At 37.9% G+C, this 417,303-nt stretch overlaps 3 protein-coding genes across 4 annotated transcripts; 2 read left to right on the top strand and 1 right to left on the bottom strand.

The window, feature by feature from the left end:
• The first annotated feature begins 9,199 nt into the window (after positions 1-9,199).
• CDKL4 (cyclin dependent kinase like 4) lies at positions 9,200-72,253 on the top strand. Of its 2 annotated transcripts, none has more exons than XM_020976994.2 (11): positions 9,200-9,456; positions 22,041-22,160; positions 26,950-27,168; positions 29,030-29,151; positions 35,516-35,588; positions 40,025-40,115; positions 42,931-43,128; positions 45,560-45,642; positions 50,610-50,666; positions 61,950-62,087; positions 65,376-72,253. In XM_020976994.2, the coding sequence occupies exons 2-11, from the start codon at positions 22,113-22,115 to the stop codon at positions 65,475-65,477; spliced, it is 1,131 nt and encodes a 376-aa protein (XP_020832653.1). In that variant the 5' UTR covers positions 9,200-9,456; positions 22,041-22,112; the 3' UTR covers positions 65,478-72,253. The 2 variants fall into 2 exon arrangements, with proteins under 2 accessions (XP_020832653.1, XP_020832654.1); XM_020976995.2 differs by lacking the exon at positions 9,200-9,456 and adding an exon at positions 9,466-9,543.
• An 82,810-nt stretch (positions 72,254-155,063) lies between these two features.
• On the top strand, positions 155,064-341,209 carry SOS1 (SOS Ras/Rac guanine nucleotide exchange factor 1). The gene is given in 24 exon segments (XM_020976979.1): positions 155,064-155,233; positions 229,345-229,470; positions 239,598-239,729; positions 242,354-242,518; positions 243,647-243,856; positions 247,019-247,162; positions 251,619-251,729; positions 251,815-251,913; positions 266,018-266,145; positions 266,886-267,288; positions 267,290-267,542; positions 283,412-283,493; positions 283,857-283,979; positions 284,444-284,547; positions 285,424-285,646; positions 287,834-287,953; positions 304,601-304,763; positions 313,361-313,478; positions 317,483-317,655; positions 318,774-318,890; positions 320,735-320,999; positions 330,862-330,906; positions 333,710-333,828; positions 335,214-341,209. Coding segments are annotated over 24 exon segments (3,999 nt in total). The 5' UTR covers positions 155,064-155,146; the 3' UTR covers positions 335,703-341,209.
• Positions 341,210-347,661: 6,452 nt separating this feature from the next.
• Positions 347,662-404,149, bottom strand: ARHGEF33 (Rho guanine nucleotide exchange factor 33). The gene is made up of 16 exons (XM_020976981.2): positions 404,114-404,149; positions 396,300-396,443; positions 392,616-392,780; positions 392,277-392,398; positions 390,783-390,925; positions 387,990-388,049; positions 384,566-384,790; positions 381,276-381,405; positions 378,619-378,751; positions 375,302-375,385; positions 372,681-372,764; positions 367,225-367,373; positions 364,882-365,049; positions 360,868-361,645; positions 355,870-356,012; positions 347,662-348,096 (listed from the first exon to the last, which is right to left on the bottom strand). Exons 1-16 carry the CDS (start codon positions 404,147-404,149, stop codon positions 347,967-347,969), a joined length of 2,694 nt encoding a protein of 897 aa, XP_020832640.1. The 3' UTR covers positions 347,662-347,966.
• Between the last annotated feature and the right edge of the window lie 13,154 nt (positions 404,150-417,303).

Here is a 417,303-nt window from a genome sequence, read left to right as displayed (position 1 = left end):
GAGAGAATTTGTAATTAAACACTCATTAAGCATCTATGGTATCCCAGGCATTGTACTAGGCACTGGGGATATGGAGAAAAGAGACACATGATGTCTTGGGGATCTTATGTTTTATCAAGGGAAAAAACATGTAGACATAGGTATATATGCAAAATAAAGAAGACAGGGAAAGGGGGCAGTCTTAATAGCCAGGGCCAGAAAAGCCTTCTTGTAAAAAGTCACATGAGCTGTCAGGGCTGGACTAGTAGATCTGAGAGTCATCTGCATAGAGATGCTCATGGAAACCACTGGCACTGATGAGATCACCAAGTGAAATTGTATAGGAGAAGAGGGTTCAGGACAGAGCAGGAGGCCACGGGCACACACAGTTAACAGGCCATGGATGAAGATCCATCAAGTGAGACAGAGAAGGAGTGGTCAGATTGGAGGAAAACCAGGAGAAAGCAATGTCACAAAAACTTAGCAAGAAGAGAGAAGTAATGTGTAATAAAGTTGGAAAGGTAGGTTGGGGCCAGGTTGTGAGCTTTAAATTCCAAACAGAACAATTTCTATTTGATTTTAAAAGTAATAGGCCATTGGAATTTTTTGAGTAAAAGAGGTGACATATTCGTTTCTGCACTTTAAGAAAACCACTATGGCATCTGGGGGTGGGGAGAGGAGTGCAAGAGACAGCAAATAGCTACCAATTAGGGCATCGTGATTGTCTCGGCAAGAAGTGATGCAGACCTGAACTACTGGTCATGTGAGTGTAAAGAAGATCTATGTCAGAGTTGTAGAGAGAGAATTAAGATTTGGCAACTGATTGAGTAACTAATAATTATGATAGCTAGCAAACTATGTACCAGACATTGTACTAAGCACTTGACAGACATTATCATTTGATCCTCACCACAACCCTGGAAGGTAGGTACTAGTATTATCCTCATTTTACATGTATGAAAACTGAAGCAAACAGGATGAATCACACAGCTAATTAAGTGTATGAGGGGAGATTTGAACTCGGGATTCCCAGCTCCAGGTGTAGCATTCTGTTGTTTCACCTAACTGCTTTCAGATATGTGGGATGAATCAGCATGAGAATTCATGAGTGAAGCTAAGATTGACAAACCAGGTGACAGAAAAGATAGTCACGCCCTCAATAATAAATGAGGAACACGGCAGGAGGAGGGGCTTGAGGTAAAAGGTAACAAATTCTTATTAAAGGTAATGAATGTATTGATGTTGAGGTCCCTACAGAGGATATCCAGTTGGGAATGTCAGGACTGGAGCTCAAGAGATAGACTCAAGCTAGATACATCAATCTGGAGGCATCTGTGTAGAAATAATTGAATCCAGGAAAGTTGATGTCACCAAGGGAAAAAACAGACAAGCAAAAAGGTTCCGGGTCAGAGCCTTATGGTAGAGTCACCATTATGAAGCATAATATGGGTGATGATCTAGCAAAGGAGACTGAAAAGGAGGTGTTAAACAAAAGACCCAAGAAAGCAGGCATAAAAGTCTAAGGAGGAGAAAGTATCTTGAAGAAGAGGGTGATGCCAACACTGTAACACGTCAAAAGAGGGATGCTTGAGAAATGACCATTAGACGTGGCAATTGGGAAATCATTAGTCCAAAATATTTATTGTAGCACTTTCTGTGATAGCTAAGAATTGGGAACAAAGCAGATGCCTACCAGTTGAAGAATGGCTGAACAAATCTTGGAACATTTGAATGTGGAACATAATCCAGTGAAATACTGTGCTGTGAGAAATTGTGGGGCAGCTAGGTGACGCAGCAGATAGAGCCCTGGCTTTGAAGCCAGGAGGACCTGAGTTCAAATCCGGCCTCAGACCAAACACTTGACACTTGCTAGCTGTGTGACCCTGGGCAAGTCACTTAACCCCAATTGCCTAAAAAAAAAAATTGTGATACAGAGGATCATGCAAAGATCCACATGAACTGATGCAGCTTGAAGTAAGCAGAACCAAGAAAACAATATATCCAATAATTAAAACAATGCAAGTGAAAGGACACATCCCCAAATCAGAAGTAAATGTAACAAAATTATACAGACAAGAGGACTCAAGAATGAAAGCTATGGGAGGACACTTCCCACCCACCCTTTCTTGGCTGTGGGAGATGTCCATGTGTTACACATTGCATGTTTTTCAGACTTTTCCAATGTGCTGGGGGGTTTTCCTCTCCAAAAAAAAAAAGTACCATTTGTTCTATAGGATAGCTCCTGGGATGGAGAGGGACATAACTGTGATGGTTTAAGAAACAAAATATATCGATAAAAACTTATTTTTAAAAAGAAATCATAGGTAACTTTGAAGAGAGGTTTAAATTGAGTGCTGAGGCTGGAAACAAAGTTTCAGAAGGCTTAAAAGAGTGAAAGGAAAGAAAGTAAAGGCAACAAGTCTAGAGCTTTTTCAAGTTTGGCTGAGAAAAAGAAAAGAGATAAGACAATAGCTCTTCCAAGTATATGGAGTGCTGACCTCAGACTTAGGAAGACCCGAGTTCAAATCCTCCCTCAGACACTTAGCCACTGTATAACCACGGGAAAGTCACTAAACCTCAGCCTTAGGTTCCTGTGTTTCATGTAAATGGGAATAACAGTGTCCCTTACCTCATTGAGTTGTTGGGAGAACAAAGTGAGGTGACATGCAAAATGCTTGGCAAACCTTTAAGTACTAGGTAAATTTTAGCTCTTAGGATTTAATGAGGGTTTTCAAGGGTGGGGAAGACATGTGTTGTTTTTTTTGTTTTGTTTTTGTTTTTGTTTTTGAATAGGCAGCAGGGAAGAAACCAGTAGGTAGAGAGGGATTGAAGATTGGAGGGAGAGAAGATCATGGTGGAGACAGTGTGCTAAAGAACCTGTGAGAGGATGGGCCTGAGGACACATTGAGAGGGGTTCCTTGGTGAGGAGAAAAGCCATGTCCAACATCATCAGGTTGGAATAAAAGAGGAAATAAGGGATGGAGTCAGGCAGTTGTGAGGTAAGGGCAAAGAGAAAAGAGGCAAATTGTCTCTTCTCACAGCAAGTGAGAAGCCTAGGTTCTAAGCTAAGGGGGTGCTATAGGCAGATCGAGAGAAGAAAACAGCTAGCTGCTCTGATGACTGGGTGAGAGAATAAATTAGGGAAAGGTAAAAGGACTGCATTATTGGAATGAGGGCCCAGCTGATATTAAATAACATAGATTTATCTCAATGGACGCAGTCAACATGGTTGGATGACTTCCTTCAGCTCTGTTCAGCAGGAGGGGAGTAGAAGGAAGATAGTGGGAATAATCCAAGGTTGGGGCTTGCAAGGCATGGACAGTGGAGCAAGAGATTCAAGAGCAAAGGGTGCTGTAAAGTTGAACTGCATAGAAATGAAAATTGAAGCCCTGGGAACTTATGAGATCACTAAGAGAGAAAAGGGTCTAGGACAGGATTGCAATACACCCACAGTTAAGGGGCTATTCAGCAAATGAAACAGAGCAGTCAGACAGATAAGAGAGCCCTGTGGATTTGCTTCCTCTCTTAAAAAAAAATTTACTTAATCCTTTCAGTGATCAAAAATATCTTTGCTTCCTCCCATTTCCCTCCCTCATTGAAACCAGAAAAGAAAAACAAAACCCTTGTAACAAATATGTATAGTAAAGCAAAACAAATTCCCACATTGACCACATTTGGGAAAATATGTCTTCCAACACCCTGGGTCCATCACCTCTCTTTCAGGAGATGGGAAGCACATTTCATCTTCAGTCCTCTGGAGTCATGATTGGTCATTGCAGTGACCAGAGTTCGTAAGTCTTTCAAAGGTGCTTGGCTTTGTTGTTTTTTCAATTGTGTCAGACTCTTCATGACCCCATTTGGGGGTTTCTTGGGAGAAATACTGGAATGGTTTGCCATTTCCTTCTCCAGCTCATTTGACAGATGAGCAAACACAGGCAAACAGGATTAAGTGACTTTCCCAGGGTCACTCAGCTGAGAAGTATCTGAGGCTAGATTTGAACTCATGAAGAGGAGTCTTCATGATTCCAAGCCCAGTGTTCTTATCCACCTAGCTGCTCAATACTGTTCTATTATATTCATATGCCATAATTTGTTCAGCCATTTCTCAATTAATGAGCATCCTGATAGTTTCCAGTTCTTTGCCACCACAAAAGAAGCTGCTGTAAATATTTTTGTGCCAATCATCTTTTTCCTTTTGCTTTGATCTCTTTGGAATTGAAAGGAACAGATGGATCAAAGCGTGCATACAGTGTAACTTTAGGGGCATAATTCCCAATTGCTTTCCAGAATGACTATACCAATTCACAACTGCACTAACCATTTAATGTGTGTATTTTTCCACATCCCCTCCAAAATTTGTCATTTTCTTTTTTGTCAGCTTTGGGAATCTGATATATGTTAAGTAATAGCAGAGTTACTTTCATTTGCATTTCATTATTAGTGATTTAGAGCATTTTTCCCCCCAATGGCTTGGAGTTCTTCCTTAGAAACCTGCTTGTTCATATAAATTGGAGAATAGGTCTTATTCTTATAAACTTGAATCCATTTCTTATTTTTAGCTGCATTGGTTTGTTTGAGCCAAAACTTTGTAATTTTATACAATCTAAATTGTCCATTTTATCTTCTGTGATCCTATTTTTTTTTGAAAGGTAATTTCTTCCTTGCTCCTCTAATTTGTTTATGATGTCACCCTTCATGTGTTTTCGGAGCTCCATTTGGAGCTTATCTAGGTACACAGTGTAAGATTTTTGTCTGAACCTAATTTCTGTCACACTTCTTCCCAGTTTTCACAACTGTTCACACTTGGCAAAATACTTGGTTCTTACCTTTAAGTCTATCAAACACTTAACTACTGTGCTCATCTCTTCCTGCATGTTGTATACCTAATCTTTTCCACTACTTCCTCTCTGTCTCAACACACTTTCTGTATTAATGTGGTATTTCCATTTTTGCTTTATGGAAGAAAATTAACAGTATAGTTGTTTTAAAAAACTGGTTTTCTATTTTTTTTCATTCTGAACAAAATAAATTCAATTCAATTAAACCTCATTTATTGAGCTTCTCCTACATGCAAGACACTGCCCATTGACTTTACTGATCCCTTTTCTGTGCCTTGGTTCCCCAGTCTCATGGTAAGTTGATAATTGATTTGCCTTTAGCCTCTGAGCTATGTAGAAAAAAAAATAGCATCTAAAAGTAATTTTTATAACTTATGTGGATATAACATGGATAGTCTTAGAAAAATTTTTCAGTTAGGCAAGAATAAAATAATAAATTCTATTGTTATGCTATTGACCCAACTCAACAGTAGTTAATCTAGACTTTAAAAAAAAATTAATGATTTATCCAACGTTTTAAAATCTTTCCTTCACCAAGCATTAAATACATCACTCTGTAGCGTAGGTGCTGTGGGTAATACAGAAGGTGAATTAAGCTCCACCCTCAAGTAGCTCATAACCTAGTTGGGAAAATCAATTGTTCCCTGTAGGTCAATTTTGACATTACAGGCAAATTAAAGAGAGTAAAAGCAGATATGCTGCCTAAGTGCTAAGAAATGCAAAGCAAGGAAATGATATTTATCTTCATGAAAATTTAAATCACCTGTAAAATTAGTTCATCTGGTTAAGAACCTGTTACCAAGGACCTTTATATTTATTCATTTGCATGGCCACAGGCCATGACCAAAAATATACATCTTGTAAATGTATCATTGATCGAAATTTGGCAACCCCTCAAATAATGCAAAGTCTGAGATTGCTGATGGTGCGTCAGTAATGCCATCATAAAAAGCCTTGGAACACCCACAATTTTCTGAGGCTTCACCATGCAGAACAATCATTACTGCCCTCTAGAATGCTCTTATCTCTTACCTTTAAACTAGATCTCCATCTCCACTAAGGATATCCTCTCAACTCTAGATGCGCACATGCTAACCAGGTTCATCTGTAAGAGATTACCTAAAAGAAGGACCAGGCTCTTTTTCTCTAATTCTTTGGCACTTGACAATTCCACCCAAGAGGCCCAGGAAAAAAAAAAACCTAATGCTTAGATTTTGGAGTATGTCTAGGGTCTTCCCACAGTTGGAAGAGAAAACAGAACAGCATTCAATGTACATTTTAGATCAGGTATAGGATAGCTATTTATTTCCTCTACAAAAAAATTTAAAACATGACCCACAAACATGTATTGACTGAAAAATTTAAATAGTAATAGCATTACTATGATTATACTCCCAGGAGGTTGATACTTAAAACCTCAAGATATGATTAGGTTGGCAATATTGCTATGTAGATATTTTACATTTCACCGTGGCTCTGCCCTGTCCTAAATAATTCCCTCCAGGTCCATGTCTTCTAGCAACCCAGGCCAGGGGTTAGGCTTATCCTCTAGATGGTGGTCATCTCTAAGAAGCACTGGAATGGATGTAGATAGGATGCTTCCTGCAGTGCAGCCAGAATCGACTGAGGACCAGAATGGCCCAACCTTTCAGACTCACAAGACTGCCTCCAAGCCTGGATACATCCATCTTGGGATCCCTACTCGGTCACCTGGAATCAGGTAAAAAATATCACAAAACAAAGGGGGAAGATAAGGTTCTGAGATCCAGTCTCAGGTTCATCTAGGCAAGATAGGTGCTTTTGCTACCATGCTGCTAGGATGGGGGGAGTTCACCATCCCTCCCCATTTGTCCAGGAAGATTAGATAGTTCTTCTGTTCTTCCTCTAAGCAGGTCATCTACTTAGGGGAAGAACGCAGGACAAGCCACTCTCTTTTAAAGATCCGTTGAACTAATGGCTCTTCCTGCTCAGTTGGCAATAAGAGATTGTTTCTTCATCTCACAGTGCAAGATTTTCTGTGTGAAATGCATATTTCCTTGTAGGTATGCCGTACGCACACAGCAGTTTGCATGTTTTCTCCCCTATTAGAATGTGAAATCCTTGAGTGCAGGACCATGTCTTTGTCATTCTTTGTATCTTTTGCTCTTAGCATAGTGCCTGGCACCCACTTAGATCTTAATAAATGTTTGTTGATTGAGTCTCCAGAAGTTTCCAGTGGTATACTTCAAGGGGAAAGTGTCTAAAGATCTCACACTCCAATTCCTGAGATACAAATATAATGTGATGTTTAAAAAAAAAGGATATATGTAGTAATTAGCATCACTTTAGCAAATCCAAAAAGTTTTTTTTAACAGGAAAAAGCAAACATAAGCACAATTCATCACCTTGACATACTAAATACAATGTTAGATATATTGAGAATAGATGTTTCAAAGCAGGCACAAATATTTTAATAGAAATTCTAACACTGAATTATCATATCACTGCAGATGACTCTAATCTATGTGTCCAGCCTAATCTTTTTCTCAACTTACAGTCATAGCCTCCAACTGCCTATTAAACATCTCAAAAAACTGGATATTCTATTGACAGCTTAAAATCAAGAAGTCCAAAATGGAATCTATTGTCTTCCCCACCCCTGAAACCCTTCTTTATTCCTAATTTTCATGTAACTGTCGAGGGTACCACTATCCTCCAGGCACCCAGGCTTACAATCTAGGCATCATCCTTGACTCCTCATTCTCTCTCACTTTCCCCTCTCCAATCAGTTGTCAAGTCCTGCTGTTTCTACCTTAATAATGTCTGTTTGCCCCCCTCTCTCCTTTAACACTCCCAGAAGCCTGGTGTGGGCAGGCCCTCCTCACCTCCTGAGTGAGCTGTTGCGGTTAGCCTGTTGATTAGTATCCCTTTCTCAATTCTCTCCCATCTCTGATCCATCTTCCACTCGTGTGTCAAATTGATCTTCCCTAAAGGACAAATCTGGTCATGTCTTCCCTACTACCACTCAATAAACTGCAGTGGCTCCCTATTTCCTCCAGGATCAAATCACAATTCCAGTGTTATTATACCTTACCACAATGGAATCCGGTGACACTGACCTTCTTTCTGCTCTCAATACATGACACCATCTCCCAACTCGAAGCATTTTCATTATCTTGCCAACTTTCTCCCTCCTCAACACTTCCCAGCTTCCCTGGCTTTTTTTCAAATCTCAGCTAAAGTCTCCCCTTCTGCAAAAAGGCTTTCCCAGTCCTATTTAATCTTAATGCTGTCCCTCTGAAACCATTCTCCACTTCTCCTGTCTGAGCATCTTTTTTGTGCGTGGTTGTATGTGTGGTTTTTTTTTTCTCCATCTGAGTTCCTTGAGAGCAAGGACTGGTTTTTGCCTTTCTTTATATTCTGGCACATAGTAGGTGGTAAATAAATGATATTGTCTTGATTGTAATTTACCATACCTTTTCTTCTTATAGATGGCAACCTGGCTCAAGCATAATTTCTGCTAAAAATCCATTTGACTACCAAGATATTACAAAAAATCCAATTAATAGTAGATAACCATGCAAAAACATTAAGAAATTTCCTTGGATAAAGGAGTGGGTGGGTGGGGGCTAATCATTAATACGTGAATATAATGGGTTCCACCTGTAATTTGACCACTGTTACCTCTCAATGAACCTTTTAAGAATCAAAGTAAAATTATTGAGGAAATTTTGTCCCCCGAGCTACAGTTTGCTCTAAAAGTTTGTGTTATTACTCAGTATTGAAATACATAAGACAACAAGGCATAATGGATTGAAGGGGGCTTTGTAGTCAGGTTAGACACACCAGGGTTCACGTCCTGCCTCAGACACAGGCTGCCTGTGCCGGGTAGTCATACATCTTCTCGGTGCCCTGGACAGCTCTGAAATACTAAGTCACAGATTAGATATCTAACTACATCAGCAGAGGAAGTTTACACACGGGGAATTCTCTGTCCTGATCACCACCCTCTTCAAAAAAAATATATCTATATATATATAGTACGTGTATGTGTATGTATGTGTCTGTGTATGTGTATATTATATATGTATATATAAAATATATGCATGTATGTATGTGTGTGTATATTATATATATGTATATATAATATACACACATACACACACACACACACACACACACACACACATATATATATAATTTTTTTTAAAGGTGACTCCAGTAAGCTGATTCCATCTAATGGGCTTGTCCCAGAGCAACTGCTCTTATAAATGAGGACTCTGAGCCCTGACTAGCCTTGGTCTCTATGCCTGTTCTGTGCACTGGGAGCGATACCCGAGGGACGTGGGGTGGGAGGGAGGAAGGAAGGAAGGAAGGGGAGAGAAGCGAGATCGGGGAGGAGCCCGGCCAGCTGGGCAGACTCGCAGCCCGCCTGGCCTCCCTGGTAACCCGAACCCGTGGAGAAGGCGGCCCCGCCCCTACCGAAGCGTCCCCGTTGTCCTGGAAACCATCGCTGTGCTTCCCCCGGGCGTGTGTGAATGTTTTCCCCCCTCCCCTGGGGCCAGCGCAAGGAGCACCAGTTTAGACACCAGAACCGAGCTGAGACTGGGGAGGGGGGGAGAAACTTCAGGATTACGTCACAATCGTCCCGGCTCTCTTAGTAAGTGACATTAGTAACAGACCCCGGGACCAAGGCAGGGGGCTCGCACCGGTGGGGAGGCCAGGGATGACGTCAGCATGAACTAGAGTAAGGAGGTGGGATGGCTGGGTCGGCTGGGAGCCTCGAGGGCCAAGGAGGCAGGGTTGACCGGATTACCGGTTATCTCTTTGCAACGGGCTGAAGCTTTCGTTTTGAAGAAGGGAAGCGGTTGGGGGGAGGGGGTGTGAAATTTCAACAACCATTTCCTTTCAGCAAATATTAAGCGCCTACTATGTGCAAGGCATCGTCCCGGGCGCCGAGCATTATAGAGATAGAAATAGCCCCGGGACAAACAAAGCCTGGCCCAGCTGCTGCCCTGCCTGGTGGTCCCGTTAGGACTGCAGGTCTGCAGACGCTGGAGTTGCCATTACTTCATGCCAGGAGAGCCGGCGTGTGTTAAAGAGACGGGCGAGAGTCATTCCCATGCAGCAAAAGCGAGAGAGGGAGATTGTGGTAGAAGGTGGTTGAGAGGATGAAAAGAGCAAATGATACTCGGTCTCCCTATTGTTCCATAATTTTCAAGCAACAGATGAGAGAAAGCTTGGGTGTGGCCTGAGGATATGTAATAGGAACCCGGCCTGTTCTGGAGATCTGAGAAGCGGTAATGCTAACTGATCCTGTAGAGATCCTAGGAAATACAGATGTATAAGAGGTACCCCACTAGAAAAGTGCATTTTCAAATGTATCTGTTTGTGTAAGTCTATAGTAATCTTGTTATAAATGGATGCTCTGGCCCAGTTGTTGCCAAGGTAACACTATCTGTGCACAACACAGGACTGGGAAGTTCATAGGCTGGTAGATTTCAAGCTAAAAGGGCCGTTGGAGGTAATTTCTGAAATAACTCCATGTGAGGCCGGCTAAAACCAATACTCAAATGCAAAATCTTGAAGGCTGGAGGCTTGTGTTAGAAGGACGAAGAGCCTTAAACGAATTTCTTTGAAAAATTACAGTTGCATTTATTACCAACAAACTCTGTAATTCATCAGTATTTAAGCTCTATGTCCAAGTACTATCAGTCAATCAGCAAGCATTTATTAAGTGCCTACTAAGTGTCAGGGCACTGAGCTACGCTGCCGGAGATAGAAAAAGTCCTTCCACTAAGGAGCTTACATTGTATTGGAAGAATCCACATATAAACATATGTGAAGCGATGCAATACGTATGAAATAACAGAATGTAAACAAGGGAATTTTGGGGTGGAGGAGACACTAACGACTGTTGGGGGATCAAGAAAAGTTTCCTATAGGAGGTGGTACTTCAGCTGATCTTACAGTAGTGTTTTAGAAAGTCATCTCCAAAGTGTAGGGGCTAATTTCGTTTTTGGATCCCTGTGCCTGGAAGAGGGCCTGCCGCTTGGTTGGTACTTATTAAATGCTGCTTAATCTGTTGAAGAAAGAAAGTAAAGAAGAGGCAGAGGCAAAGAGGAAAATACATTTCAGGCACAGGGGATTATCACCTATGCAGAGGCAGCAATATGGGCTGTCCTGGGTATGGATTTGTTTCGTTGGAGCAAGGAGGCTGTGAAGGGCATGGATTCCCCCATGCTTGGAATTCTCTTCCTCATCTCTGCCTCCTGATTTTGCAGGCTTCTATCAAGTCCCAGCTAAAATGCCACCTTCTTAGAGAATAATGCTAGTGCCTTCCCTTTGTGGATTGATTCTCTGCAATTTATCTTGTAGAAATAGTTTGTTTGCATATTATCTCCCTCATTAGAATGTAAACTCCTTGAGAGCAGAGATTAGTTTTTGCCTTATTAATTTAATTTCTTTGTATCTCCAGAGCTTAGCATAATGCCTGGTGTATAGTAGGCACTTAATAAAATGTTAACTTATTGATTAAAGAGAAATAATTATAATCAAGCCAGAAAGGTAGGTTGGAGTTAGGTTGAGAAGGGCTTCAATAGAAGAGTCTGTATTTGAGCTTATTAGCAATATTTCTTGAACAGGGAAATGACATGCTCAGGCACATGAATGATCATGTGTATACACACACACACACACACACACACACAATCCTTGTCTTCAAGGAGTGTAAATTCTAATGGTGGAGATAACATGTAAATATCTTGGCATGTACAAGATATATACCAAGTATATGAAGGTAATCTGTAAGGGAAAAGTATTAGCAGCTGGATACCAAGTCTTAAAGGAAGCCAGGGAAATGAAGAGGCAGGAAGAGAGAAGAACGTTCCAAGCATGGCAGGCATCCAGTACAAAGGCATTGAGATAAGAGGTGGAATGTCATGTTCTAGGGACTGGGTTAAGCTGGATGGTGGGGAATGGGAGGGGAAGGTTGAGAATGAGGCATAAGAAAGCTAGAAAAGGTAGGAATGGTCCAGTTTATGAAGAGCTTTGAAGGATAGATGATTCTGGAGATAATAAGGAGTCACTGAAGCTCCTTGAGCAGGAGGATGATAAGGTCAGTCCTATGTTTTAGATGGTCAATAAGCATTTATTAAGCACCTACTATATGCCAGGCACTGTGCTAAGCACTGGGGATACAAAAAGAGGCAAAAAACAGTCCTTGTCCTCTCTAGGAGTTCAGCTAAGTGGAGAATGAATTGCATGTTCCATAAATGGGGACAGATGAGTCAGGAAGACCACTTGCTATTACAGTAGTCCTGTAGAGAAATGATGAGGGCCTGAACTAAGGTTGTAGCCGTATGAGTGGAGAGAAAGGAACATATATACAAGACATTCTGTGAAGGTACAAATAGCAAGACTTGGCAATGGATCGGTTTTGTGGGACGAGTGAGCATGAGGATTGACTGGGAGAATGGTAGTGGCCTTGAGGGTGATAGGAAAGCTGGGAGGTAGAGAGGATTTGGAGGAAAAGATGAGTTCCGTTTTGGTCATGTTGAGTTTAAAATGTCTGCATGATATCCAGTTCAATATGTATTCCAAAATGCAGTTGGAATTATGTGACTGAAAGTCAGAAGAGAGATTAAGGCTAGAGATAGCATATATATGCACATATATGTATATACACACATGTATACGTACATATATATGTGTGCATATGTATATAATTTGCATGGAGAGGATGACTGAACCCATGGGAGCTGATGAGATCATCAAGTCAGATAGTAAAAGAGGCGAAAGAGAAGAAAGCCAATGGGCAGAACCTTGGGGGACACCCACGATTGGTAGAATAAAGAACAAACAGCCAAAGAGGGTGAGAAGGACCAGTCAGTCAGACAGAAGGAGAGCCAAGGATTGCAGTGTTCAGAAGCCACATGTCAGAAGCTTTAGGAGCAAATAAGAGAAAACGGCGACAGCTAGTATGGATGGCTTGAGTTCTCAAGGAATTTAACTGATAAGAGGAGGAAAGACCAAGGAAGAACTTTTTAAGGTTGGGGCAGACGGGGACATATTGATGCATGTCCATAAGGCAGCTCTTCAGAGAAGTTAATCATTTCTTCTCATGTCTACAAAATTTTGTGATATTGCAACTTGCTTTCCAATGACACCTCTCTCTTATACGACACCTCTACCCTCTTATGTCACTAGACTAAAGGAAAACAAATGTTATCATTACCTGAGTATCCTTCAGATCACTTACACACACAACTGTGCCATGAATACATACCTTAGGTAATGTAACAAATGGTCATTCAAAGAATGGCCTATGAATTCCTTGAGTGATTGTGAACCACGGCAGGTCAAGAATGGGGATTTATCTTTATCTATTTTTATTTGTCTTTATTTATCATATGACTTCCCTATTCAAAAACTCCAGTGGCTCCCTATGGCCTGGAAGATCAAATACAAAATGCTTTGACTGGCCTTCATAATTTAGCCCTCCTCCTAACCTTCCAGTCTTCTTACTCCTTATTCCCAGCCATGGCAGCCACACTGGCCTCTTGGATGTTCTTATAAGACGCTCCATCTCTCCTCTCTGGGCATTTTCTCTGGCTGCCCCCTCACCCCTGTAATGTTCTCCTTCTTCATTTCTGTCTGCTGGCTTCTCTGGGCTTCCTTTGAGGCCCAGCTAAAACCCTATCTTCTACAGGCCACGTTTCCCGATCTCTCTTAATCCTGGCGCCTGCCTCTTTTGATTATTTCCTCCTTGTCCTGTATGGAGCTTGTTTGTACATATTTGTCTGATTTGTGTTCCCCATCGGAATGTGAACTTCTGGAGAGCATGGGCACTTTTTTGCCCCTTTGTGTTCAAAGCACTCAGCCCAGTGCCTGGCAGGGGTAGGCACTTGATAAATGTTTACCAACTGACTTTGCATCATCTCCCCCAGTGTTTAGCAATTGTTAAGTCTTCCATGTCATTTGTCTTCCACATGTTTTTTGAATTGTTTTAAAATGCTAGTTATACAAAAATGGTTGGGTTTTTTAAAATAGTATTTTCTTCCATCAAAAAGGACAACAGTGACCTTTTTCTTTAAAAAATGTAACTACGATAGTGTACTTAATAAATAAATGAATGGATGAGTGAATAAATAGAAGCTTAATAAATGCTTATTAATTTGATTAATTGCCCAGGCAAAAGCTTCATAAAATTTTTGATAGCAAGCAAGACTGTGGATCTGAGGGGCCCTTTTTCCTTACTGAAGTAGAGCATATACAGAAAAGATCTGAGTATTACTATAGTAAAACTTTGTTTACTTACATTTGAAATACCAGAAATCAGAAAAAAAATACTTTGAATTCACTGGTTTGTTTTTATCTGATTTTTAATTAATTATAAAATGTTTGGTAAAGTAAGCAATAGCTGTTCTTGCTTTTACTAAAGATTCTGGACTTCTTAAATGACACAGATTTTAATTTTCTTTAATGACCCGACTAGTTACTTTCATTATACATATATGTGTTCATTTCGCATGATTTGTATAGTGACTTTTGAAAAGCACATAATCCAGTAACTACAAATTTCACAGAACTGATATTAAAGGGCAGAAGAATTAAACTCTTTATGGTCATTTGAAATATTATAGTTGTGAAAGTGATTAACAATACTTAGGTAAAACTACCACCAATTCTCTCTCATTCTTTCTTAATTTTTTTTTAAACAGAGGTGATAAGTTAAACACACTCATCAAAAGAAAAAATAACAGGGACAGCTAAGTGGTGCAGCGAATAGGCCCTGGAATAGAGGACCTGAGTTCAAATCTGGTCTCAGGCACATAATACTCACTAGCTGTGTGACTCTGGGCAAGTCATTTAACCTCGATTGCCTCACCACTAAAAAAAAAAAAAAGAAAAAACCAGAAAGAAAGAAAGAAAAAATAACAACCGTATGTAATAGCAAATGGCTTAAATATGTTTTTAGACCAGAGATATAGTTTGGCCACATAGATGTTGCTTCTCCTCCACCAGGTAGAAGTCTAGGATTTTACCTGTCTTCTTATTAAGTATCTTTATCCTCTGTTTTGCTTTATTTGGTTCAGTTTAGCCATACAGGAAAAAAAGAGTTAAACTTTGAGCCAGGGAAGGAGAAAAAGGTGGATGCAATATGCAAGTACCTCTCCCAAGACTTCTTCCTCCTCCCCTCCCCAACTTTGTTTCTTTAATTTAATTAATTTAATTTAACCCTATATTTACCGAGTGCCTCTTATTTAAAAGGCACTATTCTTACAGTCTAGGTATACAGTATGGTATACAGTATAGGTATACAGTAGGTTATACAAAGAAAAATAAAAATCAAGGGGATTACAATTTGTTAGAGGAGGAGGAGAGAAAAAGTTGTTTAGTTGTGACCCTATTTGGGGTTTTCTTGGCAAAGATACTTGAGTGGTTTGCCATTTCCTTCTTCAGCTTATTTTACAAATGAGGAAACTGAGGCAAGCAGGGTTAAGTGACTTGCCCAGGGTCACATATATAGTAAGTGTCTGAGACCGCCACATTTGAACTCAAGGCTTCCGATTCCAGACCTGGCACTCTGTGCACTGAGCCACCTAGCTGACTGAGAGAAAAAGACATGGTGACAAATTTTCATAAAGTAAAGGTTGAAAGTTTATGAGAGGTATATAGTATGCACAGAAGACTACCCGCGGGGTGGTTGTGGTGGGAGATAGTATCAAGGAAGAAAAGGTGCATTTGAAAAGGTATCTTACTATTTAAAAGTACCTTACTCTAGAAAAGGTACTATTTCAGCTTGGACTTGGAAAGCAGGTAGGATAAAATTAAGATAAAGCCCTTTGTAAATAGTACAGAACATTTAGAAGCTTTTGACTCTTTTTAATCTCAGTCCTCAGAAATGATCAGCTATAAATGGATAATATAAACAAATAAGACTTGAAGATGAGAAGAGCAATTCTCCACAAGGGATTTTGAGATTAATTTAAATAATTGTATATAAATAATAATAATGCATTTAAATAATTAGAGCAGGTGCCCATCAGATGGAATATTCTTAGGCATCTAAAGAATTGCATGAAATCATTGAAAAGCCTTCAGCGGACATTTTTGAGACCTCACGGAGGTCCCCCTCCCTGCCCCATCCAATTCAGAATTCATTTTAGCCCTTGCTAACATCATAAAAATCAAATCTCTGCCATACTATCTTTAAGATACCCACAACAAGTATATTCAGCTAGGTGGTACAGTGGATAGCGCGTTGGGCTTAGAGTCAGGAAGTCCTGAGTTCAAATGTGGCCTGAGACACTTACTAGCTAGCTGTGCGATCCTGGGCAAGTCGTTTAACCTCTATTTTCCTCTTCACAGTTGTTGCAAGGATTAAATGAGATACATATTTGTGGAAGGGATTAGTGCAGTACCTAGCAGGTAGTAGGGGCCATATAAATGCTTATTCCTTTCCCTTCTATCTCAGATGAAGCTCGGAGTGATTCACCTAATCCAGTTTTTAAATCCAAAACCTAAGAAAATTCTAGAACATTTTAAAATGTGATTTGCAGGTCCCCAGTGGTTATCAAGTACTGTTTGCCATCTTAAGTACTTGATAACTACTGGGGAGACAAAGAAGCAACATGCCTTATTTTGTTTCCAAATAATGACCTCCAAATAATTAGAGTTGTCCCAAAGTAGAAAGGGCTGCCTTTGCTGGAGGTCCTTAAACAAAAATTCGATTGCCATTTTTCAGTGAGACTGTAGAAAGGATTACCATTCTAACTGAGATTCTGTAATTTGACAGGTCAGTGATAGGCCAGCTGGTTTGGAATGTGTAATGGCTTCCTCATTCACATGAAAGGGGTTTGAACGAGGTGATCATCAATGACTCTGTTCTCTAGGATTCCCTGGCCGTGATTCGCAACCTAAGGTCAAGGATGTGTCTTACTTTTCCTAATGCATCTCATTTAATCCTGGTTGCTTACTATACTTATAAAAGTGAAAAAACAAGGAAGGAAAGACGGCTCAAGTCGTACTCCTCTTAGATGATCAGTGGATGTGCAAAGAGACTGATGAGACAAATGACCATTTGCCAATACTTCCTCATCTAGTGCCAGAGACTACTCTGAAAGTTGAGCTTCCCCTAGAGATAAAGTCAAAAGTGAGATGGACACTGGAGACGCACTTTAATCTAGAACTGCCCTTGGGTTCTTTCCCAGGATCGTTCCCAGGCAAAATGATCCTAAGAGGGGTTTCAGTCCCAACCCCAGTGGATCCACTTGATCTGGGCCATCTCAGGCTTACCTTAGTTTGGACTAATCTCCAGATCGGTCTTGAAATGGATGTCTTATTGTGGGTCTTCAAACTGGGGATGACCCAAGCCAGAGCCACAACCAATACCAAGGTAAGGATGAGAGGGAACACAATAGTAATAATAATAATTAGCTAACATTTGTATACTGCTTACAATGCATCAAGAAGGAGGCGCAGTAGATGTAGTGCAAGGTCCGATGTTAGGAAGACTCATCTTCACAAGTTCAAATGTAACCTCAAACACCTACTAGCTATGTGATCCTAGGCAAGTTACTTAACCCTGTTTGCCTCACTTTCCTCATCTGTAAAATGAGCTGGAGAAAATGGCAAACCGCTTTAGAGTTTTTGCCAAGAAGACCCCAAATAGGATCACAAAATCGGCCACGACTGAAACAACCGAACAACACGTATGTCAGGCACTGTGCTAGGTGCTTTACCATTATTACCTGGTTTGAGCTTCACAACAACCCTGGGAGGTTGGGGCTATTATTATCCCCATTTTACAGATGAGGAAACTGAGACAAACAGAGGTTAAGTAACTTGCTTAAGGTCGCATAGCCAACTGAAGTTTCACAAGTTTCATTAAGTTTGCTAATATAGAAAGTAGAGTGGTCAGGATCCCCCACCACTATGGAGAATAAGACTATAACTTGAAATAATTTTAGCAATTTGGAGAAATAAAAATGGACAATGGGGGGGCAGCTAGGTGGTGCAGTGAATAGAGCTCTGGCCTTGGAGTCAGAAGGACCTGAGTTCAAATCCAGCCTCAGACACTTGACACTTACTAGCTGTGTGACCCTGGGCAAGTCACTTAGCCCCAGTTGCCTCACCAAAAAAAAAGGCAAAAAAAAATGGACAATGACAGGAAGTTTTTAATCAACTAAATTTCAAGGCAGTTAGGAAAGATGGGAAAATACAAAACAAAATATGAGGAAGATTGAACTTTGTGTAAGGCTGGCAGATAAATATTTCCTTCGTTTCACTAACAATAAGTGGACACATATTATATATTTAGTACTGTGCTAAATTCTGTGATGATAAAGAATTTAAGGCATCATTCCTGCCTGTGAGCAACACACATGTGTGGGAAGTGAAATAATAATTTCAGGTAATAAAGGTGATAACACTAGCATTTGCAAAAAGCTACACTTCTTTCATGAAAAGAGCAATCAATTCCTGCCTCAGTACAGTTCCAGGGGAAAAAAAACCCACTTGTTTTCCTGTTGAATTTTAATGATTTCAGTGTCAGAAAAGGAAATCTGTGTAGCTGTATGTTTTCCTTCTTGCTTTAGAAGCTAGAAATCCTATACTGCCCAAGGGTTTTAATTTGCTGAAATCTGGTATCTCAAAGCACTTAATCCTTCCAGATCTTTTCAGTTGAACAAATTTTATTTTATGCTAGTAATGCTTTATTGTACCTTGCATTGTATTTAAATCTACAAGCAAGATAAAGTCCTTTCAGAAGTGAGTAGAGCATATGTGTGTATTATTATACACACATACATATGTTAAACTATATACATCCAGTTTAATTAAAAAAGAACAGAAGGGATAAGTGCTTTTAGGCACCAGATTTCAGCAAACCAAAACCTTCAGGCAATCATTTTCTAGCTGCTAAGGCTAGAAGAAAAACATGTAATTACAACCATTTTCATTTTCTACCAACAGAAAACATACCAATTTGTCAACAGAAAGTTTTCCTGAGATCCAAACTCCAGCAAGAATTTATTGCTCCATATATACATACATGCATAAATGTATTTATGTAACAATTTATATATATATATATATAAATTTATAATATCTTATGTCCTATAGTCTTGCCTATCCGCGTAGACATTACCCTTTGTATAAAATAATGTGTTCATAATAAATGCTAAGTATCCATATGCATAAATTAAGTGCTGTACAGGAAGGAAAGATCTTATATGGGCTGGCATGGTTAAGAAGTCTCAGGAAAAGACAGGTTTCTGTACTTGACCTTGAGGAATAGGTAAAGTTCCAGGAGAAGGGATGAAGAGGGCATTCCATTGGGGAAAGCAGTCTGATAGAAAGCAAAGAATTTAACAGTGTGGCACATTTGGGAGACAGTAAAGATGGCAACCCGGATAGAGTGGAGAGAGTGTTGGGAAATAATGGGAAATGAGTTTGGAAAGGTAAGTTGAAGTCATACAATGTTTTCTTACACTTCACTCCCCTTCACATGCACTATGATCCAGCTACACTAACCTAGGGGCTGTTTTTCACACACAGCCTGACTCCTTATGTTTGCACTGGCCGTCCTCCATGCCTGAAATGTTCTCCATTCTCACCCCCCATTTCTATTTTTCTTCAAGAGGCAGCCCAAAATCCACCTTCTGCAGGAGGTCTTTCCCAGTCGTACCTCCCATCTCCTCCTTCCCCACTGCTGGACTCTTCCCTCTAATACTACCTTTCATTTATATTGTACATACCTATATCTACATAGTGATTTACATGTTTACATGATTTAAATGTTTTACATTTCCCCTACTTCAATGTGAGTTCCTTGAGGGCAGGGACCATGTTTGTGCCTTTCTTTGTATCCCTAGTGCCTAGTATAGTGTCTGTAATGTTCTTGTTCAGTCATTCAATCATGTCTCATTCTGTATAGTGCACTAGGCCCTATACAGTAAGCATTTAATAAATCCTCGTTGAGTGACTCATTATGGAGGCACTATCAGACTGAATTTGGTAATGGAGAATCACTGAACATTTTTGAGAAGGGGAGGGATTAATGTGATGAAAGTAATGTTTCAGTGCAATATAATCCTAGCATCTCTGTCCCAGCATCAATCAGGGTCAGGAGTCTGTAGACCTAGGACCAATGATCTATGACCTCTTTACTACTGTTGGATGGGCAATAGAACAAAGGAGTACAAAACAGGGCAGAGCAAAACCTCTTTGTGAGATCAGAGCTCGACAGCCCTTTTTGCTTTTCTTGGTGAATGTCCAGTTTTCAAGATTCTGTGATCCTGCCTGCTTCCTCAGACTTAGGGGTACTTAGTTCTCTCAAGAATCATCTGCTATAAATGCCCCAAATTTTCATGTGTGGACATACAAGCCTAGCCCCAGTGGGATGGTCCTGTTGATTTCTATAAGCTAGCATAATTATCTGGCAGATTATTGCAGAAGGATTGGAAAGGTGGGGAATTGGATAAAGTAAGGCCAATTTGGAATGCTATTGCTGTTGTCAAGGCAGAAAGCAGTGTGGGTCTCAACTAGGAAGGCGGCTGTGAGAACAGAAGGGAAGGGATGGATACACTACAATGGAAGAATCACCCAAAATATAGTGACTTATTAGGTGTGAGAAATGAGAGAGAGAGAGAGAGAGAGAGAGAGAGAGAGACAGAGAGAGAGAGAGAGAGAGAGAGAGAGAGAGAGAAAGAGAGAGAGAGACAGAGAGACAGAGAGACAGAGAGAGAGAGACAGAGAGAGACAGAGACAGAGAGAGAGAGAGAGAGAGAGAGAGAGAGAGAAAGAGAGACAGAGACAGAGAGAGACAGAGAGAGAGACAGAGACAGAGAGAAAAGGGGTGAGGAGATGAAAAGGGAAAGGGAGAGAGAGAGGGAGGGAGACAGGGAAAGAGAGACAGAAAAACACAGGAGAGAGGGAAATGAAGAGGGAAAGAGAAGGGGAAAAGGAGAGAGAAAAGAGGAGAGAGGGAGAGAGAGAGAGAGAGAGAAATCAAAGGTGACTTAAAGCAATCCTTATCTCCTCAATAAAGGAGAGTCTGTCCCTTCATCTTGCACTTTCTCTGAGTGATCTTCTTTGGTAATCTCATTTATTCCCACAGTTTCAACAGGCACTTACTTCTATGTAGATGAATCCAAAACCTATAATCTAGTCCTAACCTCTTTCCTGAACTCAAGGCCTCCATCTCCTGCTTCTTACCTTTCCAGCCTTATTACACTTTACTCTTTTCGAAGCACTCCAGGACCTTTCTCTGTGGGTTTACACAGACCATCCTCTGTGCCTGGAATGTTCTCCCTTTTTGTCTTCACCCTTTACTTTCCCAGGCCTCAAACCCTCCCTCTTCCGGAAGCTTTCCCCAGTGCCCCAGATTCAAGAGCCTTTCTCTTGCATATTACCTTCCCCCTACTCTGTCTATATCTTGTGTGTACTTGGTTACTTTCATGTTGTCTCACATATTAGACTGTAAGCTCCTCGAGGGAAGGTATTCTTTTTGCCTTTTCTTTTTATCTCCAGCACATAATAAGGAATTAATAAATGCTTGCTGACCAGTTTACAGGACACCTCCACTTGCCTGTTCCACTGGTACTTCAAATTGAATGAGCACAAAATTGAGCTCACTATTTCCCCCAATGTCTCCTTTGCTTTCCATTTTTATATTACCATCTGTAGTACCTTCATTCATCTGTTTTCCTTGTTTCTAACCTTTCAGTTATCTGCAACTCTCTACCTCATTTCTCACATCCGATCAGTTACCTTGTTCTATTGATCACAGCTCTATAACATTTCTCTCCTCCTCTCACTCCCACTACTACCACCCTAATTTGGTTCCTCAGTATTGCGCCACCCCACCCCCAAACTATTGAACTAATTTCCTTATAGGTTTTCCTATTTCTCTTCTCTCCACCTTCCTATGTATACTTCTTAAAGTTGCCAGAAGATTCTGTCTTATGGGCAGGAACGGTCACGTCATTCAATGACAAAACCCACAGTGCTTAGGGCCTCAGTGAGTCAATAAACATTTATTAATCACCTACTATGGGCCAGGCACTGTGCTAGACACCTCCAGAGAAAAGTTCAAACTCCTTCATGTTTGAACACTTAAGCAGTGGTGGGGAGCTCAGTGCTTCATGCATAAATAGTCCTTTGAAATTTCTCCCTTTTATTCTGCCTCTTTATTTGACCTCTCCTTTGTCCTTTTCTTCTACTAATCTTCCATGGCAGTTCACCACCAGAGTTAACAAGAGAGCTACCAACCAGAATGACAAAGGACTGAGAAGCCCAAATCCAACAAACATGGAAGACAAAGGGGACCTTGCAGTAACCAGCAAAGAGGAGGTTCAGGTACGTGTTTCTGCCAGTGATGAGTAATAGCTAACAAACCCTGGAAAAATTCACACACAAGAAGTCCAGAAGGAGATATAAAAACAAAGAGGGGGTTTTTGTTGCTCTCTTTTAAACTTAACATGTACTTTTTTTTAGGTAATTGGGGTTAAATGACTTGCCCAGGGTCACACAGCTATTAAGTGTCAAGTGTTTGGTCTAAGGCCAGATTTGAACTCAGTTCCTACCTGACTTCAGGGCTGGTACCCTATCCACTGAGCCACCTAGCTGCCCCTTAACATCTACCTTTTAAAACAAACTTTAAGGAACAAGTTTATGGTTTCATATACGATCTTTTTTTTAATTGTTCTTGTTTGTATATTTGAATACATGTTATTAAAAGTTGTGCATGCCCAAAGTTCAGGCTCGTCTTCCTGGTGAAGAAGGTAAAAGGCCTGGAAGAAGGCCGTCTACTCTTCAGGTTATCCCATAGAATAAAGATTCCCTGAAAGAATAGAGGAAGAAATTCAAGGAGAAAACACAGAAGAAAAAAAGAATCTGAGAGGCAAAAGTGAAACTAGGTCACGAGATGGGAATATGGAAGAATGTGACAAATAGGAGGAAGAGGAAATGGGCCAATGAATATTTGGAGCTATGCAACAAGGGTGAGGCTCATCCCTGAGAGGGCGAAACTAGATCATCTCAGGGGAAAGGGACTGAATGCTGATGAGGATTACCAGGTACTACTAGGAGAGGGATTACCCAAAAAAGTAGGGGAGACAAGTGGAGATGGCAGGTGATTGCCTATTGAGAGATGCCTAGACAACTTTTTGCCAACCTGATAAAATCAACAGAGAGTTCTATAGCCTTCCTTGGGGTTATACATTCAAATTCTAACAGAAAACCTGCTGAAATGACTCAGACCTGAGGACTGTTTCTCACTTCTGGTGACTCATAATGTAGACAAATGACACTGTTGAAAGGAACCAAGAAAATATTACTAGGGATTATAGAGACCTGAATACGAAACTGGAGGTGTTAGGAATGTAAGTTGGGGTGCAAGTTGATTTTAATCACTACTACTGATTGGCAGTGGAGCTTTTAGAAGGGAAACTGTGGGAACTGAAATATGGGAACTGAAGAACTGGTTAAAATGGTGTCTGAGTACAGGATCTACAGTTTTGGCTCAGCACTTAAAATGTCATTCTTGGCTAGTGATTTAGCACATTTCACAAGGTCTGGTAAAAATATGTTTATCTGGAGTCTCGCAAATTTTATCAAGAGAATTTTAAGCTGAAAATGTAAGTGGAAAGAGAAAACCACCCATAAATATCTGCTAAGACAGTTACCATAAAGAGTAGCAGTTCTAGCAGAAGATGACTGCCAATGAATCACAGGAAATGTTAACTGAAAGACTCAACAATAAAACTCATGGCTTCAGAGATAGTCACATAACTGTGATCTTTTGTGCCACTTCCCCCATCAGATCCCACTTGAGGGTTGAATACCCTGAGGGATGACCCCTGGTTCAAGGTATTCTCTGGGCATATACTCCTAAAACTTTAGCTCATGGGTCCCCATCAACGTATCTACTTTTCACCAGTCCTACAGGCAACACAATTAGCTCAAAGCAAAGGCATTTACTGAACACCATAGTTTTAATTTTTTAAAGTGGCAACAAATCATTCTCTATAAACCTTGGGCACAAGTACAAACAGTATACATGGGATGAGCAGACATATAGAGATTACAAGTAGAGGCACACAGGTAGAGAACACGAGCAACCAGGGCACCCGTGAGGAGAGACAACTGGGGTCTCTGATGTTGCAGGGCTACTCTTGATGACGTTGGTCTCGTGGTCTGTACCAGAAACTGTTTCCCTTGATGTTGCTTCATTGATTGCTGGTCTGCTTTCCTTGGCTATACGCTCCATTAGCTCCAGCCTTTGATTCACTTCACATCTTCCCCTGGGATGTGGTGAAGCTTCTTTAATGAGCTCATTTCAAAAAGAGCAGCCACCCTCACCCTAGGACCAGCAGATAGCTTTTTAGTTCTGTTTCCTCAGATTCTAGACTGAGGTCTTCTATCTACTAAGGCAGGAGATTCCTAGCTTCTGGTGCTAAATTATCTGTAATGAAAGTCCCTGTAAATTGTTCCTCCCAGATTAGCCTTTTCTTTTGACTACAAAGATCTGATCCTCTTCAATTAGAAACTTCACCTACTGATTGTAGACAATTTCCGAATCTGCATCTTTACAGACGAGGCCAGACAATGGCCATTTACCCAAAAATTACCCAACCGCCCCAGGGTTCAAGGTTATACAGTTTTCAAATGCTGCATCTCTCCCACTCATCTCAATAAATGGGAAGATGGAGAAAGTGTAGAGGCAATTTATATGGGGTAGGGCGTGGAGGGCAGAGAAGGAATGGGAATTCCTTGTCTCTGTCCAACTGCTCTGCCACATTCCCAACCTTTTCAGATGCAAATGTGGCAAACTGCAAATGGAACCACTCAACATCTGATAAAGGTGTCAGATATGGGTAATTAACAAGGTAAATCAATAAGATTTATATAGTGCTTAGCAAATATTATCTCATTTTATTTTTACAACAACCCCGGGAGGCAGATGCTATTATTATCCCCTCCTTACACATAAAGAAACTGAATTTTGCCCAGGGTCACATAGCTAAAATCTGGATTTGAACTCAGGTCTTCCTAACTCCCGGTTCAGTGCTCTAGCCACTGAGCCACCCAGCTGTTCCCTAATTGGCTATCTAAATATATGAAAGCAAATTTGACCTCATAGGAATTACTGAAATTTGGAGGAGTAAAACTCATGACTAGAATCTAGTTTATGCAAAAGTTTTATTCAGAATTCTAGTTTATTCGGAATAAATAAAAGGACAAGTAAAACAGCCTTATATTGTTAGAAGATACACTCAGGTGAGGAAATATAGGAATTGGAGTCAGGAAGCATGATAGAGAGGATTTGAGTAAGGAACAAGGAGGGAATATTGTTATGGGAGTATCTTGCAGTCTGCTTAGACAGAAAGGAAAAAAAGAAAAGAAAACGTTGGGAAACAGATCATAAACCTAGCAGAGGCACAGCATAGTAGGGATGGGGGACTTTAATCATTCAGACATCTGCTGGGTTTCCCCCTCTGCCAAAAGCAAAATAGCCGATAAATTCTTGGCTGTCTTAAGAATCACTTCAGCCTTCAAAATTTGGAACGAGTGACAAAGGGAGCCTGCTAATGGAAGTGATTTTGACCAATAAAGAAATCTGGTTGATAAAGTAGAAATGATGGAAGCAAGCCCTAGGAGGATGAGATCACCCCAAATAAAAATTAAAGAGAGGACAGGAATAAAGCTCAGCACTGTAGATTTGGGGAAGGGAAAGTTAGGTTCAGGGAAATTCAATGAACCAAAATTTTTTAAGGAAAGGAGACTCATAAAGAATGAAATTCTAACACAAACCCAAACACTTCCAGTGAGGCTGAAAAGGGAGACCTTTTTAAAGGGCTCAAGAGGAGATGCACAGGGAACTTATAAAGCAACTTAGATTTTAATTTCAATAAACATTTGTTAAATGTCTCTTATGTGCAAGGCACTGTACTCAGTTTAGGGATACAAAGATGAATATAAAACAAAACTTTTCACCAAGGGGCTGCCTTCTATTCAGGAATGCAGCACATACACACACAAATAAGCTAATATAAGGCAGTCTGAGGAGGGAACAGGCACCAACATCTGAGGGAAATCAGGGAAGGATTCATGAAGATGGTGACAAAATCCAAGCTTACATTATACTGGGAGGGATCTTCTGTTCCCCCAAACTCTCTGCCGTGCCTTCCCTCTGGTTCCTGGATTTTTTTCACATGACTATATCCTCTTAATATACATCATCTATTGGATTTAGCATGGAAGTTGGAGTCAGGAAGAACCCGGTTCGAATCCAACCTCTGGCAAAATATTATCTGTGTGACACAGAACAAACCTTTAACTTCTCTGTGCCCCAGTTTCCTCATCTGTAAAATGAGAGGAGTGGACTGCAATGGGTTCTAAAGACTCTTCTGGTGCTAAAAACCATGATCCCTGTTTTGCAGGTGGGGATACTGAGGCTGAGAGAGGTTCAATAATTTGCCCAGGGTTGTCCAGCTTTTAAGTATGTGAGACAGGGACCAAACTCAGGTCTGACACCAAGCTCCACACTCTATCCACTGCACTACCTAGCATATCGTGCGTGTGTGTGTGTGTGTGTGTGTGTGCGTGTGCGCACGCCTGCGTGTGTGCATGTGTGTGTGCGTGTGTGCGTGTGTGTGCGCACATGTGTGTGTGCGTGTGTGTGTGCATGCGCGCGCACCCTTCTTGTAGTATTCTCTAGCACACTTCTCACCTTTACTTTTCCCTCTCAGTAACGCAGCAGATTTCCTCAGAGGTGGAGGGAAGTGGAGTTGGGAAGAGCAGGAGTTGTCCAATTTTTATGTTAAAAGGTTTTAAGAGATAAGGTAAGAGTTAAGGACCTATCTGTGAGGACTGGTAAAATTTGGACAACACTGATTCAGAAGGTAAGAGTATATACTATCAATTTAAAACAAACATGCAATTGGAGTACAAGTCTACTGGACTAAACTTAACTTCAACTTCAAACTTAACTTCAAAGTAAAGTTGTAAATGTTTTAAAATGAATAGATTGGGGTGATACTTTGACATTGTTGGAATCCCAGGTCTTTTCAATTTATGTAAAAAATGTAAATATACTGTCACATATAACTAAATTTTAAAGAAAACACTACAATTAATTTTTTAGGCGCAACAAAATTCATCAACACATAGTACTTTAATTCATAATTCAAACATAATGGAAAAGTATGAAAAACTTGGTAAGATTGGAGAAGGATCTTATGGCGTTGTATTCAAGTGCAGAAATAAAAGCTCTGGACAAGTTGTGGCTATTAAAAAATTTGTGGAATCTGAGGACGATCCCATTGTTAAGAAGATAGCATTAAGAGAGATACGTTTATTGAAGGTAGGTAACTTTGACTGAATAGTCCAGAATGTCATGAAATTTCAGTGCAGTTCCCATGCACAGTGTAGTTTTTGGGAATTTCTTGAGTCTGGGAAATACTTTTGTTATCCACATATTTTCACTGTATAATAGTTTTCAATTATATATTCAGAGAAGCATCATGGCATCACTATGATAGAGCGCTGACCTTGGGGTGAGGAAGAGCTAGTTTTAAATCCTGCCTTTGACACTAACTGGCTATGTAATCATGGACTGATAGATGGATAGATAGATAGATGTATATACCTGTGTATACATGTATGTATACATATGTGCATGTGTGTGTATACATGTACACACATACATTTGTTCTAATGGGATTTGACCTGTTTGGATTTGTATAATTCAGAAATATTAAATATAAGGTTTAAAAAAAATTTTTTTTGAGGCATTGGGGGGTTAAGTGATTTGCCCAGGGTCACACAGCTAGCTAATAAGTGTCTGAGGTCACATTTGAACTCAGGTCCTCCTGACTCCAGGGCTGGTGCTCTATCCACTGTGCCACCTAGCTGCTCCTGTAAACTTTTTTTAAAAAGTGTTGAATCATTCAATTTTAGAACAGGAAAGAGCCTTAGAGATCATCTAATCCAGCTTCTTTATTTATAGATAAGGAAACTGAGGCCCAGAGATCGGATGATGTATCCAAGGTCATGTAGCTGGGACTAGAATGCCCTTTTTTTCTGAATCCTAGGACAATGCCCCCTTCTACCATACATTACTTCTCTCCTCCAATCTATACATATTTTGAAGTGTGATTCTTTGTCAGCGTTAGCTTCTGGGTCAACCAGAACTATTTAATATGCTGTTGTGACTACTACATTAAATAACTAAACAACTTCTCTGGTTTTTTGAAACTAAACTCATAAAACAGTGTCATTAATCACATTACTAAAGGATTCTTCCCTTCTTAAAAGATTCACTCCCAGCAGCTTCTACTGAATATATTTAATATTTAAAATATTTATTTAAAATTTAATATTTTAATATCAAACACTTAAACATTGCATATTTAAAATAAGATTTGATTTACATGCATTTTTTCGCTAAGAAGACTGTTTGTAAAACAACATACAGTGGCACTGTACTTAGTTTTGGTACTTAATTTTAAAAAAAGCAATGCAATGGTACTTCTTGGTCCACAGCTTTCTATGTTCCTTGAAAGATGTTCTTTGGTTTTGCCCTTGTCTACCAGTGTAGAATGAGGTCTGCTGATTCCAGCTGTGTGCTTACTTCTCTTGTTAAGGTTTAGTTCAAACTAAGCTCCCATAACTCCTTGTCCCTTAAAAGCTGATCCTGGAGATTCTGAAAGGGAGAGATGGAGAGGAAATACCTGAACCACTGCTGTCCATAGTCAACCTAACTTGGTGCCTGGCATTTGGATTCCTGGCACCTGCATTTTTCCTGGATCCCCAAGTTTGAATGAGCTACTTATTCTCCCTATAGGAAGGCTATGTTAATTATTTAGTTATATTATTCTTTATTTCTGATACTTTTCTATTACTTTCTTGGTTCTCCTATTGTCTATCTTATTTAACAAGGAGCCTTCCAGATGGGCATCAGGCATACCCACATGACCCAGGGTGATATTAGCCTTTGATGCTATAAAAAGAATTCCTATATTAGGTGGAAAATTAGTCCCAATGATTTCTCAGTTTCCTTTCAACTCTAAGAGTCTCTGAATCTTATTTAGAGAGGGATATGTGTGAACTGTTGTATCTCAATGGTCAGGTGAGGCACGGGGAATGTTTAGCAGAGTAGGGGCCATGAAAGGGATAATTGCTCAGAGTAAATCATTAGATATTATATTGTGGTTCTTTTTCAGCAACTAAAGCATGCTAACCTTGTGAACCTCATTGAGGTGTTCCGACGAAAGCGGAAAATGCACTTGGTTTTTGAGTACTGTGATCATACTCTTTTGAATGAGCTGGAGAGAAGTCCAAATGGGTGAGTTCTGGGGAAGCTTAAAGCCTACAGGGCCATATTTCTTTAACTGTATGGGGATCACAAGTGGCTTTCCTCTTCTCCAACCTGTGCCATCTCCCCCAAATACAACGAGGAGCCCTCAGAGAATAAAAACTAGTGGAGAGATAAATGAACCTGGAGCCAGGAAAATTTGGGCTTAAGCCCCCCTCTGAAATGTGCTGGGTGACCCTAGGCAATTCTCTAAAAGTCTCAGTTATAGAGATGTCTAACTCTCATTGATAGAGGAAGTTCCTTACCAGGAGCTGTCTCCCCCAATGAAGTTATAGATCCAATACATGTCTCGATCCCTAACATGTAGGAAGACAAATCTGCTTATGAGCAAAAAATCATATTATGTATAATAAAGCTAGATACAAATGTTTTTGGATTGCTAACATTCTGCCCTCCGCTATTAGTGAGGATAATAATAATAATAATAATAATGATGATGATGATGATGATAATGATAATAATAATAATAATAGCTAACATTTACATAGGGTAGCTAGGTGGTATGATGGATAGAGTGCCAGACCTATTGTCACAAAGACTCATATTCTTCAGTTCAAATCTGGCCTCAGACATTGACTAGCTATGTGACCCTAGGCAAGTCACTTACTTGTATTTGCCTCAGTTTCCTCATCTGTCAAATGAGCTGGAGAAGGAAATGACAAACCACTCCAATATCTTTGCCAAAAAAATCCCAAATGGGGTCACAAAGTGTCAGATACAAAATGAAACAACTGAACAACAACAGTATTCATATAGTGCTTACTTTGCGTCAGGTGCTGTGCTAAGTACTTTATAATTATCTCATTTGATCCTCACAACAACCTTAGAAATTAGATATATTATTATCCCCATTTTACAGATGAGAAAACTGAGGAAGACAGAAATTAAGTGACTTACCCAGGATCACACAGCTAGTAAGTGTCTAAGGCTGGATTTGAACTCGTTTCTTCCTGAGTACAGGCCCAGCACTCTATCTACCATACCACTGAGCTGCCTCTTAATTAAAAAAAAAAAAAGAATTCATATGTAACTTAAAATAGCTTAAGATTATGGGTCTGTATCCACTCTTTCATAGTCCTTGAGCCCCTATCAATGTATTAATCTTTTCTAGTCAGCCAGAAAGCACAATTAGTTCTAAGCAAAGTATAATAAGAAAAGTAGTAATAGAAGATCTCAACTCTTTTCCACCTATACCCAGGGGGTATACATGTAGGGAATGTGTGGAGAGGTACATATGCAAGGAATGTTTGTGACCTAGGAACACGTATGAAGGGGAAACACACCTCCAGCATTATAGGGCTGTACGTCAAGGCCACTGATGTCTTGTCATCATACTGCTTCTAATGCACCTGCCTCGCTGAGGCTGCCGTGCAGTCTCATCTTGCATGCAATCTCTGCCAAATGTGTAGTCTACTCGCTATGAAGCCTCTGCTGGGCATTTCTCACTGCTCATCTCATACCGGTCCTGCAATTACTGCCAATCTCCACTGGGCACATGGTGGTAAACTTATTCTCTGCTTCCATCTTCTGCCTTCAGCTGGAATCCTCAGGTGAGACGCTATCTCATCGGAAGAGTGGGTTCTGCCATGGTGTGTTTAAAGTCCAGAAGTTTTCTTGCTGAGGTTCCTTAGGGGGAAGAAAAAAGCAGAAGCTCTAATACACCCAGTCATCTCACTAGGGAGCAAAAGCTTTCCTGGGGATTAGGGAAGGGAAGAAGGGAAAACTTTCCAGTTTTTATGGTTTTTTTTCCATTTCTGAGCTATGTCTGGAATGGACATTTCTCTTCCAGAAGGAAAAAAATACCAGGCTCTTACTGCAGGTAAGTTAAACCCTCAGGTTTAAGTCTATTTTTTCAATAAATACTCTTATTTCCTAGTCAAAATGGAAAGAGAGCAGCCTCTAAGCAACGAAGACCTGGTTCAAGTTCTGCCCCTTATACAACCTGGCTGTGTGACCCTGAGCAAGTCATTTACCCTCGGGACTCTAGGCAACTTTCTAAGACTATAGTTTGAGAAGGTGCTGATGTACATCTTCTCAAGGTAGAGGGGGTTTCCTCACCTGGAGCTCCTTATACCAGCTCTAGACCCTATCCATTTCCCTGTGTCCTAGTCACTGAAGACTCTGTCTCTACCAGAGACTCTTCTCTGGTAGGAGAGCGTCAGAAAGTCTAGGCTGCTCCCTATTTAATTCCTAATCGGTGAATATTTTACTGGCTACCTGCCCAACATAAAGCCAAGGATTCTGTGGGGTTCTGCACACCCCATATTTTCAATTCCAGAACTCTCTTGCTCTCCTATGTAGGTGAATAAGGTGGGGAAAAGTGTTGAAGCAAAAATAAATTCAAATGGCAAGACCATTTTCTCTTTCTTTCCTAATCCATTCCTAGTCTTTCCTAGGTTTGTGTGCTAACTTATCTTTTCTAAGCTTACTGTACAGTTGCATCTTATTTGTCCAGTCTGACCTGACCCAACCTCTGGGATGGAGCTGAGGAGTAGGAGCTGATGAGGGGCAAGGAGGAGAGAGAGAGAGAGAGAGACAATCTCACGGTTAGGGGCCTAAAGGTCTCAGCCACAGATACAGAGAGACCTTTAAAAATAAGTATGAAGAGAAACCCTATCTATATCTAGAGAAAGAACTGATAAATAGAAGTATATATAAAATAATTTTACACTTATATGTAAATGGTATTTGTGTCTAAGAAAAAGAAGGAAAAAAAAGAAATTTTCATGATAACTTTATTATATATTTAAAAGGAATAGCAAGTTGTACATAATACATTTGCAGTTTCATTTGTAATCATCTTTTTTGTTATGCTGTGTTATGGAAATGCTTGTTTTATTCCATAAATTTAAAGTAAAATAAATTAAAAACAATTTTTTATAAAAAGGTGAGTATTTGGAGTAGCAGTGAATTCCAATAGCAGCAACACCAGAGAAAGGCTTAGGCTAAAGGAGGGTCTGTGTCCACTGCCGTTGTCAAGAGGTCTTTGCCAGGCTACTTGATCAGTGGTAGCACACAAGATGGGGGTTTGGGTCAAGGTCAAAATCAAAAGTAATAGGTCCATAGGGAAGTGATAAGCAGAGGACAGGGTCAAAGGTAGGTATTACTGAGTGTAGAAATCTATGGGCAATGTCAATTCATTCAGACTGATAACATGAGTGCCCTTTTGAGCTGAATAACTCAGCATTGGTCCTTCTCTGTCCTCCGTTCTACTGAGGCACAACAGAGCTGTTATGGCCAAAAAGAGACTCTGCCCATAACCAGCTGGGTGAGCTGGGGAAATCATCTAAACTCCCTAGGCCCTGATTTCCTCATTTGTAAAATAAAAGAGTTATTTTTTTTCCTCTTTCATTTTTCTCTTTCAGAGTTGTTGTTGTTCAGATGTTTCAGTTGTGTCCAACTCTTCATGACCCCATTTGAGGTTTTCTTGGCAAAGACACTGGAGTAGTTTTTTCCATTTCCTTCTCCAGCTCATTTTATAGATGAAGAAACTGAGGCAAACAGGGTTAAGTGACTTGCTTAGGGTCACACAGCTAGGAAGTATCTGAGGTCAAATTTGAACCCAGGAAGATGATTCTTCCCAACTTCAGACTCAGTACTCTATCCACTGCACCACCTAGCTGCCTTCTCTTTCAGAGTTGTGAAGTCCAAAGATCTGTCAATATTTTAAATGTAATGTGTGCATTTGGATTCTTTGGAGGGGGGAAAGTCTTTAAAGATTTTTTCATTATATTTTAAGTGACCGTATTTAGATAGCTGCACAATCTTTGTATCTATGAACGCTTTTAATAATTTTGGATTGTATGGGCTTACTTAGGCAAAGATGAAGGGGAAAAAGTTAAAGGAGAAAAAGCATGGGTGGTAACATGGCAAGAGTAAGGAATAACCAAGCCCAGACGTTCTCTGGATTTCCTTTCAACATCAAGGGACAGGGAGGAAGGTCACCAGAACATTGAGTGGGCCCCATGGCAAGGATTAGACAGGAGCAAAAAATGCATAAGGTAAGTGGAAGCAGGCATCAGTGACCCACAATTTGTGTGAATGGATGGAATACTCGCAGTGATGCACTCACAGATTCATTTGAAGATTTAAGGCAAGGTAGAACAGAAAGAACCCAAATGAAGGGTCTCCATGAAAGTTAGAATATTTTGTTTCTGGATTTGGTGTCTTTTTTTTTTTAACTACCTTTAATAATATCAGTAGCTCAAAGGCATACCACAGTATTCCTCTCATAGTCAGTCTCCTACTTACAGACAACCTCTCTACCTCTCTACCCCTCCTTCCCCTCTCTGCTAGAGCCCCCATCCCTCATTCCCATGAGTCCCCCCCCTTTACTTCCACTCTGCCAGAACCCAAGGTATTTTCCTGTCTCTGGTAACCAGAATGATTTTCTGGTGAATATTCAGTTATCCAGAACTGTCTTCCCACAAGGATTTCAAGAAGATTTGAGTTCAATTCCTGCCTAAGACATTTATGAACCCCATGCCTTTGAGCAAATCACTTAAGCTTTTTTGGCCTTAGTTTTCTCATCTGCAAAATGGGGATAATAAACGTGCCTACCTTGTAGGGTTTTTGAAAGGCTTAAATCAGGTGACATGTAAAGTGCTTTGCAAATCTTAAAGCAGTATATAAATGCCAGCTTCTCTTATTCTTAATTTGAAGTCAAATTAAAGAAAGATAACTGTAATTAGTAATAGTCAGCCATGGCATTAGATGATGTTCTCCTTTTGCAGTGGTATGCTGGTAAAGGTATAACAACCAGCCCTTCTAAATGTATAACAACCGGCTCTTCAAAAAAAAAGTAAATATGACCCACTTTTAAGTTTAATGTACATTTTTAACATTTCTCCACCCTTTTGTTAAATTTAGAGAGTCAACAAAACAACAAACCAGGCCCTGAGTTGTTGCATTTGCTGAATTCCAAGGTGTAAGATGCTCATACTGAAAATTTAGCAGTTGGCTCTCAAGAGCTGGTGCCAGCTATTTCCAGCAGACCCCTGCCCTTTTGGCAATAGGACCTCACCCTGAGGAATCTTAATGAAGGAGACAGTGGTGTATGGTAGGAACACAAGCCTAGGAGATCAGGATCCTAGACTTGGCTTAACTGTGTGACACTGGGCAAGCCACTATGAACTTCAGTTTCCTCATCCAAAAAGGGAAAATGAGGGAGGTGATTGCTGTTCAGTCACTCAGTCGTGTCCCACACTTCATTACCCTATGAACTGTAGCATGCCAGGCTCTTCCATCCTCCACTATCTCTCAAAGTCTGTCCAAATTCATGTCTATTGTTTCCACGACACTATCTATCTGTCTTATCCTCTGCCAACTGCTTCTATTTATGCTTTGAATCTTTCCCAACATCTGGGTCTTTTCCAGTGAGTCCCATCTTCTCATCACATGGCCAAAGTATTTAAGCTTTAGCTTCAGTATTTGACCTTCCAGTGAATAGTCTGAATTAATGTCTTTAAGTATTGACTGATTTGATCTCCTTGCTGGCCAAGGGACTCAAAAGTCTTCTCTAGCACCACAGTTTCTAAGCATCAATTCTGTGGTACTCAGCTTTCCTTATAGTCCAGCTCTCACAGCCATATGTTGGTAATGGAAAAACCATAGCTTTGACTATATGGACATTTGTTGACAAGGTGATGTCTCTGCTTTTTAGTACACTGTCCAGATTTGTCATAGCTTTCATTCCAAGGAGAAAGTGTCTTTTAATTTCATGGCTGCAGTCGCCATCTACAATGATCTTTGAGCCCAAGAATATAAAATCTGACACTGCTTCCATTTCTTTTATTCCCTTACAAATTCTTAGCATTTTCTAATTCTGTGAATATTTTGGGAACATCCCCTATTCTACTAAAAGCTGCCAAGGAATCATTTACCGGCTTCTCCCAAAGACAAGAGAGAGGCCCAAAGGGCTTTTCCATAGCAAGACTTCATCTAAATTCACTTTTTGTTTCTTGAGCTTCTTCCTCCAATAGATCCTTAAGTATTTATCTTTGCAAAAATCTATTATATTTGAATTCAAGTACTCTAATAAATAGGTCCACATACTCAATCTGAATTAATTCCTAATTGTAAGACTTTCCTGAAGTGTGTTAAATAACTAGGAGCTAAACTCTCAACATGGGAGAAAAGTGTTGATAGAACTTAATAGTCATAAACTAAATACAAATGAAATTATAAGCAGGTTGTCATCTGCCTTCTGAATTTTCCTTCCACGTGACAGCCAGCATTAAGAAAATTGCTGTTTATATAGACAGTTAAAATTAATATTTAGTAAATAATATTTCCCTTTGTTAATTTTTTTTCTTATTTTCCTTTTATTTTTAAGAGTCGCTGACCGTATGCTCAAAAGTGTTTTGTGGCAAACACTCCAAGCTCTCAGTTTCTGCCACAAACATAATGTAAGTTATTTATTAATTTCTTCTGAATTGTTTTTTTCTCCTCTTAATAGTTGATGGCTCTGTTACCTATTTCATGTAGTCACTGGGTTGCTATTTACTATCACTGAGATGATTTTCAAATTAGGTCGGCAAATTTGTTCAGGAAGTTCTTCATGTAACCAAATGTTGCCCTTCGTTTAACCTTTCTAGACCTTGGCAGTTGATGCTAAGACAGGAACAGAACCCACAATGTGGTCAGTTTGGGGCCTGATGCAAAGTGATGCTCTAGACTAAGGGCTGAGCATTAGCCTAGAATCTGAAGATTATGGAAAGAGAGTGAGTGAATAGAGCACCAAATTGCAGTGTCGTAAAATAGACTTTTCTTTAATATCAGTGATGTTTTTTGGTCATAAAAACCTGCAACCTTTATTTCACATTAATAAAATTTATGGGGAATTGTGTTCACAAAATCCATGACTCTGCTCTTCCTTAATGCCGAGATCTATACTCACAAATACTACTGTACAAAAGATGGCACTGAATGAAATCAACACCTCTCTTACTTCCACTAAGCTGTCTCATCAGATATCACTATGTACTGTATGCAGCTGGAGTTTCATGGCCAATTATACTATAATTTCGACATTATGGTTTTCACAGTTGTGCGTGTTTTCTCATTAAACAAGATGCCTCACTGCTGACTCACCTGAATGTGAACCTGTCGGGACAGAGTATCCAAACCTAGAACACATTTCCAGCAGAACCGTCTTCATTTCTTTGCTCTGATTTTTTTTTTAATCTTGAGCTTGAAAACACCTAATTTCATACCTCCTTCTAAAAGTGGATAATTTTTCAGACATGCTTCCTTCCTCCAAGATGAAAACCACTCCTGAATTCTGGTTATCCTGTGCTCCAATGCTATGGTAAGATTTTGTACATTTTAATAAAACGATTCTAAGTTATTTTATTAGTTAGCCAAAATGCATATAGTAGATAAAAATAGTATACAAACCAGGAGTTCTGAACAGGAGTTCTAAAATCTCTGTTCTCATTGTTTTCAAGTGAGCCACAGTACTGCTGTTCTCAGAGGATAGAACTGCTGCTGATCTGACCCAGTGGCCTTGATGAAGATTTCAACAGCAGCTGAAGACACCATGGCAACCCTCACGTCTCCAGTATCTTGATCCTAGCTAAAGCTGTGAGGGTCATTATATGATCACGTAAACCCATATTGACTTGACAATAGCATAAGAAGAAAGAAAATGTCCTACTAGTGCTATTTTCTCTAAAATACCCTGAGATTTCTGCATCATTAGGGAACAAAGAGTTCGTTTGAGATGTGGATAAAGAAGATTCTTCCTCCAATTATAAGAAATACAGTACTTTTTTTTTTTGACATGGAGGTTTCTGGAACAGATCATGAAAATCAAGTTAAAGATGAACCATAGCCCCCATAGCCTGACATCAATGGTGTTAAAAGCTTTTGTGTCAAATCAAAGTTTATTAAAATGGTTTTTGCTACATTTATCCCTGTGTTTTTTATTCTTCAGAGGAAAATAAGCTAACTGCAAGCGGGAGAAACACTGCATAAAGAGAGTTTGCTTTGATTGTGGAATTGCCTATGTGCCTAAATATTTCAATATTAAGGGCTTCTAGGTAATGGAGTAGATAGAGCACTGGATCTGGAGTCAGGAAGTCTCACCTTCCGGAGTTCAAATCTGGCCTCAGATACTTCATAGCTGTGTGACCCTGGGCAAGTCACTTCACCCTGTTTGCCTCCATTTCCTCATCTGTAAAGTGAGCTGGAAAAGAAATTGGCAAACCAGGCTAGTATCTTTGCCAGGAAAACCCCAAATGGGATCAAAAAGAGTCAGACATGACTGAACAACAATAACAACAGTTTCAATGTTGGTCCAACCATCCCTGTTTGGTGCTTTCTCTAGACCTCTCACAGCATCTTGTTCCAGCTGTTGTCTTAACCTCCTTTCATTATTTCCTAGTATTTTGCCTCATACTGTATCTGCACCATCAAGCATATCTGGATATTTACATGATAATAATAACACAATTATAACAGCACTTTAAGGTTACAAAGCCTTTTCGTGTTATCTAATTTGATATTCACAACAACCCATAAGATAGTTCATGCAAGTATTATTATTATTATTACTATTATCATTATCTCATTTTATAGCTTTGGAAACAATGGTGTATCCAAGGCCACACAAGCCAGCACCTAGTGCAGATGGTTCTCCTTGGCGCTAAGCCACTGATTGTTCCAATACACTCTGACGACTACTAACATTAGAAGGATAGCAGTTTAAGAATACCTCAAAGGACCAGATGTCATCATTTAATGATGTGCATTGGTTTAATCCATAAGGCAAAAAAAAAAGAGATGGGATGAAAATGTTTATTTCAAAAAATCAAAATAAAATTATAATAAAATTTTTGTATCAATTTGCAATCCTGGTAGGCATATCAATATTTTACTTACATGTGCATATTCTAGTTTAAATAGGTTTTAAAATTTTTCCTAATGCCTTTGCATTAGACTGGGGAAGATGAGATACAAATCTTTTTGAGCAAATGAATGTCTGTTAAATATATTCATTTGCCTGTTGATGCCATGTGTAAGGTCATACAACTTTTCAGATATGATTTCAGACTTGTACAAAGCATGGCTTTGTTCTAATTTGGATCCAGGGGTGAGGAACCCTGTGGCCTTCAGGCCACATGTGGACTTCTAAGTCCTTAAGTGTGGCCTGTTGCCAGATCACATGTGGCCAGAAGACCACGGTTTCCTTACCCCTGGATCCAGGTTCTATTTCTTTACTTATCGATCTGAAGATTCCATTAACAAAAAGAGGTTTCTGCATATAAAAGAATAATGATCTGTATTCCTTCATAATTCGATACTGCAATTTTACAGATATTAATATATGAGACTCTCTTCTCGCCTATTGGTTTTCGGAGTTAGAAAAAGCTTGGCAGTCTTTGCTGTCTAATTATTAAAGCAAGGGCTTCTATTAGTAGCACCTCTTATGATCAAAAATGAATGACAAGGTTTAGGAGATGAGGGATTTTTTTCCCCCTTTCATTCCAGGGTGACTAGTAGGGAAAAAAAAAGCAGAACACTTTAAGAAAGAAAAATTAACTCTCTTGGAGATTTAAAGGGGTCAATAGAACTGTAGAGTAGGAAAATAACTAATTTCTGCTAAGCTAAATAATTTGGAGCCTAAACTTTTGTCAGTGGCCACACAGACTTATAAAATATACCTCCCAGGGTTGTTTGTTGTGAAGTTCAAATGAGATAATGCATGTGATAGTGTTTTGAAAATTATATATACAAATGTTGAGGTTTTTGTTACCCTTGTACATCCGGCTCTTCTTTTCTGTACTTAGCATGGTGCCTTGAATATCATAGATGCTTAAATGTTTTTTGAATGGTGAATGAAAGGATAGATGGATGGAAAGTAAAATGGAAAGGTAATGTGAAGGAGGACTTATACTTGTTTCTTTCACATCCCTTTGCTGAATGCTGATTGACTGGAGATTGACCCTTGCTCACCCGGTATAGAGCACTTTATTCAGAGCAATTATTGTGAAACAAGTAGCTGCTCTTCAGAAGATGGGCCCCAAAATAGGATAAGGAAGTATGGCCCACTTCTCCCAGAATAAATTCCTACCTTGCTGCAGGAGTCTTCTACTTTTGCTGTTCTGGTTGTTTTGTCTGTTAGAGTGTAAGCTTCTTGAGGGCAGGGACTGTCTTGGGTTTTTGTTGTTTTTGTTGTTTTTTTGTTTTTGTTTTTGTTTTATCCCCAGCACTTAGCATAGTGCCAGGCACATAGTAGGTGCTTAATAAATGTTGATTGATTGATTAATTGATTGATTGACATATTACCTGGTAAGGAAGTGAGAGAGGACCAGGTGACCACTGAGTTTTGTGATATAAGTAAATATTTTCAGCTGTGATGAAGACATTTTCCCAAATTACTTTGCCCAAATCAGAAACATGTACTGTATTCACTCTGGACCTATCACCAATGCCGAAGAAAAAGAAGTTCACTTTTAAAGTGTGCAAGGACTCGCCCAGATGGGAAAGTGTTTGGTCAGCAAATCACCTTGTATTGTACACTTGAGTAAATGTGTTAAGAATAACAATAAATAACACAGTGTTCATTTTTTAACAGCAAAGCTGGGCTCGCTTTGTATAACTTACACCTCCGAAGATTAACTTGGGTTCCAGCAATCCAACAGTATTCTGGTTTGGTTTTTTTCCTTCTCATCATCAAGGACAAAATTGCCAGGATTGTATTTCCTTGGTACAAAGGAGTGAAACCTTTCTTTGTTTTTTCTCTGTTGGGTTTGGTTCATCCGTTATTGGAAATTCTCTGTTGATATTTACCAAGTCTTCCTTTTACTGCTTCAGGGGATAATGAGATCTCCTTTCACAGTGTATTCACAGGGATGTCAAACCTGAAAACATTCTGATAACGAAGCAAGGGACGATCAAGATCTGTGACTTTGGATTTGCTCGACTTCTGAGTAAGTAGCAACATCTTGACATTAAATTTCCCTATTCAGTCAGTTACAAGATAAGATACAGATTAGTTATAAATACATACATTGACAAATAGGATGCGATGTATATGCATACATACATAAATATATGTTTATGCATGTATGTGTATATAGGAGTGCATGTATGTGTATTATATATGTACGTATACCCACATGTGTGTATACATACATATATGCTTCATTTTTACATTCATGTGGAATTTTACTCATTTATATAGAATTTTTGCATGATCTTAATCTATGAAATGTATTAGTTTAGGAATTAAATCTATGTTATAATAAAGTATTTGAATTTTCAAGGAGACAGACCTGTAACATTAGGGGGATTGAATGTGTAGGAATTCAAGTCTATTAAATATTTGTCAAACAAATCAAAGGGCTACAAGGTATGTAGAGACAGTTTGGTGACAGAGTCAGTTAAAGGGTAAGACCTGGTGTCTGGAACTCCTGAGTTCAAATCTCCCGTCTAATGCTTACTGACTGTGTGCCTCTGGGCAAGACACTCAACTGCTGTCCGCCTCAATTTCCCTATGTATAAAATGGGGATAATAATAGCGCCTAATTCCCAGCATTGTTATGATGATCAAATGACATCATCATTATAAAGTGCTTTAAAGAAACCTCTAAGCGCTATGTAAATACGAGCGATTATTATTATTATTGACCAGATCTCTGTCTTGTTCTACTTTATGCCCAAGTCGCTGTCTTAGTTTCTTGCCTCGCACCAATCTGAGGTCATCTCCTTACTTGTAAGCCTTTCCACGAGTCACTGTCCCCACGGCTGGGTCCCCATACCTGCTGCCAGATCTCTCTAATACCTGCACAGCTCTGTCTTTTGCCTGAAGCTGCCCCTCTCTTAGCTGTTGGCCTATCCATCCAAGCTACATCCTAAGGCCTGCTCTTGTGACTTTCCCCAATGGGCATCTGGTATTCAGATCCAGATATCCAGGGTCAAATAAGATAACATTATTGGAGTAAAAGTGCTTTGCAAACTTTAAGTATGTAAATGTATATTTATATAAATTATTATAAATTAAATATATAAATGCATATAAATATATAAATGCTATCTATTTTTATTAATCATCATCGTCGTCGTCTTCTAAGGATATAAACTATAAGACATAGTTTCTTCCCTAAGGAGCTAACAATCTAATTGAATAGACAAAACATCACACACTTAAAACAGCTAATAACAATGATGATAATCAATAATAACAATAGCTAGCATTTATGTAGTACTTTAAATGGAAAAGAACTTGACAAATATGATCTCATTTGATCTTCACAACAACCCTGGAAGAGAAGTGCTATTAGTATTCCTGTTTTACAGATGAGGCATACAAAGGTCAAGTGATTCACCCAGGGTCGCACAGCTAGTAAATGTCTGAGGTCAAATTTGAACTCAATTCTTTCTGGCTCCAGGTCTAAGGCTTTCACCCAGGGGTGGGGAACCTGTGGCCTCAAGGTCGCACGAGGACCTTTAGGTCCTTAAGTGAATACCTTTGACTGAACCCAAACTTCACAGAAGAAATGGTCCTCTAGGTCCTCAAGTGCAGCCCTTTGACTGAATCCAAACTTCACAGAACAAATCCAAAAGGCCTTGAGGTTCCCCACCCCTGCTCTAGCCACTGTCCAACCTGGCTGTCTCATTTGAATCACAATTCAAGCTGCATGTGATTTAGTGCCTATGTACAGATAATAAATGTTTTGAGGAGGGAGAATTAAATGTGGACTAAGGTAATCAGAGAAGGCTTCATTTATGAGTTAGGATTTGAACATAACTTTGATGGGTCAGAAAGGAGACAAGGGGCATTTCAGGAAGAAGACATTAAATAAGTCCTTAAGGTGGGAATAAGCATGGCATGTTTGGAGAATACTGAGCAGGCTGGCCTGGCCACAGCAGGGAGTTTCTATTATGGAATAGTGGTGATAAAGGGATAAAGGTGTACAAGTCGGGTGGGGCTAGATTATAGAAAAGATTTTAATATAGTCAATGATGTTTCTAAATGTGACCTTACATCATAGAAAATGAGTCGTCTTTCTTCATTTGTGCCTTTGCTAAGTGCTTATGGCCAAAAGAAATAAAATTATTTTCTCCTCTCCAATCTAGGCAAGCAGAACTATGCATTTGGGCACTTGGTCATTTCATATTGAGTAAAGGGATTTTTCTCTGTCAATCTACCCCCTATGCAGATTATGAGCAGGGAAAATGACCTGGGATGTGATTGTAAGCTCCTTAAGGGAGGGTCTGTCTTTTTCCTCTTCTTGTACCTTAAATGTTTATAATAAACAAAAAAAAAGAAATATTTAGCAATTGATTGATTGAGAAATACCAGTAAGCAAAGGATTGAATAGGGCTTATAGTTACCTGCATTCTGCTCATTACCTAGGAATGCAGCAGGCATGAGAATGTGGGTATCAGCAGCTGTCCACATGGGTCATACATCTTAATGATCATTAATTAGATAGTTTGGGTGACTTTTAATTTATGTTGTTGAATTGCTCTGGGTTGACAATTGTATGCAATAGAACAGTAGGCTGGTTTAATTCTGAAAAAATATCTCACAACAAACTTATTTTCTTTTCCTCTCTAACTAATTTCTGTATGTTAAAAGGATGCCTTCTAAAGTTGGGACATTTAAAAGCTAATTCTCCTAAGGCTTTGTGGTACTACTGAATTTTGGAAATAAACACCTTTAGAATACTATGATAGCACAATTAACAAAGCTGTTTCCTTTGAATTTTATTTTGAATTTGCATTTGATGCCTTGTACAGGTCCAGGGGATGCCTATACTGATTATGTTGCTACGAGATGGTACCGAGCACCTGAGCTTCTAGTAGGAGATACACAATATGGTCCTACAGTAGACGTGTGGGCAGTTGGCTGTGTTTTTGCTGAGTTGTTGACTGGCCGGCCCCTCTGGCCTGGAAAATCAGATGTGGATCAACTCTATCTGATCATCAGAACCCTGGGTATGAATAGCATTCTGTGACTTGCAGAGATTCTCAAATGTTATTAAAAAAAAAGAGAGAGAGAGAGATCAAAAAAGCTTGCTTTTCTTTCATTACCCCAGCATCTCCAAAGCGTACAGCTATCGAGCATAACCATTCAGGATTATAGCCAGAACCCAGGCTGACTCTTCTCATATGCAAATAATAACTCTCTCTGAGGAATTTCCAGATCACTTTTCAGGAACAATCAATTAATCACAGACCTTACCAAGCAGATACTTCCCATACCTGGTTGAGATAGGAACATGGAGATGAATCAGCTGGTTAGAGCTTGATCTAAGCAAGAAATATCTGATTGGCCAGCAGTTTCTGTCCCCTAAATTAAGGAGTTCCCTTTCCTCCCTACCCCTCAACACCCTAGAGGTTTTTCATCTACTTGTGTTCCCTGCTGTGGCTGTTCCTGAATTCTAAAACAATAACTGTGATTCAGAGCATGGCTTATCAGAGATTTGCATCATGCATAGAAACTGCAGGATTTTAACTGTAATGTGCACCCTGCTGGTTAATCCCATCTTGCTTATTCTTGTGCTTGAGGTTATTATGCCTGAAGACCACTTAGCTTCTTCTGTTGCAGCAGGATCTTAATTTAAAGGTGTTGCCGAGGGTGTGCTGGAGTCAGCTTGAACAGGCTCTGAGAACTGATTGTGAAATTTTCAGTGTGAGTGTTTACATCTCAGAAATTGGCAAATGCTACAAGTCAAGACTTGATTTATTGTTTTGTTGATTGTCTAAACTTAAGAAAGTGATGGAGGAAATGTTAATAATGCAAATTAAACTTAAAAATGTGTCCTGTGTCTATTTATCTGGTAAGCTCATTGTTAAACATTTAACAGCTCACTCCTGAGTATTTTCTGCAAGAGAAACAGTATGGCACAGAGGGAGTGAATACTACGAGGTGCCAAGCACTATGCTAAGCACCCTCCCTTTTTGTTGTTAAACAATATTATCCTCACAATTATCCTGTAAGATAGGTGCCAATTTTATGCCCAGAGGTTAAGTGACTTGCCCAGGATCACACAGCTCATGCGTGTCTAAAGCTGGCTTTGAACTCAGGTCTATTCTGACTCTAAGCCCAATGGTCTACCCATGGCACCACCAGCTGCCTTTTGTGACTAGAAGTCTGGTCTTGCAAGCCAGGAAGACCTGGGTTCATATTTTGCCTGTGTATCATTTTAACTTCTCATGACCTCAGCCATTATAACTCTAAAATTATAAGTTGCAAAGTAGAGAAAATAAAACATATAGTGATTACAGTAACGTAAATGGAAAGAATGAATAAAATTGAACACTATATAATTACAATAACTGATCTTGACCCCAAAGAAGAGTTGAAAAAGCATACCTTCTTCCCTCATTTGCAGAATTCGGGGATGGGGGTGGGGACTGTGGATATGGAACACTACATATACTTTCAAAGATGTCTGATGAATTGGTCAGTTTTGCTGAATTGTTTCTCCCTCCACCCTCTCTTTTTTGTTCTTTGTTATAAGGGATGGCTGCCTGGGTAGGGGAGAGGGAATTAATCTATTCATACATGAAAGTGATAGAAAAATAAAAGCTATCAATAAGAATTTTTAAAGTAGCAAACTGGTGGTTCCATATGCCTATGTAATCGCTGCTTGGACTCCCCCTTACCCCCCAAAAAGCTTACATAGCACATTTTGCTCCTTAGCTTCTAGCTTTCATAGAGGCATCTTTACTATGAGAAGGAGCACATCATTTGAATCTAATGAGAAAATATTTCTAAACTGCTTAGCACAATGCATAGCACATAGCTGTAATTATTAATAATCATGGATATTTTAGAGACCATTTCTTTCCCATTTATCAACATCATATGGAGGAATTAGGAGAATGTTAATTTCTCTTAAGTTTACTTGCTATCTTGTATTACCAAGAGCCCAGTTCTAAGCCACAGTGGGGTATTAAGCCCAGGAGTTCCACTGACTTGCCTCCTGGATAGAGAAAACTTCTCCAAAGTTCCCAAGCAATTGCAATTGGGGCCACCTGACCAATAAGTGAATACCACAAAGTAGCATGACTCTTGGGTTGCAGAATTACTTCAGCCTGTTTTACTGGTGGGTCTTTCCAGCCTGGCCTATCGAGTACTCAGGTACTTAAGGCACACCCATTGTTGGGGTACCTGCAGCACAGAAAATGTAGGGTGCAGTGTTACCATAAGCCATGCCATGTGCTTCTGATTCTGTCCCTCAAAAAGAGAGACAGAGACAGGGTCAGAGATATTCCTTTACACTTGCCTGTTCCACTCAAAACTGGGAGAAAAATCAGTCCAACTTTTCTTTCATATCTGGGCCATAGGAAGTAAACTTTTAAAAAAAATGCTGTGACTCCATTACTAAATTTTTGTTTACTCTATTTTGATATTTTATAGGAAAACTAATTCCGAGGCATCAGACCATCTTTAAAAGCAACCAGTTTTTCCATGGCATAAATATACCAGAACCAGAAGATATGGTATTGTATGCCCCTTGGGGGATTTGATCCTTCATGAGCTTTCTTCTTTCATATGTGTATGTTTGCAGTGTGTGATTTTAGGGGTGGACAGGCGCGTGCCACTTATATTTTCCCTGATACCGGTGCTTTTGGCTCCTTTTTTCCCTATCTCATCAATATAATGACTGATGCCTAGATCCCAATTAAGGCAGTAAAGAAACCAAAAGAGCTTTTAAGCAAAAATTCCCTGACCCCTTTTAATCATAGTTTGATGTTAAACTAAAAATAGAAATGTGTTCAGCCTCTTAGGGTCAGACAAGCCCTGACCCTGCTGTGGGCAGTGGAAACAAGTATTGGACCTGGGTTCCAGTCCCATCTCTGCCATTGGGATCATGGGATGCTAGATTTAGAGATGGAAGAGACCCTACGGGCCTTCTGGTCCAACCCCTTTATTTTATAGATAAGGATCTGAGTCTCAGAGGTCACGTAGCTAATAAGTAGATGAACCAGGATCTGTATCCAGGGTCTCAGACGCCAGACCCAGCACACTTCCCATTGTACTGCATGACCTCTAATTAGTTATGTGATCTGAGATTCCATCTGCTCTGTAAATGTCTTGTATGCACATGGCTATATTTTGTCTCCCCCTTTAGAATGTGGGCTCCTTGAGGCCAAGCGCCATATTTTTGCCTTCCGTTGTATCTCCAGCACTTAGCACAGTGTCTGGCATTTAGGAAGAACTTATAAAATGCTTGTTGACTGATTGCCTGACTACCTATCTAGGCCTTCTTTTTCAGTTACTTTGAACTATGACCTCAGCTTGTTTTGTTCAGAAATAATGCCATGGCATTTGGAAGAGAGTAATTCTGAAAGAACAGTGAATATGCACAGCACTTTGTGGCTAAAATAGGTGATAAAATGCTGGAGAAATATTTATATTGCATTGTCACCCAGAAGGCAGGAAACACCAGGAGAAAGGTTGTGGCAAGTAGGCCCAGTTGAGGGCAGCAGAGAACTGTAAGACATCCCTGCTGAGGGATAACCGACCTGCATTGATAGGTATGTACCTAGGAACCTTCATGCTGCAGGTTTCAAGTCCGTATTTGCATGTTGTTGCCCTTACACTATATTTTTTAATATTTAATTTTTTCAGTTAATGAAAATCCATCTCTTCCTCCCACCTCCTGTCTCCCAATTAAAAAAGAAAGAAAAACTAACAAATATGTATAATCAAGAAAAACAGGGACATGTCTAAAAAAGGATATGTCTCAATTCATACTCTGAGTCCATCACCTCATTTTCAAGAGTCAGCTGGCCCGTTTCCTCCTGAGTTCTCTGGAACCATAGCTGGTCATTGTATTGATCAGCATTCTTAAGACTTTCAAAGTTATTTGTCTTTCCCATGCTGTTGTTGTATAAGTTGTTCTCTGGGTTCTGCTCATTTCACTTTGCATCAGTTCATACAGATTTTCCCAGATTTCTCTGAAACTTTTCATCATTTCTTATAACACAATAAATTCCTTCACATTCATATGGTATATCTTGTTCAACCATTCCCCAACGGATGGGCACCCTGTTTAGATTCCAGTTCTTTGCCACCACAAAAAAGCTACTACAAATATTTTTGTACATATGAGTAGTTTTCCTCTTTCTTTGATTTCTTTAGAGATTATTGACTCTATGATAATACCATTATCTTAAAATTATATGCTCCTTCATAGTTACATAGTTCTCTCTACATATACATGTATGTACATATACACATACACATGTATGTATATATACAACACATCCATACACATACATGCATGCATATGCCTATGAACATACCTGTTTATATATACATACAAGCATGCATGTATGTATATGTGTGTATACATACACGTATGTGCATGTATATACATATGCACATACACAAATATATGTACATCTCTGTGTGTATATATGTACACACACACACACACACATATATGATTTTAGTTTCTCAACAACTCCATGAAATAAAGCAGGGAGGTATATTATTCCCATTTCACACATGGGGAAACTGAGGTTCAAGCAGGTTCTCAATTAAGTGATGTGTTCAAGATCAAATACTGAGACTTGAGAGCCTGTTAAAAGGAAGCTAAGACTTTTCAAGTTATAGCCTCAACCTATGAGGAAGGCAGCTGGGAAAGCCACTATTTCAGAATGGATAATAAGTTGGATTAAACATGTTCTGACCAGCATGGAAATTTTGTACTGCATTCTTGCTTTGTGCATTTGAAGCAAGCACCAAAGGTGTTTTGGCATTCTAATTGGAGGAAAGGCTTGTTTGATTGTCTTTTGGTTTTCCCAGGAAATGTGAAGTATTTTCATGACCCTGGCTATAATACACCTAATCACAGCCGACACAAAAACTTGGCCCATAGAGGCTATTTTAAGAGTCGAAGGGAGTCCCGTGCAGGCCCTTCAAATGTGGCTGTTGCCAAGGCTGTCATGGGAGTCACTGGCTCTACAGGACCTCCTTAACTCCTGAGTCAGAGTTAAGCGTTGCACCCACTAGTCCACATTACCGCTCTTTCACTATTATACTAGGCTCCTTTACGAGGGATTTTTAAAATATAGGTCTTTGACACTTTAAAAAAAATTTTTACATGCAGATAAAAATTATTTTTTTCCTTTTTAAAAACAAAAAGAAGGAAAGAAACTTGTTAGATACTACATAAAATATTTTAAAATAAGTAATCAGAGAAAGAAGTGTCTGTGGGGAAAATGTTTTGTCCAGGAATATTTTCTTCTCTTTAGGGAAGATAAATGTCATCCACTGTTAAATTCTTACTGTGGCATATGAATGATTATTCAACAAAATTCCAATCAGTGCATTCATCAGACAAGAATCCAGAGGGAACGTCTCTAAATTCTTTCTGTTGCCCTGATTCAGGAGGCTGGAGGGAGGACAACATAATGAGCTTTCTTCTTGACATTGATTTTCTGTTTTCTTTCAAGTTAAAGTTCGGTGATTGTCTTTAAACCACAAATGGTCTGGAATTTGGCTGTGGAAAGAACTTGCCAGAGAAGGATAACACCTATATTCAGAAACCATACGATTGATGGGAGTACTCTCGCTATGGGAGAAATGCTTAACTTCATTCTTTAGGTTTCAGTCTGAAACCTAATGCCAATCTGGTTGAATAACTATGGATCAGTCACAACTTCAAGATTATTTGCATGAGGGGCTGAGAGGTGGTGCAGTGGATAGGGCACCAGCCCGAGAGTCAGGAGGACCTGAGATCAAATCCCCCCTCAGACACTTAACTGGCTGTGTGACCATGGGCAAGTCACCTATCCCTAAGTGCCTCCAAAAATGGAGGGAAGGGATTATTTGCATGAAGTTCTAAGCAGTAATTATTATAGCTTATATTTCCATAGGAGAGGAGGCAGTGGTGCCATAGAGGATAGAGAGCTGGCCTGTGAACCAGAAAGATGCAAGTTCATCTCCCGCCTCTGACATTTACTGACTGTGAATCATAGATAAATTACTTAACCTTTTGGAGCTCCAGGCAACCCTCTAAGACTATAACTTGCAGAGGAAGTGCCAACTGGTATGGGTAGAGGGAATTTCAGTTCTTCTATAGATCAATGAAAACAACTGATCCCTACCCTACATCAGAGGGTCGATGTGAGGAAAGTTCATTGTAATCTGTGAAGCACTATGTAAATAGGAATGGTCATGCATCATTGGCCATATGATCCTCACAACAACATTGTGGGATAGGTAGGGCAAGACAATGCCTTTTCTCAGATGAGGAGTCTGTGTCTTAGAGAGATGAAATCTAATAAGTGACAGTCAGGACCTCTTTTGACTCCAAGACCAATGCTCTTTCCATCATAGCTTGTGGCCTCTTTTAGAGAGAAACTGAAGATCTAGGTCCCTTAGTGAGGCCAAGAAAGAATCTTCTGGAACAGATGTTCAGACAATGGCCCAAGTTTGTGGACACCCAGAATGGGCTGTCTTTGTTTAATTTGTTCTGATTATTTGATAGATAACAAGTGACACCTTTGGGTTGCATAATATCTTGATAACATCATATTCCAAATACTTTATCATGTTTCTCACAAATATTCCAATTAGGTGGGCTTTGAATATGACACTTAAATTAGAACCTTCCTGAGCTTCAGTTTCCCCATCTGTAAAATAGGAATAATATGTCTTTCCTATCTATTTCACAGAGCTGTTGTGAAACCCAAGTTATATATATGTGTGTACATATATGTGTATATACATGTTTAAAGGACTTGGTAGTTATGAAGGAGTATATGATGGTAAGCTAAAGTTATCATAATAGAGCCAACATTGGTAATAACAGTGGCTAGCATTTATATAGCCCTTTAAGGTTTGTAAAGCACTTTTTGTTTTTGATGAGGCAAGCAGGGTTGTGATTTGCCCAGGGTCACACAGCTAGTAAGTGTCGAGTGTCTGAAGCCAGATTTGAACTCAGGTCCTCTTGACTCCAAGGCCAGAGCTTGATCCACTGTGCCACCTAGCTGTCCCTTGTAAAGCACTTTTGATCCTCACAACAAACCTCATGAGCTAGGTTCTAGTATTATCCTCATTTTACAGATGGGGAAACTGAGGCAGAGAGCAGTTAAGTGACTTGTCCGGGCAGCTAATGTCTGCAACTAGATTTGAACTCCGTATTGGTGTCTCTTATGTTACAGAATTATTATTCACTTAGAGATGAGGAAACTGAGGCCCACATTAACCCAGAATCACTTAATGAGCCAGCAGTGTAATTGGAGAACAAGAGGACAGAACTCTAAAGAAATGCCTTCCAGTGCAATGTACTCTGGTAGAAACTGATGTGAATTTTGTAAATCAAAGGGAAAAAAAGCTGTTTGTTTTCTGCAATATTGGTCTAGTTGATGCTATCCATCCAGGGTCCTTGTAAATCCAAATCTGCATGATTCTGGTTAGTTGTATCATTGACATTTCTTTGTTTTTCCCCCAGGAAACTCTTGAAGAAAAATTTCCAGAAACTCCTCCAGTGGCTCTGAACTTCCTGAAGGTACTTTGGGTTCCGTTCTATCTAGAACTGATAGATTCAACAGCAGCTGTTATGAAGTGTGACAGAGTTTACCGCTTTGCCCGTCAGATTACCGCATAGATGCCAACAAGTAAATATAAAGTAATTTAGAAAGCAGACAGCATGTGCCAACAACTGGGAGCAATAGAAAAAAAAAAGCCTCCTCCTGTAGGAATGGCACAAGAACTTAGTGTAGAAGGAAGCTCAGGATTCTCTTAGGAGTGGAGGTGAGAAGGGAATGCATTCCAGGTATAGCGTAAAGGTAGAGAGATAGGAGAAGGCTTATTAATTACAAGGAACAGCTTGTAGGCCAGTATGGCTGGAATACAGAGTGTGTGATGGGACATACTGTGAAATATCTAGAAAGATAGGTGGGAGTGGGATTGTGAAGGTTTTTAAGGGTCAGCCTGAGGAGTTTGTATCTAATCGTAGAATCACACTAGATTTTTTTTAAAGGGAATGATATGCTCAGATATGTGCTTTGGGATATTAATTTGTCAGCTGTGTGGGGGGTGAATTGGAGGAGGGGAGGCTTGAGGTAGGGAGACCATTAGAAGGTTATTTCAGTAGTCCAGCAGAAGGACCATGAAAGCCAGAGCTAATGTTGTAACTGTATGAGTGGATAGAAGAAGACATATACGAAGCATGTTGTGAAGGTTAAAATGGTGAGATTTAGCTGTGGATTTGGCAATGGATGTATGGGGTGAGGGAGAGAAATAAAGGATGATACTGAGGTCATGAGTCTGGGTCACTGAGAGGGTAATGGTACCCATGGCAGTAATAGGGTAGTTCAAAAAAGGAGAGGGTTTTGGAGAAAATAATAATGAATTCTGTTTTGGATTCATCGAGTTTGAGATCCCGATAGGGCATCCATGCAATTTTAGATGTCCAGGAGGCAGTTGGAGATGTGTGACCATAGCTCAATAAACAGTGTAGAATTGGAGATCTTTAAAGAGGTGATCATTGAACCCATTGAATCCATTGAACCCATGACAGTTAATGAAGTCACAAAGTAAGATAATATAGAGTGAAAAGAAAAGAGGACCCAGGACAGAGCCGATTTGACGGAAGACAGGAGAGACCAGACAGAGAGAAGATCCAAGAGAGAAGAGTCATGAAAAACTAGAGAGAAGAGAGTTCCCTTGAGAAGAGCATGATTGATAGCGTCATTTGCTGCTGAGAGGTCAAGGAGGATCAATATGGATAAAGGGCCATTAGATTTGTCAATTAATAGATCATTGGTAACTTTGAAGAGAGCAGTTTCAGCTGCATGATGATACTGGATCTCATCTCAAGTAACTCATACTGAGCTTGTAGTTTACTAAAACTCCATCATCTTCAAACTACTACTGTCTAGCCTCATATGCCACATCATGTACTAATGCAGTTGACTTTTTGTAAGCAAGTGTAAGACTTTTCGTTTGTCTTCTCAAAATTTCATTTTAATATCTGTGGTCCAGCATTCTAGCCCATGAAGATCTTTTTGATCCTTGATTGTCTTCTAGTACATTGGCTGTGCCTCCCTGCGTTGTGTCATCTATCAGTTTGATGAGCGTGCCTTTATCTAAGTTACTGATAAAAATACTAAATAGCGAAGGACCAAGCAGAGACTTCTGGAGCTCTCCATTGGAGCCTTCCTTCGAATCTGACATAGAACCACTATTGACTTCTTTTGGGTTTAGCCGTTCAGCCAGTTACAAATTTCACATCTTTTCAATTTTTCTAAGAAAATAACATGACTTCATCAAATGCTTTACTAAGCTCAAGGTAAACTGAATTTACAGTATTCCTCTGATTCTATTCAATTTAATTCAGTAAACATTAAGAACCCCCTACCTGCAAGGTACTATGTTAGCCATTGGAGATAGAAGGGCAAAATGATAATCCCTGTTTGTTTTGAATAAAGTATACCATTTTAGAGAAAATTCACCATCCTGTATTCAACAGGATGATAAGTTGTTGAAAGACTGCTTTATATAACCATGTTGGGGTAGAAATCAGAATTTATCAGGAGAAAACCAAGATAGTTCAGAATCGATGAGACCAAAGTCAATAATAAAAGACCAGAAGAGAAAAGTAGACTCAGGTCATGTCAGGGACTCATCTTCAGGCTTGCATTAAGCCTCTGCCCCTGGCCCAGGAGAGACAGGGAACCCAAAAAACCAACTGTCCAGTGTAGAAGATGAGGCTATTCCTGACTAGTCAGCTGGGACCCATCAGTCAGTCATTTAATAAACATTCATTAAACATTGATTAATAAACATTTGTTAAGCACCTGCTCTGTGCCAGGCACTATGCTACGTGCTGTCAGGGCAGAAGATGAGACCTTTCCACATGATGTGGATATCAAACATCCTTTGACATAGGAAAATGATTTCCTATCCTCAGAGGCACTGAGGGATCCTTAATGTGAGCCACAATTTATCATTCACAACTTCATCAAAACACAGAGTCATAGCTAACCTAGGGCAACCAGGGCTCTGCCTGTGGTTTTCAACAGCTGGAGTAAAGCTACCTTCTTCCCTATGGTGACCACTCTCCCTGCAGGGTCCCAGGTCACCGCTCCCATGTCTCATCAGATTTAGAGGTACACGTCTTTCAGAGTCCTGCCTTCCCATTTTCCACCCCTCTGGGGTGCAGATCAAACTCATGGTTCCATAGATTTAGGACTGGATTTAGGACCTTAAAAGTCATCCGATCCAATCCCTTCATGTGACAAATGAACTAAGGCTGAGAGAAGTTAATGACTTGTTCAATGTCACATGACTAGCGAATATCTGAGGTGAGATTTGAACCCAGAGTCAGACCACCCCATTTCCAATAAAATTGCACCTGTGGTTAGACTGTTCTCTCTTCTGTGCTACCCCTCCCTCAACTGAATCTGCCTCAGGCACAAGAATTCTTAGCAATGGCTCCATCAAAAGGGGTCACTCACCTTAAGGGATAATAATAAGTAACCCTGTGTCATCTTCATCTCAAATTGACCTTTGGCCATAGAATGTCAGATGTCTTTACTCTGATTCAAATATTACCCTGACCTTCTGGCTTCTGGCTTAACTTCTAAATGTCTGACATTCTTAATGAAAGCTCTAATGCTTTCAGTTATGATGTCCAAACACAACAATTTTTCCTAATGTTGATCATGGTCTTTCCCAGATGATATTGCCCAAAGCAATCTTGGGATACTAAGGGTAGCAATCAGTATAGCCCCAAGGAGAGAAGACAGTTCAGTGTTGTCATAAAAACACAGGGACACCATGACATATTTAGCCAGTTAGTCAACCAGCATTAATTAAGTGCTTACTATGTTCCAGGTACTTTGCTTAGTCCTGAGGATACAAAGAAAGGCAAAAACAGTCTCTGCCCTCAAGGAGTTCACAATCTAATGCGGGAAACAACACACCTCTTTCTTACAGAAGGTGGAATCTGAGTTCGTCTTGAAGAAAGCCAAGGAAGCAAGGAGGTAGAAGAAAAGAGGGAGAACATTCAGGCATGAGGGATAGCCAATGCAAATGCCCAGTTGGGAGATAGACTGTTATGCCCAAGGAACAACAGTAGACCAGTGTAGCTAGATTGTAGAGTGTGTGAGGGGGAGTAAAGAGTAAGAAGACGAGAGGTAGGAAGGGGCCAGGTTGTGAAGGGCTTTAAATGCTAACAGAGGACTTTATATTTGATCCTGAAAGCAATGGAGAGTCATGTGATTTTATTGAGCATATTGAGGAAAGGAGAAACGTGGCCAGATTTGTACTTTAGGAGAATCACTTTGGCAAGTGAGTGGGAGGATGGATTAGGGTAGGGAGAGACTTGAGGCAAAGGGATCAATTAGAAAATTATTGTAATAGTCTAAGCAAGGGGTGCCGCATGAGTCCATCCCCCCACAAGAGTGATGGTTTTATGAGGGGAGAGAAGATAACACATGAGAGATGTTGTGGAGGTAGAAATGGCAACATTTGTCAATGAATTGGATGGATGAGATGAAAGCAGATAAGAAGCTGAGAATGACACTGAAGTTTTGGGCATAGGTGACTGGAAGGATCGTGGTTCCCTCCACAGTAATACAGAGCCAGGATGAGGAGAAAGTTTAGGGGAAAGATAATGAGTTCTGTTTTGCATATATTGAGTTTGAGATACCTATAGGACATTGAATTCAAAATATCCAAGAGGATAGTCCTGTTGCAGGACTAGAGTTCAGGAGAAAGATTAGGACTAGATATATAGATCTGGGAATGATCTGCCTAGAAGTGAAAATTGAATCCATAGGAGCTAATGAGATCACCAAGTGAGATAGTACAGAGAAGGGTTATTGGAGTTTTTTGTTTTTTGTTTTTTTGTGCCATGGACTCCTTTGATAGTCTGGTTAAGCCTATAAACCTCTTCTCAGAATAATGTTTTTAAATTAATTGAAAAAAATTTCCACTAAAGGTTAGTAAATATATATACATATGTATGTATATTTGTATGTATGTCTTTTCTCCATTCAAGTTTGGCAACTCCTTGAAATCTATTCATAGACCTCTAAGTTATGAATCCTTGGTATAGAGAGAAAGAGAAGATGATTGAGGTCAGAGTCTTGGGGGATACCCCCTATTAATGGCCATTACATAGGTGAAGATCCAACAAAAGAGACTAGGGAGAAGGTCAGGCAGATAGGAGGAGAATCAGGAAAGAGCAGTGTCAAGAAGACCTAGAGAAAAGAGTGTATCTGGAAGGAGAAGGCAATTAACAGTGTCAGAGGCTGCAGAGAGGCCATGAAAATGAGGATTTAGGAGAAAAAACACATTGGATTTGCCAATTAAGAGATCATTGGTAATTTTGACTTAAGGTTAAAGTTGTTGACTTAACATGGCAGCTGCTGGACATCAGAAACATGGGCAGTTCCACTCCACTGGCATAAACGGGACTTCAAAAGGCAGTAGATTGAGTCGTCAAAGTGATGGGTCACTACCATGGCCTATAAACCCCATTCTGTCGTTTTCTTAACTCTGTTTGAGGATCTTAATCATCCTTGGTTTTTTGTTCAATATTTCTTCTGACAGCTCACCTGATATTATCCCTCTGCCTTATTTCAGGGGCTCTGGCTTTAATCCGCCTCCCTTCAAGCAGCTAAACATTCTGCTGCAAAACTCCACATCTGAGTGGAGGATACATAGAAAACCTATTTCCTTATGCAGCACATTCGTTCTTTTTTCAAGTACACCATAAATGGCATGGGACTCCCATAACCTACATCAGCATAGTTCCGGTCACCCTTTCATCTTTACCTGACTTTGCAGTCAGCACCCATATGCCAGACTAGACAGTTATACCTTTGACCTGGTTCAGGGTCAAAGGATATGTCACCTCCCTATAGGGGATCAAAATGGACCCACAGAAGGTCAATGTGATCGGTGGACACTGTTCAAGCATAGTTAGAGCAGTGAGCCAGTGCTTCTGGGGACATCAGCTATTGCTGATGTTTTATTGAACATTCTTCCCTGAGCAACTTACTCCGAAAGAACAAGCTATTCCAGTGATTCTAACAACGCACAAGTCTCCAGCAACTTTTGGTTCATAAATGTCCCAGTCTTTGACTATGTCTCAATCATCAGGTGCCCTTCACTGTGGAAACAGATGCATCTTGTCACCAGGGGAGTGGTCCTATAGCATCCAAATAAGTCATTCAGATATTATACTCCTGCATTTATTATTACCACGGGTAATTAGGTGGCACAATAAATAGAGTTCTGGGCCTAGGATCAGGAGGACCCATTTTCAACTCCAGCCTTAAGACCTTACTAGTTCTATGACCCTGAGCAAGTCTGCCTTAGTTTCCTCAACTGTAAAATGGGGATAATAGTAGCACCTACTTCCTGGGTTGTAGAGAGGATCAAATGAGATATTTGTAAAGCACTTAGCACAGTGCCCAGCATATAGTAGATGCCATATAAGTGCTTATGCCCTTCCCTTATCCTCTCTGGTAAAGATTTCAGAAACTCCTGGGAAGGTCAAGTTGATTCCTTATCAAGAGGGATTAAACAAAAGAAGGGTTAAGTCCATTATAACTAGGTGAGGTGCCCTTTGCAGTAGGCTCCCTTTAGAAGATGGAACAAGCTAAGTGGCAATTGGATTGCAGAAATAAAAGCCATGATTATGCTTCAGCTTTTGTTAGAGTCACTCCCTTTCCATGTGGGCAGGCATACGGTGATTTCAGCCAGAGCCTAAAGCCTTCTGCATTGGTGCCTGCTGTCTTCAGCTGTCTTTGACCTTACCTTGTCTGAACCCAACCACCTACTACTTCTACTTCCTACCCTAATGGCTGTCCTTTCTGTCCTCAACTGCAGGGGGAAATGAGGAAAGGATTCCCAGATTGCCCAGGACTGGGAAATCCAGTGTCAGGATTATTATTATTATTATTATTATATCTCCTTCTGCCCCCCACTTTGTGAGGACCGGGGGCATGACAACATGGAACCATGCCAGAGGCAGTTAAAAAATACTGTCTTTTGAAGGGTTTTTTCCTACCTAAACTGGAAAGCTTTTTTTTTTCTCCCAATTTGGATTTTCTATATCAAGATACTAGAAAATCACTTAAGATTTTCTAGAAATATACGTTTAAATCTCCTTTATACTTAAATGCATCCTTTAGATGGTGTTTTTCTAATGTGCATTACTCTACTCGAATACCCTAAAACTGATTATCTGAAAAGATTAATCTAAATTTATAGAGGTTCTTAACCTAGAGTCTACAGACTCCCGAGGGGACCATGGAATCCGTGAACTTGGATAAAAAATATTACATTTTTATTTTCACTAACCTCTAAGTGAAATTTAGCTTTTCATTTAATTATTTTAAAACATTCTTCTGAGAAGGAGTCCGTAGGCCTCACCAGACTGCCAAAGGGGTCCATAACAAAAAAAAGAAAAGGTTAAGGACCTTTGGTCTAAAATGAAGCTAGACCAGAATAGATTAATTTGAAATCAGGGAGGTTAATTAGTACTAAGGTAGTAGTCAAAGAGTTACACAGGGCTTAAAGTAGGTGAAATAAACAAAAATACCCAGAAATGGTTCACCCTTAACTGATTCTGACCTTGATCCAGCTGGTCACTCACCACTCCACGGATGCTCAAGGGGAGGGGTAAAAAGGCAGAAGTGGCTCTCTGGAGCCTCAGAGGTCAGGAAACAAAAACTAAAGCTGTCAGAAGAATGTAAGCTTCTCAAGGACAGGGACCGTTTCTGTTTTCATCATTGTGTCCCCAGGACACTGCTTTGGGCCTTATAAATAAATGTGTGTCCTTTAGTGGATGAATTGTCACTGGGACTGCCATTCCCATTCACTTTAGACACTCCAATTTACAGATAATGAAGATCCAAATTTTTTTTTAAAAAGTGGAGGTGGAATGGAAGAGGGTAGTGAGAATAAAGGGAATATAGGTGTTATGTCAAAATATAATGTAAAAAAAAATAAAAATAAGGGCAGGTAGGTGGCGCAGTGGATAGAGCACTGGCCCTGGAATCAGAAGGACCTGAGTTCAAATCTGGCCTCAGACACGTAACACTTACTAGCTGTATGACCCTGGGCGAGTCACTTGACCCCAATCGCCTCACCAAAAAATTAATTAATTAATTAGAAATATAAAAAAATAATGTAGGTTATATAGTGCCAAGATTAGTATGGTTGATAATCTCTCTCTTTCTGTCAGGGATTGAGAGTCTTTTTTTTTCCTCCTAAGAAAAGGTATTGATTCCAGGAAAACAAATCAAATCATAAGCAAAAAGCAACTTTATTTCATTCATCCACCTATTCAGGAGTAAATGTGATGTGTTAGATATAAATATGACAATAATAACTAATACTTATATATAGTGATTACTGTATGCCAGGCACTGTGCTAAGTCCTTTACAATGATTAGCTCACTCAATCCTTACAACAACCCTGTTATTATAATATAATATAATGTTATATAATATATGTAATATAATATAATAATAATAATAATATAATAACAGGTGCTATTATCCCCATTTTATAAATGAGGAAACTGAGGCAAACAGTGGCTAAGTGCTTTGCTCAGGGTCACACAGCTAATAAGTGTTTGAGGCTGGATTTGAACTCAGGTCTTCCTGACTCCAGGTCCAGTGCTCTATCCATTGTACTACCTAGCTACATTTCATATATGTGTATGTATGTATGTATGTATGTATGTATGTACATATAAAATTACATATCAAAAGAATGCATTTCTAAAAATATTCTAAATACATTTCCAAAATAACAGGAACATAATGTATAAATATTAATGTGCTTATGCACTTTTAAGATTAAGAACAGTGAACCTGAAATTCTATTCACTAGATGCAGCATAAGGTAAAACTATTTCAGCTCTGTAGCATGATTAGTTGAAGAGACAGAGAGAGAGGATGAGAGAGGTGATAAAAGAGAAACAGATACAGTGAAAGACTTGGAAAGGATGTTAGTGCAGAGTTGAGGTGGGGAGGGTGGGAAGTCAGGACACAGGGGAGTGAGCACATCCCCAGGAAGATCCTTCTTGACCTTCCCCTGCAGTGAGGCTTCAGTAGGGAACAGAGAAGGGTCCCATCCCTTGCAGCATGGAGAGGAGGGCTGATGGAAGGAGAGTGCATAAACAGACTCCTGGCCAGCCTTCTAAGAGCAGGTCTGCAGCAATGTCATGTTGGTGTTCAGCTCTTGAGTACTTTCCCTGGGCCTCTGTTTTTGTGTGGACCCACCTGAATGCTGGCCCTCTGGGAGAGAGGGCAGAAGAACGTAGGGCATGTATACCTCTCCCTTAAGTGTCAATGTAGGGCCACAATTGTGTGGTTGTGCCCTGCATGAACCCACACACAGGTCACACTGAAAGAGGGAGTTGAGCTAGGATGAGCAATATCTCTGATTCAGTCTCAGGCTACATATTGAATTTGCCAGCTAAGTTCATTTTCCTATCCCTGGCAACGAATGTGGGATGTAACAGAGAAAGATGAAAAGGTAAAGAAGCTGTCATACATGGAGCTTGATCAGTAGTGGAGTCGGCCAGATGGCTGGGACCTGAAGACCAGATACCTGTAGGAGGAGGGAGGGCACGTGATGGCCAAAGGTCCCAAAGCAGGCCTTAGGAGAAAGCTCAGCTAGGCAAATACCCATTGTAAGAGTGGGTAGCAGGGGCAGCCAGATGGTGAAGTTATGAGGATCTAAGTTCAAATCTGGCCTCAGACACTTACTAGCAGTGTGACCCTGGGCAAATCACTTAACCCCAATTGCTCTCCCCACCCTCAAAATGGGTAGCGGCCGGCAATAGAGCATTGCTGGTAATGAGGTTTGGTGGCCAGTCATGGAGACTGTGGCCCTCCATGATCTGCTGCTAGTAAATAGACCCTCAGATGTAGAAATTATGGCTCAAGGATATGAAAAGGTTTGATTTAGGTGATGCAGAACTCAAGTTGGTACTGGGTGAGAAGCCAAGATGGGAACGCAGACATAGAACAAGACAAGACAGGGACCTAGTTCCTGGAACTGAGTTACAGGATGGACATGATCAGAGAGACATAAGGCAAGAAATAGTCACTAGAGGGGCAGGTAGGTGGTACAGTGGATAGAGCACCCTCCCTGGAGTCAGGAGGACCTGAGTTCAAATCCGGCCTCGCACACATAACACTTACTAGCTGTGTGACCCTGGGCAAGTCACTTAACCCCATTGCCTAGCCAAAAAAAAAAAAAAGAAAAGAAAAGAAAAAAGAAATAGTCAGTAGAACCAAGGCAAAAGATGAGAGCAGGATCAGTGTTGATGGCTGCTAGGTAGTGTGGTGGACAGAATGGACCTGGAGTCAGGAAGACCTGAGGTCAAACTGGGCTCCACACACTTGTCCGGCCAAGGGCAGGGTGGCATCAACTCACAGCATGGAGGGTCTTATTGTATCAGGGCCAGACCCAAACCTTTTATCACTGGAGGCTCTATCTACAGTAATCTAGTCATCCTGAAGGCTAAAGCAGTCTCAAATCTAGAGGCTCATCTTTTGCATTTTCCATTGCATCATTTTTCATTTTTTTCATCTTTTTTTTTTGTTTCTTACCTTGCTTACTATAAGAAGAACTTATGAATTGATTCTAGTTTCAAGTTATTACTTGCCTTGTAGGGTTGTTTTGGAAGAAAGAACTTTGTAAAACTTAAACTGTCATAAAATGTGAGTTGTTACTGTTTTGTTAGTTACAAGGAAGAAAAGATTCTTAAACAAGGGGGTTGTAAGATATTTTGTGTCTTAGACCCCCTTGGCAGTCTGATGAGACTTATAGACCCCTCCTCAGAATAATGTTTTAAAATGATTTTTAAAAATGCTAAATTTCGGTCAGAGGTTGGTAAAAGTAAGGATATAATAATCTCCATCCCACTTCCCAATCTAAGGTCACAGATTCTCTGAAATCTAACCATCGACTTCCAGATTAAGAACCCCTTTCTAGAGACTTTCCTCTCTAGACTTCTGTGATATTGTTCTCTCTCTATTCTCCTCTTTCTGACCACTCCTTTTAAAAGTCTCATTTGTTTGTTCTTTATCCACGTCACGAGTCCTAAATATAAGGGTCCTCCAAGACTCTATTCTGGGTCCTCTTCCCTTTTCTCTCCATAATATCTTACCTGGTTGTCTCATCAGTTCCTGTGGGTTGAGTAAAAACATCCCAAGAACTCCTGCTTTAAACTGTTTGCTTTGGGGAAATGTAGGTAGGATAATGTAATTATCCCAAGGGTTGGCAAAAACATACTGAATAGCTTTCCTTTGTTAACTCTAAAGTCAACATTTTGAGATTGTCTCAAAGCCTAGCGAAAGAGTTGTACATCCATTTTATAAGCACAGAATAATCCTACAGCTCTGAGCAAAACCCTCCTAATAGATGTTTTCTTCTGCCACGTGCCTGAGCTGATTCCAGGCTTCCTCCCCAACTTTACCTCCTGACTTCCCTGGCTCCCTTTAAGTCCCATCTTTTATGTAGAGCCTTTCCCATCTCTTCTTAATTCCAGTGCCTTCCTTCTGTTAATTATTTCCTGTTTATGTTGTATGTAGCTTGCTCTGTATGTATTTGTTGGCATATTGTCTCTCCAATTAGACTGTAAGCTCCTTGAGAGCAAGGACTGTCTTTTGCCCCTTTTTCGATCTCCAGCGCTTAGCACAATGCCTCGCACATGGTAGGTGCTTAATAAATGTTGACTGATGATTGACCGCAAACAACACAGCAGAACCTTCACTTACCTTCCATTTTTTATTTTCTGTTCTTCCAAAGAGTTGCTTGAAGATGAATCCAGATGATAGATTAACTTGTTCACAGCTCTTAGAGAGCCCTTATTTTGAATCTTTTCGAGAAAGTCAAGTTAAAAGAAAAGGGCGTAATGAAGGAAAGAACAAAAGACGATCACAACAGGTACTGTAAAGTAATGTTAACACTTTTAATCTCTGAGCATCCATTTTCCCTTCCCTTCAAAACATCACTAGGTCAAGACATTTTTCTTTACGTCATTTTAATGGAGATTTCCCAGCCCAATAAGATGGTGGTTGAAGGCGTGCTAGTCCAGTTGAAAAAAGGGTTGCCAGAAGGATGCCTAATTATCTTTTTCTAATGATGAGTGTATGTAATGAACTTGAAGAGCGCGAGAACTTACCCGTCAAAGACAAAACAGGTGCAAATTCTAGTTCAAAACATTTACATATAACATAGGGATTTATTATACATATTTAGATATGCCACAAGTCAGATCATGCCCCCAAAGCTGCTCCATACAGTAACAGCCTGATACAATAGGGTTAGGTTCAAACCTAAGACTGACATAAGGGGATGCCACTGTACCAGCATAGCCCCAGGAGAAGGCAAGGGGAACTCTGCTCTTCCTTCCTTTTAGAGATGGCTGGCCCAGAATGCTGGCTTCCTCTAGCTGTTCTATAAAGCCAAGGTCAAGTTCTAGCTATTTAAAAAGATGTGAAGTCACAGAGATCTTGTAACCTAAAGCTGCAGTATCAACAATACTAAACTGGCAGTTTATAAGATTTTAAAGTTTGCAAAGCTCTTTACACAACCCTGTGAGGTAGGTGCTATTATTATCTCCATTGTACAGATGAGGAAATTGAGGCATCAATAAGCTAAATGATTTACCAGGGTCACATGGCTACTAAGGGTCTGAGGTCGTCCTGTCCTCTACCTACTGTGCCACCTGACTGCCACCTACTGTGCACCTTCCAGATCTAAATCCATAAACTCGTGATTCTATTACATAACAAGAAAGGCTTGTGGATATATGAAAAAATATTAGTCTTATCAGTTCTTATATGATGTCTTAAATTTGCTAAAGAGGATTTTGGTCATCCAAATACTCACTGCATTGGGGACTGATAATCCAATTGGCATTTGCTTGTCCTCCAATGTATTATCTGGAATGTGATGATTTCATTTCTCACTCACATGAATACTATAATAAAAAGAGAAGACAGAAGAAGAAAGCAGATGAGTCAATCTGACCCCTTGAGAGTAGCTCTAGTAAAAGTGTATTGGGAGCAAAAGTTCAGAAAAATGAGGAAAGTTTCAATTTCATATTATCTGTGGATTGTGACTATGCATTCCCCTTAGCCGTTTCTGGATAGGCAGAAATAAGCTCTTTTACCCTTTTCTGTAAAGCTGCATTACTGGTTTCCACTGGTTTTTGCTCAGTGCCTTTAAGTCAAATAACAAAAAGGAGATGCCCATTTAAAGTCACCTGGAGCCTTATACATGGGCTAAATGGGTTTTTACATTTTGAGTGCACAAGTACAACTGAACTTATATTCTAGATCTATAACGAATAATCACAGGTGTGTCTTTGCTAATAATTCACATGCATGCATATTTGAATGTGAATATATGACATATATAATTATACATAAAATATGTAAGCTATGTAACATATTATATGTGAATATTTTTTATGCTGAGTATGTGTGACAATGGGAATACAGAATATATATATACATATATAAATGTGAATTATTAGCAAAGATGCTTAGAACTTTATACATGTGTATATGTGCATAAATATGTATAGATATAGTATTTATTTATATTTGTATAATATATTATATATGTATATATATTTGGAGAGGCCACGTGGTATAGCACATAAAAGAAGCAGCCTTGGAATTAGGAATACTTGAGTTTAAAGCTTGCATACCAGCTATGTGATCATGGTCAAGTCATTTAACATCTTAGTGACCTAGGACATGTTCTTGAAACAATGCATTACAGAGTTTTCTGTCTGTATAGTGGGAGGAAGTCTTTACATCTTGGTCAAGACCAAAGATGCTAGATTTAGAGATAGATAGATAGATAGATAGATAGATAGATAGAGAGATAGAGAGATAGATAATAGATAGATAGTAGATAGATAATAGATAGATAGATAGATAGATAGATAGATAGATAGACAGATAGATAGATAGATAGATAGTCAGATAGATAGATGGATGGATGGATGGGAAGATAGATACATGGCTAGATAAACAGCCAGATAGATAGATACCCGGTCACACAGCTAGTAAACATCTGAACCAAACTTAAACTTGGATCTTTCTGACTCCAGGTCCAACACTCTATCCACTATACCACCTAACTACCTCTAGGAAGTATAGATACCTACATTTCCAAAGAAGTAAAAAGTAAATAGGTGAAATAATTTCTTTTAAAAATGTGTCAAGGGCAGCTAGGTGTGGCAGTGGATAGAGCACCGGCCCTGAAGTCAGGAGGACCTGAATTCAAATCCAGCCTCTAACTGTGTGACCCTGGGCAAGTCACTTGACCCCAATTGCCCCCCCAAAAAAAGAAAGAAATAAAAATAAAAAATGTGTGAAGTATTTTCCTATTTAATTCATCAAACATTTATTGAATATTTCCTATGTGCAGAGCCCTGCACTGGTGCCAAGGGAGACAAAAAAATAATAATAATCAAGACATGCTCCTTGTCCTCAAAAAAATTATAGTCTTTTATAAGAAATATGTAGATAACAACAAGGTACATTGTACGAAGGAGAGTATCATAAATGCACAAGAGAGGCACCAGCTAACCAAATACAGTACTCTGAGAGTTCACTTCTGTCTGGGGGTCAGGAGAGGTTTCATGGAAGGAGTGTCACTTGGATTGAGCCAAATTTGAAGGGGTTGGGGTGGAAAGTAGGTTTCAATAGGTGGAGGAGAGAACATTTTTAAGTGTAAAATTACAGTGAACAAAGTCAGAGAAAACACGCAACGTTTCCTGAAGAATGGTCGGGTATTCTGAAATGTGCATATTGAGATAGATCTCAGGGGGCAGCTAGGTGGTGCAGTGGATAGAGCACCGGCCCTGAAGTCAGGAGGACCTGAGTTCAAATGTGGTCTCAGACCAAACATTTGACACTTACTAGCTGTGTGACGTTGGGCAAGTCACTTACCCCCAATTGCCAAAAAAAAAAAACCAAAAAAAAAATGGATAGATCTCGGTACATTGACACAAACTCTGAACTGAGTAGTAGATCCAAACATTCTAAGTTTCAAAGGTACCAAACCTTAGCAATGACTTGGCTTAGTTCTGAGCTTCAGGTCTTTTAACACTTTCTCCCCCTGTATATTCTCTTCTTAGACATCTAGGCGTATGGTGGTGCAAGTAAAGATTCTTTTTCAATTTCCTGTATTTTTGTCTTGTTCTGCTATTAGAATCAGCTGTTGCCTCTCATACCGGGAAGCCACAACACCCCCACACCTGATGGAAGAAGACAGGTCCTCCAATTAAAATTTGATCATCTTCCAAACATTTAGGAAAATCTTCAAGTGGAAAAGCAATTTAACATGTACAAAATTCTCTGTGCTCTAAAGAGGAATTCTCAGTGTTTCAAATGCAAATAAGCCACGTGAAAATTAAGATGCCTTCTGGGTTAACTCTGATTATTGTTGATTCCTTTCCATTTTTTTCTTCAGATGCCAACTTTTATCTTCTCTTTATGTAATAAAGCCTGGCGCTTCACTCCCAAAGTGGCCACTTGCAGAAAGCATCAGAGCAGGTCCTGTCATAGCAATTCATATCGAGAATTTGTAGGGGGCTCCTTTGATTTATGAAAAAAGTTTGTGAATATTATCTCCTTACAGCTAGCCACATAATGTCTTTAAAATATACTAATAGTCTACCTAGTTCTTCCTTCATCAAGGGCTCACGTTAATTTTTACATTTTATTGATGCATTTTTTAAAAACAGTTTTGTCACTCCCCAATGCCCCATCTATGCTACCCTACCTTATAAATAGAAGAACAACAACAATCACTTAAGTAAAATTACCCTACACAGCAGGAGTTCTTAATTTTTTTCTTTTGTAACAGACCCTTTTGTCAGACTGGTGAAGCCTATAGACCCCATCTCAGAATAATGATTTTAAATGTATAAAATACATAGGAACATGCAAAGGAAACAAATTATATTGAAATACAGTTATAAAAAAAATTTTAATCAAAGTCCCCAGGTTAAGGATGTTGCTATACAGCAACCACAACTATATGATTGTTTAATAGTTCACATGTCTAATGCACCACCTCTCTCCTGAGAAGAACAAAGTGTGCTCCCCAAATCTATCCTCTGGAACAGATATTGACCTTTGCATTTGATCGGAATTCTGTTGTCTTGCAGCATTGCTTTCATTTGCTTAATTATCATCGTTGTGCACATTGTTCTCTTTGTTCTGGTTTCTTAGCTCTGCATGAGTTTTTTATACAAATCTGCCCATATTTCTATGAATTCTTCATATTTGCTAATCCTTATAGAACAGCAATACTCTATAATATTAATACATTAAAGTTTGTTCAGCCATTTCCCAATTGATGGACACTTTCCAACATTAGGATATATACCCAGTATTATAATCTATGCTGGGTCAAAGGGTATGAATAGGTTAGTAACTTTTCTTGAATAATTCCAAATTGTTTACCAGAATGGTTAGACCAATTTAGCTTCGTCAGTAGTATATTAGTATGCTTACTTTCCCACAACCCCTCCAACATTGACTTTTTTCATCCTTTTCTATCTTTGCCAATTTAATGAGAATCAGGTAATATTTCATAGTTGTTCTAGTTTGCATTTCTCTTATTGGTAGCAATTTGGAGCACGTTTTCACATGACCTTTGGCAGTTTGTATTTCTTCATTTCAAAACTATTCATATCCTTTAAGCCCTTGTCTATTGGGAAATGGATGTTAGTCACATATATGTATAAATTTTCTATAGATCTTGAAAATCAGACTTGTATCAGAACTGCTGATGCAAAGGTTTTTTAATTCCCTATATGTAGCTTCTCTTCTTATTCTACTTGCAATGATTTTGTTCATGTAGAATCTTTGAAATTGTCTCTTTGTATAATTACTTCCATCCTTTGTCTGGTTATAAATTCTCCCCCAGTTGTGAAATATATAACCTTCCATTCTCTGCTTTTTAAAATGATGTGACATTTTATTTGAGTATTTGGGTTTTTGTGTTTAGATTTGTGTTTAGATCACTTACCTATTTGGAATTTATTGTAGTAAAAGGTATGAATTTCTAGTCTAAACTGCTTTCCAATTTTCCCAGCAATTTTTGGCAAGTAGGAAGTCCTTCCCTCAGGACTTGGGCTCTTAGGTTTAATGGTAATAATAATAACAATAATAATAACAATGGCTAGCATTATATAGTGCCTACTATGAGCCAGGCACTATGTGAAGTGTTTTATAAATATTATCTCATTTAATCCTCACAACAGCCTTCAAAGGTAGGTGCTGTTATTATCCTCATTTTGTAGATGAAAAAACTGGGACAATCAGAAGTGAAGTGACTTGCTCGGGGTCACACAGCTAGTAAATGTCTGAGGCTGAATTTGAACTCACATCTTCTTGGCTTCAAGCCCAGCTCTTTTATACCATTTAGCTGTCTATTTAGTGTTTATTGAACATTGAGCTACTGTGTTCATTTACTCTAAGGTTTTGCTTATTTAGTCTGTTACACTGATCTACTTTTCTATTGTTTAACTATTACCAAATAGTTTTGATGATTACTGCCTTGTGATATAATTTGACATCTGGCCATGCCAGGTCCCTTCATTCCTATTCTCTTACCCTCTGTCTCCATTTACCTTTAAGTTCTTGACCAAATGTATTTCATTATTTTGTCTAGCTCCATAAAGTAGCCCCTTGGTAATTTGATTTTTTTTTAATACCTATCATTTCACTGATGTAGGGAGCTCCAAGGAGGCAACTTCTAGCAATGCAGATTTGTAACTTTTCAGAAATTTTGAGTCTTAGAGTATTGCTTGGGATGCTAGAAGGTTAAAGCTATTTGCCCGGGGCCACACTGCAGTATGTAGTAGAGGCAGTAATTAAACCCTAGGATTTCCTAATTCACTATCCATAACATCACGCTGCCTCTCATGGAGCTAAATATGGAAATTAATTTAGGTAATATCATGATTCTAATTAAACTGGCCCAGCCATGAAAGAAAAAAAAGACCAACTCTCAAATTATTCATCTTCCTTTCTTTCTGTTGATTTGATTTGATGACTCTGTAGTGTTAATCACATTGGGTTTTTTCTCCGTTTTGGTTGTTTTTTCCCTCTGCTCCAATTTCTAACCAGATGTCTTGACTAGATTTTATGCGGAAGCATCATGAAACTAGAAGTTGTCTAGGATTTCCCTTAAGCCCAAGTCAAATTATACCTATACTATCCCACAGAGGTTTCTATACCAGAAGAGTCAACAGCAATCTTTAGCAAATTCTGACATTCTAAGGCCCTCTTGCTCCCATTGAGGGCCAGTTTTGCATTTTGTCCTCCAAAGAAAGCAAATATGTCTAGTCATTATCTCTGGATGACATGTATTTGACCTATGACAATAATGATGGCCTGTGGCATGGAGTTACCTTTGTCTCTTCTAGATAAGTAATCTCAATCCCTTTTATCATGTTCTTGTTCAAAAATACTTAATTATCTTCATTCTTCACTCTCTCCAGTTCTCCCAACACACTTTTATAGAGAGATTAGAGTAAAGCTTATTTCTTCTGAACTTCATTTTTTGACTTTCACTGGGAAAAACAAATGCAGTGGCAAATAAACAATTTTTCTGTGGCTGTCTTACCTATGGCATTTGTGAGAGATTTTCGCAGTCGAACTCAACCACACATTTACTTTAGAGGCAGCTGGGTGGTACTGGACCTGGAGTCAGGAAGTCTTCAGTGCAAATCCAGTCTCAGACACTTACTAGCTGTGTGACCTTGCATAAGTCATTTAACTGCTGTCTGCCTCAGTTTCCTCATCTCTAAAATGATAATAACCCCTCCCTCCTCAGATTATTATGAAGATAAAATGAGATGATATTTGTAAAGTGTTTCACAAAGTTTGAGTGTTATATAAGTACCAACTGTTAATTGTTATTGATGTTGAAACATAATTTTTTTTGCCCTTTTTCTTAAATTCCTAAGTACTAATATAAAACCTTCGAAAATACTTTTTTGCTGATAACACAAAGCACTAAAATCAGGTACTATGATAGCAACACCAGTCATCCTGTCTCACTGGCAATAGCTAAAGCACGTACAATTATGTTCCCAGCAGTAATTGAAAGCACTTATTTAATTAACTCCTTACTGCTGCTAGACCTGGCATATTACCTGAATGGTCATGCATTTTTCAGATATGCACTACCTCAGGAAATTCTAACATCTGGGAACCAGGAGTAAAGTTTAAATCATTAATAAAGAAACACCATAATACTTCAGACATTTCCCTGGAGGGCTATTGCGAAAGTCTAAGACACTCAGGAAGAAAAATGCAGTAGATATCTCAGCATGCTACCCCATAGAATCTCTTTCATTTTCCTGGGAGTGTTCATGAGACAGCTGCTGGCACAGTGGATATAGTGCTAGGCCTGGAGTCAGGAAGAGGTGAATTCAAATCCAACCTTAGACACTTTCTAGCTATGTGGCTCTGAGCAAGTCACTTAACCTCTGTTTGCCTCAGTTTCTTCAATTGTAAAATGGGTATGATAATAATAGCATCTACCTCCCAGTGTTGTTGTGAGGATTAAATGAAATAATGTTTGTGAAAGTGCTTAGCACAGTGGCTGGAATGTGTTAAGTGCTATATAAACATTAGCTATTATTATTATTGTTATTATTATTATTAATTAGGCTGATGGCTCTGTGCATAGAGAGAAGACATGCAAGAGGTGTTGCAGCGGTAAAATTAATGAGACTTTAGAAATTAAATTAGTAAGACTTAGCAATGGATTGGATATAGGGCATGAAGAAGAATGAAGAGTTGAGGATGACTCTGACATGGCAGAAGGATGATGAAGATCACATGAGAAAATATTTGTTGAAAACCTGTTAGCATGTGCCTGGCAAGTGGTAGGAGCTCTATATGTGCTTTCCCTTCTCTTCCTTCCTTCATTTGATAAGAAATGACAACCCTGGATGTATGATAGTTCCTTGTTCATTTGAAGGATGTTGTCAAGGAGTCATTAGGGCCTCTGTACTTCCCAAAATCAATATAGATGCAAACAAGCTATGAGGGTCTTTTTTAAAAGATGGGAAATCTGGGACATGAGGAAATGATGTAGTTATTTTCACATTCAAGTATGTCCTACAGTTTGAATATAAAGATACCATATGTTAACGGAAGGAGAAAAATTATAGATGAGGAGACAACTTTGTTAAATGATTTCACCTTGTTTTCTGTAGCTTTTATCATCGCAATTATCTCATCACCAGACTCTATAAGCTGACCTTGGCCAATAATACACAATGGAAGACTGCCTATAAATAGTCGGTCTATTAAAAGCTCACATCCATTTTAGCTTCTAATCTGTCATAAGGCAATGAAAAATGGGATTGAAGTTATCATGCCTGGGTTTCCCATTTTTGCCCTGATTTCTTGCACACTCTCAAGGATTACTCCAAGCAAGCACTTGTCTTTTTTCAGTTTTTGCTCTTAACAATCTTAAAGCCGGCTAAGTGTCTCTAGAGGGGTGAGAAGAGAAGAACACTTGATGCTTTGAAAAAACCTCTGGCTCAGTCAGTACTCCTGAAGAATAGAAACCGTCTGTTGGCATAGGCTCAGGGAGGTGGGGATTTATGTTGTTTTTGTTGTTTTTATGTTGTTGTTTTTCTTTCTGAGTGAGCAGGGTCCCAGGATAACCCTGCCAAGGGCCTGACCGATTTAGAGATGCTGATATTTCTAGGGCCTTTGTCACAGATTTCTCTGTCTTGGCCTGCATTGGAACCCCTCCTTTCTTAGGTAAAAAGGAAAACAATTGTAGTTGTCATTTTGATATTGAGCTAGAGCGTGTATTCTCAACATTTTTGTGTTGTAGCCCCTTTGGAAGTCAGTGAAGCTTATGGACCCCTTCTCAGAATATTTTAAGTGCATCAAGTAAAATATATAGAATTACCAAGGAAACTAATTATGTTTAAATACATTGATATATAGATATACATATATATGTATATGTATAGACAGACACACATATTTATATATAGAAGGACTCCAGGTCCATGCCAAGGTTTTTGCAGAATCTCTCTCCTAAAAATATTTCATCATTACTCTTCCCTCCCCCCTCCCATCCTGTACATGCAATCCTCACATATGTTAGCTTACAAACATTTACAGTTTCCATTTGCCTGTAACTTTACCCAACTTGAACCAGCCAGTCTTAATGCCACTGACCTTATTAACAGGGCTCCTTTTGAGTGCTATCCAAATCCTACATTGTCATGGTGAGTCACTCGACCTGAATATCGTTCTGTGTTTAGCCACAACCGTGACCTTTATGTGACCCTGTTTCCTCAGTCTTTCTATACATGTGCCCCTGAGCTTCTTGGGAAGATCATAGGTTTTGCAAAGCCCTTTGCAAACCATTAAAAAATGCAGATTTTTCCTTTTTCTTGTAGCTCTTGACCCTTTTTCCTTGAGGAAGGAAATGCATCGTGGAAAATGGCTTTTTCATAAGCCTTTTACTGGCCTGACAAGCCTCTTTGCTTAGATTCTAGCTTCAGGCTCTCCTTAAATCCTGATCATATTGAAGTATAATTGTTCTCACTTATCCTAATCACAAAGCTGTACTGGAGATAACCCTCTGAGCACTGTTAGACTAGCTAGGTCATGGGAAAGGTGGGTTCAAGAGGTTCCAGAATCCTTTCTTCGGATTAGGAAGACATTGATTAAAGAGTAAAAAACTTTCAAGAAGGGAACAAAGAGTTTTTCCACCTCTAAAATAAATGTTCCATCCAGCATTTTTTCTCCTTCCTGACTTAGGAATCAACTGATCTGTAAGATACAGAAATTGTCAGAGGGTCATAAAGTTACTTGGGAATTCTAATTCTGTAGATTGCACTGTGCACATTTGCTCCCAACTACTCCTCAATTTGTTGGCCATTTTGCTTTGAGTTGAAATTCCAAACAACAAATGAAGCTTTCTTTGGTCTCTTATAATTCCCAGGATTCCCAACCCTAATGGCTCACAAAATTTATAAAAAATGATTATATTTTAATTCATTTATTTTAAAATAAAAAGGATATGTCCTTTCACCTGTTGTATATACATACATATCCTTTTTATATGCATGTGATCAAATATAACAGGATGTAGAAACTGGAAAAAGGTTGCATTTCCCTAAGCTAAGGGAAAATTATTATTATTATGCATTTGAAGTAAAAAAATTAAATCCTCTAAGTAATTTAAGGCAAATACACAGATCTAGGTTTTTTCCATTAAAATATTATTAAGCTATTAAAAAAAGGAAGGCATTTCATGAAGTGTTTTGATCTATCCCTTTATCTGCTAAAGCAACAGTAAACTTTGTTTGATTCACTATTTAAAATCTGAGTGAAAACGTTTACTTCTTTATGATTTGGAAGAGGAAATAAAATATAATGACTCAAAAGCATTATTACAACTTGAGTCTTATTCTTAGCAAGAACATAAAGATCTATAAGTGAGGTGAAATGCAAAGATCCCTAGACTAGGGATCAGAATTCCTGGGGTCTAGACCTAATTCTGCTATGAACTTGCATGTGACCACAACATCTGTGGTCTTCAGTTTTCTCACCTACAAAACAAGAGTTTGCATAAGATGACATCTAAAGTCCCTTCTAACTCTAACATTCTCTGACTTTGTATGGCAGCTAGAGTTTGTTCCTTAGTGATATTTCCAAATAAAAGGGTTTCTGGAGATTATTTTTCATGAATAATGCCAAGTTCAGCCTTTTTTTATGGTCAAAATATGGGACATTTATTAATGTACTTTGTATGTTTGACTAACACCACATAACACTTGGAGTCTGACAGTTTTCTTCTAATACAAACTCACGGAAGCTGAGACAAAAACACCTCTTTTCTTGCTACCTATGCTCAAAGACATTTTCTTAGTCATTTATTAGCTTTCTTTTTACAGATAATCATGTCTAAAACAGACTAGAGTTCTGAAAGTATGGCCTAAAAACTCTATGATGATAACCTAAATCAATTATTTACATTGTGATAAAACGGGTTAGAGAATTGGGCTTTTCATTCTTTGATGTTTTAGTCCTGAGACCACAGTGAACTCATGTGATCATTTTTCCATTAAAGTGAAATGCATCTTGTGAAACATCAGTTTGGGCTATTGTAGTGGCTAAAGACTAAAATAATGCCTGCAACATGGAAGAACAATCAATACATTCACTACTTTCAATAATTATCTTACACATTTTCTCATTTCTCTTCTCTGTTGTGAATAATAGCCATAGACTATAGCCCTTAAGGTACTTGTTCTGCTAAAGATGTTGTATGTTTACTTGTAATACTAGAATGTCCATAGATAAGTTTTATATCACATATAATTATGTCTAGACAGTAAGAATATTCCAGGCTATGTAGTAATTATTTATGTTGTATATTTATTTGTGATGCTAGTATGTCTACATATAGGTTTTATTTCACATGTAATTATGGCTAGATAGTAAGAATACAGGCTAGGTACTAATTATTTATGTACCTAGAATCAAATAGCTATGAATCAAATTTAGTTGCATTATGGTAAGTTGCCTATTAATCCAATAATAATAACAGTATTTTGTCATATTTTCTATTAACTTAGTTAAGGCTATTTAAAAACAATTTAAAAAAAAAGAATCAACTATAGGATAAGATGTTTTGGTGGTATCTTTTTATGTATACCTTGTCATGAAGATGTGTTCTTTACCTTCTGGTAATAAAATTTACAGGTATCACTGTTTTCTCATTTATAGTAAAACCATATAATGATCTATCATCCAATATTTAGAAATGAGTTTAGGGGAAAAACTATCTTCCCCATATCTGCAGTTCAAAGTTCATTATTCACTTTCTCACATGCCCTTAACAAGACACACTATCACATTTGTTGTTTTTGGGGGAAATTTTTCACAATTCCCTGGAGAAATCAATACAAGACATTGACTCTGCCTACAGCTTTGCTGTAACTTCAACTTCATTGTATGAAGCGGTTAATTTTCTTTCTATCCACAAGGCTTCTTTCCCAATTCCTCCCCTTCTGATACTCCAGCTCTCCCAAGATAGGTACTGAGATCCTAGTCTACGGATATTTTGTTTTGTTTTGTTTTTAAATCAGCAACCAAAAGAAAGAAACTTAAAATGACAGAAATTAAGTTTCTTGGCATTTCCCTTCCAGGCTTACAGATTTACTATCAGTTTTTGATAGTGTTAGGGCTAAAAACTAAATCCAAGCTGAAGATTTTCAACCTCAGCCATGAAGGCTTGCCCTCAAGGATTTTGCCTTCTATTAAGGGAGCTAACAGGTAAATACATAAATGAATATTAAAAATGTGTGAGTGACATGTGCATGTGACACTAATGGGTGGAATGGGTGGTACTGTGGAAGATTCTTCATCTTTTTCTCTTCTGGAAAGAGCAGAGCTGAATGAATCTCAAGTAGACCTCTCTCATCTTCCATAGGCCTTACCTGTGTCTAGCTTTTCCCTTTTATTTCTTCACAGCAGAGGCTCAAGACTTGACTAGCCACCCCTTGTGATATAACTAGCTCACTTTTAGCCTCAGTACAATATAATAGCCCTCAGGTACACATAGCGCCTCTCTTTGCTGTTTTACGGAGTTTATATCAGCCCCCCCCAAAAAAAGGCATTAGTACAATCTCAATACCTCAAAGCCCCATTTGGAAAATTCCTAACATTTAGACTTGCTTGATTCGCTGTCTTTTTACAAAATTTTGAATAGATATACAATATTTTATATGGGTATAAATAATCCCTTGCCTCTTAATGTTTGAAGCAAAAATCAGGATACAGGATATATTTCAGTAAAAGGAGTGAAGAGAATACATTCCAGTGTCTGGGACTGGGCAGACACAGGGAAGAGAAGGTAGAAAAAGGGCAGACCTATTTTGAGGACTCCCCTTAGTCCATTAAGAAGTGATTATAGCCTGGGGCAGCTAGATGGCGCAGTGGATAGAGCACCGGCCCTGGAGTCAGGAGGACCTGAGTTCAAATCCAGCCTCAGACACATAACACATACTAGCTGTGTGACCCTGGGCAAGTCACTTAACCCCATTGCCTAGCCAAAAGAAAAAAAAACCCAAAAACAAGAACAAGAAGTGATTATAGCCACTAACTTCGGTCTGAGTTCTTATCCAGAGATGCCTATCTCTCTTTCCTCTGCTGCAGCTAAACCCTATATTTCCCACTCATGTTGTTAAATCCTGGGCGGGGCTTTGGATGCTGCTGCTGTACTGTTGATGCTGGTTTTGCTGCTGCTTAGCTCTTGCAGTCCCTGCTCCTTCCTCTCAATCTGTCTCTTGCAGACCTGTGTGTGAGTGTGAGTGTGTGTGTGTGTGTGTGTGTGTGTGTGCATCCGCGCACAGATGCATGTCCACATGCATGCTTGCACATGTGCGTGTTTCCCTGTGAGATCTCCTGGATGTGATTCAAGTCCACCTTCTGGCCCAAAGATCTTGATAGGCTCAAATTATTCCCAGGACTAAAACAGAATTTTTTTCCTCTGGACTACAAATCCCAGGATGTCAGTCAGTTAGTTCTCAAACCCCATTACATACACAAAGCAAATACAGAGTAATTTTGGGAACAAAGAAGAATGACAACACTATGGACAGGGACATATTCTGGATTGGCAGGTTGAATCAGCCACCATGGACCCAGACAGCAAGAAAAGGGTGAAGAAGCATATCTTATTTGTGCCACGGGTTCAGTTGTCACCTTAATACAGACAATCCTCAGATCAATATATACAGTCCTAATATCCCCAGGAACTCTAGTCCCACATTACCAATAACATGTTAGACATTTCCCACTGGATGTTCCATAGGCATCTCAAACTCAACATCTCCAAGACAAAAACTCATTATCTTCCACTTCTCCACCTCATACCCCAAATCCACCCTACTTCCAAAGGTATACTTCTATTGAAGATACCGTAATGGTGGTATCTTCTAGTCACCCAAAATATCAACCTTGTTGTTGTTCATTGTGTCCAACTTTCCATGATCCCATCCAGGGATTTCTTGGCAGAGATGCTGGAATGGTTTCCCATTTCCTTCTCCAGCTCATTTTTCCAGATGAGGAAACCAAGGCAAACAGGATTAAGTGACTTGCCCAGGGTTACACAGCTAGGAAGTGTCTGAGGCCAGTTTTGAACTCAGGAAGATGAGACTTCTTGATTCCAAGCCCAGAGCTCTATTCACTGTGTCATCTAGCTACTCTCAATTGCTTGCTCTCTCTCGTCCTCCATACCCAATCAGTTGGTCAGTATTATTGATTCTACCTCTACATTTCTTGCATTTATTCCCTTAACCACTCTCAAGCAGCTAACATCCTAGTTCAAGCCATTGTCACCTCTTGCCTGAGCTATTACAATTGCTCCTTTCCAATTCTTCCACACAGCTGCCAAATTTGTATTCTTGTCATAGGTTTAATCATGTCACTTCCCCACTCAAAAGGTTTCAGTGGTTCCCCATTACCACTAGAATCAAATACAAAGTCCTCTGGCCTTTAAAGCCCTTCATTAGCCTCTGTCTTTCTCATTTTGTTGTACATCACACCCTTTCATGCACTCTCTGTCCCAGCCAAAGTAGCCTCTTTACAAGACATCTCATTGTGCACCTCTGGACCTTTGCCCAGGCAGCTAGAAGGTGCAGAGGATAGAAAGCTGAGATGAAGGGGAGTTGAGGTCAACTCTGACCTTAGACACACTAACTGTGTGTGTCTGGACAAGTCATTTAACCTCTGTTTGCTCAGTTTCCTCAAATGCAAAATGGGAATAATAATAACCTCTCAGGGTTGTTGTGAGGATCAAATGAGATAATATTTGTAAATGTGCTTAGCACAGCACCTGGCATTTAGTAGCTTTATATATATATATATATATGCTTATTCTCTTCCCCCTCCCTATCCCCTTTGCTTAGAATGTACTTCTTTGGGGCAGCTAGGTGGCACAATGGATAGAGTGCTGGCCCTGAAGTCAGGAGGACCTGAGTTCAAATCCAGCCTCAGACCAAACACTTGACACTTAGCTGTGTGACCCTGGGCAAGTCACTTAACCCCAACTGCCTAAAAAGGAAAAAAAATGAATAGAACGTACTTCTTTCCCATATCCATCTCAAATGGTTTCCTTACTGGTTTTCATTCAAAGCCCAGCTTAACGGCCACCTCTTAATCCTCCTTGAAATTACTTTGTATTTTCTTTGTATATACATATACAGTATTTACTTTTTTCTGCACATGTTTTTTTCCAAATAGAATATGTAGTCCTTGAAAGCAGGAAATGTTGGGGGTGGGGTTCTTTGTGTACCTACTGTACAGGTTGAATACATGTGGAAGGCAACCTGTTGTAGTGCATAGAATGCTGGACTTGAAGTTAGGAAGATCTAACTTTGAATCCTAGCTTAGATGTTTACTAGCTGTGGGACCCTGGAAAAGTCACTTAATCTCTGTTTGCCTCAGTTTCTTCATCTCTAAAATGAGAAAGCTGAACTCAAGTGACTTCGCACATCCCTTCCAATTCTAAATCTAGGATTCTATGAGCCCGTAATGATGTGCATTGATGGACTGACTGAGAGCGTCAGGGTCTTTGTTGCTGCTGTTCAGTTGTGTCTGACTCTTTGTGATCCCCTTTGGGGTTTTCTTGGCAAAGATACTGGAGTGGTTTGCCATTTCCTTCTCCAGTTCATTTAACAGATGAAGAAACTGAAGCAATCAGGGTTAAGTGACTTGCCCAGGGTCACATAGCAATAAGTATCTGAGGCCAGATTTGAACTCAGGAAGATGAATCTTCTTGATTCCCAGCCCAGAGCTCTATTCACTGTGCCATCTAGCTACCCTAGCAGGGTGTTTAACTTTAAGGATTAGCATTAATTAACTTCAGGCATTAAACAAAGCAGAGCCCTCTGGAGAATGATTGCAGAAGATCTGTGATTTTAGTTTCTCTAACAGATTCCTATGGAGGCAGCTAGGCAGCTTAGTGGATAGAGGCCTAGAGTCAGGAAGACTTGAGTTCAAATCTAGCCTTCTAGGCAAGTCATTTGACCTCTGTTTGCTTTAATCCACTGGAGAAGGAAATGGCAAACCTCTCCAGTATCTTTGCCAAGAAAACCCCATTTGGGGTCACAAAGAGTCAGACACAACCAAACAGAAGTAACAGGTGCGAAGGGCTTTTGCTGCTTTCTAAGTTAAATCAGTTCAGTCCAACTCATTCATCCTTTGCCTGGTCAAGTCCCTGAATTTAAAGAACTCGCATTGACCTTTACTCAGGCTTCTTCATTGTCAGTATTTTCCAGCATTTCCAGACAGATGTAGAAGCTCAGAGAAGAATCTCTATGACCAGAGTTCCTGACCAACTCTTCATCTCCTGATGGGGAATTTGGAAAAGAAGGAACAAAAAGAAATTTTGGAGAATGAAGCAATGTTGGGGGAATATGGCAAGGTGAGGTGATAATGGAGCAGGAATGGCGGCTTTGTACAACCAAAGGATAAAGGGTCCTTATCATCTTTGGGTAGAAGAAGAGAGAACACCAACAGGTAAAAGAAAGTACAAAACAGGAGGTAGAAAGGTATGAAAGACTAACTTTTTCCATAGCCAAAAGGACATGGGTTCAAATCTTGCTTCTGTCACTTCTTACATGTGTAACTCTGGGCAAATTATTTAATCTATACATGCCTCCATTTCCTTATCTGTAAAATCAGGAGGTTGGACTGTGACCTCTGAGATCCCTTCCACCTCTGGTTTATGATCCTACTTCAAAAGTTTACTTAGAGTCAACCTTTTCTCTTCAGAGAATAGATGGAAAGAGCCCCCTGCACATTAACCAGACCCTCAGGTTTCCAACTCTTCTCACTGCCCTATTCTGCCTTGAATTATAGAGAGTACTTCCTCTGCCCTCCCAAATGGAGAAACAGATTCTCTTCCCTCTAGAATCCTACTTGTGAAGGCAACCCCTTCCCTAGTTTCCATCTCTCACTGGCCAAAGTGGATTGGTTCTATGGTGGCACATACAGAAATTGGGGGGGGGGGGAAGCTTCACAGGAACAGGCCCAAGTTTGGTTGTCTGTGACAAACCAGGTTTGTCTCCCCGTCTTCTGCCGCAAAAAAAGTTCCTATGTGTTCACTTAGAGAAAATTATGGTCCCATCTTCAGTGAAATTGATGTTTCAATCAATAAAAGAGACAAAGGGGTCATGTGGATATTACACAAATGGTAGCTTTTAAGTTTAAATGAAATTAAGTTTTCAAATTTTAAAACATAAGAATTAAATGCTTGGCAAGAATGCCTATAAATGCCATATGGCACAATTGTCAGATTTTGCCCTTAAATTCTCTGCTATTAAAACTCTACAGTGTTTCAAAAACCACATGCTTTTCCAAAGAAATCACTTAAAAACAGAAAGAAAAAGACTAGGCCATTAGAGATGTTTTAAGGAGCAGCCAGTGTGTATTTGTGGTAAGATCAAGCAAAGAACAAGGTGTGGACACAGGGAAAAACTTGGGCATCGTTGTAAGACATTCTAAGACAATTAAAGTACGTAGTGAAAATAGAAAGAGAGTCATTGTTTTATCTTCTTCACGTTCCTTCCACTCAGCTAAACTGGCTTTTTCAAAGGTTACCAAGGACCTCATAAATGCTAAATCCAACAGCCTTTTCTCAGCCTTCATCCTTCTTGAAATCTCTGTCACTTTTGACACTTTATTTTGACCCTTTCTTGAATTCCCCCTTCTGGTTCTGCTACCTGGGCTGACCAGAATTTCCATATCTCCCCTGTCTACCCAGGGCCTCTTTTCTCTCTTCATTCTAAGTAATCTCAAAGAGGTCCCATTAGTTAAATGTTTATCTCTATGCAGAGATCATCTAGCTCAATCTCCTTAGTTTTTACATAGAAGGAAAATAAGGCCAAGGAAAACTGTGACTGACTATCAAAGGCAGGATTTGAACCCAGATCCTCTAACCCCAGAGTTAGCCCTTTGCTAGCCCTCACCTTTTCCGCATCACTTATTAACATGTCCAGCATGGAATTTATTACCTTTCCCCTTAAACTTGACCCTCCCCACCAATTCCCCTACTTTTGGTGTCCCATCCTTCTTGTCATCCAGATTCATAATTTCATAGTTATCCTTAAGTCTTCCTTCTCCCTCACAACCCATGTCCAATCAGTTTCCAAGTTATCTATTCTACCTCCATAACATATTTCACATCTGCTCCCTTTTTTCCACCAACAGCCAACACCCTAATTCAAGGCCCTCGTCACTTCTCATCTGGATTATTACAATATTCCTCCTAACTGGTCCGTCACTTCCATTCTCTCCTCTTTCCAACTTATCCTCCACTTAGCTGCCAAATTGATACACATCACACAGGTCTGACCATGTCACTCCCTTGCTCAAGAAGCTTCTGGGGTTCCCTATTACCTCTACGTGAAAATACAAACTCCTCTGTTTAGCCTTCAAAGTCCTTATCAATCTGTATCCAGCCTGTCTTTCCAGACTTACTGCATCTGACTTCCCTTCTTGTGAAAATGGCCTATTTGCTGTTATCTGTATAAGACATCCCATCTCTCTCCTCTCTGCTTTTGCTCAGGCTGTCTCTCATGCCCAGAATGTTCTTCTTCCTCACCTTTACTCTTTGGACTTCCTCGCTCCCTACAAGGCTTGGCTCAGACACCACCTCCTACTCAAGGTCTTTCCTGACACCCCCAGTTCTCAGTGCTCTCGCCCTAAGTTCATATTTGTATTTACTTATTTGGATTCATGTGGTATCCCTCCAGTAGAATGTAGGTTCCTTGAGAGCAAGGACTGTTTTTGTTTTTATTTTTGAATTTTGTATCCTCTGGGCCTAGCACAGCACCATGCATGCAAGTAGACCTTTGATAAATGCTGTGGAATTGAATCATTTCCCCAAATCCCTCTATGTTTCAGTGAGGAATAATTACTTAATTAGCAATACAATTTTAAAACTTGGCAGTTGTTAAAAGTCTACCAGCATTAAATAATCGTAACACGATGTCTATTCTAGACATTTTGTATCTTTTACAAGTGAAAGGAAGAGATGTATTAAAGTCAGTACTCTAAATATGAAGCACATACCATATGTAGGAATACAAATCATGAAATTATGCATTATGGAGGCAAATTATGGCTGATGCAGAAACTATCATTGTGATCCCTTGATATTTTTCCAGTCTTTAACTGCTCTAATATGCTTCTCATTTCACCAGTTTATAAAGACTGTGAAGCATACATTACCTATTTATTTATGTAGTACCTGAAGACATTCCCCACCCCCAACCCCACACACACCTTAGACAACGGTCATCCTGAAAAAAAAAAAACTATTCCAGGTTCAAGGTATTCTATAGGTTCAACTATCTCAAAAACATAGTTTGTGATTACCTACCCATGTGTTTGCTTTTATAGTGGGCTAGAGAACATGAGTTCAAAGCAAAATCACTTAATGAAATATTATTTGAGAAAGTGTGATACAATTTGGAACTAAGTGCCCCACTCCTCACTCCCACTGGAAAGGTGAATGCCCAGAGAGTGATGGGCTCTGTCTCCTTTCAAGGTTCTAGGGTTATACCTGAAGGGTGGGGGGTGTCTTTCTGAAATTATAGTTTATTGACCTCCATCACACCTTACGAGAGGAAGACCTTGTGAATACCCAAAAGTCTAATCAGCATCCTAGCAGTGTCTTTGGAACAACCGACTGCAGTGTCTACATCAGGAGCCAAGGACAACCTAGTCCCATTGAGAAGAGGCAACTTTGAGACTCTACAAGGAATCCAGGAGAAAGTTATACCACACCTAAGAGGAATTTCATGAGGACTCAATGAAAGGAGAAAAAAGACTTCTAATAATCAGGGGAGATAGAGATTCTTTTCCTCAATGTCCCTCCAAGTGATTTCTTCTCATGGGCTTGCGGCTAGAATGCCTTCTATTACTAGAGGGGCAAGGCTCTTGAACACTGGGCTCTGAATTGAAATTCTGTATTACATAGATGTGTAGCATTCTCTTTGCTGAGAGCCTTTGAGGTCTTACTAACTTAATTAGTATCTCAGAGGAATATTAAAAAGTTTAATGAAGTCTTCACTTAACAAAACATTTTCCTATGATTCTAGATAACCTCACAAAAACACAGGAAGGACTTTCCCTACCCTTGCCACTCTTGTAAATGTCTATAATTCTGAATGTAACAACCAGAAACATTTGTAAACTGACAAAGTCTTGTACCTTGGGGCATATTTTCCATTTTTCCTTAAACTCTCACTTCCTCTTATTTGAATTTTTCTGAAGCCAGGCTTAATTCCTTGTAGGCCTTTCAATTTCAGCTAATTAGGTCTTCTAAATAACTCAAATATATAATTAAAACCACCACATAAATGACAAGGAATTTATTTAGATTTCACTTTCAAGGAAGTTTCACAGTGGAATGAATACTATATTCTCACTCATATTGGTTAATGCCTAACTTCATCTCAAAGCCATCTTTAGCTGTTCAGTGTTGACATCTAATTAAACTGGAATTGTTGATGAGGATATTTATGTATCTTTTTGATCATAAAGGCACTAAATATAATCAAATTAATGTGTAATTTGAAGTTCATGTTCATCAGAGAGCTATATGAAAAACCATAGAATTTAGTAGATAAAAGAGACCTTAGAGGTAATCCAGTCCAACCCCTTCATTTCACAAAAGAAAACTGAGGCCCTGAGAGATTATGACCTACTGAAATAGATAAATATATCCTAGAGTCACAGGATAGTGACTATAAGAGTAGGACTATAAGAGTAGAAGTTACTACTGCGACTACTATTACTACTACTACTAGTACTACTACTACTAAAGTAATATTATAGGGCAGTTAGGTGGCACAGAGGATAGAGCGTTAGACTTGAAGTCAAGAAGACCTGAATTCAAATTCTAACTCACTTACTAGCTGTGTGACCTGGGGTAAGTCCCTTAACTCTTTTCACTACCTCAGTTTCCTCATCTGGAAAATGAGCTGGAGAAGGAATGGAAATCACTCTAGTATCTTTGCCAAGAAAACCCAAAATGGGGTCACAGAGTCAGATAAGACTGAAAACAACTAAACAGCAACTGTATGTTATAACCCTAGGGCTGGAATGGACTTCAGGGATTATCCAATCAAACCCCCTACCTGAGAGAAGAATCCCCTGTAGATGAAACCTATATACATTGCTCTCCCTCTCCTTCTGTAATGGGACATTATCAATAATCTAATAGCCTTATGCTTCTTCTTGAGTTCCACGTATGATTGCTAGTTTGGGGTAGCAAGAGTCCAGTTCATCATGTGTGGGTGACAAACACTAGGTAGAATCTACCAACATGAATTGGAGTGGATCCTTCTTGCCTTATAGAGCTGCTCAGTAGGGAGCTGATGAACTCCCACCATCATAGGGACATCACAGTGTAGGTCCTGGTTTTGTTTCCACTTTCACTCAATGATATCCAAAAGGATGTGCACTTCACTACCAGCCAGCCTAGTGTGACTCCTAGAACTGTGTATTCCAACATCAACATATGGGACAAACATCACAGTCTAAAGGTCCTCTTCTGCCTTTTGTACTTTCTTCTGCTATTTCTGGGCTCTACTTCTCAATCACTGGTTGGGCTTCTCGGCATGATAATGGGGGAGGAGACTTGGTGCTATTTCTGCTCTACCCTCCTCAATATTTTTTTTTTTGGTGAGGCAATCTGGGTTAAGTGACTTACCCGGGTCACACAGCCAGTAAGTGTCAATCTGAGGCCCGATTTCAACTCAGGTCCTCCTGACTCCAGGGCCAGTGTTCTTCTTCTGTGTCACCTAGCTGCTCCTTGATATTTCCTTTAAGGTTTTCAAGTCTTCTGATTCATCATGGCCTTGCTCACAAGACTTTACCCTGAGGCGGCCTTAGCATAACCTTTTATCTTGTACAAGTTGGTGCCCCTTTAGGAATATGTCATACCAGAGGATCACAGATTTGGAGCTAGAAGGGATCTTAGAAGCCATCAAGTCCAGGTTCCCATTTTATAGATGAGGAAACTGAGCCCAAAACTTATATAAGGGCACTCAGCTAGTAACTCTCTCAGGTGAAATTTGAATGTAGTTCTTTCTAATTCCAAGTTGACTATGTCACCTAGCTGCCCTCCATCAGGGATATTTTCAAGGAAGGGAAAACTTTATCATGTATTTCCCCCAGGCAATATGCAAATATTTCTTTTCCTGGAAAACAAGGTATCTCTCAAATGGGGATTTACTTTTGTGGTTGCATCAGAAAAAATAAATTTTTCTTATATTGCAGGAGACAATGGAATGTATATACATTCCTGGTTTTAGTACCTCTTTTCCTAATTCTACTTGGTTTTATACATATATTTGACATCTTCCAAATACAAATTGGATAGATGTGCAAAATAGCATGATAGAGTAGTTGAAAAAGGGCCAAAAAAATTTGGCTATGAGAAGTGGAACATTCTAGTGGTGAAAATGATTTTTGCCCTTCCAAGTTTGTGACTAAGAATTACAAACTCACCTTCACAGTTTTGTTTGGCCTGGCTTATTAATACTATTTTACTCTTCAGTAAAGAATAGGTCCAGAATTTTCAGTTTATGTAATATGACTTCATATGAGACAAGGAATATAATAGATCTATGGTGAACTAGGTAGGGGCTAGCCCTTTTAAGAGGGAAATAAGGGAGTACTCAAAAAAGTTCTGCCACCATGTTTATAACCACGCATTGCAAATTCTCCTGAAATTTACCAAAATTCAGTTATACTCTGTCGTACCATTATCATGATTTCAGAATGTCATTGCTGAGCAGTCCAGTAAGTGATATGCTGACACTGCTCTTTTTGATGGGTATGGTTCATAAGGGTGCCCACTTCATCAAAAATCCTTTCTAGCACCAATTCCATCTTCTAAACTAGTTACTCCAGAGTCATATTCCCTATACTGTACTTTCATGTGGTAAGCTATCACTTTCATGGAGAAAAAGAAATCTTAGAAAGCTTGATGGCTTAATATGTTCCTGGATTCCATGTGTGCGTGTGAAAATTCTTGACACTCACAAACATACACTGATATGCATATTTACAACAATCCATACAGTCCTTCACAATTAATCTTTTGCTAAAACATCTAATGCTGGCCAAGCATTAAAAAAATGAGAAACTTGGATTTTGTTTTCTTTTTAAGTGCTAATTTTAAAGACTTCTAGTTACCATTTCAATTATCTAGACTTTTTGAAACTTTCTCTTTTTCTCACTAAAACTATCAACTCTCCCCACACACTCAGTCAGAAGCGTGATAATTTTTTTTTCTTAAGGTTTTTTTGTATTTGGAAATTTTATTTAAAAAAAAAGAACCAAATTGCCTAAAGCACTGGGGAACATACAAATGTAAGACTCTCCTTATTGGTAAAGAATAATTACCTGATGCTCCCTGCCTGAGTGAGGGGCAGAGTTGCAGAGAGCTTGGGAGAGAGAGTTCACCCAAGGGGAGAGGTTTATGCAAATGAGTTTGAGCCTCACATTACATATTACAATAAAATTATGCCCTGATATGTCAGAATAAAACACACACATAGACACAACAGATAAACCTTGATTTACCACAGAACCATAACATCTTTTTACAACTTTTAAGTTTGCTACATTTGCTGTGGGGAGTCTTGGCCATTTTGCCAAAAGCTTCCCCTGTTCTAAGCAAATAGGTTGCCATTCCTTTCCATGGACTTTCCATCCTGAGATAGGGGACTCATGCTCAGATACATCCCAGTTAAGCTTTTGTTTTTCCTTTTGCTCTACATAGTACATTTGCTCATTTCTCTGAGCAAAGGCATGCATAGACTTTGCAAAGAGCCAATGGAAATCCTTTGCCAGGCTGTTCTGGGACCCCCAGCTCATGCTCACTCATGCCTCTGAAGGAAGGGTGTTGTTTGTCCCCTATCCCCAGGGAATGAGCCTTAAATTGAGGAAGGTATGAAGTTCACTGTCTCTTGCTCCCTAGCTAGTCGAGTAGTGACTCACTTGGATCTCTTCTTAGGAGTAGAATAATCTGGGGTAGGTGGGAAGTATGAAGGTTTATGCTAGTCCTAACCCTTGGCTTTAGCTCTTGGAAGTAGCTCAGGTTATTACACACATACATACACACACATGTGCATGCACACACACACACAGATCTTTACTAGTATCAGCTGACTGTGGGGTAAGTATTCTTGGGTGTATCATTGAATAAAAGCACAATACAGCATATCCATATGTGTAGTGTATGATCCTCATGTCAAAGGCAAGTGGGGGTTTATAGCATTATTATACCACTGAGCCAGTCTGCCAGTGTTCCTATAGTCAAAATAGGAATTTCCTATTTATATCTTCTAGATCCCTTGTCCTTCTGGCCTGAATGACGGGGTCCACTGCCAAGAATTAGTCCTTGACATTTTTAATTAGCTAATAAATTACAAGTAGCCTGGAGTTCTGGGTGACTAATTTGTCCAACCTTTGATACCACTACCAGGACCTGTCAGTTAGGGAACATACACGTCTGCTGGCAAGGTTTCCTCAACTTGTCCCCTCAAATAGCAATACCTGTCCCAGGAAGCCAGGGTTATGATACTTTCCTTCCCCATTTTCTATCTCATGAGAAGTTCCTGATTATCCCTAGGCAATGGCATCAGTTGCTAGCATACAGAGCCTATCTACAATTGCCATTTCTGTTTTGGGAAAGTAAGTCTATTTCATAGCATGTGGGTGACAGGCAAGTATGTCAAATGCTGTGAAGGTGAGCAAGACAATCACTTCCTTCTGCCTTCAAGAACTGCTCAGTGATAAAACAATGCTATAAACCCCCACTTGCTCTTGATATGAGGATCATACACTGTATGTATGGATATGCTTACATACCCTTTATTGAGCTTTTATTCAATGATGCATCCAAGAATACTTACTCCACAGTCAGCTGATACTAGTAAAGACCTTTGGCATCTAAGTAAAAAAAAAAACTCTCCCCATTTTTCTCAATTAACAAGCATTTTTTTCTCCCTTCCCCCCTTGGGCAAAAAAGAAAGAAAAATAATATCCTTGTAACAAATATGCATAATCAGGCAAAACAAATTCCTGCACTGGTCAAATCCAAATCTCATTCTGCCTCTTGAGTCCATCGCTTATGTCAGGAGGTGGGTAGCATGTATTTCACTCTGCATCAGTTCATGTAAGTCTTCCCAGGTATCTTTGAAACCATTTCTATCATAGCTTATGGATCAATACAGTATTCCATCACATTTATATAACATAATTTGTTCAGCCATTCCTCAATTGATGGGCATCCCTCCCCCCTCTTAATTTTTAGTTATTTGTCTTTACAAGAAGCTTTGTTCCAGTTTGGTTTCAATGGTAATATATCTCCTATGAATAAATAGTTTCAGGCTGATGCATGATACTATGGTGGTATGTAAATTACTTGGAATAAACAATAATTTTGATATTATTTCATTTTGTGACAGTGATAGCTAAGTATGTGAACTTCTACTGATATTGGGTGGATTCAGAACATCTGACTTTGCCAGATGAAACTGGATTGAATTGGTTTTCCTACCTTTAGATAGTTCTCTGTCAGTTTATGCCATGCACATGTGTTCCATTGCTCCCTTCTGCTGTATTTTAGATTCTGTGGTTTTTAAGAATGAATGTTTATAATGGAATATTATTGGGCTACAAGAAATGCTGAGCAGATTGATTTAATAAAAATCTGGAAAGACTTATATGAACTGATGTAGAGTGAAGTGAGCAGAACCAGGAGAACATTGTACACAGTAACAGCAATACTATATGATCAACTCCAAAAGACTCATGATGAAAGATTCTACCTCCAGAGAAAAACTGATGGAGCCTGCATGCAAATCTAAGCATACTATTTTTCACTTTTAAAAAATTTTATGGTGTTTTTTGGGGGAAGGGTCTGTGTTTTCTTTCACAACATGACTAATATGGAAATATGTTTTGCATGATTGCATATGCATAACCTATATCAAATTGCTTAGTATCTCAGGGAGAGAGGAAGGAAAGAAGAAAGAGAGGGAATTTGGAACTCAATTTTTTTTAAAAAAATGAATGTTAAAAATTATTCTTACATGTAATGGAGAAAAAAAAATATTATTCAAGAAAAAAAAATAACTGTTACTCCAAGGGAACTTGCAAAAGTTGTAGCCCTTAAAGAGAATACAGTAGTAACTATTAGAGACACTGCAGTGACTGAGGGAATAGGAAAGTCAAATGTTTCAAGTATCATTCAAGCCCACGCTAACACAGTTGCAACATATACAAAGAATGATAAAAACAGAGACAAAACCAAGTAAAATCCAAGAACTGACAAATTATCACTACAAAACGCAATGCCTGTCACATAAAAGGGGCTTAATAAATGTTTATTAATTGAGTGACAAAACAGAATTGTTAATATGCAGAATATAAGCAGTATGCCTCAGAGGGACCTGGAAGCTGGAAAAATTATTGTTGATTCCTCTACAGTACAAAGCCTTCTTGAGTCTGCACAGTCTCATGTCTCTCTCAAGAACAAAATAAAGGTCTTTATTACTGCTTTCCCCCTGGGACTGTGGTTCTAGAGAGCAGTCCTCATTTTTTCCACATACACTGGTTGCTGGACTAACCTGTGTTCATAACTGTATTTTACATGCTGCATTACTCAGATTTACCTACCTATGAACAAAGAAAACTTTAAAATAAAAAAAAACATCATTAGCCCCACAGACAATAAAATACATAAAGTTACATTATGCCTAAAAGCTCTGAAGTCAAGTTCCAGTGGCTGTCATGGAGAAATTAATTAAAGCCCTGCCCATTTTTTTATATCAGAAAAGTACCTTAGTGTATGCTACAACCATATCAATAAAAAAAACACCACATGCTGCAGACTGCCAAAAGAATAATTACATAAATAAATAATAAAAACTTGCTAACCATTGTGATGGGGGTTGGGGGAGAAGAGGAGAGAGATAGCTCAGAAAATGCATGTCATGGGCAAGACAGTACAAAGATGGGAGTACTGAAGACTGGAAAGGAGTAACATTTATGGATGAAACTCACTTTTTCATTCAAGGGTTATACCAAAAGTATTGTCAAAAGATGTCCAGCTGAACCTATAAGAACTAGGTGTCTTCATCAGACTATTAAAGATCTACTACCAAAATATGCATTGTGTTTTTTTAAAGTTGCTGTTGTCTTCGTCATTGTTGTTATTATTATTATTATTATTATTATTATTATACCTCCTGTGGTCTGGGAAATCTTGTTCTCATTGAGATAATGATCAACTCAGATAAATGTACTGATACACACTAAGAAGACTATTTGTTCTGGAATTATAATTATGATATATTATAATTATATTGTAATGCAATGTTCTGGCATATGTAGAGACCACATCAGCTTGGTCAGCTAATGCAACATCTATGTCCATGTAGAGGATGCTAGTGAGCTTGCATCTGGGAGAATTGTAATGATGTGCTTTGGAGACATGGTGGAGCATATATAGACATTTTATATAGATTCTGGTTGACTAACCATATAGTAAAGAGGAGACTCTGATTGATTTCAGAGACCTTCAGAAAGACCCATCAGCTTCAGCTACTGCTTTTTCCTAGTGTTTGTCTTAGAAGATCTTAGTGACTTTTCTGCTCTGGTGAGAGACCATTCCATAAGGGAAAGGGGCTTAGGACCTTTTCCCATCTCAGGCCAAATTATGTAGAGAAATAGGCTTCAGATCTTAGATGTTTTTTCAATCATTTTTTCCATTCCAGATGAAAGAAGGGAGTAGATTCTCCTTAACCTGGTAAACTTGAGGGGTTCGGAGGGAGCTTTGTCATCTTGGTATTCTGGGCCAGGTGTTGCAGCAAGCCCATTGTTGAAACCCTGAGGAGCACGGAGTAAACTTCTGGACTTATCTGAGAAGAAAGATGAAAACTTATCTCTTTTTTTGCCTTTTTGGGGGGTTGTTTTTGTTTGTAATTAACAGAAAATCTGTATTCTCCACTTGGAATGAATTTGGTGGGATCAATGCAATGTGAAACTGAGCTAAATTTTGAACCTACTCCCCAGAGATTATGATGTATATGGAAGGATATGGTCCTGAGGTATGAAAAGAATTGAGCTAGGGCCCCTAAATGAGGGCTCAAGCAAATGTCAGCAAAGAAGAAAAACATTCTCTACTCCCTCAAGGAATCTGGAACCTTAAGGGGAGGCCGTAACAACCTGACTCTGGTAAAGAAGGCTAGAGTATACATGTCACAAAAGAAATTCCCACATGGAGGAGGAATACTACAACAAAATCTCGCACCATGCCATATGCTACTAAGATTAAGAAAATCCAAGAGGCAACAGTCCAGCCTGCAAGAGAAGATGACAGTCTCCAGAAATTACGACAACAGACTCTATAGTCTGAAACTACAATGTGGACTGAAATACCAAGAAGCACCTCCAACAGTTAAGATTTATAACAAAAATTATATAAATGAGATAAACAATTACAGTGAAATGATAGTTGTAGACAGCATAAAATGGCAAAACTATTTTAGCAATAAGGTTGTACTCAAGTTTCATTGGCTAAAGTTTCTAACAATGTCCAGAGAAGGGGGTGGCGCCAAGATGGCAGAATGAAGGAAGCAGTGACTTGCTTGAGCTCTCCCCCAAACCCCTCCAAATACCCATAAAAAATGGCTCTAAACAAATTCTAAAGCAGCAGAACCCACAAAAAGACAGAGTGAAACAGATTTCTAGCCCAAGACAGCCTGGATGGTTGATCGGAAAGGCATCACACCAGGTGGGGAGAGGAGTGCAGTTCAACATGGGCGCGCAGGCCACAGCGAACCTAGAGCAGGACTCAGAGGACTGAATCACAGGCAACTGTGGTGGCTTCCAGACTCCTCAGTCCACGAACGCCAAAGACAACTTAGAAGATCAGTGGGAAAAGTCTGTTTTTTGAGGTGAGAGAAGAGCTAGGTCAGAGCCAGTTCCAGAGCACAGAGCGTGGGTGCCGGTGCAGTGGCTGTGTCCTGAGCTTCCAGCCCACAGACTGAGGGGGAATTGAGTGGCTGATCAGAAGGAATTGCAGGGATCTCTTTGCTGGTGCTGAGGCAGGAATCTCTTGCTTTACCTGTGCTTGGATCTGGGTCACAGTTCTGGGTGGCGGTCCTGGGGTGAGGAGGAACACTGGCCAGGTGGAGCTTGTAGTGACTATGGAGAGGAAACCCTCCTCACAGTTCCAAGAGAGAAAAGACTGCTTCTGTCCAGTCGCTCAAAGACCAGAGCTCAGGCCAGGAAAAGAGTGAACACCTCGACCCTTACCATGCCACCTTGGAAGAACTGAAAATTTACAGGTCCCTACAAGTATCTCTGAAAACAGCTATACAAACCCCTGAAGCTTGGGACAGTACATTCTGCACATTGGAAACAGACTTTATCTTAACAAAGAGTTTAAAACTCAAGTAGTTGGCTGGGATAATCATGAGCAAACCTCACAAAAAGAGTCAGACTATATTATCTTACTTTGGTGACAAAGAAGATCAAAACATAGAACCAGAAGAAGACAACAAAGTCAAAGCTCCCACATCCAAAGCCTCCAAGAAAAATATGAATCCATCCCAGGCCTTGGAAGAGCTCAAAAGGGATTTTGAGAAGCAAGTAAGAAGTAGAGGAAAAACTGGGAAGAGAAATGAGTGATGCAAGAAAATCATGAAAAACAAGTCAACAGCTTGCTAAAGGAGACCCAAAAAAATACTGAAGAAAATAACACCTTAAAAAATAGCCTAACCCAAATGGCAAAAGAGGTCCAAAAAGCCAATGAGGAGAAGAATGCCCTAAAAAGCAAAATTGGCCAAATGGAAAAGGAAGTCCAAAAGATTACTGAAGAAAATACTTCCTTAAAAATTAGAATAGAGCAATTGGAAGATAGTGACTTTATGAGAAATCAACACAGTAGAACAAATCCAAAAGAATGAAAAATTAAAACAATGTGAAATATCTCATTGGAAAAACAACTGACCTGGAAAATAGATCCAGGAGAGAGAATTTAAAAATTATTGGACTATCTGAAAGCCATGATAAAAAAAAGAGCCTAGACATCATCTTTCAAGAAATTATCAAGGAAAACTGCCCTGATATTTTAGAACCAGAGGGCAAAATAGAAATTGAAAGAATCTACCAATCTCTCCCTGAAAGAGATCCCCAAAGGAAAACTCCTAGGAATATTGTAGCCAAATTCCAGAGTTCCCAGGTCAAGAAAATATTACAAGCAGCCAGAAAGAAACAATTCAAGTATGGTGGAAACACAATCAGGATAACACAAGATTTAGCAGCTTCTACATTAAGGACGGAGGCATGGAATATAATATTCTGGAGGGCAAAGGAGATAGGATTACAACCAAGAATCACCTACCCAGCAAAACTGAGTATAATCCTTCAGGGGAAAAAATGGTCATTCAGTGAAATAGAGGACTTTCAAGCATTCTTGATGAAAAGACCAGAGCTGAATAGAAAATTTGACTTTCAAATACAAGACTCAAGTGGAACATGAAGAGGTAAACAGGAAAGAGAAATCATAAGAGACTTATTAAGAACTGTTTACATTCCTGCATGGAAAGATGATATTTATAACTCATGAGACCTTTGTCAGTATTAGGGTAGTGGGAGGGGAAAAATTATATGTATGTATAGATAGATAGATAGATAGATAGATAGATAGATAGATAGATGGATAGATAGATAGATAGATAGATAGATAGATAGATAGATAGATAGATAGATAGATAGATAGATAGATGGCACAGGGTGAGTTGAAGATGAAGGGGTGATATCTGGAGAATAAAATTAAGGGGTGAGAGAGGATTATACTAGGAGAAGGAGAAAGGGAGAGGTAGAATGGGGTACATTATCTTGCACAAACAGACAAGAAAAGGTTCTTACAGTGGAGGGGAAACAGGGGAAGATGAGAGGAAATGAGGGAATCTTGTTCTCATAGGATTTGGCTTAAGGAGGGAATAACATACACACTCAGTTGGGTATGGAAATCTGTCTTTCCCTACAGGAAAATAGGGGAGGAAGGGGACAGGAGAGCAGGGTGATGATAGAAAGAAAGGCAGATTGGGAAAGGGGTAATCAGAAGGAAGTACTTCTGAGGAGGGACAGGGTCAAAAGAAAGAATAGAATAAATGGGGGGCAGGATAGGATTAAGGGAAATAGAGTTAGTTTTTCACAACATGTCTACTATGGAAGTGTTTTGCATAACTGCACATGTATGGCCTGTATTGACTTGCTTGCCTTGTCAATGAGGGTGGGTGGGGTGGGAGGAAGGGAGAAAATTTGGAACCCAAAGTTTTAAAAACACATGTTTAAAAAAAAAGTTTTCACATGCAACTGGGAAATAAGAAATACAGGAAATGAGGTACAGAAATCTATCCTGCCCTACAAGAAAATAAAAGGGGAAAGGGATAAGAGAACTGGGGGGAGAGACAGAAGGGAGGACAAACTGGGGGAAGGGATATTCAGAATGCATGCCATCTGGGGGTGGGGGAGGGGCAAGATGGGGTGAAAATATGGAATTCAAAATCTTGTGGAAGTAAATGTTGAAAACTAAAAATAAATACATTTTTATATATATATAAAACCAATGCCCACATGTTGAAAACTAAAAATAAATACATTTATAGATAGATAGATAGATATAAAAACAAATGCCCACAATGCCCCTCCTTAGGCAACCAAGTGTCTTCTTTCTCCCAGGAGTGCCTGAGTTCAAATGATCCATGCCTCAGCCTCCCCAGCTTCGAGGATTACAGGCATCTACTACCTCACCTGACCAAAGAAATATTTCTTAAATTGTAGGATGTAGTGGAGTTTTTATACAAGTATTTATAGGAAAATACGAAGCTTCCACAACCTCCAGCAGGACAAACATGCAGCAATTTCTTTGGAAAGATCTCTAAGTTAACTTAAGCCATCAACCTTCTATTCATGTTAATGTCATGATTAAATCTCAGGATGCAAACCCCACACATTAAAAGAACTCCAGCTGGTATACATGACCTAGACATTTGTAAGAATATATTTAACATATGTGCAACCGTTATGTTTTCTGGTACAATGGGACAGAAAATGTAACATAATATTTTTCTCCTATCAAAGTAGTATTACAGAAGCACAATCTTAGGGTATCCCAAAGTGAATTCAGGTTTTACAGGATAAAAGCATGAGAAGTGTCAGATTGCTGTGGAGTAATCTGTGTTTCAAATTAATTTCTCAAGAAGGAAAAATATAAATGGCACTCTGTATCCATCTTGCTTAGTGAAAGAACTGTAATTTAAGTTGTTTTAAATAGCAGGTACAATAAAGGCTGTTGCTAAACTTTTTTCAAAGACATATAAGCTCTGATTACTAATAGCATCACCAAAAAAAGTATTTTGGGGGTTATTTTAATACCGATATTTATTAAAGGGGGTAGGAAGTAAGGGAAGGAGATGGACTTCAGTTAAAAGTGGCTCCTTTATGAAACTGATCCAACCATTTTGGAGAGCAATTTGGAACTATGCCCAAAGAGCTATGAAACTGTTTATATACCCTTTGATCCAGCAGTATCACTGCTAGGTCTATATTGCAAAGAGATCCCCCCCCCCAAGAGGGAAAAGGACCCACTTGTACAAAAATATATCAGCTCTTTTTGTGGTGGCTAAGAATTGGAAATTGAGAGGATGCCCATCAAGTGGGGAATGGTGGAATAAGTTGTGGTAGATTGTGGTGGAATATTATTGTGCTATAAGAAATGATGAACAGTATGATTTCAGAAAAACCTGGAAAGATTTATATGAACTGATGCAAAATAAAGTGAGCAGAACCAGGAGAACGCTGTACACAGTAACAGCAATATTGTGTGATGAAGCATTGTGAGTGACTTAAATATTCTCAGCAATACAATAACCCACGACAATCCCAAAGGACTCATGATGAAAAATGCTGAATGCCTGCAGAGAAAGAAATGATGTTTGAATACAGACTGAAGCATGCTCTTTCTTTCTTTCTCTCTCTTTCTTTCTTTCTTTCTTTCTTTTTCTTCCTTCCTTCCTTCCTTTCTCTCTTTCTTTCTTCATATGTGTTCCTGCTGTCTCCCCCAAAACACTGTAAACTTCTTGAGAGCTGGGAGTATTTAATTTTTGCCCTTATATTCTCAACACCTAGCTCAATGTTTGGCATATAATAGATACTTAATAAATGCTTGTTGATTAATTAATTATATAAGATGGAGCCCTTTCAGGAATATATCAGGAATATTGCCAAGCTTTACAGATGTACTTCCCCTCATGATACACAGGTATTTCTTTGACTAGGATGATTCCCAAATTAGGATTTACCACTGTAGTTGCCTCAAATGGAGCAACTCTTTTTTATTTTGAGACTAGTTCTTTTACTCCAGGTTAAAGTTCAATGGCCATTTATAGTTTTGATCCCACTGCTGATCTTCATGGGAGCTTTGATCTACTGCATTTCCAAACTGGATTGATTTGCCCCTCCTTAGGCAACCAAGTGTCTTCTTTCTCCCAGGAGTGCCTGAGTTCAAATGATCCATGCCTCAGCCTCCCCAGCTTCGAGGATTACAGGCATCTACTACCTCACCTGACCAAAGAAATATTTCTTAAATTGTAGGATGTAGTGGAGTTTTTATACAAGTATTTATAGGAAAACTAAATAGGAGTTTCAGTTATAGGTGAGTTATTCAAACCTTCCAAGACTTGGGGCCAATCTAACAGTCATCTTTTGGGCTTAATCAGTCATATAAATAGACAAGCAGAATTACAGTTGTCCTGTGTTAGCCTGCCAAGCAATGAACATTGGCCCATAGTCATCTCATTCTACTGATTGACAAAGCCCAGGGCATTCTAGGTCAAGTTTGGGGCAACCTCCTAAGAGAAGATTATTTTCAAAGTTAGTTCCTTAAAACCTGTTTCTAAATGCAGTGAATTTTTTTTTCATCAAACAGCTCTTGAGGCAATTAACAATCACAAGCCAGAAAGCCTTAATCATTTCTATAAAATGTACAAAGTTAAGGCTATTACTCTTTAATTTAAGAGAGATCAAACATTTCAAATAAAATGGTTCCACATTATTTATATAAATGTTGTTGATACAAGAAGTGAAGGATTTACCTCAGGGAAATTTCAAGTACACTTGAAAGTTCATTTTTCTTTAGGGATCTTTCTTCAGCCCTTCAGTGCCATTTATTATGATTCACAGATAGATGACCATACCATCAGCTCTCTGCACAGTGTATACTGAATATCATTGCTGCTCAGAGGTGACATAATTTAAATGAAATTGATAGAATCTACATGTCCCATCATGCATGCAGGAATTTTTCTCTTAGAATTTAGATATTTTTTAATTCACTTACTTAAAAATATGAGATCTATAAATATTCTAGTGCACAACAAAAATTTGGAAATTTTTAAACCACTGATTCAGATTAATTTACAATATAACATATTGAATTTAAATATTTTCCCTACAATTCTTGCATCAAAGAAGCTTAACATTAAAAAAAAGAAACAACAACCAAAAAAACCTTTTCACATACCTGATTCTTACATTGGATTTTGTATCCATGGCAAATAATGTTTGGGAAAGGGCAGACCAAGTGGGGAAGATGGAGTGATATAAGGACAATAATATTGCCATTATCATCATCATTGAAAGTATTTACTGTGTTGAAAAGAATGCAAGCTAAGATTTCTTTCAAATCTGACATATATGAAACATAAATGCAGACTATAATTAGTGCTATTTTCAGCAAACAAAGATTATATTATTCCTTTTCTGGGGTAAGACTAAACCACTACCAAGTTCACATTGGCACAAAATGATGCAACCGAAAGAAATCTTAAAAGCTTTGCTAACAATCATGAAGTCTTAGTTGGGGAAGGGGAAGAACATAGGAACTTGGTGGCATTTTCCTTATTGTTTCATTTTTATCATTTCATCACTCATTCTCCATGAGTTCTCTCTTTATCCCCTGTTCTACATCTTAAAACAATTTAACATTGTTTAACATGGCCCATTCTCCCTTCTTTTATTCTAGTCTCTGGTTAAGAGGTATACTTCTCCTTCAGGTCTGCCCCTCTCCTTGCACTCTTGATTCCTACCTTTCTTGTCTCCTATAGCAGAATGTCCCCACAATCACCACTACCTCCTTTAATATTCGGTTTTCTCCCATCTCCTGGCTCATGCTGAGTTGCCTACAAAAACATTCAGGTCTCTCATACTGAAAAGAAAATTCACTTATCCTTCCAGTGTTCTGGGTTCACAACCCTGGAGTCATATCCATCTCATTTTCCTTTGCTGCACATATCAGTTGACAAGTCTTGTTGATTCCTCCCCCACAACACTCTTTTCACTACTTACATGACCACAACACTAGTTCATACTTTCACCATCTCATGCCTAGACCGTAATGATAATCTCCTATTTGGTCTCCCTGCCTCGAATGTCTCCCCTTTCTAATCCAACCTCCATACCACTGCCAAAATGATATTGCTTAAGCACAGATCTGAACATGTCAATAAACTGCTCAATAAACTCAAGTTGCTCCCTATTACCTTTGGAGTCAAATGCAAAATCCCCTGTTACATACTTAAAGTGCTTCACACCTTGCTTCCAAACCACCTTTCTAGGTTTATTAATATATTATTCTGCTTCATGCATTGGACAGTATGACCAAACAGAATTTTTTGCTCTTCCTTCTACATGACTTTCCATCTCCTATATCTGTAGCTTTTCATAGACTGTCTCCCATGCCTATAATACATCCTTTCTGCTTCTTAAGTCCCTAGTTTTCTTCTAAGCTACACTCAGATGTCACCTTCTACATAAGGTCTTGCCTGATCCATAACCACCTCTTTCCTCCAACACGCTCATCCCATTGCTAGTACCCAATATCACCTTGTGAATATATATGTATATATAATGTGTATGTGTATGTATATGTATATATATATATATGTATATATATATATACACACACATATATAGTATGGCATTATATATTAAGTGCTATCTCCCCTAATAGAATATAAGCTCTTTGTGTGTAGAGACTATTTATTTTTTATCTTTACATCCTCAGAGGTTAGTATAAAACATTAAAGCTAGTAGACAATAAATGTTGGTCAATTGTTTTAAAATGTTTGTGGATTGTTGATTGCTGCGAGTTGAAGGAAAGGGCTTCAGGAGAAAAAAAAGACAGATTTGAGAAGTTAGCAACTAGTTAAGAAAATGGGATTGAGAATGGGACATACGTTTCTTGGCCCTAGCTTAAAATTTGAAGATGACAGGAACTTAGATGGTTAGAAATGAAATTCACCTGACAAGGGGTGCTAAGAATATGTTTGCCTGGTGTCTGGTAAATCTAATCAAAAAAGGACTTAAACAGAAAAAGGTAGGTAGAAGGAGAAAATACTTACATATAGCCATTGAGCAAGAAAGTATAGAAAGAATAGCAGTAGAATTGCACCAAATTTGCATGAAATCTAAGAACAGAATTGTCAATGAAACCCATGACTTCAAATATGTAAACACAAATGCACCAAGTATGAGTAATAAGTAAGATGAAATGTAAATCCTAATACAAAAAGGTCATGCTTGACTTTGATACATATTACTAAGGTTGGAAAAGATGTGACCTATAACTTGAATAATGCTCCAGTAGGGCAGGCTTTATTCAATAGAAAAGGAAAGGGACTGGAACAAAGTGGCATTGTTGCTAAAGCAGATACAGCGATGTGAGGAAATTCAGGAACCATATCCATTTAAAATTCTGATAGACAATACAACAGCTGGGAATAATGTGACACACAGTCTATATTTCTGAAGAACAAATTTCAAAGTATTAAAAAAAATAGCAGGCAGGATCCTATAGACTGAAATTCTATAAAGGAAATCAGCCAAGAGGTTTGAAAAATTCTCAAGAATGAAATTCTGAAGACACAAAGAGAAACAATTCTGATGATTACAGGAATAGAAGGAGTCATTTAAAGAACTAATGTAGATGTACAGAGAATTCATCAATACAGATTTAAAAAAAGATACATTTAGTATAACCAAATGAAGGATAGAGGCAATGACAAAAGATGAAATAATTTCACTTACATGAAATTGAAAAGATTTAGCATAAACAAAATCAATGAAACTAAGATAAGAAGAAAAGCTGTTGTTTGAGGGAAAATTTGTATCAAATGTATATGATAAGATTTTACATCTAAGAGATACACACACACACACACACACACATAGATATAAACACACATAGATATATATGTGCTTTGTAAACTGTAAAGTCCCATGTAAATGTAAGCTATTTAACACTATTATTATGATTAGATGTGGGAGATGGTTTACAAAAGCCAAATTTGTGGAGGGTAGGGATTATTAGGACAGATCATGTGACCAATAAGATAGCAAAATAGGAGGCACATTTTCTTAATTCTTCTCTAAAGCCTAACTAGGTCATAGTTATATAGTATTCAGTTTCATGCATTTATATGTGTGTGTGTGTGTGTGTGTACGCATACACACACACACATATGTGTACATATACATGTATACGTCCATTTTGAATATATTAAGACCAAGAGTGATTCTCCATTGTTAGTAGTCAAAGACAAGTATAAGGCAATTTTCAAAAGAAGAATTGCAAACTACTAACAGCTAATGAAAGACTATTCCAAATCACTAAAGGCAAGAGATATCAAAAATTGTTCTTAGGTTTTACTCCACAACCAGTAAATTGGTGAGGATAACAAAAGATAGAGAAATAGCATTGACTTTGGGAAGACAAAAACCAATACAGCATTGGCAGAATTGTGAATTAGTCCAAACAGTCTAGATATTCTTTCTATATTGTGGTTATTTCCTACAATTTCTTGCTTGGTGATTATATTAATTACATTCTTCCACCCCCCCCATTTTTTTCTATTTAAAGTCCCTTTTGTTTTTGTTTTTTTTTTGGGGGGGGTTGTGAGGCACTTGGGGCTAAGTGACTTGCCCAGAGTCACACAGCTAGTAAGTGTCATGTGTCTGAGACTGGATTTGAACTCAGATCCTTCTGACTCCAAGGCCAGAGCTCTATCCACTGCGCCACCTAGCTGCCCCTTAAAGTCCCTTTTGATTTGATTTACAGGACACCAGGCATACACCAGCCCTTGTCAGATGAAGCTCATCTCTAACTTCTTCATCTAGGTTCCTTCCTGTCATGCCCAAATTTTAAGGTAGGGTTCAGAAATATAAATCTCAATGCCATGTTCTTAACTATCTGCTCACTTCTCAAATCTGTCTCTTTTTTTTTCTGAAGCCCTTGCCTTCAGCAAACAATCCACAAGTATTTATGCTTTAAAAGTGACTAAAATGGGGGGCAGATAGGTGGTGCAGTTGATAAAGCACTGGCCCCAGAGTCGGGAGAACTGAGTTCAAATCTGGCCTCAGATGCTTACTAGCTGTGTGACCCTGGGCAAGTCACTTAATCCCCCCCCATTGCCTCCAAAAAACAAAACAAACAAAACAAAAGTTTTTTAAAAATGACTAAAAGGTATATGCCCTTTTTAAAAAAAAATTATTAATTTATTTTAATTTATCAACAATCACTTCCATATGCTTTTGAGTTGAAGATTTTTCTCCATCTTCCTCTCCCCCACCATCCCCAAGGAGGAGCACAATCTGATATAGGCTTTACATTTACATACCCATTAAACATATTTTCACATTAGTGAAGTTGTAAGTAAAAATTAAAACCAATAGCAGGAACCATCAGAAACATGAAACAAAACTCAACAGAAGGTAAAAATAAGTGATAGCGATTGACTTCCATAGTTCTTTCTTTGGATGTGGACAGCATTTGCCATCCTGAGGCCTCTGGAGATGTCTTAGATCCTCGTAATGCTGAGAAGAGTTCAGCTTAACAATATTAGTCATTGCATAACGTGGCTGTTATTGTGTACAAAGTCCTCTTGGTTCTGCTCACTTCACTCAGCATCAGACCATATAAGTCTTTCCAGGTTTTTCTGAAGTCAGCCTGTTCATCATTTCTTATAGCACAATAGTTTTCCATTACATTCATATACCACAACTTGTTCAGCCATTCCCCAATTGATGGGCATCCTCTCAATTTCCAATTCTTTGCCACCACAAAAAGAGCTGCTATGAATATTTTTGTACATGTGGGTCCTTTTCCCATTTGTTTGATCTCTTTGGGATATAGTCCTAGAAGTGCTATTGCTGGGTCAAAGGGTATGCACATTTTTGTGGCCCTTTGGGCATAGTTCCAAATTGTTCTCCAAAACGGTTGGATCATTTCACAACTCCACCAACAATGTATTAGTGTTCCAATTTTCCCACATCTTCTCCAACATTTATCATTTTCCTGTTTTGTCATGTTGGCCAATCTGATAGTGTGATGTGGTACCTCAGAGTTGTTTTGATTTGCATTTCTCTAATCAATAATGATTTAGAGCATTTTTTCATATGACTATAGATGGCTTTAATTTCTTCATCTGAGAACTGTCTGTTCATATCCTTTGACCATTTATCAATTGGGGAATGGCTTGTGTTCTTATAAATTTGTCTTAATTCTCTATATATTTTAGAAATGAGGCCTTTATCAGAGAGACTGGTTGTAAAAATTCTTTCCCAATTTTCTACCTTCCTTCTAATCTTAGTTGCATTGGCTTTGTTTGTGCAAAAACTTTTCAATTTAATGTAATCAAAATTATCCATTTTGCTTTTCATAATGTTCTCTATCTCCTGTTTGGTCATGAATTCTTCTGTTCTCCATAGATCTGATAGGTAAACTATTCCTTGTTCTCCCAGTTTACTTATGGTATCAGCCTTTATATCTAAGTCTGAACCCATTTTGACTTTATTTTGGTATATGGTGTGAGATTTGGGTCTATGCCTAGTTTCTGCCATACTCTTTTCCAGTTTTCCCAGCAGTTTTTTTCAAAGAGTGGGTTCTTATCCCAGAAGCTGGGGTCTTTGGGTTTATCAAATAATAGATTACTATAGTCATTGACTACTGTGTCTTGCATATTTAACCTATTCCACTGATCCACCTCCCTATTTCTTAGCCAGTACCAAGCAGTTTTGATGATTGCTGCTTTATAATACAATTTAAGATCTGGAATTGCTAGGCCACCTTCCCCTGCATTTCTTTTCATTAGTTCCTTTGATATTCTGGACCTTTTGTTTTTCCAAATGAATCTTGTTATTATTTTTTCTAACTCTATAAAATAATTTTTGGTAGTTTGATTGGTATGGCACTGAATAAGTAAATTAGCTTAGGTAGGATTGTCATTTTTATTATATTAGCTTGGCCTACCCATGAGCAACTGATGTTTTTCCAATTATTTAGATCTGATTTTATTTGTGTGAAAAGTGTTTTGTAATTGTGTTCATAGAGTTCCTGGGTTTTTTCGGGAGGTAGACTCCTAAATATTTTATAATGTCTACAGTAAGTTTAAATGGGATTTCTCTTTCTATCTCTTGCTGTTGGGCTTTGTTGGTAATATATAGAAATGCTGATGATTTATGTGGGTTTATTTTATAGCCTGCAACTTTGCTAAAGTTGTTTATTATTTCAAGTAGTTTTTTACTCGATTCTCTAGGATTCTCTAAGTATATCATCATGTCATCTGCAAAGAGTGATAGCTTTGTTTCTTCTTTGCCTATTCTAATGCCTTCAATTTCTTCTCTTATTGCTAAACCTAACGTTTCCAGTACAATATTGATTAATAGTGGTGATAATGGACATCCTTGTTTCACCCCTGATCTTATTGGAAATGGTTCTAGCCTGTCCCCATTACATATAATGCTTGCTGAAGGTTTTAGATATATGCTATTTATTATTTTAAGGAAGACTCCATTTATACCTATGCTTTCTAGTGTTTTTAATAGGAATGGGTGTTGTATTTTATCAAAAGCTTTTTCTGCATCTATTGAGATGATCATGTGGTTTCTGTTGGTTTTGTTGTTGATATGCTCAATGATGCTGATAGTTTTCCTAATATTGAACCAACCCTGCATTCCTGGTATAAATCCTACCTGGTCATAGTGTATTATTCTTGTGATAAGTTGCTGCAATCTATTTGCTAGTATTTTGTTTAATTTTTTTGCATCTATATTCATTAGAGAAATTGGTCTATACTTTTCTTTCTCTTTTTTGACTCTTCCTAGTTAAGGTATCAACACCATATTTGTATCATAAAAAGAATTGGTAAGACTTTCTTCACCTATTTTTCCAAATAGTCTATAGTATTGGAATTATTGTTCTTTAAATGTTTGATAGAAATTGCATGTAAATCCATCTGGCCCTGGAGATTTTTTCCTAGGGAGTTCATCAATGGCTTGTTCAATTTCTTTTTCTGAGATGGGGTTATTTAAGTATTTTACTTTCTTTTTGGTTAATCTGGGCAATTTATATTTTTGTAAATATGTATCCATTTCACTAAGATTGTCAAATTTGTTGGCATATAGTTGGGCAAAATAATTCCTAATTATTGTTTTAATTTCCTCTTCCTTGGTGGTAGCTTCCCTTTTCATTCTTGATACTAGTAATTTGGTTTTCTTCTTTCTTTTTTTAATTAAATTAACCAAAGGCTTATCTATTTTATTGGTTTTTTTCATAAAACCAGCTCTTAGTTTTATTTATTAGTTCAATAGTTTTCTTAATTTCAATTTTATTAATTTTTCCTTTGGTTTTCAATATTTCTAATTTGGTGTTTAGTTGAGGATTTTTAATTTGTTCTTTTTCTAGTTTTTTTAGTTGTATGCCCAATTCATTAATCTCCTCTTTTTCTATTTTATTTATGTAAGCATTTAGAGATATAAAACTTCCCCTAAGAACTGCTTTGCTGCATCCCATAGGTTTTGGTATGTTGTCTCATTATTGTCATTCTCTTGAATGAAATTATTGATTGTTTCTATGATTTGTTGTTTGACCCAATCATTTTTTAGGATTAGATTATTTAGTTTCCAATTATTTTTTAGTCTATCTTTCCATGGCCCTTTATTACATATAATTTTTATTGCATCATGATCTGAAAAGGATGCATTTAATATTTCTGCCTTTCTGCATTGGATTGTGAGGTTTTTATGCCCTAGTACATGGTCGATTTTTTGTGTATGTGCCATGTACTGCTGAGAAAAAAGTATATTCCTTTCTATCCCCATTCAGTTTTCTCCAGAGGTCTATCATACCTAACTTTTCTAATGTTCTATTCACCTCCTTAACTTCTTTCTTGTTTATTTTGTGGTTAGACTTATCTAGTGCCAAGAGGGGGAGGTTCAGGTCCCCCACTAGTATAGTTTTGCTGTCTATTTCTTCCTGTAACTCCCTGAACTTCTCCTGTAAGAATTTGGATGCTATACCATTTGGTGCATATATGTTTAGTAATGATATTACTTCATTGTCTATGGTGCCTTTTAGCAGGATGTAGTTTCCTTCCTTATCTCTTTTGATTAGATCTATTTTTGCTTTTGCTTTGTCTGAGATCAGGATTGCTACCCCTGCTTTTTTTACTTCAGCTGAGCATAATATATTCTGCTCCAGCCTTTTACCTTTACCCTGTATGTGTCACTCTTTTTCAAATGTGTTTCCTGTAAACAACATATTGTAGGATTATGGTTTTTAATCCATTCTGCAATCCATTTCTGTTTTATGGGAGAGTTCATCCCATTCACATTCACAGTTATGATTACTATCTGTGTTTTTCTCCATCCTTTTCCCCCATTTATGCTTTCTTTCTCCTTTTTCCTTTCCCCTTCATTAGTGTTTCGCTTTTGACCACCGCCTCCTTCAATCCCTCCCCCCTTTTATTATCCCTTTACCTTTTCTTCCCCTTTACTTCTTACTTTCTTCCCTCCCTTCTTTCCCACCCTCCCTTTTCTTTCCCCTTTTCCCTCCCACTGCCTATAGGCCAAGTTAGATTTCTATACCTAACTGATTATGTTATGCCCTTCTTGAGCCAAATCTGATGAGGGTAAGGTTCAAACAGTGCTTCCCCCCCCCCCCCTCTTTCCCTCTGCTGTAATAGGATTTTGTGTCTTTTCCTGTAGCATAATTTACCCTTGTCTGCCTCCTCCTTTCTCAGTACATTTTCTAAGATCAGATTGATACTTATTGGGATCCATTTAATCCACTTGATTAGATTTTTTATCATTACATCAGTTTCCACCAGTCCCTCCCCCCCTCACTGAGGCACTCGGAGGTCCAGGTGTTGGTGTTTGCCTGTTGTACCACCTGGGCTTCAGGATTTCTTCACAATTGGAGGCTGCAGGGCTCTGACAGCTACCTGGTGTTGGGTTGGAACCAGTAAGGCGGGGGCTTTAGGAAGCCTTTAGGTTGTTTTCTTCAGCTCCTTTCAGATGAATGCCACAGGGTACTTATCTGCCTGGGGCCCCTTGTAGTTCTGCCTCCCTTATTTTTGCTGAGGCACTGGGAGACCCATTTGCTGGGCTGCTGCACTGCTGCTCTCTGTCTTTCTTCTAGTTCAGCTGTTCCAGGGTTTTTTTCGGGGTGATATTTTCTGGGTTTTCAGAGGTTGATAGGGAAGGGTGAGAATGACTACCTTTTCACTCCACCATCTTAGCTCCAGGAAGCGGAAGTCTGTATATGCCCTTTTGACCTAGAGTATCTACTCCCAGAATTACAACCCACAGGAAGTTAAAACAGAAAGAAATGCTCACGTACATCAAAATATTCATAAAAGCACTTTCAGTGGTAGCAAGGAACTGGAAACAAAGTAGAAGACCATTGATTGGGGAATGACTAAAGAAATTGTGTTATGCAGTAACAGCAACATTGTACAATGACCAACTTTGATACACTTAGCTCTTCTAAGCCATACAATAACCTAAGACAATTCAAAAAGACTCATGATAGAAAATGCTAGCCACATCCAGAGAAAGAAGTATGGAGTCTGAATGCAGATCAAAGCATAATTGCGCAGTGGATAGACCACCAGCCCTGGATTCAGGAGGATCTGAGTTGAAATCCGGTCTCAGACACAACACTCACTAGCTGTGTGACCCTGGGCAAATCACTTAACCCCAATTGCCTCACCAAAAACACAAAAACAAAAACAAAAAAAAAGCATACTATTTTCTCTCTTTATTTTTTTTTGTTTTTTCTTTTACATGGCTTTTCCTTTTTGTTCTGATTCTTCTTTCATAACATGACTAATGTAGAAATATATTTAATATGATTGTACATGTATGGCCTGTATCGGATTGCTTGCCATCTTGGGGAGAGGCAAAGGAAAGGAGGGAGGAAGAAAAAAATTTGGAACTCAAAATCTTATAAAAGTGAATGTTGAAAACTATCTTTACATGTAATTGGAAAAAATAAAATAGCATAATTTTTTCTTAAAAAAGAAATCATGTTACATAAATATAATGGAAATATGCAAGTGGTAGCTATTACTACTGTGCCGTAGGAAACAATGAATTTGAAGAATTCAGAGAAACATCAGTCTTCTATGACATGAAGCAGAATGAAGTTAGCAGAACCAAGAAAACAGCATACACAATGAAAATTACAATGTAAAAGTAAAGAATAACAACAGCAAATGAAATTGAAAACTATGTAACTATGACTTGGTTTGGCCTCAGAGAAGAAAAAATGTCTCCTATTTTGCTTTCTTCTTGGTCATATGATCTACCCTGATTCTGTCACTATATATAAAATAATCCCTACCCTCCACAAATTGGCTTTTGTAAACCATCTCACATGTCTAATCATAATAATAATGTTTAATAGTTCACATTTATATTGGTCTTTACAAAGCACATTCCTCAGAACACACCTATCATTATGATAATAAAAATAATAATAGCAACAATAATAACAACAATAATTCACATTTTATAACACTTTAAAGTTTGCAAAATATTTTACATATTTAGCCCTCAGGTCTTATTGCTAGCCACTAACATCATTCTAATCATCAAAGGACTGGGCCTTGGGAAGTCCCACATTCACCCTACAAGTTATGTGCTCCATCTTGTTCTAGCAGTAAGTACCAGGCCCTCGACGGTCCCCATAGAATGGGCAATCTTCTATTTCTCAGCTTTATCTCTTTCTAGGTGGCTCTCTTGTTTCATTCACCTAAAGAGTATTGTTAACGTGGATTTGCCAATCAGAACTGTTTAGATTGGAGAAGAGAAGACCTAAGGTGAACATGATAGCTTTCTTCAAATATTGGAAGATGTGTTCTGTCTGATCCAAGAGGGTAGAACAAGGAACAATGACTGGAAATTGCAAAGCAAGAAATTCAGATTTGATGTCGGGAAAAACTTCCTAACAAGTCAAACTGTCCAAAACTGGAATAACTTGCCTTCAGTGGGAATGTTTTCCTCCTTCTTGGAAGTCTAAGCTGAGACTAGATGACCACTTCTCAAGTATATTATGGTTGGGGAGAAGGGGTTACTTTCGCATGTGAGTTCCCCCAGATAGCTACTAGGGTCCCTTCCAACTCTCAGATTTTGTGATTCAGTGAAATCATTCTGGAATCCTTACCTACTTAAAACTTTATATTCTCTACAAATATGATAGATTTGATTGACTACTCCTCAATGTGACATTGGCATAATATAGTTGGTTCTCCCTTAAAAACAGATAGACATGTTTAACTACATACAGTGTTTTATTATTTGCATATAGCCAATAAAAGTAATAAAAACAATACATTAAAAAATATCTACTCTACAGCTTCTCCTAGAACCAGGCTGCCCCCAACCACTACATAGGTTCCCTCAGAACTCTAGAGTTTTAAGAAAAACATAGTTCAATTGTTTTAGTATTCATCATAGCTACTCTTCCTGCAGAGGCTGAAGGAGTAAGGGAAATACAACACTGCCAAATGCTGTTCAGCTCAGCATCTATTGATGATCTCAGTGGCGTGTAGGCAAGGGCAGAGAATTATTCTCTCTACTCTGTCTCCCATCTTACTTTTGCTTTCTCCCTGTTTCTTTGAACTTCCTCCCTCTCTTGTTTCTGTTCAAGAAGTAAGTCACTTCTACTAGGCTCTTTTCCAAGCTTGCCTACTCTCTGTTGAGGGCAAAGGCCAAAAGGTGAGAGAGACATTACCAATATATATCTCATGGGATTTTCTAATTATGTCTACTTGCTGATTAAGGAAAACATACTGATGCAGTCTAAGGCTGCTAGAAACCCCCAAATCCAAGGGTACAGGGCAGGTGTATGCCTTGAAAGAATTCAACCAGTTGAGCCTTATTTCAGTCCAAGTAGTGAGTTTATTGCAACACCAACAGGAACAGGCTAGACTCCTAATGAGTCTGCGCTATTTGTGATGCCAATACAAGCGGGCCACATTCTTAAGGGATCTGTGCATTTGATGAGGTCAAGACTGGCATTTTTGTATAAAAAGACAGTGAGAAAATCTGTATGAGATCAAGGAATGGCAAGTAGCCTGGGGTGGGAGTTAAGTGGCAGGAGAGCTACAGTGAAAGGGAAGTTAAAAGGATTATTGAATGGGATGGGCTGGATGCCTCAGGAGAATGCCAGCGATCTGGGATTGGGGTTTGGGCTCCTGAAATTTGTGGGAAAGTTCAGGGGCTTTTCTTTTTTGGGGTCCAGATCCCAAAGACATAATCTTTTCCTTTTAGGGGTTCAGATCCCATCCCCATCAATACCAGTGGAGTCTCATGAGCTAAGTTTAAGGAATAGTTACCCACAGAGACCCTAGAACTTTGTGGAAATAACAGTCATTCACTGGACACCCAATCTGTGAGTGCAAGTAATGGTATGATGCACATACCACAGAAATTCAGAGTTAGAAGGCACCTCAGGGACCTTCTAGTCTAACTCACATGTACTCCCTGGCAAGTAGTCATCTATCCCTTGTTTAAAGACTTCAAGTAGAGAGAAACCTACCTATTTTAACTTCATGTGTTAAATGCAGTTTAGGTTCTCCATGCATTTAGACTGGCACTTCAAATGGAGCAAGAAAATGCAATGATTCTCCAGCTCTGTGTGAATATCTGAATATAGGAACCTTACAGAGCAAGCTTGGTTTTACAAAAACAAAAACAAAACACAGTTCCTGGTACTTCTGCTCTGGGTAAGCATATTTACAAAGTAGCAATAAAAGTTAATGTGTCATGCAATATTCAGAATCTGACATTATTAACTATTAAAGTGTTGCAACACATTAAAATACTTACTGTTACTTCGGAACTATACAAAAGGAAGGCCAAACGCTCCTTCTAATTAGAAAGCATGTATATATGGGAGAGCGAGTGTCAAGATCTCAGAGTGTCTGCTGGAAAGTGAGCAACTTTGAAGAATTCTAACTCCATCCTCACAACCCATTTTAATAAACACTAAATTATCCTTGGGAAACTGAAGTTAATTTAAACATGTATCAACCAATATATGGTGGTTGCTGGATTGTTTTTCCTAGCTTCATTTTTTAAAAAATGATGTGCTGGTATTTCATGGGAGAAAATAGGAACTAGAGAACCAGATAAAGGTTATTTGAGACAAGCTAACCTTTTTTTTTTAAAACTGATTCATTTTATTTTACATCTTGCTTATTTTTTAGTATATCTCTCCCCTTTACCTGGTGAGCCTTTCCTTGTAACAAATATTGAAAAAGGAAAAAAAACCCAGCTCAGCAAAACAATACATCAACCATATAGGAAGGTATAGGTGATGTTCCACACTCCTACTTCTCCACTTTTAAATAAAAAGAGGGTGGTGCATTTTGTCAACTCTTCTCTGGCGCCAAGCTTGGTCATTATAATTACATCATTCAGTTTTATTTTATTGTTCTTTTTTATTACATTTTTGTAGTCATGGGTATAGTTTTCCTGGTTCTGCTTACTTTATTCTAATCAGCTCATTGAAGTCTTCACATATTTCTTCACATTCATTGCTTCTTTTGGTTCAGTAATAGTCCACTAAATTCTTGTACCACAACTTGTTTATCCATTCCCCAATCAATGGACATCTACTTTATTTCCAGCTTTCTGCTACCACAAAAAGTGCTGCTATAAATATTTTGGTATATATTTATCCTATACTTTTCTAAAAGAGGCTGAAAGGAGACCTGAGGTAAGATGAAGAAGGAATCTTTCAAGGATGGGGTCAGTCACCCTCTAGCCAAATTAGGACAGAAAATTATCTTCAGAACAGTTCAGGCATGAAAGGTTATGGGCCATGTGATTTTCTGGGCTTTGGGTGCAGCTGATCTCACCTTATGAAAGTTAATGAACTATAATCAATGAGACTATGTCTAAGACAGTTGGTCTATTACTTATTCAGCAGTCATGATGATGATTATGAGGAAAGTAGTTGACATTTGTGTAGTGCGTTAAGCATCACAAAGCATTTTACACGCTTTATTTCACTTGACACCTTGCAACTATTCCCATGACCCTTTGGGATAGACACTACCTCATGGGAACAGGATTTATGCATCCCAGCTAAAATTTAAGAATAAAAGATCCTTCCCAGGGATGCATTATACTTAAGGAGGGCTAGTAAGGAACTATTTTCCTGGAGATTTTTGAATCTTATCAAAAGAGCTTTAAATTGGAAAAGAAGAGGAAGGGGGGAAATTACATGTAAATATTCACTAAGCTACGTGATAGGAATAGCTGTTCTCAAACTTTTTGATCTCAGGACCCCTTTATATTTTTAAAAATTATTAATGACCTCCCTACAAACTTTACTTAATATGAGTTATTTCTATAAATATTTACGTATTAGAAAATGTTAAATCTTAATATTATCATGAAAATAGTTTTGAACTCAAAGCCTAAAGGGATCTGAGTGACCATACTTAGAGAACTGTTAATGTAGACAGTAGCTACTATACAGAAAGAATAGCAGTTCAGGATATCCAGAAATTCACAGGGGGGGAAAAAGAACCAGTAATAAAATCCATGGCCTCAGATGTCTATATGCAAATTAGTAAAATATGATTAAAAAGTAACAATGCTCAAGATCTTAGTGCAAAGAAGGTAATAGTGTGGGATTGAAGAGCTAATAGTTGAGACAGCTAGGTGGTGCAGTGAATAGAGCAATGGCCCTGGATTCAAGAGGACCTGAGTTCAAATGTGACCTCGGATTCTAACTAGTGTGACCCTGGGCAAGTCACAATCCTGATTGCCTCTTCCTCCCCCACCCCCTCAAAAAAAACCCAAATAAACAAGAAAAGAGCTGATAGTCCTGCCAAATTTTGCCCTGGTCAAACTACGTCTCAAGTTTTATGTTTGATTTTGAGAATCGCATTTGAAAAAGGATGATAAACTAGAGGCAAGCCTAGGGCAACTAGAACTTGAGTACCATGCATGCCATATGAAGAGGGGCTAAAGACACCAAGAATGTTTGTTAGAGGGAAGGGCCTTGAGTACATGTCATATGAGGATAGGTTGAAGAAAAAACTAAGAATGGTTGGACTGGAAAAGGTCTTTTCTGACTTTAAGGCCAGGACTCTTTCCATTATAACATACTAAGCTATATGCTCCACTAAGAGTTAGCCATGGAACAGACTACAAGGGAAATTCTGAGGCTTCTTCCTGGTAATTTTTAGAGCATCTAAGAAAAACTGCACCATTCTGCAAAGTCTGGAGTCATTACAGACTATAAGACACTTGTAAATAGCAGCAGCTAATGGATTTGTAAGAGAGGCTGCTACCGTAAGGTTCAAATAAAGATAACTTAAGTGGCTTGCATCAGGTGAGTCCTGAACTGATTACATGGAGTCGATCCACCTCAAAGAAGGCAGCACAGACTAGGGCCACAAGTGACTTTACTAATATTAATTACAGCTCGCAGTGATATTTCGGAATTGTCAAAATTCTTTCCTCTAAGTAAGTCACTCAAATCTTATTATTTCCATTTAATAAATAATTAACTTGGAGTCAATTAAAAATACAGTCAAAAATGACTTGGAATCATTAGAAGGAAGATTAAATTGCTGTTGCTTCTATCACATGCCATTACCTATATTTTCTATTTATACACACACATATGAACAGATAGATGGCTGGATGGAAACCAATGTATGAAACCCTTAAATTTGACACTGTTTTAATAAAAGGTGTTTTGCTTATTATTTTGGGCAAATATGCTTCTAAATGGGAGAACATCAAGTACTGCCTATTAGGGTGGATTTCCTCACTTATTGAATAGTTATCTTGGGCCAAGAGAAATGGAACAGCCTCATAAAGTTTGTGCCACTACAGTCTCTGATACAAGAAATTACAGAGTTTAACACCGAGCAATTCTGGATACTTCCAACTAAATGTCTATGAGAATTTAAGACAAAAAGTCTGAACTGAAAATAAGAAAAAATTTTAATATAAGATGAATTATTTTAATTCTCCAGAACCTGATGGACAAACCAAAAGAAAACTTCCCAGCCCCTGGTTGTTTCTCTTTTATGAGTGGACGATGCTGAAATGTATTTAGTCATTCATGAGACCGTGGGGATTGAGAGGAGGTGAATTTTCCTCCAGTGACTAACTCTTCTTCCACCATTAGTTGCGGCTCTAAGACTGTGTAGAGAGGTACTTGATACTTGGCAGCAACATCTTAGGTGTACTTGAATTCTTTTTTCTGTATAACTCATTTAGTGTAGGGACTAGAGAAATAATTTGCTCCAACCATTAACCATAGTTTCCAGTGCCCTTTTTCAAGTAGCTGAACTCTGAGATTACTTCCTTAATCTGTAAATGAGACATAAGAGGAAGAGGGAAGAACTCTGAACATACAAAACCAAAGATCTAGGGTCCACAGTAAAAAGCTAAATGAGAAGGACAAGAGGAGTCAAAAGTAACACAGAAAAGAGCTTTTTCATTCCCAGTAACTAAAACTCTGAACTCATCACATGCGACTATCAAATTCTGTAGGAACAATCCTATGCAAATTGTAAGGTAAGCAAAGATCGACTTGATGCTCTGCTTCCTCAGGTGTTGGGAATCAGTCTGAAAAATATAGACATTGAGATGTAAAGGACTAAGTTCCAACTGCCACCTCTGGGGAGAGAGGATAAGTTTCAACATTTTAGCAGCTGACAAACTAGTAACCAAGGAATAAATCTCTAATGTGAGGTGTGTGTTGCTTAAATAGGTTATGTGTATTGACATGGGTCTGTCACATTTGCCAGAATAGAGTCTCACCTATCATTCTCTAAGAGATGCTTTGATTCAGTCAACTAGCATTTTTTTAGGTACCTACTATGTGCTAGGCTCTGTGTTAAGCTCTGGGGACACAAAGAAAGGCAAAAGACAATCCCTATCTCAAGGCGCTCATACTAATAGTTACTAATACTAACAAGACATATGCAAGATTAATTAGAGATAAATTCAATAGAGGGAAGTCACTAGCCTTATAGGGGAGAAAAGTTCCTTACAGAAGGTAGGATTTTAGCTGGGATTTTAAAGAAGCCAAGAAAGTTAGGAAGCAGAGATGAGGAGGGGAGAGTTCTAGGCAGTGGGGGGCTCTATCAGTGAAAATGTCGGGAACAGGATTCCTGCCAGGCAAAGAGCAGAAGACTGGGGCCATGAGGCTAGCCACTCTACTCTTCTTAGAGAGGGGGATTGGACTAGAATTATGCCTTTCTAATATCTAGATATTATTAGCCAATGGGAACAAGTTTTAAATTCAAGCCATTCTCCAGATCACTATCCTTTAACAGAGAAGGAGTGTACTGAGCTCTATCTGAAGGCTTGACTCCCTTCTCGTCAAATGCCAGGAACACAAAAATAATCACGCATAATGACTAGAAAATAAACCCATTCTTCTCAAGCTGAATGCAAGTAGAAATCAGAGAAGTTATACAGATGAGAATATACCAGTCAATACAGAGAATGAGCTCTTTCATTGGGAGTGAGATACCTCAACTCAACCATAAAAGAAAGTCCTCAACTTCTCCCAGGAGGAAGTCCCCCACATCTCCAGGGTGGCAAAGAGGGAATAGGAACATGTTTGAGATGCTAGCTCCTCCACATGTTGGCCTCTTCTGGAATCTTCCTCACCCTCTAGACACCTCTTCCTGAAGAAAGCCTGGAACCAGACATGTCTTCTCTTAAAGTCATAAGTCAGGAAAGGGATTTCTCCTCTCTAAGCTCTTGCCTTTGCCAACCCTAAAACAGGTGCTGAGCATCAAGTAATCATGCTTGACTAATGAGAAAAGTCTTATGTAAATGGATTTGAAACCCAGATTACACTTATAATAAATGATCAGGCCAGAGGATTACATCAGGACCTAGTCTGCACCCCAGAAATTGCCCAAATTCCCGAGATCTTGTTAATATCTTCATAAGCTAGAACCAATCAGAAATGCTTCCAACAAAAACAACAAAAAGAAACATTTAAGTACCCATCATTTGCCAGCACAGTGATAGGCACTTGAGGAGCAAAGTTAAAAATGAAGCAGTCCATACTTTCAACTGGAGGGACAGGAGCAACATGGGGAGAGAATAGAAAGTAAGTAAATAGGTAAATATAAATTAAGTAAAAATAAATAAAGCAAATAGAAAACATATTGAAAGTAAATACAAAGTAATAGGGGACTAGTGGTACCAAGAACACTAATACCTGAGAAGATTAGGAAACAAGGTGGTGAGTAAGGAAAGTATTCCAGGTATAAGGAACAGGCAATGCAATGCCATAGATACTGAAGATGGAATGTCATGGATAGCAAGTGGGCAAATTTAGAAAAGAGTTGGAAAAGAGAAGTTGCCAAGAAATTAATGATAATAATAATAATGATAACAGAATTAAATCAGGTGAGGGAATTGAAAGGACTAGAAATACTGGTATAAGAATTTTTAAAACTGCCAAAATTCACGAAAGACAAATTAGAACAAATACACAATTGATAAACACCCCAAGAAAATACCAATCAGAGTCAAATTGTAAATTTAAATCCAGCCTCAGACACTTACTAGCTATGTGACCTTGGGCAAGTTATTTAACCTCTGTTTGCCTCAGTTTCCTCAACCGTAAAATGGAGATAATGATGACACTTACTTCTCAGGGTTGTTGGTGAGGATCAAATGAGATAATATTTGTAAAACTCTTAGCACTGTGCCTGGCACACAGTAGGAGCTATATAGATGCTCTCTATTACTGTTGTTATCATTATTGTTATTTTTTTATTGTTACTACATTGACCTCTTTTCTCATGGGACCAAGTTCATTCTGCTTACTACTGCAAATAATGATGGCAGATCTGAATGGGAGATAGTGAGATGGGGCAGCTAGGTGGTGTAGTGGATAGAGCACTGGCTCTAGATTCAGAGGACCTGAGTTCAAATCTGGCTTCAGACACATAACACTTACTAGCTGTGTAACCCTGGGCAAGTCATTTAACCCTATTCCTTAACCTCCCCCCCCCAAAAAAAAGAAAGAAATATTAAGGAAGAGTCAATCCTGAACTTCCTTGGTCTAACTGACATTTCTTTCATTCTAACAAGACTGTTTCTGTGAAAAAAAATAAATCTAACCCCTTTGGCTCTAAAACAAATTTTTTTTGACTGTATCAGATTTCTTGCCTGTCATCATTCTCTCTCTCTCTCTCTCTCTCTCTCTCTCTCTCTCTCTCTCTCTCTCTCTCTCTCTCTCTCTCTCTCTGGCTAGGCAATGGGGTTAAGTAACTTGCCCAGGATCACACAGCTAGTAAGTATCAAGTGTCTGAGGCTAGATTTGAACTCAGGTCCTCCTGACTCCAGGGCCAGTGCTCTATCCACTGTTCCATTTAGCTTCCCTGTCATCATTCTCTTTGCAAATTTTGAGAAAGTTCAATGATGAATGGAGAAGACTTACAAAATTCTGTACAACTTGCTTCAACTAGTGGTATTTTGTAATAATGTCATTAAAACATCATAACCAAACCCCACTGTAAAGTCATAAAAGTCCCTACTCTGTTCTTGGGCAGCTAGGTAGCACATTAAATAGAGTGTTGGGCCCAGAGTCAGGAAGACCTGAGTTCAAATCTGGCCTCAGACACTTACTAGCTGTGTCACTAAAAGTTATTTAACCCTATTTGCCTCAGTTTCCTCATCCATAAAATGAACTGGAGAAGGAAATGGCAAACCACTCCAGTATCTTTACTAAGAAAACCCCAACATGAGGTCGTGATGAATCAGACTTGACTGAAAATGACTAACAACTGTGTCTGCCACTATTTAGAGATAGTTGTTTCCTTAAAGAATTCTACCATCAGTGGTGGTGAAAGTTTTATAGATACAATTAATTTAGAGAAAGCAGGAAGGCAGGTTTGGCCCACAAGGCCATGCATGTACCTGCAGCAAAATAAGTGTAGAAAATTGTGTATTACCTATGTGAGTTTTAGGCACTCTATATTATGTCCACTATCAATCCCAGTATCACATCTCTACTTTCTTCTCAGACTCTCCTTTTGTTTCTAGTAATGACCCCTTTTTTTCATCCAGGTGCCACCTTCTGCCAATGGTCCCTTCATCAGCATTGTGTGTACCCTAGAAACAAAGCCAGATTTCTGTGTCCAATGACACTTCTGGCTCCTAAGCAGAGTCCTTTTGCTCATTCTTCTGGCCTGGGCCACTGAACACAGTAGAGTTCAAACAAATGCAGGTTCCATAGCTATGCAATAAAATGTGTTGGTAGCATCATTTACCTAAATTCACGTATTTAAGTGTATACTTGGAAATTGCATTGAGTGTTGATTTTTCCCTGTTTGTTTCTTTTTTTTATTCACTGCCTCCTAGTTATTTCTCTCCTGACAAGCCCTAATCATGTTGCCTTCTAGAATGACATGCTGAAGAAAATGTAAAAAACCCATGAATTAAAAATAAGCAATTGTTTATTTAAAATAAAGGAATAGAAGAAAACTCTCCCCCAAACCATCAATTTCACATCTCAGAAAAGACAGCATATACTCCCTTGATTGAAAAAGTATTTTGTTGAATCAAACAAGTAAAAAATTAAAAAGGTAACGACTTTTCTACTTACAAGTTCTTTTTTCTATCTATGTAGCCTGCAATCATAATATTAATACAATTTGACAAATATCAAGGGTTTGCTATGATCAAAACACTGAGGAAGAATTTTTTTAAAATGCTGATCAAGTAATCAATAAGCATTTATTAAGCACTTACTGTAGACCAGGCCATGTGTTGTATGCTAGGGATGCATAAACAAAAATGAAATTGTTCCTCCAGTCTACTGAAAGAGGTCAATATTTACACACATATAAGTCTGTATAAAATATATAAAAGATGATTGGACAGGGAAGCATTACCAGCTAGATCAAGAAAATCTTTATGAAAAAAGCTATCCACCTCCAGAGAGAGAACTGGTGAACTCTGAATGCAAATTAAAGTATGATTTCCTCACTTTCTTCTTCTTTTGTTTTAGATATGGCTAATATGGAAATATATTTTTTTATGATTTCACATGTATAATTGACATCATTTGCTTCTCTTCACAGTGGGTGGGGGAGGAGAAGAAAGGAGAGAATTCGGAACTCAAAATTTAAAAGGAAAAGAAAAAACATAATAAACTTAGGGCTGGGGGAGGCGGGAGAAAAGAAAAGCTTCATATAGGAGGCTGTCCTTTACCTGAACTTTAAAGAAACTAGGAATTCCAAGAGTCAGAGGTGAGGACAGAGGTTCAGCTATGGGGGACAAGTTTTTTCCCCTTACTTTCATCTCTTAGAATTCTTAGTTTCTTCAAAGATCAGGCCAAGGACAATCTTCAAATTGGGCTTTTTTCTTATCCTCTCAGATTTTATTATCTTCCCCTTTTAATTACCTTGTATTTAGTATACGTGTGTATATGTATGTATGTGTATACACACACACACACACACATATACACATGCATACTTACAAATATCCCTCAATATAATGTAAGCTCCTTAAGGGCAAGAGATGTTTCATTTTTTAACTTTTTATCTCCAGAGCCTGGCATATAGTAGGTGCTTAATAAATGCTTATTAATTAACTGGTTAATAAAGCAAGACAAAGTCCCAGTCTTTAAGGAGCTGAAAGATTAGTACAGGAATAAGCCACGTACACACACACACACACGATATATAGATATATAGATATATATACATATACGTAGACACATGTACATATATATGTTAGAATTTGATCAAATGTAAAGAATGGTTAAAAATGAAATGTGTGAATCACTGTGGGATATTAACACAAACAGCATTAACTAAGAAACTGAAGTGAAAAGAATTTATAAAATATTCTATAGTTCTTTAAGGTTTATAAAACTATATGTCCCCAGGGACAGCTAGGTGGCGCAGTGAATAGAGCACCTGACCTGAGTTCAAATTTGGCCTCAGACCAAACACTTGACACTTACTAGCTGTGTGACCCTGGGCAAGTCACTTAACCCCAATTGCCTTTAAAAAAAACCCTATATGTCCCTAATTTATAACCGAAGAAACAGACTTGGTATTTATTTATTAGTAATTATTAATCACTAAATTAGTGAGGTTACTTGCCACAGTCATTAAGTGATGGAGGCAAGATTCATATCCAAGTCTCCGTGACCTCATGTCCACTTCAGCCACTGCTTCTCAAAGGCGTTCTTTTTGAATCCAGAAAACCTGGGGTTGAGTTCTGGCTGCACACTTACTCGTTTTGCTGCTGAGTCACTTCAACTTTCTGAATCTCTGTTTTCCCATCTATAAAATAGGGATAATAGACTTATGCTGCCTACTTCACAGGGTTGTTGTGAGAAAAGTGGTGGGTGAACTCTTATGATTATGTAACATTATGGTTATGTGTTGTATTGCACATAAATGATTATGTAACTGGCCAATGAGAGGCCAGTCCTGGGAGCATTGCAGGGGACTCATGTGGGTGTTTGGTGAGTCTGCTTTGGGGGCATGCCTATGGAAAGCCCTTCTGTCCACTCCAGAAAGTGTAGCTATTCTATGACTATTTCCTGTCCACTGACTGTGTGGCTAAGAGGGGCCTTTTGATTGGCTGCTGAGCTGGCAACTGGCTGTTCCTACAAAAGGCACTCACCTGCCAAATCAATTTTTCTCTCCCTGGCTGGGTTTGAGTAAGGAACAAAGCACTATGGACCTCCAGGACAGGGTGATGCCTGGGGTCCTCTCTTGGGTCCCAGAATTGCTACTATGAAACCAGCGTGCAGATGGCCTCCTAGGCTAGTCTGTGCCTTCTATTTGCATCTTCTTTCCTTTGGAATATGACCCTGTGAGACTTCAAGAGGCTGGAGGAAAAGAGGAAAAGTGATGAGAGTCTGCATTGGGGTTTGCCAGTAGCTGAGCATGTTGTAACTGCACGGACTGAAAAGAAATCTGCTTCGCCCTGTCCAGTAATGGATTGAGGTTAAAATGCCACATCTCGTTGCAGTAAGGGAGCAATTCAATTTGCATCCATGCTACATTTAGAAGTGATCTTGACGTGCCTAATGCTTTGTAGCAACCCCTTTAAATTTGAGCCTACTCTCCCCAGGCACTGAAGTGACACAGGGGAAGAGGGAGCCCCACTGCTATTGGCGAAAATGCTGTATAACTTTGGTTCTTACTAAAACTTCTCAGCAAATAGCTCGATGTTAGTCAAAATGATACTGGACTAATCACTGACTCAATCCATTGACTGAGGAGATATTTACTGGTAATTGAAATAAGGGAGAACATACCTAAACAAGAGCTTGATACTATAGCATTAGGAAAACACCTCACTTCCCCTCAGGAGTACCCTGAGAACTCTTAGGGGGATGTGGAGCTAGACAACTCTTTGGGGATCCAATTCATGCCAATGGAAGTTGGGTTAAGGATCCCCAGAGCTTTAAGGACCACATCTAGTAATAAAAATATAAAAGCAGAGCATAACCAAAATATATCTTCATAGTTAAAGTTTTCCTGAAGAGTTTCAGATTTTTGAAATATACTTTCTTTCCTTCACCCCATTAATTTTACAATATAGCACTTTCCCATTCTATCCCTCAACGGATTTTTGCTCACTGGGCTTTTTATTTTTGAGCACAAAAAATTCAAGCTGAAGAAATATTTTGTTAGATGACTAGCTAAACAAAGGGGTAGTTCACTATGTTGAATGATCAATACAACTATAAATACAAAGTCAAAGCTATTCAGGTTCCATTTCACTCACCCATTACCAACCTCTCTACTAGGAAGGGAAAGGCTGGGTAAGAAGGGCAGCAGTGGCAATAGGTAATTATGAAATCTTAGAAAAGGGTGATAGGAAATGGGGAAAAAGAATGAGTCAAAGATTAAGCCTAGATATGTTGACTTGGGAGTGTATGTGTGTTGTATGTCCTTGTCTACCTGCATTTCTTTAAAATAGACATCTATTTGTCAGGACCACAGCAATCATAGATTCAGGAACCCAAACAAATTGCCACCTTGGAGCCCTGGGCACCCCACAGAGTATGCAAGTGGATGTGATTTTTCTAAAAAATGATTTAAACATCCAGTAAGGGAAATTCTATATCATATTGTGATCATGTGATTCTATATGATATCATATTCATGACAAACTTTGAGTGCAGTTTTGCTGATGGGAACCACTGCTGTAAGCATCTTATATTAGTTTTCTGGTACTGGGTGAATTTGGGAATGCTAGCACCTTGAGAATGATGTCAGGACTGAATTTCAGCCTGACCTAGGAATTTGGGGATGGGTTGTCACCCTGTGATGAATTGCCAGTCCTGAAGACAAGCATCTTTTATACCAAGTATAAGCAGCAGTCAGTCATGCAAATTTTGTCCTCCTTCTCTGCCAAGCAGATTATCTCATCTGGCAAGCTTCTCTTTTTCCTTCATCTTAGTGTAAGAAAAATGCAAAACACAAACAAATGAGCCAACAGCAGCAGCCTGAAAATGTTGTATAAAACTGAACTATGAAAGAGTTAAAACATGCCCTACAGGAATCCCAATATATTTTTTAATGAAGAATATATGCAAAAGAGAAAATTTGCATAAAATATTATTAAAATATGAATCAATATAGATTCACAATCATCAATTCTTAAAAACCAAATAGTAGAGGAAAAATCAAAATTGCTGTTTTGAGGAAATAGCCACAGAACTATGAAAACTTTTAAATATTTTTTATAAAATGGGCTAAGAATTATAATAAAGCTGTCTCTATATATTGCTTGCTGTCTCAGGGAGAGAGAAAGAGGCGGGAGGAAGAGAATTTGGAAGTCAAAATTTTAAAAAAACATTTTAAAAATTATTTTTATATGTAATTGGAAAAAATAAAATTTTTAAAAATTTAAATTATTATAATAAAGCTAGCATCTCAAGAGATCATTAAAGTTGTGTAAAAATCCCAAATACTACTACTCTCTCTCTGTGTCTCTATCTCTCTCTCTGTCTCTGTGTCTCTCTCTCTCTGTGTCTCTGTCTCTGTCTCTGTCTCTCTCTCTCTCTCCCTCCCCCACAACTAGCTAGCTATCTTTACTAGATGAAGGATTTCATCAATGTAGGAAGCTTCTAGTAAGGAGTTTTTTCTACCATAAAATGATGTATTTCCATACTAATAGAACATAAATAACAGAAAAGACCATGCAGAAAAATGGTTTGAAAATTAATCCCTCATAATGGAGAACCATTCCCCTCCAAACTCCTGCATTAGTGAAGAAAAAGGAAGAAATCCCTAAGGGTTAGGAAATCACATTCTAAAGACAATTGAGGAAGGGATACTTTGAATTATTTCTGGACTAGCTCTCCAGGCATCTCTTTACTTTCCAACCTGTGCTTATCGGAAGGCTGAAGAAAGGAAATCCTTGAGTTGCTTCTGGAGTAGTTTTCATGGCAGCATCTCACCTTCTTAGCTGTCATTGGGCTAGGTTCAGTTTCCAATGATAGTTTTATTATAGATCAATAGCCAATATTTAATTTAATTATCAGATCAGATACATAAGCAAGTGAACTTAGAAGCATAGTCTTTGATACCTTTTCTAACTATGAGTTGTGGCAGAATTCATGACCAAGCAAGAGATAAAGATGACCATAGAAGACAAAATTGATAGTTGTGATTACATAAAATCGAAAATGGTTTTGTACAAACCCCTCCAAAAAACTTTTACAGCAAATATTCCTGATAAAGTGATGATGTCCAAGATATATAAGGAATTCAAATTCAATATCAAATATAAGGATTCAAATCTACAGCGTGTCCCAAAAGTGTTAGTGTATGGTTTTAAGCTATTTTTTAAAAGTTATAGAACAAGAACCATTCCACAGTAGATAAACAGGTACAAGATAAGAACAGAAGCTCTCAAAGGAAGAAATTCAACCTATCAACAGCTAGAAAAGAATATAAGCTCCTTGAGGACAGGAACTATCTTTTGCCTCTGTTTTCTCAGAGCTTAGCACAGTGCCTAGCACATAGTAGGCCCTTACTATAAGTTTATTGACTAATTGATATGAAAAAATACTACAAATCGCTAATAACAAAAGAAATGCAAATTAAAACAAATAGGAGATTCTACCTCATAACCACCAGATTGGCAAAAATGACCAAAAATAGGTAAATGACAATTGTTAGAGGGCCAGGGGGAGGACAGACACTCTTACGCACCATAGTGCAACTCCAGATAGTTTCAAAGTCACTAAATTGTACCTATCTTTTGGTCTAGCAATATCATTACTAGGCATATACCCTTAAAGCAAACACAAAGAGAGGAGAAAAACCCATACATACAAAAATATTTCTAGTAATTCTACTTGTAGCAAAAAAAAAAATTATGGAGATACCCATAATTTGGAGAATGGCTGAACATATGGTTTATGAATGTAATAGAATATTACTGTATCATAAGAAATGGTGAAAAGGAGAGTTTCAAGGAAACGGGAAGATTTGTATGAACTGATGAAGAATGAAGTGAGCAAAATCAGAACTATTTACATAATAACAATATTATAAGGGAAAATAACTTTTAAAGACAGAAATTTGATCCAAAAAATGACCAATAGATTCCATTGGACTGATGATGAAGCATAGCGCTAACCTTCTGATCCAAGAGAGATGGTTTATGATATATACATTTTCAGGTATGGTCAATGTATGGGTTTGTTTTTGTTTTTGTTTTTGATTGGCTATGCATATTTGTTACAAGAGCTGTTTTTTTTTTCTACTGAGGGTAGGAGAAGTCAAAAGGAGGCAGCAATAATATTGTCCAAAAAAAAAGAAAGAAAGAAAAAAGTGTTACTGAAGAACTTTTTTGGGGGGGGTGGAGCGATTGGGGGTAAGTGGCTTGCCCAGAGACACACAACTAGTGAGTGTCATATGTCTGTGGCCGTATTTGAACTCAGGTTCTCCTGACTCCAGGGCTGGTGCTCTGTCCACTGCGCCACCTAGCTGCCCCCGAAGCATTTTTTTTAAAAATTCACAGAAGTGAACAGGAGGAAATTCTGAAGGGGTAGCTTTGAGGATTGCATATTTATTTTATACTTGACAAACAAGCTTTGTGGAAGAGAAATTCAGTTTCATGTTCAATCCTCATTTTCTATTCTACTTTCTATATGGAAATGCTCATTTTATTTGATATTTGTTGAATATTTTTTAAAATCACAGAGCTAGTGAGAATTGGACCCAGGGACTGGCCCTGAGTCTAGGTATCTTGCAGGGTTAGTATGACTTCTGTTATGGAAATATTTTAATCACATTTTAATCAGCATTTTAGTAAATTACATTTGCAATTAATTGAATGTTTAGACTAAACTGTTTTAATCACTGAAAATGTTTATTAGTTTTACATATCAGTTTTATGGACCCTAAAACTACATAAATGAAAGATCTAATATTAGATCTTATTGCCTCTAATGTGTTCTTACTAATTAAGAATAATGCTTATCTTGCTTATCTGATCAGTGATCAAATCTTTAGCTGAGAGTCAAAACAAAGCCATGTGATTTACACCATGTCCTATAAACTAGGTCTAAATTCTGCTTGTGTAAGAGGTATGGGGACTTCAATTAGAGCAAGCTCTTGTCTTTTTCAGAATGACTGCTAGCTTTTGTTACCATAACCTTGTATCAGGAACAATTATTTAACACTAACTATACAAACACTGCAAGGGTGTTAAGTCATTCTTCTCCCTTCTCCATACCACCAAACCTAAAAAAACCTATAAAACTAAACTCTCAATTATTTTGTCCTCCACTCCTATCTCTGAAGATTCTTCTTTCCAAGGCCAACTGTTCTACATATCTCCCTGATTCTATTCCTTCCCCTCTTCTCTGAGAGACTTCCTCCTGGATCATTCCCTCTCTCCCTTGTTCTCTGTATGCATTGGCTCCTACTCTGGTATCTATAAAAATGCCCAGGTATTCCACATCATTAAAAAATCTTCACTTTAGCCTGCCATCCCCTCAAGCTATTTTCCTATATCTATTCTCCCCTTCATGGAAACTCCTAGAAAGTGTTTTTTCATGCTTGAGAACTTCTAAGGACCCTTCCAGCTCTAAATTGTTCACATGATCTTATGTGCTTTTTTTTTCACTTTTGTTAGAATGGATTTTTCCTCATATCAAATTTAAATCTGCCTCTATGTAGCTTGCAACCATTGTTTCTTGTTCTAAGTCCACTAGACCCAAACACAGCAATGCCTTTTCTCTTCAAATCTCTTTATTGACTGTCAGTCAATAAATATTTATTAAGCACCTACTACGTGCCAGGTATTCTGTTAAGCCCTGGGCATACAAAGAAAGGCAAAAGACACTCCTTAACCTCATGGGAGAAGACAACACATAAAAAAAAAAGGAAGCTAAAAAGTAGGGGAGGGGAGTAATAGAGGTATTCCGGCATGATGAAATCCTGGAACCAGCTGGAAATGATGAGGTTTTTTGCCCTGGGCCCCTCCTTAAACAGAGCATTGGGAGGAGCTCTCTGAGGTCTTGAAGCCAGCTATGATGCACCCACTCCCACCCCAATCATGTTGGGGCTAAATATGATTAGTCCTTTCAACTGAACTTATTATGACATGATTTCTAGGTCCCTTACCATCCTGATAGCCATCCTATGGATGTTCTCCAGCTTATAAATATCCTTCTTAAAGGATACGGTGATGTCTAGAACTGAACACAATACTCTAATTGTGGTCTGAACAGGGCAGATTATACATTACCTTTTGCTTTGGACATTGTGTCTATATTAGTGAAGCCTCCAATCACATTCACGTTTCTGGAAGCTGACTGTTTACTCATATTGATATTCTGGCCTAATCCAAGATTTTTTTTAAATGGGAACTGTTATCTATCCATGCATACATGAAGTTCTTTTTTAACTGAAGTAATTTTATGTTTACTCATAATTTAATTTCACCTAATTAGATTTGGTTTCTTATTTTAATCTTTCAAAAAAATGTTGTGTCCTTACTTTGTCATTCAATGTGTTAATTGTTCATTTCAAGCTTTGTATCACCTGAAAATTTTATAAGAGTGAATACTTTTAAGTCTTTATTAAGTCCTTACTGTATGCAAAGCACTGTGCTAAGTGCTAGGAATACAAATAGCAAAGCAAGAAAGTCACTGATCTCAAAGACTCCATGTTCTCATGGAAAAAGACAGCAAGTAGAGGAGCTTTGAGTTCCAAGTCAAATGGAAAGGTCCCATGATTTCTAGAGTGTAACAGCAAAGCAGATGGCAATGTATTGTCCACAATATCATTTTGGCTTATAATATCTCTTTCTTGTTTTGAACCATTTGACAATGCTAAGGACTTTGGTGGTAAGAACTGTCTTTTCTGGGTCTTAAGTAGATCCAGTTGCTCATGAGTTAGGGGCTGCCACATCTATAGTAGTTAACAGGTTACATCTTCCTAGAGGCAAGTAGGTGGCACAGTGAATAGAGTCCTGGAACTAGAAAATGGAAGATCTGAGTTCAAATTTGGCCTCAGACACTTATCAATGTGACTCTGGACAAGTCACTTAACTTCTGTCTACCTCCATTTCCTCAACTATAAAATAAGGATAATAGTAACACTTATCTCATAGGATTGATATGAGGATCAAATGAGATGTTTATAAAGCTATTAACAGTTCCTGGCACATAGTAGGCACTTAATAAATGCTTATTCTCTTCCTGTGATAGATATGGGGGCTGAAAGCAGGATTATTGGTCATAGAAGCATTGCCATTCTCAAGACAGTTAGGCTTTCTCTCTCTCTCTCTCTCTCTCTCTCTCTCTCTCTCTCTCTCTCTCTCTCTCTCTCTCTCTCTCCCTCCCTCCTTCCCTCCCTCTCCCTCTTCCTCTCTCTCTCTTTCTCTCACCTTCCCTCTCCTCTCTTCTCTTTTCTCCTCCTGTTCCCCTCCCCATAACTTGAAATCACAAGGTGTAGAACTTTGTCTGAAAACATGCTCTTACATCTCATTATCAGTTACCTGATTCTTACAGGTGATTAATCTGGGATCCCCTGATCACCACCACTCGTCTATCCCCCTACAGTTTCAAAAAACTGAAGCCTAGAGAGATAAAGTGAATGGCTCTTCTACCAGAGATCAGGGTTGGAAGAGACCTTAAGAATCATGTAGTTTTAAGTCCTCATTTTATGGATGAGAAAACTGAAAGCCAGAGAAGTGAATTGCTCAAAGGTCCCACAGATAGTAAATAGTAGGGCTGGGATTCAAACTCGCTCTTCTGATTCCAAACCTACCAATCTTTCCACATACTGTGCAGTATGTTGTCTAATCTTTACAGGACCCTCACTATCATATGATAATCTCTTACTCTTCTTTAATTGATTCTCTCAAATTCCTCACAACAGCTGCTCCAAACTACCTTTTCTTCACTAGTCAAAGACAGCATACCCTCCAGGCTCCTCTCAGAACAGGACCTCACACATGCTTTACCAAGCACACAGAGGCAAGCAGACACAAGCATTCTCTTCCCTCCCAATTATATACCTCAAATCTCTTCATATTCTTACCCCATCTTCTGCTCCTTTGCTCTATTGTCAGAGGGTGAAGTAGTGCTTCTCAGTCTTACCAAAGTCAAGTCCTCTTGATCAAGTCCAAGATTACATGCTCTTGATTCTAGGCCCTCCCATCTCCACTGAAATCCTAACATTTGGAACTCTACCATCTCCTCAAGCTATCATATCATATTTTTCTTCCTGTTCTCAGCAAAACTCATAGGAAAAGCTAAGTAGACTTTCATTTCCTTTCTTTGAACTCACTGTTCAGCACTTTGCAATCTGCCTTCCAACCTCATCACTCAACTGAAATTGCTTTCTCCAAAGATCCCAGAAATCTCTTTTTTAAAAAACAAAATTATGTTGATATCTTTTCTTTTTTATACTATCAGATTCCAGAATCTGTGGGTCCTAGTATGCCTTCCATTTCCCCTCTTGAAGAGCCATCTCACATAACAATATTTTTTGAAGAAAACAAAAAAGGAGCAAAGAGAAAAAAAATCAGGAAGATCAATCAGTACATAGAAAAAGTCTGAATATATATTCAATGTGTCACATTCTATGGACATCCCACTTCTGTAAATGAGTGGGGTTGGTGTTTCTTCTAATATCTTCTTTGGAAGCATCCTCATTCTTTTTGTATTATTGCAGCATTCATTTTTTGTTATTTTGTGGCTCTTTCCATTTATATTGTTGTAGTCATTGTATACGTTGTTTTCTTGACTCTGCTTGCTTAATTCTGTATCAATTTGTGAGAGATGATGTCTCAGAAGTGAAGCCTCCTCAAAGAGTCATTAGTTCTTGTTGATGGTTACTTAACAGAAAGAATAGCCCTATCCCCAACCTGAACTGCTTGCCCTTGCAAAACTTCCCACCTTTTCTTGTCTCTGGGCAAACTTGTGTATCCATGAATAGATTGTACCCCCTGAAAGCCCAACCAATGGGATAAGGGGAATGGGGTTAGGGAGGAAGAGCTCACATTAGGGTATAAATAAGCCTTGATTTCTGTAACGAACTCATACTCTCCTGGCCAGCAATCGCAAGTAGGAACGGTACCCTTTCTCCTGAGAAAGCAATAAACTCCTTTCTACTTTCAAGGTATCTAAGTCTTTGTTTTTATTTTGAGTAAGTGGGCTCTGTCCCACACAAATTCATGTAAATATTTCTTTGTTTTCTGTATCCATCATATTTGTAATTTCTTACAGCACAGTAATACTTCATTTCATTTATGTGCCACAATTTGTTTAGCCATTACCTAATCAATGGGCATCTATTTTGTTACCAAGTCTCTGCTACCATAAAAAGTGCTACTATTAATATTTTGGGGTGTGTGTGTGTATATATATATATACACACACACACACACACATATGTGTGTGTGTATGTATGTATGTATGTATGTGTGTATATATATATGTATGTATGTATATATATATATATATGTATATATATATATATATATATATATATATATATATATATATATATATATATATATATATATATATATATATATATATATATATATATATATATATATGAACTTTCTTTTTATTAGTGACCTCCTTGGTGTCTCAGCCTAGTAGTAGAATCTTTGGGTAAAAAGATATGGATATTTTAGTCACTTTATTCACACAATTCCATATTGCTTTCCAAAGTAGTTGTTCAAATTCACAGCTTCACCAACAAAGCATTAATGTGCCAATCTTGCCACAACTCCTTCAACATTGACTATTCCCATCTTTCATCAATCTCTGAATAGCCAAATATAATGGGGGTTTTTCTCAGTCCTCATCTTTCTTGACTTGTTTGTTGCATTTGACCCCATTGACCACCTTCTCCTCTTGAATATTTTCTCCTCTCTAGGGCTTTGTGACACTGTTTTCCCTTAATTCTCCCCCCACCTGTCTGACCTCTACTCAGTCTCCCCTGTCAGCCCATCATCCATATCATCCGTGCCTAACTGCGAGTGTTCTTCAAGTCTCTGTCCTTGGCCCTCTTCTCTATACACTCTCTTTTGGTGGCCTCATCAGTTCCTGTGAGTTTCATTGTCATTTCTACTCAGGTGATTCCCTAATGTATATATCCAAAATATTTCTCCTGAGCTCTAAGTTCACATCACCAATTGCCTCTTGGACATTTCTAACTTTATGTCCCAGAAGCATCTCTAGCTCACATGTCCAAAATGAAACGTATTTCTCTTCCAAATGCTCCTTGCTACCAACCTTCCCCATTTCTGTCAAGGATACCACTATTCTTTCTGTCTCACAGGTTCATAACCTCCAAATTATATTTGAATCCTCTCTGTTACCCTACCCCATCTTCCACATTCCTGCCACATACCTCCCATCCATTTCAACTTTCATCATCTAACTAACATTAGCATTCCCTAAAGGGCATGCAAATTTGGTTACTTACCAGGCAAAACAATTCCTTTGGCCACCACTCCCCTGCATGTATTATCTCCCCTATTGGAACATAAGCTCCTTGAGTCTAGGGACTGTCTTAATTTTTTATATTTGTATTCTAAATGCAACAACAACAACAACAACAACAACAACAACATTCTACATGTTTTTCCTATGGGAAGCACTTAAATGTTTTTTATTCATTCAATAAATACTTCTTCATTAATCTATTCATTAGCTATGGAAACTATAAGGAAAGAATTTTGGATGGGAGGTTTTTAGTATCCCCTTTAAATTCTACTACCCAGGCTCTACCAGTATGTACAAATACTCCACCTACAGATGACTTCTCACATTTCCACACTGGCTTAAGGTTTACAAATGACTTCCTCTTTGGAGCTCTCTCAGGTAGGTAATAGAAGTCCTGTCTCTGAAGATGGATACTCCTCTCCTTTCTGGGGTTGAGGGACAGTGTCCTCTCCTATTTCTCCTTCTACCTGTGCCATCATTACTCAGTTTCTTCTGTTGGCCCATCATCTATATCATGATACCTACCTGTGGGTGTACCCAAAGGTTCTGTCCTTAGCCCTCTGCAGAATAATATAATTCATCTAACTCTTTCTCTTATTAGCAAAAGACAGGAGCTACAGCACTATTGATTTTAATGGGATTTGAAGCATTTTACTTCCACAGTCTTTTAAATCTATATTGCTAAATCTATATTGCTTTTTAAGAAAAAGAAATCCCTGATGCAATTGTTTCAAAAATGAATTTTACTGGAGTAGGTATTTCCTTTACTGTTTATTCTCTGGTTTCAAAGCTTTGGGATATAGTAATTTGTCTCCATCTAATTTATTTAGCCCCTGGGGACCTCCATTATTATGGATAACTCTTTTATATATTTAGCACCAAGCCGCTTTACAGATTAGAGAGACTGGGAAGGAATGTTTGTTCTCCTGAACAACAAATCCCAGAATGCTAGTCAGGTCTCAAACCCTTGTCATATCTGTCTGAGAAGATTTAGAATCATAGATAATATTGGAACTAGGAGAGATTATAGAAAGCCTCTAGTTGAGGGGTCCTTAACCATTTTTGGTTCATGGTCTCCTTTGACATCCTGGGGAAAGCCAAATATGAAATATTTGGGAGTCTACATGCCAAAACAAGCCCAGGAACTATATCAACACAATTACAAAACACTTTTCACACAAATAAAGCCAGATCTAAATGCCTTTAAAAAATAAGATTCCAAAGAAAACCAATTGTGTTGAAATATAGTTTTGTGTGTGTGTGTGTGTGTGTGTGTGTGTGTGTGTGTTAAGTTCAAAGACTCCGGGCTAAGAATTCTAGTACAAATCCCTCATTTTCTAAATGCAGAAAATTAGACTCAGAAATGGTCAGAGGTCACACAGTTTGCTAGCACCAGAGTCTAGGCTATAACCCAGGATTCCCGACCTTCAGTCTGGTGTATTTTGAGTTTGAGTACTATCTTGTCAGGGCAGGGAAGGGCTATTAGATGGCCTCTGAAGATCTGATAAGTCTGGCATCAGACAGTAGATATGTCTTGTGCCGGGCATGAATGTCTGCTCCTTGTTAGAACAAGCTATTTGTTGCTTAGTTCCAATGCCCTGGGTATTAATCAGTTGATTGACTGTATGCTCCTTTCTTTTGTTTTCTTTTGTTTTTCCCACCCAAGTTATCTGCATCTGGAGGAACGAAACTCTAAGCTTTATGTTCCATATGCCCAAGTGCTCACTACCAGGTTTCCTTTTCTAGTACTCACATCAAAAATAAGCTCAACTGAAAAAGAACAAATTAAAAATCCCCAATTAAATACCAAATTGGAAATACTGAAAACCAAAAGAGAGAATAATAAAATTGAAATTAAGAAAACCATTGAACTAATTAATAAAACTAAGGGCTAGTTTTATGGAAAAACCAATAAAATAGACAAACCACTGGTTAATTTGATTAAAAAGAAAGGAGAAAACCAAATTTCCAGTATCAAAAATGAAAAAGGTAAATTCACCACCAATGAAGAAGAAATTAAAACAATAATTAGGAACTATTTTGCCCAACTGTATGCCAATAAGTTTGACAATCTTAGTGAAGTGGATGAATATTTACAAAAATATAAATTGCCCAGATTAACAGAAGAGGAAATAAAATACTTAAATAACCCCACTTCAGAAAAAGAAATTGAACAAGCCATCAATGAACTCCCTAGGAAAAAATCTCCAGGGCCAGATGGATTTACAAGTGAATTCTATCAAACACTTAAAGAACAATTAATTCCAATACTATATAGACTATTTGGGAAAACAGGCAAAGGAGTCCTACCAAATTCTTTTTATGATACAAATATGGTGCTGATATCTAAACCAAGAAGAGTCAAAACAGAGAAAGAAAATTATAAACTAATTTCCCTAATGAAGATAGACGCAAAAATTTTACATAAAATATTAGAAAAAAAAGATTACAGCAGCTTGTCACAAGAATTATACACTATGACCAGGTAGGATTTATACCAGGAATGTAGGACAGATTCAATATTAGGAAAACTATCAGCGTAATTGACCATATCAACAACAAAACTTACAAAAACTATATGATTATCTGAATAGATGCAGAAAAAGTTTTTTTAAAATATAAATTTATTTATTTTTAGTTTTCAACATTCACTTCCACAAGTTTTTGAGTTCCAAATTTTCACCCCATCTCACCCCTCCCACCACCCCAAGATGGCATGCATTCTGAATATCCCTTCCCCTAGTCTGTCCTCTCTTCCATCTCTCCCCACTTCTTTTATCCCCTTCTCCTTCTATTTTCCTGTAGGGCAGGATAGACTTCTATACCCCATCTCCTGTATTTCTTATTTCCCAGTAGCATGTGAAAACATTTTTTTAAACATATGTTTTTAAAACTTTAGGTTTCAAATTTTCTCTCTTCCTCCCTCCCCACCCACCCTCATTGAAAAGGCAAACAACTCAATATAGGTTATACATGTGCAGTTATGCAAAACACTTCCATAGTAGACATGTTGTGAAAAACTAATTCTATTTCCCTTCATCCTATCCTGCCCTCCCATTTATTTTATTCTTTCTTTTGACCCTGTCCCTCCTCAGAAGTATTTTCTTCTGATTACCCCCTTTCCCAATCAGCCCTCCTCTCTATCATCCCCCTGCTCTCTTGTCCCCTTCTCCCCCTATTTTCCTGTAGGGTAAGACAGATTTCCATACCCAATTGAATGTGTGTGTTATTCCCTCCTTAAGCCAAATCCTATGAGAATAAGATTCACTCATTCCCTCTCACCTTCCCCTGCTTCCCCTCCACTGTAAGAGACTTTTCTGGGTTTTTTTTTGTGAGATGATTTACCCCATTCTACCTCTCCCTTTCTTCTTCTCCTAGTATCATCCTCTCTCATCCCTTAATTTTATTCTCCAGATATGACCCCTTAATCTTCAATTCACCCTGTGCCCTCTATCTATCTATACACACATATAATTTTTTTCCTTCAACTATCCTAATACTGACAAACATCTTATGAGTTATAAATATCATCTTTCCACGCAGGAATGTAAACAGTTCAATCTTAATAAGTCTCTTACGATTTGTCTTTCCTGTTTACCTCTTCATATTCCACTTGAGTCCTGTATTTGAAAGTCAAATTTTCTATTCAGCTCTGGTCTTTTCATCAAGCATGCTTGAGAAGTCCTCTATTTCACTGAATGACCATTTTTCCCCCTGAAGGATTATACTCAGTTTTGCTGGGTAGGTGATTCTTCGTTGTAATCCTATCTCCTTTGCCCTCTGGAATATTATATTCAATGCCCTGTGTTCCTTTAATGTTTGATGCTGCTAAATCTTGTGTTATCCTGATTGTGTTTCCACAGTACTTGAATTGTTTCCTTCTGGTAGCTTGCAATATTTTCTCCTTGACCTGGGAACTCTGGAATTTGGCTATAATATTCCTAGGAGTTTTCCTTTGGGGATCTCTTTCAGGAGGAGATCTGTGGATTCTTTCAATTTCTATTTTGCCCTCTGGTTCTAAAATATCAGGGCAGTTTTCCTTGAAAGATGATGTCTAGGCTCTTTTGTTGATCATGGCTTTCAGATGGTACAATAATTTTTAAATTCTCCTGGATCTATTTTCCAGGTCAGTTGTTTTTCCAATGAGATATTTCACATTGCTTTCTAATTTTTCATTCTTTTGGATTTGTTTTACAGTGTCTTGATTTCTCATAAAGTCACTAGCTTCCAATTACTCTATTCTAATTTTTAAGGAAGTATTTTCTTCAGTAATCTTTTGGACTTCCTTTTCCATTTGGCCAATTTTGCTTTTTAGGACATTTTTCTCCTCATTGGCTTTTTGGACCTCTTTTGCCATTTGGGTTAGGCTGTTTTTTAAGGTGTTATTTTCTTCAGTATTTTTTTGGGTCTCCTTCAGCAAGCTGTTGACTTGTTTTTCATGATTTTCTTGCATCACTCCCATTTCTCTTCCCAGTTTTTCCTCTACTTCCCTTACTTTCTTCTCAAAATCCCTTTTGAGCTCTTCCAAGGCCTAGGACTGATTCACATTTTTCTTGGAGGCTTTGGATGTAGGAGCTTTGACTTTGTTGTCTTCTGGTTGTATATTTTGATCTTCTTTTTCACCAAAGTAAGATAATATAGTCTGACTCTTTTTGCGCTGCTTGCTCATGATCCCGGCCAGTTACTTGAGTTTTAAACTCTTTGTTAAGGTAAGAGTCTGCTTCCAATGTGGAGAGTGTACTGTCCCAAGCTTCAGGGGTTTGTATAGCTGTTTTCAGAGATACTTGTAGGGACCTGTAAATTTTCAGTTCTTCCAAGGTGGTATAATAAAGGATGAGGTGTTTACTCCTTTTCTGCCCTGTGACCACAAGTACTCCTTTCTGTCCTGTAACTGTGAGGAGGTTTTCTCTGTACAGCCACTACAAGCTCCACCACACCAGTGCTCCTCCTCACCCCAACACTGCCGCCCAGAACTGTGACCCAGATCCAAACACGGGCAAAGCAAGAGATTCTGGCCTCAGCACTGGCAAAGAGATCCCTGCAATTCCTCTCTGATCAGCCACTGCATTCCCCCTCAGTCTGTGGGCCCGAAGCTCAGGAAGCAGCTGGCCCCCCCACCCCCCATCTCCGTCTCGGCCATGCTCTTGGGGAATGGAGCTGAAACCCTGCCTTCCTCTCTGAGCACTGCAGAAACAGACTTTTACCACTGACCTTCTAAGTTGTCTTTGGCATTCGTGGATTAAGGAGTCTGGAAACCACCACAGCTGCCTGCGATTCAGTCTTCTGAGGCCTGTTACGGGTTTGCTGCGGCCTGCGTGTCCACACCGTGCTGTGCTGTGCTCCCAGCCCGGCATGATACACTTTTCTGATCAATCTTCCAGGTTTTCTTGGGCTGGAAATTTGTTTCACTCTGTCTTTTTGTGGGTTCTGCTGCTTCAGAATTGTTTAGAGCCATTTTTTATGAGTATTTGGGGGGTTTAGGGGAGAGCTCAAGCAAGTCACTGATTTCACTCCACCATCTTGGCTCCACCCCCCAGAAAAAGCTTTTGACATAATACGACACCCATTCCTATTAAAAACACCAGAGAGCATAGGAATAAATGGAGTCTTCCTTAAAATGATAAGTAGCATTACCTAAAACCATTAGCAAGAATTGTACGTAATGGGGATAAGTTAGAAGTATTTCCAAAAAAGATTTTGGGTGAAACAAGGATGTCCATTATCACCACTGTTATTTAATATGGTACTGGAAACCTTAGCTTTAGCAATAAGAAAGAAAAAGAAATTGAAGAAATTAGAATAGGCAAAGAAGAAACAAAGCTATCACTCTTTGCAGATAATATAATGATATACTTAGAGAATCTTAGAGAATTAAGTAAAAAAACTATTTGAAATAATAAACTTTAGCAATGTTGCAGGATATAAAATAAACCCACATAAATCATAGGTATTGCTATATATTACTAACAAAGCCCAATAGCAAGAGATAGAAAGTGAAATTCCATTTAAAGTTACTGTAGACATTATAAAATATTTGGGAATCTACCTCCCGAAACAACCCCAGGAACTATATGAACATAATTACAAAATACTTTTCATATGAATAAAGTCATATCTAAATAATTGGAAAAACGTCAGTTATTTATGGGTAGGCTGAGCTAATATAATAAAAATGACAATTCTACCTAACTTAATTTACTTATTCAGTGTTATACCAATCAAACTACTAAAAAATTATTATATAGAGCTAGAAAAAATAATAACAAAATTCATGTGGAAGAACAAAAGTTCCAGAATATCAAGGGAATTAATGAAAAGAAATGCTAAGGAAGGTGGCCTAGCCATACCAGATCTTAAATTGTATTATAAAGCAGCAATCATCAAAACTACTTGGTACTGGCTAAGAAATAGAGTGGTGGATTAGTGGAATAGATTAGGTATACAAGACATAGTAGTCAATGACTATAAATCCAAAGACTCCAGCTCCTTGGATAAGAACTCACTATGTGACAAAAACTGCTAAGAAAACTGGAAAATAGTATGGCAGAAACTAGCATAGACCAATATCTTACACTGTATATCAAAATAAAATCAAAATGGGTACATATAAAAAGCTAATACTATAAGCAAACTGGGAGAGGAAGGAAGAGTTTACCTGTTAGATTTATGGAGAATGGAAGAATTTATGACCAAACACGAGATAGAGAACATTATAAAATGCAAAATGGATAATTTTGATTACATTAAATTGAAAAGGTTTTGCACAAAGCCAATGCAACCAAGATTAGGAGGGAAGCAGAAAACTGGGAAAGAATTTTTACAACCAGTATCTCTGATAAAGGCCTCATTTCTAAAATATATAGAGAACTGAGTCAAATTTATAAGAACACAAGTCATTCCCCAAATGATAAACGGTCAAAGGATATGAACAGGCAATTTTCAGAGGAAGAAATTAAAGCTATCTATAGTCATATGAAAAAATGCTCTAAATCAGCATTGATTAGAGAAATGCAAATCAAAACAACTCTGAGGTACTATATCACACCTATCAGACTGGCTAACATGACAAAACAGGAAAATGATAAATGCTGGAGAAGATGTGGGAAAATTGGAACACTAATGCATTGTTAGTGGAGTTGTGAACTAATCCAACCATTCTGGAGAACAATTTGGAACTATGCCCAAAGGACTATAAAAATGTGCACACCCTTTGACTCAGCAATACCACTTCTAGGTCTGCATCCCAAAGAGATCACACAAATGGGAAAAGGACCCAAATGTACAAAAATATTTATGACAGCTCTTTTTGTGGTGGCAAAGAATTGGAAATTGAGGGGATGCCCATCAGTTGGGTAATGGCTGAACAAGTTGTGGTATATGAATACAATGGAATACTATTGTGCTATAAGAAATGATGGGCAAACGGACTTCAGAAAAACCTGGAAAGACATATGAACTCATGCTGAGTAAAGTGAGCAGAACCAGGAGAAGACTGTACACACTAACAGCCACAATGTGCAATGACTAACTTTGATAGACTCATCTCTTATGATCCAAGACAGCTCCAAAGGACTCATGATAGAAAATGCTGTCCACATCCAGAAAAAGAACTATGGAGTCTGAATGCAGATCAAAGCATATTATTTGCTCTTTCTCTCTCTCTTTTTTTTTTTTTGTTTCTTCTTTCTCGTGGTTTTTCCCTTTGGTTCTAATTCTTCTTTACAATATGACTAATGTGAAAATAGGTTCAATATGAATGTATATGTACAGCTTATATCAAATTTCACACCATATAGGGGCGGGGTAAGGGGAGAGATGGGGAGAAAATTTAGAATTCAAAATCTTATGGAAGTGAATGTTGAAAACCAAAAATAAATAAACAAATTTTTAAAAAGAATAAACTCAACTGACACAATTCATATAGGTAGTGCTAAGATGAATTTAGAGCATTCTTTTATCATTCTGTGACTTTTTAAAATTTATAGTATCACTTTCATATAATTGGCTTTCTTTGTAATCTTATTTTATTTATGATTTAAAAACATTATTCTAAAAAGGTATCCATTGGCTTCACCATGCTGCCAAAGGGATCCATGATTCACACAGACACACAGACACACAGACACACACACACACACACACACACACAAGATTAAGAACACTTGATTTAGAGGATGGCATCATCATTTACTTCTTTAATTCTATTATATGCTTGATGTCAACTCTAGAGTAGGATGACCCACAAACAGATTAAAAGAGATACCTATGAAGGCTTTAAATGCCAGATGGAGTAATTTGTATTTTCTCCTTGAGGCAACTGGGAGCCACTGAAGCTTCTTGGTCAGACACTTGCAGTAGTTCAGGCAAAAAGTGAAGTAGTACAGTGAATAGCACTCTGGGCCTGGAGTCAGGAAAACAAATTCAATCCAGCCTCAGATATTTACTAGCTATGTGATCCTGGGTGGGGAATGAAGAGTTGAAGATAATTCTGAGGTGGAAAACTGGGATATGCAGAAGGATGGTGGTGTTCTTCAACAGAAATAAAAAAGTTAGAAAGAGGAGTGAGTTTAGGGGAAAAGATGATCAGATCAATTTTGTTCATGCTGAGTTTAAGATGCCTATGGGATATCCTAGTAGACATGTCCAACAGGTAATTGGTGATGCAGGCCTGGAGTTTAGGAGAGAGACTAAGGCTGGATATAAACATCTGGAAGTCATCTGAATAGAGATGATAAGGAAACCCACTGAAGCTGATGAGATCACTGGGAGCCAGGAGAGAAAAGGTCAAGGCAGAAACCTGAGGGTATATCTAGAGTTAAAGGGCAGAGTATAAATGACAGCCTGATCCCCACAGCTGTTATAAAAAGGAAAACCCAAGGGTATTTTGGATCCACCTCACACAGGCATGGAGAGCTTGTTGTTAAATTTTCAGTGTGCTCATTTATACCTCCGACACTGGCAAACACTCTAGATGTAGACCTTCTTTATGGTTTTGTCTAGATTTAAGAAGGTGATGGAAAAAATAGATTAGACTTTAAAGTGTCTCATATTTTTTGGAAAGCCAGTTGTTAAACATTGACCACAACAGCACTGGCAAGCAACATTTGTTGAGAAAGGTCCTACTGCCCCACAGTGACCAACTGACAATGGACCGTTAAGCCCAAGAGCCTTGGGCTCGGTAGTATGCTCCAGACAGCCAGCCCTGCTACCAGCAGCCAATGTTCAGCAGCCACAGCTCCGGAAGAACCATGAAAGAAAATTCTCCCCATCAAAGTCCTTATTAGAATGTGAGCTCCTTGAGAGCAGGGGTGGTCTAGCCTTTTAGATTTGTAGGGTGTTTAGTACATGAGAGGCACTTAATAGATGCTTTTAAAAAGTCATCATCCCAAAAAGGAAACTGAGGATCTATCAGATGGGTAGGAGAACAAGGAGAGATCTATGTTAAAAATCCCTTGGGAAGAAGCAGCAAAATAGAGCAGCGGTTAGAGCGTGGACGGTGAAAGACCGGAATTAAAATTTAACGTGAGACACTTCCTAGCTGTATGATCCTGGGCAAGTCACTTAACCTCTCTTATCTTCAGTTTCCTCATCTATAAAATGAGAACACTAACTCCCAGGGTTGTTGTGAGAATAAATAAAGATATTTTCAAGGTACTTTGCAAACCTTAAAGATTTAGATAAATGTTATGATCAGATCATCATCATTGCTATTATTAAGAGAGAGTATCCAGGCAAGGGCATGGTCAACATGTCAGACATTGCAAAGAGGTCAAGAAGGATGAAGATTGGGAAAGGGCCATTGGATTTAGCATTTAATAGAACATTCATAACCTTAGAGAGAACAGTTTCAGTTGAGTAGTAGAGTCAAAAACCCAACTGCAAGGCAGTGAGAAAATGAGGTTATGGAGATATAATAGAAAGCAATCCATACACAGAAGATGCTGGGGAGCCTGCTTCCATAAAAGCATAATGTAATGGAAAGGCTCTATTCCCTGACTTTGGGCATATGTAGGCATTCCATAACGGTTTGGGGTTCGTTAAAAATGTACCTACTACCAAAAGTGAGACCTCTGCTTTGCTCTGGCTGCCTAGAGGTTGTTCTGCTGAGGGAGACAAGGCTCCAAGGGGAGAGGCCAGCATGTGGCCCTGAATATGGGCCTCTATTCATTGCCTCTTTGTATTTGTTTTATTCTGCATTTTGATAAAAGCAGTTAGAAATGATTACACCTCTGTGAGTTCTGAAAGGTCAAGAGGGCTAGCCACCAAAGTCTAGGAGCTGGAGTCCATCTGGCAGATTTGCCAGATGCTAGCTATTTGATGAGGAGTGAAATCCAAGTGTCTTGCTTGACCACCAGTAAGAGAGCAATGTAGACCCATCTATCTACCAGCCTTGCTATATTTGGAAGCAGACAGAGTCAAGAAGATCTAAATTCCATTCCTGCCTCAGATACCTGGGCAACCTCTGGCATCCTCAGTTTCCTCACCCACAAAATGAAAATAATACTAGTACCCATCTGACAGAGCTATGAGGATTACATAAGATACTATTTACAAAGCACTTTGACCCTCTTAAAGCGCTATATAAATGCTAGCTATCATCATCAATTTGATGGGGTGAATGCTATGTAGAAATAGTGGGGTTTTTTTAACCTGTGCTCTGTAGGAACTAAAAGAGTGTAGGAGAATGTGGCCCTAGATGTAGGTGGTCTTGCTCTAGAAAATGAGTCCAGAGTGTCACTAACAAAGTAACAAGATTAAATAGCATATTTTTTCATATAAGCTTCCCTATGAAAGAAAGGCAAAGGATAAATGGATAGTTCAAGGGAATGACTTCAAAGTGAACCATTAAAAAAAGTTTCTTAATATCTTGTTTTTACAAAATCTTTATTTCCAAATATGTTTATTCATGAGCACTGAATATCTTTCCAATCATTTAAGTTATTACACACACACACACACACACACACAGGATCAAAGGTGTATATGTGTATGTTATACATAAATACATATTTGATATATGTATTTATATATACTCATCTTTTTTTTTTAGCAGATTGTTACCACTCTAATCTCCCTTTAATGTTTGAATCTTGAATCTCTCTCTACCTACTGGTTCCATTTATGGTGTCTACAGCATGTCCAGATCTCCTTCATTGTTAAAATATATATATAAAATCCTTACTCAATCCTCCCATTATCCCATTTCTCTCCTACCTTTCTCAGACATACTCCTTGAAAAATCCCTTTATACTTAGTGCCTCTATTTCCTCTCACTTTTTTTTAACCCTTTGTAATCTGGCTTGTGACCTCATCACTCAACTCAAACCGCTCTCTTACGATGTTATAGGTGAACCTGTGGTTATACATGCAATCCGATTGATCGTAAGTGTCATTGTCAGAAAAACTGATAAAAAGAAACAACACATTTACATATCTCTCTAAGTTTTTCCATAAAATAACCCTGTGAGGTAGGAATTGTAATAATAGTGTTTATATAGAGCTTTAAGGGTTGGAAAGCACTTTACAAATATTATCTCATTTTATCCTCACAATAACCTTGGAAGGTAGGTGTTATTATTATTGTTCCCATTTTACGGATGAGGTAACTGAGGCACGGAGAGGATAAGTGACTTGTCCAGGGTCACACTGTAGAATGGATTGAACTCAGGTCTTACAGATTCCAGTTCCAGTGCTCTATCCACTGACTCACTCCTAGCTGTCCCTAGGAGCTCAGGAGGTGTAAGCATTGTGATCCTCATTTTGCAAATGAAGAATTGAAGCTCAGGGAGGTCACAGGACTTGCCTAGGGTAAGGCAGCTAGTGTAAGAATTAGCATTGACTCAGATCTGTCCTGAGTCCAAGGTCAAGTCCTTTAGTTTCTGACTATAACATGCGCCCTGATAACAGGCAGCACTACTAGTGTGATTGCAATTTCTCTTCAGCTAGTTTAACATACTTTTATCTCACAACACACTTAGCCTCTCCCCAGTCCACCACTTGTCTATTATAAAAAAACTTCCACGTGTCTGTCACCCTCTTGGAACAGTAGCAGCTTAGGAAGACAGGGCAAAGAGGAAACTGAGTGGAAGAGGCCAGATGATGCTGTCTACCTAGATGCTCTTACTACCAAAATGCAGCACTGGACTACCTACCTTTGTTCCTAGCAAGCCCCTTTGTGGGAAATGCTTTTTAGTGTTGGAAGTTCTCCCAAGAACCTGGGGAGTAAGAGAGCTCATCCTATTTTTAATCCGGAAGAAAACAACACCTGACTAGCTCTATGGAAAAAGTTTGCAAAGTAAAACTGTTCTACCACATTCCAGGATAATTGCACCTGATAGAACACAACAAATAATCTTATAAACCAGCTACCTAGGTGATTTTAGTTATCCATTATACATACAAATGAATGTATGCATACACATGTGCATAGGACAAATCCATACATACACAATGCTCCATTTTCCTTTTTTTGCTTTATACCACTTTTCAAAAAATATCCTAGAAAATCATTCTATTTCTGACAGTGCTTCATTGTGATTGTACTTAGTAATAAGGGTAAGACTGGAAGTTACAAAGTCGTTTTCTTTCTTTTCTGGTGTATATTATGGCCCAGAGCTGCCCACATTTTCAACAGATATAAAAAGTGCTTAAATGTAGCAGGATGTACAATATAGGGATGTTTTTAGAAGTTGGCCTTATGCCAAGGATCAGTTTTCTAGGGCTGTGCTTTTGAGGGTGGAAACTAAACAGTGATTCCACTAGACTTACCTCTTCAAACTAAAATGCTGAAGAACAAGAAGGAAATTGAGCAAGGGGACATTTTCAAGTTGTGGCCTGTTTAAGGCTCAACTGGATTTAACAACATCATTATATGCTGGTGCCCTAAGAAAAGGTTAATCAAGGAAACTTAGAACTTTTTTTTTTAACAAGCAGACTGTAAGTTTTTGTCTTTCCTCAAAGGAATTTAAGTTTGAGGCAGTGGTATGCATCTATCACAAAAACAGGCATTTGCCTATCTGCTACTCAATTTAATTCAATAATTATTTATTAGAGTTCTACTATAGATAGTGTGGCAGAGTGAATAGAGAGGTGATCTAGGAGCCATTCTCATCTCTCACATCATCCTAGTTGTGTGACTTTAGCCAAGTCCTGTAACCCCTCAGTATTTGAAGCCACTTTACAAGGGTACTTAATTTTTAGGGGCATATGGGGTGATCTAAGATGACTGGAATCTCTGGTGGGAGGGCTTGCTGAGCCCTTTTCAGGGCTGCTCATCCACCTTTGGTGTTCACCTCTTACCCAACTCTCACTTGTGGCTCCAAAAAGCCCAGTCAAAACCTCTTGCCAGATGGGTAACCAACAGGCCGCAAACTCATTGGTTAGTTAAGGGGATGTCTGCCCCAAACATGTGAAGACTTCTTCCTGAGGAATGGTTGAAGGAGAATAATTTGTTCCAACAGCCATTAAGGGTGGCTGAAGCAGGTGCTACAGAATGCCTAGAGCTTGATCAGACCTCAAAGATGCCAAGGTCACCCACTGCATCCTGGGCCATTGATGGTCATCTCGACTTTTGTCTTGCCACTGGACTTGAGTGACTATGGAAGAGAGAGTGAGGCTGATGACTTCATGCAACTCTGCCTCACAAATCCAGTTCATACCCAGGTCAAAACATCACCCCATGATAGCATGGGGCCTCTTTGAAAAATGAAGGATGGACAACAACAACTTAATCTTACAAGTGTTCAATTGGTAGCTTCTTGAAGACAGAGACTATCTTTTTGGCTCTTTTTGTATTCCTAGCACTTAGCACAATGCCTGGCACATGTTGTTGCTATTTAGTAATTTTCAATTGTGTATGACAAATCATGACCCCATTTAGGGTTTGGGTTTTTTGGGGCCAATATGCTGGAGTGGTTTTCCATTTCCTTCTCCAGCTCATTTTTCACAGATGAGAAAACTGAGGCAAACAGGGTTAAAGTGACTTGGCCAGGCTCACACAGCTAGTAAATGTCTGAGGCCAGATTTGAACTCAGGAAGATGAGTTTTCCTGACTTCAGTCCTGGTACCCTATCCAATGTGCCACTTAGCTGCCCAGGCACGTAATAAGTACTTAACAAATGTTTATTGAATTGAATAGAGTTAATCTTTTTTTTTTCACAAGGACCCCTTTGGAAGTCTGGTGAAGCCTATGAGCCCTTCTCAGACTAATATTTTTAAACAAATGCATAGAACAAAATACATTGGCCACAAAGCCTGTACTTATGATAACATACAAAACTACAAAGCCAAATAGGATAATAGCTCCTCTTCTCAAGCCACCCATAATATAGTATGGGAGATAGGATACATATATAAATCATATAAAATGGATCATAAGTATATAAAAGAGGCATAAAGTACACAGTGAGTTTTAAGATAGAAAAAAAATTTCTAAGAGGGCATGTGGGAAGCAGTGAAGGTTTCATGGAGGATGCAGCCTTTGAGATGAGTCATGAAGAATGGATAGGAAGGAGTTATTACAGGCTCAGATAGTCACAGAAGCAGGCTAGTACAGGTTGTATTTAGGGGGACAGCAATTGTCCAGTTTGGCTCTACAATAGTTAAACTTGGGGAGGGGAGATATTATGAAATTAGGCTAGCAAGGTCAGGTGGCATCAGATTTAATGCCAAGCTAAAGAGTTTGAATTTTATTCAGCCCTAGAGAGTCATTGAAGGTTTTAGAACCCTGACCCTATAAGTTAGGCACAGACTCCTTTGGAGCCCAAACCAAAGAAAGCAGCAATTCCTGCCAGCTCAAACACATAATGCTCCTTTAAGCTTGAAGATTCCATGACCTGTGCTATTAGAAATTTATACCTAGTAGGGCCATAGCTTAAAATAGCTAAATCTTTGACTTGTTGATTACATAGATTTTCCCATCTGCCAGTACAGATTTATATAGAGACTGTACTGGATGATGGGAAAATTTATGTGACCCCTACAAAAGCTTTTAAACATTTATTGGCATAAGAGTCATGTTGCTATTTGGAAATAATGTTACATAGCATAGTAAATCAATTAAACAATTCAGAAATAAAAGAAAATTAAAAATTTAAATGTATGTCTACAAATACATATCAAATACATAGTATGTGGAGATAGACGTGTAAAATACGCTTCATCTTAGAACAGCTAATGATAATAATAGCTACATTTGTAAAATGCCTAATATGTGCAAGGAACCATGCTAAGTACCATTTTATAGATGAGAGAACTGAGGCAAACAGAAATTAAAGTGAATTTGCCCAGGATCACATAGTTAGGTTTGAACTCAAATCTTCCAGACTCCAGGGCCAGCACTCTAACCATTGTACTACTCATAAAAATATCTGTCAAGGCTAGACAAAGTAGTACCACATACAGAACACGATTTGCTAAAGAAGAAACAAAAAAGATATACTTTCCATCAGCACTCTCTTAACAGATAGGCATTTAGTCTAAACATTTGTCAGTAATGGAGAAATACATTTTAGCCATATATAGCGATTTCTTGCCCAACTTGTAGTTTAAGATCCTAAAGTGATGTAATAGAACCTTCAATTGTTCTAGATTCAAAAAAATTATATAGTAGCCATGTGAGTGAATGATTTAGTGACAACTCATTTAAATCATAATATCTAGCCAGCCCCAGACCATGCTTCACATCCATCTACCCTTGTCATTTTGCAATTTGCTCTGCTACTGCTTCGCCCATCTGAAATAGCGTCATGCTTGGGAGAATTAGTTCACTCTCAGATTGAGCTGTCTGGATTAGTGAGTGTGTAGAGTCATCTAAGCCACTCTATTTAGTGGGCCTCATACCATGGACCCTATCCCATCCTTGTCAGGCAGCTGGTCATCTTCTCTGTTAGCATTCCTGTATTCTCTTCCATTATACTTTTTGCCATTTGTCTTAGGAACAGTAATCAAATAGATACTAATATTGCCCTTGAAAGGACATGACTACTGACCATCCTATGGTTGCAGTTGCCTGTTGTAACTGCTGCAGTTGTAACTCCCCAGAACAAAATTCTTTTGCCTGGTTATCACTCCCAGATAAGTGTAGTCTCTCTCTATTGAGATGTAAGGTACTCTCTCATATTTGCATTTGTAAAAACTGCCTAAATTAAGGAAATTAATTAAGTACTAAGTTAATCCTTTAATTGGTCTAATCTAATTCATACCTTGACTGTCCCAAGCACCTAGCGCAGTGCCTGGCACATAGTAGGCTCTTCCAGGAATGCTCTTTATTCATTCATTCATATGGCTATTTGTTTAATGGTGACTGGAAATATATTTCCAGAATCATATATTTCTAGGCACACCTGTCTTATATGATATACGACAACAGTGGTGTTATTGAAAAATAAGAGAAAAAAGATAATGAAAGGTGCTTAGGTCTTTGAGTCTTCTTTCATTAAATCAATCAACAAATATTGAAATATTTACGTAGCCTTCCCAGGCTATGGGGACATGTAATGTAAGAGAAATGTAAGGGTAGGTTCCTGCTCTCAAAGAGCTTATAATTAAGTTTGAGATAAGGTCTATACATATTTAAAAAATTAGATTATGCACAAGGTAGAATTACAAACAAGTACTAAATGGTATGATACAAGAATTCTAATAATGAGGAGGTTAGTGTGGCTTGAAGTAGTCAAAGAAGGCCTTGTAGAGGAGCTATGAATTAGATTAGGCCAGTTGAAGGATTAACTCAGCACTCTGCATTTTCTTGTTTAATCCAGACATTCTTTATTACTTTCAGCTTCTGAGGAAGAGACAGACTATAGACATGAATAAGTGCTACAATCAAACCCTTCACCAATCTGGACACAATTGGAACATTTTATAGTCTTTTCAATTGGGTTGGGAAGAGAAAAGACAAATGAGCATAACAGGTAACATAACAGAATACAGTTTCAGCAAATTGAGCTGCAATATGCAAAGTTTCTCATGGGAAAGAAAATGTCTCATAGTCTTTCGGGGTAGCAAGGTCTAACTTGCTTATAGGCCCTTTTCAGTAAAGTCAAGCTTTATAATACAAGAAAAAGAGAGTTAGGCTTAGAATTCTATTTCTGCATGCCTTAAAGGATGGATACAAGAAAGGAGGATGGTTGTTTCAGGCATGTAGTACTGCATGGGTGAATAACACAAGTAAGAGAGATGGGAATGATCATGCATCAGAAATCAGAAAAAAAAATGAATCCTTTTTACTTTCCAGGACTTTATCAGAATATAGAGGAAACAACCAAGGGAGGTTTGTTGAGCATCTCTATGTCAATTAATTGTTCATATATTACAGTAAAGCACTAGACTATCTTGGATGAACTTTCCCACTAGGCAAGGAAATAGTGGATTTTTTTTTAAAGTTAGGGTATTTGTCAAACTTAAACGTATTTCAGAAATACCAGATTCAAGCAAGAAGTGCCAGGCTGAGTCATACTAATGTATCATTCAGTTAGTATTTGGTCTCCGAAAGTGGCCCCAAGGAATGGTTTGCAGGAGAGCATGGTAGTTGTCTTTTATAATACTGTCTACCTTTTTTCCCTTTTAAGAGCCTGAAGATACTAAATAGTTATACTCTTTAAAAGGAAAGATATTTCTGACCTATTGTCACAATACATCATATGAATTTTTAATTGTTTTTCAGGAGTGGTGATGAATTTCTGCCATTCCATCAATAACCTTACCCACTTGCACTTGATTGATCTAGAACAGAGGTATCAAATACTCAGCTCAAGACAGATTAAAATATATTTGGGAATTTAGCAAAATAAATAAAAATACAATACAGATAAATTAAGTCAATATGTGACCTATAGGAATGCTTCTTTATGGCTTAGTAACCCATTCCTGCTTGAGTTTGACACCACTGACCTAGGAAACATGTAATTACCAAATGAATTAGGATTAGGTATGAGGTCAGTGACCAAGAACAGAACAAAAGCTGACTGACCCAAGTGGGCATCAAATTTTATTAGCACTTTGCTTTAATCAAATGAGCTAATATGATTAGCCAAACTGGAAGGCTCATCAGATTGTCCTTTTATTTCTTCCCAGCTTTGATAACTCTACATGACCATGTTTTTTCCCTAGCATATCATCAGTAACATTAACACAAGACCTAAGCATAAAAATAGTGTTGCCATGTACACTATATACATAGGGCAGTAGCTGGTATTTCAGTATCATGTCCTGTCTTCAATCATGTTAGAGTGAATAGTAGAACCATTTTGGAGCCTGGTCAATTACTATACTTAGCACAGCAAATACATTCCTCTTATTAAAGTCCCAACCTTAGAAAAATCTGTTTTTGCTCATCTTGCAGAATAAACTAGGTTCAACTTACAGTAATATTTGACTACTATTATTATCTCTTACTCATTGAATCTTTTGCTTCCAAGTAAGATACGAAGCAAAAAAGTTCAAACTCCCCAAATAATAGTTCATGTATAACCTTTTTTTAGCCTTTTTTTGGGGGGCAGAGTGACAAACGTGGCCAAATATAAATCAAACTTCTCTAGAAATGAGCTTCTAAATGAACTTTTTAAAAAGCTGACTCATGGATTTCAAGTCAAAAATCATGCATATATGACTTATCTATAAAGATTTAGAGGGAACAACTTTTTTTCTGTGGGCTTCTGGGAGTTTCAGTTTTGTCTCCTCTTTCTTTTCCTGGTTCTATGAAAAGTCTTTTCTCTATTCTACATAATTAAGATTTGCTGGTGGGTTTATAAGTCAGTAACAGAGTAAAAGAAAAATAGTGGGTTAGGTAAAGTTTGGTTGAGCTGTAACCAGGAATTTTTGTATCCTGGAATGTACTACAAATTGTGCTTGGGAAAAGCCAAATGAAATGTGCCTTCAGTTAAGTGGGAAAAGGGGAAGATGAGGAAAATAATTCAGTAGTCTACTATCTGGTAGTTTCAATTTTAACTAATTTCTACTAACTAGATGTTAATTGATATTTCTATTCTGTTGAAAGAATGAGAGTACTATCAATACCTTCGAAATTCATCACTCTCTAAATCTGGTGCCCTGAGGCAAAGCCCCTGTGGTTCAGCCCTAGTTAAGCTCTGAAGTTTTATATACATAAGCAGTGTATCTCAAACTCTATTTAAGAAACTTGGCTAATTTGAAAAAAGCCATTTGTAGTAACTTACACATTGATAGTAAGTTTAAATCTACCTCAACTCCTGTACATTTTAAGGTTAAAAAAAATTGGGGAATTTTAGAGTACTCTCTATCATTCATTAATTTTATGTTCCCAAGATAAATTGGTTTCATAACTTAATATGCAGACATCCTGAAAAATACATAAAGATTAACAGAAAGCTAATATAATAGAAAAGAGCTGAATTAACAACCAGTATATAGAATTTCTTATTCGGGAAGATTATGAGAACCTGAAAATTAAAACTGAAATGTTTAATATATGGTTAGGAAACAAGATATTGAATGTGTCATATGCAATTATCTTCACCCAAATCCTTCTCCTATGCCTATTCATGAAATGTGCAGGGGGTGATCTTGGTATCTCAAAAGCCACAAACTCTGACAGCTTTTGTGCTAGAAAGGCTACATATAGAGGTTCAGTGATAGTCTGTTCAGTCTTCACCCAAGGACCACTCTTCTTAACTTCTCTCCTACCTGGTTAGGCTCAGGCTGATGAATTTTTTGGCCTTAGTAACTTTGAAAGACCACTTGCTGAGTTATATAAGATTTGAGATCCGCATTGGCAGAGGGAGCACCCACACCAATGAAAGTGGGTAGGTAAAGTATATAATTATCTAGTAAAATGGAAAAACAGATTTATTGAAATTTTTTCCCATAAGGAACGTAAGATAGCTAATTAAATTGCTTAATTATGATGAAATATGAAAATCAAATTGGTATAAGGGGATGCAATATAAACTTGATTACCTTTTCCCATATGGTTTATAAAAATGATAACTAATTGCATTTATCTTTAAAAGATGCTTAAGCTTCCAAGTATGGGATGTGACATCTGAGAAATCCAAGATTCATGTCTTATTTTACATTCCCTATAGATACTGATAGTATATGGAGTCACCAACCAGTAATTAAATTCTTGTATCTTGGCTTACTACCACATGGTAATAGTAATTAGCATCTTAAAGTATATTATGAACATTAAATAATTAACCCTCAAACATCTCTGTGAGGCAAATGTATCATGGCCTATCACATTTAGACACAAAGCTTGTAAAATACAGTAGGCATATGAGTATTATTGACTTTTGGGTTGCTATTTCCCATAAGCACAAATTAGACAACTTGTCATAACATAATTAAGCAATTTGTTTTAGCCACAAAACAGACTTTTTTGACTCTGATGACCACTGTTGAGACTAAAACTCCATTTCAGTTATAGCCTGTAACACTGTCTTTTTGTTGTTCTTCAGTCATGTTGGATTCTCCGTGACCCCATTTGGGGTTTCTTGGCAAAGATATTGAACTGGTTTGTCATTTCCTTCTCCAGCTCATTTTACAGATGAGGAAACTGAGGCAAACAGAGTTAAGTGACTGGCCCAGGGCACATAGCTAGTAAGTATCTGAGTCTGGATTTACACTCAGGTCTTCCTGACTCCAGGCCAGGTGCTCTATCTACAATGCCGCCAGCTGCCCCTCAGTGTCTCTTTATCCTACCTGTTTCTTATCCCCCATCTTTTATCTTCCCCCCCCCCAAATAGTTGGGTATGGAGAAGCTTAAAGAATCATAAAATGGTAGATAGTGGGAAGGAAGAAAGCAGGAGGAATCAGGTTTAATATTTCACATGGCTTGTGCCTGGACTACTTCCAACAGTCTCCCAGTTTCTGACTCTAGTCTCTCCCATTGTAATCTATGCTATTGGAGTAGAAAAACAAAAACAAGGAACAAAACCCTCATCTTCTTTTAATCTCCTTTTCATTTATCTAGTGATTCCCACTTGCTTTTTACACCTAGTTACCTCCTCACCTTGACATACTTTTAAAAAAATTATTATGTTGGAGATGGGTTTAGAATGAATTCCAAGGAAATGATATCATTGGTCCACTAATTGGCCAAAGGTCCTGCCATTTTTCTAATCTACTCTGCCCCATACTGTTCAGCTGTAGCCATTACAACTTTGTAACTTTTCAGAGCCTCTTTCTAAAAACCTAGTACCTAGAGGTGTCAGGGATTATGTAAGAACCAGGCAAAGTTTGCTTTGAACATGTCCTCTTTTGGTGAGCCAGAAGCTACCTTTTATAGTTTGATTTTCCTTTTTCCATAATTTTGTGAAAGGCAGGGGCTTTGGTGAGGGACATGTTTTGGAGCACATGGCAGTGGGAATTTGATAATAGGAAGAGGCATATGAGGAACCGACAGAACATAATCTTTTTTCCCCTAATAACTCTCCTGGAATTTGGTTTGTAGCCCTTTTATGCACTTATCAAATTTCAAGCCCCTCATGCTCCTAGTTCTGATGTACTGTCATAAGAGTGAGAAGAAAGTTGTTGTTGCTCGTTTGTTGTTGGAAATGAATGTCCAGCCGACTCCTCAGCTTCACTCCATTTCTGGGCAGAACCTCCTCCTTAGCAGGAAAATAGGGATGGTGGCCCCTGGTCTTACCGATCATTACAAAGGAAAGAGCACTGGAAAGGGAGTCAGATGATCTGAGTTCTCCTCTGGTGTCTGTCGCTACCTCTGACTTGGAGCAAGTCCCGTCCCCCTCTCAGGTTCCTATTTCCTTACCTATAAAATGAGCAGGTTTGGTTTAAGTGATCTCAAAGACCCTTGCCAGCTCTGTTTGTGATTCTAATTCTGGAGGGCAAGTGGATAGCAGGCTCTCAAAATCTGCTCCAAAACTGGAGGCGGTGGAAAGTGTGCAGGCACTGGAGTCAGAGGAACTGAGTTCGAATCCTGCCTATGACCCTTAATACCTACGTGACCTCGGGAAAGTCACTTAGCTTCCCTGTTGCTCCACCTTTTCCTCACCTGTAGAATAAGGGAAGTTGGATTAGAAACTAATTCTTAATCTTGGCAGGGAATGGGGTGGTCTTGACCTTTTCTTGTGTCGTGGACCCCTTTGGGTGAAGCCTATGACCCCTTCTCAGAATAAGGTTTGTAAATAAATAAAATGCATAGGATTATAAAAAAAATTAACTATATTGAAATACAATTATAAAAAAATCCTTAAAAACGTCAGGTTCCCTAGAGGTCTCTGGATTCCCTTCTACGTAGATGAACCTCGAGAGATACAATTATTATGGATGAGCTGAAGGAGCAGCGGGGTGAGGATGCTCGCGGTGAAGAGAGTAGGGATGAGAGTGCGGGGGGACGTGGCCGCTGGGGCTGCGCCTGCACACACGGCCCTCCCGCCTGCAGGGGGCGTGTCTCTGGGACCGAGCCGGGAGGAGACTGAAGAATCCTCCTTCCGCTCCCTGGACCGCCGAAGCGCGGCCGAGGAGCTCTGAGCTCGGCTACCTGTTCTGGGAGCCTCCTCTGAGCGTCACTTCCGCCTTGGTGCAGGCCTGCCTTAGTCTGGTCAAGGAAAGAGAAGCGCAAGGGGAAGCAGCCGCGCAGGCGCCGCCCGATTCTAACTGTCTGGGTTGAGGCAGTGGTGCTTCTGGGGCTGTCAGTCACTGCCCCGGGTTCCAGCCTCACGCCGGGGCGTCCTGGGCCGTTTCCCTTCCTCCTTGCACGAGGATGGATATTCTTTTATCTCCCAGAGAATGGACGGGCTACGGTCCCAGTTGGAGCCCCTTTCCCACTTGACCACCCCTGTCTGATCAGCAGCCCTGGCTCTTTGCCGGCCCTAATCCTGGGGCCGCGAGCCAGGCAGCGTGAACTTACTTATCCTTACTCGTGAACAACGCCCCCCCCCAACCCCCGTCCACGGGCGCTGGGTTGCTGAGCATGCCCAGTCCGGTCTGTAATCCAGTTATCCGGGTTTTACTCCATGGCCGGGGAGCGAGGCAGTACCTGTACTTCCATCCTGGGGGAAGAAAGGGGTGTGTGTGTGTGGGGGGGGTGTCCGTCCCTCACCTTGGGAGGCACTCTTTTGTACCCACAGTCCAAGAGTTTTCAGGGTCAGGCTCTTTATTTGCTCCCTAAACCACAGTAGACAAGACACATCAGACAGATCCCTGGCGCTGCAGGCGGACCCTTGGAGGATGGGGTGGTGGTGAACAGCATTAGATTAGCGGGGGTACCCCGTTGTAAGAATACAAAGGTCACAGGGGCTTGCTGACAGATTTTGATTGCTAATTGCATCGCTAGGGCTCGCTTACTAGTTGTGTGACTTTGGGCAAGTAATCTCTATGTCTTAGTTTCCTCATCTGTAAAATGGGGATAAACCTCCCAGGGTTGTTGTGAGGACCAAATGAGACGTGTTCAGCGCTTTGCAAACCTTGAAGTGATGTGTGTGTACACACACACACGTTATCATTCACTCTGGTGCGGTGGATAGAGCACCCGTTCTGGGTTTAAGAAACCTGAGTTCAAATGCAACCTTAGACACTAGCTGTGTGATTCTGGGCAAAGCATTTTAACCTCAGTTAATTCATCTGTAAACGGGATAATAACAGAACCTATATCCCTAGATTGTTGTGAGAATCAAATGAGATATTTTAAAAGTACTTTGTAATAGCTAGCTGTAGATTTTGACCATACCGTTTTACTTGGTACTCTCATCAGAATTTTCTTTCAGTGGTTGCTGATGTTTTTTGACTATGCAAATAAAAGAGAACCACGGACGGCTTATTGACTTTTTTTTTGTCCCCCTATTCCCTTACCTGAGGGGTCTCGTTTCTTTCCAGATTTCACTACTTTTGTTTCTGAAACCAAGGAGCCACATTACTCTAAGTATCACCTGCTGGAGCATATTCACCAGTTAAGAAGCTCAATCCATCTACTAGCTTATCTCTCTTTTCTCTAGGTTTTTGCTTTGTTTTGTTGTTATTTTGGGTCTCTGTTCTTCTTACAATGAAGTGTGTAACCATTATAAACATATCACCCTTTTCTAGGTCTATAAGTTGTCAACCCAGTCATTTATGAAGCTCCTACAATGTGCCAGGCTCCGTGCTAAGAGCTGGAGATACAAAGAAAAGGCGGCACAGTGCCGGCTCTGCTTTCAAGGAGTTCACAGTCTTAATGGAGGAGACAAGATGCAAATGATTATGTACACGCAAGATGCACACAGTGTAAATAGAAGGGAATCTCGGAGTGAACGGGCAAATGGTGTTCAGGTTGGAATAGATGACCTCAAAGGTCCCTTCCGACTTCTCCCGTATGGCCCTGTGTCCGAAAATGACAAATGGGACTGCACTTGTCGGCATCCTCAGAGGAGAAGAAAGGGCGCGTCACACACGCACATATGCGCTATCCCACCCGGGAGATCTTAGGGGCCCGTCTTCTTTGTAGGTTGGTTGTATAGTGCCTACCCTAAGCTAGGCACTCACCCGACACCTCCCCCTGCTATAACCAAATCTGCGACTCCCTCCCACCCGGGGCTTCTGAAACAAAAAGAGCCCCAGACCTCCAAAGGTGAGGCAGGTTCTTTCACGTGATCCTATCTCTCAACTCGGAGAGTGCTTTCTCCTAACTCGGCCAGTGTCCCTCAGCCGCCCCTCCTTCTCGCCGTGTGCCACCGCCCCCCAGTCGCTCCTTCCCCCTCCTCTCCTGTACCACGGCTGAACTCAGAGCGCAGCCAATCTCCCCACTTCTAGAATCCCCCCCCCATCAGGCCCTTCGCGGTTGAAGAGAAAACCTGGAGCCGGAGGAGTTGGGGGGGCGGGGGAGGGGGGGAGGTGGCAGCCTCCCGGGCTAGAGGCAGCGAGCCGCTGTCCCCGCTGCTGAGCATGCTCAGTAGCGAGGCAGGTTCCACTCTGAAGTAGGAAGCTTGAGCTTTACACCGGCGGCGGCGGCGGCGGCAGCACCTCAGGGAGGCCGGGCTCCTATAGAACAACAAGATCGGGCTGTTCCCATCCTTCCTCTCCTGCTCTGCTCTCCACGTCTCCCGGGGGCCCTGCTCTCCCGGGACCCCTCGGGGCGCCTAGCCGCCGTAGCGGAGGGAAGGGGCGCCGGAGACGTCGCTAGCTGCCCGCCCCTCCTCCCCGGGGCTCCGCTGCAGGGCCAGGCCGGGCCGGGCCGGGCGGGCCGGGCCCCGGGCAGACGCCGAAGGGGATCCTGGGGGCGGCTCCGCGCGGAGGCAGGCCCCGCAGCGGCAGCGGCAGCGGGGGTGGGGGGGCAAAGCGCCGGCCCCGGCCCCGGCCCGGGGGAGGCGGTGCGGGATGCCGCCACCGCCGCCGCCTCCTGGTCCGGGCTCGGCTTGGTCCCTGGTCCTGTGTAAGTGGCCGCGCCGGGCCCCAGCTCGCCTTGCCCTCCGCCGGGGCCGGGTGTGAGAGCACGGCCTCCTCCTCCTCCTCTTCCTTGTCCTTGTCCTCCCCGCCCCCTGGCGCCCCGCTCGGCCGCCGCCGCCCCCCGGAGGAGCCCCCGGGGCACCATGCAGGCGCTGCAGCTGCAGTACGAGTTCTTCAGCGAGGAGAACGCGCCCAAGTGGAGGGGGCTGCTGGTGACGGCCCTGAAAAAGGTGAGGTGGGGGCCCGCGCGCCGGGGGAGGGGCGGGAGGGGGGTCGGGCATCCCGGGGAAGCCTTTCCCGGGTTCTCGGGGCGGTGCTGGTGCGGGCACTGACCGCACGGCGGCTGCGGGAGGGCTTTTGTAGCGGCCACCCGCGGAAAGCTTGGTGCCTAACCCCCCTTCCCCTTTCCTTCTTCTTCTTAGTATATATAGGTATTCAGAAGAGTTTCTAAAAACTATCCACGGCTAGCTTTTCATTCTCTCCGTCCGCTTCAGTAAGCACTGAACTAAGCACTGAGGAGACAAAGTGAAAGACAGCTCTGTCCTCAAGGAGCTTACGTACTTCTCCCCTTTGTATACTCTGAACTAAGGACGGTGTCTTGTCCAGGGCGCCTAGGTGAGGACTCTCGAAAACTTCCCACATTCAATTGCAAGCTCCCTGAGGGTAGGGACTGATTTTGCCTTTCTTTGTACCCCCAGTACCCAGCGAAGTGTGGCACCAAGTAGGCTCTTAAGAAATGCTTGTTGGTTTGCCTTTTGACCATCTTGTTTGCCCTAAGTAATTATGTTGCTTGCCTTCAGTTAGCTAGAACTCTTGGGCTTGTTTTTAGTAACCTGCTTACCATCATACAGAATTGCCCCCACCCTCCTTTTAATAAGGCTATGTGAGAATGGTACTATTTAATTTATTAGTTATTACTTGTATTGGAAGGCTAAGATTTTTGGTTTGATAATGAGAATTTTCAACCTTTGTATAGCTCTTTGTGATCTGTATCTGAAACTTTTAAAAGCAACGTTGTGTGCTAAAAGGGCATTAAGTCATCTGAAATTGGAATCCTTTAATGATTGTATGTGTGTGTGAGATTTTTGAAAAAAGTAATTTAAGTTATTCTTTCCTATTCTGTCATATTACATTTAGAAGTCACTTTCTCTTTTCCTGTCTTTTATTAACAACTTTTAAAAAAACATGTTTTAAAATCCTTGTTATCATGTTGTTCAACACTGAAACTTAACAAAGTAACTCTGCAGTTAGTGATTTGTTATTCTTAAGATATATTTTACTTTTTTGGTACTCTACACTAGAGAATTGAATTTAGAGTACAGTTACTCTTTGCATGCTTATAACCTTGTATCCAATATATCTTCTTAATATGTCTTGAAAGCTATAGAAAGGTTTTCACTCCCTACCTTTTTTTTCCTTGTATTTTGTGTCTGAAACTTTCACTTGTTTTTTTTTTCATACGATGTTATTAAGTTCAGACTTCAGTGAATCATTTTTTCTAAGGTCTACATTTTAGAAGCAGATGGAAAAACAAATTGCAGAAGCACTTTAATTATGTGGAAGTCAATTTCCTAGCAGCTTAAAGTATATAGAACCCAGGAAGCAAGCAAAATTTTCTGAGCAACCAAAAAGATGTCACAAAGCTGGTAAACTTTTCAATTAGAATAGTGCATTAGATCCTCACTTAGTTCTCCCTTTACTCTTATTTCATGCATGATTCTGCATTTAAGTATGGAAGTAACTTGTGTCACTAAGGCATCCATGCAGCCACAAAGAGGGAGTTGATAGCTTGACAGTGAGGAAGAAGGGAGAAAAACTATAAAAAGTAAACAAAACTCTGGCTTAGCTGTCTGCAGCCATTAGGAGCAAATAGCCTTACACACCTCAACAAACCCGAAGGGCATTACTGTATTACCACATCGACCCATCATTAAAGTAATGATGATACTGAGTCACCGAGAAAAGGTTCAATTATGTTTAGTATCTTACCTTGGGGAGAGTAGAGTGCGTCCCCATGACTATAGTGCCAGAGCAGGGATAAGGGTCCTCCTCCCCTCTCCTGCTTCTACACTTTAGGTCTTACTATCAAGTGGCTTGTTGGGGATGATCTCTTTTAAGGTCCCCACTAACTAAAAAGCATTCAAGCCACCATTCTTCAATAGACTCGATTTAAGGAGGCAAGGAAGTATATTATAACTCTGAGAAAGATTTGGCCTTCAAATGGGATGTTTCATTTATCTTGGAAAATTAACTTCTATTTCCTGATATTGAATAAATGAGGTGTTACTGTATTATACTTGTATATGAGAGAAGAGATCAAGTAAATCACAATTTGTGACCTATTTACTTGGCTAGTTCAGATGTTATTTTAAAAATAAACTGTATTATCTTGAAATTGATACTACCTCAGGGGAGGAGAATTTAGAGAATGTCTTTTAAATGTTGCTTTTGTGCTGCTTTTAGTAACTCTAATTCCATGTTGTTAATTTTAAAAATCCACCATCTAGCACAGATCTTCAGTTTGTTAGGGGAATGGTCTACCTAACCTCACATTTAAAAGAAAAATAAGATGATGTCTTCTGTTTCTTACATCATTATAGTTATTCCAAGTATCTCTCTTGCTCCTCCTCTAAGAGAGCCATCTCATAATAGTATTTTTACAAAAAAATTTAATCTTTCATTTGTTTATTTATTTAGGTGATACAATTGGAGTTAAGTGACTTGCCCCAAGTCACACAGCTAGTAAGTGTTATGTGTCTGAGGTCAGATTTGAATTCAGGTCTTCCTGACTCCAGGGCCAGTGCTCTATCCACTGCGCCACCTAGCTGCCCCACAAATAGTATTTTTTTTTAAGAGAACAGAAGAATCAGTACAACTGATAAAAGTCCAAAAACATATATAATATGTAACATTTTTGTAATTCCTACCTTCATGAAGGAATGGTATATCTGGGGATTTTATTATTATCAATGACTTCCTTCAGGTATAAGCCTAGTAATAAAATCACTTTGTTTACATAATTCCAAAATGATTGTACTAGTTTACAGTAGTACGGACAATGTATTAGAATTATTATCATTCCACAACTTCTCCAACACTGACTGTTATCATTTTTTATTATTTGTGTGTGTGTGTGTGTGTGTGTGTGTGTGTGTGGCAATTTGCATGGTATGAAGTGAAACCTCAGGGTTGTTTTGATTTTCATTTCTCTCATTATTAGTGATTTGGAGTATTATTTCATGTGGTTGTAAATACTTTGCAATTCTTGTTTTAAGAACTATTTGTTCCCGTACTTTGACCATTTATCTATTGGGAATTGCTATTAGTCGTGTGTGTGTGTGTGTGTGTGTGTGTGTGTGTGTGTGTGTGTGTGTGTGTGTATCTTGGATGCCTAAGCTTTATCAGAGAAATTTGATGCCATCCTCCCCCCCCAGCCACTTTCTTTCTTATCCTAAGTGCATTAATTTTGTTTTAATAGAAGCTTTTCAGTTTCATGCAATCAAAGTTATCTATTTTATCTTTTGTAATTGCTGTTTTCTCTTGTTGGGTTAAGAATACATCTCCTAATAGTAATTGTTTAGCTAACATTTATATAGAGCCTACTATATGTTAGGTGCTTTATAAATACTATCTCATTTAATCCTCACAATAACCCTGTGAGGTAGGTGCTATTAATATCCTCATTTTATAGGCAGACAGAGGTTAAGTGACTTGCTCGAGGTCACATAGCTGGTAAATGTCTGACCCCGGGTTTGAATTCAGGGTTTCCTAACTCCAGGCCTGGCACTCTATCCACTGCTCCACTTAGCAGCCTACCCATAAATGTGAGAGATATTCCATCTTCTTTTCTAATTTTTTAAAAAATACTATGACTTTTACTATTAATGTTGCATATCCATTTAGAATATATACCAAAATACATATTTTTCAATAATGTGGTCAACCTACATCCAGAAACTAGTCAGCCTATTTGTAAGGTGGTAGACATAGAATAGAGAAAAGGTTGCTTTAGGGGTTAAAAAAATAAACCTCAACCCTTTTTAGGCAAAAGTAATAAATTTTGGAATTGATGATGCTTTTAAAATTCTAAGTGTCATTGCTGTAAAGTGAAAGTCCTTTATAACTCATTAAAAAAATTGGTGCTTTTAAAAGTAATTGAAGCTATTTTTTTCTGAAATTATAGGTTAGTCACCATCATTTATAAGTGCTTACTATGTGTGAGACATTGCTAAGGATTGGAGATAAAAAAAAAAGCAAAAAACAGTCTCTCTCCTTAAGGAGTGTACATTATAGCTGGAGAGACCTGTAAATAACTAGGTAAACATAATCTATATACAAAGTAGCTAAAAGGTAATCTGAGAGAGGCAGACACTGGAAGCTTGGGCAGAATAAGAAAGGGTTCTTGAAGGTGAGATTTAGCCAGAAGAAGCCAGGAAAACTATGAAGTGGAGGCAAAGGGGCAGAGTATCCCAGGAATGGGGGACAGCCAATGCAAAGGTACAAGGAGGTGATGCCATGGGTGAGGAACAGCAAGTAGGTCAGTATGGTTGGATCATAGAGTTCATGGAGGAGAACACAGTATAAGACTGGAAAGGCAGGAAAGGGCAAGGTTGTGAAAAGCTTTAAATGCCGTACAGAAGAATTTATGTTTGATCCTAAATCCTCTGCAGCTCATTGGAAGCAGGAGGGTAACATGGTCAAACCTCTGCCTTGGAAAAAATCACCTTGGCAGATGAATGAAGGATGAATTTCCATCTTGGGTGACTGGGAGGTTGATTCTTCCATTTATAATAAGGGTTTTTTTAAGTGGATCAGTATTCTGTGTAGCAATTAAATTCTCAACCATGTTTGAGAAAGCATTAGTATTAAGAGTTTTTGCATAGGTATTTAACACTTTATAAATTTTTACAGAAGTAATGTCTTTCTATATGTATGTCTGATAGATTGAGACACAGTGTCACATTGTGACAGACCTTGTTATTAATTTTCTATTATCACCAAAGGTAATGCCTTAATTAGGGAGTGGCATAACAAGTATTACAGTTACAAAAGAGGAAAAAGGAATCAGAAAACTAGGGTGCAGAAATCAGTTGGGAAAGTTTTAAAATGTATTTTTATTAGTGAAAGACAACATGAATTTGTATGTCTTCCTACACCTTACTCTTTAATCCAGTGAGACTGTCCTCCTGGTTGTTCCACAAACAAGACACTCTGTCTCTTACATTGATTTAAATTTTGTAATTGTATTAATTTTGAGAATTGGAGTATGAATATTTGAAAGTTTTAAAGAGTGTGGGCAGTCACCAAATTCCTACTACCACAGCTCCTCTGGAATCTTTACGTTCTGTTTTCCCTGACTTTCCCAAGGACAAGGAAACTTTAAAAATGAGGATGTGACCTTTGGTACTGAGGGGGATTGGTGATGTTAGGAGACTGGGAAAAAGTTGTGAAAAAATCTGGAGCTTTTAGGGGAGAAAAGATTTAAAAGCAAAGGAAGAGAAATTGTGAAAAGGAAGAACAATTTAGGGAAGTTTCACTTGACTGTTTGCTTGCAACAATGTGTGAATTTCCACAGTAATTTGGTCAGTAATTTTGTAGCATGGACTGTTGTGAAGGTTGAGTGGAAGATTAGAGGGTCTAAGTAGAGTGCTTGAGTAGGGGACTTAAGATAAATAGAAGACTTGGGAACCATTCAGGCAATAATAAACATTTATTAAGTGTCATTATTTATGTGCCAGGCACTGTGTGAAGCTCTGGTGATACAAAAAGAGGCAAAAGATGGTCCCTGCTCTCAGGAGCTCACAATCTAATGGGGGAGAAAACAAGCAAACAACTATATACAAACAAACTATAAACAGGATAAATGGGAAATAAGAGAGGGAAGGCAGTAGCATTAAGAAGGGTTGAGAAAGGCTTCTTGAAGAAGATGGTATTCTATGCCTTAAATGAATTCATGTAAAAAGAGTAGATTGAGATAAGTAAAGGGAGCAATCCAGAGAAAATGCCACAAGGTGAGAGACTCGAGTGTCTTGTTTGTGGGACAGCAAGGAATCCAGTGTTACTGAATTGAAGAGTACCTGAACCAGTTAGTGGAAGAATGGTATAGAAAGGATGATACCTAAGGGTAGCCCTGTGTCCAAGAAAATGCTATGAGACTTTCTTCCTCCTCTCTTAAAGTAGGGTGGACTCTTAGGATTGTAGTTCACAAGGTCATAGATTTAGAGCTGGAGGGCATCTTACTTATATCATGAGTTAAATAGGTTTTTATTACAGGCTAACCTTGGAAAGTAAATTTCCATTTATAACACCACTTTTATGGGGTAATACATCCTGAATTCTAAACAATTGATTTATAAACCTTGAGAATGAAACCTGTTGATAAAGAAGAACTGTCTGTAGGTTTAAAAAATTTTTTCTTTTGTTTAGGAAAATGTGACAAAAAACCTTTCCCACTTTAGAAATTAACCATTAACTTTTCACTTTTTAAATTACAAATATTCTTAAATCTTTTTCACTGTTATATATCCAAATGTGTATGAAAATGAATTATCACACCATTCAGCTTTAAACTTTGCTCAGCTTCTTGTTGAATATTTGTAGCAGTGAGACTTTTAAGATAATTAAATTTATAATATTTTTGTCCTGTTTTGAAATATTTGAAAGATTCATTATATTTAGCTTCTAAAAAAATTGATCTCTAGTTCACTTTTGAATTTTGTGAAGAAGAACCAATGCTTTTTAACTTTATAAAATTAAAATTTTAAACTGAACAATCCAGAACAGAAGCTGAAATTTGGTTTATGGTAAGTCCTTAGTAGATAATTCTGCTAAACTTGAAATTAAATTTTAAATACTAGATTAAATGATCAAATACTATAATTAGCTCTTTTACAAGCCCAGTATAAACCTTTTGCTGACTTTGTAAAAGTAGACTAGTAATATGACTTAGGCAGCTTTGAAAGTTCTATTATCATTTGCTTGTAATTTTCTATGAAAGTTTCTTTTGGCTAAGGTTTAATTCACTTGGTCTTGATCCAGAGGTAACTTTTTTTTAAAAGTTTCAGAATTGGTTGACAATGTAACCTATTCCATTTTTGAAATGTCATTAATACTTGGATGTACAAAGGACACCTTTATTAGATTCTAGGGAAGTAGAATAATTTTCTCACTACAGGGCAATAATCAACAACAACAACTAACGCTTATATAGTACTTACACTATACCAGGTATTATGCTAAGCACTTGACAGTTATCACATTTGATCCTCAAAATAACCCTGGGAGTCAGGCACCATTATTATCTGTGTTTTACAGGTGAGGAAATTGAGGCAGACAGAGGTTAAGTGACATGTCCAGGGTCATACAGGTAGTAAGCATCTGAGACTGGATTTGAACTCAGGTTTTCCTGGCTCCAGGCCTGGCATTCTATCACCTGTGCCACCTAGCTGTCCAGGTGTAGGCAAGGGCATTTTACATCAAAAGAAGATTCTATGAGCAATAGCAAGGCAAAAGCCATTTTTGAATGGGTTCTTATAAAGCCTTTGGGATTTGCAACTAAATAGCTTAATCTAGAACATATGTATTGTAAAACCACAATTTTAAAAAAATATTTGAACTTCCTGGTTTTGTGTCTGGAACCCTGTGTTGTTATCATTTGATACAGCTCTAATACCTATAATATAGACTAGTTATTTGGGAGTTTTAAACATTTTGTTTCATGTATTTTGTGCTTTTCGTGCATCATTTCATCAAATAGCATTTCTGAATTCCTGTATCAATTAACTTCATGATAATAGTTTCATTTTTTAAAAATGTCTCCTACTCTCTTGATTAAACAGTTTTAGAACTAGTAAAAAAATATATTAGTTAATACTATCCAAAAGAAAACAAGTGATTTTTTTTTTATGCAGAGAGGTGAAGAATGAGATATGCATTAAAAGACATGGCCAATTTATGGGGTTTGTTGTGTTTGACTATGCTTTAGGGAGTGCTTGGAGTCTGAGGGTTGGAAATTATAAAGGAGGGACAGTTAGAGCAGTAGCAGTAATGCCAAAGGGGAAAAAAGAAAAGGAAGAAAAGAGTGTCATTGAAGTATTTAAAAAATAAACAGAAGAGAGCAGAAAGAATTTCAGAAGGGACTATAACCAAGCAGAGCAGTGTTGGAACTACAGTGTTAAATTTAATATGTACTTTAAAAAAAGCTGTATGGCTTCATATATAATCATTTTGTTCTGTTCATGTATGTGGAAAATTCATATTTGACAAGTCTAATTAATAAAAAAAAGCAAGTTGAAAAAATCATCTCATCAAAGATAAACTAGTAATATATTAAGGAGTAATGTTTTAATATTCAAATGCTTTGTAATATTCAGCTTGTTTTTAACAGTATTTATTATTGTTATACTCACAAGTAACTTTTCCTGGTTGATTTGTAAACACCACTGTACACAAAAAATATCCCAAATAATCCCCAAACTCCCATTTATGGCTTCTTAGAATTTCAGTATATAGTGCTTTATAGCTAATAGCCAAACTTATATCTTAATGTCTTTGTTATGGTAGCCTAATTTATTATTCAGTAAATTTGTATTCTCTGGTCTTGTAATGGTTCTATATTTTTAAAAGGAATCTGGAATTAATAGACTTTTTCATAATTTTTAACCTAACTGAAAAATGAGAGTGAAAATATGTTTATGTTGTCAACAAAGTGCTGATTCAGGAGCAAGAAATGGATAAGAGGAGCATATTGAAAAATCCATTTTGAGCTTTTTGGTAAATGGATTATAATGCTTAGTCATTTTTTTAAACCTGCAAATCATTTTGAAATGCCTGAGATATTAAATATAATTAGGATTAAATTTAAAATGTCATTGCTCTCAGAATTGAAATGTATTTTTGCCTGGAGTTTCAATAATATTTTGAAATAATGTTAGAAGTCAGTTTCCAAATTAGTTTGGTATAAATGAAACCAGTCTCTCTTAGGGTAGGTAGCTGTACTTTTGATACCAATAGTCTCTACTTTGATAAATAATTGATGATTGGTTCTTATAGGCATAGTCAGTCAATAAGTGTTTATTAAGCATCTACTATGTGCCAGGTACTATACTAAGCATTGGAGATACAAAGAAAGGCAAAAGATAGTCTCCTTCAAGGAACTTGCAATCTAATGGGAGAGACTATGAGACAACAACTATATACAAACAAGTTATTTACAAGAGAAGTTGGAGGTAATTAAAAGTGGGAAGTTACTAGTATTGAGGGGAATTAGGAAAGGCTTTTCATAGAAGACAGGATTTTATCTGGGCTTTGAAGGAAGCTAGAGAGGACAGAAGAGAGAGTATCTTAGGCATAGGGGACAGCCAATGAAAATGCCCAGAGTCTGGAGATGATGTTTGATTCCTCCATTCTCAGGAAAACTGTTTTTCCATGTAACCATGTAACATTTTTAGCTCTTCATACCTTGATCATATTTTATTTAAGTTTGAATCCTAGATAATTCCATGCTATTAAAACTAGTATGTTGGAAATCTTTCAAAAATTAATTTGGTAATTAAGGCACTAATTTTCTTTTGATACTTTATTCAGTTATAATCTTGGGATTTTAGTGCAAGAGTTAACTACAAATCTATACCACAAAATTTGCTTTGCATATGGTATAATTCAGCATACTTTAAAAAAAAACTTGGCGTAGGATATAAGGCGTGTGTAACATTGGACTGCCAGTGATAAAATAGGTGGTCCTGTTATCCCTGGTGTAACCAATTTACTGCCCTGTTTCACTCTTTCTTTATTACTTATATATCAGGCATATGAAATGATTTTTAAAAAATCTATTAAGGGATTTTTGCGTTGAGGACAATTTCACTTTAGAATTTTAACAATTCCATAAAATTGGGGTGTCTAAGACAAATGCAGTGTTTACTAAGCACTTAGTCCTTGATTGTTCATTTCTTTATGTTATTCCCCTAAGCAATCAACAATTATTTTGATACCACCTTTTAACAGTTTATTTTTTGGATGCCAGCACTGTGTTAGCACAGGAGATACAAAAGTATATAGTTAAATTCAACAGTTATTTATTAAATACCCATTATGTGTAAGGCACTATGTAGGTGCCAAGCATATAAAGACAAAACCAAAAATAGTCTCTGCCCTTGAGAAGTTTGAGTTTTACTGGAGATGGGGAGATGTAGCAATACACAAGTATAGTACAAGGTAATTTGAAGGAGGAAGCACCAATACTAGGAAGATCAAGGAGGGCTTCTTGGAGGAGGTGGCACTTGAACTAATTAACCCTTGCAGGAAGATAAAGATTCCAAGAGGCCAGGAGGGAGTACTTTCTCGGCATAGAGAATGGCCTGAGTAAATGCAAGGAAGGGCAAAAGAAATGTCAGGTTTTGCAAACATCTTGTGGTCCAATCTGGCTGGAAATAAGTTCTTGAAGGGGGAGAGGTACAGTGAAATAATTCTAGACAGAGGTCAGTCTGGTTATTAATGGTCCCAAAATATCATATCTAGTGGCAGTGGAAGCTAGTGAAGGTTTTTGAGCTGTGATATGGCCATATCTGTTTATCTGGCAGCTTTGTGGAGGATGGATTGGAGGGAGAAGAGAGAGACTTAGGAGCAGCAGGCAGAATGGCGTGGTGGGTCTAGATCTAGCTAGCATCAGAGCCAAGAACACTTGGTTCAAATTCCATCTCTGATGTACTGGCTGTGTGATCCTAGCCAAGTCATTTAATTTCTCAGTGCTCTAGATATCTCTCTAACCATTGTGGCAGAGGGAGTTCCCTCATCTAGGAACTCTATGATTTTATGATGCAGCTAGGGGGATGAGGCCTCCAGCTGCTATCTCCCCAAACAAATTGGCACCTTCTCTACAACTTAAGAGTCTTAGAGAAGTGATGTCTGGCTTAAAAAGAAACAGGGGCCACCTAACTATATTTATGAATCCCTGCAGGTTACATATTAACTCAGAACTGTGTAGTTATATTATCTATAGTCTATTCTATTTGTGTTTATTTTGTTAATATTTCCCAATTACATTTTAGTCTGGTTCAGGGCTCTCAGGAGTATTGTCCATTTGATATCTCTGGCCTAGAATACAGAGAGGTTAAGTGATTTTCCCAGAGTCACACAGCAATATGTGTCAGAGGAGGAACTTGAACCCAGGTCCTCTTGAGATAGCCTTCTATCCACTATGCACCAATGCCATTCACTGTGCAAAAAGCTGTGCCATATGTCCTTTCATGTTTTAGGACTAAAATATCATGGGGGGGAAGTCTTCAAATAGAGTGTTATTTTATACAAACTTAAAGTTGTTAAGTCTTTTTTACTTTATGTCTGCTGTTTTTGCATAAGAGTGTGGGGGAAACTGGTTACAGACTTGATTGGATTTAACTGACCTTTGTAAAGAAAAGAGCTGAGATGGGTGGATGAAATCATTCATGTTATCTGAATTTGGCAAATATCAGTATATATTAATAGTGATTTTATGGTTAGAAAATGCTAATGATCAATTCTTTTTCCCTCAAGGAAGGCAAATGTTGTAATGTACTGTGTGGTTGATTGAATAGTTAGTAATAAGGCATCCTTGCAAAGGGGTTTTCTGAATCAGACTTCTAAAATTTCATTAAGCCTTTCTAATTTAATGATAGTTTCATGTTATCTCCCTCACTAGACCTTAAGCTTCTTGAGAGACTTTCTTTGTTTCCTCAGTGCTTAGCATAGCGCTGACTGATCTGATATAGCAGTAGTTCACATAAGTATGTGCTGTTGGGCATATATTTCATTTTTTAAATTTTTTTGGGGGGGCGTATAGCTAATAACTTGGGTCTTTAGTGCTGACTCATGCTAATTAGCATGTTGGGAGTCAAATGAACAAGCATTTATTAAGCACCCACTCTGTGCCAGTGCCAGAACTGACACAAGGTAAAGCACTCACAGGGAGGTCTGAAGAAGCAATACAAGGACACTCTCAAGGTCTCTCTGAAGAACTTTGGAATCATTCATGAGACATGGGAGACACTGGCACAGGACTGTCCAGCATGATGTGCTCTCATCAAAGAAGGCACTGTGCTCTATGAGCAAAGCAGAATTGCAGTAGCTCAAAAGACACTTGAGATGTGCAAATTTAGAGACATCTCTACTCCAAATGTTATATGGACTATTTATGCCCGACTTTTGGTGGACCTTTCCAAGCTCAAATTGGTATGATCAGCCATAGTCAGACATACTGTACCTTGACCCTAAAATAGTGATGTCATTTTGGTCCTTTTTGAAAATGAAGGAGAACAACCAACTTTATGCCAGGCACTGCGCTAAGTGCTGAAGCAACCAGGGAAAGAAATCAATTTTATAAATATATTCTCAAATTTGATATTTGCTGGAAAAGCTCTTAGAAGAAAAATGTTTTCCATTTAGTAATAATAATAATAATAATAATTGCTAGCATTCATATAGCCCTTTATCTCATTTTATCCTAATATTCCCATGGATTTTTACCAAGTTGGAAGGGTTTAGAATGTAGTCAGTAGTGACAGACATTTCCTAGCTGTGTGAACTTGGTTCAGTAAGTCAGTTGTGTTTGCCTTTGTGTCCTCAGCTGTAAAATGGGGATAATAGCACCTACCTCCCAGAATTGTTGTGATGGTCAAATGAAATACTATTTGTAAAGCACTCAGTACAGTGCCTGCCTGGCACCTAGCAGATGATATGTAAATGTTAGCTATCGTCATTGTTTTATCCATTGTTTCCAGCTAAGCTGTACCACAACAGTACCTGCAAGGTAGGTACTATCATCCCCATTTTACAGATGAAAACTGAGGCAAAAAAGGTTAAGTGACTTGCCCAGAGTCGCAATATTGTGTGGCAAGGGCCAGATTTAAACTTAAATACTGCTGACATTAGGCCCAGCTGGCCACTGTGTCACCTAGCTACATTTAATGTTTACAAGAGAAATTTCTAAAAATTGGGTCCTATAACAACCTTACTCTGTGTGCAAATCATCAGTTCACATTTTTGTAATGGGTTAAACATCTAGGAAATAAAAGTACCTTCACAAGATTGTTGTGAGAATCATGTGCGTGTGTGTGTGTAAATAACTTTGCAGTCCTTCAGCTATGTAAATATTAGCTTATAGATATTATTACTGCCATCGTTTGGTTGCCCAAGTTGTACTTGTTGCATGTAAAAGTATTAGTATTTAAGATAATTTTTTTTTACTAAGAAAGTAAATTGAGAAACCATGGATAGACAATCTCTCCATAGAGACTTGGGTAACGTTGAAGAATTGGTAGGGACTTCAGAAATCTAATCCAATTCCCTTATTTTATAGATGAACAATCGGAGACCCTGAGTGGTTTTAGCTTGTTAGTCTTATAGCTCTTCATTTTTCTAATATTTGGAAATAGCTTCCTAATAAAAGCTGCTTTTACATCTTTTCTGAGAATCTAATACATTTTCTTCCTAATGAAGGTAGTTATTATTTTTAGTATATTCAAGTAAAATTAGATGTTTTAAGGAAGTCCAAACACTTAACACTGTTTTATTTATTTATTTATTTTGGCCAGACATCCATCTCTGGAAGGCTTTTAAAAAAATTTACCTGCATCTTGATGTTCCCTTGTCATCTTTCCCTTCATTGATTATGTAGTGCTTTTAGTAGGTATTATGATAATTTATCTACCATCTCCACTACCCCCTTTCCCAGGCTTTTTTAGTTTCTCAACCTTATTAGTTGCACTAAGACTTTTGGAACACACTATATAGATCTTGAGAGTCACCTGCATAGAGATGATAATTGTAGCCTTAAGAGCTGAAGAAATTACCAAAAGAGGCAATATAAGGAGAAAAGAACCTAGAAGTGATCCCTGGTTTATACCTTTGCATATGAGTGTGCAGGATGATGATCCAGCAGGTATAAATTGTCTGTAGTCAGTCAGTCAGTAAACATTTATTAAGTACCTACTGTGTGTCAGGCACTCTGCTAAGTGCTACGGATGGTGTTCATTTCTGGTTGGAAAGCATTAGCACCTTACTTGCTGGAAGTTGTTTCCAATTAGAAAGTTGGTTTGAGGGCAAGATTTTGTTTGGGCCTGGGATTGATAATTTCTAGATATATCTCTTTATTTGAGAGAGGCATTTAAAAGGTTTCTATGTCTCTACAAAAGTCCTACTGCAATGGCCAAATATTAGTTGAGGGTAACTCTGGATCCTGAAAGTCTAAGGCATAAACTTCCATAAGTTTCTACCAAGTTGGAAAGCTTTAGAATATGGTTAGTAGTGACAGACACTTACTAGCTCTGTGAACTTGGATAACTTCTGTTTGTTTTGGTGTCTTCAGTTGTAAAATGGGGATAATAATAGCACCTACCTCCCAGAATTGTTGTGAAGGTCAAATGAAATAAGATTTGTAAAGCACTTAGTACAGTGCCTGGCACTGTAGATGCTACACAAATGTCGGCTATCATCATCATCATCATTCTCTTACCTCCCATATCCAATCAGTTGCCAAGTCTGTTGGATTTTACCTTTATAATATCTTTCATATACACCTGCCTTCTCTCTGACACTACCACTTCACTAGTGAAAGCCCTCATCACTTCACTCCTGCATTATGACCATAGCCTTCTGGTTGGTCTCCCTTCCTTAAGTCTCTCCTCTACCTCTTTCTATCTTCCACTCAACTGTCAAATTGATCTTTTTAAAATTCAGGTCTGACCATTTCACCTCACTATTCAGTAAACTTCAGTGGCTCCCTATTACCTCCAGGATCAAATGTAAAATCCCATTTGTCCTTTACAACCATTCATAACCTGGTCCCTTCCTACTTTTTCAGGGATTTCATAGCTTATTTCCCTCCATGTGCTCTGCAATTCAGTGACATTGTATCTCCTTGTTGTTCTTTAGATATGACACTCTACCCCTTGACTCTGCATTTTGACTGGCTGTCCCCTCATGCATGGAACTTTCACTCTCCCTCAAGTTTTCCTTCTGGCTTTTGTCAAGTCTCAACTAAAGACTCCTTCAAGTTTTCCTTCACCTTAGTGTCTTTCCTCTGAGATAGTTACAATTAATCCTGTATATAACTTATTAGTACATTGTTGTTTGTTTTGCACGTAGTCTTTCCCTGTTAGTCTTTGAACTTCTTGAAAGCAGGGATTCTTTTTTGCCCTTCCTTAAATCCCTAGCATTTAGCACAGTACTTTTGGCATAGTGGGCACTTAATAAATGCTTGTTGACTTAAGTGTACAAATATTTGTGTATTTAAATAGATACTGAAATATTTTTGAAAATGATTAAAACTGGCAGGATTTTTGAGTTTGGGTTTAAACATTTAATGAATTATTTTGTAGCATCTAGTATAGGATTCCCTGGCTTATGAGTGGAATAGGAAATGTATCTTGTTCTTTCCTTCTTTATAAGAGTATATGTTTATTAGTCATTGTAGTTATGTGTTACAGTAAATATAATACTGTATTTAGAACAATGTAAAGAAGAGTTTGTAGGAAATAGCTTCTATTACAGCTTCAAGAGATCTTGATGATTATGTAACGTAAGAGATCTATAAATTTGATTTTGAAATGTTTAGTCATATGTAAATTAAAGTTTAAAACTCTTGTCATTTGGCATGTTAAGAAAATGAAACAATGCTATGTCCTAGTTAGTAAGCTATTTGTTTTCTCACATTTTCATTTCTTAATTGCTGCTTTTTTTCAATTATCAAGAATTTATTTTTTCTCTATTCCTCCACTCCCACATATAAACACATTGAAAAAAGAATAAAAAAAAGCAAAAGCCTTGCAACAAATCAGCATAGTAAAGCAAAGCAAATTTCCGTATTGGCCATGTCCACAAATTTGTGTATCAATTTGTAAGTCACTTCTTTGTCTGGAGGATAACATTCTCCATTATTGCTTCTCTGGAATCATGGTTGATCACTGCATTGATCAGAATTCTTAAGTCTATTTCATTTCTATTTTACCTTTTGGTTCTAAGATATCTGGGCAGTTTCCCTTTATAATTTCTTGAAATGTGATGTCTAAGTTCTTTTTTTAAATCATGGCTTTCAGGTAGTTTAATAATTCTAATAGTAACTCTCTCTGATCTGTTTTCCGGGTCAGTTTTTTTTCCAGTGAGATATTCCTCATTTTCTTCTATTTTTTCATTCTTTTGACTTTGTTTTATTGTTTCTTAATGTCTTAAGGAGTCATTAGCTTCCACCTAACATTGTAACTTTTGAGGAGTTATTTTCTTTAGTGAGATTTTGTACCTTTTACTATTTGTCCAATTCTGTTTTATAAGGAATTATTTTGCTCAGTATTTTTATGCCTCTTTTACCAAGCTATTAATTTTCTTTTTATAATCTTCTTACATCATTCTTATTTCTTTTCCCTATTTTTTCTCTAGCATGCTTATTTGATTTTTAAAATCCTTTTTTGTTCTTTTTTTAAAAAAAATCTTTCTTTAGCTCTTTTAGGAATTCTTGTTGGGTTTGTGTCCTATCTGCATTTTTCTTTGAGGCTTTGCTTGTAAATATTTTCCATCTCATTGTCTTCTTCTGAGTTTGTATCTTGATTTTCCAGGTCACTGTAGTAGCTTTTTGTGGTCAGGTTCCTTTTTATGGTTGTTGTTTGCTCATTTTTCCAGTCTATTTCTTGAATTTGGACTTTGATGTTAGAATTGGGTTCTGCTTACCTCTGGGGGGAGGGAAGGGGTTGTTTTCCCAAGCTTCAGGCTTTTCACTCTGCTGTTTTCTCAGCTAGTTCTGGAAGCTGTAGATTTTCAGTGCTTCCAAGGTGGTGTGATCTTGAGAGACATGAGGTCACTTTCCTCCTGTTTTCTACCTTACCTAGGTAGGGCCATTATTCTCTCTCAGCTACAACTCCTCTCCTTCCTGGAACTGCAACTTCTACCCAGGTAGGGGCCCTGCTGTCTTTTGACTATAAGTTCTTCTCGCCACCCTGGAATTGGGACCTGGAACTAGGGCCCCTACTTCCTTACTATCTAAGCACTTCTTTCTGCCCTGAACTGCAACCTAGAATTGGGTGATGGGCAATGGAGATCTCAAAGGGTGCTTGGTCCTATGCTCAGTGCCAGCACAGGGGTCCCTTGTACTTTCTTTCTGACCAGGCATTTAATCCCTTTACCCTCTTGGTATAGCTGCTGCTGCTGCCACTGGTGCCACCTCCACAGCCCACAGCTGGTGTCACCATTGGGTTGCGCTCCTGGCCAACCCCTGTCCTAGTGCCACAGACCCCTACTTCTCTCCTCCTAAGTTGTTCTGATTATAACTTTTTGGGGTTATGCCCCTTTAGAATTTAATTTGATTTGAGTCTTTCAAAATTGTTTTTACAGTGTTGTCATAGTTTAAATTGTTTTCCTGTTTCTACTCATTTCACTGCATATTAGTTCATGCATGTCTTCCAAGGTTTCTGTGAAACTCGCTTCATTTCTTATAGTACAACAGTATTCCATTAAATTTATGTACCATACTAGCTGTGTGACCCTGGGCAAGTCACTTAACCCCAATTGCCTAAAATATATAAATGAATGAATGAATGAATGAATGAATTTATGTACCATGATTTGTTCAGCCATTCTGCAGTTGATGAACAGACCATTAGTTTCCATTTCCTTGAAAAAGAGGTGCTATAAATATTTTTGTATATATAGGACTTTTTCTCTTTTTGATCTCTTTTGGGTAACAGACCTAGTAGTGGTATTGCTATCTCAAAGTGTATGCAGTAACTTTTGGAACTTAGTTCCAAATAGCTTTCCTAATAGGCTGGACCAATGTGCCTTTTCCCAGTCCCTCCAACATTTAGCATCTGTCTGTCTGTCTGTCTGTCTGTCTCTGTCTCTCTCTCTCTTGTCAACTTTGCCAATGTGATGACTGTAGCATTTATTGCTGCTGTTCCTTGGAAATCTCTTGTATCTCTCTATCCTTCTCTTTACCGTACTCCCTGCCACCGATTTAATTAAAGCCATAGTCACTTTATACCCTTGTGAGTGGTCTTCCTATTCCAATCCTCCATTGCTTCAAGTGTATCCTGCACTTTACCATTATATAAACCTTCCTAAAATACCACTTTAATCATGTCCTTTCCAGTCTTAAAACCCTAGCTGAAAGTATTCACTCCTACCTCTGAGGTCCTATAACACCTATTGTTTTTCCTTAAATCGGCACTTATTTATTGCCTTATGACATGTAATAGATATGTCATTCCCCCATCTATGTGATAGACTCCTTGAGGTTAGTGGCTGAGCATTGTATTCCTCTGTATTCTTTACATATTAGATGGCTAATAAATACTTGCTAAAATAATAAAGTGGTATTTTTTGTTTTTGTTTTTGGCCCTAAGACTATTGTTCCTTCATTTTTTAAAATTTTTGGTATTTTATTTTTATTTTTCCCCACTTACACTTAAAAACATTTCTTAACATTTGTTTTTAAAACTTTGAGTCCAAATTCTCTCTCTTCCTCCTTCCCCACCCCACCCCCAATTGAGACCTTCATTTTTTTAAAGGACTTAATTTTATTGTTGCTTTGAAAACTTAAAACTGCTAACTTTTACATGGAATTTATATATCCTGACTTTTTATTTATTTGTTTGTAGAAATACATGTTAATTCATTTCATCTTTGTATTTTAGCGTTAAGATATTTGTGACCTGGGAAATAATAGCTAAACTGTTTATATGTTTATTTTGCTAACCTGGCACAGTGTTTGGCATACAGTAAGCACTTAACAAATGCTTTGCTGTTTGATATATTTCACTGTTTGTTCAGCATTAAAAATTTGGGTTTATCCACAATTCCAGGACAATAAATATGGGTCAAGAATAATCTTAAGCCTTATTCCTCTGCTTTATTATCCCTCTATACATTAAGATATTGGAAGTCCTCATTTAAATGTTACTCCATTATCCTGAATAAAGTTTATACAATTCTTAAAGTGTGTTATACCAGGTGGTATCTTTTTCCCCCATAGGATCTGACCCACTTTTACAGTTCTTGGAGTAAATATATGACAATTCACATGTCTGGAAGGAAGACCAATCTGATACCTGTTAAGTTTTATCCTCATTTCGAAAGAACTGAGTCACTTTATATTATTGTATTTTTGAATATAGAAAGTTCACAACCTACTGAAGGATTTTGTGACAAAATCCTTTGTAAGTCCGCTGTTTCTATGGGAAAATAGCAGAAGTACTATACATGTACAGTGGAATATATTGTGAAAACAATGTGTTAATATTTTACTAATTTGATTTATACTTAATCCATAAGAACATTTTTCACTCAATCAACTAGCATTGTAACATAGCTTGCAATCCTTCCATGCCATAGTAGATGATATTCATTAGATACTGTGCTAAAGCATATCTATCTAAAGTCTTTAATCTTCAGGTTATATTTCTCCCAGAACTTAGCTAGACTTTGGTTCTCTGATGACAAATCCAGTCCATTGTGTGTGATACTGAATGCATTTTCAGCTTCATGTAGGAATCTGCCCAACTTGTGCCTTTAAGATCCAGGGTTCCCAGAATGGCAAGATGAGGCATCAGAATAGGATTTCACTGGCAGATTAATCACTAGTGCTGACAAATAGAGAAGTAATAAAACTGAATATGCAATAGATTTCTTTGAAAATTTGCCTTCAATGTTAGTATGGAAGAAAAGCAGGTTTAGAGGAGAAGCCTGGGACAGTACAAAAGAGTGCTAGGTTTGGACCCCTGCTTATGTCTTGACTATGCTATTTTTTACCTGTTGAGTATTCTACCTGTGTTTACCTGTGTGACCTTAGGGATATTACTTAACCTCTGGCTTTGTGTGTAAAATAAGGAGGTTAGACAAAATTACCTCGGATCTCTTTCAACTCAAAAAAATCTATGAAACAAAATGGACCTAAACCTGTAGTGAACACAGTATTCCTTTGAGTTTATTATTGGATTACAAAAACAGGCATTTGATGACATAGCGCAAACTATTGCTTTAAAAGTATCCTTTGCATGTGTCAAAATTATACATGATTCCTTGAAAAATGTCTTGACAGAGACAACCTTAGGGTTCAATAGCTCTCTGATTCTTAATATCAATTATTAATAAAATAATTAATATTAATACCAAAGGTGATAATCATCCCAAGGGCAATGTAGAGTTTGGTGTTAGTGGGTAGGTAATAACATGTTACCAAACAAAGGGTTAAAAAGAAGCGGAGTAAAGGATAACATTAAAAGAATTGTAGCATTGAAAAGTATGGTGGGCTGATCATCTGGTGAGAGCAGGAGAGAGTGGCCTTTGTGTTCTATTGGTATCTTTGTAATTTTAGGAGACCTGAAAGAAGGTCCTCAGCAGGTTCCTGGCCTTCAATGGTAAATTCATGGGAAAACGTCAAGAGTTGCATAGATTGGGCAGGCATGGATGGGTTGTAATCTTTATCCTCAGAGAGAATACCTGCATTGTTGAAATTACAAATCCCTTTAAGTAAAGTTAGGTGTGTTAAAAAAAATCGCAAAATAAACTCTGTGAGATCTGAGGGGAAATTTGTTACTAATTAGGACAATCAAGTGATGGGCTATCAGGCATGGGAGGAGGAGAAGGAAGGAACACATTCCAAAGATAGTGAACACTGTGAACAAAGGCATGGGAGTGAGAGAGCACAGGTCATTTTGAGGGTCTCGATTTGAAGTGGAGCATGGATTGGAAAGACATAAGTAATAAGAGATAAGCCTGAAAAGATAGGGTGGCATCAAATTGTAGAAGACCCATTGGACAGAGCTGATGCCTTTCTTTGCTTTCATTGGGGCATATCAGTAGACTTAATTATAAAGCTGTTTGATGGGGAGGCATTTTAGAGGAGGGTTTACTCTCACAGATGAAAGAGGGTGAGAGATTTTCCTAGTATAACTGGAGAAGAGTTGGAAGAGAAGAGAGGAAGGAGGAAGATGGTTAAAAAGGATGTGTATACATGTAATCTGAGGATGGAGTTACCTGAGTTGCAAAGAACAGGGAAAAATAGGAAAAGGTCAAAGGTGTGGGGGAGGAATAGAAGAGATGCTGGAGCATGTGCATGATTTCCCTAAAAAGGCAAGAATCCTGGTAGGTAGTAGGCAAGACTTTAGGTAAGACAGTTCTCGATAGCCACCAGTTAGTGTTATGAGCCTCAGGATGGCTAAGTAGTGAGGAAGCAGTATGTGATCAGTCCTTCACATATACAAGAGGATTATGAGATCCACCTATGCTTTAATTGATTAAAATGGTTTGTCTAATCAAACAAACATTTATTAGCTACCTACTACATACAAGGCACTGTGTTAAGTACTGGGGGTAAGGGGGAGGGAAATCAATTCCTGACTTTAGAAAGCTACTCCTGGAACAGGTTTGTATATCCAAAGTAACTTTAAAATGATCTGAGGTTAAAACTCTCCTTGCTGCCTAATATATCTAGTTTTGGTTCTGCTACCAACTAGCAGCGTGTCTTGTGGAAGTCATTAAACTCTCAGCACTGGTTTCCTCAGGTATAAAAATGAATAGGTTGGATTGTTATCACTAGGGCCATTTCCAGCACTAAAAATCTCTATATCATATTTGTATTTTATACTTTTAATTCCATTAGCTTAACTATGTCTTTATTAAGAGGATCAAGATCTCATTTATCAATTATGTTAAAAATTCATAGTTGGACTATCTGAGAGAGGAATGAGCTATTATACTTATGGATTTAATTTTTTTGTCTTCATTTTCAATGAGTAAGCCTAGGGTAGAATTGGAGTTTTAAAGACTGAGAGAATTTTCCTCATATAGTGCTATTCTGATACTTCCTTGTTTCATGACTTTGATTTCTTAAAAGTTTTGTTAATGGAATGTTATCTAAGGGCAGGACTAATTAAATTAGGCTCATCACTTGATTGGCTAGAGGGGGATGAATTTTTTGGCTCCAGAAATTCTTGAAAACTAATTATAGAAGAGATGCAAACTATCTTAGTGGAGGAAATATCAACATTAATGAAATCACAGATTACTGATGTATTATTGAATTTGTCTAACCCCTTTCTCCTGAGAAAGAAGACAAACAGTTCCCTTCCCCCATCTGCATTTCATAGATTAAGAATTTGAAGTTAAGAAACTTTAGCATACAATACTAAAAATAGATTTCAGGTATGTTGTAAGTGATCAGGCAGAGTATGAGTGACGCTAGCTGTCTTTTAGGCGTATTTTAGAGGGGAATTTCAGATGGAATTGAGAGGTTCATTTTAGGATTTCAACATGAACTGGTGGAAGAGGAAAGTTTTCTATCTAAGTAGCATTTCTATTAGAATATAGCTCAAAATGAATATGTTCTTTTTAGTATGTGAATTTTTCTCTATATTTCTGTTATTGTAAGGAACTCAGGTTGTTGTGATGGTGATTTTTTTTTCAGTGTCTTAATATTATTTCTGTGAATCTTGGAGAAAGAGATACTTGGAGATTTTCTTGGAAAGATCTAATGTTGCCTGTGAAAGTATATTGGGTAATGTTACAGTTGTCTATTTGGCAAGTTCAAAGTCTATTCTTTATAACAGAGATTGTGACACATTTGTAATAGTAGGTATAATTTAAGCTGCTTTAATTATTAGAATCTTTGGAACATAGAATATATTTGGGGGTGGTTTCATCTTTTAGTTTGTTTTTTTTTTAGGCAGTTAGGGTTAAGTGACTTGCCCATGGTCACACAGCTGGTAAGTATATGAGACCACACTTGAACTCAGGTCCTCCTGAGTCCAGGGCTGGTGCTCTTTCCACTGCACCACTTACCTGCCCTGGTTTCATCTTTTAAAGCAAAATTTGAGAATGCTTTTGTGTGTGTGTGTCTCTGTGTGTGTGTGTGTGTGTGTGTGTGTGTGTGCTTGTTTTAAGGCCAGTAGCAGTACAGATTGTTTTAAGGCCAGTAGCAGTACAGATTGTTGTGCTAGTTTGGAGTAAATCAAACCATAGACCAACCCACAAGTATCATTGACCGTAATTTTGTCTTTCCAAGCAATTGCTTTATGAAATTTTGTAGAGGTATTTTTCATCTTTTGCGTATTGGCAGACAACTCTGATTATTGTTATAATTAAGGACAAGAAATAAAAGTACATGGTTGATAGTTAGAGATCTTCCAAAGTTTTATCCATTTGTTTCCAACTTTTTTCCTCTCTGAAATTTTTTCCCCCATAGCCTCTTAATAAGACTGACTGATTTGAAATTACACTTTATGTGTCCAGGATGTGAACAGTTAAGAACAATGAAAAGATCATGAGGTAAAGAGAAGCAAAGGCCTTGAATTGTAGAAACACTGTACTCAGCTTCTTTAAAACTAAGGAGTATTTGGTGATATTAGAATAGATCTTAATTATGAATTGTTGTGTAGTTTCTTAAAATATTTTCAGAAATTAAATGTCCAAAACTTCAGTGCTTTAGTACTGAAGCAAAACAATACTGAGCAAATACAAGTTGTGAGAGAAGATATTGCTCTGGTGATAGGTTCTTCCCCTCCAGAGAATATTTTCTTTAGTACTAATACAAAAAGCCATAAATTTATTCAAGTTTATGGTATAGTTACAGTAGGTCACATGGTATAATAGAATTTAGAGCTGGAAAGGACCTTTGAGACCATCTAGTTCAACCTCATTTTACCCTGCATCTGCTTTGTGTGCATATGTGTTTGTGTATGTATGTAATATATATGCCTAGTTATTGTATATGTTGTTTCCCCAGCAGAAAGTGATCTCTTTGAGGGCAGGAATTGCTTTTGCCTTTCTTTATAGTCATGGCTCTTTTTTTTTCATAGTAAGTAACTTAACTTCATAAGTTTTTTCGAAGTTGTTTATCTTTACAATGTTATTATTCTCCTGGTTCTGTTCACTTCACTCTGCACAGGCCATACAAGCCTTCCTAGGTCTCTCTGAAAGTGTCTCTTTCATCATTTCTTAAAGCATCATAGTATTTCATTACATTCATATACCATAATTTGTTTAGCTAGTTGGACCTTTTTTTTCCACAGAAACAATTATCTAGCTATGCTTTGTCTATCCTATACTTTAAAAACTATTTTTTAAAAAGCCTAAGTGAAGAACTTTACATTTATTCCTGATACACCTTTATCTTACTTGATTTGGCCCATCATTCTAATATGCCTAAGGGTTTTTTTTGTTTGTTTTGTTTTTGGATTCTGACTCGTTATACAAAGTGTTTTTTTATTTATCCCCCCTACCCCATCCCAGCTTTAGTTCAGCTACATATTTGACAAATAAGTCACCTATGCCTTCATCTGAAGCATCGATAAAAATTTTGAACAAAGAACAGAAACCTGGACATTCCACTAGAGACTTCCCTTCAATTTTACATTGACATATTAATGACTAATTTTTTGATCTGATTGTTCACCCAGTTCCAAATCCACTGTATTGTTATATACTCACAGCATCTCCATTTTGTCTGTAAAATAGCTAATCATCATCTATATTTTTATGGAAGTTTTTTTTTTGAATGTTAAATATCTTGTGAATGTTATGTGTCTTGGCATTTATCTCTAGGTCTTTATTTCTGTGGAAAATTGCTTTTCAGGCATATTTATAAAACTCCTGTGCAAATGTGGATAATTTAGCTTTAGGATTTAATGCATTTTATTTTTACTTTAAATGATACTTATCTTTCTGTCTCTTACTGGTTTTTATTCCTAATATATAGAAATAGCGAAATTTGTTATTGGATTATTGTTGAACATTAACTATTTTCCTTTTCTAATTAAACATCATATTTATCGGGAATTTTTGGCCGGTTTTCTAAGTAAACATCATATTATTAGATTTAAAAGGGGGTATTTTTGCCACCTTTTTCAATACCTATTCCCTTGGTTTCTTATGGCTATATATAGTATATCTAGTGCTATATCAAATCATCATGTTGACAGTAGGTATCCTTCTGTTGTTACTCTGCTCTCTCCTGGTTCTTCTTCTAACTGTCTGACCACCCCTTCTCAGTCTACTTTACTATATTTTCATCCAGGCCATGCCTGCCAATCATGGGTATTCCCCAAAACTCAGTTCTGTTTTCTCTACTATTTTTCTTGGTGATCTCATTGACTTCAATGGATTCAATTATCTTTATGCAGATGATTCTCAGATCTCTTTATTAATCCCTAAGCCCTCTCCTAATCTCTAGTCTTGCATCTTCTACTGCCTGGTGGACATCTCAAACTGTATGTCCTGTCAATATCTTAAATTCCACATATCAAAAACTAAATTCATTATCTTTCCCCTTACACTTTTTCCTCTTCCTAACTGCTCTATTACTGTTTAAAATATATACATTTGATTTAATTATCCAAAATCCACCTTCTTATGTTCCCACCCCCATCTCCTCTCTCCCAATTGAGAACACACACATGCACAAAAACCAAAAGCCATTACAAATACGTGTAGTTCATCAAAACACATTTCCACATTGGCCATGTTCATAAAAAGATTTCTCATTCTGCATACTGAGTTCTATCAGGAGATGAGTAGTGTGCTTCATCAATAGTCCTCTGAAATCCTGCTTGATCATTTACACTGATAACAGTTCAGCATGATAGTATCCTATCACTTTTATAGAGCATAATTTGTTCATCCATTCCCCAATTTATGAATACCCCGTCAGATTCCTATTCCTTGCCACCTCAAAAAACTGTATTTTTGTTTAATACTAATCCCTTACTTAATTTATCCTCCCTCTTATTTCCTCTTCTTCCATTTCCCCCCGTTTCCCTGTTGAGTGAAGTGTAGTTTTGCACCCCATTCTCTGTTTGTATTCTTTCTTCTTTTGACCAGTTCAAAGGAGAGTGAGGTTCAAGTGTCAGTCCCTCCTCCCACTCCTTTTTCCTTGTTTATATAGATAGCTACTTGTATACACTAATTATATGAGATAATTTTCCTTAACCTTCCTTTCCTTTTTCCCCTGTGTATTCTTCTTCCCCTCTCTTTCCATTCTTTTCTTAAGATCATCAAGAACCACTCCCAGACCTTGTCTAATTAGACTCCCTGTATGACCCTTGGTAATGATACGTCACTTTCCAAAAAATATTTATTTATATATTTTTAGTTTTCAACATCCACTTTTATAAGATTTTGAGTTTTAAATTTTCTCCCCCTCCTTCCACTGCCCCCTCCCCAAGATAGCATGCAATCATATATAGGCTATACATGTAAAATCATATTAAACATATTTCCACATTAGTCATGTTGTAAAGAAGAATTAGAACCAAAAGGGGGGAAAAATACAAGAGAGAAAAAACCAAAGAGAGAGAGAGAGAGAGAGAGAGAGAGAAAAAAAAACAGTATGCTTCAATCTTCATTCAGACTCCATAATTCTTTCTCTGGATATGGATAGCATTTTCCATCATGAGTCTTTTGGAATTGTCTTAGATAATTGCATTGCTGAGAAGAGCTACGTCTATCAAAGTTGGTCATCACAAAATGTTGCTATTACTGTGTACAATGTTCTCCTGGTTCTGCTTAGCATCAGTTTATTCAAGTCTTTCCCGATTTTTCTTAAGTCTGCCTGTTCATCATGTCTTGATGATAAGAGTTCTGAAGGGACCACATTATCATCTCTCATATTTGAATATAAGCACTTTTCCTTTATTCAGTCCTTTATCATTGTTCACTCATATTTACTATTTTTACATTTCTATTCATACTTTTGCTTGAACTTAGACCACAGCTCTGGTCTTTTCACCAGAAATGTTTGGAAGTCCTCTATTTCATTAATGTTCCATTTTTTCCTCTCTAGGATTATACTCACTTTTTGCTGGGTAATTACATTCTTGGTTATAAGTCCAAGTGCTTTGCAGTTGTATTCCAAGTTCTGGTGGCTGCTAAATCATGTGTGAGGCTGACTTTAGTTCTTCAGTGCAGTTGTGGTTTCAATATATCATGGAAATTTTTCATATATATATATATATATATATATATATATATATATATATATATATATATATATATAAATAATAAGAAATTAAATAGGAATTTTTTGGAGAGTTTTGTAGAAGCCCTAGATCACACATGAAGGCCAGCAGACAACATGGAAAAAGTTTAGAAATTCAGAAATGCATAAAATATATGTATAGTATTGTATGTTATCAATATATTTTATCTTTTGATACTATAATACTTCAGATTTCTTCTCTGGTATGAAGGGAGGGCCAAAAAGTTTTATGTGGATTTTCCAGATTGTTGGGGCTCCAAGTCCCTAATTCCAGTGATATGGAAGGGATAATGGCACTTGAATTCTTTCTGGCTGCTTGCAGCATTTTTTTTCTCTGACCTGGAAAGTCTGAATTTTGGTTAAGAAGTTCTTGGGAGTTTTCATTTGGGGGCTCCATTTAGGAGGGGACCAGTAGATTATTTCTATTTCTATTTTGCCTTCTGGTTCTAAGAGATCTGGGCAGTTTTAAAATTTCTTGAAATAAGCTATCTACACTCCTTTTTTTGGTCATGACATTTAGGTAGTCCAGTGATTCTTATTTTTTTTTCCTCTTCAATCTGTTTTCCAAATCAGTTTCTTTTTGCTATGAGGTACTTTTACAAATTCGTCTTTTCCCCCCAGTCTTTTGACTTGGTTTTAATATTTCTCATTGCCTCATAAGGTCATTGGTTTCTCTTTGGTCCATTCTAATTTTCAGGGAGTTTGTTGATTGGGCAAATTTTTATGTCTCATGCTGAATTGTTAATTCCCTTTCCAATTCTTTCTTCCATAACTCTTATTTCTTTTCCATTTTTCATCACTCTTATTAATAATTTTTTAACCTTAAAAAAACTCTTTGTCTCTTTGCAGATGTTTTAGTTGACCTGCTCACCCTTTTTCTCATTCCAGTCCATCCTTTATCTCAAGATCTTCCTATAGTGCAAGTCTGACCATGGAAGTCCCCTGCTCAGCAAACTCCAGTGTCTGCCTTTCACTTCTAGAATCAAATAGAAATTTTTTTGTTTGTCCTTTAGGGCTCTTTATAACCTGGCCCCTTCCTTCCTTTCTAGGCTCTGTACACTTTACTCCCCTTCACATACTCTGTGATCCAGTAACTTCCTTGTTATTACTTGAACTCCATTTCCTTACTTTGCTGCATTTTCATTGATTGACTCCTATGCTTGGAATTCTTTACTCCTCATCTCTACCTCCTGGCTTCCTTTAAATCTCAGCTAAAATTTTACTTTATGCAAGAACTCTTTCTCAGGCCTCCATAATGTTAGTAACTTCCTTCTGAAATTGTCTGCATATATCTTGTTTGTACAGAGTTTTATTCATGTCCTCTCCTGCATTAGATTTTGAGCTTCTTGAGGGTAGGGGCAATTTTTGCCTTTCTTTGTATCCTCAGTCCTTAGCACAGTTACTGGAACATAAAAAAGTGTTTAATGAATGCTTCTTGACTTGATCTCAAATCATATTTTCTAATAGTTTTTATCATTCTTCCCTATACTCACCTTGATGTTGACATTATTGAGTATTAAAAGGTATGTTGATTTATTCTAGATGGTATTGAATTATTTGTAGGACTTTTTTCCCTCTTCATCTTCTACAACAGATGTTGGTGTATAAGCTACAATTATTTTCAAAGTGGTCTTTTCACAACTGTCAGTCAGGAAAGAATGGAAACTTCTTAAGGTTCAGACACACAGGGAAATAATTCCAGTGAGAAGGGAAAATGTAAGTTATCTGAAGAGAGTGATGTGGATTTATAGGGAACTTAAAACCAACTTTGTTTTTAAAAAGACATGTAAAGAAAATAGAAGTAAAGGCATGCATGCTGCCTTTTGGTTCATGATTGAATCAACTCTTCCAAATCCTTTCTCCAAAGGGAACATATGAGACATTCTCTATTTAGATGCAATTTACTTCTTTTGCCTAGGTTCAATTATTGGGTGAATTGCAGGATTGATATAATTCATTTCCTAGCAGAGCAGGTCTTTGGAAAAGGATCTCACATTTAGAGTACTAACAGCTAAATTAATGTTTATGAATGTTTCATAACTTTATAGAGTTGGAAGGGACCTCAGGTTATCTAGTTCTTCCCCCTTATTTTAGTGATAAGGAGATAAGGGAACTGAGACCCTAAAAACTTTGTTGTTAACACTCTCTGTCCTTATTTTTGTCACGACCACCATCATTGCAGATGTCGTTGCAGAAATGGAAGAGGAGGAGCAGCGTATACGCACGCACGCACACACAGGTTATATAGATATAGTTTTATATACATACATACATACATACATACACACATATATATACACATACATAGTTATACATATAGTTATATAGGTTTCCAGGGGCTATCACCAAGTGTCTTTTTTAAAAATTATCACTTTATTTTTTAACATTCTTTTTAAAAAAATTTTAAGTTCAAAATTCCTTCCCTCCTTTCCGTTCTTTCCCAGTCATTGAGAAGGCAAGCAATATAATATCAATTATACATGTGAAATCATTCAAATCATATTTCCATATTAGCCATGTTGAAAAAAAAGTGAAAAAATAATATTTTAGTTTTCACTCAGAGTTCATCACTTCTCATTCTGGAGGTAGATAGCATTTTTTATCCTGAGTCCTTGAAATTATCATGGATTATTGTATTCATCAGAGCAACTAAGTCTTTCACAGCTAATCGTCATTACAATATTGCTGATACTATGTACAATGAACTCCTGGTTCTATTCACTTCATGTATCAACTCGTATAGATCTTCCCAGGTTTTTCAGAAACCATCCTCCTCATCATTTCTTATACATAGTAGCATTCCATCACATCCATATACCAAAACTTGTTCAGTCATTCCTCAATTGATAAGTATCACCTCAATTTTCAATTCTTTGCCACCACAAAAAGAGCTGCTATAAAAATTTTTGTGTATATAGGTCCTTTTCCCTTTTCTTTGATCTCTTTGGGATACAGAGCTAGTAATAGTATTTCTGGTTCCAAGGGTACGCACAGTTTTTGTAGCCCATTGGGCACAGTTCCAAATTGTTCTCCAAAATGGTTGGACTTGTACTAAGTGTCTTAACATGCTACTAATAAGTCTCTTCATACTTAAACTAGTCCTTGGTAAAGTCTATTGCTGGAGTGGTACTCTCTTTGTAGTACTTTTTACAGAAGGTATTATAATTTTAAAAATCCAGTTTAGGTTTAAAAATGTCATATAAAACAAAAGATTGATTTTATTAATACTTTTTGCATATGTTAGATACTTTTTTGAATTATGAAATAAAAATCAAGCATAGGACATTAAATGAGAAATTTAATTTTAAAAGTTCTAATAACAAATATTTTTGTTTAAATCTAAATAGTCTATTACTGATAATAAGAAATTAAACCTCTTTAAGGTTTAATTTAAGAATTGCATGGTGTGGAGTTTTTTCAGAAGTACCTAGTGTGAAAAGACTATTTTTGGTATTAGCAAAGGCATTTTAAAGTAGATTTAGAATTTTGTCTTGCCTTCCTTTTTAAAAACTGTTCTCAAAAGAACTGTGGATTATTAACCAAAAGAAAAATCGCTGTAAGTAACTAATAAGAGAAATACAAATGAAAACAACTTTGAAGTTTTGCCTCACACCAAGCAAATTGGTTAAAGATGTCAAAAGATGGGAATAGTCACTGCTGGAGGAACTATGGAGAGACAGGCACAACTAACACACTGGTGGAGCCTGTAAATTATTCCAACCATTGTGGAGAGCAGTTTAGAATTACACTAAAAACGTGATTAAAATGTCTATAGCCTTTGACCTAGGCATCTATTCATATCAAGACTTTTTGTGGTTGTAAAGAATTGCAACCAAAGTAGATGGCCATTAGTGGGGAATGACCAAACAAATTAATGGTATGTGAATATGATGATATATTATTGCAGCATGAGAAATGATGAATATGAAGAATAAAGGGAGGCATGGGAAGACTTAGGAACTGATGCAAAGTGAATGGGCAATGAAAAGAACGTGAGATTAGGAGTTTGAATACCTGAGTTCACATCTCAACTGCTACTTTATTGCCTGTCATTTTATGTTTCTGGGCCTCCATTTTCTCACTTGCAAAATGAGGGGATTGGATGTGATATCTAATGGCCCATTTAGCTTCATTACCTGCTTTTCAGAATTGTTATGAAAATCAAATGAGATAAAGATGGAAAGGGAAGGAAACAAGCATTTATTAAGTACCTGCTATGTGCCAGGCACTGTTAAGTCATTTTTAAAAATCTTACTTTATCCTCACAAAAAACCTTTGAGGGATGTATGTAATGTATATAAAGCAGTATATATAAATATGTGTGTGTTTATGTGTATACATTTAAAATAGGTCAGTGTATACACCACAGTGCGCGCGCGCGCACACACGCACACACACACACACACACACACACACACACACACACACACACGCCCAGGGAGATTAGCAAAGGCCTTGTAGAATAGGTGGCATTTGATTTGGGCTTTGAAGAATCTGTTGAATTGGGAAAGATGGAGAAGAGAAATTTTCAGAAAATGCAAAGCTTCTTTAGGTGGCCCCAAAAAAACTCTTGTGTGAGTGGAGCATAGAGCGAAGCAGTATGTGTTAAATCTGGAAAGGTAGTTTGACACCATATTGTAGAGGTCCTTCAATGTCAGGCAACAGAATTAAAACTTTACTTGATAGATAGTTGGGAGCCACTGAAGATTTTTGAGCAATAGAGTACCATGGCCAGTTCTATGCAAAAATATTGTTCTGGCAACTGTTGGAATAAAGCTTTGAGTAGAGGTAATCAATTGTATATAAGAAGAGAGGAAGCAGGAAGAGTTAAAGATGACTACAAGGTTGGAACAATAATAACTGGTGCTTACATGGCATTTATATCCTGCTCTAAAGTTTACAAAGCAGAAGGTGAGTGATGATGCCATAGATAGAGAAGTCAGAAAGGTCAGCAGGCTTATTTTGTGGAGGTTTTATTGACAGCATAGCAGCACTGGAGGCATAATCTGTGTATTTTTATTTTTTTAAATGGCACACATTTATTTTAAAATGTTATGAAAAAAATTAAAAATAAAATTTTTATAGGATTATTGTGAAAAAAGTACTTTGTAAACAGTTAAATGGTATGTAAATGTCAATTATTATTAAAAATAATGCAATGATTAAAAAAATTTTAATGTTTGTAGTACTCTATTAACAGCAAGTTTAGCATCTTACCTTAAAAATAATTCAAAAGGTTTTTATCAGAATCCTTATAGACATAGAAACAGTACTTTTTTTTGTGAGGCAACTGGGGTTGTTACTTGTCCAGGGTCATACAGCTAGTAAGTGTTAAGTGTCTGGTCTGAGACCAGATTTGAACTCAGGTCCTCCAGTCTCCGAGGCCAGTGCTCTATCCTGAAATAGTCCTTTTGAGGAACCTATTTCATTAAAAGTTTTTTTTAAAAGACTTGATTTAAATAGGGCTGGACTTTTTAAGGGATTAATAAATTATTTCTCTTTGCCTTTCAGCAATAAATTAAAAAAAAAAACAAAACCTCAACTGTCTTGAAAGCATTATACTGTTCTGGGGGGAAAAACAAAACCCAGTATTAGGTAGTATTTCAGAAATATCAGTCAATAGGTCAAGAAGTGTTTATTAAGCACCCACTATGTATCAGATTCTGTGCTAAGCACTGTGGATAAAAAAAGGGAAGAAAAAAAAACCTAGTCCTTGTTTTCGAGAAGCCTGTAAATAATTAAGTACATACAAGGTATATAGAAGAAAATAAATGGAAGGTTCTTGAAAAGTTGGGAGGGGTGCTGGAAAATGCCTTCTGCACAAAGTAGTCTTTGAGGAAGCCAAAACCAGGGCCACATTCTGACTTTACACACACACACACACACACACAGTTCCTGGGGAAAGTGGGTATATCCTGCCAAAGGTTAAAGTAGTGGTTCTGAATTATTGGAAGTTTTGTGCTCCTTTCATGGAATCCTCAAGAAGTTCCCCATAGGTATAGCATCCGGCTGGGCTCTAAGAGTTGGTGACATTGTAGAGTCCTGAAGCTGCCTTTTGTCTTTTTGACACAGATGTTGCTGTCAGCACTGTTGGTCCTAGGACACTGCTACCTGTTCCCCCAGATTCTCAGGCTTTTTGAAGTTCACAAAGTTGTCACCTGCTCATTTTGGGGGAAGAAAGGGAGGAAAAGAGGAAGGGGGAGAGGGAAGGAGACACTACTGACTAGACCCCCCCCCCAATTCTTTCTCTACTAGCCCACTTCAGGGATGCACATTTCACACTGGCTTGCTTTATTATAGAGCCAGAAGTGTGTCTGATTCAGCTTTCTTATTATCATCTGCTTTCATCTGATGATCAAAGTACTTTTTTATGCTCAAATTGATTAAGGGCTGTTTGCATTTACTTTACATGTTTTTGGGGTTTTTTTGGCTAGGCAACGGGGTTAAGTGACTTGCCCAGGGTCACACAGCTAGTAAGTTGTTATGTGTCTGAGGCTAGATTTGAACTCATTTCCTCCTGAATTCAGGGCCAGTGCACTATCCACTGCACCACCTAGCTGCCCCCACTTTACACTTTTAATTACATTAATTGAATTGAGAAGTTTAGGTCTTCTCTGATTAGTTGAGGTGGACATTTAAAGAAACTAAGCACCAGAAACGTTCTATGGCATTCTTTTGTGTCTAAGGTTGTGCCAAAAGTCAGATAAGATTGGAGCTAGAAGCCCCATCTGATGACTCATTGTATTCTGTTCTTTTAAGTGTACCAGGCTGCTTCTTGATGATTTTAAATTAGTTTTTTATTTAGATATAATCCTAGTTCAGTTGTCAGAACATCATTAATAACCATATTCAGAGCCTTTCTACCTTAGTAGAATCTACTAGAACTTAGCCAAATCTAATTTTTGAGAATCCAGTTTTATCTCCACATCACAATGAGATATCCAGTAAGGATTGTATTGAGGACTTTTGTAGAGTTTAATTATGGATTTAGCAAATGACTATGTCCATAGTCTCAGGACCAGCCTTGCTGTGTAGGCAGTGGTGTCCTGCACTAGAAGGAAGGTCATTGGGTGATGTAATGGCCAGAATGTAGTGAACAAAATGCAAACTTTAATGGACAAAAATACAAAATGCCTCTCAGTTCACTGCAGCCTCCTTTGGTTTTCACAGTGATAAAGTGGCAGAGGGATGGGAAAGGGAAATGGAAATCAAATGATTAGAGTCTCTTGAACTACCTTAAGATAAGAATTTAACTGTTAATGATCTTAATATTTGATCTTTGTCTAACAACAAATTAGTTGACAATTTGAATCAAATTCATAGTAATATTCTTATTACAAATAAAACCCAAATACATAAAAAATTGCAACTAAATGTAAGAACAACTCACAGTTCATGGTCAAAGAATATAATGCTTTCCTTGTGTCCTTAAAGGTAACAAGAAACATCATTTCATGGGACACTTGGTCATCTCTCCTTGTGGTGCTCATGATGAACATGAGCAAACAAACCACCCTGAAGATAATTTTGGCTTTTGGGCCAACACATATTGAAGAAGATGAAAAAATAAATTCCTTGAAGAATTGTCAAGATATTCCCAACTAAGTTAGCATAAACCTTGATAGTAGGTTTACTACACTGTGAAGATAGATAAAAGGATGGCAAAAACTGTGGTAATGTACAATTTTCAGGATAATGAAATAAGAGACTCATAATACTTCAGTATTCTCATACCGGTACATAATTTGTTAAGGAAAATGTTGATTTGTCAAGTAGCTGACTACTTCATAAAAAAATGAAAGTATCGGGAAATAACCGACTTTAGATATAGAAGCCATTTCAGAATTAGCTGTTGATATGCAGATCATCCACCAATTAGAGCAAATATTTAGGTAGAAGAAAGGATAAAGATGAAAAGAAGGTGTGTATGACTATAGCAACCCACAGTGGATAGAGCTCCAGCCTTGGAGTCAGGAGGCTGTCTAGGCTATTGACTCTAAAAAAAAGTACAAAAAAGTAGAGACTTTCTTAGAAATGCTTAGCAATTTCACAAAAGGCTGAAAAGGTTTACAAATCTTCTTAGCCATCAATGGCTTTCATCTCCTTGTCAATTAAGAATGTGGAAGCCAAGGATAATTGTATTAGTTTATAGTATTAGCTCATTTGCAAAATACTGTGCAGGATGACGGTGGAAATCAATGAATAACTTCATTTCACAGAAAAGTTTAGGAGAAAGTGAACCTGCAGAAAGCATAGTATGAGATCTACCTAAGTTAGACAATCCAAGAGAATTTATAGATAAAATTGTAAGGACAATAAGAAACAATGCTATCTTTTCTCATTGGCAATATTAGTAGAATGGCATTTGTATTCTACTGAATCAGTATCATGTATACTGAGTGATGAAATGGAATGAATGTTATTTAAGAAGATAAAGTTTCAACAGTTGGACCCCCAAAAATACACGCAGAGGAAATCTGTGCTGGAAGTGATATTAGTGTTTAGTGTTAACACTGAGATTGATTTTCAAAGAATTTCAAAGAAGACAAGATTTCAAAAGAATGGAAAAGATCATGTATAGTGCTTTATCCCAAGAGAAAAAGTAAACCAAGAAGATATTAGTGTCTACTGACCCATATGTATACTTCCTTATATCTTTAGCCCCTTGAAAATAGGGATTGTCTCATCCTTTGTATATCTCCAGTACCAGGCATATAGTAGGTTCTGAGTAAATACTTGTTTGAATTATACAGTCATGAGAATGGTTTGTGTATTAATCTAAGGGTACCCTTAATAAAAGAAGAGAATAAGTAGATGATCTTCAGCAGCCTATTATGTTGTTTCAGTCTGAGAGATGTAAAGCCTTCTGCTAAATGTGTTATTTTGATTTTTTTATAAACAAAGCATTTGAGTTGGCAGAACAAATGCAGCATTAGAGGCTCTATTCAGACATCTCCTATGTATACATTAGAGTTAGGTAAGATGGTATCACAGTTGGAACTGCAGAGAAAACTGCTCAGTGACTCACAAAGTATTAACATTAAACAAGGCATAAGGCAGAGTTCTGGCTGAGGTGTGCTTACCACTTTCATAGAGTATGTCCTGTGCAGTGTCTCAAAAGAAGAATTAGTGGTACATGACAAGGTTATCCAAACTTTATTAGTAGGGAATATTGCACAAAGTTCAGTAGAGCCCCAGTGAAGTCCATAATTATTCAAAAGACATTTTACTTTCCATTTTGGAAAAATGAGAGAGATGGAAAATGCATAATGCCCAGATTTTGCATGTATATGCATCTATATCTATATCTATATCTATATATCTATATCTATATCTATATCTATATCTATATCTATATCTATGCAGAGAGAGAGAGAGAGAGAGAGAACGAGAGAGGGAGCAGCTAGACAGATAACTAATCAATTTAGTCTATCAATGCATATACTGAAACAGCCAGCTTCTCTACTGTTATATCTCTGTCTCTATGTATCCCAGTAAGAAAGGCCACATACATATAACCCCTAAGAAATCTTTTTTTTGTGTCCACAAAGAACTAGAAAAATAAACTGGGTGCCCATCAATTAAGAAATGGATGAATAAGTTGTGGCATATCAATATAATAGAATATTTTTATGCTGTAAGAAACATACATGAGGAATTTAGAAGCACAAGGAGATTTACACAAACCTATGCAGATGAAGTAAGCAGAATCAGCATTTAGCACAGTGCCTGGCACATAACAGGTGCCTAATAAATATTTATAGATTTATTGAGTGAATCAGGAAAACAATATAAAATATGGCTGCAAGAATGTAAGTGAAAAGAACAATAATGACTAAGTTTGGTCTTGGAGAAAAGATGAGAAACTACACCTCCTTCCTTTGGTTGAAGAAGTAGGGAGCGTGCTTGTGGAATGCTTCATATGCTGTCAGATACAGTTGATGAACCCAATCATTGCTACTTTCTTAAAAAATATGTCTTTGCTAGTAGGAAAGTCTCTTTGGACTGAGGAGGGAGACACTTAGAAATCAATGTGATGTAAAAGCAAAATGACATCAGTAAAACAAAGAACTATTACAAGACAGTCTCTAACCCTAGTATTTCACCGTTGATGCCTTGTAACTAAATCATGAAACTATGGTCTAGAATAATCAAAATTGTATCTAACCCATAAATCAAAATTACTTCTAACCCATAAAGCAATAGAAAGACAAATACTCAATATACATATACTGCACTTAGTCACTGAAGAGTGCTCTGAAAAGTCATCAAGAAAAATTTTTGACTGGGGAAGGAGATTGTCTTTGGCCATGTGAGAATGGATAGCCCAAGTGCTAAAATAGCAAAAATAATAGCTAACATTTGTATAATGCTTTAAGGTTTTTAAGGTGTTTTACTATGTGTTATCTCATTTGGTCCTCTTTGATAGATGATTTTACACAATTTTAAAGCATGATAAGGCATGGTGAAGCTGCAGTCTGTCTTGATGGGAAAAGGTGATTTCATCCACACAGATGAGAATACAGATCCCTCTGGAGAGTCATGATATCTGCATCTATTTAATAAAACTTTTTTCACATTCTCATAAGTAGTCCATACTAACATTGTTCGTGTTGATGTGAACGCAATGAATTTTGCTGAGTAATAAGTTCTAACAGATTGATTCTCAAAGCCCAGTCTATTTTATGTTCAGTTTGATGAAAATGTTTACGGTAAAATATTTAACTACAACACTATGTTTGAATAACTACACAATGCTAAATAAATATCAAAGGGTTTAGTGAAAAGATAGATGGGATCCAATGGATTATATTTTTCAAGGGAAGCCAGCCAGTGAGAGTCTGGGAAGATCTGAAGAATAAAATTCTTAAAACGTAGAGACATTTGAAGAAGAAAAAGGGGAATTGAAAAAGGGAATGACTGTGAATGAATAAGTTAACCAACCAGCCTCTTAATTTGTCAACTTGTAGCGGCTATTACAGTGTCTGGTACATAGGAGACCCTTAATATAAATGCTCACTGATTGATTCCCTTCTTCTTGACTTCTCTATTTCTGTCAAGGTCACCACCGTCCTTCCAGTAATGTGGTTTTATAACCTTTTCCTCATTTCTTCATTCTCACATACTTTGTCACCTGTCAAGTTTTATTGACAAAACTTACCTCCATACCTCCATAGCGTCTCACTTTCAGCTCCTCCACTCACATGACTTTCACTCTGATTCAAGCCTTCATTACTTCTCACATAGACAGTAACCTCCTAGCTGATCTCCTTGCCTCTAATCTCTCCCTTTTCCAATCCATCCTCCACACAGCTTCCAAGTAACATTTGTTAAACACAGTGATCATATCACTTTCCTGTTTAAGAAGCTTTGGTGGTTTGCCTCTAGAATAAAATACAAACTCCTCTACTTGGCATTTAAAATCTTCATAGTCTATCTTCAGTATGTCTTTCCAGGCAGATTTCATATTAACCTTCTCATGGAAGTCTGTATTGCAGCCATGTTAACCTCTTTGATGTTCTCTTAATTGTTTCATTTTCCTTTCTTGTACCCTTAAGAAGACTAACCCATTGCCTGGAATTCTTTCCTTCCTCACTTTCACTTAGAATTTCTTGATTTGTTTTTGGCTTAGTTCAAACTCCCCTCCTATAAAAGTCCTTTCCAGATCTCCCTAGTTATTACTGCTCTACACATACACCCCCAAATTTTCTTTGTATTTACTTTTTATATACTTTGTTGTGGCAGCATGGTGTAATGGGTAGGGAGGCTACCTCAGGGTCAGCAAGCCCTAGGTCTAAGTCTATCCTCTGGCACATTGTCTCTGTAACCCCTGGGAATGTTCCTTAGCTTCTTAATGCCTTAGTCTGTTAAGCTGCTGACCTGCATTGTTAGAGGGGATTTCTTAATGAGTATTCCCCATACCAAAAAAAACACAGGTCCAGAACAACAAAAGGAAACAGAAAAAAATTAATTTATTTCTCTCTGTTCTTGTTATATGTATATATGCATAGATTTCAGACCTTGGAAAGGAGCATATTTTTCCCAGCATCCACAAAATTATGTGAATTACATCCTAAACTATCACATGAAAGCTTAGGTTTGTTTATATATGATAATTCAGAGACCACTTAGAGCATTTCATACTTTCAGTTTGGCTAAAATGTCAAGTACATCTCCACCAACTACGCAGACAAACTGCCACTGATGTGTAGGTCAGCCCCAAATCCTCAGGAACAATGTTGCTCTCTTCCTTCCTCTCTTCCTAACCTTAGCTTTGCTTCCAGCTCAACACTGATGTCACCGTCCAAGGGAGTTAATTCTATGAAGAAGAGGAGCCACTATCCTTATTACCATCAATACCAGTTTTTGACTAAGCGCAACTTCAAAAGCAGAGAAACCAGCCCAGCCAAAGCAGCAAGGCACTCTGAGAGAGACATAGGAGGTAGCATGTGCCAAGCAGGCACCATTCTGACCACAGACTCAGGTAGAGACAGCCTAAGAGCTCTGTACTGAAGGGCCCAGTCATCGTGCCTTCCTCCCACTGGCTCTGCTTCTACCCTACCCTTCTTACCCTCTGTAGCCATCGTCCTAGGGAGAAATTCCTGTAGCAATGTCACTATCGCAGGAATGTAGTGCCCACCATATCACTGGTCCTGTTCCCAATATAACCCTGCAGCCGTAGTCTAGTTGGCAATTTCCCCTGCAAGCACTTCACAGTCTTTGCTTGCTCAGCAGTCACAGCTGCTGAAGACTTGGAAAAGAAAATTCTCACCACCTGATTCACTGGTATCATTAAATGGCTCACCATCAGAAATGGATATGGTTTTTATTCATGGGAATTACACTTAAAAATGCATTACCATCTGTCTAGCTGCTCCTGTACCTGAAGTACCAGTGTATCTTTCCATTTGACTTGGAGCTGAAACCACCTCCTGTGTTTTGTTTCCCCCTCTTGAATGTGAGATCTTTGAAACCAAAGGTTATCTTGGCTTTTCTCTTTATATCCCCAGAACTTAGTTTTTCTTTCATTCATCCATTCATTTCGTCTCTACCCTAATAGATCAGAACTCTTTTCCTAACTATGTAGCATACTATTTTGATTAAATCATAGAATATTTGTTATGGAATGCTCCTTAGATATTGTCTCAACACTTCATCTTTGTTCTCTGCTCTCTCATCTCCAACACCAGTGAACTAAAAAAAATTATAAAACCCCAAAATAGCAGTATGCCATTTAAAAATTGGAAGGGACCATAGATATTGTGAGGACTAACCCCTTCATTTTATAGATAAGATGGTAGAGCCTAGAGTAATTGATTGACTTGACCAAGGTCAGTGAGTTATTGGCAGAGGTGGTACTAGAACCCAGATCTTCTAACTCCCACTTTCTGAATTTCTTTAGGCTTTCTCCCTTTTCTTTCCTCTTCTTCTCTTCTAAACTCTATAGTCTAACTTACAGCCTCATCATTCAACTGAAACAGCTTTCTTCACAGTTACCTTTTAGCCTTTTATCTTTTAATTTAGTCTTTTAGAAGTCTACATCTTTTAATTGCTGGATCTAAAGGCTTTTTCTTAATTGTCATCCTTCTTGACCTTTCTGTAGGCTTTGACATAGTTGGTCACCCTCCCTTTGATACTCTCTTCCCTCTAAACTTTCATGACATTGTTTTCTCTTGGTTGCCCTCCTACATGTCTGACTGCTACTTCTCAGTCTCCTTTGCTGGATCAGTGTGAGTCTGGGCAAATCACTTAACCTCTAGCTTCCACAGTTTCCTCAATTGCAAAATGGGAATAATTATACCCGGGACCCTCTTCTCTTTCTATGTTTTTTTGAAGAGAGTGGAATTGATCCTGTAAGTAGTCACTGTACTTCCAGCCTGAGTGAGCTAGTGGAACCCAGTCCTTTAAAAAAAAAAAAGGGAGAGGATTGTATATATTAATATAATTATGTAGTTTGGTTTTTTTGTTTTTCATTTGATTAAATATAGCTGTCATTTCCCTAATCCTCAACCATCTTTGAATCCCTGCCAACTTGATCATAGTTAGCAATTATTTTCATGTATTACTACAGTGTAAGTCAAATTTTATTTAAAATTTCTATAGTTCCCCTTTACTTTTCCTTTCACTGATTTAGACATTAGGAGTATTTGGGGAGTTTGGTAGAATCTTTTCAATTTTAAACAATTTGTGTAGTATTGATAGTTTTCTTTAAATATTTGATCAAATCCACCTATGAATCTATCTGGACTAGAAGTAATTCTTTTACTGTTCAATTTCTTTTTCTGACATTGTATTAATATTGCCATATTATTTTCTACCACTGGAGCAGTTTATTTTACTTTTTAAAATTAGACAATCCTATTTCCTTTAAATTCTCACTTTTGTGGTCATGTTGCTCATAGTAAACTGTGATAATTCCTGATTATTATGATTTCATTGTTAATTTTGCTGATTTAATTTCTTCTCTCTTTTTAATTGGGTTAGCTAAAGGTTTGTCAGTTTTATTAGTTTTTTCATTGGCATAGCTTTTATTTTTAGTAATTCTGTATTTTTTCTTTTCTAATTAATGTTTTCTCCTTTGACTTAACAAGATTTCTTCTTTGCTTCTTTGTCAGTTTTTCTAATTTTTAAGTTGTATATTCAATTCATTAATTGTTTTTCTATAATTTTTCCTCTGAGGACTGCTATAGCTACATCCTAGAAATTGTGTTATGTTGCCTCATCATTATTCTCTTTCATACAGTATTTCCATAATTTGTTGTTGGACCCACTCATTCATTATTGAAGATGTCATTATTAAGTTTTGATTTAGGTCTCTAGCTTCTGTTTGTGTTCCTTGTATTGATTACTATTTTTATGGCATAAAGGTTTATAAAAGAAGTTAGTATTTCTGCTTCTTTACTTTGATCTATAATTTCTCTGTGCCCTAGAACATGACTTATTTTCTATAAATGCAATCTGTGTTGTTGAAAAATATATATATGTTCTGTTATGTTCCCGTAAATCCATTGGTTCTAAATTCTCCAAAAGTTTGGTCAGTTTTATATTTTCCTTTTTGTTCATCTTGCTATTAGATATATGAGTCTCGGAGGAAAGTGGAAATTTCCTATGTTTGTTGCTATTTGTCTTTTCAGAATTTGGTTAACTTTTCCATATTGAATTCTTTGTACAACCCTGCCTCACTGAAATCCAATTCACATGCAAGTCAAGATATCACCCTCCTGATGTCATTGATCCTCTTTGAGAACCGAAGAGGAACAATGACAAGATGCTATACTAATTGGTATTCAGTGTTGATTCAAAAATTTGCATTGATAGTATGATTGCAACTCCTACTTTTTTCTGATTTACCTGAAATATAGTAAATCTCATTTTAGCCTCTCATCTTCATTCCATATTTTTTAGCTTGTTTCTCATATAAAAAAAGGGTTGGATTTTCTTTATCTATTTGCTTATTTTATTTTGTTTTCCTGTTTAATCAGGCTATGATTATGAGTTTATGTATTCCTTCATTTATTTCCTTTGTACTGCTTTTTTAAAAAAATCCCTGTCCTGCTCTTAGGTCAGTTCTTTGTCTCTGCAATTAATTTTCCTTATAGTATTTTGCTTTGAGTCTATTCTTCTAGGGTTCTCCCTCACCCTCCTTTTTCCCTACAGTGTCACAAATTATTTGAATTTACTTTAATTTTTAATTTATCTTCCTTTTTATTTATTTATCCATTTTTTCTTCCTCTTTTATCCTTTCCCCACCCTGTTAAGCAAGTAATTCGTAATAGTTGCTCTATTTTCTCCTTTGTTTTAGGAATTTTCTTTTATGGTTCCCTTTTCTAGGGAGTTTTCCTTAACTTTGTCCTCATTATTTATATTTTTTAAAATATAAGGAATTTATTTTTTTTTAACTCATGGGCTATACCCTGATTTGTTCCTTTATTATGCCCTATGTATCCCTCATGGAGTTAAGGCTTCTGATGTCCCAGTTTTAAACTCCCTCTTTTTTCCAGCTTCTACATTACTGCCTTCATAGATCTTACTCCATCTTCCTTTCACATTTAAATTAGCACTTTTAATGTTGGAAGGCAGTGGTAACATGTCACAGGAATCACCCCATGTCCCAGATAGTGAGGCCTAGTCCTACCCACTTTTCTCTTATGTTCTTTCTATGGCTCTGTGACCCTTCATCATCTCAGACAGTATGTGGCCCAAGAAGGCATAATAATGTATCCTCAGAAAATGTGCAAATGTGCCCCAGGCTAAGTGGTCTCCATATCCTCTCCCTTGGGAATACTTTTCAGCAGTACCCTTTCTTCTCAGTACCTGAGGAGAGACTCCTCTTTTCAGGCCTTTTCCTCCGCTGCCTTCATCCTATTCTCCTTCAGCCTCTTGTCTTGTTGAGAAATTACAGGAATCACCATCCCTTTATTGTTCATGCACAAACTTGATAGAGATAATATCACCCTTATACTTTGTGTATTCCTACACACCTCTTCCCATTTGTGCAACCTGTAAATCTGCTGTTTCCTGCTGTGGAAGACATTGATTCACTTGTAGGGATCAGGGGATTTGGCCCTTGATACATCAAGTAAAGTCTTCCATTTTTGTTTCTCCTGATTCTTTCAATTTTTCCTTAAAATTTTACATCTTTTTATCCTTTGATAGTCTATGCTTTTCTGTCTTTTATACCACTGGTCAATCATTTTAAAAACTCATCTATAAACATGAGATAATTAACATCATTACTTTTTTCTTGGTAATGATACTTGTTTACCTTTCTCATGCTTCTTTTTGGTTGTTTTCAAAATAAATAATCTGGGGATCTCTGTTTAAGCAATGCCTTTAAGTGTGTCTCTTTTGTTGAATGTCCACCTGTTTCTTGTTTAATTAGACTCAGGCTTGCAGGATATGTCAGCTTGAAACGCGTTGCTTTTTGGAATATGACATTCCATTCTTTCCAGCAATTTCATGTGACTATTCCTCTGTTATCTGAAGTTTTTTCTTCAGATTTAAAGGTCTTTTTAAAATTTATATTTCATAGTTCTTATTCAGCTCCCATTTTTTTTTCATTGGAAATGCTTGGAAGTCCTCTATTCTACTAAAGGTCAGTTTTTTCCTTATGGTAAGATTATACTCAGTTTTGCAGGTAAACTATAGCCTAGTTCTTTTGCCTTTTTGAATATTGTATTGCATGATCTCCTCACTTATAGTAGAAACTGCCAGGTTTCATGTGATCCTAACTGTAGTTCCTTGAACTGCTTCTTTCTGAATGCTTGCAGTATTTTTCCTTTGATGTGGAACTTCTGGATTTGGGCTATGACATTTTGGGGACTTGTCATTTTAAGGTTCCTCTTAGAAAGTGTTTGGTGGCTTCTTTGTATCTTCACTTTGCCCTCTGGCTCTAATAGATCTGGACAGTTTTCAGTAATGATTTCTTGAAACATAATGTCCAGACTTTTTTTTTTAAATCAGGAAGTCCAGTATTCTTAAATTATATCTTGACCTATTTTCTAGCTAAGTTGTTTTGCATAGAAGACATCTTGACATTTTCTTCTATTTTTTCCAATCTTTTGATTGTGCTCTAATCCTTCTTGCTACCTCATGGAGCCACTGATTTCTGTTGGTCTCTTGTTTATAAGGAGAATGTTAATTGGGTAAGGTTGCCTCTTTTTCTCTTCAAAGCTATTTATTCACCTTCTAATTTTTTCCTTCAGAGTTTCCCCAAATTTTGGCTATATGCCAAGGCCAAGCTATGTCCCCTGCTGCAATACTGAGTGGAGTGGTCAGCCCTGCTTGGTCTTGCTCTGGGCCTCCTGTTCTCTTTTGCTGACTTCTGGCCCCAATAGTGAGACACCTCCATATCACTGAGGTTCAGAATGCTGGATTCTCAGGGCCTTTTGACATTTCAAGACAAAGTTCTAGAAACCTTAAAGCCCCTTCATCTGGGCTGCCCCAGTCCTATACTTGTGTAGTTGACCTTTTGAACTCATGTGGAGGACTTTTAAATTGAACTGGGATAAAATGCATATTAGATGTGGCTTGTTGAGATCTTTTTACATCTTGACTGCCATCCAACATGTTAGCTATCCCTCCTAGCTTATATGTGAACTGGATAAGTATGTAATTTATTCTTTCATCCAAGTGTCTCATTGATAGGTTGAATAGCACCAGACCAAAGTCAGAATCCTGTAGTTTTAGACATTCCCTCCATCTTAATAGTTACACTTTTTAATGAGTATTTTTTGGGTCTTGTCATTTTTACTCATAATGTAGTCTCTCATTTACTAGTAATGTGTTACATACATTATGCAATATGTAATGGACATAATATATGTGAAATGTTCAAACTTTGAAGTATCATTTAATATTAGCTGCTATTATTATTATCAATAATGATGATGATGATGGTGATATTCTGAATTCACTGTTATGTGGCTGGCACTTCTTTTCCACGAGGGTCACATGAGAGGCTTTGTCAAAAGCTTTCCTGAAATTTAGGTAATATGTCTATAGCCTTCCTTTGATTTACCATTTCTAATAACTCAAAAAAAAAAAAGAGAGAAGTAGATTAGATACTACCTAGGATTCAACTTCCTGGTGATTAATCTGTTCAACTTTAACTAGGATTGGTGATAGGATTATAAGATCATAGATATAGAACTGAAAAGGAACCTAAGAGGTTATCAGGTCCATCCTTTTCATTTTACAAATGAGGAAACTGAGGTTGAGATAAATTAAGAGACTTGTGTAAGGTAACACAGGATTCAAATCCAGATCTAAGGTTCCCTTCCAGTTCTAAATCTATGATTCTATGATCTACTGACTCCTAAACTAAATACTTTGCAATTATACCAATTAAACTTTTCCTGGAAGCCCTTGTTGTGACCTTCTAGACCTTGTGCCCTACTCTTTTGAAAACTAAGGTCACCTCCCATCCATGATGAAGCAGCAGAATAGATCATTTAGCAGGATTTGTAGTTAAGTTCTTGGAAATGAGACTGGTTGCAAATATACTTGAATGCTTATTACTACAGTGTTATTTCTGGAAAAACAGTATTTTGTTCCTTAGAAAGTTCCCCAGATGACTTCTAAGTCTTTGCAGTCTTTTTTTTTTCTCCCCTGATTGTAATAGACCTTTGGGAATCATTTAAAGCAGTTTCATAGCAAACCATAGATGAAATTTTGAAATGTGAAGGTCAAATTAAAAATAAATATTGTTCATTAAATTGAGAAGCAGGATGGCAGTAGAGGGTTAGTCTTGGAGTCAGGAAGATTTGGGTTCAAGTTTTGTCACTTAACCAGACAATTCCTCATAGCTATTAATTTGGAGAACATATGCTAATGATAGAGGCAGTTTCCACATACGTATTCCACACTTTTGGAGTCTGGATCCCTCAGTCAGTCTCCCATCCCAGAAATGAGCATTCCCAGAAATGAGGAGGAAGCTACTTTGCTCATCTACTAAATGCATTGAGTGTCCTCTGATCTCTCCTTTGTCCTCTCCTTCACCCATTCCTCTTCCCCTGGGGGGGGGCATCCACCCCTCTGTTTCTCTCTCCCTCCTTTTCTTTCTCTCCCTTCCTCTTTCTCTCCTTACTTCCCTCCCCTTTTCCCAGAAGAGGTGACTTAAATTGTCCATAATCTTCTGAGTAATCCTTGGTGATGACAGATGAGTTGATGAACTTACATTAATTTTTTTATTGTGAAAACATCACAAATAGGAACCAGACCTGGTGATTCTGATGGCCATTTCAGCCCTTCTAAGCAATAGCACAAACCTGTGTCAGAATTACCTCTTGTGCACTCAAAGCTGCCTTCTACAGAAGGTTGGAGACTTCAAAGAGGGAACATGGGAGAAAATATGCTGGAAATTTTATAGTCAGCTATTTGTGCCAGCTCATCACAGATGGATGATTTTTATCACCTTTGAAGGCCTTCTGAGCTGTAAACATTGAGGGGTTGCTTGAAGGAAAATTTTTAAATCATCAAAGATTCTTGAATTATTGTGGCTTTTGTTTTTCAGTGAGAACTAAACAGTTACAAAAAAATTGTAATTAAAAAAGGGTTTTGGCAGTTTTATTTTATAGAGAAGGCAGTATACTTATCTTTGGTTTTAAAGCAAAACAAATGAAAGATGATATGAACTTGGCACTTGAAACATGCTTGGAATCTGATGTGTGTAGTCATTTTCTGTGGGAAAGAACTTTGAATATTGTCTTTCCCATGGATGAATTACGTATAGGAAAAAAGCAAGTTGTACCAATGAAAGATCTGAAATATGCAGTGGTTGAAAAGGAGGTTTTTAATTGTTGAAATACAAACCTGATTAAATTATCACAGTATAGGGCAGCCCCAAATTACAAATGGGCTGTTAAAAAGTTTTTTGTTTTGTTTCTTAATAAATGCAGGCATAACTTGCCTAATGCTATTAATTCTTCCATGAAAAGATAACTTGAAAAGAAACAAAATTTTGTAGTCCTTCCTGCCTGCCTTTGTTCTATCCTTTAATTGTCCCTCAGGTGCTAATGACATCTGCAGAGGTAGTCACTTTGGCTTGGAGAGGGTACTGCCAAAACCCTTCTCTGATTAGCCAGGCTTCTTATCCAGCAATTAGAGAGTCCTGTGCAATTGTGATTAGCCAGATTCATTATTTTCTACCAATCGAAGTGAAGGGAGTTCTCTTCCTTCTCCCCTTCTCTTAGCTCCAGGATGGAAGGATATCTCCTAGCTTAAAGTTATGTTTTGACAAAATCAATTAACAGTGCTAATTGGGAAGTCTTACTATTTGCCCTAAGGCAATGTTATACACTGTAGACTAGAATTAAGAACATTTATCTCCCTTCTCTGACCATCTGTGATCCTTCCATAATTTATAGAAATAGTACTATAAAAATGATTAGTTTGGCTCTAAAAGATACTTTGCTCAAAATGGATTGAAGAATTCCTGACCACCTTTTGTGACAGTATTCCATGGGAATATGGATTTTGAGTTCTAATTTCTTAGCCATGGACACTTCTTCCTCTACCATCATGTAGACCTGTGAGCTCCCAATCTTCCCAGTATGAGGACACCTACAAGATCAAGGTAGCTATTGTTACTAGGACCTACCATATGAAATAATACATAACAAAAATGATTGCAAATTAATGTTTTAAAATAAATTTGGGTTTTATTAGTCATAATGGTATCTACTTTGAATGGTATCTGTCTGAACAATAACTGTGAGATGATGACATTTATACTATAGGAGATATGTTTGCTTCTTTATTACATTGAGTTACTTACTGAAACTCAGATTGTAACACAATAAACACAATGCCTATTATTATTCATATTGAATATTTTGTTGCAGCTAAATAAAAGATTAAAATGGCAATACTTTTCTCACATATCAATTCCTAAACTCCTAGAAATAAATTCAGGGCCACTCCCCTTGAGTTGGTAAGAGTCTATCTGTATTCTACATGTTGGGAACCACTAGACCATCTAAAATGGAATAATGTAGATAATAACTTTAAAGAGCTTTACAAATGTGAGCTGTTATATATAAGTGGAAGGAATTAGGTCTTTGGCCATGGGTTGGGGAGGGGAAGAGAAGAGGGGGGGGAAGAAACCTTAAGCAAATGGTAGGTATATGGCTAAGGACTGGTGTTGAAGGTAGAATGTTTGTTAAACATTTTATTACAAAATATCTAAAATCTTCTAATCTTCAAAATCTTTTAACATATTAAGGAATAAGAATGACAGTATTTCAACTTGGCAAAGTCACTAACAAATACTGGAGTATTTATTGAGCTTCCTGCATATGAAGCACGTTAGATCATTCATTTTACATAATTCCATCTTATATATAATAAAGGTACTATGTTAGTTGTTCTACTATAACAGCCTATAGAAGTCTATGCAACAGTCTTTTAATAATAGCATTGCTTTCACATGAAATCTGACTAGGGATTTGGGTTGGGGTACCTTAGACTTCTATTAGATTCAAAGCTGTACAATGGCAGAAGCCATGTTTTACCTAAACTTTGTGTCTATCCGAGTCTAGTAAAATGTTCTGCCTGTAATAGACACTTTATTGTAAGTTCAGCTTTGTTGACTTAAATAGAATAAGTTATGTTTTAATATTTATCAAATCTCTTGCCATCCTTATAATTCCAGGGCAGGGAAAAGGAATAGGAATGTTAAGCAGGAGAGTTCAGCATGTTTATATAAATAACTGGTGAGGACTAAGTTTGTAAAGTGACTTTTTAGGCAATGAAATCAAAATACCATCAAAGAATTGAGGCTAAAGAATTGAGACCTCATTAGGGGGAATTTTTATTTAATTCCAAACTAAAATTATATTGCTGGGAAAATTCCTTATTGAGTGTTATAAATGCCTGTTGAAGTTCATATCAATCATTTTTTAAGCTTTTTCCTGTATTTTTATAAATATTTTTTACATTATCAGCCAGTTCCATTAAAGTGAGTGATAAAGAAGAAAACTATTAACTCAGTTATTACTACAAGACAGTAAAAGTTGTACTGTGTTAAATTTGGAAATACTTTTACTGATGTACCTTGGTTAAACTTTCTTCAGAAATGGTAAAAGCATGTGTTGATGTCTATAAAATATATTTCCCATTTAGGGGAATAGTTAGGTCAAGTTGCCCTAATTTTGATTTTAAATATTTCCTCTAATTTTACATTGATTCTTGCTCTAAATAATTAGTAATCTGACTATACATAGATAGCAGATCCAAAAATTACTCTCGTATTCTATAATAAATTTTGTCTTTTGTGATGATACTTGTGTTTTTTTTACCATGTTTAGCACCTCCCAACTCTCTTATTAAGAAACAATTCATGACATCTACGTGTGTGCCTCTTATGTGGGCAAATAGCCTGTGATCTTATTCATTATATCTGAACCTTCCTTTCCAACAGATTTATAAATAATTAAGTAAAATTATGGACTCATTCAATGGAAAGAAAATTTTTTTTAAAGATATAATTTAAATGTAACTTTTAAGTGCTTCCTCTTGAAGCCCATGCACTTTCCTTCATGCTACCCACCACAATTCATGTTCTCCACATAACCCTCACAAGGCAAAATTTCTTTTTCATCCACTGAATGTATGGAAATTTCCCTTCACAGTGTAGGGCCTGCACTATATAAGTCCCCTTGGGCAGTTTTGAAGGGATGTATTTTAACTTGAGGATAAGTACAGTCTGACTTTGCCCTCAAGCATGTGAAGAAGAGAATTTTAGAGAGCCAACTGTAAAGAATCTTAGGAGTCATCTAGTTCAAACATTTCAACTCATAGACAAAGAATTTAAATTGAAGATTACTCAAAACATGATGCAGGAGAGATATAGAGACCATAGTAAATGTAAAGGGGAATAATGTGAAATCAATCTAAAAAAAATAGGTTAGATCCATATTCTGAGGGGGTTTTTAATGTCAAACAGAGGAGTTTCTATTTTATCTTAGAGAAAGTGGGGAGCCATTGAGGCTTTTGAGCAGTGTTACTAATGTCAGTTTGTCAGCTGTGTGAAGTATGGGTTAGAGAGAAGAGGGAGTGAAAACCAGGAGACCAATAAGGAGGCTATTTAGTACACCTGGCAAAAGGTGAAAAGGACCTGAACTGGGACAGCATGAATGGAGAGAACTGATATAAGGATTATTGCACATTTTGTAGAATCAGCAATATTTCTCTACTGACTGGATATAGATCTTGAAGGAGAATGGAGAGTTGAAGATGACTCCAAGGTGGGGAACCCAGATAACTGGAAGAATGGTGGCACTCTTGACAGAAATAGAGAAGCAGTTAAGTACTGTTTGCCTTGGACAAATCCTTTAATCTCTCTGGGCCTTAGTTGCCTCATTTGCAAAATAAGATGATCTCTGAGGTACATTCTAGCTCTAAATATGTGATATTGTGATTCAATTCATGGCATTGTCATGAGGCAGACAACATGACAAACTATAAAATGTCATATAGATGTGAACTATTTATTAAAATATGTTACTTAAGAACAACTTTCCTCCTTCCTTACTGCTCTTACTCAGTTGTCCTCTTTCTTTCCTTCCCAGGAGGAAGGAAATAAAGGAGTTGTCACTTGAAATAACTATTTTCCTCATATCTTCCTGTCTAGGGTGGTGTCTTCTGTGCTAGAAATGATAAAAGTGGTAAAGGTGAAGGAATGTAAATTCCTTACTTGCTTTTGCCATAAGCTCCGACCCTACAACTTCCCAGGCCCCAGAATCTTACCTCTACATATTCCTAGCCCTCATTTTACCTCCTCAATGCTAGTTGCTTTCCATATCTCCATCCCTAGCCTAGTATAACTCTTTAGGCCAGAGCCCTCTCATTTCTCTTTGTCCTCAGTTCTTGCGATCATTTAGTATTGGTTCTTAGAAATATTAATGACTCCTACTCAAGTCCTTTGTTGTTCATATTTATCTGCTTTTACCTTTCTATACTAAAATCTGTTTCTAAGTGAAAAAGCAATAGGCTTTTTTTCCCCTGCTACTCTTTTTTTCTCTGAATGTTTTTCTTTAATAACAAATGTATATCATTTTAATACATATTTTTGAAATATTCACTACATCATAAATGTGAGATGTTTGTCTTTCTTTAGGCCAATGTGAAAAACTTAAAATTCACCATCCTATTTGTTTGTAGGCTAGAAAAGAAAGAGATGGTTTTCTTTATTGTTTCCAAATGAATTCACAATGGAGAAAGGCATCACAAGCTAAAGGATAGAACACTGGACTTGGAGTCACGAAGAACTTGATTCAAATCCCACCTGAGACACCTATTATTAGCTGTGTGACCATGAGCAATCCATTTCAACTCTAGGCCTCAGCTTCCTCATCTGTAAAGAAAGGTCCCTTCTAACTCTGAATTTTTTATTCTATAAATGAATCAAAAGTATGCAGGCGCATTCCTTCTGTATCTGCAGCATAAGGCAGTTTTGTGCCTGATCCAGGATTATCACTCTGGTCATCTCTGAATTCCAGGTGCTAAAAAACATTTTGTTTATAGGATAAGCATTGATTCCTTTTTGTCACATGCTAAAGTCTATTTTTAAGCTTTTTCTTGTCCCATACAAAGGAATCCCCTATCTTAATGTTGTGGATTGTGGTGCTTGGTATCAGAATGTCCACAAGAAAATTGAGGGGTTTATGACTATCAGTGATGGAACAGCTTGGCACAGGGTTGCATTTCTCCTTAAAGCAGGTGAACAGGAGCTGAAAAATAAGTTGGCATCATTGTAGACAGTTAAACTTAAATGGGGAGTTGGAGGATGAAATCTGATTCTTTTTAATGGGAATGCTCTTTATGAAATGAAAGATCTCTACCTCAGTGAGTATTTACCTTTATTCAGCAAGTTTATTAAGTGCCTACTGTTTGCCAGGCACAGATGTGTGCAAAATTAAGAACAGAACAGTGCTTGCCCTCATGGAGCTTATATTCTCCTGGAAGGAGAAAACATGTACACAGATCAATAAATGCAAAATATGTACAAACTAAGATAATTTGGGGGGAGGGAGCACTAATGGGTAGAATCAGGAAAGGTTTTCTGTGGGAGGTGGCACTTGAGCTGAACCTTTAAGAGGCAGAAGTGATAAGGGAGTTCATTTTAGGTATGGAGGACAGCCTGTGTAAATATATGTGAGTGATAGATGGAATATCATTTATTAAGATCGATAAGTAGGCCAATTTGGCTGGAATATGCAGTGTATAAGAATAACTAGGTGGCAAAGTAGATAATGTACTGGACTTAGAGTCAGGATCATCTGAATTCTATTCTTAACTTCAGACACTAGCTGTGTGACATTGGGTAAGTCAATTAACCTTTCTATGCCTCAGATTCTCATCTATAACATGAAGGGTGGAGGAGGCTTTCATGCCTTCTAAGGTCCCATTCTGCTCTACAATGATGAGCCTATGATGAGCCTCAGAAGAGTAGATCTATGCTATATTATACTATGAGCTCTTTGGTGTCAAGGTCAGGGTCTTCTTCAGCTTTGTATTCTCCCCCATTATCCTCTCAAATCCACATATACACAATGCTTAGGCCAGTGCCTTGACATCTAATAAACAGGTCCTCAGGATATGTTTGTTGATCCATAAAACATATGTATTGACTTTTTGCCTTTTTTCATTTTTTTGCAACATCTCTGTGCCCTAATACATGATCAGTTTTTATAAAATTCCCATGTGGTCAGAGAAATATGTCTATTTTTTTGCCGTCTCATTTAAAAGATACCATAAGACTTTTGACTCTAGTTTCTCCAAAAATGTGTTCAGTTCCATGTTTTCCTTTTTGTTTGTCTTTCTGTTAAACTTCTCCAAAACTGATAGAGGCATATTGAAGTCTCCTGTCACCATTGTTTTACTGTCTATGTCTTGAAGCTCAAATAATGTTTGCTTTATGAATTTGGATGCTAAGGCACATGGAACATATGTTTGTTACTGATATTATTTGTTGTCTATTGTTCCTTTCAGCATATTATAGTTTACTTGTTTATTCCTTTTTATTTTTTGAATGTTTGTTTTTCCTTTGTCTGATAGTATGAAAGCAACTCCTAGTTCTTTTTGATTTACTTGATGCATAATAAATTTTTTTTCAGTTCCTTCAGTTTTATTTTGTTGATGTCTTTGCTTTTTAAGTGTGTTTCTATAAGCAACAGATTGTAGGGATTTTTAAAAAATCTAATCTGTGACTTTCATTTTATGGATTATTTAACCCATTCACATTCAAAATTATGAGATTATCAGCTATATCATAAGTTGTATAAGTCATATATTATATATTTATATTCTCCATCTGTTTCTATTTTTTCTTTCAATGTTATTCAGTATTATTTAGTTCCTTCAGTTACTTTAATCTTTTTTTTTTGAGCTGACCCTGTTCCCACTGGCTTTCTTCCTCTCACTCTTGATCCCTTGTTTTTGTTTGTTACCCCTTTCCTTTTAGTTTTTTTTTAATTAGTGGCTCTTTCCTGCTTTTATCTGGTTATATATTTCTTTCTCTCTTTTTTTTCTCAATTAACCAAATAGATTCTCCCTCTTGTCCTCCCCTTCAGCTAGTCCTGTTCATCAGTTTTTAAAATTTTATTTTTTGCACCCCTTTCCAAAATGGATTTCTCTTACTCTCATTATCCATCGTCTCTCTGTGTTTAGTATAGACCCTCATTCTCTGATTCATAACGCTTGTAATCAGTCTGGTCCCTTTTTTTGTATTCTTTATATAGTCAAAGCTTCCAAGGTATCCATTCTTGACTCTCTATTCTAGGCACTTTCTGCTATTGCCCTGTAGGTCTTATCCTAGGGAGTCTTTTTTCCTACTGTGCCTCACTCTCAGAACAATGGCAAATACTGTAGGTATCAAAGAGGTAAAGCCCCCTGGCCCATCACTGATCTATATATACTCTTTTTTAAGCATTTGTTTGAAAATCTCCCTTTGTCCATGTTTTCTTATACCTCCAGGTGTTTTGCCCCCAAAAATTCTAACTGGGGGAATAGTGGGAAGAGTGGGGAGAATCACAAGTGGACTTTTTAAGCACCAAATCCCTCAGACCTCATCCAGTATAAGGCCTATATTTTCCTTCACCCATGTGAACATTCATCAGTAGAACTTCGACCTCCAAAGTAAGGTCTCCTTCTTCACCCCACATCCTTTTCTCTCCTCACCCACTCCACTGTAAGCTTTTCTCTTTTTGAAACCATAGAGGTCACCTTCTCCTCATTGCTAACCTTTCATTTTGCGCTACTGCATCACTCCCTCTTCTCTGTATCCCTGCTTCCTCCTGCCCCCTCCTGTACTGTTGTTATTATTCTAGTGTAGTCCCACAAAAGAAGTATTGACCTTTAGTCAGGGTGTTGCCAGGTTCTGTCCATAATGCCTTCTGTCTGCCTCTTCATTGTTAACTCTACCAGATTTCTGCCTGTACCCCCATCTCCTTGTGTACATTTAAAAAGAAGTCTCTTATTGGTCTCTCTGTTGTCACTCTGTTGCTATCCTTGCCAGTTGCATTTATTCACTCTTCCTGCATTTCTGTTGTTTGGGATGTTGGAGAAGAAAATGATTTCTTCAGTTCTTGTTTTCTTTCTAAAAAATGCTTCAAACTTTTTATTTTTGAATGTTCATGTTTTGTCCTGTGTGGTTAAGCTCAGATTTGTAGGATGTAACCTGCATCCTGAGCTCCTTGGCTCTTCAGAACACATATTCCATTACTTCCTCATTTTTCTAGTGGGTGTGGAATAGTCTTGCCTTATTTGAATATCCCTTCCTTTGCATTTGAAGGTCTTTCTCCTGATGACTTGAAGAACTTGCAGTTTCTGAACTGAATTGCTAAATTTAGCTATTATCTATCTTGGAATTTGTAGCCCTGGCCTTTTTTTCTGGAGGCCATCTATGAAGTCTTTCAATTGGAATTTCATTTTCTATGTTCAGAAATTCTGGTCAATTCTCTTCTATTATTGTCTTCATTATGATGTTAAGGTTTTTTGCCCTCTTATGTTTTTCTGAGAAACCTATCATCCTTAAGTTGTCTCTATACATCCTATCTTCAAGATCACTATGCTTTACTATAGGGACATATTTTCTTTTAATGTTGTTTTTCTGTTTCTCTTCTTCTGGGGTGTCCTTTACTTCTGTATATTTACACTCCCAGTCTATTGTTCTCTCTTTTCTTTAGTGAGGCTTCCCGGTGAAGATTCCAGTTTTTTCCTTCTGTTCATTATTTTTGCTGTGCAGGATGTAAATTCTGCTCTCATAATTCTTATTTCTCTTTTAAACTACTCAGGAACAGGGTATTTTGATTCTGTATTCTCTTCAAATTCCACAGGATTCTCTACCTCATACAAGGCTGGATCACTTTCCTTCATTTTGCAGGGTTTTTTTTTCAGATGACTGAACTTGTTTACTAGATTTGTTGGCTTTATTTCCTTCTGTTTTTACTGGTTTTCCTATACATTTATCTGTTTTGTGCAAGGTCTTTGAGATTTCTTCTTCCTGAAATCTTTCCCACTTTTAGTCTCCCCCACCCCATTATTTACCTTGTCACTCACTTCCTGACTCCTTCCCTTCTGATTGTGGTTTTCTTGGGGACTGGACCTCAAAGCATCTTCTCACACCAGGCATTTCACAGTTCAGCAGCCTAGGTCTCTGCCCCAACTGTCTTTTGGGTGATAAATCCCAGCTGGATGTTGTACTCTTCCCTCAGGCTTTTAGAAATGCTGCATAGCCTCCCATAAGCACAGTGTCCTGGTGACCTGTTCCATTCCCTTTATTCCTTAGTTCTCTGGCCCAGCACCAGCAGTTAAGAAAGAGCCCATTTTCGATGGCACCAGTAGTTCTGCTTCAGTCCTCAGCAAGCTTTTGCTCCTGAAGGGCTGTGGTCAAGTTGACTGTTGAGGACTGAGCAGACTTTAACAGCCTGGAGCCAGGGTCTCCATCGGTCAGTAAATATCAAGTTCTTGGATTTGTTTTTTTTTAAACCTTTTGGATTCTGGGTGTCCTATACCATGGAAATGGCTAAAATTGCTTTATCTTTGGTGCATAATTTCTATTTTGGAGAAGTTTTGAAAGGTCTGAGCATCAAAGAAAATGTCTAGTCCGCCATCTTGTTGCTCACATCATCGTGGTGTAGGAATGCTGGGAACCCTGAAATTCAAGGGCAAAAGATGTGGGGTCCTGCCTCAAAAGAATTAGACTGAAATCTTCTTTCAGTCAGAGACATGGTTTATTGTTTTGCCAGTAGAAGCAGGCGGGACGTTTAAGAACTAGCTATTTATGATGCTTGTATTGACAAGTGGGCCAGACTTTTAAGGAATCTGAGCAATTTGGTAGAGGAGACTGACTTTTTTTATAGTGTGGCCAATAGCTTAGGGGTAACTGGGAGGGAGGTAACGAGAACAGATCTAGATGGAATCAAGGAGCAGTTTAGTGTGGGGCCAGGTGCAGACTGTGAGGGCCACAGAAATTATTAACTGGGAAAGGTCAGGTGCCCCTGAACACCAGGGACCTGGGCCACATGGGAAAGTCCAGGGACTTTTAGGGGTCCATCATTAGTGTCCCATTAACATGATCTGGAAATCCTTCCTGCCATTCTCTTTCAATCATAAAAACAAAAGAGTCACAATAAAAAAGCATTGGAAAGGCTCTAAAGGTATATATGGAGGGTTGATGTTCTGTTCTTCAGTGGGCCAGGAGAGAAAGAATCCTTGATTAGAAATGATAGGTTGTAGAAATGGAAAAGAAAGTGGTAGAGCTTACAAAGAAAGGGAATGAACAGAGAGAGAGTCTAGCAAAATCCAAGAGTCCTAAGAGTTTACAGCATTGGTAGAACCTGTCCCTCCCAGAGTTCTTCATTTGCCTGCCTGTCAGTCCCCAGCTGTGGTATATCCCCTGCCTCAGGCAGGAGTAGCTCAGTACCACTTCAAGTATTCAATCGTATTACAAACAAATGGTATTTTTTTTAAATTTGGGACATTGGTAAGAGAGGAGATATACTGTTGACATCACAAATTGTAATTCGAGACAGATTTTTCCTTTTTTGATATTTATTTTTACAAGCATGTATTATCTCTCCTATTGCCCTTCCTGCAATTGATCAATAAGAATCCTCCCTCCCCTTACACAGATAAATAAAATCTTCATAACAAATATGCATAGTTCAGCAAAAGAAATTCCCATATTGACCATTATGCATTTAAAGTCCATCACCTCTCTGGCAGGAGGTAAATAATATACTTCATCTTCACTCTTGATTCATGGTTTTCCATTACATTAATCAGAGTTCTAAAGTCTTAAATTGTTTTCTCTATAATGTTATTGTCATTGTAATAACTGTTTATCTGATCGTTTTTTATAGCACAATAATATTCTGTTTCACTTATATATCACAATTTGTTTAGCCATTCTCTCCCCCCTCCCCTGCCTAGTTTCCAGTTCTTGACTATGAAAAGAACTGCTATAAATATTTGTGTGTGTGTGTATATTTTATATATATACATATATATTATACCATATGTATATATTATATATATGTCATTTTCCTCTTTCTTTGATCTTTTTGGGGTATAGGCCTAGTAGCTCTGTCAAAGGATACATAAACTTTAGTAGCGTTTTTGTGTACAGTTCCAAATGGCTCTCCAGAATGGCAGAATCAATTCACAGCTCCACCCAGAGTGCACAAAGTTCTCTCATAACCCCTCCTTTTGTTATCTTTGCTAATATGATGGGCATGAGATGGAACTTCAGAGTTGGTTTAATTTTCAATTCCCTATTAGTGATTTAAAGCATTTTTTCATGTGATTTTTTTCTTTGAAAACTACTTGTTCTTATCCTTTAACCACTTATTTATTGGAGAGTGGCTCTTACTCTTAAAAATTTCAAGCAGTTTCTGAAATATCAAGGCTATGAGACCTTTATCCAAGAAAATTGCTTCGAAGTTTTTTTTCCAATTTGCCTGTTTCCATTTTAATTTTAACTGCATTAGATTTTTTTGCACAAAAACTTTTAAATTTTATGAAATCAGTTGTCTGTTTTATTTTCTGTGATCTTCTCTGTCACTTGTAGAGTCCTGAACTCTTCCCCTGTCTGTAGATCTGAAAGGTAATTTCTTCCTTGCCATCTTTGATTTGCTTATCATGTCACCTTTTATGTCTAAGTCGTGTATCATTTAGGGCTTGATTTGATGTATGGTTTGAGGTGTAGATCTATATCTAATTTCTGCTGCTTGCTTTCCAGTTTTCCCAGTACTTTTTGTTAAATTGTGGGAGTCCTTTCCCCAGTAATTTGGGTCTTTCTGTTTATTGAACACTAAGTTACTATGTGCATTTGCTTTTCTATACCATTGATTAATCTATTTCTAATCAATTCATTTTAGTGATTACTGCTTTGTAGCACAATTTTATATCTGGTGCTGGTAAACTGTGCCCCCTCACCCTTTCCTACTTTTTGTCAGTGTTACTCTTGAGATTCTTAAGGTTTTGGAATACATTTTTTCCCCTATAGAAACATTGTCACAAGTAGTGGTTAGGATCTATAATAGTGTAATTCAGGTTCATTCTGAGTTGAATACTTTTTTTGTGGCTAACCAAGAGAACTCTTTTTCTCTTTATTTCCTTTTGCATGTTCTGCAATCTAGCTAAATTGGATCTAGCTGTTCCCTGGTCTTCTCCTAACCCCTTCTGCATCAGTGCATTTGCAGTCTGCCCCAGAACCAGAATGTGTTCTTTCCATATCTCTACCTTTTGAAATGCTTCCTTCCAAGATCAGTCAATATTAAAAGAGAAGACAGGCACACTAATACACTGCTATTGGAACTTTAATTTTATCTAACCAATTTAGAAAGTAATTTAGGATCATTTGAGAAAAGTTACTAAAATGTTCATATCCTTGAACCAGTAACTCCACTGCTGGACTCCCAAGACTCTCAGAGACAGAAAAAATAATCTTATATATACTTAATATACTAAAATAATCATAGTAGCACTTTTTTCTGGTAGCAAAAACCTAGAAACACAAAGTGAGTGTCCACTGAGGTTGAACAAATTATATTGTATGAATGTAGTTGAATATTATTATTATTTTTTTTTTGGTGAAGCAATTGGGGTTAAGTGACTTGCCCAAAGTCACACAGCTAGTACATGTCAAGTGTTTGGTCTGAGGCTGGTTTTGAACTCATGTCCTCCTGACTTCAGGGCCAGTGCACTATCCACTGCACCACCTAGCTACCCCATAGTTGAATGTTATTTAAAAATACAGAGAAATATGGAGAGACCTTAATGAACTGATACAGACTGAAGAACAGAGAACCAGGAAGACAGCACAGAAATGACTAAAATAATATAAATAAAACAACACCAAAAGGCATCTGAAATCACATGAACTATGATGATTTGTTTAGATCCTGAAGAAGAGAGAATGAAACTTAATTCTATCTTTATTATAATATAACCTCCTTGAGGGCAGAGACTTGTCTTATTGACTTTTTTCCATGACCATCACCTATCATAATAAATGTTTGAATCAAGGAGCCATATTTTATAGTACTGTGCAATTAATCAGTCAGAAGCATTTGTTAAACTAGAAGTCAGTTATTGTGCCAGGTGCCTGACATGCAAAGACAAAAATGAAAGAATCCCTGACCTTTAAGACACTTATATTCTACCAAGGGAGATAAGACTTACACAGATGGGAATATCTGTAAAATAAATGCTTGGTAATTGGAGGAGGGAGACAGCAGCTGGGGGGAGAAGGCCTCATGGAAGGTGGTGTTGGAGCTGAGCTTTGAAGGAATCTAGAGATTTAAAAGGTAAACATGAGGTGGGAAGTCAGTCAATTAATCAGGAAACATTTATTTAGAACCTACTATGTGTCAGGCACTGTGCTAAGTACTGGGGATCCAAAAAGAAGCAAAAGATGTTTCCTGCCTTTAAGGAGCTTGTAAACCAATGAGGGAGACAACATGCAAACAAACATATCTAAACAAGCTATATACAGAATAAATAGAAAGTAGTAACAGAGGGAAGACACTAGAATTAAAATGGGTTGGGAAAGTCTTCCTGTAAATAATGAGATTTTAGTTGGGCCTTAAAGGAAATCACGGAAGCTAATAGGTGAAGATGAGAAGCGAGAGCATTCCAGGCATGAGGGGTAGCATTTTGAGAAAATGCCTGGAACTGAGATGGAGTATCTTGTTTGTGGAATAGCCAAGAAGCCAGTGTCACTGAATCAAGGAATATATGTCAGGGAGTAAGGCGTAAGAAGACTGGAAGGGTAGGAGAGGTCTAGGTTATGAAGGTCTTTGAATGTCAAGTAGAGAATTTTAATTTGTATCTGTTCCTAGAGTCAATAGGGAGCCAGTGGAGTTTATTAAGCAGTGGAATTGGGGGAGGGAGAGTGATATGGTCAGATCTATGCTTTAGGAAAGTTACTTTGGTAACTGAATGGAAGATGGAGTGACTGTTAACCAGCAGACCTTCCAGCATGTTGTTGCAATAGTTCTGCATAGGTGATGAGAGCCTGCACTAGAGTGGTGGCAGTATCAGAGGAGAAAAGGGAGAGTATTTGAGATATTATAAAGGTGAAGTTGACAGGCCTTAGCAACAGATTGGATGTGGGGGAGCTGTGTGGAGATAGCAAGGAATCAATTATATTTCCTAGGTTGTAAGCCTGAGGGACTAGAAGAAAGGTGTTGCCCTCTATAGTAATAGAGGAGGTAGGGAAAGAGGAGGGTTTTTGGGGAGAGATAATGAATTCTGTATGAGACATGCTTAATTTAAGATGCCTACATCCAATTCAAAATGTTTGAAAGCCAACTGGAGATGCAAGATTGGAGATGAGCAGAGAGGTTGGGGTAGCATAGAGATGGTAATTAAATCCGTGGAAGCTGATGAGATCACTAAGTGAAGTTGCAGAGAGGGAGAAGGGAAGATGACCCAGGACAGAACCCTGAGGGACCCCTATGAGTAGAAAGCATGATCTGAATGAGGATCCAACAAAGGAATCTGAGGAGTGGTCAGATAGGAGGAGAACCAGGAGAGAGTGATGTCTCAAAAACCTAGAGAGAAGAGGGTATCAAGGAGGAGTGATAAATAGTGTCAAAGGCTGCAGGAGGTCAAGAAGTATATTCCAGGTGTGGGGGTGTAGCCTGTGCAAAGGCACAGATGTGGGAAATAGAATGGTATGTGTGAGAATAGCAAGAATACAACTTGACTGGATTGTAGAGTGTAGGAGGAAAGCAATGTTTAATGAGCCTGGAACCAAGCATAGATTGGTTCTAGGTTATGAAAGGCATAAAATGCTAAACAAAAATTTTTAATGTTTCTAGAGGTAATAAGAAACCCTTGATGGTTTTATTTTTTGTTTTTGTTTTTTGAGCAGTGTGATATGGTCAGAGCTGTGCTTTAGGATTATCACTTTGTTAGCTATGTGGCAAGATGGATTACACAGAATAGAGGCAGGAGATAGACCAATTAGAAGCCCATTGAAATATTTTTCAGGCAAGAGGTGATGACCTGAACTCAGGTGGTGTTTGTATAAGTGCAGAGAAGGAAACAGATTCAAGAAATGTTGTGGAGGTCAACTCAGTAAGGCTTGACAGCCACTTACATATATGGAGAAGATAGAGTGAACAGGTGAAGATTACTCTGAGGTTGTGAAACTTGGATGACTAGAGGAATGATTAGTACCTTTGATGGAAACAGGGAAATTTGGAAGAGGGGAGAACTAGAGGTGGGCGGAGAAAATTGCTTTGGTTTCAAATATGTTGAGTTTGAGACACCTAAAGTTTATACAGTTAGAGATGTCTAATAGGCAGTTGATGATGTGAGACTGGAACTCAGGAGAGAGACTGCCTGGTTATATAGATCTGGGAGTCACTATATTGCTTAAACTTTGTTGTTGTTCAGTTGTTTCAGTCATGTCTGATTCTTTGTGACCCCATTTTGGGTCTTCTAGGTAAAGATAAGAGAGTGGTTTGCCATTTCCTTCTACAATTCATTTTACAGATGAAGAACTGAGACAAACAGGATTAAGTGACTTGCCCAGGGTCATACAGCTATTAAATGTCTGAGGCCAGATTTGAACTCAGACAGATGAGTTTTCCTGCTGTCAGGCCTGGCACTCTACTTACTGTATTACCTAGCTGCCCTCTTACCTAAACTACATATAGTATAAAATCCTTAACTTTAAGGTTTCTGGAGGTGAATCCATTATCTGCTTTATCTATTCTGTGTTCGACATTTGTATGAGCTTTTCATAACATAGGTAAGCCAAAACCTAACCTTTTGCCTTTCTTGGCATTTGAATTAAGTCTTTCCATATTGGTTCTGACTTAGTTCAACATAACATTTGTTAAATGTCTTTTATTTACAAGACACTTTTCTAGTCTTCATTTCCATATATTAAAAGGGTACAAACCAACCTTGCCTCATCAGTAAGGATGTCCACCATAACCCTTAGTCCACCATTTCCCTGCCCTGTCTCATCTCAACTCCAGGAGTCTCCCCATCACTGCCCTCTGTTGGTCTCAATCATGCAGGACAGTTAAAGTGATTTCTTTCCATGAAAAGTTGAGAATTCCTTGTGGATGTTATAGAGAGGATTCTTGTCCAGGTGTAGGCTGGGCTAAATGATCTATGCTCCTATGACTTAAAGTCCCTTCCAATTCTGAGATTGTATGATTTTATGATTTCATAAGTCTTCTCCATCCTCCAACTACTGAGTAATTTTCTTGATTACTGAGTAACTAGAGTATTCTTGGGCCATACTGTATTCAGTCAACAATTTATATCCTTAGTTATCTGGATGTCTGACTTTCAGAAGATGTTTCTACTGAGTGATTTTTTAAAAGGTGTTCTATGGAATCTGGTATTGTGATATTATTTTTAATCCAGCACAAATTTCCCACTGACCTCCCACTACTATCCTAAATTCATTTCTAGCATTACAATATAGGGAACTACATAACACAGTTAAAGATACTTAAGATTATGGTCAGAGAACATGTAGTCTGTGAGTTATAAATTTTATTCCCCAAAAAGTCAGTGAATCAGTTTTTTGGAATGTATTTTCATATAGCAGCAGTGCCATAAATGATGATTGGATTCCCAAGCTAGTCCACAAAGGCCTATGTAAACTGTAACTGAACCGAATTGCTAATAGCCATCCTAAACCACTCGGAGTACTAAACTAGCTAAATTCAACACTAGCAGTCCAGGAAAGTTTGGCATAGATTATCACAGCTGAACAGTTCCCTCGGTAACATTAGGGGAAGTTATAGTAGAAGCAGCCTCTTCAGCAATGGCCTTGGGAGCTGGGTAGAGGTTTTAGCAGCTAAGCAGCTTTCATAGCAGTGGGGGATTTGGAGGTGGGCTCTAGCCACATCCTTTCATCTGCATGCGTATTTAATTTGAGCATCTGTAAATTGGAAACTGCACAAGCTACTAGGACTTGTTTTAGTCATGAGATTATCTACTTGTGATAGAAAATGTCGAGGTATTATCTATCATTCATTCATTCATTCTTGAAGAGGACCATGATGTCATTCATGACTTGCAAGTGAAGGCCTGGGAAAGACCTTAACTTAAAAAGGCCAAGATCTCCCACTACATCTAGGGCCATCTCCAGTCGTCCTGATCTATATCTTGCCATTGGACCCAGATTATCTGGAGGAGAGAGTGAGGCTGGTGACTTTGCACAGCCCTCCCTTGCTTAAATCCAAGCTATTATGAGATGTAAACAGAAGTACAAGGGTGAGCTTTGATATTGATTTTTATGTTAAATTTTCATTTTTAAAAAATGAGGGGGGAATTTATTTCTTTTTAAAAATATAAATTTTATTGTGTCTTTTAGTATTTTTATTTCACCTTAGTTTCCCCCAGTATCCCAGATAGCCATCCTATGTAACCAATAGTATTTTTTAAAGGAAAAAAAAAGGAACTCAAGGAGGAAAAGTATTTATATAGCACCTACTGTGTGCCAAGGCTTTGTGTTAAGCTCTTTATAATTGTTATCCTCTTTGATTCTCACAACAACCTTGGGAGGTACATGCTGTTATTATCCCCATTTTGGGGTTAGGAAATTTTAGCCAAACAGAGGTTAAGTAACTTGCCCAAGGTCACACAGCTAGTAAGTATCTGAGTCTGAATTTGAACTCAGGCCTTCCTGACTCCAGCCTCAGCACTCTATCCTCTATACCACCTGGCTGCCCCTGCCCCTCCCTAGCTTCCTTTATGTCCCAACTAAAATCCCTTCTTTTACTGGAAGACTTCTCTACTCTTAATCCTAATGCCTTCCCTGTATTCATTATTTATTAATCAGTGTTAATAATGATTATTAATTAATTAATGACAGCAAATTAATTAAATAATGTATCCTGTATATAGTGTGCTTTGTGAATATTTGTTTGATATTGTCTCTACCATTAGATTGTAAGTTCCTTAAGGACAAGGACTGTGTTTTGCATCCCACCAACACTAACCACAATGCCTGGCATATAGCAGGTGCTTAATAAATTGTATTGATTAACAGAAAAAGAAAGAGGAAAAAAATCAATATAGCTGATCAATACAGCAAAAAAAAAAATCTGAAAATATATACAATATACACACTTGTGTATCTCTCCCACCTCTGGAAAGGGGTGGAGTGGAAGTATATTTTCACATCTCTTCTTTCAAGTCATGCTTGTTCTTTGTAATTTGGCAACATTTGCTTTTGATTTTGATTTTGGCCGCATTTGTCTGTGTGCACGAGGTCATATTTATGATGGTTCTTTCCATTTACATTAGTGTTATCTTTGTGTGTGTTGTTTTCTGGCTCTGTTTACTTCACTTTGCATTGGTTTTTTTAGATCTCTCCATGCTTCTTTGTATTCACCACATCCATCATGTAATTTTCTGTTACATTTACATACTATAGTTTGTTTAGCCATTTCCTGATCAGTAGGCATCTACTTTGTTTCAGTTCTTTGCTATCACAAAAAGTATTGCTATAAATATTTTGTTGTATGTGGAGACTTTCTTCTTATCATTGGCCTCCTTGGACGATAAACCTAGTAGTGATTTCTCTGGGCAGTCAGCCAATAAATGTTTATTGTGCCTACTGTGTGCCAGGCACTGCACCAAGCACTGGAGATCCAGAAAGAGGCTAAAGATAGTCCTTGACCTCAAGGACTTATACTGTAATGGTTAAAGGTTATGGACATTTTATTTGTATAATCAAATCATCTTCCAAAATAGTTGTACTAATTCATAGCTTCACCAACAAGGCACCAGAATACTTATTGCTATTTTTTTGTGGTCTTTACCAATTTTCAGGGTGTAAGGTTAAACCTTAGGGTTGTTTTTGGAATATTCTTACACGTTTGGAATTCTTCTTTTAAAAACTCTTTGTTCATCTCCTTTGATCACTTGTCTCTTGAGGAATGGCTTTTGCTCTTATGTATATTTGTTAATGGTTTACATGTACTTTTGATATCAAACCCTTATCAGAGAAATTTGATACAAAGCTTTTTTTTCCTCACTTGACCCTTTTTCTCACTTGACGATACCCTTTTTATTCTTCCTGTATTAGTTTTGTCTTTGTTAAGGCTTTTCAGTTTCTCTAATCAAAGTTATCAATTTCATTTTCTGTAACTGTCTCTATCCTTTGTTTGGTTAAGAATACATCTCCTACCCATAGCTATGAGACATGTCATCTGCTTCTCTTCTGTTATTTGTTTTATTAATGTTATTATATTTTAATAGTGCAATATATTTATATTGTTAATATTATTATATTTTAATAGTGTGATACATTTAAAATGCATCATGTAATATGATGTAACTTGTTGGTCCGAGCCTAATTTCTACCAGATTGATTTCCAGTTTTCCCAACAATTTTTATTAAATAGGGAGTCCTTTCCTCAGTAGTTTTTATTTTTTGATTTATTAAATTGCTGTAGTCTGACAGGATTTTATTTAAAATTTTTGAATTGGTATTCATTAATGGTATTGATAATATGGTTTATTGTTCTGTGCTTTATCTGTACCTGGTTTAGGTATCAGGATTATATTTGTCTCATAAAAGAAATCTGGTAGAATGCTTTCTCAATTTTTGACAATTATTTCTATAATGTCATCAAGTTAATAAGCCTTTATTATGTGCTTACTACATGACAGATAGTGTGCTGAGGGCTGAGAATACAAGTGCAAGCAGAAAGAAAAGCCATCTCTCCCCTCAAGGATCTTACATTCTAATGGGAGAAGATAACGTATATACAGCAGCTGAAAACGTTGGGGAAGGAGGCCACTGGATGTTTCTTGGCTCTGGACATAGTAGAGGAAATCTTGTGGAGATGGGTCTGTAGTATAGACTAGAGATCATTGAAGACCTGGGTATCCTGGTCCTCCCCCTTAAATTAGAGGGTTTAGGTAGGAGGAACCGGTCAATCAGAGGGAGAGGCTGTTGGTCAGAGGTACTTGCAATGGAAGAAGTCCAGAGATGGAATGAGATTCTAGGATGTGGAAGTTTCTGTGACATGGTAGAAGTCCTATAGAGTAGGTTACAGCAATGCAACCTGGAGAGTATCTTTATTATTTGTCATTTAAAAGTTTGATAGAATTGAAGGAGGAGGATTAATTTCAAAATTTTCTGGTAGTGATATTTGTGTTAATTTTTGTGAATAAATATTTTGGTATTTTAATGTTGTTTTAAGTAAAACATAAAGTTTTATCTTTTATTACTTAATGTAAGTGGATGTCATGAATGAAAAGACACTTTGCTAGTTAAGGGCTGGAGATGCCAAGAAAAGCAAAACACAGGCCCTGCCCTCAAGGAACTCACAATTTAATGATTATTATGTGCCAAGCACCTACTATGTGCTAAGTTAGCTAAGGATATAAATAGGGAAGTGAAGCAGTTTCTGTCTTTAAGCTTACATTTTAATGGAAGGAACAACCAGGAGAGTGCTGGTAAATGTTTAACAGCAGCCTTTCAAAAAACAACGTATGCAGGACACATTTTCAGGTTTAATCTACATTATTAACATTTTCTTCATCACCTTCTTGAGGAACCTAGGTGGCACAGTGGATAGGGAGCTGTGCCTGGAATCAAGAGGACCTGAGTTCTAATTAGGTTTCTGATACTTACTATGTGACCCTGGGCAAATCACTAATCTCTGATCTGATTCTTTTCTCAACTGTAAAATGGGTATAAAAATAGCCCCTATCTTGAAAGGTTGTTACTGGGACTAAATGAGTCAATATTTGTAAAGTCATTAGCACAGTGCCTCACACATAGTAGGCTCCATATAAGTGCTTATTCCTCCCTTTCTTTCCCTTCCCTTAAATCTAGCCCAGAGGTGTCATACTCAGGGCTATTCCCACGTACTACCTGGACCAGATTAAAATTTAGTTGGGAAATGTTTAACAAAATAAATAATAATACAACAAAACATAAATAAATGTTAATTGGTGGTTTCAAGGATCATTTCTATTTGAGTTTGACACTTGGTCTAGACAATCAACAAAACAAAAAAAATTTTTTCAAGTGCTTACTGATTTCTGAGGTATAAATGCTCATATTGAAAATTTAACAACAGCTCTGGGCTTGAGCTTGCTTAGCATATCTCCTGAAAACATCATATTTTGAGGGTTGGTGGCTGGGGTGTTTTGGTAAGAAAAATCACTGTGATGGTTGGTGAATTGATGCTTAGGCTAATTGATTGACGTGCCCTTTCTGGTATCAATGACAGTACTGATTTGCTTCCCTTCCCCACTCCCAATTAGAATGTAAGCTCTAGAGGGTAAGGGACTGTTTAGTGGGTTTTTTTTTCTTTTTGTCTTTATATCTCCAGGGCTTAGCAAGTAGTATAAAATTTAATCAAATTTGTATTTCTTTGGTTAATGAGTTTATTTCCTATAATTTAATGTTCTTTTTTGTATGACACCTACATACCTTGGATTACATAGTGAAAATAAAATAGTGAATAGTGAAAGCCTTTAAAAAACAAATTAAGGTTAACAACTCATTTTGTATTCTCAGAACTAGTTCCATTGCTTTTCAGCAGGTACAAATCTTTTTTAAAATGTGAATGAGTCCTCAACAGTGTGCTTTCTGAAATGATCCCTGATAATTGCTAAATTATATTTTAAAAACATAATACCCTGATGGAATTTCTGTAGCTCTGGCAAATGGTAGGTAGTGTTTTCCAAATTATGGTTCCTAGAATCCTGGTGTCCTGTGCAATGTTTATTGGGTCCTTGAGTAAATATTCTAGAAGCATTTTCTTCTTAAGAAGAACTTAAAATCTATATCATAAGAAATACTTGTGACACTTGTTTGATATAAAAATATGCTTAATTTCCTCTGGTCAATTCCAGATTTGTCAAGTTTTCATTTATCTTCCATTTTTCCTAGAAGATAAAATGCCTCAGACTCCTGATCAACATTTATGTGTTCTGTTGCTATTCCTTAAACCACAAAGTGGCCAAAAAGTTTAAGAAAAACTGATATAAAGGGCAATGGACTTGGAATCCAAAAACCTGGATTGCTGTTCTAGCTTATTCCTGGCCCTGGGACTGTGGTGAAGTCACAAATCCTCTGACCTTCAATTTTCTAATTTCCTAAATGGAGATGATATGTTATTTATCCTGCCTTGCTGAGTTGTTGTAAGGCTTAAATGATGTATGTAAAACCTTAACCATAAAAGGCAATATAAATATGTTATTTATCATGGAATGAGTATTGACTTCAAAAAAATTTTTTTAAATCCAAGTTGAAATTGTTACATATTCATGTATAGTTAGTTGAGCCTTCACTATCCCAGCTATAATTAGTTTTAATTGCTAATAAGTTAAGTAACTTTCTTTTTGAAAGCTACTTTACTGATTAAAACTTGAATTGTTTTTGGTGACCAAATTTGAAGCTATATGTACTTTGGGGGAAAAACACTTTTTATCCAGGAAACACAATAAAAATAGTTTCTTTTCCCCCCTAGATGAAATGGCAAGTCAACAGACATTCTCAAACTGCCAAAATAGGAGAAAGACAGAAAATTTTTACTCTGTCCTTGATGTCAGGAAAGCTTTGGCAAATAAATTGTCTCTAAGATATTTGTTTTGTTTATTTAAAAGGAGCTAATTTGTCTCCTTGCTTATTCTTCAACTAGATAATGTTTCTAAGACATTGAACTGTTCACTAAAGAATCTTCCTGAGAGCAAATTGGAACATTTAAATCTTTTTATCATTATTATTATTATTATTATTATTATAATTATTATTATTATTATAGTTTGTAGCTTTTAGCACTACCAGTTCAGTTCCAGGTCCTCCTTTTATATTTGTGGCTTAATCAAACTACTGATCTGGAGCCTGCCCAGACGAAGTTGCATCTAGAAGCCTTTCAAATCATTCTTGAGAGAGCCATTAGATAGAAAAGACTATTAAAATTTCATTAGAATTCAACATAGTGATTTCTTATCCTGTTTACCCAAGGGATTCCTAAGTACACTTAAAGGATTCATATGTCTCCAATAGCTAGGAGTTGACACATACACATTCAGTAATTCTTTTGATTTTTCAAATAATGCAAAAAGGTCTAGCCAAATTACCCTGCACTGTATTTCACAACCCCTATTAGAAATACTTCTATAGCAGGAATTATTAACCTTTTTTGTGCCATGGACTCCTTTTGCAATCTGGTGAAGCTTTGGGAGCCCTTCTCAAAATAATGGTTTTAAATGCATAAAATTAAATATGTGAGATTACAACAGAAAGCAATACAGTTGTAAATAAATATATATAAGTTCATAGCGTGCAAGTTAAGAACCTCTGCTCTATTGCGTAGATTACCATAGTAGAAGCAATAGGTTAATAGAAAGTTGAAAATTGAAAGTTATTTTTATCTACTTTATCAACCAAGTTTTCTATAGTGTGATTGTTTTTACAAAAGAACTGTTGTCAGATTACATTTTTTAGCAAAGATTTTTATTTCATTCTATTTGGAAAGAGCACTGGCTTTACATTCAGAGGACAGGAGTTCACATTCCATCTCTGATATTTACAACTTGTTAATTTGGACAGTTCACTTTAACCTTCGTGGGCTTCAGCTTTCCTACTTGTAGAATGATGGGGTTGGACTACCTGGCCCCTGAGTTCCCTTAGAACTCTATAGAGTTTTGATACTATGATTTTTATATATTTTTTCAAAAATAAGTTTTTATTGATATCTTCTGTTTCTTACATAGTTATAGTTATGCCAAGCATCCCTTTTCCTCCCATTTCCAGATAATCAACCCATATAAAAAATAGTATTTTTTTGAAAAAAGTGAAAAAAGCGGCACAACTGATAGACACATTGAAAAAGTCTGAAAACACGTGCAATGTGTAATCCTTGTGCGCCTTCTGCCTCCACAGAAGGGTAGTTTGGGGGGCAGTTGTCTCATGTCTCTTCATTTGAGTCCTACTTGATTTTAATTTTGTTACATTCACTTTTGATTTTTTTTGACGGATAGTTCTTTCCATTTACATTATTATAGTTACAAGTATATTTTTAGGGCAGTGCAGTGGAGAGGGTGCTGGACCTAGAGTGAGAAAAATCTGAGTTCAAATCTGGTCTCAGATACTTCCCAGATGTGTGACCTTGGGCAAGTCGCTTAACCTCTGTTGCCTCAGTTTCCTCATCTGTAAAATGGAGATAATTATAGTACCTGCCTACCAAGGTTGTTGTGAGGATCAAATGAGATAATAATTGTAAAGCACATAGCACAGTGCTTGACACATAATAAGCACTATATAAATGTTGGCTGTTGTTATTTTTATTCTTATTGTTAGCTCTGCTTACTTTACTCTGCATCAGTTCATGTAGATCTTTCCATGCTTTTCTGTATTCATCACACACATCATTTCTTGTAGCATAGTAATATTTCATTGCATTCATGTACCATGATTCATTTAGCCATTTTCCAATCACTGGCCATCCTTTTTTTTCAATTTCTTTGCTATCACAGAAAAGTGCTACTATAAATATTTTGTTATTGAGGGGAGACTTTATCTTTTCAGTGTCTTCCTTTGGGTATAAGCCCAGTCATAGAGTCTCTGGTTCAAAAGGTATGGACATTTCAGTTACTTTATTTGCGTAATCCAAATTGCTTTTTAAAATGATTGTACCATTTCATAGAGCTCCACCAACAGTGTATTAGTATTCCTCATTCCATAATCCCTCCAGAATTGACTATTCCCATTTTTGTTGTCTTTGCCAATTTGCAAGGTATGAGGTAAAACTTCAGAGTAATTTTGATTTGCATTTTTCTCATTAGTGATTTGGAGCATTATTTCATGTAGGTGGGAATACTTTGCAATTCTTTTAAGAACTGTTTATTCGTATCATTTGGCCACTTAACTATTAAGGAATGGCTATTAGTACTACCCATGTGTATGTATTATTTATGTATCTTGGATACCAAACCCTTATCAGAGAAATTTGGTGTAAAGATTTTTTCCTCTTCATTCCTTCTTACCCTAGGTATGTTATTTTTCTTTGCGCAGAAGCTTTTCAGTTTCATGTAATCAAAGTTATCTATTTTATCTTTTATAAGTGCCTCTATCTCGAGTTAAGAATACATCACCACCCCTTAGCTGTGAGAGGTATATGATCTGCTCTCTTCAGGGGTGTGGGTGAGGGGAGGGGGAAAGAATTGAAAAGGGTAGAAGGGAGAAAGAAGGAGGCTTTGTTTTGGTGGTGGGAAGGGGGTTCGTTCTAATGCTGAATGTTTCTGTGAGTGAAGAGAGATGTTCTTTGAAGGGAGATGGGGACCTTGCTCTGGATGTTTTCTAGGATATTGGTGCTTGAAAGGACCACTTGTCCTACCTTGGGAGGGGGGAAATAGGAACTCCTGGGGGTGACTAGTACTTGAGGGAGTAGGAAGGCATGAATGCACAAAGGACAGATTTTTTTTAGGCAAATGTGGAAAAATGATTTTATTTCGTATCAAAATGCTGTGAACTATTATAGTACTCATGCTATATTTCTCTATTCAAATCCCTTGTCAGCAAGGTAGTGCAGGGTGTAGACTGCAGCTCCTGGAGTCAAGAAGACCCAGGTTCAAATCTAGCCTTTTGACACTGACTAGATGTGTAAACTTGGACAAGTCACTTAATCTCTGTCTCAGTTATCTCAATTGTAAAATGGAGTTAATAACAGTATCTACCTAGTTGTTTTGCGGATCAAGTGAGATAATATTTATAAAGTGCCTAGCACGTAGTAGGCACTATGTAAATGCTTATTCCCTTCCTCAGACACTAAATAGCTGTATCAGGATGGGCAGTCACTTAACGTTTTAGAGTTTCAGTTCCCTTATTTGTAAAATGGAGATAATAATGCAGAACATACCTCAATTAGTTTATTGAGGAACAAACTTTACAAACCATAAAACATAATTTAAATGTGAGTCATTTCAGGAATTGCTCTGTATTGCTATATTAGGAACCAAATTTGAATATCATTTATGGAAAGTTTCACTCTGCCACTGGTGCCTAACAGAAGCAGCAATAACAACAATAATATATTAATAGCTAACACTTACATAGCCTTTAAAGTTTGCCAAGCATCTTATCAATATTATTTTATCCTCATAATAACCCTGGAGGTAAGGGCTTTTCTTATTGTCATTTGAGAGGTGAGAAAACTGAGGCAGACAGATTTGTAGTCAGTAGAGTGCTACTCAATGGAATTCTAAAATAACCTGAGACTGAGTTTAGATATGAATGGGGAGGGAAGGAAGGGAATTAGAACCTGTGATTTCATTGCTATAGGAAACTCATTGAAACTCATAGAGAATTATCTGGGCACTGAAAGGTTAATTATCTTCCCCAAGGTCACAGAGCTAATATTGTGGCCAAGCCCTGATATGATTCCAGTCAGTCATTAAGTCCATAAATATGTTACTGTGTCAAGCATTGGAGATACAAAGAAAGCAAAAGACAGTTCTTGCTCTCAGGGAGCTCACAGTCCAATGGGGCAGACAACATGCAAACAACTCTGAACAAACAAGATAAGCTGGAGATAATCAATAGAGGGAAAGCACTAGAGAAAGACTTCTTGTAGAAGATGGGGTTTTAGTGGGGAGGGAGAAATGAAGAGAATGAGTTAATTACAGTGATGGGGGACAGCCAGTGAAAATGCCTGGAGTACAGAGGTCAAGTGTTTTGCTAAAGGCACAGCAAGGAGTTCAGTGTCTTTGGATTGATTATACAGTACTTAGAGAAGAAGAAAGTGTAAGAAGACTAGAAAGGTAGAAAATGGCCAGGTTGTGAAGGGCTTTAAAAGCCAATCAGAAGAATTATAAACTATTGACCACAATATTAAATCATTACTAATAAAGAGAAACGTAAAACAAACTAAAGCTAAGGTTTCACCTCACACTTAGTATATTGGCAAAATAACAAAAGATGAAATAGTGTTGGAAGGGCTGATTTAGAAGGACAATCAGCAAATATTTATTAAGCACCTAGTAACTTTGAGGAATTGTACTGGGCACTGGGGATAGGAAGATGAAGACAGAAATATTCCCTAATCTCCAGGGGTTCATATTCTAACGGTCAAGCAATCATATATATGTATATCATGAATACAAAATAAATTCATCAACAAGCATGTACTCAAGAAAGCATGTATTTGCTTTAAATTATTTTTTGTTTTAAAAATCTAATAACAAAAAGTAATCAGCTGGTAATACCTTACTTTATATGTATGCAATTATATGTTTTTCACTAAAATTTTTTTATCACATTTACCAAATTCATGTATAGTACACTGTGAACATTGACTAGCGAAAACTAAGTTTGATTACATTTCTTTGTGGTTGTAGGTCCAGATGCAAGTCCATCCTACACTTGCATCAAATGAGGATGCTCTCCAGTATGTGGAAGAGTTAATTCTACAGCTGTTAAGTATGCTGTGCCAAGCTCAACCCCGCAGCGTTTTAGATGTTGAGGTATGATAATTTTTCATGTGTAAGTGTGTGTGATCTCTATGTGTGTGGTGTTGTAATGCCATTGGGGGATTAAATTGGCTCTTCATAAAAATTTACGATATTATAAAATAAAGAATAGATCTATTTAATCTTTGTATTAGATAAGTTTCTGATTTCTAGAGTACCAATGAAGTATGCTACCCACCTCTTGGTAGAGAGGTGATAGACTCAGAGTCAGAATGAGGCATGTATTTTTTGGATGTGACCAATACAGGAATTTGTTTTGCTTGACTATGCATAATTGCTAGGAGGGTTTTATTTTTATTTATTTTTTTTCACAGTGAGGGGGGGAATAGTTGTGCAGGAGATAAAATTGATGCTTGTTCACTGAAAAAAATAAGATTTTATTTTTTAAAGATGCTGGTTGAATTAAGCTTTTACTTGTCTGGTTCCATATTTTGTTTTTGAATAAGTTGGCTACCTAAATAGTAGCTTTGTGCCAATGGTATAATGTGCTAACTCCTATTGAATCCCTAGCATTACAAAATATGTTTTTTAGCTTTTTCTAGTGTTTTAAAAAAATCTGTCTTCTTTGGGTTCTTGTGACATGGTTCTCTCCTGGTTTTCCTCCTACCTAACAGACTCTTTCTTCTGTTTTCCATGCTCAAATATCATCCATATCATTTCCTGAAACTGAATGTTCTTCAGTATTCTGCCCTGGATCCTATCTGTCCCAATTCTCTCAATAACCTCGTTAGATTTTATGGGCTTAATTATCATTTCTATGCAAATGATTGCTAGAGCTACCTTTCTAGATTTGTGAAATAAACATCTTATTTGCCATGTTAGAAATTTGCTTTTGAAAAGCAAAATGATACAAAACAAAATGTACCCTTTAGGACTAGCTGAATTTTTAATGATATTATTTAATTTCAAAGTGGTTTTCTGTTTTTCTGTTTCTATCTTTCCAACAAATTTCTCTTTGATTGTTTTGTTGAATACTTTATTTAGAAGATGGTTTGGAATACATCTTAGCCGTTCAGAATTAGAACTGAAATTTTCATAACCTGAATTACCCCTATATTCAAGAAGTTCTTCCTCATTTCTAACTGAACTCTTCGAACTTAATACCTTTATTTCTTACTTGAGCCTAATTGGAGCCAAAAGACAGTTAGATAACTTAACCTTTAACAGTGTCTTCAATTTTCCTCATGTCTAGTTCAAAAATTTTAGTCGTAGAATTTTAGAGTTTGAAGGAACCTTTGAGATCATCTAGTATAACCCCTTCATTTTCTATATGAGGAAACTAAACAGAATTTGGCTTCTTTCTCTCACAAATTCCAATTCCTCTGAATTACCCATTATCATTGAGAGTACCACCATCTTCCTGGTTACCCAGGTTTGCAACGTTAGTGTCAGCCTCCATTCTTCTCTTGAACTCACCCCATGTTTCCAGGCTGTTACAGATTTTACTTGTTTATTCCAAACATCTCCTGTAAATGTTCCTTTCTCTCTACACTCACATCTACTTCCTCTGTATAGGACCCATCACTTTTCATCTAAATTATTGCAATAGTCTTCTATTTGATCTCCCTGACTAATGTCTCTTCCTACTCTAATCCATCCTCTACTCTACTGCCAAAGTGATTCTCTTAAAGCCTCTCCATTCCTCAATCAACTCCAGCTCCAGCTTCATGAATCTGAGTCTACTGTCTCCCATGTTTAGAATGCTCTTCCTTCTCATACCTGCTTTGTAATTTCCTTCAAGAATCTTTCAAGACTCAGCACGAATCTGTCCTCAGCCAGAGACTTTTTTTACCTTCTATTTACACTGTATAGATTGCATGTTTTTCCATAATTAGATTTTGAGTTCCTTGAGGGCAGGGATGATGAATTTGCCTTTCTTCATATCTCCAGTGTTTAGCACAATGTCTGGCACTTATGAGGTACTTAATAAATACTTGCTGACTGACTGACCAACCAACTCTCTTAATCAACTGAGGTTTCTTTCTTCAGAGATGCCAATGACCTCTTAATTGCCACCCCACCTCATCTACATGAAGAAAAGGTCAGACTCTTGATCTTGCCATCACCTACAAGCATTCTACTTCCAAGTTTATGAACTCTGTAATTCCTTTATCTCATTATAATCTCTTATCCATTCATCTTTTCCTTTACTTTATGACTCACACCCACCCCTTCCAAACATTTTCTTTGTCCTCACCATTACCTTAAATCTCTCTGCTCCTCAATTTGTTCCTTGACCATCAACCTTGCACTGGCCAATCTGTCTTCTCTTCTTCATGTTGGATCATTTGGTAAACCAGTTCAAGTCTATACTATCATCTTTTCTTGGGTACTTTGCCCCCTTATCTTGTAGCCAGTCTTGTCCTACCAAGCATTATTCTCACCATCCACTACCTTCACCTATGTTCGTGTGCTGAGTTGAGTGGATGCATTACAAATTGGTCACTCAATTACACCTGGGCCTTCACTGGGGCAGGGAAGTCCTTTTATACTTTCCTAATTGTTTCACTATGCAACTTACTACAACATCTTTTCCAAAAATTTTCCTAGCTCCTCAAACCTCCCATGGTTCCCCAACACTCTCATCTGAGATCTTGCGTCATATTTTTTACATGAGGCCATTCACTGAGAGCTCCTACTCTTCCGTATTTCAAATCACCTAGATGCCTTCAGTTACTCTTTCCTCCTTCTCTCTTGTCTCACATGAAGAAGTGGCCTTTCTCCTTGCCAAAGCAAGTTCCTCTACTTGTACAAGTGATATTCTGTTCCATTTCCTCCATCAGATGACTCCCTCTATCATCCCCACTGTTTTACTAATCTTCATTCTCTCCCTGTCTACTGTATGTTTTCCCATTCTCAAAAAAAAGCCCTTATTTTATCCATAAACCCCACTATCTATCTTCTTATGTCTTTCTAGGCTAAATGTCTTGAAAAGTTGAGCTACAAAAGTTTCCTCCACTTCTTTCCTCTCATTCTTCTTCCTAATTACCCTTTGGCTTCCAATATCATATTTCAACTGAAATTGCTCTCTCCAAAGTTATTACTGATCTCTTAATTGCCAAATCTAATGGCCTTTTTTTCAGTCTTCCTTCTTCTTTACCCCTGCAGCCTTTGACACTGTTATCACCTCCTTCCCCTTGATACTCTCTACTCTTTGCTGATTCTCTTCCTACCTCTCTGACCTCTACTTACTCTCCCCTGATGGATCTTCATCCACACGGAGCTCCCCAACCCCAGGCTCTATTCTGTGCCGTCTCTCTATACCTATTTTGCTTGGACATCTCTTCAGCTCCTTTGAATTCAGTTATCATCTTGTCCCACCTACCCAAACTTACCATATCCAAAATAAATTCATTATCTCCCCTCAAAAACCCTCCTGTCTTCCTAACTTCCCTATTACTGTCAAGGGCATCACCATCCTCCACTCCTTACTCTCTCACCTGCTGTAACCTATCAGTTGCCAGGTCCTGTCAGTTCTACCTCATTTTACCTTTACAACATCTTGTATATTGTCGTTTCTCTCCTGTGACACTGCTACCACCCTGCTGCAAGCAGGCTCTTATCACCTCACTTCTGGACTAATGAAAAAGCCTGCTGATTGATCTCTTTGCCTCAAGTCTCTCTCTACTCCAGTCCATCCTTCGCTCAGTTATCAAAACGATCTTCTTAAAGCACCAGGAACATACCATGTCATTCTCCCCTCCTTCGCAACCCCCATGCAGTAAACTCTGATGGCTCCCTATCACTTGCAGGATCAAATATAAAATCCTTTGTTTGACTTTTCAAGCCATTCAAAACGTGGCTCCCTCCTTACCCCCACCCCTAGGCCCCTCTTTCTAGTTGGGTAGTATAGTGTATAGTATAGGTAGTGTAGTATAGTATATAGTAGTATAGTACTGGGCCACGATTCAGGAAGACCTGAGTTCAAGTCCAGCTTCAGAGGCTAGTTGTGTGACCCCAGGCAAGTCACTTAACCTCTTTCTGCCTCAGTTTTCTTAATTGTAAAATGCAAATAATAATAATTATAATACGTCTTCCCAGGTTGTTGAGAGGATCGAATGAGATAATACTTGTAAAGCACTTAGCACAATGTCTGGCACTTCATAAGTGTATGTATATAAATGCTTATTTCCTTCCCCTTCTCCTTCTCTTTCCAGTTTTCTTGTAATTTACACCTTTCTGTGTACTCCGTGATCCATTGACACTGGCCCGCCTCAGTGCTATTCCTTGAACAAGACATTATACCTCCCAGCTGGAGGGTCCCATCTGGGTGGCCCCCATGCTCAGAATGCTATTTCCTTTTCTCTACCTCCTGTTGTTGTTGTTCAATCATTTTCTGTCATGTTTGACTCTTCATGACCCCATTTGGGGTTTTCTTGGCAAAGATACTGGAGTGGTTTGCCATTTCCTTCTCTAGCTCACTTTACAGATGAGGAACTGAAGTAAACAGGGTTAAATGACTTGTCCAGGGTCACACAGCTGAGGCCAGATTTGAACATGAATCTTCCTGACTCCAGGCTCCACCTTCTATCCACTGTGCCACCTCAGTCTCAGCTCAAATCCTACCTGCAAGAAGTCTTGCCGGATCTTCTTTAGGGTTCATCCCTTCCCTCTAAGAGCACCTCTCATTTAGACTCTATATATCTTGTTTGTACATGGTTGTTTGCATGTTGTCCCCCTCATTGGACTGTGAGCTACTTGAGAGCAGGGAATGTGTTTTTCCTTTCTTTGTGAGCTCACAGCACAGCACAGTGCCTTGCACGTAGTCGGCACCTGAGAAAGGTTTATTGACTGGCTGACCAAAAGGTCTGTTGCAGGTAGCCATCCTTTCCCTCTGAGGTTATCTCCAGTTTATGCTGGATATATCTTGTTCATATATAGTTATTTGCATGTCATCTTCTCTTTCTCCTCTCCATTGGACTGGGAGCTCCTTTACAGTGGGAATTGTTTTGGTTTGGGGTTTTTTTTGGCCTGTCTGTGTCCACAGTGCTTAGCACAATGCTTTGCTAATGCTTAACTAATACATGCTTGTTGACTTGTATTTAGTTTGTGTTCATTTTGTTCATTTGTTTGTTTATTTGTTACCTTGCCAGCAAGACTATAAACCCCTCAAGAGCAGGGAGTGTTGCTTTCTTTGTTTTTGTATCCCTAATACCCAGAACAGTTCCTCCAAAATGTGTTGAGTTGTTCCAGTCATGTCCAGCTCTTTGCGACCATATTTTTCTTGGCAAAGATGCTGGAGTGGCTTGTCATTTCCTTCTCCAGCTCATTTTACAGGTGAGGAAACTGAGGCAAACACAGGGTGAAGTGACCTGCACAGGATCACACAGCAAGGAGTGTTCGAGGTTGGATTTGAACTCAGGAAGAGGAGTCTTCCTGACTCCAGCCCTGGCACTTTACCCATTGAACCACCTAGCTGTCCCCTCGAAAATACAAGGTGCTTAGTAAATCTTTGGTGATTGATTGTCTTTCCAAATCATCCCATCCAACATCGACTATTCTGTCCTTGGTTATCTTGCCAGTTTGCTACGTGTGAGATGAAACCTTAAATTTTGATTTGCATTTCTCTTAATGATTAGGAGAAGTCTTTCATACAGTTGTCAATAGTTTGCAGTTCTTCTGAGTTTTGTCTTTTCCATTGGCGAATAATCGTAGCTCTTTTTCTAGGGAGAAAACTAGACTAGAAAAGTAAACTAGAAAACAAACTATTATTGTGTTTTGTGAGCACAGCAAATACTTCATATGTATTTTGGGGTGAAAGAAGAATCATAAAATCAACATTCTCACTTCACTTTGCACCTACTACTCTGCCTGCCCTCAACTCCATGCAACAAGGGGCTTCTCTTAGGATAAGCTCATCATTTCTAAAGTCACCACCATGCTGCTAACTCAAGTTTTGAGTGATACCACCTCTCTCAGCCTCCTCTCCCCTTGAATCAGAGGGCTGGAGGACAGAGTACCAAACTTTTCCCAATACTTTCCTTTATAGAGGGTAGAAACTGAACTCTCAACTCACCCCCCTTCTGCATCTGCTGCTTTTCCTGGCTTCAGCTTCACAGAACAGGCTGCCCACACTGTGGGTAACCCTTGGTATTTCCCCCTAACCTTTCCTCCTTCTTTTTGTGTGTTGTCTAATGCCCCCCCAATTAGATTATAAGTTCCTTGGGGACAAGAACTGCCTTTCTATTAACTGTATCCCTAGCACTTAATACAGTGTCTGGCATATAGGAGGTGCTTAAAAATGCTTATTAGATTGGCTTCTATAGATTTTAGAAAGCTACAAGTGAAAAATAGTATTATGCAGGAAAAATTTTACCTAATTCAGAGGAATTTGGAGAAAAGCCAATATAAATTATTGGGTCTGATTTTAATTTTCAAAAAATCACTTTTACTAATTTAAACAAAATCACTTAAGTCAACAAAATATTGCTGAATAGTGGTTCTGTGTTGATAAGTAAATAAGAATACTTTCTGATTAGCATATAGTTATATATCATAGGTTCATAGATTTAGAATTGGAAAGGACCTTCCAGATTTAACTGCCTAATTTTTATAAGTAGGTACAAACTGGAGAAGTCAAGTGGCTTGTCCAAGGTCACACAGAGCCTGAGACGATACTGAGGCTCAGGTCCTCTGACAGCAAGTGCAGCACTCTTTCTCTTGCACCACATGGTCTCCCATATACATTGGTGCTTCCTACAAGGACCAGACCCAGCACAACTAAGAAATTGTTTGTGATTGACTTGAATTAAATCTAAGTGCTTAAAAACAGTTTAAGAATTGTAAACCTTCTTCTAATCTTATGTACATTATTTGAGCTATGGAGAAAAGGCTAGATAAACAAAGAACGATCCTACTCCCGTATGAGTATCACAGGTTCCAAATTAATGAAGACCAAATTAACAATATTTTATTTATTGTCAACAGAAAAAGTTTAATTGATTTGGTGTTCTATTTTATTTAGTGTCTACTATTGTATCTTGTAGCTGAGCTGCACATTATCTGGGCCCTTCAGCTTTTTAATTCATCCTGGGTTTTTTTAAAAAATATATGCTTTTTAACCATTTCATAATATGATTTGGTAAATCTCTCTGTAAGTAGAATTTTTTGTTAATCATTTTTATTAAAATGAATTAAAAACACATAAAAGAGTTTAAAAAAAGCCTCCACCTTGCTGTAACACCTTGAGAGTTCCTTTTTTAATGTGTAGACATGGAGTATATATAAAATTTTCTTTGATCCTCCTTTTTCACATTATATAATGAAGTTATATTTTGTTTCTAATTTCTCCTTTATTAGCTTATCAGATCTGCATTTATAGTTGTAGCTTTTTTTCTGTTCTTTAGCAGTCTGAACTGATTTCTGCTTTCATAACTTTTCCATCTGACTCTTCTGGGGGTTCACCTAAGTACCTCCCTAAAGTCATTCTGGTACAACACCCCCATACCACCATCCCTTCAACACAAATTCAAATTGAACAAGCACCTGTTAAGTGCCTATTATTTGAATACCAGCCACTATGTTTCCTTTAATTTCTTTTTCCAGACCTGATATAGAATATATCACAGTTGCATAGCTTCTCCCAGAGCACTGTTTCTGGAGTCAAAGAACTTGGATTCAAATCCTGCCTCCGGTGCTTACTTACCTATTTGACTTTGGGCACCCCATTTAATACCCATAGGTCGCAGTTTTTTAATGTGGAAAAATGAGGGAATTGGACTAGGTGGCCTGTCAGATTTTTTCCACTTTTAGATTTTTAATTCCATTTTTTTTCCTGTGCCCAAATAACTACACAAACTCTTTTGGGGCTGAGGGGAAGGAAGGGAGAAGGAAGGAGGGAGAGTTGGGAAGGGGGAAGGAAAGGGAAAAGGTAAGGGGTTGAAGTAGAGAAAAGAAAATAGAAAGAGAAGAAGAGAAAAAGATTATATGTGAAACTAGGAATTTCTATATATAGCTTTTAAAAAAAAATTAGCATTCCGCTTCTAAAGCTGTCTTACTTGTCTATATTTCTCTGTGAGTGTCCTTCTGTTCCCTTGAGTGCATTTTTAATAATGCTTCAATGACTCTCTTTTGTTTCTTTTTTTCCTCAATACTATTACTAGTTCCCTTCTGCTCCTAACCACTCCCCTCTCACAAATGAAAAAAGAAAAGTTGCGTTCTTTGTAACAAATAAATATAGTCATGTCCAAAAACATCTCCTCTCTCAAGAGCTGGGTGGCATGCTTCATCATCATCAGTCCCCTGCAGTCATGTTGGTCACCCCACTGATTATAATTCATAAGTTTTTCTTGAACATGTTGCATGCGTTGATTTATTAGTGCTGTTTGCTTTCCTCTGAATTACTTCATCAGAGCTTTCCAGAGGTCTCCAAAACCATTCTTTTAATAATTTCTTATAGAACAATAATATCCTGTTATAATCATATAACATAACTTCTTTAGCCGTTGCCCAGTTGATGGGTACCCCCTTAATTTCCAGATATTACTACAACAAAAAGAGCTCTCATAAATATTTTTTTGTACATATAGCTATTTTTCTTCTTTTTCTGATCCATTTGGGGGTATATACTCAGTATCAGTACTGCGGAGTCAAAGGATGTCATCGTCAAGCACACTAGGTAGATGGTGCCATAGAGTGCTGGGCCTCAAGTGAGGAAGACTCACCTTTCTGAGTTCAGATCCGGCCTCAGACACATGCTAGCTGCCTGGGCAAGTCACTTAACCTTGCTTGCCTCTGTTTCCTCATCTGTGAAATGAACTGTAAAAGGAAATGGCAAATCAATCCAGCATCTATGCCAAGAAAACCTCAAGTGGGTTCACAAAGAGTCTGAGCAACTGAACGGCAAGTGTTCCAGGCACTATGCTAAGCACTGGGGCTATAAAGAAAGCAAAAACAAAACAAGTCCCTGCTCTCGAGGAGCTCACAGTCCAATGGAGGAGATAATGGGCAAACAAAATATATATAAGCATAAACTGAAGATGATGTCAGAGGGGAATTAAACAAGCTGTAAAGGAACTACTAAAGAAAAAAAAACCTCCTGATCCTGATGGATTCACAGGAAATTTTTATCTATCAAATTTTTAAATGACAGTAAAACTTATTCTCAAAATAGGGGGTAAACCACACCATCAAATTCCTTTTAAGAGACCAATATACTCCTAATACTTAAATCAGAAATGGACATTTTCAAGTTGTTTTATTTTAGAGCTTTGTCCCTGCATTGTAATTTCTTTTATTTTTCTCAAATAGTACTAAGATGCCTTTCTTCTTAGATTCAACAATTCTCATCAGTTTCAACAAACTTAACATTAACCATAGATTAAAACAAATGTGCTTTGGTTTTAAAAACATTTTGGTGGAACTGAATCACTTAAGTTACAATCTGTTTTCCCTTTTCTTTTCTGTACAATATCAGGTACACGTTAAGATTTTGATAAGTCAGAAAAGGAATTGTTATTTAGATTAATAATCAGGAGTACTATTTGACTACTAGTTATGTCCTAAAAGGAATACTTAACAATTTTATGACATTGTTATATAGTAGCGACCTCTAGTGGTTCTAATTGTTCTCTGCAGAAAATTGTTCAAATTACTGAAATACTCTGATAGCTTTGGGCTGAGTGTGTAGAAATAAATTTACATCATAGCTTACCTAGTAAAATATTTTAACTCTTTGACCATAATTAGTTTCTTTGATTTTTAAATGGAATGTCTGTTGTAAAATATTTAGTGTTCAGTTTCATCATATTAACATTCTATGCAGCATGTACCTTGATCACAATGTTATTACAAAAGAAGTTTTTCTGTCTTTTTTTATGTAATGGGCATTGTATCTTTTGATTATGCAACTAATCCAATACATTGACACTTAAAATTCTAATTTCCTCTGATAGGCTGTTGAAGGTTGTTTGGTTTTTTTGTTTGGTTGGGTTTTTTTTTGATGAGCTTAAATATATTTGTTGTGTGCTTTCAAATCTGAAAATCAAAACTGAGAAAACTATGTATACTAGACCTTTATTCATGTATTATTCCATTATTTCTAGCACTCTCAAGTAAATTGCCTGCAATTTATAATTGATTTCATGTACTTGATATTTAATTCCTATTTTCCTTTCTCCAAGGATCGTGTACAAAAAAGTTTTCCTCATCCAATTGATAAGTGGGCAATAGCTGATGCTCAATCTGCTAATGAAAAGAGGAAGCGAAGAAATCCATTATCTCTCCCTGTAGAAAAAATTCACCCTTTATTGAAGGTAAAGTTGGATTCTTCCTTTATTTCTCAAACAAAGAAACATTACCACTAAGGCACTTAAAGATATTTTACTGCATGTTATAGTAACTTGATAAATCAAATTCTTCTTTTACAATGTCCTGAGATACAGAGGAATGTGTTAATTAGCCATGGTTGCTTTCAGTACTTTAATAACAACACTAATAATGAAACAGATTGAAAGCCCTAAGTATAACTATCTGTATGGACTTCTTATATCTCAACTCACCAACATAGTCTTCTCAAAGTGGGGGAGGCCATAAAGCTTCACCCAAACACTAAAAGTGTATCATAGACTTATTAAATCTTGAATAAAGACCTATTCTTTGAGATTGTTTTCAAAGTATATGTTTTTTCAGATACAAGTTCCTATGCTCCACCTACTTCCATCTACTCTTCCTTATGAGCAGGAAATATTTCACCAAAATTATTAGGAAAAATTGTACTGCTTTTTGATAAGACACCATAGGATGACTCTTGGGTTTTAATATGAATAAATTACTAAGTGATTTCTCCAAACAAAATTTATAAACTTTTAAAACATTACAAGCATTATTATTTCAAGAGACCAGTCTAACTAACTAGGTAACAGTCAAGGCCACACCTGAGAACCATTGCTATAGGGGAGCTATGTATCTGTAAAGAAGGTATTAAGCCAGGGGTTCTTACCTTGGGGATTCATGGATAGATTTCCAGGGGTCTCTGAACTTGGATGTGAGGGGGAAATCACATCTTTATTTTCATTAACTTGTAACTGAAATTTAATGTTTACTTCAGTTATGAATTTTTGAGAAACAGGTTAAGAAAGACACAGACCACCAAACTTCCAAAGACATCCATGGCACAGAAAAGGTTAAGAACTCAGACAAATAGCATAGAAACTTCTATTTGCTCTTTACTGAATCTCTCTGATGAAACAGGTATGAACCAGAGGGGAAGAACCTGCAGCCTCGAGGCCACGTGGCTCTCTAGGTCCTCAACTGTGGTTCTTTGACCGAATCCAACTGTCACAGAACAAATAATTTTTTTATTCTTTAATAATAATTTAACAATTATTTTTATTTAATAATACTAATACTTCTTTAATAACAATTCTTTAATAAAAGGATTTGTTCTGTAAAACTTGGATTCAGTCAAAAGGCCACACCCAAGGACCTAGAAGACTGCATGTGGCCTTGAGGCTGCAGGTTCCCCACCCCTAGTAAACCATGAAAAATTCCTAAATTAGCAATGTGTAGACTATTTAATAGGTTTTTAGGAAGATTGGGAACATGTGGTATATACTGTCTAGCACCACCATCTTCACAGTCCCTCAGGCTCACAGCCTAGGTGTCATCCTGGTTTCTTCACTATCTCTTATCCATATAGCCAATCTGTTGCCATCAATTTCACCTTTATCGCATCTCATGAAAATGCCCCCTTCTCTCCTTTGACCCTGCCGCTATCCTGGTGTAGGTTCTTGCCACCTTGTGTTTGCTGGTTGGTCTGCCTGCCTCAAGTCTCTCACCACTTCACTCGAGTAATTTTCCTGAAGTGCAGGTCTGACCACACTACGCCTCTACTCAGTAAATTCCAATGACTCCCTCTCACCTCCAGGATCAAATACCAAATCTTGTTTGGTATTCTAAGCCCTTCATAACCTATCCTCCCACTGCCTTCCGGTCTTATACCTTACATTTCCACCACACTCTTCAATGAAGTGATACTGCTAATTATTTCCTAAGTATCCTGTATATAGCTTGTTTGTACGTATCTGTTTGCATGTCATCTCCCTTGTTAGATTGTAAGCTCCTTGAGAATAGGGGTTGTCTTTTGTCTTTCTTTGTATCCCCAGTGCTTAGCACAGTGCCTGGCACTTGGTAGGCACTTAATTCTTATTGATTGACTAACTAAAATAAACATTAATGCAAGTCAACCCTAAAAGAATGAACACACACACAGATTACGTAATAAATGGTGGTTGAGTTCCCACTCCAGCCCACCAAAGAATATTTACCCTATGGTGTACCTGAAATACAGTACTATTGGTACTATTAGAGTTATATTTAACCACCATTTATAACATCATTTCAATGGAAAAAAACACATCCTAGACCCAAGCTTGAGAGGAACAACTTTCTCTACCTTAGCAATTATATCATCCAGGTATGGAGTGGGGGATGTGGCATTTAATACTGGACATCCATAGTTTTCAAATTCTGTGTATCAGTAGGAGGGAAATCACATCTCCAGATCAGTTACTTGTGGGATGTTTTGATTTGAGGGGCACAGGGGAAGTTGCTCTTATGGGTACTTCTCTGCTAATTTTTTGCACTTACAGGTAAGTTTCTAAATTGGGGAACTACCTTGGCCATAATTTACTCTATTTAAAATATCTCACCCGATTATTAGAGATGCTCTTTCTCTGTTCCCAAATTTTGCTAACACATTCATGGTGAACAGCTTAAAGTTAAATTCTGTTTTTTAAAAAATTGAATGTTGTATTCAAATAGGTTTCAGTTAAAGCTGTAGTGCATAGGGGCTGCTTCAAAGAAGGTGCTACGTTACTTTCTCTTCTACCTTATATTAATTTTACTCCCTATAAATATTTCTCTTTTTATTTCACAGGAAGTTTTAGGGTATAAAATTGACCACCAGGTTTCTGTTTACATAGTAGCAGTATTAGAATACATTTCTGCAGATATTTTAAAGCTGGTTGGAAATTATGTACGGAATATACGACATTATGAAATTACAAAACAAGACATTAAAGTAGCAATGTGTGCTGATAAGGTAGGAAACATCTGTGTTTTATTTTTACTAATAATCTTTAATTCTTAAAAGATTAGTTACTAACAAAATATTCAGATAGAACTATATGGTATCTAAATGTATATAATATGTGTTTAAATTTTTATTTTATATTATCTCTTTTATGAAGCTATATTTAGTGTTAATCTTACTTAGATCAAATCTACCTTCTGCTGGAGACCTTCCGCTGCTCCCCATTCTGTCACCCATTGTTAGTATCCTATGACAATTTGCATTGTATATATTTTGTATGCAAAATTATTGCAGATTGTCTTCCCCTTTAGAATGTGAGCTCTTTGAGGGCAGGGGCCTTATTCTTGTCTCATTTTTTGTATCCTCAGTGATTAGTACAATGTCTAGCACATAGTATGTACTTAACAAATACTTCTTGACTAACATCCTTATCATGATGATGATATTATTATTATTATGAAATGACTCATTCTCTTTTCAGTAAAGTTCTTCAAAATGTTAATTGAGCAGAAAAATTTAGAGGCTACTTTAAAATCACAATACTTTTGACATTCATTTTAATTATAATAAAAATCTTGTTTATTACATTTTGCATTTTATAAAATCCCTTCCTTGTAACAGTCCTACAGCTAGGTGGCACAGTGGACAGATTGCTGGTCCTGGAGTCAGGAAGACTCATCTTCCTGAGTTCAAATATGGCCTCGGATACTTATTAGCTGTGTGACCTTGGGCAAGTCACTTAACCCTGTTTGCCTCAGTTTCCTCATCTGGAAAATAAGCTGGAGAAGGAAATGGCAAACTACTCTAATATCTTGCCAAGAAAACCCCAAATGGGGTCACAAAGAGTCAGAAATGACTGAAAACAACTGAACAGCAAAAGTATTACCCATTTCACCAGTGGAGAAACTGAGGGTCATAGAGGTTAAACAGTCACATAGCTAGTTAAGTGAAAGATTCAGGACCTGGACTCAGCTTTCCTAACTCTGATTTCATCTTTCCACTTTAACATGACACCTTGTTTGTACTTTTTCATCTTTTGAAATCTGTTCAGATTGCTATAAATCTTATTAATTTTAACTTCAAACTTGAATGTGACCCAATCATTCATTTTCTTTTCTACATTTTTGTTTATTGTAGGTATTGATGGATATGTTCCATCAAGATGTAGAAGATATCAATATATTATCTTTAACTGATGAAGAACCTTCCACTTCAGGGGAACAAACATACTATGACCTGGTAAAGGCATTTATGGCTGAAGTTCGACAATATATAAGGGAACTTAATCTCATTATTAAAGTTTTTAGAGAACCATTTGTCTCCAATTCAAAATTATTTTCTTCTCACGTAAGTATTATTACAAATATAGCATAATACAATCACCATAATATGGGGTTTTTATTCATATAAACCTTTTAAATTTGAATTTAGAATATTCAGAAATAGTAATTTTTTTAATATGAGACTGACTTTCAGCAACTAATCCTAACTTCTGTTTTCCTAGAGGTTTTGATGCTGTGAGCTTTTTATCCTCTCCTACTTTGGATTTTATGTTATGATTCTGTCTTATTTTCTGTGTTACCCTTATTGGCTCCTTGTCTCCTTTCTTCCCCTCAAGCAGGAGTGATCCCTAAGGTTCTGCCTTTGGCTCTTTTATCTCTATTGTCTCTCTCTTTGGTGAGTTCATCCCTTTCCATTCAACTCTGTACTGATGACTCTGAGATGTCTCCATCCCTTTTCTCCCCACCCCCAGGTCCTACCCCCTGGAAATCTAATCTTGAAATTCCAACTGCTTTCTGTATTTCTTTCTGGGATTAACCTAAGTGTTACCTTCAAGATGCATTCTAATCCCCTGGGTTAGGGAATTCTCCTTCCTTAAGTTTCCTTTATACTTCCTCAGCCACCTCTTGGAATCCTTTTATTCCTTTAAGATGTAGCTCAAGCACCATGTTCTCATGAAGCCTGTCTTTGTGTTCTGCCATACACATTTATCACCTGGAGTAGAAAATGTAAGTTCCCTGACAGCAGGGGATACAATGTCCTCCTTCCCCTACCTTGTATTCCTGGTAGCTAATACTGAGCCTCACATACAACTGGCACTCAATAAACGTTAGTTAAATTGAATTGAAGAGAGGATCTTGAATGTCAAAATCATCCAGGGTTTCTATTTTATTTGATGGGCAACAGGGAGATGAGACTTCTTAGTGAAAGAGATGTTATGTCAGAGAGATGACTTAAGAAGATCACTTGAGTTATAGGGTGGGTATGAAAGGTGTGACTGTGGTCATCATAATAAATCTGGAGATGCGATTTCTCTCCTACTGATACACAGAACTGAATCAAATCAAAATCAGGATATCCAAAAGTTAACTTATGTTCCATCTAAAATGCACCCTTTCCAATAACTTCTCTTTCTTTTGATGGTTGCTGTTTACCTCATCCTCTTTACCCGTGATCATAATATGACTTATATTATGACTTATATCAAAGTTTGTTGATGAAGAGACAGTTTTCAAGTCAAGAAGACCTGACTAGAGGTCTGAGTCTGAAACATACTGGGCTCTGTGACCCCAGGCAGGTCATTTACCCTCTCAAGGGGTGTCCATCAGCATTGGTAGAGAGTGTTTCTTCTCTGGGAGTTCGTCATCACAGGACCAGCCAAAAACCAAAACACCAAAACCCACTTCCCCTCAAATCAATTGTCAAGTCCTGTTGGTTATGCTATTATGCCTCTTATCTCTGGCCCCTTCTTTCTAATCTACTAATGACCCTGTTTCATACTCTCATCCTTTCTTACCCACCCTGTGATGATGCTCCCAAAACTAGTTCACTTAAGCACAGATCTGACCAGGTTACTTCCCTACTCAGTGAACTCAGGGGCTCTTTTTGCCTCTGGCATAGGATCTGACCCCACCCCCCCATTCATCTTTTAAAGCTTTTCATCACTGTAAGCCAACCTTTCTTCCCAGCCTTCATTATCCATCAATCTCCCTCCCTTCCTTGGCCATCTCTTTGTTTCTCACACCCTTCATCTCCTCTTTCCATGCCTTTCCATGGACATCCCCTCTTCCTCAGCCACCTCATGGAATCCTTTTATTCCTTTAAGATGTAGCTCAAGCACCATGTTCTCATGAAGCCTGTCTTTATGTTCCGCCATTGCTAGTGGTAGGAGCAGTAATAATAATAGCTAGTATTCATATAGCACTTTAAGATTTGCAAAGTTATTAACATATTTTAACTCATCTGATCCCTTCAACAACCCTGTGAGAATGGTGCTGTTGTTCACAGATGAGAAAACTGAGGCAGTCAAAGACTTAAGTGACTAGCACAGTGGTACACATAAGTGTCTGAGGTAGGATTTGAAATCAGGTCTTCCAGCCTCCAAATTCCATGCTCTCCTCTGTGCCACCTAGCACCTTTCCTCCTAAACTACTCTATTCAGTTGTATTTATTCTCTTTGTATTGTATTGGGTGTTTCCCTTATGCTGAAAGGTTTCTGAGAGCAGGGATTATTCTATTCTTTGTATTTTTATCCTTAGAGTCCAGCACCACATGTTAGACACTTAATAAATGCTTGTTTATTGACTATGATGACCACAGTTACACCTTTCATAATCACCCTGCAATCCAAGTAGTCTTCTTAAGTCATCTCTCTGATACAGCATCTCTTTCACCAAAAAGTCCCATCTCCCTGTTGCCCATCATATGAAATAGAAACTCTGGATGATCTTGATATTCAAGATCCTCTCTTCAATTCAACTAACATTTTTTGAGTGCCAGTTGTACGTGAGGCTCAGTATTAGACGGAGCTTACATTTTCTACTCTAGGTGATAAATGTATATGGATCAGTATAAAGGAAACTTGAGGAAGGAGAATTTCCTAACCCAGGTAATTGAGAATGCATCTTAGAAGTAATACTTAGGTTAAGCCTTGAAAGAAGAAGAAGATTCTGTGGATACAGTGCTAGATTTGGAATCTGGAAGACTAAGATTGAATTTTGCCTTATACATTTATTATATATGTGTGACCCTGATCAAGATACTTAACTTCTTTACCTCAGGTTCCTCATCTGTAAAAAGGAGAGAATAATGTCACCTAGTTCTATTGAGAGGTGAGGTAACATGATGAGACAATATATATAAAGTCCTTTGCAAACCATAAAACTATATATGAATTCCAGCTATTACCATTGTTATTATTAAATATCTCAGCTAATTTTTTTTAACTGAATCAGAAAGTCTACTGTGATTCCAAAACTTCAAGCTTTATATTAACCACATAGGGAGATATGTCTCACAATATAAGCCACAATTGCAAATGTATTCATTTTCTTTTCATTGTTTTTTATCTGTAGTTTCAAACTATGCCAATTTTTATAAATTGCCTGATTTTTGCTATTATTGAAGGAACTGTTGGCTTACTGTTTGCAATAACTTATTATACTCAGGTATTTAACATCTCAAGGTGGTGGGGTTTTTTTATTGTTAATAGATGTTTCATCTTTACAGGATGTAGAAAATATATTTAGTCGTATAGCAGATGTTCATGAACTCAGTGTGAAATTATTGGGCCATATAGAAGACACTGTAGAAATGACTGATGAAGGCAGTCCCCATCCATTAGTTGGTAGCTGCTTTGAAGACTTAGCAGAGGTAAGTACCACATTTACAATAATTTAGTTTTGCGCAAAATCTCATATTTATACATAAACAAAAACCACAGTGGAATCCAGCTTTGGTTTGTTATTCACCTACTCCCATAGCTTTTAATTGGCCAGTTATCCTGTCCTGACACACACCCCTGCACATGCACAAACACATATACCAGCTACTCTCTCACCTCAACATATATTTCATGTTATATATAAGTGACATATATGTATTTTAAAGTTTGAGATATTTCCCATTATATTTCACTTCCCTCCCCTACCCACAGAGTTATCTGTCTTTTATTTCATTTATTTATATTTTTTTTTTGGTAAGGCAATTGGGGTTAAGTGACTTGCGCAGAGTCACACAGAGTGTTCTATGTCTGAGGTCACATTTGGACTCAAGTCCTCTTGACTCCAGGGCTGGTGCTCTATCCACTGCGCCACCTAGCTGCCCCATTATCTATCTTTTATAACAAAGAATGAAAAAGAGAAAATAAAATAACATTTTAACAAAACTAATCAACAATCGAGTCTGACAGTGTATGTAGCGCTTCATAGTCATAGTCTCCCACATTTGCAAAGAAAGGAAGATACATTCTTACATTTCTTCTGAAAGGCCAAGTTTGATCATAATAAATACGTGGCATTCAGTTTCAGTTTGGGGGGTTATTATTCTTTCCATTTCACATTATTGTAGTCTGTAAACTTTGTTTTCTGCTTACTTCTCTCTGCGTCAGTTCATGCCAAGTCTTCCCAGGCCTCCCTTTGTATTCACATTTTGTCAATATGTTGTTACATAACGTAATATTCCATTATATTTATGTACCACAATTCTTTTAACTATTCTGTGGCCAACATTTACGTCTTCAGTCAACAAAGATAGGAAGGCTTTCTAAAAAGTCTTTTCTTTGCCTGTGGAAAAACCACTCAGAGAATAGTTCATAAACTTTACCTCATGGGCTTTATACTTTCTCTTTAGCACTTAGTCTCCTACTTCTTGGCGCTATCTTCCTTTCCTGCTTCCCTACCAACTATCCTTTCTGCTTCCCAGAATTTGCCTTTCTAGAGATACATGTGCTACTCCTACTTTAAGATCAAGAGCAAATTTTATACAGTTGCCCCACTTTTTGCACAGCTCCTTAGGGTGTGTTATGGCTCAGCTCAGAAGTTCTACTCTTTATAATTAAGGCATTCTTAAGTCCAGTGATTTCCTTTTAATTGCCACTTTTTCCTTTCTCACTAGTCCTAAAATCAGAAGTGCATTTAGCTCCTGCAGCCTGACCTACCACACAGCACATGCATGATGGCAAAGGGATGATTTAGATTTAAGGCTTAATCTGCTTTAAACCTAAATGACAAATCTGGGAGTTAATGTTACTTCTAGAAAATGCCTGATAAGAGATAATGGATTCAAATGCGACTCCAAAAGCAGACAGTAACAGAAAAGGTGTTGGGAATCAACATCCTTACCATTGTTCTAACCTTGTTGGGAGAAGACCCTTGTATGGGAAAATATATCTGAGGCAAGCTATTTTGTTTGGCAGTGGGATGGTAACAATTAAAACAAAGATGATTTTACTTAGCTTTCTGAAATTACCATTTGCAAATACAACTTGAGAAATCCTTTTTATAAATCAGTTCTTCTGCAACATTTATCTGATTACAAAAAATGAACAGAATTTGGTTTTCTAAAATACTTTTTGCCTTTGAATTACTTCAGATGAAAGCATTACATAGCTTAAACTTGATGTTCAAGTAATGCTAAACATGAATTTATTCTGTTGCCCTGTGTCATAAAAAAAATCTTGGAAAACATGAAATTTTAGAAACATTTGAGCAACTATACCCAAGACTGTAGCAGTGTGGGGTAGTGGGTAAAATGCCACCCTTATAGTCAGGAACCCTCCTGACCGTGTCCAGGTTCAGCCTCTGACACTCAGTAGCTGTATGCCTGTTGCCTACTCATTTTGCCTTTCACAGCCTCAGTTTCCTCATCTACAAAATGGCAACAATGGTTCCCATAATAGCTACTTCAAAGGCTTGTTGTGATGCTGAGATAAAATAAAATATGTAAAGGGTTTTCTAAACCTTAAAAGGCCATGTAAAAGTTAACTCTTTTTATCATGGTTGTTGAGTTTCTTTTGGATACTATACATTTCAACCTCATTACTGACTAACCACGACCAAATGACAGTCGAGCCCGCCTCCAAGATTGTTTGTCTTTAAACCTCAAACACGTATGCGTGCACAGTGATATTGGCTCTCAAGTGATCCTTCTCCCAACGTGCTTGAAATCTTGTTATGTAGAATCTCTGGGTTTCTGCTTGGTATACGTGTTCAAATATCTTGGATATCTCATAGTGGTTTATGAATCTCCAGCTTTCCTTAAGCTGCGGATAGAATGTTCCAGTTCTTTGAAATAGACCTAGGATGCTGAATAGCTGCTTATTAGGCCCTTTTGCAAATGTTATTAGGTCATCAGATAGTGGGATTTTATAGTTGGAAGAGACCTTAGAAATCACCTACTCCAACTCCCTCATTTTGTAGATGAGGAAACTTGAGTCCCAGAGAGGACTGTAGTAGAAAGAGCACTGAACGTGTTGTGAGAAGGCTGGAGTCCAGATCTCAGCTCTGTACTACATTCTGTATCACTGAGTGATATATTTAACCAAACTGGAATGCAGTTTCTTCATCTCTAAGATAAGGGAATTTAAATAAATGATCTCTAATGTCCTTCCAAGTTTAAATCCTGTCACCCCTAGGGAAGAAAGTGCTGCAGGTCACAGTCACTCAGTGGCAAAGTCCCAAATGGAAGCCTCAGAATGAACTCCTAAAGCAACCCCCTAAATATATTTTAGTGTTTAATTTTACTTTTGCTTCTGCTAGACATCTCTAGCATGGTTAGAGGACTTTGCCCTAGCAGCTTTCCCATGCCAAACTTTTCTTCATTGGTTATATAGAATTTTCAGGTTCCAAGTAAGGTATTCTTTTCTGGGGCAGCTAGGTGGTACAGTGGATAGAGCACCAGGCCTGGAGTCATAAAGATATGAGTTCAAATTTGGCTCAGACACTTACTAGCTGTGTAACTGTGAGTCACCTAACCTTATTTACCTCAGTTTCCTCATCTGTAGAATGAACATGGTAAACCCCTCCAGTATCTTTGCCAAGAAAACTAAATGGGGTCACAAAGAGTAGGATGCAGCTGAAACAACTGAACAATAAAAGTTCTTTCCACTAAGTCATATTGCCTCATCTGGCCATACATTTTAGCCCAGTTCTATGTTTTTAAGAAAAAGGAGAGGAAACAGAAGATAGCAAAGAAAATTAAGTAAAAGTTGGCTACGTAAAAATTCTTCAAGACTGAATTCTAAACATATATCAATAGTATATCTATTACATTGTTTAAGCTATTGACTGCTACTCTCAGCTGTGGTGGCATATATTGGATTTAGGACATGTTATGGTTAGGAAAAAAAAACAGTGCCCATGTCTTTATGAGAAAGTTTTTGAGTATGTTATTCAGAGTAATGCCATGTGATCCTAGATGTAGAGTAGAAGGGAACCTTGGGACTGTCTGCTCCATCTCCTTCTTTTACCCACGAAGGAGCAGAAGCCCAGAGCAGATAGTTCAGAAAACTGCCCAGAGTTGTACAGTGTTAAGTGACAAGGACAGGATTTGATGTCAGGTTCTCTGATTTCAGAGCCATTGCTTTTTCCATTGTACTGCGTGGACCCCTAAGTGTATTTTCTGACCGCTAAATCATCTGATCTTCAGTGTTATAAATTTGCCTTTCATTTACGGGATAGGAAAATTTAATCTTGCTACCAAGGAACAAGCCTGAGAAAATATTTGCATTATACCAATCTTTTGCATATAAAAAGAAACTACTTTTTCTTCTAAGATGGACACTGAGTTTTAGAAGATGTAGCCCTCTAGAGTTAAATCAAGAAATATTTTCATCTATAACTCTTGTAAATTTTATAGCCCATAGTGTTACGTAGCAAGAAAGGTATTTCCTTATACACACTGCAATTTTTAAAAAGCTTATTGTTAGTTCAGCTGTTTATTTACCTACAATTATATTTAGATCCTGTGGTAGCAGGTGCTTTCAAATACACAAATCTTTTACCTTATTTGCAAGAAATGATACGTTCCTTCTTTATGTGGAAATGCAAGACTTAGGATGTAACAATTTATTAAGATATGTGCAATAATTGTTTATAAAAATATCATAAAATGGTAGTATCTAGATGTAATTTAATTTTTAAAGAGAATATGATATTCTTGACCACCTCGGAGATTATTTGTCTTTAAACGTGAAACACTTATGCGTGCACAGGAATACTGGCTGTCAAGCAATAGTTCTCCGACTATTTTTTTTATCTCTAATAAGAAATTTCAATTGTATTGTTTTTTATTATGAAATTTTTATTTTGTATGCTTTTTATTTTCAAAGGAATTGGCATTTGATCCATATGAATCGTATGCTCAAGACATATTGCGACCTGGTTTTCATGACCACTTTCTTAGTCAGTTATCCAAGCCTGGGGCAGCCCTCTATTTGCAGGTATAGTGATTTTTATGTGAAATTGTCTGTTGTTATATCAGCAAACAAACAACAACTATAACTATAAAATCACTTTCTTTTCTAGTCAATAGGTGAAGGTTTCAAAGAAGCTGTTCAGTATGTTTTACCCAGGCTACTTCTAGCTCCTGTGTACCACTGTCTACATTACTTTGAACTTTTAAAGGTAAGAAACCAGTACTGTTCAATGACAAAATAATTCAGATAATGTCCTTAATAATAATAATTTTCTTGTTTCATGATGAATCATTTCAGCATCAGTACTATAATGTTCATACTCTCATAGTAAATATAAACTAAATGTAACTGGAGACTTGAGAGGGGAACATTTTTAATTTGAAAAGTTTGAAGCAGTTTGAAAGTGGGTTTGCAAGGTGTTTTTGAAACCTTTTTGTCTTTTATTTCCTTTCCTAGCATTTCATACATTTTGTTATCTCTATTATACCAGTTAGCTGAAAATAACCTTTCCATCTGTTTGGATTTTTACATCTCCATTTTCTCCTTTAGCATCACAACAGAAAATTGAAGGTTGTGAAGCAATAAGAGTAAGGAAAGTCCCCAGTTCATCTCATTTATACAGGCCAATTTTGCCATTTCCCCAACCAGAGAGCTAGCTGTTCATTGCTTTGAAACTCCTAATTTGTCATTCCTGTAGAATTCCTTCTTAGAGAATTCTATAGGATTAGTAGAATTCTAGACACTCAATTTAAAAGCTAGCTAAAAGAGAAAATTTGTTTTTCCAATCATATTCTATAATTCTGTTTTCTTAAATCAGATGGCATCTTAAAAACAATCTTTAAAAAACAGGATCTCTATCAGTGGTGAAGAAAATGCATTCAACAAACATATATTTAAAGTGCTTACTATATTAAAGGCATTTTGCTAGCTACCAGGTATACAAACACAAAAATCGTCTCCAACCTCAAGGAAAAGGAAAGCTCAGCTTCAATCTAGGTAAACTGAGGTACAACAATACAAGTAAAGGCATTATATTTTTTTAAATGTATTATTCTTTATTCAGTGATATGGACTATTACAAGTAAAAAAAATCACAGGTAAATTTCTTAATAATTTTTTAAGTTGTAGCTGAGTTATCAAAGAGATTATTGTATTCTTTATACATTTTTCTTGGTTCATATATGTGAATTCATCAGGTGTAAAGGTCTCCCTAGTAAACAGCTTCCCTTTACCAATGAAGATCAGCAATTAACCTGACATGTCAAAAATCAAACAGCCTAGATGTGTCAGAAGCAAGATTGAATCCAGATTATTTTCTGTCAGGCCAGATTTCTACCCATTATGCTATGCTGCTGCTCTTCTCAAAACAGTAGCAACTCAGAACTAGCAACATATGAAGACTGAGTATAATATTATCTTAACTGGATTCTCCATTTGTGAACATACCTCCAATGATCAAGTTATCTTTTTAAAAAAACTACAAAAGATAGCACTATTGTTTTAATTTAAAAAATTAAACTTCTTAGTTGCGTTGATATAAGATTTTGTTTATTGTTAGTAGTATTTTTTACTTTCTTTAGTGGTGGTTAATGAGATGATCTTTTTATAGTAAATAAACAAGGAAAATCAGTTTTTTGATCCCAATAAGGGGAAAATGACAAGTCATACAACTTCCTCACACTCTCATTCCTCTTCTATTCTTTGTGAATTTTATTTCATTGTGGTAGGTGGTTTGTTGTTGAGGGCGGCTTTTTCAGTAGGCTGGTGTTTAGAGTATTTGAGTTAGAAGTCATATCAAGGGAGTTAAAAGACAATTACAGAGATAGTAGATAATCTATGGGCCACTTTTTAAAGTTACCTTGCTTCTTTTTGTTTTACATTATATTCATTTCCAAATATTCTACTCTTCTCTCCCTACCTAGGTATCCTTCCCTCGTAAACATTCTTCTTAAAATAATTTTTAACAAAACCAACCAAAACATCAAACTAAATCTGATAAAATATGCAGCATTCCATGCCTTTCCACATTCACCCTTTCCCAGGGCCAACAGTGATTGTTATCATCATACTGTCTTCCATTTTATATTTCTTGGTTTTTTTTCCATTACATTATTGTAATCTTTGTGTATATCATCTCATCTTAGCTTTACTAACAGAGAGATCTTTCTTGTTTGTCCCTGGCTTACCACTCCCTCTACTAGCAGCCTAATTAAGACTATCTCTCACTTGGACTTCAACAGTGGTACACATCTCCCAAATCTACGGTTTCTCCCTCTTCTAGTCTATCCAATACATTGCTTCTAGATTAATCTTTCCAATGGATAGGTTTGATCACATCATTCCATTGTTCAGAAATTTTCAATGGATTTTTTTTCTGACTATTGATTAACTTTCAGATTCCTTACATTCATTCCTTACATTACAGGATCTTGCACAGTTTACCTTTAGCCAATTTCACCTGTCTTATCCCATGCTACACATATCGGATTTCATATACCCTGGTCAATTAAACCACTCACCATCCCTTCTGAAACATCAGACACTTTCCTGCCTCCTTTGCTCATGTTGTTTTGCACACCTTGAATGATGTACCCCTAACTCTTCAAATTGACATCCCGCCTTAAATGTCTAGTTCAAATGCTTTCCCTTCCAGGAAGTTTTCTTTGAAATCTGGAAGTTTTCTTTCTCTTTTATCTGATTGCCTCTATATTAAATTTATCTCTACACATAACAATAGCAGCTGTTTGTATTACGTTAAAGCTACAAAGTGCTTACATGTGACCTCTTCAACTAGACTGTCATCTTCTTAAGCACTAAGACCATGGCTCCAATTCAGTGAGCATTTAGTAAGCACTTACTATGTAAGAGACACTGTACTAGATATAGAGATACAAAGATGAAAATAAAAAACAAGACCGTCCCGTAAGGAAGGTTACATTCTATGAGGGGATGTAACTGGTAAACTGATAAGTTTAATACAAAATAATTGAAGAGCTAGGGAATAGTCATAACTGTTTCTGTTAGTGTAAGTAATGAATGCAGTGAATATTATTGTTTGTCCTTCTCCCTTAGCTCGTGTGGGGGGAAGGAGGGAGGAAGGAAAGAAATTATTGAATTTGAGCTAATTCTGTACAGTGGGGAAAGTGCTAAATTTGGAGCTAGCGAGTCTGAGTTCCTATCCCACTTTGCAGTTTACTACTTAGGTGACCCTGGATATGTCCCTTAACTTATTCTAATTCCTTATGTGTAAAATGAAGGGGTCAGACTAGATGACCTCTGTGATTGCCTCTAACTTTGAATGTGTGATCCAGTGACCTCAGGGTTTTGTCATTTTCACTCTCCCTTTAGCACCTGTTTCATCTAGTCTGTAGTTTTAGCTTAATCACAATATATTTTATTCATTACAAACCAAAGTAAAACAAGTTCCCCATACGAATTATTACTTTAGCTTTGCGTTCACAGCTTTACCCCTAAATATATAGATCGGATCAGGTTGTTCTATGAGACTTTTTCATTCCACAAACTTCACCAAAGATTTGTCCAACATGACACCTAAAACCATGAGTTGAAATGAAGAATCAAAACTGCTTCTGCAACTGATGTTGCTGTCAGGTGCACAATTACTTACAAACTACAAGCTTAAGCTTTTCAGTCCCATTTGAACCTACGGCTCATGGTGTTAACTGAGAAACACAAAGCACCCGTTCCACAAGAACACTGGCTGTGGAGTCAGAGGCTTTGGTTCAAATCTGCAGCTGAGACCTGCTCCCTGGGCAGCATGGACCTGCCAGTTCATCTCCTAGGGCCTCAGTGTCTCCATCTGCAAAATGAGAGCGTTGGACCTGGTGGCTCTGAGTTCTCTTGCTCTCGATCTGTGAACCTTGGATTGCCCTAGTTGTCTGTACATTACTGTTTACCAACATTTATCTGCCTGGCTTAGTTAAGTATATTGCTTAGGCATTTGTATAAAATTATACCTCTTGAGCATTCTGGTATTTTTCAGATTTGGGAAAGTGCCTTCTAATATAACCAAGACTAGGTGTCCCCAATCCCTTGATCACGAAGCCAGACCTAGCTGTGTCTGGAAGACATCCTTACAGCTCCTTTTCTTCTCAAAATACTAAGGAGCTAAAGGAAGAGAGAGAGAGCCATATTTGGCAGCTTGCAGCAACAACCAACACTCACAAGGTAACCATTGTTCTCAAGAAGAGCGTAGTGCAAAGAGAAACTAGTCACTTCTCACAAAGAAAGTCCACGGCCCAGATCTTGAATATAGTCATTTCCTTTCTATTCTATATGTATAAATGTTCAGATGTATAATAATTCTCAAACTTAGCTTTCTTGGTTCTACCTTTCCTCCTGTCTGTCATGCTGAGTGTTGAAGAAGAATTATTTAAGTTAGCTTCTGATTCCATGAAGAGACAGAGAGTTACAAGGGAAAAATTGGGAAATCTGGACTCTAGTAACAGCAGCTGCCACTCATGGCAATAGGCAGGAGGCTTTGAGAGTAATCATACCCCTTTTCATACAGGTGGTGCCTGGAAACCAATTGGTTAGAAAATCCACATTTAATCAATTAAATTTCTTTGACTAGAACAGAGGCTTTACTTTAAATTGGGGTTTTTTCCCTCAATATAAAGGTGTTTTTTAATCAATGTTTTACTAACAAAACATTTCATTACTTTAAAGTTTGTTATTATGTTGATAGGAATACCTTATGTGTAAAAAAATAGCTTTATTTTAAAATACTTTTCATATAAGTTTGATTTATTTTATTTCACAAGTTTGGAGTTTTTCCTTAAGAAAATATAACTATCCTAGCTAGTAAATAAAAGATTTTAAATATTATTTAAAATCAGCACTATTTTCTGCTCTGTAGCTATTTTATTTTGAGTCTCCAGTGTATACCCAGGACAGATCAGAAAGTCATTCAGGACTATTTTCAGCTATTTAATTCCTAAGCAGATTACACTTTCTTTTTGAATACATAGGTACTATTGCATGTAGGCTAGACAGAAGTATTTTTTCCTCCCTTACAAGGCATTTGGATGGTATCATCTCTTTATTCATACATACAAATGTTTTCTTGATAATTTAGTAGTTGTGCTTTAGAACATTCCGTTTTGTCTTAATGTTTATGGTGCTTCTTCATGCTGTTTTGTTGAATTTTAAAGTATGTGTTTTCTTATTTCATTATACTAGTTTAATTTTATGCATGAGATCAAGATCTCAGTTTTAAAATTTGAAAGTAACTTTGATCAACTTTGGGCAAGTCACTTAACTTCTCAGTCTTAGTTTCCTCACCTGTAAAATGAGGGGGTTGGAGTAGATTACTTTAGGTGGCTCTCTAAATCTATCATCCATAAGCATGATTCTATTTTTCTAGAAAGCCCAAAGTCCTAGTTTCTTTTTTTTTAAATTTTAAATGGCAGACAAAATATAACAGGAATATAAACATTCCTAGATTCAGCACCCAAAATAGATGACATTGGCGTTTTGGGGATTTCTTATCAATGATGAAAATAAGAGAAATGGTAGGAATGTTGCTCAGGATATCTGCTTCAGTATTCTGTTTAGGATTTTTTTAAATGGTACCTTTATGTAGAACAGGTGTTTAGGTAGAAAAGAAAAGACTTTAAATGTAATTACAGGGGCAATACAACTAAAATGTAACTTGACACGAAATTAAATTTAGAACCAACACAAATAGAAGTATTATAGTTGTCAAAATACTGTTTTAATGTTTCATTACTTATCTTAGCAATGATGCTGATTTTCAGAAAACAAAGGCTTCCCAGAATGTTCTAAATCCTTAGACTGTTGATTTGTACTAAAATTTAGCAAATTAAAAAATATTACCAGATATTTTATTTTAATGACTTGACTTACTTGAAGTACAGATCTAAATTTTTTCCCCAAGTTTTTTTGTTTGTTTGTTTTTTATTTTTGCTAACATCACAGCTGCTACAGGCCTGAATATTAAGCATCAGAATTTTAATGGAAAAGGTTTGAAACATAGCAGTTCAAAACTACAGTAGATTTCAAAAAAAATGTAAAAGTAGGTCTGTTTTCCCTCACAGTAGGTTTTATTTGGGGATATGGGGTTTTTCCCCCCTAAAACTATAACTGTGATTTTATTGTTTAGGGAGGTCTTGGGGAGGGTCCCCCTCTACCAATGCAGTTCAGCCCTTGCTTTGCAACTTAAAATCTTAGAAATTGGCTTGGGTACAGAAACTCAGCTTTGTCCATGCCACCCATAAAGGTGCAGCTAGATTATTTTCAGCGCAAATGAAAAGAAATAATTGCACCTGCCATATGTACATATACAAATGTGTATATATATGTATATATTTATAAATATTTTTATTAGTGAAAGGCCTTTCCCCAATTTGTTGCAAGCCCCTAACTGCAGATACAGTTTTAAATGTGCTGCTTTTGCCGTTTAGTAGGTGAAATGTGTGAAACTCATTGCTGCTGTTTGAAAACACTTTTTTAACCACTGCATACACCTCTTTGTAATTTTAATGGTGGTATGCCTCAATAAATTTTACACATAGCCTGAGAAGATTTACAGCAACTGATGTCTTATTGCCAGAAGTTAAAGATAGAGAGAAGGATTATAAAATATGGCTTCTCTCTCTCAAGCACAGCAGAAGTTCCATCTACTGTCTGTTTTCTTTCCCACAGCTTTGCAAAGGAAAAAAAATTCAAAGCATTGAATGAAAACGGCCTCTGTCTAGACTCTGGCCATAGATATAAATGTCTGGCTATAGTACAACATATTGCAAGGGCTATTGTAAAGAGATGAGAGTCTTTCATTCCAGATTTTCCATTTATCTTCCCAAGTCAACTAAACTGCTGTGTGGAGCAGTTGTGGTTGATTTTTTTTTCCTTTTTAGTATTTTCAGTTTCCTTCTCCTCATAGCCTTTTTTTCATTGGTGGGTTCCTGTTCAGATTACCAGGATCCTTTCCACCCTTCAGTTTTTTAACTTGCTTTTTCCATTATTCTTGCATTTTGTAGCTCTTCTTCAATGTTTGTTATGGCTGTGATGTCTACAACAATAGGAGGGGAAACAGTGAAGGGCTGCAACTCAGACTCGTCAGGTAGGCGAGAGAGCTGCTAATATTCAGAAAATGTTTCAATAACTAAAAAGCTAGGAATAGTTGGATCCTTATGAGGAGTCCAAATTTGGGAAACTTGGGTTTGTTTTTGTGCTATTTTATTTTTGAATTCTTTGCATTTTACTTTTTATAGATTTTTAAAATCTGTAGACCTTTTACCTTTGTCTATCCCCATTGATGCAACTGACTTTAAAATATTTCCAAACAAACAAACAAAAAAAGCAACCCATATTATTCCCTCCTCAAAGAGAAGGGTCAAGTATTATTTATACTTATTTACATCTTTGAAAATAAGCTTGAGATTTAGAAATATAGTTAATTTTTTTAACTTACCTTCTGCTTGTTTTATGGTGATTTCTTTAATAAAATGTGTAAATTCTGCTAATTCCTTTTTAAAAAGAAAAAATAATGAAATCCACTTTGTCATCTTATTTATATAGCCAAAAATAGTACTAAGTTTTGGTGTTCAGGTCTAAATAATTATCTCAAGTCTGGGAAAAAGCAATATTTGTTTATATGCCTAAGGATTTAATTAACATTATTTGTCAGCATTTTGCTGTTGCTATATTTGGGGACACTGTTTAATTCAGAGTCTCTAGTGACTTTGACAAGGATTAAAGATTTTTAAATGTGTCTGTTTAGTAGAATTGCTTTCAAAAAAGACTATGTAAAATGTAAAATACTGTAATTCAGCAAAATCCAAGTTACCTCTTTGCTCTTATGGGTAAATTACATTGCTTGAAATAGTGTCTGTTTTGAATAGAATTTTTAGGATCTTATAAATGTCCTTATAGCCAGACTTGCCAAATAATTTTTAATGTAGTATTTTCTCCCTTTTGATAATTCCTATGTATATAATATGTGTTTAATTATATTTATGTGGCTATATACATGCATATAACATATAGAGAGAAGTTACAAAACACTTTGTTCACAATGGCCAAGTAGACAGTAAAAATATTCAGATGAGGAAATGAAGGTTCATAAGATAAATCACTTGCTTAAAGATACCTAGCTAGTAAGTATTGGAGTACTTTGAATAAATTTTTGTTAGCTATGTAATGTAAGATTGTTATTTAAGTATAGTGTTCAGTATATTGTCATATAATCTAGAATTGCCGTTTATTGAATAACAAGATCATATTTACTCATGGCACTCAAAAGATAGGTACATGTAGAGTCTCCACCTTAAAAATTATTTCCTTACTGCTTCATGTAGGAGTAGGAATTAATACAGTTTTTAAATTATTTTTTTAATTAATGTGTTACTATAGATTAGTAAAAGTTTTTGCCAACATTTTTTTTCATATTTATTACATGGAGTTAGAAACATTTTTACTCATTGCTATACAAAGGAAAATTTGTTTTTGATGAGATTTCTTTTTAACTCAGTAACCATGTTTAAATTTCATCATCCTCTCCCACAGATTCTTAGGTAAGCTGTTGTCAATGAGAAAAAATTAAACTAGTTGGGTAGGGAGTTTTATATACTACATCATCTCTTTTGAGGCTTATAACATCTCTGTCAAGTAGAGAGTACAATTGTTATTGTCACTGTTTAACATTGTTAGTGACAGAGAGAGAAATAAAAGCAAGGTCTTCTAACTTTTCAGTGTTCCTACCCCTCTACATGCTGCTCCCTTTTTCTAGAGTCACTGTACTCCTACTAATGTAGACCAAGATCTCATACTGAAGGTCCTCAGTGCCTCCCTCCCTATTTCTGTTTATCTTTATGGTGGTTCTTTAAAATGACTTTTAAACTTAAACTTAATACTAATATTTAATACTAAATGGCAATTACAATTACTTAAACATTTCTGCAGTGACATCACTATCTTTCCAGTCATCCAGGTTCAAAACTTTGTAGTCATCCCCACCTATTCTTTCCCCCTTCCCTCCACATCCAGTCTACTGGTAAGTCATCAATTCTACTGCCACAACTCGAATCTATGCCCTTCTCTATATTTACATGGATATCACCCTGTAAATGCTAACCTGGATTATAGCCTTCTAATTTGTTTGCCTGCATCCAGTTCCTCCACATGGCTGCCAAATCTGTTCCTAAATCACATCTGTCCTTCCTCTCTTCTCCCTGCTTGAGAAGCATTAGTGGCTCTACTGACTTCTCTATGTGATACCTTAGGCACCTCTCAGTCTTTCTCCAGCCTGTCTTTCCAGACTGATTTTACATGGTTCCTCTCATGGACTCTGTGTTCTAGAATGTGTACTCTGCTTTTGGAGCATTGAATTCTGCTCTTCATCTCCCACCTTAGTTCAGGCTATCAGCAGGGAGCTTATTAGCAACTTCACCATTTCAGCTCATGTCACCTCTTACAAGAAGTTTTCCCTGATCATTAGTATTTTGTCTTGCCTACTTGTTTATGTATTGATACCTAAGGTTCTTGAGGGCAGGTACAGCAGCTGGTACCATGTCATCTACAAACATGAACATCTAGAAAATAACACCGTCTTCAGAGAAACCTTCTTCAATTTGAACTCTGCATTGTATCTCCTTCATTACAGGGAAGAACACAAGCATACATAATGATGTATGTACATATGTTGGCAAGCACATATGTTCCTATTTTGTTTTGGTTTTTTTACTTCTCCTTGATGTTAATGACATTAGGTCATTGATCAGAGTTTTTTCTGTTATGTCTTTTAATGAATATTGAATGATTTTGGTGTATGGATTGCAAATGCCTTATATGAAAAGAGCTTTATCAAATAAAAAATGTTTTCATAATCGGTAAGCCGTAAAAGAATGAAATCTTATATTTTCTTTGGGGGGGAAGTTGTGATCATTTTAATTAAAAGAATTATTATGTTAAAATAAGGACTCAGAAGGACCCTATTTAGCATGCAGATATCATTCTTTCTCCTCTACAATTATTTGTATGTAGTCCAAGCTAGTATCTATTATGTGTAATTGATATTTTTGTGATTGTTCTGGGGATAAAAACCAGATTTGTTTCATGGAGCCCATGTAATCATAACATTCCATTTCATGTTTCTTCATTTGCTTCTGTCCAGTGGGATCAGATTTTGGAACAAATTTGGACACATTTCCAACGGGCAGAAAATATGTTCAATCAGCTAGAAATATTTCATACTCTCAGGGGGAGAATTTAATTAATTTTTTTTCCCCTCAGACTATAAAGCTCAGTTGTTAGGGTGTTTTTTTTCATTAATAGAATTTTAGTTGTAATTCTGAGTATGTTATGTTAGAAAAATGGTTCATTTAGGTAGAAGGCCATTAATTCTGTTGCATTCTGAACAAGCTTAAAAAGTTGATCAGATACTAAAGGCAGGCTTGGATCAATGAAATTTTTATATTTGTCTAAACAAAAACATGTTGTTTTTCACAACCTCCATAATATCACCCATCCTCCCTGAATCACTTGAAAATAGGTGCAAGCTACCATGTAACTGATGAAAGAAATAGTTATTATTTACTCATTTATTTTTTTCTTAGGAGATATGTATCATTTTCCCCTGCCCTTCCCATTAGAATACAAACTTCCTTATGAAATATTTTTGATTATTCACTTGCATTTAGCTTCTTATTGTTTTTCTTTACTCCTGTATTTATATTTCAGAGTTTCTCCTCTGTTTTTTTTATTAGGAATGCTAGAAGTTCTCTATTTCATTAAAGGTCCATTTTTCCCCCCTGTAGGATTATATACTTAATTTGGGGGAGTAAGTTATTCTTGCTTCTAAGCCTATGTAGTTTGTCTTCTGGAATATCATATTCTCTTCTTTTAAAGTAGTAGTTGCTATATCTTGCATAAGCCTAACTAGTTTCTTGATACTTGAGCTCTTTTTATCTAAGTGGTTATAGTATTTTTCCTTTGACCCAGAAAATCTGGATTTTGGTTATCTTTTCCTGGGAGTTTTCATTTGGGCCTTTGTTTCAGGAGGTGATCTTTGCCCTCTTGTTCTAATATGTCCTCTGATGATGATATGATTCTTTTGTTATTTTATGAAAATGAGATCATTTTCTTTCATAATGTGTTGAAATATGCTATCCATTTTTTTGGCATAGTTTTCAGGTTGCCCAATGATTCTTAAATTAACTTTCTTTTATTTTCTAGGTCAGTTTTTTTGGTTGTTGGGTTTTTTTGGGTTTTTTTGGTATGAGATACCTTATATTTTCTTCTATTTTAATATTTCTTCTTGTCTCATGGAGTATTCAGCTTTTGTTTGGATCCATTCTAATTTTCAGAGTGTGTTACTTGAGTAAGGTTTTGTACCTGCTGTGCTAAGCAGTATCAACTTATATGTTTTTCTTATTTCTTAATTTTTATAGCTAAATAAAATTCCATTACATTTTTCTATTATGGTTTATTGAGCCCTACAGATGGAAACCCAATTTTTTTCCTTGTTTTTAATTACTCCAACAAGTACTGTTTTGTTTAATTTGGTGTATATATGGTTTATGTCATACATTTCTTTTCTCTTGTCACCTCTTGGTATATTTATCTGTAATGACATTATTAGGTCAATAGGTATAAACACTTCAGTAACTTTTCTCCAGTAATTGCAAGTATCCTTTTCTTTATCTTTTTTTTTTAACAACTATTTAAATATGGTCTTAGCTGGCTATTTCTCATTACTTACTTTTAACAAACAGAGCACTATTTTCTTAAATATTTCCATTACTACTTTTTAGTTGCAAAGGTGAGTTAAAAGTGGCTCCCTTAACTGGTAAAAAATATTGGTCATCTCCACAAAGCACTTGGATTTCCATTGAGTTTTGGAATATAATTCCATAGGCAATTTCAATCTAATCTCTCATATAGAAATATCAGGCTGTTTGGTTATTTTAAAAATATTTTTAACCTATTGCATTTGTTTAATTGGAGTATTACTGTTTATTGAACAAGGTTATTAAACAGTACTTATGAAAACATAGTGTTAAATATCACTGTGGTAACAAGAGGGGATGCATATCTGTTGAGGTCTCATTTACCTGTTAGTTGCCACAGGTTGTTTCCTTAGCAACAACTGCTAGCCTTTTGGCGATTGTTATCTTGAATCATTAACCTGTACTCATATCCAGGTTACTCCATCTGTGTTAAGTAAAAGAAGGAAGAGAACAAAGATGATTTTCAAAAACACCTGTGTTGCTTCTAGAAGTGATTGCTTATTAGTTTGAAATTTGTTTTTAGAAGCATGCTTAATGCTATGAAGGTAAAAATGTCATTTTATACAATTTAATCACCATTCTTTTGTGGATTTTTATTAGATTTTGCTATTAAGGGTTTTTTAAGGTTTTAACATTTTTAGAAATAGTGATTGTTTACATAATTTAGTGAATTATGTGTTAAAAGGTAGCTACATTTCTCATGCACTTTGAGTTCTTTTAAGACTAGTAGATGAAATTGTTTGAATGTCCTTTATTGTTCTATTTTTATCATGATAGGATATGATGAGATTTTGATTATTTTTCTATGAATCTTACAATACTTAGCAGTTTTAACTTTTTTTTAATGAGTAAAATAAAAAACAGGAATAAAACATTTTCTTATATTGTGCTTCATTGTTGTTCTCACTTTCAAATTGAACACCTGTGCTCTGGTAGACTTGGCTATCATTCAGTTTTATTTCTGAACAATTAAATTTTGAAATGATTATTTTTTCCCATTGATGCATTGTGATGTTCAGAACTTTGTGCTTTGTTTTAGATTCATTTCATTGTTGGTTCTTATATTGTCTTTGAAAATTTGATGAGGTAGTAAGTAAAGCTTTGTTCATCTCCCAAAATTCTTAATGCCCCCATGTGAAAGGAACGAAGAGCACAGAATGATAGGATTAGAAATTAGTCTATTTCAAGTGCCAGCTCTTCAATCAGCCCTCCTATAAAGTTGCTAAAATAAGAGAAAACAGATCTTGAATATACTTTGATATCAGGCTTTCCTTAACTTGGATGGCAGCAGTGAAAAACATCTAAGTGAGTAAAAGGTATTTAATTGGCTTTCTGCAATGCATGTACTATAGTTTTTCCTCTTCACTTTTTTTCTTTTTTGGTGGAAAATCGTATGTTGAGAAGTAGCTTGCCTATATGCTAACTGACAATATCATCATAGGATATCCCTTCCCCATAAATACTAGGTAGATATATGAAAGCAGTTTCTTTATTGTTATCAAAGCAAACAATCTGTTGAAATCAAATGGATTAAACTTCTCAGTAGGGCTTGGAAGTATATAGTCTTGTTTGGAAAATGCTGACTTTGTTAGTGAACATAGAAGACATATACATACATGTGCATGTATACTCACATATTTATATAACTGAAAGTTGTAGATCATTACTTTAGAATATTGAAATATAATTAATAGGTTCTTTTTTTTCTATTTGACCATTAATTTTACAGATACCATCTGGAGCATTTCAATATTTTATATATTATAGTAAGAAAAAAATTTACCTTTGCAGATTATTGTGATAAATTGTCAACTAATATTTATTAAGTGCCTAAAATGTGTCAGGCACTGTGCTAAATGCTGGGGATACAAAAAAAGGCAAAAAGTGATACCTTCTCTCAAAGAGCTCACAGTCTAATGAGGAATAAATCATGCAAATAAATATTTACAAATAAGATAACATACAATTTAGATTAAATGAAGGTGGTCTCAGAAGGAAGACTTCTTGAAGAATATAGGACTTTGGGTGAGACTTGAAGGAAGTTAGGAAGCAGAGATATGGAGGGAGAGCATCCCAGGCTCAGGGAACAGCCAGTGAAACACTCTTACATTCAGAAGATGGAGTGTCATGTGAGAGGAATAGCAAGGAGGCCAGTGTCATTGGATCATAGAGTACATGGAAGGGGGGAAGGTATAAGAAGAATGAAAAGGTAGGAGAACCATTGTGTGGAATTATTTTTTAAAAGTTATTTCTCACTCTTTCTCACCCTCAATATCCAATCAGTTGTTGAGTTTTGTCATTTCCACTTCCATAACATCTCTCATATACTTCCCTTTCTTTTGACAAAATTACTTTTAAAAAATGATTGGTCTTTAGCTCACATGGTTAAACTTTTTCAAAAAAACCCTTTTTGTTCTTACTATGCTAAGGAAAAATAGAGAATGCATGTCATCTTCATCCTTGAAGATAATAAATTGTTGTTTTGTCTACAATTGTTCTCCTGGTTCAGATTTGTTTTGTTTTGCTTTTTTAACTTTACAGCAGCTAGAAGAAAAGAGTGAAGACCAAGAAGACAAAGAATGTTTGAAACAAGCAATAACAGCTTTGCTTAACCTTCAGAGCAGTATGGAAAGAATATGTTCCAAGAGTCTTGCAAAACGGAGACTGAGGTAAGCGTTTCCATTTTTTTTCCTGCTTTCCACCCTGAATACTGTGCTATAAATTCAGAGTTCCAAGTTTCCTCCTCAAGTAAACAATAAGGAAAATAGTTCTAGTGACAAGTTTAGTCTTTGAGAGGAAGTGACATCAAAGCCAAGAGAATACGTTATTGTTTGAAAAAGCTTTCATATTTGTGTGTTTTCCCTGTGTGCTCCCAGTCAGGACTCCTGAGAGCTAACTGGTGAGCGCAAGGACAAGCAGAACTTAACTCGTAGGTAGAATTTTTTCAATGTTTCATTGTTTTGTCAAAGTAAAATGCATAGCATCTTTTTAAAAATAAATTTTAGCACTCAAAATCCAGAATCAATGTACTGTTTTTTCATATTTCATAAAGATATGTTATATTTCTGCAGAAATCTGTGCTGTATGTGTTGTTAGATTCTAATAAAAAAATTATTAGTTACTTATTTAACAGCTAAGATTGAAATAATTACTCTAAAATAGATCACTGTATTGAAAGAAACTAGTAATTTCCTTTGTTGTGTTGTCTTAATTGTAAACCTTAATAATTCTACAGTACTAACTGATTTTTGGGAACAGATAAATACCTGTAAGCTTAATTCATGGGGACTCCTTATCAGTATAAGTTTTTATAATATATTTTAAGATTCACTTTCTGGGTCCCTTTTTTGTAAATATGTACCATGGGTTATGTTTCTTTATGTACTAATGATGCTTTCCTTTTTCCCAGCGAATCTGCATGTAGATTTTATAGCCAACAGATGAAGGGGAAACAACTAGCAATAAAGAAAATGAATGAGATTCAGAAGAACATTGATGGCTGGGAAGGAAAAGACATTGGGCAGTGTTGCAATGAGTTTATCATGGAAGGAACTCTCACACGTGTAGGTGCCAAACATGAGAGACACATATTTCTCTTTGATGGCCTGATGATTTGTTGTAAATCAAATCATGGTCAGCCAAGACTTCCTGGTGCTAGCAATGCTGAGTATCGTCTCAAAGAGAAGTTTTTTATGCGCAAGGTACAAATCAATGATAAAGATGACACTAATGAATACAAACATGCCTTTGAAATCATCTTAAAAGATGAAAATAGTGTTATATTTTCTGCTAAGTCAGCTGAGGAGAAAAACAAACTGGATGGCAGCACTGATATCATTACAGTACCGCAGTACATTGGAAAGGATGCTGGACGCTACGATGTTGCAGGAGGAGAAGGAGGAGCAGATGAGGCTGCCAAGTTCTGATCTTTATAGATTTGCAGAACCAGACTCTGAAGAAAACATAGTCTTTGAAGAAAACATGCAACCCAAATCTGGAATTCCAATCATCAAAGCCGGAACCGTTATCAAACTTATAGAGCGACTCACCTACCATATGTATGCTGGTAAGTGGCCCAGAAAACCCAGAATAGCAAGTTGCCTTGGTCTTCCTCTTTGACATCACCATCCCTAAAATAAGAAAATACATGATCTCATGATTTCAGAAATTTTTGTTGTTCCAGTTTACCTATGATTATCCTTCCATAGCACTATACTTTGTTTAACAACAGTACCTTTCAGATAGAGTCATGTTTCACAATTTTCAGAATGTTTTGACTTTTTATTTGATCTCCACAATAACCCTGTTGGGTAGATGGTATCTATATATTGAAAACTAGGAAGCTGAGGCTTAGGGAGATGGTAGTGTTCCCCCCTTTGACAGAACCAGTAAGTGGCATAGCTCAGACTATATGCAGTAATGTAATCCATTTCCATCAAATATATGTTCTGTTTTTTTCTTTTTCCCTCCTTTCCTCATTGTTAGTACTAAAAAATAAAAAATGAAAAAAGATGTTTTAATATGTTTTCACATGAATTAATGTATATAGCATTTTCATTATGAAAATTGCAATGATAGTAGAAATAATTGTTTAAGGGAAAAGTGTTTCTCAATTTTTGTTCTTTAAATCTAGAAATTCTGAAAGAAATTTATATTTTTAATGTTTCCTGTGCATTAAATTGAAGTCTTTAGTTTTCTGAGCACTGCACTATGAAGTCTGACATTTTGCAGATACAATGAGTAACATTACTTTTTAATAGTGTTTTCTATAATAATATTGATATAATTAGTAAATATTACTAAATTAATATTATAATAATAACCAAATTAAAATAAGTGATGAAATTCAGTAGAAAAACTGAAAATTTACTAAATTTGAAGTTTTTGAAATCTAAATAGAATCTCAGCTAAATTAATGGGTTTAGGAGCTTTATGGGACTGTTACTTCTCCCATAAAGCAAGAGATCCCCAAATACTTATATAAAGATTTTGTTTTTTTTCCCTACCCCCAATTGCTGTTACTTCTTGCAATTGTGTTTGTTTCTTAGGTTGACAGAGACATGTAGTATGTCTTTGAACAAAATTTTCACAAGTTTTTAGTTTTAGGATCTCTTGAGTTCCTTCACAAAATTTCAAAATTTTGCAAAAATTTTTGCAAAATTTGCAAAAATATCCATTATTCACTTTTCATTAGCAAAATTGGATCTCCATTCCTATTTGATACTATTTCTTTCTTTATTACATTTTAAAAATAGCCTCCCTGTATATATAAATACTTCTAGGTGTCCTCTCTGAAAGCATACAAATAGTTTAAAATAATGGAATCTAGATTTTAGAACTGGAAAGGGATCTTAGAGGTCATATTTTTTCATGATTACCAAGGACCATAAAGTCCTTTGTTTCATAATTAACGAATTTCATGTGTCTTTAAGATGAATAATAAAGCAATGACCTAGATAACTAAAGAGTGAGTAATTTTTAAACATAGTTTTTATTTGGCTTTTGAATATATTGTATCAAGTTGTTTTCCCCTCAGCAGATTTGTCATACTAATTATGCTCAACATAAACTAATAATATTAAGACCAATTTGAATTCCCAAGTGTTTTATATGGAGTCAGATGACCTGGGTTCAGATCCTGATTTTGCCAATTACCAGCTATATAACCTTGGGTAAATTACTTAATCTCTCTGAAATTGAGTTCCTTCATTTGTCTAAGATAGGATGGTTGGATTAGAAGACTTATTTTTTTCTGCTTTCACTTCTAACTCAAAATCTGTAATTCTATAAAGTATTTAAAAATGGCATAACAGAGAGTTCACTAGTGTGAAGATTTTGCTATAGGTTTTGTATATATGTGTGCCTAACCGAAGTGATTTTCACTATTTACATATTACAAACCAGACATAAAAAAGTTATCCTACTAAAGATTTAATTAATTCAATTGTTAATATGTAAACAAAGTTCTTTCTCCTCTTTTGAAACCCATACTTTGTGAGCCTAAGATTTATATTTCTTATTTCAAGCAAGCAATCAGCAAACATTTTATGCCATGTATTGGGGATACAGATTGAAAAGAGAGAGAGAGAGAGAGAGAGAGAGAGAGAGAGAGAGAGAGAGAGAGAGAGAGAGAGAGAGAGAAAGAGAAAGAAAGAATCTACCTTCAATGAGTTTACGTTCTGCTACATGTTCACTGAGAAGTGAATGTACAGTATATAGAAAAATAAATACACAATAATTTGAGAGAGTTGGGAGAAGGGGAGGAGTGGCACCTGAGCTAAAGAGAATATTAAATTTAAGTTTCTGAAAGGAGAGCAAGCATTTCAAGCAGGAGAGACCAAATTAACTTATTTTTATTGTGTATGTATTTAAATGGGTATATGTTGTTGTACATGTCTTCGCTATAGAATATTAGCCCCTTAAGAACAATGATTGTTTCATTTTGTCTTTGTATCTACAGCACCTGGCACATGATCAGTCTGTTTTAAATGCTTGTTGATTGATTAGGACATAGCAATGGAGTTAGGAGATGGAATGTCTCATGCAGGAAGCAGCAGGTAGTGTCATTTGGTGTATGAAGGGGAGTAAAGTGTAGTTAGCCTCAAAAGAGAGGCTGAAGCCGGATTATGAAGAACTTTAAATACCAGACAAACAGCAGATTGCATTTTTTCCTAGAGGCAATACAGAGCCACTGAAACAGCTTGCCTTAACATTTCATCAGTGTTTAAAAACAAGATATGATAATGCTACCTCACATTTATATAGCCCCTTATCATTTTTAAAGTGTTTTTTGGACAACTTGATGAGCTAGATATTGTAACAGTTAATAATGATTCTCATTTTACAGATGAGGGAAATGAGGTCCTGATAGATGAAGCTTCTTGCCCAGGGTTTCATGGTTGTTGCCTGGGGCAGGATTCAGATTTTGAGTCTGACACTCTTCTCATTACACAATGCTGCTTCTCGCTCTCAAAAAGGGTGGTATGAGATACTTAAGGAGGACAAGGATCACCTCTAGCTAGAGGAATCAGCTAAGGTTTCATAGAGAAGGGAACAACTGCACTAGTCTTTCAAGCAGAAGGATTTCAACAGCCAGAGATGAGAGGATGTAGGCAGGCAGGCAGAATTTGATGGGGTAGCAAGACGTAGTCCAGTTTGATTGTAACACAGTGTATAAAGGGAGATATTGCCAAATAAAATTGGAAAGGTAGGATGCCACCAGACTGTAGAACCCCTTGAAGTCATACTCAGGTAGACAGTAAGGAAGTACACTAAAGGTTTTTTGAGGAGAAGAGCAACATTTGCCTTGTGCATTAAGAAGATTAATTTGTCACCTAAGTTAAAAGATAAATAAGGAGAAGGGAGCACAGGGGGAAAACAATTATGATAACAATTACATTAGTCAGATGAGATAATGAGGGCTTGAACTTGTATGGTAGATATAAGAGCAGGATTGATGTAATGGATTTTAGGGGACAATTGGGATTTCTTGCATGTTTTTAGAACATGAATAATATTTTTAATACCATGCTACATATTACTTTTGGCATATGTGACTTGCACTAATACCATGTATTGGTGAATTCCCTCTAGTCGTATGGATTGTAAGCCATCAACACCTGCCTAGCCTGGGAAGCTCTTATCCATGTCCTTCCATAAGTTTACCTTAATTTCAGTTGACATCATGAGGACAATGGCAAGAGCAAAAAAAAAAAGGGACAGATTTGATGGTGCTAGGATCAACAGTTTTTAGACTGTAAATATTAACTTAGCTATTGTACTCTAAATGTGAGATCTTGTCCAATTCATGCACACACTGCTAGAGGAACTGAATTGTGTCAATCTTGACATCCTTACTGTAAACAAAATCAGAAGACAAAAGGAAGTTGTAGTGAAACAGAAGGATGGCTTAGACGTTGATGGAATTGGTTTTATCATATATTCAAAGATGACAAGAATCGCCACATCATGGGACATTTGATCATCTCATACTTCAGTGCCATGATAAGTATTTCCACTAAAGACCACCATGAAAACGTCTGCAGCTTATTTACCAGCATTTATTGTAGAAGATGAAGAGGTAAAAATATTCTATGTAGAACTCAGGAAGATCCTCCAAATTAAATATATATTTTTTATACTGTGTAACTTCAATTCATGAAAATTATGCAAGAAAATATGGTTCAAGATTAAGGAAGGTGGAAGGCAAACAAAAAAAAATCTTATTAATAGTGAAAAATAAAGGCATTCATATGATGCTGTGCCTGATTTTGTAATCTATTTATGGCAAAAGGTGATGACCTTGAGGTAAGGCTAATAACATAGAACTGTTATATTGAAAATAAAAATTTTTAAGCTGAAGTAGGAAAAAAGGTGTTTCCTGTGCATAGGGAACATTTTTTTCCCTCCTTTATCAAGAATAGAAGTAGTATATGAAAACCCAGGGAAATTTAAAAGACAATTGGCATTTTTATATAAGATATTTTTTGGTCTTACATATCCACACACAATGAAACAACTTGGACTTCTATGTGTTATAGATGAGTAACTAAAATGTCTTAATTTTTAATCTTTGAGTAATTTTTTATCTATAAGGCAGAGCTGTTCTATTTTTAAAACTCTGTGATATGTTAAAAAGTGTTTGTGCGTCAGCTTTGCTACTGTTTCCTTTCTTAAGGATTTCAAAAGTGATTGTTTATAAATCCTTCTTGAGTAGCTTATTGTTTCTTGTTAACGTTCTTAAATGGCTGTGTTTAAGGGAGAATTATCACATGAACAGACATCCTGATTAACCGGGTTTGGTTATGAAGGGGTGGAGAAAAAGTTGTACTTGAACTAAACAAATGTTTCTATAATATACATTCTTTTCATTGCGTCTGCCATATTCTTCCCAGGAATAACCAGAATCCACCACCAAACTCATATCCAATGTCCTGGTAAATTTCTGACATTGTTTTAATAAAACCCAGTAGAAAAGACAACAGACACAAAGTCAATAGCATCAGACCTTAAAAGCGGGTCTTGGTAAAATCAATGAACAAGCATTTTTTAAGTATCTTCTATGTTCCAGGCACTATGCTCAGTGCTGGGGATAAAAAGAAAGGTAAAAGATAGTTCCTCTCAAAGAACTCCTTTCAAGGAGCTCATACTCTAAAGAACTATGTACAAACAAGCTATGAACAGAAAAAATTAGAAATCATCAACTGAGGGAAGGCACTAGAATTCGAAGGGATATGGAAAAGGTTCCTGTAGAAGGTGGCATTTAGCTGGGAAGCCAGGAGGTATTTGTGAGAAGGGAGAGTATGCCAGGTAGGGACTGCCAGTGAGATTGCCTGGAATTGATGGAAGGTTTTGTTAGTTTAGAATTAAATCAGCCACATTAGAATATATAAAATACTAGACTTGATTATCTGCATATTCTCTTCAAGGTTATTTTAAAACATTACTAGTGACAGAAGCAAAAAATGGTTTTAAGTTACTGATAACCTAGAGACTGAAAAAATATTAAAGAATAATAATTTAAGTTTATACTAAGGGGAGGAGAAACATTAGAATAAATTCTTGGAAGTGGGACTGAAGAAATTATATGTTACAGAGATGATACAAGCTAATCAATCATCCTGTCATCAAGTGCTGTTTGGGGATACAAATACAAAAAAAAAGGATATTATTTCTGCCCTCAGGAAGCTTATGTTCTATCAGAGGAGACAACATTAGATTGTGAATTCTTCATTAGATTGTAAGTTCCTCGAGGACAGGGTCTGTGTTTTGCCTCTTCATAGTTGCTTAGAACTGTGTCTGGCATATAACAGGCACTTAATAAATGCTTATTGACTGACTGATAATATGTACTTGTTTAGGTATATACAGAATAAATGCAAGGTAGTTAAATATAAAGTAAGGAGAGAGGGTAAGGGCAGCTAGGTGGCACAGTGGAGAGTGCCAGGCCTAGAGTTAGGAAGGCTTGTTTTCCTGAGTTCAAATCTGGCCTCAGGTAAACCTAGGCAAGTCACTTAACCCTGTTTGCCTCATTTTCCTCATCTGTAAAATGAACTCTAGAAGGAAATGGCAAATCATTCCAGTACCTTTGCCCAGAAAACCCCAAATGGGGTCACAAAGAGTTGGATATGACTGAAGTGACTGAACAGCAGTAAGAGAAGGTACCAGAATTTGAGACCTGTGGTCTTGAATGAAGAAAAAGGATTCTAAGAGTACAAACTTTCCCAGTGGTACCTGCTTAGCTGCTGCTTCTGCTGTGGGTGCCTAGGTCACTGTTGCGTTATGCCTGCCCAACACAGACGGCATAAGCTTTCAGGCTGGGAACTTACACAGATCAGAACTTGCTAGAATGCAGGAGTATTGGACTAAAATGGAAAAAGAAGAAGTGTAGTTTTACTGGAATCAAGACCCACAGTTGGCATCCTTTAGAGGGTGGAATGTAATCCATGTTTCCATCCTCCAGTTGTTGACTACACAGCCTTTGGGGTCATGCCATGGACCCTCCAGTTAGCCATGGCTCCCTCTTAGAGATCTCTGATTTGGAAAAAAGATGATGGCTAGTTGAATAGAGAGAAGGGGTCAGATGGGAGAGATGTTGTAGAGTTGGACATTTTGGCAGTTTTTAAGATTTAATAATGTGGGATGAAGGAGAATAAGGACTTAAAAGTAATGCCAGTGTTATGAACCTGGGCATCTTGAAGAATGATAATGCCTTTGAGAGATAGGGGAAAATTTGGAAGAGGGGTAGATATGAGGGAAAATATGAGTACTGTTTGGGTATGTCAGATTTGAGATTTTACCAGTACACTCAGTTTGAAATGTCTAATATGCAGCTGATGCAGGATGAGTGCTGAAGAAAGAGATTGGACTTGTATGTATAGACTTGTGAGTGAGATGAACAAAAATAAAGCAGTAAAGCTGATGAAGTGATCAGGAGAAAGACTATAGAGAGAGAAAAGAGAAGACAACAGAGCCTTGAGGAGCACTCATTAAGGAGCACTCATTAAGGATGAACCAGCAAAGTAGCTTGAGAAGTGATCAGAAGGAGGAAAACAAGGAGAGAAGAGAGGAATCACTGAAAACCCATAAAGGACACAGTACCAGGGAGGAGAGGGTAGTCAGCAGTGTTAAATGCAGCAAAGTCAAGAAGGATGAATCTTGAAAAAAGACCATCAGGTAATAATGATTACCACATGAGATTGTGTTTATATGTAGCGAGGGAAAAGACAGAACCATTAAGGATATCACAGAATTTTTGGTGTTCATTGACAGGTAGAATAGTTATATTATCCATAGAATTTGGAAAATTAGACACTGGAAATATTCTTTTCCAGAATGTGGTGGATGTATAACAGTCCTCCAAAGTCAATGATTTGTATCTCTATCTTGTGTCAATATATCAGAGTAGAGAAGAAATGTGGGAGTTATCCATATAAAAATAATAAAAAGAAGAGAGAGGAGTTGAATTTCTGGCATGAATGGTACATAATTTAGCCTTTGTATTTGTTAGACTTCATTTGCCTTATTACTCATGTTCTCATACTACTGGACCAGCAGAATGTCCGTAAACCTAAGCATTTTTTAGTTCCTACCAAAAAAGGTAACTCTTTATGTTCTACTAAAATTATCTTGTCTTTCCACATTGGATTTTTAAAAATCATAGTAATAGACATCAACCTAATGTTTTATACCAGCAGGTCAAAGGTTTCCAGTTGCAGTATTGCTCAATGTGTGGATTAAATGTGGGAAACACTATAATAGAAAAAAAAGTTTAGAGCTTTTCCTGGTTTTTGATGGTAAATGGAGATATCTATATTACTCTCTCTTAACATATTTTGAAATATTCTTCTTTAATGTCTTCTAATGCTTTAGGTTTAAAATATTAATGTAAAAATAATGAGAAGAAAGAAGTACAAATATTCAGCCATTAAAATATTTGCTTTTTGGGAATGCTAAAACTTCTGCCAAATTTGCTTGGCTTATTTTTTTACTTCTGCTATTTTTTTCCCTTTGGTGGCAGGACTTTGCTCCCACTCACTTCCACTCTAGCTAAAAACAGCTTAAACTTTAAGCCTTTTTACATCCGGTGACAACAGTGTTGATAGTGGGAGTGGTTGCTTTACTTCCAGCTTCAGAAACTCCTACTGTGTGTCTGGTTTGAAGGAAGGTTATAATCTAACACTTTGAAAGGAGGTTTGTTAAGGGTGACAGAATCAAGCTTAATCTCAAGGCCTTTTTTAGTTAACGTAACTTGACAATGATTTTAAATTATTTTAGCATTTTATAATTTTGAATTCATCTTATATGGATCTTTGAAATAATTAGGTAATTTAGGTGGTGGGGAAGATTTCTATTTAAGATCTTGGAGCTGGGAGCTACTTCTGATAAACCATCAGATTCAGAGGAGCAGCATAAAGTCTAACATTCTCCCTGAAAACTCTCCTGTTTAGGTACAACACCAATATCCTTTCCCAATGCATATTGCTTAATAAGATCAATGCCCTTTTTTGTGTTGTTGAAAAGCTGAGAACTTGTGGAAAGAGTTCCACCTGACTACTTGATCCCAATCATGTGACCTTGAATAAGTCACTTAACCTCTAAGATATTGTTTCCTTTTCTATAAAATTAGGATAATACTCTGCCAACCACACATGATATTGTGATAGTCAAATAAATTAATATATTTGAATGGACTATAATAAACTGGCACTATCCAGCCCTTTGCCTTCAGGTCAGTAAAATACATACTCTTGTACTTATTCATTTATTAGGCAAAGGCTAAATAGCTTGTCCAAAGTTTGTTACAAATCTCCAATTTTATATAAAGATAATTGACTGGAGCAGAAGTCACATCATTTGTTAGAGGACGACATTTCCTCTGTCAGACTCCAGGTGGGAGATCCTCAGAGCTCTCTGTGTCTGGAGTGCAGACTCACTTTCCATTGATGACATCCATCATCTCAACAGTGATGCTATTTGGAGATACTTCAGAGCTTCTTAAGAAGGCAGAGCCCTGAGAAGAACAGGGTAGTTAAAGAATGAAGAGCAGGTAGAAAATTGGTGCAAAGAATTATTTATTTTGTATGTGGTTTTTACATGTCATTAAAGCTGTTTTAAAAATGTTTTGGCCTACATGAGAAGTTCTGAGGAGCTTTTGTCAGAGAAGACAAGTTGCTGGAGCCTGGCATGGTATTGCACAACTGTAATATCTGGCCTGCAAAGCTGCAACGAGCAGATCTCCAGAGCTTGGAAGCTCTGAGCTTCAGTGGGCTGTACAGAGTAAGGATCCTCATGAAGTTCTCCACGAATTTCGTGAATACACAGGTGACCTAAAGAGGGATAAACCACCTCAGGTCCCTAATGGAGCAAGTGTAAAGTCCCATGCAGATGAGTAGTGGGATTGGGAAGGGGGGGGGAAGGGAGAGAGAGACAGAGAGATAGAGAAGCTGGGAAATTGCTATGGAATTAATGCTTTAAAATTACTCTATTAATAGCTTCAAGATATGGAAGATCAAGATGATAGAGGCTAGGCCAGTTTAGTAGGAATGTCAGATTTGTGAAAAGGAATAATATGAAATGTCTGGAAGGGGAAGCTGGATTCGTATTATAAAGGGCTTTAAATATCGAGATGAGAAATTTGTATTTAATCCCAGACACAACAGGAAGTTGGTGGGGCTTTTTGAGCAGGGGATTGATAGAGTCATACCTGTGCTTTAGGATTTATCACTTTGGTATCTATGTGGAACATAGACTGGAGAGGAGAGAGTCTTAAAACAGAGAAATTAAATAGGAAGCTATTAAAAATAGGCTAGGGAGGAGGCAGAGTCAGGATGGCAGAGTAGCAGGAAGAAATACAGCCTAACTTTCCCGCTAACCTTCCTCCACTAAGATCTAGGAAACTGAACTCTGATGAGGAAATCAAGAAAATGTCACAGTTGGTCATTTTTCTAACCTAGGGCAGCTCAGGAAGAGAAACAGGACTGCAGACACTGGAGGCAGGGTTGTCCAGGAGCACGCCATGTATAGACTATTACAGCCTGACTGGGCACCAGGACAGGAAGCACTGGAGCAAAAAGGGATCTCATGGGATCCTTGAAGTAGCACAGAGTGAAGGAACAGGTGCAGTGTGGCAGCTCTTTCCTCCCATACCCAGTTCTGAGTTAGATTAAGTAGGGACTCTGCCCATAGGAGTGGTGCTAAAGTTGAAGCAAATGGTTGCAGTGTGGCTCTTGCAGGGCAAGATTCCCAGACCAAAGAGGAGTCTATATTTCAGTCTCTCTCTGAACCTGCAGAGCCTCCCTGCAGACTAATAGTGGCTGAGTCCAGTAGTACCCTACTGAAACTCCCAACCAGAGATAAATTGATAGACCCAAACCTGGGGCAGGAACTTGTAGTCTTCAGATGAGGAAGGCAGTGAGCAGATCTTGCTCCCAGTTGCATCACTCTGGGATCATTGAAAGCTTGCAGGTCCCCAGCCTGAGCTGCAAAAGTAGCAGAAGGACATAAGAGGCCAGAAGCTCAAGCCAGATATCCCTAGAAGTGCTCAGAGCCAAGCATTAGCATAAAGTCCAAAGTCAAGAAAGAAGCTGGAAAAATGAGCAAATAAAAAAAGCTATTATGGTGACAGGGAAGTTCAAAATACGAATCCAGAAGAAGAGAATGACTTTAAAACATTTATAAGCAAAGCCTCAAAGAAAAAATGCATCTTGGACATGAGCCCAACCAAAATTCCTTAAAGAATTAAAGCAAGACTTTAGAAAAAAAAAGAGCAAAAAAAGACTTTCAAAAAATAGTCTGGGGAAGAGATAATAAGAGCCTGAAATAAGGTGATGAATTGACAATATTTAGGAACTTGAATGGGTGTATAGAGTGGGGAAGAGTGAAGAGTTGAGAATAAACCTGGGTGACTAAAGACTAGTGATGTCTTCAGCAGAAGCAGTAGGATTTTGAAGAGGGGTAAGTTTAGAGGGAAAAGGCAAGTTTCATGTTTAGTTTTACCTATAGATCTTACAACTATAAGCTCAACAGGTATTTGGTGATCTGGGGCGGAAGCTCAGGAAAGAAAGGAGGACAATGGAAAGAGCACTGGGTTTAAAATTAATTCTTGGGTTCACATCCCTTCTTTGCTGCTTCCTTACCCAAATGACCGCTTAAGTCAAACCACTTAAACTCTTTGGGTCTCAATTTCTTCAACTATAAAGTAACAAAGGTGAACTAGATCAACTCTACTGATGATCTATTGTGATATGTAACTTAGTTATCTGAATAAGCATGGTAGTTAGATGCCTGAGAGTTGATGAGATCACTAAGAAAACATGTATATAGAGAGAAGAGGGAAAGAAGCCTTGGAAGACACTCAGGGAGTGGATCATGGGTAATGATTCATCAAAGACTGGAGAGTAGTCAGACAAGGCAGAAAAAGAACCAAGGAAAAGCAATATCGTGGAAGTCAAAGGAGGGAAAGAGTATCTAGGAAGGAGGGGAGACTCAAAAGCAGGAGAGATATCAAGATAGTGATGACTTAACCACTGAATTCCATTCTTGAGAAAGTAAGCTCCTGAGAGCAAATATTGTTTTTGCCTTTGCATTCCCAGGACACAGCACAAGTGCCTGGCACATAGTAAGCCCTTTGATTGTTGATTCATCATTGAGCAATCAAGAAATTGTTTGTAACCTTAGAGTACAGTTCCAATGAAGTGGTATGGTCAGAAGCCAACTTGTAAGAAGAAGAGAGGGAGGTGATTAAATGCTTTTTATTTGAAGTGGAAGCAACATATAAAGATAGCTTTTTTTTTCTTTCTAGGAGTTTGATTATAAAAAGAAAGGCATTGAATTATAGATTGTTTGGAAAGATAAAATGAAAAGCTGGAAGACACCAGGGCATGTGTATAGGCTGCAGAAAGAAGGACCTAGTAGATAAGGAGAAATGAAACATTTGGAATAGTAGGGGATATATGATAGAAGAAACAGTCTCCTAAAAGGGGACAGGATAAAGGATGCTAGTAAGCCAGTTGTTCTTGGCAAGAAGGATCGTCTCTTTGTCAGAGACAAACCTAACTTCAGTAAAGTGCAGTGAGGAAACCTGGCGTGGTAGATGGCTGATCTCAGCTGTCAAGATCAGGGAGACTGGTTTTCAAGTCCTGCTTCTGATAGGTACTGGCTGTGTGACCCTGGACATGTAACCTAACCTTTCAGTGCCCAAAGCAATACTCTTAAAACTATAAGAAGTAAAGTAACTGCCAATCTGCATAGAATAGGTGGGGAAAAGGGGTTACTCACTGGGAATTCCCTACACCAGTGAAATTGCAAGGATGGGCAAAATAATAATAATAGAATCAGGGCAAAATGTGATAAATACCATAATGTAAAGGCAAAGTACTCTAGAGATTGAGAGGTGGAGAGGTCATATCTGTTTGGAAAAAGCAGGGAATGTTTTTTGAGGTGGGCATGCAGGGATGATTTTAAGTTTAATTGGTAAGAATGAGAAGGAAGCTATTCCAGAGGCAGGGGGCAGCTTGAGTAAAGGCACAGAGGCAGGAAGGTGAAGGTCATGTTCAGGCTGACAGAATGGAAGGCGGAATACTAAAAAAAAATGCTGGAAAAGATGGTTTAGAGCCAGAGTATAGAGGACCTTGAATGGAAGTTTCAGTATAATTTGATAGACAGTCAGCATCAAACAAGATCTCAATGGACTAAAATGACCAAATTCAAAAGGAGAAAATTTAGTAGAGGCACAAGTAAATTTCTAGGACTCTTCAACCTTCCCTTTTCCTCTCCTTCCCTTCCTCCCCCCTCTTTTCCCATTCCCATCCTTCTCTCTATCCTTCCTCCTTCTTCCCTTCCCTGGCCTAGACCATGCCATGGTGGAGATGGCAGAGGAGACCATGGAGCCCGCCGAGGCAGACATCATGGGGCCGTGCCAAGACAGGTTCTCCAAAACGGCCACGTTCCTAACCGGCGAGCTGACAGCCACCAGTGAAGACTATAAACTTCTGGAAAATATGAACAAAATTACTCGCTTGAAGTTTCTAGAAATGAAAGATATTGCAGTAAACATAAGTAGAACCCTAAAGGACTTAAACCAGAAATCTGCAGCACTTCAGCCTTATCTGGATCAGGTCACTTTAACTGAGGAGCAAGTAGCAGCTCTGGAGCAGGCAGCTTACAGGGTGGATGCATATTCAAAGAAGCAAAGTACAAGAAGTTAGAGAGGCGATGAAAGGATTCTTTAGCACAGAGATTTCAACTACAAGAATGTTTCCTAAGAGTTTAAATAAGTGGGGTGGAACTTAACACGATGCTTCCGTTCCTGAAAGGAGACAGTGCTGCTGATCCAAGGAGAATCCCAGCCCCCACCTCTGGTGGGATGTGTAACTTTGGCCACCCCTTGGTGTTTCCTAAACCTGCAGCCCCTGGATCCTCATCTTGTTGTGTGCTTCATTGTGTGCCCTGGACCAAGGCTCGGAAATCAGGATCAACCCCATCTAGAGCAGACACAAAGGAGAGTTCTCATCTCCCTGTCTCCTCCCTTCTTCCCTTTCAGCTAGGGCTCCACCTTGGACTCTCTGTTATAAATGTGTCCCCCACCCCCTTCATAACCTATTCTTCAATTTAAATAATAAATGCCCATTTATGAACCTCAAAAAAAAAAAGGAAATTTCTACACTTGGACTCAAAAAAATCATTTCTCTCAGTACAGAGTGAGGGAAATGTGACTAGACAACAGTTCATGTTGGGGAAAATAACAAGGAGATTTTTAGTGGACTAAAAACTCACTGAGTTAATAGTGTATCATAGCAGCAAAACAAATATTATACCATCTTAGGCTGAATTAAGACACTGTGTCTAGAACAAGGAACGCAGTAGTTCTGTCATACTCTTCATCGGTCAATCCAGCTTTGGACACCGCATTTTTTTAAGACATAGACATGCTTCAGCAAATCCAGAAAGAAGTTACTAGCATGATAAGAGAATTGGAAAACTTGTTATATGAGTAGTACTTGAGGAAATTGGTTTGTTTTTGGGGGGGGGGGTTAAGCTTTGAAGAAGAAAAATTTAGAAGAGTACATAATAACTGTCTTCAAGGACAGTTTCAAAGAACTGCCATTTGGAAGATTTATTCTGCTTAGCCCCATAAAACAAAACTAGAAGCAATGGAATTGAAGTATGATGAAGTAGTTTGAAGCTACCTGTTAAGGAAAAACTTCTGAACAATTAGAATTATCCAGAAGTGAAATGGACTACCTTGAGAGTTAATGGGTTCCTCCTCATAGGAGGGGTTTTTTTTTTGTTTATTTGTTTGTTTTTTGGTGAGGCACTTAGGGTTAAGTGACTTGCCCAGGGTCACACAGCTGGCAAGTGGAAAGTGTCTGGTCTGAGGCCAGACACAGGAGGTTTTAAAGCCGAGGCTGGGTGACCATTTCTTAGGGATGGTGAGGGGTTTGACACATACAGGTTAGCCTAGAGGATCTCTGAAGTGCCTGTTCTTTGATTCTATGAGTAAGAGGGATTGGGAACAGAAGAAACAGACAGACTAGGTGGGACACTACGGAAATAGTACAAAGGAGAAGCAATGGTGACCTGAACTGTATTCTGGCCAATTCAGATTCAATATCTAGGCATCTAAACATGCAAAGCACATGTGCTGGAAAGATTAAAAGTGATAGTTCCTGTCAATTCATCCTATGCTGAGATACATATATAGTATAACGTATATATATAAATATAATGCCAAGTAGAGTGTCATAGGAGCAGCTAGGTGACACAGTGGATAGAGTGCCGAGCCTGGAGTCTGATTTCAAGTTGGCCATTTCAGCAAGTCATTTTATCTCTAAGCTGCAGTTTCTTCATCTGAAAATATGGATGATACTTTCACTAGCGCATCACAGAGTTATTGAGCATAAAGTATTCTGTAAACTCTAAAATACTTTATAAACATGAGGGATTATAGGGGCATATATGTAAAGCAAAGAGCTGTCAATTTCTTCTCAAAAGACCTAGAGTCCTGATTCTGCCACATGATAGTTGTGTGACCTTGAATAATTTACTTCTCACTGTTTCATTTTCTTCATCATTAAACTGAACATGATCATATTGCAAACCTCTCAGGTTTGTTGTGAGGATTAAATAAGATAACATATGCAAAGTTCTGTTATAATCATAAGGCTATATAAATTTTAACTATTATTATAACAGGTCTTTATGGTAAAATCAAGGTTAATGTATCCCCCTCAAAACAGTGTTCTAGCAAATTTAGTCTGGCTTTAATGATTTACTTTTATTACCATTATATTTTTGCAACTTTAATGAAGTCTTGTTAGTGTTTACTGAGGATAAGTTCCAAAAAATTCCTCAAATTTTTTTAACAAATTCAATATTTTAGAGACTTTGACCTTGCCTTCTACAAAATGCAGTGTTTTTATTATTACCTTGATAAAAAAAAAGATACTCCAGAAGTGGTTTAGAAATTAGGAAACTTCTTTCAGGATTATTGATGCATCTATTCTCACCATGGGAAGAACTTAGAGAGAAGAATGAACAGAGATAGGATCCTGGTAGTAAGGGGAAGGTTGAGGAACCAACAAGAGCTGACACAGTTTTGTTCTCCACCTCTGCTTCTCAGTCAACATCCTTTATGTCCACTGATATCCGTAAAGGCAGAGTAGCTGGTGAAAGGGTACACAAGGAATAATTACTCAATTCCTTAATATCATTTTTTTAGTATTAAAATATGGAGCAATAAAGTTATCTAAGCTAATAATGTATTTTAAAACCCAATTGTATGATAAATATTAAAATGCTATATGGAGGCATTTTGTAGCAGGTTTTCTTATTGTTTTTAACCTTAAAGATAATCGTTTTGCTTTTGTAAACTGTTTTGACTAAAAACAGCTAAAAGATGTAATAGAAATAAACAAACTGTTTTTACTCTTTTAGATCCCAATTTTGTTCGGACATTTCTTACAACATATAGATCTTTCTGCAAGCCTCAAGAGCTACTGAGTCTTCTAATAGAGAGGTCTGTAAGTTTAAGATTTTATCATTTTTAAAACATAAGATTGAGCTGCCAAGTTTGTATTTCTTAGAGACATTCTGATTGTTTCATTGGTAACAATATATTGTGTTGTAATGTTATTTAAAATAAACAAAGCCTTTTCATTGTGGTTTGCTTCTTTATAGTTTAGTAACTTTGAGCAACTATTAAATTCAAAGATTGTTAAAAACTTTGCTTATTATAAGTAAATTCGTTATTTGAAATTTCTGGCTTGATTTCAATTTAATTTATTAGTAATTTTCTTTAGATTCTTCTGAGAAATAGCAAATAGAAATAGAATAAAAAGTTTGTAGTTGTTAATTAGCAATTTGTTTCATTCTGTACTAGGTTTGAAATTCCAGAGCCTGAGCCAACAGAAGCTGATAGGATAGCAATGGAGAATGGAGATCAACCCCTGAGTGTGGAACTAAAACGGTTTAGAAAAGAATATATCCAACCTGTACAACTTCGGTGAGTGTTAAGGGAAAATGGTAATTCACATTTATAGAGAGCTTTAAGATTCACAAAGCACTTTATGTTAGACATGTGTATATGTGTGTATTTATAAAATTTTCATTTGATCCTCTCTAAAACCCTGTGATGTAAGTGCTGTTATTATCTCGATTTTACAGACAAGAGAAATGAGGACCAGAGAGGTTAAGTTGACTTGTCCATATAGTATTGGATACAGAATTCACACCCAAATCTTCCTAATTCCAAATCCAGCACATTATCTACTATACCACACTGCCTCTCAATTATCTATATATCAGAATTATAACATGTCTTTGATCAGCCTCTAATCAAAGATAGTATAGAAAATTGACCCACAGACGAGTTATGTTTTCGTTTAGTGCTTACCGACCAATATATAAGGACAAGTTTAGGTTCTTATGTAATTCACTCAATCTTTTTTTTTTTTGTAAATGCAACAGAGTACTAAACGTATGTCGGCATTGGGTAGAACACCACTTCTATGATTTTGAAAGAGATGCAGATCTTTTGCAACGACTGGAAGAATTTATTGGAACAGTAAGGGGTATGTTTATTATGTGTTTTGTCTTTTTAATACATATGGTAAGTACATTAGTTTTATAGCCAGTCATACTTGATGTTAACCACCGGCTAACATAATCATTGATGCTCCAACACAAGCCACTGCAACTGTTTTAAAAATGGATAAATTCATCAAACAGTTTATTACTCTACAAGCATCCAAAAATAAATTTTTTTTATCCTATTGAACAGCTACTTATTTAAATGTACTATGACCCAATTGATTGTTTTAACGCTAAATAGACGTGTCCTTAAGACAAGCAAAATCAGGGATGTTATTCAGTTAATAGATAATAATGTTCTCTATGGGGGAACTAAGAAGTCCTATAGCTATACTATAATCACAAGTGGACACATCAACACTTCCTGGTTTCCTCATTACATAAAAAAATTATATGGTAATTTATCAACTGATAACATATCAAATGATAGCATATGAATATAATCTTCATCTTTGGTATAATTAAAGTCACATTCCATAAATGTGAGTTTTCTCATGTCACATTTTGTGATGGATCAATTTGAAAATTGTGCTTTAATATTATTTAACGCTGTACTTTTCTGGTTGTCATTTACAGCCTATACTTTGCAGTATAAGAACAGTCTAAAATAGACATAGGTAATAATTGTGTCATTCACTTGTTTGTGGTGAATTGATGTGCTGTTGGAAAAACCAGGAAGTTAACTTAATACTTTAACCCTGAAAAGAGGCTAATTTACTTATAAAGACTTTTCACCTTGGTAGTGATTCTGGGTTTCAGTCTCTAATGTTATAATGGTACATTCCAGAAATTTAATAGAATTCAAATGTAACTTTTACTTTTTTAAAATATATATAATTTTTAATAACACATTTTAGGCAAAGCAATGAAGAAATGGGTTGAATCTATCACTAAAATTATCCAGCGGAAAAAAATGGCAAGAGACAATGGACCAGGACATAATATTACTTTTGAAAGTTCACCTCCTGCAGTTGAGTGGCATATAAGCAGACCTGGACACACAGAGACTTTTGACCTACTCACCTTGCACCCAATAGAAATTGCTCGACAGCTCACTTTACTTGAATCAGATCTCTACCGGTATGCAATTTGACAAACAAAAGAGCCATGATTTTTATGCAAAATAATTCCATGTTGTTAAGATATTTTCAAGCACTAAGTCATCCTGTGTCACAGTTTTCTTTCTGTTATGGCAGAAATTGTTGTATGTAAGAAATTAAAATTAATCATAATTTTCCTTTATTATAAGATTACCTGAAGATGAAATTACAAATGACTTTTTAAAAAGCCATTTGAAATTTTAAGCTTTACAACTTATCAGGTGTCTAGAGAGATCTTTATCAAAATGTTTGCATTTCTGAGGTCACTCTATATTTTGGAATAAGTCAGTTTTTGTTTTTTTAACTCTTCCCTCACTCACTCACCAAGGTATGCCAGCAACTAAGCCAACCCTATCCTAGTTCAACAACTTTTGCTGGCAGACTCTTAGATGAAAATCTTTTTAATAGCAGTAACAGGAGTTTCTTCTATAAGTTGTCACTTTGAATATGAACTGGGCAGTGGACTGTCCTAGTTAAGGTTGGAGAGGCTGATCATCAGAAAGTTGACCACCTGGCAATTTGGCAGAGCAGCTCATAGAGTGGTTCTTATAAACTTCAGAAGAAATGTTTTTCCCAACAAAATCATGGGTCATTTAAAATGTTACATGTTTGGAAGCTTATAGCTTATGCATCAGCTTGGGGAAACCACTGCTGCCCCTTAGGCATAGCTGCTAAAAATCAGATTGAAACAAATATCAACCTATATAATATATTAAATATAAGCCACAACCTGAATTTGCATTTGTGAATTTCAAATTTTGTTATCTATATCAGGTCATCTTACCATCATAGGAAATAGTAATTGATCTTTTAACTAAAAAGTGATCTTAGTCATTAATAGTCTGCTGTGTAAGAAGTCATAAAACCAGAATTCCAGATTCATGGTGATTTTAATTCAAAGTGACTCACCTGTTGTGGAACCATTCTAATGTCAAAATTCTAAACATTGTACAATTACTGAAGGTATTTTATTGGGTTAGCCTGCATCAAGTGGAAGGTAAGTCTTGATGCTTCTTCCCATAATAACTTTATAATTATGTGAAAACAATACATTCACTCTATTAAGAGACTGACCTAAAATAAATACTCTTCTATTCCCTTCCTCAATATCCCCAAGCTCAGAAAGGAAGGGGGAAAACTTCCAACTTATTATATTGGCCAAAAAAACTATAAGAAACATCCTACACCCATGCAATGACAGCATTTATGCCAGTGGACTTACTACTAAAATAACCTTTGCAACTCTACCTCTATCTCTTCTTCCTCTTAACTTTCCCCTAGTCAGTGAAGGTCTTGACTACATCTCTCTTCTAAAACCATGGCCAGTTATGCTTTTCCAGACTTCCATTCTGTTTTGATGTATCTGGTGTCCCTTTTCCTAGTGAAATTAAAAATCTTAAGTTTGTATTTAAAATTTCAATATCATTTATTTGAATAACTGCATGAAAAAACTAGGAACGTGTGGACATTTATCCATCAAAAACTGACACTGTATTTTTAAATAAAAGATATAAAAATCTACATTAGGTATTTCCTATGTCTTTTTTGTAATTAAGTTGACAGCTTATAAATTGCAACTTTATATCTGATCATTTCAAAATGTTGTTCTACCCTGTCTGCCTGCTAATTTCTCTATAAAATGGAAATCTTCAAATTGGTCTGTTATCTTAAAGGATTAAGTAACATTTTATAGTTCATTGAAGAGGCTTTGTTTTCAAATTAAAGCCCCATTTCAAAGCTGAAATTCTGTGACAAGCATGTATGAAAATATCACAAAATCTGCAGAATAAATTTGTTATATTTATTCTGTATAATGGAAAACCTCTCCACGTATTATTATAAAAAGGCAGATATATCACAAAATTCCTTCTTATTTGTTCCAGATATTAGGGACTCCCCTTTGAGGTGATTTCCAATTTATTCTATCTATATCTTGTTGGTAATAGTTGTTTGCATATTCTCTCCCCCAATAGACTGTGAATTTTTGGAGAGTAGGAACTGTCTTTTGCCTTCCATTGTTTTCCCCAGGGCCTTGGTATGTAGTAGGCAGTTAATAAATGCTTATTGACACCTTTCTAGGCAGTTACCAGGTACTTAATAAATGCTTCTTGACTACATTTTTAAAAAGAATATTTATGTAATTAGAACACATCTTTTATGTTTTCAGAGCTGTACAGCCATCAGAATTAGTTGGAAGTGTGTGGACAAAAGAAGACAAAGAAATTAATTCTCCTAACCTTCTGAAAATGATCCGCCATACAACCAATCTTACTTTGTGGTTTGAAAAGTAAGTTATTTGAAGCTTCCTTAAATTTCATAGTCCATCAAACTACTTTTATCTTTAGAGGCTGGACGTTTTAGTGTTCTGTAGTAGCCAAAGTTTACCAAAGGGATCATGACAGGACCAATTGTCCAGTATTTTTTAAAGAGTAGTGAGGGGGTAAGTAGTGAATAAGCTTCTGTAATTCATGTAGTAATTTTTCAGAGGCAGAGACTATTTTTTAGTAAGGGATGAATTGAAAGTCAAGGTATGAATAAGGAATTAAGGGAGCTTTCTGAAGGGAAAAAAATTGGGTTTTCCCTTACTTGTGCATTAATACTTTTTAATCCCTAGCTTAATATAAATTAGAATTTTAGTTTACTGACTCTTTAAATGCTTACTCCTAGTTTCTTGTCTATAAAGCAAAAAATAATGAATTTCACTGTGCCCAATAGAGAAGATTTTGATAATAAAGGCTTACTGGCCATTTTCAGCTCTTTGCTATCAAAAGGGTTTAACTTACTGAGTGAGAAGAGATTGGTTCAGTTGTAATTTTAAGTTTGAGGGGCCATCATCAAATAGAAGTAGGTATTGGATATAAATATATGAGAATTGTTGATCACCCATGATTGCCAGACCAGTGAATGGTAGCTTATATGTATATGGCACTTCGCAGTTTATAAAACATTTTCCTCATAACAACCCTGTGAGAGTACAAGTGTTGTCATTATTTTACAGATCATGAAATAGATATCCAGGCAGTTTGTGCTTTGACCATAGTCATAGTTAGAAAATGTTAGAACAAAGATCAAACAGAGATCTTCTGACTCCAGGTCCATTACTCTTTCCATTTTACTATATTTCTATTCAGAGCTTTATGTAATTGGAAAGTCTCCTAATTTAATACTGAAGTTTATTGTATGTTTAGTTTCATAATCTAAAGCAGATATATTTGGATAACTTCAAGTTCAAAGGGATTTACCTATAGTTTCTGGTATGCTTTATCATTCTTTAGTGTGGCAGATAACATTTCAAATGAATTTTTCAAATTTATTACACTGCTTTAAATATACATTAGCACTATTTCTAAATAACAAAATGTTGGAAATAAACTCTGTGCCCAACAATTGGAGAAAGTATCAACAATTCTGTATGACTGTCATTGTACCCTAAGAAACAGCAATCTTGAAAATCTTGGGAATACTTGATATGAAGTGATGTAGAAAGAAGAGACAAAAGACCAATAGATGCCCACCACAACTACTTATGGAGATTAATTTAAATGACAATAGAACTTGAGTAAAGTAAATGTAGTGAATGACATTGGTACTGACTCACTAAAGTTAAAGCATAGGCCTTTTCTTTCTTTTTAAAAACTGTTCTATTACTCCATAGAGTTCTACTTCAGTGGCTCATTGTGCCGGGGAAGTGTCCTTAGTTACATCTGTAGATATGTAGATGACCTTCAGAGCTATACACCTCTCTTCTGCTAAGAATCACAGAATTTTTAGACAGTTTATAAGCATTAACTTAGTTGCTGTTGCTTTAAGACACTTTTGTCCACTGATCAACATGTGGATACTACAGGATAAGGGAATTATATCAGTCTTGACATTTATCCATTCAAAACTTAGAGGAGGAGAGTAGGGAATTGGGGGTAGGAGCAAGACCTCTGGAAAAGCATGCTATATGGTGGCTTCCTATTTTAACTAATCATTCTTGCTAATAAGATGCACCTAATGAAGCAGTATTCTCAGTGTCCTAGTTATGGCTCTGACCTCCAGCATGGATCTCCTCTGTGTGTACTTAATCTAGTCTAGCTGTTCTTCCCATATTCATGTTCTTTTTGTTTTTTGCAAATTATCAGCAGCATGATGTTACAGTCTAAATGTGATGTACCTTGGTTGTAATGGAGGGGGGAAAATTTGCTCTTGATATCTTATTCCATTTTTTCATCTGTTCATTGTTCTTTTATCAGTTATTAAATGTACTTGTCATGATCTGGATTACTTGACTTGCTCACTAAATTTCTTTATACATTTTTCCCCCTCCACAGCTGCTTGATTTTTTAATGTGGCAATATTATCCCCAGTAGGAATTAAGCTTACTGAAGTCAGGAACTGTTTATTTTTGTCTCTGTCGCCTCAACACCTAGCACAATGCCTTTCACACAGTAGGCACTTAACAAATACTGGTTGAATTGTTGACTCTTCTGCTATAATATTTTACTAATAAGTTCACATTCTAAATTGACGTTGCCTGTTTTTTTCTGTCTCCCTCCAGTAATAAAGTAGATCAAATGTTTGCTGAATGGAGTGGCTTTTTTTAACCTTTTTATTATGCCAGTTGATTAACATTGCTTAAACTTCCTTAGGAAACAGTGACTTTCTATTTCAATGTCTGTTCTTTTATCTATTTCTCTTTTTTTAGCAAGCACTTATTCAAATAGGTCAGATAGAAGTTGCATCTTTTGCATACCGTATCTTCCCATTTTTATTCTTCTAACTTGGTGTTGATTTTTATCTTTGCTTTAACAAGCTGATAGTCTAATGTTAGATCATATATCATTTGGAAATGACTCCCTCCTTAGCAGTCATTTCCTGTTCATTTTAATGTAATCTATTTAATTATTTTTATTTGACACATGAGCTATGCCATGTCTAGCAGCTTCCCCCTTGAAAACTAATATGGAAATATATTTTGTATAATTGTGCCTGTACAATCTGTATCAAAGCGCTTGCCTTCTTTCTCAATGAGGAGAAAAGATATCGAGGGAGGGAGAGAATCTGGAACTCAGAATTTTAAAAAACTAATGTTAAAAATTGTTTTTACATGTAATTAGAAAAAATAATAATGTTTTAAAAGAAGATAGCTGTGATGCTCTGATCTCTGAGGTCGTTTCCAGCTCTCAACCTGTCAGCTTTTTAAGTGTGAGGCTTCCGTATCACCTGTAAACCTCTGACTTCTCTTGTTTCTCATTCGCTGCCATTTCCTTTTATCTTATGGTTTCTTTTGTAGCAAGTATATAAGCTCCTTGAGAGCTATTTGAATTTTATCATTGTATTGTTTCATTTTTCTCCCAACATCTAGGATGGTACCTTTCATATGTTGTTCACATGTCAGTCATTTCAGTCGTGTCCAACTCTTTGTGACCCCATATGGGGTTTTCTTGGCAGAGATAAAGGAGTGGTTTGCCATTTCCTTCTCCAGCTCATTTTACAGATGAGGAAACTGAAGAAAACAGGGTTAAGTGACTGACTTGCACATGGTCACGCAGCTAGTAAGTGTTTGAGGTTGGATTTGAACTCAGAAAGATGAGACTTCCTGACTTCAGGCCCGGTGCTCTATCTGCTGTACCATCTAGCTGCCCACCTTTCATATAGCAGACATAATAAATATTTATTGAATTAATGAACAAATGTCAAGATGTAATTGATAGAATTAATTTCCTCTCAAGGTTGTTGTTAGGGTCAAGTGAGATAACATAGGTAAAGCTCTTGTCAAATTTTAAAGAACCATGTAGATGCTAGCTATTTTTTTTTATGCTACAGATAGTCATATATTGACACTATCGCTATATAAGATCATGTTTGGAGAAATATCAATTAAATTAATATTTGCAGGGTACCTTAAAACTCTGATTCTTAGTCCTCTTATTCACCACTTGACCTTTATCACTGCAAAAGTGAGAAGTCCTGTGGCAAGACTATATATAAACACCCATGTTTTGTGTGTGTACATGGACATGTTTGCTTTGTATGTTTCCGTTGCCAAACAAGCCACTCCCAAGTAGTCAGGGAACTACTAGACTGATCCTTAGAAAGATGTCTACTGCTGGGATCGTATTTTACACCTTCCCAGCATGGTGTAACTTTACAGAGCTTGCATCCCACAGGCATGGCTTCTGAGAACACAGGATGACACCTTTGCCACAATGAGGCACTAGAGTACAATTAATAGGATTTCTCTCTCCCCTCAATTATAGCCTTGTGTTCTGGGGTCTGATGTCCATCTCACAACTACATGTGTTTGGTTTTTTGTTTTGGTTTTTTTTGCATTTATTTATTTATTTATTTGTTTGTTTGTTTGTTTGTTTGTTTATTTATTTATTTGTTACTTATATTTATTTTTTCTATATTTTTAAATTTTTTTTTAGTTTTCAACATTTGCTTCCACAAGATTTTGAGTTCCAAATTTTCACCCCATCTCGCCCTCCCCCCACCCCAAGATGGCATGCATTCTGAATACCCCTTCCCCTAGTCTGTCTTCTCTTCTATCTCTCCCCCCGCTTCTCTTATCCCCTTCTCCTTCTATTTTCCTGTAGGGCAGGATCGATTTCTGTACCCCATTTCCTGTATTTCTTATTTCCCAGTTGCATATGAAAACATTTTTTTTAAACATGTGTTTTTAAAACTTTGGGTTCCAAATTTTCTCCCTCCCTCCCTTCCCATCCACCCTCATTGAAAAGGCAAGCAACTCAATATAGGTTATACATGTGCAGTTATGCAAAACACTTCCATAGTAGACATGTTGTGAAAAACTAATTCTGTTTCTTTTAACCCTATCCTGCCCCCCCCATTTATTCTATTCTTTCTTTTGACCCTGTCCCTCCTCAGAAGTATTTGCTTCTGATTACCCCTTTTCCCAATCCACCCTCCTCTATATCATCCCCCTGCTTTCTTGTCCCCTTCTCCCCCTATTTTCTTGTAGGGTAAGACAGATTTCCATACCCAAATGAGTGTGTATGTTATTCCCTCCGTAAGCCAAATCCTATGGGAAAAAGATTCACTCATTCTCTCTCACCTTCCTCTGTTTCCCCTCCACTGTAAGAGCCTTTTCTTTTCTGTTTCTTGTGAGATAATTTACCCCATTCTACCTCTCCCTTTCTTCTTCTCCTAGTATAGTCCTCTCTCATCCCTTAATTTTATTCTCCAGATATGACCCCTTAATCTTTAACTCACCCTGTGCCCTCTATCTATGTATCTATCTATACATACATACATACATATAATTTTTTCCCTCCAACTACCCTACAAAGATCTCATGAGTTATAAATATCATCTTTCCATGCAGGAATGTAAGCAGTTCAACCCTAATAAGTCTCTTATGATTTCTCTTTCCTGTTTACCTCTTCATGTTCCACTTGAGTCTTGTATTTGAAAGTCAAATTTTCTATTCAGCTCTGGTCTTTTCATCAAGAATGCTTGAAAGTCCTCTATTTCACTGAATGACCATTTTTTCCCCTGAAGGATTATACTCAGTTTTGCTGGGTAGGTGATTCTTGGTTATAATCCTATCTCCTTTGCCCTCCGGAATATTATATTCCATGCCCTGCAGTCCTTTAACGTAGAAGCTGCTAAATCTTGTGTTATCCTGATTGTGTTTCCACAGTACTTGAATTGTTTCTTTCTGGCTGCTTGTAATATTTTCTCCTTGACCTGGGAACTCTGGAATTTGGCTACAATATTCCTAGGAGTTTTCCTTTGGGGATCTCTTTCAGGAGGAGATCAGTGGATTCTTTCAATTTCTATTTTGCCCTCTGGTTCTAAAATATCAGGGCAGTTTTCCTTGATAATTTCTTGATGATGTCTAGGCTCTTTTTTTATCATGGCTTTCAGATAGTCCAATAATTTTTAAATTCTCTCTCCTGGATCTATTTTCCAGGTCAGTTGTTTTTCCAATAAGATATTTCACATTGTTTTCTAATTTTTCATTCTTTTGAATTTGTTTTACAGTGTCTTGATTTCTCATAAAGTCACTAGCTTCCAATTGCTCTATTCTAATTTTTAAGGAAGTATTTTCTTCAGTAATCTTTTGGACTTCCTTTTCCATTTGGCCAATTTTGCTTTTTAGGGCATTCTTCTCCTCATTGGCTTTTTGGACCTCTTTTGCCATTTGGGTTAGGCTATTTTTTAAGGTGTTATTTTCTTCAGTATTTTTTTGGGTCTCCTTTAGCAAGCTGTTGACTTGTTTTTCATGATTTTCTTGCATCACTCTCATTTCTCTTCCCAGTTTTTTCTACTTCTTACTTGCTTCTCAAAATCCCTTTTGAGCTCTTCCAAGGCCTGGGACTGATTCATATTTTTCTTGGAGGCTTTGGATGTAGGAGCTTTGACTTTGTTGTCTTCTTCTGGTTGTTATGTTTGATCTTCTTTGTCACCAAAGTAAGATAATATAGTCTGACTCTTTTTGTGCTTGCTCATGATCCCAGCCAATTACTTGAGTTTTAAACTCTTTGTTAAGGTAAGAGTCTGCTTCCAATGTGGAGAATGTACCGTCCCAAGCTTCGGGGGTTTATACAGCTGTTTTTAGAGATACTTCTAGGGACCTGTAAATTTTCAGTTTTTCCAAGGTGATATGGTAAGGGGCAAGGTGTTTACTCCTTTCCTGACCTGTGCTCTGGTCTGTGAGTGACCACAAACACTCTTTTCTGTCTTGGAACTGTGCTACCATGCCAGCGCTCCTCCTCACCCCAGGATTGCCACCCAGAACTATGACCCAGGTCCAAGCACGGGCAAAGCAAGAGATTCCTGCCTCAGCACTGGCAAAGAGATCCTTGGAATCCCCCTTTGATCAGCCACCCAATTCCCCCTTAGTCTGTGGGTTGGAAACACAGGAGGCAGCCACCGCCCAGGGCCATGCTTGCTTGGGAACTGAGGCTGAGACCTAGCTTCTCTCTCACCGCAGAAACAGACTTTTCTCACTGACCTTCTGAGTTGTCTTTGGCGTGTGCAGGTTGAGAAGTCTGGAAACCGCCGCAGCTGCCTGTGATTCAGTCCTCTGAGGCCTGCTCCAGGTTCACTGCAGCCTGCACACCCACACTGAACTGTGCTCCTCTCCCCACCTGGCATGATATGCCTTTCTGATCCACCTTCCAGGTTGTCTTGGGCTGGAAATTTGTTTCACTCTTTTTGTGGGTTCTGCTGCTTTAGAATTTGTTTAGAGCCATTTTTTTACAGGTATTTGGAGGAGTTTGGGGGACAGCTCAAACAAGTCACTGCTTTCACTCTGCCATCTTGGCCCCGCCCCCCCCATGTGTTTTTAAAAGATGATCTGAGAATATCTTTTCAGGTGTTTGTCCAGAGTGCTGTAGTTTTTGTTTCTATTCTACTGGAGCAAATGAAATTTTGATGGTATTTAGAGATCAATCCTCAAAATCTGTGAAAGAAGGAAAGTCTAAATGCTTGGGAAAAAATCATACTGCCCCAAAAAGTAATGACCAGAGAATCACCAGGGTAAAGAGACCTTGGAGGGGCAGCTAGGTGGCATAGTGGATAGAGCTCCAGCCGTGGAGTCAGAAGGACCTGAGTTCAAATGTGGCCTCAGACACTTGGCACTTACTAGCTCTGTGACCCTGGGCAAGTCACTTAACCCTGATTGCCTTGCCAAAAAGCAAGTTAAAAGAGAGAGAGACAGACAGACAGACAGAGAGAGCTTGAACAGAAGGTATTAGTACTGTGATATAACATAATTGACAAGTAGTCATCTCACTTCTGCTTGAGGATCTCCAGTGAGAGGAAACCCATAGCCTCCTAAGCCAGCCTGTTCTACTTTGGTGCATTTCTTATTGCTAGTAGGTTTTTATTTGATATTAATACAAAATTTTCCACTTTTTAACTTTTACCCTTTCCCATGTACACAAAGTATTTGTAGAGGGCATCTTGTTGAAGATATCAGAAATTAATAGCCAGATTTTCACGACTCACATGCTACAACAGAACATATCTTTACAGTTACGTCGTTGATTGAAAGGTTTAGGGAATTTAAGATCCCACTGTGCTTACTGTTGACTGAAAAAAAGGATTTTGTATCAGGAAAGCAAAGTACTGCCTTTATATTAAAAGCTGTCTTCCAACAACACCTCTCCTATGCATATATTAGAAGCATACAAGTTTTCTTGAAAGATGTAATAATAGAAGTAACTGTGACCATTTAAAGTGAGATGTGAAATAGAGTGAAGAGTGCTCACTAAAGGTGTTTGATTTTTGCCCTGGAAGATACCTAGCAGCACCAAGTACAAACTGAAGAGGGAGTGCCTATACATGGCGACAGCTCCAGATTCTCTTTTTTGGTAACAATATCATACTTTTTTATTGCATTAATTTCTGGAATATTGCAGAACCTTCTAATTAAAATTATAAGATCATGCCAGACTTTGACCTAGAATAAAACCAAAGAGATAAAGAATAGCTATTGTCCAAACTATAATATTCAATTGGCTGAACAGTTTGAAAAGTCGATCTACTGGTACAATGCAGATAGACATGGAGCTGAGCCCAGGATTTGAATAGTAGGAAGACAGTGGGCTAATTTACATTTGTGAAATTATACAAACCCTTTAATGACCCCAAGTGTCTCCCTGCCATCTCTTTAATATCAGTATTCTTCTGGTCATTCTGTACAGCTACAACTCATGAAATGCCAGAGTTCCAGAGGAAGTACAAAGTGTGGGGAGAAGAGGGATAGTTTAGTGCATGTGAAAAATTATACTGGAGAAGCCACACACATATCATCCTGGTGCAGTGCAACTAGCCCAAGATTTAGCATCAGTTGCCTGTGTTCAAGGCTTAGTTTCACCACTAGCTTTGTGGCCTGTGTTGTCCCTTAATGTCTCCAGGCTTTGGTGTTCTCACTTTTAAAATGAGGCTTTTTGACTAGGTGGCATCTCATTTCCCTTCCAGTCTTACCTGTATGATCCTATGATCTTCAGAAAAACTAAGTGGTCAGGAAAGGATGAGGGCTGGTCACCTGGCATGTTGGCATCACTTCTCTTTTGTGAGCTCCATTGGAATCCGCAGTCTAGAGAAAGTACATTTGGCAAACCCCTGTGGACAAGAGGGCCACAGAATTAAAATGCAGAGATAGGTCGTGATTTACATCCTTAAGATCCCTGGATCTATAAGATCACACCTATTTGAAATAGCCATTAGCCTACCCTCACTGTTTCCCTATTCATGTGAAGGACTCTCATTATCCTTCCAGTCACTCAGGTTTGAAATCTTGAAGGCATCCTCAGCTCCTTCCTCTCCCTTACCTTAACCTCATACAACTATCTTGATCTCTCTGTAGATGGATGGACATAGATATAGATATCATTTGCCAAGTCTTGTTGGTATTCTCTCTAAAATCTTTTATTTTGTTCCACTCACATGGCCACCACTCTACTTTAGCACCTCATTATCTTTCCTAGACTACTACAGTGGCCTCCTAGCTGGTTTCTCTGCCTCTAGTGTCTTTCCTGGCCAATTCATCCTCAACACAGTTGCCAAAATATTCCTAAAGTACAGGTCTGACCATGTCACTCCTCTGCTCAGGAAGCTTCAGTAGCTCCTTGTTGCCTCTAGAAATAAAAACTCCTCTACTTTGTATTTAATCCCCTTCGTAATCAAGTTCCAATCTTTTTTTTTAAGGCTGATTTCACTTTACTCCTTCTCCTGTACTCCATGCTTGAGACAAATTAGCCTAACTGATATTCCAAATACATAACATTCTGTCTCCCACTTTGTGCCTTCACACAGATTAGCACCCATGCCTGGAGTATTCTCCAGACTCAGCTTCAGTGCCACCTCTTACATGCAGCCCTTTCTGTTAATCCCTGTTGCTAGTGCTGTCCTCCTGCCCCACTGAAACTTTTATCTATATTCTGTGCACATTCTTCATTTATCTCTTTGTGTTGTTTCTGTGCAATAGAACATAACTTTCTTGGGGGCAGAGACCATTTCTTTTTGTCTTTGACTCCACAGTGCCCAGTATAATGTGTAACACACAGTAGGTGTTTAATAAGAACGTGGTAAAGTAAGTGGAAGTAAGATTGTACATATTACTTCTTTTAATTATTTTATGTTGTTTGGCTTAGTTATTTTCATGGAATATATTTTGGTGCTTTGTTTAGGTTTGTCTACTGTGTTAAAATATATCAATGAAGGAATCGCCCAACAGGGCACCCTTAATGTGCAAGGGGATTTCCCTGATTTCTCTTGATATTATAAAGATACAAATGGGAGCGGTGGAGCTGTTCACCTCTTTTCCCTTCAGCCTCACCACATGATGTCATCTTTTACTCCTTTTCTTCAGTTTTTTATGTGTTGTGTTTTGTCTCCTGCTCACACCCACCATGCAACCCTCCATTGTTCTCTGCATAAAACTTGTTTTCAGGAGACTGTTGTGTTCTGTGTCTCAGAGCCATATAACAAGATCAGTGGAATATTAGAAAAAGAGGACATACACACACAGAAATAGATAAATAGATGGATGGACGGGCGGACGGACAGACGGACAGACAGACAGATAGAGAAATGTGTGTATATAGATATATAAATGAGCAAACTATAGTTAGCTATCCAACTGCATGCCGTAGCCCAGGCAATAAGACATTTTTCCATGCTCTTGGTTTACTATCCGTGAATGGTTAGACTAAATGCTTTTGAGTAGAGAAAGCTCCACAGTTTTCTGAGGTTTGATGCTAACCGGCACAATGTCAGCCACAAATAGGAATATCTGGATGATCTCGCCATGCCTAATGAATCTTTCTCCAACTTGGACTCTGCACTGGATCTCAGCCTTCACAAATACTGAAAATGGTGAAACAGTGAATGTGCATTGTAAAGTTCAAAACTTTCTTTGAGCATAGAATACCCTGTGAGTGATTTTGGTGTACCTGTGTAAATATATAGCCTCCAGGTATTCTTTAGCTTTATATAAAATGATTTTATTTTCATTAACTTTTTACAATTACAGACCTTAAATTTAGTCATTGTTTATATGCTATTAATATTTTGAAAAGTAGCCAACAAATTCTTTATATCAAACTGAAAGTCATCATCATAAAATGCTTGGCAATTAAATGAAGAGTAGGAAGCAGAGGTAATCTTTTATTTCCAAAATAATTGTCTCCAAAACATACCCATACGACACATAGCCTGCACATCACATCACGCCAGCTCATCGGTCATAATGTATCTTCTCTCACTTCTGGAAGTTTATCAGATACAAATGAAAGGATAACAGGCTATTCAGATATCAAAGTCAAAAGCAGCCTACCAGCATAAATGGAAAAGACTATGACTTCTGTCAGTTTCATATATCTCCCTTGGAAACCGGGATTATTACTTCCTTTGTATTTACATTATCCTCCACAAAAGCCCTACGTTGATACCCCTTATCCTGAGATGGAGGTGTACCTGTATTCTTGAAAGCTTTGTAAGTAGAACACAAGCTCTGGTAGGTTCTATCCAACTAGAAATGCTTTGAGTGGTTTCAGGAACAAAGTGGATCTGCTGTCCAAGTAATAACCACGTATAGACAGAGAGTCTCATTCCCATGTAGCCTACTACTTAGGCTCTTGTAGTGCTACTAGGATAAAATGAGGCAAAAGGTACTGAAAGTCACTTGTTAGGTGGTCTGTGAACATTAACTTTTTATATTTGGATGTCAAGATTCTTGACCTATGAATGAATTGTTATGTTACTTAAAGAGCTGTACTATATCAATGGCAACATTCTTGTCATAGTAAGTAAAAAGATATCAGAAAATTGGCCAAATAGGATATACTGCAGGTTCTCCTTGGAGAGGAAAGGGAGATTATAGAGTTGGTTTTGTTATGTACACAAAAATAGCAGAAAATATCATTTCATAACATAATTTATCTCACCTTCTAGTGTTCATGAGGATCATTAACAAAAAAGAGCAAGAAGAATATAGTTTTCCCTAATCTATCAAAATGTACTGTAAATTATTAAATAGAGAAATTCTATGAAGAACTCAACAAAATTCTCCAAACCAAGTCAATATACGTTTATACTTCAGTACAAAGGTGGACATAGAGTATGGTAAAATGTATGTTGAAAAACATGGCACAAGGTTAAAAAAAAATGAGAGACCAGATACCTGTAGGTTAATCAGAAGTTTTGGACATATATCATGAGTACTTGATTCCTGGAAGAGTTGGAAGATTCTGGGCATGCTGAGTACTGAATAACATCACGACAAATGAAATTGACTTTATCCTAACAGTTGGAAATTATTGTGTTATTATATCTGTTGCTTATGTGCAGTCAAAACACAGAACAAAGTTAGAAACAAACGCTAAATTAGAAAAGAGCATACAGAAGAAAAGAAGATAGTGTGAGCAATTACAAAGCTTCAAACTGACCTGTTCAGATGAACTATTGGTGCCAAAATCCCAGAAATGAACAAAGGAAAAGATTTTTACTATGCTACAGAAAATTAAAATATATGGCATTAACCACAGCAAAAAAAAGACCCAGAGAGTTGATACGTTCTTTATATTGAGCCAAAATCATCTTCATAAAATGCTTAGCAGTTAGGTGAAGAGTAGGAAACAGAAATAAAGTTTTGCTTCTGAAAGAATTTCTTCCATCCAACAAATGCTTAGTGTCCTTACCTAGTGTAAAGGCAATGGAAGCCACAGGAAACACTAGTTTAATATATAAACTAGATGGTGAAACATTAGGGAAAGAAATGGTGCATAAAATTCTTAACAGAATCTCATAAAATAGCAAAGAGAAGTGGAGATAGAAATAAGACTGGATGAAGTTTGAAATGAGATCTCCAACTGAACTAGTTCATCCAGGAACATTTACAAATAAAATTATAGACACTAATAAAGAGCTGAAAAAAGAGATAAAGCTACCAGCATTTCTACAGAAATCAATCAACACATCACTCCCCAGTATGAGTAGATGAAGGTGGTACTTTAAAAAAATTGAAGAATGGCTAGGCCAGATGAAGTACAAAGAGAAGAAAGTCATGGCAAAGGCAATACTTCTTAAAGCATTAAGGTTTTCATTTTTAAGGGATTTAAAAGAAGGTAAGGTACCAAAGAGCCAGCTAGATGGTAACAATGGATAAAGTGCTGGGCCTGGATTCAGGAAGATTCCTCTTCCTAAGTTCAGATCCCACCTCACACACTTACTAGCTGTGTTACTCTGGGCAGGTCACTTCACCCTGTTTGCCTCAGTTTCCTCACCTGTAAGATGAGCTGGAGAAGGAAATGGTAAACCACTCCAGTATCTTTGCCAAGAAAACCCAAATGGGGTCACAAAGAGTCAGACATGACTGAAACAACTCAACAACAATAAGGTGCCAGATGATTGGAAAAAACTTGAGGTTGGTACTGTTACCAAAAAGGAGATCAAAAGTATATCAAGAACTACCAACCCATAGGTCTACTTTGTCGTTTCTATACAAATCTTTATGCAAATAGCATCTAAAATATTGAGAGTATACTTGGTGACAGGCAGTCAGTAAGCATTTATTAAGGGCCTATTATGTTCCAGGCACTTTGTTAAGCCTTAGGAATACAAAGAAAGGTAAAAGACAATTTTTTATCTTGAGGACCTCACATCTAATTCGGGAGATAATGTATAAACAAAATAGATACAAAATAAATAGATAATCAATAGAGGCAAGGCACAGAATTAAAAGAGATCGGGAAAGGCTTTCTGTACAAGCTGGGATTTTAACTTGGACTTGAAGGAAGCCATGAGGGAAAGAGAGGAAAGAGAACATTTCATGCATTGGGGACAGTCAGCAAAAATGCCCAGAGTTGGGAGATGGCATTTCTTGTTCAAAGAACAGCAAGAAGACCAGTGTCATTGGATTGAAGAGTACATTGGGGAGGCAAGGAATTTAAAATATAAGAAGACTGGAAAGAGGGGAAGAAGGCATGTTATGAAGAACTTTGAATACCAAGCAAAGATTTTATAGATAGTCCTGGATATAATAAAGAGCTGCTGCAGTTTATCAATTGAGGGGGCAAGGGGAGAAGTGATGTGATTAGACCTGCATTTAAGAAAGACCACTTTGACAGCTAAGAAAAAGATGAACTGGAATGGGTAGAGACCTGTGACAGGGAGACCAACAAGCAGGATATTGAAATAGTCCAGGCATGAGGTGATACTAACCTGTACCAGAGTAGTGACAGTATCATAGGAAAGAAGGAGGCACACGTAAGTAATGCTATGAAGGTAAAATCAGTGGGTCTTGGCAACAGATTGGATGGGGAATACAGCAAGAGCAAGAGTGAGGAGTCAAGAATGATACCCAAGTTGTAAGCCCAGGGAACTGGGAAAATGGTGGTACCTGGATAGTGATAGGAGAGCTTGGAAAGTGGAAGATTCTGGAAGGAAAGATAATGCGTTCAGTTTTGGACAAATTGAGTTTTTAAAATGTCTATTGGATATCCAGTTTAAGATGTCAGAAAAGCTATTAGAGATGGAACACTGGAGTTCAGCAGCAAGGTTAGGGCTAGATAAGTAGATTTGAGAGTCATCAACATCAAGATGATAATTTAATCCACCCAAGCTGATTAGATCACCAAGTGTAATAGTATAGAGAAAAGGGCCCAGAACTGAGTTTTGGGGGACAGTCATAGTTTACATCCAACAAAGGAGACTGAAAAGGAACAGCTAGAAAATGAGAAGAAATAGTAGAAGGAAAACCAGGAGAGAGTACTGTCCTTAAAACTTAGAGAGAAGTGAGTATCAAGAAGGGGTGATCAATAATGTCGAAGATGAGGTTTGAGAAAAGGCCATTAGATTTGGCAGTTTCTATTGAATGATGAATTTGGAAACTAGACTGTATAGAGTAAGGGAGAGGAAGTGGAAGCACGTGTTATAGTTGTCCTTTTCAAGGTGGTTAGCCACAAAAGGCAGAAGAGAAGTAGGATAATATTTAACAGGGATAGATGGATCGAGTGAGTGGTTTTTTAAGTATAGGGGAGACATGAGCATGTTTGTAGGCAGTAGAGAAGCAACCAGTAGACAAAGGGAAATTGATATAAGAGAGAATAAGGATGATAGAGGGGGCAGTCTGCTGGAGGAAATGGGATTGAATGGGATCACTTGAACAAATAGAACCTTCGCAAGAAGGTTCACCTTTTCTTGTGAGACAGGGGTCAAGGAGGAGATAGTGGCAGAAAGCATCTAAGTGACAGGAGATAAGTAAGAGGGCAAATGCAATAGTTAATTAGGGAAATGTAAAAGAATTCCCTTGCAACAGTGAGGGCCCATGTAAGGTGTGTATTCTGGATAATATAACTATTATTATTATTATTAATTATCTGCTTGATTTCCAGATTTTCTCTACTTTCAGCAGTATGTGCATTGGAACAAAGGTAGTGGATAGTGAGTGATCTGAAGCTGAGCCTTAGCAAAGAAAGATCAGCAATCTGATAAGGGGTTAAGGAACTCAGGGAAGAGGACAGTGTAGAGTTGAACTGGTTCACCAAAGGATCAAGATAGGGAGAGGAGGAGAGTATAGCTAGTGTAGGAGTGATTGCCTGGGAGAGAACTGAGAAGTTTAAGGACTAGAGGTCATGATGTGGACAAAGAACAGGATTCGTATGAGAAAAAGAGGCAATGATTTAATAAACTATTTTCTGTAGCAAGCTATATCTTTGTAATCTCCAAAGTGACTGGGAGAGTACAGCGAATATAAGATCCCAGGTATCTTTTTTTATTATATAAGAAAAATGGTTTTGACTTAGTGAAACAGCCTTAATTGACCTCCATTAAAGTATCTCTTATACATATGTTAAGATTGTGTGGTATTCATTGGCCACTGCAACCAGAAAAGAACTTTTTCCTACACTCCTGTATCCATATCAAGCAAAGTAATGCTCATCAAAAATGCTCAGTTCCGTCATAGAGGATGTCTGGTGCAGAATCCAAAGGGAAGAAGGATTGCCTGTAGGTGATGAGGTGGATTATATCATCCAGAATATATTAAGCCTCATATTACTACAGAACCTCCTCAAGAAAATTCATGACTGCTCAAAAGAAGTTGCTTTACCAGTCTATATAGGGGTGAAAAAGTGGATGAAGAAGGCCTGTTACTCAAGTTATGACATGTCAATGGTTGGAGAAGCCAGTTGAGCTTAGTTTATTAGTGTATCTAGCTGGGTAGGCACTACAAGTGGACAATGAACAAAAAGAAGAGAATAAGCTGGATTGCATTTGAAAAAAATTCTCTAGCATTTTTAATGAGGTTAAGCCATTCCCTGACCCCCACCTCCCCCCCAACTCATCTTTTAACCATCTTCTTTTGGGAATGCTATTTGGTAGGAAGTCATAGAATGCCATGATCTTCAAAGAATCAAAATTATGACCAAAGGACCATGGGAAGATGCCTAGGGGACTTAACTTAGCTACAGGATGGTACCAGAGATGGACTGCATGTAAGAAGTAACATAAACTGTATCATTCAGGAATTATATGATCAGAAAGGAAATTTTAACAAAAGCAAGGCATAAGCATTGGATATACTGGTACCAACAAAGTTTTAAAGACTTATACATAAGCCTCCAACAAGTTGGGTAGATCCTTTATGGAAGCTTTATAGTAGGAAGTGGAAAAGACCACAGAAGAACGTATGAGTGATTTGTGATATATACCATTGGAGAGAGTACTCTTATCAGTGAAATCTTAGATCCATTAATTTCAGTGGATCAATACTTGAAGTATTTGGATTTGATAACTCCTTTTATTGTATTGTGTAGTAATTAACATGTTTACATCTAATTGTTATCACTCTGTCATTTAAGACTGTATACTTCCACAGCTATAATTCTTAAGCCTATAATTTAATTTTCTACTACTAAAGGTTCAAATTTATAGGGTAAAAAAATTCAAAAATTCTTCTTTCTATACTCAGGTGTATTGTAGAAGCAGAAAACCTAGAAGAAAGAGTAGCTGTGGTGAGTCGAATAATTGAGATCCTTCAAGTCTTTCAAGAACTGAACAACTTTAATGGTGTACTTGAGGTTGTCAGTGCCATGAACTCATCACCTGTTTATAGACTGGACCACACATTTGAGGTACATTCATAGAAAACATTTTCAGATTGATTTGTAATCCCTATTTTATCAATTCTAATAATCCTATTTTAGTTCTAAAGTGCACTTATCTAAACCTTTCACAAAATATGATCTTAAATATCTCCATCTGGTTGGCTGTTTGTTGGTTATCATCCTTCGTTCTCAAAGAGGAGCAAAATGACATCACTATGTTGGGGTCAAGGTACGGTGTGCTCGACTGGTTGATCAGACCAGCAGAAACTTGGAAGGCTCTACCATAGGTTGGGCACAAATAGTCCACATGAACATTTGGAGTAGAGATGTCTCTAAATTTGTGCATCTCATGTTTGTTTTGAGCTACTACAATTCTGCATCGCTCATAGAGCGGTGCCTTCTTTGATGCAGGCACAGTGTGCTAGGCAGTCCTTTTCCAGTATCTCCCATGCCACACAATCAATTCCAAAGTTCTTCAGAGAGATCTTGAGTGTCCTTGTATCACATCTCTGAGCACTTGCCTTGTGTGAATTCTCCATAAAATAGTCTTTTAGGCAAACGTACATTTGGCATTTAAACAATGTGGCCAGCCCATTCAAGTTGCACTATCTGAAGTAAAGTTTGAATGCTTAGCAGTTTAGCTCAAGAAGGGACTTCAGTGTCCAGTATTTTATCTTGCTGACTGATCTTCAGAATCTTCCAAAGACAATTCAAATGGAACATATTGAGTTTCCTGGCATATGGTTGGTATGCTGTCCTGGTTTCACAGGCATAGAACAATAAGGTCAGTATAGTGGCTCTGTAAACCTTCAGGTTGGTAGGCTCTCCCACACTTTCCTTTGGAACCTCTCAAACACTGAGCTAACTCTGATAATGCATGCATCAACCTCATCATCATGTGGACGTCCCTGGAAAGTATACTGCCAAGGTAAGTGAATTTATCCATAGCATTCAATATTTCTCCATTTGCTGTAACTGATGAATGGTATGGTGCTGGCTGGTGGAGGACCTATGTTGTTTTTTTCTTATTGTTAATTGTTAGGCCAAAATTAGCACAAGCAACAGAGAATCAATCCATACTTTGTTGCATCTCAGCCTCAGAGGCTAATGAGTGCACAATCATCTGTGAACAAAAAATCATGTACCAGCTCTCCCTCCACTTTAGTCTTTCAAGTCAAATAATTTACCATCAGTAGAGTAGTTGACTTTGATGCCATTTTCATCCTCATTGAAGGTGCCTGACATCACTGAAAACATCATGCTAAAAAGCATGGGAGCAAGCACAACACCCTGCTTCACTCCATTGGTGACTGGGAAAACTCAAGAGCATTGTCCATTATCCAGAACTCGTGCAAGCATGCTGGCATGAAACTGATGTACAATACTGATGAACTTTTCCAGACAACTAAGTTTTGTCATGATCTTCTGTAAGCCCTCATGACTGACAGTATCAGAAGCTTTAGTCAGATCAACAATTGTTGTGTACACAGCTCTGTTCTGCTACTGACATTTCTCCTGGGGTTATCAGGCAGCAAATTGACCCTTCCTCAGCCTCTTCTGAAGCCACACTGACTCCTGGGTCGATGACCATCTTCCAGATGAAGAATCAGCCTATTAAAGAGGACTCTGGCAAGGATCTTGCCAGCAATGTCTAAGAGAGAGACACTCTTCCCACCCCCGTGCTTGTCACAGGACAATCTATTTCCTTTATCTTTATAGAGATGGACAGTGGAGGCATCCTGGAACTCCTGGGGAATGATAGAAATTTTCAGTTAGATTTTGTAAGAGCAGCGGACCCTCTGCCTTGTAAATTTCAGCTGGAATAGAATCAACATCAGGTGCTTTGCCACATAAGAGGAATCCAATGGCATTCGAAACTTCTTCTTCAGTTGGAAGCTCAACTAGATAGGGATTGACTTCAACCTGAGGTGTATGGTCAGTGGCTTCAGCATTGGTTCATGAGAATCTGTCGAGCACATTATGGAAGTGTTCCACCCATCTCTCCAGGACCATGTGCTTATCACTAATCAACATGGCTCCATCAAGCACTGAGTAGTTAATATGCACCATAGGTCTTTGGTCCATAAATAGCTTTCAGAGCATCATAAAAGTTCTTTGGATTGTTATTCTCTGTGTAAAACTGAATTTCATCTGCCTTCTTACTGAGCCAAGAATCCTGCATCTCTCGAATCTTCATTTGCACTTTACTTTTGATGAAGTTAAGCTGCCTTCTTAGAGACAGATAAACTATCCTACTGGCCAACCCTGCGGAGTTCTCATTTTTCATTTAGCAGCTTCTGAATTTTGTCAAACAAGTCTTGATGTTTATGAATGTTCTGACCCAGATGAGCAAATGCAATGCTGTAAACCAAATCTCTGAAAGCTGCCCATTCCTTTTCTGCTCCACTGTTGCCAACCATGTGTAGACCCACTTTTCCCTCCAAGTTAGCAAAGAACTGTTAACGTCAGGAGAAGCATTCTAATTTGCTGACATTGTCTTCTGGTAGTCATCTTGCCTTGGGGCTGCCACTTTTGTTGAATGCAAGTATTTAGCTTGGAGAGGATAAGTCTATGATGAGTTCGGCACTCTGCACCACACATGGCCTTCATCGCTCTTACATCCTGTCTGTCTCTTCTCCTTACAATGACATAGTCTATTCAATGCAAATATTTGCTAGGAAGGTTCATCCACAAAGTTTTATTGTATTTAGGTAAACAGAAGATGGTGTTGGTGGTGAAAAGATCATGAGATATACAAGTCTTCAGTAGTAAATGACTGTTGCTTTTGCTGTTGCTGTTTCCAGCTGTATTCCTCCCAAGGACTACCTACCATATCTGGTAGTCTGTGCCTACTCTAGCATTACAATAACCTAGAATTATAGGCTTGTCTTCTTTTGGCACACTGATGATGAGGGTCTCTAGGTCTTCTTAAAGCTTTTCTTTGACCTCATCAGGGTTTGTCTTAGTTTGATATTTGAAAAGGGACTGTAGCAGTGCATAGACAAGCATTTAGTGTAGGTAGGAATGGGTCAAAGGAAGCAGGCTTGCAACATGTGTTGACCCTGCCCAGTACGTGTGAATCTTCTCATCTCTATATCCCTTAACCCTATGCAAATATACTTGCTCTCTGGCATTAGGAAATGTGACCAGAAAAATGAAAACTGCATGTCAGGGGTACAGATGCCACAACTACCCTTATTCTACTAAGAGAAACATGCCTAGGGTCCCACTACTGGGTTCCTGCTATGCCAGCCATGCCCACAACTCCATCTGGTGGGCTCTGTGCCTCTTTTCTAAGCTTTCCCTGTCTTTGGTTCACACTGATCATTAAGATACCAGTTTCATTCCCTCCATCCAACTCTCTTAAATAACTGAACTCACTTAAATAACTGAGTTCATTGTAGTCCCTGGCGAAAGTGTAGCAGTTCATCCTTTTCTCATGCTATAAGAGGAACAACTCCAGAGAATCTCTCATATACTTTCCTCTGAACCTTTCAAACATTTAGGGGAATGTATAGGGAGTATACCATGGGTCAAAAATAGCACAGAGAGAGGAATTGTGCAAGAATGAATTTCTGAAATTCCTAGAGGAAAAAGAAAGAAAGCTATCAAAAGAGACTATTGTGGATGCACAAGGATCAAACAATTTAGTTTTTACTAAGGCATGGAAAGACAATTGTAGCAATGGCAACTGATGAGGAAAATGAAAAACAACAAAAAGAATTGGAGAGTGTGTGTGTGTGTGTGTGTGTGTGTGTGTGTGAGAGAGAGAGAGAGAGAGAGAGAGAGAGAGAGAGAGAGAGAGAGAGAGAGAGAAAGAGAGACAGACAGACAAACAGAGACAGACAGTGAGTTATAAGCTCTGTTGGGCAACAGAGTTTTGAAGAAGGGATAGATAGGAAGCTACTTGGTGTAGCTGCATGGACATTAATAGATTACTTCTTTTCCCTGACAAAGAGAATACTCTTTGGACTAGAAAGCACAGAATAAAAACAGTTAATGGGTTGTTACCCAAGATCAATGAGAGAGCACCTATTTGTCCTTGAAAAGTTCAAACTACTATGCCAAATGAACTACATCCTTGAGTACTGAAAGCACTGTTAAAATGATTGTTGAATTACTATTTGCAATTTTTTGAAGATTATAGAATACAGGAGAAGTACCAGAGAATTAGAGGACAAATGTCCTGATTTTCAAGAATAAAATAAGAAAGCAAAAAATGTAAAGAAAATGCAAATAAAAAAGAAAGCAAAAAAAAAAGGCAAGAGAGTGAACTTGACTTCAATGCCTGTCAACATTCTAGAATATATTTTTCAAGGGATGATTTCTAGACATAGGATTATAGACCTATAGATTATAGGCTGTCAAGGAAGAAATGACTACAAAGAGCCAACATGGTTTCTTCAAGAATATGTCATGCTAAACTGTTTAATGTCTTTATGGATGAGGTTATTATCCAAAATACAAGGAAATACCGTGGGTTAATTAACTTAGATTTTAATAAAGCATTTGACCAAGTGTGAAGCTATTCTTGTGGACAAGATGGAGAGGTATAGTTTAGATACAGATGAATTAGATTGTAGTTCAGAATTGATTGAATGACTGAACTTAGAGTGTAATCAGCAGTGGTTCCATATCAGCTTAGAAGGGACTCCTGGTGGATTTTGCCAAGGATCTATATTTGGCCCTATGCTATTTTATCAGTGGCTAAGATAAAGGCAAACATAAAATGTATAGATGACACGAAACTGGGAAGGAGAGTCAAAAAACTGGATTAACAGAGTTAAACTCTGTATTTTAGTGAGCTAGAACATTTGGCTGGATCTAGAAATATGAAATTATTAAGGCTAAATGTAATGCTGGGTTCAGTTAAAAAGTCATCAAGTAGACAATTGGGGAAGAATAGCTAGATTGTTCCCTGAAAAGGGTCTGGGACTTTTATTGGGCTGCAAGCTTAGTGAGTAAGCAATGTATTATCCAAAAATGTTTATATAATCTTGGATTATGTTAAGAGAAGCATAATAAACAATTATATTCTAGTAATATAAAGAAAAATGTAAAGGAAATGCATGACTATTTACAGAAATATAAAATGCTCAAATAAGTAGTAGAAATCTTAACCCATTCTCAGAAAGTTCAATTGAACAAGTCATGAAGCTTCTAGGGGTTCTAGGCTGATTTACAATTGAATGCTGTCAAATGTTTTAGCAGCAATTAATGTCTATGCTGCATAAATTATTCTCCATGCTTGGGAAAGAAATCACTTTAACATGTTCCTTTTATGAGGCAAATGGTCTTGATAACTAAACCAGGAGAGATATAATAGAGAAAGAGAACTATAGTATGCTATCACCAATGATTATTGATACAAAATTTTAAAAATAAAATCCTAGCAGTAAGACTAAGCAATTGACCCTCCAAATTTTTCATTTTAACTGAGTTGGATTTAGACCATGGAATCAACTGATTCAACATTAAGAAAGCGATTAATATAATCATTAAAAAAAACTACATTATTTTATCAATAGATGCTAAAATACTTTATACTAAAAAGCACAAGCAGAGAATGTCTACTTTTAATATGACTTTTTAAAAGTTTCTATTTAAAACTAAAAGCTAGAATTATTTGCAATAGAAGCTTTCCCAATACAAACAGGGATAAAACAAGGATTTCTCCTCTCCTTACTATCAGTTGACATTGTTTTAGAAATGTTAGCCATACAAAGAATTGGAAATTGAAGGGCTGTTCATCAATTGAGGAATGACTGAACAAATGGTGTAAAATTGTGATGAAATACTACTGTGCTATAAGAAATGATGAACTGGATGATTTCAGAACAACTTGGACTTACATGAACTACATAAAAGTGAAGTGAGCAGAGCCAGAAGAACCTTGTCCACAGTAACAGCAATTTCGTACAATGATGAACTGTGAATAACTTAGCTTTTCTCAGCAATATGATGATACAAGATTCTTCAGAAGAATTTTTCATGAAAAATCCTAATTCCCAGAGAAAGAACTGATGGTGTCTGAATGCAGATCAAACAGTACTTTTTTTTTACTTTATTTTTTTCTTGTTTTTTTCTTTCTTTTTTTTGGTGGGGGGGCTCTGTATTCTCTTTTACAACATGGCTAATATGGAAATATCTTTTGCATGACTGCATATATACAATCTATATCAAAGTGTTTGCCTTCTCAAGGAGATAGGAGAGGAGGGGAAGGAGGGAATTTGGAACTCAAAAATAATTTTTAAAATGAATGTTTAAAATTGTTTTTACATGTAATTAGAAAAAATAAAATAAAAATATTCTTTAAGAGAAAAAAAAATGCTGGCCCTAGCAGTGAGACAACAGAAATAAAATAAAAGTATAAATAAACATTGGCAAAAAGGAGAAAAGATTATCCATATTTGCAGATGACATGAATGATTTACTTACAAAAGTTGCAAAATTAATAAACTATTTGATACAATTAATACTTACAAAAGCAGCAGAATGCAAAGCAAATCCACAAGTATCAACTCTAGAGATGGACTACAAAGGAATAATCATCAAAATTATTTTGTACTAGTCAAAAAAAGAGAAAAAAAATGAGTGGAACAAGCTACATAAGTAAAAATCAGCTGCAACTAAACTCTCAATAGCCTAGAGTTTTATATCCCCAAAAACATAAACTACCTAAGGAGACAGATGTTTAGAAATGACTTATATAACAACAAAAGGTATTTATTTTCTTTTGAAAGAGAAAACACAGAATTCAGTTTTATGGAATGTATCATCTGTAATAGCAACAGGAAGAAAGAAAGTTGATACTTACATAGTTTTATTTGTATATTTTATATATTTCCCCCACTTCACCTGTATAGATGAATGGCTATAAAAGAATGACACTTTAAAGAAATATGGAGGCATATTGTCCAGAACTCTGGCGGTAAGAGTCTTCACTTTGTTAGTCAGACCACATATGGAGAATAATACTCAGTAGCGAGCTCCACATTTCAGAAAGGACGTTGATAAGCTGGTGGGTAAGCAGGAGAGTGAAGGACCTCAGGTTCATGTTATATGAGAATCAGGTGAAGGAATTAGGATTGTTTGGCTCGGAAGAGAGAAAACTTAGGAGAGGATATGATAGCTACCTTCAAGAATTTCAAGCACAGTCACATGGAAAAGAAGGCGTCATGGGGGTTGATAAAAGGAAAACCTTCCTAAAAATTAAGTATTACCTAAAAATAAAATATTTTGTCGTGAGAGTTAGTGATGTCTCTTCACTGTAAATCTTTAGCAAAAACTGGATGACCATTTATTGGTTATGTTACTGTTAGGGGAAATTGTTATTCAGAGATTAATTGGAGTAGTCAACCTCCCAGATCTCTTCCAACTCTGAGATGCTATGATTCCCTATTCTGCTGGAAGTACTACTACTTGTATGCTTTTCTACCTTCCCATCCTGTTGAACTTCATTCTCTCCATCCTACTGAAAGGGTCCTTAAACTATCAACTTTTCTTAGAACACCTGTTTTAGAACCTATTTCAAGAAACAAGATTAATGTTCCCTTTTCTTATATGTTGAAAAGGAAAGGAAGGACATAAGAATATTAAGCAAAGATTAAAAAAAACATATATATTTATGTGTGTGTATTATCTATCCTAGTATTTTGGAACACATGGGAATGGAAACTAATATAATGGTTTTATTGTTATGTTTAATGTCTTCCATTCCAATTGGTTGGTTGTTGTCCTTTGTTTGCAAAGAGGACCCAAATGACATCACTGTGCTAGTCAAGTTACAGTGTGTCCATCTGTGGTTGATCAGACCAACATGAGCTTGGAATATTCTACCACAGGTCGGGAACAAATAGTCCATGTGAACATTTGGGATGGATTCTCTAAATTTGCACATCTTGCATTGTTATGTTTAATGTCTTCCTTTCCAATAATACATACATAATAATAAACACATAGTGCTTCTCATTTAGGAAATTGCCTGATTTTTTTTTAAAAAGGGAAGGGAAGGGAACAAATACTTATTACACATCTCGTATGTACTAGGTACTGTGCTAAGCGCTGTGCAAGTATTATCTCAAGATTATTGATGGGGAAATTCTAATGCAGTAACAGATACTTATTGCATTGTATAAAGAATGGAAAGACGATTAGAATACAAGTAGGTTGAATTACAGTCTGATACCATGCCTTAACCTTTACCTTGCAGCTAACCCTCACTGTATATATTATCTTCTTCTATTAGATTGTGTGGTCCTTAAGAGCACGGACTAGCACATTTTTCTATTTATATTCCCAGCTCTTAGAAAAGTACTTGGCATATATTAAATGCCTAATAAATGCTTTTTCATTCATTGATTTATTCATTTTTTTCACAGTTTAGTGTGGAAAAGGAAGAGTGATCTATGAAACTGGCTTTATCAAAAATGTATATCTGAGATCAAATTGTTGTTGTATGTATATATATAGTCTCAGGGCAATACTAGTACAATACCCACTAATTTTGTGAGATGTCAAATATGTTGTTTTTTATCTTGCCAGTATTATTTGCCTTCCTGTATTTTTGGCAAAACTTGTGAATTCATGTGTGAACATGAGCTTCATAATTTTTTTTCTTTTAGCAAATTCCAAGCCGCCAAAAGAAAATTTTAGAGGAAGCTCATGAACTGAGTGAAGATCACTATAAAAAATATTTGGCAAAACTCAGGTCTATTAATCCACCATGTGTGCCTTTCTTTGGTAAGTACTATTTTTTAATTTTTTTAATTGAATGATCAATATGTTTTTGGACAAAGTAGTTGTACTTGTATTTTGAAATAAGTGATAGATATGTAGGAAATAACAGAATATATTTAAGGCCTTTTGTTGAGCAATGTGTGTGTGCATGCGTGCATGTGTATGTATGTATGAAAAAATTTATTTTATCTTATATATTCAGGCTTCTTCTGTCCTCTTTTCATTAATACACTTAGATCTATCTTAAAATCATGATACTCCTACTGCCCAACTTCCCAAAATAGTGATTTATACTGACTACTCATTTTTTCTCATCCTACCTTCTGTAATCTGTTCTTGCAGCCTGGTACAATGGAAGATGTCTTGGATTTGGAGTGAAAGGCCTTGAGTTCAATTCCTGAGTCTGTCACTTATGAATTCTGTAACTTTGGGCTAATCAGTTCATCTCCCTGAACACCAGTTTCCTCTGTACCATGAAGGGTTTTGTATCAGATGGCCTTCTAAGGTCCCTTTGAACTGAGAGTCTGTGGTCTGACTTTACCATAGTTAACATCACCTCTACTCTCAAAACTCCTATCTTAATCACCAGTGACCTCTTATTAAAAAAAAAAGTCTTTATTGACGTCTTCTGTTTCTTACATCATTACAGTTATATCAGGATCTTTTCTCCTCCTCCACCCAAAAAGCATTTTTTGAGAGGAAAAAAAATCAGCATAGCTGATTGATACGTTAAGAAAGTCCAAAAATATGGGTAATGTGTAATACCTGTGGACCTACACAAAGGATTAAGTTGAGAGTGACTTCTATTTCTTCAAGTCATGCTTGGTCTTTAGAGTTTTGTTACATTCTCTTTTGATTTTTTTGGTGTTTAGTTCTTTCCACTTACATTGTTATAGTCACTGTGTATATTATTACCTGGGCTCTGCCTACTTTACCCTGTATTAGTTCATATAGATCTTCCACACTTCTCTGTATTCATCACACACATCATTTATTATAGCACAATAATATTCCAATACAGTCATTTACCACAGTTTGTTTAGCGATTCCCCAATTGATGGGTATCTACTTTGTTTCTAATTCTTTGCTTTCACAAAAAGTGCTGCTATAAATATTTTGTTAAATGTGGGGACTTTATTCTTATCAATGGCTTCCTTGGGGTATAAGCCCATTAATGGAGTCTGTGCTACAAAGGGTGTGGACATCTTAGTCATTTTATTTGCATAATTACAAATTACATTCTAAAATGGTTTTATGATTTCACAGCTCCACCCACAATGTACTATTATTCCTACTATTCCACAGTGTTGAGTACTGCCATTTTTGTCATCCTTACCAATTGATAGGGTATGAAGTAAAACCTCAGGATTATTCTGATTTGCATTTCTCTTATTAGTGATTTAGAACATTCTTTCACATGGTTATGAACACTTTGCAGTTCTTTTTTTAAGAACTATTTGTTCATATACTTTGACCACTTTTCTATTAGGAAATGGCTATATCAGTGACTATCTAATAATCAAGTACCATTAGTCCTTTTTAGCACTTTACTTTGACACGCTTTCTTAATATTTGACAGGTTTGAATACTTCTTCCTCCTTCAAGCCTTTCCCCACCTAACTTCCCTGACACAATGATGTCCTAGTTCTTTTCCTGTGTCTCTGGCCATCCTTTTCCTTTCTCCTTCATTCCAGTCTAGCACCCACATTTTCTGGTTAGACATCACCTGGAAGTCCTGTCAGCATCTCCAACTCACTTTGTCTTAACTGAACCTATTTCTTCTCAAAAACCAATTCTCCATCTAGACTTTTATATCTGTGACAGATACCACCATTCTCTCACTCAACCCAGCAGTTCTGAATCCTCTTGGTTCTTTTTTCATAATTCTTTCAAGTCCATCCCCTTTAAGTCCATTCCTGCTGTCTGGTGTAGTCTTTGATCACCAAATGCCTGAACTATGGCAGTAACACCGGTGTTCCATGCCCAGACACTCGCTTTCATTCCACCAGGATCGTGGAGTATAAGAGAGGCTACCTGGATTTATCTAAGTACTTTACTATGCTTATGTAGCTCTGACAGCTGTGGGGGAAGAGCCTGCTTCACACACACAGCTCCAGCCCCACTTCACTTCAGGCTCTTTACTTTATATTCACTAAGCCACATCCTAGTCTACCCTCGGGGAAGCTTATATACATAGGTCTTCCCTTTTAAATTAGGTCTTAGACTATGGATTACTCATTTCTTTTGACAAAACCACTATTCCTGTTAAGTAATGTGTATTTTTTTATGTGAAAAATTGTTTGGCTTTTCTATCGTAACTGATGATACCTTTACAAATGTGAACTTGCTATCCTACTGCATGCTTCATTTTATGAGATTTAGATATGTCTGGAAAGAGGCTTACTTATATCTTTTGGGGGAGTGATATTTATCATTTCAGTCAGTCAAATAGCATTTGTTAAGTGCCTACTGTGTACCAGGCATTGTGCTGAGCTTGGGATACAAAGAAAGGCAAAAGACAGTCTCTGTCTTTGAAGGAAGACAATAGGGAATGGGGAAGACAACATGTAAACAACTATATACAAGCAAACTATGTTCAAGATAAATAGGTAGCATTTAAGAGAGGAAAGGTGATAGAATTAAGGGGGATCCAGAAGGGCTTCTTGTAGAAGGTGGGATTTCGGGCTGGGACTTGAACGAAGTCAGGAGGCAGAGATGAGGAAGGAGAGCATTCCAGGAAGGGGTGGAGGAGGGTCATGGCCAGTGAAAATGACTGGAGCCAATAAATGGAGTGTTTTATTAAAGAACAACGAGGCCAGTGTCATTGGATCACGGACTATAGGGGGTAAGAGGGGTTGTAGGGATGCTTAAGGTGTAAAAAGACCGATGGGGAGGGAGTTAGGTTATGAGGGACTTTGAAGGCCGAATAGATCTTGAGCTGAGAGAAAGCTATTGGAGGTTTTTGAGTAGGGAGATGACCTAGTCAGACCTGTGCTTTAGTAGCTGCATGAAGGTGGATTGTAGTGAGGAGAGACATGGGGCAGGCAGACCCACCAGCAGGCTATTGGGATAGTCCAGACGTGAGGTGACGAGGGCCCACACTAGAAAGCCAGCAGTGTCAGAGGAGAGAAGAGGGCATTTGAGAGATGTTGCGAGGGAAGCTAGGTGGTGCAGTGGATAGAGCACCGGCCCTGAAATCAGGAGGACCTGAGTTCAAATCCAGCCTCAGACCAAACACTGGACACTTACTAGCTGTGTGACCCTGGGCAAGTCACTTAACCCCAATTGCCTAAAAATTAAAAAAAAAGGTGTTGCAAAGGTGAAATTGACAGGTGTGGGGAATAGGGAAGTTTGGACGGGGTAGAGTTTGGAGCAAAGAACCAAAGTTCTGTTTTGGATGTGCTGAGTTTAAAGTGTCTAGAGTACAGGATTGCACAAATTGGATTTAAGTTGGTTACCGCTCTTTCACAGTGGAGGAATTTCTGTTGTGTATTTCTGGTAACTCAGCACTTGGTTGCTCCCTTGGCCTAGAGTATGCTTTCCCTTCTTTGTTGTAGTACCAGTCCTAAATTCAAAATGCTACCTCTTCTAGAGTTTCTTCCGCAATGTTCTTGCCCACTCTTCTAACACTTTGTATCACGTTGTAATTCACATACTTTCTTGTATATTCTATTCATATTCTAAATGTTGTCCAGTACGTATGATATTATGTGTGTGTTATGATATTTGTATGATACATATTGCTATATGCGCATAGACCTTCTACTAGATTATAAGCTTTTTGTGGGCAAGGACCATTACTGAATTACTCTATGTCTTCCCTAGAATTCAGCATGGTATTTTGTCATTAGTAACTACTTAATAAATGTCTTTTGAGTGAACGAATGGCTTTTGAGAGGTGGCCTGATAGGTTATTATTTATTGTATACTAAGTAATGGTGGAATGGTACCAGAGAAAGTATAATTTTATGTGTATTTTTCCTGAAACATTTCATTATATCTTTTAGGGATTTATTTGACAAATATCTTGAAAACAGAAGAAGGCAATCCTGAGGTTTTGAAAAGACATGGAAAAGAACTTATAAACTTTAGCAAAAGGAGAAAAGTTGCAGAAATAACAGGAGAGATACAGCAGTACCAAAATCAACCATATTGTTTGCGAGTAGAATCTGATATCAAAGTAAGTTTATTTATTTGGAGATTATTGGAGATTAAGTTGGGGGAGGGGGGATGTCGGGCAAATAGAGCTTAGTTAGGCATTCCTGTAAGTAGCAGATAGTGTGACAAAGCTTTACTTTAGCATTTTGTAATAGCTTTACTTAACTGTATTGGAAGAAGCCACAACTGCAGAGTGACATGGGCAGTGTTGTGTTTAGTTTTGAGTGCAATATCTTTAGAAAGGACACGTTGAGAACATGGAGAGAGCCCAGAGGAAGGCAATAGGATGGTGAAGGCCCTTGAGTTCATCAGCCATCGGAGGAACTAATAGTTGTCTGTTACAAATAATGTTTGAAGGGCTGCCATGTGGAAGATGAACTAGGTTTTTTTTTGTTTTTTTTTCTGCTTGGTCACAGAGGACAAAAATAGAAACAATGGTTTGAAGCTTCAAAGATGTGAATTTAGGCTTGTAAAGAAAAACTTCCTTAACAGAGCCATCCAGAAGTAGAATGGGTGTCCTAGAAAAGGAATGGATTCCCCCTCGTTTGAGTTCTTAAAGGAAAGCCTGAATGATCACTTATTGGATATGAGAATTCTACAGAGAATTTTTTCTAGTAAATATTGTACTAGATTATCATGGAAATCCCTTACAACTCTTTCTTTCTTTCTTTCTTTCTTTCTTTCTTTCTTTCTTTCTTTCTTTCTTTCTTTCTTTCTTTTCTTTCTTTCTTTCTTTCTTTCTTTCTGGCAAAGCAGTCAAGGTTAAGTGACTAGTCCAGGGTCACACAGCTAGTAAGTGTCAAGTGTCTGAGACTAGATTTGAACTCAGGTCCTCCTAACTCCAGGGCCAGTGTTCTATCCACTGTATAACCTAGTTGCCCCAAAATCCTTTACAATTCTCAAATTTATAATTCCATGATGAAAATTGAGTTGTCGGTTCTTTATGAGAGTATTATCCTGGTTGGGTGGGGCTGGGGGTGGGGCACATGAAGAGAGAATGGAAGATGTTAGAAGAATAAAAAATAAAACTTTTTTTCAAACTATTCAGTATTCTCTTGAGTTTAAAATACTTTCTTAAATTATTTTCACAAATTTCAATAGTTCTAGTAGTACCTTTGTTTTCATCTTTTTATATTCCAGAGATTCTTTGAAAATTTGAATCCAATGGGAAATAGCATGGAAAAAGAATTCACAGATTATCTTTTCAACAAATCACTGGAAATTGAACCAAGAAATCCCAAGCCTCTACCAAGATTTGTAAGCATGCAGATAAAAATCTGCCTAAAATTCTAAACATTTTAAATAGTATTTCTCTGTGTCTTATTATATAATTATTGTATTTTCAAACAGATAGATTAGATAATAAGAGAGACTGATCAATTTGGCAGAAGTAGCAAATGTTAGCATTAAAAATGTGAAAGACAAACCCTTTCACTTATTTGTAGGAATATTCTCATTGGTCTGGGCAAAGATTAATTTGATAGACAAATCATCAAAATAACAGACTCTTACTGGATTATATTTTTTAAAGAATAAGAAATCTAAACTATTACAAGTTACAACAAATAAAAGGATAAAAAATAGATATAGGAATCAAAATTCTTACATTAAAGAATGAACAAAAGTATGAAGCAATAACCCAGAAAATATTTAGGTTTGACTAAAATTTTACTTCCTTTGTGAATATAGTTCACTTTATTTTCAAGTTTCTTGTCATTGCTTAGCCAAATCTACATACAATCATACTTCATGTATAGCATCCTCACATTTTCAAAACATAGTTGAGAACCAGGAAGCAAACAAATAACACTTCTGAGTATCTAAGATAAGATACAAAGTCATTGCTAAATTGGTGGCTCTCAAACTTCCTTTACTTGTGATACAATAGTAATATTGGATTGCAGCACACTATGGGAGAGTCTGGAGACTCTTGCACACACCTGAGATTACAAGTGTTAAGTTCCATACAATTTGTGGCACACTTAGTATGACTGCAGACAACCCTTTGAGAAATACTGCCCTGAACCTTATTTATTTTCCTCATGGAAAAACCCCTCATGTCTCGACTGAAAACCTATTTACTCTCATTCTCCAACTAGTTCTAGCAGCCTTGTTTATCTGGTTTCTAAGAGAGCTACAATAGATTAGAAACATCAAGTTAAGAGGGCTACAATAGATTAGAAACATCAAGTTAGGAAGGAGTTACTGGTAGATATAGTGATAGAAGCAAGAAGTGACAACTAACAGCATGAAATCAAGAAAGATAAATTACAATCAGATCAGTGAGAAGGTGAAACAAATCATAGAATCTGTGTCAATTCTTCATGAACACCCTTAACACCTATCCCTATACCTGGTTCTTCCATCGCCACAAATGTGGGTGGTATGCTTTGATTATGATCATTCAGTCCTGACCCGGGAGGTGAGAAGACAGAGGCAAGAGGTACAGCAGACAGTTACCATTCATTTCACAATATCTAGGGCATCATTTTGTTTTTGTACTGTGTGTGCTGTAATAACTGACGTCTGTCAAGATAATCCTCAGTCATAATGAAAAGGTTAATTATGTTCAAAGGATTCTATTGGGTTTTTTTTTATATTTAAGGAATTAAACTAGCTGGAAAAAGGTTAAACTAGCTGGAAAACTTAATTTTCCAGAATGCCCTTTTCTTCATGGATTCTAGAAAGTTTTATTCTAATTGAATAACAGAAAAATCTCTTTAGATTTGCTCAGGCAAATTTATATCATTTTCTTACACTGTTTTACATTTTCCCCATACTATCCTGGGATTTGTCTGCTATAGTAGAGCTTCATTTGTCCATGCACACTCAAAAATTCCTATTTTTTTTTATTTCCTAACATCTTTTGCAACAGAACTGACACAAAATATTTCCATTTTCTCCAGGCTAGTCATTATTTCTGTACCTTGACCTTTCTACCCTTCATCCCTGGTCTGTCGTTATCAATCTAATATATGTGATATGACTTTCAGACTAATTCTCATTCTTTGCATTGAATTAAGATATTTTTCTATAGTATTTCTTTAGATCTTTGTATTGTAGGGCTTTAATAAAGTAACATGTTTTTGATGGGTCTACAGCCAAAAAAGTACAGTTATCCCCTCAAGTCTCCTGGTGTTCGTCCATCAAACCCAAGACCAGGTACCATGAGACACCCAACACCCCTGCAACAGGAGCCAAGGAAGATTAGTTACAGTCGGATCCCTGAAAGTGAAACAGAAAGTACGGCGTCTGCACCTAACTCTCCAAGAACACCATTAACACCTCCTCCTGCCTCTGGTGCTTCCAGCACCACCGATGTGTGCAGTGTGTTCGATTCTGATCACTCAAGCCCTTTTCACTCAAGTAGGTGCTAAAACTATAAATTCTTTAAAGTCCTTGAAAACATTATACGTGGGTGATAAACTTTCTTTTCTAATGAAAAAAGCTTGAGAAACTCTCTAGCTGATATTTATATAATGCTTTAAGATATGCAGAGTGCTTTACAAATTATCTCATTTGGCATAAATAAATATACTTCACAGTTTGTGCAACATCCTTAATGCATCTTAAGTAAACTATACAGTAATATTCTTTATGTCTTCCATAACACAGTGCAGGTGGTCAGCCACATTCTGTGATAGTGCTGGTATCCCCCAAATATCAGTCACCATTGCTACATTGCTTATTACATGTACATGAATATTGTTCCTTTGGAACCAATTGATGCTCTCAGTCATATTTCATTTCATGTCACTGAGCCAGTTAATGACATTAGATGGAACATGCCTGTAATGTGACTTTCATATCAGTTAAATCTAGTAACAAAGCATAAATGATGTTACAGTGAAGATCTATGTGACAGACATTCCCAACTCCAGTAAACTTCAGAACAGTGAAATTGCAGTTCAGCAACAACAAAGGAATCGTCTAAGAGCTCCTTGAAATTTATCGCTGTAATGAGATTTGGCCTCTCCTGATAAATTGTGCAGCAGTCTGGCAGTTTAAACCACATTAGATAATTTGTTTTCTTTCTGTTCCTTTGGAAATAACTGCTTTTTTACAGCCAGAAGAAAAATAGAAAATTCTTTTTCTTTTTTTTTAAATTAATTTATTTCTAGTTTTCAAAATTCACTTTTATGAGATTTTGAGTTCTAAATGTTCCCCCCCTTCCCAGATGGCATGCAATCTGATATAGGCTATACATATATAATCACATTAAATATATTTCCACATTAGTCATGTTGTGAAAGAAGAATCAGAACAAAAAGGAAAAACCACAAGAAAGAAAAAATAGAAAACAACAAAAAAGAGAAAATAGTATACTTCGATCTGCATTCAAACTCCATAGTTCTTTCTCTGGATATAGATAGCATTTTCCATTATGAATTTTTTGGGATTGTCTTAGATCATAGCATTATTCATAAGGGCTAAGTCTAACAAAGTCGGTCATCGTACAATGTTGCTATTACTGTGCATCAGTTCATGCAGGTCTTTCCAGGTTTTTCTGAAGTCTGCCTGCTCAGTGTTTCTTATGGAATAATAGTATTCCATTACATACATATACTACAACTTGTTCAACCATTCCCCAATTCATGGAAAAATAGAACGTTCTTGAAACATGCCATCATCTACAACCTGTTTAAAGTTTGCGCCTCTTTTCGAGTGTAGCCAGTCAATGCTCCTAGCTCTGGACTAAAGAGGTCAAAAGCGACACAGAGTCCTTTTGCCTATCCATCCCCATCTCCCTTACAGCACTTATTAAGTACAGCTGTCCTGTCTGGTCTTCAGCCTACTTAACTTAAACTTTCAAAATATCCATCCACGTGTGTCTTTTTGCTACTGTAGATGTCCTACATAACTAGAACACTGCTTTCTGTGATAATGCCCAATAAATTTCCTAGAGTTTTTCAAACACCTATCAAAGACTCTTCAATGACCATATGTCAAACTTTCTGTATGAAAATATATCCCCAAATTCCAGCTTTAGATTCTAGATGTACACCTCTTTCTCCTCTCCCTCAGTCTTATCAGGAAGAGCAAGGATTCCCCCAATTCCACACTATTGGTGGTAGGTAGTGCCTGGGACAGGGACTCCACAGCAAGGCAGAGCCTTGGTGATGGTTAAGATGGAAGTGCTCTGAGATGAGGAGCAAGATGATAGGTTCAGTTGGATATAGAGAAGTGAATATAGATAAAGGAATTAGAGGAGATTCAAACTGGGACAGTAGGAAGAAGAATAGGAACTTGGAAGGGCAAAGAACGTTGGGAAAAGTAGCTTTAGAATAGGATTTACCTCCTACCCCTCTTGCCCTCTCCTTCCTAACAAAAGTGTTGTTAGAGTAACAGGACTGCCATTTCCTCCATCTTGTTCCCTTTAATTTTAAACTTTTCTTTTTCTACTACCATTGGACACTGGGGAGGGTGAGGACAGAAAACTGGGCAAGAAAGAATGGGACTAAAGAACATATGTTAGAAGGTTGTAGGTTTTTTTCTCTCTTTTTCCACATCTCTCCCACTACCAACCAGCCAGCATGAATTGTACTTGTGGTTGTTACAGGACTGGGCTAAGGTATGTGTGGGTAGAGTTGGATGGGGAAGAATACCAGATGGCTCTGGGGTCCACAGGAAAAAGATGGAAGAGGAAAGAAATTCCCCATCATCATCAAGGAGGAAAGGATTATTCCTCATGTCACATAAGTGGAGTAGCTTAAGACATGCTGAAGTTGAAAACTGACTTATTTCTTATTTAATCATCATCCCTCCCCCTTCTTAACCCATTGACAAAATTTAACTTTTTGGCTATCTTAAAGTTTTTAATGGTAATTTCTAAATTAAATGATACCTATCATAGCTTAACCTTAACATTAGTTTTAATAATATTAGGCCTATATTCTTAATTTTCACCAGAGTATATTCTGTGAATTAAAATATCAGTATCCAAAACTGTATTAAATGATTAAATTTATCAAACAGTAAAATTTCTGATGGTCTACCTAGGATTTGTTCATCGTCACACTGGTTCTCTTTGTGTGCAGGTTAGTTTTGTCACCTAATGGATTCTAGTAACACGTTCTTAATTTCAATCATAAGATTCATTCAGTCAGTATTTTAGTGCCTGTGTGCAGACAGTACGTTAGTTGTTGTATAAGGTACAAGGATTTGTTAATATATCGTTTCTCCCTGAGAGAAGTTAATATTTTCTTCAGAGATATACATAGATTCAGACTTGAAAGAGTAAATCATCAAGGAGAGCCAGACTGGACCACAGAGGAGATGGGTTATTTTGTTGAGAATTATAATAACACAATGAAAGTGGTATTGAAAGAATAAGGTTAGGAGGTGGGAGAAAAGCAGAACCACTCTTTTTCTTTCTTTTTTCTCCACTATGGAAGACGAGCTTTCAAAAATCATTAAAATCTACGAAAAGTTAGAAGTGTTCAAATCAGTGAACCCAAGTCAACAAACCCAGACAAACTATATCTCTGAGTACTTGAAAGAATTGGTATATTGGGTGGCTGAGCCATGGCTAGTCATCGTTTAAACACTGTGAATAAAAAGTACCACAGGACAGAAAGAAGCCAATGTTATCTTGACTCCCAAAGTGCAGTGCTTGCCATTTCCTTCCCTGCTCAAGTCAATAGTGGCCATCTATTATCTGTAGGATAATATACACATCTGACTTTTTTTTTTAATGAAACAAAGACTTATTGAAAGATTGAAGGAAACAAAATAGAACTACTAGCAGAGCCCTTAGAAAATAAGAAACCCTTTACACTGAGCAGCCATTTCCCAAAGGTCTATGTAGTATCTCAGTCACTTAATCGTGACCAGCCATGGTTCCTAGCAGGGGTTTCCTTTTACAATTCTGTACATATTTCTACAGGATGATCTCTAAGAATAGGTCATATTAGATAAGTATTTTCTTTTCTTTTTTGACAGGGTTACTAAATCATGGGAACATTATATGTAGAGTATGCCTAGATTTCTACAAGTCATTTGACAAAGTCTTTCATGTGGAAAGACTTGTTGCAGACAAGAAGGAGAGATGTGGCCTATATGATAACACAGTTAGATGGATTTGGAACCAGTTGAAAGGTTAGACCCAAAGCATAGTCTCAAAGAATAGACATCAAGTTGGAGGGGAGGGGCCACTAGAGGTTGCAGAGACACTTAATGTAGAGTGGCCCAAAAGTTAAATGCACTCCCTTTCAAGGTAGTGTTGGAGAGAGGTAGTGGCACAATTGCCTGCCCCAGAGTCAGAAAGACTCATTTTCCTGAGTTCAAATCTGGCCTCAGACACTTCCTAGCTATATGACCCTGGGCAGTAATGTAAGCCTGTTTGCTTCTGTTTCCTCATTTGTAAAATGAGCCAGAGAAGGAAATAGCAAACCACTCCAGGATCTTTGCCAAGAAAATCCCAAACAGGATCACAAAGAGTCCGACACGAATGGAAAACGACTGAATGGCAGCAGAAGCTAGTGGCATTTCCCTGTGCTGAAAGTCTTCAAAGTTCAGGGATGATGTAGAGAAGATGATTCTTCAGGCCCAGGCTGGAATAATCTCTGGGACTCGTTCCATCTCTGATGTTGTGTGACTTTATGATTCTTTATTTAATATTCGTTTGAAGATAAAGGACTTGAACTCAGGAAGGTGTTCAGAGCTGCAGATGTAATTTTGGAAATTACTTGCTTGGGAGTTATGTACATAGATCCATAGTTGAAGTTTAATTGTTGCTGTATTTAAGCAGCCCTGTTCTACTATTGGGATAATCCATGTCATCCAAAGTAGCAAGTCCTCAAAATACATAATTGTCTGCACTGTTAAGTCCATTATATTGTGTGCTAACTCAGTGAGCTCCTAGGGCTTATTATTAGTTAAATTTGTAGCCTAGTCTTGCGTTATATATTGTGATGTTTCTGGAAGTTGTATATATAGTATATTGAATGTTATTTTCTCACTTGCTTCATTACCATTTTAGAAATAGGTTCCCAAAGGAAAAAAAATATTGGCCCAACTAACATTCATGTCAAAGATCATTCTGCCCTTATCTATAGTGTCTGAATACTTTTAATTATTCCCTCACTCTTGGGGGGGGGGAGGGGGGAGAACCAAGTGCTTAATTTGAACTTTGTTGGATCAATAGTTTCATTGGCATGGGTGTTTCCTGCACTGATGCAGAGAACAACCTTTTTATCTTGTATGATTTTTCTTCATTTCCCTGAAAATTATCCAAAGAAGCTCAGGCTCTGAAGGCTTTGCTTTTGTTCCTGTAACATGTTGGAGGGTACCATTGTATCACAGAGCCTGTCTATCCTGTGGTTCTTCTGGCTACATGCCTGGCCTGCCTCCTTTGCTGGTCACACACATCCTCCTCATGGTCTTTTCCTTCACATCTTTTATTCCGCCATTTTTAGAACTGTCATGCATTTCCACTTGCCCTCAGATTCTTTGTGATGTTAGTGTTTCAAGGATCTGTGTACATTGTGACACCATGAACGACCTTATATCAGGGTGGGGAAAGCCTATTTGGAGAAGCTCAAATTCATTCTTTTTGTCTATCTCCCTGTTAACAACCCATTTATAACTCTGTTCAATCATACCATTCAGTGAATATTCTTTATCTTTAGAGTTGTGTCTTTCATGATAATATGATTTTAATGGATGCATGGGACAGATACCTTACCCAAGAAGAGTTTTGAAGGATGCATTTTTTTTTCTGAAGAATCAAATATTTCCTTAAATTTAAAAAAACAAACACAAAAGGATCTTGTATTCTATATACCTCTCATGTCCATTTTGTAATCATAAGGTGTAGTCTACTATAGAAAATTATCTTTATAAATCTGCCTCTTACCTTGTTATGTTTTCTTTTAGGAAATCCTAATTACATGCATAATCCATTATCATAAAAATTATAGAGCTTCTTTCAGAGAGTAATGAGGAGATATGCTCTCTGCCCATCTTTGAGAGGACTTGAGAGTCATCAAATCTCTTTTAAACTGTATCATTTCCAATGTATAATTCTATATTTATTTGGTCACCCTTCTCAACTAAATCTTCTCAAATGTCACTTTCTTATCAGGTCCAGAAGTAATTGTGTCAAAATGTGGTGACTCCACCTTTATTGCCAGTGAGAATAGAGCACTACAAAAATACCAATAGATCTGTTTCCTTTTGTATCTTTGTACTTCTAGTTTCATCTACTGTCAAGTGGAACCTGGCCTAACCTGGCCTAGCCTGGCCAGGCCTCACATGAACGTTTGTGTAGGCTTACTTTCTCCTCAACTGTTTCTGTTGTTATGTGTAATTATATTTACATAGTCTTCCATCATCCCACAAAATGCTTGTATTCCAAGGTAGTGTTGCCTTTGGCTTCTGTGTCTCGCTACTTCATTAAGGCTGAAGCAGTTCATGACTACTTTCAGCCTCTTTTTTAAAGTCTACAGTTTTCATCAGTTAAAAACTCTTTCTAGAAATGGTGATAAAAATCAATGTCTTTACCTTTCCCCAATAGACCCCTTGTTAAACAGGTCAGGTTGGAACTCTTGTGATTCCACAACCTCCTCCCTTGATAATTTCTTATGTGGTTATTGTTTTGACCTTTGCTCAAATCAAACAAGTGACTTGGCTACAAGTAACTGATTCTGGAAGTATTAACCAGTCTATTTCTATCTATTCACTTTTTTTTTTTAATGACTTCATTTGCTGTTCAATATATCCATGCCTTTAGACATCTTTCTTGAAGATTTTTTTTTATAATACGAACATAATAAGTGGCTTCTTTCCCTGTCTGCTTTCACGTTGAAGTCACCAAGAATGAAGATATAAGTTCACTTATTTTGGAGAATCAGAAGTCCTTTTTAGAATTTCTCTAAATTCATCTTCTGCAATGAACATTGGTGCTATTTATCGTGACGAATAGATGAGCAAGTGTCCTAGGAAAAGATGTTTATTATTGCCTGTATCCTGAATGAAGTCTTTCATTTGTCTGCAACCCATCATTCAATTTGGCTATACCGTCTTTTGATTTCTTTTATAGTGAACATAATAGTATGAATATAGTTTAGCACCTCCAGTATTGTGTCTAATATATTGGGCATTAGACAAAGAATGTATCAAGAGTGCCAGCAGTTAAGTTAATATGAATCATTTTCTATTGGCCAGCCTTCTGATAAAAACTAACCTTTGCATTCCTAGCAAGGTTGGTTCTCAGGACAGTAAATACAGTCAAGAAGTCAATCAGTATTAAGCCAATTATATGTGTGCACTCATTTAAAATATTTTTCCATGGTAAAATCATCATAATTTATCAAATGAACAGAAGGTAAGCTTGTTTCACTTTGATTAACAAAGCATTTCAGAGAAAGTCCAAATAGTTTTAAACATTCCCACTGCAGTCTTGTTTAAACATTTGATGATTGGGCTTTTTCAAACACTTGAGAACAAACTTTTTAGGTATCATCAAGCACTTTAGTAACTTCTGGTTTATGTGGTGAATAATTGATGTAATAATTACAGATTTTATTTGTTCTCTATTCATGATATTTACTAATTTTTAACCAAAAAGTAGCAAAATTATTTCTTTTTTTTAATCTTCTGTAATTTGAAACTTTAGCTAATTTAAACTGGTCTTTTCTCTGCTTGGTCTACATCAGTGAGGTTTTGTTCTATTAGAAGATATCAGAAAGGAGTTCTAAACTCTTCAGGGTTCTATTGCTAAGCAGCTATGCTTCAAGTATTTAGCAGAATTTCCTTTCTAGAAGACTCCCCTGGAGAAGCTTTTTTTTTAAAATTTATTTTATTAATTTATTTTAATTTATCAACAATCACTTCCATATGCTTTTGAGTTTAAAATTTTTCTCGCCCTTCCTCCCCACCACCCTCCCCAAGACGGCACACAATCTGATATACGCTATACATTTACGTTCCTATTAAACATATTTTCACATTAGTGAATGTTATAAATAAAAATTAAAGCCAATAGGAGGAACCATCAGAAAAAGGAAACAAAACTCAACAGAAGAGGGAAAAAAGATAGCAATTCAACTTCCATAGTTCTTTCTTTGGATGTGGATAGCATTTTCCATCACGAGGCCTCTGGAGATGTCTTAGATGATTAGTCATCACACAACATGGCTGTTACTGTGTACAACATCCTCCTGGTTCTGCTCACTTCACTCAGCATCAGACCATACAAGTCTTTCCAGGTTTTTCTGAAGTAAGCCTGTTCATCATTTCTTATAGCACAATGGTATTCCATTACATTCATAAACCACTTGCGTAGCCATTCCCCGATTGATGGGCATCCTCTTAATTTCCGATTCTTTGCCACCACAAAAAGAGCTGCTATAAATATTTTTGTACATGTGGGTCCTTTTCCCCCATTTGTACGATCTCTTTGGGATACAGCCCTAGAAGTGCTATTGTTGGGTCAAAGGGTATGCACATTTTTATAGCCCTTTAGGTGTAGTTCCAAATTGTTGAAGCTTTTTTCAGGTACTTCTAGTCAGTGTAAGTTGTCTCTGATAAATTTAGGGAGATAGTGATCGTTTTAAGTGGATTGAACTCCCAAATCATTACCAATAACTTCATTTAATGGTTGCCTAGTAACAGAGGTTCTCACCCCCCCCTGATAATTCTAATTTATAATTCTAATGCTATTTTAAAAGCAGCTATCAGGCAATGAAATCAAATATACAAATCAGGTCAGTCTCCAAATTTGTGCTGGAATAAGTTTGCTTCATATAGAAACTTATTTTCTTTGTGTAGTAGTATTCTTGCTGAACACCTTCAGGCCCCTCGCAGGCATGAACGATGTTTTGATTTCATTCCTGTGCCACCTGCCTAGCAAAGTGCTGTGTGTACTGCCGGGGTACTTCTGCTGGGATGACAGTATTGAGTTCGTACCTACTTCATAAGAAAGATAGTTTTAAAATTAAAATCTGTAGAACTCCTTGAGCATCTTGAAAGTAGAAATCATTGAAATGAGAACGAATGCATCAGCATACATTTAAGAGTATCCAGTTGAGCTGAAAAGAGAGTCTATGGAAATAGATTCATCTCTATAGGAAACATTACTTTTAAAAAAAAAGCCAAAACACTGGAATTAATACACGTAAGTACTGGAGTTCAGTTCAGATGATAAAATGACTAAATGATACAAAAAGCCCAATTGTTTCAGTTCAAATCAATGTACGTAATTGATTGTCAAGGGTTTCATTGTTATGTAGCAAAAAAATCACACTGTCTTTTGAAGATTCCTTCATTTAAAGCTTTCAAAATTGATTGAGAACTTTCTGATACAAGAGGTATCTAGGTACCGTGAAATTTGTGTTAATGAATTTCTCATTTTCCTGCTCAAACTTTCCTTGGGTCTTGTAGCAATGGTACCTGGCTTACAGCATCTTTTGAGTGAAGCCTTTCCCCTGTTCCTTTACCCCTGATCATAGATGGTTTACTTCAATATTACTATCGTCTCTGTGAAAACTTTATTTTAAAAGCAAAATATTGAGGGGATGTATTAAGTATAGTTACTTTTCTTTGTAAAGTACAGAATTTTCAATGGATTTTTGTACTCTAAGGGGAAAAATGACTAACAACATTCATCATTGACTCTGTTTTAACTGTTAAGTCTTTATCCAGTTTTGTGGAAGGAAACTAGCAATTAACAAAAACCCATGTTCATGTGTCTTTTAAAGATAGATTTAAGGATCATTGAGTAAGAGCACAGTCATATATGGTTCAAAAAGTAAAGCTAAACTCAGTTTTTGCAAGTTGTATAATAATGGTTGTGAATAACAATGTAGAGAGTTCCTTTGGAAGTTTTCTTTTCTTTTCTTTTTTTTTTCAAAGACTGAAGCATGACCTCATGACTATATCCCTGTAATAACTGTGAATAGTTTACAATAAATGTTTCATTTCACTTTAGCCCATTGGCAGGATAGAGGATATTTTGCCTTAACTCTAGACACATTTCATATAAGTGACTATGACACCAAAAAGTTAATGTAACAAATAGTCTCCAAATTCCTAATATATTAGCTCAGTTTTGTCCCTTTTTTACCCCTAAAAAACAAGGTTTAACATTTTGGATATATGTGTTTATACCATGGACTAACATGATTTTATTTAAGATGAGCAATAATGATAGAATTTTTTTTAATCATAAAACTTTTGACAAATTTCAGCGAAAAAAAAATCTCGTTTTTCTTGTTTCCTTTCACAGGCAGCGATACCATCTTTATCCAAGTTACACTGCCCCATGGCCCAAGTTAGTATATCTGGTTTAAGTCTCACCTGTAATACTTGCTATGGCTCTAGAACTCAAACCAAGTGTAAATTTTCCTGCTCAAACTTTCCTTGGGTCTGGCAGCAGTGATACCTGGCTTGCAACATCTTTTAAGTGAGGCCTTCCCCTGTTCTCTTACCCTTTATCCTAGATGATTTATTTTCTTCAATATAACTATCATTTCTATGAAAACTTCATTTTAAGAGCAAAATATTAAAGGGATGGGGGCAGCTAGGTGGCACAGCGGATAGAGCACTGGCCCTGAAGTCAGGAGGACCTGAGTTCAAATCCGGCCTCAGACCAAACACTTGACATTTCCTAGCTGTGTGACTCTCGGCAAGTCACTTAACCCCAATTGCCTAAAAGCAAAAAATATATATATTAAAGGGATATATTAAGTGTAGTTACTTTTATTTGTGAAGTACAGACTTTTCAGTGGATTTATGTACTCTACTTTGGGGGGGGGGGTGACTAACAGTCACTCATCATTAACTAAACCAAAAAGTAGATTACTGTCAAGGTACCAAAGTTTAGCAGAAAGCCCTGGAACTGGGCTTTAATCCTGATTCTGCCATTTAAATGCCAGGGTTTTAACCTTTGCATATCTTAGTTTCTCCTTCATTAAAATGTGAGACTGACAAATGCCCTTATGTCATGACAGAACTACAGTGAGGATAAAGAAGATAATATTTATGAAAATATCTTAACAAGAAAGGGGCCAATTTATTTTATTTGGGAGGAAATTAAGGCCTCAAGAAGTTAAGTGACTTGTCAAAGGTCTCTCAGGAAATAAATGGCACAGCCTGGACTCCTCCTGATGTTGGGCCTGTATTTTTTTCGTTATACCTTCCAGACTGTGTAGAATCCAATTATCCTACATTTTAAGAAAAAAAAGTTTTGATTTTAAGGAAAATTTAAATCTTCTGTATTTGTAATTTTTTTTCATGTTCTGGGTAAAGTAACATTTAAAGTTACAGGCCCTAAATTATAATCACTACAAAAGTTCCATTGTGACTTAACACTTTTTAATTATTATTTTAAGACACTTGACAGGTCAATAAATCCACTAATATAAAAATCAAATAGGTCAAGACTTTCTCAGTATAAATTCTAGGTTCTGTAAAGGAGCTTAAAGATCATCTAGTCTGACCCCCTAATTTTACAGATAGGGAAGCTGAAGCCCAGAGGAGATCACAACTTGGCCAAAGTTACACAGATATTATAGCCATATAGCTAAATGAGCCAAACCTTATCTTTAAAATAAATTAATTAAACTTGATGACCTCTAAGAAAACATAAATTACCATCAAGTATAGATCATTATTATCAATATTAAATGTTCAACTTTGAATGCTATGGAATACTAACAATTAATGTGACTGCTTGTAGAGAGTCATGGAATTTTTATGGTTAGAGAGGACCATGGAGATCATCTAATCCAACATCCTCAGTTTGAAAATGAAGAAACTAAGCCCAGAGAAGACTCTGAACTTGCTGTGGGTCACACATGTTGTGGAAGTACCTAAATAAGAACCCAGTGAACACCATCCAGTGTTCATCTCCCCCTGTCACCCTGCCTTTCTTTCCTTTTATCTATTTACTTGACTCCTATAGTTTTAACCAATTTAGTTCTTGTTGAAAGTTTTATGTGCCTTTTTTATCTCTGTTCGCCAAATTATTTTTTAATCAAAATTAACTACTTTTTGGTGTAGTTGATATTTTTGTTATTTGAGACTGACCCAGAAGTCCCAAGCTGATGTAAAAGGCTACTCTAAAACTAGAAGTAATCATACAAACTGAGAGATAGCACTTGAATGTTTACGCAAATGCTTTACACATATCTCCTTTTAAGCCTCAGAATAACTCTATGATGCAACAGCTATTCATTATCTCCATTTGGCAGTCAGCACGCATTTATTAAACCTTAGGTCTGGCAGTACAAAGACAAGAGTGAAAGTCCCGGCTATCAGGGATCAAGAAATCAATCGACTTCCCCGTGATCATATAACTGATATGTGTTAGAAGCTAGATTTGAACCCAGGTCTTTCTTATTCCAAAATCTACACTTGCCCCACTACCTCTTTCTTCTGTCAGCTTCACAACAATCTTAGTATTAGGATTAGAATATAATTCTCACCCTAATCTAAAGAGAAAAGCCCATTTTTCAGGACATAGGAGAAAGATGCCTTCTTCATACCCAAAATTATAGAACTTTTACCACCACTAGCTCTTAAATTTTTTAACATTTCTTTGAAAAAAAAAATCAATAGGCAGTAACATTAGAGGATTTAGGACTGTGTCACTGAGAAAGTTCTTGAGGACAACTCAGAATAGTCAGGAACACAGCAGTGCCACTACCTTATAGTATGGAAAAGAATCCCTGCTTACACACCCAATCCCAACAGCATCCACCTTTCAGAGGCTTTATAGGCTTTAATAGCCTGTCTGATCCAAAGGTCTGGGAACCAGACTCAACTGAATGGGCTTCGCATCATGGCCAAGCGCCTGGCTGTAGCAATGCTCTTTGTTCATGAGGCAAATAGGGAACAGAATATCTACTAGGTAGTGCTTTTCTTAAAGCTGTGCTGAGAAATCTTTGCACATTTAACAGCAATTTGAAACCAGGTGACAGGGTTTTTGTGCTGCTTTCTTAAGATCCATATCTTGGTACTTCTGTGTATTTGAATTAATAAACATGAGCATAAACAATTTTGAGTTAAGCTTTTTCAGGGCTACTAAATAAAATCTATCTCCTAAAAACAACTTGTGTTTCAATGCCCAACAGGATCTGCTTCAGTATCCTCGATAAATTTAACCAAGAGCACTGATGAAATGCCCATCCCCCCACCTGTGCCCCCAAGAAGAAGACCAGAGTCTGCCCCAGCAGAATCTTCTCCCTCTAAGGTAAAAATTCAGGCAGGTGCTTGCTATGGGAAATGGTCAGCTTCCATTGCAATAAGTGACTTGTTTAGTGCTTAGGATGGCAGATTGTGGGGAGGGAGGGTGCAGGGTCTGATTTCACGAGCATAGGAAATTCCTAGTGTAGAATCTCCCTCCACCAATGTACCTCATTGAGACATGTGGCACTTATTCTCACAGAATAGCCTAGAACTTTACAGGCCAAGGCACTTACCCAGGTCATGCAGCTGGCATGTGTCAGAAAGAGCACTTGAACCCAGGCCTTTCTGACTCCAAGACTAGCCGGGCTGCCTCTTGCCCGGTGCTTACTAAGGTTTGAACATGATGATAACCCTAATTAAGGGACCCAAGACTTAGACCCTTAACAGTCTTAGTCAGATCTCCCTGCCTCTCCAGTCCATCCTCCACAAAGCTGCCAAGCTGACATTGCTACAATTCACATCTGACTGGAATACCTCAGGAAGCTTCAGGGGCTCCCTGTTTTCTCTAGGACAAAACATAAAATCCTCTGGCATTTAAAGTCCTTCACAACCAAGTCCCAACTTCTCTTTCCATATTGATTTCACATCACTTCCCTTCATCCGGGCTCTGTTCCAGATCCAGACTATCGTACTTGCTGTTTCCTGAACACAACATTCTCTCACCACGTGGACTCCAACCTCCCTGCCTTCCAGACGTGGCTTGTGTGCCACAATGCCTTTCCTAATGTCCCGTGGCAGTCAGACTCTCTCCTTTGCCCCAGACAGCTCTGTGTTTACTCATCTCTGTGTGCGTGTGGGTGTTCATTTGTTCATTCATTAGTTTGTTTCCAGCCAGTATCACATCAGGCCATTGAAAGGGCCATTTGTTTTTGTCTTTGTAGCCCCATTAGCTGCCATGGTGCCTGAGAAACAGTAGGAGCTTAATAAATGCTTAAATGAGTTAACACAAACAGGAAACAGTGATGTGACTCCTTTTCTTTTGACAGTGTCTCTTCGATATTTATTCAGTCCTCCAATAAGCACAAAGCTCTAGGCCACCCCCCAAAGAGAATATCATAGCCCAGCTCCGTTAAATAGAAATCCTTCTTGCCCCCAGTTAATTTGTTTAAAAAAAAACTGATGTCTGACATAAAGGAAATGTTATCATGATAGTAGGCTCTTATTATGCTGTAAGTTCCTTTTCTGAATCTCTAAATAGTAAATATGAAATGGACTTTTATTTCAGAGCTTTTATTTGAATTTAGATTATCTTTATTTTGACATTCATTCAGTGTTTCATAACATTATCACATTTTCTTCATATGACATTCACAGTATGTACTGTTGCATTCTTGATCATCATATAGATTACATTATTAATAAGTTTCTGTTTTATTTCTTACATGTTAGATTATGTCCAAACATTTGGATAGTCCTCCAGCAATCCCTCCTCGGCAACCCACATCAAAAGTCTATTCACCACGTTACTCTGATCGGACCTCGATGTCAGACCCTCCAGAAAGCCCTCCCCTTTTACCACCACGAGAACCCGTGAGGACACCTGATGTTTTCTCCAGCTCACCACTACATCTCCAGCCACCCCCTTTGGGCAAAAAAAGTGAACATGGCAATACTTTCTTCCCAAACAGCCCCTCCCCTTTTACACCACCACCTCCTCAAACACCTTCTCCTCATGGCACAAGGAGGCATCTGCCATCACCACCATTAACCCAACAAGATGTGGACCTTCATTCCATCCCTGGGCCACCTGTTCCTCCACGACAAAGCACTTCTCAACACATCCCAAAACTTCCTCCAAAAACTTACAAAAGGGAGCACACACACCCATCCATGCATAGAGATGGACCGCCTTTGTTGGAGAATGCCCATTCCTCCTGAGTTCTCTTGTGCTGGGATAAACATTTTCCTGGCTTGAAGTCCATTGCTGGCAATGGATGCACTGAACCTGCCAGCACTGAGGAGTTTAAATATGTACTCCAAACACTAAATACTCTACTTTAAAATGCAGTATCCAGTGAATCGTCAGCCTGATGTGTAGTATAAAAAGGGGGATATTCCTGTTTGGAATGCAGAAAACCTGATGTGGAGTAATTGGACAACTCAGTGCACCTAGAAATGGGATAAAGGGACTTTTCTAGCCAGTGGGCAGGAATTGTGTTTGTGTATTGGTCTTTATCAATAAGGGGATAGAAAGTGTAGTCTGGTGTCCAGGAGGCCCACAAGGCAACAGTTTTTGTAACTCAAACATTATGCACTTTTTTTTTTAATCTTAAACAGGGATCTTTTTATCTTTCTTCATTTCCCTAAGCTTTATTCTCCCTATTTTAGAATACGTTCTTGAAAACCAGTAAGAGGACTGTGAGGAAGATCTGTGGTACCTAACCTTGTTTAGAACCAAGGCAGAGCACTGTACTGCAGTCCAGTTTACAGATTCTAAGGGAGAGTCAGTAACTAAGGTGGATTTATGTTTTCCCCTCATATATGCGTCCTTTATGCACTCATTGATGCATATCTGAACATATAGTACTCATGGTTTTTATATATAGTACTGGCAGTATTCTCACTGACCATCATCAGTATAGCAGCAACACCACCACCACCCCAATATGCACTTATACCCGGGTCTGATTGCAGTGTGGTTGAATAGCAAAAGTGTTGCTCACTTTTTACTGTCAACAGAAGTGAAATCAAGCAAAACGTACTGTAGACCATGTGGGCACCGTTTTGCCCTTTTTAAAAAGCGTATAATTATTGGGAACTTTTTCAGACTGCGAGTTTATGATTGTATCCCCAAGAGCAGAAAAGCCAAAAAAGCAGGTAATGGAAGCAGCCAACTCTCCACTGGCAGACGAGTCTCAAGCCTACACATTTTCTGAGGAGATGGAGACCAAGTACCAGGGCAGGTGCTTCCTACTGTGAACTTCATGGTACTGTGAAGTCAGCAGTTTGGGCTCAAAAGCCTGGTTCTTTAACAAGAATTTTTCTGCAGCAGGATGATAACTAGCCCCCGTGTTGCCAAAGCAACATTAGAATGCAGCTAGGAATTGAAATAGGAGCCATATCTGACATACAGTCCTGATTTTATACCTTCTGATTTTTATTTTTCACTTTGGGGCCACTTAAAAAAAGTGCAGTAATTGGGGAGGACACACATTCAGTGATGCTATAGACGGTCAGAATGAAGTCCATAATTGGCTGTACTCCTTACCAAGAATAAAAAATTTGGCAGTCATTGAATAAATAGAAGGTAATTTATACTGCAAAAAGGGGTGTTTATGTTTCTAGAATAAACTGTTGTGATGCTATACTTAAATCACCATATTTATTGACTCTCCCTCATACAGTGATTAGCATGGGTACCTGGGCTTCACCAAAGAGGTACTTTTTTTTCTCTTTTAAAGAATAATTATAGTGCCAGTCTACAAAGGATTTTTTTGGTTGTTATTTTATTTTGGTTTTGGTTTTTGTTGTGTTATTTTTGTTGGGCTTTTTGTTCATTGTTTTATTTTGCCAGAAAGCATAATAGGGTATTAATTGCTGTCTTTACACAAGGAACAATGAAAGTCTTATGTCATTAAATGACAGTGGAAATGAAAAAAATAATGCTATTGTCAATTAAATATACTACTCACTTTTAGGAGACTGTTAATCTATGCTAGTTTGTCACCTTCCCCCCCACCCCACCCCCTTCAAGGTTTACTGATAATCCATTTCATGGCTCATAGCTGTACTGCTTTTAATGAAGCCATGGAAATGCAGGCACTCAATGTGAAAAGGAACACTTGCCAGGGCATCGATGGCAAGTGTCGTGTTGGATTAACAGCTGAGGAATCGGCATATCGAGATTACCTTGCAGTTGCTTCAATCATGTGTATATAGTGAATGTTACATAAATATACTTGGCAGGTTCATTTTAATTTAATTGAAATAAAGATGCAGATATTTCATTTGGCTGTCATACATTAAATTATTATATTGACAAATACTTCTTATTTCTCTCTGTTGAAAAGCAAAACACTAAAAGCAGCTAAAAGCACATGTGGTACGCCTTTGTTTTTAATGCAGGATGTCTATGTTTTTAGTAGTAAAAGAGCTGTCTAAAGAGGAGCTAGAGTTTGGCACGTAAAGAAAAGTTTGGTTTTAATAAGATGATTGTAACTTTTAAGGGGAACTTTGTAAGTGTTAACATTTTCCAGGCACCATATATGCAGTTTGTTAAAGTTTGTCTTAAACATTCTACCTTTCTTAAGGTGTTTTGATATATCAAGACTATACATGAGACAACATCTACCCTTATCATTAGTTATCATACTATGGCTTATCCATTAAACCTGTGGACTGCTTTTCTGATTCTAACAAATACTGTGACAATAATGCATGCCAGATATTGATTTTAAAAAAAAGCAATTTTATTAATCTCCAATATAATGTCTATGAAATGTGCAGTATTTCATCCTTATTTAGTGAGTCACGAATTCATTAGTATCTGCATGTTTCATCTGTGGCTAAATGAAGCAACATTTCAGCAACACTGTTGACTATGCCAGTGAGGACATTTTTGGCAGTGATATATCATGGTGGAAATAGACTCTTTTAATAATTTTTATGGTGTTCACTAGACCAGTACAGTATCTACACCATGATCATACAGTTTAGTTTTTAAATTCCAGAAAATTAATTCTGTCATTAAGCAGCACATCTTATCATAGGTAGATCATGTCCAGTTGTTAGAGTTAAAAATCCCTTTTGTTTAATGAGTGTAACATTCCTACTCGGTTAATTGTTTTTCTCTTTTTTCAAAATGTAACTTTTTTTTTCTTTTTAAAAACTCCTCTTAAAAATTGAGTCGAGAGTTCGTCTTGGGTACAGACTGTCCATTAGCCCACAACAAAGTGATTATTGTGGCTTCAAGCATTATTCTATTAATAAGTGCATAATTGATTGGTTTGAATATAGATGGTACTTTCCCCAAAAAATCTGGTTTTTATGAAACAATCAGTATTATTTTTTAATGATATACATATTTTTTTTTCCCTTTCAGAAAGAGCTCTCTTTCATTGGGGGGGAAAGAGGTTAGGAAACCTATATTCAAACCAGTTCAGGTAAGGAGTACATATCCAGAAGCTCTCATCATTTTAAATCACACCTCTTTCTCTTGCTCTTATCCTTCTTTCCTTCCTTATAGGTAACTCTTTTCCTAAGTACCCTTTTCCCCATTAGACATTAAGAAGAGCCACTTTGGGGCCCATCCACATTCGTGATGAGTACAGTGGGTATTCATTTTGAACAAAGTAGTGTAAACCCTCACACCACCTTGCCTTTCGAAAAATTAAAGCATTGATTTGAGGTTAAAAGGTGTCAGAAGGGCAATGCTCTAATAGTGGTTTAGTGCATTTTCATTTCACATGAAAAGTCAGAATGGCGTGCAGCATTCCAGTTGGATATCCTTAGGTGAGGGTAATGACACAAATAAACAGCTAATGGGATTACCTTTAGTAACTTATAAACAATGAGTGATCTAGAAAGAAGCATCTCTGAGCAGAGTAATGCAGCACCACAGGCTGTACATTGCAGATCAAGAATTTCAAATCCATTATATGCCTTCTGGGAGAGCATCAATCTTCCAAACCTTATTTCAAAATATGGAGCATTCTTTTTTCCAGCAGAAAAAAAGGAAAAAAGCCTGCCTGCACATGTTTTATTGACCTTCAACAGGGAAACAGTGCAACCAAATGTTTAAATTTCATTTTATCTTTGACAGGCTGACATCCATCCAGCATAATGAGATTACATTTGTTTTTTCAAACCATTGTCTATATGCTTTTGAAAACACAAATATATGAAAATCATAGATTTCTGAATGCATTGGCAGATTCAAGATTAATTCTACATTTTTTTCTCAAGAATAGACTCCCAGGAAATATAAAGGAACAAAGATTTACATAATTTGGGGTTGTCAGAGAAGAAATTACTGTTTTGGTAAATTATTGTGCATCTAGCAACTTGTGTGTTTTACTGATTCTTTTTTGGAAAGAATATGCCCTCCCAGAATGGTCCCATGAACAAACACAACTCCAGTTGTGGTTTTTTGTTGTTGTTGTTGTTGTTTTCATAAATGGAAAATGGTCTTTTGCCACCAAAAAATTAATTGGGATGTATAATCACTGGCATCTTGCTGCCCTTGGGAAGCTGATCCTACTTTAACTATATATTTCTCATCAGTGCAATTATAATTCATCCCAGTGGCTCTATCAAAAGTATTGGGTTTATTCCAACTGTACTCATTTGGGAAACTGTATTCTTTCATAATTACAAAGGAACAAAAGTAAACATTTGTTCTGAGATATTCTGCTGCTGTGAATGGTTCACTTACACTTTTTAGCCTTCATGTCTCTTCTCATCTCTCCCCTAACATTGGTTTCAGGAGAAAGGGAGAGTTATGTTATGTCTTTTTTTTTTTAAAGAAAGAAGATGGGGGGAGGGGTGGTATGTGTAAGTCAATGTATTTCTTGATATTTTTCGCTTTTTAAGTATCACATTTCGAACTGTTAGAATCATTTCAAAATGCTTGAAATATGGGCCATGAAGAAGTCATTTTAGGTCTTAAAAAAGAATCATGTGGCTCATACAAAAGAAAATGTAACACCCAAAAGCACTTGTAACTTGTTTTGTAAGTTTCATGCCTTATTTTCCATTTTTGACACCTTAAAGTGCATTTTCTGTCAACTGTGAGCAAATTCCCCTTTTGCCTTTAACGAAAATAGTGCATTAAGTAGCCAACTTCTGGGAAATTGCAAAGGTGAACTCTTAAGGGCAGCCCCCTGGTCTGTCCCGCAGTAAACCAGGACAAATGATGGACAGGACATCATAGGCTTGTATGACTACATGGAGACAGAGCCTGTGCAAGATGCATGCCACTTTCCGTAGCTGCCAAATGTGCCTTTTATTAAGAACATCTGGAATTTTTTTTTCAAAGCAAGTCAGCATTTGGGGGCAGGGAATATTTGGGGTGCAAATATCTGGTAAGCCTACCAGAGAACAAGCCTTTTTCTTTCGTGCAAGGGACTTGTGCAAATTTAAGTCAAGAAGCATTTGTGTAGATATGTGTGTTTGCCCTTTTTTAATGGCATGGTTATTAGCAACGCTAGTGAAAAGAAGACAAAAAAAGAAGCTGTCGGACTTAACCTGATGTAAGAACAATGTGATGATCTCCAAACTGGCATGTCTTAATATGGCCTATGTATCTAATCATGCCTGTAGGTAATATTTGTACTCTGTGTCTGCAGCAGCATTGGGTTTGCATTTAAAGTGGTGGAAATAATGGCTGTTATTTTTCTGGCATTATTAAGATATGTTCTAAAAATAAAATTTTAAAAAAAGCTTCATGTAGCCTACAGGTGTATTATTTGTTTATATAATAATTTCAGTGAGCAGTCTTAAAAATCATTGCTTTAGTGGTTTTCATTCCATTTCTATTTGTCATCAAGATATAGCATGAAAAGTAATTTTTCATGGTTCTTCCTTCTACCCAGCACCTTATATTAAGGTATTGGGGGAAACCAGACAATCTTTATTTTGTATTAAATCATTATGATATATTTTAGAACACTCTTGGAACTAAGAAATAGTCATGAACATAATAGATCTTCTTCTTAAATGCCTCCACTGAAGTCCTACCCAGATGCTTCATCATGAAGTGGAGTTATACCCTAGGTTCTTGAAACCTATGAGCACAATTTCAAGTAGGTCCTTCCTGCCAAGCTCTGGACTTCAAATATGGGACCAGCAATAGGTTACCTCCCCGGCCCCTCGCTGGTTACAGCACCAACCCAATTTCAGAAAGGCACATCCACCAGGAAGGCTGGCCATCGCTGATGAGTTCAGAGGGCACAACAACTCAGGAAGACCATCTCTTTACCTTTTCGACCTTATTACACAATCCACTTCACTCATTCTACATCCTGCCAAACTTCTTACTGGTCTCTATACACTGTACTCATATCTTCCATCTCCATTCCTTTGCATGTAATGTCCCCTTCACCTAGAGTCCTCTCCCTCTTTCATCTCCCATCTCCCAGAATCCCCAACTTCCTTCAAGGCACAGCTCAAATGCCACCTTCCACATGAGGCCTTTCCTGATGGCCACCCCCTCCCAATGACAGTGCCTTACCCCAAAATTACCTTGTACAAGTTTTGCCATATCCCTATGTACATACTATCTCCCTTCACTAGATTGTAAGTTCCTCAAGGGCAGGGACTCTCAAGTTTGTTTTTGTATCCCCAGTGCCTAACATTATACGCTCGGTAAATATTTGCTGATTGAGTTGGAATTACTGTGTGAATTCACCTGTAGAAGGAATACCCACATCAACAAAATTACAGAACCTCCAAGTCCCCAAGTATTCTCAGGTAAGCTAGGGTTCTCCAAGCTATTCCAAGTACAAGAGTCACAGAGGCTCAGGGATAGAGCTTCAGAACTCCTCTAGCTAATCCATACCTCTCCAAGAATTCCTTTCTATGATATCTCCTAGAATTTACCCAGCCTTCCTTTAAAGACATCTAGTGAGACAAATAAACGTATTATTTTCCTCCAAGAGCTTATTCCAGCCTTAAATTGCTCAATTATTTCACATTTTTCCCTTGCAACAAGCTCTTCTGCCCTCAAGCCAAGCAAGACAAGTCTCTTTGCTCTTCTGAGAAAGGGAACATGTCTCATCTAAGACTTCTGCAAACTAAACATCTCCAGTTGCATCCTAATTATTCTCACAAGCCCTTGTCACACTTTATTTATACATTTATATTTACTCAAAGAATTTGTGCTACTTGGGTAGGGTGGGGTTTTGGGGGAGTGGGAGGTGTCACGGTCCAGTCATCCACTTACAGCATTAATTGGATGCCCAATATCTACCAACAGATCTTTTCACTGGAAGGTTTTAAATGTATTGACGCAGATCAGGATGCAAGGAGTAGTCACTATGCTTTGTTTTTGGGGGGAGAGATCCTTTCCTAAGGGACAGCTTGAACAAATAGGGTAAGTGGGAGAAAGAGGTGTGTGAGGTATAAAACAGTGAAGCTCCCCTAATGACCTCTTGCAGAGATGGTAGCCCTGCTTCCTACCAAAAGGCAGTGAACATGACATGCTTAGTAAATGTTTCAGTCCCTCTAGCTTTAAAAACAAGGATCCCAGTTTAAGTTGTGTTGGGGTTTCTGAGTGAGATGATTTCCCTTTTGCTCTCTTCCATATTATATAGACAAGAGGAAAAAATCCAGAAAGGGTAAATGATTTGTTTAAAGTCACACAGGTTACTGTCTGGGATTCACACCTGGGTTCTCGGACACCAAATTCAGGGCTCTTTCCTCTACACCAGAGGTATTTGATAATACTAGGCCAGCTGGCCCCAAGCCTAAATCAGATTAATGTATTCATTGTAAAATGTTTAACAAGATAAAAATACAATACAATGTAGATAGTTTTAATTTGTGGTTTTCTAAGTCAATATGTGTTTCTATCTGAGTTTGACCTCACTAACACACCACACTGGGATTGGATGACAACATCATTACATAGACCTCTTATCTTCTTCCTCCTTCCTTATTTAAATTAAGCAGGGCCCAGATGAGGACAATATTTAACCTCACCTGTTACACGTTCTCTAGAGAAAGTCAAGTCCTTTTGTACAGTGGAGGTGACCAACCAGGAGTGTTTAGAAAGTGTGTTTATCTCATTCCTTCAAATTGTTAACTGATTGAAACCTATTCATTGGCCCCAAGTTAACAAGTCTGTTGCCTGCCTGGCCTTCTCCACCCTTATGTAATCCAGGGTATAAATGGTTCACACTCCTCAAAATGAGGCATTTCATTTTCAAGTACCTTTAATTTTTTTAATTCAATAACTAAAGATGTGAGTAAAACAGGAGGAAGAATGAATCTGATACTGAGGTTCTAGGTGAGGGGAGGGGCATCTTTATGAGATTCTCAACTGTTCTACATTTTATTAGTTACTCAATTCATTTGCTAACACCCCTTTCTTAGATTCTTCTGGGGGAAAAATAAATGGAAATGTATGTGGGTGGAAAACTGGCCTTAAATCCAAGAAGATCTCATTTCATATCCAACATCTGATACCTTCTGGCTGCTTGACTCCAGGCAAGGAATGTAACCTTGTAATCTCTCTGTACTCAAAGTGATTCTCAAAGACTATGTTTATAGCATAGGTGCTGACATGCCATGGCAGAAAGAGTTTCTTCATCTAGGAATTCCCTCTAGCAGTGCTCCAAATGCTGTCCCTCTCTAAATTTGAGAACCAAATGCAGGTTAGTGATTACAAAAATCCATTTAGCCTGAATCTTCTGAAGAGAGGCAGTATGGCATAGTGGATAGAGGGCTGGCCCTAACGCCGCCTCCTCCAACTCATGTTGGCTGTGTGACTGGACAGGTAACAGAATTGTGTAATGTAGTGTAGTGTACTTGGGTAGTATAATTGTGCATTGGTACAGGGGGTTTTCTTACCTGGGAGTTCCCTAGAGCAAAGAAGTCACTGGTTCAGTACCTCTCCTTCCTGTAGAGTTTGCACTGTATTCTATAGGATTCTATAGGCCTACAGAAGGGGCCTGGCACCAGCAGAGACCATGCCTGGAAATGTTATGACCTGTATGCTACTATCTAGCCTGTTATCCCTCCAACCTTTTAAAAATCAAACTTGGATTATGCTAAATGATGTCTTTCCCCACTCTTCAAGCTCACCCACACTGTTCTTAGAGGAGAGAAATGAGTTCTATCTCTAATCTCATTCCTGTAGTGACATCACATGAGAAATCAACAAACCTCCTTCATCCACTCACCCCAGCACCAGAAATACCCCCATTAAACTGACCCCTTTGAAATTTGCCTATGATAGTCTGATTCTTTCTCTCCTTCAGCCTCACCCAAAGCACATAAGGGTTCAAAGTATCATAAATTATTTAAACTGGATAGGACCTTAGAGATCATCTTTCAGCTTGGCCTCATGATTTAACAGAGGAGAGTGAGGCCCCAGACAAGGCAGAAGGAAGAGGAAACCATTTGACTAAAAGTGAGAAGTTCTCCTGGGCCTCCTGACATCCACCCTCATTGGTGGCATTGGTGACCTGAGCTCTTATTAATTTGCTCATGTCTGTGTAAAAATACATTTGGCTATTACCCTGAACTCAAACCTAAGGAGGCACAAGCAGCTGCTTGAAAATAAGAATATACTTCAGTGGCCAGGTCCTGCGTTCCGTTATATTTTTATTTCAATTACGACTAAAAATTTTTTCTTTTCAAAAATAAGAGGGAAAAAGGTCAAATTCTTTGTCAGGTCAAGTGAAATATAAAAAAATAAACAAATAAATGTTTTCCAGAGCCATCTTTGCCTATTATAGTCAAGCTAACATCCATAACTATCCATGGAGTACCTACTATGTGTATTTCTCTGTTCCAGGCTGGGAACATACATATAGTCACTGCCCACAGTGAACCAGCTGGGGAGATGGGACATACCCCACCTGTCTCAGCATGGTTGTGGTGTAAATAATGTGCAAACCTTAATGCATCATATAAATAAATGTAAGGTTGTTATTATAAAAAGGAGGAAATTATGATCAAATGGGCAGAACACTAGAATTATCATCAAAAGACGTGGGTTTGAATCCTGACTTCCACTTAGGAGGAACATGACCTTGCATGACAGAAAGTTCCCTGAACCCCAGTTTCTTCACCTGTAATATGGGAAAATTAATACTTCCCCTTCCTCCAGAGAGTTGTGGTTAGGACTGATCAATTAGTTTATTATTAGGATTAATAAAAAGGTATTATGAGGTACCATATGCTAACTACTCAAAGGAGCCCATGTAGATATAATATGTACACTGCCCAAGTTTAGCAGAAGGAATAATTACAAAATCTTGGGTAGTCAGGGAGGAGACCCCAAAGAAGAGCAAGACTGAGATACTAGAAGGAGGTGGAGGGAATGCATTTGGGACAAATTCAAGGTACAGCAAGTGGGAATATACATTGTATGTGACTAGTTTGACTAGAGAAGAGAGTCTGTGTACATAAGTAGTGGGAAATAACATCGGAGAAATAAGTAGGTGCCAAATTGTGGAAAGCTTTGAATGCCGAACTCAGGAATTTGCACTGAAGGTTTTGAGGAGGGAGATGCAAACTGTAAAGTAGTATTTTGGAAAGACTTAAATATGAGAGCTAAATACAGGATGTTTGTTAAATATTCTTTAATAGACACGAGAGAGAAGGGCCTAGAGGTACTGAGAGCAGTTATTCAGCTGTCAAAATAGTCTGGTCATGAGAAGATGAGGGACTGGATTTAGGCTAGCGGTGGTGTTAGATTAAGTATCATCTTCATGCTCCAATTTTATGAAAGAGAACTTATCATTGAAATTGATTGTGCTGTAGGTTTGACATCATGCTATTTTAAAATGAAATTTTAGGGATGGACAGTATTTTCAAAACCTTCCCAGTATGGCTTATCCCTCTAACTATAAACAGAAAATGAAGGAAGAAAAAAAGTTTGTATTTTGCACATGATTCAAATTAGACAATAAAACTAGACTTCTCTCTCTTTTTTTTCTATTTCCAGTCCAGTTAGTATATTGTGGCGTTCATGCACTAACTGAAAGCTGTTTTCTGGTATGATAGTAACATGAAATTTGTTTTTTTGTGAAAAATATAGTTAATATTAGTAAAATAATTATGAAAGTATGGCTAAAAATCTCATGTCTGAATGAAATACAGAGACTTCTAAAGTCTTGGTAGTTTGTTCGTTTAGGCTTCTGAACTATATGGTATTTGAAAAGTCAGTCCCAAGTGTTAGGATATTGCACAGATCAGGATTGTATTCAACATCTAATACAGGATAGTAAGAACTCCTGCTACTTAATTACCTGTAACTTTCTAGGAAAAACAGTCAAACTTTGCATTATCCCACATTTTCCCATTTGAAGCTAATATTTTGAGCCTAAACACGCCCTTTTGGGGTACATTCCATGTTAGACACGTTTACTGTGGAAATATTGCCGCCCCATTGAAAGATACTGCCTTTTAGCAGAACAACACAGTAATAAGAAGAATAGGCTTCTCCTGAATGGCAAAGTCCAGCATTCCCAACCCTGATGGTTCTTGTTCTGAATGTGTTTGTTTGCAGGAATCAAAGTGGGTAAATGATGCCAGGCATTGTCAGTCTGACACTTTCCTTCTTTCCAGCTAGATCAGTGTTCCTTCTAAGGCTAAAGTACATTGAAGTGGTGCTAAATCATGCACTAGCTACCAGTGTTCACCATGAGCTCCAGTTCCACCCAAGATGATCTTTGCATACATGGTAATGGGGGTAAAAATACAACCAAACAATCTTCGGACTGCTCTCATTCCCCGGGGTCCAGCCTGGCACCAGTGAACACATCGACTTTTACCCTGAAATGTCATTGTTGTTAATACCATGTCTTTTCAGTCAGAAAATGCAAGTTATATACCTTTACCTTTTGAAGCTGCCCTGTTAGGTAATCCACAACTTCTCTATCACTTCACCTTATGGGAAAGGTCTACAATGCAATTGTTAACCTTACATGAATGTTAAGAATTAGCTGGATAATATATTTCAAGTACTTTGACTTCTTTGGAGGACAGATGACAAAATGGTTTGAGTTGGTCTTAACATGATTTATAATTTAAGAACACTGAGGATAAGTTCATAGGCCAAACGCTTAGGAAACATAAAATTCATGTCCATGTTTAATATGAATGTGTCCAGCGTTATACTTGGGGCACAATTTCAAAGTGGAAGATTTTTGTTTTTTAAAATGTTTATTTTCTTTTAAACTATTAGTGTCTTTCTCTATTGCTGGCTCTTTCAATGAGGAAGGCCTCACAAATTCTTCATTCCTTTTCTCACAAATGTCCAGGCATGAAATTCAACATTATTCACAGACTAGTCTTCATCTCTCATCAATACTTTGCAAGTTGATTTGTTTTCAAATGAAATTATTTAGATCATTAGCTCTTCATCAATAATTTATACATTAAGACTTCATATAGATATACGTGCACAGATGTATACACACAGACACTGTCCATCTTTGTCTCACCATTTGACAATAAAACTTTACATATGTTTTACACAGCAGTTCCTTGTTCAGGGTCATTTGCAAGAGCAAGTTGGTTTCTGAAGAGATCTTGTTTGGTAGGTGAAGGATCCACTGAGGGGTTTTCATTAGTTTTTTCCCTGTATTCTGATCCACTGGACCTAAAATCTCAGCACACAGATAAAGTACAGGTTGATTTGGGTTTAATTGTTTTAGAATATTCTATCTATCCAAACTGTTTGACATTTGTCAAACTTCATGTTGCCACTTGGATCTAGTATAATGTTTAAGTTTCCTAGTTTTATCTAAAGGGTAAGTTGATCTGGTATTTTCAGAAGTATAAAGTAAGAGAGTAACCCATATTGTGTCTGAAGGAGGGAACCATGAAAATGGCTTCTGATCGTAATTATTGTGTGTGGGGGGGGGAAGTATAGTGTGAAGTAGCACTATCCTGGGGCAAAGAAAAGCTCAAAAAAGTCAGAGAGTCATATTTGGAGGTTGACCTATCACAGCTAGCCCTTAAATTATCAAGTCCTTAAATTAAGCGGTATCCAAAACCAAGGAGTTTAAAAATCCTAGAGTTCCTTGTTTTCAGCCAACCTTACCCCAAACCCTCTCTCTGGAGTTTTAAGTGTTTTTGTTGTTTTTCATACACATATATGTATATATATATTACAAACTCTTACTTTGGTTCATTTTGAGAAAGACAGATTTATTGAGGACGGCCATGCATATATGCTATACATGATAAAGTGAAGAAATGTGAATACAATAATCCGATTGAGGAGATACCGTAATCTCAACCACCACCAAGGAGGCCAAGCCCAATCGTCAACAATTCAAATAAATCCAATCAAGTCCCCAGGCGAGGGCACATTCTTCCATTTTCTTGGTTAAACCAGCTGTAGAAGGGACTTCAGCTCTGCACTGTCTACAAGTTGATCCTGTCAGAAGTACCTGGAAGGGGAGGGGCTCTAGAAATTGCCTCTGATAAACCAGACTAGAGAGCTTAAATTTGGGGTTAGAAATTATAAATCCAGCCCCATGACTAGGAACCAGTAACAAAGGATCTAGCTCAATGTATACTCAAGGGATTTCAATGTTTAAAATGAGGTTCCTTGTCCCAAAGCTCCCAAACCACTGAACAAGTTCTCCGTCGCAGAGGCTGAGCCAGGTACAGTCCCACAATCCAAAAGGAGCAGCAAATGACCCCTTGTCACTTTTTCCAATCAAGTTCTAAAGGTCCTAACCAGTGTTGCTAAAGAATTTAGGTTTGGGAGTTTTTTGTTGTTGTTGTTGTTGTTGTTGGTTTTTTATTTTTTTAACTAATCTTGATGATACAATTCAACTATCTATGTTTTTCAAGGCAACAGGCTTGGCCTACCCAATAATTAACATCCTGATGCTTGGAAACTTACAGATGGTTGATCAGATTGTTCTACTTCTCATTTTGTTGTTCTAGAGAAAGACTTAGTCTCTGTGCTTTCCACCTTCCACTGATAAGGCCCACTGTTCCCATATTTAACTGACCCACTAAATCCCAGTTTAGAGAAAAAAGGCTATTCTATATCTCAACACCTAAGTCTTTAGGGCCCATATGTTGTTCCCCAGCATACTGAAATGGCTTATTAGGCACTTAGCTCCTCTGATTTACAAATCCTATTCCTTTTCCCAATTTTAACATTCCCTAAAATACTCCCAAGTGTTGCACCCAAAACCCTGTGTTCTCTCTCTCTCATTAATCCCAGCCTCCTCCTATCAGAATTCACCCCTAGCGATAGCAGCTATGCACAAAATGTCCACAACCACCTCTTTTGGACCATTTCATTCCTTTGCCTCATATTGCATTATAACCAAGAAGCTAGGGGAGCCTACAGTTCAACCCATAGTTTTTAAGCCTCCCCATATCACTCAAGGATTGAAATCTGACCCTTGTCTCCCATCAGTTGCCTCCCCACCTCGGACACCTCTTCAAATATTCCTCAGCCAAAATCTGTAATCCTGCTTTTAGTTGTTCCCATCTTGGCCACTTCTAGATCTCCCTGAAGCCCAATATTTCACACTTTGAACAATCCAACATGCAACTGTTCATGTTTACCTGAAAATAGGAAAGTTTTGATGTCACCACCAGCCCCAGGGACCACAGAAATCTTCACCAGCTTCGTTCCCATTTCTGAAACAAATGCCAAAATCGCCCTGTCTGCTTTTCAGCCTCTACGAGCTCATCTTTAGTTTTTTTAACGACCCTCCTCATAAGCCAAACCTCCTCCTCTCGTGTCTCCAGTATTCAGAACATCTCTGTATATCTTGATTATAAATGTTAACCAAAAACTAGCTTGTGAATGCTTTTCCACTCCCAGCTTTTGCCTGTGACCAATGCCCCAAACCAGTTTTCACCAGTGCTCTATTTCTCTTTCCAGAAGTCAGTCCTGCCTGGCCTCCCGATAACTGTTTGTATCCTACATGGCCACATGTAAATAATCACCAAAAGGTTATGTTGGGCTATTAAGTATCTGCAGATATAGACATATGAAAGATGACCTATGGGTTGTGTTTAAGGAGGCCTGCATGCTTGCCTTTTATCTCTCTACCTTTAAAGTAAAAAGAAATCATTTGTACTTGCACAGGAAGCTTAAGCCAAGCATTGCATAGTCAAAGACCTCAAAAAGTCTACACATCTGAGCCCATACAGCCATGTGTACATGCAACAGAGGGCAGCTATGAACACAGGCATTGCACTTCTGGGTCTAGACTAGCAGGAAATAATAGAGGGAGGGAAGTTCAAATGGTCACCATCATACATATAGTCTAGCACTCCAAGATCTTGAGAGAAGGAGGGGGGAAAACAGATTATCGATAGCTTTTTCTTTCCTCTTAGGTTGAGAAAGCAGTTCCCTAGATTGTAAATCCCTTATAGGAAAATATTAAATCCCATAGAGGCTAGCACAGTACTAGACACACAAGTATTCACTGAATATATGTGACTGATTGAAAAGGACCTACAGTAGATCAATCAATCAATCAATAAGCAGAAGGACTATCACCTCCTTAGTCCTGGACACTATACCTCTCTCAATGATGCCTAAGACTGCATTGGCTTTGTGGCTCCTTCATGACTTATTGAACGTGCAGTCAGCTAACACTCCAAGATCTTTTTTTCAGACTAACTGCTATCTACTCACACCTGTCCAATATTTCCTAAGTCTTTACTAAAATGGCAGGGGTAGAGAAAATAGTAACTAGGAAAAAGCAACCAAAAAATTAATATCTGATACTTCTACCTTTATATTCCATCCCATACTACCTTTACACTGTTCATTAGAATAAGTTTTATCCAAACAGAATGGGAAATTGTAGTGCTTCTCTGGATCTCTGATTATTAGATACTCTGATTATTATTCTATAAGCTTAGCCAAGACAGATATATCTGAGTTCTCATGAAGGTTTCATGGAGAATGTCCAAGAAGCTCCATCAGTGGTTGAAGCAACTGAATGAAAGGGAGTCATTTCTACCACCCATTAAAAAATTCTGCTTTTTCAATCCCTTTTCAGTCTGAACATTGCAAAGGAAAACTTGGACTGGGGTGGGAGTACAGAAAGAGGGTCCAGAAAAGTCACGAAAATATGGATTTTGAATAGGACCAATAGCTAAATGGAGTGGTTGATAGGGCACTGCAGATTGGACAATGGAGTTATATAATCTGTAGTTGTTGCACCATCAGTTACAAGTTCTGTTCAACTGTTGATGCTGGGCAATCCATTTATTTGAACTTGTACAAGAAAAAACAAATCGCCACAAACCAAATAAAATAGGATTCACTAATGATCAATTTTCCATCATTCACTGTGTTATGTATGGAGTTCTATATATAATGCATAAAACTATAAAACCATGATAGAACATAGAGACTATAATAACTAAAAATATGTGAAGCCCTGTGATGAATTTGTTCATCTGAATTAGTAAATAAGTCAGCAGGTGTTCCTTGGTGAGCAGAGAAGACTTGAAATCAGTAAAGGCTGAAAAAAGTCCCAAATAGAAGTGAGCATGGGGATGACTAAAGAATCATAGATTTACAGAATCTCCAAGTTGGAAGAAATATCAAAATCCACTTAATCTAGCCCAGACCTCTCTAGCATAACAATCAGTGGTCATCTAGATTCCACTTGAAAATTTTCAGAGAGAAGGAACTCATGGTACTCACTGATAGGACTTTGGGATAAAGGAAGAGTCCCATATAAATATATATATCGATATCTATATAGAGATAGAGAGAGATATATACACCTTCCCTGGTCCTGTGTCTCTTTCTGTGGCCCTCTCCCACAGCACTTTTCCACTTAATGTGGTGGTGGACAGCATCCAACCAGGCTATTCTAAGATCAAGTACTTGATGAATTTAAAGGGGTTTCTGATATGGTATAGCTGCTTAATTACAATCTGCCTAGAGGCAGAGAGATGGGCTTGATGACCTGGAAAGGTTCGAGGTAGTCCTGACATTCTCTGAATAGACCACTGCATCATGTCGGTCCTGTTTCTGTTTTCTGAGAGTCCTAGCTAAATTGAAAAGCTAACAGCTTTTTCAAACTTCAGATTGAGTTATCCTGATTTTCTTTTGGGCAGCTTCTGGAGGCATCTCTGCACCTGATCTGATGCACACAGGCTTAATGCACTCTAAGTAGAAGCAATCAGATGGTTTCCTATCATCATCTTGGGCATTCATTTAATATGTTTTGAGTGATGTGGGAAGTTTCTCTATACTCTGCTTACGTGGAAACCAGCAATACATTCAACCACAAAAAGAAAGTGCCTCCTATTCTTTTGTTTCTTAAATTTTCTGCTGTGTCCAGCCTCATAGCCAGCTAGAACCTGGAACAGCCTTCTGAAACAACATGAATTGGCAGGCAGCCAAATGATCCCGGCACACCCATCACCGTTCTGCACTGAGAAAAGCCTAACCAGGGGAGAGGAGCACAGGACTGAGCACTACAGAGGAGTGAGTACATCTGCTGTTTCTGCCCCTTCTCTTGAACTGGCATATTTTGTCTCTCTAACTAGGTCCTTGTTTTGTTTGAGCATTAAGAGATTTTCTATGTCCCTACATAAAATCAAATAAGACTTTTTAATAGTAGTCTTCAGACTCAGAGTGGGGGGAAAATGGCCTGGATGCTTCCACCTATCCCATCACACATTTGTCCAGGTTTTTATTGCCTGACTTTAAAGAGTAAGCTCCTGCCTAAAGGGGTAGAACACATACCTTACTATGACACCTGTCATCATAGTTTTTGGCACAGTCTTATGCACAAAAGAGCATTTCAGTGTCTTGGGATGAGGAAGACTGGAGTATCATCTGAGTTAAATATCACTGACATTTTTACCATGCAGAAGATTGCCTACTCTCTCTTTCCATACTCAGAGGATAACACCAGTACTGAAAGCTACAACTACATGCTGCTTTCCATGGCGTATTAAATCTTCACAGTACCAACTATGGCATCATAATTTTGTGAATGTTCAATGATAGTTCATCAACATTGTCTTTGGGATGGAATGGAAAGGTCTGGGAACCCTTGGCAAGCCGACCATCTCAACTTCCATGCTCTTGTGAGTCCGTGACGGGGCACAGTGGATAGAAAGACTGACTTGGAGAAAGAAAAACTTGAGTTTGGGTGTTGCCTCAGACTCTTCCTAGCTGTGGAAGTCACTTAACCTCTGTCAGTCTCAGTATTCTCATCTGTGTGATGGGGATAATAAGAGCACTTACTCAATACGTTTCTTGTGAGGATCAAATGATATAACAAATGTCAAACACTTTGCAAACCTTAAAACACTATGTAAGTGCTAGCTATTATTATTTTGTCTCTGCCATCACTTTCCTTCAGATGTTGCTTCAAATATTAAACAAGGAGATACCCTGAAGGACTACAGGATTCAAGGCTAAGAAGTATAAATACCTTTCAAATCCTAACAAGCTAACAAGTAGACCTACCATTTTGTCTTGTACAAGGACATGGTGACTCAAACCAAAATCTGGATGAAGCCTCCAATGGTAGAGTTGGAAGAGACTGGAAGTCATGTAACATAGCCTTTTCCCAGTGCCCCCACCCCGATGGGTGGCCATCCAGATGTTGCTTGAACATTTCCAGTTAGAGTGAACTCATTACTTCATAAGACAGATAGAGATGGCTCTATTTCTTATGAAGCCCTTCCTTAGCTAAAATCTACTTCTCTGTAACCTACACCTGTCACTCCTAATTCTGTCCTTCTACAGAAAAACCAAACTAGTCCCTAGCCTCTTCTACATGAATCCTCCAGAATGTTTCTAAAAGTTTGGGGAGGGGACTAGGGAAAGGTAGTGGTAGTTTCATTGCTTCTAGCAAGTATACTCGCATTAAAAGCCGGGATGGACAAACCATGAATACTGGCATCAAGGAACAATTCAGCTATGGAAGGAAACAGGCAGGAGCAATACTGGCCTTATGAGTTATGAAACTGGAGGCAGCCTGGACACCAAGGCAGGAGTGAAGGGTCGCCTGCTGCTGGTCTCATTGCTGAGCATGGTGGAGGTGGTGACTGAGCCAGGAAAGACCTAAGCCTATGATTCTTGGAAAATGGGAATAATCCTCAAATCCTCTGCCCTTAAGCAAAGTTCATTTGAAGACAGTAATAGTTAAGATAAGAAAATGACTATACAGCAACCCTGGTGTGCAGTGCTGGCAAGCTGAGAATAGCAACCAGTCTGGAACTTAGCTAATGAGGGATTGTGTATGGTAAAGAATCCATTTATTTTTACCCTTCCCCAAAGCCTTTTAACAACGGGCTATGAGCAACCAGTAATCTTGGCAAGAACCAACTTTCTGTGCCCTAACACTGATTTCAGTGGTCTTCCCCATATTTTTTAAAGACAGTGTAGAAATGTAATTCTCCCACTCCAGACCTGTTCCTAGCTTCTTCCATCAAGAATATTATCTGAACCAACCAGCAACTGTTTGAGGCTCAGCAAGGTAGCCTCTCCACACACTGCTAATCACACACTCACCTGTCAATCAGCAGTAAGCATATCCATTTAATTTCCCTGACTTCGTGATTCAGACTGACTCAAGTCTCCAGTCTACCAGGAGAGATTAAATGGAAGGAGATTTTCACTGTGAGAGAAGAATGTGGGAACCTATGGAACCACAGGCAGAAGCCTTTCAGCCTAAGGGGTGGATAAAGAAGGAAATTTCCACTACCAACATTTGACAACTGCAGAGCAAATAGCTCTAATTTTAAAAGCACAGTCCTCCTTTGCATTTCTCTCTTGCCCTTCCTAATTTGAAGGGCTCAACCTCCCACAGAGCCTGCAGACAGGAGGAAGAACACATTATAATCCTAGCCACAGCCAAACTCATTCCTTGGGGGTAGGGAACAACAGGTCCCCACTAAACATACACAGCATCCATGGCTGTATTGCTATAAGCTTCTACAGGTTTCCTAAAGGTAAAAGCACTTGGGTACCTAGATGGAGCATTTTAAAGGAAGGTTCTATTGGAAACACCCATTATACCCAATACCAACATCCCAGGATTCCTTGATATCTCAAAGATGGCTACTGGCTCATTGCCAGTGGATGTATGCTGCTTGCTCCACTAAGCACAGCTTGTCGGGGTGGGGAAGGTGGGAAGGTGCAGGGTCTAGGAGGTGGGAGAAAAGTTACTAGTGGTGGGAGTGGAACCAGTTTCTTTATGCATGGAAGGAGACCAAAATGAGAAAAAAACAAAACAAAACTAGAAGTCAATCCCTGGCTATAAGGAGCAGGCATTAAGCTTGAAGCGGCTTCTTGAGGCCAAATTATCGTTATTATTGTTGTTGTAGTTGTTGCTGTTGTGAAAACCTCAAGAAGGATCCCAGAGGGGAAGGAGATAGAAAGCTGTCTGATCTAAGGGCTACTCACTTCTTTTTAAAGAGCTTGCGGAAGGAGCTGCGGAAGCCCCCTTTCTGGTCTTGCCTGCTGGGATGCTGATCACTGAATGATGTCTGTTCACTTTCTCTCTCTTCCTTCGGACAGAATCTGGTGTTATCTTCTACATGTATTTCCTGAAAAACAAACAAAAACAAACAAAATGTTGGGTTTTCTAAAAAGACTCTCCCACAGTTTATAATAGTCTCATGAAATGATTGTCTCTAACCTTTAACTAGGGCAGCTAGGGAGCAGAGCAGACAGAGTGCCAAGTCTGGAGGCAGGAAGACCTGAGTTCAAATCCAGCCTTAGACACTTACTAATTGTGTCACCCTAGGCAAATCACTTAGCCCTGCTTGCCTCAGTTTCCTCATCTGCAAAATGAGCTGGAGAAGGAAATGGCAAACCACTCCAATATCTTTGCCAAGACAACCCCAAAAGGGGGTCATGAAGAGTCAGACACAACTCAAAATGTCTGGACAGCAACAAGCTTCTGCTGAGGCAAACCCCGAGGTTGAACAGCTGAAGAAATGGGGCCTCTTCAACCAGGTGCTAAGGTGCTGTCTCCAGTTAATTTGGGTGAAACTAACGTATTACTGGTCACCCAAGTGTAGGGTCATGAAAGAGAATGAATTAAGAAGGAAAACAGTAGAGGGAGAGTTACCTAGAGCTTAAAGAAGGGTAAAGGAATCAGAATTCCTGGATTCCATTTTAGGCACCTCCATTATCATATTGGGCAAGCTGAAAAACTGTCCCTTTACACTTCTGAGTATCAGTTTTCCCATATGTAAAATGGGAGAGCTGATTGTTTTCAGGACAATATTTGCACTTCTCCCTACTTGTCCACTTGAAGAAGAAATGAATTGGGGAAGCAAGGGTTTGGTTTGGTTCGGAGGTTTTGTTTTTGGTTTTCTGTTTTTCGTTTTTTTGGTGAAAAAGAGAGTGTTCAATTGTTGGCATAAGGTACGTTTCCAAGTAGCACATAACCTATCTTCTTATCTTGAATATTTAAGTGGAGTTTTGGTAAGATCTTTACATTTGGACTTCCAGAATAGAACCAGAATTCTACCTTTTATGAAACCCCCTTCCTATTTTAATATTGGCTATCACCAAAGGAACCAGAAATTAATCTAAAAATTATTATGCATTTCGTGAACGGACAACTAACCACAACAACTGAGATTCCCCCCAAAAAATTCTGCTTGAGGTATAATCATTTGAAGGAAGCAAAGAGATTTAAAGCAAAACCACCCTGGTGATTCTACAATTTGACAAAGGCTTGCTGTCCTTTAAAGAAGTGAAGGATGGGAGAGTTAGGGTCTGTTTGCAGGACTTTTTCAGCAAGATTAAGGCTTTTGTCTGGTTTGAGACAAGTGGCTATGATCACCCACTGAGGAAAAATCCCCAAACTTAATGCTGACCTTAAACATTTCATATTTACTTGATTATATGTGAATCTACTAAAATTATTTATAAAACCTAGGTGATTTTAAAATTAGGGTTTTCTTCAGAGTAAGTTTCCCTAAAACTTCACTGTAATTTTTTTTTTTTATTAATAATACCTTGCTTTTGTATAGCACTTTGGCCTTTCAAAGCACATTCACATACATTATCTCATTTGACTTTATAACAACCCAGGAGGCAGGTGCTATCCTCATTTACAATCCAGGAAACTGAGGAACAGAAAGAAGTAAGTCCAATTGCCATGTACCTAATTGCCATGTACCTAGAATTGTCTGATGTCATGTACCTATTGGCCACATACCTAGAATTGTCTGATGCCATGTACCTATTGGCCATGTACCTAGAATTGTCCGATGCCATGTACCTAATTGCCACGTACCTAGAATTGTCTGATGCCATGTACCTATTGGCCATGTACCTAGAATTGTCCGATTGCCATGTACCTAATTGCCACGTACCTAGAATTGTCTGATGCCATGTACCTATTGGCCATGTACCTAGAATTGTCCGATTGCCATGTACCTAATTGCCACATACCTAGAATTGTCTGATGCCATGTACCTATTGGCCACGTACCTAGAATTGTCTGATGCCATGTACCTATTGGCCATGTACCTAATTGCCACGTACCTAGAATTGTCTGATGCCATGTACCTATTGGCCACGTACCTAGAATTGTCTGATGCCATGTACCTATTGGCCACGTACCTAGAATTGTCTGATGCCATGTACCTATTGGCCACGTACCTAGAATTGTCTGATGCCATGTACCTATTGGCCACGTACCTAGAATTGTCTGATGCCATGTACCTATTGGCCATGTACCTAGAATTGTCCGATTGCCATGCACCTAATCAGCAGCAGAACCAGGACTAGGATGTGGGTCTCCAGACTCCTGGCCCAGCACCTTGATGATGTTAGTCCCTTCCTGCTATGCTTCACATTTTTGAGAGAGAAAGTTTAAGACTTCCCTGAGTGACAATAGAAGGTAGAGAGGGGAGACCAAACAGGTATATGGAAGATCTTCAAGATGAATAGGGTAGGTCTAATACTGTTTCCTTATGGAAGTCTCATCAAGAAAGAGCTAACACCTTTGAAAGTATGGAATTTTTTTTTAAGGTTGCTTTTCCCCCCACGGAAAGATCATTGTCTGAATCCCCTTCCCCTCAAGCCTCTTTGCTCTCAGTAGTACTCTTCCCAGACAACCCCGACAACCCTAAACATGCTTCTGATACTAGGACAGATGAAGCTGGAAGGCCCAGCCAGGAGGAACTACCTAGAAGTTCTGACGAGACAACTATTCTGATTGCCAGCGGGCAAGGATCAGTGGGTGCATTCCTGGATTTTCTTGAGCTGTCTTAGGGCACACAGCAGAAGCCCCAGCCAATACCAATGAGAAAGCAACACTAAGATCCCAGCTGACAGCTAGATACCCTGTCTTCTTCCTGCCCATCCCTCCCGCACCACAAATAGACAATTCACAAGAATGGGAGAGCATAGAAGAGAAATGATTTTCAATCTACTTGCACCCATTTGGACGAAAAAAAAAGTGAAAGCAAGAGAAATGCAGGATCTCTTAGTGCTGAGACCCTGGACCTAGCGGCCACTGAACTGGATTGTGACCTTCTTCTCATCATGGGACAAGTACAGCGCTTCCTGTGAACGCTGAATGCTGAACACTTCATTTAGCATTATGTATGACAGGAACAAGGTCCTGGGCCACAGCTCTCTTCTGACTCTGCCTAAGTAATCTGAGATTACATCTTAGTTGGCCGCAGGAAGTTGCCCTTATTCCATTCAAATGCAGAGAACACCATGTGTTGGCTCCAGAAACAATAACCCTTTCATGAACATAGACAAAAATGCCTGTCCAAATCCTTAGGCCCTTATTACACTGAGATGTTATGCTCTGTGCAGTAAATAAACTCATGTGAGACCTGTAGACCTGGTGGTACCCTGAGTTTCTCCCTCCTGGCTGCTTCCATTGTGGGGTTTTGGTTTCTTTTACTTTTTTACCTTTGGAGAATCAGAATCACAGAACCACGGAGTTGGAAAGGACCTCAGAAGCCATCTAATCCAGCCTATACCTAAACTGACTTTGCAGTTTCTATCAATAGTACAACCAATCTTCCACATTGGAAACCATGGTGCCGTCTTTGTCTTTTCTCTCTCCCTCATCTCTTACCTCCAGTCAGATAGGCTCATAGAGCTAGAAGGATCCTCAGAGACCACCTAGTCCAACCCCTTCATTTTACAGATGAGAAAACTGAGGCCCAACAAAGTTACATGTCTTGTCCAAGTAAGCATCAGAGGTGAGATTTGAACTTCAGAGCAAGTGTCCTTTCAACTGTGCCACTTTCCCCATAGCACCTCAATACTTCTTTCATCCATCCCTTCTTCTCTACTCTCACCACCACTAGCCCAGTATAAACTTTTATTACTATTCCCCTGGACTACTGCAGTAGAATCCTCCTTTACCTAACCTCCCCGTTTTAAGAGAAAACAAAGGTCAGATCATAGCTTTGGATCCTTGAGAATTTATTTTCAGGTCTACTGCCTTGATTTCTTCTGCCCAAATTTTTTTCTTCCTCCAGGCAAAATGAAATCCGATAAACTGTGGTAGCCCTAGAGTCTAAGAGTGAGAGGGGGCCTTAAGACCATCTAGTCTGACCTCCCACACAGTGTAGAAATCCCTTCTACCATATCCAGAGGCCATCCAAGCCTCTCTTTAGGAACTTTTAGTGAGAGGTTCTCACTACCTTAGAAAAGGCTATTTTTATGATGAGCAGAAACCTGCCCTCTTGTAACTTTCATGTATCACTTAGGTGTCTATTATAAAAGGTGGGTTACAAAGAGTTATTTCACCAAGGGAAAATCACTGAGACAGCTTTTCTCAGCTCTAGCTTTCTAATCTTTTAGGAAACTATTTGCCTTCTTTCTACCTGTTAAGCTAGTTGTAAGAATAAAAGGGATAACAGAGTACGTACATGCAGACTACTTCAGTGTTTCAAAAATGAAAACTGGGAAGATGCACCAACTTAGGAGAGGAAGGAAAGATGAGTTTCAATCCTCTCTTGTGTTGCTTTGGCAACAAGCCACGTCTTTAATGAGATGGTATTTCATAGGCAGGCAAAGATAATATATGTGAAACTCTTTAGATGCCTCAGAAGAAAGGTGCTATAGAGATTCAAGGTATTGGTTATAATCACTAAATATCACAACTATTATCTAATACAGTGGAAGCTTTTTATAACACGGGTATAGGGGGAGAGGACTAACATCTGTCTTAAAGGTTAACCATTATGTTAGCCTTTTGTTCCATGCGGTGGGTCCAGATTTGGACCCCAATACCCATGCAAACCTGTGTAATGGTAAGCCATGTCAAAATAGGGTTTGACTGCTTTATTTTCCAATCTTAGTTGGACAGGACTCCTAAGTAAGTAGTGTGAGACCCAGAAACCTAGACACACCGACTTTGTTTCTCCCGTGACCGCGGCCTCCGTATGTTTTTGGTTTGGTTTACTTTACCCTCCTTACTTCCAAATAGGTCTGTTTTTCACTTTGTGTTCTCTGGGGGGGGAAGAAGTTCCTTGGGGAGCTCCTAGCTGTGGATGTGATGTGGGGCTGGGCAGTCCTCTCTTGTTTCAGCTGGACACGGCTGCCGCTGCTGCTCCTCGTACTGTACAGTCTGGTGGTGACGCCTTCCGAGGTGGACGTTCGGGGAAACTCCTTCAGGGAGCGACTCAGCGGCTTCGTTTTGCTGTGGACAGCCTCGTGCTTGTACGTGCTGCTGCTCACGGGGGACGTGGCGCTCTTGGGCAGGGGCTGCATGGAGTGTTCAGTCCTTTCGGGTTCCATGGTGAAGCTGACCGGCCTGAGGAAGCAAATGTCCAGGCTGGACTCAGAGGAAGCAGGGGAGCAGGCCTCGAAGAGAGGCAGGCTCTGAAAAGTCTCCTCTTCGTAGGGAGCCGGCAGGGTGAAGATTTCACCGCCATACTCAAACTCCTCGTAGCTGGGGACGAAGGTGCGAGTGTCGGACAGCAGCTCTGCTGGGGCTCTGATGGACCTTTCAAGGTTGCCCACGGCATCGGGCAGGGTGGGGTCGTAGTCCATCTCCGGGATGGCCTGCAGCGGGGCTGCCAAAGCCTTCAAGTCCTGCTCAGTGGGACAGAACTGAGTCGGGGCCAGGAGGTTTTCCGGCCTCTCGTGTTTTCTACCCTCCATCTCCCAGTCACAGGGCTTCCCAGGCTGAATGTGCTCCATCAAGGTTTGTTGGTGACTTTTCTTCGCTTGGGGCATCAAATGTCTTTAAAGGGGAAACAGAATACAAAAGAAGTGTGCATATGGTTCATTAGTTCAGGCCCGGTCACGAGCCAGAGCCTGCTCAAGGTCTGAGTACAACATAACCTGTCAGAAACCGTTAAAGAATGAAACCGCCAACACCACTCCTCACAGACCCTCCCCAGGTTCCTTGTATGCACATCCAGGGGGTGCCATGGGCCACAAAGGGCCTGGCGGGCCCCCAGCCTGAAGTGCTTATTCTACAGCCACCTATGCAGTGGCCACCAGAAGTCTCAGATTAAGGGGTTCCTGGGAGCCCCTTCCCCCTGCCTGGGAGGGTAGAGAGTGCTGGTCCATAAAGTAAAGCAGATGTCGAAAGTATCATTCTCCTGCATCTCGTAGGTAAGGAAGCATTGGGATGAGATGGCTGTGAGAGGCATTTTGTCGTCACTCTCCCCTCCAGAAGATCTGATCCCTTCCCTGGTCACCTCTCAATGCCCCAGAACTGCCTGTCCCTCTCCTTCCCCACTTCTCTTATTATAGTTGGACTACTGTATATTCATACTTTTTAAAAATCCATATGAAAAATGAAATGTGGTATGGAAATCAATGATATACATTCTAACTGGTTTTGCTAGACTTCGTGTCAGACCTAGGTCTCTCTCTGATACTTATTAGTTGTGTAACCATGGGCAGGTCATCTAATCTCTCTATGCCTCAGTTTCCTCATCTGTTAAATGGGGATTATAATGCCTGTAGTATCATCCTCATGAGGTTCTGGTGTGGCCTAAATGAGGTAATGTTTTATAAAGTGCTTTGAAAATTTTAAAATGCTATGTAAATGTCAATTACTGTTATAATTATTAGTAAAGCTAGAATTTGTTACCTATCTACTGTCCAAATGGGTTCTGCTATTAATCTTGAGTGTCACACAAAGATTTTCAGTATTAGATAACTGGCCATTTGACTAGTTTATAAACTGTCTGGCCTATTTTGTCCATAAGATAGGAAGTTAATATGGTATGATGAAAAGAACGCTCAATTTAGAACCAGTAGACTGGGGTTATAATCCTTCCCTTGCTACCTATGTGACATTGAGCATGACCTAAGCTCTCTGGGCCTAATTTTCTTCAGAAAGCTTTCTTTTTTCCTTTCTTTCTTTTTTCTTTCTTTCTTCTTTTCTTTTGTTCCTCTTTTTATTAGTCTTCTTGTACAAAATGACTAATATGGAAATGTTTTACATGATTTCATATGTATAACCTATATTGGATTGCTTACCATCTCAGGGAGGGGGAAAGGAAGGGAAAGAGGAATAGAATTCAAACTCAAAACTTGAAAAAAAAAGTTTGAAATTTGTTTAACATGTAATGGGGGGGGAATAAAATGTTGTATAAGAAAAGAAAAAAGTTCTATAAAATAAGAGAGTTGGATTGAATGATTTTATGGCCCACTGCAGCTCTAATTTTTCCAAATTGTTCAAGTTAGATGATTACCTGACAGATGGAACCAAATTACTATGAACTTATTAAAACTAATCATGTCTCTATCAATGCAGAAGAACTCAACTGAATACAGATTCCATAAGATTTAATGGTAACCAAAATGTGCTGATTTGTGTTGACATTCTTCAACAGAACTCTAGAGAGAACAGAAGTTTAGAGCGAGTTCTACACTATTCCTATCTTTTGATATGAAGGTGGCAATCAGCCTGACAAACTCTCTTCTCACTCATAGCTTGCCTTGAAGCAGTAGCCTGTACTGGGCCCCAGCTGGCTACAAAGAGAAGCTCTTTCAGAACCTGCCTATGCAAGGATTGCTTCCCTGCCAACTCTGAGTCCAGTCTGGAGGCTGGCATCCTAGAAAGAGCACAGATGCTGAGAAAGCAGCTGCATGCTTCCTGGGGAGACCTTCCTTATGTGGGCACAGCCCTCTAAGGTACCATGGCAAGGATAGAGCTGGCTCGTGCTGGCCACATACGCCTGGAAGGAGTTGTGGGGAAAGCCTCACAGAGAGGTCATTGGGAAAATTTGGTGGCTGAAACAGCAATAGCCCAGCTGTCATGATAATATAAAGTTGAGGGAGAAAAATCAACTCTGTTATAACAACGTTAATTAAATTTGTCTTAAGATAATAGATATGGAAACAAATTACAGAGCAAGGAATTTAGAAAGAAATGGACCCATTCTGGTAGAGTAAAGATTAAGAATTTTGCATTTTTGTTTCCCTCAAAAACTCACAAGACTGAATCCATCCATGCTTATCCTTCTAAGGTAAAAATAAATGCCAGAAAGTTTGAAAGTGTTAAGGACCAGAATCACCCCAACTGTATTTAATGTGTTCCTGTGCCCCAAGGTTTGCTGAATGAGATCCCAGCTTAACATGCCAGTCAGTTGTGAGTGGAGACCAAAAAGATAAAATCCTATTCTCTCCTGGAGTGCCCGGGGACATCTAAGGACAAGCTGACAGAGTAGCTTATGACATCCCTAATTGAGCACTCATGTGTAGGCTTTCTTATAAAAATGGAGCCTTAGCGAGAGTTAGAGGGTGAATTCCTTGGGGGCACAAACTATCTCTTTGCTCATTTTGTATCCCCAGCTCTTGGCCCAGCACCTGGCACATAGTAGGCCCACAGTAAATCTCGATGGATTGATTGAGGCAGGGACCTGAGGAGGCAGGCCTTAGCCAGTTTAACAGTCTTTCTGGTTGCTGTTGGGCCTCACACACAGATCCTCAGAACACAGACTTCTCTGAGACCTAAGAGAACTCTTCTTTCCCTTCCCAATGCTTGGGGGAAAGGGAAGGCCTATTCCGGTTTTTCTTTGGGAGGCCTAAATCTCACTGTACAACTTTGGAGTGGCTCTCTGTGGCTTCAGAGAACTCTTTCCACCTGCCCTTCCTTATATATATTTTCCCCTTCTTGCCAGCCCAAGCCCAAAGGTCTGGGAGGCAGGACAGGGATAGTTAAGAATAAAGGGGTGATCAGGGTGAGACAAACCTTGATCAGGTAGTATGAAGAGAAGTTGTCCCCCCAGCACTTCCTATGAACCTCGATCGTGCTACACCTTGCAATCTCTGGTACAAAGAGGAAGTCTCTCTCTAGTTCACTGCATCAGCAGGGGAATGTATAAATGCCCCAGCCGAGGGAAGAAGATCCTGCCAAGCTACAATAATGCAGTTGGCCCTGGCCAGAGAACCTTTAAAGTTGACTGCTAGGGACATGAGGGGATGTCCATGAACCTTTCCCCAGTGACAGCAGCTTACGTGACAGCTGAGCCAGGACTGGTGGCAGCAGGGTAAGGCTGTAGCATCTCTTCGGAGTGGATCCCACCACTGTCCCGGACAGCCTCAGGACCAGGAGCTGGGGAAGCGTCCTGCCCGGTGTTTGCACACTGGGAAGCCAGTCCTTTGTACAGCTTCGCCATGGATGACCTAAGCAAGCAGAGAGACAGCTCCATTAACAATTCTCAGGATGTGATGGGAAATCAGGTTCATCTAGGATTTCCCCAGAACAGAGATGTTTCTCAGAGAGAGGTAGATCCACATAAGAAGTGTGCTTGCCCTTTGGTGGGTGCTGATGATGCTTTAGGGAAAGGTGGATGTTATTATGAAGTAGCTGAAATGGCTAGAGTTGGTGTGGGAAATGCTTTCCATAAATGCAATTCAACAAACATTTATTAAACAAAGTGTGAGCTGTGAACTATTACTGTGCCATAAGAAATAACAGATATGAAAAATTCAGAGAAGCATGGAGACACTAGTATGAATTGATTGAACAGAGTGAATTTAGATGAACTGGGAAAACAATGTAGACAATAATTACAATATAAATGGAAATAAAAAAACTGAATGCTTCCTAATTATAATGGCCCAACCTGATGCCAGAGAAGAGTTTAGAAAATGCATGTCCATCCCTGTCTTGTGGAGGTAGGGGACTATGGATGTGGAATGGTACAGACACTGTCAGATATAGTAGATGGTATTGGGTAGTTTTGTTGAATTGCTTTTTTCCTTTTTTAAATCTTGGTTGACAATTATTAATAATAATAGCTAACATTTATATAGCATTTACTGTGTGCTAGGCACTATACTAAACCCTTTACACTTATTACCTCATTTAATCCTCACAACAACTTTGCAAGGTAAATGCAATTATTATCTACATTTTACAGATGAAACCGAAGCAAAAAGAGGCTAAGTGATTTACCTAGGGTCCCACAGCTAGTAAGTGTTTGAGGCTGGACTTGAACTCAGATCTTATTGATCCCGCCTGACACTCTATCCTGTGTGCCACCTACGTGCCCCTAAGAGATATTTGGAAATGAATGTGATATAAAAATGAAAGTTATTAATAAAAGTAAGATAAAATTTAAAATAAATATTAAGCACCCACTATGTGCAGAGCACTGTGCCAGGTTCTGAGAGAGATACAAAGATAAATCAAGTATAGCTCCTGCCCTCAGAGTTTTATGATTTAGTAGAAGGCTGTAACAATACACAAACAATCATAATACAAAATGGAGCTTATGTGCATAAGAAAAGTACAAAGAAAGTGCTATGTGAGGGCTGAGAAAGAAAAGATTACTTTTAACTGTGGGAAATCATGGAAGGCATTCTGGGAGAGGTAATACCTTGAGTTAGGTCTCAAAGGGTGGGTAGTTTTCAAAAGGCAAAAATTGAAGAAAGAGCACTTTAGGTATTGGGAACAGCATACGCCAAAACATTGGGGCAGGGCATTATGGTACATGGATGGGTGGTGACAAGTATCCTAGTCTGCCTACAACAAAGGGTCCATGGAGCAGCATACTTTAAGATAAGGCTGAAAAGTTAGAGTAGAGCCACATTATGAAGGGTTTTCAATGGTGGCCAACCTAAGGAGTCTTGACTCTGCCTGACAGACAAACCAATGAAGGATTTTGAGTAAAGGAATGACATGTTCAGATCTTCTGTGGTTTATACACATGGAAGATGCACAGGGTTTGGGGTATGGATTAAAGGAAAGAGAAACTGGAGGTGGGAAATATTTTTTATCAGGTTATTACAATAGTCCACGTGAGTGGTAATGAAGAAAAGAGGGAATGGATGCCAGAGATATTGCAATGGAATTATCAGGATTTGGCAACTGATTAAATGTGGGAGGCAAATGAGGGAAGACTCAAAGGTAAAATAAGTTTTGAAAATGTAAGGCTGACTGAATGGCAATGCCATACACAAAAATAAGTAAGTCAAAAGCATGAACTTTTGAGGAAACAACAGTCCAAAGAGGGGATGAGGAAACCTTATAATGTCTCTAGTCTGAAGACCTTTCAAAAAGACGACTTCTCCAAAGTGGCTTGGGAAAGGTGGGTTTGCATATGCAGGAGGGTGCCCAGAGAGTTCTGAGGCAGCCAGTGTGATTGGGAGATTCTGATCTGGGCTTCTTCACTTCTTCCAGCAGGCATCCATCCTCCTCTGGTCTATTATTCTGTCTCACCTCATTTTATGCCTTTCTCTCTACCCCAGTGTTGCCTCTGGTGATGGGCAAAGTGATAACTCAGGAATGTCTTGCATCCTTCCTTTGTTCATACCCTTTGACCCTCCTTCCACTCTGGGCTGTCAGAAACTTACTTCTTGAGTTTTTTCCGTTTCTGAATGAGCAGATCTTCATTGCATTGAAACAGCAGGGTATAGTGGGAGATAAAAACTCGGAGGCGCTGGACACACACCAAAAGCAGATAATAGTCGGGGTGTTCCTGCTCAGTGAACTTCAGGACATTCTGGAAAAGCAAAGAAAAAAGGAGAAGTCAGAAAATTCAAATAGATCATTGCCCTTTCTATGTTCTGCACATTACCTCAATCTGTCATTTCATAAATGATGTGTCAGAATAATTAGAAACAATAAGAATTGCATATGTTTTTCCAGGTAAAGATTTATGCTAGTCCAATTCTGTCTCATACACCAAGGCAATAGAGAAGTGTCTATGGGCATTTTTGTTAAGAGTTAGAAATGAGTTTAATGCCTTTAAACATGGAAAATTCCAATGAGCTGCAAAGATCTCACATTCCTTTTCAATCACTCAAAAAGTATTTATTTTGCTTTTGCTTTTATTTAAAAATGTTTTCAATGAACAAGCATATATTTCTCTCCCTCCCACTTCTATCAAAAGAGAAAGGAAGGGAGGAAGCAAGAAAAAAGAGGAAGGAAGGAAGGAAGGAAGGAAGGAAGGAAGGAAGGAAGGAAGGAAGGAAGGAAGGAAGAAAAGATGGAAGGAAGGAAGGAGGGAGGGAAGGAAGGAAGAAAGAAAGGAAGGAAGGAAGAGAAAAACCAATTCTTGTTACAAATATACATAGTCAAGCAAAAGACATTTCCACATTGGCCATGTCCAGAAATTTATGTCTCATTCTATATATTGAGTCTATCATCTTTTTTTTTCAGGGAGAGAATAGCATTTTTCAATTATGGATACTCTGGAATCGTGGTTGGTCATTGAATTGATCAGAGTTATTAAGTCTTTCAAAGTCATACATTTTTATAATATTACTGTTATTGTATTCATTGTTCTCCTGGTTCTGCTCACTTTATTCTGCATCATTTTTTTTAGTCTTCCCAGGTTACTGTGAAACCATCTCATTTGGCATTTCTTATTCTTCCTCATTTCTTTGGCACAGTGATATTCCATTACATTCATATAAACATTATTTGTTCAACCATTCCCCAGTTGATGGACGCCCCTTTAGTTTCCAGTTCTTTGTCACCACAAAAAGAGCTGCTACAAAAAAAAATTGTACAAATGAGTCATTAGTCTCTTTCTTTGATCTCTTTAGGGTAAAAGCCTAGTAATGGTATTGCGCAAAAAAAGGGCATACATGGTTTGGTCATTTGCAGGGCATAGTTCCAAAACACTTTCCAGAATGGCTAGACTAATTCACAGCTCCACCAAGGGTGCATCAATGTTCCTACTCTCGTACAGACCCCTAACAATTGTCATTTTCCATTTTTGTCAACTTCACCAACCTGAGAAGGAGCATTTATTAAGAATCTACTATGGGCCAGATGCTGTGTTATGTCCTGCAAATACAAAGACAAAAAATGAAACGATCCATGCTCTCAAGGAGCTTCCATTAACAGGGAGAGTGTATAGAGACAGTGCCTGAACTCAAAAGGAGAAACCAGAACTTTAGGTACCTTATAACAGACAGTAATTTTCAAACAGTGAAAGCCTTGTGGTTCCTTTCACTTCATACTGTCCACATATAAGGGAATTGAGAGGATTAGGGCAGCAAGTGCTTAATTGTGGGAACTGAGGGCACGACACTAACTCCATCTTGCGATTCAACTCTGGGGCTAACTTAGTTCCCTTTCTATTGAATTATGGGTCTAGTCTGACTTCTATCCTGTAAGAAAACTTTATCCAATTGTGGGAAGTGGGAGAAAACCTTGTTGCATTGTTTGAACCTAGCCTTGTGTGGCTGGGAAGCTGGACCACCCCTACCCGCTGCTTAGAGACCCTTCACCAAGGACTTACATTATGCCGACCAGAAACCCAGTCAGATGCAAAGATTGATGCAAGGAGTTTTCTCATATTGTACATCTCAAGCAATCCATATGTCTTATCTGAAAACTGGCCCCAGATTGATCAACCAGTTATTATTCCCATCTTCCTTTGATTATTCACAGACACTTGGGAGGAGTGGAACACCTCTTTTTCTGATTTCAGGACTTTGCACCTATTCAATCTCCCCCTCCCAACTTGGAAAGTCCCTAATCTTTCTGCCAATTAGAATTCAGGTTACTTAATGTTGTATTGTTTCCTTTCAATTAATTGGCCTTATTTGATTAATTGCTTTTAATGTATAAAAGTCTGTCTCCCCTTGTATTTGGGGTCCAGGCCTAAGCTGAGGAGGTCTGGTCCTAGTATGTTGGGCAATTAGAATTTATTGCTTAATAAATCAATATGCTTGGAAGATTGAACCTTTGTTTCCTCAGTCATTTCATCTTTCATCCACCACACAGGCCCAATTCTGAGGAGACATAAATTGGACTGGCTGAAGAAGCAGTGTAAGCTTATTGGCATCACTGATCTAAATATTTCTAAGGTGTCCTACACTAAGTTACCAAGAAATTCAGAAAGAAATTAAGCTAGAATGGAGAGGGGTGATCCTCTCCCTTGACCACTGGGTCAGGGTTAGAACAAGTATAATGGAGAATATGAATAAGTGAATAAATCAATGAAAAAGCATTTAAGTGCCTACTATGTGCAAAGCTCTGTGATAAGCACTGGAGATACAAGAAGAAAAGTGGTAACAGTCTCTCCTCCCTAGGAGCTCCCATCCTTATGGAGCAGATGATTCATAAAAGGGATTTCAGCTGCAAGTAGGATAGAAAGTTCCCATGGTCCTTAGGGCACAGCCTCCAAGCCAATAGTAATGCTTTTCTTAATGTTATTTCCACTGATAAAATCACATCTGTTTCTGATATTAAATTATTGGACAGTATGAAGGGACTTCAGTGTTATTTATGTTCTTTCCCAGGTAGTTATTATTGCTGAGGAGGCAGGGGTTATGGCACCCACAGAAGCAACTGCCAGATACTGTCTCCACAGAGGTTGTTCCCACAATGATGGCTTCAAGGGCTGGCTTGGAAACAGGTCTGTGAGGCACTGCCAGTCCCGGGGCTCTTGGGTTTACCTGACCATCAGTGGCAGTTGGACATCAGTTGGCATTGGCAATGAGAATGATGGGCCCCTATTTCACAGTGATTGCTCCCCTAAATCAGAGGTTGGCAAACTATCGCCGCAGGCCAGATCTGGTCCTCTACCTGTTTTTATTTGATCAGCAAGCTGAGAGTGGTTTTTACATTTGTAAATGCTGTTATTTGAAAATGTATTCTTAGCTCAGTGACTGTACAAAAACAGGCGAAGGGACAGATTTGGCATGTGGGCCATAGTTGGCCATCCCTGACCTAAATGATGCCAGTTGGATGTTTATTAGAAGCAGGGATAGTAGGTTATACGGCATTGATATTACCAGGGCTTTAGGGTTCAGGGTACTGGTCTATGTCCTATGATATGCAGTTATAATAGACTATCCTTGCAAACCAGCTTCTTCATATCTAGTCTGTGATCAAGACATTGGCAGTACCAGTCTAAAATGCTTGATGATTACCCTTGGAAAGATATCCCAAAAAAAAGGTGGTCGGAATAATTAGAAGGCAGATTTTCACAAATGTTTTCAAGGCCCATGTAAGTATAACTAGAGAGCTCTGGAATCCAAGGTGATGAGGGCATGATGGTGGGGATCTGGGGCCCTTAAGCTCATTCATTTAGTGCAGAGGTTACTTGCTATGATAAGGAGCTCTTAAGAAAAAGATTCCTACATAATTTTTAAGCTAATGCTACCTATAATCCTTGAGGGGGGTGAGGAAGGAAGAGGAAAGCCTACTTGAATTGAATATAAATTAAAGTACAATGAAATATATTTTGGCTTAGAGGTAAGGATTTAAATTTGGTAGGGGGTGTAGGAGAAAAGGGAGAAGAAATGGTAGTATGACAGATTAAAACAGTACATATAATTGTAGCCAAGGTGAACAGATTTCTTAACCTGGGGTCCATGAACTATTTTTAAAAAAATATTTTGATAACTGTATCTTTTCCTTTGTAATCTTACACATTTCATTTTATTCATCTAGAAACATTATTCTGAGAAGTCCTTAAGCTTCAGCAGACTGTCAAAGGGGTCTATGTCACAAAAAAGTTAGGAACTCCTGGGTTGAAGGAGTTTGCATGTAATAGGAGTCTGGAGAGGAGGAGAGAGGTAGTAGTTGACTCAAGCTTAAGGATGTATTCAGCCAGGTCCTGATTGAAGCAAATAATGAATCTTGTAAAGTGGTCATGTTACTCAAACCTGAACTGTACATTTTCAATATGTTGGAATCAATGATCATATTTTCCATAATTATAACTTTAAATAGTGCAATTGGAAGACTGGCTGCCATTTCTTGGGATTCCTTATACTCATTGATGGAGACCTAGCTATTTTAAGAAATAACCCTGATCATTTCAGTGTTGTCATTTAGGAATTTATAGCTTCAGTACTTTTTCCCAAACATCTTAAGTCAAGAAATATAGGGGGAGACAGGACCACAAAGCAGCAAACAGGAGGTGCCAAAGGTCAACATGAATGCCAAACCAGCAGGGGCTTAGATCAGAACAACCAAGTAGCCAGGTAGGGCACCTGATGTGAAAGCTCAATAAAACTCTTGCCAAAGTGATAGTGGAATCTGCTCCCTAAAACTAGGAAGTATCAGGACTGTGCCAATGCACACCAATGATATTATAATGATGGCAAACAACAATTGAGGTAGTACAACTATCCCTTCCACAACGCAGTACCCCCACGATCTGGAAAATCCATATAAAATGTTTTGGCTCTCCCTTCATATGAGAGAAGTCTGAATTATTATGGTATTAAAAGATAAAAATGAAAAAATATGTTGATATTACAATACATATACTATTTATATTATACTGTACATATATTTTATGCATTTCTGAGTTTCTAAATTTTTTCTGTGTCATCTGCTGGGCTTTGTGTATCATCTGTATATCCAAGGTGACATCAAGGGAAAGACAAAGGCAGAAGGGACACCAGTGAGCTTCATGGGGATAGGAGGAGAAGGCCTTAGTAAGCCTATTGAATGTCAAATACTATATTTCATGGGATGGAAAGAATTTTTACTATGCTATATACTGCAAGGGGGCAGCTAGGTGGTGCTCTAGATAGATAGAGCACTGGCCCTGGAGTCAGGAGGACCTAAATTCAAATGAGGCCTCAGGTACTGCCTAGCTATGTGACCCTAGGGAAATCACTTAATGCTGTCTGCTTCAGTTTCCCCATCTTTTACCTATGTGGGCCAATAAAGTACCTAAATGAATCCAGGCTTCCTCCATATAGAGAGGCCCAGGGTGGCAGCAATAGAAATTCCAAACCACTGTCACATTATCAAGAGTGATAATTCCCTTAAATTTATATAACGCCTTTAGATGGAGAGTTTAAAGCCATGAAGCTTGTCCAGCCATACCTACCTGCAGATGAATAAGGTATTCAGGGATCCTCTGGACTATGTGAAAAAACAGTGTGTAGAGGTCAGATTTAATCTCTTCTTCAGCCTAAATTCAAAGAAAAGTAAAGTTACTACTCAGCTTTCTTCAAGGACCCAGTATCATCAGTAACGAAAACTACCATAATGCCTTTAGGAAGCAGCAAAACACAAAGGGTCCCACAGAGAATGTTAGTCTTGGAAGGTACCCAAAGGTCACCTCATTTTACAGATGAGGAAACTGAGGCCTGGAGAGAGCAAGTAGCTTAGCTGAACTAAGTGGATAGTTATGTCACACAGCATTTTTCCCTTCTGTATTATAGTTCTCGATTAATCAGGGCAGGAGTGCCTTAAGACTGAATGAAAATGAATTTTTTAAAAAAACGTTTCAGTGCTTATTATTTGCCAAGCAGGATGGTGCCATGTTCTTCCTATTACTCACAGTCTAGTACAGTAGGCAGTAGGAGGCATTCACAAACATTGATTAAGCACCTGCTACGTGAAGGGCATTATGGTAGGCTCTAGGAATACTGAAATAACAAGGAAATGGTATTCACCCCCAAAGAGCTTATATTCTATTGGGGAGATATAGTATATACACAAATAATAATAATATATAATAATACGTAATAATATATATAATAATATCTGAGGGGGAAGAGAGCACTAACATCTAAGGGGATTAGGAAAGAATTCTTACAGGAGATGGCACCTGGCCTGAACCTAGAAACAAGCTAAGAATTCTAAGAGTCTAGTGTGAGGAAGGAGTGCATTCTAGGCCTGGGTGGGATCCCTAATGGGGAGGACTTTCAGTGTCAGGCTGAGAAGTTTATATGGTAGCCCAGAGGCAATGAAGAGCAATGCTGAATCTCGAGCCGGGGATTGACATGACACGGTCAGACCTGTGTATTAGGAATGTTAACCGGAAAGCTACGTGGACAATACATTAGATGTGGAGGATATTGAAAGTGTGGAAATTAGTTAGAAGGCAGGCACAAGGTGATAAGGCGCTGAACTAGGGTAGTGTCAGAATGAGTGGAGAAAATATGAAAAGATTTAAGAAATGTTTTGGAGACAGAATCAATAAGAGTTGGCAACTGGTCAGCCATGGGAGGTAAGGGAGACTCAGGAAAATAACTACAGACCGGAATTTATTCTGCAAAGACCATTGGATGTGTTCTGAGTAATCATTTCTGGTTTCTGCTGGTGGATTTGTTCATTTCATCCTAGGGTCAGTCTATTTCCAAAGGGTAAACAATGGCCTGACACTGACAGAAACCCTGTTTAATGGCCAGGAAATTGTCCTGCTTTGCTTTGTGAAGTGATTCCAGTGCTTTGTGGTCCGTCCCCAACCTTCTGTTCACACCACTAGTTGATTTAATATCGCTACTGCAGAGTTAAATTGCATTTTTTTTTCTTTTGGCCCTAGTTAACTTACCATCAAGGTAACTTTGGACGCTTTACTTTACTTAACCTCTCTGGACCTCAGTTTCCACCCTAGCAATATAAAGGAGTTGAAGGTTGCTATGGTTCTTCCATACTCAATGAGTCTATGAGCTAGAGAAATTAAAGAATATACCACACTGGTCCAACCCTGATGCCTCACGGTAGTATGGAGGAAACACCGGGTTCACTGCTATTATTTCAGCAGCTCACAAGCTCTATCAAGGTCTACCAAGCTAGAAAGACCTCAATTCTGTTTCCCAGCAGCCTGGCACTCATAAATGAGGAGCAGCGTAGCTAAGTACAGAGAGATTCGTTACCTGCAATTTGGCCACTCAGGGATGAATTCATTGCCTTTGGTAACCTATGAAACCATCATGATCCAAATACTGTCTACCACGAAATAAAGGCCACACTCCTAAAATGTTATCTCTTTGAAAATAAGGCAATATGTAGTAGCTAACATTGATGTAGCATTTGAAAGTTTGAGAAGACTTTTGTATATATTATCTCATTTGAACACGTGAGCCCTGCGAAGTTAGTGCTATTATTCCCATTTTACACACAGGATCTGAACTTAGGTCTTTCCTGGATCCAAATCCAACCCTCTATCCATTATGCCACCTAGCTGTTACTGAATGTAGACCACAATCAGGTTTTATACGATCTAGACTGAGAGGGTGGGTAGGGGAGTAGCTGTATTTGAACCAATGTAATATTTATTGAGTACCAATTATTTGCAAGGAGAGTTTCCCTGGAACAATGGTTGTCCCAATTTGCAATTGCTGTTAATCAAAAGAGTCACATGACTATGGTGTGCCCTGCAGATTCTAGAATAACAGAATATCCTTATACAGAAATGAGAAAGCTTAAAGGACCACAGCTCTGAGAGTTGCATGTTGAAGAGTTATGAATGGTTAGGCTGACTGTCATCAGCTCCATTACTTAGTGGGTGGTGTTAATGAGGACAAGGTGTGATCCCTGAATGAGCACCTTTCAACCTTGACACAATGTTCCCCAGGAGTCTTGAAAAAGGCACTGGCCACAGCAGGAGCTAAACCAAAACGGGTAAATGGTCCAGCACATATCCAAACAGCTCAGCGTTGTTGCCATGTTTAAGCTAATAGGTCAGCAGTATCGTTTTCATACAGATGGTTAGCTCACCTCTTTCAGTACCACGACATGGACCAGAGAAATGCATTCAGGTAAGTCCCTCAGGTAAGCAACATAGTAGTCCAAGAAATTATTCTTAAAAATAAACATAAAAATGCATAAGAATCTAGAAAACTCAATGATTATATCATAAATTTTTGTAGTAGCACATATTACAAAAGAAGTCAGAATTCTTTACAAATTATCCCACTTATTCTTTTAAAATTTTCTTGCAAATTATTGTTGTTTGGTCATTTCAGTTATGTCCAACTCTTCATGACCCCATATGGTGTTTTCTTGGCAAAGATGATGGACTGGCTTGTCATTTTCTTCTCCGGATCATTTTACAGATGAGGAAACTGAGGCAAACAGAATTAAGTGACTGGCCCAGGGTCACATAGTTACTAAGTACCTGAGGCTGATTGGAACTCAGGAAGATGAGACTTCCTTACTCCTGGCCCAGCTCTCTATCCATTGTGCCACCTAGCTGCTCCTTCTTGCACACCAGTTAGGTCCTATTTAATTTTTCTTTAAATATATTTTAAAATTATAAATATAGTATTCCCTATAGTCATAGATTGATAGCCAAAAGAGACCTTAAAGATTATCTAATCTAATTCTACCATTTTATAGATGAGAAAACTTTACGAGGCCCAGAGGACATGACTAGATAGTAAATAGCAATACTGTGAACCCAGATCTTCTGACTTCAAATCCAGAATTTTTTCAATTGTGCCATATTTAGCATTTGTAAACAAAATATAGCACCTCTATGTTAAGGTTAAAAAAATTATAAATCAAGAGAAAAAGGTCATTTCTGAGCTGACTCAAGTTACCAAAATTATTAATATAATGAAAGGCTTATTTCATTTTGAAAATTCTTTCAGTTCTACTGACTTGTCAGAAGATAATTGAGACACGTTTCCTCCTGTAATACCATCTATAAACTATTCTCGTAATTTTAATGTGCAGAATTTGCAGACTCTCAGAAGTCAAAGGGACTTAAAGGCCATTCATCTAGTCCAATTTGTACTTCAACAAGGATCCATGAGACAACATGGCTGACAAGAGGGCATTTAACCTTTCCCCGAAGACCTCCAGCAATGGGAAAGGCATCCCCCCGAGGCTGCACATTTTGCTTCTTTTTTAAAAATCTTTTAAATTTATTTGATTTATTTGGTATTACACTTTACTTTTTTATACAGCTTTCTTGTTAGGCAAAATCACATCTAAATTCGTTTCTTTGCACTTTCTATGTTATTTCTAGTTTTAATCTCTGGGGTCAAGTACAGCAAAAATTCTGGCTGCAACCCGAACAATTCTAATCTGTCTTCTGCAGGACAACTCTTCAAATACTTTAAGAAAGTTTTCATAGTCTTCTCTCTTAGGTTTTCTCTTCACTAGATTAAATATCTCCACTTTCTTCTGCTAATTGTCATATAGCATTACCTCAACGTTGTTCATATCCTGGTTGCCCTCTTCTCCAGCTTATCATTGTTCTTCCTAAAATGAAGTGCTCATAAATTCCAGATGTGATATATCCAAGACAGAGTATAGTTGGATTACCACCCTCTTGGTGCTGGACACTTTGTCTCTCTTGATGCAGCCCAAGATGACATATATATATATATATATATATGTGTGTGTGTGTGTGTGTGTGTATATATATATATATGTATATATGTGTGTGTGTGTGTATATATACACACATATATATACATATATGTACGTATGTGTGTATATATGTATATATATGTATATATACACACACATATATACATATATGTATTGTGTGTGTGTGTGTGTGCGTGTGTGTATCACACTGTGACTCATATTGAGCTTGTAGACTAGAGGTGTCAAACAGCAACCTACAACACTTTTGAGTGCAGCTTGAACCTGATAAAAATATAATTGGGAAACACTTTACAAAATAGATTAAAACAAAATAAAACATAGATAATATGCATATATGGTTTTCCTTTTTTTAATAATATTTTATTTTCTCCCTATTGCATACAAAGATAATTTTTAACATTTTTTTTAAAATTTGAGTTCCAAATTCTCTCCCTCTCTCCCTTCCCTTTGCTAAGGCAGTAAGCAATTTGATATAGTTTATACATGTGTAATAATGCTATATTGGCTTCTAAGGCAGTATGTAGCCTGTAGGGATCATTATCTGTAGTTTCGTGGCCCTCCCTTTCTATTTGAGTTTGTGACCACTTTTGTAGATCACTAAAGCCTCTGGATTCTTAAAACTCCTTGTGCTGCTATCTGGACAAGTTTCTCCTATCCTGTATTTGCAAAAATGATTTATTTGAACCCAAGTATGAGTTTACATTTATTCCTTTTAAATTTTATCTCATAGGTTACAGCCTAACGTTTTAGCCCATGAAGATATTTTTGGATCCTAACTCGTCATCCAAGATCTAGCTATCCCTTATAGCTTTGTGTCATCTGTAAATGTGATTAACATGCTACTTATGCCTTTTCTCCAAGGTGTTGATAAAATGTTAAATAGAGAATCAGTCTTAGATCCCTAGTATACTCCACTAGAGACCGCTTTCCACTTGACGTCAAACCATTAATGGCTACTGTTTAAGTTTTGCCCTTTTAACCAGTTCTGACTTAACATAATTATGCAATTATCCAATTTATGTATCTCCATTTCACCTACAAAAATAGCATAAGAGACTTTGTGAATAGTTTTGCTAAAATCTAGGTAAAATATATTTATAACTGAAGAAAAAAGACTAATCTTGTATTACTGGTTCTTAATGAAGCTAAGCTGATTCTGTATGATCACTGCTTCCTTTTCTAAATACTGATGAATCACCCCTTTAAGAATACATATTAGAAAAAAACAAACAAAAAAAGAATACGTATTAGAATTTTGTCAGTAATTGAAGTCAAGCTTACTGCCCTATTTGTAGCTATCAAAAGAACGTCAAGAAGTCATCTTATTTTGCCTCTTGCCTCTCAGTAGGAAAACAGAAGCCACCCAACAGGATGGCCATCCAACCTATTTTTAAAGATCTCTGGGGCATAAAATTAGAATACGTATTAAGTGGTGGCAGAGTGACAAAATAGAAATAATACTAGACTAGCAGTCAGGAAACTTGAGTCCTCATTCTTACTCCATTACTAATTGTAAAACCTTATGATAGTCACTTCTATTTCCTCATCTGTAAAGTGAGATGGTTGAACTGGGTGGTTTCTGGGGGTCCTACCTACCATTATGATTCCATGATTCAAATTATCTATTGCCTAAGTGAAACAAATTAATAAAAGGCAGTGATCCAAATATTCCAGTGGTCAATAACCAAACTTACTTCATCATTTGTCAATTTAAGGAATAAATCCCCCAGGACTCCTTGTCGAGGCCATTTCAGGACCCTTTCTTGCAGTGCATGAAGTAAATCCAAATGTTGCTGGACAAGGTACCTCAAGGAACCTGGGAAAAGACTAGAAACAGAGTAGAAAGACATGATTATACAAACTAAGTACTGAATGGGACAGAATCAATAGGAATATAAGAAGTGTGGACCATTCCCTGTTCTGAAAGAAATATTCCCTGATCCTAAGCCATCACAGATTTCTGAAGCTGTAGGAAAGCTCCTTCATAAAGAACTTTCTGGACAAATGTTATTTGGTCTTAAAGCCTGCTGCCTGACTAACCTTTCATAAGTGTTCAGAATTTCTCATTTCTTCAGGTGAAATGAAAGTGGATAGAATCGGGAACTGGAGGTTCAAAGCCCACCTTTGCTATGTGTTATCTTCTTGACCACAAGCAAGTGACTATGTCATGATTTTCTCATCTGTAAAGCAGGGGAAATATCTGTAATACCCTCTTTATATGGTTGTTGTGAGGCCCAAATGACATAAGGTATGTGAAGTGCTTTACCAAAGGCTATCTCCAGCAGTGTTCCCCAGAACTCAAATAAAAGGTCTAAATAGGGGCATGGATGAACTAAAAAAAAAATGATCACTAGTTCTGGCTCAGACTTAAAATCTTGGCAGTCTAACGCTGGGCCACAACACTTGGGAATAGATTCCAGTTCTGCTCTGCGGCTATCGTTGATGGATCTGTAAGGAAGATAGCTGAACGCATAACTCTACTCACTGTGGAAATTCTGTGGAAAATCTAAAAACAAATCTTAAACTTTGCAAAATTGATTATTAAAGCCACTTTTCTTCTTTCTGCATATTTATCTGGTGATAGTACTGAGACCATACCCACAGTTGTACTACCCTATAGGTAATTCTTAATGGTTAGGTTGAAGGTAGTTACTTTGAGGAGGTTGAAAAATGTATTTAAAGCTGGAAACTAAAAAAAAAACTTATTGAATGTAAGATTTTCTTTTTTCTTTCATTTGCCTTCTAAGGTGAGTATTATGAAAAGAATCTACTCTGATCTACGCAGAAATTCACGTCTTGTCCTCTGTGCATCTTTCTATCTCACACATTTCTATGAAGAAAGAGAGGGCTGAGGGGCAAGGAAGAAGAGAGACAGGCAGGCAGGCAGACAGACAGACAGAGACAGAGAGGAGTGGAAGAGTGAAGGGACCAGGGACTTGAGAAGAGAAGGACACGAATAAGAGTCAGCAAACTACAGTCTGTTTGACACCATTGTCTGTGGTAAATTAGCACTTTGGTGACGTCTTGCAGGTAGGGTAGGAGGGTAAAAACAGCCAATAAAGGGAGGAGCACCAAAAAATATATAAACTATTTTACTACTTTATCAAAGGCTAGCTCTGACAGTATTCCCCAGAACTCAAATAAAAGACCTAAATAGGAGCGTGGGTGAACTTAAAAAAAAATCATCACCAGCTATGGCTCAAACTTAAAATCCTGGCACTTGACAGTAGAAGGCTATCACAATATTAAGGGCCACAACATTTAGGAATAGATTCCAGTCTGCTCTAATGGCTATCTGCAATGAATCGGTAATCTCATTAATATGAATATCACCTCCAGTCACTAAAAAAAAACCTCACATTGCCACAGTCGAGATTACTACCCAGGCTCTGCAAGAGAAAGTGTTTAAACATGTGACACCTAGTGGTGCTTTATGGCCTATCACCTCCATTGAATTAAAATAGAGACACAGCGAGAAGCTGTTACAGGACCCCTTGTCGGCTATTAGCTGCCACTGACTTCACATTTATCTTGCAGCCCAACTGTTAGAAGACATCTGTTCGTATCTGAGGCCATAGCTTTCAGTCTGCAATGATCTATTTAATTCAACAAATGTTTATTATGCCCTGATAAGTGTAAGACACCATGCTGGCTATCGGGCAAAGACAAAAATGAAAGTATGGCATTTTCAAGACCTCCACAAAGCTCTATTTCCCATTCACGGGCCAACCAAAGATTTACATATTTCCATAGCTTGGGTTGTGGCAGCAGACGCCTGGTTCTTCTGGTTTCACTTGACTTCATCACTGACTGAGCACATGTACCCTCCTGCACCAAACACACACACGTTTCCCACTGCTGTGGTGCCATTGGAATGGATAATAAGAAACATTAGAGGCCTGAGTTTTAACAGCCTTTTGTAAGCAGCAGTGTTGGAGAGAACATTCACATACCCAGCATTCCCTATACAAATGAAATCATAGGTCTAGGAAGTCCCTTCCTACTACCTGCAAACAATCATGGGGCACCCAATAGTGATCTAGTGCCACTCCATATTCCAAGAGGAAAAAATAATCTAGACCTTACAACAGGCATGTAGTTTGCAAGGTGAAAAACAACATGATTCCCAGCCAGATGCATTGATCATTCCCTTCAAGTTCATGATACAGGCCAAGGCTGAAGAAGACCCAGAAGACTAGTTTTATTGACCCATTGCAAGCTTGGTCTTGAGGCAGGCTATAGGCAAGAGGATATTATGCTGCCATTGCCACTTGCTCTAGAATCACATAACTTGGATAGCTCAGGCAAATCAACTCTTACATTGCTTGAAAGACAAAGTCAAGAAGGATACCTTCTCTCCTTGGTACTCCTCTTCCCATCAGATCCCTGGAACGTTGCTTTGATCTTCAGGACCAGGGATATATTGATGACATATTTTCGTTCAGATTCAAGCAGCTCCAGAGCCACAGTTTGTCTTTTGGCTTTTAAAATTAACCCAAATAAAACAGTTAGAAAAAAATCAGAATGTTGTAACTTGATATTTAGGGGTTAGTCTATTGCTGACAAGTTGAGATAATAAAAACTACCTCACTGACAGAAGAATTCACAGAAGTTTGTATTGAGTACCCATCAACCTAATTATTTTGTATTATCATAGTACTATAAAACTATTCATTTTTGTATCAAGTACTTAGTCTAGATTTGCCCCTAACCAGTCATGTGACCTATGGCAAATCACTCAACCTCTTGGAGGTTTTCAGTTTCTTCATCTATAAAATGAAAGAATAGGATTAAATGATTTATCTTTGATCTCTTCTAGGCCTAACAGTGTTTAATTTTGTGATTCTGTGGCAGACAATTTCAGATTGTGCTTAATCTAAACTCATTCAGAGTTGTATTATGCACTTAAGATGCCTTTAAAGGGAGCCCTTCCTACTACCTATGTATAAACCACGTGTCTCCTCTTCAGTCTTTCTACAGGAAAGAGGGGAAGGAAAAGATGATGAGAAATGAAGCCAATTTTACTGCTTACTGGAAACTACTATAGAAGTGACTGTAATACCTAAAACCTGTGGCCAATTGAGAGGCTTGGAACATCTGTGAATTCTTATCTGTACTGGGACTACCAACAAAAATTCAACACACCTTCTTTAACCAAGTGAGTTGTATCCCTGTCTGTAGTATGTGAAACTATGAGAGAAAAGTTGAAGTTTTATTTTAGGCCAATAAATCATCCCTTGGAGCTTAAAGATACTTATTTACTTGGTCATCTATAAAGCAAAAGCACAGTATTTGCAAACTTTTCCTTAACATTTTGGAGTATTGTAGCAAAATCGAAATTTAAGGAGTTTCTGCTATGTAGAAGATCCTCTGGTAGGACTTGAGGAGGAAACCACAATGAAGAAACTATTATCTGCCTCTTGGCAGAGAGGTGATGAACCGGAGATGCAGAATGAGGTATACATTTCCAGTCATAGCCAATGGAGTAACTTGTTTTTCTTGATTATAATTGTTACAAGGGAAATTTTCTGTGGGCTGGGAAGAAAGTTGGTGGGTAGTTATAAATTAGATGCAAAAAAAAAAGAGAAAGAATAAACACCAATAAAATATTTTTAAATATACAGGAAGGAACAAAGGAGGTTCAGAAAGGAAAACAGACCAGGTAATTATGTTACTACACTGTTCAATTTGGTATGTACTTTTTAAAAACTGTTCATAACAGAAGTTCACTATTTCACATACAATCCTTTTTTCCAGTTCTTTGTATATTGAAATGTTCATATTTGTTAGTTTTGGTTATTTTATAATAAAAAGAGATAACACTTTTAAAAAAGTTATTCTCAAGGGTTTCACAATCTAGTACAAAGATCCAAATAGTTAAATGAATAACTAAATCATCCAAGACAGATAATTTTGAATAATTTTTAATGCTAAAAATGAAGATTTTATGTTTTTTAAATAAAAGGTATTTACATACAAACATATTCAAATTTTTTCCTTTAAGCAAAACACAAACTTTAAATTCATTGTATTTCAGTTTCTTATGAACTAAAATGTTTATTACTTTCTTATTTCTCCCTCCTCTTCTCTATAGTGTATTTTAACCTCCTAGCAAGTTTCTTTCCTAAAGCTTATGTACTTCAGTATATCTGCTGCCCCAGAGAATTTTATACCCAAGAGCATGATGCTTTATTCTTCCGCTTTAATATTTCTTCTTAACAAGACAACGCAAACTTCCACTAAAGTATTTCTACTCAGTTTTCATAAGCTTCTCTATATTTCTCTACAAGTCTTTTGCAAATTCAGAGACAAGTTGACTTTTCCCCACACCTTCTCTTAGGAAGGCACTACTTCTCATTCTGGAGTTGTGTAATACTTTTAAATATAATAATACAAAATATAATAATATAATATAACAGAATCCATGTGACATACATTCCATTTCTGCCACTCATTAGTCATGTAACCATGAGCAAGTCACTCTCCTCTGTATTCTATTCTTCCAACTGTAAAATTTGTGGGGTTGGGGCAGATGGTTTCAAAGATACATTTCAACTCATCAATTCCTATTAATTGCGAAGGAAAGGAACCCATCAATGGTACTACCAGCATGAAGGATAAGGAAGCATGAAAGAAAACATGGTCCCAGATCAAGAAGGTTAAGCTTAAACTAGGTCATCTTCTACTAAAGTGTTATGCAATTATTTCATCATGGTGTGAAGGTGACCTTGGGTTCTATGTCTGCAGAGCATGGAATTGTTGAGTTCTCCTGAGACAAAAAGACTTCAAGTATGGTCCAGGTCACAGAATCGTTGGCTAATATATTTAAAGTTGGAAAGAATTGTAGAAGTCATCTAGTCTAACCCCCTCATTTTACAGACGAAGAAACTGAGGGAACTGATTATATATCTGTTGTGATTATTTTTTCAGCCCTCACCACTTGAAGACCATCTACAAAAACATAAAAAGGTTACAATTCACATCAGTGGAAGGAATAGCCTTGCTGATGAAATCATGGACTCTCCAAGTACTGAAGAAGTATGTAAGTCAAACTAATCTGTCAAGACAAGAGAAGTTGGCGAGGGAGGCTGACAATGGACTGCAACAACAGAGAAATGATTTGCTTAGCAAATGGATAGGGACAAGTCCAAAGGGAATTCATACCAGTACTCTTAAGAACTGCTATAATCAGAATCCATAGTGCTGCTATGAATAATTGTGTAGGAGTTTGTAATCAATCACTAGATTAACAGAAATTGGAAGATACAAGCTAGATATGATTGTTCATCATTTATTTATTTTCAGTAAAAAAGTCTCTTTCCTCCAAGCAATGTCTTGAATATATCAGGAACTCAACAAATACTATGAGTTTAATTGAATAATATGGACTGAATGTTTAATAGGGTAATGCAAACTTCACTCAGGGCTTGAAGGGAAACTAGTATGACAAAGCATCCTCATCTATATGCTACAAGTCCAAGAGGATCCTATTCAGTATCAAACAATAGAAGTCAGACAGAGTTGCTCAATTCTCCCGAGGTGATCAGGGTCCAAGAAGTATGGAATTTATCTAGAATTGTGGCCAGGGTATAGCCTGCCTTTTAAGATTGTTTTTCATCCTGCATTACACGTGAGACTTACCAGATAAAGATGTCTCACATAAAACGTTCTCTAAGGAGCTGTGCCTGCCTTGGGCTGCTTCCTTCAGTTTATCTGGGTGATCCTTGGATCCATACTCCTCACTCCATTCCTTACTGTCCTTGGGCTGTCTCCACAGCCCAGAGGTCAGGGGACCCTTGGTCTGAACATCAGCAGATAAGCAGGACTTGAGGTTTTCTTCTGCCTCAGGAGTTGCTGCATTCACTCCTGAAAAACAGAAGCTGTGTTGAGACTTGACCTTTCTTAAAGGGCATTTCTGTTCCAATCCCCTTAGGACACACTTGGATATTACAAAATATTCCATTCGAGCATCAGATCTTTCATATTGTATCAATTAATCAACAAACATTTATTAAATGCCTGCTATGTGCTAGGTACAGTGCTAGACACAAAGTTACCTGTCCTCAAGGAACTCCATTCCATCAGGAAAGACATGTACATGCATAGACAGGTCTGTCTATATATCCAAAGTCTAAATTAGGACCCTGCATACAAGAGAAATATAAAGAGCTTTGGAGGGATAGGTCATAAGGAGCTGGGTGGGCATTGGGGAAGGCCTCATTAGGAGGAGATATTTGATCCTTGAGACTAGGACTTCTAAAAAGTAAAGGTGAGAACAAGGTGCTTCTAGGCAAAGGAATAGTCAGTGCAAAGGAATAGGACAGAAAATGAAGTGCTCTATTTAATATGAAGATACCATATTTAGTATGAAGGCAAAATTGACTGCACCATAGGGAATGTGAAAGGGAGTAAGTCTGGAAAGGTAGGTTAAGGCTAAGTTTTGAAAGATTATAAATGGCAAAACAGAGGAGTTTGTGTTTGCTCTTAGAAGTAATAGGAAGGTACTAGAGTTTATTGGGTAGAAGACTAACATGATCAGATCTAAATATTAGGAAAATCACTCTGGCAGCTGCACAGAGCATGGATTGGAGTGGGGAGAGATTTGAGGCAGGGAAACCAATTAGGAGATTATTGCAATAGTCTAAGCTCTGCTTTAGGTATGTTGAGTTTGAGATGTCTATAGAAAACCCATTTAAAAATGTCCAGTAGGTCTTTTAAGATGTGGGATTGAAGCTCAGGAAAGAGACTAGGCTGAACATACAAAGTTGAGAATCATCTTAATAGAGATGATAATTAAATCTATGGAAGCTTATTGGGTCACCAGATGAGAGATTATAGAGAGAAAAGAAAAGCATCTAAGACAAAGCCTTGGGGTGAACATGCAGAATGTGTGAGATCGTGGTGATCCAGAGAAGGGGACTGAGAAGAAACAGTCAGACAGACAGGAGGAGAACAAAGTGAGAGAGTAATGTCATGAAAACCCAAATGGGAAAGAGTACTAGGGGGGAGAGGATGGTCAAAAGAGTCAAATAGAGTTTGACAAGTCCAATAGGCAACTGGTGATGTGGGACTAAAGCTCAGGGGAGAGACTGGGGCTGGATATGTATAATTCTGAGTCATCTGCATAGAAATTAAACCCATGGGATCTAAGGAGATAAACAAGAGGGATCATGTAGAGAGAAAAGATAAAAGTCCCAGGGAAGATACTTGAGGAACACCTACAATTAGGAAGCAAGATATGGATGATGAACCAGCAAAGGAGATAGACAGGGAGGAGAACCAGGAGAAGGTTGTGTCATGATCAATGCAATGCCCATCCATGTCTCCCAAGGACCTATAAAAAAGATGCTACACATCTCCTGACACAGAGGTGATGGACACAAGGTACAGAAACATACATTTTCAGAAACGGACACTGGTGATTTGTTTTGCTTAAGTAATGTATTTGTTAAAAGATTTTTTTCTCCTTTTTTTCTTTGTTTTTTTAATGGGAAAGGAGGGTCAGGACTATAAGGTGGGCTTAGCAATTACCAGCCCCCCAAAAAGAGGACCATTGCGATATTTTTTAATGCACAGCAGAGAACAGAAGGACTTCAGATAGAAGTAGGAGCAGGACAATTTTGAAAGTAATGGGTAGAATTTATTATACACTTTTTGTGTTGTTTTGTTTTGCGAGGCAGTTGGAGTTAAGTGACTTGCCCCAGAATCACACAACTAGCAAGTTTTATGTGTCTGAGGTCAGATTTGAACTCAGGTCCTCCTGACTCCAGGGCCAGTGCTCTATCCACTGCACCACCTACCTGCCCCCTTTTATATACTTTTTTAAAAATCAAGTGGCAGGAAATTGAGGTTCAAAGTTTCATAAAGAAACTTCTTTCTGTGTTCTTCCTTCTTATGAAATGTACTTTTTTGGTGTTCAATCCAGAATAAAAAAATTTTTATCAAAAAAAAGATAAATAATGAGAGCCTGAAATAGGATGATTACAATAAGAGTCATTCAAACAGCAAGCATTTATTAAGCATCTACTATTTGCCATGCACTGTCCTAAGCTCAGTGACAGAAATGAAGATAAGGTAGTATAACCATTATTAGGATTTAAAAGTTGTAATCATAACCAGCCTCATATAAATACAGGCATAGTATTAGGGGGTAGGGAAGGAACATTGGGAAGATCCCTACCTCAAAATAACTCCCTGACCTAGATACTACAATTTCTAGAATTCCATCATTCATTCCTTTGCGTTGGTTTCCTCCTATAAACTGAAAATACACCTAGAAGGGAGGGTGACACATTCAACTAACAATAGATTGTCAATTCTAATATTCTGCTGAAAAATGTATTTAGCCCAATGAAAACTGATTGCTGCATTGCATACACTCTGGTTTCTGGCTTCTCAATAAATGTTCATTTATTGTTTGCACTGCCCTTGGCCCTCTTGCAATAGGGAGGTGATGCCATGACATGCAAGTGAAGTGGATTTAAGTAAGGGAGGGCTGTGCAAAGTCATCAGCCTCACTTTCTCCTCCCTAGCCAACAGAGTCCAGTGGCGAGATATAGATCAGGACAACTGGAGATGGCCCTGGATGTAGTGGGAGATGTTGGCCTTTTCAAGTTAAGGTCTTTAATAGGTCTCAGTATGACTGAAGGAATGCCCATTCAATGATTAAGGCTAGGTAAGAAACAAGGCAGAGAATGGCCTCTTTACCCAGTCAAAAAAAAAGAACAAAAAAATCAATCAATCTGGGAGGGAAAGACCCTCAGGATTTCTGGCCCAAATAGATACAATTGCTATTACACTCACTCTGAGCCAAGCAGGGTCCAAACAATGACCAATTGGGGCTTGACCTGTGACCTATTGGGAGATCCTGGAGAAGAACACTGCATAGGTTATCTGACTTAGTTGATGTATTGTTCAGTTTTGCTGAACTATTTTTTCTCACTTTTACTATTTGCTACAGGGGACACCCATCTAGGCAAGGGAAAGAAATGGGATGTATTTGGAAAGCAAGGTAATATAAAAACCGAAGACACTGATTTTTTAAAATTTAAAGTTTTATGCTCACCAGGACTCATGATTCCTTTCACATTACTGTCTCCTGCATGAACTGGTCTGGATTCTGGGACTGTGAAGAAAAAAAAGAAATTTTTCATTCTCTTGAGCCAGCATGTGTAAGAAGGGAAATTTTTTCAGTAATGGAGGCCCTTTCTGAAATTTTTGTTCTGAGACCTTAAATTTAAATCTAGTTGACAATTATCCAGAGCACCAGGTCTGGAGGCAGGAAGATGAGTCTTCTTGACTCCAGGCTGAATATCCACTCTATCCACTGCACCAACTAGCTACCCCATAAAGATACTAATCAACCCATAAAAATTTTCATTGGCTTGATTTCAATTTGCTATGTCCATCCTTTCTTTTTTCCCAACCTGACCATCCTCCTCTTCTGCTTCCCATAACACTAGGTGAAAAGACCACAAATATTTATCATACATACACGCTCAGAATTTTCAAATTTCCCATAAAACTTAAATGAAGATAAAGTGATAAGAGGTACATTTCATGGCTTGGTTTTGGTTTTGTTTTCAACAAAACAAAGTCTATTTTCTGTAGAGTTGATGTCTGATTTTCATGTGGGCCTTGGACATGTTGATTTGTCTGGATGGGTTGAACAAGTCCTAGACTAAATCTATATGCCACTTACAGAATTGATTAATATAGTGAAAAAAAAATCAGTCAGATCAATGATTTTGGCTAAATTTTTCTTAGCTTATTCAATGTGCCTCAACTACTGTTCTACCCTAATGCCTCATTGTGGTATAAAAGTGATCCAAAGACCCTGAAGGCTATACTAGTGAAATATAAGCTTTGGCAGGTCCCACACCAAGATGTAAAAGCTTGTAGTCTGTGCCCAAGGATGATTGAATATGTCTATTGTCTGAGGACCAGACTACCTCACTTTAAAGAGGTGGGTTACCAGGATGGCCACAATATCACGAATTGTTTATCCAAAGCAATCAAAGCATCTACTAAGTTATAGAGGAATTGCAATCTGCATTAATCATGGTAGTGCTCATGCCAACAAAATTCCAGGCCCTTCAGATGCTGATGTAGTAAACTAGCAGTTGTCTATCACCAACTGCACACATGGCACTGTACTTGACTAAGGCACACAAAGGAAAGAGGAGCTTCTGTCCTAATACCTTATGGATAGTCTATAATCCAGTTGAAAATGTTCTAACTTTAGTCTTTCAGTGATCGTGTCCATGTAAAACCAACATAACAGAAAAAAAGGTAGAACATTTGGTCAAATAATTTTTTTTAAGCTACAAGACATACAAAAAAATCTGTTTAACTGATATTGACTAATTAACTTATTTATTTTGCTGACTTAACCCCTATTCACAAGACTAAAACTTTGGACTTCTCTTACAAGACTTTTTTTGTTTTTGTTTTTCCTAGTGCTATGGACAATGTCAGGGCTATATTCTAATGCCTACCTCTTTAGCATTGTTAGCTTATTATATTTGAACTCCATGATTGAACCAATAGGAGCAGCCATGACATAGTTCTAGATATATTTGCATACAATGAATCCACAGAATATTTGGTTTGGAAGGGATCTCTGAGGTCATTTATATGAATTTCCCCAAAAAAATTTTTTTGAAGATTTCCAGGGAGGGCAGATTCACCACCTCCTAAAGCAAACAACTCTACTCTTAGATAGCATGAAATGTTAGTTTTTCTTTATATGAAGTCACATTTTGTCTCTACAAGTTCCGCTCTTGTTCTGCCAACTGAAACCAAGCAGAATACATCTTATGTCACTTCCACATGAGAGCTCTTCATTTACTTGAGGAAAGTGTCATGTTCTCCTGGGTTCTAAGTTCTAAGACCTGTTTTCTCCCAGCTAAACTTCTTCAGTTCCTTTAATGGAGCCTCATGTGGCATATGAATTTGAGGCCTTTCAACTTTTCTGGGTTACCTTCCTCTAAATACTCCCTAGTTTATGAATGGTCCTCCCTAAAAAATGGTGCACAGAATTGAGCATGGTACTCTGAATACATCTAGGTGGTGCAGTGAATAGGGTAAGGACATAGAGTAAGGAAAACTCATCCTCCTGAGTTCAAATCTGACTTCTAGCACTTACTAGCTCAGCAAGTCACTTAACCCTGTTTGCCTCAGTTTCCTCATCAGGAAAATGAACTGGAGGAGGAAATGGCAAACCACTCCAGTATCTTTGCCAAGAAAACCCCAAATTGGTACACAAGAAGTCAAACACAACTGAACGACAAGTCAACAACACTCCAGATGTAGTCTGATCAGACCGAAATCCAGCAGGTCTATCAGCTGCCTCATCCTGAGAGTCATGTCTCTCTTAGGGCTGCAAAGATCAAATCACTTGCTTGGCAGCCACATCACACTTGGAGTCCTCTAAAGCTTCAGGACCTTTTTCAGGCAATTTTTGTTTTGTCACACTTCCCTACTTGTGAAAATGTGCAGGTTTATAAAAGTTTTTTTTTAGTTAGCTGAACCCATATAAGAGATCTTAGCCTGCTCCTTTGGTCAGATGTGACTTTTTCTTATTTATGAAGTTGTCATCTTGCTAATTTAGAAATATTCAAGTCATGTTTTTTTTTTCCAAAAAGGCAAAGCTCAAATTAGGCAAGGTATTGTAGGCTTTTAGATTCCCCGATGCTTTTTTCCATTTCAGTGACATGAGGGGAAAATTTCTGCAATGTATTTCTGCTAGAGTAATAGAGATGGAGAGAATTCGTCCATTTCTCCCAATCACCAAAAACATATGTGCAAAAAAAACCCCAAAACCACTCAGAGAATTCCGTCTGATTGCAAACTGTACCTTTCTCATAGGCCTGAGTTGGCAAAATATTTGTAAAATCTTCACTTGTCAAAACAGGTTCAGGGATATTGATTGAGCGGAAAGGACTACCTTGGGTAGGTGCGGCTCCAGCTGGTGGCACATGTTCTTCCTTTTGTGTTTTTCTAGATAAGGAAAGAATGATGAAACCAGTACCAATGTTAACATCTTTGGGGGGCTGGCAGATTAGACTATTTCCCTCTGCCCCTATAAAATAAAAATGTCATGAAAGAAAAATACTTCCATTTTCCAGAGATCAACTCTTAGTTACAACATTGGTTACCCTTTCGGTTACTCCCAATATCAGGGAAAAGTACCTGGAACATAGGAGGTGCTTAATAAATACTTATTTACTTCTTTCTTTTAATAGTAGTGATGATGGACTGGGGACAGAGTCCCAACCCACTTGCTCATTTGGGTGCTTCTTACTATCTTTCCTCCTTATCTTAGGTTTCAACTTCCTATTAGATGACAAAAGATCATTCTCATTGGCAAAGAAAGCAAAACCAAAATTCAAATTCTGCCCTCTGCAAATCATCTATTTCTAGCACTTCATCCATCCCAAGAAGCAATTCTCTTTCTTTCATCTTCCTCTTTTCCCCAATGTTGCTTTTAAAAATGTTTTGTTACCCTTAGTTTTCCTCATCAGCTTAACCTCACCCTCTCTCTTTCACCATTCTTATAGGTATACATGTACATGGAAAATGCTGCCTTTGTATTCATTCTCCATGACCTGCCCTCATTTTCATCTTTTGTACACTTTTTTTCAAAATCTACTGCAGTCAAGGAGTTCCCTGTGTAACCACATTGTTTTCTTTAGACAATTCCTCCTTTTCTTCCTCTTCAGAACTATTTATACTTTCTGAATTTAATTCTTAAGAGCTTTCCCTTTCCTTCTGGTATGACTTCCCAGTTAGAAGGCTATGGGACACTACCTATCCTTTCTTCAAAGCCTTATAAATCTGCTCTCCCAACTCTGGTGTGAATGTCAGACTGTGCTTCTCCTCTATCACAAAATCCAAGACAGGGTGGGAAATACAGAGGAGCATACACCTCTCTCACAGTTTCCATTATTCCCATTCCAGCAAATAGTTTCTCTTCATTTGTGGAATCAGATTTATGATATAAGTTCCCCTTTGTGGTTCCTTCATTTTTTGAGGAATAAAATTATCATTAAAGCAAATTAAGAAAGTATTAACTACTTTGCTTTGATAGAGAGAGTGACAGTAGATGTTTGGCAAGTTGACGTCCTCCATCACTTTTTTATCATGCCTTTACCTATGACCTTAGATACTTCACTTGACCTCTCTGGGACTCACTTTTCTGATCTCAAAAATAAAGAGGTTGATGCCCAGACCATAAAAAGTGTCTTTGATGTAGAAAACATTTTTAAACATTTGTTGGATTAGACTAAAGTACCTAGTGCTTTGTAGATCTGACCTTAGCACTTGGCACCTTTCCCCGCAATGCACTTACTTGGTTTTCACTTTGCGAGACTCTCTTCTCTTTTCCTGCTGAAGTTGCTCAATTTTCTGTTGCATTTCTTCCTGTTTGGTGGTAATGGCTTGGATCATTGACATGGCATTGCTAAGCTCTTCCTAAAAGAAGAGAGTAAGCATAAACTTAAAATGGTACATTGAGTAAAAGTGCATCCTAACCCCAGGAAGAGACATTTATTTCTATCACAGCCCCTGGTGTCAGAACTCCAAAGGTGACCAGCCTCTTATCTAGAAGACCACTAGGAAAGGTAAATTCTCTATCTGCATTACCAAGACCAAAAAACAGCCCAGCAGAGAAAATTAAAACCATGTCTACCTTGAAATAATTCAACGAATTCTTCATCTCTGACACTCTTTCCTCCATCGTGCATCGGCAGCTCTTAACTTTCTCTTCCAAAGCATACTCTCCATGTTGAATTCTGGAAAGCTCTTGCATTGCCTCTGTGAAACCAGTTTTGAGCTCCGAGGCCAATGCCTGCAACTAAATCATTAACAAATTATATATAAATACAGCTCCTGAATTTTCCTTCAACAGGGCAAGCAAGCAAGTGTGGGATTCCTGGCAATCTATAAATCATTAAAACAGTAAACTAAAGGAAAAGGATTTGGGGTAGAGAGAAAGAAGAATGAGTCCCAAAAAAGAGCGCCCTTTTACAAATATAGTAGTTTTCTACTTCGTTTATGCTTTTACCATATGCAGATTGAAATCATGGACACCCTAGTTATTACTCTTTCTGACCAAGTTCTATAATAAAGTCTCATAAGACCTAAAAGATCTGGAGGCTATTAGAAATGGTCTATACACCTACATATCTGGAGGTGTTTCCCCTCAGGTCTTGAATTAAACATAGAATCCTAGAACTTGGCACTGGTTTCTCTCTTTAGATCATGTTAATGTCACAGGCACATGAGACTGAAATATCACAGCGTGGGACAGACCCTTTTTTTTTTTTAAAGCAAGTAGAAAAAATGGCCAGACCTACCTTCTTTGCTATGTCTTGAGCATGTATCCCTTCATTTTAAAACTTGAGAATATTGAAAATCAAAAGCAAATGTAAGTCTAAAAAGTCTATAACGTAGCAAAAGATATCCATCTAAGAAGCAGGAAAATCCCTGATTATCTGAACTGATGAATTATTTGGGTGATTTGTTATAAGGGAAAAAAGTATATGGTATACATTGCAAATACAAATGGTTATCCTTCCAGTCCTGCTGATGCACTCATGGTACTGTAAAGACCATAATAAATTTGCAATCCTTAATGTCAATTCCTAGTATACTGTATATCTTTCTAAAAATGAAAAGTCCACTAGATCTTAGCTGGTCCTTATTAACTAAAGTTTGGATGGCTAGAGGTAATCTTGGCTTCATTGACTTGGCTCCATAGTGTGCATGCTGCAACTCGCAAGCCAACTTAATACATGGTAGGACAGAAAGGAGTTTAAGCTTCTCCTAATCGCCAATTATGTATATTTAAAAAAAAGCTCACAGAAAAATTGCACTGACGTTGGAGGAAGAATACCTGATGCACTTTTTGTGTGAAATGCACAGAGAATAGATTTGAAAATGTGCTACTAGTTAGCATGCAGGATAGAAGTAAAGTGTTTTTTTTTCCCTGCTCTTCTTTGTATATGGAAATGTTCATATATGTTAAAATGTTGATGTTTACTAAGTTCATAATAATTTTTAATGAAGCTTTGAAAAATTAAATAGGTGACTGTTCTTAAGGGTTTTCTTACAAAGGAAATGTACTCTGATGTTATCACTCATGGTGCAGTGGAAAGAGTGTTTGATGTATAGCCAGGGGAACTAGGTTCTAATCTCTTCTCTAGGGCTGTTTCCTCCCCTATAAAATGAGGGGATTGGACTAGGACCTCTGAAGCCCCTTCCAGCTCTTATTCTATGATTTTATGGTAAAAAGGAGCAGGATGGGAGAAATACCCCAAATTGAATCACTGGATGAGAATAGCCAATTTCTAGCTAAATGGCTAGGAATAACTGAGAATCATGCATTTTCAATTTACTTGGGTTTTTAGAAAGCAAAGGACATAAAAATACCTTTGGAAGCAAATTTTTATGGAAGTAAAAGGTGATGATAATCTTCTACAAACTTTTATGGGAAAATGTGGTGTTCTGTGGTGATAGCCATTTGTTTCCAAGTTTGACTTGTAAGCTTAGCAGTAAAATCAGAGGGAAAAAAAAATCTGAAGGAATGGGGCACTTTATTTTATTCATTTAATATGTGCATTGAAAGAAATTTACCAATGGGACAGAAGAGTACTTTCAGCAGGAATGCTCATTCTAAAAAGAACTTTTTAGGAGGTTTAACCTATTTTCTAACTTTTTTAATACAAAATATACCAAATACTTCCTTTGGTGTAAGGGAAGAAGAGCAAGGGTTCATTCAGCTTTAACAGAATTCACTGTATTTCTAAACCCTTGAGGAATAAGAACAATCCAAACAAGTGAAATGAATGGTGCCAACTTGGAATGGCATTTCCTGCTGTAGGATGACTTCATGGTGAAGTGGAAAGAATGACGGATATGGTACCCAAAGACCTGGGGACCTAGCGTTCAAATCCTAGCTCTCTGCTTACTAACTGTGGAACTTTGGACTTAGCCTCCCAAAATCTCAGTTTTCTCATCTATAGAAAGAGGGATAATAACATTCACATTGGTACCACCCAATATTGTTGTGAGGATCAAATGAAATAAAATGCATGAAGTGTGTTGTAAACATTCAAGTGCTATATAAATGTCAACTATTATCTTCTCCCACAGCAATGTTTCCCAACACATGCTCTAGGACTTCATGGCCCACTGGGATTCATGAAAGGATTCTTAGACCCTGAAAGCAATGCTAGTACAGGATAAGAAATTAAAACCAAAGAGGTTATTCTGAGGGGGAGGCCTGTCATGTACATAGGGCATGAAGGACAAGGAAAATAACAGGGACCAGGAAACAATAACCAAACACATATATGGATGAAATAAACTGTGTTTTAGTTGACTATTTCATCCATGTTAGTAGTGGATTTCTGCATGGCAAATTGCAAGTTAATCTGATAAGGTTGTTTTATTTAAGATGGACCAAAATCAAATCAACTGTTTCTGGTTCAGCATTTTTTATTGTATGGGCTTAATCATTGTTGAAGCAAAAAGCAAAACAAAACAGGACAGTTACTGTATAGCATTAAAAGCAAAATAAATATGTTTATATGTCTAAGGGAAAAATCTCTGAAATTTACTCAGGAGCTCAAATGGATCCTTGGCCCAAAAAACATTATAGAACCACTGTCTGACAAAAACAGGTTTCACTGTCAAAAAATGTTCTTATCTGGCCCTATACTTCCCCCCACCCCACTCCCACCCCAAGGCAAATGGGAACTTTGGAGCATGCCTGCCTGGGATACAGGACTTTTTCTTCATTGATAAAACACTATGTCGCCAACTGAATGATAATCTAAATTGTATTTCATGTTAGCTACCCTAGTATGGGCACACTAGAATCTGAATTGGTTATTAATAATGGGGGTTTTTTGATGTTGTTTCTTTAGAAATTTTGTCTTACGTATCAGTACATATCTCAAATTCCCGGTAAATGTGTCCATTAGGGACCAGTTACCCTGGTGGCAATATTTCTCAACAAGATTCTTCATAGACACCAGGTATTGGGATGAAAAATTCACGTTCTTCCTGGCTAAACTCCTGAGACAATCTCTCCAGAGCCCTCATACTCTCAAGATTTTTAGCTCATGATGGCTTATCATCATCATTATTATTATTACTAGCAATAACAATAATGAAAATAGTAATAGCATTTATATAGCGCTTTCAGATTTGCAAAGCGCTTTACATGTGTTATTTCATTTTCTCAATCTCTCCCTTATATCCTTGAGAACCCTATAATTCTGGTCTTGATATTTCTTCTCTGCTGCCTCTATACCTCTCTGAATGGCCAGCCCACGGCCCACCCCACATATTAGAAATGGGTGTCTACCTTGTTCTCCAGCGAGTTGAACACGTCTCTCATCTCGTTGATTTTTTCATGGAGCTGTTCTAGAGAGGTAATGATCCCTCCGTCCTGCCGCTGGAGCCGGGCTCCCACTGGAGGCAAGTTCGGGGAAGACATGTACTTCGTAGCCTAGGGCACCACAGAGGGCATCTTAGGCTCAAAAAAAAAAAGTGGGGAGGTGTGTCTGGACTCTAGTTATGGTTTTGAGCTGTTCCTGTTTCTCTTTTTGCTTTACTCTTTCAGCTCCTCAACACTTAAGGTGGATTTAGGTCAGTGGTTTCCAAACTTTTTTTTGCACCAAGGATCCCTCATGTCTCAAATTAAATTTCTTCGGCTCTCATCCAGTTTTTAATACCTATTTTCCCTTCCCTTCTATCAAGAGGTCTTCCCTCCTTTGTCAGGAGGTAGAAACGAGACAAACTCAGGGGACAAGGACAAAGTCCCAGGGTATCTTGCAAAGTCACATGTGAACAGCATTAGATGACCATAACAAAGAAGGCTAGGCAAATCCCCATGAAGCCAGGGCCCTAGGCAGTATCTCTGGAGGATAGCAGCTTACTTCCCCACCAATGGCATCACTTACCATATGGAACACTAGGCAAATTGCCAGGCCTTTTTACCTGGAAGATGACCTCCATCTAGGTTATTGATTTATATTCTTCCTGACTCAAGAACCATGCAAAGGGCAGAACATAAAGCAAAGACTGCCTTCTCCTTGCCAGAATCTCACTACCCATACTCAGGAATTCATTGGTTTAGTTTTTAAGGGGGTTTTGTGTGTGTGTGTGTGTGTGTGTGTGTGTCTATGTGTGTGCATGTGTGTGTTGAGGAGGAGGATTAAAACAGCTACGGATATTTCCCAGATTCCTTTTCTCCATACCCCATTTCTTGGCCCCAAAAGGAGCCAGTTCTTTCATTCTGTTTCTCAGGACTGCATTTGAGCTCAAGGGTTCTTAACCTGAAGTCCACAGACCCCCAAGATGTCTATTTATAGATTTCAGAGGGCTGTGAACTTGGATGGGAAAAAAATTACATCTTTATTTTCACTAACCTGTAACTGCAATGTATCATTTCCTTCAATTGTTTAAAAACCATTATTCTGAGAAGGGAGTCTGTAAGCTTTTACAAAATGGGGTCCTTGAAACAAAAAAGATTAAGAACTCCTTCTATAACTAGTTTGAGACTTGGGAGCTCATCACAAGACACTACTTGATTATGTTCTTAATTAAAGAAAACATTAAATTCACACACACAAATGAATATCAAATCTTAAAAGCAAAAAGATAGTGAATCTGAGACCCAGTGAGCTCTAGATTGATTTGCACCCTATTGGCATAATAGAACTCACCAAACTGCATCAGTGGGCCCCTAGAAAAAGTAACCGCCCCAAAAGGAACAGGGATTCTGATAGTGGCTCTAGGGCAATGGTACCCTGAGTTTTCTCAATCAGTAATCCCTGACTGAATTTTGCGGGCCTCTACTCTGAGATTGTAATATTCCCAGAATATTCTATTTTCATAGGTAATGAAAATGATATACAAAATATGAGCTCTGAATGAATTTGCAGAATGAATTAAAACCTTTATCTTTCTAGAACAGATCAGATCCTGTCCCCGGTAACCCTGAAAAACTATCTGCATTCTTTCATTGTCCCAGAATCTTATTGCATCCATTACTGCTTGGAATAAGGGGAAATCTTGGAAGTCCTTTTCGTGTGGAAATAGAGCTCTCCATTATAATAATGTTTATTGTCAGCTGAATTTCATAGACTCTTAAGAGTTGGAAGAGATCTCAAAGATCATCTAATGAAATTTCTCTTCCAATATAGAAATCCTTTTCTACTACATCGCTGACAGGTGTTCATGGTGTTTCTGTTCCCATACTCTTAATTGACAGGGAATCCACCATCTTACTGCTCACATCCCTCCAGGTCACTCTAATTATTAGAAAGCTCTCCCTCAAAGTCCTAGGCCAATCAGACACTGGCATAGTGTGATGTTAATGTCTTTCTAGGAAAGTACTCCTGCCTCCCCTAAGACCAGGTGCTAGTGAGCCATTGTCTATAAACTCTGACCCCTCAATAGTCCAGCAAGGTGTAAGGTGGGCATCTCTCCAGGATTTACATCTATATTTATAATAAAACAAAAAAAAGCAAGCTCACTCCCTCGAGTTATATTAAATCTAATATCCATGGTATGAAGTGAAGTAAGTCTATAGCTGATTTTTAAAGTTAATTTAATAATATCTGAGATTGGAGTGCATACACATGAGCACAGCTATGATCAGAGGAAAAGTAAGCAAACAAGGCTTTTGAGAAACTGGTGGGCAAATGAGACATCAACTGGCAGTGAGCCTGCTCATTCCCCTTTGCTACACTGAGTCAAGGAACACCTGAATAGAATGATTTTCAGAGCACCAGACTAGCTCACCCCGATCAGGCACACAGTAAGAATCCTATTTACGTCACCTCTGGAGACGTGCTATTCTTCTCTCTCATATAGTCTTAACTATAATGACCGACAATCCCTACTTCCCTTTCCTTTAGAATATGCCCTCCATTTCCTGCTTCTAACTTCAATTCCAGCAGTTATCTCTTAGCTCTCAAAACCTTTTTTAAAATACTTCAGATCCCTAAGCGTAGGAGCCAAGACTCAATCATCATTACTACATTGCCAAAAATTAGAAATGAGCTTTGGTAGGAATAGAGAAAATTATCTGGCCGAAGCAGAGATCCACTAGGTCCAGTGATAAATAAGGTGGTGGACTCCCTGAATGTAAAGACTGTTTCATTTTGTCTTTATAAACCAGCATCTAGCACAGTGCCTGGCATACAGTTGGCACTCAATAAATGCTAATGGAGAGTTTGGGTAATCAGTATGTGATCCCCCATTGATACTATATTTGGATGCCAATGTTCTGGGCTGGTAGTAAAGTTGAATGGCCCCAAAAAGCAAGCCAATCACATCCCCAAATGCCAGGTCAGTTTCCAGAAACAGTAGGCCTTAGCTATTCCCAGCCTGCTCCTCAAAACCCAGGCAAATGTCTAATCACTCTCTGTAGGCTGCCTGACCCTACTTGGCTATTGCCATATTCCTTACAGTGATGTTGTCTTTATTGAAATATATCACTGTTTGGATTCAAGATGCAGCTACATGGTGATTTATTTGCACATTTCTAAGATAAATATCCTGGAAACTTGTAAGGACTCCTTAAATATGGACTTATACCAACAGCATTCCTTAGCTCTCTGTTCATTACTCTCGTTGGTACTCTCATCCATTTAAACAACTTGAACTATCAACTCAGTAAGAATGACATCCTTATTTCCAACCCTTACCTCTCTCCCAAATCTTGGTCCCTCCTTATTCTATACCTGGATGACATGCCAGCACTCAGAGTCTGCATTTTGATTCAGCCAGTCTATCCAGACCACACCTGAAGTTTGTATTCAGCTCTGGGGGTTCAGTTCAGGCATGGGTTGTACTTAACTTTCAACTTTGTTGAAAGGTATTCATTTGCAACTACTAGGGCCTGGGTTTAATGAAATGAAATTATGCATTAGGCAGATACTCTTGCTCAAAATGAGCAGCTAGGTAGCACAGTAGATAGAGCACTGGGTCTGGAATCAGGAAGACCTGAGTTCAAATCCAATCTCAGACTCTTACTAGCTGTGTGATCCTGGACAATGTACTTAACCCTGTTTGCCTCAGTTTTCTCATCTGTAAAAAGGAGCTGGAGAAGGAAATGGCAAACCACTCCAGTATCTTTGCCAAGAAAACCTCAAATGGGGTCATGAAGAATTGGACATGACTGAATCAACTGAACAACAAACAAAAACACTTACAAGTATGTACGTAGGAATATGTTCCTCTCCCTCCTTCCCCCAGGCCTGATTGTTAAACATTTACCAGCATACCTCTGTTCTATAAACAATGCAATAGAAGGCCTAAGAAGTGATTTCATCACCAGACAGGAGGCCTGGTGACCATAGGCTATTAATAATAATAATAATAATAACTGGCATTTATATAGTACTTTAAGATTTACAAAGTGTAGGGGCAACTAGGTGACACAGTGGATACAGCAATGGTCCTGGAGTCAGGAGGAACTGAGTTCAAATCCAGCCTTGGAAACTTGACACTAGCTATGTGACCCTGAGCAAGTCTCTTAACCCCATTGCCTAGCCAAAAAAAAAAGAGTTGCAAAGCACCTTACCTCCATTATCTCACATTTGAGCTTCACAATATCACTAGGCACGAGCCAGGTGTCTAAGCTAGAGACCAGAAGGGAGAGGGACTACAAAATTAACCCACTCCCCTCTTTCTTTAACTCAGCTGTTCCTTTGGCTTTCATCATTCAGCAACTGAATTCTACCAAACTGAAGGTCTACAAAGCCATTTTGCTAACCTCATTGCTGTAAGCCTGTGAAAACTGGATAATCTACTAGCGCCATGCCAGGAAACTGAATCACTTCCATATGGATTGTCTTAGGAAGATTCTGAAGATCACCTGGCAGGATAAGATACCAGACACTGAGGTCCTTTGTCGAACTAAACTGCCAAGCATTCAAACTCTGCTTCAGAGAATGCAACTCTGATGAGCTGGTCACGTTGTTTGAATGCAAAACGTACTCTTGCCAGAAAGATTATTTTATGGAGAACTCACACAGGGCAAGCATTCACATGGTGGTCAGAAGAAGAGATACAAGGACACTCTCAAAGTCTCTCTTAAGAACTGTGGAATTGATTGTGTGACATAGGAGACACTGGCACAGGACCACTCAACATGGCGTGCCCACATCAGAGAAGGTGCTGGGCTCTATGAGTAAGGTAGAATTACAGTAGCTCAAGAGAAACACAAGATACGCAGACTTAGAGAATCCACCCCAAAGGTTTACACAGACTATTTTTGCCAGACCTGTGACAGAACATTCCGAGCTCCTATTGGTCTGATCAGCCATGGTCAGACACACTAAAACTTAACTAGCATGGTGATGTCATCTTGGTCCTCCTCGAATACGAAGGACAGCGACCACCATCCTGATTCTCCTTATCACAGATTCAGATCTCGAAGGGACCTTACAGGCCACCTAGACTAACCTTCTCCAACTACAACTAAGGAAACTAAAGTCCAGAAAGTTTAAGTGACCTGGCAAGGTCCACCAGGTAGGATTTGAACTCAGATCCTCCTCAGATCCTTCGATCCCAAATCAGCGCTCTTTCCACTGTACCTCTGCTCTTTTGTCTTCTTTACTGGATCTTCCCTTTCTTTTCCATACTCCTTAAGTACGGGCTTACCCCAAGAGCATTCCTTTCTCCTTTCTTCTTTACTCTTTAACCCCTCTTCCTTGGCTTTCTCATCTACTCCCACAGCTTTCAACTCAAGAGGAACAATACTCATATTTCTATCCCTGTCTTTGTCCTAAGATTCCGTCCCTCATTTCCAGTTCCCTACTGGACACATCCACCTTTATGTCACACCAAGATGTTGTTGTTGTTGAGTCATTTACAGTCATGTTTGTCTTTTCATGACCCCATTTAGAGTTTTCTTGGCAGAGATATTGGAATGGTTTGCCATTTCCTTCTCCAGCTCATTTTTCCAGATGAGGAAACTGAAGCAAAGTTAAGTCATTTGCCCAGGGTCACACAGCTAGGAAGTGTACGATTTGAATTTAGGTCTTCCTGACTCCAGGCCCAATGTTCTATCCACTGTGCCACCCAGCTGCCCAATATAACTAAAAACAAAGTCATTGCATGTCTCTCAAAACTAGGTCGTCTTCCTGGCTTCCCTATTTCTGTTAATGCCACTATTCTCTCACTCAAAATTTCAGTCATTTTGTGATTCCTCCTTCCCAACCCCACTCCCATCTAGTCACCAAATTCTATTAATTCTTCCTCCATAATGAGTCTCAGATCTATCCCTTCTTTTCTAATTCTCCACTGTCTCCTCTCCAGCCCAACCCTCTCTTGGGCCAGAACTCCTCCCTGGGACCCCTGCAATAGCCTCCTAAATGCTTCTAGTACTTTCCCCTTCCTACACAGATTAATCTCACAGAAATACTGCTTTCATCATATCACTCCCTTACTAAGAAAACAAACAAACAAAAACCTTTTGCCATAAAGTATAAACATATTAGCTTGTCCCTTAGGGTCCTCAATAATCTGATCTCAACCTACATTTTCAATTACTCCTCTTAAAGGAAACCTAACTCAAGATACATAACATACAGTGAATAAAGCACTGTACTTTGATTCAAACCTAGGTTAGAATGTTGCCTCAGATATTAGCTATGATCATAGATAAGTGAAATGAGGTATGTAAAATGCTCCGTGGACTTTAAAGTGCTATATAAATGCCAGCTATTATTAGTAGCCTCTCAGATCCTTGATTTCCTCATCTACAAAATGAGGATAATAATACTCACACTATCTATTGCATATGAATCAGCATGGTGCAAACCTAAAGCACAATGTAAATGTGTTCTTATTATTATCACAAATTGTTGTTGTTCAGTTGCATCTGACTCTCTGTGACCCCATTTGGGGTTTTCTTGGCAAAGATGGTGGAGTGGTTTGCCATTTCCTTCTCTAGCTCATTTTACAGATGAAGAAACTGAGGCAAACAGGGTTAAGTGACTTGCCTAGGGTCACACAGCAAGTGTCTGAGGCTAGATTTGAACTCAGGTCTTCCTGACTCCAGGTCCAGTACTCTAACCAGTGTGCCACTGTGTCTCTGTATCATTCTAGCTAGAAACAATCTCTTGCTTTGCTAGACTCTGATACCACTTATTGTCTGAATTATTCATATGGCACTTTGCATATACTGTCTTGCACTGGAACACTAGGTATCTAGAATGTCTTCCCCAAAAGACTGAAAGTGCTTAGAGTGCAGGGAAAGTGTCTGAATATTTCTTTGTACTCTTACACAAAGTTTTTCATGTATGCAATAGGCACATAGTATTTACCTTACGAAAATGGAGGGTGAGGGAGTGATAAGGACTGATCTCATCTACTATCCAGTTTTGCCTAATGCCAGCCCTGCAAGGAAACTTTTCATGAAAAATCACAGATAACTCCAGCTCTCCGGCCAGCTGGACCACCCCCAGCTGGGAACCTATGTTTCTGAGAAATGATAAGAGAGTATGCAATAAAGGGAATATTGCATTATCTCTAGGAAGGCTTCATTTCTTCAACCCATCTAAAGATGTGTCTATCCTAGGGAAAGGAGGACTGAGTTAATCTAGATGATTTTTAAGTACAGAAAAATGTCTTTGTTTCATTCAATCAGGCAACACCCAACAAACATTTATTAAGTGTCTGATATGTACAAAACTCTGTGCTAAGTATTATGGGAGATACAAAGATGAAATAAGACATAATTCCTGCCTTCAGGGGCTTACAGTCTAGTAAGGAAGCTAAAATACATGAGTATAATAGACCATAATAAGTGCCAAAGAGAGGCAACAGTGTTTTGATGTCATTTTTACCTCATAGTTGGGGTTAGAAAGGGGGTCAAAGAAGGGAATTAATTAGTGGCCAAATAAGCTATACATATCAGAGACAAAGTAAAAGCCTTTCAGTGGAATGACCTGTATTAATTGCACAGATACTGATTAATCCAGTGACTTTAATTGGGAATGTATACATTATTTAATAGTCTTTTTAAAGAACTTTTTCATTTTTTGCTTTGTATCTCCAGAGTCTTGTACACAGTAGGTGTTAAATAAATGTTTATTGAACTGAGTAATCAAGAACTAATTTGCATATGAAATCACCAGAAAAAAACTTAGTTATCTTTACCTGGTAAATCTGCGTAGACGGGCTATTCACTGGCATAATCTCATTCTCTCCTGTAGGGATAAAGAACTTTAGTCAATTAAGAATGACTTACTCTGTGATGATCATCTTAATATCCACGTATATGGAATGAGACAACGGGCAGGACCCTCTACCCATTACTACATGAAAAGAAAACAAATGCTGATGAATGGAATGAGATGATCCGTGCTGTGTTAGGCATCTTGATGACTAAACCATAATCGACTAATACAGCACATGGCTGACACTGTGATCTGCCATCTTGAGGGAAGTTTCTCAGCCAGCTCCGCTGATTAGTGCTTATTTGAATACCCTGTGACCTCTCCTCTCATGCCTTCCCTGAAATTGGCTGAAATCTTGACCAGCAAACAGATTGCAGAACCAATTGATCCATCCCTTTCTTTTGCCTAACAAATCTTTGTCTTCTGTCTCCTATCTACTATCCTCCTCTTTGCCTTGTTTTCTACCACTGCAACTCCATCCAGACCAATGAGTCTCCTCACTTTACTCCACTGCCCCCTGCAAAGACTAGCTAAGTAGAAAGGAAGATCTCAATACTCAGGGAATATGGGAAACCAACAAAGACACTGGTAGAAAAGAAGGGACTTGAGGGAGAGGGAACTCGTTCTGATGATAATGTTGACAGGAGGGGCATGATATGGCGAGCAGTGGGGATAGTGAGGGACAGGATAAGATCTGAAGGCCCAAAAGTTGTATAAATATGAACTATTTCTATTATCCTCGGGGAGAGTAAAGACAGTTCTATAATACATGCCTTCCTGAACCATTTCAGCTATGAAGAAAAGGCAAACCATGCAAACCTTACATTTAGTTTACACGCTATAGAACTGTGTGAAACAGCCAGTTTGTAGCACAAGATACAGTTGTGTAAGCCAGACAAGTGATGTTCAATTGTGGGGACATGTCCAGTATCTTCTAAATACTGCTCTGTTCTTGGGATTCAACCTTGCTTAGAGTCATGCTGACACAAGTGAGCATTTCAGTTGGATCAATCCTAACATGATCAGTCCCTAAAGTATCAGCTACATGGGTTCAACCTAAAACTAAGATCCCTGTATAATTTAGACAATATCATAAGAAGCGGATGCCCATATCTTCAAGGAGAAAATGCCCCTAATCAGATCCAGGTAATTTGTGATTAAACACTAATGCCAGCACAAATCTATTTAAGGAATATTTGGGTAAAATTCTGGACTGTTTTCACAGGAACATCCTACTTATTCAGAAACAAGTATTGACAAGAAAAACACTACTGCTTGGTACGAATCATGCTAACAATGTTTCCTATTTATACGACACCTTTTAAGCATTTCTAAGTACTTTACTGTAATCATCTGATGGCAATTATTATCTCCCCATTTTAGAGATGGGAATAATGATGGCTGGAATAGTCATGACCTGTTCTACTGGCACACATCTGAGCTATTGGTAAAGACAGTACTAGATCACAAATCTCTCAATTCCTGTGTAGAAAATAGAAAGTGGGAGAATTCTGACCTTGTTTTGTTTTTTCCATCTTGCCTGTGGTTTCCCTGAATCCAGATGATGCTCTAGTACTGTATGGTCACCCCCATGATCAGGTCACGACCCTCAGACTGGACCTATTAGTTGAAACCAACCATCAGTGACAGCAGGAAAAATTTAGAGGGGAGGAGGGAGTGACCGAATTCACTTTATGAGTGATCTTTTCCAAATCTAACCAACACTTGGGAATCCGAAAATAAGATTATAGACAAAGCTACAAAGGTCCTTAAAGATCATCTAGTCCAAGCCTCTCATTTTACAAATGAAGAAAGAGAGATCCAGAAAGGAGACGGGATCTACCCAAGGTTAAACAGCTAATAATAGTAGATAGCAGAGCCTGAATTTGAACCCAGATCTCCTAACTCGAGATTCTATATTCTGTCTACTATACCATATTGCTTCTCCATTAAGTTGAGTGAGATGGGAGAATAAAAGATATATATTTGAAGACAGAGCTTAAGCATCAATTCAATGAACATTTATTGATTAAAAAAACCTCATTTTGGAATTGGAAGGGACTTTAGAAATTATTTGATCCATTAATCTATTTAATTCATTAATATTACAGATGAGTAAACTGAATTCCAAGAGAGAGAGAGGCATTAGAATTAGAATTAGAACCTTAGAATTAGAAAGACCCAGGTAAAAGTCCCATCTACAGTACATAGGAGCAGTGTGACCTAGGCAAGTATATCACTTAAATAAATCGATCTGATTAATCAACAAACATTTATTAAACTTCAAGCCTGTGTTGAGTGATGAGAGCACAGAAATAAAAGTGAAATTGTCACTGCCTTCAAGGAACTTATTTACATCCTATCAGATGAGACATGTGGATAGATAGATAGATAGATAAATTTACAACATACCTATATATGGGGGGGGGAGGAAAAAGCTGCTAAGAAAATCAGGAAAAGCTTCACGTAGAAGATGCTTGAGTTGAATCTTGAAGGAACCAAGGCATTCCTAGATTTGAAGGCAAAGAGGGAACGCATTCTTGACATAGGAAACAGCCAGTGCGAAGGCATAAAGATGTCAGAGTGCCATGTATAAGAAATCTTCAAAAGGCCAGTTTGACTGGAATGTAGAAGGGAAATAACATGTAATAAGGCTGGAAAGGGATATTGAGGCCATGTTGTGAGGGGTTTTTCAATACCACCAAAGAATCTATATTTACTTTTCAAGGCAACTGAGAGCCACAAAAGCATATTGAATAGATGAGTAACAGTGTCAAACTGTAATACATCCATATAAGATAGATGGGCCCACATTGGTTGTCTACATGCATGGATATGGCTCGTGGATGGCGTGGATAAATATCTCTGGAATCTGACCCATTCACTCAAATATTGTTAGTCTTGGGATATGATACTTAAAGGTAAAAAGAAAAGCTGCTTCCCTGGCCACTCATAAGGGCAAAGTAGCCTTTAGTTTACATTCACCAGTTCAACTCCTTCCCACTAAGAGCTGGTTACGCAAAAGATCATCACAAGTAGCCAATAAACTCATTTATCCAAGCAAACAGAAACTAGAAAAGTTCTACAGCTTAGAAACTATAAAAACTGTAAAAAACCAGAAAACACATGAGTAAATGAGCCCTTTAGCTGAGAGCAGGATGAGATCTACTCCACCCAAAAGAGTCCCTGATCTCATTCAAGGGAAAGTCTCCAAAGTCTCTAGGGAGGCAGCCTGGTAATCATGGACGTGTTGAAGAACTGGTTTTCCCTAAATGTCCACAGCTTCCAAGTCTTTCCTTTCCTCCCTGTGGTTCCCCAAAGAGTCTCTGGAGCCAATTCTGCCCTTTACATAAATACGCAACATTACTTCAGCATTCTTTCCGCCAGCCATGTCTCTACCCACATAACAGAAACATGAAAAACACTCAGGGTTAGTTAGAAGCCTGGTTTAGAAGTGCATTAATTGATAAGGCATGGAGATAAAATTGCAGTGGGGAGGGAGTTAAGTCAAAGAGACTAAGAAGGCTACTGCAATATTCTAGGAGATGGATGACAAGAATCAGAGCTACACTGGTGGCTGTAAAAGTAGAGAAGAGGTGACAGATGTGAGAGAGTTTGTGGAGGTAATTTGGCAACTGATTAGGGAGTGAGCAAGAATGAGGAGTCCCGAATAATCCCGTGGTCACAAACCTGGGGGATTGGAAGGATGGTGATATCCTCAACACAAATAGGATGGTTAGGAAGAGAGATAGGCTTGAAGACTTGGAAGAGGAAGAGGAATCATATTTCAGACATGTTTAGTTTAAGATGCCTATGCGTAAAATGGGCAGCTGGCAATGCAAAGTCGGGGCAGCTAGGTAACAGTGGTTAGTGCACTGGGCTTGGAATCAGGAAGATGCATTTTCATGATTTCAAATCTGATCTCAGACACTTGTTAGCTGTGTGGCCCTGGACAAGTCATTTAATCCTGCTTACCTCAGTTTTCTTATCTGTAAAATGAGCTGCAAAAGGAAATGGCAAATCACTCCAGTATCTTTGCCAAGAAAATCCCAAAATGAGGTCGCAGAAAGTTGGACATGACTGAACAACAACCACAAATGAAAGATCACAGTTTAGGGAAGAGACTAGAGATGGATATATAGATATGGGAGTCACCTGCATGTAGATGATAATAAAACTCAGAGGAGCTGATGAGATTCCCAATGAGAAAAGGAGCCTATTACAAAGCTTCACTCACAGCAAGAGGGTATGTGAGGTAACCCTCCAAAATCATGAATGGCAAATAAATTGCCAATCTGCTTTACTGGAGGGAGTTTCTACACAGGATGTTCCCTATGGCAATGAAATGACTGGTTCAGACAAAAAAATACAGACCCTTTTCCCCCTACCAAAAAAATGGAGGTCCAAGGCAGTAAGTATACTAGATATTGGGAGAGAAACCATATAAACAGGACTCTGTTCCTACCTTCCATCTTATAGATCTTATAATCTAGTCAGAAAAAAAATGACACACACAATATTTAAAAGAGATAAGGCCTGGAGCTATAATTTCATTTCTAGGCTATGAAATTCTACTAACGTAAGTCAATTTATAGTGTTAGAGTTGCCGGGAACACTGAGAAATTAAGTGGCTTGCCCAGATAGAGCCAGTGCGTATCAGAGGGGTGACTTGAATCCAGAGCTTTGTGGCTTCAAGACCATTTCCCTGGCCACTCTGCCAAGTGCCCTCTCAATAAAAGAAGGAGTGCCTATGAGGTTTAAACAAAGCGCTCTGAGATTGTAGAGGAGAAAGGCAAATATTTAACTGCATTGAGTAATGAACGCTGTAAGGATCTTTTAAAGATCTATGGTTGCATTGCTATAGGTGCTGTCTTCATCCACATAGACGGCAGCCCCTCCACACCTTCTCTCCACACCTCTACCTTCTTGGGCTACTACAACCAAAAAAACTAATTACCTGGTCCCCAACTTTGGTAGTTTGGTTTAAAATGTGCCACAGTCTCTTTGGGGAAAAATAAGTTCTCTTCAAAGGCCATATTTTGTAGATATTAAGGAAAGATTGGAGTATGTATGGAAGCCAACACCACCTTTTCTATAAATTGTGTCTATTTTGTCCCCCACTCCACAACTGGTATAGTTTTTTTGCACACGGAATATCACACAGGTGGTATTCCATAAACATTGACTACCATGGCCTTGGGACTTAGTAAGAGCAGACACAAATAAAGTGTTTTAAAGTTTACAGAGTGTTTGACACATATTATCTCATTTGAACCTCACAATAACTCTATGGGAGCAACTATAGGTATTATTATCACGCCCATTTTACAGATGAGAAAATGGTCTCCAGGAGTTTAAAGGATTTGTTCATGGCCATACAGCTAAAAAACAGGCAAGAAATCTTAGTTTATATGGAAAATAAAGTTCTACAGTCTTTCATTATTAAACATCATTAAGCTCATATGTCCAAACACTGATTTTAAAAAGTTTTTTTAAAATCCTTCATGACTGACAGAAGGCAGAGGATAGCTATTCTAGAAGAGATAAACAATAGTAGCTATAACCTATAGAAAAGTAGAGTAGTTACAACATAAATTCTCATTACCTAAATTGCATTCATGGGAATTTGGAGACTAGAAGGAGAAATGATTTTTTTTTTCCCATTAGACTATATGTTGTACATGTCTTTATCATCTTATTTATATTCACACACTCAGTCCCCATTGTGGCCCTTGAATTTCCCTGATGCCCGTGAATTCTTCTTTACCTTTCTCTAGGTCAATCCTGACTCTCTCTTCTCCTAACAATTGGTAGTCCCTGCTCATCTCCTTCCACCATACATCGTGGCTCCTGCTCATTACCTCTTTGTCTTCCCTTCTCCTCCTCTCCTCAGATTTTCTATCTTTCTCTGTGGAAGCAGCTTCTATCCCTAAAGACAGCCTATGCCAGACCCCCAGAGAAATATTGTTACAGTTGTTGGAAATTCAGACTGCAATTGAGAGGGTCTAGGACCTCTTCTTAACAATAGACTGGTTTGACTCTAAGATCTTATAGCCTTCACCAGTGTGGTGTAGATAATCCAGAGCTCCATATATCATATGCAGAAACTATCAAAAAGCGTAGAAAATGACCTTTCAGTAGTAATGAAGGATTTTTACTGCTCCTTCCACATCCACATTAATAGGAATATTTTGTATAAGACAAACTGTTGGAGTTAGGAATGAGATGAGTAGTCTGCAACCATGAGTTAAGCAGTATTCTATAGAGATCGAGTCCATGACCTTAACCTCATTATCACTGTGCTTTAACCAACTGAGGTTAAAATAAGAAATGATCTCACACTGAAGCAAAAAGAGATTTAGGTTAGGACAAGAGCGATACATGGAACAGACTACTGAGTGAGAAGTGGAATCATCTTCCCTAGAGAACTCTAAAAATAGAACGCACAGCTAAATAGCTTGTATGGTTTAGGGTCAAACTTGCATAGATGCCAAGGTTGAATTAGCTAATCTCTGGAGGTCATTAATATCTCTGATGTTCAATTCTGCTGGTTTCTACCTCAAAAAGGTGATACAGGTATCATGGGAAGAGGGTTAGAGGCTCTGGGTCTGAATCATGGTTCTGAAGCACTATATGTGTGACTTTGGGTGAGTTACTTAAATCTCTCTGGATCTCCTAATAAACCTCCTTGTGGATTTCTGTGGAATTTCCTAATAAGATTAGGAAAATGGACTAGATTACCTTTGAGGTTCCTGTCTGCTCAGAATCGATTCTCTTAAATATTTATTATGAAAGACTGAACAAATCTATATATTTTAGCTGATAAATATCTAACAATACCTTTAAGAAAAGGATGATATTTTAATGTATTTCTAGATAATATAACCAGATTCTTTATAAAGCCCATGAAAACTTCGATAACTATTCATTACCAAAAATACTCCTTCCATAGACTGACCCAGAACACACCCACTCACACAAACCTTTCACTGCACAGGCTGCCTACCAGCTATTCCTCACTCTCACATATACATACACAATCACAAATAGCAGGACTGTGGGAGACTTTTCAGTTACTACTGTGACACAAAATGAAAGTTTGGTGCCTCTGGGAATAGAAATTAATTGAAAGTAGAGTTCAGTTAATTTCCATTTCAATGTTCTTTATTGAATGGGACTTAGTTGCGCTTTTTCAATTTAGTATAAAATGAGAACTTTTTAAGAGGGTGAGGAGATATTTCTCACTGGGACTGGGATAGTTCATCTGGGCAAATTCTGCCAACGTTTTGGAAGGGAGAATTCTACACAGCTTTTAGTAGGCAAATCAGTGGTGGGGAGTAGGAAGGGTATAAAGATTGGGGAGAATATTTTGAGGTTTTTCTTTTCCTTATCAAAATAGCCCCTCACTTCAAGAAGTGTGTCTAGTTATGTACAAAAGTCAAGTTAACAGTTTCCTGTTAGAAGGTCTCAAGTTGGTAGCTTTTATTGATTTAGTTTATTAGGATTTCTTAAGATACAAATCAACTGAAAATAGACCAAACAGACTAAAATTTCAGACTAGTAGGATCATAGATTTAGAACTTAAAAAGACTTTAGAGATCTTTTGGTCCACCTATTCGTTTTATATACAAGGAAACTGGGCCACAGAGATAGGAAGTGTTTTGCCCAAAGTGATACAATAGGGGCAGCTAGGTGGCCCAGTGGATAGAATACGGGCCCTGGATTCAGGAGGACCTGACTTCAAATCTGTCCTCAAACACATAACACTCACTAGCTGTGTGACTCTGGGCTAGTCACTTAACCCAATTACCTCACCCCCCCCCCCAAAAAAAAGAAGTGATATAATAAAGTAGAAGAGGCAAGATTTGAATACAGGTTCATTGACTCCAAAGCCAGTAACCTTTCTACTATTCCACATTGCCTAGTATACTACTACTATTCTGCTCTTCTAAACCCCATATACAAAAGGAGTTGCTTTTACATTGTTAAACTTTAGACTATACGATAGCTATTATTATTAGGACTTGAAGTTGGTGAAGAAAGACAGTTAGGGAATGTTAGCTATAATCCAATAAAGAGGTATATTTTGTTACCTGTATCTTTCTGGAGGGAGGTCTAGGTTGTTTATAAATTCATGTATTTATATATATATGTATATATATATATGTATATAATATATTTCATATATTATAGTCATTCATGTAGTCATAGCCATAACTAGTCATCATTGCATGTAGGGCAAGTTCAATTGATGGAAGAGGGAAGCAAACAGCATGGTAGCAATAGAGAGGACAGCCTGATCATAGGTGCAGTCATACAGAGATCGGGGAGGTTCACTCCTCAAAGAGTCTTAGCTGTCATGGTGGTTGGAGGAAATGGATGAAATAGCCAACATGATGATGAGACCACAGGAATAATTACACTGTGCTCCATCAAAGGATCATAAATAAGATGTGAGGATCTGCACTGTGAGGACGAATTATGCTTCCCCACCGCACAGCTTCTAGATGTTGGCTTCCTGGGGCAAAGCCCAATTCCCCCTGTCCTAGTTACAGCTACATGAGCACCATGCTTTTCAGAGTTTCTTGGTCCTGGTCTCTGCATGGGGATTTTTCAGCTAGATTTGACTTACATTCTCCTCTCCCTTGGATCTACTGGAGGGGGTTCCTGCTGATAATTCCATCTGTATCTGATTAAAAGTTCTCTTTTTGTTGCACTGTGTGAGACAAATAGACCCTGTATTTGGGTTCAGGAAATGTGAAAAAAAAAAAGCTGAATTGATCGTCTTCTTTCCTTTTGTACCTTTCAGGAAAAGAGGAAAATAGAAAAGAAGACAAAGTAAGGGCAGATAGGAGAAAGGAAAGAGGAGCGGCAACTCTCCTACTCACAATTCTTTTCCTAGAAATAAACAAAACCTTGTGTAGATAAGTGGTTTGCCATTAGTTTTTCAGTAAGCATGTTAAGAGCTAAAAACACAGAATGACCAATACAAGAACACTAGATTCCTCCTATGAACTATGATTCTTACAAGAGACAGGACATTTGTGGCACTCTAGAGAGACGACGTATCCTTGGGGTGTGCTTTTATTAGGTACCTTGTGAAATAGACCAGCAGTCACCGAAGCCTATTTTGAGGTAGGAAGGAAAACCAGGTTATTGCTGCCTGTCCTGAGAGAATTTTCTTACTAATTCAGCTAAAGTGCTATTCAATTAGGTTCAGCCTTTGGCACTCTCTAAATTGAAAGGGACCACTTACTATCTACTCGAAAGGAAAATAATGTGAAATCCAGAATCCAGCCAAGGTACTTTGAAATGAGGATGAATTTCCCCAAGTATATCCACCTCCCTGTTAAGAACTTTTTAACAAAGACCCTTGCAGAAAGGAAAATGTAGATCAATAATAATCAATCTCTGCACACCCCTGCATGAGAAGTACTATTTTCCTATTCAAAGAAAGCATTCTTTCTGTTCATTGTCTTGAAATACACCTACATTTTCGCTCATTCAGTTCCTCATACCTTAACAGCTCACTTTCTCCTCTATCTCTATATCAAAATACATTTTATTTGAAGCCAGAGGACCTGGGTTCAAATTCCAACTCTGTTCCTTACTACCTTTGGGCAAGTCATATAACCTTTCTGGGTCTCAGATTTCTCCTCTGTAAAAAGAAGGTGTCAGACCAGAACCTTATCTCTAAGCTCCCTTACAGCTGGGATAGATACTTCAAAACCTAGGTCATAGCCCACTCCTTCTGGGATGTTCTCCCTCTCCACTGCAGCCCACAAAGATCTCCCCCCTCCACTGACCTCCTAGAACAATTTGTCTTTACCTTTATTTGGCATTACACACCTTTTTATGTGTTGGCTTTGTCCATATACAGAATCACAGAACCTCAGAGTTTAAATGAACCTTCAGAGGGCCATCTACTCCACCCCATACCTGACTGAGAAACATTCTTCTCATGTACCCAACAAGTGGTCATCCAGGTTTTGCTTAAAGACCTCTACAGGGGCAGCTAGGTGGCACAGTGGATAGAGCACTGGCCATGGATTCAGGAGGACCTGAGTTCAAATGTGACCTCGGACACATGATACTAGCTGTGTGACCCTGGGCAAGTCACTTAACCCCATTGCCTAGCCAAAAAAAAAAAAAGACCTCTAGGGAGGAAGGGGAAATCCACTGTCTTCTAAGCCAATCCATTCCTCTTTTTTTTTTTGATAGCTCTAATTGTTAGGAAGTTCTCCTATACATCAAGCCTAGAGCTTCTCAATCAGCCCTCTGGGACCAAATCCGGTGTCTTTTCTGCATGCTAACCTTCAAATACTGGAAGACAACATGGTGGTCCCCCCATCATGTCTTCTTTTTTCCCAGCTGCCCAGTCTCGGTCCCTCCAATCCTTGTTCCCATGGTATGATCAATGGCTCTTCACAATAAGAGTTACCCTCCCCTGGATGTTCTCCAGCTTAATAATCTCTTCCCAAATAGATTATGAATCTTTTCAAAGCAGAAATAATATGTATTAAATGCCCACTGTGTATAGAACACTGTTAGGTAACTTTGTAACTATTATTAAAAGATGTTTTAAGAGACAGTGCTTGATTGGGCAGCTAGATGGCGCAATGGATAGAGCTCCAGCCTTTGAATCAGGAGGACCTAAGTTCAAATGCGACCTTTAGACACTTGACACTTACTAGCTGTGTGACCTTGGGCAAGTCACTTAACCCCATTGCCTAAGCAAAAAACAAACAAACAAACAAAGAGACAGTGCTTGACTTTAAAGAGTATACACATAGTACAGTACTGGGTAGAAGGGTCTCAATGGGAGAACTGGTTGATGGTGCAGTGGATAGAGCCCAGCAGTCAGGAAGACTTGAGTTCAAATCCAGCCTCAGGAACTTCCTAGCTGTGTGGCCCTGGGCACTGCTGTCTGCCTCAGTTTCCTCATCTGTAAAATGGGAAGGATAACCCCCTCTACCTCCCTCCCTTGTTGTGAGGGTCAAATGAGGTAATATGTGTAAAGCTTCATAAACTTTAAAAGTGCAGTCTAAGTGCTGGCTATTATCAGAAATGCCTATTGAAGGCCTGAATGATGGAAAACTAGCTCCCTGGGAACAGATCTGCACACAGGCCCAGGAAAGGGCACTCGATCTTGACAAATGTGGGCCAGGATCCCCTCACCAAGGATTGGGTTTATTTGTTTGTTTTAGGTGGGAAGGAGCCTGCTGTTCTCTTCTAGGCAGCTAGGCGGTGGAGTGAACAGAGTGATGGGCCTGGAGCCAAGAAGACCCAAGTTCAAATCCAGCCTCAGACAGTTCCTAGCAGTGTGAACCTGGACAAGTCACTGTTTACCTCAGTTCTTCAAATGTGAAATGGGGCTAATAATAGCATCTACCTCCCAGAGTGGTTCTGAGGATCATAGGAGATAATATTGGTAGAGGAGACAGAAATAAGCATTTATGTAGCACCTCTGATGACAAAGGTCTATATAGTCAAAGCTATGGTTTTTCCAATAGCAATGTGTAGCTGGGAGAAAGGAAAGCTAAGTGCCACAGAATTAATGCTTTTGAATTATGGTGCTGGAGAAGACTACACAGAGTCCTTTGGACAGCAAGGAGGTCAACTCAATTAATACTTAAATTAATTTAGGCTATTCACTGGAAAGGAAGCTGAAGCTTAAATACTTTGGCCACATAATGAATAGATGGGACTCGTGTGAAAATGAAAAGGGAACAGCAGAGGATGAGACAGAGAGACAGTGTCATGGATGCAATGATCGCGATATTGGACAGACTTTGAGAGATGGCAACAGATAGAAGGATCCGATAGGCTATGATGCATGAGGTCATGAAGAGTAGACATGACTGAATTACTGAACAGCAAAATGTGCCAGGTGCTCTTATAAATACCATCTCCTTTGTAACTATTATCTCCCACCTCCCCCATCTTCCTGGAATCAATACATTCCTCAGTTGAGGGTTCTACCTTCTTCAGAAAAGCCCATTCACTTACACCCTCTACCCTCTCTCCTGGCCCTCCTGTCAAGTAACAATAATAACAGCTGGCATTTATGTAGGAAGTACTAGGTGCTCAGCACTGTGGTAAGCACTTTTACATGTGTTATCAAGTTTCTGTGTGTTCCTTACACAGTTGTGCAGGACAGCACATTATACTGCACCTATCATACCCAGCAATTCCCCCTGGACCAGCGCTTTACAAACCCCCTGTGACCTAAAACAGTTTTCTTCTGGAATCCTTCCCTTCCTGTGGACCCTGTAAACCCTATTATGATTTTTTTTCCAAGCAAAAGGCATTACCATGAGTGAATGAAGCATTTATCAAGCACTTACTATATGCAGAGCCCTGAGGATACAAATAGAAAAGACAGGTTCTGCTATTAAGGAACCTACTTTCTAACGAGGAAGATAGCCAGACTTTCACTAGGGCTCCCATCCCTTCAGAGCAGGAAGATGGGGTTTTTTTTCTTTTTGGGTTTGGGTTTTGTTTTTTTTTTTCACCAAAGACATAGGGCTTTCTTTACTACTGAGAATCTTCCATCTTTCATGAGAATCAGTGCAGTACAGTGGGATTTGGAGTCAGCCTCACTTCAGATCTCACCTCTGCTCCTTAATCCTGTGACATTTATTTCATTTTTGGCCTTTAAAATGTATAAGAAGCCAAAAACATGTAGAACATCTGGACTGGGCCAAATATACCTGGAGGACCTCTGTGCTAGAAGGGGTCTTATTTCAAGGGTGTTGAGAAATCAATTCTCAATATATTTGAAAGAAAAAAGAATATGAAACATGAGGGGATAAAATTGGACCTTACTATTACTCCCCCCAAAACAGGCAACCAAGAAAATGTTAGTAACTATTGACCTACATACTTACCTTCCCAATTCTACTAAATTTGAGAATAATCTTTGTGCACGTTGCTGAACAGACACATTTTCGCCAGTGATATTCCACAGCAGACTGCTTTCATGTGTCCATGTGTGTATAAAAGCATGACTTTATTAAAATGCCTAAACACTAGTGAAAGTATGTGATCCTTACTGGGCAAGCTTTTAAAAGAAACAGACATGGAGGTATAATTTGATATTGTTATAATTTTATTATCTAATGCTTCTATTTTTACTCTTTTTTTTACTTTATTTTTACTCTTGTATTA

Source organism: Phascolarctos cinereus, unplaced genomic scaffold (genome assembly GCF_003287225.1).
Source record: "Phascolarctos cinereus isolate Bilbo 61053 unplaced genomic scaffold, phaCin_HiC Scaffold_2;HRSCAF=192, whole genome shotgun sequence".
NCBI classification, from domain to species: domain Eukaryota; kingdom Metazoa; phylum Chordata; class Mammalia; order Diprotodontia; family Phascolarctidae; genus Phascolarctos; species Phascolarctos cinereus.
Note: the sequence above shows the minus strand (reverse complement) of the source record. Positions and strands in the feature narration are given on the sequence as shown.

Coding starts and splice junctions, on each gene's coding strand:
- ARHGEF33 (XM_020976981.2), bottom strand. CDS start 404,149: ATGCCAGTGAATAGCCCGTCTACGCAGATTTACCAG. Junction 365,050..367,224: donor AAACGGAAAAAACTCAAGAA/GTAAGTTTCTGA, acceptor CTGCTTGCTTAG/GTCATCCATGGCGAAGCTGT. Junction 361,646..364,881: donor AGTCCTGGCTCAGCTGTCAC/GTAAGCTGCTGT, acceptor TCCCCTTTAAAG/ACATTTGATGCCCCAAGCGA.
- CDKL4 (XM_020976994.2), top strand. CDS start 22,113: ATGGAAGACAAAGGGGACCTTGCAGTAACCAGCAAAGAGGAGGTTCAG. Junction 29,152..35,515: donor CTGGAGAGAAGTCCAAATGG/GTGAGTTCTGGG, acceptor TTTATTTTTAAG/AGTCGCTGACCGTATGCTCA. Junction 45,643..50,609: donor TACCAGAACCAGAAGATATG/GTATTGTATGCC, acceptor TTTTTCCCCCAG/GAAACTCTTGAAGAAAAATT.